We start from the raw sequence: 483,854 nt of genomic DNA, 5'->3' as shown, positions 1-483,854 counted from the left end.
GCGCGGCTATAATTGGGCTTGTGCGCGCGGGGGGCGCCTCACGGAGCGGGGGGCGGCGGCAACAGCAGCAGCCGCCACCACCGCCGCCGTCGCGAGCCCTCCGTGCTGGGGGCGGCCTGGGGGGCCCCTTGGCAGAGCGCTTTCCCGCCCCGGGCGGGGCACCGGCTTATCCCGCGCATCGCCGCCCCTTCCCTGAGCAGAGCGCGGCTCAGGCAGCTGTGCAGCAATCCAGTGCTTAGCCTGCCTCTGCTCGACGCCGGCTAAAGTTTAGAATAATCAACGTCATTAAAACTTACTAGTACCTCCATATGCCTGGCTACAGTCACAGAGCGTGGCTTTACTACACATTGATACAAAAACCTCGTTACTCGTGGTTTCTCATAATTCACCTTTCAAATACAGCCTCCTTCAACAAAAGCGCATTTTACGACTATCCTGCAATTGAACTATTGCTTAAACATAATTTGTCTCAAGATACATTTCATATTACATGTAAAATCATGCGTTACACAGAAGTTATTTAAAAGTAAGTCTGCAAAATCTATTTCCATAAAGTAGTAACTTTTTAGAATTCAGTTCCTGGTGTGTTATTCAACTCCTGAACTGAGACACAATACTTAGCTTCATAGTGTTTACTCATCCTTAACTTGAACAAGTACCTGGGCTGTATCACACTAGAAGGTAAACATACAATGTCAACAATGTCTCTAACTACATGACAAACCCTTTCCCACCAATTAAATGCAACTAGGATTTCACATCTGATGTGAGTTAAATTGTATTTTAGTTAAAGTAGTTAAGTTAAAGCAGTTTAGTTAAAGCTAGTCCGCATATACATCATCTTCAGAAAAGTCCTCCTCATAATTATCTCAGTGTCCTTGCCATTAGCAAAATCACTATTAAACAAGAATACCACCAATTTGGATAACTGAAACTAATTGGAGCAGCTCTTTAATCATGTCAGGGTATGGTGCTTTTCAGATAGGCTGTCCTATAGCATGTTCTTCATATTGAACCTGATAAAAAACAGAAACATGTAAAAACCCATGTTCTCCGATGCAGGTGAAAAACAAACAGCAAAGCCAGAAATACAAAAAAGCCTCAATCCTAGCCTGCCTGCACCACCACCGCCCAGCCCCCGGCTCCAGTCCTTATTACTAACTTCATCTGAGGGTTTTGCTACTGCCATCAGCTGCTCTTATTTGCTGGATTCCATGTTTTGCCGTGGGAGCGTGTTCTGCCTCTGTTGTTCTAGCTTGCTCCTGTGGGTCAGGAAAACCTCTTAGAGAGTTTGATGTCTTTTAGTGTTTAGAATAACTGAAGGATCAAGTGTTGAGAAGTACAAGACAACAGATGTCTGAGGGCACTTTGAAGGTTTTTTGCCTTTTTTTTTCCTTGTTAGGCTCAAAATTACAGTTCTTACACCTTGCTTGGTATCTGCTGTTGGAAGAGAGATTTGCATTTACTAACTTTGACAGGAAGAATGGCCCAAGTTAACAAGGCCAGAGAGATGCAAGACATTTCTAATACACCAGAAGGAGCTGTACTGTATGACGACAAAGAATTTTTTTTTTCCTAAGTGCTATTTTTGTAATACCACCATCATGAAAAAAAGGCTCAGTTTAAACTCTGATTATGAGGTTTATGTTATTTAAAAAACACTTAAGAGTTTTAAGGACCCTTTTAAGTGGACAGAGAGACACAGTCAATCTAAATGAGACAAGCATATCCCTGTTTAAAAGCAGGCTATTTTTTACCCAGCACATTCAGCTCTGTTCCCATAGATGACTGAGTAGGGCAGCTAGTTTAGTATGTTCCTTTGGCAGCCAAAGATATGCTGAGTAAAGCAAAACTATAGCCATTGTATTCCTATTTATAAATGAGTTTTGAATAATACTTGCCTTTGAAATATTTCAAAATCTCTCACAATCATACATTTACAAGCATGGGTGATGATTAAGTTGCTAGTTACATGATCTGCAAATGATGCAGCTAGGAATTAAGAGCAGATTTTCTGTTTCACACTTAAGTGGATTAATCAGGAGTTACAATATAAAATCAAGAGAATTTGCTTATATTTCATTTAGCACCAGTGAACTGAGTGTTTCTGGCATAGCAAGAATTAAAGTATTTGGCTGTAAACCTGTAGTGAAAAGGCTTAGACTTTTTAGACCATATGATTTTTGAAAATCCAAAAGAGGTTGAAACCTCAGTGCATACTCACTTATAGCCAGTTTTGAAATCCAGCTGCTCTGTTCGTATCCTCTCCCACTTCCAGAACAACACAGGCTGTATGGATTTAACTCCTAAGGAAGAACACGACCAGCAGTAAACCACGTAGACACCAGCCTCAGCTTCTCACGGGCTGGGGGAGGATTGCTGCTCGAGGAAGGCTGTGTCTTTTGCTTCTCCACAGGGCTGGCAAAGTCCTTATCCAAGCACCCTCACCCTGCCAGCCCTGGGGTGCTGTGCCAGTGGTGACACAGGCCTCCTGTGGGCCTGAAGCCTCCTTCCTCTTGAGATAAAACCTACAAAAGGGCCCTCAATCTCTCCCGAGGGACCCCACACTACTGTAGGAGTACAGGTCATTTATGTTTGTCAGCCTGTCTGTACCAGCAATGACAAAGCAAGGCTCTTTTGTGTTCAGGTTACACACATACCTACTATGCTGCAAAACACAAAGCAGTTAATGATAACAAAAAGTTTATCATCCAAAGTGTGTTTTTGTAACTCATTGGCTTTTCAGTGAGAAAAAGGATCCTTTCTACCTTGCTACTTCTTGGCATCAGAAGCAAAAATGGGACTGGAAGAGATTTTGTTTCATGATATTTCTTGCTCATATTGTGTGGAGCTGAAATATAGCTGCTGTTGTTAAGTATTTCCTCTCTTTAAGAATTTTTGCCCTTATCTGTAATAGGCACAGTCAATAAACTGTCCCTGGCATATGAAGTTAAGCACAGACCTGCGGTGAATTGAAGGACTGGGAGTTTAGACCAGGTTTGTGGCTTTTTGCATAACGTCAGCTTATTGTGCAATTTAAAGCATCGGGTATGGGGAAAAAAGTTGAACACAAATAAAAAGTTCTTTTTGGAAGAATCATCAGGAGGGTGTAATCAGAAGTATGGCTTCTTTGAGTGAACCAGCGCCAGAAACTTCTACTGGCACAATAGATGGGGTCAATCAAGGACAGGCAAAGTGGCTGGGTATTTCTTCCAGCCACGGTGCCAGCTAGTGATAGCTTAAGCTGGCCATGAAATTGGACCTGAATCTGTTACGTAAAGCAGGACCTCATGGGTCTGTAACTTAGGTATGATTCCAGATCTGCAAAGCTTCTGGGCTTTTAAATCCAATCTGTTTCCAATCTGTACAGGGATCTCCATGAAGTCTATATACAGGTGTATGTGGGGGAAAGGGATGGGAACTTAGGCAGGCAAAATAGGACTGGTAAACCACTAAGCTACTACCTTGTCCATATCCTGTGGAAGCTATGCAATAGAGATACTTACCGTTCAGGAGGCAAAAGTATACATATGTCAGGATTCAGGGCTTGAACAGCCAGACACAAATTAAAGAACCTGGGGCAGCATACAGAATTTGGCAGGGCAGGGGGGAAGAGACACAAGCACTTTACAGTGCTTCATCATAGCATAATTCCCCTCACAACACAGCACTCCCTCTTCTGCAGGAAATAGCATACCTCAGAACTACTACTTAAAAGCGTTCCTCAGGCTCACAACCCCTGAGCTCAGTTCTGTTTAATAACAGAGGAAATGCAGTATTGCAACTGTTCTGCGAAGTTGGAAGTCAGGCTGAAGAAACAAGAGAAAGTTACTGCAAATTGATCTTCATCGTGAACCCAAGCATGTGACATTTACTTAAAATAGTTACATGCATTAAATTCTTGCAGTAGGGAATTACTGTCTGCCTCGACCTTACTCTCACATGTCCCTGGGCAGCTCAGTAAATATTTCCTCTTGTAGCCTATGAGTATGTGCAAGTGCATCTTCCTAGAAATGCAAAACTGAGTTTAATAACACTAAAAGAAGAACCAGAAGACCCTCTGCACCTTCAAATGACAGTTACTCTTAGGAACATTTGAATACCTGTAGTTATATAAAATATTACAAGCAGAACTGTCCAGCAAACTTCTGCAAGCTAAGCAATACAATGCAAAGCCAGCCAAATGTATAGATCAGTTGATTGGTCAGAAAACACACAACCTTGGCTTTATTTTCTTTAAGACAATCTTCAAAAAGTTGTAATGTGAACTACCAACTTTCATAAGGGGAATGATTAGTGAGTAGTGAATGTAAGTTTTACCATCATGCATTTATATCCCTTTTTGTAAATAATTTATACATTTTATGTTATTGGAAATTCTCAAGCTGACTCAACTTTGCTTGTTGCAGACACTTCTGAGGAGATTAGAAACTTAGCAGTTGTACAAGAAAACTGCACGATAGTAAATAAGCTGTATAAGATTACATATTACACTGTGATGAAAAAGCATTAATGTGTTGAACTTAAGTGGTGTGGCCAGCCTTGGTGTTGTACTTAGGTTTGTGCTTACCACTACTAAAAGTTGAGAGAAGAAAAAATTAGCTCGTTCACAACACTTGAGGGAGAGTTTCCATGTCTTTGCATGTGGACAGGATCAACCCCATTCAGTTATGACGTATATTGCAGACTGTGATGTTGAAATATGTATATATTACATCAACAGCACTGGGAAAAAAAAGTTCATATTTTCCAAATGAAATGAGGACACTGTATAAGGACAGTTGCAGAACAACTAAACAATTTCTGTTTACATTTCCACGTAGCTCATGTTCCATAAACCCCTGGTCATTCCCCTTGCTGTCTTCTAGGCTAGTCAAGTTTGTCCATGTCTTTGTTGAACTGCAGTCCTAAAATGAACTCCATCATCATGTGCTCCATCAGTGGCTTTGACTGTGCCAAGTAAAGCGTAATGATTGCTTTCCAGGTTTTATACGCAATGCCACTTTTAATGGCTTAGAATTAGGTTTACTTTCTTTGCAGCAGCATGTTGATACTGATAGACATTTCACTTTGATTTGCTATCCGCATGTGATAACTTTCTGATTATTTTAGCTATTTTGAATTTAAATACTTGATTTCAAATTCCAGTATGTAGTATTTTTTGCTTTTTGTTATTAAAGTTCACCTTGCTGATCTTAGATTATTTCTTGTATGGATCAATATAAGATGGTTCTGAATTCCTTCTACCTGCTAGCTGTTTTGGCCAGTTTGGTGTCATCTGCTGATTTTGGAAACATAGCTTCCATGCCCTCTTTCAAGCCTTTACTAAAATATGGATCTGCCTGAAGTGTTGTCATCCAGTTATGCCTCCATCTTGTGGCAAGTACACATTTATATGCTTTATTCTGATACCTAGCAACTCATCTGTTGGTACTGGGCCAGTTACCCTGGTAAGATGAAACAAAGGTCAAGCAATTTGGCAAACATAGCAGAGCATCCAAATTCCAGTGGCACCAGCTGTCAAGAAGAGACCAGTATCTGTGAGAAGCAAGTTTTCAGGAAACAGTAAGACGTTTGATGGTTGTCTTTTGACTGTCCACACCGTATACTGGAAGCATCATCATCTTTTGGTGTCTCAAATGGGAAAAAGACAGCTTGTAGCCAGATAATGGAAGAATGACATTAATTCTCTAGCCCGGAGATAACAGAGAAGCGTTGAAGCGCTTGTCCCTTCGTACACAGAATAGCTTCTTACTCTTGCGTGAAGGCCACTAGAAGACACTGCCCCTTATGAGCTAGCCTGAAAACCACGGAGGGAGGGCACCACTACATTTACACAGATAAACGCAGATGGCGTGACAAGATATCCGTCACCATGGGGACAACACTTCGGAGGGAGTGGAGTCGGCTGCACCCCAGCCAGCTCACACGCCCGGGCACCGCAAATGGCTCAGTCCCCTTCCGAGCCCCGTCCTGCTCGCCCGACACCCGGCAGCCGCTTCTCCTGAGGCCAGCGCCGTGGGCAGCGCTGCCCGCCCCTTCTCCGGCGGCACCCCGGCACCCTCCCTACTGTCAGCCGTCCACCGGGCAGTCACCCCGGGCCTCTCCCCGCTTTCCGACCTCCCCTGAGCCCAGGCCGCACCCCGAGCCGTGCTCGCTGCCGCCTCACCCTGTCCCAGACGGACCGTTACCGGCCACCTCCACACCCGCCCCACAATCCCCGCGCCCGCCTCCGTGCCGATCAGTCGCGCTGTCATTCGCTGGCCCTGCCGTCCGTCACGAGGTGGGCGGGGCTTGGGCCCCGGCCCGAGGGACTGCCCGAGCGGCAGAGTGGCGTCCCCTTGCCGTCGGTACTGCGCTTGCGCAAGGCGCCAGCGCCGGGAGGGGGGGGTGCGGCCGCGCCTGCGCACTGAGTTCTCGGCCTTCCCCGTTGTAGCGGAAGTGGCGGGGCCGCGCCAGTTCCGCCTCGGCGTTGTTCGCTCTCGACAAAATGGCGAAGATCGCCAAGACCCACGAAGGTAAGAAACCCGGAGAACGCCCGCAGCGGCGCCTCCTGTAGCTGCGCGTCCGGCTGTTGTTTTTTGGTTGCGTTTCTCCCCGACTCTGGGCAGCGTCAGGCCCGGCTACTCGGGTGGGGGCCGAGCAGGCTCGCCCCGCGGCGGGCGGGCCGGGCCTGTTTGTAATGGCGTCGTCGCTTGTGTCACCGCCATGCCCGGGCCGCCGCCCCGCGCTCGGGGACTGCGGGGGTGCGGCTGCGGGAGGGAGCCTGACTTGAGGGGGGGGCTCTCGCTGTGCACGCAGGGGAGGGGGGCGGTTGGCGGTTGCCGGGCCCGGGGGGGTGGGGGGGGAGGGGAGGCGGCGGGTGTGAGGCGGGGGACGGTGTAGCTTAGCTCTGGCTTTACAGCCGGAGCGCGGGACCCTGCCAGGCTTCCGCCTGCCAGCACGAAGCCTAGGCTGAGCGCCGCTCCCACGAAAGGCCGCCCGTGGGCTGCGCCTCGCCTCCGCTCCCCATCGCTGCGCGCAGCTCCCCGCCCCCGGTGCTCGCGTTGAGCCCTCGGCAGGCGCTCGGTAAAAATCGTTCGGTACGCCTCCTCACTTTTACATGGTGAATGTCAATAACACACGTTTGTTCCCTTGACCGAGCCCCCTGGCTTGGGTCTGCAGTAAATAGGAGGCCAGAAAGGGAGGGTGAGCGGGTGTTGCCCGCTGAAAGCCAGCATGGCCTGAGCTGTTACTAAGCATCGTGTCGACGTGGTGCTCACTGAGAAAAATGCCCCGAAGGAAGGGAAAAAACAGTGTGAGGTCTCAAGCATTTCAACTGCCATCTTAGTACGGAGGCTTTCTGCCGGCTGGGTGTTTATGTAGGAAAACTGGTCTCTGAGCGGTTTAATGAGTGAGGGCTTTCATAGGCAGTATGTTATTCTCTGAGGTGCTATGTGGCTGTGTTCACTACTGCTTCCAGCTCTTTATAGCATGAATCAAAGCTTTCTTCTTGGACAATGTCTGTGGCTTGCCTTGCTTGTAAATATCTTCGGGCAAGGGAGAATAATTTTTAGAATTGTACTGCTTCTGTGTTTTTGCTTTTGGGTTTTTACTCCTGTTTCTGTGTATGATAGGTGATCTGCTCTGTTTTATGTTAATTTACAACTAATTCAGTAATCAAAAACTACTTGTTCACAGTGGTTGTACACTGTGAGGTAGGCAGGGTACTCAGGTATTCATCGCCTTTGGGGACAGCAAGTTTTGCACTGAAAAAACTTTTCAAATGGAGAGGCATCATCTGTGGAAGTGAGGTTAGTGTAGTCTCTAACACGGTAGACCTAATGTGAGTTTGTAAATGAAGAAAAGCTTAAACTATTGTACTCACGGTTTTTTTTTTAAAACTTAATTTGATTTTTTAGCATTCTAGAACATTTTTGTGTAATTACAGAAATTGTCTTGTCTTTTGTTTATATGCTGTCACATGCATAAGGCATGTGTGAGATACTAACCAAGTGAATATTACCCATCACAGTGCTCTGCCTCTCATATTACCTAAAAAGCTTTTAATAATAAAATAGTAGAATTGCTGTTGTTTTGTTGTGTGTTTTTTTTTTTAAACTTAAATTGCTTATTTATTGAAGCAAGTGGTGGTCTATAGACTTTAATGAAAACATTGACATGCTTCTGGTTGCAGGTGTTTTGATTAGTGTTGTATCAGAACAGATTTTAAGGTGGGGTGTAGGTAGTTAAATACAGAATTATGTATAACTAGGTATGGTTGTGTAATGCTGTCGTTCCCAACATGGAGGTATTAGCTGAACAGCTTGATTTAGTTATCTATTGAGTTTTAGCCTATCCTTTTTTTCAGGTCCTGACTGATTTTCCAAACTGAGTTGTTACTAAATTGTATTAGAAGAATTTTCACGTCTTTGTGCTGTTTGTTAAATACTTGTTGATCGATGTGTTCAAGACACAACTTGAAAGAGGTCTCAAAACAGTTTGAGATAGTTTCAGTTACATAGTTTAAGGGGGAACTCTTTGTTTTAGGCTGAAAAGTAAAGTTTTAGATGGCAGTTTATAAGGCCTCAATAAATGCTTGAGTTTTGAATGCTGTCGAAGGTAGCATTTAATTTGCATAATTTTTTTCTTGCTCAGAAGAGAACAAATTGATTTCCAAACATAATAGACCGAACATGTATGAGAGCGCTAACGTAGCTAGAAATAAAGCTGCACAGGGCAAGCTAAATGTGCAAAAATATGATAAGGCATGAAAACATGGGAACTATTTACACTGTAAAGTATTACTTCAGTACAGGGTCTGATTCTTCTTTCTTTTTTAATGCTGAATAACGTCTCGCACTCCAGACGTTGCAAGTAGAACTATGTGCATGGTAATGGGAGTATGTATTTTGAGAAGGGCTATCGTGATCTGGCTGCGAGCTAGATTTTCAGTGACTTTGAATTCAAATATGTCAACTTTAGTAATATTCAGCATTTATGGTATGTTTCAAATCAACTGTGCATGTTAGTTACTTCTTTTAAAATACCAAAATATATTAAAGAGGGTAAAATACAGAAAAAGGAATGATCAGTATGATATTATCCCCCCCCCTTTTTTTTCCCAATTCCTACTCCCTTTACTGGTTCTCTGTCCTTGACTGACATTTCTGTTTATGTCCTAGTTGACTAAATCATCAAACAAGTACTTTGCTTTGCACTATGTATTTTTAAGCTTTGTGATTACTGTTTCTTAATTTGATTTGCATTTAAGTGCTTTGTTAAATAGGGTGTGAGCTTTTTCAAGAAAGTTCCAGTTAGATCAAGGAATGAAAACACATCTTTAATGTCAGAATAGTCTTTTCCAGCTAAACACGTGACGCTTTTTAAACTGGCAATCAGACCTAAACTGGCTGCAGACCTTTTAGACCTTCTGGTTAAAAGGATTTTCTGGCTTGGGTGTTCTCTTCAGAGTGCTTAATTCAAACTAGCACTTTGAGACTGTATGACAGTAGTTGAAAATCGTGGTGGCCATGAGTGGGGGTTTGTTATCCCTATAGACCCTATGCAGACTTTTTTTATAGTGCAGATAATCCAGCAGGTTTTCCTGTAAGAAAGTGAGAATGGTCCTTAGTCTGCAAACACCTGTACCCATGTAATTTAAAGGAGAAGGCAAATAATTGAGATCTGTACCCTCTTCAGTAAATACAGCTATTTTAAAAATAAGAGAACAAGGCCTTAGTATGTAAAGAGTTGGTAAGAACTATTAATAGGAAAATATTTTTGTGTTAATGCTTTTCCTGCAGAAATCCCACAATTATTTTAATAGACTGTTGATGGTAGCAGTGGTGGGAGCCCATGCACAGTCAAATCTCTGTGGCCCGTGGTGCATGGCAGGGGTGCTTTATTTGGCTGAGCTATATGGTCAGGTTGCTTCAGTGGACAGATGATGGAAAGGTTTTTGCATTGTAGGCAAGATCTGTAGGCTTTTTTTTGTGTTGAAGTTGGTTATAGCTATGGGTGCACTATCAGGACTTAATATGCTACTAAAGAGGCAATGTGTGTTTCTAGTAACTGCTCTTTAGAAAGAAGAAACAATGTCATTGTACTCTAAAAGCACTCTGTGCTAGTAGTGTTGTCCTTGGTAGCAATGGAAGCTTCAGGTATTCCCTTTCACCCCAGTGCTGCATTGCACCAGGCAACAAAAGGAATCAGGAACTTGATCTGCTCTTTGGAAGAAACAGAAAAAACTAAAAGATCAGTGAGAAAAGTATTTGAGTTGTATCAGTTCCATAACCATGCCATAGGATGGCATAGGACTTCACAAAAATGGAACACCTTCAGATGACACTGGTAAACAGGGTATGTGTGAAATGCCTCTGGAGATGATCAGAGAGCTCTGGGCAATGCAGGGATCCCTGATTCGGCAGTAGTTTTTTTCTGCTGCTTCTCCAGGAAGTAATGTATTGGGGAGCAATGTGTCTCAAGTTCTGGACTCACGGGAATCCCCTGTGCTGTGCAGGATTTTATGGGGAGCTGGATGCACCTGGGGGCAGGATTCAGCAGGTGATCATGGTCAGCGGTATAAGGCTTTTGTCAGGTTTCAGCTTCTCATGAGTTTTCTGTAATGCAGAGGTGACTGTCCAAGTTACCCTGTCCTAGATAGCTGCAAAAGGTTGAGGGAAGCCCTTAACTGGCAGGAGCAGGATTCTTCTTATCAGCTGCTATGATATATCTTCTGTGCGTGGGACTCTTGATGTGTTTGGAAGCGTACTTCTGCTGGTTTCTTTCTTTTCCCACTAGACCGCTGCAGGAATTGCAGTTTTGCTGTCAGGTTTACTGTGTTTAAAGTGAAGTCAGTGTTTCGAACTGCCAGTCCTGCAGGCTGTGCATGAACAGTTAATCCTGCTGTTCTCACTCATAGCTGTATAGCAAAGATTTGTCAGGTAAAACTACGTGTTCAGTTACCTCTGTAGAAAACATGCCTTCGTACAGGAGGCATAATATGGCTACAGTGTGTTGTTTTTTTTTTTCTTTAATGGCAGTTTGTGATAAGAAAAGGACCCAGCTTTGACTTTGTCTTGAAGTTTACAGGGCTGACAGTTTAAACTTTTAAAGTAAGCAATTCTGATCCTGCTGTCTTTCAATCACTAAAAAAACCCCCAATTGCTACAACCAACCCCCCTGCTCCCCCATTTTTGTCTCAGGTCCAATAATTTGGACTAGCAATAATCTTACCTTTAAAAAAAAAATCTGATCTTAATTTTTGGCAGGTTTGTTAGCAGATGTTGTACTATAGAGTTTTTTGTAAGATATCTTGGTGGGAAAACCTTGTGAAATTTATTTGTCCTGAAAAAGAGAAATAAGCAAAAATAGTAAAGAAAAAAAAAGTGACTAGACAAGATTTAAGATTATTTGTGAATAGAACTTCCTGTAGCTTTTGTAAATTGGCAGATCTCTCTCAAGTTAATGTAGCAGGCAGTACCGCTTCAGGTGGAAGAGGGCGAATCACAGAATTGTTGAGGTTGGAAGGGACTTTTGAGACTGCACAGTCCAACCCTCCTGCTCAAGCATGACCTTGGTATTCTTTCAGCCATGAGATGCAACTCTCAGGTATTATTTTGGGCGTGAAAATAATTGTTTGATCTACTGAAATTCACATTGTATGGATATGGTCTTTACATGTCTATTGAATCAGATAAAATTCAGATGGAAACAGTAATAATTGTTATGGAGTTAGCTGTGCCTTAATATACCTACATCACAGTTGATTTGTTGAAGACAGTTGGATTACTGTAATTTATTTCTTGTGGCATTACAACAGGTAGGAGGAAAGCGTGGTTTAATTGTTCCTTGTTTTCTGGCTTAACAAGTTTTTAAGGTCAGAGATGACCACCAGAGTTGATTAGTCAGACCCTGATACATTAAAAGAATGATAAAGCTCCCATTTGTCCTGTTTGAAGGGTAAGCTTTTTGTTATCCGGAAGAATAGTAGACTCTTCAAAGATGGTGGTGCAGGCAGGAATAGTCATGAGTAAATAATATTTGAGCTGTCAGAGTGAAAAGAAACTGGTCCTGACTTTTTTTTTTTTGGCTGACTTGGTATCCAGTGGCACATGAGAGGATTTTCAATTTGTTCAAAGACAATACAGCTTTGCAGTATATTAAATAACAGAATACAGTGTGGTTATATTAAATGTTCTCAGATTAACAACTCATGCAGTAGCTCTTTTGAACAGATTTGTTGAAATTAGCAAAATTGGTGTGTTAATATGTGATAACCTTTTGAAAGGCTTTTTTTAATGAGAGGATTACATTTGTTGAGGAAGTGTTGTGTTAGTGTAGTGTTGAGAACTATTACTGCAGTGTAAACAACCTTCTTTGCTATTTCTGTTGGAAGATACATTAACAGTGGGTTTGAATAGTTTGCTTTTGGCCATACAATTGAAGTACTCTGTGCTGAATAATAATATTACAACTTAAGGTAAAGTTGCTTATATACATCGTGATTTTATAGTTTAATGCATCATATCTGTTTATTTTTTTAGAGATCATCTTTGAAATTGTGTGAAAAACTCATTTTGCTGTACATAGTAACATGGGTATTACATTTTGTGTGTATGTGTAAAAAGACCTGTGGGTTTTTTTGTCTTTACCCTAGATATTGAAGCACAAATTCGAGAAATTCAAGGAAAAAAGCCTGCTCTTGATGAAGCACAAGGAGTAGGCCTTGATTCCACAGGATATTATGATCAAGAAATTTATGGTGGCAGTGACAGCAGGTTTGCTGGATACGTCACTTCTATTGCAGCAACTGAATTGGAAGATGTAAGTGATTTTGTGTACTTGTTTAGGGCATGCACTCTTAAGTATTTTGGAATTAATTTTGAGTAATTTTCAATAGCAGTTGCTGAAGTAAAAGCTGTTGCTGTTGTTAAAGCCATACTGGACCAAATATATCTTAGCTGGGAAGCCTGTAAGTTCTAAGTCTGCCTTGTACTTCATGAATTGTGCTTTGAAAGTCAGGTAGGCCCAAGTAGAAGGCAAAAACTTGTGGCCTGGTACTTAGTCAGTGTTAGCCTTGACTGGAATAATTAACTTTGTTCTGTTGTTGCTGCCAAGATGAAAAATGATGGTGGGGAAAAAAAAACCTAATAACTTGGGCCAACCAATTTAAGCAGCTATTTTAAGATTTCTGTTTCTACTTAATTTCAAATTTCAGAGTAATTTTTGAGAATTGGCTTTGTCACTGTATTATGTTCTCTTTATGTATCCTGTTTGTAAGATTATTTTGTGTTAGTTTGTAATATTAATCATTTGACCACTTTTTCAGTTGCAGGAGCAGTCAGAAACTACAGTTCTCATAAATCCATAGGCAACTACATATTACACTGAGTGAATTATATTTTTAAGAGGAAGGAAGATTGTTATGTGCAGTTTAGTATTAGTTGATGTATTTTTTTAGTGATGTACTATGTGTCATTTGTAGCCGCCCAGAAGTTCCTTAATTAAAAATTTCCATTACAGGGTCTCACTGAAATCAGTTCATAGTTTTAAGAGCAGGTTTTCTTTTGTGTTGCTGTAAATTATTGCACAGAAACTGGCTACTAATATGAAGAAATAGATAGCAAAAGCATCTTACACATTCTGAGTACTTGTTTTTGCCATTGTGACTGAGAAGGTGTAAATAAGTTAACATTATTTCTGTATTTTTCACTGTTTCTGAAGCTTTTTTTAGGGTTATTTACTAAAGTTTTGTTCTATATCTAGCTGGCTTTTAAGAAAAAGTGGTTTGAATTTCTGTACACCAGTTTATACATGCCAACTAGGGAACTATATGAGTAGTGCTAATATGAAATGGAGACTTTTTGTCTAACTGGTGTAAGCAGCGTACTTGATTAAATGTAGCATATTGCAGAATACTTGAGTCTTGTAGGGAAAAAGTTATCTTTTTAGTGATGTGGGTAGGTTTATCTGATTCAGCAGTTTGGGAGTAATAAAACAAGCTATATGAATATGCTTGCTAAAATTTGGAATTAACTATTCTAGTTGTTGATTTTCATCTTTTCTATGACCACAGTATGTTAATTTGACATTATTTTATCTAAATATAATATCAACATGACAAAATTGCCATGTGTTTTTATTGGCAGGATGATGATGACTACCCTTCTACAAGTTTGCTTGGCCAGAAGAAGCCAGGGTACCATGCTCCAGTGGCATTGCTCAATGACATACCACAGTCTACTGAACAGGTACATATTAATTAAAGGCACAATAAAATACTCTTGTAGATATTAGGAGAAAGAAGTGTTAAAGTTTTTCAATACCAGGTCTTGTCTTCTGGAGATACAAGATATATGTAAAGGAATATGGTATTCTAGTTTTGCTGTAAGCTTGTTACTGCTTCAGCTTAGAATTCCACAGGGTAATGAAAACTGGTACTTCTGCATGTAGAGGCAGTGTGGGCATATACACTAAACTATTAACAGATATTTTTTGATAGGTTGGATACTTCAAAAATGAAAATAACTGGAAAACTTCATGTCCTTTATACTTCTATTTTTGTAAAGAAAATGTAATCACTTATGTTTTATATTCCTGGAGTGTTTTTCTGTGAAACTTAAAAGCATATGAAGTAGAGTCAAGTACCCCTGCAAAAAGAAGGGGAAAGGTTGACAGCATGAAATGCTTTGGTAACAACTGAATAAACTTCTTAAAATAGCAAATTTTCGTCAGAAGTTACTTCATAAGAAATTCTGTGTTAAAAAAAAAAAAATTCCAGTTACAGAAGTAAAATTTATATTAGCGTAGTGGTTTGACATTCCTGCATAATTGAGATTAAAAAGAAAGTAGACCTTTTTAGTAATACTGAAAATGAATACAGGCTTATGGTCACCAGACATTTTTCATATTGTGCTTCATACATATGCGACTAACAAGCTGTTCTTTTGGTTTTTAGTATGATCCTTTTGCAGAACACCGTCCCCAAAAGATTGCAGATCGGGAAGATGAGTACAAAAAGCACAGGCGGATGATGATAATTTCCCCTGAGCGTCTTGATCCTTTTGCAGATGGTAATTTATTTTGACTTTTGTATACCCTTTATGAAATTTATTGTCTTTAATTGTCTTTAGCCCTTTGATTTCTGTTGGCATGCTTATAAACTTAGTTTTGTTTTAAACATCCCCTTTTCATAGAGATTTGGTTGAAAACCTAGATGCCATATTCTTCATCTTTATAATACGAGTTTTCTTTCCAGGTAGAAGGACAAGAAAATAATGAGCCATTGCCATAGAAACACAAAGGGTTAAAGGTTTCTCTTTTCATTTTGTTTTGGGTTGTGCATTATACTTTGTGTATTGAGTGCTCAAATTCTTTCAGTACCTTGAAAGTTTTCATTCCAAGTCAATAGATTTACAGGGTTACTGCTTTTGAAATGCTAGTTCTCAAAATAGAGCACCTAATTCTTACCATCCTACGTAACCTTAGGTGGTATAGCTAAAAGAAACAAAAGCATATATAAGACTTTGATACTATTAATAGTTCAAGTCTGTTCTGATAATTTTAGAATGCAAGTCAGGAAAAGGGGTATTAGTGGGTCTGACAGAAACTTTCTTCAGGTGAATGAGTTTCACGTGTGGCAATAAGGTGCCTGTTGGCTTAAAATTAGTAGCTATTTTGCAGGTTTTACAAATGAGAATTTCAGCCTGCATGAATTAATAGGGATATTAATTATTTTACTTGCTTAATTGTAATTGATATAAACATGTATTGTCAGAATTCACAGGCCCATACTAACTGTCCTTAATTTCTTTCCTACAGCAGTACTGCTATATGCCAGTCCTGTCTGCATTCTTAAGGGTGCAGTTCAACACATCCTGTGTAGATTATGGTGAAAAAGTATTCCAAAGGAAAGTCCTATCAAAGCTAGTGTCAGAATGACACAGCCAATTGGGCAATGATCTTCAGCATAGAAATGTTTAAGAAGTTTATTTTTTTCCCTAAATTATAATGCTGTACCACTTGTATAGCAAACCTGCACATTTTTCTTAAAGAAAAGTGTTTTTCTTGACAAGTCTAATTTTTATAAAGTTGGGCTTCTTGTAAAGTACTTAAAAGTGTAATTAACGCAAGATACACAGCATAAAACAACATATGGTATACAAAACCCATTACCTGTGAGTATCGTTGTGGTGGTATATGTACTGTATTGCATTCAGCTCCCAATCACAGTTGTACCTTGAGAAGAGGAGAGGGGGAAAGTGTCATCAAAGAGTGTTTTGGGGTTTTTTGTTTTGTTTTGTTTTTTTTAATGAAGCCCTTTTACGATATAACACTAGAAGATCTGGGAGACGTCTCCAGATTTGTCAAACTTATAAATGGGTCTTTATGATAAAACATTTTAAACATTACTTAGGTATGCAATAGTTAGTTATAGTCAGATAACAACTAGGATTTAACAGCTTACACAAGGTAATGTTTTGAATATAAATATCTTTCCAAAGTGTTACTAATGGTAAAGAGATAATTTTCTAGGCTTCTATTCTGCTGCTTGAAGTCAGAACTGCTGATGGAGACAAAGGCACGAAAGTGTACGTATTCCGGATTAGCAACCCAGGAACCCATCACTTCTGAAGACTCTTAACTGTGTTGTCATTTTATCATTTATATTGGCTTTAAAATATTTGTTTGAAACTGCAGTAGTTATGTTTGTGTTCAAACAGGTTAAATTGATCAGCAAACTGAATAAACGTAAGATACATGTAATTTTTAAAATTTTCAATCAAAAAGTAAAATTAAATGATCATGGAATAATATAATATTAGAGCAGGACAATAGAAAAAGTCAATATTTTCTGCTTATCACGTACTCATTGTGCTCCATTCCTGTTGCTGTTCTCTTCCGCAGGAGGGAAGACACCAGATCCTAAAATGAATGCCAGAACATACATGGATGTTATGCGTGAACAGCATTTAACAAAAGAAGAGGTGTGTGGCGGGGAGGCTTTTCCACTTGAGCTTAGTTTCATTTTACAGCCTTTGAAAGCATGTTAAGAAAGTGGGAATGGAAATGCTGCTGACATTTTGTCTTGACTTAAAAGTCCTTTTCTTCAGAAAATCCTGTTCTCCACATGTTGAAAGTCAGTAGAATTTAAAGATGAAAGTTTTGAAAAACATCTGTTCTATATAATATCTAAACAATGGAGGGAGAAATAGTCTCAATGTATTTTAATCTGGATATTTTTGTAGCACTTGGACTTCTTGTTTATTTTCTTTCAGAGGATGAGAGACAAAAACTAATAGTCACTGAGGGGTATTCAGTGTCAGAGATGTTTGTTTTTGAGCTCTGTGTAAAGGGAATAGGGGAGGTTTTAAAAGGCTTTTCTTGAAGCACTTAAAACATGTTGCAGTACTAAGAGGAGGGTTGATATTTGGTTTTAAATATTTAAAAAAAGAGAAAAAAGTAAAAGTACATGCTTTATTGATGGTTATTAAAAATTCATTTTAATAAATAAGATGATATTGGTAACATAATACATTTTTTTCTGTAATATCTACAGTGCTGTCTTGTTAATTAGAGCAAGATCTTGTAGTTCCAGTGACCTCTGTAGATTGATTTACCCTACTTGACTTACCTTAATTGAGGAATTAGTTCCTCAGTTTTGACGATCTTAGTGTTTATAGATCCATTGATAAGTGAAAAACAGTTAATGTGCTGTTTTAACAATGTCATCTCAGAATTTTAGAAAATAATTTCAGGGCTTTTTTATGTCGTGAGATATATATCTCACACAAACACATTTTTCTGACTCATCCACCTTTAATTTCCTGAAGTGGAACTTGTTTGAAACAGATGTGTAGTGATTGTTAAGGCATACATATAGATGACAGAAACTGATAGCACTCCAAATTCTCCATATGTTTGTATTTGTTGTATAATCGCTTCTATAAGAAATCAATTTAACGACATCCCCTCCAAACACATAGCTGCTCTGTCAGTATAGAGGAATTTGAAAAGAGATTGAACCTGAAATTAAAACAGTAGCTAATTGCATGTTATTTGAGCAAAACATTTAAAAAAAGCATAGATGAGATACAGCTGAAAAACCCTTTTAAAGGTATAATTTGAAGAGGCCTTCCTAAGAAATTTGTTTCTTACTGTTGTGTTTTTGTACCCTTGAATAGAGGGAAATTAGGCAACAACTAGCTGAAAAAGCTAAAGCTGGAGAGCTCAAAGTCGTCAATGGAGCCGCATCTCAGCCACCTTCAAAACGCAAACGGCGTTGGGATCAGACAGCTGATCAGACTCCTGGTGCTACACCTAAAAAATTATCCAGTTGGGATCAAGCAGAGGTAATAATCCTAGTGTTCATCAGAAGACGTTATTAATGCTAATCCTCTTGAATTTCAGAAGTTTCTTACTCTATAACTAGCAGTCTTTTACTGTATAGTATGAGAGATATTAATACTTCAAGTTTTATCTTGTATAGACTCCTGGACATACACCATCTCTGCGATGGGATGAAACTCCAGGCCGTGCAAAGGGTAGCGAAACTCCTGGTGCCACCCCAGGCTCAAAAATATGGGATCCGACTCCCAGTCATACACCAGCAGGAGCTGCAACACCTGGTCGGGACACACCTGGCCATGCAACACCAGGCCACGGAGGTGCCACTTCCAGTGCGCGTAAAAACCGATGGGATGAAACACCTAAAACAGAAAGAGGTATTTATGGTGAACTGGAAAGTGCATATTAAGTTTTAAATTGTTAATTGTATAGGATTTTTTCACCTTAAGTAAACAGTAGATTCGGAAGTTGGGCAAGCAGTAATTATATTCTGACATCTAGTGGTTGATGTGAAGTGATATTTTTGTTGGAGTTTGTAGCACTGAGTTCTGCCTGTTGGTTTAACTCGCATCTGTGAAAGCACCTTGCCTCAAAAATGGCATCAAAATTTTGTGGTATAACTAGTGACTGCTGCAGGTTGAGATTTTAATGTGTGAAGGACACAGTAAAAGAACTTATGTTGAATTGTGATGCATTTGTGTGTGTTGTCTTTTTGTGATACATTTGTATGTGTTGGTTTTTTGTATGTGTATGTTTAATTTTTTTTTAAGAGGTTAGCATTAAAACAAGTTTTGGAAGCATTTTCTCACCTGCCTAATTTGAATGAGGCTCATGTGTCAGAGAACAGTGAAACATCATGGTTCCTTAATGCTTTTATCAAGGGAGTGCATGGAGTAGTTTGTCCAATTTCTACAATATTTGAGGAGGTCTTTTGTATTTTTTAGGATTTTATCTATTTATGCTAAGATTCAGCCTAAGAAGGTGACGTGCTTTTTTCATAAAATGGGGTTTGCTGTTGGATGATTTTAGTGTAATGCCTGTGTTTTTTCAATATTTACCAAAGCAGTCTTTATTTTTTGTCTAGTATATTTGTTTATTTGATACTTGTTGATTTGTGTAGACAGGAGGATGAGATACTGAAAATGGGTTTGGATATTGATACTATAGTTGGAGTATATACTGTTTAGCCTCCTGCAAAGATTGTTTTGTTTTTCCTTAGATACTCCGGGACATGGCAGTGGGTGGGCTGAGACGCCTCGTACAGACAGAGGTGGTGACTCCATCGGTGAGACACCAACCCCCGGAGCAAGTAAAAGGAAGTCACGATGGGATGAAACACCTGCTAGCCAGATGGGTGGCAGCACTCCTGTTCTCACCCCTGGCAAAACACCCATCGGTACACCAGCTATGAACATGGCAACTCCTACACCAGGTAAGCCCAGACCATTCTCTAGGTGTGCCAGGGAAGGTTTAGACTAGATAATAGGAAGTATTTCTTTACAGAATGGGTTGTTAGGTGTTGGAATGGGCTGCCCAGGGAGGTGATGGAGTCCCCATCCCTGGAGGTGTTTAAGAGTTGGGTCGACATAGTGCTTAGGGATATGGTGTAGTTGGGAACTGTCAATGTTGGGTTAATGGTTGGACTGGATGATCTTCAAGGTCCCTTCCAACCTAGATGATTCTGTGATTCTAAGGCTTCACTTTCTTTTGTGGAAATTAAGCATTTCCCTTTATATTGTATTTTGAAGTAGACTTCTGCATATCTGAACATGTTAATGTTCTCCTGCCTGTATGAAAGCAGTCAGTATATGCTCAGTTTACCATTTTTAATGCCCACAGCAGCTCAGTTCTGGAGGGGAATCGAGACTAAGGTTTTATGTCTGTTCTTATACAATTTAGTTGGCAAAAAATCAATAAAAGACTGGCTACAGATTTCAAGTGCTATGGAAACTTTGGCTCAAGAGAGCGCTTAAAGGTTAAGTAAACAAGTCATTTTTTCTCCTACAGAAGTTTTTTTTTAATCCTTTTTTGTAATTTTTTAAAAATTTGAATATAGGTCATATCATGAGCATGACTCCTGAACAGCTGCAGGCTTGGCGTTGGGAAAGGGAAATTGATGAGAGAAACAGACCACTTTCTGACGAAGAATTGGATGCTATGTTTCCAGAAGGATACAAGGTAATTCATCTGCATTAAAATACAGCAGACCATGATGTTTGGGTTTTTTTCTGCCAGGGATACTGATTTTTCTTTTTTTTTTTTTTTAAACCAAGTTGTCCCAGAAGTAGAACATTTCACATTAAGTATTTATTATTGATTGTAGATGTTTGTTTGATTCAGTTACTGATTTATTGTAAATCCATTAGAAAGGGAGAACTAAAGGTGATCTTTGCTTCTTCATGGTGAGAATGCCTGTCAAGGCCAGAAGTGAGCTCTGAATGAACTGATAAAAATACTAAGTCCAGATGTAGAAAAACATAGAAGAGAGTCACAAATTCGAAGTCAGCAAGTACACTGTGTTGATACAGATATTGAAGTGCCTCTTTAATACTTTGTAAAGAGAATTCAGAGTTTATTATCCAAGCTCTCAGCAGTGGAAGTGAGCTTTCTTCTGAAATGCTGTCAATACAGGATAAGCACAAATACTGTCGTGGTGAATTTGTTTGTATTGCTGCAAACATGGGATCTAACGTATGCAGTAACACTTGCACAAATCCCCAAACAAGTAAAATGGAAGATAGAAGTTTAGTAATGTTTTGTATTTGATGCCTTCCTCTTTTCATATCTGTTGTTCTAAGATACATTTTGTTCTTTCTTCTGTAGGTTCTTCCCCCACCAGCTGGTTATGTACCTATTCGCACTCCAGCTCGTAAGCTTACAGCCACTCCAACACCTTTGGGTGGTATGACTGGATTCCACATGCAGACAGAAGACCGGACTATGAAGAGTGTTAATGACCAGCCTTCTGGCAATCTTCCGTTCCTAAAACCAGATGATATCCAATACTTTGATAAACTGCTGGTAAATGAGATTTCACTCATGCTGATTTAAAGTTTCCTGATTTCTTTTGAATATGTAGCAATGCCTGTTTATTTGTCTGGAATTATTTGTAGGTTGATGTTGATGAATCAACTCTGAGTCCTGAAGAACAGAAGGAGAGAAAAATAATGAAATTACTTCTGAAAATAAAGAATGGCACACCTCCCATGAGAAAGGTAAGATGAATTGTCAGATGCATTTATGTAATTTCATTTTTCAGAAATCTGTGTTTCTTTTCAGGCTTAGTTTCAGTTGTCTGTGGGATTCTCTTTAAAATAATCTCCTAAATTTTGATACTTGTTTAGTGCTTTCTTCCTCTTCTACATCTGTTTGGCTTTTTGTTTCTCACTCAGTGTAATTTAGTATTGCTGCTCTTTGTACAGTAACGTCAGCCACTAAATAATATATGGCTTATCTTTATATATTTTTTTACAATTGTGAGAAAGTAGATTTATAGTGCTTTTTGCTTGCAGGGCTTCCTAATTTTCTGGATTTTGCTTCTTGCGCTTAAATTAGCAGTGTCGCTCTTAATTAAGCTTCAGCCTTACACATTAGGTAATGCGTTATCAGTCTTTTCTGCAGTTTTGCTCTAAACTGACCATAGCACCAAGCTGCCTAGATGCAAGTAATGCTGTATAAGCGACTTTTCAGATGGAACCCTTCTTAATATTAGACCATGAACATACTTTTCTTGAAAATTGAACATCTGTGAGCTAATGTCAGGGTGTTTCTCTTCAAGCATTTGTTTTTAAGCAGATCAGCATAAAATTGTTTGAAGTAGAGTTTTGCAGTGGTAGGAACAAGTATTTTGAAGCCTGTGGTTGCAATGAATTACATTCTAACTTGATTAATATCTACCTGTCTTGTAATTGTTCAGTGTTGTTTCCTTAGTTTAACTGATAGGCTGTTTGGTTTTGTTTAGGCTGCATTGCGACAAATTACTGATAAAGCTCGGGAATTTGGAGCAGGGCCGTTGTTTAATCAGATTCTGCCTCTGCTGATGTCACCAACACTTGAAGATCAGGAGCGTCACTTGCTTGTCAAAGTCATTGACAGAATTCTCTACAAACTGGATGACTTGGTCCGACCTTATGTACACAAGGTCTGTTGCAATTTACTGTTTCATCTTTGAATTGCTTTTTCTGATCGTTGCTGGGAGAAGTGTGTATTTTATTTGTGTATCAGAAGATGATGATACCATTTTTTTTTAACACAGTTGGCTTTCATATTTCTTCTGAAGCTAAACTTTAAGTTCTTGTAGTGTGACCAAAATGTGGGCTTTATGGTATTAAGGCATGATGTAAAAACGCTGTGTGCACACTTGAGGATGGGAAAGGGGATCTTACCTGATTTAGGTAGTATATCCAGGCCAGGTCCTTCAGAGACAAAGAGCTCTAAAAAGAGCATAATAGATTTAAATTTTTTCTGGTCATCATAAAGCTTTAAGCTTGGACCCACAGAATCATCTCTGTTCCGTGGAATCTAGTAGGGTCAGAAATACTACTAAAAGTATTAATGAAAGGAAATACTAATTTGTTCATCTTTTTCAGATCCTTGTTGTCATTGAACCACTGCTGATTGATGAAGACTACTATGCTAGAGTGGAAGGCAGAGAAATTATTTCAAACTTGGCTAAGGTAAAGTTCCGTCCTTCATTAAGGCACTGAGTGAGCTTACGTATAGCTGCATGTTTATAGCCATGGCAGAAGAATTAAATGTGCTGTTCATAAATTCAATTGGTATGTTTTGTATATTTTTTTCTTCAGGCTGCTGGTTTGGCAACAATGATCTCCACAATGCGACCTGATATTGATAATATGGATGAGTATGTCCGAAATACAACAGCTCGAGCCTTTGCTGTTGTGGCCTCTGCTTTGGGCATTCCTTCTCTGTTACCCTTCTTGAAAGCTGTCTGTAAAAGCAAAAAGTCCTGGCAGGCTAGGCATACTGGCATCAAGATTGTACAGCAGATTGCTATTCTTATGGGTTGTGCTATCCTGCCTCATCTCAGGAGCCTGGTTGAAATTATTGAACATGGTAAGTTCTGCCTTCCCAGGCAGAGTTTTTTTTATTCACTTTATATTTGGAAAATTTTTCATACTCCCGTGAGGCACAGTGATAGTAAGGTCCTTGTTTTGTGTGTTCATTTGACACCGAGAAACAGTTCAGCTGATTCTGAAAGAGGAATAGTTGTTCAGTTTTCCTGAAAACAAGCTAATCTCTTTTATACTGCCCCTCTATTTTTGCTATTTTGAACTTAAGTCACAAGAAATGCAAGAAGTGGTACTATACACTATTCTCTTGCAGGTCTGGTGGATGAGCAGCAGAAAGTTCGCACCATCAGTGCTTTGGCTATTGCTGCTTTGGCTGAAGCAGCTACTCCCTATGGTATTGAGTCATTTGATTCTGTCCTGAAGCCTTTATGGAAGGGTATACGACAACACAGAGGAAAGGTATATCTAAAATGCTTTCTTTAGTTTGAACTGAAATGGATGTATATCTCCTGTAACTCATTAGAGACATATTTCTGCTTTTAAATAGGGCTTGGCTGCCTTTTTGAAGGCTATTGGTTACCTGATTCCACTTATGGATGCTGAGTATGCAAACTATTATACCAGGGAAGTCATGCTAATCCTTATCAGAGAGTTCCAGTCTCCTGATGAAGAGATGAAAAAAATTGTGTTGAAGGTATGTCAGAAAGACTGTTTTACATTAATATCAAATATGTATGCTTTCCTTAAACCTCCCCACCCCCAAGCCACTCAGAAACCCAAACCCTACAAAATTAAAACTGTTGGATTTTTATTTCCTGTCAGGTGGTAAAGCAGTGTTGTGGCACGGATGGTGTTGAAGCAAACTACATTAAAACAGAAATCTTGCCACCTTTTTTCAAACACTTCTGGCAGCACAGAATGGCATTGGACAGAAGAAATTACAGACAGGTATATTGGTTTTTTAGTTGGAAAATTGTTTACAGTAGAACAAAATTCGTATTAGAATGTTCGTTCAGGCTAGATGTCTTGTATGTCCTGAAACTGAATTTTGTTTGGATTGGCGGTTCAGAAGTTATATGGCTAGAAGATTCACAGATTCTTAGGAAGCTGTCAAGAGATTCTACATCTGTGAATATGAGTCTAAATACTTGTAAGGTGGGGTAGTTCACCCCATTTGTGTTGTTTAAAACATTGGATGATTTCTAAAGGTAAAAACAGTTGTTTGTAGTGCACTTAGCATGCATGATGCTCCTTCTCTTCAGACTAGAGAAGTTTATTTTCAAGATGTAGAAAGTAGATTTTAACAATGCTTGCTTACTTAATGATTCTGTATTCCAGTTGGTTGATACAACTGTGGAGCTGGCAAATAAAGTTGGAGCAGCAGAAATTATTTCCAGAATTGTGGATGATCTGAAGGATGAGGCTGAGCAGTACAGAAAAATGGTCATGGAAACAATTGAGAAGATAATGGGAAATCTGGGGGCAGCAGACATTGATCATAAACTGGAAGAACAACTTATTGATGGTATCTTGTACGCCTTTCAGGAACAGACCACAGAGGTATGGCCAAAGACATTTAGTATTTGGTTCCCTTTAATTGTAAGCTAGCTCACTGTTAGTTATGCAGAAATGTATGCTTCTAAGTCAGATTTTTAGAATCCTTCTTCAGATGTCAGTGCTCTAATCAATGAAATCCAGAAACAAACGTGGAATTTTAGCATTTTAATATCACTTTTAGATGATGTCAGCTTTAATTAAAAGGTAGTGTTGCTGTTGGTCTGATTTTCCTTTGTTGTTTTTGCACTCAGGATTCTGTGATGCTGAATGGTTTTGGGACAGTGGTTAATGCTCTAGGCAAAAGAGTTAAACCCTACTTGCCACAAATCTGTGGTACGGTTTTGTGGCGTTTGAACAACAAATCGGCTAAAGTTAGGCAGCAGGCTGCTGACCTGATCTCTCGTACTGCAGTTGTCATGAAGACTTGTCAGGAGGTATTGTATTGACTTCTACTACCAAATGTGCTGTAATATGTCATAGTAACAGGAGGGGAAGAAAAACCCCCACTTTTAAATCTTCTTACTTTGTTGTAGGAAAAACTGATGGGACACTTGGGTGTTGTGTTGTATGAGTACCTGGGTGAAGAATATCCTGAAGTACTGGGTAGCATACTTGGAGCACTTAAGGCTATTGTGAATGTTATAGGTACGTTTCTGTATTGATTACATGCCTGTTCAAAAGCAAAATGAAAAGGCCTTATAAAACTAAATATGCCTCTTTGAATTCAATAGGTATGCACAAGATGACCCCACCAATCAAAGATCTGCTGCCACGACTTACACCTATTTTGAAGAACAGACATGAGAAAGTACAGGAAAATTGTATTGATCTTGTTGGGCGCATTGCAGACCGGTAAGCTGACTAATGATGAAATAGTTGACCCTCTCTGTGGGCAATTATTGTAGCAGAAGCTGAAGTTGAGTGTCAGGTTTAGCATCTGGGTATTTACTGTCATATCTCTTGATATTTCTTAAGTTGTGTGTAAAGCTTAAGATGGGATATTTAGCAGGCAGTCTGTTGAACATATTGTAATTATAGTATTTTGCAAACACTTTGTAAGAAGTATGTTGTCCATTTATGCAAACTTAGAATGCATGCAGTATAAATTTTGAGTACACTGTTAACCAGCGAATGTTAACAGATACCCAGTTAAGGAAATTGCTTAAGCAGCATTCCTCTGCTGATAGCAGATGAATAGGTGCTGCAATTTTTGTGGTTTTATTTAAAAACTTCTAACGTCACTGAAGCAGTAACTCACTTGATTCTATTTCAGAGGTGCAGAATATGTTTCTGCAAGAGAATGGATGAGGATCTGCTTTGAACTGCTTGAATTATTAAAAGCTCACAAGAAAGCTATCCGAAGAGCCACAGTGAACACTTTTGGTTATATTGCAAAAGCTATTGGGTAAGTTGGTTTAATGCTTATCTCCTCCTACACACAGTTACCTAACATAGTGATGATTGTAAATTTTATGGTGAGAAAAATTCAAACTTACCTACATTTAACATGTTAAATGCATAGACTTCATATGATTTACTTTGTAGAAGGAGAATACGGTCACCTGTTCTTCATTAATACAGGGTGCTGACCTTTGAAGTAAATTTGTAGACCAGGAAGGTTAGAGTCTAATCTGGTAGCAAGAGCTGTTTGTCTCATTAATTTTTGATACTGTGATGTGCGTTCAGACCTTCTCTGTATTCTTTCATAAACTCTGCTTTAAGTGCTCAATCTCCCTTCTCTTATTTTTCCCCAAATCGACTTTTATTGATTAGAAAAGTATTTTTTGCCACTAAGGTGATACTGCAAGTCAGCAAACTGTAGAATGAAGCACAATTCCCATCTTTATGCATATTTGTAAATTAGTGACCAATTACTGACTTAATGCAGATGCAGCAAGCAACCAAGGAATGTCATAACTGTGCTTATCCATACGGGACATGGCTTATCTGTGTCAGTGTGTATGGTTTTATATAAGTTTGTCATTACCTGTGGGATCAGAGCAATAGTGTGGAGGCTACTGCTATCCTCTAGAGTTCACAAGAGGCAGAACAGAAGGCAGCAAAAAAGCTAAGTCTAGAGAAAGTAAAAAATGTTGGTTATGAAAATAAGATCATACAGTTGCTTAAGCTGCTTTACAGTTTTGTGGTTTATGTTGTTTGCCCATTATCTAAACTTTTAAGGGCTAAGCTCTGCTTTTCTGCCACTTGCTATTTGAAACTCCTTTAATTTTATCCAAATCCTCACTGAATCTATTGACATGGACATGCATGTTATCTCTTCCAGGCCTCACGATGTGTTGGCTACACTGCTGAATAACTTGAAAGTACAGGAAAGGCAGAACAGAGTATGTACTACAGTAGCAATTGCTATTGTAGCTGAAACATGCTCACCTTTCACAGTGCTGCCTGCACTCATGAATGAATACAGAGTTCCAGAACTGAATGTCCAGAATGGTGTGTTAAAATCTCTTTCTTTTCTGTTTGAATACATTGGAGAGATGGGAAAAGATTACATTTATGCTGTCACACCATTGCTTGAAGATGCTTTAATGGACAGGTGAGTGCGCTTCTTTCTATCGATGGTACAGTTAGCCATAGTCATATATTTTAAGTATGTAGCTGGGTCTTAAAGATAGGGAATACGCATATTGTCCTTGTTTGCTAAAGATTTTAAGTGACCAGCATGATTTGGAAGCCATTGTCTGCAAATAATTCAGATTATATACTCTTATTTTACTAATACTTTTGAAGATTAAAATGATACAAGCATCTTAAGTGAGTCAAGACTTACTACGTTCAAACTGGTTTTGATAATTTCTATTGTTAATACTTTTGCTGTGGAATCGGAGCACAGTAATTTGTCAGAAAACTCCTGTCTTTTTTTAATTTACTGATTTTTGTTACTCTGCCTCTTGCTGTCAGTAGATATGGGTTAAAAGTATATATTAGTGCTTTCAAAGAAGGTGTTATTGAAAAGAAATATTATGCTTGTCCACACATGTTGCTTCTGAGTATAATTTATTAACAGACCGTTGTTCTCTTTCAGGGATCTTGTACACAGACAAACAGCCAGTGCCGTGGTACAACATATGTCTCTTGGTGTTTATGGTTTTGGCTGTGAAGATTCTCTTAATCATTTGTTAAATTACGTATGGCCTAATGTGTTTGAAACCTCTCCTCACGTCATTCAGGCAGTTATGGGGGCTCTGGAGGGCCTCAGAGTTGCTATTGGTCCCTGCAGAATGTTGCAGTATTGTTTACAGGTATGTCCTTGTGTATGCTGGGATGGCAGAGACAGCAATTACCAGGCAGGAGTCAACTGAAGAGGATTTCTAGCAAAGGAAAACAGTGTGGCTTTTGCTCTCTTTTAAAGCATTCTTTAAACAGGGCATTCTGTACCAAGGGCTTCAGTAATTGAAATATGCAATAAACAGGGATTTTGGTACAGTGAGATAGCTGATTGCATTGAGTTGCAGGTAACGTAGAATATAAATTGGCTAAAATAGCCTGGCACTTGTCACTTGAAAAATGGAAGCATCTCACGAATTTTGAGGATGCTAATGACTGGGGAATAAATTAATAGTGCAAGGGGTTATGAGAACAAGTAACAAGTGAGAAAAATAAATGAGAGGATAGGCTTAATATTAAATCAACATTATTTGTCATTAGCCAAGAAAAGCAGTAAGAGATTTAAAACTATGCAAGAGTGAAGCACTAGGAAACAGTGCTTTGATCAGAATTTACACCATCACATCAGCACCAGTCAGTTCAGCTTCTGTAAAAGTATGTGGTGGTAAAATCTGAAGGCTCCTTTTCTGTGTAATTGCACGTAACAGTTCTTGCTGTCTTGGCTATAGAATCTTGGCAGTTGGGAAGCAAGGACGAATGTAATGCAGATCAATGTGGAGAAGATCTGACAGCATTTGTTTAATTATTTGTACATACGGAATTTCACTTTTTTTTTATGTGGGGGCCCTCAGCATAAAGATACTGACATCAGTAGGAAGATGAAAGAATTCTCTTGCACAGTGTATTTTATTGCAAATACTACTTGTATATTTTTCTTACATAGAAATGTTTTTTCTGGAGCTTTCACATTCTGCTCACTTTTTTAGGTTTAATAATAGTTTATCTCATGTATTCCTATCTAGCATTCTCTGCACAAATCATAGTTAGCAGAGGCAAAGATGAGACTCAGTTCCAACCAAATATACTGCAGCAGGTTTTAATTCTTATTTTAAAAGAATACAAAACTAGAAATACGTTCAGTGGAATTTCTCCCTGCAGAAAAAATATAAGAAAATCTGTCTCTAAATAATACTTTGCTATTACTTACTGGTGTAGGTAGTCACAAAAATTGGGAATGACAAATTTCATGTGCCACCTCTATTATAAGTGATGTTAGTTACTGTAATTGCTTTTTAAAATGCTTATTGTGCAAAACTTTGAGTAAAGTCAGTAACAGATGTTTAGACTGTAAGCTTTTAATAAATTTTGTTCCGTTCTGTTTTCTAGGGTTTGTTTCACCCTGCCAGGAAAGTCAGAGATGTTTATTGGAAGATTTATAATTCGATCTACATCGGATCACAGGATGCTCTGATAGCACATTATCCAAGAATCTATAATGATGAAAAGAACACCTATATTCGTTACGAACTTGATTACATCTTATAATCTTCTTGTTCAGTTGTTTGTGTTTAATGCACAGCTGTTCTTCAATTAAACGCTTCAGATTTGATGATGTAAAATTTTAAAATATTGGAGATCAGTATAGAAGAGCTGGTCAGAGGCAGAACTAGGAATCCAGTAGCATGATTTTTTAAATATGTTCTTGTTTTTTGATGTTAAACAGTTAAAGCCAGTAGTGACCAAGAAAACAGTGATTACAATGTACTGGAGGGATTTCATTTTGGATTCATCTTTATGAAGATTTAGATTTCATTCCTTGTGTTTAAAGGGGAAGTTTATTTGAGAAATAAACATTTGTGTATAAAAACTAATTTGTGTGTGGTTTTTGGACAGAGGGGCTTGTAAAACGAGTCCCTTTGGATTAAGTATTTGTTCATGTAATAAATAGGTGGCATAAAACATTTTAACCTTTTTGTCATCCCCTAGCTTTTGAATAAATAAGAAAAATGTACAAACTGTAGTTAATGTGTGTATCTTTGTCATGCAGTAATGTAGCTGTAGTCTGGCTGATGGCTGTAGTAGTGGCAGTTTATTTTAATGGAAAAAGTAGTGTTTTAATTGCTTGCCATTGTTATTGTTTCATCTGCAGTATCCTGGTTGTGGGCATGGATTAGCTTGTTAAATTTTCAGAAGTTAAGCAGTTTGTTGTAAATGGTTTGTGTAAAATCAGTTGTGCAAATCATGCATATTGATCACATTTAGCAAGTCTTTTAGCATGTGTGGCTCTATAAAAAGCCAAATAGTATTTATAGGCTGTGCTATAATTCCTATAAAGAGCTAGGAAAGTAACATCCCCAGCACCTGAGATGAGGCAATTTCTAAGTGTGTGTGTGACATAAGAAATGCTTCAGTTTGAGATAAGAAAAGCATTCAATTTCCTTATCAACTTTTTTCTTTCTGTGTGTGTACTAAAAAGAAAAAGGTCTTGATATCTGACAGTAAACCACATAAAACACAAGGTTGAATCATTCTGATAGTACTGTACATTATCGTATGTTTATAAGATAACAAAAGGTAGTAGTTGGCTATCAGGCATGCTGTTCTGAGAGTCCTTGATTCAAGTGGAGTGATTAAGTTCCATCTTATGCAGTTCAATGCAATGCTGTTAGCTGGCTTTTCTCTGCTGTTTTACATAAATGTGAGATTCTTTGGCTGTTCAGCATCTAAGAAAATTCCACCCTACCTTTCAAGGCCTAGGTTGGGGGGGTGGGGTGGCACAACAACAACTTGGGACCCTTTTGTTCATGAAGGTGCTAATTAGGAAATGAAAAAGTGACTTTTTTCAGCAGTGTGCTTTATTCTAAAATTTGTTAGGTGAAAACAGCTGGAACTTCTCGAAGTTTTTATTCCTCAACCATTCGCTTGGAGAGTAACATGTGCATTCTAGTCTATTTCTAGTGCTTTCTCATTTAATAATATTGTTTGTATTACAGATGGCCTGCCACTTCATTGCTTCAGTAGTTCTGCAAGATAGGACCAAGCAAGTGCCAATAGAGAGGGTGGAGGGCTGAAAAAAATCCCTGAGTTTTGAGAGTAGCCAAAAGAGCTCTGAACCAGGTAGGAATGGGTGATCACTCATGACTTCTAGATGTGGGTTAGCAAAATAGTTATTTTATAAACAAGTCAAATTGTAAAAATTTTCTAGTAAGATGGAGGGGAACAACTTCAACTTGTTCTCATTTTTTTTTATCTTTCAAGCTCATAATTTTAATTCTCAAATGTATTTTCATAAATCTTTTTGAGGAAGACAAACTTTTTCTTCTTTCAAGAGCAAGAGGGAAAGGGGAAGTTCTGTTTGATGAAACAGAATTGTGCATAAAACTGTGATGTTCATCTTTTGGGTTTTTTTGCTATCCCGAGTATTTGGTATGAAACGGGTTTGAAACAGCAGTATTGAAGCACAGTTCTTTATATGAAGTATCACCAGTAGGCCTTTTTTCCTTCCTGAGAGTTTTGTGGATTTGTGGAACTCTTACATATAAAGTCCATCTCTGGCTCATACACTGGTTGATGGGACTTTGGCAGCCTAGAGCAGTTCTTAAAGAATTTTGCCCGTGTTGTTTAGCAACCAGACCAAGTTTTATTTAGCACAGGCAGATTAAGGAGATGATATGTAAGGATACTGACTTCCATTTTTGTTCTGCCCAAGGGCAAAAAGTTTTGGGAAAGGAAGTAAAGTAACTATCTAGATACCCTACTATGAGATCTGTCCATCTGTAGACAAACATGTTTCTTCTCCAGTGCAAATTAAAATCATTAATGAATGGGAAAGTTTTGCTCTGAGGTCGTGGCTGGTGCTCACCTGCAGATTTCTGATTCTGGACAACACAGGGTAAAGCATTTAAATGAATTGGGTCACTGCTATTTAAATGCCATTAATGAATAATAAATTGTGCCATTAATATAGAAAAATAGACTAGGCTAAGTGAACAAAAGATTTACTTCTGCTGTTTCAGTGCTTGTTTATAAAATGGGAGACATGCCGTGGCTTGGCAGCTGAGAAGTTTACCTTGCTACAGAATTACTGTGTGGTGTTTGGTAAATATGGGTACAAGCATAAAATCTGAACGTCCAGAGTTTGTCAACATCCTTATTTAGGTTTCTTTGTAAAGGGAACCAACTGTTCCTTCCCAGCTCCCCTACTGTCCCCCACCCTTCTGGATTTACATACAGCTCTTAACTTTATCAGTGAATTGCAAAAGAAACTCTATGGGCAAAAGCCTTCACTGACAGCGTCGATTCTTCTGAACAGGCTCATCCAGTGTGCGGAATGAGGTGGTGGGACCTATAGGGGAAAAAAAGGTATGTGTTTTTTGTATTTATTTTTTTAAATCAATTACAACTGATGCCTTTAGAAAGGGGCAGTGAATTAAGAGAGCGTAAGCCATACTGCCATAAGCCATACTGCAATAAGCAATACTACCTTGGGCTTTTCCTAGTTTAGAATGTGTGATTTTACAACTTAATGTTGTTCTTGATTGTAACCAATTTTTTTGATTTATCCTTTAAAAAGGATGCAATGGTTGTATATACCTACATTTCCTTACAGTCTAAACTTCTCCATCAAAGCATGCCCCTTTACAGCTTGAGCTGGTAGGGCTAAAATTGGCCAAGGCTAGCAGTTATCCTTAAGGTATGCTAATCTTAAAAGATTGGGAGAAATTTTTTTGTGTTTTGTCTGAGCTACTTTCTGAGAGCAGCAAAAGATAATGATCTAATGTTTCCTCGATTTTAGATTCACTTGTAGTTGAATTCTCTTGCTTCTGTACCTCTGTCGCTTCTGCTATAATTTCACACGCATACACCCCCTTCACTCCTACTGTTTTAATTCAGTTGTACCCACTTTGCTTATACATCATTTTTCCATGGTATCTATCTAATCTGCATCTCTCCCTGCTCATTCTCTGCACCAAAACCTGTACACCTCCCCCTGTGTCTGTATCCGACTTCTTTTCACCCCTGCATTTCTTGGCACAGTAACTGTGGTGGCAGAGCACTTAGGAGAGATTCTCCCTGCCTCTGCTTGTTGCACTTACAACTGCAGCAGTTCCTGGATGCATGAATCATCCGTCACTGCTGGAAAATTCTCACTCTGCTTTTGCTGCTCAGGCTGGAGTGTGCCAGAGACAGGTGGGTCTTGAAGAAATATAGAAGCCAAGCTCTAAATTGTTTTGGAAAATACTAGGAAGTACACTGTACATGTATATCTGTACTGGCAAGGTTGACGCCGGTCTTCCTTGCCCAGACAGAGCTACGTGGGCTGCTCCTCTGCTAAGTGGAGATGGAGCCTGCTCAGTGGCTTTTTATGTTTGGTTTCTTGATCCTATAGTAGAGTCACTGTAGGAGTCAGATGGAGCTTGTCAGGGTGTTCCTGTCAAGATAAGGGAACAGGATGCCAGAAGGTTACTGAAATGCTAGATTTTATGTGATGCTGTTTTGTGTGTATCTCCTGAGGGAACATTGGAAAGCCTATTCCAAAGCACAGCAGAACTTCAAGCCAGAGTTCCTGCTCAAGGCAAAGTTGAGGAGTTTAAGTTAGTAAACTAGGGTTTGCAAATAACCCTGAAATGTATTGGCAATTGTCATTACAGACATAAGGTAAATTTTAATTATCTTTTTTTCAGAGACCCTGAGATTGCTTAAGAAGTGGCAGTTTTTCTGCAAGAACAGAAGTTTGATTCTCAGCATAAGGTTTTGAGTTTTTTTGATAGAATTTCAAAGAATTGTGCATCAGAGTATGGATCTGATGGTTCTTAAGTAAAATTGCGTGTAAGAGTCCTTAAAAATTAGCAAAACAGACCTCCAACATTTTGTTGTTGTCAATGAAGCAATTCTGCTGTCTGAAAAATAGTTTATTATGAAGTAGCTTCTAACACGTTAAGAAAGGTTGAAGCTTGGTATGGTTGTAATAAACAGAAGGCTCTTAACAATAAATACGAAGAAGCCTTAAGAATGTTTGTTATCACTGTGGCATACATTCTGTTCACTAGCTTTACTGACAAACCAAACCAAAGCGTTTTCCTTCTCAATTTTACATCCATGTGACTCCCAGAGATTACATGGTACAACTTTTTTCTTGGTTACTTTTCACGAGCTTGTCTCTTAAGGCCACCTTCTTAAACCTTTTGGTGCAATGACTGTTGTGAAATCAAGTTTCAGACAGCGTTGCATGACACTGATTATTCTCCTACACATTTTTCTCCAAGCTAAGCAACATATTTTCCCTCTATTTAAGCTGCTGTAGTGAATACCCTTGTTACTAATAGACTGGGGTGGGATGGGAAACAGCTTTCAAATTTGTCGTTCTTCACTAAATGTGGGAAGTGTTGATGTCTGAGTAAAGTGCTTGCCTGTTATTTAATGTACATCTGTGAAGCAACTGCAGAATCTTACTCTCCGCCAGTTGATTAAAAAGGGAAGAGGTAAATGTGACTCTCTCTGTGATCTGGAGGATAAATCTGTACATCGGTGTGATGCTGCATGCTGGAGAGCCTTGAGTCTCACCAGTAGTAGCTGAAAGAGATTTTTTGCTTCCCTCAGCTTCCAGTGCTGGTTTTCCCTCTGGCCCACATGGCTTAAACTACAGCCTTCCCTGTGCCCTGCTCCCAGCTGTACCCCTTGAAACTGTTGTGGGGCTCGTTAAGGCCTCCCATAAGCCTGGTTAAGGGATCCAGTGCACCACTGGGTGAGGAGTGCATCTTCCTTACCCAGTTATGCGCAGTCACTTTGAACGCAAGCCCCAGACCAAATGTTCTGGAAGTTATGAATACGTTGTTTTGTTTGCAGGCAAAACAGCAACAAATGTTTTATGAATTGTGAATAAATGAGGGAGTAAATTAATGGACTTGATCTGTTTATCCCAAGACTGATGGGTCTCAAGTCAATTACTGTGCCCCCTCTTGATAGTGATAGTCATAATCAGAGTTTCAGGTTTTCTGAAAGCTTGCTTTCTTGATGAAAAGAGGTTGATTTGTTTGTTTGCTTGTTCTTAAGATCTTCTCCAGGGTCTACATCCATTTGTTTATTCACTCTGAATCTCCTGTTCCTTTCAGAAGTAGGAGACAGTTTGGTCACCTTAGTATCTAAGTGTTCCTTTCCACAGATAGATAAATAATTTCTTTGCTTTATTAGTAACCATCTTCTGCACCGAGCTGGCTAATAAACTGATTCAATGAGCTGTACAAGTCGTCTCCCCAATGCCCCATTTCCTCTGAGAGCTTGTGTTTCTCACTGGATAATGCCATCTTTCACTGCTCCTTGTGCTCTGTACCAGATTTTTATGTCAAAACCATACATGATACAGGCCTTTGAGTAGGCTAGCTGAGTTCATTACTGGCTTTTGATTGAGACCAGATGTGATGGCTGTTAACCACTGTAGGGTGACAAGGGTCCGAGGTGACTTATTTCCAGCCTTTTCTTAGGTAACTTTAGAAATATTGACCTTCAATTCCTGCCTGTCATCCAAAACAGTAGAACAGAACTGTGTTCAAACATAGTGATTTTGCTTTGAAAGCTGTGCATTTCTGTCTCTGTCGAAGTCTAAGTCTCCAAGGATCTGCAAATCTTGAGCCCAGCTGATAAAAGGAATGGAGCTGGCCATTTATTATTTTAGCTAATAAAAGAGGATATTGTATATTAGCTTTTTCACATTCCAAGGCACTAGCAACAGAATGAGGGTTAAAGGCGTCTGATATTCACAATTAGAGAATGGAGCCTTTGTTTTTAGCACAGTATGCAGCTGAGACAGAAGGAATATGCCAGGAAATGAAAACCAGGTGGCTTGGGTTTGAGTTTTTAAGACCAAAGAAATGACCTTCAAAAAAGGCTATTTTCTCACTTAATAAAAATAAGTTAAATGTGTACAAAATCATTTAATTACTCTCTACATTGTTTTGTATATGTTTCTGTATGTGTCTTGTTTTTCCGCAGAACAAATGCGATGCTGAATAGATTTGTCTTAACCCTGTTGAGGTACAGCTAGAGATTTCTGTAACACTAGATTCTAAGTTCATTTTGACAAGATTGGAAGGTACATAATATCCAGTGAGAGGGGGCAGAAATTGTTATCTTACTGCAATGTATATTAGACATTACTGTTAATATTGCAGTAATAATACTACCAGTTACATGATACTACCGATCTTGTGTCAGTACCTTAAAAACCTCCCCCCACCATGACATTTAAAAAAAATAAGCAAAATCAAGGGCATAATTGTTTTTTGTTCCCTCCTGTTTATTATTATATTTATTCTAGAAGATGTAACCATGATAACTTAAACTTAGCATAAGGTATCTGTAAAATAAAATAACAAGTTATCATTTAACACAATTACAGTTTTTTTCAGGTACAGCTTTCATTTAAAGCTTAGAAAACTAGAGACAACACACTTCGCAAATCAGCTCAGTTTTGTTCTCCTGAAAATGGTGAACATGACTTTGTGGTGACAAGCTGTAGGGTCATTTTGTTACCCACACAGCAGTACAGTTGTAATTGCCGTTTGAGCTCCGCGGAACTGCGTGCTGCAGCTGCTGTCCCCTGCGGTGGCAGGCTGTATCACGGGCACTGCTGCGTGCCCAGATGATGCTAGAGAAGCGTGTTGGACTGCAGGTGTAAAGCCACTTCTCCAGCTGACAGGTCTGCAGCACAGCGCCTATTGCTGCATGCTTTTCTGGGGCAAGAGATGCATTCACACATTGTGACTCTCAGGTAGTCGCTGAGAAGCTTCTCTTGCAGTACTCTCCTCCTAGAAACGGGGCTTCCTGCTGAGTAGCTAAATTAAGGCTAGAGGTGCTTATTGATAGGGGTGGTTTTGGCTGTGCAAACTAACACATTGTTAAACATGTTCTACAACTTGTTGGTGTTAAGGCAAAGTGTACTTTTTTACAAGTAGCTATTGAAAGCCTGGTTTATCTTAATTAGATAGTATGTTTCCAAGATTTGTTTTTCTTGCCTGCGCTTATACTGTGCTTCAGGATGTTGTCTGAAATTTTGCCACCTGCACACACAGTATGACAGGCTTAGGACAGCAGCTGGCCAAGATTCATACTTAAGACTCAACCTTACTTTTCCTAAGCTCTTTGCTGACTCTAATCTGGTATTCTACTGAAGATGTGAATGGGCTTCTTGACTTGCTAAGTTTAATGAACAAGTCCATCTTTGTCCAAAATGCTTCCCTGCTAGTCATCACCACCCTGTGGTTCTTTGATTTTGTTGTTTTGTGTGTAAGATTTTAGTGGAACGTTCCTGCAGAGTTTACAAGACAAAGACATTTAATTACCAAATGCTGTCATGCACCTATCATATGCTCTTTATTTGTAGGAACTTACAATTAGTAATTGTATCAGCCTTTGCATGGCGTATATTTTAAGATCTTTGTCTGAATCTCACTGTCTGAAGATGGGAGAATAACTTCCCAGTATTGATATGCATTTACTTGCCCATGTGCAAGTGAAAAATGCATATATGCTCCTGTGTGCAGCTTGCTGTTTCTCTTATGCCAGTTAGCTTCTTTCTGTACTTCTTTGGGTTGAGGTAGCTCTTGGGCGTTTCAGTCATTGGAGATGGACCTGCAGTACAAACATTTTGGAGTTATTACATTTTCATACACTGGTTATTCTCTTGGTGTTAGAAATGCAAGTCTGCTGTTCGTGACAGCTTGTCAGCTGCCAGCTCTACATCCTTCGTGCTGAGGTAATACCATGTACTGCAGTCGTTCACCCTTCAAAAATCTTATTTTTCATGTAGTATGGGATATGCAGTGATTTAAAAACAAAAACCCACAAAAACCCCAAAACAAACAACTCACCAAAACAAAAAACACGAAATACAACCACCATTTGCATTTTAACTTGTATCACTAGCTGCTTGGATTGTATCCATTTTGATTGGGTTATTTTTAATCACTTTCCAAGTGAGGCTTATAAAGCTTTCTCCAATGTCAGAGAAGAGGCCTTCAGTAAGGGTCTTTGCTGGCACTGCTGTGAGGGATGCTTATGTGATACAGATACTGCCATTTGGGAGATGTTTTGAGACTTCCTGTGCAGTTCAGCTATCAAAGAACTTCCTGACACATCTGTTATAGGTTTTACTTCTGTTCTTGCTTCCTTTGGATTTCTTGAGGCCTCCTTGTTACCTACCTCTGGAGTTTTGCTGCTATGGATTGTAATCCGTAGATTACCCCCCCGAGGAATTAACATGCATCTGATTGTAATACTCCTGTACCACTGCTTGCAAATCATCTCTGTAAACACATGCAGTGCTTTTATTTATTCTTCCCTTTCCCAAGATTGTGTGCTCTTTCCATTGACAAAAGTTGTATCCCTTGACTCCAATTCCTCTTTTAACATTCCAACTGATGAGCAATTATTTTTACTTCAAACATGTTTAATCCGTTCAATTTTTATATTGTTTTACTGATATGTTTTTCCTCTTTAACTGGATCATTTTCTTGTTAATATCACATCCATTTGATACGGCTTAAAGCCAAAACTAAACTCCAGGTATCCTAATCGAGATAGTAGTCCTGGACTTTGCTTAAAGTACCTGCTACCACTATGTTTAGCTCAAGTGCTTCCTATTTACTCTAGAATATACTTCCTGATGATGGAGAGTTAAGGTCTGGGTCTTTGGTCCAGTGTTACATAGAATAAGGGTCTTAAAGCAAACCTGTTTGCTTGTTGCTGTTTTAATTTAGGGTTAAAATGTGAAACTGTCTAGCACACCTTGTGTATTGTCTTGTCAAAAGTTTGATTTACATGCTTGAGATCGGGCAAGTGGGAGTGTAAAGAAGGGGCAGTGCATAGTGATTAAAGCATGGTACTGGATACTGGGACTTCCTGCTCTGCTAAAGGGTTTGGTCAGTGACTCCATGGCTAAACTTTTCTGGAAAGCAGAAATTATGACACTAATTCTTGGAAAGTCTGAGGGAAGTCAAAGGGATCTTACAATAGTTGTTACCTTCTTCTGAGAGGTGCTGTCAGAATAGAAGAGGTACTGGCTAAAGCATTGGTCCCAGAAGGAGGAGGAAAACATACTTGGCATGCAGATTAATTTTATCTGCTCTTCTCTTGTACTTTATCTGTGTACACATCGCATGTAGTTACTTTGTGAAGCTCTCTGTTTTACCGTGTATCCCTGAAAGTTGACACTTTTAACCCCAGTTGCTACAAGGATGTATCTGTGGGGAGAAGACATTTATACTGGGCAAACAGTGGACTTAGTGCTAGTTTTAGGGCCTGCAGGAATGAGTGCCAGGGTCTGACCTCTGAGGAGACCAGGAGATCTGGGTCTGCAAGGCATGATTGAGCTGGTAAATCCACTCTAAATCCCATGAGAGTTGTTTGAGGCCACCCAGCTCCCTGGCCTTGAGCCCCTGGGCTGTGTGCAGCAAGGACGTTCTGTGCCAGCGAGGCTAGTCTATACCCACCCACCCCCCCTTCTTCCAGTGATATTGAAGTGGATTGATCTGTTTTATTCTCCCTCATATTCAAGCAGTCTAAAAAATACTGCAATTTAGTAGCTGTTGAAAATTTAAACATCAACTTGCCTCTGGGGTAAACTATTGCAAGGCATGTTTAGAGAGGATTCTTCGCAGCAGTCTTGCCCACAGGAAGACATCCGAGAGCCCAGCTGGTGCTATTTACTATGGCAGAACAATGCTGCCCATCCTTCAAGAGGCAGGTTCCCTTTCCTTTCCAGGGCTTGGCTGTGTCTCATTGCTGTGATATGAATGCTGCTTAGTGTTTCTTTTTTCATATCAGCTAAACTGAGTTGCTGGAGTGAACTCAGGCCATCTGTCCTGATGCTGGAAAGGAAGAGTACAGCCTGTTGTCAGCTATCTTAAGCTGCTAGCAAATCAGCAGTGTGACATGAAGGACTTAGTAAGGAGTCTCACGCTGAATTGCAGACCATCGTGATTAAAACCAGTCTGCCCTACTTGGCATACTGGTTCAAGATGTTGCACTTTAGTGGGGAGCATTCTAGTAATACAGGCATAGCTTTTCCTGCCTCTCTGACTGTGTCCCCCTCCCCACTTCCACGTAAGTGGGTTTGAATCCATAACATACTGTTTGGGAAATTAGTTTCCTGCATAGTCAACACTGAAAGTCATGGAATCTCTGCAGTGTTGTACTGAAATATGTTTCCTGCACTAAAGGAACTGCAAAACCTGCCAGGAAGTGGTGCGTGATAGGATTGTGATTTGTAAGATGTTATTTATTGTAAGTACTAGCTACTTCTGCTATGGCTGGACAGCAGGGTTAAGATGTTAATGCATTATTAAATCATTAGTACTAGTATACAAGCATAAATTTGTTTTTAATGTGAAGTAAACAATCAAAAGAGTTATATCCTGATACATTCACACAGTTTTGTTTTTGAGAGATAACGGAACGAGCTCTTACCTTGCCATTCCCCAAAGATGTAGGTTTGTTTCTGAACTCCAAATGTTCATCTGCCATATCTGAGCACTGGCTGCTTCATGGTGCTGTTCTTCTACCAGCAAGGTGTTTTTTTCATTCTCACTGTGCTCTGGGATTTGGGGAATTAGAGGGGAGTAAGGCAGCTGTACCGTAAGCCTAGAAGCTCAATTCTGACCTTCTTTATTCTTGTAGCTGTATCTGTGATTATGTCTGGAGATGTTAATAGTGACATTATCTGGAGCACAGCCATTGATCCAGTATTCTGATCTTGCAAGGGGATCAGGGAAGACATCTGCACTCATGCAGAATCTTACAAATGTCCTTGAGGCATCATGCAAGTGCACGGCCTATCTGTATGGGCTGAATCCACAGATTTTTAGCTTGGGACTAGCCACGTGTGCTGAGCATTATTTATTCCATCCACTGCTAAGTCAAAATATTGTGCAAAATGCATGTTTAAGAGTATACAATGCCAAAAGAACTTTAACTGTTGTATTCTGCATATGTAAAAGGTACTTCACAGTATTTTTAAAAAACATATAGCAGATACTCACATTGTATGAACTCTAAAAGGCTTATACAGTGAAAGACAAATCCATTTTAAAGGGATTTGAACAGACTGCAACAGTTTCTCAATCTCGGAGTCCTGACTTTCCTCTCAGACACCTTGTTCCAAGTCACATAAATAGAGGGCGGGCTCGTCATTTCTTAGAGGGAAAGTAGGGTTTAGTTGGAAATGCTTCATATTTTACTCTGTTGGATCTTTTTCATTTGTTTATTGAAGACTTTCAGCAGTTCTTACCCACAGAGGGTGGGTTTTGGTAAAGAATGTGCCAGATGAACTGATGTTGATGTTTGTAAGTCAGAGCAAGGTCATATGCTATCCAAAAATCCAGTACAAATAAAACCAGTCAACCACAGGATCTTCCTATTCGTGGCACTTTCTGCACGGTCTTCACCAGTGTCAGTACATGCTGTAGGCTTTCCCAAGATGCATTGTGGAGGCAGTATGGCCATGAGGCAGGTCATTATAATTTCACCAACATCATTGTGGTTAAGGACTGATTCCTGCCTCTCTACCCTGTTTCTCTCCAGTCACTACAGGACTTCAAGAGACACTGCTGATTGAAAGAAATTACTATTTTTTCTTTCTCTCCCAGGAACACAATAAGCCCCTGTCAAAACAATCAGTTGTTTATTCTGATGAATGTATGTAATTATTAAAAACAGAACAACCTCTTGGACAAATGGAACTTCCATAAAAATCTTACAAAGTTCTCCTTCCATTACCTTGTTTGGAAAAGAAAAGGGTTGGGGTAGAGAATGCTTTGTTTTCTTTTTCTTTGGAAGCATCCTTATTTGGCATCTGTAAAGCATTTACATTCCCTAGTTCTGGATCAAAGTCCTTTCATGGCTCATGTTACTTATTTCCTTCTTTAACTGAAGCACAGAAAGAAAAATGGATTTTTCCTCCCTCAGGCTTACAGTATAAACCATTGTAAAAAAATCAAATCCCAGTTTTGAGCAAGGAAGTAATGAGAATGAGGAATAAAACATCTCAAAATATATGATCTGAAGAACCACCACTACCCACTTCAGAATGAATGCTGTCAGTAACTGCAAGTCTCTGTAACAGTTATGAAGCATGTAAGGTAAAATTTAGTAAAACTAAACTAAGATAACTGTGCTGCTGGATTTCATCCATTCCTCATATTCCAAAGGTTTGTGCTCTTCAGGGGAGGAACTTTGTCCTCTTCAGCCTGTGTAGCAGCTAGTACAGTTGGCCAAGTATTGGGATACAAACTGCAGTTGGACTAAGCACTAGAAACATCAGAAGCAAAACACTGCTTTCTTTTATTGCATGAGTGGCAGAATGAAGTTTGGGGTTGGCAGAATTATTTTCTGATAGAAGAACAAGAAACTCCTGTGAATCAACTATGACACATGATCTTGTTTTAAATTTGAAGGAGAGTGTAGAATGTTTTGTTTCTGAATGCAGAACAAATTCTTTCCAAGTCTGCCCCTCCCATTGATTCTGTGCCCCAAAGAGCTTGGTGTTTCTGCTTATTTTCAGAGCTGTGCTGGCTATTCTTCTGGCTTTCTGCCTTTTGTAGACACATGGAGCTGAGCCCCATCACCCCCTCCAGGTAGCAGACAAGCTTCTAGGCTGTGGCCTGCGACCATAAATGTTGGCTCTCTGCTGTTTCCAAGTATTGCTACAGCAAAAGGTTATATAATGGCTGTTTCTGATTTATCTTCTAGGAAGAATTTGGACATCTGTCAGTTTTAGCATGGCCTGTGATGATCCAACTAGCTTGAGGTAAGCTGGTGCCATAATATGTGTACCCTTTGTTCCCCTAGCTTTGTTCTCCTGAAAACAAATGTAAATTCTCATCTATATTTTAGTGTATTCGGATATTTTAATTGGTTTACTTCACAGACCTTCATTCTGCAAAGTTCTAGTCCCTTTTTGTAAGGGAATATATAGTACTACATGGCAAGTTTTATATCTAACTGTAAAGCAACATCGACTGTCTGTTAGGCCGATTTGTTTCCATTAGCTTTCATGCAGCAGATCTGAACTTAATCCAGACTTCCAGCATTCCTCCAAAATGTTACTGACACCCTTTGTCACATCATTCTCCCTACAGGGCTCTTGGCCACATAACTTCTCTGATGGAAGGGAAAAAACCTCCTTTTGGATTATGAGCTAAACCCTAAAAGCAGAAAGAAAACTACCAGAGTGATGCTCCCTCCTTGGTCGCAACTGCATGTTAGTCACTGTGTGCTTCCACCCCCTTCTAATTAAACGCAACTTCAGGGGTGGGATTTCTGTCTTCATGTGACTTGAAAAATGAAATCTCTTTCTGGTTTTGGGTACTGTGAAAAATATAGTTGAGTTTGAAGAAGGAATTTGCTAGCAGAACAGTCCCAAGTCTTACCTGGGTCTTAGAGCTGGTGTTGGACTCCTTAAGTCTTGATGGAGGCTCAGGCATAGGCCCTTTCTTCCTCTCTGCACACTGAGACTGGATTGGTATGGATTCCTGCCTAACTTAGCTCGTACAATGCTCCTCACTTCTAAGACTGTGACCTTGGACAGCTAACCTGGTTGTTTCTTTCCAAAATTCTTCTGTTTTGGCTGATAGATTTCACCGTAGCTGGCATGCATCCATCAGTGTCCCATTGGCTGTACTTAGTACCGGACACAAGTGAAGATTATGCAGGTACTGAGAAGTGAAAAGACCAAGAACATGAAATCTTCTTACATTAAAATAATGATGATGTCCTGGTGCAACTGAGATTAAAATTTGGTATTTTATATTAGCGTGAAAGTTCAATGAATTTGATCTTGAGGATGAAGGTAAAAAAGAGACTTCAAAGATTACAAATAACTAATTGCTGTAGGTTATTTAAGTGAAGTGAATGTATAAAGAGAAGCTGGTGTAGTGTCCATTTGAACTATCAATCATACTTTTCTAATGAGAATGACTCAGTAGATAAATACAACTTGTACAATTACCTGATGTTGCACTCAGGGGTACACAGGATGTTTCAGTGTTACAGGAATCCTACGCCCTGGAGACCATTTGCTGAATTCTTTAAAGGTCAGGCATACTTCAAAATGTAAGTCAGCGGAAAATGAGGATTTAGGTTAAAAAAGAATACTTCAAAGCTGGTGAATCACTTCAGACCATGAGCACTGGAAGATACTGCTTTTAAACTCCAAAGATAGTTGTCCTGAGTTGGGGGGGTGGGTAGAATTGGAATACTTTAAACTCATATATACTTACACTATGCACAAGGAAGCCCTAAACATACTTTTCTTATGTCTTCTAATTTCTCTCCATGTTTCCCCTAGAAGATTAATGACACAGGAGATTTAAGATATTGTATATACCCATAAATGGAATAGGGCTGAGAACAGAAAATTCAAATACTGAACTTTCCTCTTGATGACTTGGTTTTGCTCACTCTTTTTTTTTCCTCATTTATTTTTCTTCTTGTTTAACTGCAGTACCTTAGCACCAGTTGGTATAGAGTGTTTCTTTTAGTATAGAGTCCAGACTCCAAAGCCAGGACAGCAGTTCGGTCCAACGTGGGTGGGTTTTTTTTTTTGCTTGTGTGTTGGGGTTTTTGTTTTGTTTCTTTTGTCTGTTGGAAAACTTAAAGCAGAATCAGATAACTTGGTATTTTCCAGGAAAGAAGGACAGGAGATAAAAGTAAAAACCCCAAACAAACAGCAAAATAACCAAGATCTCTGTGGCCTTCTTTATGTGATACAAGGCAGCAAAAAGCATAGGCTTTTTTTTCCCCTTTGTCCTGTCCTCACAGCATCATGTGAAACCTTGTCCAAAGTCTGTGGAAATCAACGTGTCTTTACACTGACTTTTCTGGTTTCTAGAATGAGCACTGGGCTATGTGACAAGTTGCTGAAAATTTTGTTGCGGTCTCTTGTCAGGAATGGTAAAGATAGATACGTATTTGCAAGGCCACTAACACATTGCTTTAAGAACTGAAGTGAACCTAATGCTTACCATTGTCAGTGAAATCTTCCTCTCCTGCAGAGATGCATTTCTAGACTGGTATAACCAAAAAGGAATTGACGCAGCTTAGCCTGTCTAGTTGTCATCTGCTTTAATTCCTCCCCTGTTTTCAATGCCTAGTACTAGTTACGTGGACATCTGCAAGAGAGGTGCTAGCTAAGACCCAACTGTAAGTACACCTTAACATATGGGGGAGTGTTTATTCCTTTTTTTTTTTTTTTATAACACAGCAGAAGGCTGCAGTAGTTATGATTTCAGCTTCAAATTCACAGTTTCCAATTGTATCATATGTCTGAGCCTCTCTCTGCATTAACTATATAGCTGCAGAAGTATAATCAAAAAGTATTTGAAATGAGAGGAGACCTCTGTCTGGGTAAGAGGAGGGGCTGCTATGGTCTCCTCCCCTCTCTGCCCTTAGCAGTGGATGATTCATTTTGTTTGATTGTCCCCTGCCTGCTGCCCCCCAGTATTAAACAGGTAGATCTAGGAGGAAAAATAATGAGATAAAAAGAATCTCTCTTGGGGGAAAAATAATAAATTCCACCTTGTGGAAATATATCATACTAAAACAGAAGGGAGAATACTTCAACTGGGCAATGACAGGCAGCTTGAAGCATCCTCTGAGGTGACTGCCACCCTCCCACCCCCAGTCACCCTGTATGCTGTAGCGGTCCAGGAGGGGGAGATGGTGACAGCAATAATTAGTTATCGTCTCTGGTGTTTTGCCCAGTCTCCTGCTGTGGCCTGTATTTGCCCTTCTATTTCAGATTCACACTGCTCTGTCTCTTTTGCTTGCTTCCACCGTTGCAGTCTCATAATGATGCTTATACATCACTCTAAACTGACTCCCACCGAGTCTGTAAGGGGGAAGAAAGCACAGCAGGATTTATGCGCTGCTGTTAGAGGATAGGCAACAGGTACACTGGAGGCACACTAGATATCTGAAGTTATCAGAAGTGGTTAGAGATAACAACCGTATCTTCTGCCATCAGCCCTGTTTTTCATCCGTGCTCAACAGTGGCAAATAAACACTGCTAAGGAATATGCTGACTGTATTTACTTTAGCTTTCTTCACGAGACAGGAGTCAAACACACATCTAGGAACAACTGCACCCTCCATCTGTGAGTGATCATCCTGCTTAAATACACAAGCAGACCTGACTTTGGAGAGCAAAACAGAGCCGAGCCCTTCCCCTGCCTCTGCTGCTCAGCTGTGCAGGCAGAGCAGGAGCAGGGAGGGGAGGGCGGTGGTGCAGACTTTTGGCTGCCTTAAAGTGACCACATCCTGTTAGGCTGCGGAAACATCAGACTAATGCAGAGATCTGTCTGAGATGTAGAAGCGCTTGTGAGGATCCAGCAGATAATTTGCAGACACGTTTGTATTGCTGCAGGAGGAACAGTGGTGCAGGGAGAACTCCTGACCTTGCTCCTGTGCTCGGTCTGTTCACCCACTTCCCACCCACGTCCGGTTCTCTGTAGCATTTAAGTACAGTGCAACTGGATTTATTTCAACGAAGTTGCTTTCTTTTCCTCTGGTGCAGCTCCCAGATATTGTTTTCCTGGTGCTGCATGGGAAGACTAGTACTGAGTCTGTGATGGCAGAGTAATGATTAGAGCAGCAGCTAGTGGCTGGTACCTGAGATCCTTCCCCAGCTGTGCCAGAGTGCCACACTTTGCAAGGTGGGAGAATTTCCTTGTACAAGCAGGAAGCCAGGCACCGCGAGACTGGGTTGTTCACGCAGGAACACTGTGGCACGAGAGAGAATAGTGAGTCTCCAAGTCCTAAGTCAGTGCCCAAACCAAGAGTTGCAATATTACACCACGTGAAAGTGGCATGTGAGATTCTAACAAAGGGCAGATCGTTTATGATGATGCTTAAGTTCTGTTGAAGTCACATGCTTAAATCTAAGCGTGCCTGGGAGTTTTGCTGAGCCCAAGTGGGTATAAGAATGCTAAGTGCTTTCCTGACGTGAAATCTGAATGAGGAAGTGGCTTGTGCACATGTGACTACTAATAGCAAATGGCATTCATCCAGTTTCAGATTGAACTGGAGGAAATTTGGTTTTGCTGGAGACAAAAAAAAAAAGGGGGGGGGGAGGCAGAGGTCTCTTATAGTGGGCCAGTATCCTACAGAGCCCTATTGTGTTGTGGCCAGAAGATCAAGAAATCTCAGTATGGCAGCTGCAAAATATTTGGGGCCGTTCTGTTCTTCCTTGCCGTTGGCCAGAAATTGCTTAAGTGCTAAAGGTCAAGGCTTCGTGTTCCTATTTTGCTTTTTAAAATATGTAAGGGGGGTGATGTTTGTGTTTCATAGAAGAGTTGAACTGGATGCACAGAATCCTCTTGGGATCGGGCGCGGGTCAGTAAGGATCAAATGCACCAACCATTCTTAGAGGGTTTCTTTCCACTTCCCTAGGGCTTTTTCCTTTCCAAATACTGTTTTAATCCAAGATTACAGTATCTGGCAAGCTCAGGCGTGTTCTCATTAAGGCTGTTGCACACCTGTTTTGATGATACTTGTTAATGCCTCAGTATGGAAAGTCAACATAATGCTCCAGGTTTGAGGGTTGCAGGTATTACCATTACTTGAAAAATTGTCTCTGGATACTAAGATCTTTGTGCCTTTCCTTCCCAAAAAAGAACTATCTGCATCATATTAAGACCATACTGCATCATTTCACATGAAAATGTGCCATGAAATTAGTGTTATGTACCAACTAGGGCTAAGAAGTTATTGAGTAAAATAACACAGAAAAGAGAGTTGATTCTGCATTGTAAGTCAGAAGCCTGTAATATAGCTGTTTGTGCTGTTTTGTGAACAGGAGAGGAGGAGGACATTGTACTTTCAGAGAAATCTTGGATTCCTTTACTGTGATAGCAATGATTGTAGCACTGTGACTAATCTGGGCAGAACAGGCAAATGACACTTTAAATGGGTAGTGTCAATGTAATTGTAAGGCCCTCTCTAAACTGAGGGCTGCCCTGTTAGCAGGGGATCGAACACTTGCTGTTGTCCTGCATGCCCCAGGGGAACCTTCCCAAGGAGCCACATCTTAGGTGGTTGGTCCTCCCAGACACCACCCTGTGGGGCCTGGGAAAGAGGAGCTGGCACGAGACTGTGCTTGTTGGGAACAAAAAACTTGAGAAAAATATTTTAACACTAGCTCGCATCTAGCCCAGTTATTTACTCCCAAGGAACTGGGCTCCTCCTGCATCAGCAGATTCCCATTCAGATGGCATGCCATCAGCTTAGCTCCCTGACAGGAGATTGTCAGGGTCCCAAAGAAGGTATCAGGGTTCGTACCAGATTCTTAGATGGGAAAGTGAGGGGAGCACAGACCAAACCCAAAAAATCATTTTCCGTATGTATCCTCTAAGTTCAACTGCAGGGAAGATGCTATGGTGAATGCTGAGTCCTTGGAAATAGGCCTTTACAATGGAAAATAACAAAACAGACCTTTCCTTCTAATGCTGAAAGTTCCCTCCTTTCTCCCTCTTTTTTTGCTTGCTCTCAGATGGAAGCGAACTTCTGCTTACTTCTGACCTCTGTGTGGTGAGCGTGTGTTTCAACAGAGTCTGGGAGCAGACTGTCAAAGCAGAATTTCTGGATTGAATCAGCGGGACACAGAAAGGCTCAGGTCCACGGTGCATGGCGGCGCAGGGCTGCCAACTGCCCTTTTTAGTGCGCAGTTTGACATGGGGCAAATCTGCTGATGCAAGCGTAATGCTTCTAGGTGTTCTGGCATGAAGAAGACCATAAGGAGTGAAGATATTAAAAAGAAAAACTGCCTGAGTTCATACATTCTTAACAGGTACTGGATTCTCTCTTGTGGCTGCTTTTTTCTTTAAAAGACTGATTTTTATTAACACCGTTTTTCCGTTAAGACCCCTTTAAAATAGAGGGAGTCAAAATGTGTTGTAGCTTGTATGTTATTTTTAATCCCCATTTATAATGATGCCTCAGAAGCCTGAAACCAACATGTTTCCTTCTTGGATAGGTTTTCTTCCATAGAAGACACTTCCCTTTTTTTTTTTAACTACTTAAAGTCACCCTGTTCTGTAATCCGGGGCTGAAAAGTCATAATCACAGTCGTATCAGATGTGTTGTGGGGTATGGGAGCTCACTACTGCAGAATCTAACTTGTTGGGAAATACCTGGCCTCTGTGCAACACGGAGGAGGGGAAGAGGGAATCTTCAGTCCTTTGCTCTTCAGTTACTTGTTCTTGGAAAAAAATGTAACTACCCTCTTTACCTTCAGCATGTTTGTAGCTCCTGTTGCTGTGCATTGTGCCAATGATTTTAATCAAGTCACATGCTTCAGGGATTCAGCTCGTCTCTGAGGGGTAAGGAAGAATTCACCCCTTCATGTTTTTTTTTTTTTCTTCTTTTTTCCCTCCCCCTATGCGCTTGGCTGTGCAGTTTGCTCTGGTGCTCGTGTCACACTCACAGCCAGATCTGAGGGTGGAACTGGTTTCCCACAGGTCAGCTCAACAGGAACGCTGGATGATGCTCATTTTCCTCTGCAGCACGGGGCCGGGGCTGCGCAGCTTCTTTGCTTGCTTGTTTAAAAAGAAGTACAGTTTATCTGATGTGCTTGAAAAGTGAAGTAATGTATCGAGTATGGAAAGACTTGGACTTGTCAGGAGTCACCCTGCAAGGCAGCTGCTAAAACCGTATAATCCAAGAAGAGGTAAAAAACCCACCACAGCCACTCTTGACAGTTGCGCCTGTTAGATGGGATCGGACAGTTTCTCTGCGTACGCACGCACACATGGAGCACACACAGGGAAAGTGAAAGGCCTCAGCTTTCCCTTTTCCAGGGATTTGCAGAGCACCTGCCCTGCTTCCCCTCAGCTTGCTGGGGACCCCGGGGCCTGGAGCCCTGGGTCCGCAGGGCCTGCAGCCCGGGGCCACGGGCCCTGCAGCGGGGGCGGCGGGCCGCGGCCTCCCGCCGAGGTACCGCTGGTCTCCCTGAGGGCCCTCGGGGCGCTGGGGGCTCCGGGCTGGCAGGAGCCAGCCCCTGCGGGTCCCGCGGCCGGCAGGTGCCCCCGGGGACCCCGGGTCGGGCCTCCCCCTGGGGCGCGGGGCGGGTCCGGGCGGCCGCGTCCGGCGGTGCCGCCCCTCACCTCGGCCCGCGGGGCGGGGGCGCCGAGAGCCCCCGGGGCGGCCCCGCGCTCCGCTCGGCGCAGGCACCGGCCGCCGGCGCGAACAAAGGCGGCGGCAGGCGGCGGTGGCGGCGCGGCCCGTGCGAGGCCGCCCGCCCGCCCCTGCTTCCTGGGCCGGGCCGGGCTGGGCTGGGCTGGGCGAGGCGAGGCGGCCCCCGCGCCCCCGCCCCGCCCCGCCGGCGCGGAGCGGAGCCGCCGCCGCCGCAGCAGCAGCGCCGGTCGCGGGGCGCGCTCGCCGCCCGTCGCAGGAGCTGCATGTGCGCGGGAGGAGCGGCGGAGGATGGCAGTGCTCAAGCTCGCCGACCAGGTGGGCGCCGCGGGGCGGGCGGGAGCGGGGCGGGCGGCTCTCCCTCAGCCTCAGCCCGCCGCGGCAGCGCGCCCCGGCCCGGCTCCGCGTTGCGGCGGGGCGGCCGAGCCGCCGAGGGAGGCCCCTTCTCCTCAGCTGGGGGGGCTCGGCGGGGCCCCGAGCCGAGGCGGCGGCGGCGGCGCTGTCACCCCTTCACCGGCCGCTCGCCGTGGGGTGCCTGCCCCCCGCTGCCCCCCGCTCGCCGAGCCGCCGCAGATGCGCTTCTCTTCCCCTCCCGGCGGACATTGTCTCTGCCCGCGCAGGCGGCGTGTGCGGGCCGGGCGCCGGGGCCAGGAACCGGGGTTCGCTGCTCGCCGGGCGTCGCCAGCCGAGTACTCGCCGCAGGCGCTCGCCCGTCCCCCGCCGCGCAGCCGATCGTGCCGGCGGCGCCCCGCGGTCTCCGGTGAAATCCTGACATCTCCCGTCGGCGGGGTGGGAATGGAAGTGGATGTTGGCTCCTTTCGAAAGGCCTCTCGGCAATGCCTGTCCTTCCTTCGGATTTCTCCCTCGTTTCATTGCCGTGCCACACGTATAAATTATTTTTCCTGTCGCCTTTTTACTTAGGAAATGCCTTTTCGGTTTAGTTGTCTCTGTTGTTCACAAGCTACCAGGAAAAGCCATAGTATTAAAGCCTTGGGTCGTGTTAAATTTAGCAATGGTCAGACAGCTGTAATCAATATTAAAGTATTTCTTATTGCTGGTAGTTAAAAGCATTTAAAAATATTTAGTAAATTGATAGTATGGCTCCCACATCCTGATTTATCCACATACTATACCAACTGTTACACACTTTGCGTGCTTTAATCTGCTATTTTTAATTTAACGTGGTCTGCCTGTGATCTGCAGCGTGGGTGTCCTGCAAGCCTCAGACCTTCCTGTTGGGTTCAGAAGGACTGTCTGCAGCCAGCCCCTCTCCACATACCCCTTACTTATACATCACAAGCCTTGCTCACAGTCTATTTATGCTTTTCTGAGAAAATCTTCAACACGCACAAAGCCACTACATAGCATGTTGAAAAGAGTTTTGAAAGGAAAAAAGGATAAAGCTGTTACTAAAGTAAAAGCGACACTGTGTGACTGAGCACAGTCTATAACACATTTTCGTGTGTAAGAGAAGGCTTTTGTGGACTGTCTCCTGTCATGTCCCTTGAACATCCTCATCTTTAGATGTGGTGCTTATGACTGGTGAAGAAAATGTTTCACACCATGAGGCTTCACTACCCTGTGGGTGCACAGACTGAGTCTCATAAATAAGGAGATTCAGGTAGGATCTGCGTATTAAAAGTCCAAACAGCAAGCATTAAAAATACATATGTTACAGAGGACCAAAATTATAGCATTTCAGTGCTTTTTACATGTTTAATGAAGCTCTTGAATTTGCTGCCTTTAGAGTTTTTAAACCTTTGCTGGAATCTTGCAGCAAGGATTTTGCTTCAGCGGCAGCAGTAGAAGTCAAAACAGATTTAAGCCAAGTGGATCACGTCTTGATGAAGTCTGTATTGCTATAAAAAATGATAGGCTGTCGTCCTAGTGTTCTCCCTTCTCTTCTGAGAGCCCTCAAAGCTGAGGGGTGAGACTCCTTAGAGCTGCCGTTATGCCCCTGCAGCGCACCTGCTTTGGGGATGCTCAAAATATTGGTGGATGCTCATGGTAGTTCCTGGTCAGACTGTAGCCTGGGACATGATATGACAGGCTGATAGTTTTTCTTTGTTGGTATGTGCCTCCTGTCATTTACAAAGGGATATGTTGGTCTACCTGTACTCATCCTATGGGATCTCTTGATTTTCTTCAGTTTCTTCACCAGATCTTTTTCCTTCACTTCTGAGAGACTGGAGGAGGGGGAGGATACATTCAAAGCTGGCTGTGGTGCTTCCTCTTAAACTGAGTGCAGAAGTTTATGTGTGCCTGTTTCTGTGTTATTTGGAGCCATTGCTGGTGGAGCCGTTGCTGGTGGAGCCTTTCCAACATGCATCTCAAGCAGTTGTAACCAAGGCACGAGGGCTGCGCAGCCTGCAGCAGCAGCTCTGTGTCTATCAGACCAAGGGGTACTTTTCATCTACATAAGGTTTGAAGAGCACCATCCCCAAGCTGGCTCACCTCTAACTAAAAGAGGCATGGTAGCAGCAGCCCCACATGTTTGTAGACAGACCCAGGCAAAAGAGAGGTGAGGCTGGGATGAAGAATGACGTGCCTGGGAAGATTTGCATTCCTGTAACAACTCCTGCCCGTGCTCAGACTTGCTGAGGCTCCTTCTGTGTTTCTTCCTGCTCTTGAGGATCGAGGCAATTGTGGCAGCAATAACTTGCAGCGATTCAGGAAACCATTTCCTTTTGCTCAAACACCAGAGGCCACAGCAGTCTGTGTGCTTGCAGTGTCCTGCAATGAGAATTACTGTGCGTAGGACACTGTGTACCGTGCATACTGCAGTGGTCAGGACCTGGGCTGCTGGGAGCGTGGGCTGCTTTTAGTGCACCAAGTGTGAAGTCTGGTTCAGGTCTTAGTTGCAATGCTCAGGGGAGTTTGACTCTGAAACTTGAGAGCTCTCTTCTCAGCCTGTCATTGTGATTTCTGTAACACATGCTTTCCTCTGGATCCATGACTTTTTTGACCAGCGAGGAGAGCTTCGTGTAGGAGAAGACTGGAGAACCCCCATGCTGAGAGTTTAAGTGCACATTTCTCAAAGTAACCTGTTTCCTCTTCACCTCCATTCTTGATTTTGCTCACCAACCACATCTAGCAGCACATGGAGCATTCAGACAGATGAGAAACTAATCACACCACTTCTCATATGGGCTTTGAAGATAGACTTTCGTTATTGCTTATTTTTTCATATAGCTGAAAGGTGCTAAGGTATTGCTATGCTTAATCCTTCAAAGAGATTATTGGTACTTTTGGCTGCATTCACTCCTTAGGCAGGAGAGTTTGAGAGTTTAGCTTAGTGTAGGTTACTTGAATTTGCTTCCAGTGATAGTAATTGCTAGCTTGTCAGTCGGGCCACGAGAAACCCTTAAATCATTTAACCACAGGAAGTGTGTTCTACCATTATTCATTTCTGCATGAATTTCTTCCAGGCCTTCCTTTCTTCAGTAACCCCCCATTGGCCATTTTTGAGTGACTAAATGTTAAGCTGAAAACCTAAGATAATTAGTAAAACTTAAACTGAATGCCTAGGATTGTAATCTTTGTCTGTAGTGGTGTGTCTGTGCAGTTATAAATGTTCTGATGTTCTGAATATTTCAATTGTCATATAGAAATATTGCAAAACTTACTCTAAATCTTAAAACTTTTATCTATTCCTTTTTTTTTTTTTTTTTTTTACAATCTCTGCAGGGAATGTTAGTTACAGCAAGCATACAAATTACTTTAAGGACTGAAAAATTTTTTTTTTCAATTTTAACAGTTATTGCTGTGTTGTTTCCCATCCAGTTTATTGGCTGTACCTTTTCCATTTTGATAAGTGTTAATATTTTATATTATGTGAGGGTGCAGTTGTATGCGATAAAAGCCTTTGCATTTAAGCTAGAGTTCAAAAGGAGCAGAAGTGCTTCAAGTGGGTGGCCAAAGGCTTTCAGGTGTGAGTTGCACTGACACAACTTGAGCCTGGCCGTGCATGTGTGACAGGGCATGAAAACCCTTGCTGTGCCCCTCAGGTGCTGTTTGAGGAAACCTGCTTGCTGCAGCTCTTCATTCCTTCCTGTATTTTGAGTTGCCATTCCCTTCTCCTCATAAGTCTCCTTTCCCCTTCGACAAAGCTCTCTAAGGGTGAAAGTATCGATTGGTTTTTGACTTTTGTGGCTGCTTTTAGAGCAGTAGTCATTGCCTGGACCCATCTCTCTCCTGTCCTCTGAGTAACCAGCATGTGCAGGGTGCTTCCTGCTGCCACTCTCCCTGCCTGCTGCCTGCAGTTCTTTGCATGGCTTTTTCTTTATACTTGCACTGAGTAACTTGGTTTCTTGAGAACTCTGTTTGCCACCTGCAGACTTTTCAAGAGAAAAGCCTTTTAGTCAAAGTCCTGCTGAGTGTACTTTTAATCTTCAGGGTTTCCATTGATGGTTCTGGGCAGCAACCACAGACAATTGCATCTGTCAGCGCTCTGTTGAGAGGGTAAAATATCTTAAAATATTTCTCTATGTAAACTTCTGTGAGTTAGCTTTTGGAAAATTATTTTGGAAGAATTTAAGTTTCTGTAGTGTCTCCATCTCATTTCCAGGCTTGCCTTGCCAGCTGAGGCCCTTCTTGCAGGACTGCCAGCTGTGCCCACAGGCCTGCGGGTTGTCTGTAGCTAAATCTATCCTCTTCCTCCTGTTTAAAGCCAACGAAGTCAGTCTGCGCGTGGCTGTGTTTGGTTCGGGATGCCGGCACTCCGCCTGCGCAGACCAGGTTGCCTTCACGCGCCTTGGCACACATGCGCCCATCGTGCCATGTTGGAGGCAGCAGTGGTCGGAGTGGCTTGTGCGTGGGGACGTCCTGCTTGGTGATGACTGTCAGAGGCTGATGCAAGCTCTCCCCTGCCTCATTGTTGATTATAGTTATGCATGTTTACAGAGGGAATGTGTCCTTCTGCCTTTGAAAGACCGGGAGAATGTTTTCTAGAAACAAAAATAAAATGGGAAGTTACCTAGAGGTGAAGCCTGCATAGCTACTTTTAAGAGATGTAGTGCTTAGTGTTTTTATGCCTGTGCTGCCAAATTCGGTGGGAAGCTTGCTGTAAATCCAAGACAGACACAGGCTCTGTCCAGCCTTGAGCCAGTGCACTTGGGGGGTTCAAAATTTACCATGACTTCAGTGTCACCCACTCAGGCCCTGTATGTACAAACCAATTATTTTTAGGCTACCTTTACAAGCATGCATATGCACGCATAAGGGTAATGAAGCCCAGATAAATGGTTAGTGTGTGCACTTAGGCTGCTATTAACTGCAAAACCTCATCCTGTCTCTTGGTATTTTGCCTGTTGTCCTTGATTGCTGAGGGTAATACAGTGTGACTAGAACCAAAAGGACCATTTCTCTCCCTCCCTTTTCCAAATGTTTTCCTGTGTTTGACAGTTCTCCACTGACCATCAGAATCCTTTTTATTATGGTCACAGAGAAATAGCATTAAACAGATGTTTAAATAATTTTAAACAGACATCAAAGATCATAAAAATTGGCTGGGCAAAGGCTGGACTTGTGTCTCTATACACTTAAAACCAAAATGAATACAACAGTAACAAATAATCTCCTAATAAAACTGGTTAAATTTCCAAATGGTCGTGTGTCTTTAACTTATTTCAGAATCATTCAATTGACAAGGTGGTCTTTCTGCGCATCCTTTTTCTCTGACAAGTACAAGCATCTGAGAAGATGCCCCTGAATCTGCTGTACAGAATAGGAGTAATGAACCTGTGCCCCGTGGCCACAGCCAGCCCATGGTTTAATTTTGCGTGGCATGAGGTCCGACAATTCCTCCACTCCTCATGTTATTGCTAGATGATAGTAAGGTGCATATTAATTTGCAGGCTGCCAAGTGTTTTTGAAAGGGCTCCCAGCAAGGAAGAGATAATCCATTTTAGTACAAAATACTCAGGTAGCCACAAAACAAAGGTAACTATGGGGCAGGAAGGAAGAGGAATTTACCCACAAGAGTGTTTCTGTCTTATTTCTTGTGAAATGAAAATATGGTTGGACCTAAATAACTCCACCACAGCAGCCATTGGCTTTCTAGAGCCATGATGTTCCTAGGCATGCCATACATGCTGTGAGACATGGCTCTGTGCATTTTAAAATAAAATAAAAACTTTGGAAAAAATGGGATGTACCAGCATTCCTGCCCTGGTTCAGACCTGTAGGAATGATGGTCTCTGCCATCTGTTAAGGATAGCACCTGAGCTCTGAGACATAGAATCATAGAATCATTTAGGTTGGATCATCAAGTCCAGCTGTAAACCTAACACTGTCCACCTAAGTCCACCACTAAACCCTGTCCCAACACATCTTTTAAATGCCCCCAGTGAGGTGGTGGGGGGAAAGATTTGAGTTGCTAAAGAGAGCAAGATACAGGCTTGAAGAGGAAGCTGCTTGCTTTTTTTTTTTTGGTCATGACTGCTGCAATAAGTATCACTAGTTTCAATATCAGTTTTGTAGCTTGTTTCAAGGTAAACAAGAAGCACTTCAATCAGGAGAATTTCTGGAGTGGTGTAGTGTGCTCAAGTCTATGATAAGTATTTCTTTAGCAGAGAAATCCATCAGAAGTTTGCTGTTTGGTAATACTGTAAGGGTTTTGGAGTGGTTGCACCTAGATGCCTGTGCTGTTTTGAGAGGGTGTGTGCCTGTCATGTTAGGATGTTAGTTTTCTTGAATTGCAGATGGCATCCAGCAAAATTTACCTTCCTGTGCACACTTGAGGTGTGGTATTTTATCCCTGCATGACAAGTGCCTCATGACCTCTTCCTGCTCATCTCTTAAATGAAGATGTGGTTGTCATGACTACATTTAGTAGAGAAATAAATGTACCTCTCGGCTTGGGCGCTTGTGTAACAGCTTGATTTGGGCAAGGTGGTGTTTTTATCTGGATTCTTGCTCAAGGGTGGGCGGAAAATTTCTGTGACGCAAAAATAAAAGTGCCCAAGCTGGAGCTAGCTGGTCGCTGAACGCGGTGGCTGCTCGCACTACGGCTCTCCTGGGTTTCGAGCTGGTGCCACTCCATAAGCAGCACCATGGCAGTGCTGTCGGTCACACACTGGTCTTGGGGCAAATCCCTGAAAACCAGCAGAGAAAACTTTTAAGGGTTGTTTCTAGAGATCTGGGTGTAGCTGATCCTGCTTGTTTGTTGCCAGAGAGGCAGAGACTCTGGGATGTGGTGCTGATGGGAAGGGTTTCCGCATGCTGGCCCAGCACTCTGTGGTATGTTCACGCAGAGGAGCCGGGCCAAGCGCCTTCTCTTCCTAAAGCTGTCCCTCTGATCAGCAGATCGCTGACTGTTTGCCTGAGAAATGAGCAGCGTACTCTTTAGGAGTTATTGTTTCAGGCTCTCTGCAGGCTTGGGCAATATTTGTAGAAAATACTTAATGCTTCAGCATGTTATGTTTTTAGGCTTTTAGGCTTCTTTTTACTCTCTGTTGTCTATAATTTTTTTTTCAGTGGTACTAATACAGGTTCTAGTGTCATTAGATGCCTACAGGAGCCGGATGTTGTAGGTATAAGCCTATTAGGCAAATGTTTTAGAGTATATTCTGATAACATTGACCATTTGTTTTTTATTCCTGCTTTTCTTCTTGAATGCTGTTTCACATATTGCTGCCTGTGTATGTTGCAGAACAGACATGTGAGCTAAACTTCCTGGCAGAATACCTCTGTATTTTAACCATTTATTTTGAACGCTTATGTTGCATTTTCAGCTGTTTCCATTTTTAAATTAACAATTTTTTTCCAGAAGTACATATCTGACTTTTGTCACTTTTTTGTTAGCTGGAAAGCAGGGGCTGGAAAGTTCCCACAGCTGCTGTCTGTGGCCTCAGCTTTGTTTTAATTGCTGTGCTAGAAACATGTAGCAGCATGCTGTTGGAGCCCTTCAGCCTGGGGATGGGTGGGAATCAAAGCATTACAAAATTACATTTAAAGGGGAGAAATTACTTGGCAGTTTTATCCAAGGGTTTGAGGTCATTACTGAAGTTTTCAAGGAGTTGGTCAACAAATTACAGCATTTAGTTGTGGCTAGGTAATTGTGACATTCTGAAAAAGTACGTGCTTTTTGATGACGGACATTTGCATGTGTTTTGCTTTTGGGGGAAGAAAAAGTCTTTCCTGGCTGCGGATGTACAACCAAAAATGGAGACTGCTTAATACATTTCTGCCATGCAGTGCTGAACCTCCTAGCCAAACGTAGGCTTGTCTGCTTGATGTTTGTACTTCGTGTTATGAGCTGGTTTTATGTACGGCCATGCATTTTTGTGCTGGAATTATTTGTAATGGCTTGCTTTCTTATTAAAAAAGAATACTTGGGGAAAATGCCCTCTCAAAGTCCCCGCTTCCTCCTTGCAGCTGCATGCTCTGCATCTTTATGAGGAAGTAAGCAAAACCATAACGGTTGAGTTCTGCACACAGTTTTAACAGATATACCTGACGGTGTCTATTTACTGAGCTAAGACTTTAGCTTTTTTGCATAAAGAAGTTCCTTATGAAAAACCCTTGTACTATTGAATTATGTATGTGTAGGATTGCTCCAAGGGCCACATGTTGATATTCTTAATGACACAGAAGGTCTGCAAATAATTGCTAGTGATGAATAATTTGCTGTTTAAGCATTACCATTTCTATTCTGGCATATTTTGTGATCTCATTATATGACCTGTTTTTTCCCCATCTTGCAGCCTTTGTAATTTTACAGACTTGTTGCTTGATCAAATGTCTTTTGTCCATGCAAAACCTTTAGCAAAATAGTTGTTTGGTACCTACAGAATTGCATAACTCTGTTGTCCCTGTAAAAAGTATTACCAACAATAGAGAGCATGTAACTTGAAGAAATTTAATAGTAATAATGTAAAAATCAAGTGTTGCTATCCGCAGTATATAAACTGAAGAGAAGACAGCAGTCAGCTGCACTGTTAGATGCACAAGCTTTCACATCCTAAATAATTTCTGGGAAAATAGTGTGAACATTAATAAGCTTTTATATGCATTTCATCATTAATAATGTAGGCAGTACCATTCAGATGGAGAACATAACCCATTTTATCATAGCATCATTTTAACATGATAGGCTCCTTGTCTTTCCAAGGTGAAAGGGCCACAGATTGCCTTCTGAAATCTCATCCTTGGATGAAGTTTTGCTTTCAGCTGCATTGAATCTAGACCAGTTTTGCAGGAATATGGGGAAGCTGCTTCGTATTTATAGTAACACGCTGGTAGCAGCACCTGCCTTTCTGTGTTTCTATGTATAAAGTTCATTTTTTCCATACTTATAATAGACGAAGGTGGACAACCTGTCATTTTCACTAGCGTTTTCATTCTTGCCTTCCTAGGTGCTTTTTTTTTTTTTAAATAAAGGTTGTTTTGTCTTGTGTGCCCGAAGGCAGCAGAGCAAAGCTGTGCCTGTGCTGTTGGGCCTTGCAGGCAGTAGGAGGCTGGGTCACAGACCACCAAGTTGGGCTGGTGTCTCTGCCTGAGCCAGCCCTCTTGCCATGTGAGCTGGTGCCAACAGGGAGCTGTGGATTTCGAAGCTAGAAGCCTGCAGTATTATCTGGTAAAACACTGATTTGCTCAGTGTGGTCTTTAGTTGTTTAACATGCCAAGTGTAAAAAATGAGAGAACAAAGACCCGAAATATCCTATATTGTCTTTGTGCTTCCAGCTGCTTTAATGTGCTTGCCAATGCGACATGCAGCATTTATCTCCAATTTAAAATCAAGAGAGGGACTTATTTAGTCATTGACTCCAGGAACATTTCCAAAGTGTTCTCCCAATCAAGTAAACGTGGTGTGCCAGATCCTGCAACCATTGCCTCTGTTTGAGAGGAGTGTGCTTAGGTGAGTGATCCTGCTGCATCCCGCTTGGTATGATTCAAGCCTCGTACGAGGAAATTTCTCCCTTTTAATGTAAACAAGCCCTGATCCTTTAGGCATATGCATAATCCTGCTACTCCGTTAGGAGATGTGGCCCTGCTTCTGGTGGGGTTTTCTGCAGATGGAGCCCGTGGCTTGGATACCCTTGGCTGGAGGCAAATCTGAGATTTTTTAAAAAGCTGCCAAGGTGGCTTCAGAGGTGGAAGAGAGGGAGGAGGAGGGGGAAGAGCTGCCCTGCGGAGTCGAGGCAGAGAGCGCAAGGGATGCTAGGAGGAGGCAGGCAGCGTGTAGTTGGAGGCACAGTGCTGCTGCCTGATGGCACTGTCAAGAGAAGGTGGTCGTTACCCAAATTTGCAGTGGCAGAACTAGGGTGCAGAGAAACTCTGTGGCCAAGATCAGGCTGAGAAGGGAGCAGGTGACAGAGCAAGAGCCAGATTATGATTTACCTCTTTCAGTGGCTGATTCACAGTGGTGCCCTTCTTCCCTGCAAATTGTTTTAACACTTTACTGTGTGGGCTGATGCCAGTCTTGTGATGTTGCAAGATGAGAAATGAATGGTGGCATACAGTTTCATAGCACAGTGTTAAATTCAATGAACATCTAGTTTATTTAGATATTTGTTTTATAAAGTGTAAAATCAGCATTGGTACTGCTTGAGAGAAAGTGCTCTGTTTGGAAATGGTCTAGGTCATCTGGTAGGGAAAGGTTTATTCTGGCTGGTTGCAGTGGGTGGTTGTCTTTGGTCAGTAATCCTGTGTCATAGGCTTAGTGTTGTATTCTGGCAGTGCAGGCGGTAAAAGTGAGATCAGTGTGTTGTGTATCAATGCCACTTGCTTAGACTAAATGTCCTCATAATCCAAGACTGTGTGACTCTTGGCCACAGAGCACACACACAAAGCTGGGTGGGTTCAGAGGAATGGAGAAAGCCTCTCACATATGAAGACATTGTTAGTGGATCAGGTGGGTGGTGCCCTTTGGGTCTGTTCACATGAGGTCCATTTCAGTCAGGCTGAAACTGAGCAGTCTTGTCACTAAGTTTTGTTCATTACATGTAAATATTTATAGACATATAATCTAGTTTCTAGTTAGAAGAGGGTGCTCCTTTTAGAAGCATTTTCGCGAAGACTGGCAAATTTGTGCATCACCCTTGCTACCCAGAGAAGTGTTATTTCTTCTCAGCAAACGGGAGCAAATGGAGCTGAACAGATCTGTCCTCCTCCACAGAGAAGAGTAAGACTAGCTCACACAGTCTTGTAGCCTGTGTAGCTCAGAGTGAACTGTCCAGACCCGAGTCTCTGAGGCTGTTCGTTGGGAGATCTCACAGCCCAGGAGCACCCGTGTGCCCTGGCTTTGCAGGTGCAGTTACCTGGGGTAGCTGGTTACAACAAGCCTTGCTGTTAGCCTCTTCCTACGGGCATAGGCACAGCTTTCACATTCATCAGGGACTGCACTTAGGATCTCTCAGTTCCAGTTCATGGGTAGAGTTTGCATCTCTTTAATGGGTTTTTATGACTGCTTCATGCCCTCCAAGGCAGGTGTGTGATTTACCAGAGAGGTGCCTGGAAAAGAAGACACAAATGACGGCAAACCACAGAGCAGGCACGTGATCTTCAGCACTTCTTGTTCCCAGAGGGCCTGCTGAAGACAACTCCAGACAACTGTCTGAAAACCCTTGTGCGACTACTTAGAGATGACTCTGCAGACACATGGTCTCCAGCCCTTTCAAAGAGGTCTTTAGAGACCTGCACACTTTCGGACAGTTGTCTGGAGAATTCTTTGGTTGACTCTGTTGTAGGGACAAAAACTAAAAGGAGGGCGGATGAGGAGGCGTAACTCAGTGCCTTAACTTTGCTCCTTTATATTCTGCCTCCAAAAAGCTCTAGCATGGAGCAAGCTTTCACCTGGTGCCTGTTTACAGCTGCCTCTCCAGTACCCAGCAAAAAGGGAAGGCTCTGACCCACAAAAGTAACAAAAATCTCTTCATATATTATCTGGCTCTGTGAGATTATTGAACTGTTCAGAGTCTGCTGGATTGAATTGTACTGCTGCTTGCTGGGATATTGGAGCATCAAAAATAAGTGCTGTGTAAATAACTGTGCTTCAGCTGTGTGGATGTAATCCCGGGAATAACGTTGCATTTGAAAAAGAGTGATTGTTTCAATCCTGACACTGCTCCTGTTGGTGTATTTTGTTTGCTTTCGAGCAGTAGGCTTGGAGAGAAAACAGTCCAGATTTTTGCTTATTTTTAACAAAGTGTTCAGCTAATACGTTAATTGAACCTCGAACACAGGCAGTAATAACTTTAAGCCGTGGTAGATGTTTCACCAATAAGGTAACTCTCTCTACAGAGGGATAAACAGTTTGCTCAGCAAGGGGAGAGCTTGGTTACTTGTGTCTTAACTGCATAAGTTCATTTGTGTTGTATTCCCCTTACAGTTGTGCTGATCCCTGGTGTTCATAGCATGACAAGTGGAATCAACTTAAAGCCATCTCTGCCGAGGTCTGCTTTAAATGAGTTTAAAAGCCAGTCAGACCTAGTTTAAGCTGCTCGTGCCCCTTTTTTTGGAAACGAAAGTGGTTGAAGAAAAGGTTTTCATTACTGACAAGCCCTTAGAGGGTAGTTAAAACTGCCTGCAGAAATATAAATAGAAGGGGCATTACTTGATGGGGGCAGAGGTGAGGCTGCAGGAGCAGGGGTCTGTGCCCTGGTGGACTCCTGGGACCCTATGCTCTCCCTACCTGCATGGCTGAGCCAGGCTTGGGATGCTGTCCCTGGTTTCTGGACCTGCTGCCAGGCAGGCCTGTGCGCTGACTTGCCTCGGGATTCAGGGATCTGCTGCAGGTTGGTTAAAGCTGGTGTAGCTTTACTGGCAGTGACTGCCCAGGTAGTTGCTGCTGGGAAGGGGGCACATCCATGCAAAGCATTTGCTTCCTCATCATTAGGATCAGGGATCCAACGTGTGGGCTCCTTTCTTTCACAGTGGAGATCTGCTTTGTTATGCTGCCAGCCCTTTCCCTAAACAGAGGCTAACCCTGGATTTAAAGATCCCAGAAGGGACAAAGGAGTTCAAGTGTGGTTTTGATCTTTGTTGCTACCCTGAGGCGAAGTTAGATGATTTGCTGTGAGCTGATCTCAGTTGTGCTTGGAAATTTACTGAAACAGCTACTCCAAAATAATTACTCTGAATAGATAGTTTGGTGTGGGCATTCATATTCTTGCATAAGAACGTCTTTTGCTAGTCTGTCTTAATGCACCATGGAAGTAGAATAACTGCTGACTAATTATTCGAGAATAGCTCTTTCAGTAAACGCCTGAGCACAGAAAAACCCCACTACAAAGAACAAATACACTCTTCATCCCACCCCGATTCAAAAGAGGAGGTTCTTCCCAAGGTATTAAAATAGTTCTGTTCATTCATGGCTGTTTAGAAAAGAGCATACCAGCGGTAAGTTTTATGGTGCATGACTTAAAATATTTCGTATTAATTAACAAACAAGTACCAATTAATTTTACATTATGATGCTTAAGGAGTAGACTGCAAGGAATGGTATTTAGCTGTGGCTGTTTGGCAATTATGACCTTGTATATAATAACAGACTCAATAAATTCTTGATGTGAGAGAGCACCATTAATCAACACAGAGTTAATTAACTGTGCTGCTTACACAGGAAGCACTGCGCAGAACTGTCTGGATCTCTGTAGTGCTGCAGGCTGAAACTGTTTGATTTGATACCTGGCTCGTTCCCACGAATTTTCCCTCAAAACTGATGCTGAAGGGGGAGCAACGTTTCCTGTAGGTGCGTGGGCTCTGCACTCCCGTCCCACAGGTTGTTTCCTTCTGCGGCACTGATTCTGGCAGACCTTGGCTGTGTCACTTAGGCTTTCTGTCACCTTCATGGAAAAGGTGGAAGCAAGCCCGTGAAGGAGTGCTGGAGTACTGGAAATGGAAAGGGCTCTTGCAACAGCGATTTTGGTCAGGTTAATCCTTATAGGACTGCCCAGGAAATTAGGAATTGATGTGATAATTAAGAGTTATACTCATCAGCTTTCATTCAGACTTTATACAGGATTTTTTTTTTATTGTGCATTTTTTTTAATAGTTTGAAAGGTAGCTCAAAATGGGGAAAATGAACAAGATTCAGCACACCTTCAGGGAGAAAAGCATTCCATCTCTGTACCACTCGCCCCTCCACACTCCAAATAGATCTTGTAATTTTCCTGAATATGTGATGCTTAAAAGTGTGAAGTTGGCTTGGCCATTGAGAGTGACCTTAACCATCATTTTGTTTGTTTGTTGTTGGCTCAGTGTGCATATTAACATGAAGGACGGATTTCTAACCTGGGATCGTACATTTTTTATCATCTGGCTTACCTGCTTTTTTATGTCCTTTGAACCACTTTCGTATCTGCAGTCACTGTAGACTGTGTCACAGAAGAATTCAAAGGTCTGAGCTGTGGGAGTGCTTTAAGCTTTGTAACAACAATGCTCGCTAACAGCCAGTTTGGAGAGTTTGAGCAGCTCCATATGAGAGAAATGAGAGAAAGCAACTGGGTCTTGTTTTCTTACTGCTGGTATGTACAGCCTCCGGAGTTAGAAGACTTCATATGACCTGTTTTTATTCTTGAGGTTAATTTAGCTTAGAGGTCTAGTACAAATGCTCTTCTTTTTAATTTTTTTTTTTTTTAAATAAGTGTGGTTGAGTGTAATCCTTCCTCTTCTTCCCTCTTTCTGCCACCTGGGCTATTAGTCTTAATTTCAGAGTCCCATTTAGTAAATCACTAATACAAGAGTAGCTTTGTACATTGCCACAAGATACGGTGACCAAATAGGGCCAGAAATAGATGAGCAAAAAATGTATAGTTTGAATCTTACTCTTCCTTCTGCCTTGCTGTGGTTGAAAATGTACTGCCTATTAATAACTGCTTTTATTGGTATAACGTTTTTAGAGCTAGGAGACTTCAAAGATTTTTAACTGCTCTTTACGTTTTTATGTAATGATCTCTTGCTTTGAGATGGAGGTGTTTTACTTGCCTCCTCTGTATACCAAGACAAATGGTTTCCCCATATTCACCCTCATCTATAAAGTGTAATGGAATGCTCTGAACAGTTTATAACGATGAACTAATTATGGGGGCCTGGGATTTGGGAAGGGAGGAGAGAGGAAGAGGTTTCACTTTAGATCTCAAGGCAGAGGAAAGTGATGATTCAGCTAATCTCTCTTCTGCAAATGAGATTTTTCTGCCGCAGCCACACAGCTTCTGTATTTGATACAAAGGGAGGCAATAATTTTTAAATGATGGAAAAACAGCTGTTCTTTTTTTTTTTTTGTCTCCCCAGTCTGGGAAACAGAAGTCAACTGACACCTCTTCTTATTAACCCCAAAGTGTAGCTAGTGGTTATGGCCTGGCGTTCCTACTTTTTCCGCTCTCCCATCCAGCTACCTCTTTAACCAGCTGGCATGACTCTTACCGACTCTGGCAGCTCATCCTGTACTCCAGCTGCCGTCCAGACAGCGCATTCAGAAATGCTGCTTCAATTAGGTACTTAACACTTTCTCAAATTCAGACTTGTGCCTAGTTTTTCACAAGCCACAGGGGATTAAATCCAATGAATGGGCAATACTGTATTAAGCTAATATTAATGACAGCTATTCTGTTTTAGTACTATGGCCGATGGTCCCACATACATTTGTTTGAACATATGCACTACATAATGCATATATAGATCCTTAACATATATTTTTTGGATTTCTGAGTTGCCTCAACTGTGGTTTTCTTTAGAGCCATGTTTATTATTCCTTGTTTTGAGGAACCCTTTCTCTCTTGCCTATATGCCAGCACAATTTGTCCTTCCTCACACCTCTCATGTTTTCTGAGCCTGACAGAATACGATCTGTGCTTTCCCCTGTCCCCAGCTTGTGTCACAAAGGACTTTTAAATGTTGGACTTTACTCCTCCATTTCCCACCTCTTTTATGTTTTCAGCACAGTCTCTCTTTTCCGTTCTTGACACTGCCACAGTCTCTGCAGTGCTGTGGAGTCAGATGAAAGGTAGCGGTTAAAGCTCCCTTTGCAGCAGCCCTTCCCTTGGGTGTGCTGGTAGAAATCCCTTGGATCTCTGCTGAAGTTTCATCATCCCCTTCATTCTTAGCTTCAGAAGACCTAGGATCTTTTTCTCCTAACAGCACCAAAAGGCTGGAGCTGGGGGCAGTACAAGCAAGAGTCATTATTTCTCACATAGTTTTAGGTATCATATGTCATTTGTGGTTCATCATTTTATACGTTTCTGAAGAGACTTTCCTCCATTCATTCTGGCCTTATAAACAGGCCATACTTTTTCTCTTTAAACAAAATGGAAATGGTTTTATAAATATGTTAGATGTAAGTTGAAGACTATGATAAATCATATTAAAGATCTGTTATGTGATGTGGAAAGTATGTAAATAATGGATGCAATCAGAAAAGACTGAAAAAATGAAATGTAAAATAGACATAGCAATGTGAAATTTTATATAGATTGTTTTTGAGTATGTGAAGGATGGGGAAAATATGACTGGAGACAGGAAAATGTTATGCCTTTTTTAAAAGGAGGGAAGTGAGGAGCCAGGGAATTAGTCAATGTAATGCCAACATTGTGAAGTATACAAAGCAAATTGTTGGACAGCAGATTTATAGGCATCTAGAGAATGTTAAGGTAATTAAAAAAAGAAAACCACAAAAAAGCATGGAAACATATGTTAATCCCAATGAAGGGCCTGTATCTTAATTTTTTTTCTGCAAAGATTCAGAGAGATCAGAAGGCTGGTATTATTTCAGATTTTGAAACTACAATACCGTTTGTTGTAGCTGGTTCGTGGTTTAAAAGTGGTAAGTACAGTGGGCTGCATCCTAGTCCCCCAAATTTCAGCAACATTTGAACTTCCCTGCATTTAGTGGCATCCAGTCTTTTTGATGGTATAAGAGAGGGAGGAGGATCGCAATGTTGAAAAGTCATAAAATGTCTTGTTCCCAGAAGTCTCTGGGATGGCAGAGGTCAGGATTTCTGAGAAGTGAAGTCTCTGCTGTTGATTTTTCTATTCTGTTCAGGGAAATGGGATTTGGTGCACTCTTTTTGAAACTTGCATTCACAACGCCCGCAGAAACAACCCTGTAAAGGCCCTGGCCTTTTGCTAACTGCTCTACCCACAAGGGGAATAATAAGGAACAGTAAGTGCTAGGCTTGTTCCTCATACAAGTGTGATGAGATAGGCTGACACCTGGGCAATTTTCAGCTGTTTCTAAATAGGGAAGCTGATAGAAGAACTCTCTGTCTCTTCACCACTCGCTTTCCGTGACTGTTTTCTTTGCAGACCTTCAGAAGGGTGCTCTTCACTTTCTGCCAGTGATGCAGCTTTCTGATCAAGCTTTTGCCATAGCTGCAGCAAACTTGGTCAGTGATACAGGGAGAAAGACGCTTTTGGCATGAATAGAAATTACAGGATTTTGTTGCCAAGGCAAGCAATTCCAGTTTCAGCATGCAAAGAGGGAAAAAATATGCCATTGTCTAGTTTAATGAAAGCTGTAAAACTGAGGGAATATAAATGTGCTCTAAAGTATCCTTTTAAATATGTAAGGAATTTAACAGTGTCTGAATCTAGCCAGCATTATAAGGTAGCAATGGTTTGTAGATACAGACTCTTCTGTTCGGAAGCATTTTTAATCCTTAAATGGTGCACTATAGTTGCTTTCTTGTATGCCAGTACAAATATTTCCAGCACATTGCAAGACAGATGAATGAACGGAAGGGAGAGAGATAAAGTGATGTTTTCTGATCAGAAGTTTTCTTTTTAATAGGTCTAGAAGAGCTGTCTGTTCAGGGCATTTTGGTTGTGTTGGTATAGCTGAAGGATGACTGAATGGAAATTTTAATGTTAGGAGGGTGACATGCATCAGATAGTACCAGAACTCTTGCTTGAAAAAGGGTTTTCTGCTTAATGGCTTCCCAGGTGCAGAAGTTAACATCTTACAATATTTGGTAAATATTCAGAATTTTGAATACTTTATTCTTTTGGCTGCAACTGGACAAACCAGAATTTCTGCTGCTTGTATGGATTTTAAAGGTTTGATATATTTGGCTTCTTTTTACCTTTCTAATAAATTCCAGCTGAAAGGAATAGTGATTTAAGAGAGTTAAAAGCAGATATCTGTACACAGCAGATCTGAGAGTACTTTTAACTGTTGCTCACGATTGCAGAACATACACTGTAATTGCTTGAGAAGCCTTCAAGGTGAAATGAATTAAATCAAATCTTGAAAACAAACGGACAAGTTAGATGAGAAGAGCAACAGTAGGGAACGTGATTTCCGCATGCCTTAAATACCTGGGACAGGTTGTTTTGTGATTTGTGAAGCCTTTGTGATAAGACAGGAGCTCTCTGTGGCCGATGCCAGTTCTTTCTTTGAAGTCTGTGCTTTCAAACCACATTGTAAACATTACTTTTACTGTAGCAGGTTGGCTGGGTCTCACAGCTATATTTAATGAATTCTTGAAAGCATTTGAGCTTGTTGATCTCTTTCCCATTCCAGTCAGTTCCTGATGAAACCACTGCAGGTTCTTGTTCCAAACAGAGGGAACCCTCGGGGGGACCAGAGTGGAGAACAGTAATGATGCACTGCTGTGTTTCCATTGGGAAGGACCAATAATGGGCATCATGCTTTTAGCATTTCCTTTTGCAAATGTTAAGAATTGTCTTTTAAGTGACTGTGTTGCCCCAGCACGGAGGCTTCAGCATTCCTCTTCCTCCTTCCCATGAATGTAAAAGGTACGTCCCATCTGGTTTTGTAAAGGTGTAGGTCTGCACATAACCAACTACACTTCTCTAATGTTCAGAGAGGCTCTGGCCCCACTGCGAGCTTACGTTGCAACTGATTTTTTTGTGTTTGCAGTTCTGCTACTGGATAGCTTAGGTGAACCCGGTATTCAAAAAAGAATGGTGCTGGTTTTTCCTCTTTTACTGTACCGCCTCCAGAGCTTGTGAAAGTCAGTATACACCGCTTGGAGCTATTGTCTTTCTGTTCCCAAAGCTTGCATCTTTCATAAAAACTTAACGCCTTCTTTCCCACCTCATCCTGGCTCCAAATGGTTATTAAATTCAGTGTGTTGATCCCCTGTAACATTTCTCTCCTTGTTATCAGAATAGCTGAGACCCTTTGGCTGTCTCTGCTTTTCCCTTCCTGAACTTTGTCTTGCTTCCTTTTAAGCCACCCAAAGCCTGTCTCTGAAATTGTTTTGTAATTATTTTCATCTGTTCACTGTCTTTGAATTTTCCTCCCGCTTTATTCTTGTCTTCTGAAATTATTTTATGCTATGTGTTGTGCCAGCTGTGATTTTGCTTGACATGCTCTCGGCAACATTGCTGCCTTGTAGGGTTTCTGTAGAGAGAGGAGGCCTCTGCAGATGGCCTGTGGGCAAGTTGCTGTGACCACAGGGATCGGCTCAACATGTGTCCTTAAAACTAGGACCCAGATGGGAGTCCTGGTGAGGCAAATCCAGGTATTTCTTGTTAACTGAAGAATGCTTTCCATGACTGCACATGCATGCGTCAGTAATGATTTTACACCAAAGTACCTTGTGAACATTGAACCTTCCAGATAAGTTTCCCTGTTTCCTAGTTGAAACGATGTCAGTCAAAAATTCCTCTTTTGAAAGTCATTCTTTAGCATAGGGCCATAAAATACTGTGCCTCATATTTTGTATTCTGTATGATTTTGAACTGTCTGGTGCTAAAATATGTGTGTGAAGCAGTCATGGTATTAGAAGGCACCTACTTTGTAGCTGCAGTGGGTTTCTAAAAATGTTGACTTTTTTATTAGAAATAATTTCTTCTGGTCTGTGGCTCCATGTAGCTTCATGCTTAAAATAGCAATAAAACCATACCCTGTCTCTAAAAGGTAAGAAGTGCTATCAAGTGTTCAGGAATATGTTCAATAGACAGATATAAATTAAAAATTCAGTCCCTGAATACTGTAATAAAAAGATTAGGACTAAAATAGCAGTAGGCCTGTAGGTTTTCTTATGTTATGGCAGGATTTTCTGTGAACAGTGCATAGGAGACCTGGATTCTCTGAAACTGGCTACCCAAAACCAGCCGGGACCCCTGGTCTCTGGGAGCCGGGGCAGTGGCCATCACTTCCCTCTGCTGGCCCAAGCACTGGCTGCCAAATGAGCTCCCAAAACTGAGAGGTGCTCCAACATAGCCAAGGAAGGGAAGTAAGGTTTATTATACCAAAATAAAAAAAGTGTGCTGTAACCTAGCCTCATGAAATCTTCCTTGAAAAAAACCCCAAACCAAAAAATAACAAACCAAAAACCCCACCCAAAAGAACAGTCCCTAGCTACTTCTTTTTGAAGGCTTAGTAGAGCGAGGATGTTGTGGCACATCATAGTGTTACACCCAGTAACCCACTGATTTCTCTCCTCTGTACTTACGCTGCTTTAGCAAGATGCCTTACAGCTGTGTAATTTCACCTTTATTGGTCCTATCTGATTTATTTTTGATGCATGTCTTCCTTCTCCTTTAAACCACAGTAATTTTCTCCCTGAAGATTGTGTGAAAAGGGTGATGGTAATTTAGTTTGCACAGTATCTCTTGCAACCTTTGAGTGCTTGTACATAAAACATAAGCTTGATTGTGAACCTAACAGCCAGCACGCCAAGATGCAACGCCAAGATGCAACGCCAAGATGCAACTGGTGGAGCAGCATGAGTCCCTTGCTGCCAGCCCCTCTCCCCAGGCTGTGCCCACCTGAGCAGCGGTGCTGCATCCTGTACTACTTATGAGCACCTTGATTTAAATGACTCCACTGAATAATTTGTGCCTTAACATGTGCTGTTCTGGTGCTGGCCTGGGATTTCTGAGACCAGCCCACCTGGCATGCTATCAGAGGATGCAGAGGCTCCTTTCTTTGGGAGAACAAATTATGGAGAAAGCTGGTGAAGGGTCTGGAGCACATGTCGTACGAGGAGCGGCTGAGGGAACTGGGGTTGTTTAGTCTGGAGAAGAGGAGGCTGAGGGGAGACCTCATCGCCCTCTACAACTACCTGAAAGGAGGTTACAGAGAGATGGGGATGAGCCTCTTTAATCAAGTAATAAGTGCTAGGACAAGAGGTAATGGCCTCAAGTTGCGCCAGGGAAGGTTTAGACTAGATATTAGGAAGCATTTCTTTACAGAACGGGTAGTCAGGCGTTGGAATGGGCTGCCCAGGGAGGTGGTGGAGTCCCCATCCCTGGAGGTGTTCAAGAGGCAGGTTGACATAGCACTTAGAGATATGGTGTAGTTGGGATCTGTCAGTGCTAGGTTAATGGTTGGACTAGATGATCTTCAAGGTCCCTTCCAACCTAGATGATTCTGTGATTCTGTGAAAGGCAAGCATTCATTCCTGCTTGTCTTTCATTCCTGCTTCACCTTTCAAGGTGAAGATGGTATGGCAGGACAAAGGAGTCACTTGGAGGGTTGTCTGTGGCTTGTGGGGCCATCTGTTTTGCAGGCCTGATATAAGCTCCCTGCATATGCGTGGTTACTCTACAGTATGTTTATAAAGTGTGTGCAGGTTCAGGCTAACAGGAGAAATGCATTTATCTTCTGCTGGCAGAGACAGCAGCCCTGTGGCACTAACATAAAATATAGTTGTTTGCTTGTGGGATAAAGAGAAATCTCTCTTCTCTGTTAACCAAATGTCACTTACTTTTTAAAAGTAACCTCTCATAAAATACCCTAACGAAACCTTTCTGGTATTTTTCTCCCCCAGTACAGCCTTCTGGATTTATGTTAGTGGTCTATGACAATAATGGTAAATTCTACCATTCAGGAACTACCTTTTAGATGTGCAGACATAAAAGCTTGGCTTCACTGAAATTTATGGGCATGTTGCCATTACCTTGAGCAGAACTAGCGTCTCCCCCTTGGGTGCTGGCTCCTGGTGCAGGGAGTGCTCGAGAGGCAGTCTTGTTTGCATTTCTTCCATGTCCATTGGCATGAGCTCCTTGGGCTGGAGTTGCAGTCCTTGTGCAGCACCTGCTGAAGTTTTTGTACTAAAGTATTAATCCAGGGGAGTAATTGCAGCTGAGGTAACAGGACTTCCCAGATTGTATTTAGAATTTTGGAAGACCATGCCTAACTTCTGGTTTTTGTCCTTAATTTAGGTGTTAATGTTGGAATTATTATTGAAATTAACTATTGAAACTGACTATTCAGCCCTTGAGCCTGTGCCCTGATAGCACAGATATTGCTCTTAATTTACCCCTCATAATTTGCTTATGTTAACAAAGTTAACATAAGGAAGCACCCTGATACTGGCAGCTGGCCATGTGAGGCACCTTGGAGGGCTCCGTGAAGGTTGGACAAAGGGTGGGCTTTCAGATTTCACCCCCTGAGAAGACGAGGGTGCCTTTTGGGATAGGCATGAGTAAATCTTTTGCTTAGTGTGTAATGCTGAAAACAGGTAGAAAAACAAGTTGGGTAGAAAATAGTACTATAGTGGCACATAAAACATTGGTCTGCTTTTCATTTGGCTTCTCAAGTGCTTCTCAGGTGCTTCAGTCACAGTGGTTGTACTTGGCCTCCACCTGTAAGTGGGCATATAGTGCCGACATGGGGTGGCCAAGTACCCCTGCGGCCCTGCTCAGCCCAGTGACCAGCCTCAACTGCAGCCCTGCCATGGTGGCTGCCATGTTGTGGGACCTTCAGGAGATCCCCCCTCCTCTTGGAGGTGTCTGGCACCTGCTGTGTGGCTCTTGGCCAGAGGCAGGTTTTGGCACAGCGCTCGCAGGTGCTGCCTTTACGTGTTCCCCCGTGCTTACGTACCGATCGGGTATCTCTCCTTCCCAAGCCACAGGCATTTTGCTGCCTGTGTGCTAGGTATTTCCACTGTTGTGCCATGGCTATAATCAAGGTGTCCTCCATCTCTGTGCCAAACTTCTCCTGCTGGGCCATTACACCAGCTTTTTCCCTTGCCAGAAGGAGAAAATGAAGTCTGAACATGATCTTTCACTTGTGGTTGAGTCTGTCTTTCTTGTGGCTGCTGAAACAGCCTGCCACTGGAGTGGTTTTTGGGATGTTGCCAGAAGGAATGGAATGGAAAATCATGGGGGTGTATTGGATGGCATGGGCTCAGGAATTCTGTCTGACATCTCTTGCTTTAAAGTGATGAGCTTTGCTGCATTCATCATCCTCCTGGGGACTCAATGCATTGGGCGATGAGCAGTTGGGAGGACATGAGGAAAGGGTGTTATTTTGGTAGATGTTGTGTGTGTGAAATACACTTCTTTTTGGTCTAATCTTTTGTGGGGATGGCAGTGCTGTTAGTTTCTGAATTGTTACTTCGGCTTTTCTTGATATACCATTACTCACTTTCTGTTCTAATCTTCAGTGGTGTTTTCAACTGTTACACATTTGTCTTTTGCATCTGACCGTGTATATAATCATTTATATCCCTTTAAAGTTACTGTGAATAACTTTATTCTAGTACTGGTATATTTGACAGTCATCACAAACAAATGTCAGTCATTCCTGAGGTTAAAGAAGACAGGATGGGAACTGACATACGCTGTCCTCTCCCTTCTGTACAGCTGGTAAAATCTAGGAAATGTTTCTTTTGGTATATGATAATAAGCTTTAGTTGAATTTGTTGTTAATGACTAAGTTGAGGGTTCTCTTTTCCTCCCAGTGCAGCTTGAACCCTCAAGAATCTGCTCCAGTTATTTGAGGATGAAATGATTTATGTTTTAACATTATAAACGGAGAGAACATGATGTAGCTGCAAAGTAGTTATTTGTTAACCATATTATTTTAGACACTAAAGAGTGTTTTACTGAATTTTTAATTAGTAAAAATACAAATTCTGCATGCCTTGTTGTTCATTATATTAACTGTAAATTTAAATGAATCTCTGCTGTCTTCAGTAAAGTGTAAACCATATCTCAGTTTGCTGCAGTTAACGGCAACAATGTTCTGTAATTGCAGTATTCTGCATTGTGACAGACAATTTTATATGCATAGTTTTTTCTGCCATAATTTCTAGTGTCCAAGTATCAGTGGTCCATGAAATCAGATCTATGTGACTATTCCTGGTGTATTAGCATTACCTAATTTTCTGTGGCAAACTTTGGTAATGCAATATGCTGGAGGTTTTTGGTTGCCTTTGTTCAGCTGGAAATGACCTTAGTTGTATGTTAACTTGACACGCTGCTGACATTCTGGCCTAGTTGCCTAGATATACAAATAAACTCGCTTGATGAAATGACAGCCGCGTGTTTTTCTAGATGGACAGGTACCGACTAATTCAGTCTGGGTAGATTGAGAGAAGAGGGAGTTAAGATTACAGTGTGAGGAAACAGACTGAATCATAAAATCTGTCTCTTGGCCTGACGACTTCCTTTTTGTATAGGCTTTGCAATATTATAATATGGATGCATGTGTTTATGCTGGTGTATTTGTGGTTTGAGTAGCTGTCTTGGGGCTCCTAGATTCTTGTATACGCAAACTGTGATGAAGGCAATGCCAGATGAAGACAGGGGAGCAAAAATGCAAGAAAAGAAGGGTGTAATCCTTGAAACCTTCTCTGATGTCATCCCGCTTTGCGAGTCACAGCTTCACTTTTTGTGATTGCAGCAAATATAAAGCTACTCTATGTGAGTATGGCTGAAAACTGAGGTTCAGCCTGGAAATTGCCATGCATAGAAAAATGAAAAGGAGTCCTAGAGTCAGTAGATACAAGGGAAGACTCAGTGGATAAACCTTCATGGCCCAGCATGGCAGACATGGGATTAAGGGAGATTTTGGAACATCCCCAGGCTTTTAGTGTTTGGATCAGTGGTAGTTTAGGCCCATCCTCTATGGCTCATCACTTGTTTAGAGCTGCAATTCTGCTGAAAACTCTGGGAGCCTTTAGAAAAATGCAACTATTTTGTTCTGTTTCTTTAAGCTGGATGACTCACCTCTTGTGCATAGTTAATAAATACAGAATTTCCTTTTAAAATAAAAGCAGGTTGCTTTTTAAAACAAAATCAATAATTAGATCTTTAAAATTCAGTTAATTGCGTGTTTATCTCTCATGGTATTCAGGAGATATCAGTGTGTGTGAGTATGTGTGTGGTGCATTTACTGTGTGATGCTGATACCCTGTATTGAAGAAAGAGAAGTCCAGGGTTTAGAAGGAACAGTGAAAATTCATGTCTACTTACTTCCACATTATATAAATGAAAAGATATCTGTTTAGACTGTGTCAGCAAGTTAGTTTTAAAAGAACTGGAGGCTTTCTGTCTCCAGTAGTGCGTTTGTGTATATACTGACCAATAATAATTTTACTTTTAGTAGTACTCTGTAAAATTAAAATATATCATATAAAGACGAGTACCTGATGTAATAGCTAATGTTATCTCTAAGAATGAGGAGTATTGTGAGCAGCGTGTGCACTTCCATGAAATGTTATTAAGGTGAGAGTAAACTTTTTCCAGACAGGTCCAGTTTGTGAGGTATGAAAGTGTAATGTTGTGTTGTGCTTCTGTGGGCAATGGAAAGCTTCTGAAGCTGTTTTCAAAATGCAGTGTTTAATATGACACTAAACTGTATGTGAAAATACAGCTGGAGTAATGCCAGGAATAGTACAACAAAGGACAAAAAAAAAGAGGCTGGAAATTTTCTACAGAGAACAATAGTGTGAGCAAGTTGTCACATATCAAAGTATGCATAGAAGCTTAAGCTTGCCTTCTTTCCAAGGTTGTATTGTGTTTCTGAGTTGGAAGACAATATTACAACATCTTAAATCAGCTCTTATCTGATCTGTCTCAGTAGTTCTTGTTTCTGTGCCTGTTGGTATAACCTCTCTGTTTCTTCCCTAAACCATTGCGGTGGAAAGGTTTTGCTGCTTTCTTTATATCCCAGCAAAACTCAATGGAAAGTCTTACACTGACTTGGTGGAATGTGTTCATCGCTAAACTGCTGATCAGGAGCGGGTCAGGGCCCTGCTTCCCTACCCGCTGCCATCAATTCTCCCTGCCTTCTCCTGCTAAGAAACATCTATTTCTAGTCAGTGGGATGTTCCTGCCAGAAGTCCAAGAAGCTCAGGGGTGGAACAGGCCTTGCTGGTCACACACTGAAATAACTATGCACGATGAAAAGAGCTACAAAAACTTATTCTCAAACGTGCCATTAGTTTAAAGTAAACTCGCAGAATTGTGAAGGCAGAAAGGGGCTGTGTTCGTGGTGCAGGGCTGACTTCTGTGCTTTCTCACAAGATAGCTTACATGGGTAGGTTTTGGAAATTTTCCGTCCAAAGGCAAACAAACCATGAGGGCAGCAGTCACGGCCCAAAAGGTAAGGCAGTGTAGCAGTGTTTGTGTTAAAATGCTGGTCACTGCTCCAGCAGGCTCCTACTAAGAGGCAGTTTCTGTGTCTTGTACTTTAAAATTTGTGTTAGTCAGATGTAGACCTAGTGCTGCCATGATTTCTTTTGCTGTGCCTCATTAATAATGAAAGAACTGAATAATATATTATGGGCTAATGTCTGGCAGTAGAAGCAGTGGCCTGGATTTGACATGTAGTTGGTAAAAGTGAGCAAGGCTCTGCTTTTTTTTCCCCGCCATTGTTATTCCAGTTGAATTGAAAACCACTTTTACTGTCTCCTGCTGTCTCCTCTTCCGTCAGTCAGATGGGGAGTCTCAAACTAAGCTGCATGAGTTGAGACTTTTTATCTGGAAAATACTTACTGATTCAGAGAAATTCATGAATGTCCCAGGTTCAAGTGTTGAGCTTTTCTGTTGTGTCCTTCTCTCTTCTCTGTTCTTAAGTGTTGTAAGATCCCGTGTTTGATCTGAGTGATCTCTGACAGTGTGATTCATCTTGCCAGGTAGAAGCTGACCTCTATCTTCTGGATGGAGGGTGGAAGTCAGTCTAGGTTTCAGGCAGTGTTACAGAATTGCAATTCTTGAAACTACTTTAGCCCATAACAAATTTCAGATGTGTTCTCGGTATTCTGTGCATTTTCTCTCCTGAAACTTCTCAGCTTTCTCTTTTTTTTCCTCGTTTCGTAGCATGTTCCAGAGGATGCTTACAATATGGGGTTTGGAAAATGGGTGATGACTTTTCGCTGTGTGGAGACAGTTCAGCCATAGCTGTCCTGTTCATTGAATCTGTATTTTCTGTATGCATTTGCAGATTGAATTATTCAAGGTTTGCAAAGTGATGAAATCTTAAGCTCAGGTAAAATGAATTGGATGCTATAAACATCCTACTCTCCTGCTTCCATGCCTTAGTGATGATCTCATTCCCCTGTGCAGTGAAATTTAGGATTGTTATAAACAGGAAATATTATCAAAACAAATTGGCTGCACCCACCCTTAGAGCTTCAATTATATTTCAAGGTCTTGCTTGAACAAAATAGACTATATTTGTGCAAAAGCATAGAGCTCTGATTATATCACTATATTAAAAAAGGGATTGTAATAACATGGGAGAAAATCACAAGTTTCACAAGAAAAACTGGAAGAGATCCAGTTCTAAACTAGGCAGGTTTAGTTATATAATTGAAGGTCTGGGAGGTCAATCTGTTCCATGCCATGGTCTAACTTAATTTCTATAATTAAAGCTGCTTCCGCCTCCTTTCCCCCAAACAAATTTGGCAAAATGCTGTTCTCTCTTTAGCACGAGGGATAATGAAAGTTATTGACTTGTGACTCTGTATTACCTGGTGAACTCTGCAGAAGTAAGGGAGATACTGTCTTTGTAAGTCTCTAATCCAGATTTATTAGGACTCATTAAATAACAATGATATTGCCCAATTATTGTTTATACTGAACTCTGCTTATGGGTTCGTTTCCAGGAGGAACAGAAAATAAAAAACACCACACAAAAACCGACAAAAAAATCCCCAGCCACCTTCCAGTAGCTTTTTAAAAGAGAAATTTAGGCTAAGTTGTAGTTGCAAATTTATTTTAATTTTCTATGGCAGTTTGCATGTCTATAGTGGTTCCAGCTGACTCCTCCAGCGGGTGGCCCTTCTGTACCTGGGCACTCTGTACACCTGCACGGCTGCCTGGCTTCACTGGGGTCATGGGGCTGGTGACTGCAGCCTTGTACTTTACTGTTCCTTTTTTATTTTGCGCCTGTGCGGTAGGTCGTGAGGAAAACCTGTTGTTCTTGCCACCTATTTTATATGACACTTCACCCATGCATTTCTGTACATACCTATCTGTCTGGTCCTTTTGGGGCCAAACAAAAGCACAACTAGTACAAGCAGGTAGTTTTCAGTTTGGAATCTGGGTGCTGCCCTGAGCAGAGTCCAGCATGAGCAGCTAGATGTGATGACGCCGAAAGGAGATGTTGAGTCATGACGGGGAAAGGTGGAGGCTGCTGACCAAAAGCATAGTCAGGGTGTGCTGCAGGAGTCCAAGCTGTTTATTTTGTTTTGTGTTGCTTGTGTGGCATTTGCTGTTGTTAAGCTGCCTGGCTGTTGTGGCTGGAAGCTCTGCGAGTTTCAGTTTCGCAGGATAAGCAAGAAGCCTGTAGGTAAACCAGAAGCCTTAAAGAGATGATCTTGGTTTGCTTCACTTCCTAATAAATTTTATTCCTTTGCTCGACCTTGTGCTAAAAAGACTTTTTGGGTTACCTGAGGGGAAAGGTAGAGGAGCAGGATTGATCTGCTGTAGCTAGTGGATACACACAGGGTAGCTGGTGCTGAGCGAGGCGCTGGCATGCCCTGTCCTGCAGCTCGCCTAGGTCGTAATTACAGCGGGAGATGTCTCGGCAGAGGAAGTTGTTTGTAACCCCGCTGCTGTGTGTCAGTGCCGTTTGGTCGTTACTCATCCAGGCTGTTGCTGGAGATCCAGTGTAACAAGGAGCTCAGGAAGTCCCCGGGTCAAGTGCCCTTCAATGCAGGCATCCAGCCAAACCAGGTGGTTTACATTTCTGTCGCTTCTTTTCAGAGTGAGCTGTGTGGAGATGGTTATTAAAGTTATCACAGACAAAATAGCGCTGTTCCCCTTTCTCTCCTACATTCATCCCACTGAATGTATTCATTCACGTTAGTCATCCCAACCTCTTAAATCTTTATACGTGCATAAGCAAGACTTGACTTGTCATTGAAGTTCAGCAGGTGCAGAGATGTTAAAAGTGCTGTGTCTTCTGTAATTTTCCTGATGTAGTGATTTGGCCTTTACCAATAGCCTTAGGTTTAAATGACACAAGATATATAAAAATGAGTTAGTTATGTTGCTCTGCTTATTTTAATAATAATCACAAGACGTGCCTTTGGGTTTCTGGGGATGTACACTAGCAGAAGTTGCATTTCAGTGGCCTCACATGGTGCCTGGCTTCTGCAGCGGCTCAGCTTCTGTTCTCAGAAGTAAAAACCTTTGTGGGAGATTTATGGAAATGCAGTGGATTTTCCTAGTGTTTGGACTTCCCTGCATCAGCCTCCGGGGAGTCTGGTGCTGGGTGTCTGCAAAAAGAATACTGGTCAGGGAGCCTTCATAACTTTAAAAAGGCTTATAAAACCTGAGTCTGCTTTTAGGGGAGGGCAGCCCTGAGGACAGGTCTGTGGCTCTTGCCCTGTAGCCAGCGAGGGCAGGAAGCGTCTGGTGCAGAACTGGCTGCTCGTGACCGAGGAGGGAGCCTGAGTGCCTAAAGCACCTGCAGAGCTGCTCCTCCCTACCAGTTAAACAGCACTGGTACACTCTGAAGCAGCCTGAGCTAGTTTTTGTGGCATGGTCATGGTATGTTGCACCAGTGATGTGGTGAAACTCATATATAATTTCCCCTTGAATACTATATACTGTACTATATATATACTGCACTATACTATCCTTGCTCTGTTGTGATGCAATAGCCATGCAGAATGATGGGATCCCTAAATCCACTACTAGATGTTACGGTAGAGCAAAAGAGTTATTGTGGGTACTTGTAAAAAGTTTACACAGAAAAAGGGTGTATGTGATTTTATTTTACCATAAGGTATTTATTAGGAATAGTTGACTGCAGCTGTTTTTTCCAATGCAGTTGGATATGATACTCAGAAGGATATGATACTCAGTTGAAATGTACATCTCACCTATTGACTGATCAGATTTGAATACTGGAGAGCTCTTGTTTTAATAGAGCCTCTAACAATGGCGTATGTGTGGTAAACATAGCAGTTTGCTTGTTTTCTGGTTCAGTTGCCTTCATCTACCACTTAGGACATGACAGTGCTTATACCTTGTGTTATACCTCAGACTCTCCCTTCAGCCATCCTTACCTCTTTCATGTAACACAAAGTCCCAGAAGAGACTTGGCAGAAGAAACCCCAAATAGCCTGCCCCCAGCAAACTGCCCCTGCTCCTCCCTGCAAAAACCCTCATTGGTGAAAGAGCATGAGAAGCATCTGATGGAGCTGGATCCGCTTCTAATCCATTGTCCCATTCCCAGTTGTGGTCAGCTTCTGAAACCACGAGGAAGTTACAAGGATGCGGAAGGAACACAGGTGGAGGATGATCTCCACATCCACAAAGGTTTTCTCATATGCCCCAATTGTTTGAGTTGGATTAAGTCTTGAATTCAAACTTTGTAGATCTTTTTCAAAATACGTTTGTAGTATACATAGTATATACGTGTGTATATACATGTGTGTATATAGAATATACATGTGTGTATAAAATATTGCATATGTTACTTATAAAGTTTTGACTTCTACATACAACAAATTTCTTGACCTAAGGAAGCACAGTGAAAGGATCCCAGTAATTACTGGCAATTTTCAAAACTCTCTGCCTCTGTCCATGTTGAAAGAGAAGATGAATCGTCCATCTCAGCAGAAAGTTACAGGTAAATTCTGCTTGGCATAATTTCTTAGTGACTAAGAAACTCATAATTGGCTCTGTGTGGGCAGAGGATCTGTCTGTGGTGAGCTGGGAGCTGCACAGCAGACACAGAAAGTGTGTCTGAGGGACTAGGTAGGATACAGCATTTATACGGATGCTTCGTGCTCTGGGGTGTTAATTGTTGCTCTTCAGAAGCCCTGAACAGTTTGGGAAGGGCTTCTTGTTTCTTCCCACCCACCCCCATCTCCTTCCTTGTCTTAAGAGGAGGAGGACCATACTGTTGATGTTAAAGGTTAACATACTTGCTGAGAGACAGATACTTCATTGTTTCTTTCCTATATGAATTCAATTGACAATGAACCTTAAGCAACATTCAGTAGCCTTGGCTAGTTTCAAATGCCTTCAAAATAGTCGGCCAAAGCTGAAATAAATAATGATTAAAAAAACCCATAATAAATAAACCAACTCCAAGTTTTGCAGTTAAAACTTCTTAGTGATGAATACCTGATATTATCATTCTTGAGGCTACTTTGTTGTTAATTACTACTTTGATACTGTTTTACTTATGTATCTTAAGCTTAGATGCTGCCCTCCTACACCAGCCTTGCAGCTATTTGGCTTAAATACAAGAAAATGACAAACAAGTTCTGCCCATTCTTGTTTAAATGCCAACTAACTCCATTAATGTTGTCGTTGTTGTGAACCTAGTATTACAGGGCTTATGTGAGCATTTATTCATATTTCAAAAAATATTGATCCTTTTTTAGTTACAAAAGGGAAAAGGCATGACTTCCGGAATAAAAGTTGACTTCTTTATGCATGTTTACTTTCCTTTAACTCTGGAAAACTCATGCCTTTTATTTGAGACTTTGAGGATGTTTTCCATCTGCATTGTAAACTCAGTGCTTGCTTCAAAGCGTACATGCAATTTGTAGACTTGGACTGCCTAGTGAATTGTTGGGAGTCCTTGTCTGCTGTGTTGAGATGAATGCACACAGAAGTTCAAGTCCTTTAATTTTTTCTTTCACCAGAACTGAGCTTTTTTTGCTGCAAACTGAACTTGAACTCTTACTTCTCCAACCCTTTCTTTCCTCTCTTCTCCCCTCTGTGTCAGGCTTGATTCTTATTTCTCTTTAAATTGCTATTGAGTAAAAACATAGGGGTAAGTAAATGGCCATTACAGTTGCAATGACATTATCCTTTCATCAGGTAAAAACTCCTCATCCTTGTCATCATGGTGAATGTGCCACTGGCTCTCCCCAGGCTGTGGTGCCGATGGCCAGAGCTGGCCTCCTCAGGCCAGGGCTGTCGGTGTCCCTCCCCTGCCCTCCACACAGAGCTGGCCATAGCCTGCATGGAAACAGGCAAAAATGCTAAGCTGTTATCAAGCCTTTCTTCCAGACGTTAATGAAAACCAGTTCAACCAGCAAGGTATTAGATACATTATTCATTTTATAAGTAATTCCATCTTCAGCGTAACAGGCAAGTGCTTATTAGTTAAAATCTTTGCCAATGCCTGAAGGAACAATCTGAGTGAGCAGATTTTAGGGTGCTGAATGAAGCCCAGTTCCCAGTGATCGACTAAATGAAGCTGCCTAAGGACTTGAGGAGAAGGAAGAGGGCTGTGGGGAGGTGTTTGTTTCAATAAGCAAGGGATAAAACCTAAACCCCCCAAACCTGTGCCATTTTTTGTTTTCTGCCTGCCTCCTGGAAGGGAGAGCCTTCTGGTCTTTCTTTTGCTTTCCTGTGTTTTTTGATGTCATTTGGGAGAGCTGAAACCCAGACCACCACCACTGGATCACCAATGTCCAGCCCATTCGATTGTGACATGGTGGGACCTCATCAGACCTACTGGTTTGTCACCACATGTGTCCTGACATTGCTTCTCACGCTGGAGTTGTTCTGGGATGGTGGCAATGCTGAACGTGAATGTGCACACATACTTCCCTCAGCCAGCGTCAGCCACGGTGAAAGGAGGAGGAAGTGGAAAAAACAACCCAGCAGTGTGTTTGCAATCCCCGATTTGAAATATCTATCCCATTAGATAACACTCTATTACTTGCCGGGAACTGGGGGCTGTCTCTTCTCATGGCAACATCTCAGTGAAATGCAGAATTATTTTTGGCCCTGCCATATAATGGATAACAGTCTCACAGTTCAGCTCTTGGTGACATGCAGTTGTGCTTCAGGTCCTCGGTTTGCTGCTGTGCATTAGGAATAGGAGTGAGTGTGTGTTAGATGTCATCGAAACAGTCTGTGGACAGTGTTTGGAACAGAAACCGATGGAAACTTTCCATAGCATGAAGTTTTGCCATGGAAAAATTTAAACTTTATGGAGAATTGTAATGAACATTGTTATATCTTGACACGTTATTTGTTATTAGATTAAAACTTCACCATTTTTGCTAAAACACATTGCAACACAACAAAAAGCTGTTTTAAAGCTTTATTTTGAAATTGGTGCTGGGATGTAAAGCTCATGTGTGTTGGGAGAGGGGAAAGACCAAAGTGCAAACCCAAGCACATACATCTGCAGAGGCTACAAAGCTGCATTTTCTTAAAATATGTTTTTCTAGATTTAACTTAAAACAGTCATTATTTAACACAGGAATTCAGGGACTTACAAACTTTAGAGTAATGATTTTTTTCTCCAGATTTTATCTTGAAAAATGTCAAACAGAGGTTTGTTATGTGAAGAGTTCATAGATGACCTTGGGATTTGCTGTAAAGAAAATTAGTCAGTCTTTCTCCAGACAGCTTCATTCTGTTAAATATCATCTTCGTGTAGGCTGTGATAGTATCAAAGGGTGCTTTATTTTTGCGTCCTTCATGACCTCCAAAGGGAAGAAACAGAATAACATTAACCTTTTCATATGTACATGTTTGAAATTATAAACTTAAAAATCCATGAATGTGCTTCTGTAAAAATCTCTTCCCAGCTGAGTTCCTGTAGTCCAACTCATTTCACTGTTGTCTTTTGGTAGTGAAAAACACTCTTAGTATTTACTATGCGTTTTTTGGCTAGTTGCCATTGCTTGCTGTTTATCAGCATGCCTGATGTTTTTGGTGGAGGAAATACCCATGCTATTTTGCTACATATAATCAAGTTAAGGGTAGCTTAATTTACTACTTTCTTGCTTTGTTTTGGTTTTGGTGGTGGAGACCTGCAGACATTCGTTTGGTATGTCAGGTCTGCAGAGGAAATTTGTGAACATTTCTTTTGTATTCCATGCTTACCATCTACTGAACTGGAATCTACCCTGGCATTAATCAATAAAATTTTGAAATTTAATAGCAGCTCTTTTTTTCTTCATGTGTATAAACTGAGGGAAATACAGAGATTGAAATTCTCCTATGATTTCAGTTTCTGAAGGAAAACAGAGCAAAGATATGTGAGAAAGTGGTAGGGCTCAATTTCTTAAAAAATTGGTTTAGTAAGCTTTCAGGAATAGGTTACTTGGTCTGTAACATAATCTATATCCTCAAAATTGTTGTGGAAGGTGGCAAAGCAGAGCTACAGGAGCGTGTGGATCACACCCGAATGAGATGTAAACAGCACGTGGCAATAATGGGGTAAGATTGTGAGGCTATAATAGCACAGGAACCTATATATAGAGGCTGTTAATATGTTTTGGAGGGCTTTAAAGACTTTGTTTAGCCACTTAAAAGTAGTTGTTCATGATAAAGCAGAACTAATAGTTTGCTTAACACTTTTGCTTAACATCAATTATTAGGGAAGGGGAGACAGGTAACAAAATGGTGTTTCCAATGTAGTGATTGTTAACTTATTAAAAAGAAAACCTAGCTCATCTGGCAGAATGAAGGATAGTTTTTCACCTGTCTGAAGTGGGTTAGAGATTCAAGCAGCAAATGGTGGCCGTTGTAAAGTAAATTGCATGACTTTCTTTTTTTGTTTTAATCTCTTGATGAATAGGGCAGTGTCTCTCATCCTTAAGTATCTTATGGTGAGCTAAGCTTTGAGTCAAATAATCTGTTTATTCTAGGCCTCCTTAGAGCTCAGATTTTTAACCAGGGCATCTACCAGTGCAAAAATTTATTTAGGAAACTACTTTATACCTTTTGCCGGTCCATTTCTGTAGTTGGGACTGAAAGTAAGTGTTTATGACGTGTGAAAATATTTGCTAAAGATGCTTCCAATGTCTGAAGAAAGCTCTGATCCAAACTTTTGTTCAAGCTGGGCTGAAATGCAAGGGTCACTTGTAAGAATTTTTGGAGCTTATGGTGTTCATGCAAGTTTTGGATACGAGCTGCACTAAAATAATGTGAATGTTACTCTGACATACACAAACCTTTCTTTTCTCACATCCTAGTATAGCATCATGACTTTTTTGGGGTGGGACTACCTAACATGTAGTTTGTAATGGAAATTCTCATCCTCCTCTTGCCACCTCTTAGATGATTTGTCACCTCCTTCCTCCACCCAAGACGTTTTGAAGAAGCTAATATTTTGAGGCAAACAGATAATTGCAAGTAAATGCCACTATATTGCAGCATATCCTTCCTTTTATGCCAACCAAGCCACGCTGGCAGGAAGCAACATTAAGACCTTCAGAAGAAACTATAAATCCTTGCTGTAGCACATCTAATTCTGTTTCAGGTCTGAAAAGGCTGCCTATGAAAAGTGATTCTGTGCTGTCAAGCAAGAAGTGGTGGCAAAACATTTAGAAGTGACTACATCTTTCCTATTGCTGTTTTCCAGCATAATGAAGTGATAGAGCCACTCATGAACCTGACTTTGAACATTGGCATGTTTGTTTATCTTGAATGTTTTCTTCATGCAGCTGAAGCTTGCTGAGCAACTGAACTTCTGGACACTCATATTCCCTTGGAGACTTGTTGCTTGAATTCTTACCTGACACTATGATACTGCTCTTCCCTGAGTTTTTCTGCCCTTTCACAGAAGATTTCTGTTGTCCTCTAAGTCTTCCCTGTCTTATTGCCTCAAAATCAACAAGAAATTATCTTGTATTTCAACAAGAACTTTTGTTGTATTTTTAGTTTATTTAGAAGGAAATAAGTGAAACAGCTGTCTGAAAAGGGTCTATATCAATGAGTTTGTCTTTCTTTTGGAATAATAGCCTAGCTAGTTGTTCCTGCACAAAAGTCTGTGTAAACATAGAGTTGTTGCTCACTTTTCATGTTATTTTGTAGAGGAAGTAATAGATTTTTCTTTCTTTTTAAAGAAAACAAAGAAATAATTATGGACAGTTTGTTGTATCACCCAGGGAGCCCTCATTATGAATTAGGCTGTTACCGTGCCAGCTGACATTCAAATACAAAAGAGCTTCTCCCGGCAGGACATACTCCTTATTCCCCGGAGAGGAGCCCGCCGTGGTGAAGGACAGGCAGGGTAGGTGCAGCGGTGATAGCCCTCGCTCTGTTCTCTGCCATTAGACGTGCTTCCGCCCTCATGCAGCTCCCTTTGGCTGCCTCAGGGGAGGATGGTGTAAACATCTGCGACAGCACTGCTCCTCCACAGCCCACTGAGGAAGCAATTAACTTGGATCTGGGCTGGGCTGTATCCGACTCCACAGTGCCTCTTTTTGTCCCCTGTAGCTGCAATCACGTGAGTGTGGGGTGGCTGAAATCACTTGCCTGTGGAATGGGAAACATCTTTCCTTTTCCCCTTTTTATGTGAAAAAAACCCATAATTCATTCATGTGCTGATCTCCACATCTTGGAAGCACTGGTTGCAATAATCCTGGGTTGCACAGGCAGTGCTGCCTGCAGGTCCTGCTGCTAATGGTGGGCTCTGCCCTTGCCCCTCTTGGGACGGGTGCCCCGTCCTCGTCTCTCCATTTCCCTTCCTGCAAAAAGGGGGCAAAACACTTGGACCTTTGGTATTTGTAAGGGCTGTACTGAATGGCAGTGCTGCGGTTGGTCTCCGCTTCCCTTCTCCCCATCCATTGTTTACACTGAGCCTTAGATAAGATGAGTATCTTTTGTTTTTCCTGTAGATAATAATAACAGCCTGTCTCTACCAATACAGGATTAGGTTCTTCTTTCAGGAAGATGTGGGAAGGAAAAAATGAATGTGGGTTTTGTAAAGTATGCATGACAGAAAAGGTTTGAGGGCAGGGAAACAGCAGGCTGCACTCTGGATGGGAGCGCAAAATGTCTCTACTGAGCACTGGTGCCCTTGGAGAACCCCTCTGCCTCAGCCGCATCAGCTGTGGCTTGTTTGCTGGTCACCCAGCAGGATCTCCTCAATGTTGGCATTTTCCTTTTGTGAAAATACTGTCTTGCTGCTCAGTGGCAAAAAGCAGTTGTCACACTGCTGGTAACTGTGACGAACAACAGAAATATAGGAGTTGCTGTATGGGTTGGTGGGTTTCCATCACGGATCTCGTCAGTCGTTGGCCTCCTGTCGCTTTTCTTTTCAAAATAAGTGTTGTCCCTTCCTTATGCCTGTTCAGATTCTTGTGCCTCTGTCGATATGGAAAACTGATCTGCTTGTTCTGATAATGGTAGTAGCCTAGATTCAGTTTCAGGTCTAAAAGTGGGAAGTGCCATTGATATCTTGTTGGCCGCAGTTAACGAGGCAAAAGCTTTCTTTTTGACATTGTGTTTATGGGAGTGTTCACATGTCAGTCTATCGCTCCGGATATTCTTGGATATTTGTAGGAATGCAGGTGGGTGGATTCACAGATCAACACCTGAAAGGAATTTGAAATCTTCAGACTCGTCGTGTGTTAATTGGACTGTAAGCTAGGACAGAACCCTCTTGTCTTTTCCCTGATCTACGCTGAAACGTGGCTGCTGCAAAGTAATTGGGAAGCATGTGCAGAGTGGAAACTCCCTCGAGGGTGTTCACATTTTTCTGTGTTAATTCTGCTGTTGCAGGGGGACACACGGTTTGTTCTTTTTTTTGTTCTTTTTTTTCCCCTTTCACTAATTCATTCACCAGCTTTAGGTAAATCAATCTTGTAGATCTGATTTTGTCAGCAGAGACTATATAATTGGACTCACGGCTGTTTACATGATTCCTATCTGCAATGTGTCTTCATTATTGTATGGCTTTGCTGTAAGGCAAAGGCTGTGAGGCTGTAAGGATGTATCGGTTCCGTTCTGCCCCAACCTAACTGCGTCCATGACATTTGGAAGCAAGACCAAAATTTCGTGGGGCCTCCTTTATCTCTCGTTGTTCCGTCTCATGGAGGATTCATCCTTTTTTTTAATATTTGTATATATTTTGTCTGTCTTATCCCATGAAATGTGCTGGCATTTAGCTGTAACCCGTAGTTAGTCATATGATTTATTCCCTCCTTGCCTTCAGAGTTTAGTCTTGCTTTAAATGGGACTTATTTGGATGGCAGCCTTTCACACTGCAACTCCCTTCCAGAACATAGATTTCTAGATTTGTACTTACCCATCAAAATAGGACTTTGGAGCAAAGTGGATGGGTTGTCACTTAGCACTACTTTCTGTCTTTTAGTATGGTTATATTCATTTATCTTCTGTTTTCAGCTGCTTTCTATGATTCTTGCTAGCACAAACCTCCAAAATGTAATCTTTTACAATTCATCTTGCTGCTCTGGAGGACACACTAATCTGGGTTAGTGGATGCATTTTCATTAACTTGCCAATAACATGCCAGGGAGAAACTTTGGGCTGGCACACTGTGGCACAGCCTGAATTGTTCATGACAGCAAGTGTAATTTACAGCAGGAATTTTCTATCGACAAAAGTGTCAAAATCAAGGCTTTAATGTTGCTGTCTTCTGAAAGAGACATCTGTATGAATGGAAGAATCCTGATGGCCTTGCACTGAAAATGAAATTGCTGATGATTTTGAGACATAGTTTAACAACCAGAATATCTTTTCTTGTAAGGGATTCATGAAACATAGGACATGCCAAACCTGTAGGCTGAGGTTCACCTTGCTATTTCTTCAGATGCTGCGTTTTAATAATTTCTTGCTATGTATTTGAAGAGGTTGTGTCTTTTATTCTCTAAAGACTACATGACAGTTAAGCGTCTTGTGTGCCCCGATGCTTTTCTCTTCTGCTTACATTTATTAATTTTTTTTGCTGTTAAGAGTCTTTGTGGGTATTTTGCAATGCCAAAATATCAAGGCTCCAAGCGTGCAAAACAGTAGAAAGTGCTTATCATCCATGCAATTTAGAGACGTGTTTATTCTTCTGATCTGTAAAGTTGAGGCCCACTGTATTGCTGGATGCTCTCGGCAGCACTCTTACATAGGGGTAAGGTTTTCCAAACTCTCTGTGTGGATTTCTGTTTGGGTCCTGACCCTACAAACACGCTTGCCCTAGTTGTGCTGTTTGTCTTGACTGAAAGGTTATCTGGTGCAAAGGATACTGTAGCTGGCTGGGCTGTAACAGACACCTGTCTTCAGTAATACACCATCCCCTATGCTCATTTTGTTCTAATGTCATCTGAGACATTGTGATACTGTGTTTGAAATGGGGGAGGGAAAAAAGAACCCTCTTGGGACCTTTCTTTTGGCTAGACATAAGGAAAAGCTGTGGGAGACCTCACTTTTTAGAGATCTGGATGCAGTTGCCTAGAAGTTGACTGTGTCTTTAAGAAAAAATGAAGTATTTATATCTGAAATCATGTTTACCCTGCAGTGTTTATTAAACCTGAGTTAATTTTCCTCCTCTTTTTATGGCTGCAGGAGCTTTGCCAGTAATGCATTATAATAATTGATAGTCTAAGCCTGCGCTGCTCCTGCCCTTGCTGCTCTTGGAACTGTGGCTGGCTGAGCCCTGGCTCCAGCGGTCCCTGCTGCAGGAGCCTGAGCTGCTGTGGAGAGGCTCAGCCTTGCAACTGAGCTCTCTTTTGTTTAAAAATAATAATTATAAAGTCTTAATTACTCTCTGTCTCTCTCCTCTCTCCCTCCTGTCCATTACTCTGAAGGGTTCTTGAAATAGAACAATTAGCATCACACTGTCACATGGCAGTCTTGCGCTGTTTTAAAAAAATAAGATCTCTGTGTCTGTTACTTTTTATTTTGCGTGATGATTGAGGATTACTTGCTCTTTTTAGTCATGTGATATTTTTGTCAGAACTATCTTGGCGGAGGTGAGTGCTATGAGTCACGCAGCTCTGTCGGCATTGGCTTTTCATCTGGTCTTCCTCAGTCACAAACACTTCCAGCCTGAAGCCCAGGGAGCTGATGGGCTTATTGTCACGATGCTTTCAGAGGCAGAATCTGCTGTTGGTTCAGGTCTGAAATCTTGCTTGGCTTAGGTATTCACAAATGTAATTTTCAGAGAAACTTCTACATCTGACATGTATGTCTTGGGCAAGTTTGGAAAAAGTTGCTGCAGTCTGAGCTGCCCACAGAGGTGGATTACCTGAGGGACACTCAAGGGGATGGATGCCTGACATACCCAGCATATGCAAATAGTGGAAAGATGCTCGGTAAGTGTGTGTGACTGTCTGAACAACACAGAGATATCTGTATTGGTGTAGCTTGTTTCTGTTGCACATCTTCTGGTACCCTTGCATTTTGCTGGTGTTCCTGGGCCCAGCCCCTTTGTCTCAGTTGGTTTTTCCACCAGTTGTCCCAGGGGTTCTCTTCCAGCTCTGAAAAGCACCCAAATAAAACATTAAAGAGCTGAGGATCTGGAGGGTATGAGAGTTTTTCTTGGCCCAACAGTAAATCATGGATCTGGGCTGTGAAGCCACAGGTTTTTGAGTAGGAATGCCATGGTTCTGGAAGAGTAGAAGTGAAGATTTTTCTAGTAGATTAATTGTACTCTGTTAGTGTCATTAGGTTGGCTGTCAGGGGCAGAGCTACTTCTATGGAATGGGGTGAACATACACAGTGCGTGTTTCCAGGTATGCACATATCCACATCTGCATTACAATATTTACATAATATCCTGCTTATGCTAGAAATTTGTGTTAACATGTCTGTGCCAACGCAAGGCATGTGGGGGTTTTCTGATTTTTAGGGGTTTTTTTTTTGGCCTCCTAGTATAGACAAAGTCATGCCAGTTATACCAAATCATACCAGATTTAGTGCTGCTTTATTTTAGTTTGTTCAATGAACTGCATAGACTAAAATTAAAAGTAAAATCCCATAAAAACATTTAAAATCCTTCTAACCCTTCTAGTCTTCACTAGGAGGTTTTTGTTATGTGATCACATCAGCAAAACTAAATGTGGAATACCATTTTCCTTGTCCTTCAGCTGGGTGGTTCATACATAAGAGATTATTGTCTTGAGTATCTTACAGCATTCTAATGCTCAGCAGAGCATATTCTCAGACTGTTTTTAAGGGATGAGTAAATAAGAACCATCTTTTCTGTAGATAAAAACTTATTTCTTCTTGTTCTACTGCTCTCTTCTCTGCTGATGTTATTTATTTAGTCAATTCATATTGGAAAAATCTGCCTAAATTCAGTTACCACCTAAGATAATTGCACTAGTGCGTAGTAGTAATTGTGATTTCTTGCAAATGAGATTAGTGCTTGGGACCAATGACAGCTATGTGGTCTTGGGCTATAAAGCCACCTAAGCATAAGATGCTTGCTTCTAGACATGATGTACATTGGTCGTAGGCATGAGAAACAGCATCACAGTTGTTTCTCATTTTCCACATTTTGCTTTTCTAATGAATTAAGCTCTGTTTTGGGTTGAATTTTCTATGAAGAGACGTTCTTTTTAGGAATATGGATGCTGATCTAGATCACTGGGTAACCTTCATGTGACAGGTTTCCCTGTCATTGATACGGGCTGGATGCAAGCTGGTGTTCTGAAAGGGAAGAACTCAGTGTCCAGTTACGTCTCTCTTGTGCCTTCTTTACTTTGTGAAAATGAATTTCCACTACTTACAAAAATGCGTTTTATGTGGCTTATTTTGTCCAGACTCTATGCCTATATGAAGAAGAGAACATAAACTGTCACTCAGGGTTTTTTGTTGCCTTTCATGCAGTATATGCTGGGCATTTTCCCTTTGGGGTTAAACTGTGAAGCCTGTTGAAGCTCAAGTGTAGCGGAGGGGGGGCTTTTACTTTCATGGGATGAAAGTCATTTCATATCATGTCATTTGAAGGTACTGCTGCTGTTCGGTCTTTTAGGGTGCTTTCTTTTTCTTTTATTTGCATATCTTTGCCCCAGCCTCTTTCCCTTGGACCTTTTCAGAGATCTCTAGAAAAGTTGAGGGAATTGATGACATTGAAGAAAACAGGATAATCACAAGAAGAGTGATGTTGTCCCAAAGTTCAGACAGCCCTGAGCTAGGTTAGCAGTCATCCCTAGGGTTTTTACTCCTCCAGACATTTGAGGAAATCTTTACAAGAAATCTGTATATTATTTGCATCCATATATGGCAGGTTTTGGGGGTTTTTTTTAAGCAATCGAAGGAACAAAATGTTGTTAAAAGTGTTTGCTATGAAAGCAGAGATCTTAAACCTGCTTTCTGTTGGACCTCAGTCCTTGAAAATATTTTATATTCCTGGCCAAAGTGTGTTTCCCCTTTTGCAGAGCTAAGCTCCAAATGCAAAGTTGAATCACTTTACCTTTGTGTTGATTTTCAAAGCATTAACATCAATCCAGCATGGGACATTTGAAGCATTCTATGTTCTTCAGTTTTTCTCAGCATTCATTTTAACTGGGTTGAACCCTTGCAGGAGAGGAATTTTTTGCCCCATGTAAGGACTCTGGTGGACAAGTTCTGGCAGATTTGATTGCAGTGTAAGGAATTCCTCCCTCTCTGCCACGGGTTTGTGGCTGTTAGACTTGTCTTAAACGTTTTTCTGCTGTTTTTTGTCCCAAGATCAGTGAGAACAGAACGGATGGCTTGCCGCTGCTGTTGTTGCACTAGCAAAAGCTTGTCCCTGCTGACACAGTCTGACTGAAGTGCCAGCAAGGTTTCATGTTAGCAGTGAACTGATGAGCTGGCTGGCTGGAAGGGACGGTCCTGGACCCCGTTTGCTCCTTGCCGTGCACTCCTATCTCGTCCTGTGCGCTAGTGCTAGTGTTTGCCGGGCTGTTTGTTGAGCTTCTGAGACTCTCAAACCAGCAGGAGAATACTTGCTGCCTCTTGGAGAGTAGGATTCAGCTCTCCAGAATTGTTTGCTATGGACTGCATGAGTGCCAGAGGAGTCTGTAGGGGAGCAGGTGGCTAGAGCAGGGTTGAGGGGGAGCGGCACTGTCCCTTCTCCCGGGACAGCCAGCTGTGCCCTGGACAGCCAGCTGTGCTGTGCTGCCAGTGGCTGAGACATGCCTTGTTCTGGCGTCTCTGCTACCAGAGGGGTGCAGAGTAGGTGCCTGGGGACATTAGCACCTTATGCTGTTACAGCTCACCCCTGCCCCTGGCTTGCCAGAGCCCTAAGGGTTTTGAACTGGAAAACAAAATGCCAAAACACTCTGGCAGTTCAGATCTCCAGAACAGAGGCCGTGCCTAAATTGGGGGTTTCAGTCTTTATCTCTTCAAGTCCATGAAAGCTAAGGTGACTGAACTTTCAGAACAGCCTCAGTAGCGTGTGTGACTGTCACCCGATGTCTCCCAATTTAGGGTGGTGGTCAGTAGGCTCCCTGCATTAAGCTCCAGGAGGCACAGAACACAGGCAGAAAGAATTGAAGCCATGCATTCTTCAGGCTACTAAATGGAGGATGTTGATGTATAAGAAAAACCTAGCAGAGTTTCCTAAAGAAGGATTATCTAAAGATCCAGTTAATGCTATATATTTTCAGAAGATTTATGTGGCTGCATCAGGTTTAAATGTCAAAAAGCTATTTGATAGTAAATGAAAAAAAACCCTGAAAAATTGGAGTAATAATTCATGCTTTATGAAGCAAAGCAAACTATCTCCTGTCTAGTTTAGAAAGAAACTTCCTCTGTAGATAGGGTTTGATGAACAACATGTCTTTACACAATTTAGAAAAAAGAAGAGTTAGAAGTTTGGTCTGCTCACAGTAAGCAAAGACAGTAACAGAAGACTGGTGGTGCTCATTAAAAATGAGTAATTTCTGCAGGAAGAAGCGGCCTCATCAGTGACTACAACAAAGAAAAAAAGGTACAGAAAACAGGACTGCAAACCAGACAAAAGGAGAGAGAATATATATCATAGCCAGGAAGAACTACCTGGAAATATGTAGGAAACAGTTAATTTTTTATGCAGCAGGTTTTACAGTAAATTTGCCTGTTTTCTAGTAACTGGAATGTTTGGTCCATACTAAGTTTTATTTTGAATAATCATGGAAAACCAAGTGATTCATTGTGGGCAAAGACAAAGTGAAAGATGGGAGCAACAATGACAGTAGTATCAACGCTTATCACTCACATTGCACATAGACATTGTCAAAAATAAGCATTAGCCTTTCCTTGCGCTCTCGTGAAAGAGGAGGGTTTGGGGTCACAAGGAATTACTTGTACTGGGACACGTAGTTTTTTTTACTGGAGTAATAAAGATGAGACTTCTAGTTTCTGACCCGGTGCTCAAGAGATAACCAGATAATGGTTCTGATAATGCTGTTGTGTGGACTGCTGATTCTGCCTCCAAACCTGGCACATTGTTTAGATAGATAAATCCGTGCTGCATTTTTGACAATGGAATTGTTGTCACTGGTATCTTATGGGTGAAATTGGGATGCGTTGAACTTAAATTTATATTTTGCTTTTATTGCATCTTATAGAAGCATGAATGAGTCCCTGATACTCTATAAAAGATATGATGGTTTCATATTCTGGTGGTTAATTTTTACCACTACTTAGCTCACTTTCTCCTTGAGGGCTTATTAGCAGGTTCTTCATTCAGTGACATCGTTGCCCTTTTTAAATCAACCTTCTAGAATTTAACATACAATGTATAAGGATAAGAACATTATTAACTTCATTCTTTTCACTCTAGTAATTTTTATATTACAGTGAACACCCTGATTAAACATTTATCTGGAAAAGGCCATGATGAAAAGAAAATGTAATTAAATATAGGAACTAAATATTGAACTCCTGACTTGAGGCTGAACTGATAAATGAAATTAAATTTACACAGGGGGAAAAAAAGTATTGTAAAACTCATCCAGTATTGCATTTTAATGTTTTATTCAAATACCTACAAAGCAAGCTGCATATATCAACTACAGGAACTGATAATTTCTGAACATCTTATTTAGAATCCACTTATTGTAACTGTGTTATACTAGAGTTGCTTGGCCTTTGAAAAAAGAAGAAAAAAAAAAGTCATCTGCATTTGAAATTCAAGCAGCACTGATGCAGGAGAGTTGGGTATGGCACAGTTTGGGTTTCCTAGTTAGATTTAAAAAACAAAGCAAACAAAAAACAGCAAAGCATTATTTCATCGACAAGATTGCTCAAGAGAAATCGGCCTGTGTCTCTTATATAAATTCAAGTGCTAGAGCAGGTAGGCAAACATGGTGCTTGGTTACATCGAAGGTAGCAGGGCTGGACCAGGGCTTACTTTTGAATGCTGGGTGTATCTGCCCTCCCTGCATGCATGTTCAGGCTTCTTGGCACTCACTGTCGCTGAATCAGGAAGACAGAATTGACTTTCCTGTCGGACTAATTATAGTTTTTTTAAGAGATTAATTAACCCTTCTTTTCCTACAAAGGGACTTTATCAGTGAATCCCATGTCAGAGAGAGGCTGCAGAGGGTTACCTTCTGCTTGGGATTGCTTTCAGGGATCAGCAGTGCCACTGCAATGATGCTTGCAGCCAGAGTCTCGTGTTGGGCAGATGTGTGGGTGACCAAACCGCATGTATGATGTAGGGCTTCCACAATTACACTATGAGTGTGGAAATACTGCTGAATCCATGGCTGGCAATGGATTTAGACAACTCTGTGAGATACAGGTGCAAAAAACAACCTACAGTTAAACATTTCGGGAAATTCAAATCAACATATATTTTGCTTGCTTTCTGCTTTATACTTTCCAGGAAGTGCATTTTATCTTCTGTATCTATAACACAGTAAAATTGCCGCCTCTGTCCCTCCCTCCCTCCCTCCTTCTGTCCTGGGGTTATTTCTATGACGTGATGCTGTCTGGTTAGATATAGGATGTGTTTTGTCCTCTGGGAGTATTGGGCAGCTGTGGTAATTGGTACCTAAGTGATAGACCCTGTGAAGTGTGGATGTTGGGGATGCAGACCTTCTCACTGCTCTGCTTTGATTTCTGAACCAGTCCCATGGGAAGAAGGGGTGGGGAGGATAATTTTTGCCCTAGCAGTACATTAATTATTGTGCCATCTGTGTGACTGAGGGCTTTGGTGGGATTTTTGGTGTGATACGAGACAGCAGTGTGCTAAAAGTGAACAATCACTAATCCAGTTCCTTTCCTTGGGTCTAATTCATGACTAACAGCCGGCTGCTTAGGAAGGAAGGGAAGACAAGTCCCTGGGCCGCTCAGCTCTCCCTCTGGCTGGGTTTTCAAAGCACAGGCCAGCGTGGGAATGAGCAGTGGTGTCTAAGGAGTCCAGCTGAGGGTAATAGAAATAAAATGTTATCTTGGCAGTAGGAACCAAGTGTGCAAAAAGATTCTCTAAAGCGATTCATCTTTACATCTCCTCAGTGCACGGATCTTCTCTCCTGGCTTTTGATTAGCCGTGATTAACACAGCTGGGCACTCGACTCCCACGAGCTCCTCTGACGTAATCAGGATGCTCTGCATCTGTGGAGGGCGAGAGGCCTGAGCAGCTTGGTGCTCTCTGTGTCCCTTATCTGCCTGCTCCACTGTGTCTGCAGTGCCCGAGCTGTGAAACTCCCCTATGTTGGGTCCTGCCTCATTGATATGAATGTGATTTTCAGTCACTTGACGCAGTTTCCCTCTGGAAATCTTTGTGGCCAATTAATGTTCTGATGGATGGCCTTTAAGGAGAAGTGTTTTAAGTATGTACGTGTGCATCTTTGTTTTTCCAACCAGATTCAGAGCTAGGTGGCACTTTTCACACAGCCCTTCTTGATTTTCTGACACCTACCTTGGAAAGGGGCTGGGATTGACATTCACAGCCTAACCCCTTGCTTCCATAGGGGAAAGCAGACAGCTGGGAGTGAGAATGAACAGTCATGGCAGAGAGTAAGCATGAGCAGAGATTTTGAAATTTGGGTTTTTGAATGAAGTGCTTTGTTTAGTTTGGAGGCAATGGCGCACATGTTTACCAGCACTGATATGACTTTTGGCACTTTCAAAATGAATAGCGGAAACAAGTAAGAGCAGTATGTATCTGTGCCTTCGTGAGCCAAGCCCTGGGGATGGACAGCTCAGGGGAAGTGCTTCCTGACTCCTCTGCTCAACCGCTGTAGCACACACTGTGTGTAAAACATGGCCTGAAACACCTGCAATGGCTTTGACAGAACAAAACAGCAGAAGCATTAATCTTTCAATTTCTTCTTATTTATGGGTTTCACTGTAGCTGTCAGTGTCACCTTAGTGGAGGTTTGTAGATGCAGCATTTCATTTACCTGTCAATTTTAATCTATTTTAGGTAACACAATTCCGATTTGCTCTAACTAGCAAAGTTACCCCCTTACAGGCTTCAGGAACCTTCAGCTTGTCAGTCTGGGTTTTTTTCCCCTCCCGTCATGCAGACAGACTTGTCACTTGTTCATTTATCTAGAACATCTTAATTACGCTTTGCACGTATGATAGTGTTTGAGCAGCAATATTTGTGAGAAATGATTAGGAGAAATGAATGTGAGAAGTGGTTTTTTGACTGTGAGAATAAAGTTCGTTACCACCTACTTTTAAAAATAGCACAAATTAGAGACTCTAAACCCTGGGCAGAGGTGTGCAAAGGCATCGCTGTCATAGGACAAGCTTCAGGCTCTAATTCAGGGTATAATTCTTGACTTTTTAGAGTCACAGACTTTTAAAATAGTGGAGTACGTGGTGGTTTGAACTGAAGTGATCATTCTAGGTGCTGGATAACATTGTAGTTTTCATAAATCCATCTTGGATAGCTCTAAAGGTTTGCTCTTGTTTTAAAGCTATATGACCTGGAATATATGAATTTCTTAATATCCTTTTCGTGATGTTTCTAAATTTCCAGTTGAGGCTTGTGGGGACAGCACTGTGAATTGTAGTCATGCAAGGAAAACTGCTTCAACTTCATGACAGGTCATGTAAATTTGTTTTTAAACTGAGGTATGTGACAGTTCTTCATGAAGGCTTGAAAACAGAGTCATGTTTCATGATAATAGCAAGAGAGCATCTCGCTGTCTGCCCTGAGTCACAGTGCACTGGTGCTGCTGGCACGTGTAAAACTGATAATAAACGGGGGCACAGCCAGTAAGCAAGACAGGTCTGAGTTCAGTCTGTATGGATGGTGAACTTCCCTTACACTTTGCGTGTCAAGACTTGGTTTTCAGTGGTAGCCCAAATCTGGCTATTCTACTTTTGTCCTTTTTTAAAACCAAATGTAATTTAAAAAACCTAACTTGTTGCAGCGGGCAGGTAGTCTGCCTTTTATTTCTCTGGTTACTTCTGCTGTATGATACACAAAGGATGAATGTTTTTCAAGTGATGTTGCTCTGGAAAGGTAGAGTCTGTATCTCTGAGATTGTAACCAGGAGGGAAACTGCAGAGGACACAGGTGGTAGTCATCAGATGTATGTTTGTATGTATGTATCAGATGTATGCATGTATGTTTGAATATCTACAAGCTCTCATACTCGTAGCAAATGAGGGAGAACACAGTTTTATTCCTCTTTGCTTGCCAGTATTTGTCACTGATTTGTCTTTAGCAATCATGATTCTTCCCTGCAAAATCGTAGCTCCCCAGGTCCCCTGTTCTCGTGTGCTATCCTAGCCTTCAGGAAGCTTAGCAGGAAGGATCAGTTTGACATTAACTGTCAGGAGAGAAAGAGGAAGGCACTGAACTCGGTCAATTAGAGATATGTAGCAGGTTGCAAAGATGGAAAGATGTAGGATTTGCACAGCGGAGGATACGTTGGTTTGGGATTGAGTGTAACTGCTCATATCCAGCCTGAGTCGAGTGTGGCTGGAGGCTGACTAGTGACGTGCAGCTGTGATTTACTTCCCTGCCTTATCTCTGTTAAACACTGCCTTGCAAACTTGGAGTGCATTGCAGTCAACTTTTGCTCTCTTAAATACAGCAAGCTGAATGAGAGCTGGAGTCAGATAGCCCTCCAGTGAAAAACTGCAAAAAGACTGGCATATTATCAGTTGTTACTTCCTACAAGAGCAAGCTGCATTGTGTAGTAGTTCCATTATCTGAAAAGAATGGGCTGGTGGGGTTGGTGCAGCCATTTAGAAATGTGATTTGTGTTTTTCTTTGTTCATAGAAACCTGCCTAAAGTATTTCCTGAGGCTTTTCTCAGAATCTGTGTCAGCACAGCAAGTTAACTAGTGGCAGCTGTGTCTCAGTAGAAATTTAGCATGGTGACACTAATATCTTTATAAGATGACTTAGATTAGAAATGTCTTGTTCTTGGTTTGCAGAAATCTGTTCAAATATTTAATATGACTCAGAGCTTGTTTTTTTCTTTTTGTGTTTTTTTTTTTCTTTTTTTCTCCTGTAGGGACAGAAAAAATTTCAAGTGAGAAATAGTTAAAATGTGTCTAGGGTCCAAACAGTTTCGGGGAACAGGGGAACTGGAGTTAGAATATATCAGAAACATGCAGTCTGCCCCTGTGGTCTACGTACTATCTATGGCATGGAAAGGGGTGAGAGATTTCCTGTGTTTTACTCTGCTGCTTATCACTGTATGGATTTCACCTTCCAAATTTTAAAAGATGTCCAGTTTACAAGTTAGAAGACTGAAATAGGTCATAAATGAGACCACTGAAAATCCAGATTGCCTTACTCAAAGCATGTGGCAGAATAGCTCCTTCCTGTTGAGACCTGGAGGTGCAGGACCAGTGCAGTCCCAGTTTTGGTCCAGTCAGATCTGAAGTGTAGACCACAGAGCTGGTTAGTCCAAGGCAGGAGGGCAGGGTCCTGTGGGTAACTTGTCTTCACCAGGAAGACTTTGCTACTTTTTCCTCCCCTCTACTTACTGCTTCCAGATTCTACCTGTGTTTAAAGAGCCTGAAATCATCTGTACAGGCATCTCACTGGAATGGACAAGGGTACATCCACCTTTTTTGCTAACATCACCATATTCCCATGGCTTAAAGCTCTCTGCCAACCATCATTTTAGCTCAGTGCATTGGGACTGAATTCCCCTTGGGCAAGTCCCATTTACAGTGCAGTTTCAGTTGGTTGATGAGACTTTGCAGACAGCGTAGAGAAACTGTCGTCCTACTCGCCTTACGCCAGAGGAGAAGGGAATCTGGAGCCTGTGTGCAGTAGCTGTAAGCAGAAGAGTCCTGTACTTCCCCATGCAAAACTTAGTGAAAGCAGTTTGACAGACTTCTGGGAACAGGCTGCTTCCCTTTTTTCTTTCCTTTTTTATTTTTTTTTTAAACTTCTTGCAGTCGTGGTGAATTAAGATGGTGAGATGGCACAACCTTTCCCACCCATGTGAAACCTTGCCCATGCCTCCAAAAGATCATGCAGCTTCATATGTTGAGGGTGGGGTTTTTAAAAGCACCAAGCATTGCTTTCAGTCTCTTGGTGTAGTTTGAAAGTTTTTGCTATCAACTTAAGTGCAGTGTTAGGTGGCCCTTAAATGCATTTTGTTTGTCCTGTACTGAAAATCTGAGGTCTGTGACACAGCAAGATGGTGCTTTCCTACATACTCTTCTGACATGTTGGTCAGCTGGTGAGTGGTGAGCTACATATACCAGTGTAAACACGACATCAGAGAGGGAGACATACAGGTTTTAAATTACAGTTGTCACCATAGAAAGCAGGCAAGAGCTTCACAAGGACTAAGAGGGAGGAGGCTGTAAGATGCAGATATATTTGCTTTGTTTAGCAGATCAGAGTGGCAGGGTGACCTGAGAATGGACAAACCAGATAACAAAATAGGACAGTGGTTTACCAAACCAGTTCCTTGAAAGAGTTGAGCAAGTGAAGAGCTAAGCCTGGGCCTAGCTTAGATGTCTCAGATCTCACTAGCTTCTGATGCTCTACTGAGTCACTTGTAAAGAGCTATGAAAATGAATGGAGATGATTACTGATTTAGTTCCACAGACTCTGATTTGGCATTTACATGGGATTTAGAAGGAAAACTGTAAGGTCAACACCTGCTGCTTCTTGGGTTCATAGAGGGGGTTCATCTCCCATCGCATGATCCCAGGAAGACATCTCCTTTTTAAAGAAGGTATCTGGGGTAACTAGTGGCAGTGCAGATGTGTTCCCTGGGCTCTTCCTCAAATATCCTCTTCTCTGATGGACAGAATGACTTGAAGGAGCTCCTTGTTAAAAGGAAATGTTCAAATACCACAGGCATCCACAGTGGTGTGGCCAGAGTGGGTGGCCAAGGAATCATAAAAGAATGGTAAAGTCAGACTGGATTGGGAAATCCTCTGGTTTGTTTTGGTTTTATCATTTAGCTAGGTTACTGTAATTCAGCTTTCCTGATCTCATCTCATTAAGCAGTTGATCAAGCTGTCACCAGCTCTTTCTATGGTTGTCATTAGAGAGGGGTTGAGAATAATGCCCCGCTTAACACCACAGACAAAAATGAATGTAAAGCACATTGCCACTGCCTTGACAACAAGCAGTTACATGCCTTAGCTGATTAAGTGGTGGTGGGTTGCCTTCTGTTTTGTAGTAAGGTCACACACTTACTGGGTTAAATTTGACAAAACTAATACAGGAATATTTACAAAAGAATTGGAGAGGAGATTGTGATTTTTAGAGATTTGAGATACAGATTTGTTGTTTTTTCATATAAAACCTGTTTAAAAAAAAAACCACCACTGTTTTTTTTCAAGATTTAAAGTATTCCTTTCTGCAAGCGTTCCTCTTGGCATCAGACTCATGATGCATGACAGAACAACACAGAATAATAAGTTTTTCACTTCTGAAGTGGAATAGTTCACAAAAAACCAAATAAGAGCCTGAAGTGCTAAGCTGTGCAAATCTTAACTTTCAGCTTTAATAAGCTATGACCTCTCTAGCAAAATAAAAAATGGGGTTTGGATTACAAATGGCACCTCCAGTTCTGGTTTAAAAAAGATTTTGTAAAATCTTTTTTTTTTTTCTTCCCCCTCTTTCTTGCTAGCCTGAGCACTTTGTGTTGCAGAAGGGCATCTGAAGTAGACCTCACTCTTTCCCTCTCTTATGTTCCCTTTCATTTGCTTGATGATTCTTTGTCCTCCTTTGTTGCAAACCAGGCGTTTACTCTGTTCGGAAATGAGTGGGGCTTGTCTTGACCTTGCTGGGGCAGTCCCTCCGTGGCTGAGCACCCCCACACCGAGCTTTTGTCTCCAGAAAAGAAAGCTCCGTTTGGACAATGATTATTTCAGGCCAGAGGGGATCAATGTGTCTAGATGTGATAGGGACGGAGAGAGGGTCTCTAGCATAGCTGGGCTGTGTCTGACTGCAAACCTTACCGCTTGGCTTGTATGACAGGAACTGGAAGTGATAGTGAAGAGAGAGCTGGGTATACAAAATGAATTAGCTGTGTTGGGAACTGGGGCACTGAGCCCCTTTCTTGATTCGCTTCTCAGTGCTGAAGGGTTTCAGCAAGAGATTGTAACCATGGCTGGAAGCTCCTTGAGAAGTAGGAGGAAGATTTGTATCCTACTTCCTCAGCTGATGAGAATGCACACACTTACACTTCTGGCTGATGCTTCTCATTCAGGATTAATTTTTCTTGGATATGGAGATGTATTTAATGCATGGGATTGTGTGTGATGAAGGGAAGGTTCATACTTGCTCTCTAAACTGGGACAGTAGTCTCAGAGACACCTTGCAGGCTTTCCAGAGGGTAGCCAGACAAAGGTGTTCCTAACTTGTGATGGTAACTTGTTGGAAGAAGGAGTGTAATAGCACATTACCGCTCTCGGGCTCATCTTCCGGCGTAATTGGGGTCTGTACAAAGTAATTTTGAAGCTGCTGGATTTGTCACAGTCAGATGTGTCCTGCTTGGAAGATTCTGAACTGGTTTCTGAAGTGAAGCCAATTTTGAAACCTTTTTAAATTTCCATTTCATTTCTTTGGCCTAGCTACCTGACATTGCATTTGTCAGCAAAGCTTCATTTTTATTTTTTTGTCCTGTCAGCTTCAGTAGTTCGACTGATGATGAGTACAAGGATATTATCAGGAACTGAATCAAGCTAACTTTGCTAATCTGTTCCAGATTCAAAACAGAGGTAAAACATCTGCTTTGGTTGTTGAGTGGAGCTCCATGCCAACTGTAGCATGCCTAATGCAAAGAAAGAGATGAAATGCTGTTATGGACTGATCTGCATGTTTGCACATAGTTACTCTGCTATTAATGGAAATAACACTGTCATCAGCCTCCGTAGTTAAACATTTTTAATCTGAGTTTTATACTAGCTATGCAGAAGGCAAATGCCAGTGACTAAAATCTGCAAAGATTTTACTATTTTATGAAAACAGTAATGACTGAGCATGGCGCTCTTCAAGAGCACTGTGAGCTCCATGACCCTCTAAGAGAAAACAGGAAACATAAATGTTAGTGTTTAATGTCTTTTAATGCGTATTAGACACTGACTATATATGAGAAAGTAAGTTGGGAGATTTTCTGAGATTTTCTGGAGCTGACAGGAGGATGGCTGTTGCGATGGCACTCCTTCACGAGAGGAATGAGCTTCATTACCGTACTTAGGAGACAGGCGGTGGTGAGGCTTTGTGTGTGATGTGCAACACAAGGGGAAGAGCAAGATCCACCTGTAATATAATGGTAAGACCAAACAAATCAGATGTTTCAGATTTTGCTCAAGTCCCTAAAATGTCTTGTCCCTCCCTTATGACATTTTCATGACCTCAGAGGTTTGCTATTATCTGGGGCTTGGTTTAGACACCCATGACAGCAGGACCTTGAAGGTGTTGCAGATCACTGCTAAGAGGAAGATGAGATTCAGGAACATGAGAGACTGTGACTGCAAAATATATCTGTCCTGAACAGAAACTCAGCGTGTGAACTCATGTGAAGAAAACCATAGCTGTAATTACCTTCTAACGAGTGAATGAAACAGGGTCTGAAAGTTCTGCTGGGGTCATGCCACACGTTACTGTGTTTCTACCCAAAGGCACTAGACTCCCCTTGAACTTTTGGAAATATATATATATTTATTGATTTCTCTAGAAATTTCTCTAGCACCACGTGTCACACTATTTAATTGCCCCTTTTATGGTGTAATATGCTAGAAAATGCATGTTCTCTGCATTTTATTGGAAGTGCAGTCTGCTGTAGCTTATCGTTTTTGCATTAAGTTTTGTATTTATGTAAGTGGTGTGAATTTTGTTTGGGCTCTTCTGCTTTCATGTGTTCAATCCCTTGCCTACGGAAGCCTGCAGGAAAGAAAACCCTTTGACTTTCACTGATCACTAGACTAGATCTGTTTCTGAAATTATGGTGTTCTGCAGTCCGGTGTTTGTAACTCAGTCAAATTGGTAACTAATGTCCTGGTTTGTGTTGCCTTTAATGGAGCAGAAATGCATCCTCCTTGTGTGCAGCAAATCAAGCTCTGTATGTCTTGGATGTGGAAAACTTGATTTCTTTTAGTAACAACCTTTTATGTATTGCAAATTGTTTTTATGTTTCCCTTTAAATTTTCTTCTGTGTAGGCTGAATAGCTCCGATCTGTTTAGATATTCCCTGTAAATCATGTTTTAGAGCTCTGTTTTGCTCTTCAAGTGGTGCCCCAGACTAAATGTCTCACTCCAGTTGCAGCCTAAGCAGTACTGAGCAGTGTGGAAGGACTACGGTGTGTTTTGCAAGCCGTATTCCTATTTTAAGGTCTCTTCCTCTTTCATAACATTGTTCGGTTATGTTCAGTTAGTAAACTGCAGTCCCAAATTCTTTCTTATACAGAACTGCCATGTAACAACTCCAGATTTCTTGCTAACAGGCATGCTGTGTTCTCCTCCATACTGAACAGTGTCCTCCTCTTCCTCCAGCCCAATTGTTTGTATAATTTGTCGAGGTGGTTGTAAATTCTGATCCTGCCCTCCAATGTCCCTGTAGTTGTTTGTAGTTCAGAAGTATCTGCAAATTTATTAGGGCACTCTCTGTTTCATAGTTGCCTTCTTTGTGTGTACATTAATATAAAACAGACCCTGTTAACCAGCAGAAGTTCTAATCTTACCAAGTAAGATCTTACAGAATCAGATGCTGCTTTATAGTTCTCTCAATCAGGATTAATTTTCTAAAAATGAAAGGATTTTTATTAGAGTGTATGATGGGTATCAATGCATGCTGCGTATATCAGATATAGCACTTAATTACAGTACAGATAGAGATTCACTGGACTGTTACTCTGTACTGTTGAGTGTCCAGGACACCAGATGAAAGGCCAAGTCTCACTATGCTGCTGCACTGAAGGAGGAATATGAAGAAGTTTCTTAAACCAGCTGCAGTGTGTGTAAAGGTCCTTGCTCATGCTTACCTTGGCAAGGAAGAGAGCAGTAAGTCATGGTTTCATAAGTGATAAACTGAAGGAAGATAAACTTGCAACATTTCCGTTTCTCTCCTTTTTTTCTTTTTTTTTTTTTCTACTTGGTTGCCATTGCTGCTGGTAGAGTTGGGTGAAGGCAGGATGTCAGCAGTCTCCAGAGGATGTGGGGCCACTGAACGGAGGAGATGTGTCAGTTTAGGTGAACAGCTACAGCCACCATAAACCTGTTTGTTCCCCAGAGCATTCCCCCCTGTGCACAGAATTGGTTTTAATCCTCTTTTTTTTTTTCTTTGTGGAATTCAACACCTATGCAATTGGTCAAAAAAAAAAAAAAAATTGCTGGTGTGCTTGAAATGTGTTTGAAGACAAGTGAGCAGGAAATGAAGCTTTCAGTAGGGTTGATGGTTTTCAAGTGAGCTTCTCCACTAACTGCTTCGTTCTTAAATCTCTAGCGAGGATCAGACCTGTCACCCGGGTTGCTGTTGCTCTGCCCTGCTGCTGGCCATTTTACTTCTCTTGAGGTTCATAACCTCATGCTGCCTGAACTGCTCATGCTCATGGTGGGGAGAAAGCACAGGGCTCTTCTGAAATCAGGTGGTGTAACATGGCACAGTGCCTCTCACTTGGGAGTTCACTTAAACTGATTTACACCAGCTGGAATTTATGCCTCCAGAGATTTTGCTCTCTGCTATGCTCTTGTTCAGAAACACTGCCTTTGTGCCAGGCCTTCTTCCCTGCTCCTGTCTAGATGATAGATGGATTATGGGGGAGGGAAATAAAAAAAAAGGGCGAAAGCACTGGAGGTCAAAATACTGATGTGACAAGAAGTACTCAAATGGATTAGTAGTGCAGCACTCACTGCTGGGGATGTATAAAAAGAATTGGGATTTTTTTTTTTTTTTTTGGTAGTGCCGTTACAATCTGATGACTGTTATTTAATGGTATCGCTGATATGTCTGTTGTGAGCTATTGCACCACACACACTTTGTATTGAGGCAAAACCCCAAGGAACTTTGAACAAACAAATTCAAGAGGACAAGAAAAATTCAGGATACCATTAGATCGATTCTCCTCAATCTTTGTAGATATTCCAACAAACCTTATTATGCTGTCTGTGACAGACTTTTTTCCACTAAAATGAGTAACAAATGCTGGTGAATATAAAAAATGTTATGATACTATGTTTATTTTTGTCTCCTTTAAAAATGCTTTCTTATTTTAACTAGTCTGCAGCATGCTGAGTCTTTGTCTCCAGTTGATTAACGTAACTTCAAGACAGTATGTATTAACTAATTTCTGATATGATCTGCAGTCACTTAAAACCCCCAACCCTCCCCCCCAACCCCAAATGCCAAAACCAAAACAAAAACCCACCACTTAAATTGAGACCAGTGGACAGCCTCCAGTAATGAGAATGAAGGAAAGGACACTGGGCAAATTGAATTAAACATGCTTAAGCTCTTTTCCTTTTTAGAAGTGATCTAAATTTAACATGCCACGAGTTATTTCAGTGCCTTTAACTGATAAGTTTAACAAAACATAGGCCACTGACGGTGTGTTTGGTGTGTACAGGAATTTCAGGATTCCAGGAATGGCAGGATGTAACCTTCATTTCACCTGGAAACATAAGCAATTCTTGGGGCAGTGGATAGGCTTCATAATGAAAAATGGGAGGCAGCCAAAATCTGGAGCCAAGCTAACAGCCAGAAATAGATCTGCCGAGAGGCTTGTTTTGCACTGTCCGGAATGGCATATCAGAAATTGTGTGAACAGAAATACTGGGCTTGATCCGGCATTGCACAAGCAGAGTCAATCCTGACAATTTTCCTTTTTAAGTATCATGAAAGCTTGACTAAATAAACATTGTGTTAAAGTTTCAGCTGTCCCAATATGTTGTAATATTTTTCCCCAGATAGTTTTCATTTTGCTTATGGTTTTCTTGAAATGCAAGTGTGTATTTGATAGTGTGTATTTGCAATTAAAAGTGTTCAAGTGTGTATCACCTGAGAACTCCAGCTCCCCTGGTCCAGCATCATGGAAATGGGGTAGCAGAGAGAGAGGCAAAGGTTTAAATCTCTTGGAGAAGGTGAGTAGATGAGAGGAAGGGGCCAGGCACAGGGAGGACCAGAATGGGAGGGTGCAGGGGTTGGCAGGGAGTCAGGGGTGTGAAGCAGGTTTATTCTCGTTACTTCACAAGCAGTGTGCTTATGAGAAAGTGAACTGGAGTATATTTTGGTTTGCACATCACTTAATAAATGATTAATTGTGATTATGTTTAATTATAGAATCAGCCCTGTTGTTGTCTTCATCTGGCGGGAGACGTGGAGTTTTGCGGGTGGGGTGTAAGCGCAATCTGTTGGGGTCCTGTTGACAGGGAGCAGAGAGCTAGAAGCCTGTGGGTTTCCAGTCCCAAGCCCAGTTTGCCATTGCAAAGGCCTAACTGGGATGGAGGGGAAATGATTTAAAAGCAGGTGATGCAGCATGTGTTATGATGGCCCTGCTCCCTTTTCAGGGTTGAGCTGTGCTCTAAGCAGTTCAGGTTGTCCTTTTGCAAACATAACATAAGCAACGTTCAAAGCCAGAGCCTTAATGGAAGGTGTTTTTCAGATTGTCATCTGACAATCTTGTTTCAGGCATCTTTACTGCTAACTACTTCAACCCTTTGCCAGTGAGCATGCTTTTTTCCCCCTTTCTTTAATGATGTACAATAGCTGTAATGAAGGAGAACTTGTAGCTTTGGAAAATACACTTGGTGGCCTAAAGGTGATTATTTGGTATTTCCATCCTCAGGAAGCAGAGGCGTGTTTGTTAGGCCTGCATTTCCAGCCTCTAAACCTGATCAGTACTGGATACCAGGCACCTGGTCGAATTCAGCTGGAGGGGTGGGAGTGCTCCTGGGACGCAGGCCCTCCCCTGGCCCATGCTGCCCAGAGGCTTCGCAGCCTGCACAAGCCACCCGGCTGTCCAGAGGAGTGTGGCTGGAGCTGCTCTATTGCTGTAGCTGTTCAGTACCTTGTGATTAATTGTCATCCAGGTAGCAATGTGTACCAGTGATTAAACTCAGGTTTTATTAATGTCACCAGCAGTGGCAGTATCTAATGATCATGTTAGAATCACTGTATTCCAACTATTTCTGCACCAAGTATTTATGGAAATATTCAAGTCTTAATTTGTGAAGCCATTATGGGAAAGGCTGAGTGCATGCCTAAGTGGGAACTACCTACAGACTATATTAGTATGACATGAATTATTCAGACATTTGTGAACAATTACTTAAAATCTGGAACCACTTATGTGTTACTGAGCATTTAATCATTGGGAGGGGGGAGAAAGCACTGAATACAGAACTAGCATTGTTTCTAACACACTGGACATCTTTGCAGACATCCTTGCCTGATGCAGTTGATGCTGTTCAGTACCAGTCCCTTAGGGTTAGACCATATCGATAGCTGTAGGTGTGCACTAGGGTGTTTTTGCATTTGGTCACTGAGCATTTGTGTTTTGATGAAGTTGTTATTCACCTTTGAATAGACAGATCAGAGGGACAGGCTCTCAGGCACTGAGGTGGCGGGCAGGTTCAGGAGATGCTGGGTTGTCCAGGCAAATGCAGACACCCCCCTCCAGCTCCTCTTTCTTTAAAAAGTTTAGGTACAATGTTGCTCTTGACACTAAACCTATGCTCTAGTTACAGTTTATATTTACATTTTTTTCCTAATCTCAGGAGAAAGTAACAGCAAATGAAGCAGTGATTGATTCTCCACTGCTCCCAGAGTACGTTTCCTGTGTGCCCTGCACTATCGACGATAAGGTCTTTTTTATGGTCTGAAGGATGAATGCAGCCTGTTTTTGGAGAAGCTAAATAGAAAGAGACTGTTATAAATTACATGGAGAGAAAAGGGGAGCCATTACAGGAAAAACTACCACTTCTTGCAATGAAACTTGAATGCCCAGCACATCCCTCTAAGCAATTTACAGCACAACGTGGCAGTGAGTTTTAAAGTCATTGGTCTGGGGAAAGTGTCAGAGCACAGTTCTTCTGTGTCCTTTAAGCAGTAGCTTTAAAACAACACGAAGATCTCCTGAAGTTTGCAAGAGCCATCTACCCAGAGTTTTTCTTACTTTCCGGAGTGTTTTGTTGTGTTCTGTTGAATACTTCTGTGTGTCATATAAAGTTTGCTGGTCCTTGAGCATGGAAACTCAGTGGAACAAATTGCAATGGGTAGCAGTGTGTAGGCATATATGCTGTCCTTTCTGCAGTGGATTATGTGCAATCCTTATAAATAATTGGGCTGGCCTGCAAAAAATAGAAGGATGTAAGAAGATAGAATTAAATTAATTGAAAACCTTTTTCCTGACGTATTTGAAATATTTCAGAGTACAGGGTATTTATTGACCTGGTCAGTATAAATGTCCTAGGTATGTACATTTGCTCACTTAACAATGCTGTCAGCTTGCTGTAGTGCTTCCAGAGGACTAGTACACCCTATTTACAGATTTGATTTTCTCCACTGGCCTTTCAGTAGCTTGGAGAAATATTCCTTAGGAGTTGCTCAGTAAAAATCTGTAATTGCTCTGAAACACCCCTTAGCAACCATCCAAGGACATTCTCCTCCAAATACCAGCTCTGTGAAAGTACTTTGCTGTCAGAAACCAGTATATAGAAATTCCAATAACAGAAATGCAATCTTTGAAATAATAACAAATTAAGAGTAAACTTCTCTTTGTATTTACCCAGCAATTAATTCCTAAAACACAGTAAAAGGCTAACCCCAGATGCAAGTGAAATAGACTTCAAGGCCTGTTAAAAAATTATTAGTGTGGAATAATTTTTGTACATAGAACTGTATGAGTACTAAACACCAGGGAAGTGCATTCTAAGAATCAAGAGAGATCCATTTAGTGACAGTTCACTTACAAAGACTTATAAGTTAAAACAGCATTTCAGATATTCATGTTTTGTATGCTTGGAGGGAGAAAGTCCTAAATTAAAACTAGGAAGAGGAGTAGGCTTTGTGCTATGACCAGTGGAAGGAAATAGATGTATGTGATGTGACATTGCAGACAACCTTGTAATCTTGATTAATGGGAGTACCTGCAGAAAAAAAAAGAGGTGTTTGGCAAAACACTGACAAAATCAATACCCCTTTGAAATGATTATGTGTCTTGCTAGTTATAGAGAAATGAGTACATGTATCCAAGTGTTTAGTCCAGCAACTTGATGTAATGCTATTAGAATATTAAAAGGATCAATATATAGCTTCTTTTCACTCACAAGACCAAATGATAGTATATTATACCAAATCGGCATGGGAATCTATCATTCTTTCCTCATCTGCCTTCAGGTCCTGCAAAATGAAAATCTGGCTTAAATAAGTCCTTGTTAGTGAGTCGGGATATCTAAAATGAAGACAAAGTTTTTAATATATGTCGCAGTTACTCAATGAAAATACTAACTGGTTTTCTAGGAGCTTCAGCACCCACTTCGGACATAGTAGTTAAAATGATACCTGAGACAGTTCACTTAACTACTTCATCTCATCTGGGGTTCAGAGACCTGCCAGTGGTGCTTGGCAATAGTCTTGGCTTTCCTCTGTACTGTCAGTTTTACAGAGGAGAATTTCCCAGTGCTGGATTTCTTCTGCCAGTGTGGCTTGTTGGCTTTGTGGATGCCAGCTGAGCTATAGGACATTCCTCCATGTGGGTTTAAGCTCTCCATTGCCAAAATAATCATTGTGCCTTCAGTTCAACAAGCTAATTTTACCTGGTGTATTGAAGTTCAGCTTGCAATTGCCCTGTATGCAGTAAAGATAGGGATATATTCCAACAATGGAAGATGTCTGCAGATAAAATTTATTTTTACTATAATGCTAATTACAACACAAAGTAAAGAATGCTAGAATGCTGTAATAAAACTTGTGATGAGCTTCGTGCTTATAATAGTAACTCTGTAGAAAAAGTAACATGGAAGGGTTTTTGTTAACTGCGGGTGTATATTTTCAGGAAAAAATGTGAACACTCCCAACTGAAATTCTCTTTAAGAATTTGGAAGCTCTGGAGAGCCGAGCTGATGAAACAGCTGTTCATCATTCCAAAACCTGCAGCCTTGCTTAATTCTAATAATAGTTATATATAACCTGCTTTGAGCTTTCTTTTTGTTTTTTTTTTTTAATTCATTCTGAGTACTTAACAACTTCTGAATTTGAAGAATTTTAAAGCAAAATATTTCTGTTAATGAAATAACCTGTTAATGATGTTGTCACAGGTTTTAGAAATTATTTCCAAAAATATACTGTATCCTGTGTGTATGAACATGGTTATCACTGAAGATCAAGGAAGTAATCTGTTCAGATCATTGGACATCCATTATCAACATGTATGTAACTGCACAAGCTCCATTTAACCACTGTCAGCTGCTCAGTGGAGCAATACTTTTTCCATTGTGCTGATGGATGCACATGCTCATTCTTAGCTCTGACCTCAGTTTGCTACAGCACTGCAACACACTTCTGACATTTTTCTGAACAGGTTATTATACATGACTGTGCATCTTACACGGAAACATGCTCTAATATGTAATAGGAATTCCTTAACAGTAATGTCTTTCTCACTTCAAAACTAGTACCTTTGAAAATGAAGCAAGATCATGAAATAGTGAATTAGAAAAAAGGCCAATTGGAAAAAGCTGCACAGCAGTGACTCAGGATGGTTATCAACCTGTAGTGGTTTTATCTTTCCAATTCTTTCCAATTTACAGGCTCTGATCATTCTCTGTGATCTCTGGCTCTTGGTGTTACCATTTGCAGTGATAGATTCTAGTGTAATTAATTTATAGAAAGTATATCCCACAACGAAAAAGGGCTGAAGGACTAAAGCCTTTGCAAATGGGTATACGGCAGCTGTCTCCTGTCAGCAAAGGTTATGTATATCAGCATTGTGAGACTTAGAACCTGCTTCAGAGGCACAATAAATGTGGTATGCTGGACAGAAATTGAGATGAGGATCTTGTATATGTTACAGGTCTAAAGAATACAATGTTTTTCTCAATCTGTTTTCTGTGTTAAGCAGCTGATGTTAATTAAAAAGGTCAATCATTTCCTGTAGAACCAAGTGTCTGATTCAGATTTCTGGCAGAGGAAAGAAGGGTCAAGCTGACTTATTGTAGACTTTCCTCTTTTTTTAATGTAATGATGCACAGTACTTTACCCTCTCCTGATTAAAAGAAAACTGTCACCTGTAACAGCATTTGAACTTAAAGAAAAATATCCAATAGATTTGAAGTTTGTTGAATTTTTCTTTTGGTGGTGGTACCTCTGTCTGAAATGTCAGCTTGCCTGTCATCAGAGCCTGGCTGATGTCTTTCGTTGGGTGCCGGGTGTACCTGCAAGTGCGTTTAGAGACTCGTCCAAGCTGCTGGGGATATTTGGTGCTTGGCCACTGGGTTGTGTTGCCATTCAGCTGGAAATTGAGGAGTTCTCTGCTTTCTTGTTTATTTTGTTATTTAAATATTATGATAAATGTACGTGAAATGGGAATATTTTGATGTGAGCATTCTAATTTCATAAACATTAGCTGGTTCTTCATAGCTGTTAGATTTGCACTAAGTCTAGGAATTACTAATTTTTATTAGAGTGCTAGTGGGCGCAAGATCAGAGAATCACTTTAAACGATTTCTTCTGGTAGAGAAAAATGCAGAAATGAGACCGTCTCACTCTTAGCTAAATTCTGATTTGTTTGAGTTTGGCAGATGAGAGAGAATGGATCCGGCTCCAAGGTCTGGTGTTCGTGTCCTCTGGTGGGGGTCTGTGACTGTTCTGACATGGGCTGGGAGGGAAGCATGCTAAATGGTTCAAGTGAAATGCAATTTAAAAAAATTTTTTTCCAAACATCCACTGCAACATGTAAAACTTCAGACAGTTGTGATAAAAGATGCTGCTTTAGTCTTTTTTCCATTGGAAGAGTGGCAAGAATGAAATTCCAGTGTGAGTCTTTCTTAAGGACATAAGGGATTAATATGTCTTAAAATAGACACCATCGGCTTAGAAATGTGTTTTCGATGTTTGAATATGTTGAATTTTGCAGTGAAAAGATTGGGAAAAAATGGTATTTTCTCTGTTCTTCCAGCTTGTTTGTGGATTTGGAGATAACTTGTTTACAAGATAGTTAAATTCTTCAGGATCATAAGAACTGTTGCGGTTTTATGTGTTTAAGAGGCATGCATGCTTCCATTTTGCAGGGTTATTTTAAATTCTGGTGATTGCGTGACACCACAAACTTTTATGCTAGCAGGACCACAAGGCAATCTGGAGGTGGGCCATGAGCTTGGGGGGGCACACGCTGCCTTCAGGAGGGGTGACGGTGCAAGTGGGACCACTGCCTGTTTCAACTATGTGCTTCAGAGAATAGGTGTCTTTGTAATCTGTCCCCTTCTTTTTCTGAGTCTCCAGCAGCAAGGGTTTTGTTCTTTTAATTCAGCAGATTATGTTCTGCCAGCTTGCTTAATAACTCGGATATTTGCTGCTGGGCGTCCAGAGCAATCCTAGGCAGAAGGACTGAAATTGCCAGCTCTGGACATGTAACAGAGCGGTTGAGCATATGCAGCGCTCCCTCCCACTGACGGGCAGTGACGCCAGCATTGCCAGAGGAATGAGCATGGCATATTGTTTCTCCTGTATGCCTGATTATTTATTTATGCATTCCGATTCATAATAGCATAATAACAGACTTGAAACAATAAGATAATTATTTTGCTTCTTGGGTGGTTAAAATTAACTGTGCTCGTTGCATATTTATTCAGTAAAAAGATACAAGATGTTTAGTAATTGCCCAGAAATTCATTATCTGCATAATGTTCTGTTTCTAAATGTGTATTGCATGACCGTTAATCTGTGCCAACAGCAAGCATGCAGCAATATCTGATGTAATTAGTTTTCCCCTTACATGCCAAGCAGAACATCTGGGCTAATTGCGTGTTGTTGACAAAAGTTGCCATTCTAATGGGGGTCCCTGTTTGTGCACACACCCGCTCATTATACGTACAAACATACTCATGATTTCAGTTTATCCTCAAGCAAACTGATAGTTCTTACTGATGACATATTCTTGGTGATTTGTTACTGGGGTCATTCAGTGTCCGTGGGCAGCATTAGTAAATGTTCGCAGGAAGAATATACTCTCCTTTTAAACAGAAAAGAAACAAACCTGTAATGCTGCTTCTTCTGTTTTATTTTTCCAGCCACCACTGGTCCAAGCGATTTTCAGTGGTGATCCGGAAGAGATACGGATGTTGATCTACAAAACTGAGGATGTCAACGCCTTGGTATGTGACTTGGCATGTTATGCGCCTGTGATACCTAAACACCATGCTTATGAACTGTTGCAATGACAGTATTAAACATGTCCTTAGTAATTAACACATAACAGAATGGAAAATACTTGTAAGTTAGAGACTTGGGGCTTCAGTGGATTCCTAATTAGTAGTCTGAAATATAATTATCTCCATCAGGTGACTTTAAATTTTTTAAGTGTATGGTAATAATTCCAAATGTGCAGGTCAGTCAGGGACGTCATTTTCTCTCTTACTGAGAAAATTAATAAAAACAGCTGAAAGCTGCATATTTTTACTCTCTGTAGAGTTTTCTTTTATGAAGAGTCTTTGCAGATCAGGAGCTGCTATTCAGCATTTGACTGTACTTGAAATAAAGCTTCACTACAGGTCTCAGCAGGGAGAGTAAGGAAGCAGTATCTTGGCTGCCATTTGCCCACAAAGGAATTATTGTTCTGCAGATTGGCTTATTCTAGCCAGAACAAGGGTAAGCAGCTGTAAACAAGTAGTAGTTAAGTGTTCTGGCAGTGAAAAAAAAATCATCTCCATTTGAACTTGGTCTTTTTGTTGGGGCTTCTTTTTCCCCTCTTTGATGTTAACTTAAATCTGTACCGTTAGAAATGAACCTGCCAGTCCTGACTATAATCTGTGGCCTCTGCAAGTGGTGAGAATATAAAGCAGAAGCAGAATGGTGATTTCCAGGTGTTTCCTGGACTTTTGAATCAGCTTTTCTTTTCTTCATATCTTTTCTCTGACATAAAGCCATCAGTTTATTCATAGCTAACTCCAGCAGTTTGTCTGGCGTAGTCTTGGCACCGCAGTTTTTGCAGGCAGTAGGGTCCAACCATCTGGTTCAGAGCTGCAGAAGGGAACTGGAGAAGTGATCCTACAGATCTGGTTAACTGGGGCTCTGCTTCATTTGCTGTCAAGTGGAAGGAAAGACTTGCTATGGTTTTAAATGGGGAATCTGATCAAAGACGACCTTGATGTTAGGCTTTCCCTGTGATTATCAGTACCTGGTTGTTTTCTTGAAATAAGTTCCTAAAGGTGGTTCCTTAAAACATCATATCCCTTGAGTTTCCTCCTTATTTGTTTTCCCTGATGGTATTAAAAAAGCAAAGAAAAAAAACAAAATCAACCGAAGAAATCCAACCTAGATGAACATGACAGTCCTAAAATTTCCTCTGTATTTCATGTTGTTTTTTCAAAATAGCATTTCCTGTACAAGGTTATTGTAGGCTTCTCAAATGTTTTTATATCCTTTGGCTGCAAGTGTGGTAGTGATGGTTGCTGGGGAGATGCTCTCAACTGTCAGGTGCAATATTAAATGAAGAATATGTATTTTGTAGATGAGTACCATAGTACTTAATAGAAAAAGTCATTGAACTTGAATGGTCTTGCCCAAAATCCTGTTTAAGATGCTAAAAGTCCATCCAAAAGTGCTTTGCCTGAGCAGCTGTTTTGTCAGGAGCAAAAACCAAAGCTATTCTTTGGAATAATTAGAAGAATACTCGTCAACACAAATTCTGAAGATTGTGTTCTGGATAGTGATTGCAGACAAGTGTCAAATGCTTAAAATGTCACTAAAGAAAGATCAAAAGATAGCATTTTTCCCCTTTGTGCTATGAGCTGGCAATTTGCAATGCATGCTTATGTTTCTATTTTAAGGCTGTTTTTAATTACTTCCATGTTAGTGTTTCTCTAGTGCTTTGTTGCTCACATGAGAGGAAACTCTGACACTGTTTGGCAGCGATTTGTCCTTTGTTGATAGTTTTGGTTAGTTGTGTTAATATTGGAATAATTCACATATAGGTAGGACAGGGAAACAAAATAAACTGTTTTTGCAGCAAGCTTTGGGGATTTCTGAAGTTTTAAAAATTGTTTTTTGAAATCTGCAACAAGAGAGGTATTTGGAAGGCAGAATTAAAAAGCACATCGAGAAACTATGCAAAATTGATGATATATATACATACTTCCTAAGAGAAAATGAATCTCAGAAGAAAGAGTTTAGAGCAAATCAGAAGTTACTTTTTTTTTTTCTTGTAAAATAATTAATATCTTTCCAAGACAGAAGTGTATGTTGATGGAAATGGCTACATTCTGGATGCTGCTGTAATTATGACTTCTATTTTGAAACAAAGTGAAAGCTGTAACTGTTTGGTTTAGAAGCTGGGTTGAGTTCATTGTGCCACCCTAATGGGTGCTTTGACCTCTCCAGTCCTGAGCTCTGCTTTGGGGGAATATGAGGCTACTTTTGCACCCTGAGGGCATGGACAGCATTATACTTGGCTGGTGGTGAGTGATTCCCTACCACTGAGTACCAAACACACGCTGTTTCTGTGGGAACTGTGGTCTGCCTGTGGGTAGCGTTCAGCAGACTGTTTTCCCAGGGCATTTGGGATTTTGGGTTGGACCATCCAGACCACCAGATTAGTTTCAGGCAGACATTCTCTACGCTTGCTGCTTCGTACACTTAGAAATATCAGGGTGATCGTGCTATGTGTGTGTAGGTGGAGACTTTTTGGGGTGACTTTTTTACTTTGAGAAAAATGTGATAGAATGGTGCAGAGCCTTGAGTTTGTCTAGGAATTATTCTGGATCCAGTGGTAACCCCTGGTTAGAGGGGATTTGTAATATATGCAGCTGTGAAACACCCTATGTATGCAGAGTCCAGTTCTTACGTGCAATGTCATGATTTTCTACTAAACTAAAATCCTTCCTGTAAAATTTCTATTTTCATCTCAGGCTTCTAGTTTAGTTTCCTTTCAAAATATTTGAAGTCAAAATAAAAAAGACAAAACAACCTTCCAGTATTCTTCCCCATAACTGATGAGATGCTTGCAAGCCAAACCAGATATTTCTTTCCCTCTGTTTTTCCTCTTTATCCCCTAAGCTTGCTTTTTCTCTTGGATAAAACCCTAAAAAACAAAATTTATGCAAAACTTTGATTTCCCCAGAATATCTTCTATTTCATTCATATTTTTTGGAAAATAAATAATATGCCCCCTCACTGCTGCAGTGAGACTCTTGAAGGCAACATCTCCTTTCTCAAAACTTAGTTGCTTCTATGTCTGATGTTGGGGCATGAGTGCTAGTGCTGCCTTCTCAGCTTGATCCATGTAGCCTCTTTGCTGGAGAAGCTGCTGCTTCTCACTGCTCATTGGTGTCAAGAGCTGCTTGAGCAAATGCTCCCCCACCCACTTCCACCAAAATGAGATAGGTTAGGAAGTCGATGAGGTTTAGCTGAATTTGGCTTGTTTTCATTAAAGCAGAGCTGCAGAGCCAGCAGATCTAGGTGGACTGCAGTAACTCCTGATGGGCCAGGCTGGGGATGGGTTGGAGCCATGTTGAGATGTGGTGACCCTGGGCATTGCCTGCCTGTTTAGAGCTGCAGAGCAGTTCTGCAGAGGAAGGGCAGTGGCACCACCAGAGACTGCAAGGCCTTACATGCAGGAGCAAATATTTAGAGGGTGGTCTATTACAGGATAAGGAGGGCAAGAAGGAAGTCCTTATGCAGAGACATGGATGTATGCTGTTTTTTACTTCTTTTTCCCATTATCCTAATTTGTAAGGCACAGATTTGCAGGACTGCCTTTGTTAGGAGGATTCAGGCTTTATCCAGGTCTTCACCCATACAAGTTATATATCTTTCTCTAATATTGCCAAGAGTGCTTTTTGAGGTGGTACAAGTGCTTGAGGGTACAAGTGTGCACACGTTTAGGATTGTGAGTCTGAAAGGCTTTGCATGCTTGGGATAGCTAATGTGAAAAACAGCTTGTCATTCGGTTTGGAGTGACATGTTTGACTTAGGACTAAGAGAGATGGTAATGTGGTATTTCAGTAATCTTGGGAACCAGATACTTGTCTCTGCTTTTGTCCAAGGAATGATGATTTTCTTTTTGACACTGCAGAGTCTCACAGGCGAATAAAGCTATCCTGGAAGTAAATGTGCCTCTTCTAGATGTAGTTCTGCTGTGTTGGAAAGTCTTCTGGAGGATTTATTCAAGAATTTTGGAAGCCTTCTGCTTTGACACAGTATGACAGTACAGTGCTGGCTAATAGCTGTGTTTTCAGTGGGTATTTAGCCTCTAGTATGTTATTTTAAGTGGGAAGTGCTGGAGAATTTTTTTTTTTCTACAGAATGAAATTATGAACAATTCTCAGGAATGTATGAAAACTGAATACTAACATTGCATTGATGCTTGTGATGCAAGACAACTAGTATAAATTTAGTTCAGAAGAAATATTTTTTTCTTTTAGAAAATAAATAGATTTTTAAATATTTTATAAAGAAGGTGTTTGAACTGTGAAGAAGATTCAGCTGGAGTTTTCTGAGTGTCTGAAATATTGGGAGTTGCTTTGTACAGCATGCTAGTATAGTAGTGGGTACTAAGTTTTATATATCTATACCTCCTTCTCCCTTCCCCCCCGCCCCGCTTTCTGTGCTGGTGACTCATGTTATTGTTGTCCTCAAAATGTTTGAGATAGTTAAGGGTGTACAGGCCATTAAAAGCTCATGGCAGGGTTTGGCTGTAGCTGCATTATTTTCTCCAAAGGTGTTTCTCCAACGTCAGCCTGAAATACCTGAGTTTTCTAAATCTCCTTTTCCCATCAACTCACAAGTGATGTATGCTCCCATGCCATCAATGCCCCTGCCCCCCCCCAAGTCAATATTGCATTTATAAAAATAGGAGAGTTACTTAACTTAACTCTAGCTTTTGAGCCTTACACAAAACTCACTGATATAAACATTAAAATATTTCCATTAGTTTAGGATAACAGTTTCTACAGTCTCAATGTAGGATTAGTAATTAATTTTAAGTTATCTTTTTCTAGCATGAAAGCTACTGTCAGCCTCACGGAAGAAAAGGGTTAGATGGGGGAGGAGAGGGAAGATAATTTTTCTTGTCTCTAGAAGATCAAAGTATTTGCTTCTTCCACCTCATGAGCACTTGGCAATTAAAGACTCAGTCCAGAAAAATCTTTGTTTCTGAGGCTAAACCGAAGATGGAAGGGCTGAGAGGTGCTGGAACCAGGATCTGCAGTTTGAGATGGGAACTTATGTGCTTCGTAATAGCAGAAGAAAGAGCACCAGGCATAAGTTACACAGCTTGACTTTCACCTCCCAGCTGGTGCTCACAGTTAAGCATTTCAGTTTGCTTTGTGAATTACAGGCTTTAATAAAAGAATCTGTGAGAGAGAGGAAATCCTGAAGCAGCAGAGATTTTCTTTGCACAGCATCAACTTTTGGTTCTAAATGGTTGTAAATAGCTCAAGAAGTAGTTGCTCGTTTGCTTTTAGCTTTTTCAGTAGTTCCCAACTAGTTCCCAATATTTAATTTTTATGAAGTCAAGTTGCATCTGAATGTTTGGGTTTTTTTAATGGTGCCAGCTACTTTGGGCTATTTAATTAAGATATGCTCGGATCTAGAGGTAGTTAACAAGCAGGAGGTTTGTTTCTGCTATTGTTTTGTTTAACCTTGTATCAATGGAAGTTGTAGCCATTCATATGCCTCTAATATATTTTTGTTTATTCTGCCACCCAGGCAGATGGCTGGCTGCTTGGAAGTGGTGGGAATCCAAACACTTCTTACTAGTGAAACTTCATTAACTCTGTTTCTGTGGTGCTTCCTTCTGTGCTGAACTAGTCCTGTTGGCTGCTTAGTCACTTTGGTGACAAAAAGAGGATACAGGCATTTGTTTTCTGTAGTAGTTGCACTTACATTTTAGTAGCAAATAACTGTTCCAAACATCAGATCTGAACAGCTGCAGTTGATACAAAAGTTCAAATCCATTATGTACTTTGAGAAGTAGGCTGTGTTGAGTAGAAACTGTTGGCTTTTTTCTTAATGTGCCTGAATATTTTACATATGCTGATATGATCCATCCAAGCCACCATTCTGCTAATCTTTGTGTACTTGGGGGCCTCTGATCCAATAAAGCACTTAAGGACTAGCCTAACTTTAAGCTTCGGAAATGCCTTATCAGTGTCACTGTGGTCACTTGAACAGTTTAAGCATGTGTTGAGTGTTTTTTCTTGCTGAGGCCTTCTGTCCTTGGTTGCCTGTTTGTTAAATTCTTAATTTCCTTTATCAGTACTTTAGAAAAAAATAATGTGTACAGATAATGTTAAAATGCAGCATCATCTTTTCTGTGAACTGATATAAGTCACTAATACAGTTTTGGGGAGAGAGTGTTTATCTCATCTCAGCATGATTTTCTAGCCATTGTTTAGCTTATTTACTGTCTCTCATGGACCTTTTGTTCCTCTGAGAACTGCACTTGAAGCAGATCTGATTATTTGTCTTAGTGCTATTTGTAATCCTGTTATTCTTGCTCCCACCTCCTTTCCTTGCCTTGATAATATATGTTCAGGTTTGGGGTACTGCCAGACCTTTCCCTGGAATGACAAATTTTCTTTTTATTCCTCTCTCTCTGTAGACTTTAGTCTTTAGATCATTATTGATTTACTTATTTGTACTTCTTTTACTACCATCATGTCACAAGGACATCTGTGGCTGAATAGATGTTAGTGCATGGGCCAGACACAAAGCCAGTGAGCTATTTAAGTCTTGCTAAAGTAGTACACGGCTTTAAGGAGAACACAAGGAGCGTGGTTGGACAGATCGGCAGATGCCTCAGTTCCTCTGTTTCTGTGTCAGCCTTGTGTAGAGCGTAAACAGGAACTTGAGGATGTTCCTCCATTGAGTTGCTCAACCGCACGCTCAGCTGCAGGTGTTGTGTGTGGACTTCTCCTGGCCAAACTCCTGAACGCATTGCCTGTAGGGCTCTTTTGTGGGTTTTTAATTTTCTGTACCACACATTGGGTTTTGTCATCTGCTAGTTCATGTGAGGGTGAACTCTGATTTGTGCCTGGTTGTGATAAATGGAAAAATTTTAGGGTTTTTTTCCTCTTGGAGAAATTAAGCTTAAATTCAGTTGCGTGACTAAACCCATCTTTCTCTGAAGACTTGATTCTCACTTAATTTGATAGAATTTTGCATTGATTTTAAAAAGTGAAAGAGAATTCTTAGAGTTGTTCCTGTTACAGAAGGATAAAAATTCTACTTTTCTGTTTCATGTCCTTTCCTCCCTCAATTATCAGTTTTCTATCAGATTTGCAGTTTAGTATAAAACGTTGCTTATAATCAATAAAACACTGAATAGGCTTGGTTACTCAATGTAGAAAATTGCTTGGTCTTGTATCGTTAGCATTCAACTTCAGACTGCTCTGTTCTGTTGCCAAACTTTGCTGTGTTGCAAGAAGCTGCCGCAAAATTTATTACTGACAGGTACAATAGTTATTACAAATACTACACTATGCTAAAGAGAGATTTGTGTATTAAAATGAACAAGCTAAAAAAATAAATAACACCAAATCTATTTTTGTACAAATGTTTGATCAGTCTTAGCGTATTTTTTGCCATGGATAGCCTTAGGACAAGTAATATGAAGCAATACTTATGAAAGGTCCTGTATGCACTCATGTAGCCTGTAAAAGCTAGTCCGTGGTGGATTATGTTTTAGGAACTGAGCATATGAGAACTCAAGCTTGTGATTTTGACATTGCTGGATGGACACTGCTTAATACTGTTTTAATTTGCCTACCATGTGAGGAGGTGAAGTTCTGTAAGATATCTTTCCCTCTGACCTGTGACAACCAGGGTATCACATAATCTGTCTTATGAGTGTTTTATGTGCATGCCCGATATATAACATCAAAACCCACTGCAGCAGAATTTGAGGACTACATACATCGTGTCTGTTTGAAAAAACCCACAAATATAAAAATTAAACGTAATTTATTCTGGTGACCAGTGGCTCTATGTCTCACAGTGCTGGAAAACAATTTTCAGCATTCACATGACAAATGGTTCTGTTGCACTGATTTTTCCACATTTATAGCATATTTTGAAGACAGTCCAAAACAGCTTGCGGTTGATGACCTCTTGGGCATGTTGAAAGTGACGTTTTACTTGACAAACTCAGAGACATGTTTCAGGGAGAGAGTGTAAATACCCATAGGGTTTCTGTGTTGGTATCATTTGCAGGAACTGTTGAATCTGTTACCTGCTTACAGTGTTTAATGTTGGTAGGTTGTAATTTGCTAAGTTTGATGGATAAGTCTTTTAGAACTTGTTTTGTATTAGTGGTTAAGAAACTGAAACGAAATACATTTAGGACTGGAAACAGAGGTCAAATAGCACGATTAGCAGTATTAGCAGTTCCTGTGATTTTTGTTGCCCATATTACAATGTTTAGCAGTTTCTTTTAAAAGCTTATGTTCTGGAATCATCTGAATAAAGCAACAAAAGAAGGAGTTTTTTGTAAACGCTGTATTTACACCCTTAGAAAAGAAAATCTTAAAATGTGACTCCCTAAGGCTGAAGATTACAGAAATTAAATAAAAGTAGATGTATTTCAGAAATTGTGTATATGTTTATTAGCAATTCTTTTAAGTTTAAAGACACAGACCTGACTAGTAATTTTCTTTATTTGTGTTTAAAGGTCAATCAAGGTGTACAAACCCATTTTGGACTGCTGTAGACAACCAGGCTAAATGGTGTACAAGAACCTTTGTAGACTTAGAGGACTGCATCATGTCCTTGTGTGTGGTTCCAAACCATTCCCAAGGGTATGGTTCCAGACACTTCTGAAGAGTCTGGTGTTATATTGTTGATGCAAACTGCATTACAAAGTCTAACATCCAGCAGCATCTGAATTATGTCGCTGCAGATTTTAGAGTGGAAACTGTTTCCGAAAGAGACCCAGGGATGATGTCTTCCCTCATTTTAGAGTTGATTTGATTTGATCTACCTGTGAACAGGATATCAAGAGAAGACAGTGTCTGCAAGGTCTGGTGGAACCAAGTGATAAAAAAGTTGAGAATTATTGGGAGGAAGTGTGTTGTTCAGACCTTGAATTTTGTTCTTTCATTGGTTTAGATTACATTTCTAATTATAAACAGAAATACACATAGAAAAATAAATGCTATATACAAATTCATTGCTCTTGAATATTAACGCTGCAGTTATTTGCTATGCTTTATAACTGGGCAATGTATGGTTTTGTAGGATGCTGAGAAACGAACTCCTCTTCATGTTGCATCGTTCCTGGGGGATGCAGACATCATTGAGCTTCTCATTTTGTCAGGTAAGGTAGTGTCCCTCACTGATACTAACTGGTAAATTAGCTAATTTTAAAGCTACAGTGAATACCCAGCAAAGCTGTGTGAGCTTTGGGCAGTGCCTATTTCTGAGTTTCGTAGAGCTGGTTGCAGTTGTGATACAATTATAAAACATGCACTGTGACTGAGTGGAATTAATAAACAAAGCAACTAGTTTTTAAAAACTTCTAAAGTATTCAAACTGACAGTATCTGTGGATTCAGAAACTTGCTGAAGTACATATTTGAAATGTGGGCTCATGTCCTGGAGTACAAGCCAAGAATTCCTGTTAAGCAAAAATTATTATGGAATAATAGCAAAAAAGTTATGAAAGAGTTCGAATTGTAAGTGATATTTACATTAGAAATGTATTCTAAGAGTGGAGAAGTTGATTTGGAGAACAGAAACTGTGAAGCAGGATGTATCTAAAGAAAAAAAAACTTTCCAACTGTTTTAGTGACAAAAACCATGATCAAAATATGTCAGAATAAAGCATAAAGCAGTCATCTCTCAAGAAGTACACATAATTCATGGAAAACTCCTGGATGTGCTTGCAGATTTCAAAGGGAGTGTTTTTCTAAACTGGAGAAATGTACGGGTAAAGCTTATGGGGGTTTAAGAATGTGGAATTGAAAGGAACTTTATGGTACAATCTAACCCCTTGCAAGCAACCTTGCTATATGAATGGTTTCACAAATTATCAGACTGCTTCTTCAAATGAGTTGCATTTTTTTTAGACAGTTATTTCAGAACTATCAGTCCTGTGATTGCGAGGCACCTTCTAATTTCCAATTTTGAATCCCACAATAATTCAGGCTGGAAGGGATTTCTAGAGGTTACCTGATCCAGCCTCCTGCTTAGAGGACCAACATAATGATTTAAATGAATGTTCCTCCGCTGACAGGTTATGCTTGGGTGGGTTTTCAATATGCTAAATGCAAACATGAGTTTCTTCACTGGGAGGTAAGAGTTAATAAACTTCATCTGTGCACGTGTTCTTGCAGTGTGTTGGTGTTTATCACATACTGTTGTTTCAGTCTAGTGTGAAAAGATTGCAGGAACAATGTCTTTTTTCAAGTTTTGCAACTAACTGCACAGGCAGTATCCACATAAAGAGAAAGATGAAGCTGTTCTGCTCATTTCTCCTCTGAATCCCCATAACATCAAAAGATGTCCTGGTGAACATTCTTGTTTTCTGTCACGTTCCTAATGAGGGAAGGAGACTATCTAAATGTTCTTCTGGGATGCTTAGTTCCAGCACCTCACTGCCAAAATGTCATCAACGGACTATAGGGTTTGTCTGGTCAACAGCATAAAATGCAGGTGATATGTCTTGGCATTTTTACTATATCCAAGTGAGTGTGAAAAACTTATAATGTGGGCTTTTAAAAATCGGACTTTGTGTCAGTGGGACTGTGCTGGGGTTCAGTCTGCAGGACCTGTGTGGATCTTTCCCAACTAGCTCAGCATGACTCAAAATTAATCTTGTGTTGCATATTCTACCTGTTCATTGTCCTTTAATCTCTGAAGTATCATCACTCATGATGAGCATCAGTACTTGTATCCAAGAGCAGGTTTGGAGATTTATGAGGTTTGGAGGAGCAGATTTATGAGTTATTCTGAACACCACTTTGTTATTACGATCTCTCTGTGAACTAGGCTCCAAAGACAACAGCAGCATCTTCCCTTTGCTTCACCTCTTCATTCAGTAAACTGTATTTGTAAAAGTGTATCATAAAAGACTAATCTGATCATAACATTTAGTTGTGTAAGCAGAAAAACTTTGTTGTCGGACTTAAAATTGAGATGGTGTTTTCACAGAGAGAAAGCACAAAAATGCTTGCTGTTGGTGTCAAACAATCATATTCTCATCATGAGTAGAAGCTAGGAGGAGTAGCAACCCATTGCATTTTGTACAGGGCTGAGGAGAGAAATTAAATGAAATATGCATACTCTGAGATTTGTGGCCCCTGAACTGGTGGCAGCACAAGTAAATGTAGTGTCTAATGAATAAAACTTCTGCCCAGGTGGTTGGAGACAGACCAGAAATGGCTTTCTAGGTAGCCACTGAAATGGAGTCTGGAATTGATACAGGAGAGGGAGTGTCAGATCACTCAACTGGTATGAATCACCCCATTCCATTAAGTGTCAGAGCTAGGTAGATTTACACCAGCTTGAAGGTATGATCCATAATCATATGGTTCAAACCGGGGAAATGTGCTGTGTGGTTTTGTTTTTCCAGGCTACATGAAAGCAGGGAGCTTTGAGCATCTCTTCTCCTTTCTTTCAAGAAGGAGAAGGAACAGGGTAACCATCTCACATAAATGAAGTTCTGTATGATGACACAATCATGGATGTGCAAGAAGAACTGTCTGGGCAAATACAAGCTCTATTCTCATTTGTGCTGGTACCTTTCCTGCTCCTGGGCTTTGAGCTGGTGCCTGAGGGCATAATGTTTGAGCTCAGTCCCTTACCTCTTGCTCCCCCACCAAGGAGCTTGCGAAGTTGGCCATATTACCATGCCTTACTATTTCAGACAGCTCTGAGCTTCTTGGCAAGAAGTTGCACATTGGGAGTGTGCATGCAGTATTGACATCCATCCTTCATAAACTGCACCATAGCTGAGGAAAAGGACAAACCCTGGCATGCTTTGGAAGGGTTCCTGGTAAGCTCTGCCACACAGATTTTGGAAACGAGACTGTCACATGCGCAGCAGGTTCTGGGCCACCCCTGTTGTATAGGCAGCAGGGGAAAGTGCTGTGTAACCTGAACACACAGTCAGGGCTTCTTCTTTTATGGCAGGCTAAAGAATAGGCAGGTTGGAGAGGCAGCCTTCTCCCTGCCTTTTCCGTGGCTTTGAGACTCGTCCTTGGGGATTAGGAGTATCCCCTTTGGGTGAAAGTTTACAGGATGTCCCAGGACTATCTACTCACTCCTTCATGAGTGACCCAGGACTTGTGCGCTCTCACCAGGTGGGATCCCCAGGCCACTTCCCTCCCTAGCAAGTGACTCAGACTTGCCTCCAAGGAGATCCTGCCTACCTCCTGTTTCTGACATGTAGGTGTTCAGTTCCTGTGTTCACATCTAGCCACAGTGTTGTGTTGCTCTCATGTTGTGGGTCCCAGTTCCATCTATCGGGTGGTGCCACTCTGTTGTTACATTTTATTTGTGCTGATCTTTGCATTGTGTCTGGGGGTGTGTATGAGGTGGGGGGTCATTCCTTATATTTTTGTGTGCCTATTGCTGTGTCTCATAGCAGGAGTTGGAAAGGTGCATGTTAATAATGTCATTAATAGGTTAAAGAGTAGAGTTTCCTTCCTCTGTTGTCCATCTCCGATTTCAGAGATTTAGACTACAGAATCTAGATTTATTAGAGACCTGTGGATTTGGCAGATGTGCTGGATGGAAAATTGTACTTTGATTAGGATAAAGAGATGTTAACTTTATTCCCGAAAGCCAGCATCAGGTTGTTTATTTCATATCTCAAAAGAACAGAGGCAATTTCAGATTTATTTCCTCTTTTGGCAGAAAAATTTAAGAGTGAAAGATGGCAAAGATTACAAAACAGCCATATTAAAGAAGAGTGGATTACAGAAAGTTTCCTCTCTGTTGATTTTATCTGTAACGTTATATGTTATGTTGTCTACCTCAGCCTCACAGAGCAAATCCAAGAGCCAAGACTTTCCTTCAGGCCCATTGGTACAAGCCCTCCGAAGGGCAGAGTGCCGAGGATGGGGCTGAGAAAAGGCTTTTCTCTGGAGAGGTTTTTTTTTTAAGTGTATATTTTATGGGGTGGGTCAGTGCTGTGGCTACCTTAAAGGATGTTAAGGAAAATTTTTAAAGCAGCTTATCTTTTAGCCGGCTGAACATGAGCCAGCAGTGTGCCCAGGTGGCCAAGAAGGCCAATGGCATCCTGGCTTGTATCAGCAGTAGCGTGGCCAGCAGGGACAGGGAAGTGATCTTACCCTTGTACTCGGCACTGGTGAGGCTGCACCTCGATGACTGTGTTCAGTTTTGGGCCCCTCACTACAAAAAGGACATTGAATTACTCGAGCGTGTCCAGAGAAGGGCAACGAAGCTGGTGAAGGGTCTGGAGCACATGTCGTAGGAGGAACGGCTGAGGGAACTGGGGTTGTTTAGTCTGGAGAAGAGGAGGCTGAGGGGAGACCTCATCGCCCTCTACAACTACCTGAAAGGAGGTTGCAGAGAACTGGGGATGAGTCTCTTTAACCAAGTAACAAGCGATAGGACAAGAGGTAATGGCCTCAAGTTGTGTCAGGGAAGGTTTAGACTAGATATTAGGAAGTATTTCTCTACAGAACGGGTTGTTAGGCGTTGGAATGGGCTGCCCAGGGAGGTGGTGGAGTCCCCATCCCTGGGGGTGTTTAAGAGTTGGGTTGACATAGCGCTGAGGGATATGGTGTAGTTGGGAACTGTCAGTGTTAGGTTAATGGTTGGACTGGATGATCTACAAGGTCCTTTCCAACCTTGATGATTCTGTGATTCTGTGATCTTTTCAAGGAAGATTGTGCTATGAAGGACACCGTATTCACCATTATGAGTGAGTTATCAGCCCTCTTTGTCCTTATAAATACGGGTTAATTCACAGAGTGTTGCAGGAAGCGCATTGAAACATGGTTAACATTGGTCCAGAGTGAAGAGAGTGACATTGAATTTCCGAGTGACTTTGAGGAAGCATTGTGGGATGGGTTTGAAAATTTAAGCTTCTGATTTTTAGACACAGTTCATTTTACATGCCTTAGCATGTTGTAGCACACTTAGTCTTCAGAGTTGGATTTCTGTGTGCCTCAGTGCTTTCAAAGAGCTGTCCCCTGGGCTGTCACAGGATGGACATTCAAGTTTGTGAAGTGTAGAGGACACCTTTGAAAACATGAGCATTGCTCCCTGACTGCCTCCACTTGATCTCCTTTAAAATGACAGATATTTTCTGTCCCTGAAAGAGAGCATCAGTGCTGGTGAAGTTTCTTTGTTATCGTTATCCATTGCATGCAAGGAACTGCTGGGAACCTAAAAGCTGAATTTTGGTGAAGGAAATGGGTGGTACAGAGGGAAACATTTTGAAGTCTCTTCAGAAAATGTGCACCTCAGTAAATGGACAACAGTGGCCCCTGTAACAGGCGGCAACTGAATTGTGCAGCTCTTTAAAAACAGAATCACAAATATATTCAGCAGATGCATTGAATTAGATATGTAAGAGCAATTTCACTTTGTCACATAAAGACTCCCAAAGCACAGAGGTAAAGGGATGTGGAAAACAGCTGAAGAAGAAAAGGCTGATAGCATGCTGTGTATTATTTTATTTACACTGGTATTGTTTTGCTTTTATTATTTTCTTTAACTGTTTTCTTGGCAACTATTTCAGTTTCTCAGAGTGTAAGTGGATCAGTGAAAGGCATGAATAGGTACTGATGGAGACACTTCCCTAGGTTTTCTAATCATCTTCATGTTCACCAGTGCCACTGGAATTGTTGAATGATATGTTTGTCACACTTCACTACTCCACACATAAGCCTTTCTGATTTGCAACCATCTGCTTGTAGGAGTTAGTGAATGAGTAGAAATAAACCAAAAGAAACCTTAGTTAAGAACATAAGGCAAAAAACCAAGGCAAATACAAAATAAATTTCTAAACCTGAAAAGAGGTATTTGGTGGCAAGCATTAGGAATTCATCTAGGCAATTTGCATCCCCAAGACCCCTACCAGGCCAAATCAGTATAAGGTAAGGTGCCTTGGTGTCCCGTCTGTCAGCTTTCTGATGGTGGAGGAGTTTGTTGCCTTAGTCTTTCTAGAGCCTCGGGCAGTGTAGGCAAAGGGCAGGATACTAACATGGATCAACTGTAATGGCCTTTTCATGAAGACAACAGGAGCTAACAGCTTCCTTGCTTAGACAGATTCATTAGACAACTCTTTGAAACTGTTGCCTTTTCCAAAGGGTGTTTTTCCAGAGGGCAGGTTGTACCACTAGGTACCAGGTTCTGAGGTGAGTTAGGAGGATTGCCTCCAATTGTTGCAATAGTTATGAAAGTGGTTTTCTTTTCCTTGCAGCCAAAAAAGTTACATCCCAACTTGTGGAAATACGAAAGAACTTGTTTCTTGTCTGATTATCTAGTACAATTCCCAGTAACCACTGTGATTCAGAGGCAGACACCTTAATATTCCTGAGAAATGGCTCTCAGAAAGTACTTCTGATTCAGAGAGTGTGATTTATTAATTACAGGCTTTTGCATGCATTTAAGTTATGGTGCAAAATGAAGCTTAAGAATCCCTTTGTTCATGAAGTTCAGAGGCTCATCCAGGCTATGTGTATGATGCCTGTTCTTCTCTGAAATTTTTCTGCATGTGCTGGTCTTCTCAGACTAGTACTGCTACCAGCAGACCTGAGAGGTACAATGTTTTCAGGTTAAGCGCTTTTTAAAATTAGTGTCTCTAGTCCTTCTCACTAGATTGCCTTTCTGGGGTATCACATTAGTGAATAGCTTTAATGTTTCTTTCAAAGAAATGTTTTATCACACAAATGTACAGGATCCTTTTTCTTGTCTGCAGTCAGCCAGCACTGCTGTAGTTATCCTTTATTCTGGCAAGCGACCCCAAACCCATCCTCTTGCACAGCTGTTCTTTGTTGGAGTGCACGTTAGTGCTGAACCACACAGGAGGCGAACAGATAGTCTTCTTCATCCCTCTTCTCCTGATATTTGCTGAATAACATCCACAGAAGCAGAGGTGTAGTAAGTGCCCAGTTCTCTCCTCAACCTGAGCATTTACCAGTCCTGTTTTCTTGGTGCTGGCAAGATTTGCGAAGCAGGGAAGCAGTTACGTCTTTTAGTGGTCTGCCTGATGGAGCTGGAAACAAGAGGCAGTTGTTCAGGCTCATTCCTTTCATTATGTCTGCAGACAGCAGCAGTGCTCCGAGCAAAGGGTTGCTTTTTTTCCCCAACTGTATCAGTTGATCTAAAAAAATGCATATACATAGACATACATGAACATACGTACATACATATGTCATCCCCTACAACAAATATTCCTTCTTTTGGGCCCTGTAAACAAAGCAACTCCTGATAATAGCCTGATCTATCCAGTTCCTTTCCTTCCAAATCACGCTTCAGCTCCTATCTGTCCTGGATCTGGAAGTGCATTTCCAAGGTGAACATGGTGCCAGGAGAGTCCTGGGGAGCACTGAGAGTACCACATATGGCTCAGCTCTTGTTACTAGGAAGCGGTGGGGCAAGGCTTTCAGTGTTGCACCCAGGGCATGGATGTAACCTCTGCTGTTTACTTGCAGGCGCTCGTGTTAATGCCAAGGACAATATGTGGCTGACTCCTCTCCATCGAGCAGTTGCTTCAAGAAGTGAAGTGAGTAAGATTTGATTACCCTGCTTTTGCACATAAATTACATGCTGGCGGAAAAAACAAACCATTGTGAGCCCTAGTAGGTAGCACAGTGACGCAAATAGGGAAAGCATTTTCTGTGTGCAGGGCCTTTAGCATTGCAGCTGGAGGCCAGCTTTTACAAGTTATTGAGCCTTAATGTGGTTGATTTTCACTTTGTGGAATGCTTTATGTTACCATAGCAAGTCATATTGAGCAACCATCAGCTGGAGTGGGTGACTGGGACTGAAGTGTGATAGAGTCCACAGTGGTCTACAGTGGTCACGTCATCTTCAAGCGGTGAAATAAAGAGGAATAAATCCATATGGATGTATGCATGCTGTGCGTGTGCCAGAAGGGAGTGGATGTGTATGAGATCCAACACGTATTACCACATAGTTTGTTTTGGTTAATTGCATTTCAAGGCATCCATTAGGTTTTCTGTTAATGCATTTGATTCATGCATAAAGAAGGCTTAGCCCATATTTCTTCTACCTGACAACTAGAAATCTTCTGGCATCATGTACTTCTTCCGTTGCTATCTCAAAAAGGAGCAGCAATAACTATCAGGAATGCAGCTCAGGCATGACTGTGTTTTCAACTGCACCATTATTCTTGGCTTTCCATTTTGGACCTCCCTGTATACTTTTATCCTCCTAATACTTAGTTAACACTGAGCCCAACCGAACTGGCTGCTGGGGAGGAGGGGAGGGGTTGTAAAAGAGACAGAGGGTGGCTGTCTTCCAGAGATTGATGGACTTGAATCACCTCCGTAACAGTCCCAGTGCTTGCCAAGCCTGGAGGCAGGAATCCTGGGCTCTCTTCTGAACTCGGGCATTGTTTGGCTGCTGGCTGAGCTTCCCAGCTGCTGGCATCCACTGAAACCCTCTGAAAGGAATATCTGATAGAGTATGAATGCTGTAATGAGGCAAAATACAAAAAGCCATGTTGGAAAACAAAGATCAGACTTAAACCTTAAAAAACAGCCACAATCTTTCTGGTGCGGGAATTGCAGTGTGCTTGGTTTCTTTTTTTGGATGTGTCAGAGTACATGATTTTTATTGTCAATGACAGTCCTAACAGAAAATGTACGTCTTTCTGTGGGTTTGTGTCTCATCTTTAACTCTTTGTCAACTGAAGGCCAATTGCACAATAAGAAACTGTCTTCCATTGTGTCAGCAGTTCTGGTACCTCAAAGTGAGTACCCAGGTGCAATAGTGAGGCAGCAGGGGAAGGCACCAGTCTTTGATGCCTTTCCGTGGTCTGGTATATATTTCATAAACACGCAGAGCTTTCTTATCCTGATCTTTTTTCTTTGTTATTTATATGATAATTGCTACTTTAGGTAACAACTTTGAAACAAGAATCAGCATTTTGAGGCTCTTTTGGTGCTGCTTTTACTTTATTACACAACCTAACAAATGTGCAATATATATTCAATATAATAGAACAAAACTGATGGTGATAGTAGTAGATATCAGTAGGTGAAATCATAGTTCACATTGATTGTAGGAGATGAATTCATGGTCCAAAAGTTGACCAGTAGGACTTGATGTGGTTTTTGAAGTTCCTGTGAGCACAGTTGCTTTTAGAATGACCACCTATGAGTTTTAGGTTTTATTATCAATCTTTTACCATGAAGCTTTCACAGGATTTGGAAGCTGTCTCCTTGCACCCTTTTATAGATTGCTTAAAAGCATGAACACATTTTTACTTAAGTCTTAATGATTTTTCAAGTGGGCTTTAGGGATTTAAATGTTTATTTACAAATCAACAGCCCTCAGGTGTGTCTGTGCAGGATTGTTGATGGATGTATCAGCTTTCAGCCTTATACAGTCTGAAAAAGTAAAGAGATTTCACTCTGATAACTTGGGATAGCTAGAGACACCGAACACAGAGGCTTACACCATGGCTGTGGCCTGCATGCACATATAGAGATTATGTTAATAAAAAGGGATACCTCATGCTCTCAAAAGCAATAAAATTAAAACTTATTCATAAAGATTTTAACACCTTGATCCCAAATCTGTTAGAGCAGCAGATTTGCAGATGTAAACAAAAATGTGCAAATGTTTTTTTTTTTTAAAGTCTAAATATTTTTAGCTTAGACTTTTCAGTCCTTACTATTTACTTTTAAAAATTCTCCTGTAACATTTTCTTTCCTTCATTAAGAGTCAAAGTGCATGAATTTTCCTTCTGACTTCATGTCCCAGCTGGGGAGGTCTCCAGTGAATTATATTTAAATGACTTTTAAAATAGTAGGCCTGTAATATGAAAAACAAAATCTTGTTGAGACATCAACAGTGATATATCATTATTGGTGCTCTAAGAGATGCAATGTCACTAACTGAACAAATCTGTAGAGGACAGTTTGTGAGATGGCTGTAGAAAATAAAGACAAAGAACTAAAACTCCTAGTAATGGATGTACTGTTGATACAGACGGCAGGCACTCTCCCGGGCCATTCTAGATACAAAAGTGCTATTTAAAGACACTGTATGGGTATGTTACTAATTAATAAAATTTTGGCTGGGCTTACCAGAAAACTTTTCGGTTTATGGAGAAAGAATAAGGTACTATGTAGGACTAGGGCTCTCCCACTTACCAGCTGTGAGTTGTAATTAGCAGACAAGGCTACTTGAATGCTACTGTGTCCCAGTGGTTTCTCTGTATTTTGTTTGTTTGTGGCGAAAAAAGGAAGAAGAAACAAAATGTAATTTTGAAACTTGTTTTTTCATCTGAGTTGTTTAATGGCAGATGCATGAGTAGAAGCAGAAAAGAAGTGATTGTGAATTCTCCAGTGAGGCAGTCTCTCAAGATAGAACAGTACATTTTCTCACTGGGAAATATTCACTTTTAACCAAGAAAATTAACCTTAAAAGATGGTGTTTGGTCTCAAGCTGACAGAATGGATGTTGCAGTGAAGACCTTTGGCCTGGCCTAGCCCTTGGGGAGGGAAGGAATGCTAATGCTAGCTTGGGGACACCAGCATCAACCCTTGCCTGTGATTCTCATGTTTTTGCAAAGCTAAAATTTTGTTTTCACATATTCTGTTTTATTTTCTCCTTTTTCCTGTTTATAAATAAAACTTACACAATTTGCTATGATTTTACTGTCCAAAATTATGTGGTTTTCATTTTGTAAATCATTTCTATAACAGTGAGCTCAAATAAGTACATTCATTTCTTCAATGAGAGCACAGTTACGATGTCTGAAGTACTGAAGGTTAATTGATGAAGCAGGTTGGGCTCTCTGCATAGGCAACTTTGTACATGCTAAAATCAAACTGGGAAATTTTGATTGTGAGGACACTGCTCTAAATGGCAGCAGAGGTGACGTACTCTGGCATTTGAATCAATGATGCCATTTCACTAGCCTGAGAGGTCGTTTTGATAAATGTTGGTCTCTCTCCCTCCTCCTGGCCATGTCTAATATGCATAAGTAATATGCATAGGTAATATGCTCGAGCTGTCAAGGAGGTGGACCATGTATTTATTCGAACTGCTCGGTTATGAATATAACTGTGTTGCCGTTGCAGGAAGCAGTGCAAGTATTGATTAAGCACTCAGCTGATGTCAATGCTCGGGACAAGAACTGGCAGACACCATTGCACGTGGCGGCTGCAAACAAGGCAGTGAAGTGTGCGGAAGTCATCATCCCCATGCTGAGCAGCGTCAACGTCTCTGACCGAGGGGGGCGGACGGCGTTGCACCATGCAGCTCTGAATGGCCACATTGAGGTGAGTTGTTTAAGAGTGTAATTGATAGTTTGTTTATTTATTTATTTTCTCAGTTCAAACAGTTGACCTGCTGTGGCTGGGTCTAGACTGAACCCTGTATCCCTGACTCCCACGATTTCTGTCATTCAGCTGCTTTCCAAAATGTGTAACAGGTTTCCTACCTGCGGAAACAAGACAGTGGCTGGAAAGTACCTGTGCAGAGCCAGCATGCAAGTGAGATGTGCATGCAGACTTGGAGAGCTGGCTGTGCCACCAGCTCCAGCAACTCAAGCGTGTCCTTGGCTCTTTTAATCTTGACTGCCTGTGAAAATATGAGTGGCAGAATGGGAAGAAGGGAAAACTGGTGGATTCATTGTGGATTCATTTCATAATGAAGAAATGTTCAGCTGTGTGAGATCCAGTCAGTCTGCTTTTCTAATTAGTCTTCTAGAAAATGTGTTTCTGGATTTTCTACTTATCTTATACAAGCAAAGCCTTCCACTCTAATTACTGTTTCTATATGAAAAAAGCATACTTTTGTAAATAAAGCACCTATGTAAAGGGTTTTGCTACCATCTTTAGATCTGGGTGCAAGGATCCTCTTTTGCCCATTCCACACCTGAAGATCTAGATATGGAATAACAACTCTTAGACTGAGACAGTAGGTTTCTGTCAAAAAAAGTTGATCAGTTGTACTGAAATTAAAAGAAGGAAGAGGAATGGTAGTTCCTGTAAAACAGTGATGGTGTTTGGATTTTAAAATGCTGCACTGTAGGAAAGAGACAGTAATGCTTGAGTCTAACCGTCATAATCTAAAGCTCCCGAATTTTTGGATAGATTATATCAGAAATGTTAACTGAATATATGCTGTTATTAGCTGATCTCTGTGGCAAAGCAGTGTACGAGAGGAGGACAATCATCCAGCTCTGCAATTTATGATTTTAGAATGTTGTGTTGAAAAAGACATTTGTTGAATGTGTTTTCCATTCAGTTTTCTTTCTTTTTTCCCCTGATTTTCTTATGTTTAATGTTGGATGACTGTCAATGGGGAAAGCAGCTTTTCACCTCTTAACCGTGCTGTCTAAAAGGCCAGCGTCATATGCAAAGCAGCCTGGTGCCTGTCCGCACCACCATGGGCACGTGAAAACCACTGTGGTGTGGCAAAAAATAGACACTCCTTGTTGAAAGATCAAGCAGATTTTAAGGTTTGTTACTCCACGGTCTGGAGGAATCTTGTCCCAGTCCACAAGAAAGCCCCTTAAATTGGTCTTAACTAAAAAACTAAGAGCAATGTTTCTCTTCCAGGCCCGTTTATCTTCCAGGTTGTTTGCCAAGCTGAATTTGAAGCACACTGAAGTAGCAGCACCCTGCATGCTCTCAGCCCCCTCTGTGGACACAGAACTTGGTCTGGTTACTTGTGGCCGTCACTGGTCCATGACATTAGTGCACACAGCTTTGAACATTCTTTGTGTAATTCCCAAATTTATCATTCAAAAGCAGGATTTTGTGGTCCCAGATTTATTGCTAGAATGACTTGTTATAAACTGTTGAGTGTGTGATCTACAGGGCTGATTTACTTGCTGTTGTTACTTCTAGATGGTGAACCTGCTCTTAGCCAAAGGGGCAAACATCAATGCTTTTGACAAAAAGGACAGAAGAGCTCTTCACTGGGCAGCGTACATGGGTAAGGCTTGGGCTGTTGCTCCTTCTTTTTAATTTCCTATTCACAAACCAACAGCATGTTTTAAAATGGGTAAGAGCAGACCTGACTGTGGAAAGTGAGCATTGTATTCACCCTGAAGAGTGAAGGGTTCAGCTGATCTAAATACACACTGCCCATTTATGGCTTTGCAGCAGGTGAGAACTTGGCTGTGATCTCCTTTTTAACACAGTTAATTGTGGGATTTTTGTGTTGCTTTTTTCATTTTGGTCTTTTTATCCTGATTGTAATTCTAGCCTGAAGTATATTTGGGCTTGAAAAAATACAGATTATATTTCTGTCAGCTTTTGCTAAAAACTACTTCATGTAAAATGCAGATCAATGCGATCATAAATTTTGCCATTTATCTATGTTTATAAGTAGCTAAGTTATGATATTGTTAGGAAGCACTTCATAGACTTTCTTTCTGTTAGGAGCAAATTGTTGTCTTTTTTTCCAGAGTGGACAAGAGCAACCGATTGGTCTATTCAAAACATCACTGATGTTACCAAATACTGCCTAATTAAATCAACTGACCTTATCATTCCTTTTAAGTTAAAGGAAGATTTCTTATAGTGGGGCATTATTTAAAAATACTAGGACAAGGTTGCCTGTGATAGTGGTCACACTTGTTCAAGATCTTTTGTTGGCCTTGCAGTATATTCCAGATTACTATTTGTGAGGTGTTGTGTGCTCTTGGCCAGGAACTGTTTCATCCGACTAGTCAAAATCTTGATTTTAATCTTGGCACTTTTGGAAATGACATAATAGGAGATTTCAAACTGTGAGAAAAGCATATTGTGCATTTTTTGGATATACACAGACAGATGGAAAGACTCTTGCCAATGAATGTGATTTGGCTGTTGAGCTAGCAAGCCTTGAACTCCACTCTGTAGAGGTGAAAGGTTTTTATGTTGTGCCGTGCAATTCCACATCTCTTTTGCTTAATTATTTTCAGAAATTCATGATGTACTTTTCAAAATATTTAGATAGCATTTAAGGCCGAAATTAGCAATGAGATTGTATGTGTAATTTGGACAGAATTTAGACAATGAGACCTGAGCATCTTGTTGTGTAAACCCTCACATAGTTTCTCAAATGCTTAAATGTCTTTAGGCACTTTGGACTTCATCTATGAAGTTTCCTAGTTCCTGCCCATGACCAGAGTTGCCTCTGTCATGCAAGTGCTGTACAACTCAGATGGTGCACAGCTTTATATGGTGTTTGGCATAATAAATTTTTAATTCTAAGAAAGACAGCTCTGCTTCAACTTGAAGCAATGAGGACTATTCCTCAGCCTTGATTTAATTTTTGTGGTTAGGGCACTATCTGGGAAGGCAGACCAGATGGTTTGAGACCTTCAGAGAGAGGAGGAAACTGAAGATACACATGGGTTATAAGTTGCATTTTGAGATGCTCAGCTCTTCCCCTGTATTCTGTAGGGAGATCCTAATTCAGGGGTAGGCGTTTTGATCCTGAAGACAGATGTCCCATTGATCTGGCAGTCAGATCTCAATCTGTGTGACTGTTGAGGCTATTGCAGTTATTTTAGTTTGCAGACTAAGTATGTGTGTGTAGACTGAGTTCAGATTCAAACATTTTTAGACCTATATTCAGGATTTTTTGCACAGTTTTGTGTTAATGATACAGTTTTGGAGATTCAAAAACCTGATCCACAGATCAGCGGATTCAGTAGAAAATCTTGTGTTTGTATTGGTAAGCTTTGGATCAAATTCTGCACTCATTTAAAATTTAGTTTTCTGTGTCCTCAATGGTGCTAGAAAAGAGGATACCTTCATTTTATCATTTATTTATTTTGTAATGCTAACAAAAAAACAGTGTTAGCAGTCGTGTTTGCACATAACATCAGTAGGATGCTGTTTTGGGAGACTTGTATTATCATGCTCCTGTGCTCACTGTTCTTTCTGTAACAGGGAGAATAAAATATAAACTGTTATTTTTAGAGAAATAAATGGGAAAGAGGTGTGGTTTTGTTCTTTTAATAACTGGAAAACTAATTCAGTAAAGAGAAATTTGACACATCTGGTGAAGGTGAATGCATGGATTTCTTGACACGGCTTGGAGCCAAGATTAAGAACATTTTCGAAAATGCTTTTTTTCCTTTGTAGAACTGTGGGAGCATTGTGAAACAGCAGTGAAAGGGGCAGTGCATTAGCAAGAAAGCAGTACTCTGGGAGAAGTGATGCTGTAGGATGGTATACTCATTGATTACTATCTTTCATCTTTTGAAGGTCACCTGGAAGTTGTTGCCTTACTGATTAATCATGGTGCAGAAGTGACTTGTAAAGACAAGAAGGGTTATACCCCACTTCATGCAGCTGCATCCAATGGACAGATTAACATTGTGAAACACCTCCTTAACCTGGGTGTAGAGGTATGTGGTAAAGGGCTCTTTGTGGCTTCCGTGTTTCTCCGTATTTGGAGATATTCTTTTCTTCTTTCTCATGGATGCTGCTACAGACATTGGCAGAGAGCTTCTAATGAAAATAGTTCCCATTTTCTGGACCACCTTGTACTTCATGTGGTTTATTGGTTCAAGAGCCAGGAAACATTCTGGAATAAAAGATGTCTGAAATGGACAGTAAATTCCAGGCCACCTTGCTGAAGAAATCAGGAAATATATGCCATTTCTGCAGAGGAAGATGGAATAATGAAATTTACCTTGGCTCAACATTCCTTTTGATATGATGAGTGGTTGTTCTCAACATATATACTGCATACTTTACTAAATAGCAGTCCGGGCTGTTTAAGTTTAGGAACCTGTATTTCTACTGTAGCTGATGGAGGGAAGGAGAAGGATTATTTTCACTCGGAAAAGAACTTTTTTTTCAGGGCACAGACTTCTCTTAGTGTAATATTGTCAAGTCAGTGGTTCAAAGCAGCAGCGAGATGACCAGAAGGACCTGCATGAGTTAATCAGAGATGTCAAATAAAGCCACTGCATTTTCAGCTGACTTGACCTGTCAAAAAAATGTCAGAAGTCCGCGTTCACAGGCTGTTGACTGTGAAGTTGAAGGGGAATAGGTGTTTCCTGTTATTAGCAGTACTGTGCTAATAACTGTCTTTAACTTCCACATTCTCCACCACTGGGGATATGATTTTTGAGACACCTGTATTTCATGGAAGGGTATTCATGTAGTCCCTGAGTCTTTTTTACAATCTGTCTAGTCCTATTTTACAGAACAGCAGCTGAATACTAAACCAGTCATCAAGAAGTAACATAATCTTAATTTAATCTTCGTAATACTGAGCTACTGAAAGTGGTTTCTTATTGAAGTGTAAATGGCTGTGCAGTTTCACCTCCCCTTCACTCAGACACCTTCATTCCCTTCCCAAAACAAATCTGTGGAAAGAGTTCTTAAGCGTGATTCTGTTCACAAAAATTCAGTAGTTGCTGTTTTAATTTTTTTTAAATAAAGATTGTGAGCTTTTTAATTATCCTACTTTCTCACTTATATGTAAAAGCTTTTCAGCTGTTAGGACTTTTGTCATCATCATCATTACACAGTCCTGCTATCAGCTTTAAGCTTTATACTGGCTTTAAGAAATTGCCAGTAGGATAAAAAGTTAATAATAGTAAAGGTAAAGCATTCCAAATTAAGGTCTCTGGGAGTATATTTTTGTCAATGAAATTTGCTGGTGAGAAATATACCCTATGACAGTTCAAGCCTCCAGCTATTTCCATTTGCAGTATGTGATGCATTATGTAAAATGGTAAGCTGATGTCTGTAATTTTAACTATGTCTCCTTGTCTCATTTTAGATTGATGAAATGAACATCTATGGAAATACTGCACTTCACATTGCCTGTTACAATGGTCAGGATTCTGTTGTTAATGAGCTGATTGACTATGGTGCTAATGTAAATCAGCCTAATAATAATGGATTCACTCCCTTGCATTTTGCTGCTGCCTCCACTCATGGAGCACTGTGTCTTGAATTGCTAGTGAATAATGGGGCAGATGTTAACATTCAGGTAAAACTTGCATTGCAGCTCTTCAGTTTTACTTTATCCTATTTTGCATACCCCAGGAGACTGGAAACTATAATAACGAGTACAGCATGGCTTTAAATCTTTGATGGAAGTAGAGTGATGCTGAGAATGTTGATCATTAAACTGTTTGGATGAGATTACTTCCCAGCAGAGGAGCTCTCAGTGCCTTGATAAATATAATGACAGCTTTAAACTCTAGGCCAGCCACTCTCCTGAAGGCATGAACCACTACTAAAATATAGTCCCAGGAGCTATGTCAAAATGTTATCTCAGAGAGTGGTGGTAAATTTTCCTTCCCCCTGCAATATGGATTTAATTAAAACTGAATCTAAAAAGTTCCTTTTGATTTTCCTGGGGAAGTAAGAACTGAAGGTTGTTTGTTTATCTGTTTTAGAGCCTGAGTTTACAAAGTCTGGTTGTTTAGGATATCTGAATGCTCTTGAGATAAATTGATACATCTTGATGAAGCTGAAAGGGACTTGCTGTTACCCAACAGAGGGTACTGGTATAGGTACCAGAAGACTTGAGATCTCTGAGTTCATATAAGATTTTATCTGCTTTACTTTAAACTCGGCATGTTTCAGTTTCCCACCTATAAAACTGGTCTCCGAGCATTTAACACCTCTTGCAAGTCCCCTGAGATCAGTGAATAGTCAGTGCACTATTTAAACTCAGAATTATTAAAATGAAATTAGGGACTGTGCTTGCCAATGAATGTGAAACCCCATGCCAGTAAACATGAAGTGATGTGAGTAGTGTGGTTGGTACCCTTCCATTGCTATTTTCTCAGCTCCTCGGCTTCCCCAGTCTCAGTTTTTTTCTCTAGAACCCGAAACATTGATCTCTACTCATTGTACCTTTCCTTTCATGTGCCTTCCCTGTTTTCTAATTGTCTTTTGTAGACATCCTGGTTTTGACTGCGTGGAAATTTATTAACCAAAACTTTTTAATATAGTGGCTTTTATTCTGGGATGTATGTGTAAAATGCAGATTGAGAAACAGGATATAGTTCTTGAATCTCTCAGAGACTGCTCCTACTCAGCTTTATGGTTCCTTCGCTTTTCTTTATTCCCCTTGTTGCAAGGGTTAGGGAAAATAATGACTGAATGGGAAATGTTACTTAAAACTAATATTCAGGAATAATATGTCATATACCTGTAGATTTCTAACAGGTGTTGTGTACAGCCAGGCTGTAAGGACGGGCTCCACTCCAGCCCATTTCCTACTCATTGCTGAGGAACTGTTTAACTTGTACACTTCTAACTTCTGCATTTACCATCATGTATAGATTCAGTCCTACTACGGTGGAGGTTTTATCTGAAGAACAGCTGTAGGATGTTGAGCTGAGAGACTTCAAATTGTTTCCACTGCTTTACATGCAAAATAGTTGGGTTTATGTTTTGTTTCTGTTAGAGTAAGGATGGGAAGAGCCCGCTGCACATGACAGCTGTCCATGGGAGGTTCACGCGGTCGCAGACCCTCATTCAGAATGGTAAGCTTCTGTGCCTATTTAATGACTCTCCAAAAGATTAGGCATTTCTAAGGTTGCAGTTTTCAGTTGTTCTGACCCAAAGTGCCAAAGGACTGCTCTGAGAGTTGCTTAGCTCTCCATTAGCTTCCGGCTTTGAGCTGCACTGACAGCTCTCATTCCAGCATGTCATCACAAATTGAGATTTTGGTTGTTAACAAAATCCTGTATTCCTTCAGCTGACTGTGGTCCAGCTGATCTGTTGTGATTCTTAACCTGAAAACAAGAGTTCAACTCTCTATTTAGGTCTTTTGGCAAAAGTTTTCTTCTCAAATTATTTAAAAACTAAAAAAAGAAAAAGTTTCTAGTTGTCCTCCCTTGGGGAGCCTGGTGTTGTTAGAACTCAGATCATTTTCTCTGCCCTGCACTCAGCAGCTCTACTTCTTTCACTGCCCTTAGGTCCACCCCTCGCCACTGTCTTCATTAAGTGTTGAATAAATACTCAGGGGGGTGGACCAGTGCCACCTTGTTTGTTTTGGCATAGCCAGGATTCCTGATTATCAGTCATTTATCAGGTAACTCCTTTGTACAAAAATACTACAGAGTATAACAGGTATTATTGTTGGAGATCTGGTAGAGAGAGGTCTGTTTCTTATTGATAGAGGTTGCTATTACTGATTATTTACTTATGCTTCCCAGCCTTGGCCAGTATACCAGACAGGATGGTCTGGGGTTTGTTGGTTGTTTTTTTTTGTTTGTTTTCCAAAATCCCAAACTTGGAACTTAAGTGTGAGATGTTGAAGATGACTGAACAGTTGCACTGTGAATGTAATTACACATTTACACAGTATTGTATTTTAAAATGCAGGTCTTCAGGACCTCATTCTTATTTCAGGTCATCATGCAAATTGTTGTCATATGTCTCCCTGGATAAATAAAACAGTAATAATAAAAGGAGTTTGGTCAAACTGGAAGAACTGTGCTTTAATGCAATTTTTATTTGTTTAGTCAAATATGCTCTCTGACTTACAGCTGTTGTTTGTTGTATTTGTGTGTGAAAGGACTGGCAGTTCTTCATCTGTCCTTCACGCCTCTCTACTCTTCTTCAATATACTTGGGTTTTGCTTCTTTCTTTCTTTGTTTGCAGCCCCTCTGATTTTAGTATTGTACACAGATTTGATTGCAAGTGACTTTATGCCTCATTACCATGGGATATTGTGGAAGAGAGAAATGTCAATGATTTAAAGAAATGGAGTTTCATTCTGCAGTACTTACTGCAGTACTTAATGAGTTGGCTAAAGAGTCTCAATTTCTTACTGCTGTCTCTAGCGACTTGTAGAGGACGAATGGATTGCTTTAAAATTGGAAAATTGCAAAAGTCATACCTATCTTTAAAAAGGGGGAAAAAGAAAAGCTGGAGAATTTTACATAGGTCAGCCAAAAATTCTGAAATGAGTGAATGAACAGTTTGTAAACACTTAGGGAGGAGTGGGCAATATTTGGCATAGATTTTTCAAGAGTAAAAGATGCTGAAACACGTAATTCTCTTCTACAGCAGGGTAGTAAGCTTTGCAAACACAGAACAATCCTCTGACTTTTCTGTGGGCAGGTAATGTTTGGGGAGACCTCTGCTGGTGGAGGCTCCACCCCAGGGAACCTGTTCCAGCATTTCACTGACCTTTATTTACTGTTAGAAAACGTTGTATAGTGTTTTACTGGGACTTTTCTTGTCACAGTTATGGCATTATCTCCTGTGAATAGTGGACATGCAGTAAATATTAACATGATGTTAGCAAGACTTTTTACATGCTTTCATAAAGTATTCTCACAGCAAACTAACGGAGTATTAAAATATTACAGTGTTGGTGCATAACTAGTAGAAAAACTACACTCAGAGATCAGTAATAAATGGATTGTTGTTGAAATGGAAGGTGTAGAGAGGGGTTTTCAGTTTCCCTCCTGGGTCTGGAACTATCCAGTATTTTCATTAACAACTTGGATAGTGGAGTAGAAAATGTGCTTTTAACATTTGGAGAAAACATGAAGTTGGGAGAGACTGTTAGTTTGGCAGAAGGTGGAGTCAGAATGGAAAATGATCCTGTAAAATTGGAGTCAGAAGTTATAATGCAAGTGAAGCAAAGGAAAGATCCCACACACAGGCAGGAGTATCAGTTGGACAAGTTCAGAATGGCAACAGCTGGGTGGATGGCAGTTCCTCGAGAAGGGATCTGGGGCATGTAGAGGATCAGAAGCTTGTTGACCACAAGTCTACAATGTCATGGTGCTTAAAACAAATGATCAACAATGTACATGGTACTGTAAAACGTACAGGATTATATAGATAGGAGTGTAGCCAGCAGGCATGAAGTAATCCTTTTGCTCAGCTCAGCGTTGGGAGATGTCAGCTGTAGTACTGTTCCTGGGCTTTTGACATTTTACTTCCAGAAGGATGTGGGCCAACTGGAGAGGACTGGGGGAAGGATGAGAATAGTTGGAGTGCAACAAACCTGACTTACAAGGAGAGACTGAAAAAATTACAGTTCCTCGGTCCAAAAAGAAAACAAGGACTTGATAGCAATCTTTGCATGGATCAAAAGCCGCAGCATAGAAGAAAGAAATAATCTACTTTTCCTGCTTGTGAGGATAAAACACAAGATGACAGGCTTAAATTATAACAGGAAAAGTTCTACTTAAGCGCTGTTCAGTTGTTCTTTGGTGAGACACAGAGAAGGCACACAACACACTTGTTGTTTGCAGTGTGTGCTGGCTGGACTCCTGAACAAACTATTTAACATTGCTGTCTTACAGGTAAGGTTGAGTGGCAATGCCTTTATGAATGAGGGCATAGTTTCAGCAGTTTATTTGGTTAGTTTAATTCCAGGCATCCATTTGTACCTTTAGATGAGCAGCAAGTCTGAATCATGTACATGAATGTTGTATGTCATCCTGTCACCTATTTCCCACCATTTTTCCCCACCACTGCAGTTGGAGAGGGAGGTGAAAATGCTGCTGCCAGACCACGTTCAGTACCAGTGGCTGACAGCTTGCTGTGTGCTGGTTCTCGGTCTCTGAAATGTAGTGTTTCTGTGGCTAGACTGGTTATGCTGCATTTGCTAGAGAGAAATAATGTTTGTGGCCACTGGTTCATGCTTAATCTTTCAGTGTTAAACTGTATGAAAATATCTTTTGCAGGGGGGGAAATTGACTGTGTTGATAAGGATGGTAACACCCCTCTGCACGTGGCTGCAAGATACGGACATGAGCTTTTGATTAACACCCTCATAACCAGCGGAGCTGATACTGCCAAGTAGGTGCCTGAAGTGGAGCTGTTTCTAATGACCAAGTGTTCTGTCTGATGCCTAGAAACACAGTTACTCCTCGGGTTCTGAAGTGTGAAGGTTAAAATGGATAAGCATGATTGTACTGTACTTCAGCAGGTGACATGGGGTTAAAATATGAACACTTGGCAAGTGTGGAGGGGAAGGAAGTCCTACTAAGTTCCTATGATGAGTTAAGCAGTTACAAGTAGTACAAGTGCTGCTTCTTTTTCCTAAAGCATTGATGTGGCACAGTGGTATATAATGTACATGAAGTACGTATGTATATAAAGTGCATCTTGATCACAGTTATTCCAGAAAGTCCGTAGCAATGTGTTTGTATAGGAAATGTAATTGAAAAAAATTCAGATGCCTTTCAAGGGAATTGTGTGCACATTCCTTACTATCTAAGTTAGCCTAATGTTTAGTGGCCTGTCATACATGGCAATTATTCTTTTGTCTTGTGCTTTTTGGTATGACATAGGATAATCAATAGAAATGCAGTATTGCATAGCAGATGATACTAAGTATTTCTGATAACTACAGCTTGTCTTGATGTTGCATGGTTTCTGATACTCAGGTGGCTGAAATAATAGGACTGCTTTTATCTGATCTGTGAGTTTGGGAGTATTTTTGAACAGAAAGACAAGCAGTTGAAATTAGACACATTTCTAAATGCTGTTAGTGCTTTCTGCTTCAACTCAATTTGTTTGGTTTTTTTTTTTTTCTCTTGCACGTGTGTCAAGACTGCACCCACAGTATAAGTATTGTCAACTCAAACATTGGCAGGTGCTTGATTTTTAAGAGTACTTGAGTTTTGGTTAATTATGTTAGGTTCTTATGGTCTGTTAAAAGAAAATAGCAAACCCGAAGGTAAGCAAAGGGGTATAAGGCCAGAGTAATGCCATGCCATGAAGGATATCTGTACCATGTGTTTAATAGCAGCATCTGATTTCATGAATGGAAGTTTTCGGCAATTACCTTCACATGTCTCCAAAATATGATTTAAGAGTCTTCTACTTAGAACCTATCATAGAAATCAGTGACTATTCTTGACTTACATAGGTAGGAAAACCTGCTTTCAGATGCAAATGAGCTGGTTTTAATTTTGAAGATACTTGCAGCTCTCAGTATTCTGTTTGCTTGATGATGTTTAAAAAGGGTCACATTTTTGCCCATATTCCTTTATCAAGTACAACTGTCACCATGTAAACTCAGAAGGTGGAACAGATCTTCAGTTGGCATGGATAATGAAATTCCACAGGCTTCAGCTAACGTCACTGGATTTTATTAACTTAGCCAGCATCAGGATCTTGGTGTCTCGGTAGACGTGTATTTTTCCTAGCTCTTTCTCCAGTACAGCAAGTCTCAGTCTGTCTCTTATCTTGAGGTTTAAAGGGAAAATGAGATGCAGTGGGATAGCCCACTCTTGGAATCAGGGTTATCCAGTTAGAAATTTCTATTTCACACATGGACAACTGGAACATTGATTGAATAAAATACTTTTTCCAGCAGCAGAAATAAGTGAAATAAGAAGTTGGCTCAGAGACACCAGGCAGATCCAAATGATGCTACTGTCTGTGCTAAACAAGGAGCATTGAAATGCTGGGAATGGGCTTTCATATGTGCTGCATGTAAATAACTCTGGCTGAGCTCCCTGAACTGGCTTTGAAAAGAAAATTCTGCAGTGTTGTTAGAAACAACTGCAGACAGCTCAGTCAGTCTTTGAGGCAACTGCATTTAAAGGGGAAAGTGTGTAAGGGGTGGGAGGAACCAGTGTGAACAGTGCTATAGAAGTGTGACACTGGTTAGCAGATGTGCAGATAGTGTATTTCGATGGAAACCAGCCAAAACGCGCTGGTGGAAAACTTGACATGAAAGAAGAAAAATATTCCTTTAGATAACTAGGTGGAGGAGGAGATAGAGGGAAATGGGTGTAGGAAGATGCACGGCGATACAGAATGTCCTATATTAGCTTAAATAAATGAATCCACAGCTAAAAAAGGCAACCTGTTCGTACAGATGCAGCAGCTTGGTGGAGCTTGTGCCTTTTCCTTCAAAGAATAGGATGTCAGATCATCTTTTAATAGATTTACTCTAAAATGTAGATGCTGACACTAGCTAGCAAAATTAAAATTTGTACAGCACCCCAAGTCACTCCTAAGTGTAGTGAAGCAGCAAGGAGGACACATTTAATGTGAAGACACAGGAAGGATGAGCCTGTGCTTCTGGAAAAAGTAAGTTTTTCAAAGTTAGTTAAATACATATGTGTATAAAATGTTGGAGAGAGCAAGATATCTTTATAAACATCCACATTAATTTTTGTCTAAAGCTTCATTAGTAATTATGATTTATAGTGAGTCTTGCAGAAAAACAAGTTTCTTCATCTTTGGGTCCGTATCTGAAATCCTCTTCCATGAGGTGATCACACACTCCCATCCACCAATTGTCTTGCAGAAATGAAGGGCAGATATGAATCCATCTGCTATTGTTCAAGAGTGTGTCATTTTTCAAAAATATATCTGCTGAAGCAGGCGGTAGATGATAATCTTGTCAAGATAGTTGGTTTCAGAAACTCCGTGTTTATGTGCACTTGGAGGACTGCCGGTAGGATAATATTTCTAGAATAACAAGATGCTTTTCACAAAACAATGCTAAATGACAGAAGCCAAGATGTCCAAACCCAAAAGTCTTCTAAGACAGTAAACAGCGGCATGCTTAGGGACTGAACTGGGCTGATTTGCTGATACTAATAAAAGCTGCTGAGTGCTCAGCTTGTTTAAAAACTATGTGGTTGCCTGATACAGATTTAGCCTAATGATAGGTGCCTACTTTTTTTTTTTTTTACCTGGCATGTCTGCTCTGAGAAGTTTATAGTGTAATGAAGAGAGGTCCTGTGTTAAAAGGGGATAAAAGTGAAAGGGAGTGTGAGGAGTGTAGCTGGAGCAAATAGGAAAATTGGATGTTTGGTTCTTAGGATGTGGGAAGAAAACCTAAGTGTCACGGCAGCCTAAAGGAAAGCGTGAAGAAGAGCCATCAGCTACCCCAGCCCCAGGGAAGAGAGAGATAGAGGGAAGAAGGGGAAGCTTTGAAAACCCACGAGAGGTATCTAAAGGATGTTAACTGTAGGAAAAATGGGTTTCAGAAATACTGTCAAGAAGATTTCTGCATTTATTTTTACTTCAGAATGGCAGTTGCAGTATGTGTAGCTAATGCAGAAATTTGTGCATCCCGCACCGGGAAATTGACTCCAAGCAATAACTGCTCTCTCACTTCCTCCCTTACCTTGGCTTTAGCCTTGAATTTTTAGAAACCTTCCTGCCCCATTCTGTTCAAAGCATAATGCCAAAATTTTGCTGTATCAGAATATTTTTAACTCCCAAGAAGGCTGGTAAGGAAATACAGATAAAAATAGCATGGCAGGAAGAATCTTCCTCAAAAAATATAAAAACCGCTGCCTTTGTGGAAGGAGCTTTTGATGTGTTGTGTCTGTATGCAACCTGCATTTTCACATGACTCTGTGTAACGAGGCTGTTGTGCCTTTCAGGTGTGGGATCCACAACATGTTCCCTTTACACTTAGCAGCGCTGAATGCTCACTCAGACTGCTGCAGGAAATTGTTGTCATCGGGTAAGTAAATCCCGCAGTGTCTGTGGAGCTCAAGTAGTGTCTGTCTCTGCTGCTTTCGGCCCCCTTATACTCGTTGTTGTGAATTGTTCAAATGAAAGACTTCCTGTGCTGCTGTGTTCGGCTGTGTGGTGTAGTGTTCGGAGCCTGCGAGGCTTTCCTAATGGCATGCTGGTACTTCCTCGCATCCTGTATTGTTCATGCCTGAAGCTCTTTTCTCCTGGCAGGTTCAGAGAGTGTATATTAATTCACCAGGAGGAGGGAGGAAATTTAGGACCCTTTTCCAAACTGTAGGAGTGTGAGATACTGTTTTGATTTGGATTTTTTTTCCCCCGAAGGAATAATTCAGGAAATTATCTCCTTGGTGCCTGCATTGATGCAGGTATTTATATCTCACTGACGATGATGTATTTTAGATACAGCTGAAGTGTGTTTCTGAATCCAGGCAGAGTAAAGGAGTTAGGCTGGCCAAAGCTCTGTGGGCACGAGAGGGGAAATGAGTGAAAGTGTAGTGTCGAGAGAGCAGTCTCAGGATCCTCATGAGAGCCCAAAGCAAAAGAAGCAGGAGTTTGCTGATGCAACTGTTTCAAAAGAGGCAGTGATCAGGTGCCAAATTCCAAATTCTTTTTTTCCAGGCAAGAGTTCCCATGAGTTAAAAAATCACAATGCAGATCATATGCTTTTTCTAGAAAACTGCTTCATTACTTAACATGTAAAATCTCCTACAACTACTTTTCCCCCTAAACTCGAGTTCTGTAGGATATTAAAAAAGTGTGAAAAATGGCAAGTACGTATCCCATTACATTAAACATTGGCGCACTCTGGCCTTGACCACTAGATCAAGAAGGAAGAGAAAAAAGCTCTGGGTGACCCGAGTTAATACTGCTAGGCTTATATCATTGACCTTGTGCATTGTGATGAATATCCCTAAGTGCTCCTGGAAGCCTCTTTCCAACCTTGAAAACCACACATAATAAAAATGGCCCCATTTCATGTTCAGACTGACTCTGTTTTTTTCTCATTTCTTCATGTTTTCTGTCTTCATGTCCTGCTGTTGCCGTCCTCTTGATAAGTATCTGCCTTATAAATGCCTGTCACATGGTTTTAAATAGGGATGGGGCGCAGAGCTGGATGCGGAAATAGATGCTCGTCGACTTTGCAGCTCTTTTTATAGAGCTGCCAAACTGGAGCAGCCGCTCGCCGTTCCCGTGACAACCTCTTTCTGACTGTAGTTGCTTGCGTTCTGTTTTTTTCCAACTAACTGATTTTTCTGTCTCTGCAATGTTTCTTGTGGTTTAACTAGGACAAAAGTATAGCATAGTGTCCTTGTTTAGTAATGAGCACGTGCTGTCTGCAGGCTTTGAAATAGACACCCCTGATAGTTTTGGAAGAACGTGCCTCCACGCTGCCGCTGCAGGAGGGTGAGTAGCTGTGACTGTAGCTGTTGTAAGTTATTTAGTGGCTTCATTGCAGATTTGCTGCCAGCCAACTTGACTGTGCCATCCACAGAGGAATTTATTGTGGTGCAAGAGAAGCAAAGTGGTCAGATGTCAGATCTGGGTCACTTGAGGCTGTCTATTGCCACTGCCCTCGTGTAGGGGTTTCTTGCAAAGTAAAGGAGATGGTCTGGTTCCCTCTACCGCAGAGAGCTGGGTTGTGATTTGAAGCATGGGTTTCAGCATAGGGTAAAACTCTTTCTTTTCATGCCCGTGTGAAGAATGCTTCAGCTTTGGGTGGGGGTACTGCATACTCACCCAGGTCTGTCTGTTGGCCACAACGGTTGCTGAGGGCCAGTGGTCAGCAGGAAATCAGTTCCTCTAGGGCAAAGCGAATGAGGAGGAGGAGCTGTAGCTCCTGGGATGCTGCTGGCAGGGAAGTTAATGCTTTGAACTGTGTCCTCGTCCAAAAATGCAACTACGCAACAGTGCCCGTCAGGTTGCAACTCTGGAGTCCAAATGCAGCCCATCTCCCTCTTTCCCATTTTTCAGGTGCAAGTTCGAAAGTTTCTAGATGAAAAACCAATAAACCAAAACAGCAACAACAAAACAACCCCAAAACAAGCAAACAACCCCCAAGCTCCAAATTAGAAAGTCAAAGGACTGTCGTTCTCTCAGGGTGATGCATTCCTAATAAGTGCTGGGAGGCCAGAAATGGAAACAAATGAAGACTGAAATACATAATTTAGGTTGAAAATGTAGCATCCACTTAGCTTAAATATTTACAAATAATTGTCAGTGGAGTCCTGTGAAGTTAATCTAGCAAAAGGACAAAACATTTGTCAAGGATTGAGTTTTGACTCTTCTGCTGAGTACTTTATGGCTCAGAAAACAGCTGAAATGGAGCCTTGGCTAGAACCCAGCTTGGATTCTCTGTGGTTACAGCAAGCAGAAATGGTCATCCACAGCAAATACTTGTCAGTCTCTCTGGAAGTTGTTTTTACTTCTTAGTGGACCAAAATGTATATCACAAATTTTTTGTTACTACAAAAAACTAATAAAATTGATCCAAATACTGTTTTTATTATTCTTACGGTGTTACTCTTCTTGATACTTGTCTCACATTAATAGAGGAGGTGTGACTGTTGCTTGGATGGAGATTATCATAGTATAGTTCAGATGCTACCTCTTTGATAAGGCTGCACCCCAAAAGAATAATAAAAACAACGTGGCTGTCCTAAAGAGAAGGAGATGCTTCACAAGAAGCAAAAGTGGCTCATGAAAATAAACCATATTTTTCCAGTGGTTTACTACAGTTGTCATCACTAACAAGTGTTTTTATTTTTAGTACATTGCGGTGAGTGTTCTGTAGCTATTTTATGCAATAGCAATTTAGGGATGAACATACGCCAACATACTGCATCCGGTCTTTTTTTTTTTTTCCTGAAGCTATACAGAAGGCATTCATTTTTTGCCTGACACATGCTTGTTACTCCCATTACATTAATGGGAGTTGCATGGGTACTAGGAGGAGAACATATTTCAAAGGCCTGCTCATCTGATTGTGAACACAAATGATCTATTGCCCCTGTAAATGACAAGGAGTCTTGGAAAGTGCTGTGCTTCTTTATGTCATTTTCTGGCTTGGAATCATACATTTATTGGCTTGAATTACAAAACGTGAGAATTCAGCTCTTTTATTTTCTACTAAAAATCACCTAGCTTTAAACAAGATGAAGAAGCAGCTATGCTGTGGTGAATTCTTTCAACAGATACAAAGCAATGGAATCTAACTAATCCACCTATATAAATGCAATCTTGTTGTGACAGTCACTTCAAATAGCTGCGCCCCTTAAATCTATCAATAGTCAACAAATCATATGAGAATAAACCTAAAAGTAACTCTTGTGATTAAATCTTACTACGTAAACAGGATTTGAGCAAAGTGCTTACTGTTGAATGCTTTGCTGAACAGGGGTGGATTTCGTTAAATGTCACCTCTTCATTATTAGACTGGCATTTTATAAGCTAGCAACAACTTTCTTTTGAAGTTCTCTTACAAAATACCAGTTCAGTGTGGGAAGTATTAGAGTACAGCTTGCATTGAAAATCTACAAGCACACTTGTAGAATTCGAATCACATTTACTGTGCTGCCTTTGGAAAATTATTTTTTTTCTTCAGCAGAAGTTTGAGGTTTTCTAGAAAGAAAGAAGATAGTTTTTTAAAGCTTCATTTTCTGTTTAATTGAATTTCATGTTGTATTTCTCCGTACCCTGTTTTTGCATGGCAAATAATACAAAAATAGAGTAACATTTTTCTTTTTGGGGGGAGGGGGCAACACAGATCTAAACTTCTGTTTTGTTCATGTTTTGTTTTCTTTACTTCTCTTTCCAGTAATGTTGAATGTATAAAACTCTTGCAAAGCAGTGGAGCAGATTTTAATAAGAAGGACAAATGTGGGAGGTAGGTAAATTATGAAGCTTGTTTAAAAAAGAAAAAAAAAAAAAGAATCTAGCAGGCAAGGAAGAAAGACCACCCCAGTCTGGAAATCATATGTTCTATGAAAAATTACAGTAAAATAAAGTAGGAGTTTGTTCTTCTCTGCAGAACTCTTGCTGCTGCAGTTATATGCCAGGCAGACAGGTGCAGGCTTCATTAAATACATAAAAGCCATCCTGCCCTCTTGAGTTTTCTGTTTTAAAATATCACAGGTTTATTTTTTTTTCCTTATTGCTTCTCTTATTGCCTAAATTCTTGTGCTTGTGTGCCCAAGACAATACCTGGATCGTGATGGTGATATTTGATGTGCTTCCTAGAGGTTTTTTTCCCCCATATGAACTGCTGCTATGAGTGTTGCTATGCTGGCTACATAAGATGCTGCAAGGGACACTGTGCTTTGCTCTGCCTCCCCACTGGAAGAAAGTAGTCTGTATGCAGAGCAACAGCAGAGGCTGTCACAGGCAATAGGTCGTTTGCAAGACACAGATTGATGATCTGTATCCTATTAGGCTTTGTAGGAGCACTAAAACTTCCTATTAACACATAATTTTGTTAAATTTCTGTAACTTTGCATTTCATCAGAGGAACTTAAGGCGCTGATATTGACTGCTTGAAATCTGTAGGAATGCAGCAGTTAAGGTTTATTGTTGTCCTTGGTGGTGCGTACTGGAATATGAGGTAACAAGTTGTCACTTATGTTCCAGGACACCTTTGCACTATGCAGCTGCAAATTGTCATTTCCACTGTATTGAGACACTGGTGACAACAGGAGCCAATATTAATGAAACGGATGACTGGGGACGCACCCCTTTGCACTATGCTGCTGCTTCTGACATGGACCGAAAGTAAGAAAGACTCTTTGTATTCCCTGTTTAAAGTGTTTTGCTAAATCAGTGCCATTCTATTCTCTTCATGATGCTGTCATTTGAGCCAAAATAGTGATCCCACTAGCAAACGTATCTCTCTCAGATGTATGCATAACTCCACACTGAGTTGCTCTGACTATAAGCCATATCCCCAGATGATGTGGCATTTCAGCTCTATGGATCACCTTTGATGTAACGCACAGTTTTGCAGCCACCCTGTCCTAGTGAACTATTTTCACAACGTTTTGTCTTCTGTTTTCTTCTGTGTGGTTTCCTTATAAGAGTAAGCTCAGAGAATTTTCTACATCTGCTTTGCAAGTCCATCAGAAGGGGTGGAGCAAGAGACAGCAGAAGGATAGATTTTCCTAGACGGGCTATAGTGACAGATGGACATCTGAAAAAGATGGGATAGATCTACCCAGCAGTCTCTCTCCACTGTCAGAGCTGATAAAAATGCTCACCCTGTCCAAACAGGTTGCTTTTTAGAGACTTTAAAAAGAGAGAGGCCTGGGGAATATGCTTTGGCAGAACGCAGTGCTGTTCTTTTGAGAAAGGGGGAAAACAGCTGCAAAACATAGAAATCCGTGGTTAGTGGCTGTAGTTTCTAATTCTCAGATAGTTGCATATTTTGGCAATCTCTTCCTTATAACATACTGTATAAAACAGGCTCACAGTTATCCTGTTAGTTCTCTCCTAAAACTGTTAGCGACCTGTATTTATTTTAGGTCATCCCATGTTTCTCTGTCTCATTCCTCTAAACAGTAAGGAACTATTTTTTTATTTTCTTGTATAGTGAAGTCTGGTAAAAATACATCTGGTTCATTCCCAGCAGAATACCACCTCAAAGCCACTGCAGGAAAACTTTGGCTTAACCTTATGGTAGAGGTTTGCATGCCATACCAGAGCCGTGGTAGCTTCTTCATCATTTGCTGTGATAATACTGACATAAAAAATGTCTTTCCTATCACCCTCAAATGTGAACAGTGCTGGGAAGAAGGCAGCAGAATTTTCAAAGGTCTGTGTTTGGCATTACAGTCAGAGTAGGCTTGTAGGAAGGCTTTCACCGCTGACTGTTTCTAATTCTGTCTTGCCAGGGTGAGGTGTTATTTGGGGTGTTGAGAATGGTTGTGCATTTTTCAGCTTTTGGCTCTTTGTAGGTGAAGTTCCTGCATTTAAATAAGCTCCTGATTAACTTCAGGATGCATCTACTTCCATCACTATTTTTTTTTTTTTATAAAAAAGCTTACTTCAGTCACATCCTGAACATTGGCAGGAATATGTGGCCTTTATTTGCCCCTATAGTCCAAACAAATTGATTCTGATATGGTGATGCTGTCTTCTCATTAAATTTTCCAGTTTGAGATGTTCTGGAAGAAGCCTTGTTACATAGATGAAACGCTATTTGCAGTCCATTATTTTATAGGTCAGCATATTTTTTTTCCTGCTGAATGGCAAAAAACTCCCAAGGTCACGCAACCTCAGTCCAAAGAATATTCATAATTATTTAACTTTGGATGTGGGCAGTTAATGAGCAGGGAGAAGTCTTGGTGCAGTGAGGTTGCCCTGTTGTTTCAACTATTTTGGTAAATGTTGCTTCTGGTCCCTTTCCTGCAATGGAAATCACAACAGCATTTTCATTAAATAGATGATTGCAGTTTCTGAGTACGTACTGTTTCTCCAGATCATCACTTATTCTCTTCAGGGAATCTTATTTTGGGATCTTGCTGATTTGTAGTTAACCGAAAGCAGATGCAGGTAGGACTTCAACATAGCATATGAGTACTGTCTATGAGCTTACAATGTTAATATTCAGGGGAGTTATTTTATTAATAATTAAGTTTTTTCTGAGTCAGTGGACATCTGGGTTTGTAGAACAACCATTATTTCTAGCACCCACAGGAAGAATGTCAAATCTTGACAGTTACGAATGGGAAATTGCATATTAAAGAAAGAATGTACTGTTCTGCATTGTGCAGAATCCAGTCAGGAATTTGCATGTTATATTGAGAGTGAAATTATCAACTGTCCTTCTACAAACCTTTCAAGCTACTAATCCATGATGATGGCAGTTTGTAATATATTCTGTGTTAGCCTTGGTGGCCAAGAAAGATCATAATCACAAGCTCACGATTGTAAGATCACAAATCATAGTCTTCTGTCTGCCATCCATCCAGCTGGGAAGCAGAGGTGCCAGAAATGATCTGGGTATGCAGGAATATGAGGACATGTTGAGCATTTTGAAGAATCCAGAGGACCTGACCAGGAGATTCACACAGTGTTGGCCAGATATTTCACAGAAAGTGATGAGAGTCAGCAACCCAGCTAATGCAGATTCAATATAGACCGATTTAGTATCAGTGATTAAAGTTTCTTTAAATCCTAAATGCTAGAGAAGAACTAGCAGGTTACTGAAGGAAGAAGCAAGCTGTGGTAATCCTGAGTTCCTCTCTGCAAAGGAAACAAAATGCACAGCATTGCTGTGGGAGAAACGGAGGGATTCTAGAAAGTGATGGTCAAACTGTTTCTGATAGAAACCGGAATTTTCTATGAGTTTTTTTCTGGCATTGACTTGTGGGATGATAAACTACCATGCTGTCTCCATAGCTTGCAAAACTTATTAGCTGCAGACCCATGAAGTACACACATTTAACTTGTATAATTCTTATTGTTGGCTGGAGGAGGTCAACTCATTGAAGAGGAGATTGGGGATGGGTGGCAGATTGCGGCAAAATCACTGGTATAATATTTTGAAAAAAAGTTGCATTTTTCTGTCCTCTGTGCTAAGAAGAAAGAATATTTTAGGTAACTCCCATGAAAATGCTGAAGAACTTGAAAGAGCCAATGAGATGAAGGAAAAAGAAGCTGCATTGTAAGTTTGGTGTCAATAAAGCAGTTAGACTCCATTTCTGGAGAATGCCACTGCTTTGGGCTGCAGTCTACCCTCTGCTTTTGCTCATTCATTGCTCTGCTAAACACAATGCTTGGCTTTAATGAGGGCTAACCTAAAGAAAAAAGCTCTATGCTCTTCTCCGTGCATATATTCCCTAATATTTCTGTTTCTGTGCTTGTTGCTGTTTCTTAATTGAAAATGCACTGCTTCAGTAATTTAATAATTCTTTAGTATCATGCACTGTCTTATTTTAATGCTTTTCACTGAGCACGGATGTTGCAAAAAGAAGTAGCCAATGGATTCCTCTATTTACTTGGATTGACATTTTCATCTAGCTGCTTAATGATTTTTTTGTTTTAAAAAATCCCCCTTTTCATATGACAGCCTTACATTCACTACAGATTACAAGCTATGGAAGAAAGTACCAATAACAAAACGATGATTTCTTGATGGTATAAGAAAAAGTGGCAGGCACTATAAAGAGCATAAGGGATCCTCTGAAAAACACACGGTTTAAAAAAAATTAGCCAACAAAGAAGAAAATATATTTATGAACATACATGGCAGGAAATTCACTCAGTTAAGTTTTTATTTTTCAGCTTGCCATAGTGCATGTTTGGAGGTTTGATCTAAGAATTTTTACGTACAGTAGTAACAATTCTAGGTGTTTACATCACGATACAGAGTGTGAAGGTTTATTTCAGGCTTTGTAATAGAAAATGATGTTGTGATCTAGAGTAGCAAAGGTTGGGTTGAAGATCGTTGTTTATGAAGAAGATCTTCAAAGATGAGTAGGAATTTTCTGTTTAAAAAATGGTGAATGTGGGGAGCTCTTGGTGAAAAGAGGGAAACTCGTAAGTGATTTGAGGTGCCGCTAGAAATACAGAATTAACTGCCAGTTTTCAGCACTGCTCCTAGTTCCAGTGAGAGATGTCTGTTAAATACTGTGAGATCTCATTTAAACCAGTGAATTGTCCACAGGTGTCTAGAGTTTCTTCTACAAAATGATGCCAATCCGTCCATCCAAGACAAAGAGGGGTACAACACTGTGCATTACGCTGCTGCCTATGGGCACCGGCAGTGTTTGGAACTGGTGAGTGCTCAGACAGTTTGGAGAACTCTTAACTGCTGAGATATATATATATATATATATATGTATATATGCTAGTATTATGAAATGCCCTGATGGTTACTATTTGAATTCTTTGGATATTCACAAATCTGTGAAAACCTGCAATACAGTGCAGTTAACTGAAGTATATGCAACCAGTTGTATCTTAAAAACATGTTAATCTTGATAATCCAGCCCTTGTTCAGTAAGCTGGTGCTTAAATGTTGTCTTTGAGTGGAGTCTATGTGTTCTCAAATTGTTTTTAACTGTGATCAAAATATTCTCGGTGTGTGTGTATGTGCCAGTAGTAAGGGATAGTTCCTAGTACATGATGGTGTATGTCTTCTGCAGCTGGCACATTATCTGACTTGCAAACTGAGAGAGTAAATAGCTTTTGTCAGCTGCATACCTGCAGTGCCTGTTTTTTCTCTGATGAAACAATAGGAGCATTGATAAAGTTACCATAATCAAGATTAACCTTGTATGCAATGTCACTGGGGTTTTTGTTGTCGTTGGTTTTTAATATCCTGCTCTTGAATGATTAGAAATTGTATCTTATAAGAAGCCAAACATTTTTAGCCGAAACTTGGATTTGGGAGATGTATAAGTATGGATTTATAGAAGTTTGTGACTTCTAAAAATCAGTGTCATGAAGATGGATGTTAACTGATCTGCTTTATATACAGGGTGATCCATCATTATTGTGTCACATATATGTAGGCTCCAATTGATTTTAAAAAAAGCTATAATAAGAAAATTGTATAGATGTTCAGGCTTTAGTAAGAACACTGTGTGCTGTTTAGTGTTTTATGTTGTTTGGTTCTTTCTTTGTTGAAGAGTCAAAGTACTTAATTATTGAAAAGGAGCTCTGCACAGCACGTGCTGCTTTCACACCACGTTTACCAGCCCTGTCAGGTACTGCCGCCACAGGAGAAATATTGCAGCTGGCCTACATCAGGGTCACAACAGCTAGAAAACCGTAACCTGTAATTACACAGGGCAGCCCTGGGCCAGAATTTCAGGTGGGATGTTAAGCCTTTTTAGCTCCCACCTGCAAGCATGTGTTTCTAGGACAATTAAATATTATTGATCTTTTGTTGCTTGTGGCAGCGAGTTTGGCCTTTCCTTGTGTTGAGTCTTTTCCTAGAGCTGATCTCTTGTGGCTCTGCACGTGGGCATGGAGGGGTCTTCTGCTGAGCCTGAAGCCCTTTTGGAACAAAAGCAAATGTGCTTGGTATTTGAAGGGTGTATATATAGAGTAGACTCCTCTGTGCTGTGTACAAGCCTACGCTTGTATGGCCACAGCAATGTGTATTGCAACCTTACCCGTGTCTTATCACCAGATTCTTGCATGACTTGCCCGAGCAGAGATCTCTATAACGGCGTCTTCACTGGGGAATTGTCTTTCAGCTTTCTTATCATAGTCCCTGTGCACCACTAGCGTGGAGCAGGCATGGAGCAAGGTCCCCTGTCTTTTCTTTTGCTTGTTGCTGTGCATGTTTTCTGGCAACATATCAGCTGCAGACAGTGAGCTGCTATTGAGTCCTAGTGTTGCTTAGGCTTGCCAGACAAAAGGAAGAGCTGGGAATGCATATCAGAGGTGTTGGATTTTATTTTAATTTTGGAGGGTGAAATGCAAACTGTGGGCTAGAGACAGCTGTGCAGCAAGTGTTCTATATTTGGACAGAGAAATTCAATGTTTTTCCATGTCGGTCTTCCCATATTTGTGACTAGCTGCAGTATACAAACCCAAGGTCAAGCATCATTTGCAGAGTTGTAGTCATACAGCTGTTCTGTGTACAGTGGTCAAAGAAAACTGCTACAAATTTTAGCCTATTGCATGCAAAGGGCCACTATTGTGTGCTAGGGTGTCTACCCTGAAAGTTCTGTGGGGACTGGGATTTTTCCATTGGTTTTCAGAGGTTGACAGACATCTTGTTTTCTCTCTGAAATACAAAAGCTAAATGTACCAGAAAGCATGTGTGCTCAATCAACAGAAGGACCAGGACTTGTCATCTTTGCACCTACTGTCAGGAGAAGGTGATTCTGTTTTGTTCATGTGAGCACTTGTCCCTTAGCTGTGAGGAGTTACTGAGGCTTGAGTGTAAGAACTTATATCTCATAACAGTGACTAATAGATATGAGCACCGCCTTTATGATGATTTTTTTTGCATTGCTTGGATTCAGGATGGCAAAAGGGTCGGGACCAAAGTCTTGAGTGGCTGAAAGGTAATTATGCTGTGGGCATGAAATGAAAATAATCCTTGTGCCTAGGTTTATCCACATATTCCAATATGAGACTCCCAGATGTTAAGACAATTCTTGATTCCTGTGCTTCATTTGGTAAACTAGTGTCATCTATAGACATCACTATCCTGTAATGCAATCAAGTTAGTTTTGGTAGAGTTGTGGTTCATGGCTATTTGTAGGCTGTGTGTAAAAGCTGCCATAAGAATTAATCTGGTACAGATGGAAAGGAGCCTCGCTGCTTTGTGAGGCTGACTGTTAGCTTGGTCACAGTTTGTTGTGCTCTCTGTGGTGGACCTATGACAAGGACTTTGTCATGAACCATGATCTTTATTTCTGGTAGCTATTAACCACAGTACATTGACTGCTCTAGTTATTCATAGTTGAATGAAGCATCCACTAAGGTTTAATTGCTTCTAGGCATGACTTTTATCTAGAGACCTCTTCTTTTCCACACAGCGTAGCAAAGAGAACAGTAAGTCATCAAATGCCATCTTAGTCCTCAAGCCTCTGTTTATCTAATGGAAAGCCAGAAAATCGGCAACGCCATTTGCCTCATTTCTCTCTTCTGAGCCACACTGGGCTCTCCTCAGTAATGGTGGAGGCAGCTGCCGATTCCAGTTAATGCTGGAGGTTCACTTGGTGGACTAGTGTAGAGTAGGTGCACAAGGACAGCTGGCTGTGTCTGAGGAGTACTTGACTAGTTTTGTTGCTGTATCTTGGAAATACATTTTTCTCGTTTTTCTTGTCTTCAGTTCTAATGAAAAGAAAAAGTAAGATTCACAACACTTTTATTTGCTCTTACTTAAGGAACAGTGGGAGTCCAGCAGCCCTAATTCCAATGTAAATATGTCTGTAGATAGGCAAAGAGATTTTAAATTTTGGTTTCACATGTGCAATAACAAAGATAAATTGATGTCTTTCTTAAAAGTGCTAACTTTGAACCACTAATTTGTATCCTAGGAACTCTGACGTAATACTCCTAAAATATTTCCAATCCCTTCCATCCTGAAGAAGAGATTTTCGGTCAGGATTATTGAAATAACAACATTATTTTTCAGTGCCAAATTAACTCTTATTTTACTGTTTTATCCCTTGGGTAAATATTTTTGGTTTATTATTGATAGCTCATAGATGAATGTATCTAGGAATTATCTTCCCTAGAACAAGACAGTTCTTTATGGGCTCTTTAGAGGAAGCAGTGCATATAAAATATGAAGCTTTAGTTCTGATCAAAAGTAAGGCAAAGTGGGTGCAACGATAATCTTGATTTTATGAGTAATGGTTACTAATATTTCTCTACATGCCTAATACCGAACTTTGGCAAAATGTTAGGGAAATTTTTAGTGTTCCAGAACATGTCAAGTTTATAAAAGACCTTGCAAGATTAATTTTTTCCTCCCCTCTCCCTCCTAGTTTTTATAGCAGGTATCTAAAATAGCTTATTTCTAAATAAATGGTCACTTAAAAAAACAACTTTGGAAGAAGAAGATACAGTATCCAGTGGAGTTTCCTTCCCTGAGGGATCTGATCTGTGCTTCAAGCACCATAGCTCCTCAGCATTACAAAATATTTACACATTTGAGTACAGTTTAGGAAAGGCTAGTTTATCTATGAAAATATATTTTCATTTTTTGACTTCTGTGTTTACTGTGAGCCCAATACCTTGGCCAGAATTTAGCTAAATTGCTTTGTGGGTAGAGGAAAGGTATTAGGAGAAATGAGGATTAAGAGTGAAAACGTCATATCCTTTGACCCAAACAAATAAAATGTGTGTTTATGTGTTCAACCACAGAGCTCAATGACAGAAGCTTTTTTTCCTGGAGGACCTTTAGGTTGTCAGGGATATTAGTGGGGTAGTTGCCCTGCAAGGAATGATGTGATGTTGCTAAAAAGAGGAGAGTGGAAGCAGATTCTTGAATTCTTTCTCCATCTGTAAGAAGCCATTCATAAAGGCTGAATGGTGGGCATGTGTGCTCGCAATCAACTGAAACTCCCATCTGCTTCCCTACTTCTAAAAATAACCTCACGTTTGTTAAGATTGGGACTAACTTCTTTGGTGTTCCGTAGTCAGGGATATCGGTCACGATCGCTAGCTGGTATTTTAGAGCTGATCACATCACCAAACTACTTTGAAAAAAAGAAAAATATGGTGGGTTTTTTCATTGAAATGATCTCTTATCACAAAATCCTTAGTGGTGGGAAAAGAGTGAAATTGAAATTGTAATTTCACATTAAAATTCTATCTGGAGAGCCAGTCAAGCACTTTGTGCTGGTAAAAATAGGTTTCTGTGCAGTGTTAGGGCAAACAGAATTAAACGCCTGTCTCCTGTAGTGAAATCTCCTCTCTGACTGTAAGACTTGATGATTATTTTTTCTTTTAATCTGCTCTTCTCTTTATTCCATCAGCAAATGAAATTCAGTCTTTGGCTAATAGAAATTGAGGATGGGAGGAAGTATGGTTTAACCGAAAACAGCGTCCAAAAGAAAAGGCAGATCTCAGTCTGCCTGCCTGCCTGCCTGAAGCAAGGCGATGCGCACGGCTGGGTGTGTCAGGGAGAAGGGGCAGAGGGAGATTTCTTGCTAGCAGGAGGCCAAAATGCCCATGCCATGAAAGGAGAGGCTGGGTTTGAAGAGAAAGAAAACGCCTTTCATTAGACGGGCTGTTGCCACTGGAAAATAGTTAAGCCTTAAGCCGTGCCTTCCAACATTTGGTTCCTTAACCTGTGGAAAAATTGAAATCAGAGACTGCATAAATCTTTGATGTGGCTGCTGCTAATTATATATGTCTCTTATCAACAAGAATTTGTTCATTCATCCATCTGAGAGCAGGACACTGGTAATTAGTGATGAGTGAATCACAAGTGTGGTTAGGATAGGTGTTCAAAAGCCTTTTGCCACATGGCGATCTGGCTTGGATGCTTGTCCAGCAGCAGCCTCTAGGCCTCCTTCTGACCCAAATCTTTACATTCTGGGTTTTCTCCTTATAAATGCCTGTCCCTCTCCACGACCAACACCCTCTTTCTTAAAGGGAGTGTTTTGTCTGAAACCAGTGGTGATAGTGTTTCGTGTGGTGAATGACTTCGTATCTGTGTCTATGAGTGCTTTTCCTACGTGGAAGCTCCTCTTTTGGTGGAGAAGTGCAAAGTCATTAACTCAAGCGGTTCTAAAAAGGAAAAGAACTTAGGAACTTAATGCTTGAAGATAACTTTAATGAACCTAATTTGTCTATCAGTCCTAGAAGCCCCCAAATCATGGCAGATTGATTTAATCACTTAAGTTTTGATGTCAGCATTAGTGCGATATGTACCCAGTGGTTAAATGATCAATAGGAGCCTCTACATCCTAGCTATACTGGTATATGTTAGCTTATAGCAGTGCATTTTGGCTTTGATTTTGTGTTTTGGAAACTAGATAATTTTGATCCTAAAAAATGTTTTCTAGAAAGCTAATGCTACTTGTGAACTCAATGAGCGCAGGAATTTACCATGTGCTCTGGCACCCTGCTGGCACTTTGGCTTGTAGGGATAGGAGTATTGCCTAGCATCTCTGAGGTTTATTTTCTGTCTCTCTGACAGATTTTCTTTTTTTAGTTTATATTTTTATTTTCCTTGGGTGGAGAAGCAAGGCACTTAACATCTGCTGTCTTCTGACAGAGAATAACAAGGCCCTTGCAGAAGTACAGGAGACATTTTTTCTTCAGTTTGGAAGGAGGTCATGGACTTCTGCTGTTGCCTTAAATACCTGTCTGTGTAGCTGTGTGTGTGGTGTTTAAATGTGTGAAGAATATCTGATTCCCTCAAATCTACTGAATCCAATGAAAAAGGGCATTTGATCATGGCATATGGCATTGCATTAGACCGTATAGCTCAGAATGAGCTGTGGCCACTGGAATTTTAGGGGTGTAATCAGGCTTATTTATACAAAGCAAGATGTTTGCCTGCATGAGCAGACTTTCAAAAAGAAACTATCACTGGTCTGTTGGTTTTTGTAGGCTTTCAAAGCAATCTAATTTCATTAGGCAAAGTCTCCCACAGTGTGTGTATTTTGTGTCTGTATATCTGTATTTTGTCAATGGAGTAGATTGATCTAAACATTCTCATTATTTTCCTCTCTCCCCTCATCCCTTACGAAGCAATGCAACTGGTGTCTATTCACAGGAGCTGTCTGACAGCAGGCAGTAGTCTTACTGCTTCAGGAGTCTTTCATCCGTAGGTGAACAGTGCAGAGATGGGTGCACGCAAGATGAGGTCTTGATTTATGATTCTGTTCATGCACTGCTTGCAATGCAGTTTATTCTACAGGAAAAACCAAACAAAACAAAAAACCAAGAAACACTTGCAGATTACCATTACTTGAATACTTATGTCTTTAATTATTCTAATTGACATTTTTAATTAGATTGGAAGCAAAACTCCATTGGATATAGTGAGTAAATGAAAAATGATTGCATGTTGTGTATTTTCATTTTTATTTAAACTTCTTAGTATTTTGCAAATCCTTGTATTCACTCTGATAAAGCCTGAGGAAGAAGAATCACAACTCTTAACTAGCATGCCATGTACTTCAAGCAACTGCATGTGTGCTGCTTTCATTTCCATTGGATTTCCTTCTTGCTGTTGCTTACAGGCTCAAGCTTTGCTAGGAAGTCTGTTGCTTTTCCTCAGTCAGTCTTAGGAGCTGTGAGTCAAGTGCACGTACCTGACTGGCATGACATTTTTCTGGATGTTAAAGTAACTTTGCATTTGGTAATGTGAAATGGAACCAACACTTGTCTGTTTTCTGGAAGTTTGTGGCTAATTTCAAAGTGGTTCAGAGAAGAAATGTAAATTCCACATCTTCAAGTGAGTCTGAATTTAAAAAGCACTTGTGTGTATTTCACAGTAGAGGCACAAATGAGAGGAGAGTAGCAAAAATACCATTGAAATGCACATTTTTTAAATTGACTGTCACTGTATTTCACCAGTGCTTGAATTTTCTGGCTAAAAAGGAAAGTTTTAAAGGATAATAATTTCTCTAAGTAAAAGCCTTCCTATACCTTTTACACAAGTGTGGGAAATTTACGAAACTTTCACTGGGTAAGAGGGTCCTTAAATCAAAGTATGAGGCTTTACAGAACCTTTGAGGTAGAATTTCTGGCCAGAAAGAAACATGATATACATGATTGGAGTGTGAAAGTTCCAGGTTCAAATCTCTGCCCTGACTGACAAAGAAATTGGATTTGTACATCTCGGGAAGTGACCAACATATTATGCTGGCTGGTACTGGGTGGGATCTCTCACTCTCATTTGGAGCTGTCCTGCTTCGTATAGTACTCGCTGGGTGAGAATCTTCTGCATAACCCACTGAGTATGGCACTCGTATGTCTTAATATGAAATGATTTTGTATGAAGTGGAAGAGCTCCAACAGAAGATTAGTGTCCCACATGAGAACAGCCAGTGGCCTGGAGGTCTGCTTGAATTTTGAGATTTAGATATGTTTAAAGACTTGAACGTTGTTCTCTTATATGCCAGGTAAGTGTCCCATTTGCATGGCGGTGACTGTTCTGGTAGGTATTGGATATTTAAACTTTGTACTGGAAGAGTTGCATGGACCTACTAATAAATTTCTTCAGACTCAGTCTACCTAAACTCTTGTGAAACAACTTCTTGCTTATGTTATTTTAACTTCACCCATAATCTACACACATGAGTGAAATTGATGTAAATACTGATTAATCTGATTTTTAAAGCCTGATTTTAGGGAACATATCAGACACTGGGTTAAGGATATGTATTGGTTTTAACCTGATCAAATTGAAATAATTTGATCATTTATATTTACAAATATGGAAAGAGCTTATAGGATTGCTTGTCCCCCTCAAGGATATGTTTGTACCTCTTCACCTTTGAATTGTTCAATCAAGAATAATTCTGAGATTTAAAAATGTGTTTCCTTGGTATAAAGTAGTACAGAAGTTAAATCTATTACTGTTTTCTATCTCATCTGAAAAAAATGATGAGACTCTTCAGTCTTGTGCTTGCTACTTGCTGGAAAAGCCTTTATTTAAACGAAGCTGCTGCTGGTATGTTTTTTCCCAGTAGAGACAATTATCTATTGCAATTTATCAGGACAAATGAGATTAAAAATTACATCCTAGCTGATATACTTTTATTTAGTTATGAAAGTGACATTAAAAATTGTTAGTAATTGCCACTTCTGAATGACCTTGTAAGTGATAAGCTACATTGCTATGTAATTATTGCAGAAGAGCAATGTTCAACTCTTTCTTTTGTCTTAATTGCCTTTTGATCAGCTCTTCACATGTGTGAAAATTTCTGAACGCTGTTTGCTTAATAACCTTTCAGAGTAAAGGCCATTTACAGATTTTACACATGCAATCTAATGTTTTGCCATTTTACGATTAATATTAGTAGCGCCAAACTGAAGAAGTTCATTAACAGTGCTGGAAGTAGGCGTGTTGGAATATACAAGTTGCCTTACTCATTAAAATAGTAAAACTCTCAAAGAAAAGTCACTTTAACTTAAGGGGTAGTTAGCTCAAACCTTTGACATAACTACCAGTAGTGCGCTTAAATGGCTGTGCCTAGAGGTGTGGGTGCATGATGGCTTCTACAGAATCACGCGTTTTGTTCATTTTTAGGATTTGAGATAGCACCCATTGTTACAGTGTCTGTGGTTTGAAGTCTCTTCTGACATCTTCCTTTTAAAAGTGTAGCTTAAACCTTTTATGCATGATGAAAATATTATCTCCTTTTCTGCCTAATGGTAATTTTAAATTACCGCGATGCTCCATGAAGCTGCCTTTTTTTTTTTGACCAGAGCTGATTTTTAGAATATATTATCGTCTATAAGGACAATCATATAAAGTATCCTGACTCATTAACTGGCATATCTGAGTCAGAAAAAAAAATGGAGGGGGAAAAAAAATCTCACACCATATCCCGCCATATAATCCTTTATTATAACCACAGACTAAAATCAAGCAGTAAATCCTCTTATGCCTGTAAATACCCTTACTGTACAAATAAACCAGTGAGAACTGTAAAAGTTATTAATCTTCATACAGAGCTGGGGGAGAGAAGACAGTTTATAATAGCAGCCTTGTAGTGCTATTAGTTTATAACAATAGAACTGAATAATTGACAGGTTATCTTACTTTGTCTGCATCTCACTCCCAAAGCATTCAAGTTCCTGTTTAAGAGCATGAAGAAGACTTTACAAAATAATCACATACAGTATTAAATAGCACTGTTATGGGAAGTGAAGGAGTCATGCTGGGAATTTCCAAGAGGCAGAAGAGAGTATGGGTATCCTTACCTTTTAAAAGGTTATCACCTCACCAGAGAGAAGGGTGCCATCAATTTCACTTGCAGTGTCTCTGCACAATTCTGACATCTGCTTAAAATCTGCAATCAAGATATAGAAATGCAATCAGCTAAAAGACATAATTTCAATGGCACAAGAAATTAGAAATGAGATACGATGGGACATTCTCCAGTCAGCCACCACTAACCATGAACTGTTAGTAATTGATGCTTACTTGTCTGTCTTCAGTGAAAAGCACTGGCCAGGTTCTGACAGGCAGGTATGTGTCACAGCACAGCAGACACGCTTGGATTGCGCTGTGTGGTCTGTGGATTTAAGCTTCCATGGCTGTCAGCGCAAACAGTTTGAGCAATTCACCTTTTTAAAAACATGCAACTGTGGGTAGCTTCTTACAAGTACGCTCTAAGATGGAAGCATTATGGAGCTAGAGCCCCCAAGGACACACTGTTTTATGTGTTCTTATTACAAATACATAGAATTTACTATAAATACATTCTTAAAACCATAGAAACACTGGTGAAACTGGAGAATTGCTTGGTAACTTGGACCTGGCACTTTTTGTCTCTTTGCACATGATGTTTATCCTTCAGGTGACTTAGTTTTAATTGTTATAAAGCGGTGCTTAACAAGGCATACTAAAAAATTATTAGTGCTGTGTCTTCTTGCTCTCCTTTATAATTTCTCTTCTCGCACTGTATGGCTATGTACTTGAACGCTACCAGCTTTACCATGGAATTCCTGTTTATGCTTGACTTTATGATGGAGATGTTCAGCCTTAGGAGTAATAAGCTCATTAAGTCTAGTCTGCATCAGCCAAAGCTGCTTTAACTCTAAGCCATGGAGATGCCTTTTGTGAGGGGCTCTGCAATCCCACAATTTGTTCCTTTAGAGCCTTAATTTTGTCAATTTTCTGTGTGATTTTTTTTCATCTACTCGAAAGGCAATTACCTGCCTTGTTCCAGGAGACTTTTGGAACCTTCTGACAGGTTAAAGGAAGTATTTCTTTGTTAAGATTTTGATCGTGGCATTTCAACAGATGATGATAAATGTAATTAAAAGTGATTAAATTAGTCTGCTGTGCTGGCCTTATGGACTCAGAGTACAGGCCAGTATTAGGCAGATAGAGAAACAGTCTTAGTGCTTGGGTTGGTTTGGTGGAATTTTTTAGTTTGTTTACTCAGTAGAGAAAATCAGAATGTATTCATGTATTCAGAGCTGGCTACTGCTTCATCCTGTTTATAGCTATCTTTTATATAAGAGAAGAACAATATTTTAAACTGGAGGTGGCTCCACATGGTAAGACCAAATGTGTTTCCTAACTCTGCCCCAAACCTACTGAAAAACTGGTGTGGGACTTGATTTTTTTTTTTTTTTTTCCGCCTTAGCTGCAGGGAAGTGTTAAAATCTGTATTACCGGTTAATACACACACCCACTTGCTTATAAGTGGTATTTGCTTCAACACACTTTTCTTTCCCAGTCCTGACGTTTTACTAGGCACAAAATATACAAATAAATGAAATTACTGCTTAATTTTCTAGCTTTTTCATAGATTTCAGATTAGTGTCCTGGTTTAATAAGAGATTTGTGACACCTTATGCATTATTAATTCTAGCTTGTATTCCAGATTGATTTTTGTATAAATTTATCCTTGATACAGCTCTATTAAAGACTAATTTATTACACCAAAAGTTCAGGCATATGTCAGAGTTTAGGATGTGCCATCCATCATCTTGCAGCGTAGGCAAGCCTACTGTAGGCTTTCAGTGGTCTCTTTGGAGAGTCTTCCATGTTGTCATACCCTAGAATTGTCCAGATTGTCACAAAAACTTCCTTTCCTCTTTTTCAGTCTTTTCATCAATTCCTTACTCAAAAAAATCCAAAACAAACAAACAAAAACCCTCAAAAAAACTGTGTGAAAAATTGACTTGTAACTTTAGAAACATTACAAGTCAGTTGTAGTTACCTGTCATGCTTTTCTTTCCTTTTTATGGTCTCCTACTACTAATTTTCTGTAATATTCTATTTTCCAGTCACAAAGGTATTTGGACAGTAACTCTTTGAGTAGTTATTAAGTAAAAGGCCATGCACATGAACAGTGCTACTCAAGAAATGTTGAATTATCAATATTGTTGTCAAGACTCTGTATGATCTTCTTTGCAGTCTCAATTGGATAAGTTGTCAGGGTTCGTGTGCTATTGCAGAGTGGTGCTAATCCATAGTTACTTCTTCTGCTTGGACAGAAATTTCAAATGGTTTTGACACCTTAAAATGCTTTGGGATCCCTTGAATTGAAGAGGATCATATAAAAGTGCAATGCATGTTATTAGATGTTTGTAAGAGTTCGAGGATGTGATGCATTTCGGAAGACTGTCATTATAGGAGCAGGTTCTACTTTGATAAATTATAAAAATGACTGTGAATGACTCACAGCCCAGTTATAATTACTCCCAGCACTAATTATGTGTCAGAATTATCTGAAGCACTGTATCAGACATGGCTTGCATATGCATTACCTGTGTAATCATGAAACTGCACTTTTTCCGATGTAAGCTTACTGGGGGCTGTACTCCACAAGTCCTTCCTTCTGAGGGTTCCTTTCTCACCCAAGTAGGCCTTATGATTTCAGGGAAACTAATTAATCAGGATAAGGATGTTCATAACAAGCTTTTAAACTAGTTTTATAACTTTACCCTGTGGGGAAAAACTTGAAAATACTTTACAGAAAAGGTTGTGAAGTATTTACTCCTCACAGTCCTTCAGTATACACTGCGGACATCTGAAGACAAAATATATCTTTGTCTGCTGATGTCCATGAGAACTTATCCTGTCTCATGCAAAGATGTTTTAAGACTTGTTTTGTTTTGTTTTCATTTTCAGCTTCTGGAAAAAACTAACAATATGTTTGAGGAATCTGATTCTGCGGCTACGAAAAGTCCTTTGCATTTAGCTGTAAGTATGAGACATGTGTAAAGTCTTTGATCATATCTCCTAGAATAATTCCTTAATCTCTGTGCTTGAAGCAAATTTAATCACAGACTTGTTTTGAAAAAGCTGGGAAGGGATGTAGGCCTGGATGTAACAAAAAACAGGGTCTGGGCTGGAATCATTAATTAAGTTTTTGGCAGTTGAAGCTCTTGGTTCTTACTGACGACACAGACACTGAAGTGAAATTAAATGGAAAGTTGCAACTTTTATTTATAACTAGTTTATAAATTTGGGGCCGAAACCTGTGCCTATGGATTTGATCATGGAATGGGATACTCTGATGTTCTCCTGGAGATGTGCAGAGTGCCAGAAACTGTCTGGTACACAGCAAGGTGTGGGAAAGCATGCTTAAACCCCAGCAGAGCCCTGGGAGCGTGCCGCGGAAACTGCACTATCAAAACGGGATCCAGCACATGTGGCCTCATAGATCACAATAGCTCCCCTTTCCCAAGAGCTCAAGATTCATGATCTCTCTTCACAGTTTTCATGTGGGAATCACAGAATAGTAGAGTCTAACATGGAACTCTGTAGGTCAGCTAGTCCCACCTCCGTGCTAAAAGCAGAGTCAGCTAGAGCAGGTTTTCTCAGGGCTCTGCCCCATCACATTTTGAGTATCTCCAAGCATGGAGAGTTCACAGCCTCCAGGCAATTTATTCCAATGTCTGATCACCATCACAGTAAAAATGGGTTTTTTTTGCATTAAATGCAATTTTCGGTGTTTAAATTTGGGCCCATTGCCTCTTGTCTTGTCACTGAGCGCCCCTGAGAAGAGTTTGGCTCTGTCTTCTTTGCTCCCCCATCAGGCATTTATATACATTGGTAAGACCCACCCTGAGCCATTTCTTTTTGAGGCTGAACCATTCCAGCTCGCTTAGCCTCTCCTCAGACATCTTTCACAGACTGGCTCTTCACTGAATATCCAACCTCACTATGAAGATGTCCTCCCCTGGAAAGGAAACCAACTTGTTTACTCAAAAATAGGGGCAAGTTTTAATTTTGTAGCAATCATATTTCTGCTTACCAGTCAGCCAGAACAGCTCTTGGCCTGATGTTTGAATTATCTATGAGTAATCTGAGGGAAGAAGAGTCAAAGCAGTTGGGTTAAAAGGCTAAGTTTGTCACTGAACTCTGCTTTCCATCTTTTCTTTCTGCAATTTGAATATTGCAGGAAGGAGAGTGTCACTCTTAAGCCCAGAGAGGAGTTACAGCCAGCATTATCACCAACATAAATTGCTGTGCTGGGAAGGGCCTTGCCCTGCAGCTGGCCAAACAGCAAACTCATTTCCTCTCTGGTCCCTCTTGGGCAGAATCCTTGCAAGGACACTGCCAGTGGCTCTCCCTCTTGTATCGGTTGCTGGTTAACATCAATTCGTTCACCTTAGACACCCCAAACCCACAGTCTAAAAATTAAAAACCTTACATAAAACATCACTATTTCACACTTCAATCGCAGCTATCCAGGAGTGTCTCTGACATTTGTTTCAAACCCTCCCATGTATTGGGGTGCCTGTGGCCATCCTTTCCCAGGTCTAGCAGTGTCCACACGAATCTCTCCACATGTGGATCCAGAAAGCCAGCAACCTACACCAAACCATGAAGCCTTGTTAAATGGCTGATAATGGCGCAGTGGCCAAGGCCTCTGCTCACAGACATTTGACCCTACAATGTAAACAGGATTTAGAAACAAGGGGTGGATTAGCAGCCAACAAAATACTGACCTGCCATTCGCTGAGGCTTTAGTGCATGATTATGGTCATGGCTGAGTAAATGACTGCACAAGGCAAACCAACAGGAAGAAAAAGTCAACTTTATTATCCTGTCAAGGAGAAGATGGGGTATACAGTCTGCATGGCACCTTCAACATAGATACCTCATATTGTGTCAAAGATCAGGTTGTTGCTAGTTGTTTTCTAAGTAAAATTGCCGTGAAGAAAAGCTGACAACTGCGTCAGAGTATTTTCTGAGATACGTTTCCCGGTGCCCTAATCTCCCTTTAGCTTTTCTTTTTCTGCCTTTGCCTTTCTGCTTTCCTTAAGTAGTCTTCTTGGTCTAACAGGGAAACAACTGTTATCTGCACTGTCCTGCTCTTTTGAACTTTGGACAATGATCACTAGGAGCAAGCTGCTGCCACCACTACTTAACCTTGAAATTCAGTGGCTCATTGGTTCCTTCATGTTTGCATTTCTCTTCTGCTTTCATTAATTGGTTCAACTCTGGTAATACTAATTATATGTTCATCTATAAATAAAAAGGGTGTTTTCTGTGAGTCTGACAGTAAGGAGAGGAGGGCAGTCTGTGCAAAGCTGAATGAAATGTTTCTGGTTTCTGGGGCTATCCACTGGGTTTTTGCAGTGTCACCTGTGTTTGTGCTGTTGGCCCAAATGTAGGTCTGGAAGCGCATCTACTTCTCCACTGTAGTTGTTCTACCAAATGATCCTATTGGCAGGAATACTCCATGAAGCATCAGCTATGAACAGCAGGTCAAGTTTGTGTTTGCATTTGCACAGAAATCTGTTTTGAGAATTGCTTTCATTTAGTTGGAGACCAGCAGATATGTTGAATTTAGCACCCAGTTAGGTGATAGTCCATGTGACCTCTGACCAGCATCACTCTAGTCAATCTAGTTTTTGAAGTAAACGTTTCCCTTGAAGATATTGTAGAATGTGAAAAATGAATTGTTGACTTGCCTGTGCTGAATTGGCAAATTATTGACTGAAATTCCTCACCTTGGGTTGTATTAGAAGGTTAAACCAAATCAACAATCATAATTTCAGTCCCTAATCACTAAGAATTTTTCAGTTTCTTGACTACAGTGTAATTTGGGAAAATCCTTTTAAGTTGAAGAGAGAGTCCTAAGGAAGCAAGAAAACTGTGTGATTTCTACTGTGTTTAGGAGACTGTGACAGTGTTGGATTTTATTCACGTTTCATGTGAAAGTCTTTGAAAGAAAAAAGTTGTGTTCTTTACATGGCACTTTCCATGTTTCTAGGCCTATAATGGTCATCATCAGGCCTTGGAGGTACTTCTCCAGTCTCTGGTAGATCTGGACATTAAGGATGAGAAGGGACGCACAGCTTTGGACCTGGCTGCATTTAAAGGACATGCAGAGTGCGTGGAAGCTCTCATCAGCCAGGGTGCTTCTGTCACTGTAAAAGACAATGTCACCAAAAGGACCCCCCTCCATGCTTCAGGTGAGTGTACGCTTATGTTGCGCTTGTGGTTTAAACCCCTCAACACAGAAGCAGTTACCTTTACCTACCTACTATCTCTATGCACGTTTTTTCTAAACAGGAGGAGATTTTGACCTGTACTGAGGACTGCTGCTTGTTAGTTGAGGTCCTACAGTTAACCCTTTCTCTTTCATTTCCTTTGTCTTTTTTCCTCTGTCCCTGTGATTCAATCATCCCTCACACAGAATCCCATATTTTTCCACACCACTACTGCTCTGCCCTTCCCTGCTTGCCTCCACTTTACCATACCTCTCTATTGCCACCTATTCCTTAAGATACCTGGTGTTTCCCCTATGATACCTTCTCTTAATGGTTCCTCAGCCAAAAAATCAGGGGAAGAGAGAACACTTGCCTCACTGTTTCTCCAATGGAAGAAAGGTTGAAAATACAGGTAGGCTCTGATTGGTGATGAAATTATGCTGGTGTTCAAAACTTTCAACCTTCTGCACTGGCAACACTACAGAAATTCACCCCCTTTCAGACATTATCCTTCTCCTGAGCTACCTTGTGAACTTGCTTTTGCTGGGACTCTCCTCCATTTCTTATGTGTTGAGTGTTAATTATGCAAAGTTCATAATTAACTGGAATATGTAGAATTTGCCATTTATTTAAAGGTTATTATTTAATATGTACCTGTCAGATAAATACACGGAGGTGCCAAAGGGAACGTGCTCAGTACAGCATAGCAGTGACCTCTAGTGGGAAGTGAAATTAATACCTCACTGGATAACAATTATTTTCAGGGCCAGACTTAATTGTCTTTCTGTTTATCTTTTAATCTTGCTTGGATTAAAATGCATATACATCCTCTAATACCAGTTTATTCTCTGCGTGTGATCATGCAAGTGCAACCTAGAGACATAAGGCCAAATAGACTTTTACAAGTTTTGTTTGCAGTACTGAAGAAAATGCATGTAATAGATCTTCACAGCATACTAGAAAATGCTTTCTGCCTTCTTAAATTTTGCATCAGAACTGAGAACATTACTCCCAACAATGAATTAATCGTATAGAGATGTGCTACCAGAGTTTACATATCACAAGTTTGAGACCAGAATTCAGTGAGAGGGGGTTTTAGTTGTTTTTGATAAAAAGACAAAATATTATGTCCAGCTGATCCTCACCCTGTTAAAACTGTTGGCTTAATTTAAATCAAGATCTGTGCCACCGCAAAACTGGACTTGTGTTGGTCAAGAGCTTTCCTGTAGTCACTTCAAATATAGCTGGAGGTCTGATGACAAACAAGGTGTGACTTTTGTACATCATCACTATAGCAATGATTTTGCTTTTATTTAAAAATTTGGTTATAGTGACATAGCCATATTTTTGTTAGCAGCTCTGACTTAAGATATGAATTTGTTGAATAAATCTGTTGAATAGAACTTAGTAATTTGTTCAGTAGAATTATTTTAATACATACATTTCTTACCTTCGTACAAATTCTGATTGTGGTGGGTTTTTTTTTCCTGTTTTAACTTATTTTTTAATTGCCCTCATCACTGTAGTATGAGTGCCTTCCATGTAAAACCAGTAGGAAGATTTGTTGTAGACTTTTCTGGTCTGTGATACTTTTTTGCTTCTCAGATTAAAAAAAAAAAATAATTCCAGGGATACAAGCAAAATGTTCTTTAAATCTGCAGTGAAGCAAAATAAGTTAAGTATGTATTAAAAAAAAGGCAAGAAAATCCTACACACAGGAATGAGACCCTAAAGAGAACATATACCTTAAGCAGAAGGGAAAATACTGTACAGACAGAGTGAATATCTGAATTCTTAGTAAAGGAAATTTATCACTGTCATGAATTTGGAGGCTTTCAATTGTGAGATAAGTGCACTTTGGGTAAATATCCATTAAGACACTCAAGAGCTGTGCGGAGTTCTGTGGAAATTACCTCTGGAGTAAAGCTTCTGTCTCCAACTATAAAAAACCACTTGCAATCTGATGATTTTTATTATGCTGTTTCATAACAATACATTTTGTTTAGGAGGGTTTTAGCAAAGAATGATGTCACCTATCGGCAACTCTGCGTGGTACCACTGCAGTATTAGTGGTTTTTTCTTGCAGTGCAAGTGTAAGAGGTAAATTGGCATATTTTGAGAAATCAAACAGAATTCTTGCTGATTTAATCCCTTGAGTGACAATGCGAGTTTGCACACTTGCATATGCAATACTGTGCACTGGAAAGGAACCAGAAGGCATGTGTGCCCATCCCCTTAAACGTGTTTGCCTTCATTCCTTCTAATTACACAAGCACAGTTGCTGAACACAACAGTTAAGGAGACCTGAAGTGGTGGGTTGGATTACAGGATTCTGCAGAGCTCCTTTCAGTAAAGGGATTTGTAACTTTAGTAGAGAAATCACCTGATGAAGTATTTCTTTTTTCTATCTGGCCCCCTCAGGGAATAGACTTCCTCTGGCCTCATAATATGGAGAATTTCCTTAGCCAAAATCATATGTTCCCTGTATAATTTTATTACCACCAGTCTTTCTTCTGGCTAGTTTGGGGAATCTGTTGCAAATGTTCCCCTAGTGTTAGTGTTGCAGCTCTGTTGGCAAAGCTAATGTTTCCTGCAGGGTGTGCGATGCCTCACAATCACTGGGTCAGCTCCTAAGAGTTTCTGGGAGAATCTGTTCTAAAACTCATCTACCAAAATCCTTTTCAGATGTCATTGTGAACAAGTTATGATTTCTCTTCCTCCTGCTGGGAGGAAGAACAGATTTTTTTTTTTTTTCCCCCCCCGAGCCAGTGACTCATCAGCCCTGTAGAACTGTTTACATGTTACGTATATGGCATTAGTTAGTGGTAAATAACTAAAAATGTATTTTATTTTTCTGGGTAGACCAACCAAGAGTATTTTTGGATGACTGATTTAAATGTGATGATGTGCGCCTGTTTCTCTGCCAGAATGATGTGACATAGGTGGTGTCCAAGGGTTTTGCCTCAGCCCACAGGGTGTAGGCTGTGTGAATGCATGACTTGCTGTAATACAAACACAATCTATATCTACTGAGTACAGGAATTATTGTTTTTCAAATAAGAAAATACTGTTCTTTTCATCCCATGGAAGGCTGAAGCCTTTAAACCAGCTGACACACAGATGAGTTTCCAGTGTCAGGCCCCGCAAAATGTAGTGACTCAGAGCTGTTTTCCAACAGCAGTGGTTACAGTTTAAAAAGCAAACTCTGTTTTTGAGAACTAGCTGTGGCTTCCAATAATGTTAAACGAGAAAAAATGGAAAAACCCAAAGGGAACTTTAGTCTCTGGTGTTATGTGCTGTTATGCATATGACATTTGTATCATTGGTCATTCTTTGCAGATGCTTCTTTTTTCATAGCAGCACTGAAGAACTTGCTTGTACAGTGTACACAAAATTAATGAGCCTTGCCAACGTACTTCTTACTGTGTTCCAAATCTGATCGCAGAAAGCCTTGTCTGCCTGCTTGGTCTGAGGGGTTTTGAAATGCTGTGTGGTTTAGTAGAAGTCTTCTCAGTAGTGAAAATCACGATTTCTGTTTTATTCATTTGGGATTTTTGTATGTGAGAGAACTAATCCTTGTCTTACTGAGGTCAGGGAAAGAACAGCTCACCATCTCATCAGCACAAGTTAAATGAAAATTGTGGGAATATTAATTTCTTACACTGTGGAATGTTTTCCTTGTTTGTAAGGAAATTTCTTATCCATAAGCATTACAATGGAAAGGTATCTGAAATTAAACATGTTTTAATTAAACATACTTTTTTTTTCTTTATAGTCATTAATGGCCATACACCTTGTTTACGGTTGTTGCTAGAAGTTGCAGACAACCCTGATGTGACAGATGCCAAAGGACAGTAAGTTTTCTTCATGATTTTTTTTTCAGCTCTGTGATTCAAATAACATCTCAGATTTCTCACAAAAAAAATCATTTATTTGAAATACTGTATTTCCTGCACTTCTCCTCATAGAATTTGGCAGAGGTTATAAAGTACACATTCAGTTGATCTAAGCCATGTGGAAAGGATTATTCATTAATCTTAGCCTCTGCTTCATACTTTAAACAATTCTTCATAGATGCTAAGGGCCAGATCCAATAAAAACTAACAAGCTTCTGAGATGTTTCTATAAAGAGTCTTTTTCTTTCTAAACATTGCTATTTCAGGGTTTACTTGGTATATTAGGCTGGTGCAGTGAAACGGTATGTTTATTTGAGGTGACACATGCATCTGAGATGTTCCTACAAAAATTTTACTTCTCTTTAAATGAGTTATAGAGGGAGAATAAAGTACATTTTTGAAGTGAAAATGTGAATGGTTTAAAAAGTTCGTTTGGGGTGCCTGGAACATATCTGACTGTACATATAATTTTAAATGGTATTAGCCTTATCTAAGAATAGAAGGAGAATAGATGCTTTCAGAAAAAAATGGAAGATATATTAGTCCAGATTTTTGCTTGAATAGTTTCCTTATGTCCCTTCATCCCCTTTAAGTAACTGCCAGCATTTGCAAAAGAAATGCTTTGGGTGATTGTCATCTTGGTAACTAGCAGGGACTTCATTCACAGCAAGTGGGCATTGTAAAGCTGATGTGTCGCTGGAGGTGACAATAATTGTAGGTGATTGTCTTGAATGATGTTGCTCTGTAAACTGCTTACAAATGAGTTTGTTTCCATTTCAGTCATGGTAGTTTGTTGTTAAACATCTTAATAATTTCATACAAGAGGTCTTCACTTGGGTGTTATGTATGGTGGGTAGGAACAGAGAGAAATGCAGGGCTTCCTGATTTCTCTATTCCTGTAAGTTAGCAGTGGCAAGTCATATGTACTTTTATAGCTGTGACTGGTTTGTTTTTGTTTTTTTCTAGAACCCCACTAATGCTTGCAGTGGCGTATGGGCACATTGATGCTGTTTCTTTATTACTTGAAAAAGAAGCATCTGTAGATGCAGCTGATCTCCTGGGATGCACAGCTTTACATCGAGGGGTGACTTAATTTTTATAATTCTTAATTATTTGTTTTACTGTGACTACAACTGACAAGCACAGGGATATTGAATGTAGGAAATACTGTAAATGATTGGAAAATGACCAAGCACAGTCAATAAGGTAAAAAGCAGGACAGATCTGCTCTCAGTAATGTTCTGCTTTTGACTTTATTTCACGTTTTCTTTAATTAATTAGCTAAAATACTGATTAGACCATTTTTTTCTTGGCTCTAGACACTTTACAATAGCAGTCATTATTATTATAACTGAGCACCTTATGAATTCTGAAAATGATTTATTTAAAAGAACTGCCCAGCAGTTATTTTCATTTTTCTTGGGGAAGATGGTGTAAATAAGTAAGCCTTAAGTTTTTTCTAGAGGCAGTGAAACTTGAGGCAGGTCTAATCTTTTCTAGGAGTCAGCTTCTTACCCAATGCAAAGTTGATGCAGGAGGTGACATTTACACAGAACTCTATGATACCTGAAGCAAGCAGTTCAGCTTAGGAGTCCAGCACAATTCCATAATAAAAGCTGTGGCATAAAAATTCTGTTCTGTTTTGATAGCAATACATGAACATGCCCAAGATACCAAAGCTAACCTATATATGATACAGAGGTCGCTGATAGTAGCTCACCAGCAGTTAAAGCAGCTTTACATATTTCTGATGATATTCTTGATCCTTTTTTTCCTCAGTTCTTCTCTCACATTCATACATGGTTTTGAGAAGCTAGACTCAGGTTTTCTGAACATCACCCCTTGTACATCTGTTTCCTTAGCCTTAAACTCCTCCTTGGTGTTGTGCCTCACCTAGTGGAGTCTCTTCCACAGACTAGGGATCAATGCCTTTGAAAGACAGCACCAAATACATGTCAGTGTCTCAGTTACCACAGGTACTCATGGAGCAAAGGAGCTTTAATCTCTGCCTTCTGAATCCCATCCAGGCCATTTCATATTCACAGGCGTCAATCATTCCATATTTCCTAGGCAAGAATCTGTATTATGTCAACGTCTTTACTAATTTCTTTGTTATCAGATTATGACTGGGCATGAAGAGTGTGTTCAGATGCTGTTAGAGAAAGAAGTATCTATTTTATGTAAAGACACCAGGGGCAGAACACCTCTGCACTTTGCAGCAGCTCGGGGTCACGCCACTTGGCTGAGTGAATTACTGCAGATAGCACTTTCAGAGGAAGACTGCAGTTTGAAAGATAATCAAGGTTATACACCGCTGCACTGGGCTTGTTACAACGGTAAGTTTCTCCCTGTGGACTTTTGCCAAGTTCAAATGTGGCCTCAGTTTTAGGGAAATGTGATAACAAAGCAGCCTAAGACTTTGAGAAGCTTGAAATGAAGAGGCAAATTATCTCCCCTCTACTTGCTCTCCGCAGTTAGCATTTGCTATGTTCACCCTTCCCTTCCAAAGCCAGGGAAATTCCAGCCATACCTCCCAGTGGCTTTGCAGCTCGTTTGCTTCCAGTCACAGAAGGCCAGGGTGAAATTCTGGTTTTAGTGACATCAGTGATGAAATCCTCATTGGTTTCTGTGGGGCTAGGAATGCTCCTTTGAGGTGTCATCTTCTTATTTATTGATGCAAGAGACTAGTGAATAGATGGATATTCTGAACTGAACTGATTATTCTAAACTGGATAATCTGAACTTGTTGCTTAAAATAAGGATAAAGCTTCCTAATACCATCATTTAAAACCATCTCTGGAGATGTGTAAGGCAACATACATAACATCACATAAAAAAGACATCTTTTTTCCTTTCCTTTTTTTCAGTAAGTGATAATATTAGCCTGGATCTATCTTCCTGCTGCCATAAAAAAACCCCAAACTGTTTATAATTTAATCGCATAAGAGCTTATATACACATTGTGTTCAGCTTTGAATTTAGTGTTAAATTCTAATCTATAGAAGCCTAATATGAATGAAGTGAATTACTTGCTTTGTGCAACACTGAAATGTCTGATCTCTTATAGGTCATGAGAACTGCATAGAGGTACTATTGGAACAAAAATTTTTCCGCACATTCTATGGTAATAGCTTCTCTCCATTGCACTGTGCCGTGTAAGTAGAAATCTCCAGTAACAAGTGCTTTAGTATATGTCTGGAAAAAATAGCAGTATGAGAAGAAAGCTTTTTTTTTTTTTTTGCATGAGCAAATAATTTTAAAGCTGATCATAAAATTGCGCTTATGCTTCTGCTGAAAAAGTGCCAGAATAAAGAGTATTTTTGCAAAAATTTCATACATTTAGGCTGTTTGATGAAATTCTGACTTCTAATTAAATAGCTCCATTTCTGCTCCCTTTCTAGTTTCTTTTCCCTTGCTTACAACTACAGACCTATGCCTTTTCTTCACACAGGCTGGAACTTCATAGCTCTTCCATTCTTAGGCCATGACCTGGGCTATAGTGCCTTGGTCCGTGTAAGTATGAGCTCTTGAGGTTCCTTTGAAACCCAACGGCTGAAAGTTAAGAAATTTGTCAGAATCAGAATGTCAGAATCAATCCTTTTTTAGCAATAGGAACAAAGTGTTAATGAAGGAAGCGTTTGAAACAACAATCTGTGTCATGCTAGAATGCTGTTCTGTGGAGGCCATATTTCTTCCAAGACAGCTGAATGTTCTTCAGACCAATTTTCTTCATGGTCTTTTTTCCTTCTGAGATAATCTCTTGAAGGTTTGGTACTTCTTACCCAGGTCCCAGCCAAAGGGATTGATTGGTTATAGAGGCACACTCTGTATCCAAAGTTCTCATATTACTTATAAACAACAAAAAGGTGGTGGCTATTATGAGTTATTAATCTTCCACGCATGTATTTTATACATATTCATAATTCAAATAAAGCAGTATATTTTCATATGGGAAGGATTCTAATAGAGCAAAATCATAACTTTTCATAACATAATTGCAAATGCATTTTTTTTAAAAATGAAAGATTACTTTAGTTTGTAGGACCTAACATGCTTATTAAAACGTTAGCGATCAGAAGTAAGGAACTAAGCACTGAAAAAACAAATGCAAACTTTCCTAATTTCTGCCAACAATTAGAATGACTGTATTCTATTCTGTGTTCTGTTAGAAGAATGAATGTCTTCTAGAAGTAATGATAGGAGTTACTATTGTGTAGGCTTTCCTTCTACAGTCCACATCATTGGAAAGTGGAAAAGTAATTTGTCATGTATCAAACTTTGAAATTGTAAAAACCACAATATATTAGAGAAATAAAAGCATATATAAAGCACTGGTTTTACTCTGCTTAAAATCATTTGTGGCTGAAATATTTTGAAATTTGAAATCTGAATTTCTAGTGATGGCTTTGAAAATTTTTTTCTCAATATTGATATTCTTTTAAACTAGTATGTTATTTTCAAACCCATTAAAAATGTGTGCAACTTAAAAATGCATGCAAATTTAAAATGAAAACAGCTACTAATCCAGCAGTGTGTATTAGATATACTATGTGTCCAATACTGTTTCTAAACACTGTTTATTTTCATAATGAAATGAGACAAATTAACAATAACCAGAAAGAGTATTCATTGAGTACATCCATCAAGAAAAAGTGTTAAATGTGTGGGTTTGAAGAAATGTGGGCTTCAGAACCTAAAGCATTAGAGTAAAGCTTTCTATATGTAGGTATCTCTGACTGAGTGCTTTCCAGATCCAGGTGTGTTTGACATTTAAACTAAAAGATTTTAAGGTATCAAGGTTTTAATCCTAGGTTTGTGCTGCACTTTGTTACATTTGTGCATAGTGAATTACAGGATCAGCTTTGCTTGAGACTGAAATTCATAGTAGCAGATGCAGTTTTGTTAAATGGAGAGATGATAAATAATCAAAAATGTGATTAAAAGAATTATGCAAAGGTATGTTAGGATAACTTAGAACCGATAAGAAATATTAATGGGAAGTGTGGTAAATTAATATTGGAAAATGGGAAAAGATGTAGACTTTTTACCTTCTTGAAAACGTTTTTTCTTTGGCAGAATCAATGATCATGAAAACTGTGCATCACTGCTCATCGGAGCCATCGATGCCAGCATTGTCAATTGCAAAGATGATAAAGGAAGGTAATAGTTTCTTAAACAAATTGCATTTCATCTTCATGAATCCATCTAGTATTTTTCATAATTATTTCTGAACCTCTGGAACTAATCCTTATCTGATACGGTTGAGCTAAGACTTGTCATGCTGACTTTCAGACAGGAGTTTACACTGCAAGAGAGTTAAATGGTGGCTCACTTGAAGCAAGAGTGCTATGAAGCATTCAATTTCATAGTACATATGAAAAGAAATACAAAAGAAATAGTGTTTTGTTTGTTTAGAACAGCTATGACTATAGGCTGTTTACCTGAACCAGTTGTCTTTGTTAAATAAACACATTTATCTTTGCTAAATGGAGTGATACTATGTATGTATAGAAAAGTAATTAAAAGCTTTAATGTTATGCTAGCACTCTGAGGGCGCAGAGCTCAAAACATGTGCAGCAAAATAATACTGATACAGCAAGCCAAATCCTTAATTTGTCACGCTTATAATCTTCTGTGCGTGTGTGTAGAGATTTATTTTTAATTAAAATTCCTGAAATTCTAAAAATTTGTTACTAATTTTTTCTATTAATTAAACCAAATTCAAGACCTTCAGTAATGGTGATTACTTACTCCTGTAAAGGTAATACAACCTCACCCCTACTGAGAGGCAGAACCTGAAGTAACATTATGAGCTGGGCTGTGTACCAACTGTCTTTCATCTCTGTTAGTCACACTTCAGACCCAAAATGTCATAGGGAGACAGCTGTCTCTCTACTGTCTCAGTCTTGTGGAAACTGGTAACTTTCAAAGTGGATAGAATTCCTTCTGCCTTTTATAGTAATACTGTTATTGTTGTTTGTTGCTGCAATGTTTTTGACTATAACTTAAAGTACTTCAGTTTTTTAAATAATGGATCTGTTCTTTTCTGATAGTTCTTCCCATCTTAGGCTTGTTAAAAAAAAAATAATCAGGTGAATAAGAATGATGGATTGTACTGCTTTTCATACTACACAGTATGCTCCATTAAATCAAATATGCTGCTAATATGAGATTCTCCAGAGTGTCACATCTCCACAGTATCATATCCACCTTATGCTTCCCTTTTTATAAAGTTTATATTGCACCAGAACAGAGACTGTAAATATTATTTAACTTACTTCAGATGCTGCTAGTGTAACGTTCCCCTGGTGATAACTCAAAAGTTTCATAGAAAAAAAAAAGTGTCTTTCTGTTTCAGTTTCTTGGGAAGGTAAGTAAACAGGAATATTGTTGTTCTTTAGCAACAGCTTGTGGTCGTGTTACTTTCCCCACAGAACACCCCTTCACGCAGCAGCCTTCGCGGATCACGTGGAGTGCCTCCAGCTCCTCCTGACTCACAGCGCACAAGTGAATGCTGCGGATCACGCAGGGAAAACACCTCTCATGATGGCAGCTCAAAACGGTCACGTAGGTGCTGTAGGTAAGTACATCCTTGCCTCTGTCTTGAAGGGTGAGTGCTACTGCGGTTACTATCCCAAGTAGGTGGTCTTTTTCCTGTGAAAACTAAGGAAGAAAAATAAATTGTGTGGATGTCTGTAAGAAGCTACCTTTACATCTGTAAAAAAATTCTTTTTCTTGTCAATCATTGCTCCTCAGCAGTCTTGGTGAACATTTGCAATAACAAACTTGAGTCTTACTTCCTCCTAAGAGCACACTGTAAAGAGCATGAGGGGAGTAATTCTGTTCTCCTGTTTACTTCCTTGATTTTATGGAGCAATAAAACTGCATGTGTGAAAAAGATTGTGTAACCTTTTTCCCCTGCTCTATTATAGGAAGTTGTATTCTTACAATTGCAGCTATCAGCAGCTGCTTTTCCAGGCTAGACTGAAAACATACTGTAGACATACAGATTAGGGTCATACTGGCTTAACAGAATTCCCTTTTCTCCACCTTCAACAGCACAGACTGCACCCTAAATTCTCTATATCCATAGTACTCTCAAAGCAGGATCCACAGTTGTGCTCAGGAGAAGGTGATTCAGGCAGAACTTGCTGATCTGCAAACGGGGAAGTTTATAAATAATATGTTTGACAGTTTGGGGCACAGTGAACGAGCTGTTAGCTCTGCCTTTGCTTGCTGATTAACTGCACAAGATGAGTCTGTTCTCATTCATTATTTTCACTTCATGTTCATAAAGCTTACATCACATAAAAACTTAATTGATTAGCATGTATGGACATGTATATTTAAATAGTAATTTTTTTCCCTCTGTTTTTACATGTTCATCTGCCCATTGGGTTTGTTCATTGATACCTATTCTATACCTCAGACTTTTTGGTGAACATTGCCAAGGCTGACCTGACATTAAAAGATAAGGACTCAAATACATCTTTGCACTTGGCTAGCAGTAAAGTAAGTTGAAGACCTCTGTATGCTTCTATTCTTGTCATAGTCTGTATGTCTATATGTGTGTGTTTATGCTCCTAAAATTTTTTCTGCAGTGGAAATGTCATGATCAAGCTTGTGGTGAGGAAGGGAGCATTGGTCTAAGTTTTTTCTCAAGTCTGTTTCAAGGTTTAGTAAATTGAGAAAATATGGATGCCTCTTATGACAACTGAAATATAAGGAAGGGAAACTAGGAGAAATAATGGAAAATCCTTTGAGATTTTACCAAATAATCTCACTGTAAAGTAGCTTAACGTGGGTTCAGTGACAACAACAAAAAAAAGAAGGTATTTATTCTTTTTTCTTATTCTCCAGTTTCTGTAGAAGGAACCCAGAATTTTTCCTTATGCTCTGTAGCAGTAAAACCAGAAACATTGATCAGATTAGTGGTGGTGTCTTTTCCCACCCTTTCTTCCTCTTAATTCAAATTGCTACCGCTGTTTCTGCAAGAAGAAATGCCCATGGGATTCCCTCTCTTGGGCTTTTGCTTCTTTTCCCTCTCTTTTCTTTTGCTTCTATCCACAGACTGGATTCCAGTGTGATAGTATTACTCCGGTTTCTGCAGACACATGAGCCTCACTGAATTCTCAAGGTCTTTCAGGCAGCTGTTCACCTGCCAGGGCTGTAGGCTTGGCATCCCCAACTTGCTGTGCTCAGTGTTGGAACTAAGGCCCGGATCTGTATTATCTGCAAAGTTTCATTGTTAGCGCTCTCACATCAAAGGGGTTTTGTAGTAGCTTATTTATAATGCAGAAAGGCCTGTAAAGACCCAGAAAGTGTAGTATTCATTTCTGAGATTAAACTATCTCTTTCTATGTTACTATGTAGTTCTAATAAATAATCCATTGAATGCTCTCTCAAGAGAAACAGTAGTCTTCTCTGAAAGCTGAGGAGGTGAATTCATATATAATGAATGGAGGGTTGAAAGACAGGTGAATGTCTAAATTTCTAAACGCGCTAAAGCATCCTAGCAGTGGCAGTTCGTAAATGGTATTTTAAGGCTCCTACAGTTCACTTGCTACTTATATATCCTTATAAACTGAGTAGCAGGTATTGTATTTCAAACTGAGTTATTAAATTTCACTTTTATATGTAAAATTTCTTTTGTCTCAATTTCAAACTCCTCAGCAAATTAACACTATTTGCTTTTTTCCCCAACTACAGGGTCATGAAAAATGTGCCTTGTTAATACTTGACAAGATACAAGAACAGAGCCTTATTAATGCAAAAAATAATGCATTACAGACGTAAGTATAGCCTGATCCTCTCAAGTTCAGTTGACTTACCAGAAGATTACAATTTAGCATTTCAAATTCATGTCTCAGATTTTTTCATAGAACAAAAAAGTTAATTTCTGGGGGTGTTTGAGTGCTTGCCCTTGAAAAGGCCAGATTTGTATTGCATTTTCACTTTTAATTTTTATTTCTTTGACACCAATTCTATACATGATCTGGTGGAAAAATTATATGAGGTCATTTATTTGAAGACTGTATCAAAATGTCTGTTAATCACGTGAATGTGTAAAAAGTGTACATCTGGCACTTCCTAGCTTTTTTAGCTTCACCTTAAATAATTTATTTAGACTTAAGGTGATACATTTAATTTTTAGAGGGTTTTTTAGGTGATATTTTATGTGTAACTCTCATTCACACCGTACATTATCAGAAGAGTTAGAACCATCGATATTCTTACTCCAGCTGCAAATGTTTGACTGGGATGGGGGATCCCACAGTAGAAGATTGAACCACGAGTTCAGGTGGCAGATCATCTAGTGCTTGCAGAAGAATTCATTCCCTCTTAACCCTTTTTTCCCCTCTGCAATACGAAATTGTTTTTCCTGTCCCATTAGCTGCCCCCAAACAGGACCATTGGGTGTTGGCCCAGGAAAGGAGCAAACCACTGGTTATTTTTAATTTCCAGCTGTTCTGCAGTAATGAAGATTAGCAATTGAGTATTCAAGGATAAAAAGGCAATATGTTGATTTTGAGCAGTCTGTAGTAGCCAGAATTAAGGATGGAACAAAAGCATTTCTTCAGTCTGAGATTAATTTTCCTTTTAAATGTCAATTATGTGCTGCAAACAGTGGAAAAATTAGAGCTTTTTAAAGAAAGCCTTTAGACTGGAAAGTATTAAGCAGTCTTTGTGTATGTAAAAGGTAATTATAGTTGTCTTGCACATATATTTTATAGATGTGGAACATGAGGATTATTTTAAAGGCTGTAATGTAGTTTAACGTCTACAATATAATTGTAATGATCCAAAGAAGGAAAACATTCTCTCTCTGATGCTGGGTATGCTTTAAGCATTATCTCACTTTTTAGAAAGTCTGTTTTAAACTGACCTTGAATTTAGTTGTTATGTTTTTGTAGACCTCTCCATATTGCTGCACGAAATGGCTTAAAGATGGTGGTTGAAGAGTTGCTGGCCAAAGGGGCATGTGTCCTAGCAGTAGATGAAAATGGTAAGTAAATAATACACTTTGACAATCTTCAGTAGGACCTAACAGGTAATTTTACAACAGACCAAAGCAATAGACTTAAAAGCTGATGATAGACATCATTGATGCTTTTATCCTTCCAAGAACAGACAATGAGCTGTGTGAGTACCTATTAAAAAACCAAGATACTATTTATTTTTCTTGAATATAAAAATGTATTCTATACATCACAGCGGTCCCTTTTACTGTTCATTTTGCATGTACTGTCAACAGCTAGTCTTTTTTTAATGCTTGAGTGCAGTGGTAACTTGAATTTCCTAAACATGCAAGTGGCACCGGATAATTCTGACGCCTTGCAGAAGAATTAAGGATTATGCATTCAATCAGCGCATGTTTTAATGGGTAGGAAGAAAACCATCAACATACGTTTGATTGTGTCCTAGTTCATTCTGAGAGCAAAGCTTGTGCTTACCAATTGTCTGACCTAATCCAAGATGCAAGTAAATTACTGTTGCCTCATAAAATACCCGATTAGTTAATAAATCTGATAATTTTGTTTCAGATCTCAATGAAGTCCTTCCCTAAACATTATAAAGCCCATAGAGGGCTGTGCTTCTATAATTAATGTTTTCAAAAATGTCTTCCTGAAATAAGCTGGTCTTTCTTACAATACTGACTTCATGGCATTATTGTAACAATTTGGTACCTCCATTTTCCCATATCTGTAATGTAACTATAATAATACTCACCCATCATTGCAAGACATTTGAGATCTATGGATGAAAAGAACTGAGTGGTGAGTATTTACAAATGCTACCTAGATATACTTGCATGAATGAGTTCTGCTGAAGTCATCTGGCCGTAACCTCGTTTTAGAGATAGGGGACAGAAAAATGACCCAGACTAGCTTCTAACCACATTTTTTATCATTAAAGTTGTACATACAGATCCAGCTAATTTGCATGTATGTAACAAATGAAAATTAAGTTTAAATTTTATACACATTTAACTCTTCTAGGAACAATTGCACACGCAGTTTAAAAGAGAGGAATTTTAAGTACAATCTTAGTATAAGTACAACTCTAAAGAATATTCCAGCTTGGAACTCTGTGGAAGAGGAAATTCCATTTAGGGTATGCATTCACTGCAGTCAGTGCTTAAATGTGGGTAGTTTGCTACAAAAATGTACTCACATTTGTCCACAAACTCATCTACACTGCAGGTGTTCTCGGCTTCCTTGAGGCAGTAGGAATCAGTAGCAGCCATTGCCTCAGATTACTATTGCTGCAGCGCTTAGGATTCAGCCATCTGCAAAAGAATTTGTTTGCTCTTAGCGTAAAGGAGGATTTGTTGGAAAGTGCTGGAGCACTACACAGCAGCCTTCAAAATGTATAGATGGCGTGATCAGCATACTGGTTTCCAAGATTTGCATACGTGAAGAGCTGCTTTAGGGGCAGCGCTTGGACAGGAGCCAAGTTAAACTGCAGTGAAGACAAACTTTTAATAGCCCCCCAGTTCTTTGTTTTACTGACATCTGTGTAATATTAACATTATATTTAAAGTGTATGCCATGCTTTCTGAATATAGTAATTATTTTTCTAACATAATGTTAATTTGGGTAATTAAACATCCACGTAGCCATACCTGCTATACCTCTACCAAGTGCACCGGTCTAATTCTTTTCTCTATTAATTTAATTCCTAAATAAACTGCTTTCTGAGTTGAGTAGATACACAACTGATAAAACCGTTTGTTTATTACTTCAAAATATTTTTAAACTAATATCTTTTATGTTCTAATGAAAGTCATTGTTCTCAGAATGAGACTTGTTCATACGCACAGAAACTGAAGCCAGTTTCTGTCCCTGTCGCTGTACTCCCCATGTTCTGTATTCATCATACCGTCTGTGCTGTAGAACTGTGTTTAGCAAGTGCTTTTATTCATATCGTGAAGTCTGTTTGCTGCCTGATTTTAAAAAAATAGTGCTTGTTGTGGTCACAGTGATTTAAATGCTCTGTAAAGTGTGTATTTTCCCAGCATGTCTAATTTAAAATAAGTAACATACCCCTGTTGCCTGGCATGATTGTAACTGAACATACATCTCCTGCTTACGACGTCATCTAGAGATGTACATGAGGAATGCTCAGCGCCATTCTCAGTACCCTTAGTACTAACCATTGCCTTGTCTGCATTTGTGCCCAGGTCATACGCCAGCCCTGGCTTGCGCTCCTAACAAAGACGTGGCTGACTGCCTGGCACTCATTTTGGCTACCATGATGCCTTTTTCTCCTTCCAGTTCAATGACGGCTTTCAACTTCGTTTGTTTTAAAAAAGACAATTTGGGCAGAACACATCTCTGCGATGGCTCCAGTATGAGTAGCATTAACTCTTACAATAAGCCCTTGAGTAATAACATAGGAACAGTGGATGGGTACAATGAAAATGATTCGGATTCTGAAACATTTTGACTTTTTGGTATTCAAAAACTTTTTTTCATTATTATTTCATTTCAGCTTTATTTTTGTCTTTTTAAACAGCTCAAAACCCACGGCTATATTCTTAATTATTATTCCTGACAAGTAGGTATTGAAAGATTCGTAGTGTTGATGAGAATCAAGCCTTGAAATAACAAAGTTAGAGGGATTTACTGGAACATACTCCCATTAGTGTTCTGCAGCTTTTTAGTTTTCTGATGTTTTCTTTAGGCCCTAAGTGCCCCTGTGGAAAGTCTCTACCTCTTATTTTAAGTAGAAAAAGAGAAAATGCCTTTTTTCTTTTTGACAGCACAAATAAACAGGGAACTATTTGTAAAAAGTTCTTACATGTTTTAGCTGTACCTTTAGTAAACAAATATATTTCCAGTGTAGCCTTCATAGATTCGAGCATCACCCTTTTCCTGTGTTTGTCCGTCTCCTGCTTCCAGGGGGTCTGATAATTAGATAATTTTTTTACACAAACCAAAGGTAAAGCTGTAAATCTTAAAACTGCCTGTATTACTTTTCTACAGGAAATGAAACCTTTTACATTCTGTGTGTATTAAGCACTTAAACGTACAGAAGGCACTTTTTACAGTTCTTAGTTGCAGCACACAATTAGAAAAATACAGTTATTAACTCTTAAGGCCAAATTCTACTTGTCTCACCATATTTTCCCGTGGACATTAGTGGAACCGCTTGTGTAAAATGAAAATCACTTAGCCCTTATTTTTTTTCAATTTAGCACAAACATGGACAATTTATTTGCACTACAGAATTAGGGTCATTAGACGTTTCTGTCACCTGAGCCATTAACCATGAATCTAGTACCAGGAAAAAAAAAAAGGGTGGGTGTGGAAATCGGGTATAGACAAAGGTGTATGTAAAAGTTTATAATGACTTGCCAACTTAAATGGATTTTTTTCCTTTTCTGTGCTTAAATAACTTTTACTGTAAACATTATCAAATTTTAAAATACTTTTGCCAGTGTTTGGATTAACAGAGCAAAAGTAAAGCAATGAAAGCATAACACCAAAAGTTGATATACCAAACACCAGAAAACATAGTAGTGACCATGCAGGGGATTGGAGATACATGCTAAAAAAGCCTACTGTCACCAGCTTTTAAAGCAATGTCAACTTTGTGAATATGTTTACTCCTTCTGCCAAAGTTTCTAGGTCAAATGGACCACGACCCGCATCTGCAACAGATTTACAAAAGGAAGAATGAGACTTTGTAAACAAAAACAAACAAAAAGCTATCATGAACTAACCAGCTGTACCAAGAGGACCAAAATGCTTCAGTAATTAAATGGAAGACTTTGCTACTTTTATTTTTTCTTCAAATGTGAGTGACATAATGAAGTAGTTTTTCTAAACCATAAAAATATAAACTTTTGAGGTAATGAGTAGCCTTCAGTGAATTTTACATTTTATGACACAGGTTTCAAGTTGACATTTGTAACTGATGATGTGTTGACCACAGGTGTTTTTTTTTCCAGACTAAAGAATATGTTCATATACTTTTAATGTAAATGTGTTTATATTTATTTGAAATGAAACAAATGCCCAGGAATAGTAACTATGGCTTGTTCTCCTAGTTAGCATTTGTGCATACTATTTGGCATGATGCAAAATGAAATGTGAATCTAGGCAAGACTGATGGCCTGACTAGAAAAAGGAAGGGCTGATGCACTTTGGAAGAGTGCCTGTCTTCTTGTATGGAATGCAGAGATTAAGTCCACAGGCTATATGGGTAAAAAGCAGAAAGCAAAACACCTTCTCTCATTTAAGAGCATAAGAAAGGGATCCCAACCCCTTGCTAGACAAGTGAGAGAACACTGTACAGCTACAGTGAAGAAGGGAAAACGTAGTGTAGCATGGAGTCAAGGTGTTGAAGTTCCTGTGGTTCATGCTCAGGCTGTCTGCAGGCCTACATCTGTGCTGGGAGGAGGAGATGAGCTTCCTCAGTGCAGACTTTCGGCAGGGTAAATGAAAAGTAAGGATTTTTATTTTAGTTGCAGTTTTTAGCCATGTTTCACTGAATTGTTAAAAATGTATTGGCAGATTCCAATTCTTTAATTAGAAAAAAATTTATATGTTAGGTTTATTTTGGTTTGCTAAAAGTAGATATAATTTCCTTGAACATTAGGTAAAATTAAATATTATTTCCTTGAACATTAACAAATTTCCAAAGTCTACAACAAAAAAATCACAAGGATTAGTGTCTCTAAAGGTGAACATTTCTTTTCCCTCAACTCTATATTTTCTGCAGTAGAATGACAGAACACCTGAAACGCTGGTTTTCTCCTCAGAAATAGCACAGAATAATATTTTTATGATCGATTTTTCTCAACGCTTTTGCTTTTAAAAGTTGCAGAATAGCAATAACCACCTTACTTTAAGCACTGAAAATAAGAGGAGAAATCAGTTGTTAAAGTTTTCAGCAGTGTCTGTTCAGAAATGAATAGAAATCCCAAATTTTGCTTTTTTAATGTTGAATGATGGCATTGAAAACAAATAAACAGATGGGAAATGGCTGCCACCTGTCTAACAGCAGGATCAGCCTTTTAATCTTATTTTAACCAGAGATGTAGGTAGGCTCCTTGGCAGGATTAGTTATAAGTCTCACCCTGAAATACAGAAAGTTACGCTATCCTACATGAAGTTGTTTCATTAGGAAAAAAAAGAGTCCTCTTTACAAAGAGGATGCTGTATTATTTTAAGCAGCCATTTTAAAAATGTCAGTATTTTTACTTGCTACCATACAGAGTTACTGAAAATATTTCTGTATATTTCAATACCTTGTAACTCTGGTAATTGCGTAGTCCAACAACTGCTGCATCTTGATGATGTATACAGCATTATAGAAGCATAGGTGATTACTGAATTACTTTGATTCTTCTAGGAACCAAATCTAAACTTTATTGATTAAACTTTTCTGTAAACTAACAATGATGTAAGTATGCAATATTCCAAAAATCATAGAAACACGTGATTTGTTAGCATCTTAAGGGCACTGCGAACATCGTGTTTTGAGTATGCTGTATTTAGGAGGAAAACTGTCATGAGCAAGACATTTGGAAGTACTCAGTACTGGCCTATCCCACATCTCACGAGTTACCAGAATCCCTTTTTTCTTATGCTAGTACGTTAATCTGTAACATAATTTATCACATGTAGAAATAAATTTCTAATTTAGGGCAGGTATTTAAGCATGGGAATAATTTTACTCTTGTAAATAATCTTCTTGCCTTTCTGTGGACTTTTTACAAGAGTAGAGTTAGTCATACATAATTGTTGCACTTAACCCTGGATCCTGCAATTTACAGTACATGGAGGACTCCTGTGTCTGCACCAAGCAGAGGTTATTTGGGAGGGGCAGCCATCTGCCCAGGTGTATTAGCAGGGTTGTTTCTTCCTGTGTTTTAACCACAGCTGCAGGTGGAGCCCATAGCAGGATGGGATCGCAAGTCTCTCTCATGAATACTGAGTTACAACCTCTGGACTGCCTGAAATTGCTGTGAAATAGCTCAGGGGATTTCTGTTCATTGCTACTAAAAGGGCACCATAATGTGTTTGGTACTTTTATGCAGTAAACAACTGCCTGATGATTGAATTAGAACAAACACATGAAATGAATTGTTTATTCATTGTACTGTTGAGAAACTTGGTTATGTATCTTGAGGATGATTTTAAAAAAATTTTGTGATTTTTATTCTTAGTCATGTAAGAAATATTAGAGTGCCTTTTTATATTTGTGTATTATGGAAATGTTTTGTGAAACTCGTCTTTTTTTTTATTTGAGTGTTATAAAAGCAATATATTACCAGTAAATTTTCATTTCAAACCTTCTTTGAATGTATAAAGTGTTTCTTCTTTTCATATGTTCTACCTGCATTGAAATGAAAATTAATATGCTAAATTTCTATAGGAATAATGTATAATTTTTGCAGTGCTGAAAATGCTTTCTTATTACACAAAAAGTAAACCTTAGGTCAGTGTTATAGGAAAGGGCGTTTTAAACTAGTGACAATCTGAGTGTGTGTATAAAATGTAATTTTATGCGTTTCTTATGCAGTGATCTACATATTAAAGCCAATATCTTATGTTTTGTAGGTTTTGTCTTATATTTTCTGCTTTAGCATGTGCAATATATCTTTACAAACTATGGTGATACGAATCTAGTGCCAGTGTTATATTTTGCATAACATTTGTAATAAACAATATAAAATATTGTTTGATGGTTTCAGTGGGGTTTTGTCGGTATTGTTTGCTTTTGTAAATTGAAGTTGAAATGTCACATATGAAATGAGGAAAGAGACTTAATTCAGTGAATGACTTGGAATTCAACCTGAATCTTCTCAAGCACAGTTTAGTAACTTTTTCAACTACTGAATGCTGTATTAATGTAATGAAGAACCCTAACTGTAAACTACTATTGCAATGCATTCAGATGGTTATTTTTACAAATAAAAATGGTACAAATACAGTTGGAAAGAGTAAATTTTGTTTTTTTTCAAGGAGGGGGAAAGGCTTAAGTATTTAGCTGTGACAGTGAAAATGCAACTACATCTATTTCTGCTTTGTACTTCCCTCATAAGTAACTACCCCTTGTCTTAGTAAGCTCCTGTTAGTATTGTTTCCCATGTAGATTGGGGGGGGAGTAATTTTTTTTTTGCCAGTTATTAAATATTTTACTGTTTTCACTGATGAGCAACAACCAGCAATTGGGGGTGTTGTACGTGAGGGTGGAGCATCAGTCCCACTGAGACTAAAACCCAATGAAAAGTGCCTAAAGATAGTAAAAGGTAGTGGTTAAAAGGGCTTAATTAAAGGAAACAAACAAAACCCACAAAAAAACCTCTGCTCCCCTACCCCCAAAAAACCCAAACCAACACCAGCCACCATCGTCTTTTATGTATTCAGTGCTTGAAGCTTTATGGATGTTTTGACTAAACGGTTAACAGGACAGGAACCTTAAAAGCGCCTGAACAGTGGGGTTTGCAGGTTTATTTTCAGCAAGGTGAACGGCCCCGAGGCTCTGGCTCCGCTCCTGTCAGCACCCCCTGTCCTTGCCGCCAGCGCGGAGGCGCAGTGGTAAATCCGCGCCCCCAGACAGCCGGGGGGCATTTTGGAGTCGGCAAACGCTGATGAGCAGCCGCCGCCGCCTGTTGAGGGGGGTGAGGGGAAGGAGTCTCCCCTCACGGGCCTCAGCCCGACGCGGCACTCCGTCAGCAGCAGCAAGCCTGCGGGCCAGACGCGGCTAAGCAAGCGCACCGCCAGTGCCATAACTCGACCTCCCCAACATGGTGGACACGCCTTCCCCTACAAGCTACCGGCTTGGGGAAAGTCGGCAGGGAGGTTCCTGACCTCCCCGTAATGGCTCCCAGGCCCGCGACATGGCGGACGGACCCTCCTCAGCCGGGGGGGGAGGCGGCCAGCCAAGCGCCGGGACCTCCCCAAGATGGCGGCCGCCCCTCCCGCTCCCGGCGGCGGCCAGGTCGTGGCGCCAGCCCGCCCACCCCGCCTCCCGGGCGGTGGCGCGCCCCGCTCCACTCCGCTCCCCCGTGCCTGTGTGCGCGGAGCGCCCGCGGGGGGACGGGGGCTCCACTCCAGCACCGCCATGGGGCGGGGGGGCTGCCGGCCGCCCGCGTTGGCGGCGCTTTTCTACGGGGCGCTGGCGGCGGTGGCGCTGCTGGGGGTGCGGGACGTGCTGTTCGTCTACGAGGAGAACCGGTGCAGCATGACCTACATGTACGAGTACCCCGAGTACCTGGTGAGTGCGGCGGCGGGAGGCGCCGAGGGAGCGGGCGGTGGTGTAACAGGTGGGAGCCCGCTGGTCCCGGGGCGGCCCCGCCCGCCTCAGCCGGGAGCCCCTCGCCTGAGGCGCAGCCCGCCGCGGCTTCCCGCCTCTGCCCTGCCACAGGGAAAGGAAAACGGCCCCGAAGGCGCTCAGCCGCGGGAGAGCCACCGCACAGGCGACTGCCAGATGCTCCCGTAACTTCGGGGTTAGCTAACTTGGCTGAGGCGGCGTCTGCAGAATAGCAAGCTGTAAATGGGGCAAAAAATAGTTCTGGCATGGTCGGCGTATCTGGCGAAACGCGCTGCTTTGGCTTCATCATCTAATGGTGCACCTTGGCTAGCTACAGAAGGGAAAAGCTGTCTACCTGTAAAGTAACGAGGTGTTTCGTACTGTTGCCTGTACAAAAGAAAATGAATAAAACAGCTTCCGATTTCCTAACCTGTAAGTGCCTGTAGTCCTGGTAAAACCGGTCAAAAGCTCATCCAAGCTTTTGCAAAGGAAGAGGCTGGGCCAGGTCCGCTGACAGCACTCACAGCACTGTTAGTGCCCAGGAGGCTGTGTCTTGTACTTTTTGTGACATTATAGAGCATGAAGCAATTAACGTGTTAAAAAAAAAGTGAATAACTAAAGATTCAAATCTGAGCGTATTTCTCGAGCTGGAGAACAGTAGTGCAAAGTCTTCGCGGTGAGCACTTTGTAGGTGGCACATCCCACCACGTATGGGATAACTTGTAAATCTGTCTGAAGTCCCTCTTGCTTTGGTAATGAAGCCTTTTAAAAACCTCTTTGAAAACCTTGGATCAGTTTGAGAGAGAGGGCTGCTGATGGAACTTGTTTTCCAGACATGGTATGGCTTAATAGCAGGAAAATGTAAATATCTGTTAGTTTCACTGCTAATACTGCATAAACAATTTCTCTTTCTAATAGTAGTTCTTACTACAGGGTTTTCTGTCCTATTAAAAGCACCCCAAAGCATGTTTTGTTGTTTCCTAAACATTCATTTAGCATTATCTAGGATATAATCTATGTTGGGAAAAAAAAAAAATGAACTGTTCTGAGGCAGGTGGCAAGTTGTCTTGCATAGTAAAGAAAAAACCTTACTACCTAAATTGGTAATGAAGCAGGAAGTTAATTTTTGGATCTGTTAACCTTCATTTGCTACTTCGACATAGTCATGTTAACCTACAAAAGAGAACCTGTGTGATGTTATTGGTGGTTGCCTGAAATTTTCATCTGCCATCACAGATCTTTTGTATTTACTCATTATGTCAGGACTTAAATTCTAAGCGCTTTTAGGCAAGTGTGCTGGTAGGAGATGCAAGGTTTAGGGGTAAGCAGTAGCTCCATGCAGGAGATGCAAGTCACAGTTGGCTGTATGCCTTTCAGAATTTCTATCCCCTGAACAATCAATTTTACTTTATAGAAAACAGTACTTTTGTGGGCAGAGAAATTATGAATTTGTCGGGGTTTGCTGAAGTATTGTACTTTTCAAGCACCTCTTTATTGTTGGAGGGGTTGGTTGTTTAATTTTTCATGTCTTTGTAATGCTGGCATTGGTAGGAAATCACAAGGTAGGAATTTCAGGTGAGAGTTACCCGTCTTCCCTTCCAGACTGGGTATCACATTACAAAACAACTATTTGAGCAATTAAACATAAGTTTCATTTCTTTTGTGTCTAACAGTGTGGGTTAGCTCACAGTCAAGCTAATACTAAGTAATGGAATCGGTTTGGATTTTTTTTCTTTTTTGTACTTAACCATATTTTTTTGCATGAATTGTAGAACTGCAGTATTTGAATTTAACCTACCCTTGTCCTATTCAGCTAAGCTTGGTAAGAAATTTGGAAGTTAGTAATGAGAACTTTTTTACATAAGCCTAATTTCTTTGGGAATCAGGGTGAAAAATTAAGCCTATGTTGACACTGTAAAAAGTTACTGTAGCTCATTACAACCAATTATATAACCAATGTCTTGGGAATTCAGAATTTACCACCACTGTCATGGAACATGACTCTGTGTCTGTTTTTCTTTGAAGTTATGTGTTGCCATTTTGTTATAATATTTGAGCACTGTGATTTACCAAAAAAACCCATTGTTTTGGTAGTACAATTCTCACAGATTGTATAGTTTTTTTGCTTTCAACATTGACCCAAAGAAGGGTGGCTCATTCATTTTATGTTCTGTAAAAGTTTTGAAAAACACAATGAACCAGGAGGATACTGTGGAAGAACAGCTGATTTGCTCCATCAGGAAGTCCCATGAACATATCTTGATGGCACTTAGTTGAGTAGTGGAAACTGATTAAGTCTTTTTTTTTCACAGAATTTTGAAAGCCTTTGTAAAAGGAGCAGTAGGAAGGAATGAGAAAGGGACAGTGAAGTTGGAAAGGCGAGATGATGGAGAAAAAATAAAGAACATTGAAAGGATTATCTGAAGACATAAGCCCTGAACAGAGCTTAACCTCTAATATGTGTATTTTGTTATAATATATTATAAAAATATGTTTATATATTATAGAATATGCATTTTAAATACATATCTCAAACATAAGAAGAGGTTGCAAGTGACCAATGTGGCAAAAAATTTGAAGGTTCAGGGAGAAAGGAAATAGTCTTTATCTGAGGAGAGACAGAGGAAAACGAGGGAAGGGAAAGAGTGTGTGGGAACAAGGAATTAAAACTAAATCACCTTTGCTGTAGATACAGTGGAGACAACTGAAATATCAGAAATAGAGATGCTTCTATTTTGAGAAAGCAATTAAGAGTAGTGAAAATTTCTGATGCAAAACTGAATTTAGTTTTGACGTTATTCTCTAAAGTGTTTCCTTAAAATATAAATTACATCTTAATATATTTATTTGTTAATTATCTTGTCTCTGAATTGTCATACGTAAACAAATGCTAGAACAAGTGTATTTGCATTCATAGAAACTTTAAAAATCTATATCTTAGACACTCAAAATTATAAACCAACCAAGCTCCATACAGAAGTTAATTAAATATTTTCTTGCTTACTACTTATTTGCTTTAAAGCAGTGTCATATTGCTCTAAGACTCATAACTTACCGGTCTAAGACTTAATCATCATCTAGCCCTCAGGTTCAAAGAGATTTTATTATTTTCTTTTTGGGAGTTCATAATCCTGTGAATAAGTTATGTGATAGGTTAGGTGGTTAGTTGTTTGCTTCTGTGTTTTAATACAAGAAATATGGCCTTCTTTTTAAGATGACAATTGACTGTGCAAATTGGATCCTGAGTTTACAAAACCAGGTTTTATGTCACTAGGCCACAAAACTGATTCTGAAAACAGCAACAAAAAAAATCCCCCAAAGTATCATTTGTTTTATTTTTTCTGATGAGCCATATTAAGGTGGTTCCTACTATTGTTTAAATTCCCATTGCAAGTTACAGCTCTCTAAAAATCACTGCAGAGAATTGACACTGCATCTGTAGTTTACCCTGACAATAATAGTTGTCATCTGACAGTCACCTACGTAACCCTGCTCTTGAGATTTAGCTTTGGTTTCAGGTGCAGTAGCACATCCTTGTTCTGAGTTACATGATATTGGAAAGGATTCTAGAACCGTTCCGGTGCACTAGGAAGAATTAGGATCGCTCACGTGCCTCAGTTTCTGGTCTCAAATTCTTGTGTCCTGGAAGAAGTGGTTGGGTTTTGACATGCTTTTTTTTTTTTTTTTTTTCTCCTTTTCTCCTCTGTAGTGTAAGGCTAAATTTACTTTACCAATGTTCAACTTTAAAAGATACATAATTGCATTCATTTACAATTTGTTTCAAAGCCAGTTAATAGCTGTTTCAAGTAAGTAACTGCAGCCACTCACTATGCACAATAATACCTGCTTAAACAAAACACTTGATACTTTGCTTTAAAAAAAACCTTAAAATAAACCCCCTTTATTTTATTCTGTATTCTTTAGACTGTAATTTAATACATAGAACATAAGCCAGATCATTTAAATGACTGAATAGCCACTCTTATTTTCTTGTTTGCAACAATATAAACAAGATATTTGGGTGTTTTTTAACTTTTGCAACAGAAAATAAAATTACCCAAGAAAACAGCCAGACGATACCCAGCATATGAGCTCTATCTCTATGGGGAAGGGAACTATGCCGAAGAAAACAAAAATCTCCTGTTGACAGGAATTCCAGTTCTCTTTCTTCCTGGGAACGCTGGCAGTTACAAACAAGGTAAGCATTTAGCTAAGTTATAGGTATGTTACAAAGAGCTCTCATATTTATGCATTAGGTAGTGGCAAGAAGCTTTCTGGTTGAAATAATATCAATGAGAGTCATAATGGTTAATCATATTATGATGTAGATGTCCTTGTTAGCCCATGGTTAATTTCAAGCAGTCAGAATACGTTATTTTTGTTTGAAATTGGTAGAACAGTTGAGCTATAATATTTTTCTGGAGTGAGACTAACTTTTGAAAGCCAGAAACAGTACAGTTTATGCCATACTATGGCAGCACTGCACCTTTGCTGTATTTTTGATTGCAAACATCTAGTTGGTTTTCATTTGAACAATGTTTAGTGCAGTTATGCCAAATAAAACAAGACCTGAATTTGATTAGAAGGAACTGAACAAGCTACCATCTGTGATAGAAGTAATTATGTGCTATAGAAACAAGCATCATCTTGTAGCTTGCCCTGTAGTTTCATTATTTCCTACTTCTTTACGTAGTGGTGTTTTTTCCTTAGCATCATCTTCCCACTTTATACATAGTCTGCTCTTGTTTTCCAGGTTATTCATTCTTACACTTCTAGGCTCCAAATGAAAAGAAGTAATAGTTTTAAAGCATTTTTATTTTTCATTGTAAATACTGAAGTTAGTAGTTTGATGAACATGAAGTATTGTGCTTAAGTGTTTATTCAAGTATCCAGTATTCCTTCCAGGCTGGGTTTGTCAGACTGTTATTTTTGTTCTCTAAAATGTGCTTTGAAACAGTTAGTAACATTCTTATGATGTCGGCAAAATTGATGTGTATGGGGAGAACCACCACAATCTAAACCCTGATGTCTTACTGTGATAATTTTTCCTTATATTTACACTAAACTTGATGATAAAATTATCAGATTTTAGAGAAGCTTTACAAAGTTATTTTCTTTGAGAACATACTCGCTTAGCTCATAATGAAGTAAAATATTTTACCGACTCATGCCTTCAGAAAATCCATACAGGCTTGCAGGCACAATAGCATCCAAAGAAGATTATGAACATAATGATTATGAGAGATGCCATATGGACTTTTGTAATTGTGCATAAAGTATTGCAAATCTGTGAATTAATGCTGTCTCTAAAAGCATGGCAGTACATCACTATGCAGGAAATAGAATGGCATGTTAGGAATCAAAAGGAAGTATCAGAAGAAAAACTAGGGAGGAGAAGTACTACATGCTGTGGATATAATGTACTACTTAAGATCAGTAAATATTTAAATATTTATTCTTTGAGAAACTGATTTAGGGAGACTGGCAATAAGCCGTATGTGCTTTTTTCAAAATCTTGAAAAAATAAATGGTTCTGTCTTCATCAGTGGCTCAGAGTAGTTTTTGATTTATTATGGAATTTATGAAAATTCATATTTTGTTCAGAATTTGTGGGATAACATACTCTCATTCTGATATTTAGATGAGCAGAGGTGTTGCTATTTTTCATAACAATGTTTAAAATCTACTCATATTTGCTGAGCAATGAAGACAGAAGTGCTGCTGCTGCCTTTGCTGGGCTTGTTAGAATCTGGGCTTTTCATAGAATCATAGAATCATTTAGGTTGGAAAGAACCTCTAAGGTCATTGAGTCCAACCGTAAATCTCACACTGCCAAGTCTTCCACTAGACCATGTCCCTAAGCATCATGTCTACACGTCTTAAATACCTCCAGGGATGGTGACTTCCCTGGGCAGCCTGTCCCAGTGCTTGACAACTCTTTTGGTGAAGAAATTTTTCCTAATATCCAACCTAACCCTTCCCTGGGGCAACTTGAGGCCATTTTCTCTCATCCTATCACTGGCTACTTGGGAGAAGAGACCATCACCCACCTCATTACAACCTCCTTTCAGGAGGTTTTGGTGTGTTACAGCACTTTTGAAACATGTTAATTCATCATCTTTCATGGGCACTAAAATGAACCTTTTAAAATTGAGACTTTGAGTAAAAGATGGTGGTCTGGTTTAATTGTTGTGAATGAACCTGATACTGGGAGAATTGAAATCCTGAGTTCTGTTCAGGAATCTGTCACACACTTTTGTTACGATCTTTGAAAATATTCTTACTTCTTTTACTGTGACCTCCAAGATAAAAAGTTGTGATAAGATACTTGACCTTTTAAATACTTTTTAGGTCTTTTCAAACCATTTTGGAGGTGTTCTTATTGCTTATTAGCTTTAGATAGAATTGGTGAAATGATTGACTACAAATTAGATTTATCATCATGTTGATAATATCTGTTTGCGTGTTTGAAAATAGAAAGTATTTAATAAATATTATTTTCCCATTTCATGAGCTTCATTGAAATTTGTTTGATATGTTCTATAGCAAACTTTTCCAAGAAGGAGGATTCTGCAGGCTGCAGATCTCTGAAGCTGTTGCTCTCTAGAAGAATCTTGATAATGTGCGCTGGATTTGGGCAGACCTTTCTGGCGATCGTTAGTTATTTTATATACTCACTTCTGGGACTTTCTTTTATTTTCATCTTCCCCTACCGTGCTTTTTTATTTGCAGCCGTTACTGTTCTCATCCTGGCATGTCTCCATGGAAACTCAGGGACAATTCTGCACTCAGAAGGCTGTATTAAATAGCAGCCGGGGTTAGATGGAGAAGACGGGTCAGAAGCAAGACCTTGTAAACAGAAAATTTTCTCCCTCAAGGTTTTAGGTGGAAAAGTGTCCTTTAGGGTTTTGTTTTCCAATCCCCTATATGTATCTTGGTGGTATTTGGGAATGTTGTCCTACAGTTGATGGTCTTTGAAGGAATTTTAGGAAAGCCTAGCAGTAGAAATGCCTCTAGAGTTGAATTCAAGAATGCTCATTTTCCCTTCTTGTCCTGGTGGAGGTAAGAAGGTACAAATGAGATGGGAAAAGCAGCCCTCAGGTGGAGGAACATAATCCTTGATCTTGTATAAATTTGTTTTTGACATGAAATATCTCTGCAGTCAGTGGTAAGCTAGGTCGCATGGTTAACTGCCATAAAGCACAGTGTGCAGGTCTTCTAACTCATTCCAAACTTTCTTTTCATCTAATCAAGTTTGTTCTTTTCCACATTCTTTAAGCTCTTGTTATGATATGTTTACTAATACTTTTTATCAGAGAAATTCTTAAAAAAATAGGAAATAATTATTTCTTTTCTCGTTTTACAATTTGGTTCTGACAGCGACTGGCTGATACTTTTTGCTCTAATTATTTATATCTTCCAATCTGTTTCTGTAAAACAAGTGTGATTGTATATTAGAAAAGAGATTATTTGCTTTTGGATGTTTTTTTCATCTTTTTTTACTTTTATAGATGATTTGAGGTGAACAATGGATTTCAGATAACATTTGTTTCTTAATAGATTATATATTTATGTGTTTGTCTACTAATGACAGTGCTAAGCAGGGACTATTAAACTGTTCTAATTGATGTGGTTTCTTTTCGTAGTACGTTCTCTGGGCTCCATTGCACTTAGAAAAGCAGAAGATGTTGACTTCAAGTATCATTTTAATTTCTTCAGTGTCAACTTTAATGAGGAGTTGGTTGCATTGTATGGTGGTAGCCTGCAACGACAGACCAAATTTGTGCATGAATGCATAAAAGTAATTCTTAAGTTGTACAGGGTAAGTAGTGACATATGCTGAATAATGTACTTGCATTTGGGAGTGGAATTCTGGGCTGCCTTTTTGCTGGAAAACTGAGGAATGATGAATGAGGGAGGGAGACTTTGTAGTGTGTGTAGATAATGGAATGTGATAATAGTGCAATAGAGAATTGCTGCTCTTTAATAGATTTTTTTTTTTTTAAATGCTTGTGACAATCCCAGAGCTTTGGTTAGTTTCTGTATTGTGTTTCTGAATAAATACTTCCATGCGCAACATATGCTTTTTTTGTAGTAGAGATGTAAACTTTCGCTAGCTTATTAATATAACATCACCTTACATCCAGTTTTCTCTAGGAAAGTTCTTTGATGTCCTATGCCCCTAAGAGCCTCAGAAATTAAAATAAGCTTAAGTCTCTTATGTTTACACAGGCTGTATATTTTGAGCTGGAAACTTCATGTTAAGCAAGTTTTTTGAGATACAAAATTAATATAAATTTAGTTGCTAAATTTGTCAACTTGATACTAGATAATATTATCCTTTAGAGGACATAAGTTAGTTCGGGGGAGAAATAATGTATAACTGATAATCATAATTCAATGTCAAATCTATTTTTGATGTGTCTACTCTCTGGTCTTTGCTTAAGAATCGAGAGTTTGCACCGACCAGTGTTGCAATAGTAGGTCATTCCATGGGTGGTCTTGTTGCAAGAGCATTGCTTACTCTGAAGAATTTTAAGCCGGAACTTATAAACCTCCTCATTACACAAGCCACACCTCATGTTGCACCTGTAATGCCTTTAGACAGATATCTTACCGGTAAGTATTGCCGGTTATCTAATTCCATAGTACATTTATTGATCCTCTCAAGCATTAATCGGTGAGGTTCTTGCAAATCAACAGCAAAATGTGCTGTTTTGTTTACAGTCATTAGTCTATTCCTTGGTTACTCAGGTGCCTGAGAGTGCTAGGATACTGAGAAAGTGTCATATAAAATGGATTATGTGAACTTGAGGTTCTGTGCAGGGCCCGTGGCTCTGAATAATTTGTAATTTTAGTAAGTTGCAGAGCATGTTATTAAATTTGCAAGCTCTCCAGCAAATGACGTTTTTTCTTTCTTTTATTTAAAACTTGACTTCTGTAATGGTTTTCTTTATCAAATGAATTGCCTAAATAACATCATTTCTGTAGAAGTTGCTGAATTTAATGTTTGTCACGCCCAAAGGTTGTGGGGGTGAGAATGTTAAATATAGATATAATTATATATTTCATATATTTACACAAAAGATAGATCAAATTTTCTGCTTACCTAAATAACTGGCATAAAAAATAAAGTATAATCATTTTGCATGTACTGTACGCTTCTCAAAAAGCTAGATTTGACTAAACTGTACTGAAGAAATACATACTCAGTGATGATTGTGCTGCTGTATGTAGATATTGAGGGAACTGGTGAAGGAAAGGGAGTAGACATTTATTTTCATTATTCTCTGTGGCACCTGAGAAGAATGGATTATCTTTAGCTGCTGAATTTGATTTATTATGCTTGTATTAATTCTCCCTCCTACAATTGATTGCAAAGCAATGTTTCTTCCTTGCTGTTTCTGGATTGTGGCTGTCCTTCAAATAAATCTATGGTTTGCTATTTTAACAAATACGTGCTCAGCTGATACAGAGTGTAAGTGTATGTGTCTTTCCCAACTGCTACCTCCTTGGGGTTAAAACAATAGTTTTCCTTCCTTACATTAATCAAAAGTGATAATCAGAGCTTAACTGCCTCTAGGGGGGCCTACAGAAGCTTTTAGTTAAATGTCTCTCTATGTTTTTTTGTATATCATATACACTTATGGGGAAATTGTGATTGATTTTAATATATTTTATAGATTTTTATACAGCTGTAAACAATCATTGGATTCTAAAAGCCCAAGATCTAAGAAATTTAACTACCCTTTCTGTGGCGGGAGGATTCAGAGATTACCAAGTTCGTTCAGGACTGGCTTTTCTACCAAGATTGAGTCAACATGACAGTGCCTTATCTGTTGTGGTAAAAAAACAAACTATTTTTTTTGTTTTGCATGGAGCTATGTTAGATAGCTATTTATGTAATGCATGTGTCTAGTTATAGTCTATATGTGCAGCATAGTATAACTAAAACCAAAAATACTACATGTGAAAAGACAAAGTAGATAGTGTACGGTTATAAAATCATAAATAGTTCATGTAGTATAAATGAGTGTCCACTGGAAGAGTATGTGCTGGGGTTGAATTGAATCATCTACTTAGTACTGTTTCTTCTCACCACCTTCTTGCACCTTTTCATTTCCAGAACTCAGATTTTATTTTCCCGTGTTTCTGCAAGAGATATGTATATGGAGACTGACAGACGTGCAGTATAAAAGTAGACTGCTTGTTTGATTATAAAAAGAGAGCTCTGGCTTGGAGCATTCTTTTTGTATTTATTGGTTTTTAAAGAATTTAGGAATAAAGGATGTACTGAATCATCCAGTCCAGTATTCTGCTTTTGCAGGCATCTATCTTCTTCCAAAACTACCTAAGAGGCACCATAAAGTAGTTAGGTTTGTCATTCCATCCCCCCAACAGCCTGTTCCAAACCTGGGGAGTGTTTTCCAGTTTCTTCCAGAAGGGAGAAAATTTGTAATTTTGAACTTCCACTTACTGTGCAAGCCAGTTTTTAAATTTGTTTGTTCTGACATGAAATTTTATCTGAAATTGTTGTCATTCCCATGGTGTTTACCTCCTGTCTGTTGTACAGAAAGCTGTCTATAAATAGTCCCGGCTCTGATTCTGCTAGGCTAAGAAGATTAACTCTGCATTCCCTTTGTCCTAGTAACCATTCTCTGCATCTGCTCTACTTTCATTTCTCTTGAGTGTTGGTGACCAGAATTTTGCATGAGATCTCATGTGTAGTGGTACCAGTTCTTTCTCATGGGTTTTTTTGGTTTGTGGGTTTTGGGGGAGTTTGTTTTGTTTTGGGGGTTATTTTGGTTTTTTCTTCCCAACTGTAATGCATTAATAGTTCGTAGCTTACTTGAATCAAGTTGTACAACTAGGTGATGAGCTCCATTTATGGAAGGCATTTTTGATAGTATTAGCCCTTAATATGCAATACATGCAATACACTTATACAAATGAATAGTTTCAAACTGTCCAGTTCTTTCTGCATGGTGTTCTGATGCTTCTTTCTCTTGAGGATGCCCTTGATTTTTCAGCAGCAGCTTTCATTGGCATGCTTCTATTCTTGTGTGCTAGGATCACTTATTAAAATAGTAAGATTAGTCATAGAAGCAGTCTTTGAAGAAATTTTTGGTAAGTTTCCTCCACGCTATTATTTGCCCATTCGCCATTAGTCTCTGCTATCTAACATAGTTAACTTGGTCGTTTTGTTTTACAAGTCCTGTTTTACAAGTGCTTCAGCACTTGTGGTGGTGGAACTTTCAAACACTGGGATACAGATTTAGCAAAAGCCACCTGGTTAGTCAACACTAGGAGATCTGCCAGTCAAGGTGGAGATAAAGTCCCTGTGGTACACATTAAAAATATGCTATGGAAGACAGTCTGGGTTATTCCTGTCTTGGGTAAAGATAAACCCATACATGGGATTACTTTTGTCCAAGGACCTGGGTGCACTTGGTGGGTAATGCAGAAGGATAGGGAAGTCCAATGTGTGCCTCAAGGGGATTTGATTGTTGGGTGAAAACAGCTGATGAATTGAGTTGTATGATGATAATTGCTAAATAACCCTGTCATTGCATATCATCATTGCTATGGTTGATATATATTATACTAATGGCATTCATTAATTGCTTCAGCACTTGTAAGATTTTTGACTGAAGAAGCCATTCTATTGTACCCTCGTTGCTGAAACTCTTAAGAGAAACACTATTCTTTTAAATAATTGCACAGATTTGTTTAAATAAGGAGAGGAAAGGCTTGATTAGAGTTTTAAAATGTTGAATACTAACAAAATCTTAACTTCTTTCCTCCTCCAGAGCTCAGCTGTGCCTAGAGTTTGGGCTTCAACAGACCATCTCTCCATAGTGTGGTAAGCTGATGGAACAAAGGTTAATTGACTGACCATACATTCCTCTGTTCTCTACTGTTATCACATTATAAAATAATTTAACTTTAGTATAATGTTCTTCTGGTGTCTCTTCTGACCACTTTTATTCCCCTGGATATCTACTTTCAGGATTTAATTTTACTTACTCTGTCTTATAGGTGCAAAGAATTGATCCTGGCTACCATAAGAGCTTTTTTTGATCTCATAGATGAAAATACAAGGCAGGTTTGTATATGTATATATTCTGTATATTTCCCCATCGTGCTTTCTTCTTCCATTCCAGAATGCTTAATCAGGACAAATATCACTTAATTATACAGAAAACTCCTTTTTGATTATTCTAAGTCACACTGAGAAAATTGTTACTGTTTTGTACCAGTCATTGAAAAATCTTTGACCAACGTGTCAGAAATAATTAGGTGTTAACTCAGTTTTTATTATTGACTGCTTGATGCTTTATATCTGGGGTGTGGACTGAACTTTTCTTCCATAATGCAGACTTTGAAAGGGTGTTGTCATCATAGTGGCCAGCATGTATTTGTGGTGTCCTTTTGCAAGTAGCACTTACAAAACCAGAATGCAAGTAAAATACTAGCAGCTACCATTATTTATTGCTTTTCTAAATAAATATTCTGCATCTTACTTTTTGAAAACTGTTGCAGAAATCTCCCATTGCATTCTGTTCTTGTTCTGAAATGTTATGCAGCCATAAATATGAGTTAGAATTAAGGTCCAAGACATTGAAAATATGTAAGAGCAGAGCCCCAGACATAGAAGAGGAAGGCTTCCAGGTGTTCTTTTTGAGGCTGTGTGGGGCAGACTTCTCTAGTTTCTTATGTGTACTCTAGCATGTGATATAGAGAGACAAAAAGGGGGTACTGTGGTTGTGGAGTTGATTGGCAGTGTGCTGGAGGGTACAACTTTTCAGAAAGCAGTTTTGAAAAGCTGAATAGACAAAATTTAGTCCTGGAAATTTGATTTGGTAAAAAAACCCAAACCACCCAAAACAAAAGTGAATCCCAGTGCAGCTCAACAGCTGTTTGTATGCTTGAAATATTAAGACAAGATGTAGTAAGATGGATTTGTGAACTCGGACTAGTAAATATAAATGTGATAATTTTTCCTTAACTCTGGCATAAGTGTGTGGTTTCAGGAAGAACACATGTGTGTCTATAAAGAAAGTTTAATGATTTAATGGTTTCCTTGTGTTAAGAGTAGGCAAGGATATAAACCTAAAAGATTTAGCTATGCTCTATAACATATGTAGACTTTATGTATTGCAGTGATTGACTATTGATTGCACTTTATTTGTTCAGATTATTGAATTTAGAATAGAGTTGGTGTACCGTGTCTTCTAACAATCCCTTCTGCTTCTCATTCCCAAAACTGTATTACTAGCTATGATCATGTGATGATTGTAAATCGCACAAATTGGTAAAACAAAATTTGACAATGTGCTGCTCTTTTAGATAACTGAGGATCCAAAGAAGAGAATGTCTGTATTGAATCACCACTTTGTGAGACACCCTGCAAAGATATTTGAGGAAAATCCTGAAGCTTTTACAGGACTCACAGGTGTGCAGCAGTTTTCTTTTGAACATGAGGATTCAATGATACTCCTTGGTTAATAGTTAATCTTCTCACTAACAAACTTCTAGAATACATTTTGTCATTCTTCAGACATTGCTAAAATTATATAGGAGTTACAGACCTAAGGTATCAGCTTTCATGTGGTTTCAGCACTAAATAGATTAAAAGGGGTAGGAGCAAAAATCTGTCATTTTTATATGGCTTAGATTGTGGAGGATGAGCAAGAGTCATATTTTCACCAAGGTGTCTGGAATAGCTAGATGCCAAAAGTACAGTCTAATCTATGCTTACCTCCCATTCTTGCAGGAGGGATAGTATGGGTGTTGTAGAGCCATTGTGTTAGGTTTGTGCTACTCATGGAAATCTTGAATATTCAGATCTGCTTCATCAGTAACTTCCTTTTTTTTAAATGATATGGCAGGGTAAAATGGACTGCACACCAGTGGTTTCCTTGTAGCTGCTAAGAATGCATAATTTACAGCTGTTTACAGATAAGAGATAAAACCTTGGCAATAAGTAAAATATAAGATTTTGGAGATAAGGATAATAGTTCCTGCAGTGTGGCATATAAAAACATACTTCTTTTTAGGAGCTTTCATATGGATTACAGTGAAAGCCTCAAAATGGACTTACTCGGTTTACAATGTAAGTAACATTTTTTTCCTTGTTGTGTTTTTATGTTTATTTTTTTATTCTAATGAGAAATTTTTTTTTTCTTTTAAGGATTCTAATGGAAAATACTTCACATTTCCTCTTGCAAGCCACAGAAAATCATACAGTCATGTTTATTGTGAAAATAGTATGTTGGTGAGAAAATACTTCTTTAATGTTTGGAGTTTGTTTATAAAGCTGTGTTTTTTAAGTTTAGATTTGCTGCAGTTTTAAGACAATTTAATGAACAGTTGTTGAAATTACTGATATCTGTTTACATTCACAGCCTAATATACTATGTTAGATGTGCTTCCTGTTTTAGCATGTTGCACTTAGTGTTCAAGATCTGAAATCTTCAATGCCACCTGAACCTCAAATGTTTTATTTTTGGCTCTCTTACGGTTAGCCGCAGATTACTTTCTCCTTTAATTTAGTGCAGTTCTTTACTGATGGTTTTGAATGAAGAAGTTATTTTTAGTGCTGCCGGGATTCAGCCATAATTCTAATTTGGGAAAGCTTTTTATAGGTTTGCTTTCCTATAATAAAACTTAAGTGAGCCTGAAAGGCTACAGAGATCTTCCACTAAGCAGTGGAAGAGAATGGAAGCCAGATGAGAAAATGGCACCTTCTCAATTGTCTCATCTATTGAGAGGAGAAGCAGTAATGTGCATTTCTTACATTTTTAGCTCAAGAGACAAAAATTCAGCCAAAATGTTTTTGAGATATTTTTTTAAAATATTTTTTGAAAGTAATTAATGTAATCTCTTGGCAAACTGAAGATGGATAAATATGCTTCTCAGAATTATGAGTAATTTAGATGAGTGGCAAGACAATTGAAATGCTTTCCAGTTCCATCCTGCCTGTCCCTGTTGCCACTCCTCCCCTTAACAAAGAGGAGGCTCATACCACTATTGTGAAAAAGGATTGTATATTCTCCATGCTTTTCTAATTGTTCTTCTCAGTATCACCTTCAATATCTTTACATATTTTTTGTGATCTTAGTTGTGCTTTAATAGGGTAACTTTTGCCTTTGTTAGAAAATCTTAAAGACAGGACTAGTACTGCTTGAGGAGGAGGAAGTACAGAACAATGTCTGAGATACTTGCATCATGGTGCTACTGATTCAGAACACTTAAATTCTTGAGGCGGGGAGCAGTGGAACATTAAAAATCTAAATTATTTCTCGACTACTTAGGACATACCTTGAGATGTTTCTTTTAGTTAGAAAAGATTAAACTCTAATTGAATTTTACATCATATATAAGGCAGATCTTTTTTTAAAGAGAAATGATGAAAGTTTGTTTGCTTAACCTTCTATCTGTTTTTAGAAAATGTATTGATTCATAACTAGAAAAGGTGGCAAATGGAAGTTATTTAAAATGGTTCCTAGAAACCCCCACCTTTCACTCTTATGCTTCATCCTTCCCTCTTTGTAATTGTGATTCCAAGATTATGATACCAGACTTTTAGTGGAGTATATCACATGCTGTTAACACAGAAGTCTGACTTCATTGTGAAATGAAGAAAAAAGTTAGTGGATATCTTTCAGTATAAATAACTGAGGAAATCTGAGAGAGACTTTTTTTATCATCTTCACTTTTACACGTCATTTGACATCTGTATGAGAGTTTGGTCACTATAGTGATAGCTGCTGCAGACACACTTAATAGGAAAGAAGTGAGATGAAGATGGAAGTTTGTTACTCTTTTTAGTAAGTTAATTGCACCAAGGTTCTCCCATCAGAGGATTTTTAGAACAGTTGCTGGCATCTGGTGCACTGGGACAGTTAGCATATAGAAATTTTGGAGAAGATGATCAGCATTAACTCCTGCATTGTTTGGAGTAAAGAATTGCTATTTTTAATATATTTATGCATACAGTCGCACATAGGTAATGTACTATTTTATGGTATTGACTTTACAGGACACAAGTAGTTGGATTTATGGCTGTATGAACAGTAATTCATCAATGTGGTGAGTATAAACAGTTCCTATTCTTTATTCAAATGGATCTGGTGAGACTACATTTGGATTTAAAGCATATAAAATATCCTCTTCCTTAGGAAGAAAGAGATTGGGAAGAAAAGTAAAACTCTTACTGTGAATAATTCATGCTTTCTGTATCACTAAGAAAACAGAAAAGAATAGGTTTTCTCAAAATTACTGCGTGAATGCAGGATAAAATAGGTGAACTTTCTTCTTTAAGCTATATTTTTGTCCTTCATAGCAGTGAGAAGTTGCTCCTGTTGCTCTCTTGTGGACACTACATGCTGTGCTGGATTCCTAAATTGTGTGTTTTGTAGCATCTCTTTAGAATACTATGACAAAAGACATCAAATGTCACTCAAAGCCTTTAGAAGAGTGGATTGAGCATCTCTTTATTTTTCTTTTCTTATTCCAAAATTGCTATTGTCCTGTGAAAAATATTTAGAAATGTGGGTGATTTAATGACTATTTGAATCAGGTCATTACAATAATTGTTAACTGGATTTAAAACTCTTGTCTTAGCTTACATTTGCAAAGTAAGCTCAAAATAAATTCAGTCTACCCTTCAGAGTAGGAAAAGCTTCCAGGTGGAAGAGCTAGCATAATATTTATCTGTTCTGGGATCTGTACTGAGGTGTATAGCCACAGAGTCTTGCCTTCAGCTGATAGCCAGATGTCATAATTACTTTTTCCTGATCCAAGGAGAAGTTGGGTGTTACTCCTTTGTATAACCCTTGATGAGCATCAAGTGCGGGTTAGCCTGCTACCCAAAATCTCATCTAATAATAGTGGTTTTGCTGTGGGTTGTGTCCTGAGGTCATGTAACACTATTTGGAGAAACAGAATTACCCTGGTGTTCTAAAAATCGTAACTTAAAATGACTGAATGAATGTGTTGCAGTTCAGTATGTTAACTTAATATAAGTACACACCATTTTAGAACTGCTGCAAACTCTAGAGCAGCTAACAATTTTTGGTTTATGTGGTATATTTTAGATGTTCCCATGGGAAAACTTGGTAGTTTTGATGTTTAAAAGATATCAATAAAACTGTGTGTTAATTCAATGCCAGTGCTGTTTTAGCTCATTAAGAGTTTTCATTATGTGTCTGAAGTTGCATGGCTAATAATTGCTGAATGTTTTGTGTAGGACAAAGAGCATTGCTTAACTTGTTTTTGCAAAAACAAGACTTGCAGTATTTGAAATGATTACAGTTTGATAAATTACTGTGGTAGCTAACTGCAGTAGACCCAGACTTGTTCTCAATTTAAAATCATGTGAATACATAGAGAGAGAAAAACTGGTATGTTAATCCACTGTCATAAGGTAGTGCCTACATAATGAATGTGCTCATCCTTTAATGTGCATGAATTTTTACAGCCTGGAAGCTACTGATTTATCTTGGAGAGCTGAGTTACTTCCGACCACCAAGGTAAGTATTGTATGTAACTTTGTGGGGAGGAGGTGCTTCGTGGGGTAGTTGCATGTCATGGGAGAAGGATTTGTTCTGTTTACAGCATTGGAACATGCAGTTGTGTTCCAGAGGAAGGGGTACAAGAGGTGGACATCTGGGAACTGGCAAGGGGCAAGCTAAGGGTATGTTCAGTCATGTCTTTTCTTTTTCTTTCTTTTTTTTTTTCCCCTTTTCTTTCTTTTTCTTTTTTTCCCTTTTTATTTTAAGGTTGTAATACTGAAACTTCAGGACTATCCTTCTTTGTCGCACATTGTCATTCAGGTACCACCTACAGTTGGCAATAAGGTAAAAAAAAATATAAATGCAGAAATTGTTTGCTTAGTGTGTTCATAGCTTTCAGATGCTATGACAGAAGGAAAAGGAAGTATATTAAATATGTGCTAAGTTACTTCGAGAAACTGTAGACCTATGCTCCAGTGTGGTTTGAAGGTAACTGTTATATTCTGTAATCTCAGAAACAGTTTCATTCGATAAAATACCAAAAGCAAGGCATGAATAGTACTTGAAACATGCAAAGCAACAATTCTCAAACCAGTTCTTAGAGTTCTTGTTGGAGATTCTAGTGTTCTTCCTTGTTTTTCTTCATATTCTGATTGCATTCCTGAATATTTATCTTTTTGAACAGTCAGTTCTCTTATCCAGGGTAGCAGAGAATGCTGTAGATAATTGAAGACACCACATATGGATTCTGGGGAGCATGGTACAGATAACTCTGCAACCTCTGAGACCACAAATAATGTGGTAGACTGAGTTATAGAATTATAGAATCGTAGAATGGTTTGGGTTGGAAGGGACCTTGAAGGTCATCTAGTTCCCATACCCCTGCCATGGGCAGGGACACCTTCCACTAGACCAGGTTGCTCAAAGCCCCGTCCAACCTGGCCTTGAACACTGCCAGGGAGGGGGCAGCCACAGCTTCTCTGGGCAACCTGTGCCAGTGTCTCACCACCCTCACAGTAAAGAGTTTCTTCCTTACATCTAATCTAAATCTGCCCTCTTTCAGTTTAAAACCGTTATCCCTCGTCCTATCCCCACACTTCCTGATGCAGAGTCCCTCCCCACCTTTCCTGTAGCCCCTTTAAGTACTGGAAGGCTGCTATAAGGTCTCCCTGGAGCCTTCTCTTCTCCAGGCTGAACACCCCCAACTCTCTCAGCCTGTCCTCACAGGGGAGGTGCTCCAGCCCCCTGATCATCTTTGTGGTTTCCTCTGGGCCCACTCAAGCAACTTGTGTTGTGGGCCCCAGAGCTGGACACAGCACTGCAGGTGGGGTCTCACAAGAGTGGAGTAGAGGGGGAGAATCCCCTCCCTCAACCTACTGGCCACACTTCTCTTGATGCAGCCCAGGACACGGTTGGCTTTCTGGGCTGTGAGCGCACATTGCTGGGTCATAGTCAGTTTTTCATCCACTAACACCCCCAAGTCCTTCTCTGCAGGGCTGCTCTCAATCCAGTCTTTGCCCAGTCTGGATTTGTGCTTGGGATTGCCCGGACCCATGTGCAGGACCTTGCCCTTGGCCTTGTTGAACTTCATGAGGTTTGCCCGGTCCCACCTCTCCAGCCTGTCCAGGTCCCTCTGGATGGCACATCCCTTCCCTCCAGCGTGTTGACCGCAGCACACAGCTTGGGGTTGTTGGTGAAGTCGCTGAGGGTGCACTTGATCCCACTGTCTGTGTTGCCAACGAAGATGTTGAACAGCACCAGTCCCAACACCGACCCCTGAGGAATGCCGCTCAGTTGTGCAGAGTTTGATAGTTCTGAATCTCTCAGATGAGTTTGATGTCTTTGCATCAAGGCCTCTCGGGAACCCAGTAAGAGGAACACTTGCAGTGAGTCTAAGCAGACTTTGGATATTACCCAGCTGGGTCTGGCAGCCTTTCTAGTTAGTCCTGAAAATGGCGGAACACTGAGTTTGAATTTAACGTCTAAGTAGATCTGACATTCCATTCTGTAACACAGATAATCTGTGTGTCTGTGGTATGATAATCCATGATCTGAGAAATTATTCACAGCTGAAGTGATTGTAATGCTCATCTCTGTATCTTCAGATAGCTGTGACGGAGACGTCTTGCAGTTAAATTAGCAAGATATGTTCTGGATAAGCAAAGATAGAAGAGAGATCACTTGTAAAATGTAACCTGCTGAGTTGCAGTCCAGTGTTAAATCTTGGAAACTGCTTTTAAAAAGTAAACAAATGCTGGGTTTACAATGGGATGGAAAATAATTTTCAAGTGAACTAAATACTTATTAGAGATGGTACAACTCATACCTGCTGGATACTTGGCTTTGCTTTCCTATGATTAAGCTTCAGGAGACAAACTGAAAGTTCTTTTTGCTTAGGAAAGTCCAAAGTTTGCTTAGGACTTGTCCAGAGTTTGGACAAGTCACTCTTCTTTGCAACACACCCCCCAAAAAAGGATGTACCTGAGAAGGAGGGATGTGAACTGGATTCTAGGCATTCTCAGCTGTTTGATTAGCCTTTTGAAGGCTGTTGCAAATGGGTGAGAGCTAGAGTAACCTGGAAGTCACACTTATGCTACCCAGGAACGAACTACCTGCCAGTCCTTATCAGTGGAGTGTGGAGAGGTGGCTTTTCAGTATTTGCGTCCTGGACTCTGCCTGAGCCTGTGAATAGAATTTGGCAGTGCAAAGGCTTTATAGTCTTATGTTTGGTTTAGATCTGTATTTAATATCCTGAATTGCAGTATACTTTGGACTGTGAATTCTTCAAAGAGGATTCCAGAAGAGTACAGCTTCCTGTAACACATCTTTTTTCATTTGGTAAGTATACCATATTACTTTTGGAAAAAAATGAAAAACTAATACTACTAACATTTGGTTAATAAATTTGCCTAAAAGTTCCAGTGGTTGGGAGTTTTGGGCAATTTTTTTTTTTTTACTAAAAATACTGCTTTTGTTAGTAACAGAAAAAGAAATAAGAAATGTGGGGGTTTTTGACATACCAGGTGTAGAAGCACATAAATCTACTGGAAAAAAAAAATCTGAAGATGTCTAATATGTTAAAATAATACATCCTTTACAGGGTTTTCTTCAAGCAAAATTACATTAAATTCAACTGGCTTGCTTTACAATGTACAGCTCCAGCACTTTAACCAAGTAAGAATGCTACTAAAGTTTTTGAGCTAATGTAACCACTGTTTGGAGAATGTAAGTGATTTTTTCCTTTTTTTTTATGTTTTAGATATATCAAGCTTTCAAAATTTATATAGAGAGCCACTGCCAGTCACTCAAAGGTAAATAGAAGTCTTCTAAAGTATAAATTTATAAAACAAAGCTTGTTGAAAATTCTCAAGACTGAAGCTGGTAGAAACAAATCCTCTCATGCAATGGGGTTTAGGCAGTACTGTTATAATCTGCTCAAATGTCTCTGCTGATATCTCTCACTTCCCACTTCTTAAAGAAGGATAGCTCAAAGAAAATGTGGAATTAGTCCTAGTATGTTTGTTTTTCTTACTTCCCAACAAAGGGAAGTTGAACTTTCAGCAGGATTCTGCATTATGTTGAAAGTGTTTCTCAAGAATAGCAGATTTGGCTGGAATTTTTATTTGCTAATATGGGACTCAAATCGGAATGTTGAGCTACATAAGCTTAAACAGAATGGAATGTTAAAGGACTTTGTTTCAAAAAAAAAAGATGGATTTATTAGCTTGTGATTACAGCTTTGTATTGAAAACCAGGAGTTTTCTCCTAACTGTCCTGCCTTTAAACATTGATGTCTCACTGTCTTGTTCTGTAACACCATGAGTTAAAAAATGTCATTTTTGTTCAATGCTAACTGCAGTGATCTGCATTGTAGTGTCAATTGCAAAGTAACTGCAAGCCCAGTGATTCTGTATAGTGATCTATATGCCACCTTTGTATTACTTGTATTTTAGTTTTTGGAGACAGTTGCCACATCTTGTTCCTAATTAATTTTATTTTTTTTTAATTCTCTTCCATTTCAGAAAGAAAACCTAGTGTTTACAGGCTTCACATACCGTGGTCACATGAAGACTCAGTAGCTGTAGCAAAGTAAGGACTTTTTAACAATTCTAACATACATCTTGATACATTTTTGAATAATGTTTGCATCCTGTTGTGGTAATATTTCTGATATGAGAGAACTTCTCCAGTCTCAAGTGTTTGGCTTCTGCATCTTTTCCCCATTTACCTTTCTGCACTTGTTGACAAAGTTGCTTTGACTTTTCCTCAGAGTAAGAATATCTACTAATTGTTTGTTTAATAGTTCTCACTAATTTTCTTGAAGAGGAAGTCAGATTTACTGGTCTGGAATTCTCAGCATAATCTTTGACCCCCTCATGAGTGAGGAATAGAAGTTGTTCTGGATGCTGGCTTCTTCCCATAACCCAGGGTTTGGATCACGTAGCAGCTCTAAGTTGCTTCAGCAGCATAGTCCTGACAAAGTGAAATGATACAGCTTGAAATATGTGTCACTCATGAATCGCAGTTGAACAACCTGTCTTTGTTTTAGATGGTTGTAAAACTGTCTTCCTTGTTTATTTTAGAGGTCTTAAGGATACCTCCCTATTTCCCTCTCCTTCCCTGTATTTTCTAACAGCGTAATATTTGCAGGAAACTGAATTGTATTCTTGAGAATCTGTCCTTCCTATTCGTGTCACTCAGCATATATTTGTGTTCTGTGAGGCAGTGTGTACACTAATGCTAAACTTGTCTGTTTTCATTAGTACTATGCCCCTTGATAGTTCAGAGGACAGTGGATTGAGATTGTTATGTAATTCTTTGTGTGTGTCTCTATGTGACAGGATAAACAAGTTCATTATACCATTTCACTCATAGCTTGTGGTGACACTTGCTCTACTAGATCTGCTTTTATGTGCACTTGCTGAAGACTAAGACATGTTGGGCTGTTTTTGATTATAAGGACGACAATTACCAATTAAGTTGCTCTTTCAGGGTTCCGTCTTCTACCGAGATTTCTGCAAAACTGCATATTGCTCAGCCTCAAAATGACAGCAGAGTTCCAGAGTTAAATATTTACTCTTCCTCAGACTGTCAGTATGAAGTGAGTAATACAAATTTATTTTATAGCTAGTTTGCATTGCTGTATAATTTTTGCATAATTCAGTCTTTTAAAACATAGCTAATTAATTGAAATAAATACTAAGCAAATCTAAAGGTGGCTTGTTTGGCCTTTTTGTAAGTGTAGTGCATGTCACAAGTATTTTGTAACAGCTGGAGTGATACTGAAAGTTGGGCTCTCATTTCTAAGAAGAGCTTTAAAGCATTTGTTTTTAAGAAATCAGTAGTAAGCTGTTGTACATTTTAGTTATGAGATTGCTGTATTCTAATACTTAAGTTGGCTTCTTAAAAATAAGTGTTTTGCACTTATGCTTACCATTGTATAAAATAATAAAATATTTGTTTTTTATCAAGGTAATTCTGAAGACATCCCTTTTACAGATTCTTGGGCAAGTAAGAAAACCTTCTAGTATGAGACTGTTTTATGTCAGTAGCATCTATAGAAGTTTCCCCTTCCTCCCTTCCCTACTATGGCACTTCAAATTCCTTCTCAATGCCAAGAGGAACACTATTCAATGATTATTTAAAACCTTGTCACTTGGCAAGGCATCCCATCTGCATAAATGTCAGGCCTCAGTTTTCAGAGGAGTGAAAAAACACTCTAGCTCTAAAGAGCTAATGTAAATGTTGAGCAATTGACTTTGTGGTTAGGTGGATATTTGTAAAGAGATGACACTGTAGGTCATTTTCACTTTCTTGCCTGATGAGTCAGTAGTGATAAGGGTTTAAAATACACTGGGCATCAACTAAAAGTTAGGGAAAAAAGTCTAAGTAGATCCATATGCTCCTTTTCATCAAATTTTCTTTGGTTATCAGTGAAGAATACATTTCGACATTGGCATCAGTAAAAATAGACTAGCCATCTGCAGTTTTCTGATTCTAAAAAGTAATTAATTCGCAAGCACCTAAGTGTAGTGCTGGAATATTACTGGCAAGTTTCTCTATTTGAATGTATGCATTTCTATCAAGGAATTTTCATTCTGTTACCATTTTAGAAGAATTTATGTGCTATTTATATATTAATCATGACTTGGGACAGTGGAAGCCAATTAAAACATACATGAAATTGCTTCCAAAAATTCTTTTCCCCAAAGCATTTATAACTATATGCAGGTTTTGCTTGGAAATGGCCTTTTAATTTATTTTACTGAAGAACTATTAATGTGTTACTACATTCTTTTAATATTTGTTTTGACTGGAAAAAATAATTCATTTATAATTTGGTCATTTATCAAAACACATTTGATTAGCCGTTTATGAGAGATCTGAGTATTTTCTATATATAGCATTAATTGCTATGGTGGTTATCAAATATTCATCAAAATGAGAAACTTTGTATCTTAAGATTTTCTAATCACATTATCATTCTGGCATCATGATAATATTTGTGTGTGTGTTTTTAATATATTTTTACATATATAACTTAAAAGTTATCATTGTATCCTTGTCTTTCAGATAATAAGGTTCCATGCTGGCGCTCTTCCTGTGTATGTTGTTTCTAATATTCTTCTTGCTTATGGAGGACAATTGAGCACATTGATATCAGCAGGTAGCTTTCTAGAAAAATAATTTTTTTCTGTCACAAGTGTTTTTAGAAAAAATACCTATCCAATTTACTGTTGAAAGACTTAGCTAGTTGTGAATTTTTTTAATCTAAGTATCATTGAACTTGTGCAAGTACTTGGATCTATGCTCTTCAGTTTTGTCTTCTGTTTGTTGGTAGTTCTCCAAGGTTGTGTTGTAGCTTACTATTTTACTCTGCAGTACCTCCTTTATGAATGATTGGTGTTGCACAAAATTTTAGAATTATTAGAAGTCTACTTAAAAATACATGTAAAAGTTTAAAATATATTGTTAATATGCACAAACCACTTTATTTCTTGCATGAAGATGAGATTTACAGACACAACATTTAGATGTGTCTTCAGACAAAATGCATTTTTATTTAAATTCAGACGGTGTTTGTAACAAACTCCATAATGTCTCTAGAAGCTCTTGTGACATATTACCTGAATGTGAGTGATCCAGTGAATAAGGGCCTTGATGATGAAGCATACTGACTTACAGTGCTGTTATAAGACATGATTATCTTACTTTAAAGTAAACTTTCAAACCTTTGTCTGAATTTACTTTTTGTTATGGATCTTCTTCATTAAAGTTCATGACAAAATAATAACTATGGATGCTTTCTGTTCTTGGTTCTAGGCCAGTGTTCAGACTTTTCCCTTGAACTAGTTAGGACAGCTAAACCCTACAAAGTAGAACCTCTTTTAAGCATTGTTGTGTTTCTGCAGGGGTGAGTGTGCATAACTTACTTATTTAAAGCAGTTTCCAAACCAGAAGTTTCAGTAAAACTATTGGTGGGGAAGAATATTATTTTATTTGTAGTCATTGTGAACCTCTGACTCTGATTTTGTTTGAAAGGCTGTAGTAGGAGGAATAGTTGATACATATTTTACTGTAAGGGAGATTGGAAGTGATAAGTAATACTGCTTTCATATTTTTGGCAGGTTTAACTGGTTTAGAGAGATATGGGAGTCACTGTCACTACCAGAGGTGGATGCTGCTGTACTGAGTAGTCAGGATGCATGGTTCCCCCTTGTGTCCCTGATTCTGTTTCTTTTGGGGACAGGCATTGCCTACTGGAATGCAGTATTTTTCTCTACATCTCTGAGACTCTTCTCTTCATTATGGTTAACTCTGTTTAGGTAAAACAACATTATGCTATATAATTATGCTTTTTATATGCCTGTGACCCTGTAATTTTTTTCTGTTTCCTTCAGCATGAATGCTTGGGCAGATTAAATTCTGCAATATAGTTCATATATGGTTTTAGCCATCTGTGTGTGTTAGTGTTAAGTACTAATGAAGTCCTAGGAGAATTGCCTCATATTCCTTATTCCACATCTCTGAAAGGGAACATAAATGGCTTTCGTTTCCTTCACCAGCTGTTATGAAGGTTTTCACTTTGTTTTTGAGGAAAGCTTGTTGGGGAAAAGAAAGCAACTGAACTATTTCCTTTTCAGCAGCTAAAAAAATAAATGTATATATCTAGAAAAGGGACTCTAAGCATTGTAATCCGTTCCTCATCCTTCATATTGGACAAACTGCATTAAAGAATGCAAAGAGGTTTGTAAAACAAAAACTTCTTGGGTGTTAATTTCACCCTACAAGACTGATTAATTTTATAGATCTAAGGACACTGGAGTGTTTTTGTTTGTAGAGATGAGTATTCAAATACGAAAGAGGGTATGAAAAAAGCAAGGAAGATAAAAAGATTTTGAAAGAGTGAATTAGTAAATTGGATAACATGCGTAGCTCTTAATGGTTTGACTGTTCTTACACTGATAACAGTCCTCAGTTAGATTTAAGCCAACTCTGTCTCCACAGATCTGGTTGAGATGCTTTTTACTTAGAAAATATCTGCTAAATTAACTCTCTCTTTTTTAATCCCTAGTGCTTCTAGTCTTATTCTACCAAATGACAGATGTCGTGTCAGCTATTTCTTCACAGCCATCTTATTTATAAATTCCAGTGGATGCTCAGAAACTTCATTATTAGTTTTATGTAATGAAGCGATAAACTTCTAAGTTTTGAAACTACGCTTACTAAATTTTTAAAAGTTGATTCATACCCGTTTCATTAAAGCTTTTTATTTCCTGCAAACCCTGAGGATGTCTTGGGAAGAGGCAGGAAAATAAGATTTTGTGTGCCTGTCTGTAAGTCTGCAGGTTCATTTTGAAATTCTAGTGCCTTACACAGTTCTAGGACCTTACATGGGTTCTGATCTAGTCCCGAATTTCTTGGAAGAAACCCAATGACCACAGTTTCTATAAAACTGTCTAAGGTAGATAGTACTTGACTTTTGCTCAGTGTTCTGAAATGATCTGATATGGTCAGCACAAAGAATTTGTTACTAGCTGTCTGTGGAATTCTTTGTTCTTGTCAACTAGCCTTCTTTTTGTTATTTTCAATATTTCTTGCAAAGACTTAAAATTGTATTTTCTAGATAATGCTTTTTCTGTTTTTAATGTCTGTTTTAATACTGGAATGACCTGTGAATAGTACAAAAGTACAAAATACAGACTTTTTCATAGTTCTATTGCACTTCCCCCTCACCCATTCCCCTTGTTGTCACACCTTCTCAGCCCATCTTTGTCATTTCTGATTCATACCTGTCTCTTAGTTGTATCAGCTGGAATCTAGAAACTTAAAAAATAAGTTTTTCTGTGTTTCTCAGACTGAGCAAGCAGAAATTCCTGTCTAGGAAGAATGTTTGTCACAGAATTAATCTCTTGGAGACTTACTGTTGTATGCTGCTGTACTATCATTGAAGACTGCAGTGCATTAATGTTTGTAGTAGGAGTCACTTTCATGATGCAGCTGTGCAGTAATAATCATAAGATACTCATTCTGTTGGGCTGAACAGAACAACTTAGTGACTTGCAGATCTACAGTTAGCATTATCTAATGCTTTGTGTTCACCAATGTATCCTTTATGGTCCCCAGATGAAGTAAAAATCATGTGCTAGTTACATCTAGTTACATTCTGGAAGGTGTAAGATTGTTTTGTTAGTTCATCTGATACGAGAGTTGTTTGTATGGGGTTTTTTTGGGTGTGGTTTTTTTTTTTTTTTGTGAAGTAGCTTATGTAGCAGTTGGTATATATGTTCAAATTCATCTAACTTTATTTTTCTAGTGTTTAATCAATAATCAGGAGCAATTCTTTTCAGTCATTCACAAAACAGAATTATTCTTTGATCTTTGTAGTTTTGATGTTGCTACAAGAGCATAATAGCATTTTTGTCTTCTTTTAGACCTACTGTACTTCGAAAAGATAACAAGTTGATTACACCCAGAAGATTCTGTGTGGTGTTATCCCTTGCTTTGGTTAGCTGGACCACTTGTGGTGCATTCGCTGTATTCCTTATTTATCTTCAATACTTGTTTAAGGTACTGAAAGGCTAAACATTATAACTCAATTAAAAATTTTGTGTGCTTTGGCTTAACCCTGTGTTAAAAGCAAAACCACGGATTACCATTTTTCATACTTAAAATAAATGTTATTGTTCACATACTTGAAATAGGTATTTTTTGAACTTATCAAGCTCTCACAGTCTTGTAATTTTAAGAATTATTTTCTTCTTTTGATAATGTTTTTTCCAAATAAATGTACACTCTTGTATGCCCACTACGGTAATGTGATTTTTAATGTATGGATAGGTAATGTTATAAAATCAAAGACTGATAGCTCCCTTGAAGAGAAACTTTAGCAGAGGGAGGACTTGGAATTTCTGTTGAATGCTTCTTATCTTTAAAGACTTTTCACAAATCTTTATGGAGTAAAAGCAAGGAGTCTTACTGTATGTCTAATCCAATCCCTTGGCTAGTGCCACAAAGATCCATATTTAGTCCCTGCCATTCAGTTTCCATGGTCTTCCTTGCATCAGAGTGTCTAATTTATCTGATTCACCCTGTGGTTATAAAGCTGTGAAATCAGCTACTATACTTAGCTACTGGGGAGCACTGGAGCATGCATCTGGGAGTCAGGTAACAGAGCAGAGAAGCTTACAGGTGGTCTGAAGTAGGTAGGTGGCAGCTGAAAGCACAGCCTGAGGAACAGGCCTATCTCTAATTGAACTCCCTGTGACATAAGGTTACCCTGTGACATTCCCATGCTGACATTACTCCCCCTTCTGAACTAAGTCTCGGATGTGAGACTTTACCTCCGTGGCCTGCTTATAGGTTTCTGCAGAAAGTGAAGTAGAACTGAATCAGCAGCAGGAGGGGAGGAACATGCAGATTTTCCACACTATTCTCTGTCAAGCACAGTGGAAGCAGAGAAGCACAGGGAGCAGGGAGAAAGCAGAGCAGTGGAAGTTTTCTCTCTGTTCTTGGATGCACAGAGCAATTTGGATGCTGCTGATAAAAAAGGCAGAGGGAGTCCTTGCATTGCAGCTATATTAGGGCCCTAGAGTTGTCTAGCTATAAAAAGAATCAAAACATAATTAGCCCCATTTTTTTTTTCTTGTATACTACAGCTTTTGTATGAAGAAACATTACTAAGAAAATGCTGAACTGTCTTACAGGTTATAAAAATACATGTGAATGTAAGAGCAGAAGAAAACATGTTTAATGGGGTAAGTCTTGTTTCCTGCTTCTGTTCAAAATTGTGACCAAAAATTGTTTGGCAAATGTATGCACTATGAATTATTATCGGTAGCATTAGGTTGTGCTGTGATGACTGAATGGTGGTAGTTTCCTTACTGTGTGCATGATGTGAAAGAGAAGCCAGGACTTCCATCACATATGACTATTGGATTCACTGTTTGAGATCACTGCAGTGTGAAGTTGTCTGAAGTTCAGTTAAGAAGACAAAGTAGTCTCTGAATACATACAGAACAGTAGTTTTTGTCTACATTTTGGTATTTGATTATGCATGTCTTATCTAAAGAAATAAATTTAATTTCTAGATAATAGTCTATACTACAGGTAATTTATTTTTTTTTCCAGAGAGGTAGTTTGTGGAGTTTAGGGTTTTTTGAAGCAGAATTTATTAGTACAATTTATTGTACTAATATATATAATAATATATATTACAAGTACAATTTATTAGATGGATATGGACCGAGACTGCAGTAAATTGGGAGCTGTTTAAAAAGGAGTGAAGAAGCATCATGGGTTTTGAGGCATTGTGAACTTTGTTTTTTCAGTTACTTTAAGGTATAGGATCCAAGATGTAAGCACGTGTGGATACAGGCATGTAATAACTACCTGTTCTTTCTGCCAAACATAGTTAAAAAGCAGTCTGCCAGGAAAAGTTATTGACAGTTTTCTTTGGGTTTCTTTTGAGTGTTTTTTGTTTGTTTAGTTTTAAATCTTCTCCTTCTCTTCTTTCATCTCCATATAATTTGGAGGGGGGGAGTTCTTATATTTGTGTTTTTTTAAATTTTTTTTTCTGTCACTGGCAATTAGCATCTGCCAACTCATAGTTTATCTTTGTTATTTTTTCCTACAGCTAATGTTTTACTCGCAGTTGCATTGCCTCCTGTATCTTTTTCCATGAATGATCATCTGTGATTTTCACCTGCATGCTTTTATTACTTGTTTTATTCTGTTCTTCCTCCTTCCAGGAACTCTATTTCTTATCATTGCACTGGTGTCAGGGCATCTCCACTCTCCATTCTTTTCTTCCAAAGACATATAAACTATCACTAAGAGAAATTTCTGGTTAAATCTAGATGCTTTAAAATTGAACTATTGAACTTTATCTCTCAAAGAGCCATCAAAAGCAAATTGCAAATTTTCTTTTTAAATCAGAGCTGGTATGATACTGTTGTGACAGCTTTTCCCTCCTCCTCCCCCAGCATGGGTTCTTACAAGCCTGTGCGTATTTTTATGACTTTTGCCTTTTATTTCCAGGGTTCAGACTGCAAAAAAGAAACTTCACAGAACTCCAGTATATACACAGTCAAAAACCAGAGTTCGATGGACAGTACCTCAAAAGCAACACAATCTCTTTGCAACAGTACAATTGCTGAAGGCATTAGCAGTCTTAAGATGCATGTTACAATTCTCAATTTATTCACATGGATTGTGCTGCTCAACTTGCCATCTTTAATTTATTGGTTAAAAAATCTCAGGTAATTTCTTAAATTGCCAGTAAGGGGGAAGAAAAGAATATGAAGCTTTGAAGACAGTAAAAATTGCAAATGTTTGTATTATCAGCTACCTTATAGTGTCAAAGATGTCTGTTAATTATAACTGTTTTTTGTATGCAATCTGGTTTATGTTATGATATAAGTAGGTGTTAAGTGACTCAGTGATATGCTGAAGGAAGTAATGATTCAGAAAGAGTTTAAAGTCAGGCTGTGATGCCATATACATTTCACGTATGTTTGTTGTTATCACTACATGCTTGTTCCCAACTTGGATTTTATTTGGTAGCCTAGTTTAGAAGTAACATGCTTTTTAAACCATTTTTTGCAGGTACAGTGTTAGACTTGATCCTGATCCATGTAGGTCTACTGCTATTATCCTCGTATGCATTTTAGAAATTCTCATGAATTCAAGTACTTCTGAAGTGAAATCAAGGTACTGTAGCCTAATCCCCAGTTTTTGTTTTCCTGTTTCTTTCTTGCTACTTTCATTTGTGTGGTAAAACTTAATTTATGCTGCACAGACATGTTCAGCCTACATAAAGATTCATAAACTCGTATGGTTAAATCTTAAAGACTGGGTAAAATGCATGCAGATCACCTGTAGTTCAGCAAAATGGAGAAAATCACTGGTATTTACCACATGGACTTAAATGAAGTAGCTGCTATCTAAACAGTTGCATAAAGACTTCTTTAACAGTTAACTTTTCACAATTCATTGAATCCTTCCAAATTTTACAGAATCCTAATACATTTAGCAGTTACTGTCAGAAAATTACAAGGAAAAGTGAATTCTAAACCATTGTAGTTAAGTTCTTGTAATTCCCCCTTATGGGCACACTTGTGGAAATGTAACGTGCTTTCTACTGAGTGAAGAAGTTTTTGAGCACTTGGTTTTGCTGACAGGTAGAGCATTTCTTGTTTAGATATAAAATTAATGCCTTGTGAAAGTGAATAATAACCAATGTAGTTTATCCTGTTGACTGGTACCTGTTAACTCAAATGATCTAAAACATTAAACCTTTCTTTGTTACAGAGAACTTATTTCTAAATTAATATAAGAATATTTTTAAATGGCATTTTATTAGCCTTTTTGAATAATTGCTCTTGCTTATGCATCAGTTGTTATTGCCCATTACACCAATTTGTTCTGTTTTAAAAATGAACAAATCCTTGAAATCTATCAATTATTTTTCAAAAGAAAGTGAAATATGGTATTTTCGTATCTTCTGCATGTATGGCTACAAAAATGGCAATTTTTTCTTTATATTCTTACAGTAAACTCTTGAAGATCGCAGCCAAAGTTCCACTCCCTTTGTCTGTTGCAATGTTGGCCTTTGGACGAATGCATTTATACAAAGTACCGCACTTTGTAACCTTTTCTCTTCTTCTACATGTGCTGTGTTGTATTGTGTAACGTTCGTTATACGTAGGAAGAACAGTGCAGCCTAGAAACTTAACACTGGAGATGGGGAAAACTTCAACAAAGAAATGCCTAGATTAATATCATCGGTAGTTTACATTATGTGGGAAAGAGGACAGAACTGTGAATACTTTATGAAAAGTTTGTGGTTCTGTTCATGTTGCTTAGAAAGCTTTTCATGGTGTTTATTTCCTGACTGTGAAAATTAAGTGAATTAACTATGTGTGTGTGTAAGCACATAAATCATATTAGTGTAACATCTCAATACTCTGTTTGCCTTGTAAACACTTTGATATTTCACTATACTTCTTTGTTGGAACAGACTTTTTTACTCTCTATGCCATACAGTGCGTATGTTCTGAACTTGCATCTCTTGCAGGTCTAAATTATGCTGGCTAAAACCCAATACATTTCAAGCACACTGTGATGATCACAAAAACTACACAGCCAAGTATATTCTTAATCATTTTATGCTACATTTAAAAGCTGCCACGGTTGTGTCTAGACAAACTAGAATGTACTGCTTATATAAAACTGTTATTTCTATCAAATCATTTGTTCAATCAGTGTGAGTTGAACATTTGTGATATTATTGAAAGTCTTACACATTTTACTTTTTGTGAGAGTGAGAGAACAACAATATTCTGCGTAGCTTTCTATTCAGGAAGGATACCAGCAGATTCATAAACAATTTGCTGTAATGTTGTTTTAAAACATTGCCAGTTTTCTCTGGAATTTTGTCAATTCTGAAATTACTCCTTGGACCTTGTCCATATGTAGAAGCTAGCAAATGTTGAGGTATGGTGTGAGTTTACAGTGCAGTTGCTGTACTGCACTTTTTCCAAGTAGACAAGGCAGGGTTTTTTTTCCTATTGTAAATGGAGAATCAACCATCTCATAATAAATATCCGTACGTGAAATTAATGTGGAATAGTTACAACGCTAAATTCACGTCCTGCCATACAGTGCTAACTTCCTCATGTGGACAAACTCTTAGTGATAGTGGGAAATACTGACCATAATTATTAGCTCTGTATAAAGTATTATCTTAGTGCCTAGATGCTACAGTGACTGCCATTTATAATAAAGCCTAAAATAGCTGTGTGTAAGGAATTCTGTCGCCTGGGTATGTGTTTTGCCAACAGAAGAAATCTCAGTAGCCATAAGGTTAAAATGATGTATTGATTCTGTGTAGAGATGAGCCTGCTACTTGCTTCTGTGTTAGCTGTCTGTGCTCTGTCCAAGATACCTGTTATCTTCATATGGAAATACTAGACCAGCTCAATCATACGAATAAGAGGAAACCTGCTACCTACAGTCAATTGAGTATATTCTTGATATAGTAGTACAGGCAGCCTGATCCAGTAATTTTACCGTATCTCATTAATCTTGCCTAAAGTGCCTCAGTTAGTTCTAGCGTGTTGTTAGGGTCAATTCATATGCACGGATTGGAAAGACTTAATTCGTTCGGTGACTTTCTGAAATGAAGGACAAATATGAAGTAGGCACCTGTTTTATCTGCTTATACACAAGTCGGCAGTTCAAGCTATCAGTAAGTCATTAAAATTGCTTTAACAGAGTAAGATTATTGTAGTTAACTAAACCACTGTCACTGTTATTGGTAATATATATGCTGGTATTCTAGTCTTAAACTTTTTTTAAAAAGGTTAGGTTATACGTAGTTTTTGTAAATTGGAAAAGTTATTTGAATAGATTATATCTTGATACTTTCTAACCAAATGTACGCTACAGTGTATGTATATAAGGTAGTTTGTGTGTCTAAATATACTTGTAGCTAAATCCACCGATTGGTTTAACCTAAAAATTGCAGTTCAGACACAGAAGAATAGAGTAGTTTTTCTGCTTTCAAATGGCTGTGAATGAAAGATGGTGGCAGAACTGCACTGGGGCTGGTAATAGGCTGTCTGTGAAATGTGCAGGATCTGATTTCTGTGGAAGATGATTTTCCTCGGCCTTCACGGTCCTTTTGGCTTACTGCTGTATTTCCCTTCTGATTTTGTTTTGCCATCTTAATGGGCTCTTTATGCACAAATCAATTTGTTGGAGCTGTTGGTGGAATAAAATAATAATCAGAATAAGGAGAGCAGTCTCTGCATATAGGAGCTTTGATAGCTTCACAAATCTGCCACAGTGTGAAACTCATTAATTGCAGCAGCATAGAGTAACACCATTTTTTTTTTTCATTTCATTATATCTTTAAAGCTGGGAATTGTGTTGATAATTGTTATCACTCTTCATGAAATGAGTTAGAGAATTTTGCATAGATTCCTACCTGATTTTCAAGTTGGAGGTACAAATAGATATAGTCCTGAGATCCCAGATGACAGAATTTATCACATCTCCTTCAATGCTCTATTTTTTCAGAGATGATTTACTTTCACTGGGGGAAGGAAGGTTGGTCTTACTGCTGCTTTGGATTTACATGCATTCTGTGTCATTTGCTAGATGAAAACTGCTCTCGGAGATGTGTGTCTGGCTTTTACAGTGGTCATGGACTGTGTAACTTCAGCTGTTTGAGTGATTAGGTGTCTAATCCCAACTAGGTTTTCTATATAATCAGTGGAGGGGGATACCATTAGAACAAGTCCAGATAACAATTCATCCCATTCTAAGAGACGATAAATGATCCTACTTGCCATTCTGAAAAGGACAAGATTTTATAACAGTCTAAAATTGTTTTTCAGGTAAAATACAATGATTGTTTGTTGTTACTTTTAGAGAAGACGCTTCTACTATGCTGATTTCTAGTTCTGCCACTGTTCACAAATATAATCTCAGCAGAAATGTAGGCTAATCCACTATAAAGACTTTTAATTGTGTGTATGAGGAAGTGTAAATATTACTGAAATATCCTTTATTATGAATTAGGCTGCATTTATAAAACAGCTTTTGGCAAATATATTGTAATGTTTCTTAGTACCTTAAACTAAATTAAAATTCCAGATTATTCTTCAAATTTTAGATTATCTAGACTGTGTGGGAGAAGATCAAGACACAAATTAACTTGTAATGGATTAGACCTCTGCTCTGTAAGGGAGGATTTCTATTAACATGCAGACCCAAATTCTCTCCTTTTTTGGAAGCTGAAGTATTAATTTTGCAAACCACTGTTCATCATCCATGTGGATGTTCACCACATTTAGATGGAGATTATGCCACATAATCAAGCATTTAGGTTGAGATCAAGCCACCATTTTTTTTTTTTCTGGCTCGTGCCTCAGGATGCATTCAAAATAAGTACTATTTGTGTGGCTCTTTTCTAGTATTTTTATAAGCTATCAGAAACAGAATAAAAAAACAGGGTAAGAACCTAGAGTACCAAATATCACTAATTTTAGGGACAGCATATATGTACAGCAGAATCTTTCTTTGGCAGAGGGAGGGAGAGATTTAATGAGAAGCTTTTAGTGACATCTCCATACCCTGAATTGCTCTTGAAGTCTATAATCTTTTCTGGTTGATATGATCAAACATGTTCCTCATAGTCTTATCATGCTGCAGTCATGATAAGTCATACACCCGTAGCTAACAGTTCATGAAAGGTCTATATTTGTCTGGGAAGGAAAAACTGTTACCTCTTGACTGGAATTACCAAATGTACCTGGAAACTAACTGAATGAATGAATGAATGAATGAATGTTCTCTGAAGGTGGTGTTTTCAGTTTTGATTTAAAAGTTGGTTATGGTATGTCATGTTTCAGCATCCTGTTAAAAGGGGGATTGTTTTTTCGGTTTTGGTTGGGGTTGTTTGTTTTGTTTCAAAAACAATTGCAGTAACTGGACTTTAATATTTCTAATATTTAGACTTCTGCTCTGATTTTGGTTTTGAGTGAGCTGATACATGTAGCAATTAATTCAAAAATATTTATTTGCCAAGTTTTAAAACAAATAAATGATTAACACAACAAACTCCTAAACAGTGTAATACTAATAATATTGTAGAAGACAGAGAGTGCCTGTATGTCTAAGTGAATGTTTCAGCTATAACCTGATTGGGCTACCTTTAAAGTCAGTGTTTAAAAAGATAAAATAAAATGTATTGATACTTAAAAAACCCCAAAAAGCATTGTTGCATATGAAGTGTAATTTTCCATGTGTTTGCCAGTAACAAGGTTACGAACTTGTTACTTGACTTTTTTCCGAAATCTGATACATGTGCTTCTAAGCTTTGACAGGACAGAATAAAGTTGATTATGTGCCTGTGCAAACATTTGAGAAGATTTCATTTGATCAAGTTTATTTCAATACAGTGATGAGTGTGTTTAGACTTTTCTCTTATTTATACTGAGAAAAAAACAGACATTTACAGACCTTCAATACTCTTGAGTTACTGAAAATGTTTTTGGAAGTGGTTATAGTGTCTGTATAATAGTTGTGCTGCTGTTCTAAGTCACTAAACTACTAGAAAATTGTTAGCTGTAAAACAGACTAAATTCTTTATGCTTATATTCCATTTCATGAGGAACGTTAGTCACTTAACTTACAGCTTTGACTCTTTAAATCTCTCTTTTCTGGGACATAATCAAGCTAGCTTTCGTAAGCATTAGCACTGTACTGTAAAAGGTTTTAAAACTTTCAGCACTGTTCCTTTAGAGGAGACATGCTTTTGTCACCAAAGCTACATGCCTTGGATACCTCTGGAAACGTGTGCCAATGAATGACAATTGAAAACAGATTCATTTTTATGTTAAAGTAAAATCGTGTTTCAGTCTTTTTTTTTTTTAGAGCCAGAGCTTTAAGCTAGTATTCCTAATAGAATCCTTAACATCTCTAGGAGTTTACTAGAAAGCCTTTTACAAATACTGTATTTTCTGATGAATATTCTTATTTATGGAAGAAGGTATTCAAAGCTTTTAATCAGCTTGTTTATCTTAAAGCTTAAATAAAATCTATAAATTTCATCTTGTTAATAAACATTACTGCTTTTAAAAATAAATTTTAAGCATTTAAGGAGAAAATTCTAGAACTCTTAACCAAATCTGCCCAGCACCTCTGTTTTTCAGGTGTCTAAGCATGTAACTGCCTCAAATATGTGCTTATTGTCTTGTAGCATGAAAACCTGAGTCAAAGCTGTGATGTTTTGACATTAAATTTGCTTAAGATTTAGGGTCTCATTCTGCATTCTTACATGCAGATAGATTTTGCTATTCATGCGGTCATAAACAAATCTTGTAAACATGGCCTCTCCACAATTATTGTCAGGTTGTGTGGTCTGGATTCTGTAGGAATCTGTGTGATGCCAGAGCTAATTTTTGTGTCAATAGAAGTTGGGAAATGGCACACACAAACTTGTTATTTTGCAGTACATTGTTCCAGTTCCTCCTTCCATATGCAGTTATTCTTACTTTGCAGCGTCCTCCTGCTGTAGTACAATCCGTAATGTTCACACTAATAGTAGGCACTGGGACTGACCTAGTGAAGATACATGGCAGCTGTCCTGTAGACTTGTTCTATGGAAGTTTTGCATGCTTGTTGAAATACCAGCAAAGACTTTTTTTTTTTCCCTCCAACTTAAATAATTTCAGGGTATATATATTAAGTATCAAATGTGCAAGTGTGTTCACGTTTAGTTTTATAAAAAGCTAAGTGCACTATTTTGGGATCAATTCAGGCTTTAGTATTTTCCACTTATGTCACTCTTGAGTGTGAAAACAGTATTTGAGACTGCAGCACCTGACAACTGAAACATTTTACAGAAGTCTGCAAGTAGTAATGTGACACATATAATTAGAGTGCCAGACCAAAATTGAAATGTGAAATTCCTCACTGTGACTTTAAACTTGTAGCTTTCTAGAGCAAAAAAAAATTCTGTGCCTTAAACCAGTAAATGAATACACTCTAACTGTAACCTGTGGACTTCTGTAGCCTTATATTTGATTTCTGAAGTTGACCAAAATATTTGTGTGGATCATACTGAAACTTGATTTGGGGAAAATACCTCTTAAAAATTATTTTGACTCCCTTTTACTACACTTACAGAAATGAAGATTTATGGCAGTTACAGTGTATTTGTGGTTTGGAATCACACCAACCAAAGTCAGAAAGCTTTAGCTGACCTTAATTTCTCAAGTCTTTCTATTGTGACAATAAGTAGAATAAGGAAGAAAAACTAGTCTCAGATCTCTGTCTCAACTTCAAAGTCTATGTGTCAAATTATTTAAAAAAAATTTGTTCTTTAGTTTCTTCAAAATAAAAAAATCCTCTAGTTTAAGCAAAATATTGTATTTAAGCCATTGAGTATCAATATCTATGCCAGTGTGAGAAGAAAACTAGATGGTGGGGTTGGTTGGTTGTGTTAAAGCTCCAAAAGTTTTGAATAACAAATTTCACTTTTTAGGAAAAAGTCATATGTAAAACCCTGAAAGGTCTTTTGGGGAAGAGAAAAAAAAAAAAAGTTTATATATTCTGTTCTTCTCAATTCATTAAAGAAAACCAGAAATAGTCAAGAACTTAAAGTCTTGTTTTGATACAGTAGAAGGATTTCTTATGTATATTTTTTTAATATGAAATGATCAGGAAAAGCTGCCACTGGCTTTCCTTATGTGTCTCTACAGGATTCTTTGTATATTTTGAACAAATCCCACAAATTCTGACACCCCCCCCACATCCCCCTCAGTATTATACTATGTACACTGAACCTGGAATAAAGATGCCATCTCAATGCTTATCATTGGACTGTGGATATTTAGATATGCACACAAAATGACTGCATGTCAGCTGATCACAGTAATTGTTTGAAGCAATACAAATCAAAGTTATTAACCTTGTTTTCTTGAGAGCTAACTTGAACCTGGCTGCCACAATGCTGCTGATGCTGTGGCACAAAGGAACCATGCAACTTTTCTGCCTTCCCTGCTACTTCCTTCTGTATGTTAGTTTCTGACTTTTAAAGCTCTTGTTCCAGTAACTTAACTTTCTCTTCTTTCCTTTGCGATGATGCTGTTTCAGTAATCCTAACCATTGTTGATTTCCTAACTACAGGAATATTCTAGTATTAAAATCATTGGGAGGGCAGAACTACCTTTAAGGACTTTATATGTGATGATTAGTCTAGAAAAATTGTGTAACCTAGGCCTAGTAACTTGATTCCCTGCTTACCTTTTAATAGTTTTTCCAAACATGAAGACAGAATAATGTTGGCCAAAGTATCTGTTTTGGGTAATTGCGGGGGAGGGAAGGGGCTGTTGGTTGGTTTTAAGAGGACCTAAAGCTTCGAAGAACACATATGTAATGTTTGGAAAAAGCTATCGCTTCACAACCAACCTGTCTTACATGTCTTTAACCCTTCCTGTTTTCAGTTCTTATACAGCTAGTGTAAATCTGGTGTAGTAGGTGGAGCTAACACTTAATAACTCTGTATTAATAACTCAATACAGGTTTCTAGAGATGTTGACAGGGTCTTATCTATAAATGTTTGAATAATGCTATAATAAATTATTGTGCTTATTAAAATGTTTATAACTGAATTCTCAAATACAGATCATGCAATGTGTGATAAGCTTTGGCAAAGTCCTTGTCTTGTGAGATGCTGAGAAAACCTTGGAGACAAGGTATCTTCAACTAGTGATGAAATTGCTGAAAGCCGAAATCTTAGAATCTTTAAAAACTGTGCTTTTAGATACTGGTACTTTTTTGTTGAGAGCACCTTGAGTGGGAGCTACTCTGGGATGTTTGTATTTTGTTTGATGGTTTCCCTGTCTGCAGTGTATATTTCACATTTTTTTGTCTTTTTTTTACCTACGTGCGCATGACTTAAGAGTACACTGTATAGCATATGCTCTGCTAAATAAACACTTCTGTATATTTTTGTATGGTGTTCTAACATGGTTGCATTAGTACAAATGGTTGTAATTCACAAAAAGTGCCACTTACCAGTCATACTCTGTAGAGTGTTGTGAATGTTACCTGTACTTCTGTTGTACAAACACGCTAATGAGTGTCGTGATGAATGTTTGCCTTTAGTCTTTGCTCAGGTACTCATGTGGAGCAGTTTGGTGCTTTTCCTTCTAACTTGTAATACTTGGGATTCTAAGCAGAAAATAAAAACAGTGAACAAAAGCATTGTGGTTAGAGTAGTATTTTAAGTAACAGACGCTTTTTGCATATCTCACGTAGAATACAATAAAGATCATACCTGATGAAGCTTGTCTTAGTATCTTAACTCATGCACCTTAGGCTGTTTATACCTGCAAGGCTATCATGAATGGGAAATGCAATAAAATGGAAAATGTTTGGCAAATAATATAGTTTATATAGAGCATCATACGTATAAAACTCGTTCTCAGCTAAACTAATTAATTTTAAATTTGCCTTTTGTTCTAGAATAAGATTTTTACCTTTTTGAAGTAACTTGCATGAAACAGAACGAGCAATGCAATGAGCATTTTCCGCTTCAGTGCAAATTAATTCAAACATACATGAATATTACTGTGCCGTAAGGGCTATATAATTAGTATAACCACTTTCAAAAGATTTGATTAGCTGAAGATGTGTGTCTGTATACATAATGTGTCAAGAAAACCTAGTGCTTAAATTTAGCTGCATTAAAAAGGCAGCGCACCGACATCTGGCTTGGAAAGCCTTTAAGCTAGCTACTGTTCTCAAAAGGAGGATGCAATTTTGTCCAATCAGTGTAACTGTACTAACAGTATTTTAATATGAAAGTGTTCTGCTTATATTTGACTTTCACTGAAGGAAAGGGCTATAATGAAATTAACTTAAAAAAACCCAAACACATCAAAAAACCCATATTAGAATGAGCCCTAAGTTTAAACAGACTTTTAGCTCAGGAAGCAACAAGTCTGTAGGATTTTTTTTTTTTTAAGAGACCTCACAGAAAATATATGCTAATTAAATCTCTTGCATATCTGCATACTTCATCAGTCAACCAAACTGCCTAAATTCCTACAGTAATAAAACTTGTTTCAAATTTATAGATGACTTCAGTATGTTTTACTAGCTGAATGTACTGTGTATCCCCCAGTTTCTTCTTTCTAAACAAATCAAATTAATTAAAATAATGGGGGGCGGGGGGAAGGATGGAAGAAAACTGCCTGCTGTTCTGGCTTTTTTTTTAAAAAAAAAAAGCTAAATAAGGAGCCAAAATCTAATCCCAAACTGTAAATCAAGCCTTTTTCCCTTCCTGTCCTTTTCTCTAGAGAAACATATTTCTACTTCTGGTTGATTTAGAAGGTAAATTGTGCACAAAATTAAGCTAAAAGTATCTACCTAGAAAATCAACAAAGCAAGTTCCCTTACATTGGGGCCTGCCTTTTTACAAGCTCTTCTGTTGCTACTGCTGTTCTGGTTCTTGATGAGTCTTCTGTCTGGAAGTTGTCTATTATGAAAAGTAATTGAAGGGTTTGGATGGATTTTCTTTTTTATGCGTATGTGAAATTTTTTTTATTCCAAGTCTGTAGAATAATATACAAGCTGGATAAGTGTGGGGACTCAGAAGGAGTCCCTGCAAGAAAATGGACGTGTGAGCAATCCTGTGTATGAGCGAGGATGTGACGAGGGACTGACCCTGGAAGAATGAGGAAGAACCCAGGAAGGTAAACAGCTTCAGGGTGATGGCCTGGGCCGAGAAGAAGTTTGTACAATGTCGATGTGGCAGTTTTCATCCAATTAGAAGAGAGCTTAAGGAGCATGTGCAAAGCTACCTGTCAAATCAGAAAGAATTGTACCATGTGATTGTATCTTGTGATTCTCACCTTCATGATAAAAGGCTTGTCCACCATATTAAAGTAGGCATTGCTTAATCACTGTGTGATGATTTGCATGCGTTTAACTCCCGCACCAATCTTCTGCAGATAAGTTGACTTGCATTTTCATATGTTACTGCAGTCGTGAAGATAACACTGCTAGGATTTTGTTAACTGTGTTGCTAATGATGTTTGGATGTTCACAACTTTGCCTGCCTGGAAGGGTGGAGTTAGGTTTTTGTTTTTCTTTCAAAATTTAAACCAAAGAAGGATGTAAAGCTTCCAGTCAGAAATAAACATCTATAATCCAGAGTAAGATAATGGTCAAAAATCTTTAGTTTTAACATGTCTATTTAGAGATATATTTTATGTGCTACTAACTAAAGTATCATCTAAATAGTGGAGAGAAGAGTATAATGCAATTATAAGCAAAAAATTTGAGCAGCTTTGAGATGAAGAATGCTATGAAATAGCCAAGGTAAATTAGCATAGTCCTTTTTGCAGTCTTTGTCGTAGTTTCTAGTCTGACAGGAGGATATTGACTGCCGATAAAATCAGGGTTGGAAAGCAACGCTTCCATTAAAATGTTATGATTTTGGATCTTGAAACAGACCTTATTTTTCACTCTCTCTCTCTTCAGTATCAAGAAAATGATCCATATCTCATCTTGCCTGAAAACCATTCAACCAGCTGTAATTATCTGTTAGGGACCATTCTGGAGATATAGCTAATTAGTTTTAATTAAAAGTAATATTTTGATACAGCTCTGCTATCTCTGCTGGGAGTTGTTTTAAACTTACTATAAGCTTACCACCAATTTTCTGCAATACGGCTTAGGGAGGAGGAATTTGCACTGCACTGTTCAATAGCAACAGGTCTTAAGAGTATTAAGGATGAAATTCTCAAGAGTCTTTATGTCATGGCTGGAAGTGGAATCATTACTGTATTTTTGAACTCCTGCTAACGTCATTGACACCCACCTACAGTCCACTAGAAATATAAGTGCAGAGATCAGTTTGTTCACAGATTACAAGGAGACTAACCAAGAAGGGGCAAGCCAGAGCCAAATTCACTGGTAAGCTTTATTTTAAAGAACGTGAAAGGGAGAATTATTTCTTTTTTTTTTTTTTTTTTTCTTGAATCAAGTTGTGAAATGGGTCTCTAGTATCTTATACCAGGCTGTATTATTATTGCACTTATTAATATATGTAGTACACTTTCATGCGATTAAAAAAATTGAGCTATCTGGATCTCAAGCCATATTTTTGCATTCTTCTTGGAGCACATAAAGATCTGATGCTGTAACTAATCGGCCAATGAAAATGGCTGTATGTAATAACAAATGTAGATTTACAAATGTAAGTATTTTGTGTTGAATGTCACCCTAGTTCCTCTCAAAAAGAGAATCCAGTGGCTAGAAATAGCTTTGGTATGGGAAACATTTCTTCACAATAATTTGTGCTTCCTAGTACATTAGTACTAGGAAAACAAAAAAAAGTTGCTAGCACACAGATGTAATCTGCAGTAGGCAGATTCTCCTTGCCATGGATAAATTATTTTCAGCACTCCACTGGATTGTCATGGTTGCTCTGTGCTACCAGTGACAGCCCTGTAGGACTGAAGGAGTCTGGTTCGTTGTCCTTTTACAGGTAGTCTGTTCATCTCTTCAGTATGTGGAAAGTGGTGCTCCTGGGTCTATATACAGTACTGGCTGTGAGAGGATTCGCAAAGGGTGCTCCCTTCCAACCAGAAGAAAAATGGAAACCTCTAGATAACCCTAGAAACAGAGACCTGGTAAGGAAATGCTGCAAGAAAGATAGCTTAAGTTTTGTGTGGGTTTTGTTTTCCACCGTGAGTATTTTTATCTTCTAAATTTAAAGGTAAGAGGGGGCCATTAAATGTAGTGTTAGTAACTGCACTCTTTGTATAGTCAATAACCACAACTGGATGAGCATGCTTCAGTCAAGATGTACCCCTTCACTGAAGAGACATTCTCTGTGTGCAGTAGTGCATAAAACTTCCTTCTATCTCCATCCAGCAGCTTTAGTTTTTAAAAATGTATGTTGATTATGCAACCACTTGTTTTATGAAACAGAAGAGGAATTATTACTATGTTTATCTCAAATGTGATCTGTTGATTGCATGTCGTTTCATCTTCTGGAAGTACAAATAAGTTTTCATCTGACACATTGTTGTGAATAGAGGCTAAAGATATGATAGTTAATTACAGCTAAGAAAAAAAATCATTAAGAGAACATGTGCAAGATCTTATAAGGAATTTGTGAAGGGAAAAAAAAAAAAGTGGTTTCCCGTAATTTTTCCTCACTAATGTTTTAAGAAGCATTAAATCTACTTTTAAGCAATCTAAGGGGCCAGTTCAAATCACTTGCCCGCTGTTGCTAACTCTTAGAGAAATGTGCAACACAACTGTAGTGTTTGCTCTCAGGAAGGGTTTTGCTGTGCCTGTTTTATAAGGGATACAGTTTGAATCCTGTGTGGTTCAGTGGAGAGCGTAGATGATCAGTAAGAGTTGGTGATGTGAGTCTACTCCACGTAAGATGTACAAGCCATGGACAGAGTGGACATGTCTGAATTATATTGCCTGTATTGTACCAGTTTATGATCAAAATAGAGGATTTCATCCCACATAGAAACAAATATTGCCTCTACTTTGTGTCAGTAGAAATAATAAAACTCTGTTGGGCATGCTGTATTTTCACATATGCAATACCTTCAGTTTTTCAGAACGCTCCAGGCTTATTTTTCGGGCAGGGGTCTTGATCTCAGAAAGTTCCCAGCTACTTTCACTGTGAACAATGAAGGACCAAGAAGGCCTGTCATCTTCTACTCAGATCCTATTGCTTCTGCATTTGCAGATTATGAAGAAAGGAAAAATTCTTTTCCAAATTATTTCAAAGGCTGAAACATGCTTCTGACCAAGGTAAAAGAGGATGCCTTCTCCTTTAATGTTGCATGTAACCAAGTGAAAGATCTGGATTCAAGTGATTCTCTTTTCTGTCTGAAGTATAAAAACTTTTTTTTTTTTTTCTGAAGAAATTAGAATTGTAGTACCTTAACTCTTGCCTGAAGTTGGTTTAAAATTGTTAAGGTAGAGATTTAGGAGGTATTTATTACTTTGGTAAAATAACACACGATGCTTGTGCAGATCAATATAGACTGTACTTCTTTTTTTTTTTTTCTTCTTTTTCTCCCCTTTTTCATGCAGAGGAGAATTCTGAAAATGTACAGATAATAGAGAATGCAGGTTTTATTTAAATAATTGATATCAGTGAAATTATAAATTGAGACTAATGGTTTCCTGTGATGTGTATATTAAGAAATTTAGATATAAGATATTGCACTAACCAAGCATACATTATCTTTTACATCTTTGTCCATTTATGCTGTTATCGTTATTCCTACTGCTAAAATTGGAGGTTGATAAAAGGATTGCAAACTTATTCATATCTCTCTGTAAATATGGAATAAAATTTAAGTGGGTCAAGCTTGCATTATTAATAAATCCAGCCTCAATTTACACCAGGTACTTCTCAGCTATTTTATCTATGCATAACCATACTCTGTAACAAATAATATATCTCATTTTGAGAGTCAGTGAATTCTGGCAATTCTGAGGAAAGGTAAAGAATTGTTTTCTCCCATTTTACAAAGAGTTGAAGATTTCAGTAAGATTTGAATCTAAGCATTTTGGTGATTTACTCCGTATCTTACTTTGTAATCAGTATTCATTTTAGGATTTCTAGCTTTGTCCTACTCTCTGCCTGCTTAACCACATCTTTCTGTAATCAAAAGCACAGCTCCACTCTTCTTATTATCATGAATCATAATGAAGACTGCACTCAAATTTTAATGCTAAATTCTCTTTTTGCCAAGTTTTTGTGTCAGGAAAAAAAGAAAAAAGCACCACAGAACGAGTGTTGTGCATGACAAATAAAAAGCTGTTTCAGAAGGGATGCTGTAGCTCTGCTATAAGTTACTGCAGCAGTGAGAAAATGACTGGTGGAAGTAATTTGCCTTGCATAATTCAGGGTGATCACGGTAGTTCTTTTCAGTGTCCAGAACTGGTTTTGGGAAGTAGAGGTCTGCTGAGCTCATTTGGGGTATTTCAGCCAGTGTTACCAATCTTGGCTTGGCTCATACCCTGGTTGCATATAAATATTCGTGTATTTGTCTCATCTTTTTTTTTTTTTTCTTTCTCTTTTTCAGGTATTAACTTTTGAACTTCATGTGAAGTGGTGATCTTTACAGCAAAATATTACTGCTTTGACTTTTTAACTGTTACCTGATGATTTAAAGTTTTCCTCACAGTTTTCACCCGTGGCATCTGCTGTCATGCTGTAATTAGCGCATTTGCTGTCTATTGACAAAAGTGTGATGTTTGGTTACTACAGTTTGCCTAAGCAGAATTGTGTTTGTTTAAACATGAATAAATGTGGAGTGCAACAGGGCTTTTAACTACCCCAAGTGTCTTTTGTTCGAGATTGGTAAATAAATGTTACCTTTCAATTTATTAAAACTAGATGTCACATGGTATTTTGCAGCAATTTTTCAGATACTCTTACCAGAAGCCTTCTAGCTTCTTGGTAGAGAGAAGCGCATGGGGCAATACCTGCCCCAGGGCCGCTGCCTGCTTGTGCCTCACCCCCAGGCCCTCCCACCCATTTCTGACCGTGCCCCCGTCAATAAGTCATCCGCACGATGGCTGTGTACGTATATGAAGTTAAGAAACCCTTCCCCTGGAAAAATCACACCCATTTCTGGGGAAATAAAAGAGAATCTAACACCTGCAGTGAGGCCGGGAACAGAGGCGCTTTCCTCACGCCTCCTGCTTTTCCGTCGCTGGCCCCTGCGAGGCAGCCAGCACCGTCGCAGCGCCCACGGCCGCAGCTCCCCGCAGCCCCCCCGGCCCGGGAGTCCCTCCGGCCCGCAGCCCTCGGCTGCCCGCTCCCAGGGCCGCTGCTTCCCCGGGCCGGGCCGGGCCGCGGCGGGCGGAACTCGTGCGTGAGGGCGCGGGGCGGGGCGGGCGCCATAACGGGAGGGACCCGCGTCCTGCCCTGAACAAGGTTCCCCGGCGGCGGCGGCGGCCGCTCCCGCTCCTGCGTGGCGCCGGCGCGATGTCGGGCTTCAGCCCGGAGCTGATCGACTACCTGGAGGGGAAGATCTCCTTCGAGGAGTTCGAGCGGCGGCGAGAGGAGCGCAAGAGCCGCGAGAAGGTGAGTCTGCCCCGCCTGACAGACCCCCGGCCCGGCCCGGCCGCTCCCTCCGTGACGGCACCTGCCCGGGCGCGGCCCACTGCGGGAGCAGCGAGGCTTCCTCTTGTGTGGTAGGGGGGCTTATGTTAAGTGCTGCTGCGCCCAGCTACTGATTATGTCTACATAATTGTTAATGTCTGTGCAAAAATGCTAAGAAACTAACTGCAATTTGTAAGGGTCATTAGGTGCTGGTAGAGCAAGTTGTTCAGGGCAGCATACACCTTTCAGAAGTGCAGAATGCAGCATTTTGTTTCACGCCAGTGTGTCTTGCATCCCTGGACTTGGCAAAAGCTAGTGGCAGGTGCCTTCAGGCACCGTAATTAATTTTCTCTATAGGCTGGAGCAATGAGTAGAAGCAGGTTTTGATATAAACCACTCAGTGTATACTGCTACTGCTCCCTCACCATCTTCTGTCTGAGATTTAAGGAAAAGATCAAGTCTGACTCCTTTTGGTAGTTGGCTTCTTGGCAGCCAAAAATACTGCAATAGACACAGCTTTGTGTCTAAGCAGGTGGAGGTATCATGTCTCATAATTGCTTGGTTGCGGTGTTTTAGTTAACTTTAACTTTGCCATCTTTATGTCAAAATGCAACTGAGTTTCTATATTTCCTGGTCTTCAGAGAGCAAATTTAGTAGAACTCAGCTGTCGTGGAAGGACAAGTGATATCCTAGGACAACCTTCTTACTGAATTAACAAGTGCTATTTTGCTATTTCATTTTGTGTTCAAAAAAGTAGGCTTCTAAAAGGATTTGTCACACATTTGTAACTTTTTTTAATACAGTCAACCATGTCATCTTGCCTCACTGTAATGCTAGATAAGGAACAGACTAGTCTCTTCAGTCAAAAGTAATGTGAACAGTCACCATCTGAGTCACCTCACATTGATAAGAATATAAATGTCTTGAATGCAAGTAATGCTGGGTTTTGTTCATTTAAAACTATAACGCTTATTCAACCTGTTTCACTAGCAGTTCAAAAGCTGGAAACCAGTGGTCTAAATTCTAATTGTCAGTATTAGGGAAAACAGGAATGAGTCACGTTGTAAAGCTGATAACTAATATTGTTGGTGTGCGTAGGATGGCGAAAATGCGTCTGCTGAGGAAAATGCTGAGGATGTAGAGGCTCCATCTTCATCCAGAAAAGCATCTGGCAAATCCCAAAGTCAGGATGAAACTGATGGTAAATGTTAATGTAATAATTTCAGTGAAAAATGTATTTAAGAGGTCACTGACAGCATTTGCTCTCTGATAGCTGATTTTTTATAAATATGTGACTGCTTCTTTTTGAACCTGTGGGTATTGAAGCACATTGTTAGAATGTATATCTTTGTAGAATGTTCCGAACTGTAGCCAGGGTTTTAACTTTGTTCAATGTTTTTAAGGGGCTGGATCTGGCCAATTTGCCATAATTTTCTGGGAAACCCTCCATTTTTTCCCTTCTGGCTTCTTAACCGCATGGTCTTAATTATTTACTCTCTCTAAAGTTACAAATAATTCGAAGTTTTTAACTTACCTCAAAAGGTCTTCTGTCTGTTTCGTTTTGGCTTTTTTGCTCTTTATCTCTTTGCTTGTCTTTTGCTGAGACTTGAATGTTTCAGGATATTTGATTCTACTGTGTGAGTGTTGCCTTCTTCCATTGTCATGCAAAGTGAAATAAAAGAGCTAAAAAGAGGAGGGTTTTTTTTCTCTTTCTTTGTGTTTTTTCTCCCGCTCAGTTATCCTTTGGTCTGCTTAGAGTGCCTACATTTATTTCTCTCCTTATTTTCTGCTGGATATTCCTAGCCACAAATTCCCTGGCTGGCTTTCTTTGTGCAGTTACTGGGATGGTAGTATTTCCTTAGGCGCCTTAGCAAAATAAGTTGAACTTCCTTGGGGTTCCTACATAGTGAAAGTATGTGCAGGAAGTGGTAGGAGCAGCACTTCTCTCTTTAGTTTGTACCAGTGCTTGTTGATCCTGTTGAACCTCAGGTTCTGGGTTTGAGTTTGGGATTTAGAGTGCCACAGTCTGTTTCAGACACCTTCTCTTCAGAAGCTGTGCTCCATGTACTGGTCAGGGCATATTCTTGTGGAATCGCCAATGCTGTGAGATAGTGAAGTTTGATTTTTGATCCCTTTCTGTTGGTACTTAGACTCCTGTTGCTACTTTCACTGCAAATTCTCATCATTGTGTTTTTTTTTTTTCTTTCCTTAAATTTCAAAAAAGGCCTTAAATTCTCTCATGTGTGTGGAATCAACATGGTGCCCCAGCCAGTAAGAGCCTCGATTTTGAAAGTACAGCCAGACCTCATCCTAGAAGGACAGAAAATGAACGCTGGAAGTGTGGCTGGAGCCAGATATCTGTGGTTCCTTATTGACCCCTTCTTTTTGCTGATGTCTTTGAAATACTTCCAAGCTGCTCTTTTCTGCTCTTTTCTGCTCTGTATTCCACCCAGTCTGTTACATGTTTTTTCATGCACATCATCTTGATCTAAGAAAAAGCATATCCTGATAGGTTTGTATGAGAGTGTTACTTCTGCTCTTAGTACAGAGAACACAGAAGTCTTAAGAGCAGTTAGAATCAAGGAATCATTGGTAATATTTATCAGTATTTGAAGAGCTGCTATTAGAATCAGGCTATTCAGAAGAAAAATGTTAGAAGAAGTTGTTGTTAAAATCATTTTTTATACACAGATCTTCAGAGCTAATCCACTACAATCTTCAGATGATTCTTGCAGCCAAGACTGAAATAAAAGGGAAATTAAATTAATAATTTTATTTTTTAGATGGGGAAGAAGAAGAGTCTTGATTTTTAGGTGCTTAATATCCAAGTCAGAAAAAAAAAAAATAACCAAAAAAGTAACCATAAACTGTGTAGTACCCAATTCCCTCTTGTATATGGGCAATACATGATAGATTTATTTTTCAGTCCCAACTTGATACTGTGGTTATTCTTTTATCAAATAGTCAGATGTCCAATCTGTAACCTTTGTACACTACATATTTTGACATTTTGCATAGATACAGACCTGTAGGTGGTTATAACCCTGGGTTAACTTAGTAATGAAAAGTTGTAATTAAAAAATGTGAAGATTTTTAGAATTATATGCTTTAAGCATATTTATTCTGGATATATAGCATCATTTATTTTAATTTTGTTATTTCTTTTTCTGGAGAAATGTGAATATTGCATTTACACATGTTAAAAGGTACTTATTGTCATGAATAGAATGGTTACAAGATCTTGATTTAAATTACTTCTAAAAATTGTTTGCTGCATTATTGTTTAGTATAATTGTCTGCTCACTTAGCCTCTTCAGCTGAAAAGCTTTATTCCATCCAACCAGTTCAGTGCTTGAAAATTGCTTAATATGCTTCTCTGGTATGGATTGAGAAAAATGTTGAATAAACTGTTGCTTTGTTCTGTGTGTTCCTCTGTGCTTTCATTTCAAATATCCAAAAAATGTTAGAGGCTGGGGTATACTAAGCATTGGTGATGAGTAACGCAGAGTTTTAAAACCAAAGAGGTTGTTAATAGTTTTTCTGCATTTTTGCAGGCCTTTTTCTTATAGAATAGCTGTTTCAAGAGGGCTACTAATTATGAAGAGTTCTGTTTTCTCTGCACTTGTCTGGATAAGCAGCGTGTACTCTTGATTATATCATAAACCTTTTTTGTTTCTTTCTCAACCAGGAGAAACTTCAGATGGCGTCAGTAAATCTGTTCATCGGGTCTTTGCGTCCATGCTTGGGGAAAATGAAGAGGAGGAGGAGGATGAAGAGGAAGAAGAAGAAGAAGAGGAGGAGGAAGAAGAAACTGCTGAGCAACCCACAGCTGGAGATGTTTTTGTGTTGGAGATGGTACTTAATCGAGAGACCAAGAAAATGATGAAAGCAAGTATTTAAACTTTCATGTAACTTCCCTGTATCTCCTGAAGCATAGTGCATAAACGCCAGTTTGTGTGATTTTTAGCTACTTGCTGAGAAACTTGTCTGAAAATAATTCCGTGTAGGATACTTCTGCTTATGTTGGTGTTGCCTGTTTTTGTTTTTTTAAAAAATTACTATAGATTACTGTTCGAAAACTTTCAAAAATAATGAAGCGAGTTTTTCCAGTGTCTGGATTGTGTTTGTATTGGCTATCAGAGTTACTCTGTCAGTTACGAAAATTAGCAAATACTTTGGTCAGTCATTTTAATATTGCTGGTACTTAAATAACTTGTTATTAGGTTGTGTTAAGCAGAAGTGTGACTGGTGTCTCCTGAGTTTGGGCACAACTGAATCCTCAGTAGAAATAATATCCCATTTCCATTTAGGAGAAAAGACCTCGCAGCAAACTTCCTCGTGCCTTGAGGGGTCTGATGGGAGAGGCCAATATCAGGTTTGCTCGAGGAGAACGTGAGGAGGCTATTCTAATGTGCATGGAAATCATTCGACAAGGTATGTTAGAATGGTAAAACTTTTTGGCTTTAAGGATGGGTGCCATGTGCATCGGGAAATTTCAGTGTGGCTTCAGTGATGATGAAAAGACTCAGTACAAGGAAAGTCACTGTATAACTGGTGTGGAATTAAGAATATGTAGTGCATTTCCTTTATTGTTTTGCTTATGAAAAGAAACTAACACCCTAGCCTTTGCTTAGTTTTACACAGTTTGCTTTTATTGTCTTTGTAGAACCAAGGTATAAACATCAGCCTGACTTACAGTGTACAAAAATGCTATAAATGGTTGTTGTTAGATTCAGTCAGGCTGTTTAATAATTTTTAAAAAGGAATTGGAAGCTTGTCTGCAAGTTTTTTCTGGATTTAAACAGAGCAATGTTGATGTTTCATATAATATCTGTTGTTTGCAGGAAGGCAAGTTACTGTTTTCAAGGTGGTCTTAAAACAATAGTTCTTAGTCATTCTTTTTGTCTTTTCACAGCTCCTCTTGCTCATGAGCCATTTTCCACTCTTGCCATGATCTATGAAGACCAGGGTGACATGGAGAAGTCATTACAGTTTGAACTGATTGCAGCTCACTTAAATCCTAGTGATACTGAGGAGTGGGTTAGACTAGCAGAAATGTCACTGGAACAGGACAACATTAAACAGGCTGTTTTTTGCTACACAAAAGGTAACGTAGCAACCATTTTAGTAGTTTAAAAGAAATGTTAGATGCTAATGGCAATAATTTTGTTTTCTTATGCTTTCTGATTTAGTTTGCTGCAGTTTGCTCAGATTCTGGTACCTTTGTCCGGACTTTGGTAAAAGATTAATGAATCTTTAATATAGGCTATCCTTCTCTTACCAAAACCTTGTGCGTGTCCGTTAACGTTCACCTGGTCAGGGAAATGAATGTGAAATCCATTGTTGCCTTTTCCTAAACTAGGTTACTAATACGCTTTTTCTTGTAGCTCTGAAATATGACCCAACCAACGTGCGTTATCTGTGGGAGAGATCAAGCCTGTATGAACAGCTGGGGGAACACAAGCTGGCAATGGATGGCTACAGGCGTATTTTGAATCTCCTGTCTCCCTCTGATGGAGAGCGCTTTATGCAGTTGGCTAGAGACATGGCAAAGTAAGTTGGATTTTAAAATACTGTGATTTGGTTTTCCAGAGTTTCTCAAAAGCTGGTATTATTAAGCTCTGCAGCTGGTTCAAGCTGGATGTGTAGATGAAATCAAGGAATGCTGGTGTTTTGGCTGGGGGTGACCCCCACACAGGCATTCACTCCTCAACTATTGTGATGTTTCCAAAGCCTGACATGTGGGAGTTACTCCATGTAGGATCAGTCATCATCTTAGAAGTTTTGCATTCTCTTAGTGTAAGACAATAAAGTGCAAATACTGATTACTGAGAAAATGCCAATAGTAGACAATTAGGTACAAATGCAGTACATTTTTAATCTATATAATATCACTAGAAACCCGGAAACTTATTGCCAGAAAATCTGAATGAAACAAAGTATTCAATCTGAAATACAGACCATCTGCAACAGCATATAGTTTATATGTCATTTTTGATTAATTTCTGGAGCAAGTAGAAATCTGACTCCTCCCCTTTTCTGCTAATGAGAGCAGACCAAGTCATAGAAGCTTCCCTGAGACATAGAAGGCTTGTGATTAAAGTGTGTAGCTCTCTTATCGTAGTTTTTATTAAGTCATTTAACTACCTTATATCTCAGCTTTCTCATGCATAACTTGTAGAAAGCTGTTATTGGCCTGTTTCAAAACAGTTTAAGTCTTTTGATCTTCGTGGTTGTAAAATGCACCAAAAAAAATACAAGGACATGCATTGTAACAGTATTATTATTGAAGGTTTTTCTGAAATGAGGTCAATGTGATACATTGTTGATACCTGCCTCAAGTTGCAGGATATTGTGATGAAAACTCCAGTAATGTCCTAACATAATGGGGATGAAAAAAAATGGTAATTATTTAAAGTACATAACTATCAACACTTGTAAGGAAAGAAAAACCACCCCCTTTCTCACTGTCTTTTGTAACTTAACTCTTGCTAATGAAAATATTTGCTAATAGGCAAAAATAAAAGAAATAGAAAATCCTTTTGCTAGTGTTCAAAGTATATGTTGTCATTTATCTCAAATACTTAGTATCTCATATCTGTGTTTTATAGGAGTTATTATGAAGCCAATGATGTGACCTCTGCTATTGAGATAATAGAAGAAGCCTTTACTAAACACCAGAGCCTTGTCTCTATGGAAGATGTTAACATTGCAGCTGAACTATATATTTCTTCCAAACAGTATGACAAAGCACTGGCGGTATGGAGAATTAAATGCATTTCTGTATCATGTTCAGCACCTCTTTGCCAGTCAGGATGGACAGTTTGTATTCCTGTAGTGCTTAAATATGGTCATGTTTCTATAGCGATAGAACTGATCAGTTACAGATTGCTTGATATTAGTTCTGTAGTAATTAGCATTGTAGTTAATGGCTTGATTTAATAAGTTAGGCTTGTATGCTGTTTTGGGTTTAAAATTTTGGGATCCTTCTTCTCTACAACTGCCATAATCTTAATAGCCGGAGAAGACCTACGAGCAGGTTTTGTGAGTACTGCCAGCAAAGGGCATTCTCTGAGTTGAAGGTTAAAAGGGTGCCACTGAATGGTCTAATGGTTCAAATGCAGACCTTGGTGCTTTATAATTTATGCATTAAGCATCAAGCATACATTCCAGAAAGACAATATATCTTGACTCTAAGGCATCAGGAACTGGAGAAGATCACTTATGCATTCCCAATCTGTTCTAGCTGTTCTTAACCCTCACTTTTGAGGCATGTTTCCAAGTTGATTTGGTCTGGTTTTGAGAGGAAAGACTTTAGTATCTGACCATTGTTATACTTTCCAAGATAGATTGAAGAGACACTATTAGTTTGGACTTTCTCCTTGTGAACATTCTTATTTGCTGATATTAAATTACCTCCTTTTTTTTTTTTATATATCTCCTGTCTGTCAGTGCAAAGCATCATGAGCCTGCAAACATTTCCTCTGACCCTTCTCTGTACTTCTTCCCATTTTAAAAATCAGTCAATTTTATGTACACAGTATTTAGCTGCCATATTTATTATTACAGTACTCGGGCATAGAACTGTTCCCCTGTTTCTTCTTGATGGTTCTCCTTGGGTCTATTCCTGTGATGGTCTTTCTTGTTCCTGGGTAGCTGAAACTCTATCTGAGCTGGTAAACTGAGCCTTTAAAAAATAACTATCTTAATACAGTCATCTGGTATGTTCCTCCAAGGGCCATGTACTCTGTGTTTATCACTCTTATTTTGACAACAGTAAGGACTTAAATACTTACTTTCAATTCATGAACAAAATACCGAACTGCATTGGGTCTTAGACCAATGGTCCTTTACGCTTGTGCATTTCCCTTCTCACAGCTCCCCATTGGCAAGTGAATGTCTTGAATTGTCTGTCTTTGGTTGCTATTTTTTTTTTAATTAGTTGTTCTATTGAATTATACTAGTTTTATTGAGGTCATGATGTGTATGACCAGGGCTGTTGCAAAATGTCTGTATGTAGCTGTGAATTTTATTTAATTATTTCTTTTAACTGAGACAAACCATATGGTTTCCTTGCAATTCTGAGGAATTCTTGGAGCACTTTGGAAAGATCTGTGGAGAGCTTAGCTGTTTACCTAGTACTTTGCTTTCTTTTGCAATCTTCCAAAAGGCATTAAAAGAAGCTATAAAGGTTAAAACCTTTTCTAGTTGTGATGAAAGTAACTGTTGTATTTGCTAAAGAGATGCTGATTGGATCATCTTTGTCACTATTTCTGAACTAAGACATAAATTGATCAAACTCAATATTAGTCAACTAACCCAATGTGAAATCAATGCAGCTTTTGTTCTGATAACTTTTGTGATGTCTAAAACAACTGCCATCCAGACTGGTTACTACATATATCCTTTAATTTTTAAAATGACCTGAGTTACTTGCCTGTTTTAGGTTATTACAGATTTTGCAGGAATTGTACTTGAAAAGAAAGTATCAGAAAAAAGTCCAACCGAGGATAAAAAAGGTAAATAGCTAACAAGTGGTTAATATGACCCTGCTGTTCATCTAATATGACATCTTTCTTTCTGTTACCTTTTCAGCTCATGTGTATATTTTCATGCATGTTGACAGGCTTTTCTCTTTGGAAACTTTTCTGTGTTTTTAATGAGTTACATGGCCTGACCTCAGCTTTCTATAAGGGGTTACTCTGATGTCCAATTAGCCCTGCTGACTCATTAAGGACAAGGACTGCTCTCCAGGCAACTGGAGGCCTTTTAAAGTTCTAAACATTCCTCTGAGTGTTCACATCAGACCAGTTATTTCTGCCAGTTAAATAGCTTCTGAAAAAAAATTAGATAAGCTTAGCGGCATCTATACTCAAGTATATCAACCTTTGACCTGAGACTAATACTCTTCATAAACTCTACTTCTGTTATTAAACATTTAAATGTTTTAGTATATACAAATCTAGGGTTATTAGCTTGTAATTGAATAAAGTAGGTTGTCTTTGAGAAAGCTGCTTTGGGAAAGTCATTGCTTAAGTCTGAAGATGTTTGTGTGGGCTGTAGAATGGTCACAACATGCCAACTCCACAAGCAGACAGTCTGTTCTGTGATTAAACTAGTTGGTTGTTTCAGCAATACGGTTCAAACCCAGTGTAGGTATAAGATACTTCTGTTGGTTTTTTGCTTTAATGGACCAGGTAAAAATACAGTTGATCAATGAAGAACTGTCCTGGTAGAGGCTTTTAATAGATAATTTATAAGAAGCAAAACTAATGAGTCTAGGAATTATAACACGGTGTTGCCAAGTTACCCGGGGTGTGCAGTTTCTTAAGACCTAAACTACCCAAGAGCTTGGTTCCCCACCGTCTGTTGCTTTATAGGTTTTTAACTGCTTCTTGCTCTGCTGTCCTTCCAAAAAAAAAAAACCAAAACGTCCACTTGTCAGAGTAAGCTACCAATCGATCATGGATTCAAAAGCAAGTAACTTTTGGCTTAGCTGGTGTTACTAGGGTACTCTGCTTATATTTTTAAAAAGATACAGGGGCAGCGGTAGAAACTCAGGAAAGCCAGGAGGCAGTGACTGACGACCAAAGTCATCCAGTTGCTGAATCCAGTGCTGCAGGTAAGTAATTTTTAAATTTTGTGCAAGTCTATGAACTGATCATATGCTCAGGAACCAGGCTGCAATCATATAAAAATAGGGAAGGGTTTCTAACAGCAGAGAAATAAGGCTTCATCCAGAAAACATTTCTTGTGTACAGTCTTCCTTACTCAGAACTTAATTCTAACCCAGCCAACCACCAAAGCCAAAAGCATTCTCCCAGGGCATACCCACTTTGAAAAGAAAATTTTTAATTTTGTAAGAATTTATCAGTAGGTGAATATTTACTCTGATGCTGGCTATTAAGGTGTTCAGAGAATGATGAATTAATCTGCATGTTGTGATTTGCAGTAGTTGGATGTGGATGTAGAATGTAATAGGGAAGCCTTATGTTGGAAATCACAGTTTTCTCAGGTTATAATAATCACCCTTTGAATGCCTGGTGTAAGAATTAAGGTGAGGGAGAACTTAAACAGGGTAGTTAAGGAATTGTCATGACTGCATGTGAAGGAAATATGATAGTGGAGTTTTGCTGTGTGACCTTTAATTTGCTAGTATTGTCATGGGAAGCTAGTTTGTCTTGTGTTTGCATTCTCATCAGATTGCATTCTGTCTACATGTTGTGTAAAGTTCTGTAGTTAACTGTGTCTAACAATGTATACAGCCAGATACCTGGTACACAGGATTTAGCTTAATAAGAACAAATACCTTAATACAGGGTATTTCTTTCAAAAGGCAAGGAGAACAGGGTACAGGTGCATAAATTGCTAAAGGAAAGCTTTCTGAAGCAAGCACATCTTAAGAAGGTGAAGGCTCTAAGCACATCCCATGGGATCCTGCTGTTGAAATCAATGTAGACTGACAGCACTTGATATTTCACATGAAATTATTAGGATCAGAGACAGTGGGAAGAAGTTGTTCCAACTATTGGGAAAGATATAAAATAAGGGGAGAGGCCAGGCCTACACCAGCATTGGCTAGAGTCGATGAGAATATATTTTCTTCAGTGGAGCTGAACATGGCCTGGAGGGGATGTGGAGCTTGTGAAGTGCGTGTTAAAGCCTATGGGTTCAGAAAGAAATTCTTCATCTTCTCACAGCTGTGGAGAAGGTCAGCTGCTGCATACCTGAGGGTGTTCCCATAGACATCACAGTCAAGCTGATGGTGTGTTTGGTTCACTTGAACATCCTAGAGCCTCTCAATGTAAGTAGAAACCAGCTCAGAAGTTGGGGGACATTCTAATAAATTACTAAAGCAAGTAATTAATCCTGTCTTCCTATGACTGAGATAGTTGAGAGAGCCATGGAGATGTTTTTTGCTTCCCTCACACTCCAAGAGAGAAACCTAGCAAACTTGCAATAGCAGAAATACTATTTCTGAACTTACAAATTATGCCTCCAGTGGAAGTATTACTAAAGCAGAGTAAATCACAGCCTGTGTGCTATGACAGGCCCGGGACCACATTGCAAAGTTGTTGAACACTAAGGAACACATCTTTGCTTTATTTTGAAGCCCTACGAAATCTTCTTTCTTAAAGAGCACTTCTCACTGATGGGCGCTTTCACCCACTGGATGTGAAATGTCTAGAATAGAAAAACGTGGCTTTTTCAGGAATTCTGAAATTCAGATCTTTATTTTTCACTTTTAAACTAACATTTAAGTAAAGGGAGTGTAGTTCAGAATGCAAATAGAATAAAAATCATCACCTAAAAATGTGAGCTTCCAATAACCATACCTTAAAGAAATGTTCTCGTTGGTTATATGTGCTTTTAGTGTTTTGTGCGTTTTTTTTTTTAAAGCCTCTTTTGACAACTCTGGTGGAACAAAATCCAGAAGAAATGGGTGACTTGTATTTGGACGTCGCAGAGGCATTTCTGGATGTTGGAGAATACAACTCAGCACTGCCTCTCTTGAGTTCTCTTGTCTGTTCAGAACGATACAACTTGGCTGTTGTCTGGCTTCGGCATGCGGGTGAGAAGAAGCAGGACTCCTGAACACGTGATACTGAGAGATGATAATACAATGCTGAGCATTTCCAGGCACCTTTATCTAGGATCATAGGAATTTTAGATTCATATGTTGAATGATAATTGGTACTTGCAAAACTATAATTGGAGTTTATTATGACAACCCTGTCATGTAGTGTTTTCTTGTTCTTCATATAGATTGAAATTTACTTCAGCTAAAAATACTTTATTTTCATGTAAGTGAAACAGCATCTATTCTGTATTCCATCCTGTGTCAACTTATGATGCTTTAAGTGAAACTGTGGATGCATCAGTACGTATTTCTGAATATTTTCACCTTAATAATACATGTTTTGGATGGTTTTAACTGAAAAGTATCTGAAAAGTATGTTAACTATTTTGCAAGCTTTGAAATCTTCTTCTTCTGCCATTTAAGTGTATTGTGTTGTTTATGTTGTTTCTAGAGTGCTTGAAGGCTTTGGGACACATGGAGCGTGCCGCAGAGAGCTATGCCAAAGTTGTTGATCTTGCTCCATTGCATCTGGATGCAAGAATCTCACTCTCAACACTTCAGCAGCAGCTGGGCCGACCTGAAAAAGCTCTGGAGGCTCTGGAACCAATGTATGATCCAGATACACTGGCTCAGGATGCTAACGCCGCCCAGCAGGTGGGTAAAGTGTTCTCTGTCTCCAATTTAGGATGTATTATTACGCTCAACTGTGGTAGCGGTCAAAGATGTCAACTGTATAGGACCAGGGATTGAGACTTGCTTATGTACAGCATGGTGAGCCTTCAGAGCACAGTGAGTGATTCATTACAGAGTATCAGGGATGAGTCCTCATGGCTCTTTCTCCCTGACCATTTTATCAGTATTTCCCCACCTGATTACTTCTGTGTGATGTACATGCTCTTGGCCACTGAGAACCAGTCTTGATGCCAATCACTGCATCAAGTTGATCAGCAGTTGCTACTTATGACTGATGGCATAGCAAAGGTTCTGTATCCCCTCTCCAGCAGCACCTTCAGTATAGGTAAGAGTTGTGCTGAATTTCTCTGAAATTTGAGAATTTGAAACAGTAAGTATTGCAGGGCAATTTAGGGAGATCTTTAACTTCTGCTGCTAGGATTCTTAGAGCTTTCTGGAAGCTTTTACAAGCCTGTTAGTACTGTATTGAGTCAAAATTGTTTGTTTTAGAAACTCAGTCTCTGTACAAGAGGTTAAATAATCACGTTCAATATTATCTAGGAATTAAAGCTACTCCTCCATCGTTCGACACTGTTGTATTCCCAAGGCAAAATGTATGGTTACATAGACACTTTACTGACAATGCTGGCAATGCTGTTGAAGGTAAGCCAATCTTTCCAGCTACACTTTAAGAAATTGGACAGCTATGAGTTGGGTTAAGACAAGCGACAAACTAACTCAGGAGGTACGTTAATGTTTTTTATATGCAAATGCTTTCATAATTTTGTTAGGTAATAATCTTGCAGGGAGTCTATAATACTGGCGTTCCAGCCTGTAGTGTTCAGAACAGAGGACCACTTGAGTGTATAATTGTTAATACAGTGACTTCAATGCCCTGTTTCTCAGTGTACATAGAACATACTGAATACTAAAGCTGCTTACCTTTTTAGCAGTCAGCATAGCGCTTTCTTGAAGTGTTGATAATGGCTTCTATTTCAACAATTTTCTTTTAAATTTCTTAAACTTTTAAAAAATATTTTCTTGTGATAAATTGACCAAAGAAGAATCTGTTTAGCCAGTAAATACAGTGGTGGTGGTTTTGTGTTGTTTTTTGTTTGATTTTTAAATAGGGAGTGACGGAGGGGAATATTTAGACCTCAATTTGATCCATCTGGTCAGAGGCATTACTATTGTATTACACTGGTTGAATAGCTGACTATCCACATATTTCTGAAACTGGTTCAGAAAGGCATTGTTCTTGTCATGCCTCTATGCAAATAGTTTTGATTTCAATATATACAGGGATGTTCCAATCCCAGGAGAAGCCTTTTAAGCCATTTAAAGAGTTAGTATATTTCTTTTGCATAGCCCAGTTTGTGGTGGAGTACGAGACAAGGTAGAGATAATACTCCTGTTGGGAATGTTTTCTCTCATGATCTTGCTCTATTGTGGCGTTTCTAAGTTGCAGTCTGTTTTGACAAGCAACGTGAGCAAGATGGATTGACCGTAAAGCTGCCTTTGTCATAGGATATATTAGTGTAACCTGAAATGCTGCCCTTAAATTTGTTTCTAGGTAGCAATGAGCAGAGCTCAGGTGTGTTTGATATCTAGTTCCAAATCTGGAGAGAGACACCTCTATCTTATTAAGGTGTCAAGGGATAAAATTTCTGACAATGACGACCAAGAGACAGCAAATTGCGATGCGAAAGGTAACAAATGTTTATTAAAAACAAAGCAACAAGATGAACTCCTTAGTTCTGAAAAATGAAATAAACATTACTATTTTGCATGCTAAACCTATGCAGTTCATGTTAACATTGCTTCATTTCTAGGGCAAAGAAGGCAGCAAAAATGAAGATAATTTAAGGGAACAATCCCCATTCAGAGAAAGCTAGTAAGGTTATAGAATAATTCAGATTGAGAAGGACCTCTAGATGTCATGTGGTCCAACATTCTCCTCAGTGCAAATATCATACACACAAATCTAGAACATAATAGAAATGCGTGTTTTAAAAGTGGTGTGAATTTTCACCTGGTCTAGACTCAGCTGAGTCAGACTGCACATTCTTAAGCACCATTTGGTAGATTAGGAAGAGTAACTTTAATGCATTCACTTAGCATGTTTATAACTTGAACCGTGTGTATTTATTGCCATTTGTTCCCAAGTTTTGACTTTTTTTGCTGGTGTTTTACAAACTTAACTGAAAAGAGTAAATATTTTATCTTTATTTTACTTGTTAATGCTGAGAATATTTTTGAAAAGATCAGTTTGACGTATGCACCTTTTCTTAAGAGTTTAGCTTTCTTAATTTTCTCAACTTACTGACTTCAATGTTTTTAGCAATTTTTGCTGTTCTCACGAGTGTTCTGACAAAAGATGACTGGTGGAACCTCCTCCTAAAGGCTATATATTCCTTGTGTGACCTCTCCCGGTACAAGGAGGCAGAGCTACTAGTGGATTCCTCACTGGAATATTACTCGTTTTATGATGATAGACAAAAGCGCAAGGAGCTGGAATACTTTGGGCTCTCTGCTGCAATTTTGGACAAGAACTTCAGAAAAGCGTACAATTATATCAGGTGGGTACTGAGAAGGTAGAGCAATCTCTTCTGTAATGGCTTCCACTGAGGCTGGAGTCATACTGCTGAAAATATTGCTAAAGGCGGCAGGCTGATGCTTTCCAGCTTTCACTAAAACAGATAAGGCTATTGAAACTAAAGGAGCTTTCTGATGGCCTCTGATTCAAAAAAACGCATAATACAGTAGGTTGGTTGATTTGGCCAGAACGACTGGTTCTGTCTTTCACTCTCAACTTTGCCTCAGTCATTGACCTGCTCTTTGAGTGTCTCTTCCCTGTTACCTTCCCTGAACTGTTGAGTTTATTGCAGACACAGTATTTACTATATAGCATCTCCTAATTTCTTGTATACTTTTCATTCTATAGAATCATGGTAATGGAAAATGTCAATAAACCTCAGCTATGGAACATCTTCAATCAAGTTACTATGCAATCTCAGGATGTTCGTCACCATCGCTTTTGTCTCCGCTTGATGCTGAAAAATCCTGATAATCATGCATTGTGTGTCCTAAATGGGCATAATGCGTTTGTATCTGGCAGTTTCAAGCATGCTCTTGGTAATATCATCAATGTTCTAATATTAACAAATATTACCAGTGAATTTTTTTTCTGAGAAAGATTTATTAAAGTCATTTTTTTCATACATCAGAAAATTACAGACGGCTTCACAGTGTTAGTCTGATGCTTTAATTATTTTGTACACAAATCAAAGCATCACTAAAGAGTTTTGCTAATAAAAATTAAGCTGGCACTCTTCAAGTTTAGCACACATTGCAAAAATAACTAACTTGCAAAGATAATTGAAAACTAATGATAATAAAGAATAAGGAGGACAGAAACAGACCATTTTAAAGAGCAAATAAAGTTGGTTGGACGTTTTAAGCAGACCTTTGAAGTAAACCTTCTGCTTTCAGTCAAGCCCTCCAAATGTCACACTTAAGATGTGTGGCCTCCAGGATATAAATTGCAGCAAGGACCATGTTTGCCTTCTGCGTCTGATTGTTTTCTGTTATGTTTTTACATCACGGTCTGCATTCTTCCTTCAGAGTCCAAGGAGTGCTGAAAATATAAAATTTTCTTTCATGTTTTTTCCTGTGTATTTTGATGTAGGTATATTAAACTATTTCTTTTCTTAGTACACACTTCTAATTTGAAGATTTTCTTTTTTGCCCTTAAGTTCTTAAGGAAAGCTTTTTACAACAAACATATTGATTCAATTATTTGCTTTTAGGACAGTACGTGCAAGCCTTTCGTGCAAACCCAGATGAACCTCTGTACAGTCTTTGTATTGGCTTGACTTTCATCCACATGGCTTCTCAGAAATATGTGTTGAAAAGGCATGCTCTTCTAGTACAGGTGAGTTAGTGTGATTATTTTTACCTATAGTGTTTCCCAGCGTTGTATCTTGCAGACAGTTATGGCTACAACATACTGAGTTTAAATAACTTTCCATAATTACTATGGCTTTTCAAAAGAGGGAAGTGGCAAAACATGAACACAAATGAGTATGCTTTTGAACTATAGTTATACCTATCTGAATCTCCTCTCCTTTTAGTTAAACATAGCTTGTTCTGCTGTGTGTATACAATGACTACTCACATAGATTTTAGCAGCTGCCAGCTGTTTGTGAAAATACTACAAATTTCAGTCTTGATGGCTGTAGTCTGGATTTTCTTCCAAATTTTTCTTTGTGCCCTGCCTTGCTCAGAAGAAGTGCTGTAGAGTAGAATCTAGGCCACGTGCCCTTCATAGACATGTCTCATAAACTGCATAAAAATGTTCAAGCAAACTTTACAGACTTGATGGGGTTTTTTTCCCTGTCTTCCTTCTCTCTTTCCCCTTTTAGGTGCCTCTTATAGCTCTCTTTGTGAAGATCTTGTGAACTCCAGCTCAGGCTACCCTCAATTTTTCAGCTTCCTTATTAACATTTTTATTTCATCTGCCAGATCCAGTTACAAACCACAGACTGATTATTTCCAAACAGAGCCTTGAAAGTAATTTCCTCTACTCTCCACCAAGTATTTTCGTTAACCTGAAATGCCTTTTAATTCCTGTGGCCACTGAACTCAAAGTCAGCAGAATATGGTGAGGATCCTGAGCTCTCATGACTTCTGAAATTGCTGAAAAACTGTAGCTTCCACTGATTTTGACAAAAGCTATAGGTCCTCAGTTACTCGAAAACAAGACCAATTATGTCAGTATCCAACTTAAGACATTTTGAACTTGCAAACTTTGGCCTAATTTTAATATTTTTATCCACTTCTTTCTGTAATCAGCCTGCCTTTCTTATGTGGGCTGCTATGTTCTCCTTTTATAATGTACTTGAACAGTGTCCTATTTATGTTAGTCTCTGGTGATACAGTTCCCTGCTTTCTCTCTTCTCATTTCTTGCTTACTATACTTGGTATTTTTACATCCTCTCCTGCTCCTATTGTTGTTAACAATTCGACCACAGTGACGTACTGGTGACCTAAACTATGATCATAGATGCTTGTGTCTGAACTAATTCCTCATGTTGAAGGAGGTATCTTCTCTGATTACCAGCATGGTCGCTAGAAAGTATCTTCTCTATTTACAACAGAATCATCACATTCTGAAGTGGTAACAAAATGAAATTCATGGGAGAGGATGAAAAAGTTGTGTGCTCGATTTCTCCCTTCCGAATTCACCTCTTCTGTCTGTCCCTCCTGAGTTTCCCCCAGGGCTCCTTCACTGTCAAATGAAACACTGTATTTTAATGTAAAATAATACTGTATGCGTCTTTGTCTTTCGCTTTGTTCTGTGTGGGAGGTAGCTCTGGTCTAATGCCATTCCTCTTTATAGCATGGTACAAACCTTGAGTCATGAAGAGTCCGTAACACACCAAGCTGGTAGGCAGTGACATCCTACAGATGAGAAACAAATCACTTCTCTCGCTTTACAGCATGTCAGTGTATAAACGAGACTGGTTTGTTCCACTGGTGCCTGGTCACTGTCACTTCATGCATTGCCCTGTGTTACATCTGGGACATCAGCACCCAAATAGGCCTCTAGTACCTGTTGGGTCCTGCTGCCCTGCCTGAGCCACAGCCTGCCACATAGGAGGAGCGGGTGTTCACACTAAGGTTGGCAACGCAGTTATGGACACCTGGGATTCTGCTAGTCATATAGTTGAGATACATGAGCATCTATTTCAATTTTAAAAGCAAAATAAGAAAGTGTAACACTTACAGAGTGCTTCAACTTTAAATTTGTTAAAGCATAGCACAGGAATTTCTGGGTATGAGTTTTCTTTCAAATTCTGCTGGAAACTTGGCAGTAAAACATCAGCTGGCTCCAAGAAGGGATGTGAACTCTTGCCTACTGCTTAGGGTATATGGATTTTTCATGCTGCTATTCAGTGATGTTTATTTTTGGCCACTTTATAGAATGCTATACTGATAATTTCCCTGATAACTGGTATTGGAGTAAACATTTATATGGAGCACAAGATCAAGAAAAAAATATGCTTGCATTCCAGGAATAATACTTTGATATGTGCTTTATGGAGTTCAGAATTTTGTAGAATTCTGAAAAGCTGTAAAATTAAACCATTTCTTGTTGCTATTCAAGGCAAAGAGTGAAGGAAAGGGAATGAAGGTTTGGGTTTTTTTTCCTCCTTTAAAGAAAAAAAAAGTTGTTGAACATTATCTTTTAAAGATTTTTAAAGAAAAATAAGATCTTGCTGTAGCCTGTCCTTTGGCTGCATGTTTTTTAAGGTGGTCAGTTCTTCCGAACTTGACCCAGTCTTATCTGTGTGTATATTACATAAACATATACATACATACTTATATATTTAGCAAGCTAGTGCCATAAGTCACTATATTAAATAACTGTGTGTTCCGTTTATTAAAAAGATTGCCCGTTGTTATCAATGGCAGTGAGACTGACATATGGTCTCAGCAATCAAATGTGACTTATGTTTTGCCTTCAACTGGCACGTGGTTTTGTGGAGAAGCATAGATCAAAAGTTTAAACCGATACATTTAAACACCTGTTCTCCAGCATAATTTACTGCCATCTTCTGAAAGGGAAGATTCACCAATGTGCATAATATGTGTGCAGGGATTCTCCTTCCTTCACCGGTACTTGGACCTGCGTGGACCATGTCAGGAGTCTTTCTACAACCTTGGCCGTGGCCTTCACCAGCTGGGATTACTGCACCTGGCAATCCACTATTACCAAAAAGTACTTGAACTTCCTCCTCTCACCTTAGAGGTACTGTATCTTTGTAAGTTACGTACAGAGAATGAAGTCGGGACAACGTTAATAATTTCTCAGCCATAGTTAAAATAGGTACATAAAATCTGTGTAGTTGAGTTTCCTTTAGTTTGCATTGTAATTCCTTGTCATTGGAAGCCCAAATCTAGTTGTCACCTGGTGATGTATTTAAGCATGTGTTAATTTCAAAGGTGTATGAATATAGAAGGATTTACTAATAGGCTGAACTAGCAGCAAAAACGGTTGCTAAACAACTTTACCTGAATAAATACCTGAACTTTATATATATCACGTGCAATAAATTATAACTGGAAGTGTTATATACTCACCCATGCTATAAAACAGCATGCAGCAAGATGAACTAGTATTAAGAATGCCTAAATGCATGTGAGCCATGATTTTACTCTAATTGATCTAGATCATCATAATTGATGTGTCATACATTTACAAGTCTGGTGTGAGAGAAAGTTTTTGCCTAGCTTTGGCATGGGTAGGTAGAAAAATTACAAGTGTATTTAGAAAATGGGAAGGGTTGGTAAAGTAAGAAACATGGGTGTTAGTGCTGGGAGTTCAAAGCAGCAATCTTGTGACCATGTAAAAGATACAGGCAAGATTCACATTCTGATTGTAGAAACAAATACTTTGCGGACAAAGACAAATTAAGGTAGTACTTCCCTGTTTCATGAGGTGGCTGTCTAATTTACAGCTAATGGTTTGAGTATGTAATTATAAAACTCTTTGGTGATTAACAACATGTGGAAAGTCATTAAAAGAGGGAGGGCACAAAGAATACTACTTCTTTTGTTTCTATACAGCTGAAAGCCTATATAAACCATGAATATGTGATTTGATTCCACTGTAATTGCTACTCATGTTTCAAGTTTTATACTATTTTTGCATATAAATAACTTTTTTTAATCATTATTTTTACAGGGAATAGAAACTGATCAGACAGACTTGAGAAGAGATACTGCCTTTAACTTGTCGCTTATTTACCAGAGCAGTGGAAATACTAGAATGGCTCAAAAGATGTTGTATACCTACGCAGTTGTATGATGAGGTTTGTGGCAGGTGGAATTGATACTCTCTGTATTAACGTTTGCATTATGCAGTGCTGGGGAAACTGGTTTTATGTACGACTTTTATGTACAATGACTGTGTTCTGAGCACAACGCTGACATGCTCAAGTGTGTCTGTTATTAGCTCTTCTCCTTGGATGCATTGCTCTGTAATCTGATGCTCAGTCTTGTATATAGAATCAAACAGTGAAAACTGAAGCCCAGTGTTGTTTGTTAGTTGGGGTTTTTTTTTTTTAGGGAAATTTTACAATGTGCAATATTACAACTAGTTACCAGGGAGGTTGTTCAAGAAGCCATATTTACTGGTGATGAGGGTTTTTTAATGTGCAGCAGTAAATTAATATAGAAGAAATGGCCTCATATTAATCCCTAGAGGATGGAGGACTCAGTATTTCAAGATCATTAAAGTATTCAGAATTTTCTAGGAGTTCATATTCCTGGCAGCTGTTCTATTTGAAGGAGATTGGTTTCTGTTTTGCTGAAATCAGTGTGACCTTTGTTGTTCTTCTGAACTTGTTAATAAAAATTCTGAGGTTAATGATAATGTTTACTCATTCTCAGCAAACATATATCTTGCTGAATAGCTTACAGAAAAAAATAATATAACAACATCATACAGCTTATTATTTAACGTACATTGCAAATAGTCTGGGTTTGTAATTATTTCTGACAGTTGAACGGTAGTGTATGATGGTGCAAGCATGCTGCTTCCAACCCAGCAAGAGAAGCAGGATGCAATGCTTTATCATAAATCAAAGGAGTATATAGATATATGTATATATAGAAATGGATATGTTGTGCACTACAGCGAAGTAGTAAGGCTGAAAAATATTTTTCAGCAAGGTAGCTTGCTGAATAGAAAACAAAACTGTGCTGTTGCCTCCCAAGCACTCTTGTTACTTACGGTATCACAGCTAACTATTGCTATTTGCTTTCAGCCCACTTTCATATGTGTTTGTGTCTGTAATTATTTCACATAATTGCAATCAGTGATTAAGAAACAAGTCTGGTGGAATTGCCTAGACTAATTTTAAAGGTAAGAATTTTATCTCAAATCAAACATTAAATTACAATATATTGCATGTCCACTTCGCTAGAGTTGGGCTGGGCCAATAGTGAGAATATAAAGGTAAGAAGCAAATACCAAGAAAGTCTGACTGACCCACAAGAGGACAGCATGTTTTTCTTGGAAATAGCACTTGGCAGCACTGCCTAAATAAAAGTCCCATGCCAGGTTTGCAGAACTATAAATTAAATAACCATAAGCTGCAGAAGAAGGGAGAGGATGACTCCCTTACCTCCATTTTATATCTCATTCTTTGTGATACCGCATCGCTGTTTTTGACATGATAGCTAACTGTTCGCTGTGTGAGCTGGAGCTGGCTCACAACCTATGTACAAGCATAGCATTGTTGCATCATCATGGGGTAAAAATTCTTCCACTGAAGCTTTCCTTATTCTTTATTGGCCTTTTCACATCACTGATTTTTTTCTTCTTGCAGCAAATGACTCCTGTCCCTTCATATGAAAAAAGTTTCTCATGTCTCAGGAAATACAGCCCTCAGCACTGAGCTAATGCTTAGAAAACAGAAGCCATAAAGCCAGTACACTGATTCCCTTTGCATTATTCTTTTCCAAAACTAAGTCTAAAATACTCAGAATCCTAGTGCTTGTACATTTTTTAAAATGGACTTGACACAGAGAAAGGTTGTGGGGTTTTTTTAAGAATTGTCTTAAAAATTGACCAACATCAAGGCATTACTATTAATTACTTTATTTCTGATCCTTACTGCTGTTAGAATTCTGAAGTAGTTTAGTTTTTAAACCTAGGAGGTATGAATCTTTAGCATTCATACAAATAAAAAGGAAAAATACAATCTGAATGCTGATTACTTTTAAAGTGCTTTCTAAATTGTTTTTAAGCACCAAATAACAGAAACTTGCATCTAATTAAACCCAGTCAATATGGACTGGAAAATTCATACTGGTAGCAAATAGTGTTCTGAAAGCATGTTCTAAGGAATTTTGAGCATCTGGAAGGAAGAGATACTACTTGTCTCAATGCCAGTGATCTAAAGCTTTCTCAGTACTTGTGGAAAAAGCTATATATGAAGATAGAACTTAGCCGTATCCAACTTGCATTTATGGTTATGAGATAAACAAGCTTTTATTTAGATCCCTGGGAGTGTTCAAGGCCAGGCTGGACGGGTCTTTGAGCAACCTGGTCTAGTGGAAGGTGTCCCTGCCCATGGCAGAGGGGTTGGAACTAGATGAGCTTTAAGGTCCCTTCCAACCCAAACCATTTCGTGATTTCACTTTTATACAACATTACGAGTATGTTCTATTGTGATGGTGCAGCAGTAACAGATGAGACGAGACAAGACTTCAGACAAAGCCAGAGACAAAACATGCTATACGAATGTGAGCTCCCCAATAAAAAGAAGTTTAAACAGGCCCATGTGAACTGATCTGCTTAAGAAAAAGCAAAGCCCAGAACATGAGATGTGTACAGAAAATACATATGCTACTCTAGGCTTTAAGTATATAGCCATAGCTGTACTGTCCAGTACAGGGTGGGGTAAGTTTTAAACCATGTTTCACTTGCAATGCTGCTAATACAGTGCCTTTTTTTTCAGGCAATGAAGTTGTGAACATGTGCTGCACATTTCACCACTGTACTTTATGTAAGGGATGGGGGATACACAGGGGATTGCAAGTTTGAAACACAAATATTTCTTGGGGTATGAGCATCTGTATGGGATTTATTTTGGCATGTGCTATATTCACATTTAGGCTTACCTGGCTCACAAGAACATTAACACTGGGGGAAATGAACCCAACATGTTTCCTAATTCTCCTTCACAGTAAGGACTATTTTACTGAAATGTAAAATCATAGAATCATAGAATGGTTTGAGTTGGAAGGTACATTTAAAGGTCATCTAGTCCTGTCCCCGTCATGTCCCCGTGTCTGTCCCCCCCCACCCTCAATGAGCAGGGACATCTTCAACGAGATCCGATTGCTCAGAGCCCTGTCCAACCTGATCTTGAATGTGTGGGAACAAACAGCAAGGCAGAAAAAGCTTGAAATCCAGCCATTACAATTTTGGGAAGGCTTTCATAAGTCACTGAGAACAAGTGACAAAGAGGGAAAGAATACTTAAACCAATGCCAGCCTCACCTGTCAGCCATGTTGGGAATATTCCTCAAGCCTCATTAAAAGAATTAGTAACAGTTTTGGTCAACCACACTACATATATTGTCGAACTACTTGGTTTAACCATGATAATTTTGTTAGCTGTTTAGTGCTAAAGAACTATTTTATATAAAACAAATGCTAACCCAAGGCATACTTAAAAGACTGCTCATAAAAGCACCTACTGATTGTCTTAAAACCAGAATCATACCTTTTCAGTTGTGCTTACCTGATACCAGCATTGGCAAGTGTAGAAAGCTGCCATCTACATTTGCTAAAGGCCACAGATTGACAAGAAAAAAAACAACTCAACCTTTTCGCTGCTTAGAAAATTCATTTTTAAATACTACAAATATTACTATAACTAACGAAGAGTTAGCAGCTACCAAGCATGCGGAAAGGCTAGCCATGTAGACCTCACTTACTGATCCTGCAGGTGGCAGCAGTGTTAGGTTGCTACAACTTTATTGAAATTACTATGTTTAAAGAAAATAAGTTCTTGTCTTGTGTACTTCTGATGTTTTGAATGGGTGAGCTGCCACTTACCATGCTGTGGTTCACATTGCAGAGCAGGCTTTGAGCAGACAAACTAGTTTCCTTTCAAATGAAAGCAAACTGGAAGATGGCTTCTGGAAGTGCTCCAGTTGCTAGTGAGCATTCAGTCAGCAGGATCAGACTAGAGCAGATCTGGAGTAAAAACCAATCCCAAAAATGTCCTGGACATTTGGAGCAGCTCTTCCATTCTGCATGTGACTCACTGAGCTGCATCACTTGCTAAAGCAGGTATAGCCAAAACGTAAGGTAGTGACAAAGTTAAAAGGTACTGGGATACAGTAATCCTTCACAATTACACCTATCTTACTGCTTTCCACCCTGAACGCCAAACAGGTTTAGAAGCAGCAACAGGATGTGGTGAACCTGGAATAGACTGTAAGTACCAAGTTTAATGGCCACAGCCATATAATCAGACATTGCATTTCAGTGTACAGAGTAAGTGCAGATGCACAGCCCTAGACTGAGCAGGGAACTCTGGAACAAGGAAGGGGTGAAGAACCAGCCCTTGAGGCATACCATATGTTGGTAAAAAACTCCGCAGAGGGAAAGCTGAGGGGTGGTTGGTGCTGTTGCCCTGCCAACATGCAGTTCATACAAAGGCAGCTGCCTGTGCTTTGTCCTTTTGCACAGGCAAAGGTCAGGATCATTTGTCCTGTGTTAGGCAACCTACTTAAGCATTCGGTATAGACAAAAGTGTTAAATGGTAAGTGCTATTTGAGAAGACTCTTTTTTCAGCTGCGATTACTCTACAGTTTGAGTTCATAGCAAGCAAAACTAGACTATAGTTTTGTCTGCTGTTTGCCTGAGGACACTGTGGAGGTAGAGAGGTGCAGCTGATGCTAAGCCACCTAAGCAGCTTTACGGAGCAGGTGTGGCATAGATACCGGTTGATTTCTGAAGGAACCAGCTTGACTGGGACAAACCTAAAGCTGTATTGCATAGGCCTGCTTTTAAGCAGCACAACTGAATGAAGCTCAGAGGTACATTAGCTGTAATGGTGTGCTCAGCCACCCCTTGTTCCTTAAAACAAGCATTTGCTTCAGGAAGGAGAGGCTCACGTCACCATGAATTTGTCCAGAGTCCTATCATGCAAGTTATAGTTTAGGACCAAATTTCTGGAGGAGCAGAATGAGCTAATTCCAGTGTGTCCTTGGGCTACTCCTAGGCTCCAGAGGTATGCAAGACTTCCCCTGCGCCCCCGCCCCCAACTAAACAAGTATTGCAAACAACATATATAGATCTCACAGAAATAAATAGTACCATTGATCCCAGAGCAAACAGCTCTGTTGAAGCAGATCAGAGTGCAACAGCACCTGTACTAAAGCTAGGTTGTATTGAAACCATGTGGAAGAGTAAGCCATGACAAAGATGAGCTGATCCTTAATTGAACAAGCATGAAAACTGTCCATGTTGTAATCATCTTCAACATACTATGACATAAGTCATCTGCACCAACTATTGTTTCCCCAGTGTGTTGTTCCACGTAGGATAGGTTGAACAAATTCCACTAATTCTTATGAAGGTAAGATGATGTGTGGTATAACATCACACACCTAATGAATTCCTTATATGCTCCCAAAATATCCCAGGGCTTATGTTCTCTCATGACCCAGGTATCATCTACCATTAAAAGCAGCCAGTCATGCCAGTTCCTCCTGTCCCAGTCACGTCAGCATGCAGCCACAGACACATGACTCAGTCTTCAGTCATTCACCTGAACCCCCTACAAACCAGTCTGAGATTTGTTTTGATAGCACCTGCCAGGCCTTAGTCCAAAGCTGGTAAAACAAAAAGTGATGAAAGCAAAGATCTAGCATATCAACAGCATATAGTTTACAGTAATGATAAATAAAGAGTAACTGTTTTGCTATAAATAGTAGTATCAGCTTTGCAATGCAAAGCACCTGAGTCATAGGTGAGACGTATGAGTTAATTCAAAACAGAGTTTGTGTTTTAAACAAGCATTCCTAGATCCCCTGTGAGTACCTCTTATTTGTGAGGCTGCCTCAGTGATACAGACCTATCTAACTACGACGTCAGATCAAGTAAAGCTCAGTATTCTTGGAGCACCTGGGTGCCAGCAGGGAGTCTCGTGGTGGCAGGTGATGCTCTCCCTGGGCCAGGTGTCGCCCAGCCAAGTGAGCTCATTTCCTGCCCAGCTCACAGGGGCCTTCCTGGTGCTCAGCTGGAGGCATCGGGTCCTGAGCCCTGCTGTCCAGGGAGGTGTGAGTGAGAAGCTCTTCTTGCTTTTTCTCCTGGGAAAAGATGCAATATTTTATGAAGCTGATGACTCTTTGTCATTATGGAAGAAGAGACTAAAGTTTTAGCAGTTTAATATATACATCTTTTAAAAGCTAATTACACAGCTATATAAGAAGTATCAATTATGGAGAAGTCTGATGAATCTGCACAAACAAGGTAAGCACGGCTCTTGAAAGGGTATCTGTAAAAGCTGTGTAGGAGGGGAAGGAGAACCACTGGAACAGAGGTGAATGCAGGGAAGAAAATATACTAGCTGTTAGCTTTCAGAGAAGTATTTGGTTAATGAGCATGAACAAAACATGAAGTATGTGTAGTAGAACTTAGTTCTAAGCACAGAAACAGTCCCTTGAAGCTATCTTGTACCTGTAATATTCTTTGCTGCTTAAATATGTCCTTTGCCAAAAGAGGAGGAAACAAACTAAACTATTAGAGGGGTCTGTTTTCCACCCCAGTGTAAGGAACTACAGAAGAAAGTTTAGGAAACTGAAATTCTGACTGATAATGAGCTACCAACTACTTCCTCCACCTATTTTCTTTGCTGCCCCCTTTGAAGTGAACATGCTTGCTTTCTTTACCTCCTTTTTGGAGCTGCTCTCCTCAGGGTTCTTTGGCTGATGGCTTTTCTCAACTTCTATCTGCAGGCTGTTAGACTTAAATGTGACCCAGCGGTGAGCTTCTTCGAGGTTAGCTGTGATCTAGGCAAGACATTGTAATTAGAACTGCAGAGAGAACAGTTAACGCACGCTGTGTTCCAGTGCGAGCTCCGTGCAAGAAGGAGCAGAACAGTATACAGCTCAAATCTTTCCCCAGTACAGAGGGGTAGGAGCTCTCCATGATGCCCTCTTCCATTGCTGGGAAAAGGATGGATTGGAGAGGTCCTCACTACAAAGTTGACCCTCTCTTAGGGGGGTAATGAAGTCAGCATGGGTCTTCAACGCAGCATAAAATACAGAGGCATTGGGAAGAAGGGGGGAAAAATGGATGCTGAGGACCACAAACTTCTGAGAAAGATGAGGGAAGACTAACCTTGCCTGAAGAATGCTGTGGAAATCCTCCAATCACAGAACAGTTCTTGGACTGATAAGCAGCATGTAAGACCTCAAGCTGGGGCACCTTTATTACTTTTTTTATTTTACTTTATGCTGGTTAATACCCTATAAAACATCTAAACCCCTAGATTTTCATCCTGAACTACTATAGTAATCCATGCAAACTATAATAATTTGGATATTGTGGTACAGTAGTGCAAGGATGAGGTGATGCAAGGACAAATGACTTCTTAGGGTGGGGGGGAAATGTGGTTTTGCATAATGTCACGTACAGAGTGACACAAGAGCAGCTCAGTTTATTTGGCCACAACACTTTATTTGGTTAACACAGCTATCCTGAGCCTGATAAAAGCAATAGGCTGGGGGAACAAAAGCTTTTCTTACAAGCCCCACTAAATTGAAGTGATTCACAGAAAAGATAAAAACTTTTTTTTAAAAAAAGCATGATAAATGCCACTAAAGGCCGAGTATGCACCTGACTCTTTACCAGAGACCTATATCTGAGATTGAAAGGGTTACTTGGTGCATATGCTGAAATACTATCTTGTTACTTTAATTATTATTCTAACACTAACTATTGTCGCCTGTTCTGACTCTATACTGGCTTTCTTCAGTTTCTTTTCTGGCTTCTTTTTGTATTCTTCAGATGTTTAACTGTTCTTTCCAGTTTCTAGGTAGAAGAAGTAACTAATTTCTATACAATTTTTTATGGCACAAATAAAAAATTGCAATATAACAGAAAGACTTTCCAATCTTTATTGTAAATAGCTTAGAGTTCTATCTTAAAAAAAAAATAATAATTCTGTCTGTCTCTAAAGTCAGATATATAATGAATGTGTTAGGTTGTTACTCGTGCTTCTGGAGTATATACAGATACAGTAAGATTTACAGCAGTGTCTTTTGACTGAGTTCATAAAGTCTTTCTACCGACACTTCTACAACCCCATAGATTTTGCACAAAAATGTTTCCATGGGTGTCTTGCCACTTTTTCATGCTGTTATCACTTTACCTGACATTTGTTTTCCAGCTGCTGCTTTTGCTTTCTCTCTGCTTCCAGCTGGGTCTCCAGCTGCCTGTTCTGCACTTGCATTTCATGTTGTTTTTTCAACAACACTTGCATCTCACTCCACACACTTTTCAACTCTGACACACGTTTCTGGACTTCCTGTGACTGAAGACAATACAACAATGAAATTCCAACGTTTTAGCAGATCAGTCTCTTCAGTAAACTGGTCAAGAAAGCTTACTTGTTCATAATTCTTCTGATACTTCTCTTTTATTGCTTTCATTTTCCTCAGTTCAGATTCAGTCTCGAAATTGTTGAGAGAAACAAAACATCAGGAATTTTTCAGGCTTACTGGCTGTTACATGGGGTATATTTCTGCAGATGTCTGCACATTGTGTCCCTATTTCTTGCCCTGTGAGACTGAAGAGAACCCATGCCCCACTGGGGAAGGGGGAAAAAGCAGGTGGCAGTTGCAAAGGAGTCTCCGTTCTCATTTAGGATCAGGTACCAGTTGAACCATAAGTTCTACAGCCATAAAGGATGGAAAGGGACTAATCACTACACAAGCAATGTTTGGCCCAATCAATAATTAAATAGACTGTATCCACAAAATGATAGAGGACCAATGCTACTATAAAAATCTAATGGAGGGATGGCACTCTATGGCATCATATTTAGTATGGGGAGGGGACATGACAGGAGAAGTCACACAATTACTGTAGCTGCTATCGATCTGTTCATCTTCTGTTAAGAACTGGAGTCCAGAGTTAGTTTTATTTTCAAGTCTAGCTCCACTGCAAAGGATCAACAGCAGTCCTTCTCAGTAGGAGATAAAAGGAGTTCTCAACTAGGATGTCTGTCTTTACTGAAAAATGTGTGCATACCTTTACCCTTTCTGTGTTAGCTTTACAGGCCAGGCATTGTCTGACTTGAGCTCTCTGGCTTATCAGCTTTTTCTTGGAACTGCACAAAGACCTTTCCAGTGCTATTACTTTCTGCGGCAGCTCCCTGTTAGCATGGGAAACTTCAGCCAGTTTGGAGGTGGATTGTTCAAGGGATTTCTTTACGTAGGGGAAAGAAGAAAAAGTGGGTTCACATTAATTGTAAGAATTTGTTAATTCTATATAACAATTAATAGGCAGTACACCCAATTGTTTTGCTGTATTTGAAGTATGCTATAGCACCTGGTGATGACTTTTCTTTACTACCCTTCTAACAAAGGGGAGAAAAGTGAATGCTGGATCTGAGTAATACTAAGGTTATGCTGAGCTTTATGATACAGCCCCCGAGAAACAAAGCAGACTTCCAAACCAGTATTTCATCCCTGGAGACTGCTGTACAGCCCCAGACTACCCTTTGGAAGTCACTGGAATGACTGATATCAATGTCTAGATCTTATGTACAATGAGGTATATTGTGTTGGGGGATATAGAGTGATACTTGAAAAAGTTAAGAGAGCACAGATACCGCTATGCATGGCCACCAAAATCTCTGTCCACCACATGACAAAATTCTGCTTGGAATTTTGGAACTCTGTCCATCAAGTGATGGACAACTCCATGATGAATGGAAAAGGAGACAAATATTTGTCTCAAAGAACAAGCTGCTTTTGTTCTGTTGGAAAACTGTAAAGCAGACCCCTTTCTCTGGAAATTATTCACTGAAAACTTTGAATTCTATTTCTTCTCACCTTAGCAGATTCTTGACAGGCAGCTTTCCTAGAAGCCTCTTGTTCAATTTGAAACTGCTTCTTCAAAGACTCTAAGTGTTCAGTGTACATCTTTTCCTCAGTCTTGGCTTTTTCCATTAACTGTTCCCTTTAAAGAGAAGAAACAAATTCAGTTATTCATGTTTATATTTAATATGCTTTGTTTTTTAAACACAAGGTTAGGAAAGACAATTCCATTGTAAATACTTGACTCTTGGATATACTCTCTGCACCACTACTATTTAAAGATTGGAATGTGTTTTCTAATATTTCATATTCTCTTTATTTAAAAGGAGGTTCAAAATAGCTATACAAGGTAAACAGACTTTTTTGGAAAAAACACTTTAGGACAACTTACTTTCCTTCAGAAAATTAAATGGCTGATCCTGTTTAGACAAGGGATAATGAGATTCAGACTGCACCTACACTTAGGTTTGAGGCTTTACTTACTAGTGTTCAGTTTTGGGTGGGGAATTTAAACAGCTATCCTGTGCTCTCCTTGCTACAGCAGGCCACTTCAAAGTGATACCTGTTATCCTTATGGAAAAGCTGTTTGTAGAAGTGCCATCATGACCCGAGGTAAACAGTTCCTCAGTGCAGCAGAGCAGGTCGAAGAGTCATTATGGGAATGAGTGAAAGAGCCCATTTCTATAACTCTGCATGAATCTGTCTTTATCATACTGCTGGCTCAGCATACAGTCAATGCTGATATTGATAGATAGATTAAAGCCATAAAGCTCTGACATTAGTGCAAAGTAATGTTTCTCCTCAAGTGTAGTATCATGGATCTGGTCTTACCTGCAGACTATCAGCTGTTGATGCTCAGTTTCTTTACTTTTCAGTTCATACTGAGTTTGGATCAGCTTGCTCTGCAGGGTATTATTGACATGCAGAACTTCTTCCAAACTAAGAACAAGTGTCTTGTTGTCTGCTTTAGCACTTTCTAGTGCCTTACAAAGTAGTTCCACCTGTGCAGTAACAACAAATCAGATTTATACTTACCCAAATGAAGAAGCTTAGAAAGGAATATTTTTTCCTTCCCAGTCAGTATCAACTTACAGGAAGTAACAGTGTGTTCACCAACTGTCTGATTACACAGATGTCCTAAGCACAGGCATCTAGATGGGAATCCTTACAATGCCAATTCACTGACTGGCTGAGTCAGAGGGATCAGAACAACTTGTCATATAGCCATGCCTTTCTTGGAAAACAAATGTTCTTGGCCAATAGTGAGTGTGTTTGGGTTGTGAGGTAATCCTTTTGACACTAAGTATTATGAGGAGAGATGAAAGCAATTCCTTGGACTCTTCCCCCCTCCATTCTAATACAAAAAAAAAAAAAAAAAGCTATATAAACTTCCAGAATCTTTGCTCATATTATGTATCCAGCTGCAGACTGTAAAATCTTCACCTGTGCCAAGGAATTTTTCTTTAGCAAGGAGATGCTTGCCTCCAACACTTGGATAATAATTTTCCTGCTCCACAGCCAAAAGTTGATTGAATATTTTTGCCTTGATTCAAGTGAATGTGTCACACTATGTTGTAGTCAGAAAAAGAAAAGGTACTTGGCTCAACACCAAAAATGCAGTGGTGGCTGTTACTATGGAAAAACGTGGCTGCTGTGCTGCTTTTCCATGGCTTGGTAATGCTCCAGTTCTGTTTCTAACCTCTGCATTTTTCATTGAGTTTGTCTCCTGAAAATGGAAATCGGATTTAAAAAATAATGCCTTAAGTCAGTCTATGCACATCTCCTCTGAAGTGGTGACCATCTCACAGTTTGGTTCTCTGCCTTAACCATATTAAGTTTTGCCTGTCACTGAAGTTAAATTTTTTTTTTACCTACTTTCCACAAGATGCCCAAGGCCTGCCAAGCTTGCAGAGTTAGCTACAAGCACTTGGTGTACTTGGTTCACTAAGTATGTTTCAGTGTTGCAGGAAAGGATATAGGAAACTTTTCAGAGAAACTTGTCCTATACCTTATTAGCCAGAACCATGGGGAAGGTGCCACTCTTCAACTGTATCTGCCTTCACCACACTGCTGACAGACCACAGAAACAGTATCAGTTTCACTTACCTGTCTTTTCTGAGGTTGCTGATTTCAGTGTCCTTGTGTCCCAGCTCAGTGCGTACCACTTCCAGAGCTTCTTGTGTCTTGTTACGAGAAGCTAACACATGCTCCAGCATGGCTGTTGCCTTACTGTGACCATTTTTTGCCATGTCCAACTGGTGTTGCAGGTTTGCCACCTGCAGTACAAGAAATCATTAGGAAAATGAGCAGGAAAATCAGTCATCTATTAAAAGTTTTATTAAAGGATTCTTTTATAAGTAACCTGCACGCTTGCAGCAGTGCCAAGATTATGCAGTGGTTCTGAATATGGAAATAGCTTCCTCTAGTCACATAATCTTTTTTCTACCCCTGGTTTAAGCCCAAGCTGAGTGTGTGGTGTTCTCGGGTTTTTCTGTGGGTGTTTTAACTGATAGTTCCAATGCTTCTGAACTCTTGGCACCTAGGTTTCAGGAGGTGCCACAGATGCATGAAGCTGGGTTTTTAGTAAAAACCAGTCATTGATTCTAATGTTGCTTAGCCTGAGTTTTCATCTGCATCTCTTTCAAACAAAAAGCACTCAAAGGTTTTGGTCCCTGTTAATTTTCAGCCACTTCTTCATTGTTAGCAATACTCAACTGAAATTAACCATCATTCTAACTTGCATTTCATGGTTATCACTCACCACATTGTCTCCTTCATTAATCTCAGTAGACCATCCAGTTTTCAATGATCTTGGAGTGAGAATGTTGCTTATAGCGTCCAGTTTTTCTCCCATGTTTGTTACAGCATTTAGCAGAACCCGCTGTCTGAACCTAGGACAATCTTAACATTCAGACACGGGGTTTCTTGAACGTTCATCTTCAAAATTAACTCAGTGTAAAGTAGAGTGGTGAGCACAAGCACGTAAATCAGACTTCATAGTTTCTTCTCTTGAGCCTGCAGCTGACCTAGCCTTACGATCAGGAGACTTCTGTTGCCAAGACTTCTGGGGATTTTTTTGTTTTGGTGCCATTCCTACCGCAAAAGCACATCAAGTCCTTCGAGGCAGTGAAAATGTGAGTACCACAAACAGAAATTGAAAAAAATACTCTCCAAAATGTCTATTCTGGAGCAGAAGTAGATTCTCCTAGTCTGTGTTACTTCAGGAAGATATTTAAGCTCTCTTCTATGATACTTTCCACAGCACATTATCCAAAGTCATATGACTTCCCACTGTATCTAGGCAGCAATGAAACATGGTGCTGACTGAAACTTCATTGGAAGCCTGTGATGTCAGCTGCTGTCACAGCTGTGCAGAACCAGCACAGTTCCTTGGTTCCAAGCACCCCTTCTGGCCTGCTCCCACTGTGAGACCTTTCTACAGCTAGTTCTCGGTATATGCAAACCAACGGAACAGAGTGTTTTAACTTTCCCCAAATCTGAACGCATTCAGGTCATGGATTGCATTCATCAGTGTAATATCCAGTTGCCTTTGGCTGTCTGATGGACCATGCTCTATGATTGAGAATAAAGTACAAGAGAAACTTTGATTCATTTTGCTTTCTGGAAACAGAAGGCAAAAATAGAACCTCCTGTTTACTAGGGAAGTGTCCTAAATGTGGTTACATCTTCTGTTTAATTTCTAGATCAATAGAGATTTATAGATAGGATTGACAGTTTGTCACTTGCCTCTTCTGTTTACCAACTCAAAATGATTACAAGATTGTTTTGGTATCTGAGAAGCAAGGGGAGTCTGTAAAGAGCATTTACTGTTACGGGTTCATTCTTGCTTGTGGACAGAAGTCTCAATGCAGTGACTTGACCTTACAGCTTAGAATAGCAAACTCATGACAGAGCAGTGTCTGCTTCACAGTCTTATACCTACAAGCTTGGTTTCACTGATCAGGATAACACACATCTTCTCTGTACTTCTGTCTATTAAGACTGAGTGATCAGACTGAAGTAGAATAATTATCTGCCTCCCAGCAATACAGCTAAACAAGTACTATCTGCAACTCTTTGTTCTCTTACTGGGAAATAATAATAAATCCTGAGGACTATCTTTATAATCCTGTAAACTGTGTGTTTTCTAGCCTGAATACATGCAATCAACTTGCATGAAAAACAGCTCTGTTCAGCTGAGCTTCCGTAGTTCTCATGTTTGCTTTGATGAAATCAGGTTCTGTTTCCAGCTGCAGACTAGAATCCTACAGCTTACATTAAACATATCCTCTGTTCTTCAGGAAAAAGTGTGTTGAATCTGATTTCTAATGGCTATGTAAGCATTAGTTAGTCTGACCCTAATTCTGAGGGGTAAGTTCTCAAAGTTCTATTTCACCTGAGTGTATTTGGTCTTTATGCAATGCACTTGCAAAGCTCACTATTATCGAAATGTTCGTTTACAGCTCTTCCTCCAGCTTCTGCACTTCAGTCTTAAGAAAAGAGATGTGACAAAATAGCTCAGCTTTCTTTTATTGCAGAAACAGAAAAGCATTATCTTATCTGGAACACAGAAGCAGAGCGATGTGACAATGCCTCTCTGCCCAGAGCAAATGTTTTCTTTTCCCTGAGTCCCATAGGAGAAGCAGCAAGTGAATCACTTTTAACTTATCCTTCCATAGAAATAATTATGGATTAGAATTCACCTTGTTTTAATCTAAGTATGATGTCTTGGTCACTTCCTTCTGTCACTACCATAAGACCTAGGACTGTTGCATAAATGTAGCTTTCTTGCTCTCACTATACATTCTGTGCTGCTTTTAAAAGAAACTCAGGAATCTGCAGCACTGTCCCAAATTTTATGTCATAGGTCACACTGAAGTAAAAGTTTTACTTTCAGCACCTCACTTACTGTCTAGCTAACTTCTGCTTAAGAAAGCATACATATGGTTTTTATTTTTGCTTACCACCATGGTTTGCATCCCTCCATATTAATTTGTATTTTTTTGTGAAGATTTCCGTGTTTCTAATCTTTCAAGTAATTCTCTACCCATATATTTTGTTTTAATGCCCCCTGGTGGTTCTTAGCCATTCCACTATTTTCACACATTAGGCAACTTCATTATCACAAATCCTGGAGATGCTACATCAACAGCATCTTGTCACCCAAAGGCAATGTGAGCAGGATCGAAGAGGATTTTGATACAGAACTCGTTTCATATATGTGCTTGACACTACACAAATAAGTAGAGAAGATAAGTAAGCACTTCCGTCCAAATTAAGTACTGAAGAGCTAAGGTTAAACAACCTTATCTTAGGTGAGCATGAAAAATGAGTTACCTTTTGATCTGACAGATAAGGTGCTGAGAGGTACCTGACGTTTTCCTTTGTCACAGGTCAGTTTATTTTTGTTGTTGTTCAATTCTGCCAGCACCTGCTGCACCTGCTACTGAGGAAAAAAGAGCAGTCACCATTCTGTAGGACAAACAAGGCCCAAAGCAACAAAGTTGCTCTATGTCCTCTCCCTGAGCATTTTAACTTTCCTCTGTTGCTTCAGGTATAAATTTTCAATTAGGTGAAACACTGAAACAGATTTTTTTTTTTTTTTTTTAAATATCCAAATGGCATAAATTCCTCCAAGACAGCTTAATCTCTAGGAAGAACTGCTCAGATTGGTACAACCTTCCAGATGGCCACAAGAAGGCCACTGTCCTAGAAGCACAAGCAACAGAAATGGAGAGATGAAAGAAATCTTTGACAACAGGCAACAGAGAGACAAAAACAACTAAAGAATGAGAAGACCTGGACAGAATTAAAGGAATTTAGAAAGACAGTAAAGAATACAACATTAAAAATCAGGCAACTTTTTACGGTTCATAGTGTTCTATTGATTCATATTCTTTAACTGATTACTGCCCAAGGAGCTCCGTGTTAAAAGGAAAAAAGATATACGTATGTTACAGATTAACTACTGTAGAAATGTTACTGATTATCAAATAACAAACATTCAAAAAGTGTTTCAGTTAATTCTTTAGCATTGTGATGTTAGGACAGCAGCTAAGTGTTTCTCCAGTGTATACAACTGGTCATTACATCCAACAGTGTAAAAAAAAAAAAAAAAAAAAAAAAACAATGGTAAAAGGACTGGTAGCATAGTATTACTAAGCTTTTACACAGCTTCTCTGGAACTGGTGAGGTATCTTGATCCAGGTGACCAAGAGTACTGAGAAATAATGGAATGGGAACAAGTTAAAAACAGGAATGAGGTCCCATGTGCAAATTTGTCCACAGAAGGCATAAAACTGTTGTTAATACCTTCCCAATGTAAACAAGCTGAATATATATGTACAGATAAAGAAGCTGTGTACCTGTAATAGAAAATTAAATGGAGTAATGGATTTTAATGAGATACCTAAATGTCCAGTGCCTGAAGCTCTATATAGTTCTCTTAGCTCATCCCACAGAGACATCTAAAAAGATGGAGTAGTAACATTTGAGAGATCTTACCCTTTTGTTTTGTTTTTTCCCCTTTTTGATTCCTTGATGTGATCAGCCTCTCTCCATAAAATACAGATTACTTCAAAGAGCACCTTGATTCCTGCTATAGTTACTTATCAGTCAGGTCATCAGTTATCTACTTTATTAGTGGCTTACCTGCTCATGTACCAGTGCAACCAAGTGATCCAATAGCCTCTTGTTCTCTTCCTCTAGTGTTTGCAAAGTGAATTTCATTGAAACTATTTCTAGCTATGAACAAGGAAATCCAACTCTAATCATTCCACTTCAAGATTTCCACAGTCACAATACATGAATATCTCAAAACCTCAGCATTATGTATGGATTAGGTGTAGCGTCTCCTGTTCTGGAGACCTCTTCTGCAACCATGAAAGAATCATGCTGACTTCAGTCACAACACTAAGGAATTTCTCATTTATATCACAAATGCTAACTTTCCTTTTCCAGACTACGCATATGCAAGGAAGCTACACAGGTAAAGCAGATGAGAGAAGCTGAAAATTATTTATAATTTGCCATAGTAGCATAACAAACATTACTACAAATAGGGCCTTGTGTAGGTAGCAGTAAGGTTGCTGCTCCAAAGGACACATCCATATAGACCAGAAAAATATCAAACAGCAAAGTGAACAATATGGCTGTGGTAAATATCACATTATTTAGAAATGATGTAGTTAAGAGAGAGTAAGCAAAATGAAAGGAAAACTTGGAGAAAGACAACACTAAATTTAAAGAACAGCCATATAAATTGCAAGATACCTCATTCTGTTTTTTCTACTTCCAATTTGTTCCTTTCCTGTGTTGTTTCATTTGTTGTTGTCCTTATCTGTCAAGAAATGTGAGATCACTGTCACTGAAAACATTCAGATTCATAGAAATACTACACATCTTCAGAACAGTTGATCTGAAGGTTGCAAGTCAACTCTGAAGTTCAGAAATAATACCTGCAGAGCTTCCCTGTCTTCTCTCCCTTTCATGCTTCAGAGAGGAGACATTACAAGTCAAAGTATAAGCATAGTAGGAAAAGGGAGAGTGTGTCACACTTGCCACTGCAATAGCAAAAAATAATTGTTCTGAAAGGAAAACTGGTATGTAAATAAGAATTCCAGAGATGTGGGTCTGAAAGCAGCCTACAAGAATACTGTTTTAAAACCGTAAGGTTTCTGTACCTCCTATTGAAGATCTTTCATTTCTGCCAGCAGAGATCCTTTCTCTTGCAAAGCTGTCCCAAGTTCCCCTTGCAGTCTAGTGTCAGTGCATTCCAAAAGCTGTCTCTGTGTGGTTTCAGCCTCCTCAGCAAGGCTTGCTTTCTGCCTGTGTTGGCCATGCTCTCTCTTGCAAGGCCTCCCTAAAGAAAGACGGATTAGCCAAGCTGGAGATCTAGCACAACAGAAAGACAGAAGATGGCCTCCACGTTAAATACCAAGCCGGCCCTTCTGTGTTAGTGACAAGTGCTAGAGAAGCAGAAATCAAGGTGGTGAGAATGCAACAGAAGAAGGGGAAGCAGAGGCTGCAGATGAGAAGACTCCTCACAGCGCACTCTGAAGCTGAGCCCTCTCGTGCTGTACACTCTGCAGCTCTCTGAGAATCTTGGCGTGGTCAGCATTCAGAAGCGAGTCTTGCTCTTGCAGCTTACGGTCTTTCCTTGTTCTGCCTAAAGGGAAAAAATTACCCAGGCAATAACATTAACATCAGAATGATGAGGGATGAGTAATTAATTTACAAAGCTATTAATTTGTCATTGAGCTCCTGCATCATCCCTATAGTTCTGCATATTGTGGTGTGCTGCTTCTTGAAGATGGTATCAAAGCTGAGTTCACCTTGCCTAGCTTTTATAAATGTATTTAATCTCAGATCCTTATTACTTCCACTCAGTTTCTGCATTTCTAGTACTTAAAATGCCTATTAACTCCTACATTCCTCTTTCTCAGTGGTTGTTACAGGATGCTTCTGTAAATAATATTATATTTACACTGTTTCCACATAACATATGACTTTTTTTTTTTTCTGTACTGAAAATAAATATTTGCCAAAGAAGGACACTAACACTTTTTTAACACCACCTTTATAGAATTTCCATTCCTATACATAAAGTATTTTACTCAAGTGTGTCCAAAGAAGGGCAACGAAGCTGGTGAAGGGTCTGGAGGACAGGTCTTACGAGGAGCGGCTGAGGGAACTGGGGTTGTTTAGTCTGGAGAAGAGGAGGATGAGGGGAGACCTCATCACCTCTACAACTACCTGAAAGGAGGTTGCAGAGAGCTGGGGATGAGTCTCTTTAACCAAGTAACAAGTGATAGGACAAGAGGGAATGGCCTCAAGTTGCGCCAGGGAAGGTTTAGACTGGATATTAGGAAGTATTTCTTTACAGAACGGGTTGTTAGACGTTGGAATGGGCTGCCCAGGGAGGTGGTGGAGTCCCCATCCCTGGAGGTGTTTGAGTCGGGTTGACATAGCGGTGAGGGATATGGTGTAGTTGGGAACTGTCAATGTTAAGTTAACCTTTTGTCCGAAAAGGCAGAGGAAATTTTAGCTAAGCAGGTACTCCATATTTGACTCATGAATAGAAAAATAGTCATGTAGAATCTAAAGGTGGAAAGGAATATAAATGTACTACTTCAAGGGTAGATAGAAGAGGGAGCAGCAGTAGTTCTGCATGTCCTGGCATGTGACAAGACACTTTCAAAAAAAGCTGATTCAAAATGTTTATTGGGAAGAAAACTGTCCAGATTTAACGTTGGGAAATCTGGAAGAGTTACCTAGGCTAGTGATTGAATTTCTTCACTGGAAGTTGTTCATTAGCCCACATTACCTGGGGGCACTAAACTTTGTCTCCTGACCTGCATTTGTGGCTTTCCAGTAAAAGTATAATTATTTCTCACTGTAATCACTTTTGTTATACTTTATTTCCATTTTGAAAACAAGAGTAGCTATTCTCATTACCTGTACTTTCTCTGCTGTTTCTCTCAGGGCAGTCATTTTAGACTGAAGCTGCAGGTTCTCTTTGCGTTGTTTGCTAAAGGACAGCTGTGCATTCTAAAGGGCAATAAAACAGAATGTTCACTGAGAAAAAATTTAAATGTCATTTAGGCAGGCACTTCACAAATATCAAGTCTTTATTTCATACTTGCCTATTTCTTTTAAGCTCTTGTCATGTGGCTATGTGCTCTTGCAGGCACTGGATATGGCTCCTATAGGACAAGCCTCTTCTGAAATATACCTTGAAATAATAATGAAAGTGCTAACTGCTCTAACTTAGCTTTGAAAATTGAGGGTGACTTCATATCCTTGAGCTCAAGCTTATTAGTCTCCACTATAATTAATCTCAATACTATTGAACTTAAACGATCTCCCTGCCAGAAGTGGTACAATTCACAACTGAAGGAATCCTTTGCCAGCACTGTGAGACTCCTCATGTCTAAGCTGAAATTTTACCGCATCTTCACCAAAACTTACTTTTTCAGAGAAGACTTCAGACAGCACGCACTGTCCCTATGTAGGCAGTAAGCATACCTCTTTGCCCATTTAGTACCCAGTTGACCAAGGTTCTGAGTTTTCTGTAGTATTAATCACCAATCTGTCTGTCTCCTTTGTATGCAATACCTGTGCTACCACAACTGTGTTTCATGGTCAGTTCCAGCTTTCCAAGGAAGGCATTCATGTCACTATTTTGATATTTCAGTAGAACATGGAAGTTAATCTTTCAATAAGTAGAGTAACCCCATACTGGTAAAATAATAAGATACTCAATGGTTATTAGCCTTGGTCACATTTGGCATTTGTCCACATAAAAATTCTACCTCTGAAGTGTGGTACATTTGAAAGGCCCCATGTAGGCTGTGCTGATATTTATTTAGCTATTTTCCTCACCAACACTTGTTTACAATTTACTTTTGCTTATTCACCAAGCTGGGAAATGATACAGTTCCTGGAGTCTGAAAATAGAAAAGAATGTCAGGACGTGCTTTATTATCTGTTTGGTAATTTTAAAAGGTGACATATTGATTTAATGTTTGAGTTTAGCTGAGTTACTGAATATGTTACAAACAGGTAAGACTTCTACAAATGTGTTCTTTAACACTTTTCTTGATAACTTTAATATTTCAGCAAAATTACTTTTTAAAATTGATTCCATAGATTAATTGTAATTTAATTTTAAAATTAAGCATGCCATCATGCCGATCTCCTACACATACTGTTTCTGTGATTGCTTGAGCAAATCAACTCTAAATCTCATATTCAGCTGTCTAGTGTATAAGCAACCATTTTGTCCTGACTATAACCCACAGCCCATATGCAACTTTACAAGTTTTTGTACATTGACAAAGAACAATAGTTAGATCCCTGCTTAAACCGTATAGATCTAAAAGCAGAAGCATTTTTGTTGGCATTTGAGTCAACCTGCCTGTAATAGCTAGCCTCTTATTCTGTTGTGTTGTATAACATACTGGAAAAAAAGGAAGACAACACAAGATGATTCAGCATGAGCAGGGTAGGCAGGGAACTCTAGCCAAAATATTATGACATCCAAGGTAGCATCAAAGGATCACTCAAAAGTTCCTTCAGTTAACAAGGGGAAAAAGCATTGATCAGCAGGATTATTTGATATAGGAGTAAAGAAAACTTGTATGTCTCATTTAAATTTGTCATTTGCATATGGACTTGTGAAGGAAAGAATTCTTCTGCCATCGTTCTCCCCCATTCAGCCCACTCTGCCACAACATGACAAGTTTCTCTCCTCTTGCCATGCCTTACGCAGAAACGCTGACTGCCTTTTGTGAGCTATAGGTTAATTATTGCATATGTGATTCGCAAAATAACAAAAAAAGTGTATGGGAAACAGGAACACTTCTATAAAAGGAGTAGCTAGAAATCTGAAATAGGTCCTGAGAGAAGGATCACAAGAACAATAACTATGCTAGGACTTACGCATGGTTACTGTGAGTTATTTGGGAATATGGAGCAGACTTTAGGTTAGGAACATTTACCTTTAATTTTGATAATATGGAGCTTCCCCCTACCCTGGAGTGCATTAAATGCCACTTAACTCCCATTTAAGCAGCTACTTTCACATCAGCAGACTGGGATTCTAAATGAGATCAACTAGAGTCTTATCCAAGAGCTTGTCTTTATACTGATGGTTAATAGAGCACATTTTTTTTAATCACCTGCAAAAAGATTCATTAGCAATGGGCCCATCAGTTCAGGAATCATGCATTAATAGTTACTTGCCAGATGAAGTGTCCTCTGAAAAGAATTTATGCTGATGGAATCTTTTCATATTATTGTTGTGTATTCATTACCCTGATTACCACTGTTGTCAGTTTCCTCTAGGTAGGAAGAGGCTTTAGAAACATCACATGCAAACTAAAGGCCTTTAATATTTTATCCCCTCTTAAGCTGCCCTCCATTCCGGTTGACTGATACACCTTCCCAGTGAGGGAAGGGCTACAAAGATACAAGAACCCACTGTCATACCCAGCTCAGCTTTCAGCTGTTTGCCCTGTTGCTCCAGGTGGGCAGTTCTTTCCTCCTCTTCTTGCAGCCTCACTCGGGCTAGCTGGACATCTTTACGCAGCTCTTGGCAGTCCTGCTGTAGTATCTGTACCTGCAGTGATATCACAGGTAATTCTTTAAGTTGCAGAATTCAGTCAGGCAAACCTAAGCAAATTTCAGAGTTTGAAAAGTTGATCTAACTGGAACAGATATAGCCTGATCAGCTTCTCCTCTCTTTCTGCTTGTCCCAATCTTATGCAGAAGAGTTTTATGGCAAGCAACTCAATTTCTATATGTAATGCAGTGTACGTATGTTTATAGTCATCTTTACATGACAGGCAGAATCTAACAAGTTTGCACAATTAAAGAGTAAAGATCAAGCTATAAAAGATGAAGGTGACTGCAACACTCAAGGCACTTAACAAGTCTTTCTCATGCTGTTTGGTGAGGAATTTTTTTTGCTTTAACACTAGCTAATAAATATGCCACAGGGTCAACTATACCTATCAGAAAGTGATAGATGAATTAAACTAAGCCTTTACTCCTCACATGATGTACAATGCATACAGTTCAATAACGTATCCATCATTTTTCCACTTCTGCCGTGGAAGAACACAGAAAAGGCATGTAGGAAAAAAAAGTCTAGTGACTTGTAATAGACTTTTATATGTTTCAGGTTAGAGAGACCTTGATGATCATCAAAAAATTGAAAATAAACCCCTGATTTATTCAAGTTTTGATACTTTGCTATTTGCTTTCTTTTATCCTTACTAAACTGTTGCTATGAATTCAGAAGTCTTAGAGTGACTGCATGTGGCTTGTGTGTGTGTGTGCATGCAGAGAGGGGGATTGGTTTTGTTTATTTGAATTATGTGTAAGCCAATTCATTTCTACAATGAACTATGGCCCCTCCCCATGCTCCAAAATAGCTAGATCATACAAATATGTTGAGAACAAAAAATCTAACTTTGTCATCATGGCAATTAATGGAGAAAACCTTCTTACTCCCAGAAGGTTTATCTCAACAGAATATTTTTCAGAAATTGCATTTTCTATGTCTATCTATTTATCAGCACCTCAATTATAAAGAGGCTTGTTTAGCATGGTGAAGAAAAGGTTAAGGCAGGATCCAGTTGTGGCCCACAAATCTCAGAGATGGTTACAAAGACTATGAAGTCAAACTATTTTCAGTTACATTGAATGATTTAAGAAGGGGCAATGGTCCCAAATTTAAGCTTGGAACGTTCAAATCGGATGCTAGAAAAATAATCTTAACTGGAACATTACTGCAGCACTATAAAAAATACCTAAAGCATCCTGAACTCTGCTAGACAAATCCACCACTGCCCCAATCTAGTGTTTGTGATACTCCTGCTTTGAGCAGGAAGTTTGACTACATGATCTCTTCTGATCAATGTTCTCACTAAATGTTGTTGTTATAAAGTGTTTTAACTGGTTTCTAGGAATGATGTCCAAGTTCTTGCTCTTTCTCACAGATGAGAAAATGAAAACAGACACAAAAGAATGAAAGTTTCTCAAACCCGCTTTCATTCTGCTTCTAGTGTTGTCCTGTACATGACACATGACAGTTCCTTGGGATTCTTCCAAAGACTCCTGCAGGCTGATCTGCTGGGATCGCTGTTCCGTTAGCTAGGAAAAAGAAACACTTTGTGACCCAGGTCTAATTAAGTCGATTGAACAAAGACTTTGAGATCATATATGAAAGGTGTTCTGTCTGGGTATTTAGTTATAAGCATGGCTGGCAGGTTCCTTTGGGTTGTGCACATTCCAAAATTGCACCCAGAATATTATTTAAGGATCTTCTTATAATCTTTAAATAATACTTGGCAAATTCAGCCTCCTACTAAAGTCCTTGCTCTTGTGCTTATGTCCTGAAGTCTACAGTTAATTTTCTGGTTTGTGTTCCTCAGCTGTGATCACTATATCCATCTAAAGAAGATGAAAAGAACAGATATTTATATCCTTTCATGTTCATAACTATTGCAAAAGCAATAGGTATTATAAAATGCAACTGCCACACTAACACCTAGAACTTGATTTCTCTCTCCAGTCTGATGTTCTCTGTTCTGAAACACTGAATATAAGAGTGCAAGCACTAAGAAGCAACACGTTGTTTAATACAATTAATGAGATTGATGACATACTCCATTGCATTTCTCTTCAGGGGAGATAGTAATAGAAGTTTAAGACTGAAATACCACAGAAATGCAAGTTCCTGGAAAAACAGTAAAGCTTTTGAGAACTCTACACATGACAGCTAGGATGAACTTAAGTCATGAAGATGGGAGAATTACAAATCTCAAATATTTTTATTCTTGATTTGCTGCACAATTTTAAAAAATTAATGGATGCACAGATTCTCATTATCAAAAGTGTTTGCTCTTACTGACAACAACATATCATAAACTCCTTTTATCAGCTGAGTATACATTCTATTTAACTATGTCAGAGATGAACATACTTAAAAACAAGTCTGTTAATACTTGAAACTATAATAAAATCATCTTTTGTACCGGTTGTAGTTGCCATAGCAGTACTCAGTCTCTGAACTACTTCTTTTGCCTTTTCTTCAGCCTCTTTAATATCACTTACGCACTGGTGCAACTTCATTGCTTCTTGCTGTACTATTTTCATTTCTTGCAAATGTTCATCATGGATTGCATTGAGATGCTGCTTCAGCTAAGCTGCTGCAAGGAAAAGGCAAAAAACTTTAATTGACAGAAAAAGCATATGGAGGGACAATGAAGAACAAAGTGGTAAAAAAAGTCCTTTTTTACTACCTGCATGCTTTGGACTCAGTTCCTTTTCTGTCTGCAGCCAGAAGATGTTTAATTTCAGTGTCTGTACAAGACTATAAACGACACCTCTGATTCACCAGTGTTTTACAGTTTTTCCACAGTGTATTTTCTCCCACAAATGATACCCTGGCCTGCATGGAGCTAATGGCTGGGTGACTAGCAGGTGTTTCTGAGGTCTCTGAGTGGATATTGTCGAGGCTGTAAAGGAGAAACAACTGACCTACTCTGTGTATGCATACCTACCTGACATTGCACGTATGCGTTACAGGTGTGATTAGATTAGAAACCATGTTTGCTAGAGCTGGAAGGTTTCCTGTGACCCCTGGTTGCTGTAGTCTGTTCTCACTGGCTCTGCCAGTACCAGCTCCCTCACGGAGCGAAGAGCAAAGCATGGGAAATGGGTGCAAAGAGGAACAAGATGAGGAAAATCAAGAAAAGCGTGAACTCTCCAAGAAGGAAAAAGCTTACCCCTGCTTTCTCCCTGCCTCTGCCCATTGACGCTGAGCTCTTCCAGGTCTCGCACCGGTGCGGTGGTTTGCTTTCCACCACCCTCATCCTCAGGTGGAGCACTGTGAAGGCCTCAGGCGTGGTTGCCCTGACGCTCGTAGGTATAACGGTTGGCCTGGCCTCCTGCTCTTGCCCTGTGGGAACCCTCACAAGCCATGGCTGAGGCTCCTCTCTACACGGCAGCTACCCTGGGTCTAGGGCACCTCTCCCACCAGCCTGCCGCTCCCCTCACCCTGGCCTGCCAAGCTCCCGAGCCCCCTCCTCACCCCCAACCGCCACCCACCGTGGCCGGGCCAGCCAACCGCCATGGCACTCCGTCCCCTTCAAACACACCCGCTCCCTGCGCAGCCCAGCCTGCATCCAGCAGTTTAAGCAGTGCGTGAGGTGGCGGTGCCTGTGGAGGGCAGGCACCCCAGGGGTCCGGCCTCACCCTCCAGTGTCAGGGTGTGCCTGAGGAGCCGCCATTGCTGTTGATGAACGGGGTCCTGGGATTTTCACAGGAGATTCTGCTTCTCCTCTCCCTTCCTTCCTCCCCACCTCGCAGCCCACACCCTGCCTTTACAACAGGACACTGAAGTATTTTAGTGTTTGAAGGGGTTTAAAATCAGCTTTCAGGGCCTGTAGGCTCAAACCTCCATATGGAGGATGCTCTGCAGGAGCATGCTAACCTGTAGGCTAATAGTTATTTTTAGACATGATCAATTTACTGCATATCAGATGACATGTTCACTTGGGACCCTAAGCAAGCATAGTATTTTATACTTCAGGGGCATGCAGTTATTTAATGCAGATCAGAAATCTTACTGAGTTATGCTGTCTCCATTGTGCATCTGAGGTGTCAGTCTTTTAAAAATGTACCACTTTGGTCTACTGAGATTCATTTTTATGCAGAGAGGAAAATTGACTTTGTAGCCTCCTGGTTAGAAAATACAACTGTGAAACCTGAAATGTGATGTCTGAAGCAGGCACCAGATAACAGTGCTGCAACCATTAAGCATTAGATGTTCTGGGGGCTCAAGTAAAGTTGTTTAAGATATTCATACTAGAGATTTAGAATTTCCTCTTCACTTTTGGCAACTCATCTGGCTTCTGAGGGGCATTTGTGTATGACTTAATTCCTCCCATGCACTGAACAGGGAGCACGAGCACCTAATTCCAAGCTGAGGATTTCTCACAGGATCAGACGTCACTCAGCATGCAGTGTGGCAACATCTAAATACCTTGTGACAACCTATCACTTGGGCTCAGCTTTGCCTGAAGCTTCTAATATGTTGAGGTAATACCGTTGAAGTAATATGTGTTTGGGGTGAACTGGTTTGTAGGGCATGTTGAGATCCAGTTATTAATTATATATCTGGAAGTGAAAAGCAGATGTTTAAAAATTTCCTATCTATCTGTAGATGGCAGCAGAGAGGAACTATATTTATTGGACCAGCTAAACATGGTGACTATGCATTTTGTAAATTGTGCAACTGCAGCTGGTGGCTATCTGTTAATGCTGAAAATTTTGCATTCTGTCGATTAATATAATTGTTTTGATTTAAGGATCTTTTGGCATGACTTTTATTTTGGAGGAACTTGCAGCTTTTCTGAGCAGAGAGTGACACTGCAGACAGGACAACACTGCGTTTGATCAGTAATGTGTATGTAGGAAAAGGATCTTCAGCTGATGTAAAAATGTCTTGCTCCACTTGAGAATTTGATCCAGGAAACGTTTGCCTGGGGCATGTTACCAGGAGGCTTGTGAAGAAATGTAGGATGTGAGGGAGTATAAAGATCACTAGGGAAAAAGGAAATTAGAAATGATAAATTAAGTATCTCTTAAGCTTCTCTCCTAAGGAAGAGATGGATAAATAACATTGGAAATTAAACGTAATGTTTTTATTGTATAGTTTCTCGATAACTACTGGTGTTGTACTTAGGCTGTTATTTAATCAGAAGATATTGATATACAATGGCAGTATAGGGATGCCTATTTTATGCATTAGAGTAGTATGTATAGGAAGTGAGAACATGAAAGAGCAACTGATATGTAGATCAAAAGGAATTTATTTCAGAGAACCTTTTATGAGATGAGGTAGGGTAACAGTATCTCACAGAAAGATAGTTAATTCTGAAGGCACTGTATAACTTTTGAAACAAATCAAATGCTATTCATAATTTAGTTTGCATTAAAAGAACTGATTGATCTGAGCTTTTTATTCACGTTCTTTATTTTACTTTCAGAAGTTGGTGTATAGTTCAATAAAAGTAATTTCATATAAAAAATATAGGAGTAAAACGTATACATCAAATTGTCTGTAGCATGTTTTCCACGGGAAACTTTTAAGAAGACATCTGTGATCAAAGAACTGAGTGTTGAAGTTAAACAATTTGATGTCCTTTTCTGCTCTAAATATCCTGCCCGACAGTTTTGCAGGAGACTTCAAAACAACCTAAAAATGTTATTTTCTTTTATTTTTAATATCATTTATATGGCAACAGGAGATGGGGCAGGCAAGTGCATTATGATGACAGACCACCTACTATTTTCTTCAAATCAGTATTGTTTCCTCCATAGTTTGCCACCTGCATAAGTGCCTGGTGGAATCATCATTGCCATACAAAGTTCCAAGCTAAAATGGGATAGAAGAATGCTTTGGTTTGTGGTAAAAAACACAGGTGAACTTTTGTTTCTTACCATAATACTTGTGCTTTGTGTGACGTGTACAGCAGGTCACATCTCTCAGTAAAACTTTTGTGTAAATCATATATATATATAAAATATTGGATAATTCATATACTGTTTTTATTATTTCAGCAGTTTTATGGTTCCAGTCTATTTTTGTATATCATTTCCAATCAGTTTTTCAGTCTGATTTAAAATTTTTCAGGGAATGGTCCTTTTCCTGGGAAGTTTTTTCATATTCCAATAGAGCTCCCCGCTTAAAGGTGCTGTTACATTTTTCTTTCTTGTAACGACATTTCTTTTAGTTATAGCCTTTTTACTATTCTGATAATTTCTTATCATTTCTAATTAGATTTGCCATGTATGTGCTACATATGTTAATATGTGCTACAACTGTTATCAGTTAACAAAGTTTTATTTCAGCGTATGTAAAATACTTTCCTTCTTCATAGTTTTGTTGATCTTTCCTGAATTCCTTCTACTGTTTTGTGGTAGAACTGGTCTTTGTTCAAGGTGGTGTCTGAGCTGCCAGCATTTCTGCAGTGCTTGTCTTTAGAAATCTTTTCATCTCAATTACTTGCTTATGCAAAGTGCTTTGGTATGAAGGTAAATCAGAGAGCAAACATTAGTACAGAGATCTCTATTTTGGATTCCTTGGATGGTATGAGAGCATGCTGCAGCAGTAGGTGGAAGTTGCAAGTTTGAATTAAGAGGTGGGATAAATCAAATCTGCTAAATTGAATCAGTTTGTCCATCCAGGTTAGCATTCTGCAAAGGAAGGTACTTTGTAGGAGTGAGAGCCTCGACTCTATTCTGTCACAGCTGTAAGTCTGCTTTCCTCAAGTGTTGCTTGGACTGGTTTATCCTCTTCTTCTAAATTGCCCTTTTTTATTGCATCAGATACAAGCTGTAGAAATGGTTAGTTGAAAGTTTCCTTTTCAGAACCCTTCATGATTTTTTTTTCATCCTGTCTGTTTTACCATTAATGAGATAGGAACTCCTGAGTTTGCTTGGCCCATGCTGGTGGACTCCAACATGCTTTAATTTAATTCTCATACAAGAACATCAGTGGTTTTTTTCTTTTTTATTCTCACTTGCACATTTAGAAGATATCAACATAAATATGCTGAAATCCCTGTTCTTTGATCCATCCTTAAAACTCTCCTACACTGTTACATCTGCAAAACTTGGTGAGAACTCAGGTTATCAGTGTATTTCTACTACTGTGGTGGTTTACTGGCAATAACTCTGTGCTGCCCAGTCTGTTTCCAACCATCTGTTCTTTGTAGCAACCTGTCAGATCTTTAGAAAAGCTGGAGACCAGTGTCATGAAAAGATCATCCCTGGCTTAGTATTATTAGCTGCTATAGAGTCTTACAGTAAGTATATTATTAGATGTATTACATAATAATATAGCATTATAAGTATTCTATAGAACATATTTTTTCCTCCTTATGCTGCTGGTATTGATAATCCTTATTGTGTATACCAGATGAAGAACAATGTTCTGTTTTTATCACTCTATGCTTACCTGCCTCTGATCTGCCATCCTTCTCCCCTCATCCCCTTTTTTATAGTGAGCTAATGCAATATTTCTTCAGTTTGACAGTTTTGTCTCAATCAAGGAGGGATAATAGTCAACAATGCAGGCAGACAATAGCAGAATCCTTAGATATCCAACCTGAGTGTTAAATCAGTACTGCTGACAGAAATTAATCTTTATTTATGAGTATGGTATAAGAATGTTTATATGCAAACCAGTGAACATAAAGTTAATGTTTCATTGAAGACGCTATTGTATTAAAATATTAATCAGCATATTAATCTTAAATCATTAATTAATAATAATATTAATCAGAAGACCACTTTTGTTTTGACAGTTTCCTACTTATCCTGTCATTTTTACAGCACTGTAAAATTAGTATACAGTGCTAATACGCTGATTTATTTCATACAGTGTAGACCAGAGCAAAAGGGAATATGGATTTGGCTTTCAGGTGCCTTAACATAGAAGTCTAGTGCCAGTTTAGATATTGCAGGCCACTGAAGATAGTCTCACAGGGCTAACAGATGTCATGCAAAAAATAAGGGGGTCCCAAGCCAAGAGAAGCCAGCTGGGATACTTGAGGTTGTCTAAAATGGCACTAGACACCTCTCTGTAAAGAACCAAATTCCATTTGCGATGTCAAAGAGATAATTTGTGTGTATCGTGAGGAAGATAAACGTTTTAGGTGATTACCAGTGTTCCGTTCCTCTTCCTTGAATCATTTTCTTGTTACTAAGATCAGTTTTTATGAAAACAGAGGTCAGATTGGTATGATTAATTTAGATTTCTTCTGTTTGTTTTCCTGTCTGAGGTAGTCTGCATTAGCATCTTTAGAATGACTCATGATGATGTCACACTGAAAATTATGAGTTCAAGGAGATAGACACTAGGACCAAATAAACTAAAACCATCAGATTTTGTATGAAGACTAATGTCTTTAATAAGAAACATGCAAGGAAATGATTCTGTCTGTGTATAAACATATACGCAGAAAATACAGTAATAAATTTGTATCTAAGTTTTTATTTAACTTCTTCCCAAAAGTCTTCCCACTTTTTGATGGGACACACTGAGTTACTAGGTACTTTTCCATCCTATTGCTTACTCCTAGAATACTGGGGTTTTGTGTGCTATTGAGCCCAGACTGAAATCTTTAAACAAAAAAAAGTCTTGCACTTTGGGTGTGTATGAATACAGATCTGATTGATTCTCACGTGTAGTTTGTCTTTTCAGTAAACCCCAGTACCTGTAGTTCAGAACACTGTCAGAAACATCTGAAATATAAATACAAGTTCTGCAGGTGTATTCTGTCTTCACTTTGTAGGCACATAAGGAGTCTCAGTTAAAATGTTGCAAAAATTAGACTTAGGTTTCTCTTGGTTTGATTTTCCTTTCAATGTCTTACAATTTCAGTAATTAAAAAATGAGCATGCTGTATATATCATGTACAATGTTTTGGCTATGAAGGTTCATAGTCTCTAAAAGAGGATGCAAAACTATTTGTCAGTCTTTTCTGCACAACGTTGTGGACAGAATAAATAACATTCTTATCAAACTTCATCTTAATGAATATTCCAATAGGTAATATTAATATTTTTAGTGTGTAAATGCAAATATGAGAAGTGTGGAACACTTGTAAAATAATTGGCATTTTATCTGTATTCTATTAATTCACTTGAAGAAGGGTCCAATAAGATGGCGATTTAAGTGGTATATCGATTCTGAATCAGAACTCTCACTTTTGGAAATCAGGAAACAGTCCATAGAGCACTAGACCAAGGGACAATCAATATCTTGAAAATATGTCAATTTGCTGTCCAACTCCTCTCTGAGAAGTCTGCAAAATATGAGATGGCATCTGCTCCTTTAAGAGTATGTAAAAGTCCTATTGCTTTAAATAAAGAATGTTTTTATGGCACTCAGGTTTACTTCAGCAAGTAGTTATTAGCCAAAGTGCAATGTTTTATCATTTTTAACTTCGTTGTACAGTACTAAGAAATTAGAAAGACAAGAAATAATGACAACACTTTGATATCATTCCTGATTCACTTTGAGATAGAGGACCAGAATCGGATTCTATCTTAATTAGCTCATATCAGCTTATCAGGCCATCTCCTTATCTTCAGGGGTTTAGCATTGAAAATCTAATGTGGCACTAGACATTCTTTCCTTTTTACCTTTCAGAGACAAAGATCCCCTTTTCAGGGACTGAACTAAAAAAATACAGAATTCAAGTGTAATCAAAATGTCATTGTACGTGACAAGTTAATGCATAGATTTCAACAGGTTTAAAGATGTATGACAAATCTAAATCACATCTAAAATAGTCAAACATGATAGTCTGCAATGACAGAAACATTTGTCATTATTTCAGTTGTCACTCTTTGCACCTCTTTCACTGAAATCAAATTAAATCATACCAGAACATTTGGTACACATAGATTATAGAACAGTGACCTACACTCCTGCTGAGAAGCAGTATTTCATGTAAGCAGAGTACAGTGAATTCTGCTAGGTGTTTGAATCCATTTTAAACAGATTGTCAGCAGTACTCTTACAAACAGTAACATTCCTTATTTACATCTCTGTAACTCAACGCAGTGTGAAACAATTGCATAAATTTTATGAAAATGAAAGAGAAATTCTGTTCTTTGTAGAGGTCTGTCTTTTCTAATGCTTTAGAAGCTGGCAGTGGAAATGTTGATTTTTAGTCTAAGAAAAACATTGTAAGAATGCAGCAATATTTATAATAGCTTTTATTATTTTCCATGTTATGAGTTTCTATAAGTTCTGGCTGCCTGGCTGAAAATCTCCAATCCTAATATATAATATCACAAGTTTCAGTTGTTAAATCAATAGCAAAGCTCTTAGTAATGTTTTTTCCTATTTTTAAATTCAAAAATTGAAAGCTGTAAATCCCATTTAAGTGCTTTTTATCAAATAGAATTAAATTTTGAGTAAGGGTTTGCCTCTTGCCTTAATGACAGTGACACATAAGCTTAATGTATCTGCTGGCCTATTTTTGAAGTGCAAGAGTCTCTAAGGGTAAGACACTGACATGACAGAAGAGGTAAATGACTGTTATGTTTTCAATTTGTTACTGGAAGAATGACTTCTCCTTCAGAACAAGTAAACAGCAAAGCAGGAGAAACCCATCAGATAGTAAGATAACTAGCCTCAGATTTAAACCGCAGACACATAGAAAACAAAGGCATCACACAGGATACATTACATTTTAATTAACATTTTATATCTGAGTTCAGGAATTGTTTATGCGGTCCTTATGAGGAATATTTTCTTTTCAAATATAATCAAAAGTCAGCATACAGTTTTGGGAGGGATCTTGCCTTATTATATACTAAACCTACATTGTGCACTCTTTGAAGTGCTGTGCTATTTTTTGTATGAATAACCAGGGACTGCTGCATAGCTTTGAGCATGGGCCAAATCCTGGGAGTTGTAGACTGACACATGCTGTAAACCAGATGCATGCACAAAAGGAGAATATGGCTTGACCTTTTTGACTTCAAAGTCTTGTGTTCACTTTGTACAGAATTCATTCATCAGTGGGAGGGAAAGTGTCATTTTTCTGCTTGAAATTTATGGTGGTCCTGTGGGGACTGAACCACAGGACTGGGGGATTTGAGCCTGGATTTATGCCAGCAGCAGAGAAAAAGCAGAGGAGCATAACCTACACTGCTGGCATCCATTTTACGCTGGGATCCTTGTGGGTGTAATGGACTACACTGGAGGGCAGTGCAAAATACCAGTTCCACACCAGAGAATATAGTCTGTTCTCTCTTAAAACAACTTGCATCAGTAACAGATATTAATGCAGCTAACATGTTTTGTTATCTTGAGTAGCAGAGTTAATTTATATTCAAAACTTAATACATTCAGCAAAATATATCACTCTGCTTATTGTTTTGAATGTCTTGAAGTTAATTAATCTATCTAAGGAATATTCTAATAATAATTGTTTTATTTTTCTCTACTAGCTGTCATTTTTGTTGATATACTTATGAAAAGGTGATGGTCTGATTAAAAGGCTTAACTGTATTTACAAACAATGCAGGGTTTTCTGTACTTCTGGTGGTGCAGTATTTAATTATGTTAAAATGAAATTGCCCTAAATACTGCTTTATAAAATACTATTTCTCCCTTCAGACCTTGTTTCCTTAAATGCGGACAGATTTCATGTCCTTAACTCTCTACGTCAACTGCAGACAACATCCTGATTCCTGCTCAAAAAAAGTATTGGTGAATAAATACTGTTTATTTAAAGAGAACATTAAAATTTTTCTGCTAATGCTGACCTTTGACAGCCTGTTCACACCATACGGAGTTTGATGTTTTTCTCCTGATTTTTTTAAAAAAACAGAGAAACTACCCTAGCACTGGGGACTTTGTAAGTGACTTTGCCTGCCGCTTCCAAAGATTTGTGAGATTATGGAAAGAATGAACAATTGCATTCAATAGGGCAGTGTCAGACCCTTTAAAAAAATATCAGAGTTGGAATATCTTTCAGTAACTGACAGGCTGCAGGATGCAATAAGCACAGATTCTTACCTGTACGGTCAAAATTACTGAATCATAGAAAATATAGGCTGAATGAAATGTTGGCTTTTCCTGATGTCTGTAGCGCTTACTAGCTGAATTTACTAGGACAGATTTTTTTGTCCATTATATTTTGTAATCAGAATTCATAACTATGTACACTAAAAGTGTATAATATGCTGTAATCTCACTGTGCATTTTCAAGGTAATCACTATCTTTACAGAATTTGTGGACAAAAACACTGTTCTGACCATTTGCTCTGATGTCCTATGTAAAGTATTTCAGAAATGGTTCATTCATAATTCATTCTGCCTTAGGGCAGAAGGATGGACTAGACCTACATGAGTAAATTCATGGTCCACAGACCCTGGTGGTATCTTAAACAAGAGATGATGTGTAAAGAATTGCAGTTACAAAAAAACCCCCCAAACCCTCATATAAATATATTTTTGTCTGAGTTAGCAGCTATGTGTCATTGGCTTTTGACAGGCAAAGTCAGGAATTAGGCCATATTACTATAATTTTTCTAATGAATATTTTAAATGAAGATGGTACATATGGTAACATTTTAATTTAGTCCAACTTCTTTTGCCTAAATGCTAAACATTTATCACGTACCTTCCCACCAAAAAAAGAATACAACATTCTCCATAGATTTTTTTTTTCCCAAAGTACTCTCTGGTCCTTGGATTTTAAAAAAAGTTTTGGAAGCAGTGTACTAGATGACCTCTCTCTATTCCTTCCCATCCTTTCCAATAAATTTGAAAAAAAACTAGGAAAGCTCTGAAGATACAGAGTGCAAACAGACTGTAGAAAGAACGTAGCTTTGTGTGGTAGAATGGAAAACTAGAACTTGGTGGCCAGGTGCTCATATAATGTCAGATATTTCATATCAATATGTGCTAGTTGCAAATCTGATATCAGAATTCTTGGGTTCCGGCTAAGGTGCTGTTTTGTGAATAACTCTGGCTAAATCATTTAATATCTCCATTCGTCCCTTGCTATGCACCTAGCTAAGAATGTGTCTAGCAGTCTCCTACAGTGTCTTACCAGTGTAGAAAGGCTATGTTTTGCCAAAGTAATTGAAGCTTCTTTATTGAACTATATGTGTAAAATAATGATAAAAACACTTAATGCCAGAGCAGCAGTCACGTTTTTTGTCAAGCCCCTCTGTTAAGGTAATAAAGTTTGCATTAATCTGTCAAATCAAGAAAGACCATCTTCCCTAATCAAAGAGTTTAATGGACCACATTGGGAAAGGTCATGGAAGTTGAATAGCCGTGATTTGTAATGCACCAGTATTATTCTGTAAACTATGTGAACACCTAAATGCTGTAAATATACTTTTTTGTAGTGCTGCTAGTAAATTTACAGTTGAAGTTGGTTTTAAGTAGTATTCTTCGTTCCCACATTACACTTGCTACGTTACAAGTTATTTACTATTCTATGAGGTTTTAGTAAACTGGTAACATGGAAAAACAGGACTACAGAAAGGTTTTATGGTTTTATTATAGTAGAAGAATATTCCAACATTTATGAAAATACGAATTGCAATGATGAGGAAAACAAATAAACAGAAATGTTCAAACAAAAATGATTAAACCCTTCAATTACACTTTTTTTCCCCAGCATACAAAAGCAACAGGGAAAGTTTAATCCCTTTGTAGCAGTAGTGACAGTGAAAGCTGTTGCTACATTGAAATGGCAATTGCAAAGGAATTAAGCCTCGTGGATTAAAATATTGCAAATTATGTTTTTGTTTTTTTTCAGTGAACTGAATAGATGCACTCAAGTACATTTATAATAAGCAAACAAAAAAACCCCTACCATCTGTCTATAAAAGCAGAATTTAACCATAGAGTCTTACATGGAATTTAAAATTAAGCTTTTACAATTTAACATAAAAGCTTTATGTTTGACTGAATTCATTATTGCCAAATTTTGGGTTAGGATTTTCACTGTAAACAACTTTCTTGTTACATTTCTATTGCCTCAAATAACCTCATGGGGAAAATTTCATGACCTACTTCAGTCTAATATTATATTTGTGTTTGGGCCCATTATCAAATAAATGAAATATACAATCGTGAATGAAAAGGTTACATCTTTTCCTATGCAGTCACAACATTTTATGTTCCAGATCTTGATATCCTCTCCAATACTCACTTGAATAAAATCCCTACTGGATTCAATCTGAAGTTCTTATTTCTTATTCCACTCTTAGCACTTTTAGCCTTGAAGTCATGGACTTGTCTGTTCATGAATTTAGTGCTGCACTTGGGTGTGATGTAAATGAACTTACAAAGCATACAGCTAAAAGCAGAAGCAAAGTATCCAGGGAGTAGAAAACAGTTAATGTTTAGATTAGAAGTCAAAATAATAGCATTGTGCTTTCAAACAGAAGTCATCTCATTCCCTTCTCCCTTGCTGTCTCTTCCCAACCATGGGATCACCTGTCTGTCATATCAGATCTTGTGCCACTTGGATTGCATGGTGAACCCATTCAATTTGCTAACTCAGCAATAAAATACACACTTTAACTGGGTTTTGGTGAACAGAACATTCTTTGCCATGCAATTTGGTGGTTGCTAAAGCAGATGTAAAGTAAGTGATGGGACTGCTTGAGGAGGATTGGTAGGGATTTGGACCTCACCTTTTTGCTGGTGGTGAGATGTTAACTTGGCTAAAGCTGTAACATGAAACTGCCTTTTTGTAGCTTTTATAACATTGGTATATTTTTATTCTAAAATCTAGAAATGCATACCCAATAAAATATAGATTAAATTTTCCTCATTTCATTCAAGGATTTGAAAGTGTATGGTATCTTGTGTGAGTTCAGGAAATTGTATGTTCAGTTCTAGTCCTGTCATTCAAAGATTTGAGAAAATAGTGAGTCCTGGACACATTCCAATCAGGGACTGATAAATCTTTGTTAATTGAGTGTCAACCATATGGTGCAGTTCAAAGGTCTAAGCAAAAATGTGCTGCTGCTGCTTCATTTTTAAGCTTTACATTAGTGCTCTTGCTGTGGGAGAAACAGTATTTCTTTTCCTGCCACTTTCTGTTCATGTGTCAACCTATCAATTCTCAGAAAAAAATAGACCTAATACCTGAAATAAATACTAGCTTCAGCAAGCTTCTCCAAATCATGTGTAATTTGAGGCAAATTAAGATGTTTAACAAACATACACTAATGATATTCTCCAAAATATACCAAGTTGTAATTGTAATGATTTTTAAATAGTTAGATTACCTGGAATATTTTGTTTTTCTCAGAATATCATACCTGCCTTTGTGGAAGTAATGTTATAATTTCATGTGGAAGTTGTAGCTTGATGCCTAAGTAGCATTCATTATTCATAGGAATATTATGTGGAGATGATTTTTCTGCAGTAATATAGCACTTCACTGAAGTTATTCAGAAACCTTTGATCACAGTGTAGTAAAATACCATGAATTAGCCATCAAGGCTAAACTAAATAACATTTATTCCCTTTTTTTCCTGTTGCATTCAGCTTTTCGCTAGGAAATTAATTCCCCTCATGCTTAATAAGATGCATTAGCTTAGAAATAAGTGTGCTATTCAAATCTGATTAGGACAGACTTTTCAGAATTTAGAATCCTTTTCCTATTCGCTGGTAAAATCCAGGTACAAATATTCACCTTGCAGAATACTCACCTTGCAGTGATCTGGTCACATGATAACCAGATCACTTATAGCCTCACTCACATGATCAAAAGTTTCCAGCACCTGTTGTCAAGTAATGGCATCTTTGCCCCCTGAACTAGATAGAGTCCTTAGGGTGAGATAGATTTTTGCAAGTGTAGACTGCACTCTGTCATTGCAGGATTATTCTTCATAGAATACTGAATATGCAGACTTGTTTTAAAAATCTGTAGTTATGATCTGTACAACACATTCAGACTTCACTAAAAAACGGCAGGTAGCATTTCATACAAGATACTAGGCAATGGAGAATAGCTCCTACGGGTTGTAAGTGCATGATGTCATCAGTCCGTTATCAGGCAAAACCTCGCTACGGAAATCTGGACACCTGTCTGTGTAGTACACGGGCTGTGTTGTTATATCCATCGTGTAAATCCAGGTTTCATAGTACATGGTTTGGTACTTTGCTTCAGAGGTTAGAAAGTGGGTCTTTATTACAAACAAAGTTTGGAAAAATGGAGTGTAAGTGGTCTCTAAAGTTGCCTTGTAAAACAACTGTTGTAGTAAACCACAAAACTAAGGCTTGCTGCACCTATCAACCAAAACCAACAGAGGGGTGTTGATGTGGCAAGAATGATATGCCCTGTGAATTCTACCGCAGAATAAAGAAGACAGACGACATTTTTGGTTTTGTGTAAAGCAAAGTAGGCAAGGCCACAAATGTAGAGCAGTTTGCTGCCTGCCTCAACTTAGTAATGTTGCTATAAAAACACACACATTTGTCAGTGAGAGAAACACTTCTATGTGGTTTTGCTACTCCTGGAATAATTGTCATGTGGTAGTTTGGATTCCTGCTCTGAAATCACATACCAGCCCAAGTTCTTGCATGGGATTTAAATGGTTGCCTAGTACAGTGATGTGAGCTTAGCTGAAACCTGACAGGTATTCCTGATCCAAATATGCCAGGATAAGACTGACTTGGATCTGTTCAAACTGCACTCCACATATCCTTGCAGTGTGTCATCTGCATATCAGAATATTTAAAACTGTAAATACTTGTGGAGATTTATTTTTTCCATGCTTCAGTTTTTAGAGGTTTGTGCAGACATACTCTGGACTGGTCTTACTCTATTTTTTCTTATCTTTGAATTTTTAATGATTGTCTCAAGAATTCCTGTTCTTCTTGGCTTTGCTCTTCCAAAGCACCTGCAGGGCTTCAGCTTTGGTCTCCAGTACGCAGATTACGTGAAGGAGAGTTACTGCATATTCAGCAGTATACAGCAGTACACACCACTGCTCTTCCCTACGGGTAACACAGGCAGATAGTCATTTGGGTACAAGGCTCAGCAGTTAGCTGTACTGTTGATCACTCTGGAGTTCTTATTTGGGCCTTATTTCCTACACTCTGTACTGTTTACTCTGTAAACCCAAATATTTGGGTTTTGGTTTTTTGCTACTATCATTTCTCCCATATGTGTTATCACACTCTTCTGAGCAGTTTTTAAATTTTGAATGTGATTGTTTTTCACAGATACATGCAGTGGTTTTGCCGGTTGATGTTTGGCTTAACTTGAAGAGCATGTTTAAATTTGTCCCTCTTCAGTGAAGCAGTGCATGAATTTAAGAAACATTGAATTTAAGTGCATGCTTAATGCACAAGCACTTTGCAGCATGTTAATATGCCTCGTTGTGGCTTTAGTTTGGAGCCCTTATTTTTATGTGTTGTTCAGCTGAGGTCCCCATTCTCGGTCATACTGGTTGCTACACTGCCACATCGCCAGGTCTGGGTATTCAAAATCTATAAGCCTCAAAAATCTAATTTTTTGTTTGCCTAATTTTTTTTGTAATACATACAACAGATGTTGGAAATCTGAGTAAGAGTTTTGAGTCTTAAAACCCTTCTATTATAAAGCAGATGAACGTGTTAAGGAAAAGTTATTTGTATATTTTATGTAAACTTTCTAAGAGAGAGGTACACCTACAGGTCTCTTTCTACTCCGGTGGTTGTTTTTTGAATGGTTGGTTTATGGAAAAAAGTGTTGGCTCACAAAGTCAGGCTGCCCAGTGAGCTACTGTTAAATGAATATATATTAGGAATGGATAGGCTGCAACATTTCAAGGTGGTCAGATAGCTTACACTATATTAAAAAAAATAGAGTAAGTTAGATTTATATTCTCATGGAATGTATGTTGCCATTGTTACAAATGAATGGTTTGCCACTGCTGTCTTTCCATGTGATGCCAAGATAAAAATGCCAGGTGAAAATTAACATTGAAGTTGCATAAAACCTTGCAGTAAGAACAAGGTAAAAATATCAAAATACAAGATCTTCCTTTTGCTTTGAGCTTCAACAGGGAGTGAGATTATATTCATGGCTGTTAGGATTTTGCGGTTATCTTTGTACGGTGATGGATATGGTTATGGTGACACTTCTACACAGAAAACTGACTGAACACTGGCTGTAAGGTCACCATCATTTGTATATTATGCAGTCACTGAAAGAAAGTTTTCGCTCTATAAATTTGGCAAAAGAGTTGGGGAAGGTAAAGCCCTAGTAATTTTCACCATTCTGAATTGAATTCTCAGCCAAAATAACAGTCTCAGTATCTGTCCTTTAGATGACTCTGTGGATTCTTAAATATAAACTTATAGTCCTTTCATAAATGGAAGAGGATATAATGGGTAAGAAAGCTACTGTGGATGGAACTCTTGTCAATGGGACTTTAAGAAGGTTTAGCTGGATTAGGCACAGGCAAAAAGCTTCTTTGTTAATTCTTCAGGCTTTCAGAGTGGCTTTATTTTTCTGGCATTAATGTTTATTTGTTCTGTGCAGGATAAATGTGGCTCAAGTGTTTGACAGCTCTCTCAGTTCACGATAAGTTGAGTTTCCATTGCTGATCATGCCTGTTAGTGAAATGTGTATTGGTGTTACCCTGTTTGATAAAGCTCAGTGAAGCATAAGCATCTCCTGAAGAGAAGCTTCCACTTACAGTGAGAAGTATATTATTTCTGCCTGAGCTGCAGGGACATTTTCCAGCTCTGCTAATTCCACATTCAATCCTGTGTAGGATGAAGAAAGAATTAATATCACTAGGGTAGACTGCTGTCTGGTTGCCAAAGAAAGTACTGCTTGCTTCAAATCATTTAAAGAAAATTCATTGGTGGTATAGCTCACTCAGTATCTGCTGTATTTGCTTACCAGATGCATCTACGTGATAATGGTTGCTGTTGTGGGAAGCGGTAAGACTCCTGAAGAGATCATTTGAGGATTTTAGCCAAATTATTGACAAAATGTGTAATTCAAATAACCATTGTTACTGTCCAGAGAGGTGCAAAACTAACCCGAAGAGGGGCACCAGATAAATACTCTGGGATTTGAATCCTAGTGATATTAGTGATGTGGCAGTTCTGTGCCACCTGCTTGAGCCTTTTCTGCTCTCCCTTCACTGGGGAAACCCAGAAATTGTTCCACTACAGATCTTTAAATTCTCCAGGGTTCTGATACAGATTTGTGATCCTCTTTTCAGCCTCACCAATGTCTTGATACCTTCACAATCTTTATATCGTTTGCCTTGTCAGCCTGATCTTGGACTGTTTCCTCAGACTCTTTTCACTTGATTCAGCAAGAATATTCCAAAAGAACAATGCACGCATTTGCTTTGGTTATGGAAGCTTTCTGATTTTACAAAAGCAGGATCCATTGGTACTGTAACGTACTACCTCAATACAGCCTACATGTACTGCAGGCTTTCTCTGCAGATTTGACTGACACCTTTATAAGTCAAATAGCAAGACCATGAAAGTGTGTTTTACAAGTGACATTTCAGTATGACTTTGGATGCAGTGTGTGTGGATCTAGTCCTATATTACTTGCCTAAGCGTGCAGTTCTAAAATTAAATCTCTGCAAGTACCAACAGAAACTGACAATTGCTTTTATCATAACTTTAACCCCAATTCAGTGATCTTTATGTACATTTCAGTAACTGTCTGGAACCATTAGAAACTGCAGCAGATTTCAGTTCTGTACCCAAGAACTATTTTCATAATTTCATAAAATGTTATTGGTAGGAGATTGCTTTAATATTTGCAATTGATAGACTTCTCATTAATGGTTTAGATTTTTCTAAATCAAAACTTGGCCATGTGTTTATTTGCTTTATGTATGAATGTTCCTCTAGGTCCAAGACCAGAAGGCCAACTCCGGTAAGCACTCGGAGATATCCATGGGAGGTTTGCCAGATCAGGTTCTGCAGATTTGAGCTCTAACCAGATTAGCCCAGATGGCCCGGTGCGGTGGGTCTCTTCTCTGTACACCAGAAGGGTGGAGAGCTGCTGTGAAGCCCCTTGACTGACTGGATAAATGCCTGCCCTGGCACCGGGTAGTACCAGATGGCGACAGCTCCCGAGGGCCCATGGACCAGCTGCAGGTGGCTGGAGCAGCAAACCCCAGGCATGCTTCCCCTCACTGTTCCCTCCCCTTTCTTTGCTCAGATTGCAGGGGCGGGTGGCCTCCCATGGGGTGGACAACTCCCCACTCACTCAGGGACTCTTTTATATCACAAAAATCCCCAGCTGGGGAGCTGCAGATGGTTTTCACTCTCATTAAGTCCTTTGTGCAGCACAAAAGAGGCAGGACAGGCCAGAGAATATGTCCTGCAGATTTTGGCACCTAGGGTGATTCTTTCAATTAATACTTTCACCTGCTGCACAGTAATCTGTCCAGAAGTCTTGTCAAACATTACATTTCCATCCCACATGAATGTTCTTCCAGTTGATCCTTTTAGCCTTTTTATGTTTGGCTTTTTAATGGTCATGGCAAAGAAACTCTTATTTTGGGTATTCAGCTTGGCCCATTGTCTTGCAGAGAACTGAATTGCTGGGAAAATATGAATTCTTCATATAATACAGAACAGCATTTCTTGTCTTTTAATGCTTCTAGCTGTTGTATAGGAAAGTTACTCCCTCAAAGGGCATTGTTCTTCATACACTCTACTGCTGATCACACAGTCCTAGATGATGACCTTCAGTAGTGATTTGTCAAGTCCTTCTTTGTTTGCTCTAAATAATAACCAAAAGGAAGAGAAAGGTGATAGGAAGTACTGAAATATTGCTTTATTTTCTTTATTTACTGTTTGCTGAAAAGCTATATTTTTCTTTTTCTGTACTTGTCTCTTTATTATTTGTGTGGGAATAAAGTAATACTGCCAGGCAAAATGTATATTGCTTTTTAATATTAATGTCTAATGAATTACGTTAAGTATATGTCCTGTTTTGTTAAGTTACCAATGTCCAAAGTTAGAGCAGCTGAAAATCCCTTTTATAGAGGCTATATCCTTATGTCAGTATGTCATAGGCTCTCATCATATACAGAAAGGTAAGGGCATTAATTATAAACTTTGGATGTCTAATTTATTTTTATAGTAAAAGATTTTTACAGTTCATATCATTTTGCAGTTTTTTTACTAAATAATTTGGGATGACTGAAAATATTTTTTTCTCCAGTGAAACGTTTTCCAAGAACATATCACAAGCATTCTTTGGAAGTTTTAGTATTCTAGTACTACTTCAGCTGGTTTTAGATCCTAATCTCCACCTGAGAGTAATACAATTTGTCCAACTTTCACCCATTGATACCTTTGCCTCAGATACATTGTAACTTAACTTTAAAAAGATATTTCTCAATCTGGAAAGGTGCTGCCATGTGTTGTGTACTCCACGTCTCTGTTACAGAATGTTATTAGAGCCTGGGCAAAGCTGATATTGTATGAGTTTCTGTCACATTGGTTTCTTTCATATTAACTTTTCAGTGAAGGAGAGATGAGATGGATCCAGGTAGGGGTGGTGGAAAAAGCAGTAAGAGTTGGAAAGAGGAGAAAAGAGAGCTGTTTGCTCCAAAAAAGCAGGTTAGTTTTCTCTGTTTTTCAGTTTGTTGAAGGTTAACTACCCATTGCCTCAGTGCATGGCTCTGAAAAGTTGGCCTATTCCTTATTAGCATAGCATCTGTATGTGAGTAAGCACCCATGAAGACGGAAGTAGCAATTCCTTTATGAAATGTCTTTATTTTCTAGTGTGTACCCAATTCTATTCAGTTACAGCCAGAGTTACATCTGGGGAGAATAGAAAAGAATCCTAAATTATACCAAAGACACAGGAACTGTTAACAAAGAACTATGCATGTAACATCATGTATAATATGGATGTATCAGAGATAGAAGCATAGAAACCACCACCAGGTTTGAAACTACTGGAAAGCTGAATTTCTACAAATACTTAATATTTTCCTATTGTTGCGATCGCTGCCACTTACATTCGGGAGAAAGTCAAGGGGATTTAAAGATTCGTTTGAATTAACATTTTTGCCCAGTGGAAACAGGATTTTTCCGACATGGGTGCAAGAAACATGAAAATACAGTGTATGATTTATGTATTTTTTTAATTTGACAGATGAGAAGTCTTAACTTAAAGACAGTCTGCACTCATGTCTCACAGTCAAAGGGCTTTTACAACTTGCAAATCCACTGAGAATAATTCATTAGCTAACGGTTTTCATCTTCTCGGTTTCTCATCATCGTAAAAATGTCATGATAACCAAAAACAAAGCACAAATAATTATAAATGTTATGAAACTCTTGGCATTACACATCCTTTTCTCTCTTTTCATCTTGTTTCGGAAAGTAAAATAGGCATTATATTATCAGTGCCAAGGTAAGGTACTGCCGAAGAGAGGTATGTATCTAAGAATGCCCAAATCACCACTAACCTATGTACGATTATCCAAATCTGAGCCTTTAATGTAAATCCAGACAGACTTATTGCAATGATACATCAGAGTAGTACTCTCTTAATTATAAGGAGTCAGGGAAAATTTGTGTAAGACTAATCAGTTGCACCCTGATCATTTGCACACTAAGCATGTTTAAACTATATTGTAAGTGCCAACACATCTGCAATTCACAGAAAAGAACCAAACCAAAGTTTTAAAGCTTCAGATAGATGGGAGAGCGTTAATGACTTTCACAGCCTGACCTACTTTGGGATACAGCCACATCGCTCCTATCTGGAGCAGTTTGTCTAGTGTCCTACAGAAGGGCTGAATTCCCTCCTGTTGAAGCCCAAGACAAAAGTGCCATGGGCTTCCATACAGAAAGGATTCCAAGCCCAGGGGTTTGAGAATACACTATAAGCTATACAAAATTTACTGTGTATTTTGACGTACATTTAATATAGTTGCCAGATGTTTATTCTGAAGAAACAGCATCTATAGAAACCCGTTTAGTTGCCCGTATATTGGTAGATATATATAATTTAGAAAACAGATGTAGATCATAAAGTAGTTAGGACTAACATGCTCCTTGCTTGTGGGAAGATTTTGCCTTCATGTGACTCAGAAAAGAAAACAAAGCATGACATGTTGTCTCATAGTAATAACCAAGACCTGGATCACGTAAGTCTAATGTGTCCATTGTTTCTGTCCTCGGCATTACCGTGCTTTGTTGGGCTGTGATTCTGCAGTGTTACCCATCACCCGTCCTCTGATAATTCCTGTATTTTAAGTTTTCGTCTCATTTACATTTTTTGTAACCACATTTTCCTCTGAAAACATTCCTGAATTCATTGCGATGGACAAAGCACAAGTAAAAGTGCCGAAAAAGTAGGAAATGTAGAGCTGATTGCACATAACCGCTTTCAAACAGACAGGATAATTGACGCTGAGAAAATGATACGGACCGGCTCGTATTCGCGTGACAACTGTCAGTGCCAATAACCGTGTGTGAATTAAAGGCAGAAATTGGCATTTCAAAGCACCGTCTCAGTGGTGCTTTCTCACAGACAGCGGTTAAGCCGCAGCAGCTGCAGGACCGTCTCCCCGCACCCGCTCGGGAAGGCTCCTCACCGCCCTCGCACCGCATTTACCTATCCTGGGTGCGCGGGCCGGGGCTGGCCGGGCGGATCTCGGCGGGGACCGCGGCCGGGGTCCCCCGCTGGGCGCCGGAGCCCGCTCCCGCCGCGGGGCCCGGGCGGCCACCGAGCCGCGGCCTGGCGGGATCCCCGCAGCCGGCGGCGGCCGCATCCCCCTGCCTTGCTTTGGCCGGGGGGCGGGCGGCTTTGTTAGCGGCTGCCCGCCGAGAGCTACCCGCCCCCGGCGCCGCCCAGGCCCGCGGGGCTGCGGCCCCGGCCCGGCCCGGCCCGGCCGCCCCCGCCCAGCCGTGCCTGCCGGTGGCTGAGGGGAGATGCGGGGGCGGGGGGCCTAGCCCCGGCGGGGGCGGCGCGGGAGCCCCTGCGCGGGGAGGCGCTCGCCCCGCCGTGGGCGCGGAGGGGCCGCCGCCACCGGCGGGAGCCGCCTGCCGCAAGGACGGGGTGACTCCGGCCGCCGCCCGGCTCCGCAGCGGCACGGCGCGGCGCGGGAGCCGCCCTCCTCCGGAGCCCGCCGCGGGGCGCGGAGCCGCAGTGCGCGCCTCTGCGAGGTGAGTGGGCGCCGCCGCGGCCGCGGAGCCGCCCGGTGCCGGTGGGAGCCGCCCGCGGGGGCGAGGGACGCGGCTCAGCCCGAGGGGCGGCCGGGGGCGGTGGCACGCTGGGCGGGGGAGCGGGGGGGGACCGGGCCGCGGCGGCAGGTGCGGGCCCGCCGGACCCGCCCGGGGCGGCTGCGGGACTCGGGGCGGGCCGGGGCGCCCGCTACCCCCGCGCTGGGCTCGGCGGCCGCCTGGGCTGCCCCGTCATGCGGGAGGCGCGGGCGGCGGGCGGCTGCGGAGCCCCGCAGGGCTCCCCTGGGCTCGGTCGGCGTCGCTTCGGGGCCATTTAATTCGAACTCGGCTCCTGCCCGGGGAACGCGTTCACCACTTCGGGCGCCGCGTCGGTTTCCTCCGCTCTTCTTCCCTCGCCATTTAGTGTGTTTATTTATTTCTTTATGCGTGAGGCTGTTCTCCGGATTTTATACAGCAGCGGCCGTGGCGGGGAGGGAAGATCGCTGCAGATTTCCAGCGTGTTGTTCTCAAAGCAGTGGGGTTTAACGTGTGTTTCTATTCTTGTGTGCAGAAAATACAGCACAGTGACAGTGGGGGGAAAAAAATTCATGTTCTCACCGTTCAGTGGATTGTTTGTTGATGTGGAGGTCCCTTTTTTTCTTAGTACACTTGCTTTTTTTCTCTTAACCTTTTCTGTGCACGTCACTGCAAACCATGAGGGTATGTAAAAAAAAAAAAAAAAACCAACACCTTTTTTGGGCTGTATGATGTGAAAATACAGGGAGTGTGGTGTATGTAGACAGTAATAGTTACATAATTTATTATCTCCTATTTTGTTGCTGGATGTATGTCAGGAGCATGGAGAGAGTATTTATAGCATCTTTTTTTTCCCATTTCTTTTCTGGGATGCTGTGTGAGGGAGTCTTTGCACTGTACTACATTGGATTGGAATGTTTGTAAGAGATTCAGCCCTGAATCCCTCCAGTTCCCGAAATCCCAGCAGGGCCCTTACCTTGCTTCACTTCACGAATGTCCAGGGCTGCTTCTTGTATGCTCAGAAACTTCTTTTGTAGATTTTTTGCCCTTCTTCCCCCAAATAATTACATGATTTTTTTTTTTTTTTACTTTTTAAAAAAATCAAGTCAAACTTATAAATATTTTAGTAGTAATTATTCACAACACTGAGGAACTAAAACAAATCTATGTCATGGATGGATTAAAAGAACTTCTTCCTACATACCCGTGAGCAGGTTGCCCAGTTCTTAGACTCCTTTGGAAAAAATTTCTAAGGTGATACTGTGTGGTTGCAGCATCGGGCCATAAGGTATGATGTGTCATTATTAGCGGATGAAAGGAACAAACCTAATGTTGCCTTTCAATCACTGCTGCTGTTCAGGCTCTAAATTTCCAAAAATGTGGATGTTTTCATGCCAGCTGAAGATAGAACAGTGGATGTTAGGCGCTAGTCCACGTGTGTGTGGACTATATATTTCTATCCTTATTTATATCTTCTGCTGGAATTTAAACATACCACCTTAAAACAGGCTCTAAGATTGCATGGAGCTCATAGGGTTGACTGGAGACCATTTTTAAAGTTATACTTAGTAGTAGTTTTACAGAATTGTAGTTGAAAAGCCTTCCTTCTGTTTATCTGTCTTTATAAACAGCTTTCTGGTGATGCCAGTGCAAAACTTGTGGTATATCTTTCAGTCTTGTTGTCACTATGGGGCTGGATTGGCTTGGAGTATTTGCCAGTCTCTGCAAGAACCCTCTGCCTTCCTTAAAGACCTATTTACTATCTTGCTATTTATTTTTAAATGCTAATGGGCATTTCTATTTGTTTTCCACTTTCAGTGCTTATTCAAACTTGGTAGAATTCACAATGTTACGCCTTTAAGAAGCCCTATGATAGTACAGTGGCTGCCAGCCAGAAACAATATACTGTTTTGTTATATTTCCTGAGAAGAAATGGAATAAATTTTGTGTTGCCCCTTTTACAAGATTAAATAGTAATGCCTAACTGGAAAAAAGTTAACTGTTTTTTTTTTCCTTCATGTGCCAACATTCTTTAAACTGCAGCTGAAGCTCCAGCATGCTGCAAAATAAGGGGGTTTTCTGCGTATGGAACTCAATCTGCAGATTACATTCTTGAATGATTAAGTTTAATTCTTCTTCCATTTTTTCTTTTTTTATTCCAACTCAGCATTTGTTTTTTCAAAAACTCTCCTTTAGTTGGACAGAAACAGGATGCTTAGGCTATTGCATTTACTCCATTGGCTAACATGTACTGATAAAAGGGAGAGGGTGACAAAAACACCTATTGGAGTAGTATTACTCAGTGATTGAAAACAAGATTTAAATATGTGCTTAGAATTAAGTAGCGTGTTCAAAACCCCTTGTTTGAGACCATAGCCAGCAACGTGGCCTTTCATAGTGTGGGATGCTCAGAGTAGCTGAGCCTAATTTTGTTTGATCCAGCTGTCATCATGCATGGCATGGTCATAGCCTTTGTCTTCACATTGTCTGTTGCTGATCCTTTGGTTATATTACAAAGGGGGAGAGGCTGGAATGAAGTTACTTCTCACCGGTAGGAAGAGTATTCATTTCATTGCCCAGCAGATGGTACTGAATTTAATATTTTATATAGAAGTCCTCCAACCTAAAAGGAAACCTACTCTTGCAACCTTGTGAGCCTGTGTTTTGGCACTTTGAAGCTAATGGTGGCATACGAGGTGTTTATCTAATCACATCAGGGCCCTTTGCAAGATGAGAATGGGATTAACTTATTTTTTTAAATTATGTTGATATTTGAATTTAGTATCTAAGAAAAGTTCCATGTCAGCCATTGAAATTGAAGTGAACTGTGCACAGTTTATATAGACAGTGATACAGGGCCTCTGTGATGTTTCCCCATGGCAGTTTGTTTGTGATCAGTTGGAATATCGGTGATATTGAGGGAAAGGTTAAAAATGCCCATTTCTCTGGCAAGAAGATTGACGATGGTGATAAAGCTTTGTATAGCGTGGACGCGTGTTCCAAGGGCACCTCTTCATGGGATGAGATGCCAAGTATCCTAAAATACTGTAGTACTTGTAGAAGAGTTCAAGTAACACTTTTTTTTTTTGTATTTTTTTACAGAAATGTAGACATCAGTGCTTGAAACCTGTGTATTTTCTTAGAAATGATTGTATACTTCGTGAAAGTAGCATAGTAGTTGCATGCTCTTTTCCGAGCATCTTGATAACACTTTTGAGTAGTCATGTTAAAAGACTGCAGTCAGATTGTGAATTCTCATTGGAAGTGCAAGCCCTGGACTTCAGTTGGAGATGTAGTCACTCATGTTACAAGTGTACGTGTTCGAGTCATCCCTTCCAGCACCTAGAAATCCTATTATTTGTTTTGATAATGTTGGTGTTAGGTTTCCAAGTTCTGCTACCAGGATATATGAATTTAGATTTTGAGGCAAATGACTAGTCATAGCCTTCCTATCTCTCTGTCTTGCTTGTGGAGAGCTGTTCCTTCTCCTGATACCCTGTGGTACTGGGGAGAAAATGAAAAGTGACTGAAGCTATATCTGGTTTGGATGTAGACAGTTATGACTGCTATCTTGACTGTGCCAGTATTTTGTGTTATGTTACATTTACAGTTTTGTGTCACAACTGTCGTTTTTTATGATTGTGGAGGACTGGTATGCTGATACCAATTGTTTAGTGGACAATAATACTTGTATTTCATAATTTGTTTAGTAAATTTGCCCTAAAGTATGCAGTTTTGGAAAAAATAGATAATAATTACATTGGAAAGATAGTTTTGAAAGATAAAAAGAACATTCTGAAAGAGGATCTTTTCTTTGAAGTGTAGTCATCAACCTTTCTACGTGACACAGTTGCAGCTTGTGAGTGTTCTGGAGAAGCAATAATAATTGAAATTAATTTGAAATTGAATTGTGAATCCAGCATTATTTGTCCAAAAGACCCAATTAGTATAGTCAAACCAAACTTAATGTTGAAATAGTGCACTACTTGTCCTTTAGAATCAAGGAAGTACCCGAAAGTGGATAGTTGATGGGGTCATCTGAGCTGTTTGCTTTTGGGGGAGTTAAGGAGTCATTGTGACATAATTAATAGTTTGGGGTTTTGTTCTTTGTATTAGCAATGGAAATGAAAAAAATCCTGAAAATAAAGAATAGGACGTTGAAATAAAAAAACCCCAAAACAACTGTACTCTTCAGCTGGTGTTTCTTGATGCTGGTGTACAACAAATCATGAGATCAGCAGACAGACTGGGGAGTTGTTCAGATAGTGTTTTGGTTCAGATTTCTTAAGGTGAGTGCCTCTGTTCATTTGTGAAGCTGTATATATACACATATAATTTGACTTGTGGACTTTTAGTCATTAAAACTTTAATAACATTGTCAATATGCCTATATGCCTTGTACTGACCACCAAAGAAAGATATTAGGTAACAAAAATTAACATTTTGATAATAAGCCCACCTAAATATTTCATGGAGGACAGTCAAATGTGTTTTGTTAAGTGCTATGGTGGCCAGGATCCATTGGCTAGGATCCACTTGAAAAATCAGATTAAAAGTTTCTGTGCTTGACAAATACAATGTCATTAGTTTAAAAGTTCCCTGAAGGCTAGTGTTGTAATTAGATGAGCTCAAAGCATATAACAGTAAAATTCATCTTCTTCCAGGAATGACCAGCAGCATCTTTAAAAAAATAAAACATTGACTGATCCTTGTTGGATAGAGTAACCACAGTAAGAAAGAAGAGTTTGCCAGGAGTGAATGTGAGAGCTGAAGCCACGGCACCTTACGGTGAGTGGAGTGGATCAGCCGCAGCCTGGTGGGAAGCAGTGAGGTCAGTGAGGATCCTGCTGAAAGAAAGCTCAAAAGGGATCATTCACTAGGTGCCCCATACCAAGGGCTTCACTAAATTGGATATTACATGTGCTGAGTACTGGCAAAACAGCAATAAAAAGTTACAAACCCAGCAACTCCCTTTGGATCCTGATTGTCACAAAAAGGCATATGCCCATCTTTGTGTGTTCCTCTCAAGAGCATGTGAGCTTCATAGTGCTAGTCTACAATGCTCCGTCTTCAAAAGGTATGCTTGTTAAGCTGTGTGCTTTCTTTATTTAAGATGCATTTTAAAACCAGCTACTCTGCTTGGTTGATCTTGTTACTCTGCTAGATTACTGACTGGAATCTGTTTCGAGCTAGTAGTTTGCTAAAGAGTTATTTCTCCCACTAGAAATAACAAAGAGTAGAGATTGTGAATTTATCATCTCTTGTCCTAGTTTAGCTAGGATGGGGTTAAGTTTCCCCAGCAGTGGGGGGAAGCTCTAGCTGGGTTATTCCATACCATGCTGACGTCACCTCCGGACGCCCAAGCACGGCAGCGTGGGAGAGTCGGTTAACGCATGTGTTGTGTGATCTCTCTGCTCTCACTGCTGTATTGGTAGATATCTTGCTCTGTTCATTGTTATTACTGTTATTGTTATTGTTTGCTGTGTTGCTGTTGCACTGTTGTATTAAATCTGTCCTTATCTCAGCCCCGGGGCTTTGTATTTCACTCCCTTTGTGGGGGAGGGGCAGCGGCTGCGTGGCCTCAGACCGCAACAGGGACTAAACCACCACATCTCTTTAAAATGTAGCCATAGCTACATAAAAAACATAATTTAAGCTTCTTGATTCATTTCTCTAATAACAATGTCTACATTGTCTTCATGAACGTAAATATCGTTGTCAAGGAAATAATTTCCCAAATGTTTGTATTAAATAGGAAAATTACAAATGTAACTGTGGTGGGCTCTCTTGAGACTTGCAAAACTTTCATTAGGGTCAGTAAGTCTATGGCTGTACCCACTGTCTGAGCGGGCTTAGAGCCTGAACTTGAATGGTGTCACAGGGTTGTGGCACTGTTCAGTTGTTAGTGGGCTCCTTGGCATGCTTTTGGCCAGTGTCAGCAGTGCAAATGAGGCACAGCTCAGGGAAAGCCATGGACTGGGGACTGTCCCAAAACAGACTATGGATAAGATGGCCCCATTTTCTGAGAGAAGATCATTTAGCATGTGTGCTGTACTGCATGGCTTCAGCATCTGTTTCCTCGCCTGTTCTGCATACAAGTGCAGATGCAGCCATAAAAATGCTGCTGCATGTTTTTGGATAAGAATAAGCTCCAGTTGCATGCTGGGTTACCTAGAGAAAAGCAAGAAGCCACTGTTATTTATGAGAAAGCAACACCTGAGAAAGATTATTGCATGTTGTTGTTTCACATTTGTGTGTCTATATATATAAAAAAATACATTATTTCATATAACAACTAGCTGCTTATGTTTTGAATAATGTCATGTTGAGTGATGTCCAGATCTTCCCAAAATGCTGTTAGGGTCTTGTAAGCATGTGTAGCAATGTCTCAGAACTAGAATGTGTGTCAGAGTTCATGGTTGTCTTACAGGGTGTTTTTGTCTCAAATGTTCACCTAGTAAGCTCTGAGTGGTAGATATGACACCACTTTTCTTGTTTCATTTCCTAAAAGGTGTTTGGATTTTCTTAGAATGAAGTAACTTCCAGCAAAATATAACTTAGACCTAGCTCAACATTTAGAAACACATTCTATTAACTTGAGTAAGTGTATATTATGAACTTGCTCTGAACTTGGCTAAGTATGTGTTAGTGAAGTGGCTGTGAAGTGTGACAGGTTGGTATTTTTCATTATGAAACTATTGGTTAATGTAGAGAGCCACTGTAAACACCGTGGTGCTGCTGCTTAGCAGTTGTAAATTGTCACACTCCTTAATGTTCCACAGAATTCTGACAATTTTCACTTCTTGCCTTAGTTTCAGTGTCACATGTTACAGTTTAGATGAATTTTTGTTCCTGATACCAAAGATGTAGGCTTTTTTTTTGAGAGAGGGAAGGTTTATTTTTCTTCTTAGGCATTGTGTGAATTTGAATATTGCAAATTATGGAAGGCTGATTTTTCCAGAGTTGATTTATGCATATCTTTATAATAAATAGGTAAATAAAGTCAAATTGTCAGACTTGATGTTCTAAGAGATGGACTAATCACTGGTTTAAAGTTTTAGCCTTATTTTCCTTAATTGAATTTGGGTGGGTGTTTTTTGTTTGTTTACTGTATTGTGGTGGGTGTTGTGTCATGTAGTCTTCAAAACACTAATTTCCAGTGAGATCCTGTGTCCTTTAAAAACTGACTCACTGTTTTGGAAGAAATCTTTGCTTTTATGTTACATTGTTTCATTTCCTCCTAATAGTGATATTGGTACTGACTCTGTGCAAAGGTATAGACTTAGGTACTGGATTTCTAGCTAAGGTAAGTTAATAGAAGGTTTTGGCTTAGATACGCTACAGAGAAGTCTTATGTTGAACTTAAGATGTGTTTGCCTCATCATGATAGCATAAATCACTGAAACAATTAACTGCCAAGGCTCCAAGAACATGAAGGCAAGAGACTTTAAAAGCTTGCTTATGCTTATCTCAGTTTGTAAAGAGGTTGAGGTACTGTAGATACAAGATGTTCAACACCTCTTGGCATAAGCTTCATCAGTTGTCAGCTGTACAGGGACAGCCCTTTATTAAGGGGAAAAAAAAAATAGCTAACACATTTTGTTTCTTGGTTCTGTAGATAAATTTATTTCTATTACATTTCTTGATTATAAATGGGTGGGGTAAATAAAGTCAATATAAGGAGAGCTAATGCATGTATTTAGTTTTTCTTTTTATTTTAGTGGGAGAACTACCATGTGTTGACACGAAGGAAGCCTTTGTTTTAATCTTATGGCTTTTTTTTTTCTTACTGTAAATTGGTCATTCCTACACTGCTTTTTTTTAAGGAACACCGTCAATTTTGAATGTGTTTATAGAAGAAAACGTAAGCCCTTGGGTCAAAACACAAGCACTGACAAACTCTCGAGTACTCAATCTGGAAAAATAGAAATACTTTTCCTCAAATCTTTCTTCTGTATAATTTCATTTTTTTTTGGCGAGGCTCTAATACGTGGAAACTTTTCTGACAGATTAACATGATTTTTAAATTAATGACATCCCGTTATTAATGCATAAGACAGTGTTGGCTATCTGTATGTTAAACGAAGGCTTTGTTAACTAAAATATGCATTGATTAACCACATGTGAAACGTTTTTAAACAGAATAGAAACAATCTTGGTAAGTATGGATGATGACAAGTTCAGTCTTCAAAACACCTCAGAAATAAGAGAATCCTGGAACAAGTCATATATCTGAACTTCATTTCCAAAGGAAAAACATGTTGACTTAGTGTCTTAGCTGATTCTGTGTCATTTGGAAAACAAAAAGCAGTATTGAAAGAGTAAAGGATTTAGCTTTCTACTGAATATGCCTCATGACTAGTAATAGGCTGGTCATAAGTGGTGTCCACCAGGGCTCAGTTTTGGGGCCACTCCTGTTTAACATCTTTATTGATGATCTAGACAAGGGGATCAAGTGCACCCTCAGTAAGTTTGCAGACGACACCAAGTTGGGTGGGAGTGTTGATCTGCTCGAGGGTAGGGAGGCTCTGCAGAGAGATCTGGACAGACTGGAGCGATGGGCTAAGGCCAACTGTATGAGCTTCAATAAGGCCAAATGCCGGGTGCTGCACTTCGGCCACAACAACCCCCAGCAGCGCTACAGGCTTGGGGAGGAGTGGCTGGAGAGCTGCCAGTCAGAGAGGGACCTGGGGGTGTTGATTGACAGCCAGCTGAACATGAGCCAGCAGTGTGCCCAGGTGGCCAAGAAGGCCAATGGCATCCTGGCTTGTGTCAGAAATAGCGTGGCCAGCAGGGACAGGGAAGTGATCTTACCCCTGTACTCAGCACTGGTGAGGCTGCACCTCGATTACTGTGTTCAGTTTTGGGTCCCTCACTACAAGAAGGACATTGAATTACTCGAGCGTGTCCAGAGAAGGGCAACGAAGCTGGTGAAGGGTCTGGAGCACATGTCGTAGGAGGAACGGCTGAGGGAACTGGGGTTGTTTAGTCTGGAGAAGAGGAGGCTGAGGGGAGACCTCATCGCCCTCTACAACTACCTGAAAGGAGGTTGCAGAGAGATGGGGATGAGCCTCTTTAACCAAGGAACAAGCGATAGGACAAGAGGGAATGGCCTCAAGTTGCGCCAGGGAAGGTTTAGACTGGATATTAGGAAGTATTTCTTTACAGAACGGGTTGTCAGGCGTTGGCTGCCCAGGGAGGTGGTGGAGTCCCCATCCCTGGAGGTATTTAAGAGTCGGGCTGACATAGCGCTGAGGGATATGGTATAGTTGGGAACTGTCAGTGTTAGGCTAATGGTTGGACTAGATGATCTTCAAGGTCTTTTCCAACCTAGATGATTCTGTGATTCTGTGTCTAGTAGTGTAGGCAATAAGTTGGCTGCAAGCAAGCTTTATTTGTCAAATAATTATTTTGATCTTAGTTCACAACCCTAACATAAATTGATTAATGTTTACTCATGTAAGTAACCCCCTGAAAAATCAGTATTGTAATCATTCCTTGTTAGTACAGAAATGGTTATGAAGTCTCTCCCTGCCCCTGCAGTCTTGACAGTAGTGGGGGGGCAGGACGATTAGGATCTATACAGTATCACAACAGATTCTGATTGTGTGTCTTCTTGCTGTTGTGGATGCTTATCGTTTTGCTCCTCCTCTATCCAAAATACATTATAAATGTAAACCTCACGCATTACCTCTTGGGAAACTGGTAATGAAATCTTTTACTTTCAGATTGACAACCTAAGTCCAATACAGATTGTTGAAGCCTAGAAATTACGCCTTCTAAGGGAGGAGAACTTAAGGGAAGTTTTGCATCCTCTGGAGAAAAAAAGAGTCTTCTCAACTGAGTTCTGTACTTAATGATTTGAATATGGGAATCTGGTCTTGTGTGTAATACTACTGTTATTTTCTGAATATTTTCAAACTTACTGAAGCTTACTGAAAAAATAAACGCCTGTAGACCTGATTCCAGCTAATGTAAATGGGCATAACACTTAATTGGGCTATTGTGCTTTACAGTTCTTAAATCAGGCCAAATACAGTTTAAATTAAGTGGATTAACAGAATGTAATCTGATTCATTTTTCCTTCAATCTGTGCAATGTACTAAGAAAGTAGTTTAAAAATTTGGTGAAATGTAGTTTACTACAGAAAAATAGCAGAAGTATTGCATGATACATTCATATTTCATGCATATGGGGAAAAAGTTTTCTTGTATGAATATTCTACTTACCCAGTGAGCAACTTGGAATCTGTATTACTGCACATACTCTCTCATCTTCGTAAAACCTTAGATAGTTCAGTCTAACTGAACTTGATTGAAGACATTTTATCTCATTAAAACATAGGTAATCATACATTGCATTTTTGTAGCTCTTCCCTTAAAAGTTCAGTCCTTCTTGTTAGTTACCTGGAATTAAAAATAGTCCACATGTGATCTCTAGAGCATGAATATTTCAAGCTGTAGTTAGGTGCTACAGCCACATTTTCATCTGCAGGTGATATTTTACTTATCTGTAGTTTCTGATAATAGTATGGCTAGAAATCTTACTGAGGTGAACAGAAGATCACCTATTTTACAGTTAGCAGGAACTGAATGTGTAAGAGTGGAAACTGTCTGCTTTTTTGGGGGGCAGAAATATAAAGTCGATTTAAGTATTTATCCATTATTCATACATGGAAAGGACCCAAGGAATAGTGAGTTACAAGTGTTTATAGCACTGTTTCTCTCAGAGAGTGCAGGAAAATTTTTTTGTATAGGCATTTGTGGTGGAAAGAATGAGTTGGTCTGTTAACTATCCCATAGATGTGCTGTTCTGGCACAATGCAGTTATCAAAGCCCAGGATTAACACTGAAAGAACTGAGGATAAAATGCTCTTGGTTGTAAGGATTCAGCTATGGAACAGTCTTCCTCATCAGATCAGTAAAGTTTGAACTCCTACAAATGCTTCCAGACTTTTGGTTTTGAGAAGGCCCTTTCATGAGAAGTGATGTCTCAATGTGAAAAGCTTCCTCTTGCCACCCTTGTCTTGCTTTCAAACAGCATGTAATAAAAAATGCCACCCTAAACAGTGCTTTGGTTTCTTAAATGTGACAACCTCCATTAAATCTGTTAAGGACTTCACTATTGCTGTTGATTTACAAGCACTGTAATATTGGCCTTGGTGGTGGTATAAAACCCAAAAACTAGAGCATACATCCTCCTGCTTGCTGTTGAAACTTAGGAAAGTAATGAATCCCCCAAATACTATAAAACTTCATAAGTATCATACCATCTGTGGTGGTTTAGCCCCTGCCGGGGTCTGAGACCACGCGGCCGCTGCCCCTCCCCCACAAAGGGAGTGAAATACAAAGCCCCGGGGCTGATAAGGAGAGGTTTAATACAACAGTGCAACAGCAACACAACAAACCACAACAATAACAATAAGAATAACAGTAATAACAATGAACAGAGCAAAATATCTACCAATACAGCAGTGAGAATAGCGCAAATCCCACAGTACACGCGGTAACCGACTGTCCACTTCCGCCAGGATGTGACCTCCGCATGGTATCTGAATAACCCGGCTAGAGCTTCCCCCCCACTGCTGGGGAAACTTAACCCTATCCTGGCTAAACCAGGACACCATCGTAGAAGTAATATTCTATGAAGTGTTATGTCTGACTTACCCTCCCATTCTTGAGTGATAGTTCAACTGTTATGGAATTGATTATTTTAAATTCAGCTGGCTCATTGTAAGAGTCCAAGTGATTTTGTGTAATATCAGATCGTGAGATTCTATTCCCCCTAATTGTCATTAGTGTGTGTTTAATGTGGCTTTTTAATTACAAAGCCATAGAACTTTAATCAGTTTAACCACAGAACAAGAATAATTTGAGTTTTAAGAATATATATTCTGAAATGTCATGTATCTATTATCTTTAAATTATTCTTTTGATTCCTTTCTTTGAAGTTTTCCTATCTTATCATCCTGTATGTCCTAAAGCGGTTTCTCTTCTCATTTCCTTCCTTCACCGATTTTTTTTTTTTTCTCTCTATTAGTTTTGTCTTCAGGCATCTCTGCAGTTCTCGTCACTCCTATCTCTCCCCAGACCTCCAGTAATTTCGGATTTCTGCAGTTCTCTGCATACGCATTCATTCTAATGGTCTCAGTCATCCTTTTCTGTCTTGTCCTTTCTGGTTTAGTAAGGATGGGAGCCTGGAGAGTTAGGTGAAGTTTGATTACCCTTGTGTAGGGTAATAGAAAAAATGTTTTTTAAAATGACATATTCTAGCTGTTGGGGACAGCTCTGGAGACAGCCATGCTGCCCAACCTTGGGACTAGCAAAATGTGAATTGAAAGGAGGGTTGTGCCCAGAAAATAGGGGATGTGATTAGGATTCAGCTCGCTGTCCCCTCTGCCTGGTCTGTAGCAGGTGTCTTGGGTCACCTTTTTTCTCAGTTGCTGAACTCTGTCAGTGCTCTACTTTTCTTAAAGATACTGCATCTGAGAGACTGAAAGTCCTTGATGTCAAATTTTCTCCCATGTGTCAAGAAAGGGTGGCACATACTAGCTTCTGCTTTCACCTCCAACAACTCTGGTGCATTGGCAATAAGGAGGAACATTTCACTTGAGATTTTTTCCCTCTCTTAATGGAAGAGAGGGATGCTGTCTTCCAAAATATGCAACAAAGCAAATGGAGCAATGAGTGACAGGGATCAATCTGCAAACTCATTTGCTGCAGGTATGCATACGTTTTTTTCATCAGTTGGAGTGAGTTTTACTGGGTTTTTTCACAGAACTTCGCTATAAAAGATTAAGGTTAGTACACCGAATTTTTTTGGTCTCTTAAAAAAATTAAAAATACAGGGATATGCCTACACACAGAATACTAATTTTAGGTTAAGATTTTTTTAGCAAAATCATGAAATTGTTAGAGCCATGTCTGAGCTGAGAACATATTTGTAACACTTTTACAATGTTTTCTGCATACAGTCATTTTGAAGCATCAGTCTAGAAGGGATCCGTGATGCTTTATTAGGTTTTGAAAAGTAATTTTATCAGAAGCCAGGAGTGTGAGTAATAAGTAAATATAAGTGATTTATATGTATTTATGCAGACATAAGTGTTGCAGAAATGGTTGCTGCATGTTAGTGGTACTTCTAAGATTCCTAAGTAATGAAAACCTTTTTCTGTTTCTTTTAGGACAGTCGTGCTTTAATTGCATCTGCTCTTGGAACTCTTTGACACAGGCAATTATATTTGTTTGAATTACTGGAAAAAATAATTCCTCTGGCATTTATGATGTCCAGAAACCTTCTGTACACTCATTTGCTTTGTTAGATTTGAATATTATGATTAACATCAATACTTAGAACTCTACATGGACTAACTTCACTGTCATAACTGATCCTAGTGAAATGTGTTTGTGTCTAAAATTCTGAATTTGATCCTCTTGGCTTTTCTATCTAATGGTCTTGTTGGAGTCAGTTGCTCACAGCAAAGAATTTAGAAAGCAGCTGTATAAGGATTTCCAGTCCTTAACTTTCTATCAGTGTCCTCTGTTCTTTCAGTCTGCCTGAATTCACATGTTGCACTTTGACTGTGGTTGTCTTATTTGAGGCACAAAATTGTAGGCCATACTCTTGAATTTCTGTTGTACTTGATGAGAATTTAGCATTGGGTAGTGCCTACTGAGCTTCGGCTCTATTTTGCCCTACAAAATAACAGAATCACATAGAATCATTCAGGTTGGAAAAGACCCTTGGGATCATCAAGTCCAACCATCAGCCCTACTCTACAAGTTCTCCCGTACACCATATCCCCCAACATCTCATCTAAATGACCTTTAAACACATCCAGGGATGGTGACTCCACCACCTCCCTGGGCAGCCTATTCCACTGTCTGACCACTCTTTCTGTGAAAAATTTTTTCCTAATGTCCACTCTAAACCTCCCCTGTTGGAGTTTAAAGCCATTCCCTCTTGTTCTGTCACTAATCACCTGTGAGAAGAGACCAGCACCAACCTCTCTACAATGTCCTTTCAGGTAGGTGTAGAGAGTGATGAGGTCTCCCCTCAGCCTTCTCTTCCTCAAACTAAACAGTCCCAGCTCCTTCAATCTCTCCTCATAGGATTTGTTCTCCAGGCCCTTCACCAGCTTCGTTGCCCTCCTCTGCACTCGTTCCAGCACCTCCATATCTCTCTTGTATTGAGGTGCCCAAAACTGGACACAATACTCAAGGTGTGGCCTCACCAGTGCAGAGTGCAGGGGGACTATCACCTCCCTACTTCTGCTGGTCACACTATTTCTAATACAAGCCAGGATGCCATTGGCTTTCTTGGCCACCTGGGCACACTGCTGGCTCATGTTCATACCAGGTATATATTTAATAACAAGAAGATCAGTTAGTAAAATTAGAATACCCTTTCTTTTGGTAATCTGTGGAGGCAAACAAGCAGTTTCGTGGGAGATGAGCCACTTTTGCAAAATCAAAGGCACAAGTCAGTTTCATCCTAAATGTTTGGTATAGCTTGATACTTAACAGTGTGTTGCTCTACAGTTGTACTGGGTGGCAAATTAACAGCTTATTTTCACTGTTATTTATACATTCAGAAGAAAGCTTGGCTCTATATAAAGAGGAAGAGAAGAAACATGCATGTCATAATGCAATTAAATATTTAGCCATAATTATTTTGTCTGGAAAATACTCTGGGAATTGTGTAAGCTATGTGTTGGATGTCTATCCATCACTAGTTGTACAAACCAGCAGTATATGACTGTAAAAGTGTACTAAGGTGGAAGGCAAGTTAACCTGTATAAATGCAGTGCATTTCAGCATGCGATATAAGATACACAAAGTGAAAGAAAGGTTAAATAAAAGAAGGAAATGCCAGAACACTAGCACTGATGCAGTTACTTGGTGAATTTCCTGGTACCATTATCACAGATTGTGTTTCTTTTATGGGTTTTTCTTCCCCATACTGTAATCAAAGTAGCTGCAAAACACAAGTTTTATTAAAACTGCCTGACTGCTGTTTCTGATATAGTTACTGTTAATATTTTCTTCTCATTTTATTTCTTCTCCACTATTGATCTGTGAGGAAGCAATGACTCTCGATTGTCTTTACAGTTAAAATATGTTCATAGAAGTACAGGCAGTCAGTAGCATTTTTAGGGAAATCATTTCTCCACATTGGAAGTGTCTACCCATCACCTGAAATAGCATAGTTGCCCATGTTATAAATGCCGAGGCAGAGGCGAAAGTATCTTTAATAAATTTATTTGCAATAAGAACAAGCAAAAAAAAAGACTAGGCACGCCGGGGGGCAGGGGGGGCTTCCCACTCCGCACCGACGAGCACCGGGTGGTGCTACGTCACTCTCTTTTATAGTCCCTCCTTCACATCCGCAGCAGCGTCCCTCAAACTTTCCCGGGCTTTCTGGTGTTGCTGGGGCTCCTGGCAGGGATTCCTCCAATCATATTTCACTTGCGCAATCCGGTGTTGCTGGGGGCTTCTGACAGGGGTCCCGCCAGTAATTTTCCACCTGCTTAGCATCTGTCACTGAGGAAAAAAAAAACCTCCAAACTCCTTTTAACAATAAAACTACGACAAATCTCCTTCAACCCATGTACATGGCAAACTCTTAACAAAGTCATCATATTCTAACACGAATCACCACCATATTCTTCACACCCATGTGCATGCTCCTTGTGCTTTCCAAATGCTAAGTAAAAGGGTTCTTCTAAACCACTACAAGCATCTTTTTAAAAACAACCAAAAACCACACAAAAAAACTCTACACCAAAAAACTATAAGTGAAACACAAACTCCACCGAGAGATAAGTTGCATTGCATTGCACTGTGTTCTGAAGGTGATCCAGGATGGACTTGCTGTGGTTTGATACAGTAAAGTTCCACCTTCTGAAGTGGCTTTTCATCCTTCCCTTCGAGAGGTAAGTGTCCAGCTGAGAGTGGAGATCTTGTCGGATTACAGATAGGAGATCTCTAAAGTAGCTTTCTCCTAGCACATTAATGGTCATGCAGAACAGGAACAGGGCCTTGATGTGAAACTTGTGCACTACAGGGAGCCTCCTGTATGACTCAATTTTGCTTCTCTTGCTGATGGTGGAAGAGATAGCTGATGGGGTGGGGTTGTGTTTGCAATATATTTTGGGATCTGGTAAATATAAAAATAAATCAAATGAGAAGAAGAATAGAATTTTGAAAATGTAGTTCAGCAAAATGCATTGGATCATGAAGATTAACGAACAGCACATAAAAGCATCAGGCTTATTGAAAAGCGTAGCAATTTAGGCAAAACTAAGTTTGTTGCAAGGCTTAATGAACCTGTACATCTTCATTTGTTTTCATTAAAATCCTGGAGTGCAAGCTAACTTTTTAAAAAAAAATTGTATGCTTTATTGTTTAACTACTTAGGAGGTGGAAACTGACATTATTTTGGTAAGTAGATGGAAAGTTTGTCAGCTTTTGTGGTTCAGAAAGAGCCTCAGAGATAACATTATCTTGAAATTTTTAACAGTACCAGCCCCCTGAATTACAGTGTTTTACCTTGTGCTTCCTATGTACATTAAACAGGAGGGGTAACAAGTTTTTTAGCAGCTGAAGAACATCAACATTAGAAAAATAGAGACTTGGATAGCTTGTTCTTCTACTACAGGGTCCACGAGATTTTATACTTTATATAGAAAGTTAAAATCACAAAAGTATATTTTAAATGTACACCCTAAATCTGTAAGAGTTTCAGAATGATTAAAGAATATAGTACACCTAGACAAAAGATGTTAAGAAGTATGAAATAGCTTTAATGGAACTAAGCTGAGTAGATCTTTTTTTCTTGTAAAAAATGGCTAGTGAGAAGGATATGACAAATACATATAGAACTGTGAAAAATATATAGAAACTGAATAGATTTGGTGTTTGAGGCTTTTTTTTTTTTTATTCTTTCAGATAATGTAAAATCTAGGAGGCATCGAGTAAAACCATCATGGAGCAAGCTTTAAAAAAGCATAATTAATTCATGCTTGTCCTAAAATATCGTGGGAGCCAAACCCAGATACGTTCCATGACAGTAGTACTTGGAAATGGCTCAGAACAGTGCACAAATGTGTCAAGATTCATGGGGAATTGGAGGTAGAAGATACAGCTTATACAGAGTGGACTGATAAGACTGAGGCGGGGGGAATAAACAGGCTTTTGAATACACTAGTCCTTTTTCAGACTTCAGGTAGCAGCACCAATCTTTGAAAATAAATACACATTATAAATACCAGCTCTGAGTTCAACTAGTAAGATAAACTTAGTACTGGTAAGTTGATAGCTACCTGAGAGAGACTGTTCTCAGAGACAACAGGATCTTTAAAAGATACCTGCAGTTTCCTTTCCTTGTTTGCAGACTGAGTTTATGGTTCTATTTGTTGTTAAAGGGAGGATTTACATAATCCTGCTACTAGCATATTTTAGTTCCCTCCTTTTCTGTCTTTGGCTGGTTGGTTTGTGCTTATTAATATTTCATAAGATTGATATTAGATCATTCCGCATGCATTTTTTTTTTTGCTGTTGGCTCTTCACAGGGCAGATGACAGGACAGACAACACTCGCTTTTTGCTGATTACAGAATATATGGGTAGCTGTACAGTTCTGGAATTGATATTGTTGTCAAAGTGAGAACATTGAAGGGTACAGGAAATATATGTAAAATTTTATAATAATGGTATCTGTAGTTGCAGGACTGTTACTGTGTTCTCTTCTGTGCAATTTCAAGAGAATAATAAAATAGCTGATGTTTTGAAAAATGGCAAGGAAGACGAGTAACAGTTCACACATACTAGACACCCATGATGTTTTCTCCCATTAGGTAGCACGCAGTGGCCCATGTGATTAGGGCTATGGGGATGTATCAAACTTTAACTAATGTCCAGTCCTTAATGCAAAAGTGAGGGAAAGGACTGGGGGAAAGGAGGAAGCAGAATTTGACTGGAAATCAGTGTAACTATTGGTTCCCCAAAGCTACCCTTCAAAAGAAAAAAACAAATTGACTGCTGTTGTGGTGAGAACCTTTTATTCTTTTTATGCTTTGCTTTCAGTGTGGACGCTAAATGATACTTGCTTTGGAAATTGTTTTACGTCAATGCATTCATGCAGTAATTCTGCATACAGGAAGACTTTCCTGCTAGAGAAAAACTTTGGATAACTTAATCGCATTTCAGCCCATTTGACAAGTTGCAGGTGGTGCTCTGGCCGCTCTTCCAGAAAATAGCGACTCATCATGACCTACAGCAGGGTTAAGATATAGGTAGACCCACATTGTGCTGAGTTTTAGTTGAACTAAGACATACATTTGGGTTTTTTCCACAGTGTTTTCTAGACAATTAAATACACTCAGTTGTGATTCAATAAATGGTCTTTTTTGATAGAAATGTTAAAGTGTGTGTAGGTAGTTCACTATCAGAGACATGTTTGTATTTAATGTCTTTTTGTAAAGCATTTATGTTGATAGTAGTTTTCAGAATAAGAAATTGTAAGAAGCAGAATAAGAAATTGTAAGAAGGAATTTATGTAAAATACTTTTCCCTTAAGAAAGAAAAAATAAATGGTTTCATATATACCATGGGCATTCAGACTGGCGCTGATGCACTTTTCAGGAAGATATTGGCTTTAATTCAAGTACCTAGATTTGTAGGGCTACGTAGCTGAACTTTGTTTCATCAATTGAAAGCAGTCTTCAACAGCTTTAAAATATATTTCTGATGTAATTGATCTTTGTGCATGAGAGAGGAACTGCAAAGCAAAAGTTAAATTTCATGTATGATTCTGATAGAAAGTTATCAGACACTGAGAGGGTATTGCACTCTTAATTTTGAACCTTATCTCTCAGACTTTTTTCCTCATGTTTTTACAGACCTTGCAGCCAGAGGCTTAGTGCAGGACTGGGGTTCTGCATAATATTTTTTATTAAAAAATGTGTCATGTACTTTATCAGCCTTCAAAAGGTGTAGTTTCTTCTGTGGTAGAAATGTGGGGCTGAAAATTGGTGGCATTATGGCAAACTCTGGCCAGAGGAAAGAAAATGTCATCCTGAAAAAAGTTGCCAAAGAATTGTGAGCCAAATTTGAACACTAAGCAAGAAATCTGTGTTTTATAGTGGAGTGTATTTAAGACTTGAACTATTTTGAAGATGAAATCCAAAATCATTCAAGTATTGAAGCATGTTTTTCAGTCCAGTTTGGCAGAATGCTGAAGTGCCTACTTAATTTCCCTAGATGCTTAATCAGATGCCTGGGGGGGAGGTGCAATTGCAGATGTTGAGAAATTTAAGTCAGACTCTTTCCTCTTTTGAAAATCAGCTCTATTTTTACAAAATAGAATCCCTAGATTATTTTTTAAAAGCAGGTTCCTATAAGGATTTTTTTTTTTCATTTAGAGAAAAGGTTTTAGATCAAAAAAGATGGAGAATTTCCTGTTGGAATGGAGACATAAAAGTTTATGGACTAAATGAATACTAGAGCTTCACATCTCTGAAATTGCTTTTGAAGACAAACACAGGTAAGTTTAGTGTGTTATTACTCAGAATATTCTTCTAGCTATTATTTTCTTCTTGTATGCTGTAGATCACTGTGTATTTAAACCCTAATATTTTGTCCAGATTAAGCTTTATTCATATTACATGTGCAATTTTTGATTGACTCATGCCTTACGTAACTCTCTGAAGATAAGTGAAATGCAGGTGAATGTTCTTTTTTGTGATTTTACAGTATTTAGGGTCTAATGGGTCTACTGGGGCTTTAGCCTGATCTGCAGACCAGTAAATCGGTGTCAGTTTGTTTTCAGGCAGGTATTATACTGACAACAGTGGCATTAGACTGAACAGTTGTGTGGTTAGAAACTGGCAGAAATGGGATGGTCAGAAATGCTTAGGGCCTGCCTGTTAAGTGTGATATCCTCAGATGATCCATCTAACAGAGAAAAGCAATATAATCTTTTATTCAACTCACTGCTCCCTAGCCAAAATGAGTAAACAATAATATTTGTAGATAAAGAGATACAGACCCCAGAAAGCAATGCTGTTCATTTCACAACTTTTATATAAATTCTTCCAGAGGTAAATTAAAGCTTTCACTTTATGAATATATAATGTGACAAAGATTCTGCCTGATGGTAGGCCTTGCGTTTTTGCCCTCTGTCTTTCCCAATAAACTGTTCCAAGGTTCAGCTGCAGTCCCTGCTAGGAAATTGCAGACTGTTTCAAGGTTGAATTGATCTAGCTTTAATTGTTAGCTGCTGGATCCTATTGCATTATTATCAGCAAGGTTGAAAAGGTCTTGCTACCAGATCTCCTCCTCAGTGAGTAAGTGCTTACGTCTGGTAATCAGATGACCTCTCAGTCTTCTCTTCATTTAGCTGACATAGACGAGGCTCTGTAAGAGTTCAAAAATGGAAAAAGATCGCAGAGGAAAATAAATGGCAAATGATGGTAAGAGTGTAGGAGGTAAAGCAAATAAGATGATGTTTATGAAACATCTCCCACTTCAGAGACAGAAAAATTGTCTGAGAAAATTTAAGTAGACCTTTAGGTCCTTTCCCAGGTCCCTGAAGTCCTTCACAATATGTGAAACGGTGCCTGGCATGGCCTGTGGTGCCAGCGTGGATCTTGGCCAAGCACTGCATTACAGTTTTCAATGACTGCCTTCAAAGCAATTACCATAAAACTGGAAGGTTTTAATACAAACTTACAGCTTGGCTGAGACACTGGGAATGATGCTTCTTGGAATTAGTATTTAGGATATTAATCCACATGTTTCATTAAGAAAAACAGAAGAAATATCGTATCCAGTATATAAAAATGTTTAAACACTTTTTTCCCTCCAACATTATTGACTTCCCATTTACATCTGTATTCAGTGTTGATTTAAGCTCTAATTTTGGGACCACTTTTGTGCAAATTTCCATTACTTTCATTATGGATGTGCAGAGTCTGCTTGCATGAAAAGAGCTGCAATGTTGTAATCCTCTAAATTTAAGGATTTGTAAGGTAACAGAAGAAGGGCTAAGAATAGCTCTAGGAAAATGGTGATTGAAGGTTTCTACTACCAGAACCATTCATCCAGCCTGCAGCCCACTCTCTGTGTGCTCTGCAGCTGTGCCAGAAAATATGCTGCATGAATAATTCGGACAGTTGTGGCCTGTTTCATATTTCTTGGCTCAACTTCAGAACAAATCAGGAGGTGTGCATGTGCACATGCTCTCTGGCAAAATACCCTTTTTGGAAGTGTTGGGTTAGGGCGTGCAACCCAGTAATGTGTATGTACAGACTTTGGTGCACGCATACAAGTTCAAGGGACAGAGAGGAGATGCAGGATTTGGTCTTCTATTGACACTGGAAGAATCTCAGGTGTCTTGCCTAGTCAGGAAGACTGGATATACTGTATTCTCCTGCTGAGTACAGATTAAAACTTTTACTAGTCTTGCTGGAGGAGTTAATACACAGCTTCTGGGGAGGTGAGATGCAGGATTTGATGGGTGAATTCTCCAGCCTGTGTGATGTAAGGAGGCCGATTAATTAGGCTGACTTCTGTCCTCAGAAGCTAATTCTGTGGCAGTTGCTACATCTTCCAGAATCAGGACCTTTGTACAATTTTCAAGTGTCATAATTTGTCTTTTTCCCATGTTTTAAAATTTATTTACTGCATTCCTCTATTTCCCTTGTCATTCCTTCTACTAGATTTCCTTTTGTGTCCTGTTAGTTTTTGTCAGTTATCATTAGCTCTGATCCTGTTGGTGTAACTTTTTTTTACTTGAAACAAATGCAACTCGGCTGATGATATCTGAAAGCAAGCCAGCAACGGCTAAAGAATGAGTGGAAACGAAGTCTGCCAAAGTTTCCTCATTTTAGATGAAACTGCATGACTTGGATCTCACCAGTTTGAATTTTCATGTTTTTTTGAATATGTCATGGTTTAATCCCAGCTGGAAACTAAGCACCACACAGCCGCTTGCTCACTCCCCCCACGGTGAGATGGGGGAGAGAATCAGGAGAGTAAAAGTGAGAAAACTCAGGGGTTGAGATAAAGACAGTTTAATAGGTAAAGCAAAAGCCACACACGCAATCGAAGCAAAACAAGGAATTCATTCACCACTTCCATTGGCAGGCAGGTGTTCAGCCATCTCCAGGACAGCCCGGCGCCGTCACATGTAAACAGTTACTTGGGAAGACAAACACCATCACTCTGAACATCCCCATGTTCCTCCTTCTTCCCCCAGCTGTATATGCTGAGCATGACGCCACACGGTCTGGGATAGCCTTTGGGTCAGTTGGGGTCAGCTGTCCCGGCTGTGTCCCCTCACAACTCCTTGTGCACCCCCAGCCTGCTCGCTGGTGGGGTGGGGTGAGAGGCAGAAAAGGCCTTGACTCTGTGTAAGCACTGCTCAGCAGTGACTAAAACATCCCTGTGTTATCAACACCGTCTTCAGCACAAATCCAAAACACAGCCCCGTACTAGCTACTGTGAAGAAAATTAACTCTACCCCAGCCAAAACCAGCCCAGAATGGAAGTTGAATTTTGACTGTAAGGTGATATTGTTGATGATGTCCATACAACCACATGCCTCTCAGATACCTGTTTTTCCTTGGCCTCTGTGATTATTGGCACACCAGTTGATGCCGCTACCCTGTAGAATTATTTAGGTTGGAAAAGACCTTCAAGATGAAGTCCAAGCATTAACCTAACTCTACCAAGTCCACCACTAAACCACATCCCTAAGCACCATATCTACATATCTTTAAAATACCTCCAGGGATGGTGACTCAATCACTTACCTGGGCAGAGGGTTCCAATGCTTGACAACCCTTTTGGTGAAGAAATTTTCCTAATATCCAATCTAAACCTCCCCTGGCGCAACTTAAGGCCATTTCCTCGTATCACTTGTTAATTGGGAGAAGAGACTGACACCCACCTCACTAGAACCTCCTTTCAAGTAGTCCTAGAGAATGATAAGGTCTCCCTGAGCCTCCTTTTCTCCAGACTAAACAACCCCAGTTCTGTCAGCTGCTCCTCATAAGACTTGTTCTCTAGATCCTTCACCACCTTTTTGCTTTTCATTGGACACACTCCAGCATCTCAGTATCTTTCTTGTAGTGAGGGGCCCAAAACTGAACAGAATATTCAAGGTGCAGCCTTACCAGTGCTGAGTACTAGAGCCCCAGTGTTTAAATTAATTCATGCTGTCTTCACTCATGTTAGGTGTCTTGTGTCCATGCTACATCACCCTAAGAAAACAAAAATTACACAACACTGAAGGGAAGAAAAAGCCTTCCTATTTTTTCTGTGTGGTTTTGTTGTATAAATAGCATGGCGATGCAGCGCTGCTGAAATTAAGAGTTCTTTGCTGATTAGTTAAGTATACCCTAAGCTTATTTTAATTCAAGTCAACAAATATGCATATGTTTGGTGTAGAGCTGGTTAATGAGCCACAAGTGAGAGTGTTGGGAAGACAAGCCATGGAACTGGCAAGCTTCTCCCTTGCTCCATGACATGGCTGCATCACAGGGTGAAGGCAGGCTGTCTGTTGGATAGATTTGCCTCAGGGACAGTAGTGGAGCACTGGAAGCAAATGCTGTTAATAGTATTAACTTTGTATTTTATACTGGTATTGTATTTGTATCTACTGTGCAAAATAAGAGGCTTCATGTTTTCAGGAAATCCCAAGGTATCAGGAAATTTGATGCACATGTAGCTCAAGGAAGCTTTGTTAACTGAAAGCAACGGTTCTTGTTGAATGGGAGGAGCCCTCCGTGTTTGTAAGTCTTGTGAATTTTCTATTTTTTACTAATTTGACATCAGTAGGGAAAATGGACATCCTTCAAAGTACAGCTAATCTGGTGCAGAGAAAGTAATCTTTGTGTTTTACTGCTTTGTTTTCAGTGAAATGCAAATTGACTTTCAGGTTGAAGATTATTCTATGGATACATTGCAAATAGGATATATGTAATAAAGAATATGAACATGTATTATTAAATAAACTTAAACCTTTGGTGTAGGAGGAATTTTGAATCAAACTGTATGTAAGCATTACAATGAAATGCCAATGAATGTGAGATTTAACTCAGGGTTAAGCTTTAGAAACATTTTAGGCTTAAAAATTCAGTTTTTTTAAAGGTTAAGTGAAATGTGTATAGCTTTAGACTAATGAGCTATATAATCAGCATATCAGAGTTTCCTTTACTTTCTTCTTCTGGCATCACTTGTCTGGTTTGTCAGGTTTCTTTTTTTGTGTGGAGAAATTCAGGACCAGTGTTTAAGGATTAACTGTTTTGGATAATTCATTAGTCTGATACAAAGGGCATGCTGCAGGAATTGACAATTGATTTCATTTCTTCTTGAAATTACTATGTTGGGCGATATCAGACTAATGAATATATTCAGTATCATTGTAAAGATAGACTAAAACAGTGATTAGCTTTGAACTTTTGTGTAAGAAAATATACTTGGGTGAAGGGAGAGGGTGTGACCTATCTCTTTTAAAACTCCCACTAAACCTGGTTTTGCTGCATAGTTGGTCCTACTGGAGGATTCTGAATCTGGGATTAATGATCATTGACATGGTTTAACTAAACATTGGGTTCTTTTCAGGCCTGAAAACTGCAGAAAAGACCTGTGTGGTTTTTTGTTTTTTCTTTTTTTTTTTTCCCCTAGGTGAGGAATCATGTTTAATTATATGCTCCTGATTGTAGTCTATAGTAAATTCACAAGAGTTTCTGAGTAACAGGACCAGACAGTGAATCAGTCAAAGATGTTCTTGTGTTGGGTTTGGCCTTTGCTGCTGCCATTGATGTGGCTTCTAATCCTTCAGAAAAGATGAGTTCTGCTTCTTTACCGTCAAAATACTGGGTAATTGTTTTTGTCAGGATCTCTCTTAATTTTCTATCTGCTTCCTTTCATTGAATGAAAATCTACGTTAGTCCTTGTTGCATGTTAATTTTTATTTTATGTTGGTTTTTGATTTTGTAGCTGTTTGCAATTCTATGGCATTGCTCTGATTTCTCAGGTTTCTACCTCAGCATTTGTTTAGGCTAATGGGTAATAGTAGTCTTGCAAGCACAGCTTCAGAGTCTATACAACATACAGTGAATTAGAGCTTGACCTAGAACAGTAGCCATCATCCTGAGGAGAGGGCTGAAATACTGGTTTGCAGAGCTAGGAATACTGCATTCTGAATCCAAATTTGCTGGCTGACTGTTGTCTACCATTTTCTACTTTCCTTCCAATCCAAATTTCAGCTTTAACAATATACATTTTAATTTGCGTACTCACTGCTTGCTGACCAACCTCCTTTTCTTTTTATATGTGGATGGTTCCTGAATCATTTCCCATTAAAGTTTTGTTCCCTGTTCCAAGCAGTGAAATTTTAAGTCCCAAACTTTCTGTTCTGGAAGTCTGCATTTCCTCAGTGCTGGCATAAACCCTTCACTGTGCTGCACAGATCCTGCACCACTGCAATTTGTGGGGCACCCTTGCCATCAACATAAATAATCCCAGTTTCATCGTTTGCTAGGATAAGAGGCGTTTCTTTTGTGGAGTACTGGTTGTATGCTGCTTATAGTAGCATGGGTGCTTCTTGGTGAAAGAGTGTATTCCTCTGCGATACTAGGTAAGCTTTTAAGAGTTATTGTTAATTCTTAAACAAAGAAGAAGCTACAGGATTAAAAATTTTGAAAATACATGCCTGTCTCCTTCATGGGAATGAGTCATCCACCCTAACTAGGCAAGAATTACCTCCTGAAGCCCCTCCCAACCTGGATTGCACTGTGATTCTATTAAGGATGCAGAAAAATAAGCCTTCCACAAATAAAATTTGGAAAAGGCAACAGAGGCTATACAATATGTATGACTAGCCTAGCATTTCTGTCTCCAGGGTGGCCTTATTTGTGAATCTTCACACATCCTCTTTTATGTAAATGGACTGCACAACTGGCGTTTAGTATTGCATAGCTGATGTATTAAATAAGGAGACAGTATTTCAGGATATCGTGTGTAATATTTTTTGTTAAAAGAGAGGATAGAAGAAAATAAGAGGATAGGTCCTCAATCTAGAGAAAGAGGGCAGAATGCAGGAGGGAGGAAGAGGATATGAATGGATTCTGCAAATCATAATTTTTAAGGTTTTTACAAAAATAAACATTTTCTCAGATTCTAAGGTGCGCTTGGCCTTTTGTAAGCTTACTGAACGCTAGGGAGCTGCTAAGCAGTTCAAGACTAAAAAAATGCTCGTACAGTGGTAAGGTATCTGCTCTAAGAGGGCAAGGTTGGCCTTTCATCTGCATTTTTAACTGAACACTGTCAGTGGAGAGGAGGATAGTTAGAGCTATTCTTCAGGCATACATAGTACTCCGCTCTGGCAGCCCTGCAGAGAACAGATGTCAGGTCCTATCTTGGATCAATATACCTAAGTTCCCACCGACTTCTTCAGACCCCAGTGCCTTCTAAAACGCAGGCTCTAGCAAATTGGACGTTGTTTTGAGATTTTGCTGTGCTGCTGACCTTCTATTTTCTCTCTCTTTAACTCTCTTTTGTTTACGTTCTTCAGGGCAGGAATTGTTTCTCACTCTGTCTAGGCAAAGCACCTTGTTTGATCCCTGCTTGGGGACCTTGCTCAGTATCTTAACACATGAATACCCCCGGGCAGTTGCTTGAAGGGTATCTGGAGCTTCACTCTTTATTCCTGAAATGTCAGAATGATTTTTTTTCCAAGTCAGTTAAACTTGGATAGACCAATCTAAATTGAGTGTAGCCTTCCATGAGGAAATCCAAATAGGAAGCTTCTTAAAGTTGATGCTTATGGATGTTTCCACTCAACAATGAATTTGTTTGATGGAGAATTTTTTTGTAGCGCAGACTGTCTCTTCTCAAGTGTCCAAAACATCCTGGGCAACCAGGTTTTGACTTCTACCTGTTAGAGAACATGGTTGAAGTAAGGGATGTTTTCCCTGTTTTTTCTGGCTCCAGGCTAAGTGAAGGCTTGTGTGCAGTCCTACAGTTCTGTGATGATTGTGCCACTTTCAGAATGTATGTGGGTTAGCAAATTTTGAGATAGCTTTGCAATCAGAATAGAAATTAAAACGCGAGGTTTTGATTCTTTGCTACCTTTTTACCACGGCTACAGCAAATGAAGCTTAAGACACATAAAGAGCAAAGTCTGTCATGACAGTTCTGTATAAACAAGTAAGTTTACCTTTGCAAACATGGAAAAATAAAAGATTATGCTATAAAAACCTGCACTTCTGACAGCTTGATGAATTTAACCAGTGCTGAAGAAGTCTAATCCACTTGTGCAGTATATGTGTGCGCTTTTTTTTTTTTTTTAATCTAAATAGTTTAGGATTTCACAAGTGAGGTTTCCATGTCAGTGGTTTGAGAGTGCAGGTTTACTGTGGAAAGTATGTCAATGGAGAGCAGGAGTTATTTCTCAAACAAAACCTGACAGCTTCTTTGTGACTCCTATTGTTTTGTGGACTTCATGCTGAGCGCCTCTAGTTATGAATTCTGACCTGCAGTAAACTATGGCATAACCAAGCACTAGAAAACAGGTCATTCTCACAGAGGTAAAAGGTAAAGTACCAGGTCATTGTCACATATAAACTGGCATAGCTCCATGGAAAATCAGTTAAGCTAACCTTGGTTTATGCCAGTCTACATATTCTTGGAATATGGCTAAGAAGTTTTCTTACAAATTATATATAAAAATAATTTTCAACGTGAATGGGAAGTTACTGTATATTATATGGGCTTAATCTACTTATATCAGTCCTTAAAGATTCTAGTTTTCTCCATTGAGAGTTCATCAGTAATCATAAATGCCACACAAATAACACCTTTTAATTTGCTTTCAGGGTATGATGCTATTATATGCTGTGATTTTGAATATAAAAGGCTCCTCTAAATCCAGGTTTTACGATATTATAAACCTATTTTTAAATTATAAATGTTATTGTGTTGGTATATGGGATGTTGGCAAGTGTAATATTTGGTCTTTATAGATTTGGATTTTTAATATGTGAAGGAAAATAAACCTGACAATCATAGAATCATAGTAATAATTTTATAATTCTGTAGTGTTTCATGCTGTTAGAGGACTTAGAAAAGTACCATCAAAAGAAGCACGAAGAGAAAAACCTACAGGAAATTAAGAGGGAGATGAACTATAGAATATAATATATTAAATAATACTATGCAAGGTTAAAAATTGTTACTATATTGCAGTGGTATTAGCCTGTAAGTATTGTGTTAGCAGGTTTTCTTGCTTGACAGCAGAGTTCCTCAGTTTCGCCTTTTGATTTTGAACATTTTGAATGAAATTCGTTTTATTCAGACATCTCTCATTCCAACATATTTTTGTGACTTGCATGGAAACAGATTATTTTTGTATTATATTGTATTTTGCTCCAGTAATACATGTTCAAGGGATGTCTGTAATTTTGAGGATCTTTTTCTTCCATAATGGTGATCAGTCCATGATATCCGTCTGTTTTCATGTGGGGTTTTTGTGCATTGCCATTGTTTGTTGTAAATACCAATGAATGCAGATGCTGTGATGACTCATTGGTGGTAAATGTAAGTGTCTCTGGAATATTACAGCGTTGCAGTCTTCATAAATAAATAGATCAGATAGATGATGCAACATCATCTTGTGGAGGCCTTCCACAAAATAATTACTAGCATGTGGTAAAAGTTGAAGTGCGCATGTTCTACAGAAATGAAGAGTGATAAGGGCTATTTTGATACTCTTTCCACTGCGCCAGTAAAACTTCCTAAAAAATGACATTAGAAGAGAGAAGTAGCAGCTCTCAAAAGTATTTATGTATTAGTCACTCACTGAAAGTGGTTTTCCATTTAATCCTGGAAAAAATAGATATGATATATCAAATTTGATAAATGTATGGGTAATTTAGTGTGAAGGCATATCCCTCTTCAAAAGGAACAAACGCTTTGTTCTCCACAAATGTATTTATGAGCATAAAAAATAGTCTTTGTGTGGGAGAAGTAACAATGTTATATGAAAGATTCTCCTAAACACTATTAAATATTTCTGGAGGCTCAACTCTAACAGATTGCTGCTATGAGCTCCTTCCTTCATCCATGTGCTAGTGAGTTTTATTTATATAAAACATCTAGGAGTCTGTACCCATGTCCCACTGAATTTGATCATATGGCATGAGTTTTGTCCAGTGCTGCATAAGGATTGTATAATTTAACATCATAACTACTTTAATAAACATGAATCCATGTCTGTTTGGTAGATGAGCTTCACTGGAGCAAGGGCCTCTACTTGTAAATACAAAACATTTTAATGTTTTATTTAAGCTTTTGAATTGGAGATTTAAAAAGTTGTAACTTCAACACTGGTAATTTCCATTCATATACTTACATGTGTCTACACACACATTTTTTGTAATTATATATAATATGTAAGTGTGTGTGTATGTGCCTACACAACACAGACATCCTTTCTGTTTTACAACAGAAAAACTGAAAATCCAGGAGTGAGACATACTAGAATCGAGCTGCATGGCAGCTCCTGTTGCCTTGGTTACAGGGGGACTAAGTCTTCTCTGGACAAATCACTCAGTGTATAGTATTTAAATAGAAAAAAGTATGACTATTTTCATAACAGTTTTACTCACACATTGTTACAGTGTATCAGAGCACACTGTAGCTAATAATTCATTTCCAATTCCCTAATGGTAAACTTATGAATGATTTACTATCCACAGCAGCAAAAGCTGCATAATTTAAGAGTTGAGTTAAATGTTGAGTAAGGATGGCTTTCTGCTCGTTGCAGTAGATATCCATGCATAAAACAAATTTAAGGTCACGCTGATTCTTTTTTCTATGCTCAGGAAATACCTTTTAGAAGTGTGACTATAAATAGGAGAGAGTAAAGGATGCTGGAGTCAAACATTCCCTCCTCAATGCGCCTGATGCTGCATAGTTCAGCAGCCAAGGTTAGGGGAAGAGACGACCTCTGGCAGCCCCAGAGCGTGGGGTACTGCGGGAGAGAGAAGTGGGGGCTAATACAGTGATGTACAGGGCCCTGAAAGGAGTTAGAAAACCATCTTATGAGGAAAGCTTCTTGGAAGGAAATTGGAATATGTAATTTTTATGGAGTTTAAACACACCTGGGATTTAGTATCCATGACACATCCTATCTGCCTAGTGGGATTCTAACCAATATGCTGTGAAAAGCCTAGCTTGTGACCTTTATTGTTTGTATTGCATTGTGATTTATGAGCTGTCTTATCTGTACCACATGCTTGATTCCTAGGTATTACTAACTTTGCAGTTCTCAGTATTCCAGTACTGCTGAAGAGTAGGAGGTTTCTGGTAATGCTTTTTTACACAATTTTCTGGTCTAGGACCTTCATTTCCTGTTGCAGGTAGTTTCCTCCAGTAGCACCAGCATTATTTTGACAGAATTCTGGTGAGTTTTGCTGCTGTCAGGAGGCTCTGGAAAGTATCTGCAGCTACCAGTAACTCCTATGTGGTTTTTTACACATTCCACCAGTGGATCATAGTCTCTTCAGCATAAACATCTTTATGAACAAGTGCTCTGACTGTATGTGATTTTTGGAAAACACCTGATACACACTGTGAATGTCCAGAGGGACAGCATAGGCAATAGCAAAACTGCTTTCATTCTAGCATTTATGTAATCATATATTATGCCCATTTACATGATATACTATGTTTGTGTTCTGTTTGAAACTAATAGATGTACGTTCTAACTCAATAATGGATGATAGTGTAAGTGACTCTTGTGGTTTGAGCCCAGAGGGAAGCTGAGCACCACGCAGCTCTTCACTCACCCCTTCCCCCTCAGGAATGGAGAAAATAAAACAAAAGGCTTGGGAATTGAGATAAGGCAATTTCGGGAGGGGTGATGCACCCATTATGGTTATGGAGAAAAGACAGACTCATTAGGGGAAGAAAAAGAACATCAGTTTAATTCAAACACTAACAACAACAACACTTAGCAGACAGAGTAGGACAGTGAGAAGCATTACCACATCTTAAAAACACCTTCCCCCACCCTTCCTTCTTCCCAGGCTCAGCTTTGCTCCCATTTCTCTACCTCCTCCCTGCCAGTGACACAGAGGGCAGGGAATGGGGGTTGCGGTCAGTCCACTGCTCCTTCCTTCTCAGGGGGAGGACTACTTTCATTTTTTGCCTGCTCCAGCGTGGGGTTCCTCTCACAGGAGACAGTCCTCCACGAAGCTTCTCCAATGTGAGTCCTTCCCACAGGCTGCAGCTCTTCCCAAGCTGCTCCAGTGTGGGTCCCTCCCTGCATGTTGCATCCTCCCAGCACTGAACTACAACAGCGAGGGCTTCTTCCCACAGAGTCCTGGCCTTCTTTGGGCACAGTCACCTGCTCCAGCGTGGGGTCCTCCACGGGCTGCAGGTCAGCATCTGCTCCACTGTGGACCTCCATGGGCAGAGCAGCCCTGCCCCTCATCATGGGCTGCTGGAGAGTCTCTACTCCAGCGTGTCTCCCCCCTTCTCCTCCTTCACTCTCCTCGGTGTTTACAGAGGTGTCTCCCTCACAACTCCTCCTCACAACTCCCTCAACTTCTCCCAGATTCCCCTTCTTCAGTACGTTATCACAGAGGTGCAGCCACCATTGCTAATTGGCTCGACCTTGGCCAGAGGCAGGTTCAACTTGGCGCTGGGGGAGCTTCGAGAAGCTTTCTCACAGGGGCCACTGCTGTAGCCCCCTACCCCACTACCAAAAGCACCGCTACACACACAAACCCAACAGAGTGACCTAAAGAAAAAGATCAACTGTGTTGATATACTTGATTTCCAATGCCAGTCAGTGATGAATTAATGAATTGGTAAGTATTTAATGCCTTCGTGTTTCTCCTGTCCTCCTTAAATACTTTTAGGAAACTAATATTCTATAAAGTCAGATTCATTACTGAGAAAGGACTAAGGCAAAAAAAGACATTTGAGATAAGAGGCAAATGACTGCTATAAATAATGCTTCTCGCTCTTACCACCCATAGATGCCTTGATGCAGGATAAAATTAAATTATTGTTGATACCTTCTCGCTGCAGAGGTTCAGTTCTCTTAGATTACAGCGATCAAGTTCATTAGATTATGCATTTACCAAAAGTGGAAAGGAGTCCTCTTAAATCCCAGCTACAATATAGCAGGATTTTAATGACATTGAAAAGAGCTGTGCGAATTCACAATAAATATTTTGAGGAGGTTATAAAAAATTATTTCTTTCTAAGAAGTAGTTTATCAGAGATAAATCAATTCATTTATTCCTTGAGAATACTGTGCCTGCATAATTTTCAGATTTTTAAAAAGAGAAAAAAGTGTTACAGTAATTTCACTAAATTATTTGAGTGTTTCTGAAGGATAATCACACAGGTACAGTGAGTAGCGTAGTAAAAGTAGCTAAGGTTTGAATTTAATTTTTTTTCCTGGTTTAGACTGGTATTTTTGTCAAGTAGTGTTTAGCATGAGACTAACTCAATTCTGCAGGCTTCTGCTAACAAATCAAAGTGGTACTTCAATCCGTTGTACTCCCTGTCAGCTTTACGGTTTACTTAGAGTCAATTTCAGTTAAATTATTGTGTTATGTAGCTAACATTTTGTAGGATGCCAAAATAAAAATTCCAAGACATTATTTTCCCCAAAGAATGCTTATATGTAACTCTCCCGTATTCTGAAATTTTTGGATTAAAAAGGAAACAAAAGCCACCTCAAACCCCTAAGTGGGTGTCTCTTAATTTTTCTTTCTTTTAAATTCCTGAATAATCCTATTTTTTCTTATTTATTTCTTTCAATTTACTACTTTCAAAATCAAAAGTAAGTTCAGTTTGCATCTCAGTTTGCATTTCAGTGGTGCTTCAGGAGAGACAGTTCTTTCTGCAGCTCCTGATTGCAGTTGTAGTGAGTTGGGCTGTCTTTCTAGAGACCAAACATAAAGGTCCTTTTCCTTAGTGATGAGTTAGCAATAGAGCTAGGCTCTTAAATCTGATAATTTATTAAATCTAATTGCAGACCCCTAGCTCTGGACTGTAGAAGGATTGGATCCTAGATAGCAGAGGAGCTTCAAATGGAGCAGATTAAAGCTGTCTTTCTGATGGTGACTTTACAGAATGTGTTTTCCTTCTTCCTGGAGCAGGTAACCTGACATAATGGTCTTATGTCCTTTGGAGAGATGTGGAGAGCAACATTTTAATCTCCCCGCCCCCCCCCCCCCCCCCGCATTACTTGGAAAGCAGATTTCTCAGTTGTTTTTTCCTGTAGCTACAGATTTGGTACTTATGACACTGAAGCCGTGCGAAAGTTTATTTATTTATTTTTCTCATTCACAGAAAGCCAGACCAGAATAGTTATTCTCAAGTGAGAAAAGAAAGAAGTGGAAGGAACTGGTGGCATTTAGACACAGTCTTTCAGCTGAAAAGACATGTATACGTTCAGCTTCACTCAGGAGTGCTAACTTGGAATCACCAATTTGATAAATGCTTTTAAAGAGAGGAAACGTACTTACGTTCCTCCAGACTGGAGTTCTTGCTTTATCTCTTTGTGGTTATGTCTTTTGCCACTTTCCCATGTCTCTGAGGAACACTAAGTATGAATTATCACTACAGATTTTGTGAGGAGAAAAACCTCACGTCTAAGTGTTGTGGTTTTAATTCTGAAAGGAAGAAGATTGCTGGGAAGTTGTTTTACCACTAATAAAAAATAGCAGTAAAAGTCACTGGAGCTGGCTGTATACATTTAACCACAATCTTTCTTTGCAATTGTTGTGTCAGCATGAAAGAAAGCAAAGTTTTTATTTTCCCAGAGATGGTGATGAGATGTGGTGAGGTGCATTATGCGTGGTTAAAATTCATCTCTAGATTCTGTTTCTTCATACTACTCCAAAATGATGTTGAGAGAGTATAAATCAGCTTCATAAAGCTTTTTCATAAACATAAAATGCCAGCAATTCAGAGCTGTATGCACTAGTAATATTTCAAGGTATTGTATTTGTATTGAGCCCTGGTTTGTATTGGACAGGTTTTTTTATTAATTGCATTTAGAGGTGCCAGTTTTGCTTTGCCCAGTTGGGTTGTGTTAGCAGACTGTATTGGGAGAACCACAGAAATGTGCTTCAGTAACTCTGTGTGCCAGTAGTAGACAAAGGTGGCAGAGCCAGGCTGTAATATGAAGAAAAGTTATAAACAAAATATTATAGCATAAAGATGTTGAAGGTTCATTAAAAACAGTTCTGCTGTGTAAAACTGCTTCACCTTGGCAACAAAATGTTATTTTAATCTGCCATTTGGCATATTTAGTTGCAACCCCATTGGTGTGACTGTAAGCCTCCATTATAGTTTAGGTGTGGAACAGAAGAGTAGTTCTCTGAAAGTGGTGGTCAGCTGTGAGGCAGCAGCACTGAGGTCCCTTGTGGGACTTCGGGTTCCTTTTTGAGAAAGGTGGCAGTCAGGTGATGGTGCGTCTAGTTGAGTTTGATCGAGGGAGTAAAAAAAAAAGAGCAGAGGGATGCTCTAGCCCTTCTCTGGGCAGCTGACTGAAAGCTGGTACCACTGCACCTAGAGAGCAGTGCTGAGAAGGGTTTTCCATTCAATATCTGCTTTGGCAGAAAATAATCTGCCCAAAAGTAGATCAGAAGAAAGGAAAGTGGAGACGGTCTGGGTGGGAGACAGAGAGTGCTGATACTTCACGTAGGGCTTGGTTTTTTGACATGTTTTACTAATCTTTTTTATTTCTGTTCTTCAAAAAGTAAGGGTCTGCTCAGAATGAAAGACACATTGCATATGAATTAATACAGTGCTTTACAAATATTCACTACAGCTTTAAAAATTAAATGTAGTTATTGTTGGGGAATAACTGATAAATATTTTGAGATGAAAATAGAGAATCTCAGCCACTTACTGTGGAGAGTTTGGCAGCCTTTCCAAATTAAGCAATTTGGACTAGTTTTGCGTTATTTTGGCCAATTTTGCTGGTATTAAACTGGTCTATCAGAAACATCACAAATAACTTTGTCAAAGTGAATTCTTTGGGAGAAATAAGATGGCATGCTTTTCTTTGTATGTGAAAAGATAATATAAAACAAATGTTCCTTATTTCACTGCAGTGAGGTATGATATCTTTGAGTTCTGAAAGGGTTGTGTGATTAGCCTCAAACTTAGATATTCCTTTTATAGGGCATCAAAGGACTTTAGAAACAAGCACTTGATCACTGCAATAACTTTTAGTAATTAGAGGCATGGAAAAATACCGTTCCTAAAAAGTGTATAAAAGGAGTTGAGACTCTTATCCTTAGGAAGAGAAAGAAATAATGGGAATGCCAAAAGCATACCAAATTATGAATGTGGTTAGTGACTGTAGTTGTATAATCTAAGCTCATAAATGCAATGTGGGAGTAGGAGTTTGGGCAAAATACAGCTGTGGTCAGGCTAGAACCAGCTGCTTGTCCAACAGAGATGCTGGAACATCAGCCCCTTACTTTAGTTTAAGCTTTTCTCAAAAGAAGGGATAGAGGAGAAAAGTTGTTGGTTGATAAGAAACTGTTCTAAAAAGAGTGGGTTTATCCTAGTAAATAAATTGGGCTTTATCAAAAGCACCATGATATTTGAGAGCAGTGCAGTTTAAGTATTTAATTCAAAGAGAATTTTGGCGTTGTTGTAATTTTAGAGAGTAATTGCTGAAATACCCTCTCTCTTCAAATGCTTAGTTTCAAGCTATTGTACTTCTACATTCTGCAAGACACAGATTAAATTTTTCCATGAGGCAAAAGAGAATGGTGAAAGTAAGGGCAGATGGCAAGGTTTGTGCTTTTTTCAGACTACAGCTTGACAATCAAAACACGGACATTTTCTTCTCTTACCGTTTCTGCTTTGTAGACATGGGACCAGATCGAATGAAATCTGCAAAGATTTCTGAGAATAAAAATCTCAGGAAAACACAAAAAGTGGTAGCAAAAACGTAATGAAAAGGTTTTAACGAAGAGATCTCTCTATTCATCATGTGCAAGAGAGCTTTCCCCTCTTTCCTTTGTTTTTTAGTAAATGTCTTACCTTCTGACATGGCTGCTTTTTACTGAATGTTCACCATGTTTTCCTGGTTGGCATACTCACTTCTCGTAGTTGATTTTGTCCCCTTGGAGAACACATCACCCTGCTGTGTTTAATAACTAAAATAAATTGCTTGTGCGTATAGCTTTAAAATCTCATATTTGAAGTCTACTGATTTTTTTTTTTCTGTTCCTTGACATGCTTCCTTTGTTAGACAATGAGTCACAAGCTGTCTCATCCTATTAATAGCTTGTTAACTTTTAATTTTTAATTTCTAAATCTTCTTTTGTAAATGTACTGTATTTACTAAATCATTAGGAATACTCTGCTTCTCTAAATATCTAATTATGCATTTCAAGGTAGTTTTATCAATGACTGCATACAAATTGTATGGATTAACAAACAGCTTGCTAATAAAATCCTCTGTTTATTGGAGGGTGACATTTTTTCTCTTAAATAAAACATGGCTCTGGATAACTGTTGCTGGCAGTGTGGCTTGTGCAGTGTTTTTTCATTCGGTTTTTCAAATCTTAGATCCTAGTGATATGTTTTAAAAATAAGTCACTGGAAACAAGATCAACAATATGAACTCTGACAATACTCTTCAGTCTTTTTTCATAAATATTTTGAAAGTAATTTTAAATATTCACATAGTTAATGGCAATACAGTACAAACACCTATCAGGTATCATAGAGAAGCTGTCAGGGATGCTGTGAAGAAGTGAGGAGAGCTTTATATAGCAATTCTCCAGTTGAATGTGTTGGGAGGGTTTAAACCCTTTTTCTTAGCATATCATACTTAAGTGTTTCAGGGATGGTTAAGATGATGCTGACACATTCTGATAAGGAATCTTGAAGCAAATGGAGGAGGAAGCACCTCAAACTCAGAAAGTAATGAAAAATTTTCTTTAAAAGTACCAGTCATTTCTGTGGTTTTCATATTTATTTAAGGCAGTAACATTAAGATGAGGGATTTACTCCTGGGACTCTTAATACTTCAGCAATTTAATTGTGCACATTCAGATTGCCTCTGACCAGTTCCTGCCTCTTTACCACTCCATTTTGCTCCCCTTCCTGCTCCCTAATACAGTTCTTAAAACCTGCCTTATAAGAAGTTAAATTATCTTAGAAAAAAAAATCTATTATTCCTATGTGCTGTTGATATTAGATGTAAAATAGAATTTGTATTTACAGTATCCTACCTACTTCTGTTTTCTTCCTTAACAAAAACAATTGCATGTTACGAAATGCAGGGTGTCTACACCATTGTGTTGACTAGTTGGAAATGGTAATGCTTTAAAAAAACCCAACAAACTGCAAAAACAAACCCCTCAGAGCAACTGTTGAATGCCCGTGAAATGGTTGATGGTGTGAAGCTGCATATTCTATTGTCGATCTATTAATAATAGAGGAGTTTAGTCATACCTGAACCGTGCCTATGGATTAATAATGGGGTCATTATGGGTTCTAGATAAGGAGAAATGACCACCTCAGCTATGGCTTTTATGTCTGTTATGATGTTAGGCTTAGTGATTCTTACAGGAAATGACATCTTCAAATTGGAAGTTTGAAGTGAGTAAAATAAGATTTGCTACACTAAATGTATTTTTGGGCTTGTTTTGATGTATGATTAAGAAAAATGAGATCTCAATTTTGTTAGAGCTTTCTGTCATGAGAATGTTATTTGAAAGACCTAAGGCACATTGTGTTTCAGGCTCTACCCTAGTGCTGAATCAGCCTTTCGGTCTGGTCCTGATCCCAAGCACTCTCACGTGGCAGAGAGTCTCGTGTTAATTTCAGCAGGAACTGAGCTAGCCTTTACCCAGTCAGCACATGTTGGTGTGCATTCTTGAGTGTACCCACAAAATGTTGAGGGGAAATATCCTCTGGCTGCAGTTGGAACTGCAGGGATGATGTCTCACTGTCCACACTGTTACTGGATAATGTTAAATTGCATTTTACTCTGTGTCCCCCCCCAAATACAACTGGAAGACATATTTGTGCCTTAACACAGAAAAGGTTCCTCAGTCTGTATGTAGGTTGTAAGACAGCTATAAAAGCTCATGTTATATTTGGATCTGTTTGGTTATAACTCATTAAGTGTAGACAGTATCCCAAATTATACTTTTTAGCATTAAGGAGTCGTGTATTTTTCAGGAATTGGTTTTCTGAACGTATGCTTCTCTCATATGTTTAAATCACTTTATTTCTGTTACCTGGCCTTATGACACCTTTTGACATCCTCTGCGGTATTCTATAATCTCCAGGAATTTGAGTGCCTATTGTGTCATGCATTCTTAATGGAATCATGCCAGTAGCCTGTAGGTAGCAGAAGGTACTGTCCTGGTGGCTTAAAAGAATTTCCAGTAGTCTTGCCTGATGTAAAAAGCAAAAAACAAAACCAAACCCAAACAAACCAACAAAAAGCCCACCATGCATTTCTTAGTGTGTTTATAGCTGGCTACTGGTTAAAATGTGGTGCGCATAACGCACTCTGTGAGCCTTCGTAAGCTTTTCTGCATGTGGTGTTAGAGCATGAAACCCAGGTCCTTTCAGCCGCCAGGGCCAGGAGACCTCCTGCATCCTCTGAGCACGCAAGAGAGCAAGTGGAACTATTTGAAGAGTGAAATGAAAAAATTGCAGGTTCTGGTTAGCTCTGAAAGGCTGGTGACATGACATATAATGGGAATGATTTAATTTCCTGAGCCTCTAGCAAGTTCCCTGATGGATCTGTGGTAGTATTTGCTGATCTTTTAATTACCCTCTGCAAAATGGTGTGTCCAACCGCTAAGTGTACTATTAACACGTTTTAAAAGCCTATCGATTTCCTTTTGTGTAACCTATGCTCCCTGTACATCTGCTTGGTCAGAGCTGAACTCTCTAGTACCGCACTCTGCGAGTGATGAGGATGATTCCAGACTGAGTACAGCTCGTCTTGACATACGCAGGCACGTGCAGGCTCTGGCTGCTGCTGGATGTAGTTCAGGACCTGAGAGGTTAGATATATCACTGAAATTCGTAGTGAAGAAAGCAACTTTTAATGCTTAATCTTTTGTGGCCATGCAATACTTCAGTTTTGAAACTGCTCATTGTTACTTCTGCTGAACCTTTGTCTTTATTTATTATAAAATAAGTATTTGTCGGTTTGCTTTGAAGGTTAGCATATTATCCCAAGTTTTTCGCTTGCATCAGAAGGATCAGTTTGCATACCTTAACACTTAAACGCCACAAGTGTGCTCTGGCACTCGTACCTTTTCTAAGTCTTTTATTACCATTTGTTTCAGGAACTGTAGCTCTGAGGTAAAGTATTAAGGAAGATGCACAATTACAGTGATGACCCAAATTTATGCTGCCAATCCACTGCAGTACAGATTGTTTTTGCTAACCCAGCACTTTTGGTGCTAATTTTCTAGAAAATGCCAGGAAGCAAAATAATAGGTTTCAAAAAGTTATTTTCATGGAAGACGTTTGGCATGACTGTATGTCATGTGTATATCTGCCCAGAGTTGTTCATGACTTCTGGTCAGCTGCAGCAGGAACTACTTTTACCTCTGTGTTAGGTTGGATACAATTATAAAGCAATTTTTTCTTACTGATAAGAAGAAATATTAGAAAATGAGTGTGAGAATAGCATGTTTCATAATTGAAGCTCTATTTTTGTTCTAGACAAGATATAGCATCTGATGGGATGTCAGCAACTCTGGTGTATGTGTTCCTCTGTGACCAAGGAAAAATGGATTTAAAGTAATTATATTTATGTTGGTGACTTTAAAAATAGTCTGCTTTGTTTCCCACAGTCAGTACTAGTGGGAACCTCTGAATTTCCAGTGAATTTCTTTTACTGATCACAAACTGGTAACTCAGTGTTATGACACTTGGATTCAAAACTTTTGCCATGTCTAGTAGGGATATTAATTTGAAGTTAACTAACACAGTCTGTGTTGTGTTAGTACAGGAGCCTTGCTGAGCCGTTTTCAGCAGTCTCTTGCTTTCCCAACTGCAGTTGTCATCACTGATATGTATTGGAGGCTTGCAGGGTGTTACAAAGGGCTACCAGTGAAGCTTTTTGAATGAATGAGTGATCTGATTCCTCAGTGTCTGTAGAGCCAAGGCACTTCAGCAGCAGACCTGTGTTGTCCCCGGATGTGATTGTGACGGCAAGAATAATTGCTTCTTCTGATGGTGTTTGTGACTTTCTGAAGTGTTTAGCTTCTGGGTTCTAGCAGCATTATTTTAAGAAGTGTTTTTCTGTTGTATCACTACTTTGTCCAATAACTGGTATTCTTTTGCAGTTCCAGCATCCTTCCCGAGTTTTTGATGTTGGCAGCTGTAAGATTTGTTTGTATTTTAATCCGAGGTTTGTGTATACATTACAGAATGTGGTAGGATTGTTAGTGAACTACAACAACATCCTCTTTTTGATTGGGCTGCCACTGCTGTTTAGGAAACAAAGCTTAAACTTGCTGCTCTGGAACCTGATGGAAGGGTGGTTGCCTAAACCTGACACTTTGTATTATTGAGCTACTGTAATTATATCATAGGGAGAAAACAGTTGTAATAATTAGTAATTTGACTGTAATCTTACGGTCACATAATTTATCAGGTAAATGATTAAAAAAAAAATATCAGTCTCAAACTACATAGAAAACCGCCAGCTAACCAGCAGTGTTGATAGGAGACTTCATTCATATGTTTAAAAATAATGATGACGTGCTTTTGGCAAACTGTGAAGTTCAGTCAGTATGCAGGTGTTTGTTTCTAGTGATTTCTCTTTAATTCTGCTTAGTAATAACCTACAGCAGAGGTTGGCTGTGACAATTTGGCACGAGAGGAGGCCTGACACAGAGGCAGTGGCATTATCTAACCAGAAAGCTGCATTGCATCTTACTTTTTGGGAAGGTCACCCTGTGAAGTTAACTTCTGAATGTGGGAAAATGCAGGGACATTTCCATTGGCAGAAAGAAAACCAGCCAACCAGGATAGAGTTCCCCCCACCCTTTTCTTCCTTTTTTTCTTTTATGTCATTGGATTTTGATCAAGTGGTATATAGCTGTTTTCAGTCAGGTTTTTTTCTAGGTTAAACCAAAGCGTTTCATACCAGTCTTTGGATATTAAGAGGCAGGACATTTGCACAGGCAATACTGAATGATAATAAACTGGTCCTTTCCCCACCATACAGTCCCAGTGCGAGTTGGGCATCTGGCTGCCAGTTGTTTGTTTTTTTTTTTCTTTGAGGGGAAGAGAGTACTCTTTCTCCAAATTCCTGTCATGCCTTAAAATAAATGAATAAATAAAATTCATTAATGCATAATGGAAAGCTCTTAGATTAATCTGACTCTACCACTCTCTGGGGCCAGGTTCTGCCCATGATCTGCAAAATGGTACCCAGAAAGGAAGATCCTTCTTCCTCTGTTGTCATCATGCTGTAGCTGTCATCATCACTACCCAAATTATCAGCTAAAGTCAGTTGATGTCCCTGTTAGAGTCCCTGATTTTCACAAGTGTTATCTAGCTGTATCTTCTCCCATTCATTTTCATGATGTGAGAAGATACAAAATACTGGAACACTTTTCAGAGGAGTAGAGCAATATAACTATTATTTTGTTACGCTGTTCTCAGTTACTGGTGGGAAACAGGGAAACTGGGAGGAGAGTGCCCTACTGAGCATTAAGAAAATTTTCCCTGTATTCACCAAGTGGTGAATGCTTCTCTTACATGATATGTCTACATAGAGCTGTTGGTATCTTTCACCTTTTGGAAATGGATGCCAGACTACAAACTTTGCCTTGAATGTATGGTTGGTCACCTTTCCTGCTGTCGTGGCCGTCCCTGCAAGCTAGTGCCCAGAGGGTAGGGTTAGGAGGAATTCTTGTGCTTGGTGCAAGGTTAATAACTGTATTGTTAAAACTTGGTATTCAGAGGGTGCGCAGAGACAGAGAGATGGCTGCTCTAGGACAAACTGGATTTTTAAGGCTGGACTGTGTTGGAGGAAACAGGTTGTTGGTGGATCATGCTGCAAGAGACTCCTTTTGAGGCACTTGGAAGGGCTTAAGGGTGGTAGGAGGGTTAGGAGAGAATCTCGTCCTGCCTTTGTAGAGAAATCAGATATTGAGAGACAACATATTCTGGATGAGGACAGAAAAATGAACAGACGGCCCTAATAATGTACCAGATGAAAATCCTAAGCTTTGTAATTAAAAATAAAACCCAAAAAACCCCCAAACCCACCACCTCCCTCGCCCTTGCCTGCCCCTCACAAAAGCCTGGATCCTGGATGGTTGGGGGAGGGATGTTTGTTTGAAGCCCAAAATGCACCTGTGAATAGTAAAGGCACCAAAATAACAAAATTGTGTTGTGGGTTTTTTTGGGGTTCTGTGTATTTCTACAGCTGTGGTAAGATTGTTTCTGAAACATCTGAAAAAAATCTGTGCCTCTGATCACTGAAACTATAATGTGTCACAGGAAAACCAAACATAAATCTTGAGTGTTTACTAGGATGAAGCTCTAGGGGGGATGAAAAGTGTGCTTTGCCCGTATTATTTTGAGCTTCCAGGAAGTCATGTCAGTTTTACTCTGAATTAGTAGTTGTACGTCTGTGAGAACCTCAACTTCTAAATTGTCTTCACAAAGATGAAGCCAAGGACATTCCAGTGAATGTCCCTGTCATATTATCACACCTTTTGTACTGAACCCCAGAAAGAAGATGAAAATGGTAATAGGTGATAGAAATATTTTTGTTTCGATAACCTGTTATTTAAAACTGCAGATTTATTCCTAAAAAGCTGAACGTTAGCTCTGCTGTAAAGTGGTGAGTGGGTTTTTTGTGTATATGTGTGTTTTTTAAATTAGGAATATATCTGATGTGGATTAAATTACTTTTTGTTGTTATACATTGAGAAATAGAGAAAATTCAAAATCAAACCAGAATTATTTTTATCATACAGATTTCAGAGTAGTTTAAGATGATACTAGAATGCAGTGTGCTACGATTTCTTTGTTTCCACACAGCATTAGCAACTGCTAACTCAGTATGTGTGTTTTGATTTAAATACACCAAGGTCGTTTTAAAAACATGAGTACAGAAGACAAAATCTCTTAAAAAATAATAAAAAAATTCCTCAACATAAATAAGTGTAGGAAATTTAGGCATCCAGATGAGATTGTCTTCTGTTTGTATATTTGGTGGTATGTGTGCTAGGATTTCTTTGCTGTATTTATAAACACTGATTTCAATCTTCTTCCGTTTCCTGGTGCTGTAGCACCTACGCCCTGGGGTGGATTTATATAGAATTGTGCTGCGTTCCAGAATGCCCTCACTCTCAGCCAGAATGAGTGCAGTCTTTATTAGAATCTTTTGTTCATTTATATCTGTAGCATGACATGACATTAGAAATGAATGCTAAAATCCAAACAGAATATTTGGGTTTGTTGCATTTGGCTTAATTTTAGACTTCCTTCCTTGGTGGGATGATGAAGGAATGAGGAGAATATGTGTATTTTAAAAATGAAATGTTAAGATTAAAAAGATTTAAATAGATATTTCAGTTTTATTGAAGTCTAGTGTTTGTTCTCTGATGCAGGAATCTTCTTTCAAATGGATTCTTTCTAAACACACAAATTGGGGATGGGGACTAGGCTGCTGAGAGACATGGGCCTGTTGGTAAGATGGGTGAGCGAGCTATGAAAACCCGCATGGTTTGCTGAAGATTCCTTCAAACCTTATGGCAGAGGATGGAAGTCCTCAGAATCCTTTATGCCTGGATCCCAAAGGCTTTTTTTTTGTGCAGCAATGAATTAGGGCCAATGACAACAATGTAAAAACACACAGTGAGAGTCCTTTTAGCAATGGACCATTTCTTTGCAGGATGAAGATGAATGAAAATTGTACAGCCTGGAGAAATTGTGATACATGTCTCTATTTTTAGCTCTATTTATTAAAAACTCATGCATATTTAATAGTAGAAGTATTAATTCATAATAGGCCTAATCTTTATATACCCCACTTTGTATTGTTGTCTTTTCATTAATTGTTCATTTAGATTCTGAAGGATTTCTGCTTCATTTAGTGCAGAAACTGAGGAAAGCAGCAAATGCAGCAGTAATCCTGCAAGGAAAAAAATTGCAGTATGTGATCACTGAACTAAATAATGAATTGTAATATGTACTCATGAGGCAAGGAAGCATGAGCGGTGATAGCTTTGATATCCCTGACTCCCTAGTGGTCTGCATTCTAGCTGAAATAATTTTCTCATATAGGGGGCACAGACCAGACACAGACAAATGTGTTTTGGGTGTGCTTGCAGGTGATGGTGCTGTATGCGAGTTACCTCAGGAGTCTGATTCTTGTCATTGTGGAGTTCCTTAGGGCTCTTAACTATTTTTCCCTTCTCTAGACTGTTAAATAGGGAAGGCTTTTTCTATCCATTTCCTTTTCACCTTCTAGTTCTCTTTGAGATTTAGTGGGTGTCTCCATGCTTTTAGCCTGTTCCCTGAAGTAGACTGTGTTTCTGCAGAGCTGTGGTCCTCATCTCTGACAGCTTCAGCAGTTGCACTGCAGCGGTTCAGCATTAAGCAGACAGGGACTTCGTGTGGCGTAGAGTATGTCTAAGTGTCCTACTGATGTTCTTGCTGCATCATAACAAATGGAGGCATCTTCTGTTAATAATCTTTCCGTATAAATTAAGTCATCTGACTCACCACAGTTGTGGAAGGGCATTTGTCCAGACGAGAGTAACTAGAAACCAGTCTGACTTCTTTTTACTAAAATGATGAAGTACTCTGTTTCTGGATTTATCCAGCTTAAATGTTTACCTAAAATGATTTAAGTAGTGTTTTCAAAAAAACAGTAAAGCAGTTGGTGCATAAGAATTCTGTCATAGTGTTCAGGCATGAAATTCTAGGCTAAATTATATTTCTGGGGGAGATCTGAAGTAGGATATAAAATTGCAATTGGCATTTCTTTAAAACAGGTTATTAGACTTTGAGCTGTTTGTATGTTATTATTTTCTGGTTTGTAAAAGACAGCCAACAGAACTGGTTTGTTTTAGAGCCAAAGTGTGCTGAGTATTACAAGTGATATATCTTGTAAGTACAGAGGGCAGTATCATCAACGCCTTGGTGCACAGCCCTCCTGACTTTTTTCCTTGGATTTATTGAAGCTGAAGCTGAAGAGCAGCATCTGCATATAATATGGACAAACAGTACAAACAGAATGCAGACAAATAGCAGGTTTTTTCTTATTCTGGGCTCTTTTTTTCAGGTTGTAAGGAAACAGTTTAAAAGAGTGTAGAGCAGGTAAGTTTTCTGGAGGAGGAAATCTTTAGGGCTTAACACCTCTAGTTTCTTCAAAGATCACGTTCATAGTTATTTGATTCTCTGCAATATTTGTAACTTAATATACCGAACATAATCAGCACTGCATTTTAGCAGTGTGTCAGTTACTGTGGTAATGCTGTAAGTTCTGCTCAGAAAAGTATATATGAGTATGTGGCTTAATTTTTACCTTTTTGCTACAAGTTTTTACATGTTTTGAAGTGTTATGAAGACAGGGAATTGAAGAAAAGCTGATAAAAAAATTCCTAGTGAATCTAGGAATACTGTTACACAAAATACAGTAGCATTGAAATGTTTTTGCTAATGGCACCTCCTCCTTAAGGACATACCTTGCACTGTCAGCAAGAAAAAGACATTGCCTTTGAGCTGACCTAACAGTTCTTCTACTCCTGCTAGTTTCAGGGACATCTTTGGTAGCTAATGCTTAGTACATTATCAGGCAAAAAGCTCTGTTAAACTGTAGGCAAGCAGAAATGTTCTGACGTTTTATTTCAGCCAAAGAGTCTCCTCAAATCTTTATGGAAATGCAGTCTTTTTTAAGGGGAGATTATAACTCATAAAATATTCCTAATTGAAATACCAGAAGGGTAAAAGGAGCAGGAGGATGGAAATTTGAATGTATACTGATGGACAGTTAAATTCACTCCAGCAAAATGTGTCAGTTTTTAAAAATAATTGTTTCCTGTTTTCCTGATCTACTGGTTGTATCTATAGTTTATTTATAAGACTTAGGTACACAAAGCTTTGTGTTTGTTTTGGTTTTAATTTTACTTTGTTCTTTAAGGAGACCAACTGAGCCTGTCTTAGACATCTCTCACCCCACTTCCTGGTCAGTTTTACCAGGCTAGAACTTTTAAAACATTGGGATTCAGGGAAATTACTTATCTACAGACTGGTGGGCACTCTTTTTAATTCTACTTTTAGTCTGCTAGCATGTTTCATTTACGGAATTCTTGAAGTCAGTGAATATATGTTTTACACAAAGAAATTACATTTTTCGAGTTGATAATATCCCTTTTGTGACAAAAATTAATAAATAGCATAATGAATTGAAGTGGTGCAATGCTTTGAGAGGAACAGAGTGTTCCTGTGTCTCCTGATGACGTGAGAATGTCTCAGTGTGCAAGATGTACCTGTTCTGTGGTGGTTTGATACCATTTCAGTGAGTCAAATCAATTTTACGTGGTAGAAACTGAGCTTGCACAGGCTTGGTAATGGGAATGATTGTATTGGATTTGGACTTGGATGGGTGGAACAATGAATGTTCATTCATGTTCATTGTATATTCCAGGGATTTCCATCCGTATAGAATGGATTTCCAGTTTAAAATTGAATAAAAATAAATTTTTATAATTGCTTATTGCATGGTATATATACTAGCTTTTAATAACCGCCACATAAATACTTAAATCAGGCTTTGTTGAGTATTGCTAAAATACAGCTGTCTTTTATGGATGTGAATTGAATAGTATCTGCATTGGTACCGATTGCAGAGACTTGGAATGAAACTGCAGAACTACTCTGATAGGAAGTAGTAAATAATTGTACTACTTCTTCTGTCAACTACATTATTCTATAAATGGCTTTTTGAATTGTGGCTTTTTTGGCCTGGCAGTTTTCCTTTCTTTTTCAAAGGAATACATATTTTCTTTGCTGTTTGTCAGGCTTTTTGGCATTGTACTCTTTCTTCTGGTTACACGTTTATTTGCTTTCCTGGACAGACAAATGCTAAATTGTTCTTTTCTGTAAAAGTTCTTATTTTGGTCTTTACTGTCCTTTGTTGTGAAAAAGCCTTGGGAGAAGACGTATAATTGGGGAACTCTGGGCTGGTGCCTCTGATGTTCTGGAATTCCTAAAGACAGGAGGGGGTTTCAAGAGAGTTAAATGGGCTACCCATTTTTCTTGTCATTAATATGTGCTTGCAGGCTTTCACATGTGTAAGTATGAGCATATATTACAGGTTATTCACAGAATAATTAAATTCACATTTGTCCATCCTGTGACAAAGTAGCTTCTCAGAGAGATGGATTGTGTGACCTGACATCAAAAGGCTAAACTGAGCGCAACTGCATCCAGTACTTCAAGAGAAATTCATCAGGAGAACCAGTCGACAGCAACTAGCAACAGATATATCAGTGTCAAGAACACTGAGGATCAAACCTCTAGCAGTGGGGATTCTGATTTTAAAGTTTATATAGAGTAATATTGTATTGTGAATTATCCAAGGCCATAGTTTCAGGATACACTGGGTTAAATGGCTACATGTCTGTACCTTCAGTCCCTGCCTCATTTGTGAACTGAGCTCTTTGAGGCGTGGTGCTACAGGTAAGATTACTGAAATAAATGAACTTGGGTAAAGTAGTCGCCGCTCCAGGAGGAGGTCGAGGGACCGTATAATACATATGGAGCAGAGCCTCTTGGCTATGAAACAAAAGTTTTGTGTCTTCATGTGAATAGTCTAGAGGATAAGAGTGTATCTGGTACATTTCACTTAAATTTATGTGCAGTTCTTACATTGCTACTTCCAGTGAAAGACAGGTATGAGTTTTACACCATAGACGATCTCTTGTGTATCTACAGAGCAATACCGAGATACATCTGCAGGCCAGCCAGATCTCACAGCCTGAGAGCCACAGCAGAAAGGAATGTATGAACCCTCCACAACCTCTTCAGTGCAAATTCAGACAGGTTATCCAAGTTCTTGGTGCTGAACACTGTAGTTCACCTGGCTGAATTAGCTTGAAATGTTTCAGGGCTTTCTTACTCCATTTTAGCTGCGGGGATGGCAGTGCAGGGACTTGGGACATTTGTCTACGCTGACAACGCAGTATGTCAGTAAGTACACTCTGTAACTGGTATCACTGTAGGCATGCCAAGCTATACATATGTGTATGTATGGATGTGTACACTACTCTCTGGATACATATTTATGAGCAGTGGCCAGATCTTCTGTGTACCAGCTAGCTCTGTGCTGAAGCTTTTGTGTGAGAATGAACATGGTAGGTTGTACAGTAAGCACAGCAGTACCTGATGGGCTACTGGGCAGGGTGTGTAGACCTGTCAAAAATATGCAGAACCCTTCAGACTGTTGGTCTTCATAATAGGCTTGAGCAGTAACTTCTGCCTGATGTAAGGGAGTTGCAGTTGGTGGGATGGAAGACATAAGCCTTACTCAAGCACCTAAGGTAGTATGATAATACAAGTGACATTTGTTTCCACCGAGATACAAAAGTGTTTAAAACTGACTTTACAAATAATCTGTACAAAAATGCATTGAAAGGTTACAGTTTGAATTAACTGAGCTATTCTCTGGCCAAATAATGTGCTTCATAAAGTCTTTTTTAGAAATATACATTTATGCTGAACTATATGCTTTTTCCCTTAGGGCAGATTTTCAGCCAGTCTAAATTACATGGTGGTTTTGTAATCTGAGCTGATGTTTAACATCTGAGCTGAGTCACCAGATTTGAGTCCAAAGGAGACTAGAGTATGCATATGCACTTTCTCTCTCTTTCCTTTTTCTCTTCCCTCTCCTGTACAGCAATATCCCTGTGAAATTTCAGCACAGTAATTTTTAGCTGTACCTTAAAACATCTGAGTACAGTTTCCAGAAGTAAATTACGGTGCTAGTTGTGATTTCCCAGCAGTGAGTTCAGAGGATGAGTTAGCAGACTGAAGGCAGGTATTCTCAGCACAGTTTACTTTTTTTGTTGTTTTGCCAGTGGTTTGGGCATGACTCAGAGCAGGGCAACAAAAGAAAAGGGCATCTAGACAAAATTCTGTACTCTTTTGTGCAATCTTGGGTTACTTCAACTTCCTCCACAGATGAAGAGAGGGAGTGATTTTGTACTCTGAATTGCTTTTTTGGGGAGTCTCCGACTCTTCACTGAGGAAGCCAGCTACCTAGCACAGCCACCTGCCTGGCGTAAGGCACGTAATTTAATCCGGCACTCCTGTGGAGATGGTTTGAATGGAGAAGTCAAAACATTTCTCTTAGGAGAAGATTTACAAAATGCGTCTTTCAAGATGCTTCAGTTGACTTGGCATTTTTCTTGATTAAAAAGGAAATCTGATTAAGCGATCCTGTGCATATAGGTTCTTTTTTGGAAACTAGCATGTTTATTAAATACTTTCATCATCATTGCTTTGGCTTAAGCTGTTTCTAAGAGTATCCAGTAATTGTCCTATTCTGAAAGTCTAGCTTTGTTAGAGGAGAAAGTAAGCAGATCAGCAGAAAAATAAAGTGTTTCTGAATTTAACTTTTCTCTCTGCATTTCTCGGTAGAACAATTTATATTTCAAAACAGTTAATATCGAATTAACTTGAAGTTGAATTAAAGTTTCATATAATTTTAGTATCTTTTGAAAAGCACCCCAAATGAAAAAAATATCCAGAACTGGCTATTCAAATAAAAGCAGCGAATACAAATTTATTGTCAAATGTGCAAATTAGAAGAACTGGGGGAAAGAGAGACATCTTTTCCCTTTTAATCTCTGTGAGATATCGTCTGTCTCCTTGTAATTAAAAAGAAAAATGGTGTCAGAGGTGTAATGGTGTGCTTTTTCAAGTTTATGACATCTCTCTCTTTTGTGTTTAATTCAATCACAAATTCTGTAGGTTTAGAATGATCACTTTTTTTCCTCCAAGATATCCATCACTGGACTTGTTTGGATCATTTACTTGCTTAATTTATTATTTAAACCATGCAGACCTAATGAGCACTCAGGCATTCTAGGTAGCAATATTGAACAGTTATGATTATATTTTAGCTGAAGGATCTTATCAGCTTTCTGCCTGATGTTGATGCTCAGAACTGTGCAGTTATGTAGTATAATGGTTGTTTTATTTTTGAAATACTGAACATCTACTGGAAGAGTATTAAATTTCCACTACATGATACAAGTTGATTAATTCATATACTAAATGATCCTAAAGACTTTGGATATAGCCATGGTCATGTAAGTAAAGAGGCCTTATTACTCTTTATTTGTAAAACAGTGGAGAAAAATAGATCCAAAATAGCTGATTTTTCTTAGCTCTTGGATACTGTGGCAGCCTTTACATTCATCTTTATCTGGTGGCTGAATAGGAAGCATCCAAACGTGTTAGTTTAACTCGAATCTGATAAAGTGTTAGCTAATGGGAAAAAATCCCAATAATAAGACAGTGAAATACCGTCTGAGAGGAATTCCATTATGTGTATTGCATCTACTTGATGCGTAGAAATTCTTGGAAGTATTCCAGGAGGAATAACACAAAAAGGATGTCTGGGCAGAAAGATGAAGCTTTTCTTTTATTTCTCTCTGTGTAGAAAAGGGTGCTTCATGTCAGCTTTATCTGATTTTCTTTATTTATTTATTTAATAGACCAAATCTGTGTCTCCAGATAGTCATAGAAATATTAGAATATAGGCCTGGAAGGAAATTTTAGCAGCTGTCGAGTTCATCTCTTTGTCTTGGGCAAAATCGGTTACTGATGGTCTTGCTGAATAAGTGGTGAAATTTAGTGGGAGGGGCCCCTCTGTCCTGCTGGCAGAGCTACACAACAGCTCTAAAGGAGCTTGAAAGCTCTTTAGTACTGAGAGCTGAATAAGTACAGACTGGTTAAGCATACGAGTTAACCATATGGTTAACCGTCACCCAGCTTCTTAGGCAGGTTTTGCAGCTGCCAGTGAATTCTGACTATTCTGCTTTTGTCAGAGTTTGTAGCAGGTTTGAAACCAGCATATGGATATCTGCAAATGCACTGTAGTCATACCTTATCCCAGAAAATAGGCTAGTTTTGAGTTCTGGGGGGAGAGAAATCCCCAAATTCTGAATTTATTCAAGAAGCGTTTTCTTTTCTCAGCCCCTTAGAGCTCAGAGCTGGTCAGTTTGAGTCTTTTACTTTATTGTAGCATTTATAAATCTTTGTACCGAACAAAGCAATGTCACACAGTGTACAATTGGGAAACCAGCATGTTTTCTGTTCTTCATATTCTTAATGTGTTCTTCTGCCTGTATAATTATGTGGATTGCTTATCTCAGCATGGGAATGGCATTTGAGAGAGATAGTGAGCAGCATCTGAATGTGTCCAACAAAGAGCCACAAAGCTGGTGAAGAGTCTAGAGAACGAGTCTTCTGAGGAGCAGCTGAGGGAACTGGGGTTGTTTATCCTGGAGAAAAGGAGGCTCAGGGAGACCTTATTGCACTCTACATCTACCTGAAAGGAGGTTGTAGCAAGGTGGGTGTCAGTCTCCTAAGTAACAAGTGATAGGACAAGAGGAAATGGCCTCCAGTTGCCCCAGGGGAGGTTTAGATTGGATATTAGGAAAAATTTCTTCACGAAAAGGGTTGTCAGGCATTAGAACAAGCTGCACAGGGAAGTGGTGAAGTCACCATCTGTGGAGGTATTTTAAAGACATGTAGCTGTGGTGCCTAGGGACATGGTTTAGTGGTGGACTTGGCAGTGTTATGTTTACGGTTGGACTTGATGATATTAAAGGGCTTTTCCAACCTAAATGTTTCTATGATTCTATGAACGGGGGGAAAATTTGGGGGCCAGTTGTGCTGGATGGTTCTTCCTGTCCATCTGATGTACAGCGACAGAGATGCTTGGGTGCAGAGCACTCCCCGAGGGCTCTTCCTGCTGAACCTTGGCTAGTGGGCTGCCACATGGCCCACTCCTTGCCTCGCTCCTCTCGCGGGTGATGTGACGTTGCAGTGCGGTGACGTGAAGCCAATCCGCCCTGTAAAATGTGTTAATCATCACTTCTCCAGCAGCACCCTCAACCACCTGCTCAGAGCACAGATCTTGTCCAGCGGCTGACCAGTCATGCTCTCAGGGGCAGCCCTATAGAGTCGGATTACAGTAAATGCTGTGGGAAGAGGCTGTTAGCAAGACCCGTAAGCCACATAAAAGATCACTACATAAACAAGAAATGAATCACTGTTATGAGTAAGATAAACAGGGCAGCATGTGAGCTCTGGTTTGTTTTGCATTTTGGATTGGATTTTGGTTTGGATTTTTTTGGTTATTCCTGTGCTGGAACTCCCGGACTTTCATTCATGTGTTTTTTAAACTATTGAATGTTTGACTGCATGGCAGAAATAGTTTGACGTTTCTTTTCAATCTCCTGTAGTGAAGAAGGATGAGCAAGGGGGTTTTTCCTACCTGTATTTTTTATATTAAATAGAACTTTTTTGGAATTCTGGTCCCTCTATGATTAGTAACTGAGGAGTATTTATAGATAGAAATAATTCTGAATTTGTGCCATTTAGAGTTTAAGAGGAAATCAGTCCTATTTCTCTCTAAGCTTCTTGACAAATACAGAAGAAAATGCTGTGATATGGATAAGCAGCTTTGGTATAGGTTTCACTTTTCAACTAAAATACTTTGCTAAAGTTCGTATCTGCTGATTTCTCAAATACCTATATTTTCCCTATGCTTTTGACTTGGTTTCCACATTTCAGCTTGCCTTCATGAATCAGTATTCCTTGCCAGCTTGGTCTGATGCTTAGTGAAATCTCTTCTCTGATCACATTCACCCTGATTAGCCAAACCTTCATGGCAGGGCAGGTGCACACAGCTAATCATGGGTATTGTCTTTACAGTATAGTCTGGATGCAAATACTGTTTCAGTGGCACTTAGCAGGAATTGAAGGTGGGAGGATAATTCTTATATCTGGTCTCTGGTAGGATATATGTGTTAGTGTACTGTTAGTTTTGTTATTAGTGACAGACATCAGGAATTGTTAACCAAATGTCAGATAAGCAATTCCTTTTGTAGGCAGGAAGGCACCGTGTGAGGTTTTCATCCCATCTTCAGACTGAATTTTCAGACTGCAAATAATTAATGTAGTGGCTCTTTTCTCCCTTCTATCACTCCTTATGGTTTGGGTTTTATGGCAAGCACCTTTTCCCCTTCTAAAATATGAGTGTCTTATTTCTCTCTTTACAAATCTTAATTAATGTCCCAGCTTACTGTGAGATATGACATAGCACTGTCTGACACTAGACAGCCTATGGACCTTTACATCCTATTTCACTGAATTTAGAAGATATTCTAAAAGCTTACAAGTCCTGAATTTTTGGAGGTGTTTTTTTCCATAATAGGAGCTCATTTACATGTGAGTTTAACTTGTTAATTGCAAATTGATTTCAGTTGCTTTAAGTTATGTTGGGATCATTGTTTAAATCATGACTTTTAGACACTTGGATTTATGAGTAGGATCAGGGAAGTTACCCAGCATTTAGATTTGTGGTTTACTTCACTTTCAGAAACTGTAATGATGTTTGTGATTCACCAGAGTGATAACGATTAGGACTTAAGAAAATGGACTGTTTCAGAGGAGTTAACATTTTTCTCAGGCTTTTCTCATATCTCACAGAATCACAGAATCATCTAGGTTGGAAAAGACCTTGAAGATCATCCAGTCCAACCATTAACCTAACACTGACAGTTCCCAACTACACCATATCCCTCAGCGCTATGTCAGCCCGACTCTTAAACACCTCCAGGGATGGGGACTCCACCACCTCCCTGGGCAGCCCATTCCAACGCCTAACAACCCGTTCTGTAAAGAAATGCTTCCTAATATCCAGTCTAAGATACAGTCCAGCCAAACCTGTGAAGAAGACTGTGTGATAGTCCTAGCTAGTACAAGTTAGTTCTTATGGATTAGTTTGTCCATCTGCCACATAGAAATTTTCAGCATGTTCCAACAAATACCAGTGCTGCCCTGAGTACAGTGTACTGCTCTGCAGCTGAAGGAAATTTTTTCATCCCTCCTATTAAAACTTTGTCTTTAACTTGTAATCCTCCTGCATGACACTTATTTTGCAGTGAATTTACTGCTGTAAAACCACTGTATACAATAGTTCAAAATTACATAAATCTCTAGTTGTGGGACAGAAGAAAATTAACTTAATAGTGCACTGTCAGTCTGTTAATTAATCTCCCCCAATCTCATGGTGCAGGGGGTGGTGGTAGTTGGGTGATTGTACGTGCTTGCTGTGGTGGGCAGGCTCAGGTGCAAATCGGGGCTCTTCCTGACTAGGGGGTACAACTCTTTCACTGTGACATTTAAGACTTAACTGCTAGTGTGTGCTGTTACCCAGATCACAAAGTAAAAAAGAAAGGGGACAAAAAAAAAGGGAGATCACAGTGACTGGGCTGATCCCTCCGTGTTTCACTGGGTTGTAGGGAAGTTGGTGGCTATTTCTTATTTACCCTTCTGTTCTCAAAGTCATCCAGCATTTTCAGATCCAGCGAGTAATACGCGGGCATAGAGAAACAAGATACTAACTTCCCTGACTCTCATTTAAGAAGGCCCTCTATACCAAAGTTTCGTTTTCATCACTGACACCAGTGTCAGAGGCATACTGCGCAGGAACATGACAGAGAAGGAGTTAGTGAACCCCGCTGATGTGCAGCACCAAAAATAAAATGTTTTGTGTATGCAGCCAAAACATTGCTCATGTCAGGAAAGACTGTCGTGTACTTTGTGAAGTAAGTATGGTAATCTTCGTGTCACTTCTGTATATGTGGAATTATTGAACTGGCTTTTTTTGTTTTTTTTTCCTTTTTTGCAATATTTGATGCTGAACGATGTACAGTGTGTGATGAATTACACAACAGTTGGATGATTTGAACTTTATTTTTCCTCTTTGTTAGTTCTTAGTATTTCAAAACATCTCCAGTTTAAGAAAAGCTGAAAAATAGCAGAATTTCTGATACACTGGAAGAGTGCATACACTGAAATGTTATTAAAAAGAAAATTGAAGATGAGTCATAGGAAATAGAAGTGGAGGGAAGAGGCAGTTTTTGAAGATTCATCATGTGGGGAAAGAGGAATGAATAAGAAAAGAAAATCCTCAAAATATGAAGATGCCTTTATGTATTGATTGTTGAACAACTTTATCTTAATCACAATCTTGGGATCTCAAAGTTCTCTATTTGTTTTTCTTTCTAATAATTAAATGTCTTCTGACCTCTAGAGGCAGAGGTTTCTGTTTAATAAACCAGCTGTCAGACATTTGATTGATAGCAGTGGTGTAGTGTAGGTCTGATTACAATTACAATACTATGGGAGTGGCCAACCAATCCATTTGCTTCTCGTGGGCTCTACTTAATTCTGCATTACAGGCTTCCTTGCTGGAAACAAGGAGCATTTGTAGCAGGTGATACTCAGCATGGTCTGACAATGCTTGGGTTATTTTAAGAGAACAAATATATCTCTGTGTGATAGCTGAAGGCTATGACAAGAAGAAAGCCCAAGAATAATATCTGGGTACCTCTTTTTTTTTTTTTTTCATATGTGTACATCCACACATTTTTCTTATATGTGGTTATTTGTATGTATAGAAATAAGGAGATCTTTCCAGCAGTATGCATCCCTCACAGAAGATACTATAGTGGAATAATTGATGTCACTGGTTAAGTTGCAGTCTGATCAGAAATGTTGAAATACTATTTTCAAATTGTATGAAGAGTGTAATGAGCCCAGGACAATTTTTTCTGGGTGAGCTCTGGAGGTACTACTGGGCAGGAGGACTGCTTTGGTTTGGTTTGGCTTTGAAGGAAATACATGGTTCCTATTCCATGTGAATATAGTATGGAAGATAATTTTCACAGTTTTGAGTGAAAGACACATTACCATAAAATTCAGTTTCTTCTGAAAGCAAATGGTTCTGCCAGATGAGGACCATTTTATTTCCTCTGTAAAATAAACAATGAGTTGATATAAACTATAGCTTTTGAAAAAGGAAAACAGCTTTGGTCAAAGTCATGTAGCTTAGATAAGGAAATTTTCATATTCCTCCTATGGCAAGAGGTTACCTATCGCTGGTTCTTTCCTCCTATGAGCTGTTCCTTCTGTTTAATATTTTGCTATTCTTGTCTTTCCTTTCTGATGATTTATCTCAAGTTGTGAGTAATGTGAGGGCTTATTTTCAAATGACAGTACTTTTGGTAGCTATGGATAATGAGATGCAAGTTCAGCTTCTGAAGATATGGTGTGATAATACTGGCATGGCCATTTCAGTGAAGACCTTCTAGTGTCTCCTCAGGGCTAGAGGAAAGCTGTTGAATTTATAAGGCCTCTGTTTTCTGATGTGTGGAGAAGAACAACAAAATCTGACTGCACAGATAAACTGACATGGGAAATATATATCTGTAGTCTAAAGTACCTCAGTTGATGGTCTGACATGTTTTTGTATGGTATAGAAGATCTCAGAAGCTATGCTTTGTATCTTAAAAAATAAAATCCTTACAAAATTATTTTATAGTAGCATAAATCTGTGATACCGTATTTCTGCTGAAATATGTCCAACCTTATTAACATCTTCAGTACTTTACTGATTCTGAACATACAGTGCATAGAGAGTATTGCTGGAAACTAACATATCTAAGTGAAAGTACATCATATACTGCTGTGATTTCTTTGGTGGAAGATGAGTTCATTAACTCTTCACTCTTTCAGCTACTGCCAGACTTAAATTAACTTGGTTACTGTGGCTGTTCTTGCTTGATAGATGGTCTTGGATGTTTTGCTTTGTGTTGCTTTCTGGCTTATAAATTGCTTTGTGTTGCTTTCTGGCTTTCATGGTGTGTGGTTAACTCTAAATTTTGTTGCAAGTGATTCATGCTTTTTTTTTTTTTTTCCATGTACAGACACTAAGGTGGCTGTAGTGGTAAAGCAATGAAGTAAAAGATTTTATTCAGTCCATTTTAGGTGTCTGTAGGAACATTTTTGCACTAATGCCTCTCCATTTAATATTTGACTGAATAACCTGCTGTCTCAGTTTAACACTTTATTTTTTCTTCATGATAGGTCTCTGAACAACAACTTTTTCACGTAAATTGACAAAAGTGGAGAAGAGATGGCCAGTTCAGCCCGAGAACATCTGCTTTTTGTGCGACGTCGCAACCCACAGCTACGGTATACTCTGAGCCCAGAGAATTTGCAGAGTTTGGCATCTCAGGGCACCATGGCTGAGAACATGAACTTGCAGCGTGCCAACAGCGACACTGATTTAGTGACCTCAGATAGCAGGTCTAGTTTGACAGCCAGTATGTATGAATACACCTTGGGGCAATCTCAGAACCTCATAATCTTCTGGGATATTAAGGAAGAAGTAGACCCGACTGACTGGATAGGACTTTATCACATAGGTAAGTCAGAACCATGTTGTAGTATTTGTGTGTTTCTTGCTCTTTTGCCACTTCATATTTCATTTTCTGATATGTGTTCTGGCACACTACATAATTAATCTAAAGATAAAGTTGAGGTAAGACTGCAGAGAATTACCTTGGATTTCTCTTTGCTTTTCTCAGTGCAGTGAACTATGTAAAAATATGATTCTAATTAATGTAGATCTGGTTCCACAATGACCTGCTAGAATATGAAATGCATTCTCTTAAACAACAAATGTGCATATGGTTTCCTGTTTTCACCTTTACTGGTGGCTGGCTTACAGACTGGAAAACGCGGACCACCATATTCATCATGTAACTTGACATGCTTACTGTCCAATGTTTATACAGATTTTTTGACAAGTAAATTCTTAACGTTTATGAAAAGATATTTTGTGTAAGTCTTTGATTTTGTAGAACTGAAATTGTATCAATTCTGAAGGAGCGAGAATTTCTGTTTTTGAAGAATTCTTGTAGAAGTCAATTCTTTAAAGAGATTCGTTTATGTGCTTTTTTTGTGCTGTTCAGGATGTTTCATAGGAGGGAGCCAGACAGAGCTCTAGTTTGGCATGCAAGGGCCTGTGGAGAGTGTGTACAGCAGCAAATAATGTGGCTTAAAAGGAGTGGATCAGTAGGTCAAAGCAGTTGGTGCTGAGACCCTAGCATCAGCCGCATCTTTGGGTTGGGATTTTCCATTGTATTATGTCTAATCAGGTCCCTAGATACAAACATCCCTGCTGCGTGTGTGGTTTGGAGCTGTCCAAAGGATAATCCTTATGTCCCCACTAGGAACTGGAGCGTAGCTAGCGGGTAACTGTAGTGGCACATGGGGTTTGTTCATCTTCTCAAGGAATCCAGTTCATGTTGAACTAAAATTACTCTCTGAATTTAACCAGTGTTCAGTAAGTGGGACTGATCGGTTGATTTGTTTCAAAATTGCACTGCTTCTCTGAACCTAATTACTAATGTGGAAGGCAACCGTCAATTCAACCTGCCAAAAACAGGTATAGCAGAAACTGGTGGAAACACATCTGACCACTGGAATTTTGTCTGTGCTGGGACTAAGCTTGGTGCAATGAAATCGGTCTCAGTAGGATTTCAGAGGGATATTTGCTGTGCCAGCTTTTACTAAGATGTTCTATCTCTGCATCACTTAATGTTACATGCTGTGTAGATGGTGTTTCTGGTTCTCATTCTGGTTTTGTCTGCTATTTTTTCCAGCATTACTGCAGCTCCACAAACAGGACAGTATTGACTTGTGCTGTTCCAGTACTTACCTGGTTATAATAGCTGTATTGGAGTTGCTGCATGAGCTGTAGTCTCTCCTGGAATGAACTGTGGATATGTGCTAACATTTAAGTCACCTAAATGAAGTGTCTCTATAATAAACAGAAATTAATCCTCCCAACAGCATTAACAACTGAAGTGTGATCTGTGCTGTAAAATGCACAGACTGCTAAATGGAGCTTAAACATTCTAATTTAAATACATTGAGAGCTTCATCTGAATAAAGGTTTGACACCCCTTCCCATTGTTTTTTTCACGGTTCACAGCACTTCAGGATTGATACTCAAGATGCTACAGTACATCATCTTTCTGTAAAATTCTCATTGGTTCCTATTATAGGCTGTAAGTGATTTTTATCCTACTTTCATGATTAAAAATATTTCTACTTTCAGTCTGTTGAGCCCCTAAAGTACAAAACAATGTTAAGTTACCACAGGGTAAGAATCCTATAAGGAACAGCCAAATTTATGCCTTCTTGGGCCTAAGACCCCCATCATGCTACTGTGTAATACCAGAGTGTTTGAGTATGTTGGGTTTCCTGTTTTTTTTTTTTAAATGATGAAAGGTCTAGGAACTCATTCACATTGAGCTTTTGTCTTCACTGCCACTTGAAATCCATGAGTGCTTCTGAGAGTTTTGTTACTGATTTAAAATAGATCTGAGCAGAGTTCTTCCTTTAAGACTTGCAGTTTCATGATTCTGAATGATGGACTACACATTTTTTACAACAGAGAGATGAGGATATATTCAGCCTGATGGGCATACCTGTCTGATTTAGGTTTTTTGATAAACTCTTTCAAGCATCTAGTGTATTTTGAAACTAAAAAATGATAAAAGTAATTTGCATAACTTTTATAGACATAGCTAAGGTAAATTAAATCCCACAGGGTATAATCCAGGATTTTCAGTCCTTTGTAATAATTTGTGAAGCACCCCCAGTTTCCACTTACTGCTTTGGAAGTTGAGGACACTCACTCCTTATTTTCTCAGGAGAGGCTTGTTTATGGGTGAATATATTAAAAAATAAAGTCTCTGTTTCCAAACACATTATTAATATTCAGTGTAGTTGCTTGAGATTATCCATCCTGTTCTTTCTTTAAAATGAAAACCGTTTCACTTACAAAGTTGCTCTCCTTTGGCACTGCCTCCTGAAGGCAGCAAAAATTGTGTGGTCACTAACACAAGACAGCACTGGGGCTGTACCTCCAATATTCCCTCATGTCTTCAGTAAAGCACCATTTTTCAAGGAGTTAGGAACAGAAGGCGGCAAATATTTTGCTCTTACTTAAAAAAACCCACATTGCATAATCAAAAGCACACTCATGTGGCCTTTTTTTTTTTTTATGTTGGTTGTACAATTAACTGCCATGTAAGCCGCATCAATGTTTTGAGGAGGGAAAAGAAGTGGTTGTTAATTCTGTAAATGAAGAGAAGGTGAAATTCTAAAAATGAGCATCATTCTGAGCTCAGGCATTAGTATGGAGAGATCTGGCAAAGGCCTGAAGTAATTCAGGTACATTTTCACTTCGAATTAATTTCGTGGAATGCATCCATTATAAAAGGAATTGAAAATTACGCACTGGGAAACTGTCTTCCCTCTTCATTCATTAATTTATTCAATTAGCGCGCTCTCATTAGTTTTCTGTCATGGGAAAGGAGTCAGTTCTGTGCTTCTCAGTGTGGTTTTACCATGGTTAAAACTGCAGTGGCTCACTAGGAATCCCACGAAACTTATTAGATCCGTTTCTTTTTAAGAGACTGACTGCAAACCACCATACACATTCACCCAGATATGGATTGGTGCAGTTCGGTCACAAGACTGTCAGTAACCAGATTCACTGCCTTTACTACTAGGTGGTTTGCGGATGATTGGCTTGTACTAGGGAATAGAAGATGGAGCTTTGTCTAGTGCAGTACAACTTCAGTGAAACTTCTGGCCTGTTAAATGGTTATGAAAATAGATATCTTCTTAAAAAGAGAAAAGCCTAAGGGGAGAAACACAGAATCATCTTATTCTGAAGCACTCATTCTTTTTTTAAGTGCATGTGAATTTTTTTCCAGACTTCTGTTTTTTAAAAAAAAGGAGGTAAGTCATAAATGAACAAATACTTTGTAGAAAAAACTGCATATTTTATTAGACATTAATTCCCTATAATGTCCTCAGGATACTCCTCTGCAGTAACTTTTGTGCTTTCATTTTTAAATGCAAGAACTCGAATCTGTGAAAAATTACACATAGCTCTACATAGCTAAATTAATGTTCAGTTTTTCCAGAATTCTGTATTCTAAGGAATGTTTTCAGATACATGTGTGAATTTGCTGGTTTTAGTACCATACTTGTATCTTCCTCTGCTTCATCACTGTGTACAGCTAAAAGTGATCTGTTTGCTTGTTGAGGGACTGCTTTGTACAGAGGGTCTTCTTTTCCAGCGTATTCCTAAGGACTACCAGAAGAAAAGTGTATGTGAGGGACACAGGGTATTCTGTGAGGACAAACATTCTTTTCCTGACTGTTTCTGGGTTTGTGCTGTCTGAACTTTTTAAAGTGTCAGTAGCACTTCTTGAACAGTCTTGTCCATCAAATTTTGTTGAAGCAGCTTTCTAGCTCCAGAGGTGAGATGCATGGAGAATGTAGATAACACATCTACAAAAGCACAGAAAGGTGTCCCAGTGAGACTACGTGCAAGGGAGAAATGTTATTTCTGAGTCTTACCTCTTCTTTAGGTAAATCAGGCAGTGTTGCATGAAATGTGAAATTGTCAAATCTGAAATACAGGTTTATAATTTTGTGTAAGTCTTGGGCTTCTCATTTCTTGAGGACTTCTTGAGAAGTCAATGGGCTTCTCATTTCTTCTTCACGACAATTTATGAGGATTGTCACTTGAAAGTGACAAGGCGTGATGAAATTCAGAGAAGGGGCTTTTTAATAGAGATATTTACCTGTGCTTACTCTGAGGAGTAAAGGTAAATTTTCAGTCTTTCTGTCCTAATGAGAAAGAAGGAAGAGATCCATTCTCTCAATTTAACTTCTTTTTTTTTTAACAGCTAAACTAGTATTTAGACTGAAAACCTTCTTCATCTTTTGAAGTGGTAGAAGACTACAAAATTACAAATACTTTTGCATCATGTTAGACCCTTTAAGTTTTCTTGTCCAGTACTGACACAACTTTTGCTCTGTACATGCGTGCTTTAAAAATGTTTGTTCCAAGCAGTATTTAAGCTATCGGAGTTTTACAGACACTTTTTCCTCTAATTAAGAGGAATCTGAATCTTGCTATGGCAAGAGTCCTGTAGTAAGGCTGTGCAAAGTATTGGACCCAATTGGAATTAAGGAAGAGACATGGATATTCACTTTGAAGGGTCTATGAGACATCCCAGTTTTCTTGCTATTGTTTTATTGAAAGAAGAGGGTACCAGGACTTCCTTGGGAAGTGACAACTGTTCAAGAAGATTAGCAGGTGGACTCTCCACTGCTCATGGGATGCTGAGGGAAGTTGATCCTGATGAGTTTTATGGGTTGCCATGAAGTCTCATATTTAAAGAAATCAGAAAGTACAAAATGAAGAATAAAAAGTTAGGAGAGAGAAGCAGACCCTACTTTTAGTTTAAATAGATTAACTCCCATGGCCAGATTGCCCAGGTTGGCCTATTTTTGTCCTCATTTACACAGTCCTATTTATGAGATGCATGCCCTTATTCTAGAGATCCTTAGCACATTTAAAATGCTAGCTATCAAATGTCATTATATTTACTTCCCTTGGCTGCTTTTCACAGGCTGCTTGACTTTTTGTCATACCTACAGCATGGATCCACAATAGCATTATAAAAAAACCACTAAAATCATAGCAAAAAAACCCTGATGCAAAGTTATATAGGGCAATTTAGATAGGATCTAGGTTTATACTAAGCCTTCTAGGGTAATGGAGTTTGGAGCCTTTCCATTTCAGGTCACAAGATTAAAAAGAAAAAAGCTTTCACATAAACTGCCTTTAATACACTTTAAATAGTGGCTTACATTAGACAGAGAGGTTATAAAATGTTAAGATGCTTTATTCCCAGAAGATTCCTCTGGTTTTCAGTATAGAAAACATACGAAGTAGTAACTTCCAGAAAAGCCCGATTATTAATTTGATTTTTTTCCTTCCTGTTTTAGCAGTATGAGTAGTTTTCTGTACTTTAAAATCTGAGCAGTACTGTTAATGTCTGTTGACTAGTTACTACACATAACTATTAATTTGTGATTACTCCTTATTGTGGCTGTGGCTAAGGTCTGCAAACCGTGGGCTTGACTTTCTGTGTAGAAGAGTTGCTCTTTACCCAGCTGGCTTCATGGTAGAGTTTTTGGCTTAGGCTTCCAGGAGGCTGGCGTTGCACTGTTTGTCATCAACCATTGGGGATTTTATTTGGGTTTTTTTATGATATCACCTGAATATCTAAGCACTATGGTGATTTTGTACTCTTCAAAAAAAAAAAAGAAAAAAGAAAAAGAACCAGTTATGGCTCTCAAACTCTGGAAGAGCCATACCTGTACATGTTGAGATGTCATTGAAACTCCCACTGGAGATGTATGCTTAAAAAATACATTTAACAAAGCAAAATTCATGGTCAACAATAAGTAGGATTACAGGAGAGAACTTGAATTCATCTTGGCTTGCATCTGGGACTGATGCTAGTCTGTGTCTATCTGATGTTGATACTTGTGGTATAAAAGTGTGTGGAAAAAAGCTGCCTTGAAATACTTCCTTTGCTGGTGACTTAGTAATATTTAGGGACAGGCCACCTCTTGAGTGATATAATGAAAAGTGAAGGCAGTCTTAATTCCAGAATTGTATCCTAAAATCACATGCAGTGAGACTTACAGTGGTTTAAAAAAGATCTGTAACAAACCAGGGGTCTTCAGAAGCTTTCCCTCCAGGAAATCTTATTCATGGCACTTCAATCGTATTCTTTCCTTTCTTCCTAGATCCTGACCCACATGCAAAGCTACTTTTTCCTCAACACAGAATTTGGTACTTTCTCTTCCTCAGTTGTGAGCTAGTAAATTTTGCTCAAAAATCAGTGTATGGACAACATAATACCTTCTCTTTAATGCAAATGTTAGAAGACATGAGTAGAAGGTGCTTTCTCTATGTATTTTCATTGCATACAGCAGATACCTTAAAAGGTACACTCACTATATTAAAATGCAGTCATTATATTTGTTTTAAGAAGAAAATAATTACTTCCCTGCTAATAAATAAAAACAAAACCTAGAATCTTGTTGAGTGATATTTATGTCTGGAAGAAGTTCAAGCTGTGACAGAGAAAGTATTGCCAGAACATCCAAACTTTTCAGTTAATTGTGTTTTTTAAGTTTTTGAAATACCCCTGACCTGAAAACTAGACAAACGTAGCTGCAGGGAGAACACTTTCAGCTGTGTTGTCAGTATCTTTCCACTGCAAGAGGTTTTGGCATGACAACATTTATAATCCTTCCGATAGAAAGCAGCGTTCTCCCCACCCTGCCTTTTTGAAGTGGCTGTTCCAGCAGGTGGGAAGTGGCAAATACAAACACTGGGTAATGGAAAACAATGTACACTTCTGAATTCATAATATTCCCTTCTATAATAAAACTGTCTTGTGCTGGTTTGATTTTTTATTTGCTTGAAGGAGGTTGGCTTTCAATTTGATTTTTTTTTTTTTTGCTGAGCTGTTTTCTGTCATCAAATCAATATGCCATACAGTATTTTCAAAATAATTTGAGAAAAAGTTATTTCAAATCACTGACAAATGGATTGAAAAAGTTGTTGCATTAATTCATCTATTGATTTGTTTCATGTAAGTAATAGATTATAGATTAGTTTTGCATTATGCACAGTGTTAGGATTCCTCCTGTAAATTTTTTATGAAGTTCTTGGCTCCTTCATCTGCATAGATTTATCAATGACTATAAGAATCTGAATTAATGGAGAAGTGTTATAAGCTGAGTGTTCAATATAGCATGTTAAGGATGTGACCAGTGTAGTTAAAACCAGTGGCACTTACAAAGATGAGCAACACTCATATTAGGATGCTGAAACTAACACTCATTGGTGGATATGTTTAATACAACCTTTTGATATATGCTGAAACTTGATATGCAGGTTTTTAAACTATAACCGGAGGATGTTAATGAAGGTGCCAATGTTGATCTTGATAGGCCTGCTTTCCTAGCAAAGCTCAACAAGATGTATCTTGCAACTTACGCTATTTGAGGAACAAAAAAGGTCCAGGGAATGGCCAGACCTGACCATCTCAGAGCTCCTGTGGTACAGGAGAATTTTCGGCTGGGGCTGAGTGGTACCCAGCCCTTATGCAATTTGCCAGTTTGGCATAAGAGAGGTACTGATGTGGAGTGAAGATGATACAAGAATGCAGGTAAGCTGACTATGCTTAGCTGGTGTTTACTCCTTGAGAAAAACAAAGTTTACAGACGTTTGCTTTGGCAGTGCTTCTTGTCTCTTCGCCCAGCAGCATCCAGGACTCCATTGCTCTCACTCTGATGGGCAGCCAGTTCCCAGGCAAGCAAATCCTCTGCATCAGAGCTTTGTTTCAAGGTCTGGTCAAACTCTCTTCATGAGATCTGCCTCCTTTGTCTAGCAGTCATTTAGAGTTAATGTCAGACTGTTTAGTCTTCGGTTGTATTTTGAGTCACCAATCGCTCATTTCATCACTAATGGCTCAGTAGTCCTTGAAAGTTTGTGAAAATCAGTGGAGTCATTGCCCTTGTCACACCCGCCTTTGGGAATAAATTAATCCTTTATATCCCAGTGTGTGGTAATGCAAAAAATGAACCTACAATTTCCATAAAAATAGCAGTCATTTCCCATGTACTGTAGTAAGGAGAAAAGGAAGAGATACAACAAAGATTCATTACTTTGCTTGGAAGAAGCAAGATGAGTACTGTAAAGTGTTTAGTGAATGTAAAGGAGCTTATTTTTAAAATTTATAGAATATAAATTTTAGTTTAAATTTATATTCAAGTTAAAAATAACTTGCATAGTTATGCAGATATATAATCAGATCGTACGGGAAATGGACAAAAGAAATTATTTTGCATATTTAAGAATTCAATTTCAGCTTGATCTCTTCTTGCATGTCACTTTTAACATCAAGCCCTCTTTAACTGTACATAGAAGAAGGTTTAATGGATACAGGTCACCATTTTCTAGTTTTCTTACTGAAAGTGTGATTAAGAATTCAGTTTCTGTTTTTCCCTGACAATCATTCTCTGATCGTTGCTATTCAGTTGCCATTAGAATTTTTCATTATTGGAAATGGTATGAACTCTCATGCTCCATTAAATGCTTCCTTCCTCGAGAATTTAAACTTGATCTGATGGTCATAAATGTGGTTCACATGAGTGGAGTTGCACTTGAGGATAATTTTTGACACATTAAAACTGAAAGCTTGTACCTACTAGGTGTCATCTGTGAAGGGGACTAAGAATTGAAGACATGTGGTGCCTTGCAAGATCAGGACCTTAATCAATGTTTCATCTTTGCCATCAAATATGGAAGCACTTACTCACATATGAAGCCAATTAAGCCTAAATGGGTTTGGCTTTATAAGATGAAATATGCATAGAAAAACATTATAGCGCAACAGCAGGCACCTACCCTTGTCACTGAGATAAATATCCAGTAATGACCTCATAAAAAAGAAAAAAAAATAGTATCTTTCTATGTTCACTGTAGTTTAATTTGTATACAGAGTTTCATGAATAATGCAGTTCAGCAGATGGTAGCTTGCAGGGAGAGGGAAAATTCAGTTCAAGAAATTTTTCAACATAGATGCATCTCTGAATTTTAGTAGACCTGCAGACAGGCAGTTGCTTTCAGGACACTGAATAAGGATGCAGCAATTTACCAAAGTCAACAATGAGTAAGATTTTCAGGAGTTATTGATGGGGTAGTATTTAATGTACAGGCAACACCACTCTGATATATTCTTTAACTTGTAAACTATTTGAGCAATAGGATGAAAAGTGCATTGTCCAGTTCCCTTTTAAAAAAAACCCATACCCATGGTATGTTTTCGGCAAGTAAAATCAAAGACAACCCACCTGACATCAGTGGCCTTTCACCACATTATGCGAATAGGTTTATTACATTTGTTGTTCATTGAGCTAGATGTTCTGAGTCATTAGCACATAAGATTTTGATTTTGAAAAGTGGTCCTAATTACAGCACACTTGAGTACACTCCTTCTCTCCTGCTCAAGCAGTTAAATAAAAATTACCACCTTTCAGATCAATCTAGATTACTGTCTTCAGTGCTACTATTTACTGCCCATTGACTGAGCAGCACGAGGCTGGCAGAGCATTTACTCTCCCAAGAATACAGACAGCTCTCTGCCGATTTAGCATCTTGAATGGGATGAGGGAGAGCAGCAGGGGTAGCTGCAGGGAACCTGCAGGAGTGTGCAACCGGGAGTGAGAGGGACTGTCTCTTTGGTAGTAATTTGCCACTTGACTTGCTCAGCTGCGGTGTGCAGCAGTGACCCCGGCAGAGAGGGTATGATGGGATGTGATTTGTAGGCTGCTGTAATAGGAGTCCAAATCTGACTGAGCTTTTTGTAGTTATTGGTGCTCTGGGTGTAGTTTGATTGCTGGGAGTAGCTGAGTTGGCAAGCCTTTGTTTCTAGTTGCATTTAATTCTAGGTTCTGTTCTTCGCCTGCAGCTTCCCAGGGAATTACTCCTTTTAAAAAATACTCTGCTAGGAATGTAAAAGAAATCATAGAAATGTTGTTATATGTAGGTCCTTTCAAGATATTTACACAAATTAATGAAGTTTCTTTGCCTTCATTAGTCCGCACAGTTTTGTGGTTCTTTTTTGCTGTTGCATGTTAACGCTATGAGAGAGAAAGCTTTTTACTTCTGAGATCTCATGCTAAAAAGTTAAGAAGGATGTCTATCTCCTTTTTTACTTGTAGTGATGATTTGAATATAATTGGCTTTGATTTTTGACACTGGTAAAATGATACTGCTTCTAAAGAATGGCAACATGACCTTTGTGTTTCTTTTGGCTTTGGTGTCATGCAGTTTAGTCTGCAGAGCCATTTACTACTTGTCATAAGCAGTATTTGGCTTTGTCTGCCCTCATCTTCAGGACATGAGCTTAAAGATTTGAGACTAGAAGTAACTATATCGGCATCCTTTTTGTTTAAGAGGTAAATCTTAACCCTGAAGAAATAATCCATCTCATTACAAAACTAGTGAAGAATATGTGTGAGGAAAAAGATCAAGGCAATGCATGGGGGGAAAAATGTGATTCCTGTTCCTCTGAAGATGATATGGTGGTGCTGAAGACAAGTTAGCAGTTTTTCTGGTTATTATTATTATCTGTGGGGAAAACTCTGTTTGAACTGTCAGTGTATTACTCTGGAGTTAACCTATCCTGGCAATTCTAAATTCTCTTCTGCTGAAGTAGACTGCAAAGATCCTAGGATCTTCCAACCTCCTTTTTCACTCTTCTGCTTCTACTGCATGAGAGGTAACAAAGAATAGGTTGGTAAGATGCTATCGCTTGGATAATGTCTTTTTACTTATGACTGCTGTGCAGTTAGATGAAGTTAATCAAAACTTTGTCATAAAATACCACTTTAATTTCCAATGGAAAACAGTCTTCTGATTAGCTAGGGCATGAACCACCAATTACTTTGAAGTAGGTTATTTGGTACTCAAGAATATTTACTAGTGTCTTGGTAATCTTGTAGATAACGTACTCACCAGAAACTCCAGTTATTGTGAACAAATTGAAGCTATGTCTGGGTAGTTGGATATGAGTACATTAATTTAAAAATTGCATTTGGCTAAAACTAGAGTGTTGTGATTCTTTGAAGATGTGAAGAGCCTGTTAAAAGTATTTGATTTCAGAATAGTGGAGCAGGACAAACTCACTCTTTAGAGGTCCCACTTGCTCACTATTCAAGGATCTGAATTACCACTTAGCATTACTCCAGTTCTCTTTTTGCTCAAAGGTTGAGCAATTTCATTCTGAAAATTAAGAGTGTGATTTTTTTTTTTTTTTTGGTTGTTTGTTTTTCTCCAAATCCTACTTCTGCACCTTCCACCCAGTTTCTTTTCATGGAAGGTTCTGTGGAAATATGTCAAAATTTAGGTTTATGACGTTCTGGGTACTGTGAGCAAACAAACAAAAAGCTAATTTGAAGTAGGAAATGATGGAAATGATTTTTTTTTTTTTTCCCCAGCTCCACACACTTTTTATTTTTGCTTCTGTTGGTTTGAGGAGTCTGTATATACCTTCTCACTTGGTCTTTCTTTCTGCATTTGTACTTCTCCTTGTATTTTTATACCGTATTTCTTGTGTTAAGATGAGGGGAAGTCTGAATGGGAAAAATTGTTAAGATGATGATGAAGTTGGAAATCCCTTGCCCTAGAGAAAACTAACACCTCCTCCCTCCAAAAAACCCCACCAACTTTCAGTGTAGTTTTGGGTTGTGTCTAATTTGGTTATAGTCTTCCTTTGGATACTTGCTGATCTGACTTACTGTGCAGCTAAGCGAGTGCTTTGTCTAGTGGAGCATGGTAGGAGGCGGTGTGAGGCTGCTCCTCCACGGGCCATCTGCTGATCCGGTGGTTGTAACTATTAGCTGCAATGTGAAACTACGTCATTAGAAGAGCAGTTGGATCTCAGCTTTCCTGTATGAGATAAAAGCTTTAAAACAATGAGATATTTCTGGATGTTGGGACTGGCATGTTAAGAACTTGTTATGATGAAGGAGTTAGTGGATTGCAAAGGGGCATGCTAAGGTTTGGAAACCTCTTTGTTTGCCAGACCAGGTGAAGGTGACAAGTTTTACATACAGGGATCAGGGGATATTCCAATGCAGAGAAGTCATCAAATAGAAAAATGAAGTCCAAGGCAGTCAGCTGGAAAGACAGCCGACACTGATCCAAGCTGTAAAGATTGTCAAGAGTAATGGAGAAAATGAGAAGGAGGCACAGAGATTTTATTGTCTTTATTGAATCTGTCTGAAGAGTAACTTTGTGCTGCAAGCTCAGGGTGCAGTTTCCCTCCATTGTGAGAGCCTCAGTTGATCATTTTTCCAAGAGTGGGGTGATGTTGATGAGATTGCCTCTCAGAACTGGCTGGTGATGCTACTGTGTTCTGGGAGATTCAGTACCATGTCTGGACCATGCAACATTTCCAAAAGATGTATTGCACTATGGAGTGAGCCTTCCAAGTGAAACAAGAGGCTTAGCACCTTTGCCAGCCCAGCACATGGACATACATTGTCACTTGTTAAATGTCTAGCCAAAGGCATCTGTTCAGCATTGTCATGCTGCTAAATCCTTGTCTAATAGACAATGGCATAGAAAAGTTTTAATGAAAAATTGCCTTTTTTCACTTAATGACTGAGAATACTCAAAATACTTGAGTTGCACTCTTTGTGCTTCAAGTGAGAATCCAGAGAAGGGCAAAAGCGATTTGTAATAACTACTATTTCATGAAATCTTTATTGTTTGGCAAACGGATTTTTCATTTGTTCCTGTCATGATCTCAGATATTCAGAAAAATGAAACCCTGGAGATGAGTGGTTCTTGGAAAGGCTGTAAAAATGTTTCTGGTTCTTTGCTTTTGTTTTCTAAGAGTTGAGCTTTTCCAAGGCAGTGCACTTGATTACATTGCTGGAGACCCTTGAAGGTAGGGACTTCTTGTTTCCTTGTCTCTGTGTGATGACCTCCAGGTAGCCAGCATCCCCAGAGCTCTGTGATGAGTTGGTTCTGTGGTGTGTTATGCATCTCACTGAAAAGGCTTCATCTTGGGAAGTATAATTTGTCTATGGACCCTATGTCCTTGGTAGTAGGCACCAGGGATGTGAAATAAAGTTCTCATGAGGCATAATGGCAGCAATATTTTTCATTTAAATACTGGAGAGATTCACTAAACTGTTTCAGGGAAGGTTTTTTGTCTCTGCAGGGTTAAAAAACCAATAAAAACCACTTTACCTTCCTGATTAGCCATAGTGTATTGCTTTTACAGTAAGCATAAGGAGAGTTACGATAATGGGAAACAAACATTGTGTTTCACAGAAAATATTTCAGGTTCTTTTAGAACTTCCTCCTGCTCATTTCTTTAGAAATCTAAGACTGACTTCTCTTATTGTGTGTGTATTGGATGAATTTCTTCCAGGATGTGTTGGCTCATTTCCTTGAGTACGTCTAAATTTTCTGAATTTTTTTCAGTCACAACAGATAGCTGAAAAAGCTTCAAGGAAATGAGTCAGCCTCCTGAAATAAATTGCTTACTGAATACAGGATACTGTGTATGAAATCACAGACGCCCTTGATAGTTCTGTGGATACTGATTTACAGATATTCTCTGAAAATCTATTATATATACTCCATGTTCCAAAAGGATTTGGGAGAAAATATTCCAAAAGAGCACCTGAGCTTTGCTGTTAGAAATGTAGGGCATTTTTTCAGACTCCCAGGTGTCAGTGTGAGAGAGGTGCAGATTGGGAAGTGGCAGGCAGAATCCTTAATGTGAAATGAAAGATGTCACTGAACTTGAGTGTAAATTAGGAGGAGTAATGTAAAGATACTGAGTTGAGGACTACCAAGCTTTCTTAAAACAGCATCCTAAAATCTGAAGGCTACATAGGCGATGTGCTTCGCTCCTTATTTCATCACTCGCAAACAATTTGCGTTCTGATTTCAGGAGCCCCTCTGATGGTATCCTGCATGTCCTGCAGTTGCCTATAGCAGGTGCATTTGTTCTGAGAGGAGGGACCCACGACCTGGCCTTCATCCCTTTGGGAGCACAAGCGTCCCAGCAGGGAGTTTCTCTGCATGGAGCTTTGCTGAGTCACTGAGCTGGCAGCTGACTGGAATCATACATAGTTTAAAAATAAGTAAGAGGATACCGTTTTACTAACGCATATGTCTTATACAGTAGGTAGTCAAGGCTTCAGGATATTCTTTGCTTCCCAAGAATTACATAGCAACTCAGGGACAGAAATGATGAAGCCAGCATCAAACATCATGATTTGGGATTTTCTCTCTGATGAGCCCAACTAAAAGTAAAACCAGATGATCCTGAATTTTTAGGAAGTTTGACATCTGGATCTGAATTTGAACTTGGAAGCAGCAGTAATTAGCTGGCTTGCTCTGCTTTAGTGTATTACACAGAATGTCCCTGTTGCAAGCAATATATACCACATCTCCAAACAGATGACATACACTGTCAGCTTTTTAGGCACTCTGAATACATTTTCTGTATTCAGATTCAGAAAAATCTGAAAACATGCAGATCACGATGGAGAGAAGAAAGCCCAAAGTAACTGGAAAGGAGCTGACCCTGTTGATATGTAGAGTGTCTCAGAACAATGAGAGTTGGATAAATGCAGGTACAAAATACAAATCCAACTGCGATGCTCTATCTAAAAGTTCCCCCCTCTACACCCTACTCCACCAAAGGGAGGGAGCCAGAAGATGGTGCAGGTCTCTGCCTTGAATTTTCTAGTTGTCATCAGTGTTTATCCATTACTTGCAGTCGTGAACAATTGACTTGCTACTTCTTTTGTTGGAGCCTAAGTTGGCCATGGTAGTTTGATACTTGGATTTGTATGCTTTTTAATATGACCTTTAGAAGTGAAGTAGCAGTATATATTAGGAGTTGCAGCTCCAAATTCCACAGCAGTTTTGTCCTGGCATTCAATGCAACTGAAATCTTTTCTGAAGGAGGAGCATAAGTACTTCTTAGTTATTCTGAAGAGGGTGAAATATGAAGGGGAAGGTGGAACCAACCAACCAAAAACCTCCAAAACCAACCGTTATTATGAGCAGTTGTAAAGCAGTCCCATTTCACAGTGTTTAGGATTTAGGATAGTGATGGCTTTTTTCCCTCCATTTTTTGGATATTTACAAAAGAGTATGATGTGGTATATCTGTTAGGGTTTGTCTCCAAGTCCTTACAAATATTTCCAACCCTCTATGCTTTCCTGGTATAAAATCTATATACTTCATTTTGCTGTTAGTTTTTTAGTTAATCATTCCCAGTTCTTGTGGAGGTGGCAAAGTTGGGGCTCCGTGACCACATAGGGAGGGAAAGGGTGCTGCATTCTTCTTAGCAAGGGCACGCAAAAGGGCAGAATAGTCATGGTTTATTAAAAATATCCCAAGGAAACAAAAGTACTGCATTAGTAGAAGTGTCCCTATTGAAGAATCTGAAGAAATTATTGATTGTAATGTATTTGGCAGGAACGTGGGAAAGAAAGTGCTTGACACATTGTTAACTTGGAAGTCAGCATATCTGCCTCCTTGCAGGTTAAGGCATAGGGAATGGTATCCAGAGTGGTAGAGGAAATCAGCCAAAAACCATGGCAAACTGTTGATATGTTGTGACAAAATGGGCTTGGTCTCCTCAGCAAAGAACCAACAAAAACTTGTGAATTTCTGTCAAGTAAACAAGCCCCAGGCTGCAGTGCAAGGGAACCTGAATCAGGTCAGGGACAGTACGAGAATGCAAGCAGAGACAGAAGTGAACAAATTACACTTCTTTTGCCTGTATACCTTGCAAAAATAGCATCTTTGAAAGTGTATATGCAAATTTAGAATGTCCTGCGCTTCAGAACTATTTCTGGGTTATCCTGTGTCTGCTTGAATATTAATACAACGTATAACCACACTATATTGTTTGGTGGAAATGACTGAAGAAAGCATGATGTGCTTCTGAAAAGTGAACTGGGTCAGACTTCAGTCATATGTGCATCCAAAAACCCCTTCTCCTGGTGTCTGCAGTGTTTCCTTAATTGTGCTGTTAAATTCTGCAATGTCAGCATGCTAGTGCTGGATCCCCAAATCGGATAGTCTGTGTTTGTAAGTAATCAATGACACACAGTATAAAATTATACAAAAATGAAGAAGGCACAGTTTAGCTGAAAATTATGCCCCAGGGACTCCATTCACAAGTTATATTAACAAAGTTTTCAGGATCAGAGCTCACTGTATGAAATTGTGCATAGGTAGCTGTAATGTGTGACCAACCTGAATGGGATTTTTTTGTTTAAGAAAGCATTTTTGTATACTTTTAAAGCCATAGGTTTCTTTTTTGTTGTTTTTATATATTGCTTGCCTACTTCTTGGATGTACACTGCCATATATTGAGTAGTGCTGACTGTTGTCATCTACCAATAAGGGAATAATACATGTCTTTGGGAACATTTAAGATATTTTATTTCAGGTGCAACATTAGTAATAAATGCTTAGAGATGATGTTTCATTTCTTATAGTTTTGCTGGGTTTCAGAATGAACTCAAAATATCCTATACAATGTATTCATTCTGCTAATTATTAATAGACATATCAAATCTAAAATGAATCCTGAATCCTTACATCAAAAGGAGGAGGTAAGTAAAAAGAAGAATCTGGTCAGAGCTAGGAGTATGCAATACTTCTCTCAATGGTAAAGCATCTCAGCACATTTGAAGTCAAATAGTAGCAATGGTCTCAGTAATGATTTTTAAAATATTATGTTTAGGTCTACTTTTATGCCAGTTCAGAACAAAGCTTTTGGAATAAACTCACTTCAGGTGAAGAGACTATAAAAAGCCTGGAAGAACTTTTCAGCAATGGAAAATCTACAAGATGAGGAATCTGCCATTAGATCTTGCGATCACAAGGCACTGAGGGGGAGGTGGAAAGTGTAGCTGGCCAGCAAAATAATTGGTAATGGTGACAAAGGTAATGAAGGGTAATGATTCAGCATATTCCCTTAATAGCCTTCCTTAGCACACTGCTTGCATAGATGTGCTCTCTTTATGCTGACCCATTCCTCTTTATCTGTAGGTTTTCCACAGCATTACTTACCAGCCATTTGGATGCCTTAGCAAACATATACATATATAAATAAAATAAGAGGATGTTACTGTTTACTTAAGCTAGATGTTATGTGGTTTGTAGAAAGGAAAGGAGAAATTGCTTATGCAGAGGTATCCACAATATCATAGTTAATGTGTTCATTCTTTAATAGAGGTATGAGATGCATTGATGCCTATTTCTACCTTGGGTTAGAACCTGTATTCTTGGACTGTTTCCTCTTTTTGTTAGTGGGTTTTACATTTGGTTTAGATTACTGAAAAGTTGAAATATGACAAAAGTGTATTGTTTAAATACAGATTTTTTTTTTTTATATTCCAAACCAGCAAGCTCTCTGACTTTCTAATAAATTCCCTAAGAAACCTATTACTGTCAGATGACAATAGACCAGTTTGCATTCCTGCTTAAAGAGCTCATAATATTGAAGACAAATTTAAAAAATAACAGCTGCTAAGGGAATATTAAATCCCACAAGATCCTTAAGAGATGTGTGCTGCAGAGACATATTTTATTGACAACTTTTAGAAACTAGAAGGATTTCTAAAAGGCAGGGAGTAATCACTTGGAACTGGCAAGGAAAATAACATTTTTAGAAGTGTCTCTGTATTAGACATGAGAATAGACTTGAACGCTAAGAATGAGATGCTGGCTGATACTGTGGCTGTCAAAAGGATGCAACAGATTAAGAAGAATATTGATCAGACAATGTCAGAAACTGCAGTCAGTAATCAAGTGCAATCAAAAGTGAAGCTGAGGAATCCAGAGGCAGTCTTTCCTCTCCTCTCAGTGATGAATCAGTTGTTTCCACCTAATGCTGAAGGATGCCACATTGCTGGAAATCCAGAGATACTTGTGCCATCACAATAGATCCAGGGTTCAACCATTTGAGAAGGCAAAACCCAAACTAACCTCCTGGATCCCTGGATGTCAGCTGCTGTATGTAGGAAAACTCCTTTTTCTGGGAATTTTATCTGTTCTGTGGGTATACTGCATCTAGGGCTTCTCGTTTTAGCCCTTTGTCCTTAGCAATAAATAACACTTTCACACAGCAAAAACGACAAAAAAAGGCTAAATAAACACCAAGTAAAACAAGGTGAAAATGCAGGAGTGATTGAGTGGTTAAATGAACCTCCACAGGACCCTTGGGGAGTGCGTCTGGCACTGACTTTGCTCCTTGCTGATTCGTTCCAGGAAAGAAGATAGAGCTTTGGGAAACCTGAAGGTGTTTTTTTGTCAAAAGCAAAATAAACCCACCCAACTAGGTGGCCACAAAACCAGCTGATGGATCATCATGTACAAAGGCTGTGTCAGCTCTTTGGGGGATGCTGGCTCTGTGGCTCACAATGTTTTGTGCTCTGAGTTTTACACCCTTGCTAATGATGAATTAATTTTTTTTTTTTTTAATAGAAATCTTACAGAAAACCTTCAGTAAAGGTTGAAACTTTCACCTGCACAGAAAGACACATGTCATAACTGGCAGAGGGTATGCATATGTGAGCAGTTAAAACACTAAAGTTGTTTTGGTGGTTACACTCATTCTTCTCCGCGGCCATCAGCAGAACATGCCATCTGGCAAGGGAGTGCCTCCTTCCTGTTACACACCTGAGAGCTCCCCACAAATGAGATTTCAGGTCATTAGGATACTTTATGCCTTATGGGGATTTAGGAAGAAATAGGTAGCTTTTACCTCTTGTACTGTCTTCTGAGTTGCATATTATTTGTTCAGTTCTAGAACAGAAATATATCTACTGAACTTAGCCCTTTTGTTTGCTTGCAATTTGCACATATACAGCTAAAGATTTGTCCAGAATTTATTCAGAGTTATTATATATACCTAATGAATCCATATGGGTTTGTGGCTTTTCGTTGAAAGCTGTGACATGGATTGAGGGTTAGAAGTGCAAGCTCTTGCTGAACGACACAGCTCTTGTGCTGATGGGTTCCTTTCTTTTGATGAGTGAAGATCGTGAAGTTAATTTTCAGGTGTAGCTGCTTGTGGTTGGTTGGTGTTTGTACCCCTGCAGTGCCTGAAAGGTCTTGTTGTTCAAGATGTTGCACACACAGTAAGTGACAGTTCCTGATCTGAAGTGATTGAGCTCATCCTTTGTGCTGTATGAATATTTTCTAACACTTGCTGAAATGTAAATATTTCTGCCAGTAATATGTCTCTTAGAATACAAGTGGAAAGAAAGCACATCAAGTGAATAATGCACCAGTGAATTCAGGTCAGCTTTTGTAGGAGATAATTGCAGAGATTGAGGAATTTGTATCACTTGAGTTAGTTAGAAAGGGACTTTTAAAATTATTGCTGATTACTGTGATCAATGACTGGTTCTGGCTTTCCAGCAGTTTTGAGGATCATCTGTCAGGTGAAGTTTTTGACTTGATAAATTTATTAACCTGAAAACTTTGTTAATAAATTATAGTTTCTTACAGTATATCATCATCTCAGTTTTAGGACCAGAGGATGAAGAAAGGAAATAAACACAATACTTGTCAAAAGCATTTGCAAAATTTATGTGAATTTTTAAAGTACTTGCATATCATCATTAAGTTGTAGGGCATGAGAAATAGGGTGTCTGCTGATAATTAGAGCTGGGATGGCTGCTGATAATTAGGGCAGGAAGCTTTGTAGTAGTAGTACTTGCCTTAGATACTTACTGAGAGGGTTTCTGAATAATGTACCAGAACTACTGTAAATCCTGTATAAAGTAGGGTAGTTTCTTCTACTGTATGAGTGACTGGAGGAAAAAGGAAAAGGGAGCCAAAGGATGGGCAAAAAGAAAAGAAGGAAACTAGAAAATGTTCTGTGCAAACCTGGAGATCAGTAATGGAAAATATGCTGGTAATAAATCTTACTCTGCTTAATGGGTAGCCATATTGCAAAATGTAATTGGGAGAAAAAGGGGAGTACTCAAGCCTAACGTTTTGGTGGACAATTGAAAAGTACTTGTTTGCTGGTATCTGATTTTAAAATTTTGTAAATATAAATAGAACAAAAGATGCTTGCAACAGTTTCAAAATACAGATTTAAAAGAACAGATTTAAAATCTCTTCTAGCCTGTTGTGCTTTTTACACATGCGCATTTCAGTGATGCATATGATGTTTAAAGGGCATATGTACATTTAATAATGATTCAAAATGGTGTTTTATTTTTAGATTTGTAAACAAAAAGTAAAAATAATACACAGTCATCTTGACTCTATTTTAAGGCCTCTCAGTTACGGCAGTTGTGTTTGCTGATAGTTACACAGGAAAAACCTCTTTTTGGAGGCAAGTCAGTTACAGGAGAATTACATGTGGAATCAAGTGTACTTAAGGTTAGCTTATGAGCTAGTAATGGTTCTTGACTGAGCCTAAATTTTACTGAATTAAACCCAGAAGAGATCATTACATCATTCAATCCGATTTCCTATATATTACAGGCCACTCGGTGCTGTCCAAACTTTAACTAGCCTGAATATTCCAGTTCTCAGAAAATTAAAATATGTACTGTTGTCAGAGAGCAGCGGCAGACTGAATTATAGTAATGATCTTATTGCAGAGGAGGAGTTGTTCCAAGTACATTTCAGGGCTATGAAGGAGGGAGAGGGATGGCTTTGCTGACCCCAATGGTAGGTTTGACAGGGCTGCCATAACCATCTGGCCCTTCCTGAAGTGATTTCCACTGTTTCTACTTCAGAAATGTTTGACCAGAAAAAAACAAACACAAAGCGAACCCCCCAGTTTTTCTGGTACCTTTCCGCATTGCGTATCTGCATACATGACCAGATGCTGCTAGTCCATAAAAAACCAGGATGAAGGCCATGAAATAAATGACCCCTCACTTTTTCTGCTGGCTGTGAGATTACATATGATCTGTACCAAGACAGCCACACCAGAGAAATCCCTCTGTGTAAGTGCAGCTGCACTAGGAAAATTGTGCTTTTGTTGGTAATGTTTATTTACCAACAGAATTTATCCGGGGGCAGGATAGGCTATGTTGACAAAAGCACAGCTTTGCTGGTATCATGTCTTCCACAGCAGGAATACTTTATTACATTTTCTAGTTTTTCTGCCAAAGACTTCTGATGGGAATGTGGTTGCAGATAAAAGTGCATGCCCTTTATTCTTGGGAAGCTGCAGTCCTCTTGCGTGTGCGGTTAAAGCAAGCACAGCAGCTCATGCACTGCTAGCAAACAAGTGCTTATCTGACACCATATAAGGTTGTGGTCGAGAAGGAAAATTATGAAAAACATTCAACAATAAACTTACACTGGGAGATTAAATATGACACAGAAAAGGTAGAAAAGCTTAGGTACAGCTTCTTTTTTTTTTTTTTTTTTGTAATTTAGATCTGACAGTATTTACCCTAAAAAATGACCTTCTGCAGTTAATTAGGAAAAATGGCTTGTGTTTCTAGATTTGCTAAATAGTCCTGTCCCAGAATAACAGGCCTTTAGGATACTTGTACACACAAAGGGGTTTTTTTTGTTTTTCTTGGACTTTCTACCATTAAAAGCAGGAGATAATTACCTTTAGGCTACAAAGTTGTGGGAGTGTTGGGATGTGTTTGGGATGTGATGGGGAACCGGTTATCACAGGGAGGAGTGTATTAAGAAGGAGCTACAGTTGTGAAGATGGGTTTGTATCAGAGTTTTAACAAGGTGTGAGACACAATGAAGTGCTTAAAAAGAAAAAAGATTTCTGAAAGTGTCAAGGGTGATGCTATAGGAGAGAGACAGGGTCCCCTTTCCTTAGTATATTGCTTTTATCTTTGCTATCCTATTCTCTGATCTTTATAATATGATAGCCCACTGAGTTAGTCTAGTATGTTAGATTATAAATGTAGTCCAACTTCAGTAGCCATTGGTGGCCTAAATCTGAATTTCCAAACTGTTCCCTGCCTGGTGGCCCCTGCTTTTGGCTTTCTCCCTGAGGAACAGGCTGTCTCCATCTCTGCAGATGTCACTTTCCCCAAAGCATCAGCAACTCAGATGACTGTGAGTTGACATGAGAGGTGGTGCAGCTCTTGCCTCAGCTGTGTGATACTTCCTTCAGGAAGAGGTGGAAGCATCCCCCACACAATATTTACCCCCACATACAGCCGGCTGGACCTCAGTGAACTAAATAGTAGGTAATTTATTAGCATTTTGCAAAGATGTAGGGACTTTCCTGCAGTATGATCAAGTATCTAATGGTGTTTATGGCTAAGGACATGCTGTACCATCTGTCAGAGTTTATTCAGTGGTTCTCTGGCTTAATTTTTTTGGTCTAACATTATGCCATGGTATCCAGCCTTTTGCTGTGCGTTGCAGAAACACCTAAGTGTTGTGTACGTGTGTTGTGGAGGATCTGGCTTCCAGGTGAGCCTGGTCAGCTGGTTGGTGACCCACGTAGCACAGAGCACTTGTGCCATGGGGCTGGCATACATGTGAAAAGTGTAGATGGGAATGGAATGTACATCATTTTATGTAGGAGGATTAATAAGATTTTCAGGAAAGAGGTTAAGCTTGAGGTCATTTCCTTCCTATTGTTACGCTTTTGAATTTTTGCTAGTGAGATGGGTGAAAGGATTTCTTTTTGTCTTTGAATGCTTTGAATTTCAATGATGTCTTTACTTTGAATACAGAGAAGTAGAATTCCACTTTATTCCTGCCATTGTACTGTGTCATATGTCTGAAAAAATTACTTGTATTTTTTTTGCAATATCTTTATGTCCTGCATTCTAGTTAACTAATCCTTTGAGCCAATGCTGTGCCTTGAAATGTCCCATTGTGTGAGGGGCACATAGAGATGCTCTGATCCCCACATTGAAGTATTAGTGTACATATAGAAGGAAACAAAATGTAATAGTATAATTCTTGAAAAAGAAGGAAATAGTCCATCTTATGGCCAGTGTCAGAATAAAGGCTGTGTATGAAAATGAGAGCAAGGATCTTGCCACTATTAATTTAAGCTTCAATAGCAAAAAGGTTTCGTTAGTGTTTGGATGGAACATATGATATGGCTTCTACCTTTGCTCTGCTTCTGCAGCTGAAGTAGGAGTGAAGTGTTAGAGAAACACAGCTTATTCCTGACCACCCTGTTAGTCACAAGTAGAAAAATGAGTAATTGCTCTTGCTGTGTAAAGTAATAGAGTGCAATAAATGTCAGCAGCATAATATATGTGGTATGTAGGGGGTCACGCAGGGCACCCGAGGGAATGCGAGTGGAGTCTTTCCTCTTCTTGCCGACAGTGCGGGGGCAGTAAGTGGAGGTATGTGAACCTAAATTTTGGTTGTGCAAGGGACCAAATTGCTACTGTGCAGTGAGGAACAAACACCTCCATGATTTTTTGACCCTGGGTCATGATATTAAATACCTGAATATAGATGATGATGATCCTTCACTGCTGATATAGCAGGACTGTGTCACCAGAAGGCCAATATTTGTGTCTAGGTTGGAGTGCAGTGTCACCCTGCACCTCTGGCAGTGCACCATCTCCTTCATGAAGAGCCCCAACAGCCGATTCTCTCCTATGCGTGCCTGTAAGAGCATCTGTTGTACCTTTCTCTGCCTCATACTTTTCTGCCCTTGCTTTTCTCAGCTGAAGATTTGTGTCTTACATTTTCAATAGCTTCCAAGTTTTCTAAAGCGTTATGAAGAGTAAAGAGATCTGTGGTAGCATGTAGTAGGATTTACTAGCTGCTTAGGCAGCTTTTAAGACTGTTCAAGAATTTTGTTCTTCTCAGCTTTTTGGGGCGTTGCTCTCTTGGCATTCAAGGGAGGACAGTTTCCAGCCATTTAGTACACAGCAGTGTTTAAAATTTCTCTTACAATAGTCAAGTTCTGGTGTTCTTTCTCCTCCTGTCCTTTGGAAATACAATTCCTAGAGATGTTCATGCAAACATAAAGTAATACAGTAGCTTTCAGTTCTTCGTTACCAAAGAGTCCATCTTAATTTCTTTGACATTTTGGAATGTTGTCAAGATGAGTATAAATAAATATTCCTGTAAGAGTTGGGGTTTTTTCCTGGTTTTTGTTATCTGGTTATTACTAGGAAAATCAAGATTTGCTTTGAGAGCTTGAACCTAGTGCTCCACAAGCATACCTTTCATTAAATGTGTGCTGTGAAGGACTCGATCTGCAGACCATGGACAAGATTGCAAGGATACGTTTAAGTACCCTTTTTGTTCTTGCCAGGCTGGGGCCGCTTTGGCATCGTTTGGGTCCTTGCCATAAGCTAAAGGAGCTGTAGGTCAGCTGCCAGCATCCCCCAGGAGGCTGGTGAGCAGTCAGAGCATCTGGCAAAATGGAGCCTTGTCCGAGTCCCTGCACTGAAGTGGCATTTACCAACCTGAAAGAGGAGAGGTAGTAATAGCAGCTCAGCCACCTGCTTATCCTCCTGCTCAGGAATGCCCAGTGCAGAGTTATCCTCTGTTAAAGGCAGCTTCATCCCAGCCAAATGTCACAGAGCAGTGTCGTCTTACCTAAAATAACTGGGTTTGTGGGGAAGTTACGCGGGAGAGCAAAATACTGAGTAAACAAAAGCCAGCACTTCCAGAGAGCTCCTGCTGCGCTCGTTGCTGTGGCTGCCTTGCCGTCATTTCTAGGATTTAAATGATCCTCCTGTTGACATCAGCCCTCCTCACGCTGTAGGGCCGTGGCTGTGCTTGGGAATCCTCCCATGGACGAGGCGAGGAAGGAAGTGGAGGGAGGATGGGGCTTCAGCATCCTGTACCCTTTGCAGGGGAGTGGCCGCAAGTAGCTGAGCTTGAAGGACGTAATACTTTATATGTTTTAACACAGGCAGTTTGAACCTAGATAAACCCCTGATTGAAGGAGAAGAGGCAGATGATTGTGTGTAACTGCTAGGAGCTGCTGGGGAGTTTGAGAACATCCTCCTTAAAACCCTTTCCTTCAAATCACAAGAGGAAGGGAGAGGACAGACACGCTTTGTGGAGCTGAGATTATGCAACAGAGCTAAAGCCTCCAAACTTGAGCTACACAGACTGGGTCCAGAAGGCAACTTTTGTAGAAAATACCATTTGTGATTGGGAACAGGGATGCTATTTTCAGGATCCATCCTGTAAAATGTTAATTTTTTTTATTCTTCAGTTTGTTAATTGGGCTCAGATGGAGGAATGCAGTTTAGGATCCACAGGCATCCCTTGGAACAGCCAGGTAAGGCTAGAAGGTGCAACTAAGCGTTGGTCTTTAATTTCAGCAATGTACTGCATAAACTAGTGCTGTCTTGCATGAGAAATGTTTTGGTTCCACCTGAAAGCCTGTGAACTGTTCACAGACTGAGATGGGGAATTCTGAAAATCACATAACATAAGCTCTACATAGTGGGTTAATATATGGTAGTAACTGATACGTAGTGTATTTTAAATGGGTTGACATATGTGATTTATTATAATAATTGCTTACAGTGGAATATCTGCCTTGAAATTGTTAATTTATTTACTGGCTTTCCAGAAAAGGAGTGAGGCCTCAGGTGATAAAATTTATCTTTTCCTTTAAAAGTGTCTTGGTGCAGTTTTCAATTGCTTTTAAGCATATTTTGGATACAAGGGGAAAAATGCTTTAGTTCATTACTTCAGTAAACATTGTGCCTACTTCTTTACTGATTACTCATGGATTTTTTTTTTTTTTTTTAGTATTTCTAGAATTAAAATTATTAGAGGTTACCAAAGTGAAAATATTGCACAAAATTTAGTGTTACAAACTTTCCCAGTCAGTTGCTCAAAATCAACAGTAAATACTCTTTGGACTGTTCTTACTAATCTTACACTTTGGTGGCAGTCTGTTTTACTGCTTTGGAAGTCTGTGCTTACATGAAAAAGTGGAGTGCACTTACTGGCACCAGGACAGGTTTTGGAAGTCATGCAGTAAAATGCATGTAAATCAGATTTCTGTTTTACATTGGAAATGCCATCCTAGAGATCTCCTGGCTCAAAATTAAATTCAGAAATATCCTCTAATGCAGATTAACTACAAACCTGTTACTTTTAAAGACTAAGTGAAATGACAGAATAAAATAGATAGAGGATGACCATTCTCAGTGGTATGCTTATGAGAGAAACTGATGGCAGATCCATGAATCTTAGCTTGAGACAAAACTACACGTAGCCTTGCTATCTACCAGCCTTCTAGCTCCTCTGATACATACTGTAAGAGAACATCTGACAAGAGAAGTAACACTTAGATCGATGCTTTATAAGCTTCCCCAGGCTGAATACAAACACCCCTCTTAATAATTGGATGCACTGCACGCATCATCTTCAGTGCCCAAGAATTTATTAAAATTAACCTAAAATGCTAAGGAAGTCAGCATTTTGACAATCTGAACTAAATTTAAAATTTTAAATTAAGAGTAAACAATACAAGCACTTCAAAAGATTTTGCATAAAACATCTTCCAGAAGGGGATGAAAAAATGGAGACTGGGATGTAAATCCCAAATGAGGGATTATGCAGGGGTGCAATGGTGTTACCAACATGATTGTTCTTTTCTGAGCTAAGCTGCATGGATTTTTCAAGAGCTGTGAATTAGAATACCCATATATGGTAGTGAAAGGTGAAAATTGTAAAATTGTGTATAATTAAAACCATTCAGTGACATTCGGAATCTATTAAGCATCACCTTCTCTCTGAGCTCTGCATATAAGCATCTTTATAAATGTATTGCAGAAAAGAGATCAGTATGCAAAAGTCTGAAGCTCTTAGATTGCTATAGGGAACTTTTAAATTTTTTCCTATGCAGTAAGCAATCAGTGATGTTTCCAAACTAGGAGTTTGTGACTTCTGTAATGTTTTGGTATTTGAAGAATAAAAATGCTTTGTATTCCTGGAGACAAGCCTTATATCATACAACCTAACACTACTGACCACAGAAACTGGGACCAGAAGATGAGCATTGGTTTGCATATGAGCAGTCTCTGGGACTATAAGGCTTGTTTCAGATGTTAATTGGTAGTAGTTCTTGTTTTTTAACTGTCTTACCAAAGACTGTATCTTGTTTGTTTGTTGATTTAAGCTATGCAAGATGACTGTCTAAGGTGATGGATTTTGGGTAGTTTATCCTTTTTGCTAAGACAGAAATAGTGAAAGCGTTAAGACACAAAGAACAAAATGTGAACTCAGTAGAAGCCTCGTGAGCCCTGATGTCAGATACTGGCTTAGCAGGGCTTTCAACACTCCTGTAACATCCTCATGCAAAACTGGAAGTAGCAGTTGATAAAGCAGGTGATTGTGCTGCCATTCAGACAGGCTGGAAAAGTGGGCAAACAGGAATGTCACAAAGTTCAAAGGGAAATGCCAAGTCCTGCTCCTGAGGAGGAATAATCCCCGACACCAGGACAGGCTCGGGGCTGACTGTCTGGAAATCAGCTTTGCAGAAGACGACCTGGACGTCCTGGTGGACAACAAGGTGAACAAGAGCAAACAGTGTGCCCAGACCACCCCCTGGCATCCTGGGCTGCAGTAGGAAGAGCATTGGCCAGCAGGTTGAGAGGTGGTCCTTCCCCTCTACTCAGCACTGGTGAGACACATCTGAGTGCTGTGTCCAATTCTGGGCTGCCAGCACACAAAAACCATGGAACATTGGAGCTTCTTATGGCTCTTACACTTTTATGGGCATAATTTTATTGTGAAAACTAATTCTGTAAAAATGATACCTTCTTCTTTCATTGCACTGTTCATCCATTTCTCCAGTGCTTCTATATTGTTTTTCACATAAGATAGCTGTACCGAATTAATGCATGTCAGAGGGAGCTGCATCCCTTTCCCTGTCACAGCAGGGCAGTGCTGTGGACACAGGTGGAGAACTACAGTGCTGACATGGAGATCACGAGCTGTGGGTATTACCGATGCTGTTGGTATCTAACTTAAAGGGTGTTGTAATGATGGTGAAGCCTAAAGGTGGAAAAAAGTCTTAATACCAGGTTTGGCTGACTGCTTAGCAGTTAAATAAAGAAACCATTATTACTCAAACACATTTGCTTTACAGTGATTTCAGGGAGCACTAGTCAGTGTAAATTTCCACACATTGATATATTTATTGCTAACCACTTCTCATCGTAGAACTTGTCTCACAGGTGCTGATTTGTGCGGGGGTTGCAGCTCTGAGAAATAAGTTACTTCCTGTACTATTTCGTGTCTAAGAATTACTGAAGATAGAAAAGTACTGTGTGTCTTGCATTGTTTTATTTCTTTCAGAAGTGTAGACTCACTGGACAAAATACCAATGCAGTAAAGACAGTATTTTGTTGCATATTTTATGTTCTGGGGAGGGATATTTATATCTACTCCTTGGCCCAGATTCTGGAACAGCCACCAGTTTCACAAGCAGCAGCAATTATGTGCTAAAATGGGACTAGAACATCTTAGAATTGAAGTTCCCTATGGAATATATAAATATAGCATGTGTGTTTACATGTGTGTGTGTGTATATACACACGTACATACATAGATATGTTTTGGGGAAGAGAAGAGATGCGGTAGTGGTAATTCTGACACTGCTTTTTGTGCTCTCTTTTTTCCCACAGTTTTTTTTTTCCCCATGCTTTTTTTTTTCCCCCCACAGCTGAATATTACTGAGACTATCACTGTTTAACTGTTTTTTATTGCAGTGTTGATAAGTAAATTGTGGCAATATTGTGTACTTTAATGTTTTCATGCTATTTGATTACTTTTTTTGCTGTTCAGTTTCTTTTTTTAAAATCCATGAACTGAGGTTTGAAGTTATTTTTCCATATGCATTAGTAATGTTATTTTTTTTCCCCTATGTGAATAACATCATAAAAGTAGAAGAAAAACATCTGTTTCTGAAGAAAATCAAAGCTGTCCAAGATAAATTCTGTAATTTGAGTCGACTACTGACAGGCAGTGGTCTGTCAGCATTTTTCGCCCCTCTGTCTCCACCACCTTCTGTTGCAATGGCAGCGTGTCTGTGAGCAGAGTATCAATGACTTAGTCTTCATTGCTGCAAAGGAGACTTTTCCTTCATGAAAGTGCTGAAAATCCAGGCACTTTCTTAAATGTTGGATTTTATTAAATAAGGTGTAAGAAAATGTTCTGCTTTCTTCTAACTAGGAGCTCAGAATTGAAGACTCAGTTCATGAAGTACCTTTTCTGAAGTTTACTAATGTTCCTGTAAAAATTACCATTGACTTTACTTAGTTACTGATTTTAAAAAACAAAAAAACAATTGCTTGTGTCTAAATGTTGGAAATCTCAGTGTTAAAGGCGTATTTCATTGCTTCGGAGTTTCTTAATTTGTTGAAAAAGATAAGAATAAAACTTCTCATGTTTATGGTTATAATATACCAAATATCTGTCCTTCTGCTTAGAATTATGAACAGACTATTCTCCATTTGATTAAATACAGAAATTCAGAAGAACTTGAGCATGTTAAGGGAGGTGGTTTTTTGTCATACATCTTTATTTATCTAGACGTAATGAGAACACTGAATAATTTAAAGCTATCTGTGTTTCAGATAGCTGTGGAATTTTTAAAGAATCTGCTTGCTTTCGGTAGTGATGATTTGGATAACCAAGTTTGTATGGTGAACCAAAATAGTCACTAGTGTAGTTTTGCTGGAAGTTAAGCTATATCTCATGGCTTCCTTGAGTTCTGTATGTGGAAGATAATAGTGAGGCCTTGGGTTAGGAAAAGTAAATAAGTCAACAGCGTATTGTTTCAGTTAGAGTGTCATTGCAAACCACATACAGAGATTATTTTCTTTTGAGCCCCATGGGATCATTTACAGGCTGTAGTTTCAGAGTTCCTCTTTATATAACTTTGAAAAGAAGAAATACATGGGTGAGATACTTTGTTTACTCTGAAAGTTTTTGGCTGTAATGAAGAATAAGTACAATTGTTTTAAGTTTTTACTGCCGTGTGCCAGACTTTATGGTGTATGCAGTTCATGTACTATCACGTTGATTTCACGTAGAAGGTTAAGCCTGAGGGTATTATATTTTCGAGGATCACAGGCATTAGAACCCTCCTGTCCCTTCTTGCTATCATTGAGATAATTATGAAACTGTTCTGGACTCATCATGATGTTGAGGTGTTCAGCCTACAGCTTTCTAAAAATTCTCAGTCGCCCATGCCTGGAGACATAACAACGTCAGCAGCTTGCCATGGCCACCTCTTGACTCTTCAGAGCTCTTCTAGGTTGTGAATAGGGTGCACAACTTACTCTTGAGCAATCACAGAAGTCCAGCGTGTGTCTGGTAATGCTTTGCATGTCAGTTTGGTGGGATGTGAATGTGTAGAGTGCACTAAGTGTGATTCAGTAGAGTTATCATGCATACACTGAGGTGAGCAGTCAGAATAAAAAGGAGAAAGAGAATAAGTTTATATTTTTATGATAAAAGTAACAATGCTGCATTGTTTATTCTTCTTTCGTAAATAGCATAAGGATTTCTAAAATGTAGGTGACAATTCTGTAATCTTATTTATGCGGGAGTTCCTACTGAAGTACAAAGAAAATCTGCTTGAATGGATAGGAGCTTTGTGAACAAAGCCACAGTAGACAAAGTTCTTAGTGAAGTCTTTAAGATTGCAAAATGCATTCAAATGTGTGTAATAAAACAAATTTAAGACTAAGGGATATCAATTACCACTGGAAAGAATTAGGATGTTGTATTTGAGGTCACAAGTATAATTGTCTAATTAAGAAGTAGCTGCCTAAACGCACCTGTAAAGCGTTACAGTGCATACGTCCAAAGAACTTCCTGTACAAAAGAGGTAAGATGGATTTATGTCAGCTTCCTCTGGGTCATCATAGCTAACCTTTGTGCCCTTACAAACAGCTTCTCACTCTGGTTGTCTTTCATTCATACAGCGTTCTGGGTGCCTGAATACAGGCTGGTGTATAAAAAACAAACCCCAGGACCTGTGCTTGTTAGGACAAAAAGCTTAGTTTGAGAGGGCAAAATACTGATACTGCTAAGCTGATCTGCAGATACTTACTGTTTGCTTCTCCATTCTCTTTTGAATGTATTTTGCTGAATCTCATTTGTATCTCTAGCTTACTAAGTAACAGTTCTGAGCTTTGAGCCTCAAACTCGACTTTACTGATAGAAAATAATTCTGTACCTGTCAGGAAACTGGAAGTGTCAGATTATTTTGGTGTATGTAAACATAGGAATATATTAAAAACTGAAGTAAGTCTTGCTACTTCTAGTTGCAATTCCATACTTCCTAGTTAGGGAATAAATGCTAGATTTTCACATCACAGAGCAGGACTGCTGTATAAAACAGTGTGTTAACTCTGTGATGAAGTTTCAACCAGCTATACACTCCCAATAGGCTCTCTGTTGAGTTAGGGAAGTTTTGGAATTTAATAGTTTACCTTGGCGGGTCACCTCTTACAGGAAACCATATATTTACTTTGGCTCTATGTATGTCTACTCACTCTGCATAAATTGATCTAACTATCAACTGTAAAAGAGAAGCCATTTATCTTTTGCCAGTTAGTTTGATTTTTTTAATTTTTTTTTTAAACACAAGTAATTTTTTGTATCTGGGCCTCTTGAAACAGAAAACCAAGAGAACTACTATTATAAATACTATTTGACGTTTTTTTTTTTCCTTTCCTCTTTCAGATGAGAACTCTCCAGCCAATTTCTGGGATTCCAAGAATCGGGGAGTGACTGGCACGCAAAAAGGACAAATTGTATGGCGAATTGAACCTGGCCCCTATTTTATGGAGTGTGAGTACCTATTTATCCAATGCATATCCAAAGGCAAGCATGCCTTTGTGTCAAGGCAAGTCAACAGGATGGCATTTGATACACATTTCGTCAATCCTTCTGATAAACCAAAGGAATTGATCATATTGCTCTAAAGGGCAGCTCTTTCCAGTGATTTGCTGGACATTATAAAAATGAAGTTGAGCTTAGATGTACATTTGTATTCTAGGAACATTCTTAGACAGCATGCTTAAGTTTAAGGGAGGAAGAAATTGCCTTGTGCAATGTCATATAGTATGTACACATTGAAAGATGAAGTCCGTTCCCAAGAAGTTTAAAATTTCAGCTGGACAAACATTAACGTTAAATGCACATGAAGGAAGAGGTAATAAGCTAGTAGTGCTTGCTAATATTTGTTAGTATGAAGGTTAGATTTGTCTCTAGGAAGTGCCAGCCTCCTGTCCAGCTCATCAGGATTTCTCAGCTGAAGTTTCATTGTGCTGGGAAATCCACTGGGCAGTTTTGAAATACTGAGAGTCTCTATGTGACTGGAAGAAAAAGCCTTCACTTGGAACTCCATAAGGAGTATTGGTACCCAGGCTCAAATTGGAGAGCTATGCCACTCTCTTAGGTGACCAGGATTTATAGGAAGCTAAGCCACTGTGCTGTGTGGTTTTTTTTTTAAAAAATTACTTTTTCCTTTGTTTTTTGCTTTTGGATGAAAAGGAGCTATCTTAGCATCTAAAGTATATGATCCCCTAAAGAAACTGATGTTCTAATCGTAGGATATTGTGACTGAGCTTGCTGGAAACTCTGATATGCCAAGCATTGAAGTGGCAATCAGTCCCAAAAGAGCTGTGAGCTGCTCTACCACCTGTTTAGCCTCACAGCAATGAATCTTCCTTCATAAATGAAAAAAAAAAAAAAATACTCCCACTGTTACTTTACTGTACACTGCAGTGCTGCTAACTATAGGTCTTGGCAGGAATTTTTATTCTCATTAACTGATATAACAGCAATAAATGTATTTCAAGAGGTGTTGTATACCCTGTACTATAAATAATTATTAAAACTTATTTCTAGAACTCATCATTGAATCTTGCCAAGTTACCCTATGTGTTACACAGCACATTAACAAAAAAAGAAAAAAGCTTTAATACGATAAAATTGAATACAATTTCAGGAGTTCATTACAAGAAAAAATGATTGAGCTGAAGATAAAGATCAAGATAATTAACTTTCTCAGTGCCGAAGACAGGGGTATATTAAAGCAGACTAAAATGTATGCTAGGAGAGTTCATTGCTTCATGTTGTACATACACTCTATCAGTATTGCTGCCAATATGGACAGTTTGACTTCAAGGATGTTTGTATCTTTTAGCTGGTTATGTGTTGCTCCATCATGTATGGAGATGAGGCTCTTGAACACTTCTAGTTCATGTGAGTAACCTAAACTAATGCTTCAAGAACTAGCAGTTTTGACTTAAAATCAGCTGCAACAGACTTTGCGACTAACTGCACTTCGCAACGAACTGATGGAGTGCAGGGTATATGTTCTTTGGTTGTGGTTAGCTTCACTAATGAACAGTTCTGCTGCCATACAATGAACAAGACACAAGTAATTATGCAGCAGCTGAGAACTGTAAAAAGATTGCTTATGAGCATATGTTACTATAGCACATAGTATGGCAGATAAATATGTCACCAGTGACACTTGTGTTCCTTGTGAGAGGCCAAAAATTGCACTGAAACACTTAACTGAATTTCTGATTCCACTTTTTAAACTAGAAGGCTCCACAGATATGTGACATGTTTGCTCAGCAAGGCTTTTTTCTTGAGGCTTATAGGTGGTGAAGCAACTCTGATGCAACTACAGGCAGCTGCTCCTCTTCTTTTTTTTTTTTTTTTTTTTTCTTTCTTTTTTATTCCTCACATCGCTAAATCACCGCTTAGGCAAACGCAGCAGGTGGCTGCACAGTGCAGGTACCACTGCAGAGTCACTGCCTGGGTGTGGGAAGAGCTGTGCTGCCAGGGTCCTCACTGTGCTCTGCAGACACCGTGCCCTGCTAGCTGCAGAGATGAACTTAGCTCCCCTGTTAGCCTCTTTCTCCTGCCACGGTGCTGATGTAGTTTGTACTCTCAGTATAGCACTGCATGTGATGCCACTGTCATAGCAAGGGAGCAAGAGGGAGAGGCAAATGGAGAGGCTAACATCCCCAGTAAGTATGTGCCTGATTATCAAAGTTAAGGTGTATCTGATGAATCTGCCATTATTTTCCAAATTTTGAAAGAACTCTACAGTCGTAGATTTCTTGTGTTCAGAAATACCTTTGCTAAGAGGCAGAATATATCAGATACAGGTTATGGTATTAGGGGTTTGTCATATTTACCTCTCACAGTGATGACATGCAGCAGATCATTAGCAACTTGACCATGCGCCTCTAGGAGTGAAAGGAGCAAGTGGAGAACAATCCCAGATTCAGCAGTGATGTCCCAGAATTTTTGAAGCAGCAGCTCCAGTAAGGCAACAATGTCTGGGGGACCAGCGTGGACAAAATGTGTAACTGGATCCATCTAAACTCAGCTGGAAACTAATCACAGCATAGGAGTGCTGGCTGCATCCAACCTCCTGCTCTAACTGGGATCAACACTTGACCTGGTCAACTGTGGTTTGTAAAGCACAGTATGGAAAACCTCAAGGACAGAGATTTCACAGATGCTATAGGTAACCTTTTCCAGTGCTGCAGTATTGTTCCAGCTGAAAAGATTTTGCTGGTCTTCAATCTGAATTACCAACACTTAAATTTGGGGCCACTGCCCCTTTTAAAGTCTTCTGATAGGCCTGGAGAGTTGAGTTTGTAATATTTGTCTTGCCTGAACCTCCTCTTCACCAGACTAAACAAGGCCAGATCCTTCAGCCTCTTCTCATAGCTCACATTTTCTCCATTCCAACCATCTTTGTAGCCCTCTGCTCTTCCCTCTCCATTTTTGTGCATGCTCTTGAACCTAGGGACCCAAAACTAAGCACAGTATTCCGCACCAGTACCAAGTAGAGGGAGCCAGTAACTTCCATCTGCTGGCCACACACTTTCTAATGTAGCCTGTGAGGTGGTTTGTTTTATTTCCAATGAGAGCATTCAGTTTGGTGTCCATCATGAGCCCAGTTCCTTCTCAGCAAGGCCGCAGCTTTGTCAGTTTGTTCAGAGGCCATAGTGATGCACGGGTTCGTTCCACCCCTGGTGCAGAGACTTGCAAATCTCCCTCTTGAACTTGATGCCATTTCTGTCGACCCAGTCCTCTAGCTGTTGTTCTTGCTCTGATGCGTAAAGAAGCTCCAGTGGACTGATGGTAAGATAGGTGTCTAAGTGAGTTAGAGCTGGGCTTATGTCACTACAGGGTTTTCTGGATTGGAGCTGTTTCATGTTTGGAGCACAGACAGTGCTATACCTATATGATTGGCAGGCTCCCTACTCTACCCTATACACAAGGAGAAGAGGGGGATATTTGCTGCAAGCCTGGGAAGCCTTGAACCAGCTCTGGCAATGAGGACTGATGATGCTTGTGAACAGAGTTATGCTAAATAACTACAATAATTCTTTAGAATTTACAGTCAAAACTGACCTGAACTTGTCTTTTTGTCAAGAAAAGGAATAGAAGTTACTAAACGTTGAATGATGAGTTGGGATCGGTCAGCATGCTATCCCAAAGACTTTGGTTGTGTTTTTTCCCTAGCAGTGTCTGTGCTTAGAGACATTATGTATCTTTTCACCAGTAATGTAACATCTCTGTAGGGTGAAGTGCAGAGGATGGTAGCGTTGCTAACAAGCCATATGCAAACAAATTTCATGCAGAAGGCGTATTTCCATTTTAATTGCATTAATGTTAATCAGTGGGAGTCAGCTGCATTGGGCCCCAGATTCTTTCTCCAATCCTCAGATTTGTATCTTTTAAGAAAAGCATTTTATGCCTTAATTTGGGAAGCTGTTTTTCCATGAGCATACTTGTAAACTTATTAATAGTTTCACTGTGGTCTGTGGAATTTATGCGTATGTTTAAAGGTAGGCCTTGGATAAGCATTTTTCTGAATTTTGCATTACTGTGTATGCACAGTCTTGTAACTCAATTTTCCAAGTCATTCCATTTATTCCTCTTAAAATCCCTCCCTATGAATTCATCATCTCCTATTTCCCAAGCAAGTAACATATAAAGGCATAGTTTGCCATCTGCTCTATTCAGATCAAGCAACCTGCAGAAAGAAGGGCAGGGAGAGTCTCATCATCTTCATACTAAAAACAAGACATTAATTCTCCCCAAAGCATCCAAAATTAGTGAAACAAGGATGATCAAAGAAAACTCTCACTTGCTCTGGACAAAAATCAACACAAAAAATTCTGTAGACTCTACCCTGAGAAGGGAGAATCAAAGAAATTAACAGTGAAATAATGAGAAATGAACTTAATGTATTCCAGAAATACAAGCAGCCTCTGAGGGAAGTGGCTGAGGAAGGGGAGGGTGGGGAAGAGTATGCAAAGGAGAAAGAAAATACTTGCAAAGTATGAAGTCCAGCTCACCATCACAAACAGCTGGTGTCCTTAAGCTGTCACTTCAAGACTAAGTGAGAGGCTCTGAACTGCAGAGCTAACAAGTACGGAGGCAGGTGTTCCTCTTTCTTTCCCTGAGGAAGGAGCAGGCGTGCCATATAAGCATGAAAGGGAACTCAGTCATTTTAGAGATTCAAGAAGGTGAAGTTGAGCATCAATATGCCTGAGATGCTGTTTCCTTACTCGCATAGTAGAAGTGGCTTTAAAACATCTTGCTCTGAGGCTTGCTAAAATGTGGGGGAAGGAAAACAATGACTCACTAGAAGGCTCCTTCAAGTTGTTTGCTGTGTAAACTACAGAAGGATTGCTAAACATGGCCACAGCTCTACAAACAGTTTCCATCCTTCTCCTGTAAAAGGGAAGAACAAGTTCAAGGAATATTATTCTGAACAGGTGCCAACAGTGTGAAGGTGCAACACAGCTTAATGCTCTTATGTTTTGTATGGTCATCTGGTATTTAGCATGGCATCAGACTGTTTAGTACATCAGAACCTTTAGTCTCTGGTGCAAGAGAGGCCGCAGTTGCCCCAGGAGTGATTTTAGATAGTGGAGTGTTTATCTGGGAGTAGCAGTCTGTGAGCTTGGCATGGCAGAGGCTCCCTTTGGGGCGTCGTGGTGAAACAGAGAGGATGGTGTATTCCTTATGGAGAACAGAGCTAGCAGAAGGATGGAGTGAAATGATCCATGGAAAGGCTGGTGATAGAAAAAGCATGTGAAAGGAAGCTTGAGTTTTATGAAGACTAGTTGATAAAAGCTGCTGCTCATTTATAAACTGCGGCTTCTAAGTCAGTTTTCTGCAATATGGGGAAGGACAGATCGTGTTGGAGGTGCCATGGGAGGGAGATTCAGTATAGTACAGTCACTGTCACGTGACAGGTAACTGGTGCTCATGCACTTCCATATGCAGAGGCCCCAGAAGTTAAAATCTGTACATGTTCTCATAGGTAGAACAGCCTGGGGACTATTTTCTGCTGCTGGGAGCGAGTGACAGAGTGTGGCTTGTGCCCGTGCAGCCAACCCCTTCCCCTGTGTCAGGGATGCATGGTCACTGTTCAGCAGTGCGGATGGTCGTGTGCTCACACTTGAGTCCCTACCATGGTGCTGCCTCGTTTATTAGTACAGGCATAGACCAAGAGGATCTTTGAGACTGTATTGGACTTGTATTTATAAGTTATAGCCTTGATCCCATGAGTATTACTTACAGTATCCACAAGAAACACCTTCACCTACTTTACCTGTAGTGTAATGTCTTTGTTGTTATTTATGACATTCAATGTCATAGTCATTACTGTGAGTAGAATAGAAATATATTGATTTGCATCTATTTTCTTTACTGATACTGTGGCTTATGTCTTGAAGAGTAATCCATAGTGGCAGCTGTTGGGATTCATCCAGAGACTGCCAGTCTTGTCACATCAATCATTTCTGAATCACCCTTGGGATGTTTGTGGTTAAATTGCTTCTGGTGCCACACTGTGATGCAGTGACTACACAGATGCTGTCTGTTTTGTACTTAAAATCTTGGGTTTGTGGCATGAGTAGACTATGAGATATATTCAGAAAATGTGGTAATAGATGTGTTTACATTACACTGGTATCACGTTATGAGGTTTTGTCTGGCGTTATCTGTATTCAGTCCCTATTTCCATGAAATTATAACTTTTGCGAAAATAGTGTATTGAGACTGAAACTGCCATACTTTGTAGCTAGCAGAGCAAACTCCCAGCTCCCTTTTTTGTTAAAAAAGTTTATATATATATATAGAAGGAAAAAAAATACCAGTTTCATAATTGATGTGCTTTTAGCTTTTAAGGGCTGCTGTAGCAAAGTTGTTACTACAGAGACGAGCCCAGTTTAGTATTTTTAGTGGTTTTGATAAGAATGGTCAATGTTAATGAATGTTCTATCAACATAATTCAGTACTTGTATGCAGTCTTTATATTTTTTGAACATTTAAATTAAATTCGAAAAAGGTCGTGGTTTTCTCACATGGAATTGTTCTGAGCCTGGAACGCTTGTCTGTGTAGCACCCTGTGACCAGAGCCCTTTCAGTGGTCTGTCTGGGGACTCATGGTTATTGTCCCCACCCTATTTATAAACACATTCACTGAGTTAGAAATACTTCTATTATTCTTCTGCTATTTATATCTGTTGTCTCTTGACAGCTATTTTTTGAGTATCACAAATAACTGAAACAGGATCAGGTCTTGTATTTTTTTACATGTGTGGCAAGCCTTGTTGACTTCCTTAAGCACATAATACCCTCAGTGTTTTGTTTTAAAGGTTAGATTATAGTTAAATGCTTTGCCAAACTGGAATATAATAGGCAATGCACGTGACTGTAAATACGAATGTCTGAGTGACAGCAAAGTGAGCGGGGCTGGCAGGGATAGGTAGGCTCTGTTGTCTGAACAACCACTTGTCCAAGTAGTTTCCTTTGAAGCAGGTTAGATGAGGAGAGACCACTGGGACATAAACATTTTTTATTGTTGATCCTAGTCTAAAAACCTTTCTGTAAGTCTGCTTAAGTCCCTTTCTAGGGTTTTTTTTTAATCATTCCTTCTGTAGAATAAATTCTATGATATACGTGCTGAGAGAGACGGCCAGTACCTGGAGGCAGCCAGCTTTTGCACTTGCGTTCTGCTGCTGTGTTTGCTATGCAGTGCTGTTCCCAGTAGGAAGTAATTGAAAAGGTGCATGGTTAAAGTGATGCAGACAATACAATGCTAAATGTCCAAACAAAAAGGTTGTGTTCACTGAACTGTCATGCTAAGGAAAAGAAATTCAGCTGACAGGGTGTGCAGAGCACTTCTAAATTCCTGCAGTTGTCTATGAGGTGTTTGGGTTCATCTGGGAAAAATTAGGGTTTAACTCAGTGCCTTTTCCCTGAACTGCATCTCCCTTTATAGCTTTGTAAAGCCTGAATGAGAGTGACTTAATTTGTTCTAGTGACAAAGTTTTCTTAAATAAGTTTCATGGAACATGCGGTCATATTTTTCAGATAAGTTTACATAGTGTCAGTTTTTTCCTCATTGAATGTTGGAGGGCATGTGTTTATGTGTTCTTACAGTGAACACATTTGTTTTCCTGAATTATCAGTCTCGTGGAAAGAGTGCATTCTTCTAGAATGATGTTCATATGTTTATGTATTCCAAGTTTATGTATTCTGAGTATCTTTCTATCCTAAAGCAATTTTGTGATGGACAAAGTTTAAGTGTTAAAGGCAGTAAAAAGGTAGTTAAAGTGGAGGACTTCAGGGAATTAGTGATGTTTTAAAAGCAAGCTGTTTGGTGTAAACTGATCTAATTATTATTGAAGAGGCAAGAGTGTATGGTCCATAGAGGGAAGTACAACACTATCATTTCATGCAGGAGTTCTTTTGAAATTCAAATGTCAATGTTTGAGTCCCAGATAACTTTGTTAATTCCAACATTTTTATGTAATGGACCTGAGCTATAAAACTATAGTTATAAAATGGTAACATCTATTGGCTTTTAAAGAAGGGGATTATGGTTTTATGGAGTGTTCAGATTAATTAACATATATATCATTTTTATGTGGCTGTGTGATAATTTTTGAAGAATCATAGATACCCCAATTTAATTTTTATCTTATTTTTAAATGAAGAAGGAATTTCTTGTGGTCCATATGATGTCTGGAGGAATGTCAATGACAATGGGACATGTGTGGTATCAAGAACACAGAGCTAGGTACAGTCATTTTTTTCCCCCCATGAATGAAAGTACTTTTTGTTCTGAAATATCAAATTTTTCTTTAATGAGACAGCAAATAGTCCTGTGGTCAGGTACAGATATCTTTCCCTTGCTGGATTTACTGCTATTAACTTTTTCATTACAGATCACATACAAAGCAAGCTAATTAACTTGTTGAGGGACGAAGTAGGAAAGAAAAAAAGAGAAGTGCAAGTTTTCCCCTGAAGGAAACGCATGAAAGCAAGGTGGCAGGAAAAATGAAAGAAACTGGGAAAAGTCTGTAGGTGACGCATGCTATTGTGCAGTTTACAGTGTGGAACAATTCAGACGAAGCCTGTGTATTAATATGGTATTGAACTCAACTCTCTAAATATTTAAAGTGCTGTTTGCAGATAATTGAACTTACTGTTTCTGAAGAGGTCTGTGTATTTATGGGGCCTTAGTTATAGATAGTAGGCCGAGATGTGTTCTTTCTATCAGGAACAGCCACAGATACCTGTTTTCAATATATTTGGAGCTCAGGAATCTATCAGTCATCAAGAAAAAACTATTCTAATCAACATTTTTACTGATAACACAGTACAGGAAATGTCAAAAAGCTAGATCCTCAACTTTTTTGAACTGACAGGGTACCTCTGAGATTTCTTCTACTGTTAAGTATTAACTGCAGTTTCTAGCATTATTAGCCACCAAAAAAAAATTACTTAGCTGTCTGTGGAGGGGTTGTATTCTTGCTATGTAGAAGATCCAGTCTTACAAACCCGTATTCACTTGGGCAACATCTGCATGCATGTGATGGGTAGCCCGTTTTTCAATTTCGTGCTGAATTTCAAGCACAGCTTCTCTTGTGTTAATCCTGTCAACATAATGCCAACAGCAGGTCTGCTGTTCCTGTGTGTAGTGCTGTATAAAGCCCAAACTAAATCAATGCTGCTTCTGTTGGGAAGTGGGAGAAAAAGTCTCCACGTTGTGTTTTTAAGTGCTCTGCTTTTTCGAATTATTTCTAGCAGTAAGTCCTGAAGATTTTATTTTTTTTTAAATTTAGTTCATGTGAAAGGGATTGTCCAGTCTGTTTCTTCAATCACACATCATGTTCTTCTATCACCAGCCACATACAGGTATTGAAAAGTACTGTGTGCTCGTAGAAGTCATTGAGAGAAAGAAATCTGAGGATGCAAAGCTTGTAGCATTGCATTTCAGCCTTTAAGGGAACGTACATGTCAGTGTAGTGAGAATATATTACAAACTTTGGTCCACCATTACGTTGTGGTCTCTTTGTGGGTAGAAGCAGCAGCTGATAACCTTTCCATTGCTAGATTCTTTTCAGAAGTGATGAACTGAGAGAAGATAGTCAGTGACAACAGACTGAATAAACAGCAGCTCCAGAAACTCTCTGAAAAATAAAGCTGGGTTCACAATAAAGCTGAGCAATGTATCTAGAAAGTAGAAGTCTTGGTGGAATAGTCTGTTGTCTTACCATACTCTCATGTAGTCATAATAAGTTCACAATATGATTGAGAGATGGTCAAGACTTGAGTCCTGGTTACTTAGTATGTGCATTTTACAATAGGGAGAGTCCAGCACTTGGTATAGATCGCGTCAGCTTTTGCAGGTGCTGAAAGTCCAATTTTATGTGAACTAGAAATTCTTGTGTGTCCATTTGGATATAAGCATTGTTGTTAGGTCAACAGAATTGCTCAGTTTAGGAAGAACCTGCAGGTCCTGACCCATAATTTTTAGGTCTGATGAGCCTTTGTAGGTGATTAGAAACCGTCTGCCTTTTGAATTTTGCTGTAAAGCTTGTGGTAAATAGAGCATGTTTTGACTGTGTGTATGAACTCAGCTGTGAGGAGGAGGAAGTGGGATCAGCAGCTCCTTCACCTCATAAGTCCCTGGAGGCACTGTCAGCCAGCCACTTTGCTTTGAAGGGTAGTTCTGAGGTTCTTCCTCTTTGTTCTGAAGGGGAAGATAGTAAATAAATGTTGACCTGTAACTGCAGCAAATTTAAAAATAAATAAACAAACAACCCTTTTTGGTTGAGCAGGCTTGCAGGATGGATTTCTGATCCTTCTGAGTAGGGCTACTAAGTGGGTATTTTATCTTGCAGTGATGAAACACCTCAGCCCTCAAGGAATCATGCTGTATGTGTCTCAAAACCTTATACAAAACATTGCAGTTTTGTACTTTAGGACTACCCGACATACTGTTAAACCACGTCAGAGGAATTGAACTGTCAAGACTTTTATCCACACCCTCTGGTGTGTCTGAACTGGCTGCTGTAATTTCTGTCTGCCTGTGGCCATTTCTGTACCGAGAGGTAAACCCTCATCAACCTCTCACAGAAGAGTTATCCCAGCGGAGAAGGAAAACAGAGACATTGTTCCAGATAGGGAAAATCCCACAGGATCAAGGGTAGCCATAATTATAGTTGTTCTGCTGGGTTGGAAGAATGCAGAGGAACAACAGTGGAGGTCAGGCTTCAGTTAAACATAATACTCTTTTGTTTGCAGTAAATGCAGTTTAACAAACAAAACTTTAGTGGGACCAGAAACATGGTGCAACGTTTACCTTTCTGTGTTCCAATAAAAAGTGCTTCAGGCTTCTTTCAGATATGTGTCATGTAACTTCTTCCAAAGTCTGACAAGAATCATCCCAGTAGCAAATGTCTTGGTAAGCCTTTTTCATAGCTGTTTATGTTGAAATAGTAGCAGAAATACAAGCTGTAGAATTAGGTAAGTTACTTTTTTTGTCTGTTAAGTAACAGAAGGACCCAACACACAAAGAGGAGATAACCAGCCGCTCTATTCTTAATTTTCTGTTGAAGTATTTCTGAAGACAGATCACTGAATAATGGATCCTATTTGTGTAGACTGAGCTTTCAGGAGTAGACTGAACAGCATATAAATAGCTTTCCATCATGATCCGCCATACTTGCATCTTCACTCCTACCAGAATGTCAGAATATCTGTACAAACTCTTAAGAGCTTGAGTTTTATAGTATTTTATCTTATCCTCAAGTTGTGTCTGTTTATTTTACCAGCATCAGGGGTATTTTTGGTTTGGCATACTAAACGATAGTAAAAGGTTTGAAAGGTCACACAAAAAGGGAAATCTTATCAGTTGGGATCTGCAGGAGTTAATACAAGATGCAGTACTTTTAAACATTTTCATCAGTGGTTAGAAATCCACCTATGTGTATAAGGCTGTAGAGAGAGGTCTCCATTTTCATATGATTAAATAATTTAAGAATAAAAAATATGTGTAATTATTTTTTGATTTGCAACTTACAAACCTGCAGAAAAATAAGAGTTCACGTTAACCCTATTATGTTGAAATGGACTTGTCTTCAGAGATCAGTACTGATCTCATTTCCTTCCCTCTGGACTCATGAAAAACAAAAGTGGATTTGTGTGAACTGTGGCTTGTGAATACTTAGGCCTTTCTTACCCAATAGTGACCACAGACATCTCTCACTTCAAGAACTGGAAAAAAATGAACTGTTGGTATTTTACTGACTGAGTAGAAATCTAGATAATTTTTTTTTTTTTTTTTTTAAAAAGGCATCATTTACCAGCTCTTTAGCTAAAAACTCTATTCAGACTTTCTTTGAGACAGGTTTCCAATTTTTTACAGGTTGAGAGAAAATGTATTTCAGTTACAGTTACTGTGTGCTTTTATAGCAAAGACCTATCAGTCAACTGCCCAAACTCGGACTCCGTGAAGAGAAGTGAGCTGTGACTCCCTGTATGAACGTGTTCCTTTCATTGTCTCTCTCTTACCTAGGGTCAGTCATGAAGGGTTTAATGTGGTTTTTGCTTTCTTTTCAGCTGAAATAAAGATCTGTTTTAAATATTACCATGGTGTTAGTGGAGCCCTCCGAGCTACTACTCCATGTATCACTGTGAAAAACCCTGCTGTGATGGTAAGTTTAGATTATTTGTTCATTGTATTTGTATAAGATGATAATAGTAACTGTCAGACAAACCTATCAATATCAGTCTCCTAGTTTTACCATTGACTGCATTTTTTTTGCCAAAAATTATATTGCCTGACGAAAATCACCAAAATTGGGAAATGCTTTTCATGGTTTTGTATTGTTCATGATAAAATAACAGTAAAAAGTTACTGAGCTTAACTGAAATCTTCTATGCTAAGGATTTTATTTTGCTTGATTTCAATTTTGAGGCTTACAGTTTGCTGTAATTTAACACCATAATAGAAATTTTTCACACTGGTTATATAACTCAAACTGAATCCTTATCAGAAGTCTCCATTTCTTCTTATTTGTTAATATTAAAAATGAAATTGCTGCTGAGAGAGTGTCACATTACAACTGTTAGTATAAAAATGAAACTGGACAAAACTGCTCTTGCAAAAATTACTGAATTTTGAGTTTTCATATACCACTGAAATTTAGTAATTCTCTGAGAATTATTGTTGTCCTATGCTTTCAAGACTTGTTCTTTTGAAAGACTATAAGTTTTAGAGGAGTTTTTTTTTAGTTATTTAAATAAGTTGTGGAAGAAGAGCCTTCCAAACTTGTATCCACGTGCTTTTGATGGAAGTTATTTATCTAATCGGCTAGCTCTTCAGTTGACATGAAGTTTCATAGTGCATTTGCTTCATTGATATTAGCTGCCAAATATTTAAGATCGCATCTGTCAGGATGGTGCCCTGACAGCTTCAGTGTTGAAGATACTGTAGAACACAAGTTACTCAGACTGAATAACTTTTATTCCGATCCTGCACTTTTTCAGCATATATACAAGTGCATGCTATGGGCTATATGATACTATATGTGCTATACTAGACTTTATATCTCATTATACCAAGTGGTTTTTCTTTTTTTCTTTCTCTTACAATTTCAGACCTAGGTAATAGCATCATTTAATTGTCAGATCTGAATAAGAATAATATAATTTTGCAGCAGGCATATGAACTCTTGATATTTTACAGAAGAAAATGTGTTACAGTTAATGATCTTGACAGCCACTGTCTTTAATATCAATTTATAAACTAAAGAAAGTAGGGTAGCCTGATTTTGAACAAAAGAAAAAGCGCATCTCACAATAACCCTTAAAATGGGCTCTGTGTTGCACAGTATCATTACTGAGAAGCGGAATGATTATGCTGGATGGATAAACCATTTGAACTTGTGTGTCTTCTTGACCTTGTCACACTAGCCACCAATATTTTTGAGATTAATTGCACAGAAAGACATCTGAACTTCTGTCTTTGAATATGCATTTATTTACTTGATAGATACCTGAAGACCTGTGTTTCAGAGTCATTGGTCAGTCTTGAGGGGTTAACTGGCTGTCGTTATTTAAATTTCTTTCCTTTGAAAGATAATGCAGGGTCCTGGGTATTGTATGGAATTTATACACCTGCTAGAAGGTGCAATTGTATATAAATGTTTTTGTTTGCACTAATAGTACAGACTTCCAGTAACAGTGAGGTGTTTGTTTCCCTGATGAGAATGTCATATGACAACTCAGATGAAACTTCCTAAAAATATCACATTGGATTAGTTATAACTATACCTATTGTTAAATGTTAATATCTCACACCATTTTCATGGTTTTGGTGTTGAGCTTTAGCACTGTGCAGTAGAGAACGCTTTGATCTCTTGGCACTGGTCATGTCTGTTAGAGGTATGCTGTTTGTGGAAGTGGTAAGAGAGTCATGGTGTTACCACTCCCTTTTTTAAAGCTGCAATAAATTACCTGCTTACTTGGATCATTCTATGTTTTTGCTTTATGTGGTTTGGTGGGTGCCATGTTTCTGGCTTTCCTCAGACTGATGGCACATCACACTAGGCATTTCAGTCCATCTTATTTTTAGATAAGCAACGAACATTCTGTTGTGTTCATTTGAAGTAGTGGAAATACAAGGCCTGATCTAGCATTCAGAAACACTGCGTTGCACCAGATGAGAGAGCCTTTGTAGTGCAAAAATCTAAGCATGTATGCTGGGATGAAGTTTTGTACTTGGCACAGAAAAATTGAAATGGCTCTTCAGATCATAATGGAACAGGAAAAGGTTATATAGCAAAACCATAGAAGTGCTAGGGAACACCGTTACAATTCATTTTATTATAGCTGAATTGTGGACAAATCCTATTTTCTATAAAATGAAGTAATGATTAGCAATGTAAACAATATTATTCAGAGTCAGTGATGTAGCAGGGAAATAGGTATAGAGTGAGGAAGGCCTTTTTGTTGCTGAATAATGTTTTTAACAAGAAAACAATGCATGTTAGAATATGCCCAAAAGAGTAAACTGGAATACATAGTGTTCCTCTGGCCTTGCTTGCGCAGCATTGCCATCCAGGGGGATGCACCCCTTGCTGTTTCCAGGGAATCTGTCTGTAGATGAGGGGACGCTGATGCAGCTGTAATTAACCCATTGCTTTTGATGCCCTTGTAATTTTGGTAGCAGCTGTCACTGCTTAGGTGTCCATATAAAGTCACTGGCATAATGATGTCATGCTGGCTGGGAAAGGGATAGTTTCAAGCACTCTGGTGAGAACGGGGGTGCATCGTGAAGCCAGCAGTGAGAGAAGGGAGTGGGCTGGCTGGTGACCGGCGGTGCTTGCTGGCATGGTGTGTTCCCTCACAAGACCTCTGAGGCCCATGGGGACGTCAGGCATCAACGTCATCACTGTTTCTTCATCGCTTCGTTTGACTGCTTGTTAAATACGAAGTATTTGAGTTTTGCAACAGGAGAAATTACATGTGTTTGCTAATTCCGATGAAATTCCAATGTGCTTGCTGATTTTTGTGGAAAGTATTTGAAAGTTAATGATATTAAGTAGCTTAAAGCAATATAAAAAGGAATGATTACGTTTTCGGTTAACGCAAAGTGGCTTTCCTGCAGCTACCATGGCTCCAGAATAATTTATCAATCCAGTAACTTCAAACTGTTCAACTGCTCAAAACTGCTTTACGTACTTCATCTATACACATAGGTGTGCCATGCTTGGTTTTTTTATCATTCAATAGATTGGATGACTTCCTGTTCTATCACTAGTATTAATCCCCAGCACCGTGTTTGGCTGAAGCTTTTTCATCAGGCTGTGTCACCTTTTCTGCCTGAGAGTGAGTGCCTACCTGGAGAACTGTTGGGACTTGAAAGATAGCTCCATTGATGTCTTCATGATAGATTATTCAGCTGGATGCACAACTCTGACTTGAAAGACAAACTATTCTGCTATTTGGAAGAGCTAGACATTAACACATGAGAAACTTTGTATTTTGAAATAGTGTTTTACCTAAGGAGGGATTTTGGTAGAAACCAAACCTGAAAAATCTGTGAAGCATAAGCTTTTAGACCACATTCATATTTAGATATCTGATGCACTTTTCTGTTTAAAAGGAGCTTTTGTTCATAGATCTGAAGGCTTTTGTTAGTTTCTCTTTGATCTCTTTGCTTTTTTTGTTGCACAGTAAATTATCTATTTGTGGAAGGTGACAGAAGTCACACATGCTGTCACTGGCCAGCTCAGTGCTTTGGTATGTATTACCAATCCACACTGTTGATTTTATTTTACAAAAGGGAAACTTGTAAGAAAATACAGTCTCCTTTTCTCTGATTAATAGTGTCTGCATGTGTATTGGCCTATACATGTTTGATTTGGAAGATTCCAAGTACTGGTGTATTAGCACTGTGTGCCATAGATAATAGATGTTTTCCTAGGAACAAATGCTGTAGCTCTGACTGTCTGTGGTAACAGACAGTAGTTGGTCAGATTCTTCCCCTGCATACTACCTTACAAGTGCATTATTGTCCTCAAGCATGTACAAAGCAGACAAAAACTTCTGTGGTATATTTCATTTTTTTCTCCTCTTCAGATGGGAGTAGAAGGCACAGATGAAGGTGCTTCGGGAGCCCAGCATTCTAGGAAGTTAGTCAGCTTTACCCTCTCAGGTAAAAAACAACACTACTCTGTGTTTTACAAATTATTGTTAAAAAAAAAAATTGCTGTTTTAAATAACATCTAAGATGGAACACTTTTCTTCATTAGCCTCTGTAGGAGCACACTCTAGTGGCTTGAAAGATGTAATTTTGTTAGAACTTCTGTTGAAAACAAGCCAGAATCATGAATTTCTAGGAGTGAAAGAAATGGATTTGATGAAACCCAGCGTGAAAAATTTGGAGAAATTTCCGGTTTGCATAAGGGACAGTTCCTCTCATACTGAAGAGTTGAAAACTTAGCCTCTAAATAAAATGCAAGCTGGTAGTAAAAAAGCAATGGCTGCAAATGGTGGTTTAGAAAGGAAGAAAAATCTTTACTTGTAACACAGCTAAGCAAAATAGCTGTAGAGGTGCAGTCTACCAACTTCACTTGTTTTGAGTAGCACTTTTATGTGGTTTTTGGTTTTATTTTAAGAGTGGAAATGCCTTACATACTGAGGCTAAAATATAAATGAGGATGTGAATACCTTTCCTCCCTATATGCTCTTTGGAAAACACTTGACTTCCTGCTTTAACTGTCTTCTGTACACTGGATCCAGTTAACATATGAGTATTTTTAAGTTGCTTTATTTAGTAGTTTATGGTGAATTGATTTCCTGGGTAATGTTTTAGGAATGTGCTCCTTTGTGAACTAACTTTAATTTACTCAATTCCTTTTTCCTTCCTTCTTGTTTTGCTTTATAGATATTAGAGCAGTTGGACTTAAAAAAGGCATGTTCTTCAACCCTGATCCTTATCTAAAGATGTCCATTCAGCCAGGCAAGAAAAGTACGTTTCCTACATTTGCTCATCATGGCCAGGAAAGAAGGTCGACTATCATCAGTAACACAACTAATCCTGTTTGGCACAGAGAGGTAATGTATCCCATTTGAGAGCTGTCTGCCAGCTGATGCAGTGTACCAGGCTTGTATCTTCTCTGTATGCATTAGTCCTTACTCTCTGAAGGCTGTGAGCTTATTTTTGTAGCTAGTTATTTAAACTGATACAGAAATTGTAGTAATTTTAGGAACCCTGTGGTTGGATAAAAACAGCTATCATCTGTGTATTTAAGTTGCACTGCTGTGAGGTTTTCATTTCCTTCTCTGCTCGCAAGAGTTCAACTCACTCAACAGCCCTGTAGATTTCTTGAAATTGCAAAAATACATTAAAATGGATTATAAGTTGTGGCAGGACTCTTTAAGAAAAGGTACAATAAGTGAGCATTTATGCTCAGGGACTGCAACAATTGTTCATTTGCAAATGATATTCTCATTGTACATAGCAGGTGGCAAACTTTCAGTTTTGTCAGGCAGAGGGGATGCTCTTTCCTGTAGGCTCTGTATATGCTGCTGGAGGAAGGAAAGCCGAGGAAGGCATTACAGCACCACTCAGCAAGGGGGAAAAAAAAGGCAGTTTGGCAGAAGCCAGTTTTCCAGATGTGTTTATATTGGGTAAGCTGTGCAGGTCTTGGAGAAGGAACTCAGTCCCACAACTGTCTTTGAGCACAGAAGAGCCAGACTCTGCCTTTGAAGATAAATGTTTATCTGGGAAACAAGGTAAAAATGCTGACACAAGTCCATAACCCTTTCAGGACCAACAAGCATTCCTTTTTCTAAGGAGCAGCCTCCTGTACTGTGTTTGATGAATATTAATGTGTTCTTTAGGAAGACTGGAAAATTAAGTGGGCTTTGGAAAATGTTCCCACAAATCATAATCAAACCAAACAAGCAGTAAAGCAGAACAGAGCAGGGCCAGCATTAGCACTGCTCTGGGGTGCTTGATTGTGGGAAAAGACTGTAGATGTGTGGAAGTCTTGAAATCTTAAAAAAATCAGAGTTCTAATCTCTAAACTGATTCTTCATCTTTCTGTCTGTCCATCCATCCATCTATTGAGTAGATAGAAAGAAAATCTACTCTTATTTTCCCACTTTTTTCTCCTCCAATTCCCCTTGGTTTTAAAGCTTATTAGAAAAGTGGTAATGTTCACTGGTGTATGCGTTGTATCAGCTTGCTTTAGCTGCTTTATCTTCCCTTGTAGCAATGCTCTGACAACAGCAGCTTATGGTACCACTACATATGCTGTCCTAGTGGTGCAGAATTGATCCTGGTTTACATCTACACTTTTGAATCTTTTGGCCATCTTCAGGCAGACTTGACAGAGCAGTACAGATCTCAGAGATAAAGTATTCATAAACTGCATGAAAATTGATGCTAGGCTGAAGAGAATAATTGTGATAGTGTTCCCTCGTAGGGAAGGGTGGAAGAATGATCTTACCAGACATCAAGAAATCTTTTCTAAATTAGCACCATTGTTGTTTAAAGGCCCCAAGTACAGAAGAAGGTTCTGTTGGGACTTGGTGAGAAGATTTTGGAACTTCGGGGCAAAAATCTATAGCAAATTCTCCTCCTTTAGTTACAGTGCTCCTGAAAATACTCTATACACATTGCCCTTTTGAATTCCTGTCATGCATACAAAAAATTAATGCAAAGCATGGTGCTGGAAGGGAAGTTCACTAAGCACAGCCTAGAGTGAGACATTTTCCTCCTTCCTCCTGCATTGACCTGGCTACTCTTCTATAACCTGGTAGAGTGCAGCAGGGATTCCTTCTCTTTTTGCTTTCTACTATCTGTATTGAAGCAAGCACCTAGGATACATTGCTTTCTCTTTTCTGACATAGATCATAAAAGTGGTTTTATCCAGTGCAATTTCCTACTGAGCAATTATTTTCAAGGAACAGTAAAAAGGTATGGGTTTCCTGAGAGGCTAGTTACATGTGCAAAAATACAGTGCTTAATAAATGATGTTGACATTATTTTGCAATATGGAAACTGCTGTCATCAGTCATTGCTTTCAGAGTTCACTGCATGCTAGTAGTAATTATGTCCGTACTTTCTGAATAAAGGTGTATTGATATGGTGTCAAATATGTTCTTTCCTTCCAGAAATATTCTTTTGTTGCACTTCTAACAGATGTCCTGGAAATTGAGGTTAAAGACAAATTTGCTAAGAGTCGTCCGATCATCAAGCGCTTTCTTGGGAAGTTAACCATACCGGTTCAGAGACTACTGGAGAGACATGCAATTGGGTAAATTAATACATTCTTAATGCTAACTTCCATTGATCAGGGAGACTCAGCATCTAGGATAATGGTGCAGAGCAGCCTTTCTGGCTTACTGGTACAGTCCAGCAAATTTCTACTGGGTCTGTAGTAAGAAATTTAGTAGGAATTTTAATAGCCTTATTGCCTGACTGGAAGATGTCAGTGTTTCTAGCCCCCTTCTGAATGCATGTACCCATGTTTGTGTACATGTGTGTCTATAATTTGTTTTCAGTTTAATTTCTTTACACAAAAAATGTTACCCTCACAAAAAATGTTACCCTCTGGCTAGCTAGTCAAGAAACAAGGCATTATCACAATACTACATGATTGTGTGCAAATTTTTTAGAGGAAGCCGATTTTATTGTCTCACTTCTTTTACAGTTCAAGTATTTTTAATTGTCAGTTTAATAATCAGGGATTTAATACCTGTTCAGCTAACTGGCCAGAACTGCAAGGCTGTGACTCCTTATTTTTCAGAGTGCTGGTGGTACTATGCAATTAAAGTTGCCTTTTGCTATGAATAGTGCATTGATGGGGCTCAAAATTTACCTGTTGTGCTATTTAAAAAAAAAAATCGGTTCATTTTTTGGTAGCTAACTGTTCTGGTATAAAGGTGCAAGTCACTTAGAAACTTTCAAGATGTCTTATGCTTCATGATGGTTACTGGAGGCAACCATAGCTTAGTGAAGTGAATGATCCAACAAGGCCTTCGTACAACCAGATGCACTGAAAGAACCTGAGACCTGGTAATTAGGCACTGTGATACGTTGCAGTTGTGAAGCAAATGGCTGTTAGTCTGCAAGACATGCAGCAGCATGTGCGAAAATATTTTACATTTAAGACAGAGCAGTAATTATATTGTTTTGTTAACATCCTTTTACATATATTGCTATATTTGACAAATTAGAAAAAATAATTCCTTGAAAGACAGCGGGAGGAACTGAATTATTCAAGTGTGCTTTATATAGGACCTAACTCAAAGTCCGCTAAAGTTAATGTGTCTCCATTAACTGTAAAAGGCCTGGATGAGGCCCATGAGGAGTGACGGTGAAGTAAAATGTGTATATTATTCCCTGAAAGTTCAGGGCATGGAGGTATCATCATGCTTTTGCACGAAAAGCACGATATAAATGACTGGCCTCCTTTTTCACAGATATTCCCCTCAAAGTAACAAGTTGTATAAATGGAGCAAATAAAATTCAATTTGAAAACAGTTTTCAACTTTAAGTTTCCAAAGTGGTGGTTACTCTGGTAAAGTAAGAATAAAATTGTAAGAGTTGTAGGAATTTTAATTCTTACAACAAAATTTGTAGGAAGTAAAATTCTTCTGACACAGAATTTATTTTAAAAAAAAGCATGCCCATTAGTATTCCCTGTATTAATGATCAGTATTAATGAATGAAAAGGTGAAGTCCAGGACCAGGCACTTTTAGACACACTGAATTAAAACTCTGCCTCACTTTTAGCTGTCATCATAGCTCACAAATTTACGTAACGAAATGGCCAGTGGCTTCAAATTTCGTGAAAAATATGATAAATGAGCACGAGAATCATCTAGTTGATTCAACTGTATACAGAGCAGACATTAGTCATGCCATGGCTTTTCTCTAATCTCAAATGGCCTAGAGTAATATAAACCTTATGTAAAAACTGTGGAAACTTCAAATGGCAGTCTTCTGAGGATACCCCTAAGTCTAGCTGAAGAAATGCAGTTGGAGTAGAGAGTGATGAATCTGTGACAGATCCTGGAGACACTGCTATAATAATTTGTTGTACTGCAGCCTATAGAGCAACGTGGGGAGGCTGCTTTGCCTTACATTGTCTGCTCAGGACTTTTTTTGCCAAAAGTTAATGTTTGGATGAAAACTGTTGCATCTTATTTCAGTAAGGACCTTGCATTTGTTTTAGTCTGTCACTCATATTGCAGTAGGAGTATTCCCAGTAAAGGAGAGGTGTTTATACCAATATAAATTTATTTGCATAAATAACAATAATTTCCTGTGGTAGCCCCCTCCTCCCCCTTCAGCTGTGCTGGGGTGGGGCTGTGAATTCTGGCTGTGCCTAATAAGAATGTATAGCCTAGGATCTGATCCTAAGTCTCAAGCTGGTACAAGTGCTTAATCAAGTCTGAGTCTCGCTGAATTCAATAACTTAAGAATGTATTTGAAGTTAAATCCAAGCATTAATAGCTTTTCTAAATAAGAATGAAGAAGTGCTTTACTGAATGAGAACTAAAATGTGAAGAAACTGGGAATTTTGTATATAGTAAAAACCACAAGGGGGCAGAAGGTTTTAAAAAACGAAAGGTTTTGTTAATCATAATACATTTTTGGTTGGGGGAAGGAGGAGGTTAGGGGAAAGGGATCCTTTGCAGTTTGATTTCTTTAGAACTTAAGAAGAGATTTAGGGATGTATAAGAATTGCTGAGGCACAATCTGTATTTGGAAATGGTTAAAAGTTATTAGGCTGTTTTATCTGTTAACTAAAGGCGTTTTACACCATTGTTGGTTTTGTGCTTTTCCATACAAACTAGAGTATGTGGCTGATTTAAAGATTGTAATAGAAATTACATTCTATCATGCTGACTCTTCTCTGATAAGAGCCTCTGATACAAAATACTGGAAATACAAAACCAGTTAAAATTTAAAAATACACCAATATCTTTGTTTTTGCAGAGACCAGGTTCTCAGCTACAATCTTGGCAGAAGGCTCCCAGCTGATCATGTAAGTGGATATCTCCAATTCAAAGTGGAAATCACATCTTCTGTTCATGAAGGTGAGAATTTGTCAGTGATCTGAATTGAATGACAGTTGTATGGAGAGATCCTACGATCCGTATTTCTAGGATTTTCTCATTTGCAATAGTGCCTCTATTACAGATTTTTCTATTGGGATTCAAAATTTAGATATGTCAGGTGCTGCTTCGGAGATGGTAATTTCAAAACAGCAACACTTAATCATATTGTTTTCCTATTTTGTTAGATAGGTTTTAAGGGAATCTGCTTATGATTCTCATTTTATGGGATAGATTGGGAAATCAAGTTAATTGTTTCTCTTCACTCTGTAACACCTTTGGCAGAGATAAGCAGTTGTAAGTAAGATTCCACCTGTGCTCTCCTCCCCTGCCAGTGTACATGCAGATCATTCTGTCCTGTCCCCCTTTCACAGGACTCTGTCCTACTTAGAACCAAGAATATATGTTATGGTTATGAGAATACATGCTTCCATCAGGCAGTTCTTTTATTTCCCTTTTCCTGGTCTGAAGGCAACTAGCAGAACATGGTTGGTACAGTTACATGTTTATCACATAGTTGTGTCTATTTACATGTTTATGATCTTATATTCTCCTTCATTAGACTTGGTATAATCTCTTTGGTAGTGAGATACTGCTCTATCTTTTAACTTGATACAGCCTTCTTGCCTTTTTTGTAGCCATGTAGTCCTGTATCTCATTAATGTTTTTGCTCTGTCACCGTTTAAAAAATATGCTTCTGTCTTCAGTCCTGTTTGTTGCCAGGCACTCTAGTTCACTGACTTCAACGTTAGGTTTCTTGCAGATGTGTACAGACACTTATAGATGGATTATTCAACTCTATGCCTGTTTGATTTCCATGTGGGAAGTTACCATCTCGTCTCTAAAATGAGATGGCTTATTTTCATTTCCCTTATATATCTATTACCGTAGTATGCCTAATATCTCATGAACTTTACTTAAATAGATTCTCCTTCTTTACTGTGGAAAGTCCTATAAATTAACTTGAAATAAATGTTGTGTATAGAATTTGATATCTGTACACAGTTTGTTATTCCTCATGTGATCTCAGATGCTGGTTTGCATGCTGCTAAGGGTGTAATGGCAACTGGTGTCAGTGACTGGCTTTGTATAAATCCTGCCTTTGGATATGAGAGATACGCTGAAGAAAACTGGTTCCTTGATAGTAAGGCTGGTTTTACTGACAGTTTGGCAAGATGCTTGACAAGTGCTCTGTCTTTGGAAAGCAAAATGGGAGTCCTCTAAGGTCATACTTCACCCCTTAAATTTTCTATATCCTACAAAATAGTATAGACTTACACAGAGAAAATTCTGTAATTGCTGTTATAATGCTGTAGATGCCTCTGTTTTTTTAATTGTATTTTCTTCCCTTAGTTGTCTGATTGAAATAAGCAAATATCTTGAAAGATGTGTATTTTTATATCGTTTCTGTGATGCAAAGTAGAATGAACTGTCTGTTGCTGCATTGTGTTTCAGATTCAAGTCTTTGTGTCTCTGCAGATGCTTCACCAGAAACAGTTGGCAATTTGTTAGGAGCGAACTCTGTAAATGGAGACTTGGGGAGCCCCTCCGATGATGAGGACATGCCAGCAGGACATCATGATACATCCACAGTGTGTTCCAATGGTCCTGTCCTCGAGGAATCTTCTGGAGAAGCAATCCTGAGACATTCTTTAAGGACTAGTAGAACTCTGGAAACGGACCAGGATGAGTTGACCTCCGGTGCTTCAAGATCATCACCTACTAGAGGTCGCCAGGACTCACTAAATGACTATCTGGATGCAATAGAACACAATACTCATCCCAGACCCGGGACGTCTGCCTGTGGTGAGCGTCCACGTGGAGCCTCCCCAAAACTGAGGAGTAGCTTTCCTACTGACACGAGACTTAATGCTATGCTTCACATTGACTCAGATGAAGAGGAGCATGAGCTACATCAAGACCTGGGTTTTCCATCTTCCTTGGAAGATGATGGTGGTTTAATAATGCTTAATGGTGCTACAAGAAACGTTGAAAGAAATGGTTTAAGTTGCTCATCAGATCAGGTAATGCAAGGGCCTGCGGAGAATGAAAACGTTTCAGCCTCTGAAGCTCCTTTGCCATTAACTGATGACCAGCAAGAGACTCTTCCAGAGCTCCCACCGTCACAGTTAGCAGGAGGTGAAAGCCTGCAAGGTTCTCAAAGCGAAGCACCAGCAGACCAGGCTGGCAGTGAGTCGTGTGCCACTCAGGAGGCAGAGCAGCCTTCTAGCAGTGCGGATGCAGGAGCTGCTGATGCCGCTGCTGGGAGCAGAAGGGGAGTTAATGAAATGGAATCCATTGATCAAGGGTCTGAACCTTCCCAGATGTCATCAGAAACCGAGCAGAGTGATCCTGCTCGCACAGAAAGCGTCAGTGAGGCTAGTACCCGGCCAGAAGGGGAGAGTGACGTGGAAGGGGCAGACAGCTCTTGCAACGAAAGCGCGACTGTGCGACGTTCCTCAGTTGAGATGCGGTGTTCTTCTTTTGAAAGTGCCAGGTTTCCTGAGACTCCAGCTTTCTCTTCTCAGGAGGAGGAAGAGGGAGCTTGTGCCACTGATGCAGCTAGAATTGAGCCAGGTGCTGAAGCACAGGACTCTGCAAGTACTTCTGGTTCTCTACCTGCGGTACAGTTACCTCAGGAGGAAGTACAGGAGGCTGAGGCGGGTGAATTACAAGGCCAAGAGGAAGCAGAAGAAATCTGGCGAAGAAGAAGCCTGCAGGCGGCAGCTGCCAATAACCAGTCTCAGGATGAAGAAGCTGAAGGAGCCCAAGCAGCTTGTGAGGGTGCGACAGCACAGGTTGAAGGAGCTACTGGAGGTAACAACTGCAGGAGGCACTTTCTGAAGTGACCCTTCTGCAACCAGTAAAAATTATTTGAAAAATTAACATCTGAAAATAAAGATCTTCATTTCTCAATTTCATTATCTTTCAAGATTTTTTTTTCCTTTGAGAATTATTCCCTTCTTCAAGAGACTTGGGGTTTTGATTTAACAAAAAAATCAAACCTGAAATATCCAAGACATGTTTATTTTGAAATTGGATATATTTTAATTCTTGAGAGAGTAGTGAGAAGGAGGATGAAGAGGAGGAAAGAATTCCACAATATTACCCTGCTCGCTAATCAAAATGGTAATGAGGGGGGACAAAAATCCCAAAACTATGAAATGAAAACTAGAATTTATATTTGGGTCTTTTCTTTCACATGTTTATATATTAGCATTAAAATATAAGGGTAATCAAAAGGAGAAAAAAAAAAGATTTTTTAGCACATTTCAGGCTGTTTATCTTCCCTTTCCCAGTTCCTTATCTGTACAGACACATCCTAGCAAGCTGGAACCATGGGAGGGACGAATGTGTTACTCAAATTAACACTGTAAATCTTGTACCAATTATAAAATTATTTTAACAGTTGAGAATTTTGTGTCTTACTAAAATCACTGAAAGTGGAATTGTGTCCCTAATGGATTGTTTCCAAGCACATTTCACAGTGCATTATCTGTTCAGTTTCTTCAGGGATTGAAGTAGATCTAATCAAGTGGGTTTCTGAATGCATCTCTTTCATAACATTTCAAAAGTTTTGGGATCTATTCGTTTCTTCTCTTCATAAACATCTCTTTGATTTGGAACAAATAATTTTGGTATTCAAATACTATCAATACTTTATTTTACAGCATTTTTTTAGACGTTTGGGGCTCTTTTTATTAGGTGTCGGGTTGCACCATGTTTTGCAGATCAGTGTGGCTGCAGCAAGGAAGGTCAATGGACAGTTTCACCTCCCACTCTTACAGCAAGGTTTCTGCAGGGGCCAGGTGGAACTTTGTCTTGTCCCTTGCTGGGATATGGCTGAGGCACATGCTGTTGTTTCTGTGCCCTGGCTTGTGCTGGTCACAGGTGGATGCGGCACATCCCAAGAGGTGACATTTTCAGGACCAGGACTGCAGTGCATCCCAGAGAAATCACTTACCTAGAACTGTAGACATAATTTATTTTGCCCCCCAAAATAGATGACTGTTAGGTATATCCTAAAATATTGTAGTCCTGAAGAAGCTTTACCATGTCTTGTTCACTTTAGAGGCAACTCTAGGGTTTCCCCACATGGACTGAAAAAATAATTTGTGGGCATTTTGATTCCAGGTTCTCAAGCCAATGGCCATCAGCCCTTGAGATCGCTGCCTTCGGTACGTCAGGATGTTAGCCGGTACCAGAGAGTGGATGAGGCTCTACCACCAAGTGAGGTTCTTCATACTTTAATTGGGGGATAGGATGCCTGGATCTCATTACCGAGATCTCACTACATTTCTTTTTTAAATGTGAGAACTGAGAATGAACAGCTGAGAAGTTCTAAGTGAAGAGTGATGATGATGAAGTCTAGTGCTGTTTTGTAAAAGGCATTGTGCTCAGTCTGCAAACTATCGGGATGTGTTATGATAATTATACCTGGTGTATACAGACTTGCTAAGTGACATTTGCAGAGAAGTAGGAAGGCACGGTGCTGCCTTTTCAGTATTCAGTGCACGTGGAGGTGGGGTGATATGCTGTATGAGGCACTTGGAGGGAAAGATGTCAAGCACTCTGAAATCTCTGAATACTTCTTGAATGATTTACAAAGAAATATATAACATCTTTAATCTCTGCAGGTTATGTGATAGGTGTCTGTGTTGTCCTTGCATTTTTTGAGGCAGTATGAAGACTTTTTGAATTAAAACAAACCTGGGTATTAAGCAACAGTTAAATGAGCCTAAATTGACAGATAAATTGTAATTTCTCTAATGCATATGAAAAATATATTGCTCTCAATTGTTGGACTGATTCACTTGCATAAACTTGGGGCAGTGAAAATCTGTTCAGTGTTAGATATTTAAAGAAAGGAGAAAGGACCAAAAAAAAGCTACACAGCTAATGGGCAAACATTAAAACAAAAAAAGCAAAAAAAAAAGTTACTGAAGTCTCTGGCAAAGCTGTATTACTTTAAAGGAGTCAGGAATTCAGATATTTAGTATAAAATGAATAGATACTTATTTCACAGTATGCAGTGGGACTGTGTTTGCTCTGTAATTGGAGAGGGTAACTAGAAGGAGCCTGATAGCAGAACACAGATATAACTGTGTATTGGAAAGCCAGGGTGATGAGAAGATTTTGCTCCCTGCTGCTTTCTCTTATAATCAGTGCATATAACAAATCAGTCCTGCGGCAGATCCTAAAATGAATTAACTGCCACCTCAATAAACCTGTATTATTTTTTACAAAATTGTTCCTGGGAGATGTATATATTTCATTTGCATTTTTATCACTTTTCATAGTGAAAAAGAGAACATTACAGGAAATACTCAGAGATCAGTGTAATAAACGATAAAAGCATATAGAGCTTTTACAATACTGTGGTTTATACATAGATTGCTTTTTGTGTTTCAGAGGCAAACTATACACTACAATAACTACTTGGAAAATCTATTGGAATGTTAATGGAAAAGGTTTGGCTGTGTGGTATTCTAACATTTCTGACATTTGCTGGGATTCTACACAGTCGTGCATGGGCATGCATATTCACAATCACCCCTTTACAGTCAAAGCCCAGTGCAATCTTTATGTAGATCGTTATTTGCTAATGTGAATAAAATCTTAAATACTAATTGTTGCCTAGATGCAGTTTTTCTCTTCAAAGCTCTTCTTTCAGATATGTAACACTTTTAATATTTTAATGGTGAAAAATTAGAGAAAGCATTTAGAATATGATTTTGAGTTATAAACTATAATTTCTTTGTAATTTGGATTTGGATTGTATTCTATTTGTTGTTTCACCAGAATGTGAAACTAAGGAAGAAAAATAGGGGTATTTCTTTCAGTTGTGTGTTGGTTAAGTTAAAGAACAAGAGAAAGAATTGAAATATTTATCTAGTATTTCTGCCTATAACATGCAACATTATGCTCCAATTCCTACGTTCTTAGGGAAAAATCAACGGATAAGCTTGACCACACAACCTTGATGAATTACAATTTTGCAATTCAGCAAGCTGAATTACCTGTAACACATTTGTCTAACAACGATTTGACTAATGGAAGATAGATATCCTTGTCCATTACAACACTGATGTAGGTGCTTTACTTTAGAAGCCATTGCCCAAGTGTTTAAACTTGTGTATTTAAAATTGAAGCCAGGCAAAAGTGCTTTTCTTCTGCAATACTGCATTACAGAAATGGTGACTGTGTGTCAGAATTGGACACATAATCACCATAAGAAAAAGCTCCACTATTATACAGTGCTTCAGAGTTTGACATTTAAGCAGAATAATGAATTCACAAATTTAAACTTTTTTTTTTGCCCCCCAGTGAACAATTCTGTCCTTCCTGGAATACCTCTATGTTTTGTTTTGTTTACAAACTCTGGATAAAAATTCTGAGTATTTTTATTTCATCAGAAGGTATTACTTTTTTTTAAATGGGACCTTTGCACAGGAACATGTTTCAATAATTTTTTTCTTTTAAAAAATGGAAATGTTTTTCAGAGAATGTTAAAGTGTTTCAGTTTGCTTTTTTGAGATATAAATGAAATTTAGTGGGAAATAGAACAGAGAAAGGAATGGAAATTATTAGATATGGCTATCACAGAACCTTACGTACAGCAGGGATTTGATTTATGGGATACAATAGGGAAAAGCCGCATCTCTTAACCCTTTAGTAAGAAAGTTCTGCGCTGAAGTCATCCTGTAAAAGAGAAATAGAAACTTGAAACAGTAGATTCAGTTACCAAAATGACAGAGCTAAAATAAAGAAATAAATAAACCCTAAGCCCTCCATAGTTCACAGTATTTTATTGCTACTTAGACTGGGAGGCTCGAATTGACAGCCATGGACGGATTTTTTATGTGGACCACGTGAACAGGACAACAACATGGCAGCGACCCACAGCCCCCCCAGCCCCACAGATTCTCCAGAGGTCAAATTCCATACAGCAAATGGAACAGCTGAATCGCCGGTAGGAATTACACTTGTTGCTTGTGAATTGTGTGCTTGCAAAACTGCATTCACCATTGTAAGACAGGGTATGAAGACAGGGTTGCAGTTGCTACCGCAGCTGGCCATATGTATTTATTTTTATGTGGCTGTCCCTTTTAATTGGCATGTGGGCTTTTGTATTCCACCTGTGTTCATAAGCTATGTGACCAAAAAAAAAATCTGATATTGGTTTTCAGAAATTCAAAAGACTATTAATGCAGAAATTAGAGGTCAATGTATATTAACCTACATGGCAGAAAAGACAGGCAAGCTCCCAACAGAGCCAGAATTGGATCGCAGTTACTGTGTACTATTGATAAAGTCCAGTTTTCTAACCCTAGGTACCAGAGCATCCGAAGAACAATGACCAATGACAGGCCTGAAGAGCATACAAATGCCGTGGATGGAGCTGGAGAGGAAACTGACTTTCACCATTCTAATGCAGGTCAAAAAAAAAAAAAAAATAAATTTTTTTTTCCCTCTCTAAAGGGAGCACTAGTCTCATAGATGATTTAATGAGAGTGACATAAGGCAGAGCCTAACTTCTGCCTCTGAAAGTCTGGGTGAAAAAGAAACTGTTTTCATTGCTGTCTAGTTTTTGAAGACTATGGCTCAGCCTGTTCAATACACTGAAGAGATGAATGTGAGATTCAGAGCTGTGAGATTCTTCTTCAGAATGTGGGATTCGTCTGTCAGTACCTGAGTGGGTAAAAATACGGGCAGGACATTTGCAGTGAAAAAGTATAAAATTATGTGGTTTGGGTTACAAATATTTTGAATCTGCTACTGCATTTTGAAATGGTAGAATATAGGACTAGAAAGGTCTTTGGGCAGTCGTCAGCTTCATCTCCATGCTGAAGATAGATAGGATGAGCTGTACCTAAACCATACTTTGCAAATGCTATCTCTTGTGTTCTTATAACATCTTCTCCATAGACAGTCTACTCATATTGTTTCTCTTATATTCTTATGTCTGTTACTTGCTAGTCTTTCCTCATGGCTTGTGTTTTTAGGTCTCTTCAGTTGGTCTTCAGCTCCTGAGGAATATTTCAAAAAATTAAAGCTATGACTCTGCTGTACTGAGGAGATTGTGGAAAAGTTGTGTGGCTTATGTACAGCTCTCCTTGTACATTCCTGCATAATTATTACTTTTTTTCTGCTAGTTTGACACTAACCACCAGTGTTCAGTCTTTGATCTGCTAAAATCAGGTCCAGACTCTTCTGTTTAGATCTTTGGCACAGGTGTCTGTTTTTCATCTGGTGTTTGTGCAGTTGATTATCCCTACCTGCACACAGGTCTTTGTACTTTTCTAATGTGTCACTATGGTTTTGAATCTTGCCCATCCTGCTGTACAAGTACTGCAGCATCTCCTAGTTTGAGCAAGTTCTGTCTTCCCTATCCAGTCATTAATAGAAATAATGAATAGGACCAGACCCAGACAGATCTCAGTGAAACATCACTTGGTGCACTCTTTCTGTTTGACATATATCATAACTGCTCTTCAGTATATTTTTGCAAAGTGCTGCATACACCTCTCCAGGTGGTTTCATCTGTTTCAGGTAATTTTCTCCCCCAACATGATTTTGAGAGTATTAGAGGCCTTACTGACATCAAAATACGTGGCCTTTACACCACTCAAGTAGTTTGCTATGATTCATTCTTCAGAAATCCATGTTACTTGTGTTTCTCTACCTTGCTGTCTTCTTGTTGCTTTAAGTAATTTGACAATTAGTTCATGTGTCTGTCTGAGAAATATGTCCATTCATGTATAGATTCCTTCACCATTTTTTCAGCTATTCTTAAAAATTAATATAATATTTATCCCTTTTGTTTTTTTCTGATAACTCCTTTAGACCTCGGAAATAACCACCAATGTCTCAGGGATTGCTTCACCTAGTTTCCTGAGTGTGTTAGAGTACAATTCATCAAGCCCAGACGGTTTGAAAACCTCTGATTTCCATCACAGTCTTTAACCTGATCTTTACCTATTCTGACCTAAGAAGAAAGTTTTCTTTCTTATCCCATTCTTTAGTTCTTCTGCTTGTCTGGTTGGTGTTAACTTTTTGAATGAATACAGAAGGAAAGATCTTTTTTAATGAGCTCTAAGCATCATTACTATTTTTTCCTCTCGCTAAGCGGTTCTCTCCTTGGTCATCTTCCTAATACTAATTTACTAATACATTTATAAAGTTAGTTACCTATCCAGTCCCCTGCGTAATTGTGTGTTATTATGTGCTTTGGCTTTGTCTCTAGATGCTCTCGATATTCTCTTATAATACTCTTTCCTAAATTAATCAATACCCAAGCAATGCCACCCTTTCTCGAGTTTCAAGTCATTGTAGAACTTGTGATTTAGCCAAGTACTCCATTTATACTTTTTTTTCTTTACTTCTGCCATACCCTTTACCTTTTCTATCTTTGTGCACATGCATGTGCAGCTAGATGGTTTATTGTGCTGCAACAAATCAGTTTAAAGCAAATTCAGGCTAAACCCGAATCAGCAGGTTTGGCTGAATAAGCTTTTCATAAATCACATTCCTCTAAACTGCAAGAAAAACCCACCTGGTGACCATTCTGGTTTCCATATTACCCAGACTATGACAGTGGACCTACCTGCAGCATGTCACAGCATCTTCAAGGGTGTGAGAAGTGACTGGTGTACACCCAAGTTTTATCCCAACACAGAGTTGACTGCCACTGTGGTGCATGCCTGGAAGACACTCCCAGCCCAAACATTCAGGCGTAGCTTCAGGGGTCTTTATGCTGCACTGCTCCATAGGCATGTCTCATGTGGGAGGGCTTGGGGTCTATTGTTTTAAGAAGTGTCTCTAAAAATCCTCTTGTTCCTTTACTTTACTTACTACCCTTCTGGTTTCCTTTAAATGCTTAGAATGAACGTCTCTGTTTTCCCCATTCCCTTTTTTCCGTAATGTTTACGCATCCATATTCAGAATTTTACTCTGCCTTTGTTATTCTACTGCTCTTTTGTAATTTCTTCTTATTTTTCCTTTATTTTAGAGTCTCATTCATTGCCTCTTCTCCTTTCTCTGCCTTTGGGTTGTGATCTTTTATATCCATGGTAGATGTGTTCTATATGATTAATGTAGGGGATGAATGATGGGGAAGTGTGCAAATAGTGCGATATGTAAAAGAAAGAAACTGTGAAATGTAGACGATGGCATACATCTTAGAGTAAAATCACTGCAGAACCAATCTGAATTTGCAATTTTTCACTTACATTAAAATAGGCATCCAAATGTCCGGTTGATTTTCAAAAGTAATTGGGGGGAACAGTTTTAACATTGTAGCAAATACCACTCATGGTATATTTTCAGTTCCTAATAGTGTTGAAAAATCAGTGCGCTTCTGCAGTTGCTAGGAGAAGACTCAATTGTTTACTGAAAGTTGAAACTTGAAAGGTACTTCCTTAGCAACCTGTTTCTTACTTATATAAGCTGCTTAAATACTGTATCAGAATTGGGGCTTTGTTAATGGCAGTGATTTTAAAAATTTTTTTTAAAGGAGGAATGAAGCATTTTTAAGTGTACAATGACTTTTATGTCCATCAGTTAACATGTAAAAAACAACTTACCTGTATATGGCTACAGTATAGTAATGTAGGCTTGCCACAGGGACCTTCTTGCATCTTCTACACAGGCATATGTTTGGTAACCTAAATAATTGGATGTGATTTTTTTATATATATATGTTTTTTTAATGATTGTTCACCAAAAGCAATAAGTAAAAGTTATTAAACTAAAACTGTGATATTTTCAGGAATTTCAGTGCTATGTTAGAAGAAATTCAGGTATGCTTATGTGGAGAATACTTATTAAATCTGAAATAGTTGTATACCTAATGCTTTTCTTGCTTGTGTGATTCAAATTGATATAGTTGTTTGCAGTGATGTTTTGGTAATGATTATTACTCAAAGTCTTTGTCATTCACTTTGCTGTTAGATTTTCGAAGAGAGAATGTGCTGCCTCACTCTACCTCCAGATCCAGACTTACTTTATTGCTCCAGTCTCCCCCTGTGAAATTCCTTATCAGCCCAGAGTTCTTTACAGTGCTGCATTCTAACCCTGTGAGTATAGCGTCTACAGCTGACTTTCTTAAATATGTGCTTATAAATATAGTTGTCTTGTGTACAGAGATACTGCTCAGTGTTTGATGCTAAGATATTGGTAGTACATAGGGAGGCTGGATTAATTCAGTCATCATCATTCCTTGCAGTTGGTGAGCTATCAGTTGTCCTAGTTGGCATTATAGTTTCTACAGTTTTTATTTTTCACTCAATTCTTCATCTTTCTTATGATACAAAACTCGTTTGTTTACTGAAGCAATAACTTTCTTACTGTGCTTTGCAGAGGGTGAGAGACAATTCTGAGAATGAAAATGATGCTTAGTTTTTAAGATGACTTTGCTGCTTATGGGATGATTTGTTTCCCCCAGATTGCTTGGTTTATATCAGAATATATTGGACATCACACTGAACAAAAAAACATCTTAATATATGTTTTCCTTTTCTGTTTTGCCTGTTCTTCAGTGCTGCTTCTTATATGTTGGGTTTTTTTCAATGTTTCTTTTCTTTTGTGTAACGGGATGTGTAGTGTAAACAGAAGTAATGGAATGAACCACATATTGTCTGCAAGCACACTTGTTAATAAAACAGTGTTTTCTAAATTACTGGTCAGCGTTAGTTTGGTTTTGGTATATATGTATGCTGGTCTGTATCTGAATAATTCTGCTTAGCTTGCATAGCTTTATTCTGAATATATGAAATGGGAGAGAGGTAGATAAGATCTCTGGCTGGGGAGTAGAGAGGTGTAGGGGCACAGAGTTACTTAGGGAGCACCACAGTGCAATAGGAGGGCCTGTGTCTTGGCTTCTGTCTATCGCTAAGGGAGGAAAAGACCTGGTTTCTGGTTGGCTGGGTTTTGGTTTTTTTACAACTTTTTTTAAAATTTTTTTTTTTTACAACTTTTATTGAAAGTTTTCCCTATTTTTCCATGCTCTCCTTTTACTTTCTTTTAATTTTATTACGTAAGTGACACATGGACTTGCAATGATAGGGTATATTTGAAAAATCAATAGGTAGAAACAGTATTTATGTAGATTTGTGATAAGTTCTACAAGCTTATGTATCTCTGTCCTGCAGAAAGCCTTACCAGTTTTATTGCTGTATTCTATGGCTGCATTTGACTCATTATTTCAGAAATTAGAAAATATCTATGAAATCTACTCTTTGATGTTATAGAATTCTTCACAGTTCCAGAGACAAGTGTGGTAAATGGAATATGTAATATATTTCACACTTTGCTGTAGTGAGTCAATTATAAAATTTTGTATATCTCAAGCAAAATAAGAAACATCACACACTTACCCCAAATCTTCAGAAAGTAGACCATCTTTTTTGTGGCTTAATTGGAGATAATTTTTAAGGTTTTATAGACGATTAGATGATTTATTTACAGTGGAAATGTTGTCTTTTGTAGTAAGAAGAAATTTTATCTTTTAAAAGTATTTCTTTTTGTTATTTATTTTTTCAGAGTGCCTACCGCATGTTTACAAATAACACGTGTTTGAAGCACATGATCACCAAAGTCCGGCGGGACACCCACCATTTTGAGCGCTACCAGCATAATCGTGATTTGGTGGGCTTCCTCAACATGTTTGCTAACAAACAACTGGAGCTGCCGAGAGGTTGGGAAATGAAACATGACCATCAGGGCAAGGTAACTGTAATGCACATGTGGCTCTGTTGAGTGCTTGATTTTGAATGTTGCAATGTCTGGACTCCGTTGGTTGCTCTTAATAAGAGCGTAAGTTCTCCAGATGTAAAAGGTGCGCATCTTTTTCTCCTGCTTTTGCCAAAAGAAGATTGGAATTTCTTGTCTGTGCTGAAAAAGCATTATATGAAAGGAGAAGGAGACTGATAAGTGGGTATTAATCATTACAAGGAAAATTGCTAGAAAATTTGTAGCCTTTTTACAATGAAATAAGTTGCTTAGATTCCTTGTATGTTTAAAACTTCTTTTGAAAAGAATTATCTACTGTGTGTAAACACAGGCAGTTCAATGGAGCTCTTTGGGGTTTTGCCTGTGTACTCATAAGATAATTTAAATGTAAAGTTACTTTAGTATTATCTACTGAATTTTATTTAGTTACTGTTGAACCATTAGTTTTCTTGTTTAACTGTCAAGCTTTTCCTTAGGGCTTTTTTTTTTTCCTTCTTCAACCTCAGAGTCTTGAGTGGGGCTCACTAGTGTGCACTGTTTGCTTTTTTTTTATTTAATAGCTTACCATTTTCCTAGGTGAGTCCTCTACTCAAATGCTAAGTACGTCCAGCGTTCATCAGTTTCTGAGATAAAATGGATGCCCTTAAGACTGGGATAGCTCTGGGGATGATTACCCTGTTGGTTATGTATTGCTTAACAGGAAAGAAATTGTGGTTAGTAAGTTTCATTAATAGGGATCTTGAATAGTTCAAAGTCCTACTTCTTCTCACAACAGGTATCACTTTTCAATTTCAGACAAAATATTTTAAAATTAAAGAACAGACATTTTTATAGTAGTAATGTAACTTTACTGTAACTTTAAACTAGTGTATCCTCACTATCTAGAATATGATTTTCTTTGTGGAAGATAGGAGGATTAAAAATAGTCTGTGATTAGCATGTGAGGAAGTGATAAGGCTATCAGTTCATGTGAGAAGTCCTAATTAGGACTATAAGCATATTAAGCTTCTCTGTTCTCAGGTTTATCAGACTTGGTACGGTTAGCTGTGAGCGTGCATATAAATAATGATCTTGATGCTTGAAAAGATTACAGGCAGATTCTAAACTGAAGGGTAGAAAAGGTGCTTGAGGGTTGTTTTCTTCTTAGGTTTATTAACTCTGGAAAGCATTGTGGTTTTTCATTGGAAACACAATTAGGAATGTGCAATTATACTAACCTTGTTCTTTGCCTCCCTCGCTCTTTTCTGTTTTAAGTAATTCTTTTTCTGTTCATTTCTTCAGAGGCCACTTTTCTCTTGAAGAATACAGCAATTTTCAATTGACTTTAGTAGGTGAGAATAGAGAGAATTAGACCTTTGGATTTCTGGTGTGGTATTTAGTAACAGTGATGCTACCACAACACTAATCAACAAGAGGAAGCACTGAATAAATCCCCACTGGGATTTCTTCACTTTGAATTAGGCTCAGTATTGTTCATTTTCATTAAGTTGAATTGCCTTTGTCACAAGTAGCACTTGTGGCCAGTAGAAAACCCTATTTAGCACTCGAGAGGGATGATGGCCAGTACATGGTGAGACCAGTGCTTGATGAGACCAAACCGAAACTGGACCTGCCTTTATCAAAGTATAAAGCTAAAGAGAAGCAAGTAGAAGTTAGCCATGCCAAAATATATAGTTATATTTTCTTTCCCTGGCTACTTTTCTCTACTGAGATGAGATTTTCCTTTATTTTTCCACGAATATTATAGTAAGAGACTTCGTGCCCTTGCTCACAAGGCACAGTGATCATTCTGATCCTTATGCAGTGCTGAGTTAGTAGAGTTTTCACTCCCCAATGTCAGCATGATCCTGGTTGCTTGTCCTCTTTGCAGGCTGTCTTCCAAGGTCAGCTGGGGACTGCCTACCTCTGAACTACCTTCAAAGCTGCACAGCAAAGCCCCGTTGCCCACTCTTCTTTGACTCCTCTGTGTATCCCCTGCAGAAAATCTGGTTGGCATGCAGTTCTTCCTAAAAGATGTGGCATAACTAGGATGTAGTTTCTGATTGGCATTACAGATGAACCTTCATCAGTCACTGACTGCAGGGAGGCAGAAGACCACTGGAAAAGGTGGTAGCAGGAAGCACCATATAGGCTAGATAGGTCCCGGAGCTGAACTCAGTCTGACAACTTTGAAATTCTGCATTGCTGCATACATGTACATACACACATATATTATACAGATAAGCACCCCAGTGCATTTGTGCAATATGAGTAAGCATATGTTCATATTTTAAAGCCAGATGCAAATGTATATACTTGTTAATTAGATCTTTGCAAGATGTGCAAATACACAATAAGTTACTGTAGGATTTTAACTGTTTGGTTTTTCTTTCTACAATGAAGGAATCCACTGTACTTGATTACTAATGCCTTCAATAGGAAGAAAAGGTATTTTAGCAAGCTTCATAGGCTTCAACTGGAAAGATAACTTGGGCAACTATCTGTATTTAATGGGCCAAATGTAGTTTTGGCACTACCCGTGTCAGACTCTTAAAGCATCATAGATTTATGGATTATAGCTAGACAGGAGTTATGAGAGGAATTTTTTTGAAAGGAGACTGTGAGCCACACTGTATTTTGAGCTGTGTGCCAGTGTCCAGATTAACCCAAAGCCTTGAAGCTCCAATGATTATCTTCAACAAAGCTTCAACGTAGTAATTTATGCTTAATTTTAAAGTAGGCTGCTACTAGCTGGCCTGCAAGCATTCATATTTAAGAAGACAGGATTGTTTTTAACTTAATATTTAAACTGAGTTCTTTGTTTAAATGGAATGCTAAAGAACTCTATATGCAATATTAGACTGTTGCATTAACTCAGAGAACTGTGTAGTGCAACTCTAGGTAGTACTTTCTCCTATACTGAATCAGTACCTTTTTTTTAATGTGATTTTACAGTATAATGTTGACTTAATGAAATCAACCTTTGTTTTGATGTGCTTATAATCTTATAAACACACATAGACCAGACTAGATAAAATAGTAAATAGTCACTTTCCAAGCCTCAAACTGAAATTTCAGAATGGTTTTCATTCTGCTTTCCCACTAGTTTGATATTCTCTAATCTGTATACTTGCGCTGCAGGTGACATCATTATTTGTCAAGGTGAACAAGTCCTGCATCAGGCTTAAACATTGCAATTAAAATTGCAGTTATTGAATACACTATAGTTTTTGAACTGTGGAACAGTCAGTTTCACTTGCATATGTGTAACTATGTCAGATGATCAAAACAGAGTTCTTCCTTACTGTTCACATAATGCAATTTCTTGGTTGTAGGCAGAGATTACAGGTACAGGTGAACACTGTTAGGGCTGTAGGAGGCTTGCTGCCCTCTTCTGGAGCATTTCTAAGGTTTTGTAACTGTGGTGTCCCTCCATATGCTTCTTCCTTGGGAAATGGAAGTATGAACATTTTCTCCCACCACAATTCATGATGGTATTTAGTTGTATAGCATAACACACTGGTTTGTCTACCTATCTTCGTAACAGTCAGAAGAGTTGCATTTTCTCTGGTCTGGCTGTACTGAGCAGTCTGAAACAATGATTTCGTGAATACTGTCAGATGGTGTTGCGGCCAAAAGAGCCAGTTCTGCTCTCCTCTCGTCCCTGGTGGGCTGACCGAGGTTAGAGGAACCAGCAGGGAGAGGGACAAAAAGAGAGTAATTTTAGCCTGGACCAGCTCCCCAGCTGGGTTCACTGCATGGCTACACAAACACTTGTGCCAGCACAAGGCAGGAAGGGCATGCAAGGGATGAAACAAGTGGTCAGGATGGGGGAAGATGAGATTGTTTCTTTTGCTGACACCACAGGACTGAATTGTTTATGAAAATGTGGTTGAAGTACCTCACTGGTAGCCAAACACAGAAATGGCTCCCACAGTCCCTGACCACCTCTCTGCTGATCCAGATTCTTTGATTCCTCAAACCAGATGTCACTTTCCTGTAACTCTCCTGCTCAAAACTGGGGTCTTTTTTGCCACTTCCACATGATTCCAGCATTGTGACTGCAAAAAGCAAAGTGTGTTGAAATAGAACAGTGCTGCTTTCCAAGTGCAACACTAATGCTGGAAAAAGTTTAAATTTCAGGGCTTAGAAAAAGTTTAAATTTCAGGGCTTAGAAACCTTTTTGGTTCAAACTGGACAGAATTGTCGGAGGTTTTCATTTTCTAGGATACATGTTCCTGTGACCTTGCTTTCAGCAAATGGCTTACTGGACAATATGTGGTAGTTCTCACCAGTTGCCTGGTTTAAATGTTTTTGTTGCAGCATCTTTGTGTCCCTGACTGACCTTTTTTTTTTTTTTTTTAAGGTTAGCAAACTTAGAATAGTTGTATCAGGAGGATGGCAAAAATGTCTGTTGGCCTGTAATCTTGGTTCATCACAGGATGCAATCATACACTTGACATATATACACCCAATTGTGTTCATAATTATACGGTAAATAGTTCACAAAAAGGAATGGTTTTGCCACTTAATGACATCTTTTTAGATGTTTATAAGGAAATGAAAGGGAGAATACACCAGGATTACTTTTGTTAAACATTTAAGTCTTCTCTTCTTGACAATCATAATAAAGCTTCCTACTTCTGACACTTGTCAGATGAGAATTTCAAAGGGTTTTATAGACATCAATGAAGTACGACATTAAAGAACTCATCCCTTCAGTGAGATGGAAAACTGTTATCCCTCTTCTGCTGAAAGGAGATGCAAGCCACATAATATGAGGAAGATTTTTCCAAACCCTCACATCAACAAATAAAACCTAGATCCTGTATAGACCTTAAACTTGGACATAGTGAAAAAAGTTTGGACTATAAATTCTTTCTTCTTTTTCCTTCTCTAGGCTTTCTTTGTTGACCACAATTCCCGCACTACCACGTTCATTGACCCCCGGCTTCCCCTGCAGAGTAGCAGGCCCACTAGTGCATTAGTCCATCGGCAGCACTTAACTAGGCAACGCAGCCACAGCGCTGGTGAGGTAAGTTGGATCTGGCCCTTCCCTTGGGGAACCACCAGGTTTTTAGGATCATTCTTTTTCAGATCGTTCCATTCACAATTCCATGTTGTGAGGAGCATGATACTTCTGTAAGCATACGGTACTCCTCCGTAAAGATTTATTATGTCATTTGCTAGCCATTGTTGCTTTTCAATGTGTGATTTCAGAGAAAAAATATCAGACATGAGTTTCTCTTGCTTTTAATTCGCAGTAACTCCATTTAACCACAGGAGAGCATCTGATTACAGATTACCAGTATCTATATCCTGTCTTTCGGTGTCAAAATATGTATTGTTGTCTAGCATGGTGTCTGCCAAGTATGTTGATGTAACTCTGCAAATAAAAGGGGGGAAAAAATGTGCATGTGTGTATAGAAATCTAGATGTGCAACTTTCTGAATAAATATAAAGAAATCTTACTACATATAGGCTTATCAGACTGTTATATGCATTTGCATATGTATTTCATCTCTACTTTCTGAACAGAAATACATGGAGAACACTATTTTGTTGATATGCCACTGGACCATTTTCACCAGCAGTTTCCATATTGTTGTTGTAACTTCTTTTTACTTCTGAGCAAGTGTATGTACAATCACTTAGACTTCAGTTGTGCTTTATTTAACCTTCATACTGTTGGCTGTAAGTTGTCTTTTCAGGGAGGGCTAATCCATGCCAGGAATTAAAGATAATACAATTAGAATGGCAAGAGAAAGGCTCTGATTTATCCTTTTTATAAAGCTCAGTCTTGTGGCAGATGAAGTTCTGCCAGAGGTCTGTTTCAGAGCAGTCATGAATCTTCTCTGCCACTTCTCTAACAGGGCTTCCGCTGAGCTGCAGCAAGTGCCATACCACTGGCTGCATATCTCCTCATATCCTGTGTGAGCATGGTTTAGTCACCCATGATACTTCCCACCCCCCACCCCCAATATAAGGTATATTTTACAAATGGTTTTAAATAGCATTTTCTGTCAGTTTGGTGATGTGATGTAGGCAATGATGTCTTACAGCAGGCAAGGAAGCTAGAAGTGTCTTCATATAGCTATTTAGATCTTCAATAGGCTAAAGCAAGTATTTCTGTTGTGATTGATTTATAACAGAGGAGAAATAGATTTTTTTCTTAACTCTACCAAATATACACTTAAATTATCTTTCTTTAAGCAGTGTGCAGAAGCTCTGCACTGGAAACAGAGAGATTCACGTCAACCGTGCTGATGAAATTGTCAATACTACAAAATAAGTGTAGTTTATCCTGAAGGAAGTCATCATATATAATGCATATACACAGTGCTGATTACCTGTCAAAATTTTCCATTCCATCTGGATACATAAAATTCTTTAAACCATGTTTCTACATGTAATTTTAGAAGCATTTTCTTCATATTGTTACAATTGTAACTTGAATTGAATTGAAGTACAATTCCAGATAGGAATCTCAAACATAGCAATTCAATACAGTATTCCCATTCTGGGATAAATGATGTAATGATGTTCATTTATCTGCATATGTATGAATCCGAACACCACTTTTTCTTCTGCGCTTATGGCTGAAGTGCTGCATATTGGCAGCTGTTTTTCCTATTTTTAAACTATTGCATCAAGGAACTGTACATTATTGCAGAAGATGAATACTTAATGAAAAAAATTCTCAAAATACTTTCTTTGGATTTGCCTTGCCACAAACTTTGATGTTTTGAAGCCACTGACCCAGTTTTTACAGGGGGATGCTCTAAAGCAAACTAACCAGTGTAAGGAATGCCTTTTTAGCTAAAGCTGAACTGCAGCGTGAAGCTGGAGCTAATAATAATGGCATTCCTTTTCCAGCACAGTGCCTACAGGAAATAGTTTTTGATTTTTCTGAGAGAGTATTATCAGAGAGCACAAAGATCTTGGGAGACACCTCACGACTTTTGCTTCTTCGTGATTTCAGAGACTGGATTTAAAAACAACCTTTATAATTATTTGATCTTTTTCACTTAGATGTTTTGGAGATCTCTGAAGCTTGGAAGTGTAGTTCAATGCTGACCATTTCGTGTAGGCAGAGGATCTGAGAAGTAAACATAAAGGTCCAGCAGGATGAAAAAGAGGTTGAACAAAATGTTTTATATAGATAAAATACAAAATACTGACACTGTAGAGATGAGTGAAGCCTCAGCGCACAGAAAACTGCAGAAGTTGCCCTGACACCACAAATGCTACCAGGAACAATTTTACATTGTGGTTCTACCCTAAAAAATGTTCATATGCAACATTTTTTAATCCCGGAAGGTGAACACAAAAAAATCAGAACAGTTTAACTGAATGATTGTAGGAAACATATATTTACCAGTTTTGGACTCATTTGCCTTGCCTGAATGTGAACTCGCTTCTTTATCCTCCTGCTTCAGCTACAAACTTGTTTCCAGTTCAAATTCAGGTAAACTCCATTCATGCACAGAGGTAACAGAGGTGCTAATGAAGGAACATAATTTGATTTTCAGAACCTTCGATATGGATAGAGATGTCGGTGAAGTACAAAAGACCCTCTGAAGGAATTCCAATTCGAATTTTTTAGTCCCTTTTCAGAATGGGACTATTATTTTAAAATAGCAATAAACTTTCAATCAGTTTTGATTCTTCATATTAATAGGCACAGTATACTAAATAATGTTTTACTAATAACTGTCATACAACACAGCTGATTCCTGCTGCAGTGATTACTGGGGATAGTGATCAAGCAAAGCATTTACGTACCTGTTTAGGTTTAAGCCATATGAGTTCTCGCTTTTATGTACCCAAGTGCACGTGCGGGCATAGAGACACTCATTGTGGTTACTTGCACATTTTCAGGTCGGGGAGGATTCACGTCATTCAGGACCACCAGTTTTGCCAAGACCTTCTAGCACATTTAATACAGTCAGCAGAGCTCAGTACCAGGATGTGGTTCCTGTGGGTATGTCAGCGTACAGCCTCTTTTCAGAGAAGTTCTCTGTGACTGAGTGTGTCACGTCAGTGGGCACTGCAGGGTTTTTCATTTGGCTGGGGTGGGTGGAAGTTATCATTTGTTATGATTACTTCAGTCCATCAGCATTTCCCAGTTGTTCAGTTGCAACCTACAGGAATAATACTGAGAAGTGTCTGTGCAGAACCAAAGAACTGATGTAAAACTTCTACCTTCCTAGCTCACTTACTCTATGCAGTGACAGGAAGAGTTGAAGCCAGTGAACCAAGTTGTGTCCTAATTGGACTCCATGTATTCCCAGTGATTTTTGTACAACTTCTGAGCATCTATTTTGGCAGGATTCCAGAAAGTGTTAATCAGCTTGGAATTAGTCATTAGCTTAATTTCTGTTCTCAGTTACATACACACAAAGTTACTGACTTCTGTGCCACCAAGAACAGAGTTTAGCTTATTGAATCTAACAGCTGTCACATTGTGCTAAATCAAGATAAATTAATCCAATTGACTATAACTGGCCCTTTGTACTGTGGCATGTCTACTTAAAAATCTCTGCTAATTTAAATCCTTCCCCTTGCCATGGACATGGTGTGCATACATCGCAGGCTCAGCAATTAGCAAGGATTTGATGTGGGTGTTTCCAATGACTGTTTAATGTTTGAGAATGGATTTCAGTGCCGTGAAAACCAAGGTCCCTGCAATTTTATTTTAACGATGAATATTCTAGTTTGACCTTAGCTAAGAGTGTAAGTGATGAAATAGAATAGAAATTGCTAACAGAATTAAAGCTGTTAACAGTGGGAAGGACGTGTCACAATGAGATTTGGTTCATAATCAAGAAGCACGTTCCCTAAATGATAGAATCAGTAGCCTTACATGAAAAAGTATTAACACGATACTGCCAAACTTAAAACTGTGAAGATGAAGGTTGCTTTCCTTATTGTTCAAAACTCAGAAGGAATGCAGTCCTGTCTTTTAGCAGCTCCTTGTTTCAGCATGATATTTTTGTTGATGTTTTCAGCTTACAATGACAAGATTGTTGCATTTTTGCGGCAGCCCAATATCTTCGAAATACTACAAGAGCGTCAACCAGATCTTACCAGGAATCATTCACTCAGGTAATAAAATTTCTGAAGTTTGCTGTTCTCATTTCAATACAAAATGCAAATTAGAATTAGTTTCTTTCATTAAAATTAGCCGTGGAACATAACAGATTGTAGACTTTTGGCATATTCAAACATATTCACAAAGCTGTGGGAAATAGTTCTTTATTGTATTTCTATGTAACTCCCTGAAATAAGGTTTAGGAGAACAGAAGTAATGTGTTATTACCAAATAAAGGTACCTACAAGAAAATGTTTGGAACAACTGGCATAAGAGATTTGCTGATGTCTTCAAAATGTGCCAAGACAGCTGGATGGCATGGCAAATGTGCCCATTCATTTGAGTATGTGTACAGCTGGGAGCATGAGGCAGAATGGCATTTGGTTTTGTCCTTATCTTCTCAATGCGCACTTACGGGAAGTCTGTCCTGACCTAATGACCTTGGAGGTAATTTTACGTCAATCAGAATTTTTAGTGTTTCTCCAAAATTTACGAAATAATTGTCTTCAGGTTTTTGCATAGTCCAGCGAGATCTGATGAAGGATGATCTTTGATGTTGTGTGGTTGTTATAACTCCCTCGTATGCTTAGACTAGGAATGATATGTGAAATTTGGAAAGTAGCAAGATCCCTCTTAAAGTGTATCATGCACAGACACTTTAGTTCATGTATTTGGGTGGGTAAAAGATGTAATAACTTAACAACTTGGATATTAGTGACTAGGACTCAAATGACTGTATCTATTCTTCCTTGGACACTAAATTTAAAAAATGCTAGTTTGTTGGTTGCAGTCTGTCCTGTGCAGCGAGCTGTCAGTGCAGCACTCTGTGTTCCAGATGCCTATCCATACTGGCTGGCGTAGCAGCCCAGCACTGATTTTAATTTTTTTCTGTTCTCATAGTGTTACTTACTGATCCTTTTTCCTCCATGTCCTGCAAGTTCCCAAAATTCAACAAGCTGCCCTGTTTTGCAGTTTCCCAAAGCATTCTGTTCTAACATGATGAGGCTTCTATGTTAAAGATTTGTTTTACCCTCTAAATAAATCCTGGCTGACAAACCTGAAATGACATACTAGCAGAATACACGTTCTCTAGAAAAAACAGAGGAAAGGAGGAAAATACAAATCTACAGTTCTCAGCCTGTCAAAACAGTTCCTGTGTTGCACTCATATCACTACAGGCAAGTTTGTGCCACCAGGCTTGGTTTGAAATGTGAGCAAACTAATCTGTTGGGAAATAGTATACAAACAATTTCTGATTATTAGTAGTTTTATTATTCCTTTTTCCTTTCCCCAGTGTGCTTGACTTCCTTTACTCTGATAGCAATCAGAGTGTCATTTTCTTCATGTGTTTTGTGTCTTTTTGATAATTTAGAGTTCAGACTGTTCAAAAGACTTGTTTGTATTATCAGATTCTGCTTCTTGTAGAACCATGCTTCCTGATTACAGAATCATAATTTGCCACAAGATGGGTCCTTCTAAAGAAAAGATGGTTTTCAGATTAAAAATGGAAGATCAAAGGATAAAAGATACTGGTTTCTGTAATTCCTCATTTACTTGAGACTGTATATCCTGTATGCTTGCTTCATAAATAGACTGAAGATATAGGTCTAACTTACCTGCTTTAGCAGAATGATTGAGGATTTTAATGAACATAGTTTTATTTTATATTAAGTAGGTTTAGTCAGAGAAGCCATTCTGTTAAGTTGAATGTTTCCATTCTAGTCTTAGTCTTTGAAATTAATATATTTGATTAAGGTAAAGTATCTTCCATTATACCTCTCCTATATTCTTCTAGAGTTGATGTTTCAGTAGCATTTCTTATATTGTTATAGAGATCCCAGTTTCATTTTTCCTAGTTAGTCTTTTAAGACCCCGATTTAGCAAGTTACTGAAATCCACATCTATTTGATACGTTGTGAGACTAAGCAACTCCAGTGACATTGCTGTAACACTCGATGAATTAAGACCTAAGTGAAATCCCACACTATGAATTCTCTGTGTAATTTTTTTTTTGTGTAGTGATTAATACAAATGTCATTAATCTATTTCTTTGAGGATCTCAGTGCAATTGAAGTAGAATGATGATGATATTAAATATTATTATTACTACTATTATTGTAATAATTATTACATAGGTGAGGAGGAAAATCAGTGTTTGGCCAGTGGAAGAGAACAACTATAATTTGAAAACATCTCTTACATTTTCTCTGTAAAATAATTTCTCATTCCTAAAAGGAATGAAGAGATGTGATAAGAAGTTGAGGATCTATTAAAATGTACAATGAAAGTATACTACAGGTGGGAAATTGTTGTTCAGAGGTTTTATGGTGGAATGAGAACATCGTACTTACCATACTGTTATTAAGCGTGTAGCCAGAATCAATCTCATTGCAAACCACCACAGATAAAACTGAGATTGTTCAATAATGTAAAGGGCTTCAGGCAAGGTACCTATTATACATTAAACAGAATTTATATCTTAACAGAAGGTAAAAGGCATATATTTAAAAAACTGTCACTGAAATCACAACTTTTATTGGTAACCCCAAGAAGTCATGGATTGCATTCATTTGGAGGGCTGCATATTAGTTAACCCAGAAAACATCCTTCTGGTTCTTGGTGTTGCTGCTAGTTAAATGCTAAAATATATTTTTTAATCTGCCATTTATTTCCTCAAACCTTGCTATTTGGGCTCTGATGTAAATTGGAGTAGGTTCTGGAGGTGTCCAGACGTCCCTGCCCTGGGCACTCCAGGGCCATGCTCACAGGTGGGCAGTGTGTGTTGGCTTTGGCTCAGCGCTGTGCTAGTGGAACTACAGGGCTTCCAGGATGGACTTAAACCTTCACTGGGTCTTGATGAAGCAGGTACTTGACTTTCAGTACCTCTCTTCATAGAGAAACAGTGAATTACACACTCCTGCGATGTCCACCATGGCTGTAAACATAACTGCAAGTTACCAGGGAATGTATGTTAGGTCCACTGTTTGAGAAGCTCTTTATGCACCATGATTTTAGAGACAGATGGCAAGGAATTTGGTTTGATCCTTTTGTTGAAACTACTGTGCCCGAAATGATGTGTTCCAGAAGTTCATATTGCAGCTGCCAGCAGCCTTGCATGGATCGTTTCTGACCTTCTTGTCACTGTTGGTAATAGAACATTGGGGTAGATGGACCTCTGAACTGAGCCAATGCTGCTGTTATTATGGAGAGTTCTTTACTTTTCTGTTTGTTTGGGGGTTTTCTCCTTTGGAATTGGGACAGTTTTTACTACATGTTTGTTTTTTGTTTTTCTTCTGAAGAGTAAAGTCAAATTAGAATTTATCTCTACTGTACCATCATATACCTTGTATGGATAGAGAGAAAATAAAAGGGATGTACTTCTATTTTAGAATGCAGGGAAAAATTCTACAGAGAAAAAGAACAGGAATCAACCAAGGAATAATACTCAATATAAATCCTAAAAATCTGTGTGTTACCATACTCAGATGCATAGATTCCACAGTAGTGACCAAACTGAGTCTATGAGGAAGGGTGTGTGCTTGGATGAGCCGGGGGGAAGAAATAGTACAAGGGCTTTCTGGAAGATCTCTTAAATGCAGTGTGGTACGAAAACCCTGCTTTTAAAATCACAAGCGTGCATTGTAATGTATGGCTTGCATTTGTACAAAGGTTCAAAAAAAGATAATACCTCTTTAAACAGGTCACTTTCAGAATAGTGGGTCTTCCCACAGGGCTCAGCCTCCTGCTTTGAATCTGGGGACACAGCTAGTGTGAACTTGAAGGATAGATTTTTTTTTAATTGTTTTTTGCTGCTTGGATGGCTGTACTACCTGAAGCAGCCTGAGCATTGAAGAGATGAGGGCAACAGGAGAATCATTCCTCAGAACAAATTATCTTTTTGGATGTAATATTTTGTTGCTCATATGGATATAGTGTGGCAGGGAAAAAAAATGATTTCTGAAATACAGAAGCATAACCCAGAGGTTTTTATGATATACCCTGTACTTGTTGCTGTGGTGTACTTTGGTGCCTTATTTGCAAAAGATATTTTGGAATTCTTTTTTGCTTACACAGGGAGAAGATCCAGTTCATCCGGACAGAAGGAACACCTGGGTTGGTGCGTTTATCCAGTGATGCAGACCTTGTCATGTTACTCAGGTAGGCACTGCTGCTTTCAGTGCATGTATGGAATATGCTGTGGCAGCTGCTGAGGAGCCTTTCAGTGAGCAGTGTGTGCTGACTCAGGGGCCTGATCCCTTCAGTACTTGGACTTGCAGCTGGGAGAGCTACAACTCAAGGGTCAGACTTTTTTTTATTTTCATCATGTTTAGTTTCTAGATGGTAGTTGGAGGTCACATTTTTTCATAGGAGTGATGGAATGTGATATTCTGTCTGAGGAAAGGCGAGTGCGGAAGTGCTGTGCTTATCACTTACATGGGTTTGCCCAGACCACCTTTTATTGTCCTGTTGCATCCAGCTCTGGTGTTTAGATAGGTGGTTCAGGTTAGACCTCTTTGCAAGAATGTGCCTTCTACTGCTTTAAGAATGCATCTCTAGTTCTGTGGTTTGGGAAGTCTGTATTTGTGAACATTCATACTTGAGAAGTGTCTTTATTACTTAATGTCTTGCTGCCTCTTCACTATGCTGTCAAGCATTGTCCCGTTTAATAAAGGAAATACAGCTACAGAGTTCAAGAAATGGGAAGCTGCTTCTTTAATATTTTTCGTTTAAGCAATTAACTCAAAAAATCAGGCAGATGCTTTGCTAGAATTAAACCCTTGTATCTTGATGTTGTATTCTCATCCATTGTAAAAATGCATCAAGAAATTCACGAGCACATTTAAAATTGAACCTAGTGAAATAGGATTGGCATTAATAGTATTTTGAGGTCAGGTTGCATAACAATAATCCCTTCTCATCCCTAAATCTCTGAATTAATTACAGCTATAAAAAAATCTCATTTTAAAGCCATGCTGAAGCTTTTTTAAAATGCAAATATTGTTTCTTAAAAAAACCTTTTAAGATTTTTGTTTTGATACATAAAGCATGGAGATGACACAGGTTTTATACAGAAAAATCTGGCTTCAGCTATCTGTTTTTAAATAAAGACTGCATGAATGATTTTATCGTTGCTCTTTGACTGGATTTTGTTCCTTCTAGTGTCCTGTTAAACAGCAAAGACTGCAAATAATTTTTATAGTGGAAATAAAGAAAATTCAAAATTTTTACTGCAATCTTTCTTTTATAGAAAAGCAATAATCAGTATAATTGATTTTTAAGAGAAAAGTAGTAGCCAGTGCCTCCCTAGAATAATTTTATCATATTTCCAGATTTTACTTCTCTTAATTTACTTTTTACCCCCCAAAAAATCTAACTGAAAAGCATTGCTTGAGGATTTTCTTCCCATTTTATTAATAATCTAATAATACCATTGCCCCGAGGACATATTATTGATAAACTATTATCTGTGCATCCATTAGTTTCTTAAAATGTTGGATGTTAAACCTCAAGACCTGGACGGAGTTATTGTGAACTTACTGTGAGTAAATAGTGGTATAAAATCAGAAGTGGGCTAAGCTAAAATAGTGGTGTACTGAGGTGATGAAATTTCTTTTCTTACCATTATTTAGTCTCAGTGGAATTTTCACATTTAATAGAATCCTCTAGCAGGGTGTCATCATAACCCTTCTCTACGAAAACCTGAAAAAACTGCACTCTGATCACAATGACTCAATATTCCTGGGGCTCAGGACACCTGGGTTCTGTATCTGGCTTGGCTGGTTGGATGACCTTGGGGAAGACTGTATCCATTTACATGCCTCTGTTTCTTTTGTTGCAGGGAATGATATAATTGTCCTGTAAAGCACTCTGAGATATAGTAAATAGCTGGGTGGAATCACTGTTTCTGATACTTTTACTGCTTGGGAACTCTGTACCTTTTTTCACATGCTTCAGTAAATATTAAGTTGCCACTAACTAAAATAAACCAACCCCTATGTGTTCAGGGACTGGAGGTACAATGCATCACATTTTTAAAAGTACTTTAAGAACAGCATTGTATTATGCTTCAGATGTTAAGAAGAAAATATTTTTCAGTTTCTTCTTCTAAACGTGTTGTTTGGTATAGAACACAAATCATCATTTTAAGTCTTTAATGTAATCCAAGATTGAAATAGTGATTTATATTTTATCACATTTTCAGCATCAAAATGTAACTTGGAGGAAAACAATGCATGGTCATGAATGTAAAAAGAACTGCCAGAAAATACCCATTCCAAAAAATCTCATGCAAAAACTTTTTCTAGGTATTTGTTAGGTGAACAAACTTAGTAAGAAACATCTTTTATTTGAATGTTGCTTTCATTTTCATTAAGCTCTATAGTAAAAGATTGGCTTGTGATTCTTCCTGTAGCTCAATTTTAAAAAATATCTTTTACATATTATCTCAACAGTTTATTCTTATCTGTGTTGTCTTTAACATCCAACATAGACTTTGATATCAGATCCATTCTGATATTAGATATTCTGTCTCTTTTTGGATTTGCTTGTGTGAATTTTGGAAAAAGGCTGAAATTTTTATATATATACAGACTCTGTGTATACAGATGCAGTGATTAGACTGCAAAATGTTTATTGTTTTTCTCTTAAAAGTTGTGTAGCAATAATAGATGAGGCATGAAATAACTCAGCCTGAACAAGTTAGATGTGATAACCTGTTTCAGCAACAGTGTTAGCATTAAAGATAAAATAAAGAAATAATTTATGCCACCAAGCTTACTATTCAATACACTCAACAAGTTCAGATGTGATTCTTAATCCTGGATGCTTACAGTGTTTGTCTCTGTTCCTGGTCTTTATGCAATATTGCAGATCTTTTTCCAGGAAGGTGTGGCTAAGGTTATTGACCCCTTTGTCATGAGAACACAAGTTCGTGTTTTGTTTTGTTTTTTTTTTAAAAAAAGGCAGATTGGCGGATTTTAGAGGCCAGTTAACTGTATTTTAACTTGAAAAGAAATACCACATTATGTGTAGCAATGTCCCATAAAAGTAGTGATTACTGCTTTCTAGTACTTTCAAGATCTGATTGAGGGAATGGCAATGAAATATTTTGTAGCACTCTAAGTATGCATAGTGGAAATAGGCAAGTGACTACCACAGAAAGCAGGTTAGTAACTAGAGATTTATTCCTAGAAAGTGAAAGATGCCATTCATTCAAATACACGTTATTCCTTATTTGCTCCTTTTTACCAGCTTGTTTGAGGAGGAGATAATGTCATATGTGCCGCCACATGCCTTACTTCATCCTAGTTATTGCCAGTCCCCAAGAGGCTCGCCGGTGTCTTCACCTCAGAACTCTCCAGGTAAGTTGCTCAGGCACAGCTTCTGCAGGGGCTGGACAAAACCATTTCTCATACTTGGTAAGGACCAGTTCCAGATCAGTGAAGTCAGCAGCACACTCCTGCTGCCTTCCCAGAAGTCAGAGAACAGGAACAATTGAAAAATTGATGACTATAATTTTTTGTTTGCTTTCCAAATTGAAATTCATGGCATCCTAAAGCCAAGAACCTACTGTTTGGAAACTATAACCTATTCCCCTTTGCGGTTTTCAGCTTTTAGATGGGTAAAGTTACATGAGTTGAAGCTGAATTCTGAGTGGTCCATGAGCTTGTCACTGCAGTACTTTCGTTATGATGGTATCTGTAAGATACTGCAGTAGAGTTAGTCCCGTAATTTAGTTTACATTATGCTGCATGTAATGACTTTCCACCTTTCTGAAGATACAAGTTCTGTTGCTCCAGCAATGACAAAGATTTAGTCCTATTTTTGAGCAAAGTCAACAAGTGTGATTGCATTTGTCAGACTTGAACGTTTGCTTTGGGCTCACAAGATCTTTTGCTGATAGAAAAGATTGGTGTATTACAACTTCAGAGGTTGTGATTTTGTTCTGACTTGTAAAACATGCAAACTTGTTTTTCACTGATCTGAAACAACTAAGTGACTGCTTATGCCAGGATCCTGATGGCTAGAGAATTAAAAATATGAGATCTAATAACTGTACATTAAAATGCCAGTGTTAATGGGGCTGTGGGGCAATGAGTAACAATTTTATGTAAAGCCAGATTGTTGTCGCTTCACATGAGTTCAAAAGATAGTGTATTGCAGCTGTCTGGAAATACACGTCAGAATGGAATTACATTAACATTTTACATAGTAACCAAGTTGCGTGTTAGATCTAAATTATTTCAAATATGACTAGTTCCATTTGACCTCTGAAAGCTAAGTACAGCAATTTGAAGTTCATAGATGTCGCTATTAGTTTTCTCAAGAAGATAATAGATAAGTAAAATAAAATCACTACAGTAAATTGGAAGTGGTTTAAGAGGATTTCTACAGATTTGAGAACAAAAGTATAGATAAATGGAGAACATTTGGGATGTAAGCAACTCTAGGTAGTTCCAGACAATAAGAAAATTCTATCAGAAATAAGTACTGTGATTTTTATGGGCATTTCCCTGTCCACAATCATAAAAAGCTTTTCCTTTTCAAGAAACCAGATTAAAACCATTCATAAACATGTCCTGAGTGGTAGCTTTTCCTGCTGCTGGACATAGGACCTCTGTAGGACCTACTCAAAGAAACTATTCGAAGACCTTAATGATCTTACAGCACTCTGCAAAGCAGCAAAATATAATATTCACATGTATTGATATTTTTGATAAATATATAGTTTAGATATAACTTTTGTTGAAAAGAAATGAAGAATGAAATCTGCATGTATGCATTTTATTTCCAACTGCAAACCTGGCAGTCTTTTATGAGTAAAAACAGTTTTGGTTTTCAAAATTATAATTTCTTCATTACTAGTACATACACCAAAGCATGCTAGGCAGGGCTTCACTCCAACAAAATATTTCAAAATGCATTCAGTCTTTAACAGGAGATATTCTCATCTAATCCGCAAGGAAGTAGCACATCAGTAAAGGATGAACAGTGATGGTTTTAGTCCCATTCTACTTAAAACTGTAATCTCTATTCTATTTCATAGCAAAGTATAGACAGACCATTGACTCTCCCTGTCAGTCTGCAAGTATGCATGTTTGTGTACAAATGACTATTTTGATGAGAAATTGTAAATAGCCCCTCATTTCTGTGGAGGCTCTGTGGTTTTTTTTGTCAGCTAAACTGGCTGTGCTGCACTGCACGAGGTTGTGTGTTATGGATCCATTGTTCAGATCAGTCATAATCGGTTGTACTTTCTCTTTTGGGAAGGATAAATAGTCATGAAGCTACTCTTTATATCTACTTTAGAATATAACTTCTTTGAAAATCAAATATGATTATCACATCACTGGTGTTTTTTAGCTCTTCCATTAACATCCTTTGTTCCCAAGGTGGAAATAATCACTATAATTGCCCAGGAATTTCTTGGCATATGCATCTGATTTGCAATGAGGATTTGTCATGTGCTGACAGAATAATATACTGCTGATTTCTGAACCATGAAGTAATGTGTTACGAGATTTATGTTCTGCGGTATCTCTCAGCAAAAACTTCCTTCAGGGGTTAAGATTAAAGTATGCTTTTGTTGTATTTTTTTGGTGACTGCATTTTTGTACCTACTTTGACCCACAGTGAAAATAAACAAAGTAGGGGTAAAAGGCCAATAATTAAAAGACTGTTTACAGTTTCAAGTTTCTGTAAGTTTTCTAGAGAATTCAGCTGAGTGTACCATTAGAAGCCCTTGGTGCACTCAGTAAAAGAGGATAACTAGTATAATTAATCAATGACCATGATTTGTTTTTCCAGAGGGGCCCTGTGTGTTCCCACTGGAGCTCTAAGAATACCCTGACACTTTCTATTCCTCCCACACATCACACTAAGCCTAGAACAAGTGGCAAGCATCTTTCTGGTCAGACAGGTCTTTTAAAGACCTGTAAATGTCACTCAGTGTTAATACTGATCTCTCTTGTTCTCTCTCTGATCTCTGCAGAGAGATCGAGACTGCAGCTTCCTCCAGCAGCCACTTCCGCAGGATGTGCTCGTCACCTTGCCCGTCAGACCCATATGCTTTGTGGCTAAGCAAGCTGCTCTCTTTTTCCCTGGTCTCTGCCCACAGGCTGAACAGATACATGTTCTCTCATACCGTGAGATGTTACATTCTCATGTCTTCACCCATAGTAGCAGTAAATGTTTCTATATTGGCTTAGTTTCGTACAGGGGGCCATAACAAAACTGAGATAAGAAACTGATCGTCACTTAGAAGACCGAAGGCTACATATACGTGCTTCTAAACTGTTCATTTGTATTTCCAGTGCATTGTGGGCCTGTTATATGACCACCAGTTGCAGACAAGTAGTTGGCAACCTATGTATACTGTAGGGCATGAGAAATTTTAAATGTACTCTTGAGTTTTTTGTGGGGGATGTCTACATAACCATACAGGGCAGGAATTTAATGTTACAAAAGCCAGGGGTGAAAAGATGAACATAAACAGTCTAGGATTAACTGCTTCTTTGGCACACTGTCTTGCAATCAAATCATTTGAAGTAATTTATCCAGGGAGGCAGTGGAAGTTCTAATGCTTTTAATATTCAGAATAGATCAGACTAAACATCTAATTTGTATGTACTAGACTTGTACATGCAGATGTGGGGGTATGCCATTTTTTTAGCATTCAGTTCTCATCTCTTCCTGCTTTTTTAAGTAATGGACCCTCAAAAACAGTTTTTCAAAAATAAATTCACTTAGATGACCATTGTGTGGGTTCCTGCAGTCACATGTGAAAAGTTCCACAAACTTAAATTTGGTAGTCTTTCCATTCTTCCAATATTTTTCTTCCTTGTACTTCCCCTGGGGAAAACTTCTACTAGGGAATTTCCAAAAGTCTTCTTTCTTCAGCTTGATGTATTCAACAGAGGCACAGCAGAATATAGTCTGTTCATGCTTAATTTCTGAGTTCTTGTTTTTCGTGATAATATTAAAACCAGAACAGACCAGAACATTTATTGCATGAGCTATTTTAAAGGTTAGATGTAAAGTGTACTTGACAAACAAAAGTTAAGTTTTTCCAGTTGATTGTGCTGGCTTTTAATTCCATCTTTTGCATTGACCTGGATTTGCTCTTTTAAGATTTACTTTAGAAAGATGATACTATTGGAAATGAGCAACCAAAAAGTCTTGGATGCAGAGCAGATTTGAAGATATGCATCTTTTACTCTTTATAAAGGTGACTAAACCAAACATATACCATGCCTTTTGCTATTAAGGAGCCTTTTCAGTAGAGGATAGGACATTAATCAGTTCATGCCACCACAGCTCATTGTTTGCTTATTGCTTCCTGCAGGTACTCAGCGTGCCAATGCCCGAGCTCCAGCTCCTTACAAAAGAGACTTTGAAGCCAAGCTGAGGAACTTTTACAGGAAGTTGGAGACTAAAGGATATGGACAAGGCCCAGGGAAATTGAAGTATGTTGCAGAATCTCATGAAACTGGATTTGTTTCTCAGGCAGCTTGCCTTGCCTTGCACATCTACAAGCTTCTTCCCATTAGAAGGAATGCAGATGTTATGGTTACCCTTGCACTTCTGGAAATATAAAAGCCTGTCATAAAAGACTTAGTGCCAGCATGGGATTCATAGCAGAGGATACAGAAGGTTCTGAGCGCTTCTTTTCTGTTTCCTCCAACTGTATTTTCATACAATATTACCAATACAGTGCCAAAAGGCACTTTGGGAAGAGGCATGCAGAACAGGAGGCATCTAAATTCTTCCATTATAGCAGTTGCTATGATATGAACAGTTACATTCTCTCATGTCTTTTTTCCATTGAAAAAACTAGATAGGCTTATCTTTTCTATATCATTGCCTGTATTGATATTACAGTCCTTTTCAGTAAAGAGGACTCATATAATTAAATATTATTAAACTCTAAGGATCACCTTAAAAAACTGCTAACATTTTTACTTCAGCACTCTGAATGTTAGAGTGCTTGGAGTGAGGTGGTCTTCATTTATTTAGTAATCGTGTGATTACATACTGTTATGTTAAGGATCATCATCATAAGATACTTTCATAATTTTGTAAATTACCAAGTCTTGTGCCAGCTACTAAACTCTCATAGTTTGATACTCGCATAGTAGCCATGAGGCACTAATGTTTTTAACCATTTATTCTATTAGAATAGGGGGGTAGGTTGTTTGTTTGCTTGGGCTTTTTTCCCCCAGCCAGTCACTTCTCACATTTTGCAGGAATTTCTGCAGAGCTCAGACTTCGTTTATGTGAGCTTGTTAGAAGTTTTCCGCAACTGAGATGGGATTAAAATTGTATTGTTTAGACAGTCCTAAGAGGCAAGAGTTGGACATTGTCTGCCTATAATGTAATGAAATCATAAACACTTAAAGCTTAATCTATGAAAGTTTTGCCATGAATGCTTGGGCAAATAGGTAGTAGAAAAGAATGGCATTTGCTACCTCTAAGATCAATTACATTTCTTGCACCTTTTTTTCCTGACCTATTTGCCATCCCCTATGGATTTTTAAGCAGAGCAACAGCTCGATTTTCGAACAGAAGTTTTCTCTGGGTTCCTGTCCCAGGTGTACACTGACCTGCTCCTTTTTTTCAAACCAGGACCCCAGCATAACTTACACACTGCCTGGGTCCTTTTGTTGCCCAGGTATTTTGCGAGTTCCTGGCCTCTCCACTTGTGTGTCCTCTGCAGGATAGCACAGTGCAATCACTGACTGATGTCTGCACAAGTAGTAAGGCTAGCAAGGGCTTTTCAAGAGGTTCTGTGGTAGCATAAGCTTCCTCTCTGCAGGCAGCAGCAGCTCCCAGCTTCTGTCTGACTGACTGATCAAATGCAGACATAAGGCAGTATTTGAATATAAAGCAAGTTAAGTTTCAGGAAACTAATTAAACACAGTTTTTTTGGCAGAAGATAAAATGTTTAAGTAAGGAGGATTCTTTCACCTCTTATTTTAGATCTTTATGACACTTCCTCACTTTCACAATTTTTATTTTAGAAGGTACACTATGTTTTCACATGTGATTCTTCAGTCTGGTTTTGGACAAACATTGGCCATTCCTTCTAGACTTTTTGTCCCATCACACTTACACTGGGGATAATGTAGGGGTGTGTGATTCTGGAGTTCCATTCAGTGACTTTCCCGTGGTTTTATCTTTTTCCTTGTTAAGAGATTAATTTTTATGTAAAAGGTTAGATTCTTGATTACAGTAAGACTGCTATGGAGGCCCAGCCTTATAAAAGGATTTTAAACTTAATGAAAATGCCCACTTCAGGACCTTTTCCATTGAAGCCTTGAATTTAAAGAAGAACTGTGGTAGAAAAAATAAAAATACACTTCTTTGAGAGACATTTTATTGAAATCTAAAGTAGATTCTTGAGGGAGATAGCCAGCTTCTGTCTGTTAGTCTGATCTAGATCAAATTATCCCGCAGAAACACAAATCTCTATGAAGGCACCCTATTACCTTGCAGTGTAAGTAGATGTTTCCAGCTGTGGTTCATGTTCATGAATTGCTGTTTCAAAATTATTCTGCTCTTCAGATTAATCATCAGGAGAGATCACTTGCTAGAAGATGCCTTTAACCAGATCATGGGCTACTCAAGAAAAGACCTGCAGAGAAATAAACTCTATGTCACGTTTGTTGGGGAAGAAGGGTGAGTAGAACAGGGAAGTAAATGTGATCTCAGAACTCTGTGTGTCTCACAGCTGCTGTTTCACCAAATTTCTTGTGGTCTAGAGCGAAAAGAGGAAGGATTACAGTCAGGAAATGCCATGTACATAAGCCTAGAACATACAGCTGTTCAAGATGACTTCTTAGGCATTGTGAAATGTATCGTGCCTTTGCAGAAGTTTGCCTTTGCATGTGTTTATGTGAGTTTTCACAGTAGTTGGTGCGTGTTTCAGAATGTTGCTGGGAAAGCAAAGAAAAAACAAACAACTTTCTCATGTTATTCATATTTCTTTTCTGTCAGTGCTGACATTATATCTCTGGTGCTTGTTAAATGACAGCTGCCATTTGTTGGAGGGAGGGTGCTTCAAGAGTAGACTAGAGGCTCAATCCTTAATTCAACTCCTGTCTGAGAAAATGGGAGCTGAAAGCCCTCAGTGCTACAGGAGGTGCTCACTGCCTCTCCAGGGCAGGGCCTGTGTCACAAAGAAAAGCAACTAGGCTGTTGCTAGTTGTCAAATAAACACAAATATTCCTGACATTTCAAAGTCATTTCAAAGAATTCTCAGTCTGTGTCTAACACAAGTCTAAGGTGTTACCCGTTGCGAGATGTGCATTGCAAAGCAAGATGTGGTTAGATTTTCTTTGCAAGTGAAACTGGTACTATTTGTCTCTTTCATCTCTTGATTTGTGCCCCCTTTGTCAGATCTAAAAGCCTACTGCCTTAGGCATATATTTCATGAATGTATTTGTAAATACATTCAAAATTTGATTCCTTGATATTTAGGAAACTGCAGCGCACAGCTCTTGGAATTCTGTAGTGTGCACTATTGCCATGCATTGTGTTGAGTCTTTAAAATAGCTAAATTGTAATAGAAACATCTCATACAAGATTAGATAAAATTAATCTGTCTTTGAAAACCCCTAAATCCTGTTGTTTGTTTAAAGTTCACCCTGAAGTGCTTAGTGTTAATAAGGACTTGCTGAAGTCTTAAAATAAAAATGTTGACAGCTGAGAGCCAAGTGTGGACTTGTTCATATAAATAATATCACCATGCTGTCTGAGGAAAAACTCAGAACTGGAATGACAAGGCTGGTGCAGGATGAGATTACACTATATTGACAGAGCAGGGTGGGGATGCAGGAACGAGGTCTGTCTTACACAGCCCCACCAGCCTTTACTTTCACAGCTACAACCTTGACTCAGATTTAAAAATGAAAGGAAAAATTTTAAAATCACACTTGAGATAGAGATTGATCCAGATAGACCGTCTCCTTCCATCAGACATCAGGCTTTTGCATTTCATCACTCAGTACAGCAAGATAAAGAGTGACCTGGAAATGGGGATGACACATCCTGTTCCCATTATGTTCAGCTTTACACAAGACTCTCTTCTTAATGGAAAAGAATGAGTTAATTAAGAGCAAAGTCAAATTAAAATGACGTCAATTCTCTATTTACAAATCTGTGTTTTGAATGAAGAAAGGATGTGTGCAAACAGTATTGTTTCATCAGAGATGGTGCAAGGATATGTATCACATCAAACTATTCATTTGGCTAGGTGTAGAAAGACAGGTCAGGGTGGAGGACAGGAGGAATACTGAAAGTTAATAGTTTCCTATTTGCTGCTTCTTTCCCTTTTTTAAGTTTTTAAGTGGGAGTTTGCTCTTGCATTTCTTTTCCTCTTGGTAGAGAGGTGTAAGTCTTAAAGTCACGGGTAATGAAATCCTCACAAAATTAAAACATTTTAGTAACGATTTATTAGTGTATAAATTAGTAAACGGGGCAACTCAGACATAGTTACTGCTGTTCATATGATTTTTATTATAAGTCTCATAATGTTTGGTATCTTCCTTGAACCTTCAATTTCTACAGTCATGCAATTGTGATGCTAGTTTGATGTTTTTACATTCATACTTTGTGTGGTGATAAACGAAGAAAATTTTGATCTAAAGAATATGGTTCCTTAAAGTTATTTTCCCTAAATTCTATTAACTATTAGCAGAAGCTGCTTTGCATTAAAGAGTGTAAATCTGAAGTATTAATGATGCTTCCTAGGAGACATGAGTCATGTTGCCAACAACATACTACTCTACTCCTGAATACCCAAATGCCCCACAGTTGCAGCTGTTGTGTGGTTGCATACCTCTTGTATGAAGTTTTCTCACCCTTGTGCCAAACCTTTAATTGTGGGATAAATCTGACTGGCAGTGCAAGACTCTCATGATTGATTTATTTAACATGACTCACAGTAACTCTGCATACAAAAGGAGCTGTATGAAATGGCTGGTAGTCAGGCACAGTTTCTGTTCTATCTTAAGATTTCATAGTGTGTTGATTATCCCAGAAGTTTGCAAGAGTATTCCAGATGACCCTTTACTTGATCCTGGTATTTGTTCCAAGATTAAGATCCAACAGTTGTCCATGATACCAAACCATGTTGGTTTTTTTCTGCAATTTGAGGATGGAATCTGCCCTTCTTGCCAGGGTAAGGATCTGTTTCAGTACTTCACTTCTGAAGCTTAACAGAAGCAAAGTGCTTCCAAATGACTGAAGGGAAAATGTTTTTCATTCAACAGAGGAAAGAGTCTTTGTCTTCAGCTTGATAATGGTACCTAGCCTTTACTTTCCTGACAACTTCATCCTCAAAAGACAACTCTCATCTATGTCTTCTGTAAAAGTTTATGAGCCAAAACTGCTACTAAAGCAGCAGTCCTATGTGAAAGCTGATCATCTCTGTGAAACTTCTGTTTGTGCACTGTCTCAGTACTAAAGCAAGACCTTCTTAAAAGTCAAGTATGAAATCTTCAATCTGTAGAAGATATACCTTTATTTGTTAGGATTATAATAATCTCTGTTCCCCACAGGAAAATCCCTAGTTTTCTGTTCTCCAACTCTACCAGAACATTAACTTCATACTTAACTCATTTCACTGGTGACCTGCAGCATAATGTCAAAATTCAGTCTCAGTGCTTTGTCAGCAATGAGTTTGTTTATGATTCAGGGAGAAGGGGTTATTTAGATTCCTTGTTCATTAGTCCTGGAATCTTGAAATAGCAAAAAAAAAAAACCAAAGGAAATGCACTTTCCAAAAGACATTTAAATGCACTCAAGTTTGGAAGACAGACAAGAAAATTTAGACCAAGAAAGATAAATCACTGAAGTTATCTCACATTATATTGCTAGAGAAAACAGAAATATTATCCTTCAATTTGTCCTATTGTTGCAAGTCTGCAAAAACAATATATGACCATTGTTCGCTTTCACTCTTGATTTGTCAGATGCAGACAGGTCTAACATTGTCTCTTTTCATGTTTCCTCCTCCCCCCTGCCCCCAATTATTTGGTTATATTCCTGTGGCAAAGAGGCCATTACAGCTGGAGCCAAAATTTTTTATGAGAGCAGCCCGCACAGAGCACTTCGTTCCAGTCCTCCAAGCCATTCCATTTCAGAATAGCCCCACGAGGACTTCACATACCTTGGCATTGAGCAATCTGCAGGATAAGGGTTCTGGTTAAAATCTTACAAAATTTTAATTAAAATATAGCATAAGGAATGTAGATTCAAAAAAGCGTTTCTTTGTACACGATGAACACTTCATAGTAGTGTCAAATTTCTCTTTAAAGGTTGGACTACAGTGGACCTTCAAGAGAGTTTTTTTTCCTGGTGTCGAGAGAGCTCTTCAATCCATATTATGGCTTGTTTGAATATTCAGCCAATGATACCTATACAGTACAAATCAGTCCCATGTCTGCTTTTGTAGACAATCACCATGAGTGGTAAGAATTATTTTTCTTTTGCAGATATGTTTTCTGTTGTTTCCACTTGTAGGCAGTTTCTCATAATCTGCTCAGACATAAAACACAGAATCTGATCTTGTTAACCAGCAGCAAAGTAATTGCATTTCTTTAGACTTCCCTGATTTTGTTTTCTCTTGTGGTTTTAAATGATCTTATTTCTCACAAGGTCAGCAAAACTATGATTTGGAACATGTACCATGGGATTGTCTCACAACACAACTCTGCGTTTCTTGTACATTAGCAGTCATTTCATGAAAGCAATATTAGCCTCTTGTGCATTAAAGTAAAAAGAATGAAACACTGGCTTTTTGTCAACTAAGGAGATGAAGGGAGATTTCAGACAGGTGTTACTGTATGTAATTTGTTTGAGTCTTCCTGAAGAGTACAGAGGTCTTCTCAGTGGAAAAAGAAAAAAAAAAAAGGAAGGAAATCTATGGAAGTATCTTAATTGGGAGTGGGGGGAGACCACTGATTACAAAGCTCTTAAGCAAAGTCTGTACATACACACATACCTCTGAAATAGTTATCAAGGATTTTTACATAATCCCATTTTCAGAATTATTAGCCAGTTTAAATCACCCTCAGTTGATTTAAGCCATAATATCGCCGGAAGTCTCTAAAGCTGTGCTGTGAATATTAACAGAGAATTCTGTTGTGTAGGTAGTTAGATGACAGTAATAATGGAATGACAACTGCTTATCTGTGTAGGACAGATATATACAGAGTTCTTATTTATTGGAAGCCAGTTATGAAGAATGAATATCAGAAAGGAATCTCATTGCTAGTTTTAAAAATTAATAATTAATTTTTAAATTGCTAGTAATTAAAAATTAAATGGTTGGCTACATGTAGTTCAGTTCGTTGAAGCAATCTACCTGTTGAACTCCAATACTGCAACAATAAATGGCATATGCTGTACTGGAAAAGCAGAACAGTCTGGCAGAAAGGGGATAAAAAACCTTACATACTATGCAGCTTCTGCCAACATTTTGTATTCATCCCTGGGTTCTGCAGTGCCGGACCCGAGACTCTGGGGGTGAGGGAGGCATAACCGCCTGTCCTTCTGGGAGTGCTGGTGCCAGTGGCAGCACTGGTTGCATACAGCCTCAGAGGGAATTCAGAAGATGCAGCTGTGACAAGCAGTTACGCATGGAAGGAGAAGGATCTGCATGTCACATACCCATCTTGCAAACCCTGTGTACAGGCAGGTATAATAAAGCCCTAATATTTCCAAGAAAAATGTTGCTGAGGATGCATAAACAGAAGGTTTAGAAAGCATCATTTTCTTTGAAAAAGAACACTAGACTTAAATCTAGTTCTAGAGATGTGGAGGATTTTTCACAATGGATCTTTATTCTCATGGGAGTATTTGCAAAGACCTTACTATTTCGAAGTTGCTGCCATCCAATCTCAAATCTGTCAAACCCACTCCCTCCCCCTCAACCCTCTTTACCCGCCCGACAAAATGAAGGTGATAAGGAAAGAAAGAGAGAGGGGAGAGAAGGAGACCATTTAGATCCCACTGACATAGTGCTGGCGAGCACTGCAATACATAAAAAAGCTTCCAGCCACTGTTCGTGAAAATATATAGAGCGAGCTCCATAATCACCAGTCAGAAGAGGGAGCAAGGAGCCACTGTAAGCAGTAAAGACAGACATCAAGAACTGTCAGGCTGGGAAAGGGTAGAAAAACCTTTGGCCTCCCAGTAACATGAAAACAAGTTAATCCTATATGGAGTGTGTAAAGAAAATAGACAGTGGCTATCATTTTGGAAGATAAGCTTTTATAAAGAGGCTACTCTGGCAGGGGTTGATTGGGTTAATATGGATTTGACATTTTTGAGAAGTTGCAACTTAGGTATCTGAGGGATTTTCCACACCCCACAGACTTGCATTTTTTCTGTGCTTTACTGAGAATGTAGAAGAAACACAAGAAAAAAAACAAAAATACCACAATTTAGACATAGCTATCTGATTCTAAAATGCTGTTTGGAAATATATGTAAGTTTTGATGACAGAGCAGTGTACAAACCACAAAGTTTCAGTATAAAAATTGTAACTCTTTCTCTTCCAGGTTCAGGTTTAGCGGTCGAATTCTTGGTCTTGCTCTGATACATCAGTATTTGCTAGATGCCTTTTTTACACGACCCTTTTATAAAGCCCTCCTCCGAATGTGAGTAGAATTGTTGCCTCCTTTTTTGTTTGGTTCCTTCCCCATGGACAATGCCATCTTGCGTATGGATAAATTAAGATTGTTTTATCATCAAAGAAGACAGGCTATTATTTATAATTTAATAATTTCATTTCAATCCATGACTTTTAAAAAAAGTTTACTCGTTTCTGCTTATGGTTATTAGCCAGTTACCTAATAAGTGAGAATGTTGTTTCTGATCAGTATTAAAACTTTATGTTTTGTTTTAGCCATGTTATCAGCTTTCTTCTACAAAATCTTACATTTGAAGTTGTACAGTGAGATGCTGTGGTTTTTCTTCCAGATATTAATAGAGTTCTTACTCATTTGTCTTGTAATGTCTCACAGGATAGGGTATGAATCACTTTGTAACTTAGACTGCAAGACCCATTCTCAGAGGTAGACTGGTTGTTGGCAGTCTCCATTTTGAGGAACGGAACTTTGATATACTTTAGACTTTGTTTTCAGAACTACTACTGTTGTGGCTAAAACAATGAGAGCTGCACTTGCTCAGCATGTCTGGAATTTAAGACCTAATGAATTTAAGCTGCTTCACTTTTCATCCTCCATTTGAAAACTGGTTTTGAGAAGTCTGGAAGGGTAGTTTTTGTATAAAACATCATACGTTCTCATAGTGTGGTAGATGTAGTAGTGTCATCCGTTCTATTGCACGTATATTTTAAAAGTACCTAAATGCTAACAGCATCATTTTAGTAAGAATGAGGACCTACCCCAGATGTGCTTTAATATTAATACTGTGTGACTGCCACATTAAATTAATTGTTTAACCTGGTGGATCTATAAACAGTAAAATTAAAAATGAGGGTCAGCCACCTTTGTACACAGCCTAATTCATGCAACTTCCTCATCTAAGCCCTGCACCTTCGCTTTCCTCAGAACTGATGAGCCATCCAGACAACCTCTGCAGATGGGACATTGTGCCTAATCCATCAATTTTGATGTAGGGGCTGTTACTGCAGGATGTCACTTAAACTACCCTTGAGCATCCAACTAAAAGTACAGGACTTCTGACTTTATACGGACCCAAGAATAGAAGCGGGCAGGGAACCCTGCAGCTGAAAAGCATCTTACTTAGTGAATAGCCCCAGTGTCCTATTTCACAGAACAGGATTTAAGGAATTAAGAATGACAGAAATTGCCACCACAGTGTTAAATATTATTAACAGATGGCATGTTCAAAGCTTGGAGTAGTAACTGTTAAGGACAGCAAGGGCCAGTTGGCTTACAGGTTGGATATGTAAAAGAAGGACTAGGTAAGGGAAATATGGCAAAAGGTAAAAAGATATTTCTGTGGTAAGTGGGGTATCTGAACAGACTTATTTGCACAACAAAGAGATGAGAGAGAGGTGGTCACGTAAGCAAAAAGGATAGTAGTTGTTTGTTGTAAAAACTTACCATTTCTTTTATGATTTGAATTTTTTGTCTCTTCAGTCTGTGTATTTTCATAATTCCAAAATATTCTTCACAGGAAGCATGGGACAGACTCACCATAAGCTTAAAAAGCAATGTGTCTTCAAATTAATAAATTCTGGAGTTTTGTATATTAACAAAATTATTTCGTATTGTACAGTAACTGCTATTACTAGGCAAATAAACAGAGATTTGAAGTAATGTCTTCTTTATTCTACTGATTTTTCTCTTGGCTTTCATTCTGAGTCTATTTTTCAGGACTGTCCTATCTGACTTTAGTTACTGAGCACATGCTACTGCCGTCATCTGTATTTGTGTGTTTCTTCTTGTTTATGTTAGACTCTGTGACCTGAGTGACCTGGAATATCTTGATGAGGAGTTTCACCAGAGTTTGCAGTGGATGAAAGACAATGATATACATGATATCCTAGATCTCACATTTACTGTAAATGAAGAAGTTTTTGGGCAGGTGTGCAAGATTCTTAATATAATTTCCTTTGTGTATTCTACTGCTAGATAAACATGTATTTGGACAGAAGAATGATTGTCAGTCCATGCTGATTCGAAGTTGTTTTTATAAAATTCTGGTTGATGAAAACAATGTTGAAATCTAAGGAGGAATTATTATTTGTAACTCTTCCAACACGTCTTTCTGGTTAAGGAGATTTTCTGGTCACTATCTGAAATACCAGAATTTTGGATTACTCTGCTGGAGGTAGTTTGAATTTAATCACAGCAGAGTTAGCATTCAAAGGTATTACAATACCTTTGTTATGATATTATTTAGAAGACTTCACTGCTTTAGTTGCTGTAAAGATTGTTTCTTCTTCTCAGCTTATTCTTCATACTAAACATGAAGATTCTTCAGACTAAATGGGATTTTAAATATGATTTCATCCAAAAAAAGATTTGTTGTATGTTCTCTTATTTCCAGTTTGCTAAGGTTAGTCTTGGCTTGTCCGTTTGAGGAATTACTTCAGCTTACAATGTTAAATTATTACAGTTCTTTCTTTTGTCTTTATAATACTGTGTTGTCACTTGGACATTTTTATCCTAAGATCACAGAACGGGAACTAAAGCCAGGAGGTGCCAACATCCCAGTTACTGAAAAGAACAAGAAAGAATACATAGAAAGAATGGTGAAATGGAGAATTGAGAGAGGAGTTGTACAACAAACAGAAAGTCTAGTTCGTGGTTTCTATGAGGTAAAAAAACTCCAAAATGAAATTTTCTTTCTTCCTTTATCCTCCCCAAATATTTTGCTCCTCATACACATTTCCCACATACGGAGTCCCAGAAGCAGATACATATGTAATTGGAAGTGCCCTTCCAGGTACCTGGGAGCCGGGATTAAAAAAAATGTTATTAGTCATTGAGTTAAACACTATGGTTATGTATCTTCTTTAAACTGGAAAATACTGTTGATCACTATTTGTATAATTAGCAGTGAATGCTTGCTGAAGTGACCCATCTGTTTCTTCATTGGGCCATTGAGGCTTTTTGTGGGCATGCTGTCCTCAGTGTAACATGGTAGATTGAGTATATTTCAAGGTATTTCTCTCTTACCTGTTTTAACATGGACAATTAAATTGAATGTATTGAACTTAATTTGTCCTGAAATAATTCAATATTATTTGCCAATAAAATTCTCTCCCAGTCACTGTGATCCTCTAATGAAACTGAATGGAACTGCAGTGTAAGAAGTCCATTTATTTGCCTTTAAAAAGAAAAAAACCTTCATTCTTTCCATTCATGAGAGAAATGTTACCTGATAAATGTCTTAGTAGCAGACAAGCCTTTTATGAGGAGGCAAAAATCAATAAATGAAGAAATGTTGCTCTGCATTTCATTTCCTTTCACAGGTGGTTGATGCGAGGCTTGTGTCTGTATTTGATGCCAGAGAATTGGAACTGGTTATAGCTGGAACAGCAGAAATTGACTTGAGTGACTGGAGAAATAATACAGAGTATAGAGGAGGTAACATTAATTTTGAATTGTTCACTGACAGTGTTGGGGGGCCTGGTATTATCCAGTTTCGAAGACACTAAAGAACCATCCCATGAGAGACATCTTTAGTATCTTCTGAACTTCTGTGGTTAAGTTTGCGTTAGGAGAAGGTAATTTGTCCGGTTTAGTTTGCTTCATTGCTTCCCCATGCAGCTCTTCCCTTGCTGTTCTTGTCTGGACAGCGTAACAGAGCAGTCTTCTCCTCAGAAAGGACTATGCTCATCTGCGCACTAGTAGAGTACCACCCAGACATGGGAGACAAATGGAAATGGTAATCATTCTTAGTACGATCTACCTCTTTTCCACTCTCAAAGAAGACAAGAAGTTAGAAGTAATCCCAGTGACTGCAGGCTGGCAGCTGAGATAATCTGAGAACAACGGAAGATTTGGGAACTACTTTGAGAGAGGTGGTTGCAGCATCATTTGTAGCTTTAGAGATATAAAAAGCACAGCATTGGAATATTTCAAGAACTGGCATTCCTGTTAATGATTGATTGATTAATGGAAGAAATGCTTGCAAAAGAGATTTCACTCCTTTTTGTTGTAGTAGATTAATTCTCTGCCTTTAAGATTTGCAAGGATTTTAGGAGTATTCTCTCACCTCCTGTCTTCTGCTGCAATTGGATAAGAAATATGGCATTATTGTGACTTAGGGCCGAACTAGAAAAAACTTATTAACTATTCTCACAACCACTTTTGTAGCACCTAAAGGTATAAAGGCTCTTCTTGTTTTAACAGGTTATCATGACAATCACATTGTAATTCGGTGGTTCTGGGCTGCTGTGGAAAGGTTCAACAATGAACAACGACTAAGACTTTTACAGGTAAGGCAACACCTGATCTGTGTAGAAATAGTGTGCATCATTAAAATTAGATGCTAAACTAGTCCCATCCAGGTTTATGACATCCAAAAATGATGGTGGCTAGTGGGAATAACCTGACAATCCTCAGAGACTAACTGTAATAATTCTAAGTGACTGAAGCTCACAGCTATTTTTATAGATTTCTAGGTTAAAAAATACATTTAAGATAAAGTATCTGATGTCAATAATCCTTTACTATTGATTGATTAAAAGAGTATTAAGACTAGGAAAGATAGGAAAACCTGAAAATCAGTGCAATTCCATTTTCACTAAGTCAGCCTGCAGAATTCAGTTGTCCTGCTGATGAAGGACAAAAACCTCTCAACAGAGGAATACATGTGGGTTTACTACTGAGTTAAATTTTTTAAATTCAGGTTACATCTATCATATCTGTAAAGAAACAGACAAACCCCCCACCCCAAACCATACCTCGTTCTTGAGCTATTATGAAATCACTGTTTTTAACAATTCAGAATTTGCATCTGATCATTGCATTACCTATACGAGTATGATGAAGGATTTTCTTTCTTTATCTGTTTAAGTACAAAGCAGTGTGGGACATCTCATTTGATGGAGAGCCAGAGATGTCTGCTTATATGTTGCTATCACATCTGTTAGTCAAAAGTTTTTATCATATCCCCATCATTAAAAATTAAGTATCCTCTGATCTGTCAAAAACCATGTTTGATCTGTTCATGACAGGTTATAACTAAATCTGCTCAGCAGGATGTCATTTCAGCAAATGTCAGTGGACATTCTACCTAACCTTCAGAATTTAGTCCTTTTCTTATAGTATTTAATAATGGATTATAAAGATACTGAAATCCACATAGCCAAAAAGGCATAACATGAAGCCTTTATCATACATTATTACTTTTTTATTAGTTCCTCTTAATGCAGAATAAAGACATTAGGGAAAAACCCACTTAGGCCTAAGTTTAAGTAACTTGATATTAATAGTGCTTTATTTATGTAGCATAATTATGCTTTCAAAGAGAAACCTTTGAAGGAAATTAATCTGATAAATTGTCCGTTCTAGAGCCCTATCAGGAAACGGTCTGGTTTCCCTTATCCTCCATTTAAAGTAGCATTTACCACTCGTGCCTCACAAATCTCCTTATTTTTGGACTTCAGGGGGTATGCTGATATAAATAAATTTCTAACCTGCACCATCTGTGTATCCAGTATCCGTGATGTTTTGTTTGCACTGGCAGTTTGTTACAGGCACGTCCAGCATACCTTATGAAGGATTTGCCTCTCTGCGGGGGAGCAATGGTCCAAGAAGGTTCTGCGTAGAGAAGTGGGGGAAGATCACTGCTCTTCCAAGGTACAAGTGTGTGTGTATTAATGCTACAGATACTTTTGAATATCAGTTATCGGGATAACAGATAAGCTGTTTGAGAAACATAAACAAATTTTAACTGAATATGCAAATATATTGTACCTTACATGAAAATTTCCTTCCCCGTTGTTCCAGTGTCTAATGCATCCGTTTTTCTTTGAACTCAATTTTGTTCTCATAAGATGGTCAAGGCAGTGTAACTGTGGCTGACATCCAAATTGTAATGCTTTTTTTATGGAAAATTATATTAGAATGATAACTACTTCTGAATTTGATTTTGTTATATTTGATTAAATGTACAAGTATTTACTTACTGAACATGCAGTTCATCACTTAGGTGCAAAAACTAATATGAATTAAAATTAAATAGCACTTGTGACTGCATCTGAAGCTAGTATCAGACTTTTTGCATTAGAAACACACAGTTTAGTGGTGTAATTTTTATGCTCTGATGTCAAGAGTGTTAACAAATATGGAAGAGGCAAGTTATGAACTGAAGAAGGGGTGTATTTTGAGGAGGGGGTCATTTGACTTAAGAGGCAGCACAGGGACAAGAGAAGGTGGAGACTTCCAAGAGAACAAGTAGGGTCAATTGAAATATGTGAAGATAGTAAAAAAACAGTATGAGAGTCCAAGACATGAAACAAGGAGTTGAGTTGTACAAGCCCTTGCAGACAAGAGGCAGCATTTAAATAGGGTGATGGCAGGTTTGGAGGAGTAAGATGAGAAGGTTTAAAAAAACCCCAAAGTTGCTTTTGTAAATTTTCCATTTTGTAAAGACAGGGAAAAGAGTTGTTTTCAAAGGTCCATGGTAACAATACCAGGGCTGGATTAGTAACATAGGAGTAATGCAAGAAACATCTTCTAGCATGGACACTTCATTGACAAAAAATGACAGGTTTTGGTTCTATATTGTGATCAGGCTGATTTCCTTTCATCCAGTTCTATAATTCTGTAGCCTCTAGAATGGGTTAACAGTGGTTAGACACAGATTAGTGTGCAGAGTGTGGGTGAACTAACTCTAATCATATCTCAGCTTTAATATGCTGCTTATAGCCTGTGGTGGTAGCTTTGGGCTGGGCTGATACATGGAGGAAATTCAACCCTAATCCTAGCCCATTCCTCATAAACAAGATTCCTCAGGAATAACTTGCATTCAGAGTCTCTTTTTAGACCCAAGGTGGCTGTCAGACACACAGAGAGTTTCTCTGACCAAAACCCCTTAGCTTTTTCCTCCAGTGTAAAGTCAGAGGCAGAGACGTCTCTTGGGTTGGCACCTGCCTGCAGGCTGCCGTTTGAACTGCACTGAGAAAGTCAAAGACTAAGAAGTGGCACTGTGAAATCCGCAGGTACAGCAGGTGGCCTTTAAACAAAGCCATCTTTCCAGTTTACAGTACAAATGAGAGCCAGGCAACTGAGGATTAAATAAAGATAAGCAAGTCCTGGAAATTGCTATTTCAAATCAAATACTCTAATGTCTTTTGGGGGCCTAGTAATACCTTCTAGCCTGGTAAGTCTACTTTATATTATGGTTGATGTATGGACTAGCTTTCATTCTGTTTAAAGAGAAGAAGCTTTGATTTTTTTTAAATTAATTTCTGACCTCAAAATACAAGATTTTATTGTGAGCTTAAGTAAGAAAAGAGATTGTGAGAGTTTTTCCATATATTCCCTAATACTGGAATTCCTGGTGCTAACAAGCACAGCTTGCAGCATGGAAAAGATCAGGACATGCCAGAACAGGATGCTCACAATTTCCTCTGAAAAGGTTACGCAGAGCCCTGGTTGTAATAAACTGCAGAGTAAAACTGCTTCCTGTAGTGCAACATGGAGAAATGTGTTGAGAATCTTTGCTACCGTAGGGTGTTCAGCAAGTGGAGAGGAAATGCCAACTCTTCACGTTTAGGAGAATGTATCATGCCCTTGAAATTTCATTTATGATTCCCTTGGTTAGGAAACATTTGACTTTTCTCTCTGTGGATAGTTTTTAACATACAAGTGTGAGAATTAACATAAACCGATAACACACTTGTTTTGTTAAAATCAAAGCAACTGACAACTATGACAACTACAGTTGTCATGAGCTGGCAATTCCTGGCATTCATACATGGGAAACCTTGATCTTGTAAAAAATAAATGATCTTCTGTGTTTGTGCTTAAATGGGATAAGCCCTGAGCAGAAAGCAGTATTTGCATTTTTATATATCTAGTTCCTGCATGCGGTGTAGCTTCAGCCTGCGTCTCAGCAGCTTCAAAGGCTTACTGTGCAAACGCCAGGTAGTACTGGCTTGGAGGTAAGGCATCGTTAACAACGACCCCGAGTAGCAAACTTTCAAAAGGTTTCCAAACAAGCCCTGCATGTGTAAACACATTGCTGGATCTGCTGAGTATGCTGCCCTAGGACTCTGTGACTCTTACTGATTTTCAGATAACTAAAGCATTTGTGTTAAGGCACCATCCCTTTTGATTCCAGTGAGAGCGCTTGTGAAGTTCAATAATACTTAGTGTGAGGGTGGCAAAAGCTAGGACTCAACTTGTCAGTGGACTTTATGTTTCTTCCTGTTTCTAAAAAAACTATTGCACTGTTGAAAATATAAGAATACCCATCCCTATCTCTTCTTCCTGATTTTGAGACACATAAGGCAACTAATTTAGTTAGGTATGTGAGTGCAGTCTAAGCAACTGTGAATATAAACACAAAAGTATTCACTAGATGTTTACCTAGTTCCCACTGTTCTGAATGCTGTGTAGTCAGTTCTGCTGAATCAAAATAGTGAGATTTCTGTGAAGCGCATGTCAGGTTGCCTAGCTTGTATCACTGTCTTTTACACTAATAAATCAGTAGCATGTGAAAGGCCCCAAAAAGATTGTTTATTACAGGTTTAGCTTAACTATGGCTATCCCTGATGCCACCTCTACTTCCTTCTTTTGCACTGTGCTTTAGATTACACTAAATCAGCAGAAGGACTGTTACTCTTTCAATTTACTTACATGCTGAGAAATTGGTTCTGGGTTCATTACTGTACATTATTTATACATATATGTGGTGATTTGCATGCAAATATTTATGTCTACTGCTGGATTTTAACCCTAAGTCACTCTATTTTACTACTGTAATCAAGATGAATGGGAGATTAATTGGGTATCTAGACTACAGGAACCAAGATGGTTTTCCATGTTGTCATAAAATGTGAGTCCAGGAAGATGAACAGTTAGTGCCCACATGGTTTGAAATGTTGGAATGGGAAAATAGTGTCCAGAGGAAAAAAAATCCTTTCTTCTCAAAGACTTACAAAGTTGCTTACTGGGGTGAGGAAAGTGTGCATTCCCTCAGAAGACAAAGATCTTAAGTTTTTGTCTTTTTTAATGACTTGGTTTTCCAAAGTAGGTGATTGCATTTTCAAAATTGCCCTCAAAATTAAGATAAAACTCAGTTCTCTTAATAAATGTAAACAACATGCCAGCTTACTATTAAACCAGTTTGTAATGAACCCCTTGCTAATTATATACTACATCTTTTATAATTTGTGGTTTTACAGCCCACACAGCATGATCCATAGTTCTAATGAGTGGCTGTCAGCCCCATGCAACAGAAGCATGTGGTTAGACTGTGAATTGTCTAAGACACTTCCACACTCTACCCTGAACTTAAGGCATCACTGAGTTCCAGTTGCCCATTTGCTGCTGGGTCCAAATCAGTCTTTTTCTTCAAAAGGGAAATTTTTATTTTTATTTTTTGTAAAGTACTCTGCAGGAAATGCAATACTTTATATGACAGATATTACTTTGTAAGGTTTTTGGAAAGGCAAACGAGTACAAAGAAAGCTTCCTCCAGGAACCTTAGAGGGATGGCTGGGTGGAGAAAGTTTACCAGGCCCCTGGAATACAGGGTGGGGAAATGCCCTCTCTACTACACAACATGTACTAGCAGTGTACTTCTAAGCGTACTATATTTAGGGAGGGTGCAAAATTCAGTGTTTTAAGTGATTGCATATTTGATGTTTGGACTGTGTTTATAATAATAATGTGACCTTCTGTATTCTGTATACATTTCTTCAGCCTGATATTTTTATGACACTATAAGGCTGTAACTAAGTGTTTCAGCTTCAATGGGGGTTTGTAATGGACTCTTCTGTTTTTAATGAACGAGATTAACCCACTTCACTTCATGTTCCATCCACGTAGTTAGGAGCTGAGAGCCACTTAAGATGGCAGTTAATGAATTTGCTCACATGAAAGGCAGCACTTTCTGGCTCAGAGAAACCTCAGTACAGGTCTCTTGTAGACACTCAGATTTCTGGGAGTGGTTAGGTTAAATGAGGAGGTGCATTTGCTGCGAGGAGGGAGCTTGTTCAGTCCTTCCATTGACATTATTTACATGTGATACAGATCATACTGATGAAGGGCAGGTCACTGCAGGAAAAGTTTGTTTTTCAGCTGGATTGTATTTAAATAACCCTGTGATGTGTTTTATTGCAAAAGAATAAAGTATTTGTAAACAGAGACCTGCCAAAATACAAAAAGGTTTTCATCTTCTAAAATCAGTCTAAAGTGAGGCTTTGGTGCAAAGCTTCAGAGCGGAAAAGGTGCCTCCTCCAGCTTCTCTTCGCGTCATTTCTTCCTCAAGAAGCCATCACATCAATAGTTACGTTATCTATTTCACTAGCACAGACTTATCCACTATAGTGTTTTAGAAAGTATTACACTTTACCTGCTGTGAGGTCAGACAATGATATCCATTATTCTAAGAGAAGAAACCTTTAATATCTCCCTTTTCGTTCCCTGGAAAAGGTTTTGAGAGTCAATGCCAAGTGTGTCAAAAAACTGAGGTAGATGGACTTTGGAAACTGAGAAATAAACCACGTGGTTGTCCTCTTAAGAAAGCAGGGTAGTATGCTAGAGGTACATGCATAGTTTTGTGTAATTATGAAAAGTATTATTCTAAAGGTCGTTGGCTTGCAGGGACAGATATGTACATAGTGTAAATCAGCACAAGCAGTAACTTCCCAAGAACGCCATCCATATGCCAAGGAAATGTAGAAGGAAGAGCATCTAAATTTGGCTGTCCTTTACTACTGTGGAATTGTTTCCTGTATATCTAGAGTATTTTTTTTATTTCATCAAATCTAATATCTTATGCATATTCAGTGTACTGAAACATCTTGTTTATGATTACAAACACAGTATTTGAGTATCATCAGTACAGAAAAAAATACTACCTTTCAGAAGATACATTTAAAACCAAGATTTCAGAACAGACTATTTGAATTGTATCATGCTATATCATTCTTTTCTTATGCATATTTAATGGATAAAATTTATTCCATGCCTTTTGGGCTGTCAGTGTGTTTCTAAAGACCTTCAAAAATGCTTCTTACTGGCTTATTTTAATTAGAAGAAAGTAGATTAGACATCACTACCTGTTCAGTTGGAAAACATAATTTGACAGAACAAAGTCTTCTGAAAGAATACTATCTGCCCATCTCTACGCAAGCACATACCAGTCTGTGCGTTCTCTTTGAACTTTTAACATAATGTACTTCTTCATCTCCTTTTTTTTTCCCCCCTCAGGGCTCACACTTGTTTCAATCGTCTGGACCTTCCCCCTTACCCATCATTCTCTATGTTATATGAAAAACTGTTGACAGCAGTTGAAGAGACAAGTACTTTTGGACTTGAGTGATACACAAACCACAGTGCCCAGCTCATTGGACTTTTGTGGATCTGTCTTCTCAAGGAATGAACGAACATTTGTATTGGATTTCCTGGAGGAAAATCATTTCACAGTGCAATTCAAATAATGAGGTTCCATGAAAGAGCTTATGAAGCAATTAAAAAGCATTGTGGTAGTGACTGTAGAGAATTCTGCGAAAGTAGAGTGTGCCTGATGTGCAGGGAAAACCAAGTCTTGCAATTCATGGTTTTTCAGGATGGCCAAACTTCTTAAGTTTATGTTCTGAGCAAACAAGAAACATGATCCCATGTTGTGATCAACCTGGCTACTGCAAAACTGACGTGTACCCAAAAACTGGATTTCATCAAAGTTGTTGAATAGAAAATTCAATCAAAATGTGAAATCATTCAGGCCCTTACCTACCCAGTAAATTATTAAAAAATCATACAATTGATTTTTTTTAATTAATGAAGGTACATTACTTTATGCCATATGTTATAATAGCATATCCAGTACTTGCTTTACCTAAGACTACGAGTGCCTGCATGGTGTGCACCATAGAGCTCAAGTTCCTGGGGCAGAAGTGAATTGGAAGGAAAGTCAGCAGAAAAGGATGTAACAACAGTGGCTTGCATTAAGGAGGTTTGTGGAAATGTGTTTGCCAGTGGTGTGTATGACAAAAGATGAGCTGTTATAATGAACTTAATAACCTAATAAGACTGATTTTATGCTTTATCCTGCATGGAAACTATTTTAAGAAGAAACTAGCAATTTATCACAGCATATCAGGAAAAAACCCTAACACAGTGACTTCTGTTTATTTTTATAGGTTCATTATATTATGTTTCTTAGAGTGTAAACAGGAAACAAGCAAACTAAAACGCTATTTCTGTTTTTGTCACTTTCCATGCTTGAACTGACATTCTGCTAGTGTTTATTCTTTAAGCACTCTCAAGGGAAAAAAATGCCTTTTATTTTTATAAGAGTAAAAAACTCCCAAAAATATTTTGCACTGAATGTACCAAAGTTGAAGGGACATTATGATCTGACTGATAGCAAACTGCATCACTGTCAAGTATCTATAAAAATGCTTAGGAACCAGGCTTTTTTCACAGTGCCATGTCTATAGATATCAGGACTGTGCACATAAGTAATAATTTTATAATACTATATGTGATATTGTAATATGCATTTATTTTAAATGCATCTGGGTCATTTTTCATGCATTGGATAACTTAATGCAGTGGAGTTTAATACAGATATTTCATATTCTCCCCACAACTTTTTATTTGTACAGCATCATAAAAACTAGCTCATTTGGAAACCCCTGAGTAACCTACTTTAAGATGAACCACTGGTCATAATGCCACAGTCCCATATCAGTGAACACCTACAAGATATAAACTGTTCATAGTGTCTAAGCTTGCATTTTCACAGATAAATAGTTTTCTTATCAAATGTTATTTGAAAAAGGTTTTATGGCATATCAAACGCTGCATGGACACCAATTTCTTTATGCTTAATTTTGCTGAAATACACGAGGCTTGCTCGCATCTATTTTTGGTACTTTCCTCCAGATGGTCTTGTGGAACACTTGTGCAGCGCACCGTTTCTTGTACAGCTGCTGCCATGCAGTGCATCCACCACATTTTAAAATTCCAGGAATTTGCACTTGGATACTGGATGACAAGAACATGAATCTATCTTTGCGCTAGGTCTCTTGATAGCGCTGAAGCACAGCAAGCCCTGTTCTGTGGGAAAAGTGGCTTCTGAGGTAACGTTCTTACTTTGGAGAGTCTTGAAAGGGCATCTCAGGGAGGTATCCTGCTTGTTCTTGTGGGAGTTTTTTCCAACGGAGCTGAACGCCTGTGGAGATGTCATCAGTAAAGACTGCCGCTCCACCTGGCAAGTCAGAAGGCAGGTGCAGCTGTGGTGGTGCCAGCAGCAAAGACTGAGAAAACCCTTCAGGCTTACTGAGAAAATGTTATCTGTGCAAAGGAAACCCCACTTCCAAAATCACAGTGAAAGCATTCTTTTACTTCAGGAACGACTGAGCTTCTGCATGACATCTGGGACTCACTTAAGTAACATAGGTTTTCTTACACTACTTCTGGCTAGTATGAGGTAGCAAAGAAAAATCCAAACATGTCACCCTATTTTTACACATATATTTATCAGTCTTTGCTAAGATTGCATGTCACAGGTGCTAATGCACATCTTTTTTCAGAACACGATTGAGCAGTAGGCAAACTGACTTTTCATCAGGTCACTCCAGCATGGCTCATGTTTCATGTGATCCATTCACTGAGTAGCTAAAACTCCAGCACTCGAAGCAGAAGGCAACTTCTGATCGGTTGAAGGACTGCAGAATTTTGATTTTACAATACTGTGTTATTCTGTGGTCTAAAAAGGAGATTTCCCAGGTGGAAACTGTGTCTACAAGTTTTGAACCAGAAACTCTTTGGAATGAAAAGTTTAAATATTTGGCACAAAGTAAGTTTATACTAGTCTGCCTTTTAAGTTATGCTTTTGTACAAAACTAAAACAATAAATGCATCTTCTCAATTTTTATTTAAATATATCTACTGCAGAGATTTGTTCTGTATTTATGCATGTAAAAATAGTTGAAATTAGTCATGATGATTCAGTATTCTGTAAAGATGTGACAGGGTCACCAGTGAGGCAGCTGTCAGTTAAAAAAAAGATAAATAAAAAAAATCCAGTATCCTTGTAGCGTTAAGACCAAGAGAGATTGAGAAGCTGCTGCTTCCTCCTTTGCTGCCAACATCACCTGGGGGAATCTAGAAAAATGCTATTTGAAAGTGATGAGTTAGCTGCACAGATATGGCTGCCGGCGGTGCCTCAAGCACATGGCTGGCTCTTTGTGATCGTATAGGCAATGCTGCTGCTCTGAAGAGGCTACCAGGGAGGGAGCATAAGAAAGGAAGCCTGAGCTTTCTCAAATAATCACGACTCCTGGCTACTGCTTGGAATATTCTCCCTTTGGTGTGGGAAGCCATTCCCGTTAAACGTGTCGTAAGTGAAAGCCAACTTTCATGTCCTGCAGATGACTGCAAAAGGTGACCATGGTGCTTTTGCTTATGATGTGCTGTGGCAGGCACAAGGGCCTGGACAGAGAAAGACTGAGAAGCCTTTCTGAAAGCCCTGTATCTCCTCAGAGCTCTTCCAGATGGTGCTAAGGAGCTTTGCATTCAGGGAGGAAAAAAAATGCCAGTCAACTTGAAGTAGACAAAAAGATTCCTTTCAGCTACAGTGTGATGACAGCTCACATGAATTCAGCCTGCAGCATCTCCATCAGACAGAGTCTGGCTGAGGAGGTCCCCACAAGAGTTGAAGTGAGGCGCCCATGTTTCCTGCTCTGCTGGGAGGCAGAGCCATGCATTGCTAGCCAAAAAGCAACTAGCAGGTCCCACAGCCCACCCGGCACCTGCGAGTGGCCTCTGTCCCTGGTGCCCCAGGGCCACCTCTTCCCATGTCCCAGCATCCCAGCCATGCTTTGCTCACCTGGTGCTGCTAGCAGTCGGTTTAACCATCACACTCCTAAATACAGCAGAAAAGCTTGTTATCAATGACATTACACAATGTGGCACCTCCTGTAGCAAGCAGTTACTCATTCAAAATCTGCAAGCCGGCAGCAGCATTTTCGCCCACCTGCTACCTCTGTCACACCATCAGCAGCACCTTGCAGGGCAACACGGGAAAGCCTCCTTTTGATCCAAAATAAAATCCAATCCTGCTGACCAGAAGCAAACCTTTTCCCTCACCCCCCACTTGCTCTCTTTCCTTAGTATTCATCAGATAACTGCCTTTTTTGCTTTTAAACATAATTCTCATTATCCTTGTAGTGAACCTACCATAAAAAGGTGTTAATATGGCTTAGAGAGCATCTAGGGTGAAATCCATCTGCATACGCAGGCCTGCTGGGCACCACGTACACTCCACGTTGAAGCAGTTAACCTTGGGTCATACAGGGTATGGTAAATATATGTAATCTTTGGGGAAACTGAAAATCTAGGCAGCAGCATGCTGGCAGGACATCAGACGAAGTTTCTGGCATGAGTTAAACAGGCAGAGAACTGGACTGGTAGTTTGCTCAGTTTAAAATCGTAGCAAAGAAAAGAGGGTTGTGGTTTCTTATGTATTTTTAATCCTTTAAAAAGTTTTTTTTTAAAAAAAAAGATTCCTTATGAAGCATTTGTAATGATATCATCTGATTGCTGAATGTAATCTCAGCAGTATTAACTGCAGATGTTTACTGAATTTCTGCAGTGGTAGCTGCAGAGGTTTATGGAGATACTTGCAAGCCCACTGTCTCTGGACTGAGGGAATTCCTCGTCACAAAAGGGGAATCAGCGGCAGCTGTGTTTGAATAGCCAATATAAGTTCATTTCCCATAGCATAAAGCAAGTTAGTTCTTTTCAGCGAATGAAACTTGTTTGTATTAAATTATACTGATTGTTACATTTTTCTTGCCCTTGTTTTTATGTGGAGGGGTAATTTATTCCTGTTAGCACTAATGGGAATTAAAAGTTTGGTCTCCAGTTATAAGGTTACAGACTTAGCTTTAACGTTAACCTTATAGTATGAATACTCAACCATCACTGCTGTTTCTCCTTCTCATCCTTTCCTCCCTGGGCAAGCAAATTGAACTCCAAGCAAAACTTAAGAATAATTACACAAACCTGGCTTCTTACACTGTTTGCATTTTGGCTCAATTATGCTGTACAAAAAGGAACTGCAGAAATGTTATGGGTTGACTAGCTCACCCACTGCAAGTGAAAAATCCTTTACAACCATAGTGGCTGCTGTTGGACTAGTCTTAACTTTTCACCTAAATATTTTACAATAAAAAAGGGGTTAGGATGTTGAATTTGAAATTGCTTGTTTGCGGAAAAATAAATATGCATTAGGTAAATAGTAGGGGAAAAGAAGGACTTTATTGTAAAGCCAGTAAGGCTAAAAGCCTTTTTACAACCCGTTTTTGTTAGCAGTATGCAAAATTATAAAGCTGACCATATAAACATACAGTTTTTACAGTGTGTGTTGGTTTATGTTTTGCATCTCTTTCAAATACATCACAAGCTTCTGTTCAGTTTCAGACTGACTAGTTTCACCACTAGACTACTACTGTTTAGAATGTTCATTCTATGGAAAGCTTTACTGAAACATTTCTAGTATTTTCTAAAAGTAATTTTATTGTAAAGGAAGGTATTGTTCAGGTTGAAACTTCATTTAGGGCTCTACTTCATAAGCTTTGCTCAGCGCCATGTTATGCCTTAGGTATTTTAAGGTTAACTCATGGTTAATTTGAGAGTTCTACTGAGTATCAATGATGACATACTGACCTTCTGGTCACTGCTTAGAAAGGCTCCTTCTGACTGTAGGTAAAAGGACGACAGTGAAGGACTCCTCTGGAATGGTTACAATCCATCGTACTATCTGCATGTATTCAAAATACAATTAAAATACCTCCTGAGGACTGTGTGAAATAATTACTACACTTATTGATTAGCCCCCTTCTAAATCATTAATTGGAATTTTGAACTATTTCCTTTATGTACCCAATGCAGTCAGATTACATTGCAGAATAATAATAATAATAATTTAACTACAGATGTATTCTGGCAGATCTCTTGAAGTTATGGTGAATGTGAAAGGGAGCTGAGCTATGCTTCTTTCAGTCCTTCTTCCCTTTAAAAGACTTCTGAATGATAAAAATTGTATTTTGTTTTTCAATTGTTTCTTTTTTAGAACTTTCAGAAATTACTCACTCAGCCCCTACTAGAAGAAAACTGTTTTACTTAGAGGGCTTTTGCTAAGCACTCAGGAGGTATGTTGTTCCACTAATTTAACATAATTTTGTGCTGACATCAATGTAATCAGCTTTCAGATGTATAGACCTACAAAACTTCACAGGACTTTGGTCTCCCTTGTTCTGGGCTGCCTTCCAAAGGCTGGCTGTCCTCTCCCTTTTAATTGCACATAATCCTACAATCACCCAGAGACAGTTGCTGACCACCTACACTGACTGTAGCTATAGTATCAGAGGAAGATTTTGGATTTGTTTATTTTTTCATCAAGAATTAAACCAATCTCCTTTGTAACAAAAGCAACTCCCTTCAGTCCTGAGAGATGATAGGATCCCTGTTACTCTGACATCTAGATTGTGAGCAGTTTAAGAAAAAGTCATGAAAGTTTTTTGGAAAACAGTTGATTAGGTATCCAAGGGCAAAATGTCCTTTGATTTTGGTTTTGCAAAATTAATAATGAAGTAGAGGATTTTTCTTGCAATGTTTTCTATTGCCAGAATTTCTGAGCCCCCATAGGCTGCTACAGGCTGTTGGCTGAAAAGGGTGAGTAGCTCTTACAGTGAGGCAGGTGAGTGCTGATCCAGAAATCACGACAGCACGTGATTTATTACCTTAGTGAGGACTGTACCTTCCACAGATGAGGCTTTGTCATGCAGTCCTTGAACTGGTTTCTTCCAAAAGCTCATTCCTATCTGCATTGCTTGCTAATTGCAATGCAAGCAGCTCCTGACATACTCCGTGGGCTATTCAGCATCTCTCATTTGAAATGAGAATTACAGTTTTTATAGGTAGAAATACTCATCTAGCAGTATAAATCAGGTCAATAAAAGAACATTTTGCTGAGACATCATATTTGATTGCCATGCTGACTGCAGTCAGACATTGGAGCTGAGTAATTTTAAAATAGATTAGTGTATGAATAAGCAAATAAATCTCTGAAGCCTCATAAATAATGCTAAGGAAGGAATGTAATTGTAGGTGCTGTAATGATAAGATATGGCAGTTCCACACAGCACATCGAGCATACAAAATGCAGCCATGGCACAGTGCTAGACTGAAGACAAGACTGAAAGAGTAGGGACAGAAAAAGGACTACACCTTGCAAAGAGGGAGCAGGACAGTGAGCTGTGCTGACTACGGGGTATACAAAAGGGGATACTTTTTGCTTGAAAATTAGGCTGTGATAATGTACCCAGGAAAAATTACTATTCATCCTGAAATACAGTGGTGTTACTGCAACTGCAAGCCATATTTTACCTAATTATTAGGTTTTGAAAATCTGAAGTACATAATCAGAAAACTTACTTCTGTGTTGTTTTTTCTTGTTTTATTGGTTTTGTGTAGTTTGGGGTTTTTTTATTTGGACTACTCTCAGGAAAATGAAGGCTTCTAAATAGAATAACGGTGGTGTCTGGAAGTTCTGTTTACTCTTACTGTTTGTACAAATAATTATTGTGTTTATTACTAGCTGCATTTGGCAAGAGAAATAGCATCTGATAAGTTAAATCATCACTACCAAAGGTGACTTTCATTTTAAATGTGATGGGCGAAATCCCTAACATTTAAGATGTGAGAAAATGATTATTTTTTTTTTAGATGGTTGTGGTTTGTGTTATGTCTGTGTAAGAACCATGAATTTTCACAAAGAGAGGGATTGATACAACGTTTCTAAACCTTATTTAAGGTAATTAAAATATTCTCAATGATCTAGTTAGCTTTGGCCAAGCTGATGCAAGTCTTGACTCCATTCACACTGTAAAGACATTATCAGAAAAAATACTGTGTAAGACGGTAGGAAGATTTCAGGATCTGGTTCTCTACCTAAAAGCTGACCCAGTTCTTTACCTGAAGACCAAGACTGTTGGTTAAGTCAGTATAAAAGAAGAATTCCTTCCAAGTTTTCTTCTTCAACAGGGTAACTGAGGTGATAAGAGTCTTATATAAACTTTTAAGTCCTAAATGAGAAGACAACTAGTATGTTGGACCATAATGGTTCAATCGTTCCATATAGCAGGACATTTTTCTGCAATGAGTCAGCAACACTCAGGAGACTGCTGTTTATTATCAGCATTGCAGGGAGGAAGAAGAATTACAATAATATTAAGTACATAAATCATAGCAGGATGCTTTTTCTTTGTACTTTTTCCTTGGAACGACATAGCCTTGAGGGCATCCATGAATCCTGATCAGCAAGGCTGCTTTTTGTATAAGTGACTGAACATTTGTACTTGTAAGGGCTGGCACAGTATGGAAGGGGAAAACTTTAGAGAAGAAGAAGGTATGAGGGATATGGTGTAGAATACTGGTACTCCCAAGTCGATATTCTTGCCCTTGATAGGCTACAGTTTGGGTTATTCAGCATGTTTGAAAGCGCATAGAGTTTTACAAGTTTTTGTAGTGGGGATGCAGGCATCCAGAATCTAACAGGTATATAGGTGCATCTCCCTCATTTTTGACAGTTACTTGATATAATTTTATACCAAGTTCTTTGTTTTTAAAGAATTTCAGGCACTGAGAATACAGAGTGCATATTTATTTCTAAGCTTTAAGTAGAACACGTGTATTTTTTAATCCTTTCCATACTTTTCAGTTAAGTGTTCACAAGACTGTATATCAAATACAATACCAAGTTTTTCTATCTTTCTACAAGCAATTTAAGTTTCATCTGAATTTGGTATATGTCTTTCACAAAACACTAAATGGGGAATATGTGCTTCAAGCATTAAGATGGTGTATGTCCTCTTCTCCATTTACATGGCATTACATTTCACTTTTTTTTTTCTTTGAGGCAGAGAGAGCAGATACGAAATGTGTTGAGTGTGTTCCAGGGGCACACAATGTGTTTCGTTGTGCCTGGCTTCAAGGAATGTACTATAATGTTTGACTGCTCACAGTTTTACATAATTATCTACTCAGTTGAATACATGACTGTTGTGTTGGATTTCCTGTTACTCAAAAACATTTGGGGAAAAGATTTTTCTGTGTATAATTTTATTTTCATACTGATCTCTATTTTGTTTAAGACCATGTTTCATCATGAAATCACTTAATTAAAATAAATCTTCTTACAAAATCCACTTTGGAAATCCACTCTTTTATTGTGCCTCTTATTATATCATAAAATCATATTTTAAATGAGTTCCTCTCATCTCTAGATCATTCTATGTCCTTTGCAGTATTTTAAAACCTTTAGAAAAAACCACAAGATACTCCTTCTTATATCACCTTTTCTAAGTGACTTCTGGTGGCCTATGGAGTCTGGCATGTTACAAATCATGATTCTGGAAGTGGAGAAAGTAAGAATTCTGCAGCCATATGCAACATAATTTGAACAAGAACTACGTATGAAACAAAAACGATGATAGATTAAATGAACAAAGCACTAGATACTACAATCAACATGTTGGAGAGGCCCAGGCTTTGCGTAAGAGTCTCTGCTTTTGGATGGGGTATCAGAACGGGCAGCGACATACTTTACAACAGTGGCTGTAACACAGAAAAGCACTGTATTGTCACAGGGAAGTATCTTCAGGGAAAAATACATTTTTCTGTCTTTAATGAGAGTCAGTGGTCCCTGCCAAAGATTTCCTTCTACTTTTGTAACAGATAATGCTAGTTCCAGTAAGAGATAATGGTCTTTATTCAGCACTTAGGCAAGGTGTTCTCCCCACCAAGACACAGTCCAAGGAGACCTTTGCTCTAGAAGGGTTAAATGGCAAGTTGTCACTTCTGTGTGTTACATAAACTCTCTGTAGAATCTAATATTGAAGTGATGTGTTAAAACTTCTTCTAGAAAGTAATTTTGAGTTATCTTGCTGCTACCAGAAATGCAATGCAAGCTAACCTAAATCATTGAAGGGGAGCTGCTGTAAGAAGAGAAGAGGCTTTGAGACAAGTCCTTTCAGACTCTGTTCTCTCTTGCTGTTCTTGATGTTAGACTCATAAGACATTTTCATCCAGATCACTGATAACTGATGCTATGTATTGAGCAATTGCTCATTTTTCTCTCAGTATAAAGACTGCGATTTGTATGAAGCTTGTGCTGGGTGACACTGAGGCAATTGTGGTAAGCAGTGACTGCCCATTGCATTGAGGATTGCCTTTGTTACTTATTTCCCATGTGTGAAGGTGGTGGGATTCCTGCAGAGATTTTGGCATGGGTAAAAAAAAGATTTTTTTTTAAGTGACCTACCTGTATTAAATAAAAACATGATATTTCTTTTTGGATGAGGGGGATATTTGTATTCAATGATTAGGTCATGTCCAGAACTGACTACTGCAGATATGGCAGGAGGTGGCATACTGACTCTGAGGGGGCTGTGGCAAAATGTCATTCTGTGCTTTGAGTATTTCATGTTTTAGGTTGGCATTTGGTATTAGAGAAGTTGCTTCATCTAACGCTGCTTTCATAGATGTCTGGGGCATGGGTAATCTCTACAGGGTGGTGGTTTGCTGGGGGGGGTGGTGCTTATGTTATCCCCCCAGAGTGAGAGAAACGACATTTAGTGTCAGTAAGTACAGGAGTATCCCCCCTAAGACAGGCAGCTTTATGCTATGATCTGAGATGCACTGAATCAGCACATTTTTCAGCTAGCCTACTACTCTGCGTGGTGTTCTGGTGTGCCAACTCCATGCTTTTCTGCCAAACAAACAGCTGTGGGTACTTTGCACAACGATCACGCACTTTGCAGGCAGATTTGCACTTGCTTCTTGAAGGCTGCAGTAGTAGAGACAACTTGCAGAAGACATGGATCTTTCCCCATGACTTTTGGACTGCAGGACACTGAAGATGCTCAGGTAAGGCTTTGATTTGCAGTGTTGTTGCACTACTTAAGGATGTACTGCCCTGTGGAATGGCTATGCCACAAAGAGGCTCAACAGCTTGGTGGAGTTACTCTTTTGCCTC

The 483,854-nt window shown here is 39.1% G+C and overlaps 7 protein-coding genes and 1 long non-coding RNA gene across 29 annotated transcripts; 7 read left to right on the top strand and 1 right to left on the bottom strand.

The window, feature by feature from the left end:
- Nucleotides 1–6,383: 6,383 nt before the first annotated feature.
- Nucleotides 6,384–29,920, top strand: SF3B1 (splicing factor 3b subunit 1). 3 transcript variants are annotated; one of them, XM_074872774.1, is made up of 25 exons: nt 6,384–6,518; nt 12,641–12,807; nt 14,133–14,234; nt 14,942–15,056; nt 16,891–16,970; nt 18,168–18,335; nt 18,473–18,707; nt 19,550–19,762; nt 20,387–20,508; nt 21,154–21,351; nt 21,444–21,545; nt 22,292–22,471; nt 22,920–23,006; nt 23,136–23,406; nt 23,677–23,822; nt 23,911–24,057; nt 24,186–24,311; nt 24,702–24,923; nt 25,172–25,354; nt 25,454–25,565; nt 25,652–25,772; nt 26,194–26,325; nt 27,205–27,477; nt 27,967–28,183; nt 29,436–29,920. In XM_074872774.1, exons 1-25 carry the CDS (start codon nt 6,491–6,493, stop codon nt 29,592–29,594), a joined length of 3,906 nt encoding a protein of 1,301 aa, XP_074728875.1. In that variant the 5' UTR covers nt 6,384–6,490; the 3' UTR covers nt 29,595–29,920. The 3 variants fall into 3 exon arrangements, 2 of the variants coding, with proteins under 2 accessions (XP_074728875.1, XP_074728877.1); XM_074872776.1 differs by lacking the exons at nt 6,384–6,518; nt 12,641–12,807; nt 14,133–14,234; nt 14,942–15,056 and adding an exon at nt 15,274–16,574; XR_012629417.1 differs by lacking the exons at nt 18,473–18,707; nt 19,550–19,762; nt 20,387–20,508; ... (14 more) ...; nt 27,967–28,183; nt 29,436–29,920 and adding an exon at nt 16,519–16,574 and having other exon boundaries at nt 18,168–18,232.
- A 1,127-nt stretch (nt 29,921–31,047) lies between these two features.
- Nucleotides 31,048–49,905, top strand: LOC141944936 (uncharacterized). Its single transcript, XR_012629371.1, has 6 exons — nt 31,048–31,166; nt 32,362–32,411; nt 33,734–33,800; nt 42,792–42,849; nt 48,589–48,885; nt 49,333–49,905. It is a non-coding gene; the product is annotated as an uncharacterized LOC141944936 (long non-coding RNA).
- A 523-nt stretch (nt 49,906–50,428) lies between these two features.
- Nucleotides 50,429–194,542, top strand: ANKRD44 (ankyrin repeat domain 44). Of its 10 annotated transcripts, none has more exons than XM_074872767.1 (29): nt 50,429–50,546; nt 114,640–114,723; nt 123,803–123,881; nt 131,196–131,266; nt 134,820–135,020; nt 136,596–136,683; nt 138,951–139,093; nt 140,482–140,694; nt 142,126–142,204; nt 145,373–145,487; nt 149,045–149,127; nt 150,482–150,545; nt 152,956–153,024; nt 153,765–153,905; nt 156,685–156,795; nt 157,798–157,909; nt 164,576–164,602; nt 170,383–170,454; nt 173,480–173,681; nt 177,475–177,553; nt 178,562–178,679; nt 179,715–179,931; nt 180,663–180,750; nt 182,672–182,755; nt 184,030–184,175; nt 185,025–185,107; nt 186,305–186,387; nt 187,510–187,601; nt 189,780–194,542. In XM_074872767.1, the coding sequence occupies exons 1-29, from the start codon at nt 50,520–50,522 to the stop codon at nt 190,043–190,045; spliced, it is 3,237 nt and encodes a 1,078-aa protein (XP_074728868.1). In that variant the 5' UTR covers nt 50,429–50,519; the 3' UTR covers nt 190,046–194,542. The 10 variants fall into 10 exon arrangements, with proteins under 10 accessions (XP_074728868.1, XP_074728866.1, XP_074728872.1 ...); XM_074872765.1 differs by having other exon boundaries at nt 150,428–150,545; nt 156,712–156,795; XM_074872771.1 differs by having other exon boundaries at nt 150,428–150,545; nt 191,223–194,542.
- A 1,047-nt stretch (nt 194,543–195,589) lies between these two features.
- PGAP1 (post-GPI attachment to proteins inositol deacylase 1) lies at nt 195,590–238,996 on the top strand. Of its 3 annotated transcripts, none has more exons than XM_074872758.1 (27): nt 195,590–195,829; nt 199,910–200,063; nt 203,512–203,687; nt 204,313–204,484; nt 205,549–205,709; nt 207,676–207,728; nt 207,905–207,971; nt 209,216–209,321; nt 209,926–209,981; nt 210,060–210,143; nt 211,911–211,960; nt 213,351–213,402; nt 213,652–213,729; nt 216,147–216,222; nt 216,485–216,558; nt 216,644–216,695; nt 217,407–217,473; nt 218,377–218,485; nt 218,857–218,895; nt 219,958–220,051; nt 220,708–220,798; nt 221,013–221,210; nt 223,320–223,455; nt 224,592–224,642; nt 225,925–226,145; nt 226,492–226,596; nt 238,958–238,996. In XM_074872758.1, the coding sequence occupies exons 1-27, from the start codon at nt 195,677–195,679 to the stop codon at nt 238,959–238,961; spliced, it is 2,679 nt and encodes an 892-aa protein (XP_074728859.1). In that variant the 5' UTR covers nt 195,590–195,676; the 3' UTR covers nt 238,962–238,996. The 3 variants fall into 3 exon arrangements, with proteins under 3 accessions (XP_074728859.1, XP_074728858.1, XP_074728860.1); XM_074872757.1 differs by lacking the exon at nt 238,958–238,996 and adding an exon at nt 227,439–237,365; XM_074872759.1 differs by lacking the exons at nt 204,313–204,484; nt 205,549–205,709; nt 238,958–238,996 and adding an exon at nt 227,439–237,365.
- Nucleotides 226,532–241,787, top strand: C6H2orf66 (chromosome 6 C2orf66 homolog). Of its 3 annotated transcripts, none has more exons than XM_074872761.1 (4): nt 226,532–226,596; nt 238,958–239,102; nt 240,046–240,249; nt 241,536–241,787. In XM_074872761.1, exons 2-3 carry the CDS (start codon nt 238,980–238,982, stop codon nt 240,229–240,231), a joined length of 309 nt encoding a protein of 102 aa, XP_074728862.1. In that variant the 5' UTR covers nt 226,532–226,596; nt 238,958–238,979; the 3' UTR covers nt 240,232–240,249; nt 241,536–241,787. The 3 variants fall into 3 exon arrangements, with proteins under 3 accessions (XP_074728862.1, XP_074728861.1, XP_074728863.1); XM_074872760.1 differs by lacking the exon at nt 226,532–226,596 and adding an exon at nt 236,924–237,158; XM_074872762.1 differs by lacking the exon at nt 226,532–226,596 and adding an exon at nt 238,372–238,383.
- A 581-nt stretch (nt 241,788–242,368) lies between these two features.
- Nucleotides 242,369–263,247, top strand: GTF3C3 (general transcription factor IIIC subunit 3). 5 transcript variants are annotated; one of them, XM_074872754.1, is made up of 20 exons: nt 242,369–242,542; nt 243,659–243,761; nt 246,249–246,448; nt 246,871–246,994; nt 247,476–247,667; nt 247,948–248,113; nt 249,172–249,319; nt 251,007–251,079; nt 252,096–252,182; nt 253,261–253,364; nt 253,961–254,132; nt 254,593–254,795; nt 255,375–255,476; nt 256,387–256,522; nt 257,155–257,392; nt 257,758–257,948; nt 258,623–258,747; nt 259,376–259,476; nt 261,475–261,627; nt 262,564–263,247. In XM_074872754.1, exons 1-19 carry the CDS (start codon nt 242,444–242,446, stop codon nt 261,623–261,625), a joined length of 2,715 nt encoding a protein of 904 aa, XP_074728855.1. In that variant the 5' UTR covers nt 242,369–242,443; the 3' UTR covers nt 261,626–261,627; nt 262,564–263,247. The 5 variants fall into 5 exon arrangements, 4 of the variants coding, with proteins under 4 accessions (XP_074728855.1, XP_074728854.1, XP_074728856.1 ...); XR_012629416.1 differs by lacking the exons at nt 259,376–259,476; nt 262,564–263,247 and adding an exon at nt 260,315–260,495 and having other exon boundaries at nt 261,475–261,524; XM_074872753.1 differs by lacking the exon at nt 259,376–259,476.
- A 5,924-nt stretch (nt 263,248–269,171) lies between these two features.
- Nucleotides 269,172–288,252, bottom strand: CCDC150 (coiled-coil domain containing 150). The gene is given in 21 exon segments (XM_074873966.1): nt 269,172–269,416; nt 270,355–270,395; nt 270,398–270,440; nt 270,781–270,942; nt 271,019–271,081; nt 271,286–271,302; nt 271,568–271,860; nt 272,439–272,594; nt 273,284–273,469; nt 274,086–274,178; nt 274,559–274,728; nt 279,104–279,196; nt 280,141–280,378; nt 280,499–280,619; nt 281,848–282,001; nt 284,436–284,573; nt 286,037–286,111; nt 287,009–287,166; nt 287,263–287,336; nt 287,338–287,478; nt 288,218–288,252. Coding segments are annotated over 21 exon segments (2,640 nt in total). The 3' UTR covers nt 269,172–269,227.
- Nucleotides 288,253–308,568: 20,316 nt separating this feature from the next.
- HECW2 (HECT, C2 and WW domain containing E3 ubiquitin protein ligase 2) lies at nt 308,569–482,026 on the top strand. 3 transcript variants are annotated; one of them, XM_074872747.1, is made up of 29 exons: nt 308,569–308,693; nt 365,968–366,308; nt 398,063–398,170; nt 410,291–410,385; nt 414,317–414,392; nt 415,125–415,294; nt 417,362–417,504; nt 420,195–420,295; nt 421,793–423,130; nt 424,448–424,543; nt 427,136–427,286; nt 427,648–427,751; nt 431,267–431,391; nt 432,857–433,042; nt 437,925–438,059; nt 440,906–441,008; nt 442,036–442,132; nt 446,193–446,276; nt 449,370–449,479; nt 453,463–453,583; nt 455,682–455,795; nt 459,437–459,589; nt 461,684–461,782; nt 463,571–463,700; nt 464,290–464,436; nt 465,094–465,208; nt 465,977–466,062; nt 467,316–467,428; nt 473,015–482,026. In XM_074872747.1, the coding sequence occupies exons 2-29, from the start codon at nt 366,017–366,019 to the stop codon at nt 473,124–473,126; spliced, it is 4,704 nt and encodes a 1,567-aa protein (XP_074728848.1). In that variant the 5' UTR covers nt 308,569–308,693; nt 365,968–366,016; the 3' UTR covers nt 473,127–482,026. The 3 variants fall into 3 exon arrangements, with proteins under 3 accessions (XP_074728848.1, XP_074728849.1, XP_074728850.1); XM_074872748.1 differs by lacking the exon at nt 308,569–308,693 and having other exon boundaries at nt 365,748–366,308; XM_074872749.1 differs by lacking the exons at nt 308,569–308,693; nt 365,968–366,308 and adding an exon at nt 391,395–391,625.
- The last annotated feature ends 1,828 nt before the right edge of the window (nt 482,027–483,854 follow it).

The sequence above is a fragment of the Strix uralensis genome, chromosome 6 (genome assembly GCF_047716275.1).
Source record: "Strix uralensis isolate ZFMK-TIS-50842 chromosome 6, bStrUra1, whole genome shotgun sequence".
Lineage (NCBI taxonomy): Eukaryota > Metazoa > Chordata > Aves > Strigiformes > Strigidae > Strix > Strix uralensis.
The sequence above is the reverse complement of the archived record's forward strand: the minus strand, read 5'-3'. Positions and strand labels throughout refer to the sequence as shown.

What these genes read in the sequence shown, in the direction of transcription:
- ANKRD44 (XM_074872763.1), top strand. Translation starts at nt 50,520, where the DNA reads ATGGCAGTGCTCAAGCTCGCCGACCAG. An exon ending in TGAGCTTCTCATTTTGTCAG is followed by an intron (nt 123,882 to 131,195) that starts GTAAGGTAGTGT and finishes GTTTACTTGCAG; the next exon opens with GCGCTCGTGTTAATGCCAAG. An exon ending in GCAAAACTCCATTGGATATA is followed by an intron (nt 164,603 to 170,382) that starts GTGAGTAAATGA and finishes TTTCATTTTCAG; the next exon opens with CTTCTGGAAAAAACTAACAA.
- C6H2orf66 (XM_074872761.1), top strand. Translation starts at nt 238,980, where the DNA reads ATGTGGAAAGTGGTGCTCCTGGGTCTATATACAGTACTGGCTGTGAGA. An exon ending in ACCCTAGAAACAGAGACCTG is followed by an intron (nt 239,103 to 240,045) that starts GTAAGGAAATGC and finishes CAATACCTTCAG; the next exon opens with TTTTTCAGAACGCTCCAGGC.
- HECW2 (XM_074872747.1), top strand. Translation starts at nt 366,017, where the DNA reads ATGGCCAGTTCAGCCCGAGAACATCTGCTTTTTGTGCGACGTCGCAAC. An exon ending in ATGAAGAAGTTTTTGGGCAG is followed by an intron (nt 463,701 to 464,289) that starts GTGTGCAAGATT and finishes TTTTATCCTAAG; the next exon opens with ATCACAGAACGGGAACTAAA. An exon ending in AACGACTAAGACTTTTACAG is followed by an intron (nt 466,063 to 467,315) that starts GTAAGGCAACAC and finishes TTGCACTGGCAG; the next exon opens with TTTGTTACAGGCACGTCCAG.
- GTF3C3 (XM_074872753.1), top strand. Translation starts at nt 242,444, where the DNA reads ATGTCGGGCTTCAGCCCGGAGCTGATCGACTACCTGGAGGGGAAGATC. An exon ending in ATGCTAACGCCGCCCAGCAG is followed by an intron (nt 254,796 to 255,374) that starts GTGGGTAAAGTG and finishes AATATTATCTAG; the next exon opens with GAATTAAAGCTACTCCTCCA. An exon ending in GGCATGCTCTTCTAGTACAG is followed by an intron (nt 258,748 to 261,474) that starts GTGAGTTAGTGT and finishes ATATGTGTGCAG; the next exon opens with GGATTCTCCTTCCTTCACCG.
- SF3B1 (XM_074872774.1), top strand. Translation starts at nt 6,491, where the DNA reads ATGGCGAAGATCGCCAAGACCCACGAAG. An exon ending in CCAGTTGGGATCAAGCAGAG is followed by an intron (nt 18,336 to 18,472) that starts GTAATAATCCTA and finishes TATCTTGTATAG; the next exon opens with ACTCCTGGACATACACCATC. An exon ending in TACGACAACACAGAGGAAAG is followed by an intron (nt 23,823 to 23,910) that starts GTATATCTAAAA and finishes GCTTTTAAATAG; the next exon opens with GGCTTGGCTGCCTTTTTGAA.
- PGAP1 (XM_074872757.1), top strand. Translation starts at nt 195,677, where the DNA reads ATGGGGCGGGGGGGCTGCCGGCCGCCCGCGTTGGCGGCGCTTTTCTAC. An exon ending in TAGATGAAAATACAAGGCAG is followed by an intron (nt 207,972 to 209,215) that starts GTTTGTATATGT and finishes CTGCTCTTTTAG; the next exon opens with ATAACTGAGGATCCAAAGAA. An exon ending in AACACATCTTTTTTCATTTG is followed by an intron (nt 216,223 to 216,484) that starts GTAAGTATACCA and finishes CATCCTTTACAG; the next exon opens with GGTTTTCTTCAAGCAAAATT.